Source organism: Grus americana, chromosome 1 (assembly GCF_028858705.1).
Source record: "Grus americana isolate bGruAme1 chromosome 1, bGruAme1.mat, whole genome shotgun sequence".
Taxonomy (NCBI): domain Eukaryota; kingdom Metazoa; phylum Chordata; class Aves; order Gruiformes; family Gruidae; genus Grus; species Grus americana.
This window is the reverse complement of record NC_072852.1, coordinates 217,613,910-218,177,348: the sequence shown is the minus strand read 5'-3', so window position 1 is coordinate 218,177,348 and position 563,439 is coordinate 217,613,910. Positions and strand designations below refer to the sequence as shown.

Here is a 563,439-nt window from a genome sequence, read left to right as displayed (position 1 = left end):
TGAAGGCCAGGTTGGATGGGGCTTTGGGCAAGCTGGGCTAGTGGAGGGTGTCCCTGCCCATGGCAGGGGGGTGGAACTAGATGGGCTTTGAGGTCCCTTCCCACCCAAACCCTTCTGTGATTCTGTGAAAATCTGTTGGGAAGACTTGTCTTGAGGAGATTGTTGGAATTATTGGTACTAGCCTATTTAGGATGTAGCAAGTGAGGGAGAAATGACAGTGTCTTAATAGCTAACTACTACATTAACATTTTTTTTCAGTGTCATCTTCTGCTTCAGCTGGAGCTCCAGGCTCAGAACTAGATTAAATCTATTTTTGTCCCATTTGACTGTGCATGAGAACCGGTCTGGACTCTGTTGTGGTACGGGAGCTGCTCTGGGGTGAAAAACCAAAACTTTTTGGAGGGTTGCATATTTTTTTTCAGTACATCAGTCTTAACTTGGCTCAGTTCCGTCTCTGGTTTGCTGTGACCACAGATGCTCGCGTCAGGGCAGGAGAAGGGGGCTGGCAATGCCGCGTGTCGTCCTACCAGTGTGTGACAGCCGTAAGTCTTCCCACTGCTCCCAGCTTCCTGATTCTTCCACTTACAAAAAAGTTGAGGATTTGTGGCCGAAACGTTCTGAATTTTAGTTTCTTGTTTCCAAATACGCCCCGATCCACCGATGCCGAAGTATATGAAGCATGCCATTGCTTTATCTTCATGTAATTTAGTTAACATCCTTTTAAAAGAACTAGAGTAACTACTCTTGTTGGAAAACCTCTCCGTAGTCAGAAAACTTCTAACTTTTTGTTTTGTGTTTTGATAACATCTGAGATCTCATCTTCATGTGCAAGTATAAACACAAACTGCTGGAAGTTAAAAGGAAAACCAGTGGAAACCTCAAGGTTTTGATTATCCCCATCAGGAATAAAGGGGAGAAGGAAGCTACAAAGCCTGCTGGAGGTTTCCATGGAAGCTGGAGATGAGGGGGATTCGCTGCCATGGGTGGCAGAGCTTTGACTTGCCGGATGGCATCACTTTGGCAAAACCCAGGAGCCTCTGAATGACGGACAGGGAACTGAAGGGTTTCTGAATCGAGTTCAACTTCTTTTTATTCAACCCATGTTGCCGAATTCACCAGATGGATATTTCTGAATCTTTTCACCAGTAAATATAAAATCTGCTGGTCAGGAGTGCAGGTTAACGGTGCCTGGGTGTAATGCACGGTTCTGCATGCTAACATTGAAGGGATGGAGGCATACAAGGGGATTGAGGCTACAAGTCAAATGCCTCTTGTAAGGAGAACCAATGTTAAATAATTAGAAAATCTTTTGTCCTCTCAAATAGTGCAGAAATCAATTGTTTTTTCCAAGACTGAGCACAATAGGATGAAACTCTTGTCTGCCAACATAAAAGAGCAGGATGCTGGGTTTGATCCTGCCGCTGTGACTGTTTCAGTGCTGTCTCCCTGCTCCGGAGGAGCATCCCGATGCCAGCCTTCCCAACAGCCCTTCCAAGTCACCTTCATTCAGAAACCGTGTCTGTTGACCCGCTGCTCAGTCGAGAGGAAGAGCGCGCAGGAGTTTTGCTGCAAAATCAAATAAAAGGCCATTTCTTCCATCAGCTTACCCATTTCCATTGTTCTAGGCTGCAGCACACATCGAAACAGCTGAGCAGCCTTGTCCTGGACCTGAACATCTGGAATTAGCACAGGGAGGTGTGCTGGAAGGATACATGGTGATGCTCTGATCATCCTGCCTTCCTCTTCAGCTGCATCCCACTGTGGGGACCGATCCGGTTCCATTTGCAGCGTTTCTGTGCCGATGGAAGCATCCTTGGCTGGGGGCAGCCACCGTGCAGCATCGCTCTACCCCAGAAACTACAGCGGGGTGTTGTAACTGTAAATCTACAGTTGTGGATACATTTTTATTTTAACCTTTTCTACATAGAGTTTGAAATTTGGGGTCTCTCTCTTTTGACCCATCTATAAAATGTACAACTTGTTGCATAAAGATGCTAGACATAAAATTCCCTCCACCTGATGTTAGACTACCAGCTAAACCAGCACAACTTCATAGATAAACGTTGCTCCATTATTTAAAATCTCTTCTGGCTTGCTGAACCCATGTAAGCAATGAAACCGTTGATGTGGCTTGTCTTCACTGCTGCTTGTTTCCCCTCAGGTTAGCTCGTATGCTTTTATTACCCCGGAGGGGAAAGATACACCTTTTTAGCTATGAAGATAAGGTCTGAGACAAGCCTTAAACATTCAGAAGTAATTGAAGGTTGCTGCGGGCGCGTTACAGATTGCTGTTGCTCTTGGGACTGTCTCCGTGGAAGTTCAGCTTGATAAAATTCACAAAGAACTGGAACTGCTCAAGGACACAATTGAAAAAACATTTTGAGAAGCCGGTGGAAGGTTTCCAGCGCCGCCGGTTGCAGGCGCAAAAGGAGCGAGGAATGCAGCCTGGCCTCCCCAGCATCGCCACCACTCGGGATTTTTATCACACATGTTGGGACATTTTGGATGTTTTCCTTTAAAAACAAGCCTAGCTCGTGCAGGAGTGCAAGTAAGAGGGAATAGCAGCTCTTTTTTTTTTTTTTAGAAAAAGCTTATAATCTATATGCCTGATGTTTGATTACAAGGGGGGTTTTTCCCCCTTTTAAAGCAAGTATAAAAGAAATACTTTGTGATTTGTTCACCTCTGGCCTTGGCAGTGTTGCCTCTCCATTGCTCCCTGAGCAGCAAGCTCCGGAGTTTGCACTCACACTCACCAGTGGGGAAGGACTGAAGTTACAAGGTTTTCCTCTAAGAACTTTAAAAGCAAACCGGTGGAAAGCAGGACAGGTGAAAACGGGATTTAGTTCAGTCTTTAAATGACATGTTTCAGCACCAGGGCTGCGACCTGTCCCCAGGGAGGAGGCAAACGTGGCCGTGAACTGGAGGATGCCCGCCGGAGCAGTTGGCCGCTGGGTGTTTGATTTACTTTACCCACCGCGAAGCTTTCATTTTGGGCCAACGTGTTTGAGGAATAAAAACGCTTCCTAAACAAAACACGCAGTGGAGCTGCCGGTTTATATCCCTTAATTTCAGCAAGCTGGGAAAAGGAAATACCACTGATGTTTCCTCCTTGCTCGTACCCGTTTCATCCCGAGCACAGCACGTCGGGATGATGAGCTGTGCTGCTCCCTGCCTGGAGCACTGATCTGGGCTGAGCCGGGACAGTCGTTCAGGGGTTGTTGTTTTATTCCGGTTGTTCCCTCTTCCATCCAAGCTCCTCCGACTGTAATGCAACTTGCCCAGACTTGTGCTGCAGAAAAGCGGGAGGGAGCTTTGAGGCTGACATAAAGAAGGGAGTCATTTGGGGAGTAACAAACGCTGGGGATGGAGGTTAAACTCTAATCCTGTGCCAATATGCTTTTGGTTTCTGAATTCCCGAGGGGGGAAGGGAGGAAGCGGGAGCAGGACGGGGAATTCCTGCCGGACGGAGCAGCCCGCCCGCCCAGCTTTGAAATATTGAGCTCGGGGAGCGCATTGCAAGCAGAATAAAAGCTGAGCTTGCTCCCGACCGGCGGGATGGCACTGCAAACGGCCGCGAAGGTGAAGGGGACATGGAGGAGTAAACCCACCGTTTATATAGAAAATAGCGTTCTCGATGTGTTTGTTTAAATGGCAGAAGGGCGCGGGTGTGAATTCGGGGCGTTGTGCTGCTGCTGTCAGCCTGTGTTTCCTGGGTGTCTGGCTGGAGCAGATGCTTAAAGCCTGGTTTTATTTCTAGGACTCAGATTCCCTGTGACATCTCAGAGCTGTTACTTAACCTCTGTGTTTACATCCTCCTAATACTCCCCTGACTGCTTCACTGCTTGTCAAGAACTCTTGAGAATCTCAAAAGAAATCGTAGAAGTGCAAAATGGTATTACTTGGCCATCCTCCTCCCAGTGATTCTGTATGTTAAACAGAGCTTTGACAGCAGTGTCGTCATATAAACGTACGTGCTTGAAAAAATGCTGCAGAATTTCTTGTGCAGTTCCTGGAGAGCTTACCCTTTTTGGGAAATAATGGACAACCCCAGTCATCATACATTAAAAAGTGTTTCCTTTTTTTTTTTTTTTTTCCTTCTCTTTCCAGACTTTATATTCAGAGCACCCATTAAATTAAGCAAACCAGGGGAACTCCGAGAAGAATATGAAAGCCAGCTAAGGAAGGTACGGTATTCTGTGTAATTGTGGTTTTTCTTCCAGAATAACTTGGATTTCTTGCAGGAATGGCATCCTACCTATAAGGAAACTTAAAGGGCTTTTTATTCCTGCTCTGTAACAAAGGTTATTTATTCCCTTTATGCTGTTCAGCCAATTCAGGAAAATGTTGGCAGTAATCGAGCATGGTAGGATGAGGGGTAATGGTTTTAAGCTGCAGGAGGGGAGATGGAGATGGGATGTGAGGCAGAAATTCTTCCCTGTGAGGGTGCTGAGGCCCTGGCACAGGGTGCCCCGAGAAGCTGTGGCTGCCCCTGGCTCCCTGGCAGTGTTGAAGGCCAGGTTGGATGGGGCTTTGGGCAAGCTGGGCTAGTGGAGGGTGTCCCTGCCCATGGCAGGGGTGGCACTGGATGGGCTGGGAGGTCCCTTCCCACCCAAACCATTCCCTGATTCTAGGTAGAAGCCAGATTTTGCTGCCTTAGGCTGCCTTCCAGAACACGGAAATGTACCTTCCTTGGTGAACCTCGAGCGACTGTTCGGTTGTACGGCGTTTATTAGAGCATCAGTAGTTGTGGATGTAATTCCATGAAGGCTTTTGCAGCACAAAGCATCTCCTGCAGTAACACCCTTCACAGACACAATCTATTCCAAACTAGACCTTCCTGTCTATTTTTAGGCAAGAAAAAAATATCATTTAGACAAAAAACTGAGAAGGGAAGAAAAGCTTTTCAGCTGTTTTGGAGTCTGTCTGGGAAAATATTTTCTACATTTAAAAAAGGATTTTTTTTTCTTATCTAAATCATTGAAACCTCTCCAGTGGCTAGTCGTTTATGGAAATTGGCTGCTTTTTAAGTGAGAAACATTACAGTGAAAGCAATGGCTGCTGCAACCGAGCGGATAATGATTTCCATTGCAACCCCTCTCGTGAGAATCGCCCGTAACTTGCCAAAACGTGCGCGTTGCCACTCGTAGCCCTTGCGTCTGTCATCCCTTCCTCTGCCTAGACCTGCGCGCCATCCTGCCGAAACGACGTGAACTCTGCCCCGCTGCCAGTGTCTCTGTCAATAGATTTAATCGTTGTCCCGGGGCCTTGATCTCTGTGATGGTGTTTTGCTTTGAGATGGGTCCAACCTCTCGCTGATTAGTTTAGCTGCTGGGGAAGAGGAACAGGAGTTTATTCACCATTGAAGAATTTTCTTTGGGTTTTCACTTGAAGAGCTCAACAACTGTAGAAAGGGCTGGGAAGATGCAGCTAAGTTAGAAAAATAACCTTCTCTGCTGAGTGATGCTAAGCAGGGAAATACTGCTTAGGTGATATTTAAGGTAAATAACTCATGTGGGAAATGCATGTATGTAAGGAGACAGTTAAAACGGTGGAAGGGTCTTCTCTCTTGCTTCTCTACATGCGGAATTAGCGGTGACACTGATGGGCAGTGTCACTACAGGTTATTAGGATCACTTTGGCTGACGGTGAACTTTCTTTAAGTGAAGTTAAGACATGCAAACTCTTCTCTGGTCCGGGTGACTTTCACTAGGTAGGCAAGCACGCTTCACGTGTAAAATCTTGTGGCTTGCGGCATTTTTGGTGAGACACTTTGTTGGTTTAGGCAGCAGTGTAAGACTTAAGCCCACAGAAATCTTACTCATATAAAAATCTAGTTTATTAATTAACTCAAATATGCATCACTGTATTTGGCAATATTTTTTTTCACTGTAGCCTTTAGGGTATCTTTGGCATAAAGAAGAAATAAAGCTTTTCATACGGGTATTGACTGTAAACCCTGCTAGGGTTTTCTAAATCTCTCCGTAATAGTGAGTGTGAGACTTTCCATGATGATATTGGAGTTAACTCGACATTGATCCTGCCAGACTTGTTGCTTGATGTCTTCAATCCAGTGGCAAGGCCAGAATTTCCCGGGTGTCCAGAGGAGCAGGAACCACCTGAGTTCATGGGGACAGGATCTTAATGCCTCCGGACTGATGCGTATCTGGATCTTCTGGAAGGATTAAACCATCTTCTCTCCCATGGTCCATAAATCTTTTATAGGAGCATTGCATCCGTGCACGACAAAGCGGGTACTTTGTCACCGTTTGCTAATCCCGATTGCTCCGTTACCAACTTTAAATACGATTTATATAAAGACCAATTAAGTCCATTTGAAGCGTAGTCAGACTGCAGCTGAAGAGGTTTTTGCGTCTACTGCTTGACTTCAGGAAAAAGGTGCCACGTGCGGTCCGGTGCCAACACTTCTCACTTTCCCACCAGTCAAAAGGAAATACTTTAACATGTTTCTGGCATTTTGGGCATGTTTTTGTCTCGTTCCTGTTCAGCCTGCTGGCTTCCCCTTTTTGCTCACTGGCAGATGGGAGAGAGGTTTCTTTCCCCTCCCAGCTTGAACTCATTTATTAACCTCGTCTGAAAGAGCTGGTTGGGGGGAAGATTCTCTGAATCATCATCTAAGAGGAAAGGGCGATGTAATTTTGCTGACAAAAATGGCAACTGATGATGCACTCGCGCTTTTTCCTTATTCCAGGCAAAACTGTGCTGTTGCCACTTAGCGAGAGTTTCTTGGTGTCGCTGAACTTCTGAATTAGGCAGGAGGAGACGAGAACTCAGGTTTGGGAATCAAAGCTTCTGTATAACTGGGCTTCCCTCTGTGTCTTGAGGCAAGAGATTTCATCTCGGCTTCCTTGCCCGTGAAACAGGGATAACCCGTGCTGGCTTTCCTCCCGAGGAAGGGAGAGGAGTGTTCAAAAGCTTTTACATCTCCCACGTGTGAGTTGTTTTATAAATCCTCGCTCTTGACCTGCTTCCCCGCCTTTTGCAGTTGAAAACAAAGTCTTTACCATAATTATGTACTGAAGAATTTTTATTTGAAGTGGATAATCTCGTAGTATAATTTTCTCCACTGGCTTTCAGAATGAGATGAAATGTTTGCTGTCTGCGCAGGATAGCGAGGGGGTTTTTTCCTCTTTTACACAGCTCACTTGGTACTCTGGTATTTTATATTTTTCCAAAGGAAGATATCGTTTCTGTGTACTAAAAACCTAACTCCTCCTGTTAAACTGTCTTTCTATCACGAGCAGTCTATTGCTTGTAATCACACGCAATCAGGAGGGAAACTCCTACCTGAGGCATGTGCTGACATGCAGCTTTCCAGCAGCATGGGTAGACGGAGCAGGCTCGGGGAGTGAGCGAGCAAACCCGGAGACTTTATGGAGTGAAGAGAAGATGTCAAACGTGAGTTTACCAAACTTTGGGAAACTAATGTTAGTATGAAGAATGATGTTCCAGAAAATTTCATTTCCTGAGCAATTTTTGAGTAAAAAAATTAGCGATTGCTGGTACAGTATTTTTTTCCTGCGGTTCCAAATGGGATATCCGAAAGGGCTACAGACGGGTTAAAATGCGTGTTCTGATAACCGTACTACTAACAGCAGCTGACGATCCTGCACCCGGTATTTCAAAGACTCTACTCAGATAATGTAAGATACTTCTCCCAGGGTAGATGTTTCGCACCATCTTGTTTCAGTTTCTAGTCCTCATGTCCCAGCACAGTATTGCCACATTTGTAAGTAAATTCTCTGGGAGATAATTGACATTAGGCTAGTTTAATTTTTTTTATTTTTTTTTTACATTAGTAGGAATTTTATCATTAGGGTTTGCTTTTGTTTGCAACTTGAATTCTGGATCTAAGTTCTTTTTTGTATCCTGTTAATTAGGATCCTGCTGTTGCTTTTTTCACTGTTCACTGTCAGCAGAGCTTGTGCTTGTACCTCCCATTAACTACGCCATGGCTTGGCCTAAAATCTTTCAGTATTCCTGTATGTTATTACATATGCTTGTGGCTTTAGATTTGGGAATTGCGTATAATTTTATAAGTTAGACAAAAAAGTGAAGATTCCATATATCTTCCCTCCGTGGGAGAAATACAGAAAGGACGCAAGTATTGGGTAGTATATCAGCTGGCCAAAAAGAATCATCTTTATGATAAATCTTGATGTGAACTTGTTTATCAGATACTTCTAAAAGGCTCCTTAAAGTGCAGAAATAATTGTTCGTGAAACGTACAGCAGACCATTCACCATGTCTGCATCATGTGGCCATCATCTATATTAGTCAGACGTTGCGTTGTAGTTACCGCTTGAGATTATGAATAGATCAGGAATTTAAAGATTCATCGTAAAACAACTCTAAGCAAGAAGCCAAACCAGTCTTTGAACTGACTGAAACACCCACAATCAGCCAAACAGTGGGGTTTTTCCTGGTTTCTACCTTCTCTCCTCCTACCTCTGTCTTTCTCGTCTCTGGGGGTTCAGATTCTGTAGGATTCAGGTCCTTCCCAGTCAGAAAATCATGATGTGCTTTTCATGTAATGCATCGTGAACTCTGTTTTCTTTATCTCTTCACCTTTTAGGGCAGGTTCACCCGCAGGTCGGTGCTTTAGTGTGTTTTTCCCGTTGCAGCAGGGAAGGAAAATACCCAATATTTTTGGAAGATTGAGGATTTGTTGCAATGTCGCCCACTCTTTTGAAGCGCAGTGCTGTAGGATCAGTCTTGAGCAGCAGCACTGCTCTCCTGGGAGGAGAGAGGGAAATTGCGGTGGTGTGAGAAGATAGGAGGGAACCTAACAGGGCAGCTTCTTAAGCGTTTGAGATGCCTACACTCAAATGTGAGGAAAAAACGGAATTACTTCATTTCCTAGTGCTTAGCCATAGCTGTGATTCATCAGCATGATGGAGATCAGTCAGGTTTGTTGTCCCAGACAAGGATAACTGATGCACAGAGGTTGGGTGGAGGAAGAAGGAAGAACCTGGTATATATACATCTGTGTGTAGACTATTCATGACCATGTCTAAGGCTGAAGTTGAGGAAGAGGTGAGAGACAAGCTGGGTGAGAGACAAGGCCTGTAGCTGGCGTTCTGCTCCAAGGGTCAGTGCTGGGTCTGGTCTTGTTCAACATATTCATCCATGACCGGGACAGGGGACAGAGTGCACCCTCAGGAGTTTGCTGACCATACAGAACTGGGAGGAGTGGCCGACACACCAGGAGGCTGCGCTGCCATTCAGCGAGACCTGGACAGGCTGGAGAGTTGGGCAGAGAGGAACCCAATGAAATTCAACAAGGGCAAGGGTAGGGTCCTGCACCCAGGGAGGAATAACCCCAGCACCAGTACAGGGCAGGGGGTGACCTGCTGGGAAGCAGCGCTGCAGAGAAGGACCTGGGAGTGCTGGGGGACAAGCAGCTCTCCATGACCAGCAGCGTGCTCTCGTGGCCAAGAAGGCCAATGGTGTCCTGGGGTGCATGGAGAAGAGTGTGGCCAGCAGGTCGAGGGAGGTTCTCCTCCCCCTCTGCTCTGCTCTGCCCTGGTGAGGCCACAGCTGGAGTTCTGTGTCCAGGTCTGGGCTCCCCAGTTCCAGACAGACAGGGAAGTACTGGGGAGAGTCCAGCGGAGGGCTGCGAGGATGAGGAGGGGCCTGGAGCATCTCTGGTGTGAGGAAAGGCTGAGAGAGCTGGGGCTGGTTAGCCTGGAGAAGAGAAGGCTGAGAGGGGATCTGATCAACACTTATCAATATCTAAAGGGTGGGTGTCAAGAGGAAGGGGCCAGACTCTTCTCAGTGGTGCCCAGCGACAGGACAAGGGGCAACGGGCACCAACTGGAACACAGGAAGTTCCACCTGAGCATGAGGAAAAACTTCTTCCCTCTGCGGGTGACCGAGCCCTGGGACAGGCTGCCCAGAGAGGTTGTGGAGTCTCCTTCTCTGGAGAGATTCCAAACCCGCCTGGACGCCATCCTGTGCAACCTGCTCTGGGTGATCCTGCTTTGGCAGGGGCTTGGACTGGGTGATTTCCAGAGGCCCCTTCCAGCCCCCACCAGTCTGGGGTTCTGTGGTTCTGTGTGAACGGCTGAGTGATGAGTGAGAAGGGAGCTGGGTGATGTTATCCCAGGCAGGGACGATCGGATGGGGCTATCTGAAGTACGTACTGCAGAGCCTGTTCATCAGGAAAAGGTTGTGGAAAGGAGGAGAAAAGGGGGTTGGTTGGGTTTGAGTAGCAAGCCTGCAGAAAAGAGGTCCTGGCAGAAATGGGGGAGGTTGATTCCTTAGGTAAAGGAGAGCAAAATAATGCAGCAGGACAGGAAGCCCATGGGAGTCATGGACCGTGCTGGGCATAATCCTTTTGTTTGGGAAGAAAGAAGTCTCTGCAGGGAGAGGCTGGCCAGGAGGAGCTTGTGGACACAAAAGATTGACCTTCCTTGGTTAAAAGGGGTCACTAAGTGATGGATTGTGCTTTTGGAGGGAGGGAAGGAAGGAAAGTGTTGGCAGTTCTCTGAAATCCACTTTTCTTATTGCCCACTTCCTTATTACTGGACTTCCACAAGGTCAAGAGTGGGTAGAGGATCTTCTGGGCAGATAAAGGAGTACCTGGGGACTGGCAGTTGACGGAGGAGGCACGCTTTGGAAGGCACAGTGCAGGAAAAGGATGGGAAGTGCAGCCAGACGCAGCTGGGGCTGCCCTGGCAGTTCTGAAGGATTTCTCGTGCAGCCTTCAGGTTTGTGAAATGCAGTAGCGCGGTGCACATGGATAAAATAATGTGGCATCGTAGCCTTTTTGAATTGCTGGGGTGGTAAACATCTAAGAATTAATGAAAATCGAAAGGAAATATAGGGGAAGTATTCTTCATAGGAGGTGATACCAAACAGGCTGTAAGTGCTCGGTGGATGGGACTTCTTAGATTGCAGGAATGTATTAAAATACCAAGGGCATTTCAATAAGAGGTTAACTACACGGGGCAGAGTAGTAGGTTTTCAAAATTTCAATTCAAATTTTGGGCCCTCGGTTGGCCATCAGAAGGCTAGGTAATCTCTCTGGCTCTTCTCCATCCCAACGCGTGAATGAAACAATAGGATTTCATGTAGCACGTAGGTTTCAACATGGAAATGCTGTATCTAACCAATTTTAATTTAGGTGACGCTGTCTGTGTGTCTGCCAAATTGTGTGGCCTGTGTTGCAGTTCATTTGAAAATTGAAATTCATAGCTTGCATGAAACTACCATTCTGCACATTTTTGTTCGTAGTATGATTATTTACAAATAGACAAAAGCTTTTGTCTCTCTATTTTAGAAAATGGTGTGGCAGAGAAGTCTTTGTCAAACCCTGGACCTAACAGTGCCCTTGCTGCTTCGCAAAGAAGAAAATATCCGTGGTATTTATGTAGAGTGCGTGAACGTGAAAGCATTGTAGAAACAAACTGACCTTCACGTTGTTGCTGGCGAGGGAGGCAGTGGCTCTACTCTAGAGTAGAGAAATGAAGACACAAAATTAAATGATGTGTCCCAGACTCTTGGAAAATCACTTGTTGGCAACAAGTATTTTAAATACGCACTTTTGTCATTATTTCCAGCTGAGAGAAGAAAAACTACAAGAAGAAAAAGCTTCCGAGGATCTGATTCACAAGTTCATTCTGGATGACATGGACGTAGGAAAAAGAAAAATGGAAGAACAGCAGAAAAAAGATGAATCTTTAGCGCTTAAAGTGAACCAAGACTGTGTAAGTAAGCTTGTGCTTTTCTTTCCTATCCACATTATAGACACTAACCGGTAGGTGAAATGCTGCTAAGACTCAGTCCTGGAACAAGAACTAGTTTTTTTAAGACCTTGACTAGCTGAGAGTCTCCTGTTCTGCCCGTTGAAACTGGGAGCTGTTGTCCTTTGCCATAGGGAGCTTTCCGGGGTTCTTTGCTTGACGTCGTTGTAGTCCCTGAGGGCCTCGAGCTAACAGATTATAAAGATCCGCGTTAGTGAGAGCTGTCTTCTAAGGTTTGTTATGACACGGATGTTCTTCTAGAGGTTTCTGTCCCCCCTGTTACCCGCTGTACTTGTGACTGATGGTGCAGCTCTTCCAAACGGACCAGTTAAATCTGTAGAGGTAACTGCTCTGCTTTCTGTGTCCTTGGTCCTCAGGCATATCTGCCTTTCCATGAACCTATTATCTCCATGAGTCTTCTAGAGTGGAGGTGTACGATACTGCAGTCCAACAGATTCTTCATGCTGAGTTTTGCCTGTTTCTCATTTCAGTTGTGAGACTCCACAGGAAATGCTCTTAAGATTTAAAGATGGATAGGTTGCTGTGTGGGTACTGAATAACATCTCCTAGTACCTTTCTTGCAGGATTTTCTCACGTTTCCTTGGTCAGTAAATTCACTTTTTTCAATGACTGACAGCTATACATAAGAGCTGTCATTATTCATGCTTTTGGGGCCAGCGTACGAGCTCCAGCGAAGAGCTGCAGGACCGTGTGTGTCCGCCGCAGGTTGCATTCTCGGTTCATGCCCTCTAGGTGTATTCAGAACGGGGGCTTTTGGAATCGTTAATATCTTTGCAAGAAAACGCTTTATTTTCCAAGTGATTCTTTTTGTTGTACGTCAGCTAACTCTTCCTTGATTGACTTCAGTTTCCTGAACGTCTGTCGGATTCAGAGAATGAAGAACCATTCCAGGGCAAGCAAACACATCGGTCAGCTTTTGTTTCCAAGACCAGTGCCTACTCCTTTGCTTTCCTTTCAGGGTAAGATGCCGAGACTTTATTCAAGCCGATCAATGTCCGTTACAGATGTTCTTTTGACTGTTGTTCTAAACGTACCTGAGATGCTTTAAATGTAATTAAAATGGTTGTTCCGATCCAAAATAAGTCATATTTTTTCTGGAATTTTAGCACAGACTAATTGGTAGAATATAGCGTCTGTCTGATTACCTCCTACCTGTTAGAAAATCCTGGGGGTTAACGAAGGTAGTGTTCATCCCATGAAGCAGAAAAATCATCACCTGTAGATTTAAATGACAGAAATCATTAAAGTACAAAATTCTGTGTGATGAGCTCACGAGAACTGAGCCCTTGGACACGGCCCAGGGCTCCGCAGCAGATCCAAGCTTCCTGGATCTCTTTACCCCCAGGGTGTAGGAGAGCATCTCTTCCAGCCGGGCGCTGCCGAGGCTGATGCCTCCTGCCCCAGGTCGCTGCTGCCAGGGCTGTGGGGCCGCTTGTTCCTGATTGTTCCTGATCAATCTCCTCTTTTCACACGTCCGCTTTTCAGGAACCTAACCGCCAAGGTGGAAAGGAGTCGGAGCTGCAACGACACCATTCAGGAGAGATCAAAGAGCAGGCAGAGATCAACCCCAGCCAACAAAACAAAGGTACCGGCTGTGTTTGGAAACACGGTTTCTATGTGTGAACGTTCTTATCTGAGGTTACACAGCGCCAGTAATCTGGAAATATAAAATACTGTGTTTGTGGCGCTGCGAGTGCTGTGCTATCGCCATGGGGCCAATCATTTCCTTGCAGCTCACAATAAAAACCTGCTAGGTTAGAAATTACTGAGCAGAAAAGTAGACAGCTTACAGAGTTGTTTGTTAGCATTGGAGGATAATTGGAAATTGGAAGGGTACTCATCATGCTTTTGTTTTGTAATTACTTTTCTTTTGTAATTACTTTTCTTTCCAAGGCTGATTCCTGGCCAATTAAAGAAAAATCTTGTAGAAGTTTAGAAAAAAATCCTCTCTTCCTCCCCCTTTCTCTCCTGTTCTTTCCAAAGCTGTTTAAACAGAACAAAACTCATTGCTCTCCTGATGTTAGGATACTTCCCTTTGCACTTCCACACTATGGGAAGCCGGCCTGGTCTTGCTTCCAAGGGGCAGCACTGCTGACCCCTCTGTTTGGCCCTGCCAGCAGATGCCAATTTTGCACACTCGCCCTCGTACTAATCTCTGTCTCTGAGGCCGTACTCTGCCCCTCTGGCCCGTGGGATCCCGGTGGCTGGCAGCAGCAGCTTAAATCATGAGAGCTGTCAGTTCTCAGCCTGGAACAGCCCCAGCGCTGCTCACAAGGACTTTCCACCTCCTCGTGCTGACACCCCTCCTCCTTGGGCTGAGTGTCATCCCAGATGAAGAAGGGGAGGGTTCAATTCCAGAGATCCCATAGGGAACAGAAGCCTCTGCAATCCTTTGGAAAGTCAATTTGGTTGGTGTGTATTGCTTGGAAAATGGTAAAATCCCCACTGGGCATACTGATCACCCAGCGAAACCGCTCTGAGGTTATGGGCATGGACCATGGTCAGAGAGTTTGTATTTAAAAACCTGGTCCCGTTCCCACCGAAGTTGACAGAAGCTGGACTGAGCTGAAAGGACGAGTCTATAACTGACCTGCCTCCTCCGGACTTTTGGGGGTTTTTTTACGTAGATGGTTTATGGACCTGGCCAAGTAAGACTTGCTCTACCAGGGTGTTCTACTAATTTGTTTTGACCCTGAAATAAGCTCGTGGAAACAACTCTCTTTCGGGCTAAGCAGGGAAAGGCTATTACTGTCTCAAACTAGCTGCTGGATAAAATAATGTCACCTCAGAGAAGAAGAATGCCAGTGGCAATTGTGTATGTGCAGCTTTTATTTCCAGTTTATTTGTGGCTGGATTCTGTCACATTCCAGATGTAACAGCACTAGGGGACGGTCTTGGAGATGACAAGAAATGTTGCTGTTAAGCTCTGCTAGGAGATGTCTGGGGTGGTGGCCGCGGTGTGGCCTGGGACCACTCATCACAGTTGTTCCACCAGTCTGCCTCAGGCGCATACACACCATTTCTCACGACGTTTTGCAGCCCAGCGTGTTAAACCTGGGCCAAGTATTTATTCTTTCTCGCCTACAGCTTGGTAGGGAGCAAAAAGTCCTTTGGAGGTGATTTCCCTGGTAGAGCGTGGCTTCCTTCAGCCAAGGTGGTACGGTGCTTCTCAGCTTCTCCTTGTCTTGCCTTGCTTCAAGCATTTTACCATCGGAGTGGTTGTCACTTGTGGCAAGAACTGCTTTTACACTGAAATAAACTTGAGATCCAGATCGTGCTGGACTCACGCTCTCCCTGTTGTCCTGTCGCATGGTTGTCCGTATTCTTCTCAATGCCAATCTTTTTGAGCTGTGGTGCCTTGCCTTGCAGGTGCCACCCGTCACCAGCACATCAACGCCGTTGGTTGGAGTTTTGTCGTCCACCCAAAACAACCGCTGCCTCTCCGCCCCAGACCTGACGGCAGAGAAGCGCCTGGTTCTCAACCCCGTTTCGTCCCTCTCGGCCCTGCACAAGCCAGAGCGATCCATCAGCCCTGAGAGCAACGACAGCATCTCAGAAGAGCTCAACCACTTCAAGCCTATCGTCTGCTCCCCGTGTACTCCTCCAAAGAGGCTTCCTGATGGCAGAGTCCTGAGCCCTCTCATTATAAAATCCACCCCGAGAAACCTGAACCGGAGCCTGCAGAAGCCAACCACCTATGAGGCCAGTCCTAGAATACTGAAAAAATGGGAGCAGATATTTCAGGAGCGACAGATCAAAAAGACTCTCTCTAAAGCGACCCTTACGTCCTTGGCTTCGGAGCCTGGGGAAGACGTCACAGTTCCCGACGTCACCAACTCCAGCACTTGCACTAAAGAGCAGCTGCACGTGCAGGATGATCATCTTCCTCCTGATGCAACAGGAGACCCTCGCCCCGAGCTGGATTTCTTTCCTTCCATCAGCGAAACGAAGCTGGGAAGAGGGAGTGAGAAGAGCAGAGATTCACAGGCCTTAACGACAGACGACAGCGCTGCTGAACCAGATGCGAGATCAAACGTCACCTCCCTAAACACGCGAGTGTCTGAAGTCCCTGACCTAAAAGTGAACACGTTCACGGACAAATCCTGTCTTAGTCTTGGCCCGAAAATGCTGAGCAGAAGACTTACGGGCGTTAGCGCGTCGCTGCCTGACAACAGCACGCTAGGAGTCCCCGTCAAGACGTCGGGAAAAAAGCAGCTGAAATACCTGAACAACAGCGAACTGATCAACGTACAGAACAGCACCTGCAATTCCGTTGAGAACATCATCGGGGAACAGCCCCCGTCACTGCGACGGGGCCGGAAGAGACGCTGCAAAACGAAGCACTTGGAGCACAACGGCTCCGTCAAAAGACTGAGGCACGGGGCAGGGGAGGTGGGCTTGCCTCCGGAGGATCGCTTGGTACGAGAGATGGAGCAGAAGCTCCAGCAAGAGGAGGAGGACAGGAGGTTGGCCCTGCACCTGCAGCGGATTTTCGACAGTGAGAATAGGACAGTGGATAGGCGGAAAGTCAGAGTCGATCGGTATCTGCTGCGGTCAAAGAGCACTCTGGGCGCTAAGTAGCGCTGGTGGACAATGTTGCCTTTCTAGAGGACGATGAGGTTTATGAGATTATCTTATAGGAAAACTATTTTTTGTCATACTTCCACCCACACAATTGTTTTTTCGTTTTGGTGGTAAGACATTTGTAGGTCCAGTTCAGAGAGAAGCCAGAGTCCTTTCAGATTAACAAAAAAAAAAAACCCCAAACCAAGAAAGAGAAAAAAATCCTCCAGCTTTCTGGTCCATGGGTCTGAAAGAAGTGTCCGTCGTCCCCGTGAATACACTGCAACGCCTCTGTGTCGGTGACATTGGGGTTCCCCAGCTGGGAGGGTTGTGTGAGCAGTATGTGGGGTACGGGATAAGGACCTCGTCCTTCCTTGCCTTGCCGCTTCAATATGCCAAGAGAAATCGGAGCTCTACTCGCAGAGAGGAAAGTAAGGTCTTTCTGTCCTAGAAACAGTCTTTTCCTCTCCGCCTGCCCCGTTTTCTGCCTTATGCTGCAGCTGGCTGTGGTGGTCGGACCGTTACCCACGTCAGCGCGTTCGAGTGAGCTGATCGAGGGCTCTTGGGAGGGAGGCTGCTCCGTACCAAACAGATCCACCCGTAGTACTTACAAATGAATGTATCTCACTGTCTGCACCAGCAGTACAGATGATAGGTTACTTTCTTTAAGCAGAAAGCCAAATGCAGTGAAGAAAGACATAAAATAAGGATTTTACTGAAAAGCCTTATAGGAACTCATATGTTCCCGTTAGTGGCACGGCAGAGAGCTCGGGCAGAGCAGCTGGGAGCCGTGCCCTGGGCACTGTGACCCAGGGAGCAAATGCAGCTTTTCTCCCGGTCCCTGCCTCTTCTGAGCCAAGAGGGTTTCACGTTCTTCCCACCAACACTGAAACCTAGAAAGGGGAACGCTGGCCAGGTGATTTTGGGAAGGAAGTTCTCCCTATCGACACGCACCCTGCAGGTTTTGCTCAGTTACGAGATCTCTCAGCACACCTAAGACCTGTCCTTAAATGCCCGAGAGCGACCCGAGGAGGAATCCTGGGGTACCTGAGGCATCACCATCCTCTCCCAGGCACCCGATGGGTTGGCGGTAGAGTTGGGACCGGAGCCCGGCTCTCCCGGCCCGCGAGTGCTCGGGGCGATGCAAGCCTGCCCTGCCCCTGCTCCGAGCTAGCTGTCTTCAGATTCAAACCACTAAGAAAGCTCAGGTGAGCAATGCACTAAAAATTTCTACTTAAAGGTATGAAGTTGGGCACAGCAGCCTGGACCGGAGCCTGGGCTTGGTGGAGCATGTGTTGTCTGCCCAGATGTGACCTTCGGTGGCAGCTCATCCTCTGGGCTCTTCGTGTTTCTAACGCTCTTCTCCATCGGCCATTAATACCGCAATAATTACGTTGATTATTTCCAGTAATCAGGTTAAAAACCCCATCATCTCAACTTGATACTTGAAAGCTGCCTTGCAGAGTATTCACTGGGGACCCTCGGTGTCCGCAGGGACCTTCGTCCGGAGCGGAGCCTGCGGTGTTTTAACGATCTTGCTGACCCGTGTGCCAGATGATGAGTGGTATTTTCAGGACGTAACTGAAGCGCAGTGCTGGGGCAAACGTACCGAGATCCGTGGCGCGAAGGGAGGACAGCCGATGCATTTAAACAGGTGGAGCTGATCTAAGAGAACGGTTGTTGCCCAAATTCCTCTCTAAAAAATGGTTGAATTTCTCCCTCTCTCTTAAACGGTTAAAAACAAAATGAGAACTGGTTTTCTTTTTCTCTCCTGGCATACTTGCGTAACTGCAAGGACCCTGGCGCTTTTTTCCTAATTGAACTGGATATTTTTAAAAAAAAAAAAAAAAGAAATCTTATATTTTAATGGATAAAATTTATATATTTTAAATACTATATTTCAACAGATTGACACTTTCGTTTTGAGAAATCTTATAGCAATGATTCCGTAATATATATCTATCCCTGTATCTCCTTAACACACAAACTACTGGATGTTTAAAGTCGTACCTAGGGCCGCCTAGACCTGGCCTGCTCTGCCTACGCCCCGCGGCTCGTGGGCGATGGCTTTCCGTGCCCTCTCACGCGCCGCAGCCTCGTTAGGTGCTGATTGAAGCAGGCGCTTTTGACCCAAACTGAATCCTGCTCCTGTACCCAGCTGTGAATTGGAAGGAAGTGAAGTCATTAAAGCCTCCACCGGACATAGAAGAGCAGCGCAGAGAGTAGCGGCGATGGCCCGGATCTGCCCTTTGCAGTGAAGTAAGCTCAGGAGGGAAATTCACGGCTTTTACTCAGAATTCATGCCGGTTTTTTTCCCAACATTTTGAGTTAAAGCATGCACTTCTCAAAGCATGCATCTAGATTTATAATTATTTTTACAGGCCTCCTTCCCCACAGTTGATCCCTTGAGCCCAGATCAAAACTTCCCTAAACAGTTTCCTTCTTTCTCACGGCGCTTGTGTGGTTTCATCCAGGCTCGGGCTGCCAGGGCTCTCTGAGCAAGCCTGCACCACAAAAAACTAGATTTACACGCGGAATGTAGCCTTTCTTTCCCCTCTTAAAATAGATTTCGCAGTCCAATGCATCAGGCCAGTGTCTTAAATAGCTTCTTTTTAAAAGATGACATAAATATTTAGAGGTTTTTGTGTGTTAATTTCCTCTTTTCTAAATCCGAGCGGAAGTGCGGGAAGCGCTGCCTGAGCTGGAGCTTGTCCCCAGCCAAAAAAAGCTTAACGGGCCACCTTGCGCCCCCGGCTTCCCAAACCTCGGCTCCCTAAGCATCACGCGCGCTCCATTTCATCCGCGTTGATGGAGCCCTTTGGACGTGGCATCGCAAACATGTCGTGGAAGGGTTGCGGCGGCAGCAGCTCTCAGTAGAGCATCAGGGTGGGATCGATCTTTCCCCGTGAAGTCGCACGCCCGCAGGTTTTTAGCCCGATGAAGCTGCTGGCTGCATTTCTACGTTCGCTTCTCCATCTAGTTGCCTAAAGACTGGGAAAAACACGGGTCGTTTTCCAGCCGGCTCGCCTAGACCCTCTCGCCTTCTTCCTGAGCTAGCGAGAGCGCGACTGCCCTCGGCTGAAATCCACCCGAAGCGGTGTGGGGGGTCGAGACTCGAGGCGATACGAAGCTAGGATGAATGTTTTATTAATTTAACACTCTGTAAGTTTGTGTAAGCTTGCACAAAAAAATTAATTGTATATAATTACACTTAAAAGAGCAAGAATTCCCAGCCTCCACCTTTTAAAGGTCAAGTATGACACTACCTTTGCCGCAAGCAATGCCAGCTGAGAAGTAAAATACCTCTTGCTGAACGGTGGATGCAGCACAAGATCTGCAGAGGCTCTTAAGACAAAAACCAAGTATTTATTTATGCTTATATGAAAGTCATTTCTAACCCTCCTCCTTTCTGCAGCCACCTTCTCTCCGGGATGAAGGCAGTCATCGTGGGATAGCGTGAGCGTGCGAACATCCTCCCAAAATGTGAAGCTGTCTTCTCTTGCGAGAAAAAAAAACCCAGCAGGTCAAGAGATTGCACTGCCGGTAGCGCTGGAGGGCTGGGGTTGGTTTGACGACAGAAGGACCGTGTCTGCCAAAGATGCCACCGACTCCGGAAAAGTTGCTTTCTGACCCTCCGGAGCTCTCTGCCCGGGAAAAGCCGTACAGAAAGGTCCGTGTTTGGAGTCAGTGAGATCAGATAAATGAAGGAAAAGTGCCAAAAGAAGGGGTCGTGCCAGATGATTGTATAATGTTGTTCTATAGCGTCAGTATTTTTCTTCAAATGCTCTTGTACATGCAGTGCACCGTAGTCACGAAGTGTAGCTTGAACAAGCACTTCTTTGTATTTTCTCCATGAAAGCAAAGGGGGAGGTTGAAGCCTTAAAGACGATCACTGATCTTAAAAACCAAGCCTTTAGCGATGCTCCGAGGCCAGACCCCAGGGCTCTGCCTGGACCCTCCCCCAGCCCTGGGCCGGCTCCCAGTCGTCCGGCGAAAGGTTGACGAGGAGCTTGTCCCGTGCGCAGGAGGGGAAGCGTTTGACAATAGCCCGGCCCCTCGCGCTCGTTGGGGGACCCGAGACGAAAACTAACGACCGTTGGACGCGACGGTCTCGCGTGGCAGCGCGATGGAGACCCGCGGCGTGTCCCCGTGGACGGCAGCTGGGTGGAACTGGGACGTGACGCCGGTTTGAACTACGGCGCGGAAGCTGGGATGATCCCTGCGCGTCAAACGCATCTTCCCTGTGTCTGTAAACCACCATGAAGCATCAGCTCTAGAATTAGCTCTTCACTATGCAAACAGAAGAACCTTCAGCTGGTTACAAAGGGGGTTTGTGTAGACCTGGTTTCCTTGGTATTTACTGTCAAACTGTTTAAAACAAATCTAGGTGTTGCTACACTTTTTTTTTTTTTTCCCGATAATGCTTTAAATCGTTGTGCTTTCGTGTTCTCCTCAGCTTGCCAGCAGAGCACCGGGGTGGTAAAAGACTTACGGTCGTTTTTGGGTCTCAGCTGAACCACCGTGGCTTCATCCAAATGTTTTAAAAAAGTGATGGAAGTTACTGAAGGACTGTTGAGTTGCATGTGTAAAATGTGTGGGTAAAATGACATGCAGGCGTCTGTCATGTTGTGGCTTCTGTTATTTGGAACAGAGTACATCCTGCTTGTGAAAAAATTGTCACAAACCAGAAATATGCCAACCGTGTACAAATAACATGTACATTTTAACAGCAACGAGGACTTTAACTGCAGGACAAAGGCCGAGGTTAAAACAGAATAAAACCAGGTTCTGACAGTGAACTGTTTCTGCTGAAGTTGCTGCGCTCGGAAATGAGCGGGATCCTACTGCTGCCTCTCCCGAACGGGTTACAGTTGCCCCTGGCTGAATGAGGTTGTCGGTTAATGTTTTGCAGGACAAAAAAAAAAAAAAGGTGAAGGTGAGTATAATGACATATTTTTGATGTAGGTAAGCAGCCAGAGGGGAGTGAGCATCCTCCATCGCTTGTCCCAACCCCTCCGGTTCCAGCGATGCAGCTGTAGGGAAGCCGGACCGGGGCGTGGATTTGGGGTTTTAATAACTATTTTGTGCCACGCTCGGGGCCGGCTGGTCGGGCACATACCTGCGTCGGGATGGGACTCCGTGCTCGGAGCAGCACCGCCCCAGCGTGGGGTGGATTTTCCCCGCTCGATGATGGGACGGCAAGCAGGAGCTGCGAGAACTGGAGAGCTCGTATTAGCTTGCCACTCCGTTAACGGTGGTGGTGGTGCCGCTCGCCCCTGAGCCCTCCTGGTACAGGTAGGGCCCCATCGTTAGCTGTGTTCGTCATGGGACACGGTGGACACAGGCGCGCTCTGCCGTGCTCACTGCTGGCCAAAACCTCCCTGCAGTGCCCAGAGGGTGCAGTAGTTTTTCCCTCACGAGTCAGCTTTTGCGCAGGGATGGGTGAGCACACACCTTGAACTGCAGAGCACAACAGGGAGCAGACGTGGCTTTCACGTGCTGTCACGGCAGCATTCCCTGTATCGATGCTTTCAAGCTGGAAGTCGCTGCCTGAAAGCCTGAGATGAATTTTGTCACTGCACTCAATTTTTCAACCTCAGGAGGAAAAAATGGCTCCGAACAAATTACAGAACAACGTACATTTTACCCAAGAGGACCAAGGTGTGAGATGCTTTATTAAACCCCTGGCTATACTACGGACTAAACTTGGGGCACCTTCTTCGCTGCTCTCTTCCCTGGCAGCTCTAGCTGTTTGGGAATCCCCTGCTTGGGTGTTGCCTCTTCGAGAAGGGCTTTTAGTGCCCGCGCCTCATCTGACGGCTCGGCCATCTCCTTGCCAATGGTTGCAGGGAGGATCTCGAACACCTCCTGGAATTCCTCCATCAGCCTCCGTGCCTCCCGGTATGCTCTGGGGCTGGATTTCCTCTTTTGCAAAACAGATGCTGGAAAAGGCCAGGGGTGTGAGCAGAGGGATGGGACGGCTCCTTGGCTGCAATATTTGATCTTCCTTCCCATACCTCCGCCCGCCAGCGGCCCCAGCCCTCCCGTCCCCGCAGCACGGGGTGCATCACTGTGGCAGGGACACAAAGGCGGCTGCTGGGATCCAGCTCTGACCTGGCACCCACGTGAAACATGGAAACCCCAAAAGCAAAGGCACCGGTGGTCTTGAGTAACTCAAGAGTGAGGACAGATGTTCTGGGTTCAAGCCTGGGCAGTGGCTCTTACTGTAAGCGGCAGAAAGTGCCTTAATTTCTTGCCTCTCTTCCTCTGCTCTTCCCTGGTCAGTGCAGGGAAAAGAAAAAGCGCTGGGGAGTAGCTGGGTCCTGCTTGCACTAGCAGTTCAGGATTGTACCACTATCGGGGCTGGAATGGAGACAAAACATGGCCACTGCTCGGAGACCCGAGTCCTGCTTCATCTCGGGGGCAAAACCACTTTTACTCCAAGGCTGTTCTTCCAGCAGCTGGGTTGGGGTAAGGTTAAGCCAGCTGTGGATCCGAGGGACCCCAGGAGCGTCTGTGTTGGATTTACCCCTCCGTTAACTGGTAGGCAAAGCATCGGGGTCCAACCTCATGGTGGGCTGAGGGCGTTCAGCAGGTGAAGCCCCTGTCCTCTCCGTTGGGGACCCTCGTCCCCACCTCAGCCGCACCCCAGGGCCCCATCAGCTCAGGGACACCTTTATGTTCAGATCCTGCCCCTGCCTCTGCGGTGCCGTCAACAGGAGAGACGGGGAACGCAGGAACATACCCAGGGGGACTTCAGTGATGGTCGAGGTGTTTCTCATGGCCATCAGGATTCCTTCCAAGACCTCTGCTTTTGTCTTTTGGGCAGGAGGGCCGGGCATCCTCCCACGCTGCAAGGAAGACCAGGAGGCTGCAGCATGCCTCCCCTCCACCCTCCAGGCTGATGATCCTCCACCTCCTTTTCCTGCCCCCTCTCCTAAACTAACATGGGCATGGGCTTCTGCACGAGGTAGGTGAGATGGTCTCTTTTTTTTTTTTTTGGACCAAGCTGGTCCGGTTTCGAGGTAGGTGAGATGGTCTCTTTGGGCCAAGCTGGTCCAGTTTCGACACTGACTTAAGAGTACAGGTGTACTGAGCAACACTGGGTCAGCTTTACGTGACCCCAGAGCGGCGCAGTGGATTCAGGGACTGTAATTCTACTGTAACGCACCCCGCAGACCCAGCTCAGAGGCCGTTTCCTCCACTCTTTACCTTTTCCCGAGGCACGCAGGGCTTCTGCACACTGTCCCAGACGTGGTTTGGCATCCCGGTAAACCAGGGGGTGTTTCAGGATGTAGTACAACGCCTGCACGTTATTCTGTGTCCCTGTGAACCAGAGGGGAAGACGGCACAAGAAAAGCCTTCGCTGCTTCGTTCTTGGTCAGAGCGGACCATACCGCTCATCGACCTGCCAAGGCTTTTCTAAGCAGGAGCCCTCTGCTATCTTCACTCACTAACTGGTTCGATAAAGTCTGGGTCCGTGTCTCCACCAAGCAGCTCCTCGTAGCCTTTGTATCGCTCTGGAACCACCGGGGAGCTTCCTTCCCCCCTCTGCTCGCTCCTCTTCTCCAGCCTGCCCTCTGCCACAGGTCTCAGCAGGGGTCTGGACACATCCTCCACCTCCAAGCAGCAAAATAAAGGAATTCACAGCAGCCCTTTCTTGCTGGTTAAGCTGATGGAGTCAGCCAGAGCCTGTCCTGCTGTGGTCAGAGGTCTCTCCTGGTGGCACTGAGCCACGCAGCCACCACCTCATGCCATGTCTGCGGGACTGGGCACGGAGGAGAGACAGGCCATCTTCATCACGGTGCAGACTTTTTTTCCCTGATAATCCCAAGATTTTCAGGGAAATCAAGTCAAAAAGCTGCCCTGGTGAGCTCTAGGAGGGAGTTTTCCAGAAAATGCCGCAGGGACAATGCTGGGCTGCTGAGCTCCTGCACTTGGGGCCACCCACGAAGCCAGCACAGCTATGTGCCACCCTGCGAAACAGGCCACTAATTCTTGTTCTTGGTCACAGCATTGCATTTATGCTTCTTGCTAGTGCTTCCATCCTTAAATCCCTTGCAAAGGAGGGATATAACCACTGGTACCCGCAGCACGTGCACACGGTTCGTTCACTTAGGAAAGGTCCATCTATGGACCATTTCTGGACAAGCCTTGCAGTCCTGAACACTCAGAGCCTGGCCTCACCTGCGTTATAAAGAAGGATGCAATGTCCTCCTCGACGGGGCCAGGAGGAGGCCTGGAGTCACCCTCTCGTTCCCCCAGTGCCGTCCGCTGGTCGCTGGCTGGGGTCACAGAGCTGACAGGGGGCAGCGGCTGGGCTGGACTCAGAGGTGCAGCATCTCTCGCAGCCTCCACCGCAGCTGGGAGCGGTTTCCACAGAAAGGTCTTGGCAGGAGATTCCAGCATCAGCGGCCGCTTCACAACTTTGGGGAGATGCGACATGACCTGAGGGGACACAACAGACGTCCGTGCACGCTGCCACGAGCATCAGCGTGGGGTCGGGTCCGGTGGCTGGAGGCTGGTCCTTACGGGACAGGGAGTGCCAGGGCAGCCCCAGCTCTGGGGACACCCAGGCAGCATCTTCAGTCCCATGGGATCCCTCAGCCAAGGCCGATGGGCAGGACTGAACCCAAAAACCCAGTGACAAACCCTGTCTGGGGCAGCAATAAGGGGGTGGTTGGATTCCCCAGCCTCATCCTGAGCAAAATACCTCCAAATCCTTCCCACCCTTCCCTCCATCCTTCCAACCCCGCTAGGATCCGTGTGTCCCACCAGCTCTTCCCGTGCTCCCCAGCAAGTCGGTTCCTGGGCAGTCCTGCCCCAAGTACGGCAGGAAGGGCTTCATCCCTGCCTTGGGCAGGAAAAACCCCACGCTCCGGAGGCACATCCCTCCTTACCGTGCGTCTGGCTCTGAGAGGGATGGAGAAGTGCCACCTCCCCGCGGCTAGGCTCTTCTGTCGGACAAGTTTAATCCCCAGATTGTGCTGAAGAAGCCGTGTCAGCAGAGGCGGCTGCCCTGAAGGACCAGAGGTTGACCAGAGCTGCAGGCAGCTGGTGGAGAGCCCGTGTCCTGCTCCTTCCCTGGCAGCATGCTGTGCCAGCTAACCCAAGGCTCAGCTCAGAGCATGGCACTGCTCGGGGAACCAGAGTAGAAGCCACTCTGTTTTGTAGGGAGATGTCTTAGCCCTAAGGACACACACCGGACAGGGCTCCGTGCCACCAAGGCCAGAGGAGCAGCCCTGAACTGTTTTATTTACTAGTCTACACATAGCTCTTGCACTGCGTGACAGCGCTGCAACGTTTCATCAACATCCTTCTGGCTACCTCTGGGGTTTGTCCACCCTGCTCAGAAAGCTGCTGCAGGACGAAAACCCGGACCAGCTTCAGACAAGCCCTTTGCGGGATAAACACCATCTGAAGAGCAAAATTTAGCCTGGGACTGCACCGCTGCAGTCACGGATGGGCTCTTACGGACTTTGACAGGGCTAGAAGCAGCAGCAGTGTTTGCAAGAGCAGTGTTCACCTGCATTGCTCTTTAGAGAGCAGAAATTATTAAAGCACCTCCATGGGGGCCAGGGCCAGCGTGGCAGGAGTGTCCAAACACCGAAAGGCAACGTGGTCCCTGTCCCAGAGAGCTCACAGCGAAGGAGGGATGGAGCAGGAGCACCCCGCAGAGCTGGGCTCATACTGTACCGCTCCGAGTGGTGGTAAGAGGGTTGTTGTGAAATGTCAGCTCCTTCAGGCACGGGAAGAAAGCCACAGGTAAGAGAGCTGTCTCATCCGCAATCTGTAAGATAAAATAGTTTATTGTTTGATCTAAGCATTGAGTCACACTGGAGGCTGTAGAGTTTCATCCCAGCCCTCCCACCAAAGCACGTTCCTCCAATGCCTGGGGACCCTGGCACTGGGCAGGTAACGTGCAGTGAGGAGGAGGAGGAGGAGGAGGAGGAGGAGGAGGAGGAGGAGGAGGAGGAGGAGGAGGAGGAGGAGGAGGAGGAGGAGGAGGAGGAGGAGGAGGAGGAGGAGGAGGAGGAGGAGGAGGGAGATGGCATCCCTCAACCAGAGACACCCAGCAGCTCTGCTGCCTGTGATTATGGAGGGCAGAGGCAGCGCTCCCCTCTCCCTCTTGCACGCTGCAGCCAGAGAACTGATGCCTCCAATGCTCAGAAGAGCTGCAAGGTGGAGAGGCAGGAAAAAAAGTCCTACCTTTCCACCCTATGGACCAAACCACAGCCTGGCCCAGGGCACGACAGCCAAAAACCAGCTCACCGACAAGGCAGCGACGTAAAACAGGGAGATGACGCACAGCAGAGCTCGCTTTGGAAGTGAGCAGACCCACCCCATCACGTCCCGGGGGGGATGTCCCTTGCTGAGCAGAGGTAACTTGGCACTGCCAGCTCACCTGGCTGGAAGCAGCGTGAGTTAAGTGCTGGGCAGGAGCCAAAAGCACTGGGAAGGGGAGGTTAAATGAACGTGTTAATTCTCTTTTGGGGCACACTGAGAACCCACTGTGGCTCAGCAGATAGGTATAACCTGGCACTAAACCAGCCCTAAGTTCTCGATGAGACATCACCATCCACCATGCAGCTCCAGCAAAGGATCAGTCCAGGGGGAGGACAGTCCTTCACATATCCCATTCTCTGATTAAATCCCCAAATATGCAAGGGTTTAGGCAAGCTGGGTGCAATTCAGCTGCCTAAATAGGTGTCCTGTCCCGCCTGAGAGATCCTGGATATCCGACACGTCCCTGTGGACTGGCAGATGGACACAGGAGCCAGGGAGAGCTGTGCCCTTCGGCAGTGGCAGCTAAAGGCCAAGGGTGTCTCCCAGAGAACTAAGGCCGGGCTCAAGGAGCTGAATCTTTACATTTATCTGGAGCCACAGGACCCAAATCACCTTGTTGAAGGCCAGGCTGAGATGTTTCAGCTCAGGAAAGGGAGCATGAACGTTCCTGAGCATGGAGGGAGCTGGCAGAGTCTTAGAGGCAGATGGGTATCCCTCCCTGCGAACAACCTTAAAGAGAGGAGGAAGAGTGTGAGCAGAGACACCGCTCCAGAGGCTCCGGTGCCAGGAGACACCTCCGGTGACAGGATACCACCCTCCTGAGCCCAAACACCGCTATAATTTGAGGAGCTTTTCGTTCAGACTCACTTCAGAGGTTGTCTCGTGGCAGCTTGCTCTGGCCTCTGCATTACTGTGGGAGCCCTCAAGTCAAATGCACCAAACTCCATCGTCCAGCACGGAAAACGTGCGTGGGCTCGGGAGGAAGCAGCTGTGCTCTCGGGGAGTGTGTGTGTGCATGCACGTGTGTGTTACGCTAGAACATGCTGCGAGCGCTCAGCATCTCTGAAGCTCAGCTCCTTATTCAAGTTCTAATAAAAATCATAGAATGGTTTGGGTTGGAAGGGACCTTAAAGATCATCGAGTTCCAACCCCCTGCCATGGACAGGGACACCCTCCACTAGACCACGTTGCCCAAAGCCCCATCCAACCTGGTCTTAAACACTTCCAGGGATGGGGCCTCCAAAACCTCTCTGGGCAACCTGTTCCAGTGCCTCACCACTCTCACAGTAAAGAATTTCTTTCTAACATCTAATCTAAATCGACCCTTCTTCAGCTTAAAATCAGGGTCTTCAGCTTCTAACACCTTATTCTGAAGAGCATCACATAAATAAATGTGAGGGAAAAGATGACAGAGCTAAGAATGAACGAACTCCCAGCTCCTGAGCTTCAGTCCCCACCTGAGTCGCAGAACACGCTTCCCCGTGCAAGGGAGGGCACACAGTCACGACCAAATGGCGACCCAGCTTTCAAACAAAAGTGATATAAGTTTAAGCTCTGGTTTCCCTTGGTTATGGGAAAATTTGCTCCTGATGTCCTCGATGAGAGACAATACTCCTTGCAGATACAACCTTGCAGGCCCCCAGAGTCCCAGTAGTACCCATGGGCTTACTGAAACTCAGCTGAGAGGTTTGGGGAAGGGAAATTTTGAAGCTCACACCCCAAATCACAGATCGGCCAATGGTTCTTACCAGCGCTGGGTGTTCCTGAGAGCCAGAGTTAAAAACGACATCTGCAATGAAACACCAGGAAAGTGAGAGTTTCTACATGAAGCCAAGCCTGGACCAGCCCCAGCCATGGCAAGGCTGGAATTACCCTGGAAAAGCAAATCAGCATCAGGCAGGATCTGGCTCAATGGCAGGACGTGCCCAAGGTGAGGGGGGGGATCAGGACCACTGGAGGAGGCTTGCTGACAGCCCCATCGCTCCAGGTGAGGTCCATGTCCCTCAAACACTGCAGAAACCTTGGTACTGGCCTCAGGGAAGCCAGGAATTCCCCACACGTAGATTTTTGTTTGGAGTCTCACCCGTGAGCACGAGGCCTTTCCCACATCATGCTGCTACCACCAGAAGTTGTACCGTTGCCTGCTCCGCAAATACCTAACAATAGGGACCGCTGCAGCGAGCCGGGGGACAGAAGTGCTTGGAGGAGCCTCGCCATCAGCCTCCATCACAGCCCGATCCACACGGGAGACGCCAGGCAGCCTCTGGATCCACCCCATTGCGTGGCCCACATGGTGTGTGCATCATGCTTCAGTAAAGACATCCAGAGGGAAGAGCTGACTTACCCCAGGAACGGAGACCTGCGCATGGGCTACCTACTCACACAACCTTCCTGCCCTCTGCCTCTCCAGGATCCACAGCAATTCACTTCCCAACCTGAATTTTTTCCCTATTTTTGCCAATTTTCCTCCAGCCAGCATATGCTATCTCCTTTGGAGCAAGCTACCCTGGAGAAGTCTGCCCTGGTTTAGGGTAGTCCTACAGTCTATCCTGCTTTAGGGTCATTTGTGTCCAGGAAGCTCCCAGTAATTATAAATGGACTGTAAAGGTTAGCTGAGACATCTAAAATGGTCCCATGTATCCCTCCCTCCCTGTTTTAATTTTGTCAAGCTGCTTCACTCACTAGTAAACATCCAGCAGATCCTCACCCTGACATAACTCATCCCTCTCCCACTGAAACACCTTGCGGTTTCAGGGAGAGGCAGACACTGCTCACCCGTCCTGTCCGGATCCCTCTCATTCTGTAACACAACATATTCAAGCTGTCCTTTCTTCGTCTCCAGCTCCGCTGGCACCTCCGTGTCCTCCTGCTGCGGTGACCGGGACTGCTGCCAGAGCCTGCTCAGGGATTTGTACCACTGTGCCCTGAAGCTATCGCCGTCCAGCGCGGGGTGGAGGAAAAACTGCCTGCTCTCAGCTTGGTGCAGGTAGGGAACAGCCAAAATCCCGTTCCTGTCCAGATTCAGCTCCCTCAGGCTATGGGAAGAGGAAATGTGTGAGAAACTCCATGATTGCTATCGGTGTATGCACCCGGCCATCTGTTTGCCCCGGCGCCCGCAGGGCAGGGAGCTGGCCCTCGACCTGCCTCCTCGCTGAGCTTCCCAGCAGCAGTGCGGAGGCATCCGTGACAGCCGCATCTCGCTGCCCTGCTCCCCCTCCTCTCCAAATCGCAACCACAGGCTCAGTCCTTGGCACAGCTCGGCGTTGCCCCTGAAGCCTGTGACTCTGGCCCCCCCCACCAGCCCAAGGGTCAGCTAGCTCTAGCTCATCTCTTGATGAGAATTTAACAGACAAGGAGACGTCTTGGCAGTTCATTAAATCACCTTGGGGCTCTGACGAGCTGCGGTCCTACTGAGATGTCTTAACGATGTTCCACCTTCCCATGGAAGTATAACATCACCAAGGCCAGAAGGCAGCTTAGGGAAGAGCAAAACCCAAACCTCCACACTCCAGCCCTGCAGTCTCATCCCTAAACCTCACCCACTCCCCCTCCTTTCTCTTGAACACTGCAGAAAATGTGCGCTTTACTCCAGGAATGTCCTGGCAAAGCCAGGGCAACAAGCCAGACCAGATACCCGCTTCCAGTTTGCAGTGCTGGAGGGAGGCATCTGAGGAACATCGGAAGGTCTCTGTGCTGTCCCCAAACCCAGCACAGCCCAGCTGAGGGGAGCTGAGGGGCACGTGAACAGCCCCCCTTCCTAGTGACTCGTCTCTGGCTGAATCACGAAAGCCCACGTTAAACAGAGGGAGCCAATCCACAGCCTTTCCTAGTGCTGAAATAAAGGATGAATCTGCGGCGAAGAAGGGAAAATGGAGAAAGCAGCTGCCATTTCTTAAATCAGACCTGGAGATCGGCAAACGCCCAGGGCTGGAGCTGAAGTACCAGCCGCCTGCCGGGTTTGGCCAGCTTGTGCTTTGCAGCAGGCTGTTTGCTTCCATTCAGCCCTATTTGCAATACTAGAGAGACTAAACAGGAAAGTATCCGAGTGAATCCCAAAGATTTTGGTTTTTATTTTAAGCCTGCTACTGTACAAGAGCCGATGGAGGCAGCTGCCAGCCCCCAAAAGCCGGAGCCATCTGCTGCCAAGTGCCTCCTTACCTGCAGAGACGAGAGAGGCTCACAAAGACGCTCGGGTCTGACAGACGATTGTCATCCAGCAACAAGACCTCCAGAGATGGAAACCTTAAATGAGCAGAGCTGCGGATACAAAGAGGCTCCTTAATAACGCACTCAAGCAAAGACAGGTGAAAACCACATCATTTGCTGTCACTGAGGGAAGACGTGTCCTCCGGGAGACCGCACTGGGGCTGGTTTCATTCTTTTAATAGAAAACTGATATCCCACCTGAGAGCAGCTGAATTGAATCAGTCCAAACGACCGTCTAGCTCAGCATCTTATCTCCGACAATGGCAAACAGTGGATACCTTGGCACAGCGACCGTGTCTAAGCCACATGTGAAAGGTCTAATAAATAGCGTCCTACTCACGTGGCTCGGCCACCCGCCAGGGCTGCTGAGTCCAGAGGTTCCTCTCTAGCTGCTGATGGCAGCACATACCCTGGGGGATGATCACACTTCTCTGCCACCCCGAACCAACCATTAGGTTATTTGTTCTTCCGGTTTGCAAGGGAAGAGCTCTGCTGCCCGGACTGATAAATCCCAGGCTGCCCACCCTCGCTGCTCACCACTGCCTTGCCAGCCCCACCGCTCCATCACCCTGCCTGCTTGCCCGGCACGTCCCACCACCCCATCGGCAGCTCCCCACCAAACCGAAGCATCGCTTGTTGTGTGCACTTACTCCCATGAGCCCGCCAGGTCCGGAGGCAGGGACCGAAGGCCGTTGGCCGTCAAGCGAAGGACTTTGAGCTGGGACAAATCTCCCAATGTCCAAATGTCCTGGGGGGACAAGTTATTGTAGGAGAGATCCAGATCCTGATGGAAACAGAAGAAACAATCCCCTGGAGTGAAGAACAATCTCTGTTGGCTTTCCCCAGGAAGATATTAAATATTTACAGACTTTCAGTCACGCTGCCACCTGCCCTAGGGTGACGCTGTGAGCATCTCTGACTTGCAGGAACTTCACTTACAGCGGTGGGACTCTGCACCTCTGCAGAAGTGCTCAGGGCTGGTCCCTTGCTCACATATGTGGCTCACAGGACAACAGGCAGGAGAAAGCCAAGGAGCAGACCCTGCTGGGAGCGAGGACGAGGGTTTCTAGGATACGTGAACAAAAATGGCTTTGCCAGGGCATTACAATAGGCTGCATTTTCCTGGGAAGAGCTCAAAGCACTTTCCAAATCAATTTAATATGAATTTCCAGTATCAGCCTTCCCAGGGCTGATTTCTCTGGGCTGTCAGCAAACAAGATCCCAGACACAGGTCATGGATGAAGCTGAGGCCCACAGGGGCATGGCAGGAAGGGGAGTTTGGGTAGGTCCCATTCCCACCTTTCATAGCTGATGCTGGTGGCAGGGCTGCTCACACGGAGGCACACAGGGATGGACAGGATCAACCTTGGCCTCACGAGCCTTGGAAATTTGGTTCCCCATCAGCTGGGCACGTGCTCACTGACTGAGTCAAACCCTTGAGTGGGTTACCAACAGTGCACGGGAGAAACATGGGAGAAGCTCTCCTACATTTCACAGATTTGGGGACCTCCGAAAGCCTGCAGGCAGGAGGGAGGCCAGGATCCGAGTGTGCAGAGCTGACAGCCAAGCCACCAAGAATTCTTTGAATAAGACAAGAAGAAAGAAGCCTTTTCAGGCAAAACTTTATATCCAGCAGTAACCAGAAACTAGAGAAATCCAGGCAAGGACACCTCCTCAAAGACAGCAAACCTAGATAAAATCGGTACTGCTGAGCTCTCTATAGCAGAGACCCACTGCAAGCTGGAGGTAGAGGACAACTAGAGCCATGATACCAGGCACAGTTTCTTGTTCTTAGGATCCACTTTGTCTCTTTTTTTAAAAGAAAAAAGCCAAACTGACCCCTTTGCCACGTTAGAAAAGCAGCCCGTAAGATGGGGAAACTGCAGACACCTATCTGGAGAGGAGGAGGATGCAACACAGAAAGGTAGAGAGCGGAGGAGGATGGGGATCTCTTGGGGACCACCCAGCATCAGGGAGGTGAGGGAAGCCACGGGCGACTGACACACGGCAGGGAAAGGATCCTACAGCAAAGGAGGTGGCCCATCACAGGGGAAACAAGGAGTCCCGTGGCAAGGGGCTGAGCCATGGGGATCTGTGAGGGATTGCTCTGCAGGAGAAAGCAAGATGTGAAGGTCCTCGACGGACACAGAGGAAAGGACTTCCTGGAGTCAGAAGGGAACAGGAAGAGAGAATGACCATGCAGTCTCAGAGAAATGTAGGCTTCAGCATGACAGTTGGGAAGAAATGAATAAAGTCTCAGCTCCCCCTCATCTTACTTCCAAATGCAGGAAGTCTCCAGCGGTGATTTTCAGATTTCTTAGTCCGTTCAAGGAAAGTTCCAGTTCCCGCAGTCCTGGAAACTTCCGAAATGGCTCTGCAAGGGTAGAAAAGGAAATGAGTGAGGAACAGCAGTAACAGAACAAACAGTGTCTTACCTGGATCTGGAATGGACCAAAACCATCAAGAACAAGAGCATTAGTATTATCGGTGGGCATGTTTGAAAGAAAATGCCAGCTCAGTTCGATGTTGTCCCTACAATACACGATGCCCCACCAGCCCCGAGACATCTGGTTTGCTTTCATGCATTTGCTCCCACGCCAAATCGGATGATTGCTTGAAGCCACTGATGGCACATTTAGCTTCTATGCTTTACTAGTTATAAAGGGATTTCCTTTTTTCTTTTTCAAATTAACTGAGCCCATGACAGTGGATTTGGATTCACCTCCCAGCTCTACCATTAACCTTCTGAGCCTTTGGGATAAGTCATTTCATTATTCCACGCTTCTATATATTAAATGGGGATTTTCTTTGTAAAGAGCTTTGTTTTCTAATAATGAAAAGGACACCACAGTGGCACACAATTATCGTTACAATAAAGGGAATTAGGATTTCAGTTTACTAACACGAAGGAAGCAATTCCACAAAGAAGTGCTGTATGTATCTTAAACCTCTTTGTAAAGCTCTAGACCTGTGTTCAGACAAGCACAAGCTTCCCTGGGTTGAAAAGCAACGTCTATTTTTTGGTAATGCAACCCCTTACCTAGTGTCAGCAGGTTCTCAGCAGCATTTATAAAAGCAACACAATCAAATTTCTCAAAATCATCTTCTTTAGCCTGCAAAATGCAGAAAAAACCCCAATCATTCCACTCCAGCCCTAAACTGATCTGAAACAACCGGATCTCTCCTTTTCTCAGAGTGCCTAAATCAGAGCACTTCTCGTAATTAGGTTTTCATTTGTTTTTCTGGCTGTGGAGAGCACCCCTCGGTTTAACACACAGCCACCTCCGTGACCAGCATCCAGAAGCCCTGGATTAGTCGAGCCCCAAAGCAAAGCCCCCTCTGCGTCCTCCCTGCTGACCTTGCTCCCCTGTGTGTGTTTTTCAGGGCTCCTGGGCCGTCCCTCATCCCTACGCGTGCCACCCTACAATTTAGCACATCTGACCCGCACAGCACCAGGAGGGAACCCTAAAAAAGACACTAAAAACCTATCAGCAACCTATTGCAAATGAACCCAAATAACAGTCACTTCTCAAGCTGAAGTTGAGCTGAACCTCCCTGAACCCAAAGAACAGCGTTTTGCAAGGGGATGTAAGTGGGGAAGGGGCTACACCTGATGAAGACCAAGTTAATTTGGTGATGAAGACACGATCCAAAGGTTTGTAGGACAAATCATCCAAGCGTGTTCACAGCTGGCTGGCTGACCTTCCTGTGCAGGAAACATGCCTGCTTCTAACGTGTTTTCTCTGACATCTGGACACTCATGTGCTAACGTGGTAAATTTTTCAACTTTTAAGGTAGTTCCTTAATGCTTCTTGAGTCTCTGATACTCACAGAGACCAGATTTTGGCTGCTTATGTTCACAGAGCACAGGTCAGAAGGGTTCTTCAAACAATGGTGCTTCATCTGGGGGGAAAAAAAAAAAAAGAAACACAATGGTTACTCCTGCACTATTTGTGTAAGCAATCCTCAATGTCGCATCCTGGGACCTGAACCCCAAAACCAGACCTCAGCTGTCCCCTTGGATCGTGGGAAGGGGGGAGAACGTGACACAGACATAGGGAGGGAGAGGCAGTACAGAGTCCGTCCATGAGCAGGATCTCTCCACAAAGCACTATCATAAAGTTGAGGCAATAACAGAGAAATCTGCACTCACTAGAAATGGCTCATCTAGGACATTGTTTTCATTATTTTCTTCCACGGAGGCAGAATCTGGGGGCTTTCTCCTCTGCTCTGGTACCTTCCTGGTGGTCCTCTTCTCAGTCCGAGCCCTCAGGGTAGTTCCGCGTGCCAGCATCCAGCGCCCAGCCCCTGGCACGACGATGGACCAAGGCAGAAGGGGGTGATATGGAGAGCACGTGACCCTCCACATGTGCCCTTCTCAAAGTGGCTGCATTCTGCCTGGTGTTTCAGCCCAACACTGAAATCCATCATTTTAAAATCCCCTTTATGGGGAAATACTGGAGTATAAAATGTTCAGTGACCATAAATTTAAGGTAGGAACATTAAAGCCACAGCCAGAGCCACGGAAGAGAAGAACCATGCTACTTCATCGATGCTAATAAAGCCATAGGTTGCAGACACGGAAATGTGGGCTGGAAGATCCTTCTGGAGGTCTCCAATCCCACCTCCCACTCAAAGCAGGACCATCAGCAATGTTAGATCAGTCAGCTGTGGCTTTGTCTAATGATTCCACCACCTCCCAGGGTAACCTGGCTCTGAGCTGCACCTCCTCCCAGTGAAGGAGTTCCTCCTAACGTCCAACCTAAACCTCCCAAGGTGAAATTTTTGGCCCAGTTATGCCATCTGCCACCATCAAGAGGGGTTTGTAGCTGTCCTTCAGGTAGCTGTAAGCCACCATCTCCCCTTGGACTTTTCTTGGCCAGATAAAAAACAAGCTCAGGACGCTTGGCTGGTCAGGGGGCTGGAGCACAGGACCTTCTAGTAGACTTCACCACCACTTCTCAAGCGTTAGAAGACATTCCTGCCATTTCTAAGCATTTCACAGATGTGACTCACAAAGCCCAGAGAAAAAGGAGAAGCTCTAGCTCAGAATGATGGAGAACCACGCTGTGCTATCCACATGCCTGCCTGAAGCTTCCCTCCTGCCAGCGTCTGGAGATGGCTGCTGGAGCCATCAGTTAACATATGCCCTAGATATCCTGCCCTCTTCATTTTAATGACGGTTTAAATTATTTTAAGATTTTCTGGGCACTGTTTTGAAGTTCTGTTATCAACCGCTATCTGTGTTATCAGCTGCGATGTACCCTCAAAGTGTCACCTTCTTTACTTGTGCGCAAAATGTTCCTGGCAGGGAAGCAGTTGGTTGCATAGTTGCTTCCATCGCCCATTTTATACAGTCCCGTCGTAGCCATCTTGACCGCAATGTTCCTGGAGAGAGTGGGAAAACAAATAAATGGGTTAAAATTTTAATTGGCTCTAACGTTATTTTGCTTTAAACAGCTCTTTCCAAGGGTAGCCACAAACGAAGTATCAGCCTGTAGGCAAGGGAACGCTGTCAAGGACACACGAGGAGCATCACCTCCTAAAACGGAGAAGTAAATGAGGTGACAGGAGTACGCGCGTTATTTTCCGGCTCAAGATATCAAAACGCAAATACCGACGTGTGTCTGGGTCGGACTGTGCGGACGACGACTCACAGGATTTTCTGAAGCGATACTCAGCACGACACGGACGCTGGCGCTGCCGGTACGCTGAGATGGCAGCGACACGGGGTACACCAGGACACCGGTGGGGGCACACGCCTGCACGCCCTGGTACACACTGACGCATCTACACCTACACACAACCCCTACACACGTGCTCCACACACGTACAGCCCGTCGTGAACGCACACCACCCTCACTCCCGACAGCCCCCGGTACCTGTTCCCCATACAACCACCGCACGTATACGCATGTAGTTACGAACACCCGGACACGCACCACTCACACAGCCCCACGCGGACTGGATACACCCCCACACGTGAGCCCATACACCCCCACACCCAACACGCAGCCCTGTAACTACACCCCCCCCCGACACGTACCCACAGACCCCCGCTACCCACGAACACCCTCACGCAGACCCACCCCCCCCGCAAAACCACCCACGAACACCCTCACGCACCCCATTCGCACACACACATGCGCCCCGCGCACACCCAACACCCCCACGTTCCTCACTACGCCTCCTAAACACACCCCAGCGTGCAGACAGCCCACGTCCCCAAAACACCCCAAACCACCGACACCCACGCCCACCCCACACAAACACCCTCACGCACCCCACGTACACCCACTCCCCCACACTAGCAGACACCCACACCCACACGAACACCCTCCCACACCCCACATACACCCGTGGACACCTCCCACACCCCACTCGCACGCACCCCCCCTCACACACACACGCACGACACCGCAGACCCCCCCACTCCTCACACACCCCCGGACGACCATAGAGTTGACGGTCCTCCACGCCCCAGAGGGGCCCCGCACGCGTCTCCCCCTCACCCTCCTCGGGCCCCGGCCCCGGCCCCAGCCCCAGCCCCAGGCAGCCCTGCCGGGGAGCGCTGCCCGCTCCTCACCCCGCGGGCCGGGGGGCCGCCCTAGCCGCTCTCCCGTTCCCGCTCCCGGAGCGGGCCCCGCACCGGAGGAACCACAGCCGCTTCCTCGCCGCACCGGCCCGTCGCCATAGCAACGCGGAACGCGGGCGGGACGAACTACACTTCCCAGAGTGCAACGCGGCGAAGCGAGGGGGGCGGTGGCTTTTCCGCCCGCCCGTTCCCGTCGCCCCCCGCGCGCGGCCAATCAGGAGCGGACAGGTCGCGTGGCGAGGGCGGTGAGAAGATGGCGGCCAAGGGGGGCAGGAACGGGCTGCTCGACAAGGTACCGTGCGGCGGGGCCGCCCGGGGCCCGGCCCTCCCGGGGCTCCCCTTCCCGCTGCTGTCGCTCCCCGCCTTAGCGGTGCTCCTGGAGCCGACCCGGTGCTGGGCTGAGCCGCAGTCACCCCGCGCTCGAGCCTCAGTGGGCTCCCCCTCACGCTGAGGGGCATCCCCCGCCTCAGCCGTGGGGCTGAGGGAACTCCTCCGCCCGGCGGCAGCGCGCCCCGTCACGGCCACCCGCTGCTGCATCCTTGTAGGAGACGGGCAGAAGAGGCCCTGTGAGGGAAAGCGGGGAGGGAGGAAGTTTCCCGCGGGCAGGCCGTGCCGCGAAAGCAGCAGCAACAGCCGCTGCGAGATCGCTTCGTTACGTTTTTTTATTTAATTCTAGTTTATTTTTTTTTGCCAGCGTGGCTGGTTTTAGCCAAGCCTTCCTGACAAAAGCCCGGCTAACCGTACAGCTGTGCTCCTCCCGGTGGGTGTCTAGCCAGAAAAGTAACGCTGGAACACGATAGAGATGTCAGGTGGAGCAGAGCGTACGGTAAAAACCTGCTGATAAACCCAGGCTTGTCTCAGTAGTTAAAAGGAGCTTGTTTATAGAATGACTTTCACCTCGGCTCAGTTTTAAACGGTCAGGTGTTTCTGTCACAGCTCTTTGTGGTATTTGGCAGTCCGGTAGCTGAAATTAAAGACCCTGAGGCGGGGTTTTTTCCACAAGAAGATGGAAACCGTTGCGTCTGTATCTGTGGTTGTGAAAGGGTGTAGTCAGAGTGGTGTCTTTGGCATCTTTCATTGAACTTCAAAATCTGGATGACTGCAATTGAAAACACTTTGATTTTCATTGACATATATATATTCATAACTTCTAAAGAGTATAGTTTCCTTGCATCTGTTTGAGATTAAATTATTCTTACTACCCCTATGAATTTGGTGGTTTTTCTTCAGAACAGTAGATGAAGTTGTCGAGCGAATGCTTTTAGAGGAAGGTATGCTAATGAAGTATTTCTGGCTATCTTCTGCAAAAGTCCTCGGCTTTTGCTTTTGAAATGACGGCGCTTTGTGGTTAAACTTCAGGAACTCTGGAAAGTATCGTGCTCTCAAGGCGTTTCCCCGCCTGCCACATTTTGCAGATGCCAAGGGGTAATTATTAATTATTTCAGAATGAAAAGGAGGTGTTGGTAAGGGAAGTCTGGTGCAGGAGCTGAAATCTTCAGTGAGAAACCATTGAGGAGTTTCAGCAGGGTTTCTACCTGAAGTGCACACACACTCGATAACGTTCTGTCTTCTGTCCCCATGCTGATCTGTGTGCCTTCACTTCCTCCCCTGGATGGCTTCAGTGAAATCTGGTCGTTTCTGTGAACCGGTGTATATATTGCTGAGGTATCATCTGGAGAATTGTGGCCTTAGGTCTGTAATTTGCTCAAGTTTTTCTCAAATAGAGAAATAACGGGTTATCACTGAGGCTTTAAAGTCTTAGGACGGGTTGTTTGTTTAGTGTATCTTTTCATACTTTGCTAGTAAGGGCGTGATTTTAGGGAGATTTGTGGTTTAGCTATCCCATTTCTTGTCCTTCTCGTGTTCTTTAAGTGTTGGTGCTAATCAGATAGTCTGATTATCCTGACCTCTCCCTGCTTAACCAGGAGCACCTAAGAGTACAAATTGGTGTGCAGCAGTGGCTACGGTACTCTCAAACACCTTGAGACTTCACCCCTTTAGCATGACACCAAGTTATTAACCACGCTCTGCTGCTACTAGAGCAAAACCTTCAAAGGTTTTGCACGCTCCAGGACTAAAACCGCTTCCTGAATATCAACTGCCACGAATGCCTTCCGCTCCTGTGCCCCAGAAGGAGCTCTCTGGGACTGGGGGACATTGACTGTGAGTACAGTTGGGCAGCACGGGTATTTCGGGGAGAGTGAGGTCCAGAATTCCTTCCTCCAAGGCAGAAGCTGAGTTAGTTGGAGCTGAGAACGGCTGTGCTGACTTGCTGGAGTTTGCTACAGCTCTTCCCTCAAGAAGAAGAAGAGGAGGGAACCGATGTTCAGTGAGGTGTCCCTGGACTCTGCCACTTGCAAATCCTGCTTCTGCCTGGACGATGTCTGGAAGGGTGCAATGTCACTGTTATTTTAGAATTTATGTTGGGGGTGGAGACCTGCGGTTTGGGACCGGCTGCTTTGTCAGCTGCAGCCCTATCTACAGGAAAAGGCAGTCAGCCGCAGTGTTCGCTGGGTGACTTGAGGGAGTTGATGTGCTTCATCTGCTGAGGCTCTTCCATCCTCCCTCGGCTGCTGCGTTGTGTGGCCCGCTCTTAAGAGTTTCTAATTTTAGGGTTTGGGAAGGGGACATTACTTTCTTTTCATCCTTGTAATAGAAAACACAGATTAGATGCAGAAGTACTACTCCTCTTGAAGAGTTTAGATAGTCTGCTCCTCTTGCAGTAGCAACAAATCTTTTTTACTGTATGACTTGATTATTTACGTTTGTATTACCCAAAATGCGCTGTTAACTTCAGAGCAATATTCAAAGAGACAAGTTAGCTACGCAGAAGATGTTGCAGGCTAAAGTTGGACGTGATGGAAATGAGGCTGACAGCAGTGGCAGAAGGAGTAAGATGGGGCGGGGGGGAAGTTAAGTTTGTGCCGTGTCTGTCTTCTGAGATGTGAACATCTTGAAATTTCTCCCATAAGATTTTTCCGTGCCTCCTGCTTATGAGGGAGTTTTGTGAAGGGCTTTAAATGAAGGTGATAGCTTGACACGTGAGCCTTGCAAGCACTCGGATCCTGCGGTGTCCGCTGTGAAAGCAAGCACTCGTTTTGCTGTCCCTTTTTTTGGGGCTAACAGCAGAACGTTCCCCTGTGATCCAACTGCAGGCACCATCTTTACTTGGGTGTGAACAGCTGGGGTCCTTGTGTGCTTCTAGTGTGAGATTGATTTTGTGGCGTTCTGAAACTGCATTTCTGATTTTATACTTTGTTTTTAAGTAAGGTAACCACTGGATGTATTTTAGCCTTTGTTCTGAAGCCTTGTTCTTACACAGCTATGTTCTCAGGTACCAAATCCACTTTCTAGCTGTGCCTGGCTGTAGAACACCCTATGTGCTTCCTATTCATAGTTAGGATGTGTTTGGGATGAGTACAATAACCTTTCATTTGGTTTTTAAAACAAAGGAGTCAAAACACACCCAAACTAAAACCCATCTTGAACTGGTTGGTTTGGTTTTTTTCCTCCCTCAGGCTAGAACCAAAATCTGAGCTTTTTCTCTTGAGGCCTTTGGAGCTTGCAACCTCTCCGTAGCTCTTTGGTCCTGCAGATCAGCCTGGAAGAATTAGAGAAGCAGCAGCACTGCGGTGCTGTACCATACCAGAAGAAGTAACCTCAGGGGGACATCATGACCAAGGTAACAGGAAGGCTGAAGCTTCTCCCTGGCTGAAGTCCCAAACCGCAGATGTGTCCCTGTTACAAGGTCCCTTCTCGCATGAACTGCCCTGGGATTATCGAGCTGTTGCTGTCCTGAAGTAGAACAGCCTCCGTCAGAACGAAGCTTGAACAAGAACTGAAGAACTGCTGGTTCAGCTCATTGCTTTAGGCAGTCTAAGATTAGATTATTTTTTTCCCCAGTAACAGTTTTTTTCCAAAAAAATACGTCACGTGGGCTTTACGTTTTCCCCTGAAAGTGCTGTGTTTGTGTTAAGAGATCGGTATCTGCTAAATATCACTGATGTTATCTGGCAATTCTAGTGTCAGGTGGTTCAGGACAGAGAACAAGAAGTTCTCGTTCTGCCACGGGTTTCCTGGATATATGTTGTTATTATGGCAGTTTCTCATATACCTTATTCCGGCAGTGCCTCGATCCCTTTTATGTACAGATCCGTTTTTTTGCCCTCTGCGCAAATCCCTTCTGCAAGTGAAGTGTCAGCAGTCCTGTGCCTCCGGGGCCAGTTTCCAGGGTGCCTATAAAATAGCTTTAAAATCTTGAGGTTTTTAAAAATAAGCCTGGGGCTTTATTTTCATTTATTTCTTTATTCTTGAGCTTTTTCTCATTGGTGTTTTCCAACTATTCCGTCTTTGAATATGTCTTAGAAAGCTGTTGGTTTTATTTGGGAGGAGAGGCGAAGAAATTTTAGCGTAAGCCTTGATTGCATCCTCACAGGCTGTAGGAATTAAACCCAGACATAAGATTGGTTAAAAAGCTTGTGCATTGATGATGTGATAGATGCATTGTGCTTTAATACCAGGTAAACCATGCTATTGCCAAAAGCAAAGACTCCGATATTAAGTATTTAATCATAAAACATACCACAAAAATATTACTTGAGCACTATCTGCTCATGTGTCTCCGGATTCTTGCTGTCCCTTAGGAACAAGCTGGAGAACGCTGTCGTTTTATACTACGGATTGTCTTGTTTTAGCCCTAGAATTGTGGAAAGCTTACTCAAAATAGTTGCTCAGGTGTATTTTTTTACTTCAAAATGATTTCTTTGGGGGGTAAAAAAAAGATCACAACTGTACTTAAAGGCAGATCTGGTTGGAAGGAAGCCTTCAGATAGCCTGAGGTTCCTTGTGGTGTTAAAAACTTCTCATTTATTTTTTATTATTCTTTATTAATTATAAAAAGCAGAAGTAGCTGGTGCTGTTTCAGGAAAGTCCTCTGGTTTAGGTTTTGCTAAGCAGAGTACGTTTCCACGTCGGCAGGCTTGTTGACTTTCCTTCCCCTCCTTGGTGAGAAGTGGAGGCTGCACCGTTTAGGGGTAGCCACCTAAAATATTTTGTAACTTATGCTGACGGGAAAGCTCTTTCCCAGTTGTCTGTGACTTTTAAATGCTTCTGACTGTTGCTTTTGTCCCTTGTAAACCAGCTACTGCGTGTACACGTGCAGTAACGTTTACTGTGCGCCTAATAATCCGTATCTGCAAAGCCCAAAGGAGAATCAGGCTTTTCCCAGTGCGAGTGTACGGGAAGTAGATCAGGTTTTACATCTTACTTTAAAAAGGTTTTATTCCTGCCAGAGAAGGGAAATGAGCTCTTCTGACAGGGAGTTAATAAATCCAACTTGCTTCGGGAGCAGGAAATAACACGAGTGAAGTTGAGAATTGCTTCTAAAGGCAGCTAAAATTTGAGCTCCAGTCACTCAACCGTTTGGAATAATTGACGACTTAAAATACACAGGGCTCGAGCTCATGTGTCCGACTGCGGCTAAAAGGAATAACATCACCAAAAAATAATATAGTTCAGAGGAAAATTACCCCCTTTGAAAAGCTGAGCTGTTGTATCTGAGATTTATTATTGATGAAGGACCCACTTCTGAGGAAAATGTGAACATAGAAGAGCGACAGAGTCTTCGTTTTGTTCTGGAGGATGGTCAGACTGAAACTTCATTTCTTGTTTCATACCTTTATATTCACTCCTTGTACCCAGATTGTTACGGGTGCCTTGAAATTTTCCTGTTCTCATCAACCCCCAAAGAGTCCGTTTGTAACAGCTTGGCTGAAAAGCGTGAATACCTTCAAGGGCAAGGACGAAGTCGTAGCTGATGCTTGCTGTGGGTGGCAGCCGGAGCAGCAAACAGAGAATCAAAATTAGAATAAAACTGATGTGAAAAGTCAGTTTGCCAAATATCTTCAATACCATGGCAAGATGTATAAGCTTAAATCTGCAAGGGTAATGGGTACGTCGGTGTTGAGGTGATTTTTGGTGTGATACAGCTGTGTAACAGGTTCCGGGTTCCTTCTGTCTCTGGTCAGGTTTTCCCTGTTTTCTGGCTTGCATCCTATCTTTGTGCTTGCGACAGGAACAAGCGTATGAAAACGAAAGGCTAAGCCTTCCCAAATTCTCCTCACTCCCTTTGGTTTCCGTTGCAGTGGAAGATCGACGACAAGCCAGTAAAAATTGACAAATGGGATGGTTCAGCTGTGAAAAATTCGTTGGATGATTCTGCCAAAAAGGTACGTTCTGCGACTCCTGATTTCTCCCTCTCGGGAAACACTCGTGTTTTCTTGGGTTTCTACATTTAGTTTAAAAACTCTGTAAACTTTTTTTGGGGGTTATATTTGCAAAATGCCCGTAGCTGTGCTGGTTCTGTAGCGATTCCCATGGCTAGAGCAGTGTTTGGGCTTCAAGTATCAGCAGTTACTGTGGTGTCTGATGCAGACGTTAATTCTGTGTACAGTTTCTGCTCAGTTTACCCATAAAATCGAGGTTGTTTTATTTAAATCCTTTCCAGAAGCGGTTTATAAAACATAAGATAAAGTCGTCTGCATGTTTCTCCCGCAGGTTCTCCTGGAGAAGTACAAGTACGTGGAAAATTTCCGTTTGATCGACGGCCGCCTCATCATTTGCACAATCTCTTGTCTCTTTGCGATTGTAGCTTTGATTTGGGATTACCTGCACCCCTTTCCTGAATCCAAACCTGTTCTTGCCTTTTGTGTTGTATCATATCCTTTACACATGGCCTCATTTACACCAAAAGAGGTTTATTTTCCCCATAAAGCACAACAAAACCCTTCTCTGTGTTCCTGTTTTCAAGCCTGTGAGAATTTTACTTCCCGTGGTGTGGAGATCAGGTGATAATCAGTTTTCATGTGATGGCAAAATTCGGCTCACATCAGAGGAGTCAGCAGCTGCCTGGGCAGCCGATCTGCTCTCCGGGCTCCCCGCTGTCTTTGAGTGAACTTCCCAGATCTCGGATGCTGACTGCGCGGAGATTCCTCCACTTCAGTGTGTGAATATCAACTGAAGATCAGCCCTTGAAAGCTTCAGGGGGTTGGGTTGTGGTTTGGGGTTGGTTTTTTTTAATTCTACCTATAGCCTGGATAATTCATCTTGCAGCATTTCAAATAATTTAATTCCAAAAATGAGAAAGATGAATTGTTCAACCTGTACTTAGGAGGAATGTGCAGCGATTAATTCTGTGACTCATTTGATCTCACATTTTCCCACTACCTCCCAACAGGTGATGCTCCAAAAATTTAGGGAATTGAAAACATTATTGCGTTGTTGTGATTTTCGCTTTACTTGGTTCCCCAAAGGAAGCGTTACTTTACGTGGCCGGAGAATTCCCTTCCGGGAACGCATGTAGGGAGTTGTCATTTTTCCCACAGCTCCCAGACATTGATTAATGCTCTTGTACAAGGGCAAAGATTTAAGAAAGTGTCCCAATAATTATTAATTTCTCATGCTAACGAGGTGTCAGCCAAGCATCCTGTTTGGGGTGATAATGCCATGAGAGGTGGTTAAACAACGGTGTCTGAGGGGATCCAAGCAATTTCTCTGCCTAATTTCTACTTCTCATTGCAACTTCTTTAGTTTCCTTAACTTTTTTTTGCACATATTTTGTGATGATGGGAATCCTGACTATCTATACCTCATACAAAGAAAAGAGTATTTTCCTCGTAGCTCACAGAAAAGACCCCGCGGGGATGGACCCCGACGACGTTTGGCAGCTCTCCTCCAGTCTCAAACGGTATCGTTTGCTCCGGCAACCCAGGCTTAACGAGCGGGAGCGCGACGGTGCAATACCAGCATGGCTTCAGTTTGCCTGTGCTGCCTGCGCCTGCAGCTACCACGTGCTCCGTGGCGGGGCGGAAAAGCCGCGTTTTGGATAAATTGTAAATATTGGGGAAAATATTGGTGTCACTGCACCGAGGACGTGAGCTTTCTGCAAAGGATCGGCTACTGTGCCATGATCTTTGCGGCCTCCCAGGCAACTCGTGATTAAATATTCACCACAGAATATTATTACGTAGAAATAAACAGCGATTTGCGATGGGCTTGCCAGCCTCACGCACACCGTTTCCATCCGGATCTCTCCATAGGATCACCCTAAATATTTGCCTTTATTTTTATACCTACGAATCTGTTTCACTCCGTCAAAATCGATATCCCAGTTAGAAATGAGAGCGGTGCCAAGCAGTTATCTACCGCACATGTTCACGTTTCGCTTCTCTCTAGTTCCTCCCCCCCCCCATTTAATCACGAAGAGTATTAAAATCTTTAATTGAGTTATAATTAACGCCTGCACCTTGGCAGCTGCTAGCGTCCATGCGGGGATCTCCTCTCCTGCGGGCTTTTCCCTTCACAAAGACAAGGATTTCTCTCTCATCGGCTTTTTTTGTCCGTGTCTCAGCTAAGCCAGGCTTAAATTCTGCTCTGAAATCTCTCCGCAGGTTTGATGACATGTACACCCTGAAGCTGACTTTCATCAGCGGGAAAACCAAACAGCAGAGGGAAGCAGAGTTCACTAAATCCATCGCGAAATTTTTCGATAACAACGGGACGTTAGTCATGGAGGCCTACGAGCCGGAGGTGTCCAAGCTGCACGATAGTCTGGCCCAGGAGAGGAAAATAAAATGATTTCTGACACCGCCTGCCTCCTGGGAACGTGCTAAATTAACACCAATAAAGTAAAATAGCAACGAGAATGAATGGTTGCCTCTGTTTTTGTCCTGAAATCCTATTCCTTTTTGGACGAGTGGGATTTTTAAGCTTGGATCCCAAGATTTTTGGAGCTGCTCTGCGTGCCTGCTGTTCCCATTCCACCACCTCTGGGGTGACTGTGGAGGATTTGCCCGTGGGGGACCCTCAGGAGGGGAAATTATCACCGACGGCGTCACCGCCGCTGCCCCGATTTCCTCCGGTTTTACCCCAGAGCTTGGTGCCGTGTAGTGTGGGGGTTTTACCATTCCCCTTTCACTTTTGCATTAGGAATTCAGGACAAAATCCTTCTGTTTAAACAAGTGTCCGCTCGCAAACGAGTTTTCTTTATTTTTGTATTTATCTAATTGGGGTAAAGGATCGTTTTATATAAATGTGTTGGGGGGGGGAGATCAACATGCTGCTTCTGTACGGTCGGCCGCGCTCCTTATCTACAGAGAGGAAAGCGAAGGGCTGGTCCGTGCTGTGACTGTTGTCTTTGTCCCCGTTTCCTCCTGTTCCTGTTGCCACCTCCGGGCGCCCCTTCTAGAAAATGGCATTATCTTTAAAAAAAAGAAAAAAGAAAAAATTCCTTTTTTTTTTTGTTTTCTTTTTCCCTTTCTTTTTTCCCCTTGTTTTTTCCCCTTGTTTTTTCCCCCTTCTTTTTTCCCCCTTCTTTTTTCCCCCTTCTTTTTTCCCCTTCTTTTCTTTTTTTTCCCCCCCCAATAAAAGGGAAGAACAGACCTCAAACGTGTGCCGGAGCCTCTCTGGGGCGTTTCGGGGTGATGGGGGGGGGGTCCCTGTGAACATCCATGTCCGTTCCCCCCCCCCCCCACGCCGGGGCGGGGCCGGAGCTGGCAGGAAGGGGCGGGGCGAGGGGCGGGGCCTGCGCAGCGGAGCCGGCGGCCGGTGCCGGTAGTGCGGGGGGGTGCGGGGGGGGGTCGGGGCGCGGAGGGGGGTGCGAAGGGGATGGGGGGGGGTGAGTGCATGCGGGGGTGTAGGGGGCCGGGCATGGGGGGGGGGGCGGTGCGTGCGGGGAGTGGGGGTGCAGGGGGGTCTTGGCCTGAGGGGGGGGGGCACGGGGGGAGCGGTGCGTGAGGGGGTGTAGGGGAGTCGGGCTGGGGGGTACGCGGGGGTGGGGGGGTGTCCGGGTATTGAGGGTGGGTGGGGGGGACAGGACACGAGGGGTGCAGGGGGATGCACGGATGGGAGGGCGTCCGTCGTGGGGGGAGGTATGGGGGGGTCGGTGCATGGGGGGGGTGGGGGAGTCAGGCTATTGGGGAGCAGGGTGGGTTTGGGGTGCATGGGGAATAGGGGGGTGCATGGGGGGATCGGGGCCTGGGGGGGTCATGGGGAATAGGGGGGTGCATGGGGGGATCGGGGCCTGGGGGGGTCATGGGCACAGGGACTTCTGGGCTGGGGACACCGGGGGTGCTAAAGGGGCCGGGGGCCCTGGGGGTGCAGAGCCCCTGGGGACAGCCCGGGGGGGGATGTAGGGGAGCCCCTGCGGTGCAGCCGGACAGAGGGACCCAGGGACGCTGCGGAGGGGCAGGACAGTGGGGTGTGAGGGGCTCTGCTCTCCCCCCGCCCCAGCCCCGCACAGGCCCCAGCGGGGACCTCGGGGAGACCACCATGTCCCAGGGCATCACCTGCTCCAAGGTGAGTCCTCCTCCCTATCCCCCCATCTTGGGGGCCATGAGGGCCACCCCCCTTTAGCAGCCCTTCAGCCCTTTGCCATCTGACCTTCCCACCGTGCCAGCAGCGGGGGGATGGCAGGGAGAGCCCCCCACACACACACACCGGCGTCCCCGCTCATCTTCCCACAGGAGACGCTGTTTCGGCAGGCGAGCAGGGTCACCTACCGCATCCCGGCTTTGCTCTACATCCCCACCACCAGCACCTTCCTGGCCTTCGCCGAGAAGCGCTCCTCATCCAGGGACGAGGATGCCAAGTACCTGGTGCTGCGCCGGGGCCGCTGGCACGGCTCCTCGGTCGAGGTAAAAAACCAACCTGGGCTGTAGGAACGAGCTGCGACCTCCATCACAGTGGGCTCATCCCCCGGAGCGATGCCGGGCGGTTTCGGGGTGCAGCGACACCGGTGCATCCCATGGCTGAACCCCGTTTTCCTCGTTTGCCGACAGTGGGGTCCGGTGGAGGAGCTATCGGCGTTGACGCTGCCCGGCCGCCGCACCATGAACCCCTGTCCCCTCTACGACGCGACGAGCGACACCGTCTTCCTCTTCTGCATCTGCGTCGAGCAGGGAAAGACAGAGCGGTGCCAAATCTGGAGGGGCTGCAGCGCCGCTCGCCTCTGCTACGCCACCAGCACCGACGGCGGCCGCGGCTGGACCCCGCTGCGGGACGTGACGGACGAAGCCATCGGTGCCGACCTGTCCCGTTGGGCCACCTTTGCCGTGGGGCCGGGCCACGGGATACGGCTGGATTCGGGGCGCCTGGTCGTGCCGGCGTATGCCTACTACGTGCACAGGTGTTTGTTGGGGGTTGTGCCGCTGCCTTGCTACACCCGGCAGCACGCCCTCGTCTTCTACAGCGACAACCACGGCCGCAGCTGGCGCAAGGGTGCCCTGGTCGGCGGCGGGCAGACGGGCGAGTGCCAGGTAGCCGAAATCGCTGGGAGCGATGCCCACCAGCGTTTGCTCTACTGCAACGCCCGGGCGTTGCGGGGTTGCCGGGCCGTGGCGTTCAGCGCCGACCGCGGGCTGCGGTTCGAGCGCTCGGCGGAGTGCAAGGCGCTGGGCGAACCGCCGCGGGGATGCCAGGGCAGCGTGGTGAGCTTCCGCGCGCCGACCGGCGCCAGGGATGCACCGACTTGGTTACTCTACTCCCATCCCACCAACCGGCACCGCCGGAGTGATTTGGGCATCTATCTCAACCCCTCGCCGCTGGACGGGGCGAGTTGGTGGCACCCATGGGTGCTGCACCCAGGGCCGGCCGGTTATTCTGACCTGGCCGTCTGCCCCGGCGGCGTTTTCGGCTGCTTGTTTGAGTGCGGCATCACCAGCGCCTGCGAGGAAATTGTCTTCTGCCTCTTCACCCTGGACACCTCCGATCTCGGCGAGCAGAACCTCAAGGCCTCCTGAAACGGACCCATTTTAGGGGGGGGGGGGGGAGGGAGGGCATCGCTCCTGAACGCCGGCAGCCGGATCCGGTGAGCACGGCAATGCCAGGCCCTCACCGGGACGTTTTGGATGCTCCGGAGGGTCAGCATCACATAGTTTTTATTGAATTACCGCCTGGCTTTTTAATCACCCATCAGATAGATGTTGTTGGCGACTTGGGGCGCGGGGGGGTGGAGGATCTGCCCAGGGGATGCCGACACGGCACCTGAAATGCCGCTGCTTCCCCAAAAATCGGCATTTTTCACCTGGTAGCGACACAAAAGCAGAAGGTACCACCGAGAGCAGCCGGTCCCCTGGGGAAAAAATACCCAAGGATGGTATTTTAGTTGAAAATACTGGCAAGTCCTGTGTCCCCCTGTGTGGCAGAGAGGGAATTCCCCTTTTTTACCATTTTTTTTTATCCTGTTTTCTTCACTTTCCAGGTTCAGGCTGAGTTTCGCCCTGTATTCCCATGGGAAGCAGCACTCAAATCTTGGGCGGGAGGGGAGGGTTAATTCCGCTCCGCAGGGGACAGGTTGTGACATCCCAACGGTGACAGCGACCTCACCTCCCCCTGCTGCTGCCAAATAAAATCCTCCCAAAACGGGTGAAATCCAGCCGATATTGGGAAAATCCCGAGGGAGATGACCCTGCCGGGGAAAGGATGCGGGATGGCCCCGAGCATCGTCGCCTCCCAGTCCATCCCGCTGCTACAGTTTGGGCACGCAGCACCTGGAAGAGAAGGAACCCCCCCTCCTTGGTCATGGGGTAATCGGTGGGTTTTTGGGGGGGGGGGGGGGGGCTGTCCCAGCATCCCCCTCTTACCGGTAGCGCCGCGGACAACCGAAATGTCCCCGCTGGATCTCGTGGGCGAAGCAGAAGCGGCGGCAGCGGCCGGTGTGCTGGGCACAAGGGCGGGCGCCGGTGGGGACGGCATCGCCGGGGGGTCCCCGGGGAACGCTGGCGGTGGGGGGCCGGGGGCCGGGGGCCAGGAGCAGGGCCAGGAGCAGGGCCAGGCGCGGGATGGGCATGGTGTGGGGACGCAGGTGTCACCCGGGGTTGTATTTATGGGGTTCGGCCCCCGGGGAGGTGGGGTTTGGCGGCAGAGGGTGCTGCTGGATGGGGTTTAGCGACGGGCGACGGCTTGGCCTGCTCCGGCGGGGACATGGGGGACACGGGGGACATTGGACACAGGGGACAGGGGACACGGGCCGGGGGGGGTTGGCATTGAGGAACACACTGGAGTGCCGAGGGGAGCTGTTTGTCCGGCTTCTTGGGGTGACTGGCGGGGGGGGAGAATGTGGGGGGGTGATGTGGGGACGTGGGACACGGCTGAGTGATGGGGACATGGGACAGGGCTGAGCAATGGGGACACGGGACATGGCTGAGTGATGGGAACCTGCAGTGGTGGGGACACGGGACACAGCTGAGCGATGGGGACCTGCGACATGGGGTGACGGGGACACGGGACACGGCTGAGCGATGGGGACCTGCAGTGATGGGGACACGGGATGCAGCTGAGTGATAGAGAGACGGGACGTGGCTGAGCAATGGGACGTGGGACGTGGAATGATGGGGACTAAGGCTACGGTCAAGTGACGGGGACACGGGACGTGGCTGAGCGATGGAGCGTGGTCCTTTCCTTTGGGAAGGGGTTTTCCTGGGTGAAAAAGCCTCTGCAGCGTTGGTGGGAACCCAAGGGGACGTCCCTGACCCACCACCCGCAGCCCACTGGGACAGGACGGGAGGGACTAGGGACAGGCAGGAGGGGGACAGGCAGGAGGGGGATAGCATGGAATTGGGGACAGGGGGGATGGAGACAGGGTGGGACAGGGCAGGATGGGGACAGGATGGGGACAGACAAGAGGGGGACAGGCAGGGTGGGGACAGGATGGGGACAGGCAGGATGAGTTCAGGGCAGTTTGGGGACAGACAAGAGGGGGACAGGCAGGGTGGGGACAGGACAGGGACAGGCAGGATGAGTTCAGGGTGGGGTGGGGACAGGATCAGATGGGTTCCGGCAAGATGGGGACAGGCAGGATGGGGCCAGCATGGAATTAGGGACAGGACGGGACAAGGACAAGCAGGATGAGGCCAGGGCAGGGTGGGAACGGGGAGGATGGGGACAGGATGGGATGGGGACGGGGAGGACGGCAACAGGCAGGATGAGGCCGGGGCAGTTTGGGGACAGATGAGAGGGGGACAGGATGGGCTGGGGACCGGGCAGGGACAAGGCAGGATGGGGACCGGGCAGGGACAAGGCAGGATGGGGACAGACGAGAGGGGGACAGGCAGGATGGGGACAAGCAGGATGAGGCTGGGGCAGGATGGGACCAGGCAGGATGGGGACCAGCAGCCAGCGTGGCGGATCCAGGGCACCCCCCCATCCCCCTTCACCCCCCCCCCCACACCCCCTCACACCCCCCCCACACCCCAAGGCGGAGCCTCCCGCCCCTCCCCCCCCATCCCCCCCCCCCCCCCCCCCCCCCTCCGGCCTCTCCGGGCGGCGGCTGGATGCGGCTGGATGCGGCGGGATGGGGGCGCTGGGGGCGCTGGGGGCGCTGGGGGCGCTGGGGCTGGGGGCGCTGCTGGCGCTGCTGCCCCCCCCCGCCCCGGCCGAGACCTACACGGCCATGCTGAGCGTCCGGAGGGTGCTGGGCTCCGAGGGCCGCCTGCTCCGCCGGCTCCGAGCTTACCTGCGGGAGGAGAGCGCCCGCCTGCGCCGCCTCGCCAGGTACCGGGACCATTTCCCACCCCCCCCCCACCCCCACCCCACCCCACGCACCCCGGCGCGGTCACGCGTGGGTGCTCCCACGCAGCACCGGGAGCATCTCCTCCTCTCTAGGCACCCACAGAACTCCCGTCCCAAGAGTGGGTGCTGCACTGGTAGGGAGGGGGAGGGGGGGTAACTCTGCCCACCCACCCCCAGCACCCAATTTTTTTGGGGGGGGGGGGTGTGCCCCTAAAGAGGAGGTTGGGGGATCGTGGGTGGATGAGGAGCAGAGCCCGGCCATTGCCCGCGCTCCCCCCCCAGCCATGTCCCAGGAGTGGGGGGGTGGTCCCCCTAACCCTGGGCTGGGGACCAGGGACGTGGGTCACAGCATCCCCAAGGCCATCCTCACGTACCCACCAGGGCTGGGGGTCTACCAACCTTCATGGGCTTTCCCCACCTCTGGCTCGGCCAAAAAGTGGGTGCTGGGGCAAAGCTGCCCAACTGGGGGGGGATAACTCAGACCCCCACCCTGGGGGTGTCACCACCCAGGAGCATCACTCAAAGTGTCACCCAGTGGGTCCCTTGTAGGTTTTATGAGAAGGTCCAGGCACTGCACCAAGACCCCGAGGCCTCGGTGGACAATCCCTTGCTGGCCTTCAGCCTCATCAAACGTCTCCACTCCGACTGGCCCAACATCATCTACAGCGACGAGGCCACCGAGAACACCCAGGGTAGAGGGGGGGGGTGCTCGGCCACGTGTCCTCTCTGTCCCCTGGGGAGAGCTGGGAGGTGACCGGGACCAGGTGGAGGAGCAGGGGAATGGGTGGAGGAGCAGGAGAATGGGTTGAGGAGCAGGATGCGGGATCCCTAGGGATGGAGAAGGACTGATAAGGGCAATTGCACCCCAAAATCTCATTAATCCCCCCCCCCATTCTCTCCCCCACAGCGCTCCACGCTGGCTTCAAGGAGGTGGAGCAGGAGCTGCCCGGAGCAGAGGACCTGGATGGGGCAGCCCGGGCGCTGATGCGGCTGCAGGACGTCTACGCGCTTAGCGTCAAGGGCATGGCCAACGGCGTCTTCCAGCGAGCCGGTGCCGGCCGGCCGGCCCTCTACAGCCCCAGCCGACGCGTCTCCCTCTCCGCTGACGACTGCTTCCACGTGGGCAAGGTGAGGGTGAGCCCCACAAAGCTCCCACAAAGCTTTTCCGGCCCGGGCTGTTGCTTCCATAGGGATAGACGATTGGATTTTTCATCCCGCACGGACGCGGAGGGGCCCCCTCTGACTCAGCCCGCAGGCATCCACCCGCCTGCCCTCGCCTCTAGGCTCTCGCCCAAATGACAGGGCTTCTTCCTTCTCGTGGCGCGGGGAAGGGAAGAGCTGAGCCGGTGGCCTGGGGAGGACCTCCTGCCCCAGCATCCTGGTTGGGTACGGGGTCGGCCCCTGCCTGGGGGTAAAAGTGGGTCCGTAAATCCCTGGGATGGGATTTGGGTGCTTTGATAGAGGTTTTCGTTCGGGGTGGAGACCCCTGAGCGTCGCTGCAGAGCTGGGGTGGAGCGTTAGAGCGTGGGATGGGGTGGGACGGGATGGGGTGGCATGGCATGGCATGAGATGGAGGTGGAGGTGCAGGTGGAGATGATGGGGATGGAGATGGAGATGATGGGGATGGGGATTGACATGGGGATGGAGAAGGATGGGGATGGGACAGGAAAGGAAGCGATAGGACAGGATGGGGATGGCGTGGGAGGGAATGGGGATAAGGATGGGAACAGGGAAGTAGGAAAGCGACAGGATGTGATGGGACAGGATGAGTGGGAGTTGCAGTGGGCTGGGATGACATGGCATGGGGATGGGATGGGATGAGACAGGGTAGGGACAGAATGGGAGGGGATGGGGTGGGATTGGGTTGAAGATGGTCATGGGGATGGAATGGCTGAAAGGGGATGGGATGGGTCAGGATGGGGCGGGGATGTGGTGGAAAAGGATGGTACAGGAGGGGAGGGGATGGGATGGGAATGGGATGCAGGCCAGGTTGGCCCAGCCAGCAGGTCTGGGCGGTGTGCTGCCTCGCAGGTGGCCTATGACACGGGAGACTACTACCACTCCATCGCATGGCTGGAGGAGGCTGTCGGCCTCTTCCGTCTCTCCTACGGCAGCTGGAACCCTGAGGACCGGAGCAGCCTGGAGGATGCTCTGGACCATCTCGCCTTCTCCTACTTCATGGTACGGCTGCGAGTCCCAACCCCCCCATCACCCCGGTGCTGGTGGAGCTGAACCGTGGGTGGGAGGATGCTCACAGGCTCTTCACCCCCCCCCCGCCCCCCCATCCAGGCTGGAAACATCTCCCACGCCTTGAGCCTCTCCAGGGAGTTTCTTCACTACGGTACGTGCGGCAACCTCGGATGCGGCAGGAGGAGGGGAGAGGTTTTGGGGGGGGTCCCCCATCACCTCTGCATGGCACCAGCCTCCTTCACCCCATTTCTTGCCCCTATGTGGGCTAATTCTCCAGGGACCGATGCCAGGTCCTGACTGATGCCAGGTGCTGGGGACATGGCGTTTCGGGTGACACCAACTCTCCGGCAGACCCCGGTAACCAAAGGGTGGCGAGGAACGTGGCCAAGTACGAGAAGCTGCTGGAGACAGGGGCGGCGGCGAGCGCCGGACCCCTGCGACGCCCCAACGGCACCCACCTGCAGAGCCGCGACACCTACGAAGAGCTGTGCCAGCGCCCAGGGGTGCAGGTGGGGCTGGCGGGGGGGGGGGGCCATGGTCCCCCACCCCACCACTGTCCCCCGCCTCACACCCTCCTTTGTCCTCTCTCTCCTCAGCCAACCCCAGAGCGTCTCCCGCACCTTGGCTGCTCCTACGAGACCAACGGCAGCCCCTACCTCCTTCTCCAGCCTGCCAAGAAGGAGATGGTCCAGATCCAACCCTACGTGGCTTTGTACCACGATTTCATCAGCGACGCCGAGGCTGAGACCATCAAGGGGTTGGCAGGGCCCTGGGTGAGCCATCCCCGTCCCCAGGGATGTCCTTCTCCTGGAGGAGGGTGCCCCAAGAGCTGGTGGTCCAGGGTGGACCATCCTGAGCATGCAGAGATAGGAGGGGTTTTAAGCCAGGGCTTAGCCAAAACCTTCTGCAGCGAGACCCCTGGCAGTGGATGAGCCCAGCTTAGCTCCATCGGAGCCCCCTCCGAAAAGATTTTTGGGAGAAACCAGATCCATGCATGCACCTAAACCCCTTCCCAGCCAGGCTGGACTTGGTGACTGCATTGGAGCCAACTGCTGTCTCTGCTTCCATCACCCTGGTGGGACACCTCGGGGTGGGGCTGTTTGGCAACCAGCTGGTATAAACCCCCCCAATTTCAACCCCAACTGGGGTCCCCGCTTGGTGTGGGAGGGTCCCCATCTGCAGCAACACCCCCCCAACATGTGTCCTTCAGCTGCAGAGGTCCGTGGTCGCCTCTGGGGAGAAGCAGCAGAAAGCCGAGTACCGGATAAGCAAGAGGTAGTAGTCACCTCCTCCCTTGTCCTCCAGCCAGCGGGACCACCGCGGCCCCGTTGCCACCACCAAGGTGGCAGTGAAGCCGTGCTGGGCAGGCCTGGGTCCTCCACACCCAACAGTGCCACGAGGGTTAAGCCCAACCACGCCTGAATTTGGGGGGCTGAAGGTGGGGTGCTCCCGCAGCGCCTGGCTGAAGGACACTGCCGACCCAGTGGTGCGGGCGTTGGAGCAGCGCATCGCTGCAGTCACCGGCCTGGACCTGCGGCCACCCTATGCCGAGTACCTGCAGGTGGTCAACTACGGGTTGGGAGGCCACTACGAGCCACACTTCGACCACGCCACGGTCAGGGAGCTGCTTGGGTGGTCATGGGGTGGTGTCCAGGGTGGTTCCTGTGGTGCTCTTGGGGTGATCATGGGATGGTTCCTGGGGTGGCCTCTCAGATGGTCACCAGGGTGGTCTCTGGGCTGGTCCCTGGGGTGGTGTCTCTGCTGGTACCTCAGATGTTCCTGGAGGTGACCCTGGGGTGGTGCCTGGGGGAGGGTCCCTTGGGTGGTTCTTGGGATGGTTCCCAGGGTGATCTCTGGGATGGTCCCTTGGATGTTCCTGGAGGTGGACCCCAGGGTGATCCCTGTGATGCTCCTGGGATGGTTGTCTGGGGGAGGTCCCTGGGGGTGTCCCCATGGTGATCCCCGGGATGGTGCCTGGGATGTTCCTGGGAAGGGAGGGAGGAAAGAGGGAAGGAAGGAGGGAGGGAGAAGAGATTTCCCTGGGGGCAGCTCAGAGCCAGCAGCTCTGTTAGGGCATGAGGTGCCTCCAGGCTGAGCCGTGTCAGCGTGGGACTGACTGTCCCCACCTCCTCGCTCTTGGGGCAGTCCAGGAAGAGCCCCCTTTACAGAATGAAGTCAGGCAACAGGATCGCCACAGTCATGATCTATGTGAGTTGTCCCCCCGCCCATTTCCCGGCCTAGAGAGCTGACACTTACATGGTCATCAGTAGGGTTCAGAGTGAACAGGGTTGGAGATGAGTGAGGGCAGCCCTAAATCAGACCGTGGTGGGGTGTTAAATGACAACATCTGCAGAGTATTTTAAGTCGTACTGAGGGAAGTGCTGTGGGGGGACCAAGGGAGGTTCTGTGCCTCAGTTTCCCCATGCAAAGCAGCCACACCACGGGGGGAGGGGAGGGCCACGGCTCATATTTTTGCTCCTTTTCCAGCTCAGTGCGGTGGAGGCTGGCGGCTCCACCGCCTTCATCTACGCCAACTTCAGCGTGCCTGTGGTTAAGGTGAGGGATACCTGCACAAGCCCCCCCCCCCCCGGTGTTTTTGGGGTGCCAAACCCCAACCCTAGAGCTGCAGACTCTGCTTTGGGGTGCCAAACCCTAACCCTGGGGCTCCTGTCTGCGTTTTGGGATGCCAAAATCCAACCTTGGGGATCCCAACTCTATTTTGGGGTGCCAAAACTCCAACCTCAGGACTCCCAGCTCTGGTTTAGGGGTGTCACACCCCAGCCCTTGGGCTCCTGGCTCTGTTTTGGGGTGAAAATCCCAATTCTGGGAGTCCTTGCTCTGTATTTGGGGTACCAAACCCAATGCAAGGTCTCCCAGCTCTGCTTTAGGGGCATCACACCCCACAGCTTCCAGCTTTATTTTGGGGTGCCAAACTCCAACCCCAGGGCTCCCAGCTCTATTTTGGGGTTCCAAACCCCAATTCTGGGGCTCCTGGTTCCATTTTAGGGGTGCCAAACCCCTCTCTGCTCCGCAGAACGCAGCTCTCTTCTGGTGGAACCTCCGGAGGAATGGGGACGGTGACGGGGACACTCTGCATGCTGGCTGCCCTGTCCTGGCCGGGGACAAGTGGGGTGAGAGACGGTGCCCGGTGTCACCCTGGGGTGACATGGGGTTGGAGGCGCAGCTCTGTCGGCGGGAAAGGCGAGAGGTGCTGGGAACCCAGAAAAATCCTGGATAATAGGGAAAAATATGGCACTGAGAGCAGAGCGGGGACGGAGAGGGGTGCAGGGGGACGGAGGCAAATGGGGTTCCTTGTCCTTGTCCCTTCCAGTGGCGAACAAATGGATCCATGAGCACGGGCAGGAGTTTCGGCGGCCGTGCAGCGCCAACCCACAAGACTGAGCTGCCGTGGGCTGGAGGACGTGACACCCATGGGTGTCCCCAAAGCCGTGGCAAGAGGAGGGAGGGAAGGGGGTGGCAGGGGCATGGGGTGCTATCGGGGGGGCCATGGCACTTGCTCAGCCACGTCCGAATCCAGTGAAAATAAAGTCAAAAGACACTAAAGTGGAATCTGAGGGAAATACCTCGGTGTGGTACCCAATGGGATGAGGTGGGGGTGTGTATGTGTCTGCGTCCCCCCACCCCTCATTCCAGCCTGGGCCCTAAACGCACCCTCAAGCCCCTCCTCCAGCCCTAGATGAAGTCTCTCTGCTAGAAGGACCGGCAGCTAGTGATATAGCATTTCTACGGTAATCGGTAGGCTTCAGAGTGAACAGAACGACCCTAGAGGACCAGAACACAGACAATACACTACCCTTCCTCAGATCAACCTGCCGCAGTGCCTGGCTCCATTTTGGGCCTGATTGTGCAGCCCCACACTCCGCTCTCGTCCCAACAACAGCACGGGTCCCCCCTCTGCACCCCAGAAGGGTGTTGGGGTTTTCTGCGGGGCAGGCGCTGTAAGAGGGACCTTGGGGAAGGAAGGCGGCAGCCGCTGCCTTCCAGCCCCTCGCAGCCCCCATCCCGCCCGCGCTCAGACCACGCTTGCGCCAGCGCAGCTCCCCTGGGGCCCCGCAGACAAGCTCCCTTTCTCCAGCCCGACCGCAGCACCTGCGTGACTGGAAGGCAAAAAGAGGCGGCAGGGCTCTCCGGCAGCGCCTGGAGATCAGGCAGGGAGCCCGCGCTGCTCTTCCCTGGGTGCTTGCGATGGGAGGCAGCCCCGGTGAATCAAGGGTCAAGCTCCTGCATAGGAACTCCCCGACTCTGCATCCATCCAGCCTCATTTATGTGACATTTGGGGGGGGTCCAGGTCACCCCGTCACCTTTTGCTCAAAGGACAAAAATTAAGGGAGAAGGACAGAAAGCCCAGGCAGACTTCTCCCAGGGCTCTCCTGCTTGCTTCGGGTTCAAAAACGTGCATTTATTGCTCCTGCGGCTTTTGGGCTCGGTTAAGCCTGCTTGAATATAAAACGAGCTACAAAATTTCAGAGCAAATTTCCCCAAATTCCTGCTCTTCAGCTAGGAACAACCCCAGCATTCAGGGCGTTCTAAAACAGACGGTCCAACACAGCACAGGTTACTTAAGAGCCAGAGCGCCATGGTTTATTACTTTCAGATGTTTTTGTACATATGGGAGCCATCGGTCACGGAGAGGAGGAGAAAAAGCAAAAGCTGCGGCTAAAGCGTCCTCCCCCTCCTCCTCACAGCGGAGCACGGTAGAAGGGATGGGGGAGTATTTCGGATGACGAGAGGCTTCCATGAATCACCAGAAGAACCCAAAGCTTGGCCTGGGGACGTCCAAGGAACTGTCGGCTCAACACCCTTCCTCCACAGGCTGCTCCGAGGAGCCCCGGGTACGGCAGCTGAAGGGAAAGGAGGAGTTCCTAGGCCAGGCTTTGCACAAATGCTTTATTTGTAGGCGAGAGAAACGGACACCAAACAAGACAGGAACAGGATGAGGCTGACACAGGACACAGAGCGTGGTCTCCGGCGAACTGACACACACACAAACACACACAGTTGCCTTTTGGAGACAGCAGCACGTGGTAAGAGGTCACCCCACCGGACTGGGAAAGCTTGGCCAAAGCCGGCCAAGCATCCAACAGCAAAGCTCGGAGCAAAGACCCAAGCAGCATCCTGCAGGTTTTGGGTGCCTTACGGACAAGGTGCCGAGGGTGCAGCGTTACCGGATGGTTGAGGGCAGGCGATACAGCCAAGAGAGGCAGGTTTGGGCAACACAAAGGGCAGTTTCAGGTTGTGAGGGGAGTGTCGGGCAAAGAGACGAGTGTTATTCCAAGTTTTCTTGGAAACAGCAACCCATACGCTATTTTTTTGACCATACCTGAAGATCTAAGGTCTAGATTTTCAGGAGGGTTGAGCACCAGTTCAAACCAGTGAACGGCTGATTGCCAGACACTTCTGGGGATCTTCCACACCCAAGATAAAAAGCAATAGCGGAGTCGGTGCTGAAGTCGAAGAGGTGGAGAACATCAGCACAACGCTGTTTGCTCGCTCTCTTCCCATACCTGCCAGGTCCTCCCCCATTCACTGAAGACCCTGTTGCACGTGGCAGCGTGATAAAGTTTTCAGGAGTCCTGGGATGGTCTCACTCAACGAGAAGCCAGCAAGAGACTTTGCCCTACTGCAATCGCTCAGCCCTGCCCTGCAGAGAGAGGAAAAGCAAGGAGGTTCACTCTAAACTGGACCAGTGCGGTATTTACTGGGCTACTGGTGCCACCAACGGGATCTATCACACCACCACCACCACCTCCAAGAGCTCCCTGACCGTAAGCTCAGTGCTTTTTTTTTGTTTTCCAGAAGGTGTCTTGGTTGCACAGAAAGTCACCTCCAGTCACAATAAGCATCATTATTTTTAATTAGCTTTGGTATCATCTCCCACCCACTTTACATCTGGACCAGGGGAAGCTGAAGGAAAAAAACCTAAGACAAGGCTCCAAAGAAAAGCGAGCTCTGTACAGCAACACAATTCGGCAAGCATTTCAACACCGACCGTCTGCATCTGTACGTATCGATTGCTCCGGCCATCAATAATGTTCTCAAAACACCAGCACAGAGGAACCGTGCAAAGACACTCATCCGAGCTCTGCGTTCACAGGATCTGTATTCAAAGCAAAAACTATACGCTTCAGCAAAACAGGAAATATCTTTCTCCAACAATCTCAATGCTCCTGGAATCTACAATCTCCGGTGCATATAACTCAGGAGCTGGCAAAACCTGTCCTGGGTCTGATTTGGAAAATTTAAGAAGTGAACCCTGCAACAAACCAGCCTCCCAAACTGCATCTCCTGCCAAGCCTTGGGATTTTCCATTGTGAAAGTTTCCACCGATCCTCAATCCAACAACTGGAACAAAAGCAAGAGAGATTTCTAAATAATCAGAAGCACCAGCGTAAACCCAGCATCCTTTCAATTCAGACAGCCGCCTCCTGTTTATCTGCTTTTACAGGGAGATGGTACAATGCTGCAGGCTGCGGAAAAACGCAGTGAAAAGCTGGTAGTTACGGGGGGATTTTCTAGATGTCCCCATTTTTCATGAGTCAAAGAGAACATTTCTTCTCTCTGCAGCTACTTTTACCATGGTCTGTGCTATCCTTCACCTAAATACCATTTTACCTCTGCCTGTAGCTCCCCGAAAAGGGAGAAGAAACCGCAAGAGAAGCATTAATATTTTTCAGACAGAAGTACAGTCTCAAAAATGTATGTGGCTCAACACAGCCGAAAGGAATTCCCCCTCCGCCCGCCCACCCGCTATTGCTGCTGTCCCTGTGGTCACCTTTTTTTGAAGCCAGCACCGCACGAGTCCCTGAGCTGCTTATTCTGTGCAAGTCAGGACCGAGAGCTTGGCACAGAGCAACGCCACATTAAATAGGCTGTTGAAATATTTATTTTTTTTTTTTTTCCACTCACTTCTCAAATGGTAACAACAAAATATAATTCTGGGGAGCCCACAGGATTCAGAAACAGTCATTCATTTTTCCAACGGTGCTTCTACAGAATACAAACCCGATTTTCTTTTGCTTTCCATGGAGGTTTGTTCTTTTTTTTTTTTTTTTTTTTAAGTATCTCGCAAACTGTAAAAGCAAATGAAGGGGATAACATGAGAGGCAAACGCAAGGAGTTACCGCAATGAACCACTCATAGCCAGATCCTCCAAGTTACTTCAGCACGGAGGAATGTGACTTTCCCGAAATCATTCATGATTATGACAACAGGCACATGCTTAACTATCCCGTGAAGTGAGACTCTGGACATACACACCGTATTATTTAATCTCTAAAAATCTGAACACAGGAGTCGTCTGGAAAGGACCGAGAATTTTGCCAATCTTCAGGATACAGCTGGGGAAAGTGCTAATTTGCATCTCAACTACTGAAGATCCATTTAATTCATCAGCAACTAAAACAAGGGTGGAAGTTACATCAAGGTCACAGTAAACTATATGCAATAATTAACACGGTGACTTAAGGAGGGAAGCGCCAGGAGCCAGCAATTGCTCTTGTAACACCTGAGTGCCGTTGGCCACAGCGCCAGGAGAGAGGAGAGCTCTCTGGAATGAGGCTTTCTTGTCTCTAATTCAGGCATTTCCCACCCTGATGAGTCAGGGGAGGGACACAGAGCAAGGCCACGACTGCTGTGTCCAGGGCTCACGTGCGAATGAATCGGAGGAGATGAGTGGCTCTCCATCAGGGTAAACGCCGAAGTTAAACCAGGCTTTGCCAGCTCTTCGCACCGTCTCCCTTTGCCCCACCTGCGCTTCGCAAATGCCAAGAATTCCTGATGGCTCTCGTCACAGGACATACACACGGATGCACATCGCAGCTCCCAAATCAGGCCAACAACAGGACTATGCCTCAGCAAAACAGCGGTAAAATACTGCTTTCATCATACAGCATCAAGGGGTTATGGACACAAGGCCAAAAAAAAGAAAAGATTTCAGACATCCACCAGCAAAATATTGAGGAAAACTGCTCCAAAACGCATCTGCTCTTACACTCAAGAGTGATTCTCAGGTGAAAGCAAACTGACAAACTGTCTGTGGATAATTTAACCCTGAAGAAAAGCTCGCTGTGTAACTACTGCTTTTACATGGAAATATGGAAGGCAGGCAGCAAAACGGTCTAGGAAGCGACAGCGAAAACAAGGTCTTTCCTCCAATCCTGGGGGGACCATACTGCAGCAGCAGCTGCCTACACCTCTGCGCCAACATCAGCAGGACCGACTCCAAGCTCTTCCAGGGTTTTATCTACTGCACTTTTTGCACTTTTTTTTTCATCCCAAAGGTGCTGATCTCTGCTCAGTTGTGTGTAGCAGCTACAAGCAGAAAAGCATAAACAACGTTCCAGGTGCAGAGAACAGCCAAGCTGCCTGTTGACCATGTTGTTACTGCTGCTTTGGATCTTCCCCATAAATGCAGCCCCAGAGTCCCCTGCCTGTTACGTGTCTGCAGGAGATGGAGTTATCCAGGCTATTTTTCTCAGTGAGAACTCAAAACAAGTATTAAGAAAGCTGCAAGACTCTGAAACGGAGCTCACGGTCCCCCCTCACCTTTTTGCTTTACAGTCCTGTCCAACTTTGCACAGGAAAGTAGCACCTAGGCTCTTCCCGCAGGTTAACCCGTAAGGCTGGCATTGGTGAGACGAAACCTGAGCTCCCAACGAAGCCGATTCCTCGTCTGCTTTAGGGGAAAGAAACGTGTATATAAAAAACAAACCTAAGGGGCACTTCAAAGACGATTAGATGATTCCACGGAGAAATCCTGAAGCCTTTGGCTATGCTGCAATGCCCTCGGTGGATCTGGACTGCCAACGGCCCCTTTGCAGTTGGGTCCAAGAAAGCCTGAGAATCGACGGAGATCGGTATGATCGACTACTTGGGATTTCAGGAGGTCTTTCCTTGTGGCAGCAGAGAGGAGCCCACTTCCAAGGGCCTGAAGAGCTTTTCATGGTCTTCAGTACAAGCTGCTTCCCAGCAAGGAAGTCCCTAAGCATTTACACATTCTGGAGAACTAGTTCTAGGGGATGAATCTCACACCAATTTCTCATTGCTGCTGAACTGGAGAGATGAAAGGATATGGATACATCACAGTGGCCTCTGGTGCGGTTTATTTACAACAGGACTCAGTGCTGGAGAACACCAGGGTATTAACAAGCAGGAAACACACTAAGAGGGAAAAAGGAGAGTGGAAGAAAGGTCACACATTAAAATCAAGGTCTTTTCTGCAGATATTTGACTCTGCGACACCCTAAATTTAGTTGATTAGCCAAGATCAAACAAGGCCAAACAACAGTAACTTGTGAGCTATGTAATAGTGAGAAGCACAAAAGCGTGAGACGTTGCTGTCTATGGCTTAAGGACACAGTAAGGCCAGCCAGCGAGCCACCTCACTTCCTCCAACCAAGCCTCTTGTTTTAAAGCTGCTTTTGCTACAACCATAATAGCAGGAGCGACAGGCCAGCGCCTGCAAAGACTCACAGCGACAGCACAGGTTGCCAAATACCTGGTGGAGATTCAACATTACAATGCGGTACAGTCCTTTGGCCTTCTCCCTCTCTCACCCTTTACACATCACCCCACATTGTCTCCTTTCATGACATTTAAAATACGCAGTCCACAGTCCTACATTTCTACTGTTTCATCCCCAAGGGCGCAGGATAAAGGGGAATAAAAGAAAGATCATCCAGCAATACCTCTTTAGCATTGCCAGTCCTACAGCATCATACGTTTTGGGGCTTCTACCTTTTGTTGAAGAATTCTTAGCTAAAAGAAGGAAGACTTTTCAGGACTGCTTAAGAAACATGCTTAGTTTAGGATCATCTCTCAGGTGAATGGTAAAACACATTAGCAGCTTCTATGAGGCTGAAGCGTTGGTTTAGTTATCAGCTTTATGGTACTCTAAGACTTTGGGAGTTTTTCCGATCACCCTTATCAGTCACAACCTTTTCTCACTGCTGTGTGGCTGATCGCAGAGGCCTGGCTTCATTATGATATGAAAACACATGAGATAAGTATGGCAAGTCTGCAAAGCGAAGCACACAGCTCTACCTGTCTAATCTCACCAGTATTTCTTGGCCAAAGAAGCGTAGTGCAAGTTGTTTTCAAAACACAGGGCCTTGATTACTTAAATAAAATGCTATTTAAACTAAATACCATAAAGCTTGTAATTCTACCTTCTGGCAGGCTATAAAGAAAGAAATCAGCTAGGGAGGATCTTCTTTGCTCCTCCCCTCCAAGGAAGGAGGTTTCAGGAACACAAGTTAATATGCAAGAAGTTTAGAGAGAACACACGAACATTAAACACATTACTGTCTGATTCAAAGCTGTTTGTTTACATGTGGTTTTTAGCATTATGCTAAAACTCCAACCTCCCACTTTGAGAGCCAAACACGCAGGCAGTAAGAGCAAGAGCTCTGCTCAAGGACTGCGTAGCTCTAACACCTGCAGAGCCTTACCACTGGAATCCACCGATGGGCTCTGTAAACCTGTGACGGATCAGGAACGTCGCGACAGCTTCAGCAACCTGAGGGAAGGAAAAAAAAAATCAGTCAGAATTTAAAGGGACACGAAGAGAAGAAGAAATCCAGTAGTTTTCAAAGCCTGCAGCATTTCCAACATCAGTTTGTATCATCAGGACTCTCTTGCTGAATCAAGTTTGCCCCTTTGAAACTAAGAGCTATATATAAAAGAAGGAACTACATGCTTCCACCTTTACTCTGACACTGACCGCACAATCAAGAACTAACAAACCTTTTTCCATGCCTCTCTCAACAATTCTTAAAACAATGCCTAAGTTTAGCAGGTAAAAAAGGTCTGGCGAAATCTCGATGCAAGCCATTCCTATAAAGAATAACTCAAGACAGTAACCTGACAGTAATAATACCACTTCAAATTTATATTAAAATGAATAACAGTGTAAGAACTCGGTATATTTAGATAAAAGTCCCTATTTCAGATTGGTAAAGCAAAGCACAGGAAGGCTGACTTTTACACTCACAGCGGTCAGTGTAGAACAAGCTTTAAAACCAGACGTGTTTCCAACCACAGGCTCCATCAGCTCCACCACATTCCTGCTTCTATCTGGACACTGACTTCAGCAGTACCCAGAAGCAGCACTGCTCTGTCAGTCCGTAAGCTGTTTCAGTAACATTTGTTTTCTATTTGGAAAACGCGAGTCACCCAACTCGGCAAAACGCAGACCAACACCAAAAGCTGCAGCTTAGTACAAGGGAGAGTGGAGAACTTCATGAGGAAAGGCAGGGAAGATAAATCCACACTCCACGTGGTAAGAGTTAGCCTGAGAGTTAAATCTATAACCTGGCCAAGTGCTGTGCCATGAAACATCTTAGCCCAGGCTTTCCAGCCAGTTTAAAATCGTGATTAAATCCAAATTGTTTTGCAAATAGCCACTTAACATGTTGTGCCAAAAAAGCACCCCAGAAGTATCTCTGCTTCATAGTAAGCAACAGAACTCTCTTGCAATTAAGCTGTGAAGACCATGACTTATGTAGCTTCAACCCCGCAGCAGGGCTCACCTTGTCTGGAGCATCTTCATGGACCGCGTGGCCGCACTGCGGGAGGACCTGCATCTGAAACTTCCCTGCAGATCAAGAGAGTCATCACTGGAACAGCTTTTTAAGTGGTCCCGAGTTCTAACAGCAATGGTTTAGGCAAACAGTTCTTATGGACACAGGAAACATTAGACACTACACCCTTAAAAGCACTATGAATCTATGAACTCTTTAAAAAGGATCTCAGATTGTTTGCAAAGCTCACTAAACCTCTTTATACACATTGGACAAAGAGGGACCAGGGAAGGCACAGGAGTCTCAGGTAAACTGTACACCACACGCAGCAGACAGTTTCAATAGAAAGCAAGAACCAGCTGCTTAATTCATCTTCCCAGGTGTAACCAGAGCAGGTTCCCAGGAGTTCAAATGAAGCCAAACTTTCTAGAGCTTCTCGGTACAGGTGACACTGCCTTTCAAAGTTGAAAGCGTTATCAGATCTACCTTAACGTAACGTTTAACCTGCTACCAATACTGCTTTCCAGTACTGACTGGTCTGGAAATCAATGAAGTTGGGACAGGGAGAAAGAAAAAACAAACAACAAAGCCAAACCATTAATGCAGATGCTGAACCTTGGTCTGATGTCTGCCAGAAACACCAGGAGACCAGAGAGTTTTGGATGGTCTCAAGTGCTCTAGCTAGGAACATCAGGAATGTAATTAGAAAGGGAAAAAAGAGATTAGAAAAACCCTCACAGACTATCGTTTTGATCCAAGAGAAGTGTGGCAGCCCCATTGCTGGAAACGTCGAATGCTAGACTGAACAAAAACCATGGCAACAGCCCTTTACAACTTCTAATTCAACCTCTTCTCAACTTCTCCACCTTTCCTACAACCACAGACAGCTAGAGAACACTTTGGAATGGACTAATTCTGTAACGCACATTTGTTTTGATATAGACTGCGCCGGTAAGGGGCCATTCCAGCTCTCTCTCGTTTGTGTACCCATAGCAACGAGCTAGCATCCAAAAAAGAGCATTACAGTAAGGATAGAGTAACAATATTAAATATTTACCTTGCATCTGTCCAATTGTTAGATCTTTATCCAGCCTGTCAACACCTACAATCAAACAAACAGATATATTGGAGAAAAGCCAGAGAGAACATGACCGTCTAAGCAGGGCTTTACTCAACATTTTGAAGGAGACATTTGGCTTGAAAAAACTCAAAAGAAATATCACCTCTGACACCCACAAGGACTTGTCACTGCTGCACCTCACGAGAGTAAAGTGACAGGAAGGAACCCCAGCCCAAAATGTAAGAACACACCCTTCCCTACAACTTAAAAGGGTATTTATCTTGGTTACACAATTTCTGATCAGGGTACAGAAAGGGCCTACAGCTGGCTCTAGAACACCGATAATTTCACTTTCAGTTGAAAAGTTCAGATCAGGCCCAAATCTGTGGGAAAATATCATAGTAGTGGAGGCTGAAGGGCAGTTTGGATCTGTCCTGTTTGCTGCTCTTCCACACCATACAAGTAAAAGACCCATCCAACGGCAGCAATACACAGTATGTCACTATTTTGATATCAGAGGCTCTGAACTAATTCCAGATCTGCACGGATCAAACGGACTGGTTTATGATATTTCATGATATATAGAAAAGCCAAGGTGGAAGAGACGGGTCTGCTATTCTCAGAGAAAGGACATTAGCCAACCGCTGAGCCTGTTCTGTAAAATACAAGTGGGACATCGCTGAAGTGAACAGCCACTGAACGTGAACAGGACTGGAAGAGACACGTACCAGCTAAAAGCAAAAGCTTTGGAGTCGGACAGCTTAGGAAGAGGTTAGATAAACCCCTGAACCAGCCATCCCAGTACTTTTCTGTTTTTGCCAGTTCAATTCGCCACGTGTATAAATGCTCCTTCTTTGTCTGCAGGGAGGAGAGAGAGTTGTGCATTAGTGATCAGTAAAACAGCTGAAGTAAGAATGAACTCAGAGTGCCGCTTCGACTATATATAAAAAATCCTGGCTCCCTCTGGTGGACTGCTCACTTCCAGGGGGTGACCCTCCTTGCTCCTAAATTTCTCTCCAAATCACAGGCGAAGCACACAAGTAGGGAACAAGAAAGTCAGCAGGAGCTACACCTATAGATCAAGAGAAGGCTGCAGTATTCAGGGCACTCGATTTGCTATTTTTTACTCGTACAAATAGCTCACAAATTGCCTGAATGTCCAGACTTGGCTCTTACTTAGGTGAAATAGAAATAAAAGGAGCTGAGCTGGCTACAATGATATTCCTCAAGGAATTTACATTCCTAGGTTGCAATTGCCTGTATGACCTCCTGAATGCTACCGTGCTGTGGAAAGGAACGGAAATGCCACAAAGCCTCAGAAAAGAGCATTCCTCAATTCAGGCCAGAAGCCCCACTTCAGGCCATATGCATTAAATCCGTGAGCATCTCAGGAAAGAAAACCAAACACAAAACACACGCTTTCAAGGTAACAGTCCAAGATAGAAACAGTGGTACGAGACAAAGAAGAAAAACAACAGTCACAATATAAAGGTTTCGGTCCCTGGAGTTGCTCCCTTTTATCTTAGAACAATTTGGATAGCTACGGGCTACTTCTCTTGCAAGGAAGCATCGTGCAAACATGAGCTGAAAACACAGCAAGAAACTCCCTACCTCTGTGTCATCTTCTTTCTTCCTTTTATTGACAGAGCCTCCCCCTTCCTCATCCTCTTCCTCCTCCTCCTCTTCTTCAATAATACCCTCCACTATGGCTTTAGGACACTCAGGACTGGCAGCCCCTTCGCATCTGTGAAGATAAAACCAGAAACTGATTCCCTGCCAAAACAAACACAAAAAATAACAGGTTTTAACCTAAAACGGTCAGAAATTTCTCAGATACTGGCTGGAAAAAAAAAAATCCCCTCAAATTTAAAAGTAGCTGTGGATGAAAGACAGAGTCATGACTAGCCACTTCTGAAGAGGCATCAGATTAATGCTTATTTCTTAATGCGTGTGGAAAGGTAGACAAGACAAGGAATACACAACCAGCGGTAATTAACTTTTTAAAACACGTCTCTTGGCGGATTTTTGCCCCAGGGAAATTTTGGCCAGGTTTTCTCTAAGTTCCATGGCTATGATTCAGTGCTGCTGCTGGTATCAATGGTGATTAAACGATAAGAAATTTGTGTTTGCTAGAAGAAAGTTTCACTTTCAAGTGCGTTTACACTCTGTAGCAACGGTATTATAAAATAGACAAGATGATTTTAAGAGTTTTAATTAAAAAAAACAAAAACCAAACCGACAACAAACCACCTACTGTTTGACTTGACCGACCATAGAAACTCTGGCAGATTCAAGATTTCTTATTTGTCCACTTTTTACACTAGAAAAGAAAAAATTGGAAGGATAGAAATAGTTACTAAACAGAATTGGTAACTAGCAGGCCCAGAAACAGGAGCAAAAGCCCTTTACAGTTCACGATTTCCCCAAACCTCTTGTTCTCAGAAGGCATTCGGAGTGGCTCACACCACGTGCCCACTTACTTGAACCCCGTTATCACTGTAATTGTGAATTTAAGACACCTGGGAGAAATGCTGCCAACGTCTAAGTCATTCTTGCTAAATCGGAAATAAATCCTGTTTCTTACGCATGGGATGGAAGTCTCAAGCTTCTTCTCTAATGGCTGGGACACTTACAAGGAATTCATATCACGAAGCTTTCCATTTGTTGAAGCTCTTACAGGATCCTTCTCCAATGCCTAGCCAAGTCTCCCAGGAACTTAATTATCTTTTGAGGCCTCTTTCCCTGTCAAATCAGCCAAGGAATTGGCGACAATAGTTGGGAAAGTGAGCACAAAAGGAGCAAACAGACAAATTATATAAACTGTGGTTCCTTCAGAGATCGAGCTACAAAGACAAGTGATTTTGGAGACTACATGCATTACCTCCACTCAATGGCATTCTCAAGTGACTTGAATGTTTTGGGACGACTCCTTAAGAAGTTCTGCATGCTGTTCAACGCATCCATGGCTGTACCTAAAATCAATTATATTAACTTTGTGGCATCTGATGAAATAATCACCACATCCCTCTATACAGAAGTGGCTACCAGGGAACACCCTCAGAGAGAGCTGGAGCTCAGTGGGGATTTAATGCTGTTAAGGAAAGCAGAGCTTAGCATTCCTAAGCCCACGGTCACACTTACTCCCATGTTAGAGAATTAATATTTGAGCAGGCAGGACATTCAGATAGTAAGAGAAGGCAGGAATCACTCATCAGGACCACAAATTACATAAAAACCCCACCCTCCTCCCCGCTAACAAGAAAGTATTGCAAAGAAATTATCAGGAAAGCAGTAAACAAAGAGACCATCTGGGAAAAGCAAAAGGAAGGGTTACACTAGAAAGACTTTTGTGTAGGAAGCACCTGTTAGGAGGACGGGGTTGACCTTGGTTTAAAAACTGGGCAAAACTTTCTGTAATTCCAGGGATTTGGGGATAAAAGAAAGATCAGTGTGGAAGAGAGAACCCCAGTCCAAGGGTACACACACTTACCTTCCACAACATCAATCATGCACAGACCCAGTAAACTTGGCACCAAATTTGCGACTGCCGTGTGCACTGCGATGGCACCCCCCATGCTGTGCCCGATCAGCATGATAGGGGGAGGAAGGTCCCCATACAGAGCTTCAACCACGTTTCCTACGTCTCTGCCAAATCGAGATAAAAGCACGGTTGGCATCTCTACCTTGATACATTTCCGAAGCAGATTTGTACAATGAGAGGAGAAAGTACAGATCCAGGATGGAATTCTGGCTCCAAATCCTCTCTGTATGCTCATTTAATCCACAGGTAATTGAGACAAGTTTATTCTCTTATCACTGCTTCATCTAGGCACCAATACAGAAAATCATTCAAGGCAATACTTTCATGAACATGCATGTCACTTCCCTTTTTATTAACAAAAAGTGCTCATTTATAAACAATCCCTGAGGAGAACTTTTTACATCGACATTAGCTGCTAGGAATTTTAAGTAAAAGGCGAGAAAGCTGTCAAATCCTCTTGCATGGAAGCAAAGACTAAAAGAGGAGAAACCTTTTGCAATTAAAGCGAAAAAATAACAGAACCCCACTGACCAAGGCAAAGATAAACAGCACTGAGCACAAGCAAAAAGATTCAGACCCTCTACGAGCACAGATACTACAAGGCAAAGGGCAATTTCCCCACCCTTTCCATAAGGCAACTGTCACTGCAGCACATGGAAGCTGGCTGGTGCGATTCACAAAAACCAAAGCGACAGCAGAGGTAATGATTGAAATATATTGAAGAGCACTTTAAAGACACCCGAATTGGCTTCCCTGACTAAAATCATTCAAAAAAAAAAAAAAAGTTAACCAGCTTGTTTGCTCTGTCAGAGAAAAATGCTTCAGGATTTGATTAAAAAAAAAAAGAAAACCAGCTATAATTTAAAGTTCCCGTTTACAGACTATTCAAGAATAACTTTCAAACTCATTGCTAAGAGGAGAGAAAGGTTTAAAAACAAAAGGCAACTTGTTTTCCCCCCACAGTAGTGCTGCTCCAGATCTAAAAAAAATCCTAATCGTCTCATATGGCATCTCCTCAGGACAGCAACACATCAGGATCTGACAAGCCGTAAGCAAAAGCAATAAGGTACACAATGGAAGTCAGAATACATTTCACACATGGCCTCCCCACAACAAACCAAGTGGATTTGTTCATAGGAAGGTTACAAAATCCTTCGCGATTCAATTGTAGTCAGAGCAAAGAGTCTCTTTGTACTAAATGTGGACATAACGTAATGTGCTTAGCAGCGGGTATTTGCTTTTCTTACGGCTTTGTCCAGAGGGGGATTTGCATCCCAAAGCAGGTCATGGTAGTTTGAAAAAGCAACTCCCTCCACGCTTGGAAAGTCTCAGTCTGTGACCCACACTTTGGGGATGGGGCCAGTCCAAGGTGGACACGCTCTCAACGCTGACTCGGGGAGCAGATGAAGAACCAAAATGGTGATTTCAAGCTAAAACAGCCCAGTTGGTTACGTGTGAGGAAAGCGTTCCCCTTCTATTAGGAAATCCCTAGCAAGTGTTATAGCGTGTTGCAGATTTAAAGGGTTCACTGCAACAAAGCCACTGATCTTTAAAGTGAGTTTAAAAACCGAGGGCACCTAAAGAACAACGCCAGTTTGGAATTTGACTCAGCTAGAAGAGGAATATTTTCAAATCCACTTCAAACTGTCCCAAAATGGAAGGAAAAGAAGGGACAACTACCAGAATAATGTGAAATGAAACTGTCTTCCAGCTCCCCTGAATGAAGGTTGTGTGTCCTCAAGTAGTTTATTGTTCAATGATGGAAAGAAAATAAAGGTTTGTGAAAAGTCAAACACTGAACAGAGAGCGTAAGCTTCCTTACTTTGACATAGTCTCTGCAGACAGATCTTCAGGATTCCTAACTTTTGTTTCTCCTGAAAGAACAAAAAAAGTTAAGTTCATGTAAGCTGAAAACCTTCGGACCCCTCAGGACTTAGAGGAGCAGCTGTACAAAGTTTTTTGGCACAGTTATTAAGAGCGAGGCTACTGCAGTTAACATGAATAATTAAGAAACCCAGAATTAATAGGAACAGCTGGTACTTTATCGCATTATAGCTTAAGGGTAGGAAACGCTCCCCATAACTGTTCCATATTTGCAATGTATCTTAAAACTAAAGAACAGACCTTATTTCTAATGGTAAAGACCACCTATGGGTTATGACAATACAAAGGAGGGGGTTGGCACGGGAACGTAGGAAGGAACAAGTCCACAAGCCCACCGTGGCCTCGCACAAAGGCACGGGGAGTCTCAGCTTCTGGCACGTGAGGACAGGTGGCTGCGGAGATCCAGAACCCACTTTTCCATCCCTGCTTTTGAATAAAAATTGGGATGCCTTAAGGATGCTTTCTGAATCATCTTGGGAGGGATTCGGTACATTTTCTTTAAAAAACGAGAGCTTGTAATGTGCTTATGTGATTTGAAATTGGTTTATTTTACTTACCATGGCCTCGGAGATCTAAAGCCACAATCCTACACTGAATCCTGTTAATGATTGCAGACTGCAAGAAGGGACAAATACAATAGAATTTGCAAAGTGCCACATCTCATCTACAAAATGATTAGCAACATAAGCCCTCCCCAAAACAACAGCAAAGGCTTGGATAGTGTGACAAAACCCCTCCGCTCTCAGCAGAGCGGCTGAACCTGGATTGCACGAGGTATCACAGAAAACAAGCAAGAATATTCCATATAAACTATCCTTAATTAACCAAAGCTCCATCATTTCTGCCACTGTCAACGCTGTCTCTGAGGACGTTTATTTTCCTGTGCATAAGACATGACGTGTGTTTCCCAGGATAATGAATTCAAGCTCTGTAGCACCTCTGAAAACTAAAACGCAGCAGTGGGACCCCAAAGTAATGTCCCCTCTCCTTCCCCAAGCCCCACACGTTACAAAATGAATCTTGGCTATACAGCAGACGTGAAGATGAAGCAGCTGCTTTGCTCTCAAAGAACAAAATTTTGCAGTAAGGCTGTAATGTACAAAAATTGATTAGTCCAAAGGGGTCGGGGGAACAAGTGAGGAATTTTTTTAAAGTAAGGCAGGGCTGCAATACAATTATGGTTCTATTTGGCCCTGACAGCTCGATTTACAGAAGTTATTTCAGGCATCGCAGCAATTAAGTGGCATTCTTTGTTGAAAGGAAGAATTTTGTGTTAACAAATCATTGATTATTTAAATAACAGCTCTGCAGGAGTGGGGGAATTTGTTGAGGGATTCTTACCAGAACCACCTACATAACGGGCAGAGATCTGAAAGCTACCCAGTCCTCCTGTTTTGGTCATTTAACTATTCATCTCCTAAATGACTGTAGCAGTTGCTCTCCCAAAACCCACTGAATGCACAAGTTAATATTTTAGAGCCCCTAAAGACACCCTGAAACCTCAATCTGTAAGGTGCTTATGCACCTAAGCAATAATTTAACTAGTCGGATGAGCAGTCTGCTGCTAAAAATCAAACTGTTGTCAGCAGGGAATAAGGAAAAAGGATCATCAAGATGATGCAAGAAGCTTTCCAGTGCCCTGAGTTTTATCCAAATAGGAGTACTTTGGCCAAGAGAAGTACAAAGACATCATCCAAGAACTTACCGGGCCAATAAGCAAAAGAAGAAAGCAGCAAGCCGCTCCTGCAGGCTGTTATTTTATTTATGGATGGTTACTCTCCATGCTTCCCAATTTGGGGTTTTTCTTGGGTTTTGGGGCCAGGGGTTGGGGTTTTTTTTGGTTTGTGGTTTGTTGGGGTTTTTTTAAGTTCTGGTTCATCCCAAACATTTAACACTTGATTGCTTGGGACAAACTTTCATTTCAAAATAGAATGGAAACAAAGGAAATAATTCTATAGTGGCCACACAAAGGCATGAGCTAATTGTTGCGGCAGTTTCTTCCTCCAGACACGGTCTCAAGTGCAAGGCATAAATCTATGTGAATCTTGCATACGCTCGAACTTTGTTAATTTTAACAGTAATATACGCAGCCAGTAACTGTAAGGTACGGTATTAGAACTGCAATCACTCTACCAAATTCAACTTTGGAGATTTTTAAGTGTAAAAATAGTATTGGTGTTGCTGTTGGAAATAAAGAGCTCTAGAGAGGGTGGAAGTGACTTGCAAGAAGCCCTTAACTCAGAAAAGCGTGACTTCATACCTCTGCCTCCAATTAAAAGCAGTGACCTCACTACGTCTGCTTTAGGCACTTGTATACCATAACAAAACCCACTAAACCAGCAGAGGAAAAGACAGCCGTCCATCTTGGCAACTGATGAGGTACAAGCGAGTTACAGGATTCAGTAAGACAGAGATTTAAGACTTAAAGTTCAATTACCGCCCAGTCGGCAAAGATTTTTTTCTAATGCATCTCATTATAATATAAGATGGTTTATGATTACACCAGCAGGATTACTCAACAGTAGTTATGCTGGGAATTCAACGGGAGACGTAGAGACTTTGTCAGTCCAGTAGCACTTCCACTAAAGTCATCCTATAGCATCCTTCTGTTAAGGGCACTAGACAGCTCAAAGAGTTCCTGGATTAAAAAGGTTCCAAATTAAAAAAAAACAAAACCAAAACCCCAAACCCATACACTAAGTGATTTTACTTTACTTGAAACCCTTTAAAAAAGGTGGGTTTGTTTCTTTTTTTCTTGGAAAAGCAGCCTTCCAAAAAAAGAAATTATATGCTATGATGAAAAAGGTCTTGGCACTTTATTAAAAAACACAAGCTATTTGGCAGATGTAGGTTTGGTTACTGATGATAATTAAAACCCAGAGGATAAACCTTTGCATGCGCTTCGCCTATTTAATAAATACACTGACAGCGAAATATTTAGAAGACCTGAGTCAGGTACGCACCAGGAGATTATAAGCCAATTTTCCGAATTGATTTTCCTGTGCTGAACATAGCTGAATAGTTAGTTGTCTTCCACCCTTGGACGAGTACGTTTGCATACATAGATACTTCTGTAAAGCAGCAGCTTACTTACAGTAAATACGGCCCAGGAAAGAGCAGAGTGGCCTCCACCGTGTAGCAGCAGTAAGACAGGCCCCTCCAATCCACTTTTGTAAATTCGAAAAGTGTATGAACAGTTAAGGACATGTCATAGAGTTATCTGAAGTTACTCAGCTGAATCTATTTTGGAGTTGGCAATACCCAACAGAGTTTTTTTCCTAACCTTGTGCAGCTGAGGCCTCGTTTCCTCCTCTGATCAACAGGCATACAAAACTTAACCCACTTTAAGCTTCAAGAGTTGTTTTCCTGCTGCCCAGGTCTCCTCCTCCCTGTAATCCACGCACCTCCCACCCGCACCCTTTTTCCCCTGCACACAACAGTGAATTGAACAACTAAGAGAAAAACCGAACCAGGATCAGGGTGTACTTTTGGAGTATTTCCCTATTACTTCCAAGGAAAAACGTCAGATAAGCCAGTAAACAAGATTTTTAAGGCAATGTAATTAGTCTCTGGAACACAGACAGCAAAGATGCTTCACTCAGGTAGCTAAAGTCCCCTTACAGTATAGATTTAGATACAGAAAAATCACTTTATCACTAAAAACAACATCATTGAGATAAAGGCACAGAAGTGGGAGCCATGAGATATGTGGTCAGTGTCTGAAACTGTGAGCAACAGATCAGCCAAGTCGCTTCACCTCCTTCTGCTGTTCTCCTTGCGGTGGACAAAAGCGTTCCTCTGAATCTAACCGTGTTCTAGCTGCGGTTACTGACCAAGCTGTTCAGCGTTTTTCTGCTGAATACTGTAGTGCCCTTTGGATCTGCTGGTTGCAAACAGCTCAGAGAGGTGCTCCCTATGCCGTTTCAGTTACAGTGAGCTGTGTCAGCTTAAACAGTTTCATCAACTGGGGTTTGTTCGCACAAGGAGATCCGATAGAGCAGTGACAGGTAGCTGGGGCAGAACAGTGGGCACCAACGCCATTCGTTAATTCAGCTGCTTCCACAGGACACAGCTATCCGCAGCCTTTCATATGGGAGCTCAGGTTTCTCTTAAGGGTCATAGGTAACACAATAAATCCCAAATAACTAAGATTTGCTTAAATTTAGGATGCTTATGTACACCACCTATGCAAATAGGTCCGTTATCCTTTTTATTTTATTATTTAGGAAGCCTCAGGTGTGTGTACAGCCCTTACCTCAAAGGCAGACAAGGTGCATACCATGAAGAATTCTTAGGATCAATTAGACAAACACAGTTAATAAACACAAAATAAGGACAAGCTGAGCAAAACTGCAAGGAGAGAGAATTTTCTCATTTCAAAGCATCACGTGCTACCGGCATCAGAGAAGTAATTACTAAATTAGTATTTGGAGAGAAACAGCTTGAAAGTTTGGGTTTCCTAATGGCCAAGCTAGAATATACACGCTTAAAAACAATGCAACTATTTAAACTACAAGGCTGTGTTATTTAAACACAGGTTAAAATGTTTTCATTTTGTAATTATGTCAGAAGACCCGGAAGCACCTCTCAAACCTGCTTTTGTCAGAGCTGCAGGCAGAGGCAGGACTGACGGGGAGTCGTGTCCCATTACCTTCACACACCGTACTTGTTTGGGTGCTCCCACAGCTCCCAGTTAGCAACAGCTGGATAACAACAGCGGTTTGAGCACGTCAAAGAGGATCAGATAGAATCATAGATTACCAGGTCTGACCTTTGACGGCCACCGATGGATTAAACAGTAACTGGAAGCCTGGCAAAGAGTAGTCAACTTGAAGAGAACTGTAAAAGCAACAAGAACATCTGCAAAGGGGGCAGAGATCTTGGAGAGGAAAAGGCTGCAAGTCAAAACCTGGTTTGACACGGCCAGAAGACTCTTTGATGGCATCACAGCCTCCACCAGAGCGAGAAGCTTCCCTGTCAGCATGCCAGCTAGTGGACTGATAATTTGGGGTGCAACAAGTAGGGACTCACACCTCTGGTGTGGAAAAAATAATTATTAAATTTAAATAAGTGTTTCCTAAAGAAGCAATGCCAGGAACTGACCTTGCTAGGCACATCTTAACTGTCAGCTTAGAAGCGATAGCTCTAGTTACTGATATTGATCCCTACAAAATTAAAAAATGAAGATGAGAACAAATACATGAAAAAGATTAAGAGAATCCCAATAAACTCAATGATAAACTTAAACATGATAATTACCCAGTTACTGAGAAGAAGAAAAATTCAAGACAAAAAGGATATATCCTTGCCAGTCTCATTTTCTACCACAACATCCTCCATAGATTCAAAGTACTGGTTCCAAAGCACTGGTGAAAAATCACGCTTTCTTCCAGGGCTGCAAGACACCAAAAAAAAAAAGAAAAAAGAATCAGTAAGAGTTATTTTTAAAATCTTTCATTTAAATTGGCATACAGGCGGCATTACATACATTGAAGAGAACACGCTGGTGTTACACAACAGTTTAGGATTGGAAGCAAACAATGCTTTAGTGAAATTCCCTTCCAACTACAATATTAGTAATTTTATGGTCAGTAAGGAAATCCTCCCCCTTTTTGTCCCCCCCCCAAATTGTTGCTTCTATTGAGGAGATCACAAAGATGCACATGAAAACTAGTGGAGACACAGAGAGAAGAGTATTTTCCTCGTAAAGCGATACCAAGGAAGACGGAACAATGGTGATTTAGACTAGAGAGACCTAAACCAAAGGAAAAAGAAAAAGAACAGGGCACATAGTGACACTGTCCCAGGACAATCTCCCAGTTTGCAATGATACACAGATCAGGCGCTTCCAAAGTCAAAAGTCCTTAGATTCACAGAATCCCAGACTGGTGGGGGCTGGAAGGGGCCTCTCGAGATCACCCAGTCCAACCCCCTGCCAAAGCAGGATCACCCAGAGCAGGTTGCACAGGATGGCGTCCAGGCGGGTTTGGAATCTCTCCAGAGAAGGAGACTCCACAACCTCTCTGGGCAGCCTGTCCCAGGGCTCGGTCACCCGCAGAGGGAAGAAGTTTTTCCTCATGCTCAGGTGGAACTTCCTGTGTTCCAGTTGGTGCCCGTTGCCCCTTGTCCTGTCGCTGGGCACCACTGAGAAGAGTCTGGCCCCTTCCTCTTGACACCCACCCTTTAGATATTGATAAGTGTTGATCAGATCCCCTCTCAGCCTTCTCTTCTCCAGGCTAAACAGCCCCAGCTCTCTCAGCCTTTCCTCACACCAGAGATGCTCCAGGCCCCTCCTCATCCTCGCAGCCCTCCGCTGGACTCTCCCCAGTACTTCCCTGTCTGTCTGGAACTGGGGAGCCCAGACCTGGACACAGAACTCCAGCTGTGGCCTCACCAGGGCAGAGCAGAGCAGAGGGGGAGGAGAACCTCCCTCGACCTGTTGGCCACGCTCTTCTCCATGCACCCCAGGACACCATTGGCCTTCTTGGCCACGAGGGCACGCTGCTGGTCATGGAGAGCTGCTTGTCCACCAGCACTCCCAGGTCCTTCTCCGCAGCGCTGCTTCCCAGCAGGTCACCCCCTGCCCTGTACTGGTGCTGGGGTTATTCCTCCCTGGGTGCAGGACCCTACCCTTGCCCTTGTTGAATTTCAGTTGGTTCCTCCCCACCCAACTCTCCAGCCTGTCCAGGTCTCGCTGAATGGCAGCGCAGCCTCCTGGTGTGTTGGCCACTCCTCCCAGTTCTGTATCAAATAGTTTTGTATTTAATGGTCTTGCTCTAGCCTTAAAGCAAGCCTTATGCTGACGTGACTGGGAGCACTCCAGTGCCTGGAACAGAGGAAGCCATCCTAAATTTATGACTCAGCCCATGAATCATAATTAAAACAAGAATATGTCCCTCTTAGAAGTCACCTTGACACCATAGCATTAAAAAGCAGAGTGTCAGCTATTTACTGAAGGTTACTATTTGTCATGAGATTACAGCTTTCCTAGAAATCTCCTCTAATTTTTGGAAGAAATCTCATTCAAACAGAAAGTCAATCTGTCCCGAAGGCTGAGGGGCTGGTAAAAAAAACTGTGAAGAGAATTGAGCAGTGTGGTATATAGAAGAAACTTAGAAACACCGTTGGGAGTAGAATAAATAAAATCCACCAGGTTTAAATTAACAGCAGCAAGTTTTAATTACACCTCAAGTTTCCTGGAATTTATTGCAACGGTTAAAACTTTAACGTATTTGTAAACAGATCTAGTATTTAGATATTGCATGGTAGGCAACATCAGGACTGACAGAAAAGAACAAGACCAAATTTAATTCAGCATATGCTTCCATACATATCCTGCCTCAGTTAAGTACAAGGACCATGAGAACAGCATTGCAATGAAGGCCAATAAACACTCCTCAAGCTGCTTTCCTCTGTTCTTAAAACAACCGTCTGCAATTCTGAGAATATCCTATAATAAAAACATTTTGTTAGGAAAGATGCTATCCAGTCCAGTGACACAAATAAAAGTAGTGAGTCCAAAAGGCTGAAGTTATTTAAATAAATTAATTTTTAAACAAGTAGGATTTTTAAAAACTGTATTTTAAATTAATGATCATAACCACAAGACTGTGTAACATGGATGCTGGTAAACTACTTCCATGGGAGGAACGGCTTTCAGGGTCCGGTTTGCTCCAGGCTTTGCACTTATTCCCTGTAATTCCTTTAGAAATCATAATCTGCCCGTACAGAAACACTGTTTCATCACCATCAAAATAACCCCCAACAACCCAATCTGGCCAAACGCACCCCACTCACTGGAGACTTCTGGATGCCCAATTCTATCCATCACACATTAGGGAGCTAGTGCCCAGAAGCAAGATTTCTTTTTCTATCACATCGTTTGCCAAATACTGATGAATAAGCACCGAACAGGCAAGAAAATCTCAACGGTGGACACTGGGGGAAGAGAAGGTGCTTTGGAGATTGACCGAAACCACTGTGTTAAAAGAGGACTCGGTGTGTTGAGACTTGGACATCAGTGCTACCTGTCGACTGCTTCGTGCTAGTAACTACTTCTACCTGAAGAGGTTTCCTCCTTTTGTATAAAGCTGGCATCTTCCTACCAGTGCTCCACAGGGAGTAATACCCAAACTGAGGCAGTAAAACAAAGCCCGATTTTCCCAGTAACACATTTTCAAAGGGTGAATCACAGTCATTATTCACCATAAGCAATGAGACTCGTCTCCTCTTTATAATAAGGCTAATTTCCGCCGCAGTTTGTTGACAGGTAGGTACGTCGCAAAGCACTGCAACAAATTATGCTTTAAATTAGCTGCTCCTGTAGTACTAATGTCAGGTCATATCCAGCACCTTAGGGAACGCAATTCCCCTAAATTACTGGGTAAATGCAGAAGACCTGTTCTGCGGAAATCGTATAAACCAGGACTCTCAAAGGTGCCCAGTCAACAACCCAATTTATTTTTTGCTTCCATCCAAAGGTGCAGCTGTGCCCTCTCCTTGCAGCCCCATTACTAACAAAAGGCTCCACAATCAAAATTTTCCTGATGACTCAGTTGATGCAAAATCTGTTTCTCAGGCTGACAGTCACTCAGTAAGGCTAAAAGAGTAGTGCTTAATTTTGGCAGTGACATAATTAGGCTAGATTCGAGCCCAGTATACAGGATGAGTAACAGCGCACCATTTTAACAGGCTTTTTGTACTTCAAGTCTTCTGGGGGAGGCAATCAGCGCAGAATATTAAAATCAAGCATGGGTGTGGGGGGGTGAAAGACCTTCACAGAAGGAAAAATCTCCTCTGTTGAAGGAAGTTTCTGCTGAATTCTTGGCTTCCTAAAGAAAGGAACAGACAAAGGAGCTTTTCAATTTTGTAGAAACAAAACTCCTATTCCCCCTGATATTTCTAGAATATGAAACATAAGACAACCACCCCCTGAAAGGTCCAAATTCACTTCTGTGGGTTTCCAGACTTCAGTATTGCTCTTGTCAAATTTCAATTAAATAAAATGAGATGTCACACACCTACGTAAATCCAGGAAATATTAATCTTTTTTTACAGCCTCAGCTTAATCTCATTCTCTGACTAAAGAAAAAAAAATATTGCATTCAAACCTTAGCCTTTCAAAGAATGCTGTAGATCAGGAAGAACAGAGCAATATAATATCAAGATGACAAGTTGTCATAATATTGGGAAGAACCAAGCACAGCTGCATAGGTGTCCAAGTATCCAAGGAAGGGAGACAACACTTGCTGCGACACCGATACATCATCCTGCTAGGAAAAAAATAAACACAAAAATTCCCAGTGCAGGTCAAGATTACAAAAAAAAAAAAAAAACAACTAATGCTGAATTTCATAAGCAGGAATTTGGTATGAAATACAGAAAACGCATATTATTGATAAGAGCTTCAAGCCACCTGACTTACAATTGGTTTGTCTTCTAGGACCACAAGAATCGGTATGATGAGAGACAGCAAAGATCCATCCGGCTCTGCAACTTGTCACCAAGAGATGCCAGAACAGCAACTGCTCTGGAAAGGGTTAAGTAGGGAATAGGATATGACCTCCAAATTTTCACTATTAGCAGGACGGGGATCTCCAGAGGCTGCATCCTCAGCACTGCATTAAAGGGAGGGCAGTTTCCATTAGCTCGTCACATAAAATACAAGTCACTTCCAGCCAGAGCTGCTTCCACAACATCTGTGACAACAGTGCCACGATTTAATTAGGCTTTGAGCAAAAAGGATTACTTCTGTTTGCTTTTAAACCCACACTGTAATAACATTTGCCAGTTCTCCTCTACCAATATTAATGACCGTATACACCTCTATCATATTTCCCTTGCCTGGGCCATGTATTTTTCAAACTGAGAATCCTAATCTATTGATCATCTCCTTGCTTGGAAGCCATCCCAGCCCTGATCACACTCTCTCTCCATACCATTTCTGGTTCTTTCTGGAGATGGAGAGAACTGCCTACAGCTCGGATGATTTCCCTTCTCCAGTCTTTGAACAGGTAGGATGTGCAGTTAGCGACAATAAATTTGATCACCCTTTTAAAATGAAGCATTTCAGCGCAGTCAGACTTTTTCATAGCGTGTTACGGCTGGTTTTAGGTTTGATCGTCCTGAGTAATTCCAGGTGATTAGCAAATATTGTCATCTGCCTGTCTACATAATCCATAAATCCGGCAAGCAGCAGGAACTCCCTGGAAACTCCTCCTTTATTGTGAGACCAGAAAGTTTGTAAGTGAACTCTCTGAGCCATAAGAGAGGCAAAATATAGGGAAATCTGGAGCAAGTTGTTGATTAATATCATGCCAGATGAAGAGTTTTGACAAATTAATCCGCTTTTGTGAAAGCAGGGTTACAGTACGGACAGCCATTATCACACAAGGCAAGGGAACACAGTAGCCTGTTGACTAGTGCAAGGATATTAAAGCCACATTGTGTAGGAGAGGTATGGAATCACATGACTCACCAGTAGCACAAGTTTGGGATATTTAGAATCAAAATTAATCATAACAAAAAGCAAGAAATGAACTTCTCACAGCTGCACACCAATGCCAGGAGCCCAAACTGCAACAACGTGAAGTAGCTTGAGCTGTCACTGACGACATCTGGCTCAGGATCTGTCACAAATGGCAAAACCCATGTCAGAGTTTCTACCACTAAGTGCAGATTTTTAAGCATTCAAGACTGCCAGAGGGAACATTAAGCGCAACACTAACCAAAATCAGCTACCGATAGCCAAGCCATGCAGCAAGCGTTCATTAATCCTGCATGGACAAGAGCCGGTATAGAGGAACTCGACGTCGTTCCTCTTGACAGATGAAGAACAGATCTCAAAACTAACAAAGTGAAGTCACGTACCCAGGCACAAGGCAAAGAAACTGCATTAACAGGATGGAGCATGCGGTCCTGTGAAGCACAGTCTCCGAAAAGCCAGTGGTTTGTCGTCTGACTGCATACACCAAAGCAAGAGCACGGCGACCCCGGTCATGACATGATTCTCAGGCACCTAAGGACGATCTCAACTTGGAGCACAGAGTGTATGACTACTGCACAAGGCACTGGTGCCACCATGTCTGGAATACCATACCTGCAGCTGGATCAATAGTTTAAGGATATAACTTAAGAAGGTTTTCCAGTCTTAATTATTCTTTGAACAGGGGATATAAGGAGAAGCTTTACAGAGCCCAATCTGGTTAAACACAATGCCAGGACTGATGTGGGGCGAGGTGGTGGAGGAGGAATAACAGAGTAAGCTAAGTTCACTTCATCTCAATTGCTCAGATTGAAGGGGATTTTTAGCTCATTTTCTCAAATGTATGTCTTCATGAGATCAGGTAACACAGAGAATTTGCTAGGTTGACCTGTTGCAGCTCTTTCTCCTGGAACTAGCAGACAAATGGAAAAGACAACCCTCCGGTTACTGAGAGCACTGATACACAGTCGCTATGACGCAGAATAAACTTGTGAGGCTAGTGTAGACGACATCTCCTTCCTTCCCAGTTCTTCCAGATTGAACCACTCCCTGTGAACACAACTAGCTGAAAACAAAAATGGTTTTCACAGAATCACAGAATGGTTTGGGTTGGAAGGGACCTTTAAAGATCATCTAGTTCCAACCCTCTGCCGCAGGTAGGGGCACCTTTCACTAGACCAGGTTGCTCAAAGCCCTGTCTGACCTGGCCTTGAACATTTCCAATGCTGGGGCAGCCACAACTGCTCTGATCTTTCCCAGATCTGTTCCCTACCTGGCTAACCGCGAGGCCACCCCAGCACAATCAAGAAGATGAAGATGAGTAGCAGGACATTAGGAGACACTGTTCCTTTCAGTAGCAGCACAAACCCACGCAGGGTTGGCCCGATCACATTGCCATAGTCTGAATTTGTGAAGCAACTATTAACTGAAATGGTTAAACTTTGCTCAGTTTCACAAAAGCTGTCCATAATTCCTAAGCAAAAGTAAGATTACATTGGTCAACTTTCCACTTTGCTTGGGGAAAACCTGAATGGGAAATAAAAACAACCACAACCACCCAACAAGGGCACAATCAAAAGACGAGTATTTTTGTATCTTCTTCCAACGTAATTTCTCACAGCAGAGGTCCAACACAAAGAGTACTGCTAAAATTTTCATGCAAGAGGCAGGCAGATGCTAATACCAAGCCAGAGCCATGGAGAATATCTCATGGATTGCAAGAGGAACCCATGAAATCAGAGCCGAGCCCTTCCCTAGGAACTTGCCACACTGTTTGATTTAGTTGCATTAGTGAATGATTTAAATTCAGCTTAACCCCTCCAGAGAAAAATGTTAGTAGTTGTATGTCATATATGAAATATCTGGGAACAAAATCTACCAGAACTCCTACGTTTGTAGAGGAATTGGAGCAGAAAGTGAAGAGGAGCTGGGAATTAAAAACTATTGTCACCTCCAATGAGAATACGTGGAAAACGTAATTTAAAGCAAAATACTTGCCTCCAAACAATGCTGAAGAAACATAAATGACCTCTCATTTAATAGTGAGCCCTGAAAAGGGCAGAATAAACATGTATTTTTCCACGAAACACCTGGTGGCCGCAGGAAGCTGGGCAGTGGCTGATTCCAGAGAAACATTTCTCTAAAGAAAAGAATTAGTATCTTTGATTTGTTATTTTTCCTAAAGCTTCTTTTTTTAGTGCTACATCAACACACATTCAAAATTAGAAGCAAGCCCAATAAACAGCAGCTGTGATTTTGTACCTTCCTATGCTGAAGCAGTACTTTGCTGACCAAATATTTAAACTGACAGAACTAATTACTGCTTTGTAAAGTATCCGGCAGACCAAACCAGAACTGGATCCAACATAATAACTTTTCTAGAATGATCCTTAAACTCCAAGCCAGCCAGCCAGCATATTAAACTGGAATCACAAAACAAATTCCGGGCACCTTCTACAGCTAGTTTTACCCTATTGTGCAGTTTGTCCTCTTCATCACGTACTGAAAATGTGCACATACTGCAAACAATCCCGGAGCAACAGGAGCCCACGGCGCTCAAAAAATCTCTTGCCAATTTTTAAGTTCTTCCCCCCGCCCCGCCGACCCCAGGTATTTTCCTGAAAAGGGGGGGGGGGGGGAAATTGTACCAAGCAGGGAGAAGCATTTTTAGAAATTACTTTTTTTTTTTTTTGCTGAGAGTCCATATTTAAAACTACTAAAGCAATTATAGAACATCATGTGCATGAATACTCAGTTTTTGCATCATATTTGAAACTGACCAAAGCAAATCCAACTTAATCTATATGTAAGAACTGCCATGGATGACAAGTTGTATTTTAAAATTCTAAAAATTGACAAGGAGAGTGTTTTAAAGATGCTGAATACATAAAATGTTCCTTTATGAAAAAAGCTTTGGGGAAAAAATGGATTAAAATGCAATAAATTAGTTGAAGTTGTCATGATTGAATTACACAGATCTGATCCAATCAAGCCCATCGAGATATTTAAAAGATCTTGGGAGATCGTATATAATTTTTATTCCCATATTGGAAAAGAACAGCAAATTGTCTTTCATTTTCAAATCTGGATCCTTAACTCTGAATAAACTAGTTCTGTAAGCAAACTAGTGAAAAACTCAAGACACAAAATAATAACGGCAAATGCATCAGCTGCTACAGCTGTCAGGAGCTGCTGCTGTGGATCTCGGTCCTTTTCCTTCACCAGTTATGTGACAAACTCCATTATTTGATTTCCCCAAAGAACTCTGACCATAAAGTTAGATTTTATTTCCATTTCAACCCAGTGATTCGAACGCATCACTTTCAATAGGCAGGCAATTTCAAACACAACCTTAGATGAATTTGCTCCTTAAAATAAACGGACACTGAAAAACAAACTTCAAGGTCCTCTCAGTGGTGTGATTTTCTCGAAGAGAGGCACCATCTTCCTTAAATACAGGCTACGCAAGCAAAGCTGGGTATTGCTGGCACACACACATGTGTCTGTGGACGGGAGGGGGCTGTAATTTGGAGGAAGCCAGGTAGCAGAAATCAATGCGACGTGCTGTGAAACACGATGAAATTCTAAGCGTGCATCCTGTGCTGCCGCAAAAGCCAGTCAAAACTACGTTGCAGCAGCCATTTTAACTATTCAGTGGTTTTGCTTAAAAATTAATATCCATGTTCCACACAATCAACATCCCTACCGTTTGCATTTTCACACGTGTCATTACTTTGATATACAAGTGGAAGCGTGGAAGAGGCTGCGGCTGGAAGCAGAGCTACGATTCAGAGTGACGGAGCTGAGCTCTCGGCCCCCTGCGACAGTCCCGCGGGCACAGCACAGCTATTCGCTTTGGACACTTTGACCTCTCGAATGAGACCCTCCAATAAAGAGACATAAGGAAGCCATTGTGCTGGAAAATGGCAAAAAAGAATTAAAAAAGGAAAAAAAAAAAAGTCTGTTTTCACCTATTTGAATGCAGTAATAGGTGACATTTTATTACAAACTACTGAAACATGGATTAACCTTTTAACAGTGTATTAACCAAAATTAAGTCTTACATCTTTTTGGTAAGTAGTCCTCAGTATAAATGGCAAAAGCTTCTTTGCAAAACAAATAATCTCAGTCTAAGTTTGAAAACGATGTTTTGAAGAATGCATCCTACCCCGTTAGTTCACCTTTCTAGTCAAAGATGACTGAAGCTCGAGAAATCTCAGTGCTGCAGTAAATTATTTTTCTATTTTCCTACAGCAATATCGCTTGCTCCACCCTCTGCTTTCAACCACATCATACAGTCACATTAAGATGGTCTGAATGGTTGATAAAAAAAGAATAAAAAAGAGAGTACCCAACACTCTATCAGAGGATCGGTGCATACGAAGCAAAGCATTTAGCCATGGAAAATTCAGCTTGCCAGCGCTGTTGGATATGAAGTTTAAACCCATTTTAATGGCCCTGCTTCCAATTCAAGAAATTCAAAGTGCAGAGATAAAATAGATTTATAAACACAAGATGCTTAATGCAGCTAACAAATGTTTCTCTAAGTTTAATTATTTTTGTTCCCCATAAAAATTTGAATTTTAAAGGACTATTTCAGTATGGCCTTGTACATTTGCCAGCACCGTAAGTCGCACTCTCATTTTTCTCTGTATAATTAATCACATTCTCTTTCAGAGGCCTGACTATGGAATCTTGCACTGCATCCTGCTATAGCTAAACCTCAGTTAAGCCCAGGTAGAAATATTTTACACGAACGGAGACAAGATGCAAGCAGTTACATAGCAGAACTGTAGCCCACAACCTGAATGGGGGGCAGAGTCGTACCACCAAAAAAAACCACAACCCAGTTCTGCCGAGATGTATCAATGAAATTATCATCTACAAATGTAGATGAAATAATTTTTCCAATTCACAGGTGTGTGAAAACCTCTGTTGAAGTTCCGCGTCCAGTTTTGGGTACTGCTGTCCAAAAATGAAAATACAGCTTAAGATGAGGAGAGATCAGAGATCTTGGGAGGAAGGAAAAAAGGTTAAAGGAACAAAGTATTGAGTCCACGGACTGATCAGGTCCAGAAGCAAAGGTCTAGATGATGCTGACACCCAGCCACCCTCTTCTTCTGCGAGCTTCATCAGCAACCGGAGATGAGTAAATGACACAACCACACAAAATTGACAAACAGTTCCATGCAGTTCTGGCATTCGAAAGCATTGACTAAAAATGTGACCCACAGTGCCCACTGCCCCACTAAAACCAGCATCCAGTACCCACACTCCATCTTCAAACCGATGTTGGAGCTCTCTGACGCATGGCCCTACCCACCCTATTTAAAAAGCCACCTCACCACCTTGCCAGATCTGCCTTCCATAAAATATGTCTACAGCACGACAGCTTCACCTCATCATTACTTGTACTTTGCTGCCTCCGTATTCCACTTGCCTCCTTTTTACATTTAAGTCGCAAGTATCTCCAGATGATGCTGTTCTCGTGTCAGACGTGCAGTGCCTCACGCGACAGGAACATCACCCATAAAGGGATTTACTTGATGTCAGAGCAGTAAACCAAAAATACAACTGCGCCGTTCAACTACAACGCGACTATGAACTATTCCCTGCTGCTTCCAAGGGGAAGGACAGGAGAATTCTTGATCCTTAACCGGATTTCAAATTAGTGCTTTCAGAAAGTAATTGAAAGGGGAAAGAAAAGAAAAAAAAAAAAGAAAAAAATGTTTATAGCATTATAGAACAATAGAAAACAAAATTCCCTTCATAATCATTTCCCTAACAGAGAACATTCAAAAACCCTCTGAAGATCGGCAAGATAGGAAGCATTACATAAATTACTATATGGGATTGCTACTAACGAGCACTGCACGAGCGTAAATGTTGTCAAACTGCAAAAATACCCCACAGACGTACATCATAAAAACCCTTTAAAAATCCCTGGAAATGCTCAATTGTAATTTGTTTGTTTACCTGCGATGAGCAAGTGAAGCAACAAATATCACGGGGGTTTTGTTAGCACCTCATTAAGTTAGTAACTTAATGGCCTTTACTTTTGGTTATTTTTCTAATAAAAATTATCATGAGGATGGATTTCCAGAAATGACAACACCGATGTGGAAAATATATCCCGCAGCACAGCATCATTTTACAAGAACATAGCCAAGGAGAGGCACACATCAGCTCCTTTAGCTTACCGACGCTGAGGTCTCGCAGCAGAACCATCACCCTATGTTGCAGGAAATTAATTTTTGACTTTTTATTGAACACAGAGACACCTGCCTTCAGGAAACATCTGACAGAAGTTGACACCAACAGCAAGATAAGCCGCAAACTGATTTTCATCCTAAGGCCACCTGAACACTGATGTTGGAAGTTTTTATATTTATTATTACAGTAGGAATACCGAACTGAACAAGCAATGTGTCCTGGTGTTTGTTTACAGCACCATCGATGTATATATTGCTGTATGGAAAGAATTAGACGGGGTGCTGACAAAGTTTACAATGCATGAAACAAGTATAAAGTACATTGAAAATTACACAAAATAACCGCAGGGCATAAGTGAAACAGCATAAAACAAGACTAAGAAATAAAAACTTTATTTCTTCACCTAAAACAGAAAAATTGTGTTTGGCAGACTTTGTACAGTGTAAGGGTTTGCTTGGTTAACTCTGTTCTGAACAGAGTCAGCATAATTAAATTATATCTTTAACATTATATCTGGCCTTATATGTACCACGTAACCTTCAGCACACTCCTGTGAAATACAAGACTCTCCACAACACAAACGGATGAACTAGTGGTTTAGTGACTCGCTCGTAACCCCACAGATGTTCTACACAACATCGGGAAACCAAGCCCCCGAATCCCAACTCTCAATATCACATTATCAAGAGATACAGGACAGCAGTTCTGAGAAAGAGCAATCCCCTCTGAAAGTCATTCAAAACTGATTATTTCTAATTTCTATGCCTTCTTCTACACCAGTAGAAATTAATCCTTAAATACAACTTTTTTGCTTAACCTCAAAGCCATGCCATCAAACACCTACATGAAGCTTAGCTTAGAAATCATTCATATTAAGAGAAATAAGTATTTGATGAAGATTTGTTAGTACTAGTTGACATACTAACTACATCTATTTGGATAGACATAATACAATTGAATATAAAGAATAAGATTTTTAAATAAATGTTTTCACATTATGCTTTAAAGGAGAGGAGAAATAGCCCTCTCCCATCCACAAATACCTAAACAGTTTATTTCAGTCACAGTGGAGTAGCTGTCTTTTTCATTATTTCTTTTAGTTATTTGATTTCATGCGTCAAGGCAAAGGAGATTTCCTGCAGGAATTGTAGGATATTTTTATCCTCCAAATAGAGCACTTCATATCATTCAGGGATCGTGCAGCACACACCTGAACCTCGCAGAGGCTAGCTCTCGCACGGAAGCTGGCACTCCTCCGAAGGATCGATCCCTGGTGTTTATCACAATCCAGCCCTCAGATTTTGTACTTTTAACAACCACATATGTATGAGAAGTCATACAGCCCTGAAAATGCATTTTCTCCAGATTTAATAAGACATCCATGTTTCTATCATTCTGCTCAAATCCACACTCTTTGCACAGGGCTGCCAAACTCTTCTGTTAAGCATCCTGAGACCACATCTCTCCTGAGCCCAAGTCCCCGTGCTTACTGCCAACTTCCTTTGCTCCACTCTGCAACTATAACTTCCCTCCCTACAATCTAGCCATAACCCTGCTGCAAGATCACCTTGCTCTCCTTTTACCATAACTAGGTACCTGCTTTGAAAGCAAGCTTCTCCCTCACACCTTTGGAGGTGAAATTACTAAATTCCCTTCAAAGCCATCCCATTTGCAGCCCATTTTTTTCCTCTGACTCACGGCTAAAGAATAAAGCTTTTGCCAAGGTTGTTCTTGTCCAGTCAGTCCTTTATAGTTGCCATCCACACAGCTAAACACTGGTCAATCTTCTCTCACAGTTTCCAAAACATGTTCTCATTCCTGCTTCAAGGATCTGACATCTGTACTGGACCATCCCAGGTTTTCCATCATCTGAAGCAGGGACTTGAGTCACTTGGCAGAGCTCACCTAGTATACAGCTTCACACAAGTGTCTGCTGCTGAGAAATAACATTTAAATATACCTCTCTCCCCCAACCACACTTTCACCGACTTTGAGGTGCCACCTAGATAAATCACAACACATTAGACCCTCCCTTCAAACCCAGATGGCAAAAAGACTCAGAGAAAAGGGTTGCTGAAGAACAATCCCAGCACTGAGAAAACTCTTTGTGCAGTAACACCTTTGCCTGCCTCCTTGCCAGGGAGAGGCGGCTGGAGAAGCGCCATCCAGATGCTGCTCTCTTGGGGCACTGGTGAGCAATCCAAGCCCAAGGGCTTGATGGTCTCTCACATCGTGTCCCCGTCCAGGGAGACCCACCATCTCCATTGGGCTGCCACCCCCCGCACAAAGATCCCCTCACCCTACCCCCCCCCCCCAACAAATAGCACCTGCTCTTCTCCCTTTCCCAACTCCCCCAGGAATAAGCACTCCCCCACGAAGTTCCCTCTCCCACAGCACCCCCAAATACCCCAGCGACAAGTAACCCATCCCCAAAAGTACATCCCCACCTCCACCCAGGACAGAGCACCCACAGGGCACCCCAACCCGCCCACACAAGGGTGGCCCCTCTCCCCTCTGCTGCCATCTTTCCAGCAAAGAGGACCTCCTGTTCCTAAACCCCTCACATTAACTAACACCCCCTTCCTCCACACCCCCCAATAACGAGCACCCCCTCCTCCAGACCCCCCAATAGCGAGCACCCTCTCCCTCCAGACCCTCCCCAATAAGGAGGCACCCCCATAACTGCAAGCGAGATCCCCAGGCCCACAACGAGCATCCCTCACCCCCCCCAGCACCGAGCATCCCTCCCCCACCGCTGTGAGCTTCTTTCCCCTCCCCCCCCCAGTCCCCTCAGCCGCCCCCACCCCTCCCCCACCTACCCCATGCGCATCTTAGAGCCGGACTGGCCGCCGCCACCGGGCAAAGGGGGCCGCGGCGGGAGGCGACCCAGGTGCAGCTGCTTCTCCAGGGCCGACATGACGACGAATGAGGCACCAACGCACAAGGACACACCGCGAACCCCCCAAACCGGCCCCGCCGAGCGCCTCGGCCGCCGCCGCCAACCCCCGCTATGCACCGCCCCACCGGAAGCGGCCTTTCCCCACAGCGCCGCCGCGCGGCACCACGGGAAGCGCAGTCCACCGCCCCGCCGCGGGCACCCGTAGCGCGCTCCCGTGGCCTTCTGGGAAATGTAGTCCGCGTCTCCCTGGGGTGCTGTGGGATCGCGGTGCATGATGGGAGGTGTAGTCCCGGAAGTGCGGCTCGGCGCCCCCTGGGGGTGCGTCCCGCTCCCGCCGAGGCGGCGGTTGCCGGGCGGCGGCGCGGCCTGAGGCGAGGCGGGATGCGGCAGAAGAGGCCGAGGGCGATCGCTCCGGCGGCGGGGGGCTCCCGGCGGAGGGGAGGTGGGCCGCTCCCGGGCGGGAAAGAAGGGTTGCAGGGTGGGATGGGGAGCGGCGGCGGCGGCGACGGTTAGGAGCGCACCTCAGCCCGTGACCCATGTCGTGCCGGGCCGCTGATCGCTCGTCCTCACAGGTACCGGCGACATCCCCGCTTCCACCAGCCTGCCGCCGCTAGTGGAGGGTCCGCTGCGCTGCTTCCTCCGCTGTACCGTCTCCCGAGTCCTCTGGACGGTCCCCAAGCCGCCCGCCGCCGCCCTCGTCCGCCTGAGGTGGTGGGGAGAAACCTCCGACGGCACCGTCTTCCAACCCGCCTCCCGGCCGGGGCAACCGGCGGGCAGAACCACCGCCCGCTACGCTGTCCGCTGTGGGCCCAGGCAGTTCGCTGCCTACCTGACAGGTAGAGCCGCTTCGCCCTGGTCAGGCAGGTCAGGGCCGGAGCTACGGGGAGACCCTCAAAGACCGAGGAGTTATTTACCCGCCAAGAAACCCCGGTCCTGTTTTCACTGAGGGGTTTTTAGGTAGTTTCGATGATTTGGGAGGCTTTTTGATCTCAGCCTGGAATTGGTGACATTAGTCTGTCTTGTAGTCAGGTTTAGCGCTCGGGTCTGCAAACTCTTGAAGTCTCCTGTAGTCCCCGTAGTGTCAAGATCAGATGATTTTTAGTATTATGCATGTCATACTAAATAGTCATTTAGTGTTCTAAGGGCGTGAAAAATAAAAATAGATGAGCTTGTAGTGTTATTAAGGTACTTAATTTAGCATCCACAGCTTCTCAGGGCAACCTATGTCAGTGTTTCACCACTCATTATGAATAATGTCTTCCTTATGTTTAATCTAAAGCTACCCTCTTTCAGTTTAAACCCATTACCCCTTGTCTTATCATAAATAGCCCTTTTGTGCTAATCTTGTACTTATTTATCATAATTTATTATCAATCTAACTTTTTACCTGTTGCCTCATTATCATAATTTCCTGATATGACATTATGTTAACCTCTAGCATCTCTGCCATTTTCACAAAAAATGTTTTAATTGTGTTTAACTGTGACCATGTTGTGTGAGGCTGAAATGAAGCTGTTCCTAATTTTCACAGATATGGGTGTGCTTGTCCTGGAGATAATAACCAAACCTGACCATCTTCCAATTGGCAGAGTGCAAATCACCAAACTCTCCGGGCTCTCTCCCAGCCATCCGATCGATGGGTTTTTCACTATAGTTTCACCAACCTCTGATAAACTGGGAGAGCTGCAGGTAGTCCTTACGTCTTTGTTCTTTATTATAAATTGTATTGCTGTAACACTGACTGGAGCAGTTCACAAATGCCTTGGACAGAACTAAGGTAGCAAATGAAGAATGAATACTGAGGGTGTTGACTCTGTTTTGTTTAGAAGGATGTGTGGCATTGGTAGTTCAACTTGATAAATTAGTCTCTATGCTGAAAGGGAGTTTTAACAGCAGATTTAAAAATGGATACTCAGTTCTAACACTTCTCCAGAGCCTCACTGCGCTGAAATTGTAGACGATTTTGAAATCTGGAGTGAAGAAGGTGGTGTTCTGTTTTGCAGCCCTGGCTCTGGACAATTTATGCTGAAAGATAGTTGCCTGTGATTTGAAAACATGGAATGTGAAATAAGTAGTTGTAAATATGTCAGAGTTCTATGATGTTACGTAACTGCATGATATAAATATTACTTTGTATAGAAAAACAACAGTTTTCCATAGCATGATGAGTAAAGTTGAATAGAGTATTGTGTTGCACTTCATTAAGAAAACAACGAAATTTTCGCGTGCTGTCTTTCAGGTCTCACTAGTTCTAGAACCTCTGCCAGAATTGTATGACACCAGCAGCTCTATCCCAACCACAGATGCAAGTTTAGATGTCGCTCCTGCTCAGGGAAGCAGCAAGCCCCAGTTTCTTACTCCATCACAGCAATCCAAGCAAACATGGGTGACTATTACTGACCAAGAGTCTGTTAACAATAGCAGAGACACAACTCCCAGGTATCTTTTTTCCCCCATGACAAAATTCTGGTTTATTTTGCAGTTCACATACTTTTTTTTTTTTTTTTAAGTAATAGCTATGCATTTGTGAGTTATGGAATACTAGATCTTTTTGAGTGTGCATTTTATATGAAATTCAGCATTTCAGGGCTTACACGTACAGTTTCTCATCTGATGTAAATTTGCACCCTGCATTGACTTAGTTCAAGCTATGCTGGTTGAGACCAGAGGTGCCACAAATCTTTTACTTACAGCTTGAGCTGGTCTCTCTGATGGTATAAGTGGAAGATGAGGAGTCATTAAGATAATGTGTCGCGTTTCTTTTTGGAGCATGTACTGAAGAGGCAGCAGCTGCAGTGCTAGGGACCATTTGAAGAGGTTTGAATCCCTTTACCGATCCACTTTAGCTGCTATTGAAATAATGTTTTGTTTTTCAATAGAGGAAAGGACTATTTGCTCTTTCAAGAGAACTCTGAAAACATAAAGGACACTTTTTCTGCTTCTCATCACCGTCTGATTTTACCAGATGAATGTTTGAAAGTGAATCCTTCAAATCACCGAGTGTCATTTCCCACCAGCACTGATCCTGAAGCACCTGCTAGAACAAACACGCGGGTGCTCTCTTTGCATAACCCAGCTACAAAAGACCTGCTTTCGGGTTTGTATACAATTTGGCATCATCTTTTAGATTTCACAATAAATAGTTCTTGATACTATTTGAAGTGTCTATCTAGAGATAAAGACTTAAGGAAAAATGATACTTTGCATGCTCTCGCTGTATTATTTCAAACAAAATGATAACAAAAAGGCCTTTAATTAAAAACTATTGATTTAGTCTTGTTGGAAGGTGGCTTGAATATCCAGATCAGGTAAAACGTGCTGCCTTATCACTATGCCTGAGCTCTGATCTGGAGGGATTAAAGAAAAGGAAGTTCGGCTTCACAGACTGTTTAATCCTTGCCACATCCTCCAAGATGTCCATCGAAGGTGCCGCTCACCTTCAGGTAGCTCTTGGGAGGGTTTCTATGCCATCGGCATTTTCAGATGGAAAATAATTTCCATCATCTGACCGTTAGCATCCCTTTTAGATCACAGCCATCCTGCACTGGATTCAAATGAGCATCAAAGTAGGGCACATTTCCATATTTGAGGGGGTTTTTGTACCTACAGAGAAGACCTAAAATTGGACTGCTGTTGAGACATCCTAAGGTGACAAGCTACTCTTCCATAAATTAATCTTGCTGCGTATCTTAATAATGCCCCTCTAATGCCTGACTCGACGTGTGCAGATGAGTTATTTGTACAGCTCTGAGCGGGAGACTGATAGAGGATTACTCTCGCTCACTCCCAGCTGTGCTATCTGTTTTATAGTGTATAGCACGCACTTAATCTCCAGTATGTCAAGCTCTCTTTGTAACAGCCGAAGACAGAAATTTCTTGACTGTAGCTGGCACATTTATTGTGTTTACACATTGCTTTTAAATTGCATTTGAATGCTGAGATTTAATCCTTCTGCTTATTTCTCAGCTCTTCTGGATCAAGGCAATAAACTCCGCGATGCCATGGTTATTTCTGCAATGAAGTCTAGCCCGGACATGGAGATTGAACTGAATGAAGTGTCTCCTTTTATAGAGAGAGACGATTTCAAAGCAACAACAAGGTGAGCTTGGAAAAGGGGGAAGTGAGATTAAGTTCCAAACCATAAATTTTGAGGCCTTGTCAGGAAAACTTTAAATACTGAGGTTCATGTGATGTATTTTAGGATTCTCATTCAGATGGGAAATGACTTGTGAATAAAAGCCTGAATTTTGTGAATTGATTTTAATCATCATGTAGTAAGCCTTGATTTAAGTCATTGATTTTAATTTTGTTTCACAGTATATTTGTATTTAGTACAGTTATTTGATAAGAAAATATTAAATGTTGATAAGGAATAAGAGTAATGTAAAGAACACAGCAAATTGAATGGTACTTCATCACAGAGAACGGATTTTCAAAGGAATGTAAGTAATTAGTGACGTAAATTGAGTACTTGTGTGCATTCTAGTTTGCATCTCTTGGTGCCAAAATACCCATTTGCATCTAAAACTGTTCTCAGAATTAGTAGTCATTATCTTCTACCATATGATCTTTCTTAGCAGATTGAGAAAAAAAAAGGTTTTTTGCCTTTTCGACTTCTAACTCCAACTGTGTCTAGTACTAGGCTTAGTAAATGCTCTCAATTCAGTGAAATTAAAATTTAGAAGTGCTAGGACAAATGCACGTTTTTTACAGGAGAAACTTCAATTCCTTGTGTTTGGAAAATGCCTTTTGTTCCCCTATAAATCAGAAAATATTGTTTTTGACAGCCAGTGATGCTGTTGCAAACACAATTTAAATGATTTCTGCTCAAACTATTCCAATTTGTTTAAAAGTAGGTGATTTTGGACATCATTTATAAACATCTGGCTTGCTTTCTCAGGTCCTCTCTCTTCTTGTTTGCAGCAGCTGTGCTTAAACTGCAAGACTGGGCCAACCTTTACTGTTGGACTTGATGATCTTAAAGTTCTTTTCTCACCTAAAATTCTTCTATGATTCTATGACATTGCAAAGTAAAAGACTTTGGATGTGACTTGCAGCAGACTGCAGGGCTGCAGAAAGTTTTTGTGTATCTAGAGATTAAATTACAAACTGGAGAAGGCTGTACATAACCTTTGATATTTATCCTTGATGGATTAATCTTGAACGTACCTTAATATCTTTATTTTTCCTTTTACTGCTCCCTGTGCTGCAATCACTGTTATCCAGGAGCCCAAAAGGCTTGAGGTCAAATTTTGTGCCCGCTCCTGAAGATCCCCAGCTCTTCGCATCTGAAGTTGCAGGTCAGCAATTTGACCTAAACTCTGAAGAGAGAGCAATACAGTTATTATTGGGCAGGTGAGCGTAATGCACTGGGGGTTACTGCGAAAGTGTCTTTATTTGAGCGCTTGATGCTGAAAAATGCCTCTTGACTCTTCAAGTTCTCCCCGTTTCTGGAAATGCAACCAGTGAATCATATGTGCAAGTGATGGAGGTCCCTTGATGTCAAAATCATGTCAGAAAGATTAACCACAATCTTTGATAATACTGAAATTATTTAAATAGTTGTAACTGTTGTGCCCTAAAATGTTAAGTCCATAGAACAAACACAATGTTTCTCTGAAGAACTTGCAGCCTGTAAATGAAAAACAGAGAGAACCAATAGTTATTTTTAATCTTTCTGCAAATATTAAACAGACATTTTTGTCTCATTTTGTGAGGAGTAATAAGAGTATAAATGATGCTTAGGATGTCTTTATCCAAATTGGGGATATGAAACATAACAGCTTCTGTGTCAGATACAGTTCAAAATTTCAGTTCACTGATTTTTTCCCTGTGGTTTTTCACTGGATGACACTGAAGTGTTTTGTTTTGAACTCACAGCACAGCTAGAAAACCCTTAAACCAACCAAAATCCAACTTGCTCCAACCATGTTCTAAAGAAACTTGTATTTACCTGCTCAGATATAGCTTGTCTTTATTTTTTTATTAAACTGTCTGTACGTATTACTGGTATTTTAAAGCATTCCAAAAGTTATAAAGTAATAATGGATAAAAATTATAAATAGATATTAATAGGTGTATTTTAAGATGAAAGTCATCAAGCACTGGAATGGATTGCCCAAAAAGGTTGTGTAATCTCCAGTTTTGGAGATAATTCAGAATCCAACCAGACAATTTTTTTATTTGCATCCTCTACCTTTGAGCAGGGGTTGGACTAGATGATCCCCAGAGATCCCTTCCAACCTCAACTGTTCTGCCATTCCATGGATATATCTTCCCATGCGCTTTTTTCACATTGGGTCCAGAGATGTTATCACAAGATAACCGCTCAGCTTGGGTCACAGACATGTATTAGGTTGGGCATGGCGCTATTTCAGCACAGTTTGGCTGTATCCGGAGTCAGTATAGCACAAATCCAGTAGAGAATAGACGGTATTGTCAAAATTCATAAGACATTGACTGCAGAACTTGCAACACCAAGTTATGTTTCTTTCTGTTGTATCCACAGTGCTGATTTATCATCTCCCGCGCGTTTCTGGGATCGGACAAATTCCCTTTTGGATTCTCTCTCTCTCGGGAGTGAGGTGTATGACAGTGAACTCAATGATCCCCATTATGACCAGAGTCTGCTAGAGAGTCTTTTTTACACGGATCCTGTAAGTGGAGAGCACAAGGAAGGTGTTAATATGTAGTCCCTAAGGTGAAGAAAATCAGAAGCCTGCATCAAAAAAGGCTACAAATTTCAGTATTTGTAAGGCTCAATAAACTTTAAGTATCATGCAGAAGCTTGCAAGAACGTTGCTTAAAATTAATGTTGTTAAAAGAATACTATTAAGACTACAAAGTCAAGCAGTGAGTTTGGAAATTGCTAGGACGGAGGCTGTCCATGAAGACTTTTTTTTTTAAACCTCTGAAAAAATATGCTACAATTTGAATTGTCTCAAATTATGCGATCTGCAAGTTGTTTTTCTTTTTTCTTTCTGTATCATGACCATGATGTATCTTTCTTGACAATGATAGTTAACTTCTTATTTTATATGCATTATTTCTGTTTCAGAAATCTGATTCCAGTTTAAGTGATTTCCTCAGTGATGATGATGTTAACCCCTCCAAAAAAGTAACCAAGACAGAAACTCCCAAGAAAGCTGATCCAGTGAATCCACAGAAGGATTCTAATGCCTTTGATCGGGATCAGAAGGTGACAGAAATTAAACCCAGGTAAATAGTTGCATTAGTGACTTGTTTGGCAGCCTCTTGCTCATTGTAAGTCAGTATTAGCAAGACTCGCACTGTTATTGTGCTCTGTCATTGTCACGCAATTCACTGAATAACCATTTTGGTGGGGAGTTTTCGTAGGGTCTCTGCGAATGATGGAGGAACTGCTGTATGTTGTTAAAGAAACTATTGAGATGCAATTAGTTAAAATCACGGGTTTGCCAAAAATGCAATAAGCCTAGTAATAATATTTTTGAACTGTGGAAGCAGAAATGGTAAGGCCTGAGCAGGCCTCTCGACTAAACTCTCGCCCTATCTCCTGAAACAATAATCACTGTGCAACCTAAATGCTAAATTAATCCCTGTGCTGAAAAAAAACCCATACTCCAGACCAGCTTTGTGCAGTTCTGTGTATGTAACAGATATGAAATAACCTGCATCCTATTATCTGTCTTTGTACAATGTCTCTTAAGTGTATAAAATTCATATTCCCTTTTTCCCATGACAGAACCAGTAAAACAGTGTCCCTATAAATTCAGTTATCAAGCTTTACTTGTACAATGCCAGTTAGTATTAAGGTTTTATGATTTTTTTTTCTCTAATTCAGCTCCAAACAATTATTTCTGAAACTTTTCTTACAAATACTGCTATTTTTACATTCAGGTAAAATTCATATCTCCAGAGGTGCCAACACAAAACCATTTACAAGTCAAGCCTTACAAATAGAGTGCAAGTGAGATTTTAAATTATGACAGAAGTCCTGTTGCTGTTCCTCTGCAGCAGTGACTTGACAGATAACTGTATCTTTTCCCTTTTTTGCATACGACATTAAACGAAACTTTTCTTTTTTAAGAGTTAGACTGCATAAGCTTTTTTCAAAACTCCAACAATGTAGAACATTGTTGCTTTTTTTTCCCCCCAGTTACGTACACTAAATATTGTATATTGTAAGATTTGCATTACAGAGACCACCAAATTTGTTGTAAAAAATACGTTTTAAATGTGCATTTTAATGAACCGTGAGCAGTTTTTAAATAATATCCCACCAAACTACAATTTTTCCTTCACGGGATTTTGTTAATATTGTTTGTGTAGTCCTGATTCTCAGTTTTATCCCTTCAGCTGCTCTCCTACTAGACCGCTTGCTCCTCCACAAGATCACACAGAAGAAACTCACGTCACATCCTTGAGCGCAGACAGGTTGGCATTGCTGGAGCAAATCCACCTAGCCAGAGTCATCATTGAAAGCTTGAAAATCTCTCCGGAGAGCATCCAGATTACACCAAAAAAGAAAGGCGTAGTGGGGAAGCCTCCAAGGCCTGCATCAGTTAATAAATGGTAAGGAGGATTGTTTCTCACCAGTTTGTTACTTCTGCCTTCGAGGTAGATTTCTCTGAGGTTTGTTGTGTAGTCCATTTTACAGGAGCTCTCCAGGCTTCTGAGGTCTTCTCATTTCTCTGCTCCTCTCAGGAAATTATATACCGTAGACTTCTGAAAGTTAGAGATGTGAATAATTCATCCTGGTGCGGGCTCACTTCAGGCTGTGCTTTTTCTGGGATTTTGGGGAGGTACAAATATGCTTTGTGTGTGACAGTATGTTGAAAACAAAAGGGTTGGGGTTTTTTTGAGGAGAATCTGACATATACGTAATCTGTTGAAGGAATTCCTCAAATAGGTAGTTCAATTATTCTAAAAAAATAGAGTAACTTAATAAATTGTGAATATGAAACTTGCCTGCTATGTTCAGTTTCATTATGTACATTAGATTTTTGATGGATTGTGATCATCCATTCACTTTTTTATTCATAGTACCTTCTTTGTTGAGTACCACTTTCCTGTGGGAGCCTCCAAGGATGAAAAAGGACAGGTCTCCATAACAACAGAAGTAATTCGTATAGCTTCAAGTAAAATCACCGATGATGGTAAGAGCATTATTTTTCACCCTTGTATTGAGTTTTGTTGACTCCTTCATCTCTTAGAAATTATTTAATAACATTTTCTATGTATTTTCTTGGCTGCCTGAAAAATACAGTCTTGTTATGATTAGTGACATCTCTGCCAACAGACTTGCTGTGCTGCAGGCAGTGGAGTGCTCCTCTCGGGGAGGAGGAAGCCGAGAGATTATGATATTTTTTTTTGCTTCCAAGAAGCAGTCATACTGGGATTTTCACATTTCTTTTCTTAGGGACAGGTCAGTAAGCCCATTCCTTCATTTCAACATAAACCCAGTATCGTTTCTGCAATAGAGTGAATATTATAAAGTACTTTGAGAAATATCAGAGATGCTTATATCTCAAATAAATACCTAATTTTTCCAGATGCTGAAGCACATTACTCAGAGAGGTTTCTGGGTCCGAGAAATCCTGACAAGTCCTGTGCTTAAATCAGTAGACATTAATCTCTTTACTGAGAGTCACCGGTGTTTGTATCCCTGCAAACAATTTTTGTTATGTTTCTGTCCTCAGTCAGTGGAGAATGCTGTATGAGCAAGATCCTCTCTGCCCAGTTGCCCCAGAAACTGGAATTCCAGGGTGACTTTCAGATGCCTCTCCCATGTGGTCACTCGCTGGCTTTGTGTCTTTCTGGGTGGTACTTGAGAGTTCTGGGGCAGGAAAACCTGAGTTCTCTTGTGTATTCTCCATTTGTATCTAGAGAAAACATCGAATTCTTCTGAACCTGGGCTCTTTGTAATACAAAGATAATACAGCCTCCTGCGCTTTGTTTTGTGTGGTTAGATTTCAGCTCTTTGGAACCTAGAAAAAGAGATACGTCTGAAAATAATTTGAAGAAGCCATCTAGTCAATCCAGCGTACTGTTATCTTTCCTGAGAGCTGTTTATCTCGTTTATTAAAGATGCCCGATGGAAGAGATTCAATAGGGTCCCCAGCTGTGAAAGTGCTGCGCTTCCTGCTGGAAAAGTTTCCTTATGTTTGACCTGAGTTTTTCTCATCACAAGAATACTTACTTTATCTGTTGTGAACATGCAAAGCATACTACTTCAAAACTCTTGTACTTCTCCTTATTCTTCTCTTTTTCTAGACTAAATACCAATTTGTTCAGTCTTTTCTTGCAGATACTACTTTTCTCCTGAACCTACGCTTATTCTTGCAGCTCAGCTTTGACTCTCTGAAGATACGTCTTGAAATATATTGCTCAAAATGAGACAGGGTTCTCCCACTGAAGAAGGGAGTCTTACTGGGTGCTGGGATAACAGAGACTTGGTATCAGCTGCAGCCTTTAGATGCTGTTATAATATTAATTTTGTTGTGCTGCCCTCCTGCTATTTTCTGGCCTTGGAAAATGAAGGACAGTTTACTTCGGGCTCAGTGTTAATAAATAATGCAAAATTAAATGATTGTGTGTGTAACAGAGCAATCTCCACAGGAAAGTTTATTTATATTCAGTTAATTTTGAGTATTTGTTGCTCATGTGAGAAAAAAAAAGTAGTAGTAAATTACCTACAGAATCATAACATAATTTAATAGGTTGAAACCATGAGAGATTCTTGTTGAGGGTTCCAGCGACAGCCCTTCCCCCTTCAGCTCCCATCCTTGCTTGTTCTCTGATTCTGGCAGATGTGCAAACGCTCTCCACGTGTTTGTCCATCCTTCTCAGAAGTGCCATCGCTTTCCCCTCAAACCTTCTGAACTTCATGTGTCTCTACTCGCCCTGCATGTTCTTTGCAGAGACCGAAGATTTCTTTGTTCCTGATCAAGCTCAAAAGACAGGTGACCTCTGAATCCAGCTGAGAGCTCACAAATCTCTGTATTCCTTGCAGTGGTGAAATTTCAGCAGCGGTTTGTGTTCCCTGTCCATTTTGGTGGAACGATGATAGAGCACTGGTGGAGCTCTGACCTTGCTTTTAAAATCTACATGAGAAAAAGCACACAGAAAAAGGTACTGATTAAAAGTTGTTTATACTTGGTGTATGGAAAAAGCAAAGAAAGTCTTGGCATTTTGATTTCCGTCAAATATTTACGCAGACAGCAGTGGCTTTTCATCAGAGGCAAACCAGTCAAAGTAATGTGGCTTGAGCAAGCCACTTCTTAATCGACCATTGCCAGATATTATGAAGGGAAATGACATTATGTGCAGATACTATCATTTGAATGAGTTGCTGTTCAATCTTGTCACCCAACTAAATGATTTCCTGACTTTGAGACTGACGGGCAAAAAAATTTGTCCTTCCCTCATCTGTGAAACTAATCTCTTGCTGTTTAAGCCTGTTGGATCAATTAGAAGTGTTAGTCTTCAGTGAGAACACAGCACCTTGAGCAATATAGAATGAGTTAATATGGATGCAGTTGATATTGTTACTGTCCCCAGGGTAAGGGGAATAATGTGAGGTGTGAGAAACTGGTGTAACTTGTGTATTTGGTGGGGGGGGGGAAGGTATCTTTCTCTTCATTAAAAATGTTTGTGGAATCATCTGTGTGTGATGAAGACAGTGAGAGGCGTTAACTCAGCTTATGTTCTGGTTTAATCACCACCAAGGATATCTGCCCATCTGTTCTACTCGGAGTTTTTCTTGTAATAAGTGAATAATTGCACCTTTAAGTATGGAAATTTTGCTCAGTTCTAGGATTTGGGATGTTCATTTTTGCCTTAATCTGGAACTGTTTACTGTAGGAACTGGAAGAATTTTCCTTACTGTTTTCTTAGTGATACTTGAAATTGGAACTAAGGGAAACTTGCCTGCAAATCCCCATTGGTATAAGTAGTGTTATAGGAATGGGGAGGGTGAGCGGCTGCCCACGGCTTCTCAGAAGGCTTTTGTTCCCCAATATGCCCTTAGTTCCTTAAACCCGACAGAAATCTTGCAAAATGGATTCTTTTTCTGCCCTCAGCCAGTGGCCATTGGCTCAGCAGTGCTGCAGTTATGCCAGGTTATTCGGTCTGAGCTGCTCACTGTCAGCTGTGAAATACCTGTGGAAAAAGAGGGAGGTCAGACACAAGTTGGACCACTAAAGGTATGTGTTTTACCATACGGAGTCTGAGTTAAACAACCTGTTGTTACTAATTTTGGCTGAATGTTCTCTCTTTTTTTTTATTTTTCCTCCTCTTTCTTTTCTCTCTTTGTTTTAATTTGCCAGGTCTCAGATGTGAAGATTTGCAAGACCAATACAAGATAACATGACCCCATTTTTTTTCCCTTAGGGTTTTGGAGAAATATTTTGAACCTCCTCCAAGTCTAAGGATGTTGCTGTGTGAAGTTCCCCTGGCTGCAGGGTAAACTGAGGGTCAATAAAAGCTAGGGCTTAGATACAGAAACCAGTCTAGAGGTAGATTTTGAGTGGCATGTGTTCAGGGCTGGGAGTGTGACATGAGCTGAGGTCTCTCCTGACACAGAGGCCTGATGCTTCCTCCCTGTCATTGGTACCAATTTGTTACTTCAGGAGTTATCTTCTCCAGCCAAAGCTTCTACCAGCGTGCTCAACTTCTGATTGAGGAGTATTAATGGTCCTGCCCAGCATATTTGAGAGATTTGCTGGTTCTGAGAATAAACAGGTCTCTAGATTAGCGAGTGAAGGGTTAAGAGAGTATTTTACATTCAGAGCTCCTAAATTATTCCCAGAGAACATGATCATGGATTGCTTCTGTCACTTTGTAGTTCACAGGATGAGCGATGTTCTCTGTCACAGGGGCTCTGAAACTTCTTTCAGTTCTCTTTAATCTCTTTATCAATGATCTGGATGAGGGGATCGAGGGCACCCTCAGTAAGTTCACAGACAACACCAAGTTGGGTGGGAGTGTTGATCTGCGGGAGGGCAGGAAGGCTCTACAGAGGGATCTGGACAGGCTGGATCCATGGGCCGAGGCAACTGTGTGAGGTTCGACACAGCTCAGTGCCGGGTCCTGCCCTTGGGGCACAACAACCCCAGGCACCGCTACAGGCTTGGGGCAGAGTGGCTGGAGCCAGCAGTGTGCCTGGGTGGCCAAGGCGGCCAACAGCATCCTGGCTTGGATCAGCCATGGTGTGGCCAGCAGGACCAGGGCAGCGACCGTCCCCCTGTACTGGGCCCTGGTGAGGCCGCACCTCGAGTGCTGGGTTCAGTTTTGGGCCCCTCACTCCAAGAAGGACATTGAGGTGCTGGAGCGTGTCCAGAGAAGGGCAACGGAGTGGGGAAGGGTCTGGAGCACAAGTCTGATGAGGAGCGGCTGAGGGAACTGGGGGTGTTGAGCCTGGAGAAGAGGAGGCTGAGGGGAGACCTGATGGCTCTCTACAACTCCCTGAAAGGAGGCTGTAGCCAGGTGGGGGTCGGTCTCTTCTCCCAAGGAACAAGCGATAGGACAAGAGGGAATGGCCTCAAGTTGTGCCAGGGGAGGTTTAGGTTGGAGATCAGGAAATATTTCTTCACCGCAAGGGTTGTCAGTCACTGGACCAGGCTGCCCAGGGCAGTGGTGGAGTCCCCATCCCTGGAGGGATTTAAAAGCCGTGTAGATGTGGTGCTTGGGGACATGGTTTAGTGGTGGCCTTGGCAGTGCTGGGTTAACGGTTGGACTTGATGATCTTAAAGGTCTTTTCCAACCTAAATGATTCTGTGATTCTATGATTCTTCCAGAGAAGCCAATTCAGCAGAGCTGTCAGTAGAGGAACTACAGAAGGGTGAAACACAAAGTGTAGAGATTAGGTGTGGGAGGAGTTAATTGAAGGCGAGGAGGAGAAATGGTGTGTGGTGCAGGAGAGGATGGAGTGGAACGAGGTGTGAGAGCAGAAAAGTGGAAGGTGTTGTGGGGAATTAATAAACCAAAGTTCAATGCAAGAACTTATGGAAAGGGAAGCTAATACTTAAGGAAAACTGATTTTGGTCACCCTGTCTCTTAGATTTCACTCACTTGATGTAATACCTACCCATGAGCAGTACATGAGTGCCCGGCTGTTCTGGCCAGGGCATGGAGGATAAGGGATGTGAGCTCTTGAGTCTGCTTTGAATTTCTTGTGCTCTTTCTGACAGATGGCCTGGAACTCCTCATCTTCAGATGTGTTCTTTACGTCCTTTAGGAGTAGATACAGTTTGGGATCTTTTGCCGCAATATCTTGTCTCGTCCCTCCTAAGTCATAGGCAAAATTCTTGAGTCTGATTACTTGGTTTTCCTTATTTGGGCATTTTGTGGCTCCAGTCCTTTTCTTTATCTTGTTACCTTATCTTCTGGGCTTCAGTCTGTTCCTCCCCTTCTTGCTGCCTTGTCACGTGAATGAATCCAGCAGATCTATCATGCTCTGTAGTAATTAACACTTGCAAATTAACACTTGCAATTCCTCTAACCCTTGTTCTGGTGTTTCTTTCATTGCTTTCACACGCACATTTTCATTCATACCAATCTAACTATTTGTCTTGCAAATCTTGACGACATGAAGAGGCAATTCAGATGTAGGACAGATTTTTAAAAAACAAAACAAAAGCCAAAAAAACCCAACCTCAAAAAAAAAAAAAAGACAAATGCAGTGGAATATGTAGACCATTGGAGAGACAAAGAAGCTCACAGAAGGGAGAAAAGTTAGGGACGGCTAAAATCAGCAGGGAATGTAAAAGCGAAAGAAAACAATCAGAGAGAAACATTTATTTCTAATAATTTTAAAATGGAGAAAATGACAGTTGTGATACCTTGTCACAGTACTTTTCACCTCGGCTGGGTAGGTGTTAATTTTTCAGTCAGCTTTGTGATTGGTTTTAATTTTTTTCATTTATTCAGCTGAAATTGTATGGTTTTGTACTTGAATTAGTGGTCTGTTTGATAAAACCGCCTGTAGTTTATTTTGCAGTGACAGTTGTAGCTTGTAACCAGCACATCTCTGAAGGTGAGCCTTCTGGGTGATGATCTAACACAGTTCTCAAACAAAGCATGCAATGCATTTTCCTGAGTTTACGTTGCAATCTCTTGTCTTTGCGTGGGGCGTATCTTCTGATCGACCCGCTTTGCCTTGCGTGATGCAGGTATCCTTAGAGCTTGCAGCCGACAACAAAGATTTCACCCGCACCGCTGCCAGGTCGGCCATGGCTGTGCAGCGAGTCCCAGCTCATGCTGTAAGAAGTCCCCGGCTGGAACTCCAGGAGCCAAATGGGAAGAGTGTAAATGCAGAAAGCTCTCGCCGCTTAAAACTTCACAACGGTGAGGACTCGCGGAAGGCGGGAGCAGCCAGCATAAACATCATGCGGCCACCGCAGGCTGTACCAACCTCCGTAGCCCGTAATCTGATGACACAAATAACTGCATCTGAAGAAGATGGGTTATTGCTGCATGTGCTGTTGATGGTGCCGAATGGAAGGGATTTTGTTGTTGAAGACTGTGGGCTCCACAGTTCTTGTAATGTGTATTTAAACTGCAAGCTGCTCAGCACGGAGGAGGCAACGAGATCTGCCGTCATATGGGGCACAACACAACCTGCCTTTAATTTTTCTCAGGCAAGTCACAAGTCTAACACCGTTTAACACTGTCTGAAATGTGCTATTCCGCACTGACAAACATATTTCAGAGACAAGTTACTTCTGTATATGTAGGGACTTCTCTGCTTGGCTCCGTCCAGTATATTAACAGTATTTTCGGTACTGTTTTGGCTGCATTGCACCATTTGAAATGCAGTTCCTTGAATCATCCAAATAATAAATGAGATTTTTGAAGTACAAAAGAGAAATAGTCAGAAAAGTTTAGGTTAAAACTTAAAAAAAGTTGACTTTTCCTTTCTTCCATTGTGGCAAGAAAACACATTGATGGCATCTTCCTGGCATCCTAATATGTAGATGTAGATTTTTTTGTTTGTTTGTTCCATTGCTCAGTGTTCTTTTTCTTCTCAGTGGATTTATCAGCACAGAAATGTGGGTTACTACCTTAATATGGGCCAGAGCCTTCCCCAGCAAACAGCAGAATTTTGGGCATTTAATAATGTTATGAGTTTGTAATTTTTTTTTATGGACTTTTTCTTTGGAAATGTCAGGGTGCTCAGGTTTGGTTTACTTTTAACAATACCTAGTGATTTGTGAGAATCCTTAGTCTTTGACTGAGAGTGAAATGTAAAAACATAGCAAGAGACATCTGAAATGTTTGTCTGAAATGATTTATCTGTTGGTTAGTAAACAGGAGTTTAGAGGTAAAAGCAATGTTTTCTAAGATATCATATGATTTTCTGTTAAAATTCATCTAAATTGCATTTATTTTCCTGGCTTGCTCTTCTCCAAGCCTACCAGTTTTCTGAAACTTGTTAGGCAAGTACGCATTTAATTTTTAATTTCCATTTCTAACGAGCACAGTTTTGTAGACTGGAATAATGTGGCTTTACCACAATGCTCTGTACTTAACAAACAGCTCACAGTGTGTTCTATGTACTAATTCCGCACTAAACTCTTTCAGGTGATGCCTTTTTCATTGACTTCCAAACACTTGGAGCGACTGAAGAACAACATCATGATTATTGAAGCATGGAACAAGATGGCAAACCCTGGCTGTGACAGACTGTTGGGATTAGTGAAACTTCCTTTGCATCAGTTTTACATCTCATTCAAGTAAACATCTTTGTTCCATATTTTATTGGGTTGGGATATATCTTAACTGATGCTTAGAGAAAGAAGGGAAGGGTGGTGTCTAGGGTTTGTGTGGGAGGGTTCTTGATTAGACTTTTTTAGGCGTTTTTGTCCTGCCAAGCATCCTTTGCCACTTTCTTACACTGAGCAGTGTATGTGTAAGTTACACTGCCCTTGTACAGAAATACAAGTAGACTGTGAGAAATAAAGAGACTCTGCTGCATCAGGTTTGGAGCCAGGTTAACTTGTGGTCCTGTGAAAGAGTAAAACTGTAAGAGATCAAAGTGACCACACAGGAAAAGTAAGTGTGGCTTTCCGTTGGTGATTTTCCAAGGTTACGATTGATTGAGCGATTTTGTTCCTGAGTATCCTCTGCATAGATCCCATTGCTAGGGATGACGTTGGTTTGCGCAGCACAGGATAATGCTTCAAATGTATCAAAAAGGTCTCTAAATGCTTCATGTTTTAATTGTCATCTTATCTGATGGGTCTCTCCAGAGCTCTTTGTTCTTTCTGGTTCAGTGTTTTGGCTTCTTGTTCAGTCAAGTAATATACCTGCTTAAAACAATTTAAATTAATGGAAATACTGGACAGAAGAGATTCTTTCTAATGCAAAGGATTAATTCCGTTTATTTTGGTCAGACTAGTGATAGGTGGAGATCAGATGGTGCTGGAACCGGCTACTTTGTTAATTATTAGTGTGTCATTTATATATTTGTTTTTTAGTAATCCACTGTAGTTTACTTGTGTATATCCTCAGTGTATTATTAGAGGATTTTACATTTCACTGAGAGACTGTCCCTGTTCGTTCTTTTCTTCCTGCCCAAGTCCATCCCCAAAGGCATGTAACGGCCTCATAAAAGTATAATGTAGCTCCAGTTTATTAATAGGAGTCTTCTTCCAGTTCATCACCTCGCTCACGGATCTCTAGGCTGGCTTATAGCTAAGGCTAGGTTAGTTTTTGGAAGGCTGTACTTTGTCATTGCTGAAAATAGCCTTTTCCATTCAGCAGCTCATGGATCTGTGCTTTGTGAAGACTAATGTAATTGAGCCAAATTTTGGAGGGATGGCGATAGATTGGTTTCTAACTGCATTGAAAAGCCCATCTAAAATGAGCTTTGTGTGATCATGTTCATATTCTGATGGCTCATCCTCATGCTGGGGCTTTTTTTGTTGTTTTTTCTTTGTTTTAATCTATTCTAGAGATCCAAAGATTTCCCACCTGCTTCTTCAAGCCCAATACCCAGTGATTGCTGTGGACAGCTATATGCCCGTGATCGATGTTTTCACTGGCAGTAGAAGTGGAAGCCTGCGGGTCATTCTGGCGATGGGGTCGGCTCATCAAATAGTAGCACTGCAAAGGCTAAAAAATGAAGAAGGAACGGTACCTCCCGTCACACAGCGCCCTTCCCACTCTCTGGACCCTCCTCCTACAAAGCCTGCAATGGTATTGTTCAGTAAATTCCCATTCTTGCTGTTAGGGACTCGTGAAAAGGATTTTACCAGGGGGTTCATTAACAGGCCAGTGATCCCCAAACTCTTTTGATGCTGGAACCAATTTTGTTATAAATGATCACGTTCTATGCAGAATTATATTGTTTGTACTGTTTTATTACCAGCTTTCTCTCACCAGTCTTGACGTTATTGCCCTTTTTATTGCCCTGCATATCCACTCCTTCTAGCTACATAACAAGTGCAGTAAAAAAAACAAACCAAAATTATACAAAACCTTAACTCTCACAGCCTTGTTCTGTACCATACAGGTTTTGCCACTGCCTTCGAGTTGGATATGTAGGAACTTTCTTGCTTTTTACGTGCTGTGGTTTTTTGGCTTTTGCAGGAAAAAAAAATATTGCTCTCAGGTTTTCGATGTTTCTGTGAACTTTAGGAGGAAAATGGCAGATAGTGGTTCTGCCCCACTATCTCAGGCTTCCTAGAATCCTGTGTTCCCAGTCTTCTTGTACGCTGTTTCCTAAAGACTTGTCCTTTCCATCTGGATTTCCTTTGTGTCATTAGCAGTTAGACCAAGAAGGGGAAGACCTGATGGAGCATGTGTTTGAGATCCATGTGGAGAATGTGAAGGGACTCACTCCCTTACAATCCACTGTCTGGGGAGAGGCCGACTGCTATGTACAGTACTATTTCCCAGTTCAAGAGGCTGGCTGTGGTGCTCTGCGAGGAACTGAACTGCATGAGGCTGGTAAGCTTCTTTTATAATCCATCCTTATTTAGAGCATAGCTTTTGTTAAATATTGTTTAGTAATGTTCTCTCTGCTCAAGTAAGAGGGTGTGTGTTTTTCTGAGCTTTCATGCAGCCAACGCTTGCTTTCCTCAGAAGATCTGCGTACTTGGGCTGTGTCCGTAAATTAAAAGCCTGCTTTGATTGAGGCAGGTGGCAAAGTTCCCTGTTCTGAATCTCTTCACATGTTACCTTTTTGTTAAAGATCCTAGAGGGCTTCGCCAACTGATCCTGCAAAGGTACAAGAACAGATTCACAGGGAGTATTGAGATTGTGTACAGTTAAATTCAACAAAGGCTTTACATGCAGAAGCCTTCCAAGGTGCTCATTTTCATGGATACACCAAGAGAAGACTTGCCTGGTTTAGATCATTTTGATTATAAGGAGTATTTAACTAATTCCAGTTGTAGAAAAGGATTTAGTGTTGACTTTGAGTGCTTTGAATCACTAATATATATTTCCTCTGAAAAATGACAGTTGGTAACATTGTTCCATAAGAACTTCTGTGGACTACGTCAGCTTCCAGCCACATTCAACAGTAGTTTTCAGCCTGTGGCTCACAGTTTCATAGGACTGCGTGAATTTGCTTGTAAAAGATTTGTGAAGCAAACTCAGAAGAGCAAGCCTTCTGGCAGGAGGATTTAACTTACTGTCCACGAGTCCGGCCTCCTGAAGGACTGCGAATACAAAAAGGTTGAAACCTGCAAATGCAACCATTTTTAACCAATTCTGCTTGACTTGTAGGCATCAAATTAAAGCCGTTTCGCACAGCAACCACTTTGTGCGTCCCTGATCCCGTCTTTAATGATGAGCATCATCACTCTTTGCTGGTTCCTGCTGATGTCCCAGTCCAGAGGCTCCTGGTCGGTGCATTTATGGCACCAGGAGCGGCTGGAGGAGGAATCCAGTTTGAAGTCTGGTGCAGGTACAGAATAACATCGTATTCTTTGTAGATGTCACAGCAATACGGACAGAGACATATCCGGTATTGAAAAATTTCTAGCTATGGGGTGGATATTTAATCATAAGTGAAAAAGTGGTGAACTCGTCAACATTTGGTGATGGATATCTGCACTGAAGATTCCATTTAAGACATTTGAGGCTTTTTTTTTTCCACTGAGAGTGCTAATTACTCTTTTCTTCTTACAGCTTCTTTAGAAAATGTGTGCTCTTAGTTTGCTTTCTTCCACTCTGTTATCAGCATAGTGATCTAAAAGTAGTTTTTAAATGCTTGGCACATCTAAATTTTACTTAATAGCACCATGGCAGTGTAATTTAATTGTTTTGGAGTTTTTTTCCCTAATAAAAGTCACCGAATACAAAAGAATATACTATAAAATGTTTGTAAGTTCAAATTGTAGTTTCTTTGGCAACTGAAACTAATTATTAGTGACAGAAAGCAGAGACCATCAAGACAGGTAGCTTTAGAAAAGCATGATTAAAATAACTATAATGTGTTAATTCTGTAGTGAACAAACCAAGCTATTTAAAATTTGCAAGTTCACATGAGAATTATTAAATTTTGTCCCCAAATGGAAAGAGAAGCACAAGTCTGTAGCACTACCACATTACTCAGTCATTGCTGCTGAAAGCCCAGTGGATGCCTTTCTCTTGGTCTACTTGTTTTCATTAGACACAATGCCAAAACTCACTTTAGGATGAGTCTGAAGCCAAATAGCAGAGTAAGAAACAGTCTAGACTCTTTTTTTACACTCACAAACCAGTACCATAAATCTGTTCTGCAAGTAGCATTTTTATTTATTAATGGAAATTGAGAGTGGAGAATATTTGGTGCGAGATCCTTCTCTTGTTTTTCTTTGGGGTGCCAATTTTTAGTAGAGTTTCTGCTGGTTGACTTGCTTTGACTAGCGCAAAAGTACATTTGTAGCATTATCTGCATGAGCACTTACTGTTGGGTTTTTTCCTGTGGAAATTCACTTACTTGAGGTTATCCTGAGCTGTCAGGACACTAACTAGTGTTTGGAGACACACAAATTAAAGCTGACTTACGTACAGCGTTGAGAGAAATAACGATCATTTTGTCGTCATCGAAACAGCGTGACTGGTGCTGCTTCTTTGCGTCTTACCCCAGGTATTATTACCCAAATGTCAGAGACCAGATGGTTGCCAAAGGGACCTTGCCTTTGTCACGGCTCTGTGCCATGGTGACTATGCAGCATCGTGAAGAAATAGGGATACAGACTTTTAATCTTCCACTGGTCCCCAGGACTGATTCCTCAGAGGAATTTCATCTGCAGTCTTCAGGTAAGGAAGATTTGTGGGTTTTCACTTGATATGGAAAAATGAAAGTCTATGTATTTACTGCCAAGGGAAATAAAAATGTGTATTTGTAAGCTTAGGCAGTGTGGGTTGGATGGGTGGACAGCGAGGTGGGTTGAGAACTGGCTGAATGGCAGAGCCCAGAGGGTTGTGATCAGCGGCACAGAGTCCAGTCGGAGGCCTGTAGTGAGTGGTGTGCCCCAAGGGTCAGTGCTGGGTCTGGTCTTGTTCAACATATTCATCCATGACCGGGACAGGGGACAGAGTGCACCCTCAGGAGTTTGCTGACCATACAGAACTGGGAGGACTGGCCGACACACCAGGAGGCTGCGCTGCCATTCAGCGAGACCTGGACAGGCTGGAGAGTTGGGCAGAGAGGAACCCAATGAAATTCAACAAGGGCAAGGGTAGGGTCCTGCACCCAGGGAGGAATAACCCCAGCACCAGTACAGGTTGGGGCTGACCTGCTGGGAAGCAGCGCTGCAGAGAAGGACCTGGGCGTGCTGGTGGACAGCAAGCTCTCCATGACCAGCAGCGTGCCCTCATGGCCAAGAAGGCCAATGGTGTCCTGGGGTGCATGGAGAAGAGCGTGGCCAGCAGGTCGAGGGAGGTTCTCCTCCCCCTCTGCTCTGCTCTGCCCTGGTGAGGCCACAGCTGGAGTTCTGTGTCCAGGTCTGGGCTCCCCAGTTCCAGACAGACAGGGAACTACTGGGGAGAGTCCAGCGGAGGGCTGCGAGGATGAGGAGGGGCCTGGAGCATCTCTGGTGTGAGGAAAGGCTGAGAGAGCTGGGGCTGGTTAGCCTGGAGAAGAGAAGCCTGAGAGGGGATCTGATCAACACTTATCAATATCTAAAGGGCGAGTGTCAAGAGGAAGGGGCCAGACTCTTCTCAGTGGTGCCCAGCGACAGGACAAGGGGCAACGGGCACCAACTGGAACACAGGAAGTTCCACCTGAGCATGAGGAAAAACTTCTTCCCTCTGCGGGTGACCGAGCCCTGGGACAGGCTGCCCAGAGAGGTTGTGGAGTCTCCTTCTCTGGAGAGATTCCAAACCCGCCTGGACGCCATCCTGTGCAACCTGCTCTGGGTGATCCTGCTTTGGCAGGGGGTTGGACTAGATGATCTCCAGAGGCCCCTTCCAGCCCCCACTAGTCTGTCATTCTGTGATTTGTGTTGGCAATTGATATCAACCAGGAGTGATCTTCCTCCCAGCTTTCACTATCACCATACCTAGTGAAGAATCAGTGATTAAACATGAGCAACCCTCAAACTCCTAATGAGTTTAAAAAAGCCTTCCCTGTGTATTGAACTGCTTAGTTGCCAGATTACACAGTTTGTAGTTAAGCTTCCCGTGTAAGGTAGGGAATGGGAGATCTGAAGAAGAGCTTTTATGGTACGTGGTGTGGGCAAAGAAGTCTTTCTGTTCTGCTGTCGTTCTTTCAAATGACACAAACCTCAGCTCTGGGAAGGCCACTGAGGAAATCTGAGACAGCTTCTTGGAAAAAATGGCCATAAAAAAGATTGGGCTGGAGCAGGAGTTCATGCTTTAATTATTTTGTAATAGGTTAGCCACATACAGCAGCAGAAAATCTGTCTCTGAAGATTTTGTCACTGCAGTGCTATAAAAAAGATGTCTTGAAATACTACAGTAGGATATTTTAAAACTATTACAAAGATTGCACACATGAGGGCGCGGCTGGGTTAAACAGCCTCTCCTAGTTTTACTATGCCATAAATTTGCCGATGAGAAGGAGCCGTTAAGACCATCTGATCTGGCTGTAGGTCAGGTTGCAGGATGCAGTCCTTAAAATTTCCTTCTGTACCTCTTGTGTCAGGCCGTAACTTCTGGCTGAAGTACAGCATCTTGCACAGTCAATCTCAATGGATTTCATCTGGAATTATTTTTTTTGCATGAATAGAGTAAGTTCTGTATTAAGAGGTATAACTAAGTATTGATTATATTGGATGTATCTGTATGAAAAGCTGACCATTTCTTTCCTTTCTTTCATTTAACCCAGGCTTGCTTGATGTGAGTGTGAGATACCAACGATCCATGAAAACAGCAGCAGGAATAACTGCTCAAGCTGTTTCTCTCTCTGTACAAATACACAGAGCAGCTGGCTTGCAAGCAGCAGCTAGGTAAAGCCTAATTCAAAGAGGAAGATTTTTCTCTTAAAATAGCTTTATCTGAAGGCAGCAGGCTGCGACGTTAGATTAGAACAAATTGTAACTGGCCAATGTTCCATCTGCAGAGACCGAGATTCAAAGTGGGTTCTGATCTGAAGTGAAAATAACTTTATAAAGAACATCAGTGGTTATTTTTGTCCCTTAAGCTGCAGTACAGTGTGGTAGCCTTTGTTCTGCACAAGGATCAAGATTGTAAGGGCACATTTTTCTACATTTACATGTTTTTCTACACCAAAGGCTTATATAAAAATTGGCTGATGTAAAATAGTACTCGTCTGGGCATTGGATCTTGATGTTACTGATGCTATTTAAAAGCTAGCTGAGATTTGTTTTCTTGAATTTCACTGTGGAAACGTCGATAAACTAACTAAGTAAATGATACATGTTCCTTTTCACCAGAAGGCTGCTGCTCTAAGTGCATGGCATCACCTGAACTTAGTTCCAATATGTGATTTTCAAGAATTAAGAAAGAAAGAACTAGAAGAGAGGGAGTCAATTCCATGAGAGCAGGATGGCTCCTGTCATTCTAGCGCAGTGCTCACTGACGCTTTCTTGGTGTTACTGAGCTCCTGATCTATCTTAATTCAAGCAGACTCTGTAAGATGAGGATCACTATTGTATGGTGCTTGGAGAAGTTAAGAAAATGGAATGACCTCAGACTCCTCATCCTTCAGGTGTATGACCTGAGTAACACCTGGGTCTGTTTTACTTTTAAATAATTCCATCTGCTAATTTCACCCCTTTTGCTTGCCAGTACTGGTAAATACTATAAAAATAATTTGGCTTGGCCTTTTGCTTCCTTTTTACTTTTACTTTTTACAAGGGCAGGGAGTGACAGGCCAAGGGGGAATGGCCTGAAGCTGCAGGAGGGGAGATGGAGATGAGATGTGAGGCAGAAATCCTTCCCTGTGAGGGTGCTGAGGCCCTGGCACAGGTTGCCCCGAGAAGCTGTGGCTGCCCCTGGCTCCCTGGCAGTGTTGAAGGCCAGGTTGGATGGGGCTTTGGGCAAGCTGGGCTAGTGGAGGGTGTCCCTGCCCATGGCAGGGGGTTGGAACTGGATGGGCTTTGAGGTCCCTTCCAACCCAAACCAGTCTGGGATTCTTTCTGGAGCAGGTCTCTGGGAAGTTAGCCTACAGCTTTTTCTACAGTATGGGATATTTTTAAAGGTACCAAGGACTTTTTCAAGCACTTTGGTCTCAGAACCTGACAATGATAAGAGCACAGCCAGCAGTGATGGACCTTGTGATAGTTACTCTCACTATTTCCTATCTGTTCTTAGATGTTCAGATGAAAAAAAATACGGTGAAAACCAATATGCAGCCTGAATCCGCATCTGGTTTGACTTCCAACACTCATTGTTTTGTCCAGTCTTTTCACCATGAAGACTTCAAACCTTTGCTTTAATTGCCTTGCTTCCTAGATTCCTTGTACATTATATTAATTCTTTTTCTTCTTTTCTTTTTACATACTAAATGAAGAGCTGTGGCACAAAAGAACCCTTCAGTCCAGTACTATGCAGGTGTGGGAGTTAATGCTTATGTCTCTGTGCACCTCTCCTTCCTACCTGAGGCAGAGACACGCAGCACACGAGCTGTGGCTCGTACTTTCTGCCCTGAGTTCGAGCACCACGTAGAGTTTCCTTGTAACCTCATCATTCAGAAAAGTAGCGGAGAAGCCTCTTCTCTGGGGGAACTCTTGCAGTCTGCCAACATCGTCTTCTCTGTCTACCATCAGAGCACCAAGTCGGGTAAGGAGGACAAGTGATTCCAATGACTTAATGCTGTTGCAGAACGATCCAGTCCCCTTGATTTTTAGTTTAGAAGAGAGACTATCGGCGCAGTTCCTCATAGATGTAATTACCTAAACTGTCTTCAGAGAAGGTTTTGGGAGATACTGTTCCCCTTGTGCAATGAGTTTTGAAGACTCCAGATGATCAAGATCACCTTTTAAATGAAAAGCTAATGCACTTAACAGCAATAGCGCTTGACTCTTGTAGCACCCTGCCTTTGCATATGCATGTCTTATTGCCTCCACTTCATGAATGAGGTAATGGAGGTTCAGAGAAATGATAGCTTAAAATCCTCCAAGGATCCTGTGGCAGATAGGCAGGATTCTTTTACAACATAACAACATGCTGTACAATTATTTTCACGCCCCTGTTTCTCATGGATTTTGGTGTGATATGTGCTTGGCCATTTGTTTTGACTTTGTCCTTTTTTTGTGAGTTAGAAGTGTTTTCCATATAGCAGCCGAGCTATTTGCTGTTGAGGCAATACAACTTGCTTTCGAAGGAGATGCTGTCAGATTCACTTTTAAATCTTGTGTTCCAATTTGGTGTATTTGCAAAATGATTTCTTTTCCAGCCACCGAGACATTGGCAGCTCGGACATCAAGAGATTATCTTCTTGGGACAGTCACAGTTCCAACCAGAGACCTGCTGAGAAGGAGATCAGGTAATACAGCAGCATTACGCTGCAGACATTCTGGGTAAACACTATAGTAATTGCTTAAAACAATTTTCATTCCTATTTTAGGGGGTTTGTTTTGTTGGTTTTTTTAGACCAAAGTTCTCTCTGACATTGCACATGCCTTTATTAAAAATCCTGTATTAGAAAACTCATGTAAGGGCTGTTGTTTTCAGGGTGTAGGATGTATAGTAGCTGAATGAATATTAACCTCCTTAGTATTTTATTCAGTGCCGTTTATTTTCTACCTTAAGATGGAAAGTCCAAGAGTAGTAATAATTCAGTGGAGGACCAATGACTGCTTTTGAGATGTCACACAGGCTTAGATAGCTTAGAAAGCAGTTGGATTAACTTTTTTTAAACTAAAGATAAAATACCTCCTCTATCTAGTGTTAGTTTGTGACAATAATGTCTTGTAATAATAATGTTTTAGTTATCATCTTGGTTATTTCTGCTTTATTCTCAGTATAGTGCTAGTTTTCTCCAACATGAAGTTTGGGGTTTATTTTTAATGGGAAGAGAGGAGGAAAAAAACTGAGAATGCCTAATTTTATAATTAGAGATTCATGGGATATAGTTTTGTTGTAAAATGAGTGCTCTGAATGAAATGGAAAGTAAAATGCCCTTGGGATCAGAACTACCGGTGAGGTTTTCTGAGTTCTAACAACTTGTGGCTTTTTCAGGTCAGAAATCATTTCACAAATTCCAAACTTTCACAAGAAAAAAACACTTCAAGTACTGGTCCTTGACTAATGACCAGAGAGCAGAAAATTCTTTACTGATGTTTTTAAAAGGTAAGCTAAGTCTAATTATGATCTTTTCTCCTGAAGGTATTACAGGCTGGTACCCAGTTACCTTATCTGAAGATTTAATGCCTTCACACTGCACAAACATCATGCAGGCCGTTGTGGGAGGACTAGAACTTTCTGTTACCTTTGCTCATCAGGACGACAGAGAGCGAGTTTTGGAGGCCGCTAAGCTCTTAGGATGGAACAGTGAGGAGAGCCATGAAGACAGCATGGACGATAGTGATGAACGGGAGCAGAACGCCAGTCCAGCAACCGTGAGCATCTCAACTCCAAGAGTATGGCTGCCGGTCCACTGCGTGCTGCTCACAGGCCAGATGCACCTGAATAAAAGCACTTATTGCTACCTCAGGTATAAGCTATATAATCAGGAAGCCGCGTGGACTTCACTTCGGAGGCCAAAATTGAGTGACGACACAGAGAACGTTACAGTGAACTTTAAGAAACCAAACAAGGTGACTCTGAGAAGGAGCCAAGGATTGCTTTGGTTCTTCAGAGAGGAGAAATTAGAAATCCAGGTGTGGTGGGCATATGGTAAAGAAAATGATGTGGAAAGACCACTTGATACAGATCGTCTTATTGGATCTGCCTATGTCGACCTTGCAGCATTAGCAGAAAGGTCAAGGACAACGCTAAGTGTTAGTGGTAAGTTCCTAAAGAATGTTGCCATGTTTTGTTCCTCTTTATTGATGTTTTAGTTTGGTTACTTCTCTAGTCACTTTAAGTAAAGCTTTTACAGCTTTGTTTTGTCCTGTATGCAACACGCACTCAACTCCTCCTTTCGCTGAAGATAAACAAGGTTAAACTGCTTGCTCCTCTGAATTCAAAACTTAGGAAGTTTAAATAGGTGACAAATTGGCAGTAATGATCAGTAATAGGGAGAGCAATTAGCCTACATGGATCGATGAAGAATGTTTCTTGAGAATTAGGTATTTGGCATCATAATAGAGTGAGAAGCTGTAAGAATGCTGTCTCTCAAGGAGGCTGAATGCCTGCAGTCAGAGCAAATGACTAAGCACTGAGAAGGGGGTGGAAAGTTCCACTTTATTCAGTTACTTAGGCTTCTGCCATCTATGTGGTATCCATCAGCCACCAGCTTGCAGGTAGATTTGTGGACAGGTCATTGGTTCTGCTTTTGAGTGTGCTCAGGGAAGGGAGAAGGAACAAGAGGTAAAACAAATGTTTATGCTGTGTATATGTTGTGTTCTCCATATATAAATATAAAATTATTCAGAGGCATTACACCCAGGACTCTCGGGAAGTTGATGTGCTTTAAAATAGTAATCTGTGCTGCCAGTGGGAAAAGGAAGGTGTACCCAATTTGGGGGACTGGTCACCTGCTTTTAACCTTTACAAGCTGATACTTCTACCAGTGTGCTGGGTGATACCTTGTGTAGAAATTACATTGAAAATCAAAATTCATTCTGCTGGTCTGATGTGAGATCTTTAATGAACTGTACCAGCTGTTTTCCAAGATCCTAGTTTTTCTTTGGCTTGTTTAGCTGTTTGGTTGTGAATTCTCTTGCAGGGGTTTATCCGTTGTTCAGATGCAACGCTGCGAACCTAGCGGGAGCTGCCGTACGTGTTCACATCGTCCTTTCTTCCACTTCTGCCACTTCTGCTCTGCCCAGCAGACTTCACTGTGCTGAGGAATACAGCAACAGTGAAGATGAAGGCACAGAGAAAGCACCTGATCTGAGCCAACAGGGCTCTGAAAATCAGAGTCAGAAACTGGATATCGTAAGTTCAGAAATCACCAACGACAAACCACAAGAAGAAGATGTGATGTTTCTGGAAAACACAGTTGCTGTCAATATCCTTGTGGAGAGAGCAATGCATCTAAGTTTAAAAGGTAACACCACTGCCCTTTTTTTCTTTCTTCCTTTTATTTTTTTTTTCCCTGGGATCTGTTCATAACAGTTACTGCATGGAGCAATTTAAAAACAAATCCTCAAACTTACTCCAGCACGGTGAGTGGATGTGATGGATTTTGAACTTGGCTTTGTTGTGTTGCAACCCCGAGAGCAAGAGCATTCCATCGTTGTATAAGTACAGGGGAAGCGCGAGGTTAAACTATTCAGCCTATCTCTATTAATAAAATCCAAAATAGAAATAATATAATGTTCACTGTTACAGATGACAGCTGAATTCTCAAGTTCAGCATTATCTGAACAACTTAACCCCAAGACACTCATATCTCAAAGGCTCTTGCAAATTTGCATTTTTAGCATATAATCAATGTGTAAAGCTGGCTTACTCGTGCTATCTGGAGAGTGCCAGACACAGCAGTGAGGAAGGGCAGTGTAAGGGCAGAGCAGCCTGAGCTTGCCCAGGCTTGACACACTGCTTCCCGGTGGCTAGTTACTACACCGAGGGTCACTGAATGCTTGTAAATTTATGCTAAGCGTATTAAAATATTCCTTCCTAGCAGGTGGTGTTTGGTTCTTGACGTGCAGCGACGTAACACACTTGGTGAATTTGCAGGTTTTTGGAGCCTTTTGGGTTTCCCTCAAGTTGCAGTCTGTAAATAAATCTCTTTGTTAAAGCTGAATTAAACCCTTTAAAACACATCAAGTGCTCTACCCTTCGCCTTGGGCACCTCTAGCACGGCATGACTTAATCACTTGGTGTTTGCTCAGTGCTTGGAGTGATCTGATCTTGTTTGGGCCATTGCGCGTTACCTAAATAAATAGGAATAAGGAACTGATGCCCAGGTGAGTCTCTGTTAAGATCAACTGTTTCACAGTCCGGGTGATAAGCCAGAAAGGAACGCTGAGCGTTTTATGGCGTGGTAACGCAACTAAAAGAGTCAAATATAAGCCACGATTGAAGTGTAAGTAATTCTGATACATACTGAGCCCCACGGATGGCTTTTTTATAATGAATCTTTAATCTAGAATTCAGTGTCTTTGGAAACCTGACGCAACATTGTTTGCTACTGCAAAATTTTGATGGGATAAAGGACGTTTCTTTTGATGGTGTACACTATTGCAATATTTCCATCTTCAAACAACTTAGCATTTTAGGGGATTTTTAGAAGTAACTAACTGAGAGGCAAGTGATACACTGAAACAAATCCAATATAAGCTGATATCAAGAAGAATTTTCATTCTTCATGATAACAATTTCATTATTGTGTTACAGATAAAAAGGCTGGAATACATTTCCAGTCCAGTACGTTATGAATGATAAACCTCCTGCAATTTTGGAAGAATTACTTAAGATACACAATTTTCAAAAACTGAGTGAAGATACAAAATGTTTCCCCAAGCCTCTTCATATTTCTCATGGTCTAAAATCAATTTTCTTGTTTGCTTATTCTTCATCTTCCAAATAATGTAAAGAAAAGAAGTAGCCTAAATTTCATAACATTGGAAAGGAATGAAATGAATTCTATAAAAATGCAGAAGTTCTACAAAATGCAGAAGTTCAAGCCAACAGGTCTTTTCTCTAACTTAATTCCAACTGTTTTGAGCACTGTTTCGAACAATATTAGAACAGAATTTTCCGCGCATCTCTTAAGGACTGAAGTCACTTTAATCTGCAGTTGCTAACCTCTTCCTGCCTTGTTTTTCCTCTTTTTCCACACAGTTCTCACATCCCCAGGGAATAGATCTCTGTTCATTTTCTTCTATCTGTCTCTTTTTTTAAAGTTAAGCTTCACCACTAGCGAATGGCTGCTGGATTCTCTCCCCACAGAGCAGCTCCAGCTTCTCCGTGGACCTCGCTGGGATTTAGGTCTTGTATTTACCAATAGAAAATCATCCCTAGCAAAAGGGAAGGAATTTCCCTTCCCGCTCCTGGCTTCTCTGCGAGGATGCTCCTTACAGAGACTTTTGTCATACGGACAATCGTCCTTCTTTTCCTAGAAGAAAAGCAAAGCTAACACTTGAGAAATGCCTTTGACTACAAAGATTGATTTTAGATCTGCCTTTCCATGCAGGAGATTGTGAGCTAGTCTGGACGGGTCTTGCTCGTTTCTCTAAGCTGAGCTCACATTGCCCACGTCTGTGTTTGAATTGTTGTATCTACAGTCTTATCAAACTGCAAAGAGTTTCGCGTGGCATGTTTTAACTGAAGTCATTGTGGATATTAAAAAAAAATAATCTTGTTCCCAAGCAAATCCTCGTGGTCAAGGCACAAATGAGCAGCAACTCAGTAAGCTACTATAAATCAGTCACATTTGATCATATTTTCACAGAGAATCAAACTTCAGGAGAAAAGAGAATTATTTTTAGTTAAATCAGATTCATGCACATCAGTTTTGATCATTGTGGTCAGCAAGGTCTTGGAAAAATCCAAGGCCACATGCTGATCCTTGGAAGGCAGAAAGGAGGAAACAATGTGTAATAACTGAGTGATACCTGGTTGCAAAGTCTGATCATTTCTCTTAGCAGATTTTGCCAGCAACAAATTCACCATCTGAACAGCTCTGTAAGCAGTAAAATGCTGCTACAGCTTTACAAACCATGATAACGCTGCAGCAAATGAATCTCACTAAAGAACTAATGAACATGACTAAGAGGGTCCAAGCCTGGAGGAAGAGTCTTGTACAAAACAGAAGAGACCCTAAGCATCTCTCCATTTTGGGCTGTAATTAATTCACTGCAAGTGATTGTATCGTTTCTGCAGCTTTCATTTAACAATCTCTAGCCCGTAATATCCAGCAGCATCTGGCGAACATCGAGCTCCATCCCTTAATTTGACCATGCGTTCCTCTGATGAGAAACTATCTACCTCTAAGTGCAAACATACCCAATTAAGTCAGACTAGCTAATTCATTATCTTTTTTCTCACAGACCTTTTCCCAGGTGATTTCAAGACAAATGAGGGAGAAAATGCTTATGGTTCCAGCCCCGAACTATGTTTACACAAGGAATCTTGTTAAAGGTTTGGCTGGTGCATTGCGGAGTGAATGCCATCCTAGTTGCTTAGCTTGGCAGTCACAAAGGTCTAGTTTGTGCATGGATTAAAACTGGTATTTCCTGAAGCTACCTAAAACCAACTTCATTAAAGCCCTGGGTTAGACCATGAAGGCAATTGATTTTTCCCTCCCTAACTCTGATATAAACTTTGATGTTTTGGCCAAAATGTTAAGACCTCATCTACACTAGGCTTTCTTCTCTCAGATTTCCTGCCGGTGCCAGAGCAGGGCTGGTGGGAGCACACGTGCACTTAAAGTAGTAGTAGTGACCAGTATTTTATTTTCCATGTGCTCTATCCCTGCTCAAAGCTCGTACCATGGGAAAACAGAGGGGGCTGTGACGATTGGGCTGTAACACAAGCTCCTATTTCTGCAACAGATATGAAGGGCAGTGGGAAAAATTGGAAGAGAGGCCAGCAAGAATTTGAAATGAAATTGTAAATATTGCTTTCTCCTCTGTATTTAAACCTTTATAACAGATGACGGTGGTGCTTATTTCTGCCTTGCAGGAATGTTAAGTTTCTCTAACTCTTTCAGTCTTTTTGAGAGGAACTAATAGAGGATATAAAAAAGTTTATTAATCCTTGGGTATCGTTAACACCGGGTGTGCGTCGTCTTAGTCAGCACAAGTGAGCTTCCTCTCAGCAATCCAGCTGTTAAGTCAAACCGCTTTTTGTAACGCTGAGTATTTTCTGTGTTTGCAGCTAGGATTGCCAAATTCTGCGGTCCAGCACGGAGGGGAGATGAAGCACTGGAATAGGGTCCTGGGGACCTGGGTTTTATTCTTGGCTTTGCCTCTGGCTTCTCAGATGATCTTGGACAAATGGTTTTTCCGTTTCTCCCCTGAATATTCCAGTTTCTGCTCTGTAAAAGGTTCATGTAATATTTGCTCCCATTGTAAATACAAAATATTTTCAGCTCTACCAATGAAAAGGAGCGGTTCCTAGATGGTGGATTTCTTTGTTAATTATCTGGTTTTAATTGCTGAAGTGCCTGAGACTTTTTGTTTGTATAACTAATCTGTATTTAATTCTGTATAATTTTAGGGAGTCCTTTGACAGAACGTGAAGTAACAGCACCCAGTAGCTGTGTATCATTTGCTGTTGCTGGTGCAGATGCTCCGGTTACCACTTCAGTAATAGAAAACACAGACTCACCGGTCTGGGACTTTCAGCAGCAAACAAGGTAAGTGATGTGGACTCTCACAGACACACTTTGGATCTGGTATGAAAAGGACATATCCAATTAGGAGTGTCTTTCTACTTACTGGCCCTGTGCTCTCACCTGAAAATGGTTATTTCCATGTTTTATGATCACCACATGTTCATATTGGGCAAAAAGTTGTATGAGGAGGCTTGGTCTTAAAGCTAACGTGAGGAAGGGCAGTCTTACTTACACCGAACCTTGGCTGCAATGTGTATTTGTTTAAGATCTTGGGTGAGTCAGTCTATTTCCACTCATCTGTAGTTTTCTCATCTAGAGGAAGGGGCTGCTAATTGCTACAGGACTCTTGGCAAGGCTAAGTAAGACTTGAGCCAATTTATTGACTTTTTCTTTATGTTTTACTTTGTTTCATGCTTAGAAATTATGCCCTGGTTTCGGGACCAGAGCTCTAAGTTTGGATTTACCTACCATAATTTTATGTATCTAGAAGTCAGGTTTCTGACTCAGAGCTCTTCAGCCTTGACTTCCTCTGCAGTCGCTGGAGAGGCGCAGGCACCTCCTGATGGTGAGTCACTTGACCTGTGTTAGAGCTTAGGACAAAATTCCCTAAGGATGCCCGTTTCTCTCCAGTGACTGCCAAAATGGTGTAGGCAACATAGCTCGGACTTAGATGTCTGAGCCTAAATTACAGCAGATGAATTGACCGCTCCAAGGAACCTCAGCAGATCGAGTCATACACGATAATATTCAGTAATAAACCTGTGTTTGCAGTCTTGTGATTTCCCCAGTGTTTCTATACTAGATTTGAAATTAATTTAAATTTCCAAAGCAGTAACCAAAAGCGTTTTCTAAACTAGGTGGAACAAGTCTGTTACAGGGAACAAGAAAACGAACTGAATTTATTTTGCCCATCACAAAATGCATGCAAATATATACCAGTGTCTGCACAGGAGTGGGCTTTTCTGCCAGGCCGCTGAGTTGGGTTTAGGGAATTTGTAATATGAAGATGAAAATATTGAAAGATTCTGATAGCTGAAATTTAAGTTTTGTTTCAAAGGTTGCTTATGCTCAGAACCATATCTGAATTGCTTCAAGCAACTTAAAAACTGTTCTACATTTGACACCTCAATTTTCAGGGTTTTATTTTTCCCCAGAAATCAACTCCAAATATTACAGCTTTCAACCATAATCCCAGTGCTTTACTGTCACGGTATTACTGAGTCATGAGATAAACTGTACTTCCATTTCTTCATGGTTTCATTGTCCTATCTTTTAAATTTACAAGAGTGAGGAGAGGGAAATATATCTTGAATGAGCAAAAGCCCAAACCATGTAAGATAGTTGTGCTTTTGAGGGCTCAATGATTTTGGGTTTCGTTGTGGGTTTTTTTCCCCCCCATCATTCCAGGAGGAAACTGATTTGTCTGGATAGACACAATGGCATTAAACCTTCAGAAGCATTTTACTGTACTTGTTCTTTTTCCTACTTTGCATAAAATATTATGGGGTTTTTTTCTTGTCAGATTATCCAAAGAGCTTCTGCTGGATCCACAGCAAACCTTGGTCTTCAAAGTGTGGCATAAAGCAGGTAAAGTTTGTAGTTCACTATTGAGAGGAATGTCTTTTCTGCATCCCTTTTCTTGGGTGACTTGTATTTAATACAAGTAGAGTAAATTCTAATAAGTAAATTGGAGAGTGGAATTGTCACAACATTTTTACCTTGCACTAGAAGAATGCTAGAGATAAATACCCATTTTTTTCTGCCCCTCATCATCCTTCTTTTCCCCATTAATCATCTGGCAAGGTTTGGTTCCATTTTGAATTTGACGGTACTTCAGAGGTAGGATTTTAACAATCGCTCCTGTATCCAGTCCTAGCATTCACTGGATGAGTTGAAGGCCTTGGGTTTCAAACCTAACATAAAAACTTTTTGTAAGCATTTTTATTGAACCTGCTGCTTATTGTTAAATGATAAAAGATGCCGCTAATAGTTCAAACTGGTGTTTGCTTGTTTTGGTGATAGCTCAGATTCTCCAATATTTAATTGGTACCAAGCAAGCGGAAAGATCTGTGTGTTTGTTGGGAAGACAGCCCTACTTCTTCAGTTCAAACTGCCAGGACATGATCTTTAAAATACTGGGGTTTTTTCTTTCTTTTTCCATATTAAAGTTCAGCTGACTGATCTCTTGGTTCAAAAATAAACTTCCTGTGTAACTCAGCCTTTCTCTGGATTATACAGAGTACCATGTGTACACATTGTTTCTTCTTCCAATCCTTTTCCCTGCCCTGGTCTTTCATTTTTTCTGCAGGGGACATTTTTAGCTGAATGTAACTGCTAAGATAATCCAAATAATATCCTCTTCTTGGATAAGAATGTTTGTTCTGTACTTCAGATAAATTTGCAAGACAGAAAAGACAAAATGTTGCACAAAAAATGCAACAGCGTCATGACAAATCAGCGGTTTTGAAAGTTTTGGCAAAGAGAAAAGGGAAGAAACGTGAGTTTCTGAAGTGACAACGCAGTTCTGGAGTTGGAATGCATTTGCTGAGGTCCCCGGATTGGCCTCCAGGTTCATTTTTACCAGCTAAATATTTTTCCCTTTATTACCACCCTTGTTTCACTAGTTCTTCTGATTAACAATTGCGTAGGGTACGTAACCCTCGTGTCCTTCCTTACACCTGCAGCAAGGCCCTCATTCTGCTCTGAATTATTACCAATGTTCAGGTTACCAACAACTGCAACAGGGACAGCTGTTTTGGCAAATCCGTAGGGAGAAAGCTGGTTTCATTGCTTGAAACAATTTTTCCTGCTTCTCAGTCAGACATGATAGGTCTCTAGTTTGAAGCATGTCAACAACCAAAATCTAAGTGTTGTTTCTGTTGTCTTAAACTCTGTTTTCTATTTCCTCCAGATTTTTGTTCCACTCTTTACTTGCTCTTTACCTCATGAGAGCTGTCAGCTTTTAAACCATTTTTTCAGTTGTATAAGGTGTCTTTCCCTGTAAAGTCTAGACCTATTTCAAGGGCTGTATAACTGACTGATTTTTAGCGTTCCTGAAAATGTTCCGTTTACATGCAGTTTAAATTAATATATGCTTTATATTTTTCTTCCCCAGAGACCGAGCGAGTGATAGGATTTGCATCAGTGGACCTTTCTCCTCTTCTTTCTGGCTTCCAGCTCGTGTGCGGGTGGTACAATATCACGGACTTCAGTGGACAGTGCCGAGGGCAGATCAAAGTAGCAATTTCCCCTCTTCAAAACATAAATAATCTCAAAGAAGAAAGGCAGGCAAGGATCCGGACCCAGCCTCCAAGTTCTTCAGTACGTACTTCAGTTTCCTCCCCTGTGCGTATCTGATTAGATTCCTAATAATCAGCACTGACTCTGGGTTTCTAAAGTAATGAGCGAACAGCAAATTCACAGCACTGTAATGGATCAGTCTGTGTAAATATATCAGAAACAATTCCTTGTTTAATTCTGTGGTAGCTGCAGGCCAACACTAGTTACAGCGCTCACTCAATCCTAGGACATAAACACCTCCAGCGGCTTCTGTTGCTCTCGTTTCTTTGTGGAAATGTTTCTTTGGGGTTTTTATTCTTAGGAGAATATTCTGTGGGTTTGGATATTTGGCATTGTTCTGTTTGCTGCTTTGGCTGACAGCTGATACCCAGAAACATACTGTAAATTCAGCCTTTCATTGCTTAGGAAATTTCTAATGGGCAGAAATCTATTTTTCTGGCAGATTTGCCATTTCTCGTGTTTGTTTTATTCTCTCGGCTTTCCAGTTACGCTGGGGTGTGATATACGGAAGTAATGGAGCCCCTGTATTATTCTTCGGTAGTGGGAGGGGGAATTAACAAATGTTTCTGAAATAAGAGTGTTGTTAAATGGTACTTTGGTTCAGTGCTGGAAAATCTTTTGAAAATTTAAAGCTATTTAAAAAGCTTAAAGTTTTGTTTGTTAGCTCAGCAAGATACTACTTTAATTTCTCTGTTTTCTTGCTATGAAAGGTTCATGTGTGGTGTTCCTCTTTATTCTAGGTGAAGCCCAGCTTTCCAACATTTCCCAGTAATGCTACAAACTTTTCCAAGCAGATGTTGAATACCTTGTCAAAGGAAGTCAGTGTTCCTACTCGAGAGCGGTAAGTCAGCCAGCTATTGGTCACTTTGATTGTTTTCAGGGCTCAGAAATCTCCCTCTCTGAAGGCTATTGACTTTTCTAAAAAAAATAACAAGCCCTGTCAAAAGTCCTTCCCTGATTTTGGACTTAAAGATTACACCAAATGCCCTTTACCAGTGAGAGGGTGGCCCAGGAGATAGAAATCCTGAGGCAGATACCTTTCTACAAAACTCAGATTTTTGTCTCTTCTCACTGTTTGTTTCATTTACACCCTTCTACATCAAGATTTACACTGTGCCGTTGCTAAAACTGGCAGGTGCTTCTTCCAGGCCTTTATAAGAATAAGGGTTGTGTTTGGTTTTATTTTTAATAAGGATAATAAGAGGAAGTTAGAATAGAGCATTACTGATACACCCCTTTATTTTGCTGTAACTCCTGTCCATGGCTGGTGAATGGCAGCTGGTGAAATGCTGTGATATTGCACATTCCAGGACTGGGATTGTCAGATATCCTGCAGCAATTCCTGCTTTTTCTCCCTTAAAACAAGCACCAATGTTTCTATATTTAACTAGCAACATGTGAGAGAGAGCATTTTAATTCATGATGTGTTTATTTAGCATATGTAGGAGATTATACTTTTCCTCTGTGTGTCTCTGAAGTTTAGAGGCACCGTGGGCCACCATCTGTGGTCTGAACAGACATTGCAAACTCCCTGTCAGCCACACTATTAACCAGCGCAGAGAGTTTACTTTATTTTAGTGTCAATCTGAAACAGTAAATGCCATTCTTGATGACATTTGAAGGAGCTAGTTTCATCCATCAGTGGCTTTTTAATGCATTTAAAGATGTTGGATATTCTTAGTTGGCAGACTTTTCACAATTAGAGATTTCAACCTGTTTTCTGTTGTTAAACATAGGCCTGTTTCTAGCAGAATTAGCCCCCCTGGAACACACGCGCCTCGTCACGAAGAGCATATGCAGAACGTGCGCAGATTTCACGAATCCCTGCAGCAAACGGAAGGGAACGCGCACCGGCCGGCAAAGATGGACTCGTTATCTCTGTCATCACGCGCTTCTCTTCTAACTGCTCTCAGGTAAAGCAGAGCTATAGCCAACAAGGTAATTCAAAGCCTTAGGTTTGCAAAGCAGAGCTTGAAACTGAAGAATTCTTGTGTCCAATTTTAAAGGAAATGAAAATATACAGTAAGTGATTAAGAGGTATTAGTGCGATATCAGTGTCAGGATGAGATTGGAAAAGCAGGAACTAGGGGGACAACTCTGCATTAGGACTGAGGCTCTGGCAATGCTGTGAGTCTCTGAAGGGAAACGGCAGCAGCGGTGTTTCCAAATCTGGATGGAATGCTTTGCTTCATCCATCCGTGTACATCTATAACGCAACACACGCTTAAAGGCGGTAGTCCTCTGAGTTAGTTTTCACAGGTACAAGAACGAGCCTGTAAGCATCTTCATGGTGCATGGAGCAGGATGTCCTTTCCCAACAGGATGCCTTTCTCCTTACTAGGAGCACTTTTCTCTTGACTAGATTCTAGATTTAAATCGGGAGAAGAATATTTATTATTTGTAGGAATATAGGACTGAAAGAGACTTTTTGAGTCATTCCATCCCTTCCTCTGCTATCTCAAGCAATATATTCTAAAATCCTTAGACCTTAAGCAGGTAGAAATCCTCAGATTTTTATCAAGCTCAGTCATAAAGGCAATTAATATTGTTGGCTTTATGACTTCTGTTGGGAAGGTCATCTCAAATCTGACATACTTTGATTAAGTAAGTTTAAGACTAGCTTTTTTTTTTTTAACTTCCAGACTGAGTTTCATAGCTAATTTGGCATTTGTTCTTGAGTGTTACCCTCTTGCTTAGAGCAACCTCAACATTTACCTGCTGATCTATTTTCCAATAATAACCCTTCATCTTGTATTTGCATATTTACGTGCTGTTGTCTGGAATGATACAAATAGAACCAATCTGCCACAGGCTTTTTTTTTTTTTCCCCTCTTACCAAATTTCTTACCGCTGCTTACAGAAAAAACTTGAGCGAGCTGGATGAGGTTCAAAGATACTTCAGTCAGAAGCTGACCAGGTCTTTTCCTGACCTCACTTATGGTAACGCATCCAAACCAAGTCATGAGGAGCATCAGAGTGATCACCGGGTCTTGAGGAGCAGAGAAGTGGATCCTAGTGCATGCCATCTTTTGGAAAAATCTAGTCAGTTGGTGTCGCAGGTCAGCAGCCTAATCAATGGTAAGTTGTTACTTGGTTTGAATTTTTTTGTCAGAAGCTGCCTTAAAGTATCTTCAAATTTCTTACGTAACTGGGACCAGTTCCTGGTGTTGGTAATCAGCATGTGTAGTGTTGGGAGAATGCTTCAGAGAGACTTTCAAACTCCTGTCAGTAATGATAGTGTTGAACTGAAACATTCAGAAGGAAGAAAGTTCGCCCATGCAAACTGCATGAAGCTCAACAGGGCCAAGTTCAACAAGGCATGAAGTTCAGCAAGGCCAAGTGCAAGGTCCTGCACATGGATCGGCACAATCCCGAGTACAGCTACAGGCTGGGCAGAGAATGGATTGAGAGGAGCCCTGAGGAGAAGGACTTGGGGTGTTGGGGGGTGAGAAGCTCCACATGACCCAGCAATGTGCGCTGGCAGCCCAGAAAGCCAACCGTGTCCTGGGCTGCGTGTCCAGCAGCGTGACCAGCAGGTCGAGGGAGGGGATTCTGCCCCTCTGCTCCGCTCTGGTGAGACCCCCCCGCAGTGCTGCGTCCAGCTCGGGGGTCCCCAGCACAAGAAGGACACGGAGCTGTTGGAGCGAGTCCAGAGGAGGCCACGGAGATGATGCGAGGGCTGGAGCACCTCTGCTATGGAGACCTCAGGCTGAGAGAGTTGGGGTGGTTCAGCCTGGAGAAGAGAAGGCTGCGGGGAGACCTTAGAGCCCCTTCCAGTCCCCAAAGGGGCTCCAGGAAAGCTGGAGAGGGACTGGTGCCAAGGGCAGGGAGTGACAGGCCAAGGGGAATGGCCTGAAGCTGCAGGAGGGGAGATGGAGATGGGATGTGAGGCAGAAATCCTTCCCTGTGAGGGTGCTGAGGCCCTGGCACAGGGTGCCCCGAGAAGCTGTGGCTGCCCCTGGCTCCCTGGCAGTGTTGAAGGCCAGGTTGGATGGGGCTTTGGGCAAGCTGGGCTAGTGGAGGGTGTCCCTGCCCATGGCAGGGGTGGCACTGGGTGGGCTGGGAGGTCCCTTCCAACCCAAACCAGTCTGTGGTTCTATGATTCTATAAGATGAGATGGGAGTTAAGGCCCTCTCAGGATGGTCTAAATTGTACTTAAATTTCAATGTCTGTTCAGTAGAAAAAGGGAAGTCTTGCAGAAAAGCAACGCACAGAATGGTACTGAGCTGAGTCTGGGGTTCTTTGCTAATAAGAATTGGCATATCTCTGGTTTCAGGTGAAATTTATGCTTTGTGATGAATAGCTAAAATAAAGGTATTTTGGATAGGTAAGATGAAGCTCTTAGTAAGCTGCTTCTTTTCCGTTTATCACATCAAATACATTTTCTCTTTTAGAGGCATCAGTGCAATTAACTTTCCCTATCATTAGTGCTGTTGGACACCGAATGACATCCTTACTAAGGATGGAGTATGCCACAACAGGGAAGGGAACCATATCTCTTGTTTTCAGATATATGGTTTTTTCACTCTGCTTGGCGTTTCTAACCAGCTCTTCATCTCAGCACAAGCCTGCTCACGGATCGCAGTTAATTTAACGTTAGCTTAACTGTTCACGCCGCTCTGATTTCATGCCACAGAGATGCTGCAGGTAGCAAAATGACTGGGAAATCAAATCCATGCTGGTGCTTTTAAAATAATTTATCGGAGTAGAGAATAAACTGCGGCAGTTGAAAAGTTATTCTGTGCTGTTCCTGACTGTGGCTACCCACGGGGAGGCAGCGCTTCCAAGAGATGGAGTTGAAGGGCACATTTCTATTATGCCAGAATTTGCCATTCTTGTATCACCACCTTGATCTTCTCAATTTTTTTTCCTTTTTCTTCTCCAAGGATTTGCTCTTTTTGTTCCCTTTCTCATCTTTATTAATTGTTTTTAGTGCTGCTTTATATGCTCTCCTCTACAATCTGTCTCCAGCTCTTCCCTCTCCTTTTCCAAATGGCCATTTCCTTATAGCCAGACTTTTTCTCTTGCCTCGGAGTAGCAGTAGTTTGTCATTTAACCTAATACTGGTGAACTAATTTCTCAAAGAATGCAAGAAATGAATAGGATCTGCTAACTAGGAACCAAAACCAGGTGATTGCGGCTTTTTAAAGAATTTGTAAAATCCCCAGAGGTTTTCAGGATTGCATAGATTTTATTAATGTTTAGGCTTCTAATCCAATCACCTTTTTTCAGAGCCCGTGTTAGGACCACGGGCAGCAATTTGTTTTCAGACTTTACGATTTTACCACCACAACTGAGCAATAGTCCTGAGTGACTATTTCAGTTTTACAAATATTTAATTAACAATTGTCTGTTATTTGATTCAAGTTGCTAAAATGAACTGGAAAATGGAGAATAACGGTAGAAACTGTGTCTACTGGCCCCCTACATAAAACAGGGGAAGCTATGAGAGGGAAAGGTGATTAGATTGTCCATCTTTTCTGTCTGGATTATTCCTGTCTCCTTCCCACGTGGTCTGAACTGTCCAAACTGGTTTTAGCCACTCCAAACAACACGTATTTTTTGCTTTAGATGTACTCTTTATATCAGAGTATTTTTACTGTCCGATTTTTTTTCTCTTTACATTCATGTAGATATTTCTAGTTATCTCTCAGTAATTTCATCCTGGATATTTTTTTTTTCCTCAGCATTTCTGTTCTTCTCCTGGCCTTGTCAATGGTAAAGAGAGCAGAATGTGATCACATCAGCAGAGCGTTTGACAAAGTTGTGCGTGATTAACTTCTGAACATTCTTGCGTATATGATTTTCTGCAAAAAGCCCAAATAAATAAGATAAAAGGTTGTGGAGTCTCCTTCTCTGGAGAGATTCCAAACCCGCCTGGACGCCATCCTGTGCAACCTGCTCTGGGTGATCCTGCTTTGGCAGGGGGTTGGACTAGATGATCTCCAGAGGTCCCTTCCAACCCCCACCAGTCTGTGAATCTGTGAATTGTTGCTCTGTGCATTTACTGATGCTGTTTTCTATTCATCAGACTTACAGACTATAACTAAACAGTCTTCAACAGTCCATCAAGACAGCGGCGGAAAGCTGGGTGCTACGCGTGTACCCAACCAGAAGGATGAAGAAGCTAGATCTGAAGTATGTCAAGGCCGACTTGAGTTGGACTCACGCAGCATTTGCAGTGATACACAGCAGCCGTGCTCTTTTGGGAGACCTGTGTTTGAGAGACACATGTTACATGAATTTCTAGATCAAGCCATCCCTGATGACAAGCATCCTTTGCCAACGGACTACATCCAGGAAGATGAGGGTGCTTTTGCCGTCCAGCCACATAGTGAAGAAGAATATGAAGAAGACATTATAGAACCACGAACTCTTAATGAAATAACAACCATAACGGACAAAACTAGTCCTTGGTCCAGTGTGCTATCTGAAGTGGAGCAGGGTGACCAGCAGCCCATAGACTTGGGGCCTGAAGATCAGCACTCGCTGGATATAGAATATTTGCGAAGAGGGAACAGCAGACAGAGCAGCACCTTCTCCAGCATACTACAAGGGGACAACCAAAGCATGCTCACCGCCCTTAGCCCATGCGTTAGCCTCCATGCAGGTGAGGGCAGTCCTTGGGCAATAACAGACAACTTTCAGAGCTTGGATAGTGGCACAGAAGCAACGGAGAAGGAGCTGTTTCAGCCTGCTCGTTTGTCAGAAGTGCGTCAAACAGCCAGTGGCCCTGTAGAAAATGGAAATTGTGACTGGGATAGAGCATCAAACACTAAACCAACAGAGCAAAATGTGGAGTTTCATAAAGCCTCCAAAGAACTGCAGGCATTTCCAGGAGACGTTGGTTTGACCAATTTAAAAACCACAGAAAAAGAGGAGGACGAAAATGGTGAGGTTGTAAACAAAGATCGTCAAGATGAGGAAGAAAGTGGTTCGAACGAGATCTGTGTGAGGAGCGTATCAGCCCAAGCAGGCTCAGAAGAAAATAGTGAAAGCTTTTCTGATGACAGTAGTGAAGACCCACTGGAAGAGTCAGACAAGTCTGTCAAAGCAAAAATTGTTTTGTATCCTTCTTTTCCTCTATTCTTAAATGTCTTTTGCCTTTGAGGAGCGTGTCTCACTTGGTTAGAATCTCGCTGGCCTCAGGAAAGAGAAATTCACTATGTGGAGCTCTTCCCTGGGAAGTAAGTCTGGAATTGGTGACCTGGGAAGGTGTTGGAAGACCCTGTTACGTTGTGTTTCACACAATGTAGTGATGACTTCCTTGCCATTTGTAACCAATAGATTCTGTGATCCGTGACAGTTATTTCATTTTGGGTAATTTCAGCGTGTCTTCTTGCCTTTTTTCCCCATGTTGTTTTTCTCTGTGTATTATAGGTTTTGCATTTCTTCTGTATTAAAAGAAACGTAGTTTAATTTGCTTTTAAAATACTTTCCCACGTTTCTTGCACAGATCTCAAATCTTTCAGTCAGTTTTACTAAGTTGTGTTGGAATTTTTGCAGGATGAAGTACTCTACAAATATGTGAGGTATTACTGTAAAGCAAGATTGTGCCCCATGCTTTGTGAGGCCAGGGGAGAGAACCAAGTGTTCGGAACGATAGAATATTGATAAAAATGAATGAGACTCACCGTCAGGGATCCATTAACGGCTGTTACAGTGGATTATTCCCCATCTGCAGCTTCTGTGGAACTTTGGGTGACTACATGCTGTCAACGGTTGTTCCTTAACAGTCCTGCTCAGATCCGATCCTGTTGTTATTCCCAACTTCTTCCTTCCACCTCAGCAGATGGAAGCCTCCATGAGACTGCTCAGCATTTCTTCTCATCCTTCCACAGCTCTGAAAGTAAGTATGGCACATCCTTTCCTTTATTGTCCTAGCTTAGTGGAGGTCCTTCGTTAAAGCAGGAACAAAATTACTTCTCCCTTTCTTTGCCCGTCAGCACTCAGGTTAGAGGTGATGGCTTCCATATCAAGTCAAGGAGGATCTTTCTGATATCTCTTCGCTCTGTGAGAATAATTTTCAGCGTTCATGGCTGCATCATTGGTGATAATTACACATTTATATTCAGTTTGTCTATATATAATAGAGAATGTTGCTCTTCTCCTCCACTGGGGTCAGTGGACGTGGCCGCTGCTCACTCCACACTCCTTTGGGCTTTAATGTGAGGTAAGGTGCCTAATTTCAAGGTGACAAGCTGTAACTTGTAATTATGACTTCAACGTATATCTTTTAAATGAGGATGAAATGAGGGCGTTTGCAGCAAGAGAGCCTCTCCTTGAGAGCGATCAGGTAACTGTTCTTCGACGGAGAGAACAGTAGAATAGCTGGAGTGAGCGTTCCTCGTACGGGAAAGCTCTTGATTGCTTTACTGTTTTATAGGTGGTTTTATGTGCACAAACATTTGTTTACCGCAAGAGGTTTGTGGCTCAGTTGTTTTGAGGTCTACATCTTACTTTTTTCCAGCCACAGCTTTGCTATGGTTGTTGATGCCAATCTGGGTACTGCAGCAGCTGGGCTGTTTGTTTACCACTCCCAGGAAAGATAATGCACTGGTTCCCCTCCCTGTGACCTGGGAAACGAATGCTCTAAGGAACATTTATGTCATCGGAAACAGCTTGCTTGATTAAACACAATAGAAACAGGCAGGGGCTAATAGCTCTGAAGTAATGCAACTACTTGAAATTAATAAACATGTTTACAGCTCAGGTAAAATACCTGACTTTTTGCTGGTTTGTGTGGTAAAAACGATATTTTTTTTCTGATTTACATAATATTATCTTTCCCTAAAGCCCTTAAAACTTGTTCCTGATGAAAGTAGAGATCTCCGTCAGAGGAGTCTTGGGCATAGTATGCTTCAGGTTTTTGTATCTAAGATACATCTTGATTATGACACCTAGACCGCAGTGTGTCTTAGCACTTGTTAAGCATGCTTTTCCTGCTGCGCCTCAATATTTTGGATGAAATCAAAAGCAGAATCTCAGCTGTGTTTCTCATTTGGAATCTCCTTCAAATTCTCCTCGTTCCCTTCTGTCCATCACTGATACCCCCTTCCACTCCGTCTCGATGTCATGCCCCCTCTTCTAAGTTTTGCTTTCTCCGCAGAGCTAGCTCCGGTTCTTCCTGTGGAAGCACCGTTGTCTCTGTGCGTCTGCAAATCATCACTCAGACCTCAGGTTTAACATTAATATTAGTATCAGCTTTACTTGAATTCCCTCTCTCTGCAGTGCTAAGCTTAGTAGCTACAAACATGCTCCTGAAAGTGATTAATAATTAGGGAGCATATTAGCAAGGCATTATTTGGATGCAGCTGACCTTAAACCAGCTTAATTCCGGGATTAGCTACATCTAATCTTTCGCCGTAGCACTTGTAGCCAGGACTCAGTTGTGCCTTGTGTTGCACACCCGGCGTTAAACATGCTGTATGAAGAACAAGAATTTCCATTTATGCTGACGGTAAAATGTAGTTCAGGAAAACTGTTTTGTCATAGTTTTGTTCTTAATTAGCCTTAAGTTTCTAAATCTGGGTTGGTTTGGTTTCTGCACAGTTCAGCAAACACCGAGCGTGACAGGAGGGCTGAAATCTGAGCTGTTCTCATCCAAAGATCAGCAGTCCCTTCTCGCTCCCGTGGCAGCTGGCAAACCTCTCTCCTGGCCTCCCTGGTGTTCCTGCCACCCCTCCCTGTCTTGTCCGACTCCCTGCTTCCCCTGTCTTCCTACGCAAAACGATGACGAACGGCGAGAAGGTGAAGCGGGCAGTCATGTCAAAGGAGCTGGCAGCATTTTGAGACAGAAGGGTCGTCTCAGCTCACGCTGGGAGGACACGGGGATCTGAGAAGGTGCTGCAGCAGCTCAGGCCTCACCTACCAGGGACCTGAGTTTTACCAGAGCTTCACAAAATCTAACACTTTTGAACCTTTTTTTCTCTATCACGTCAGACTCAGGCTTCCAGTTCTTGAGGTCCTTCCCAGCTCTCCTCTTCCTCGAGGATCACCTCCTGTCCTGTCCGATCCAGCAGTCCCGCCTCGACTTCTGCTACTGTTCAGCGAGCAGCTTTGCACTTTTGTCCTCTCAGTCCTCTTCCAGGCAGTTCCCGATACAACTTAGGGAAAAATCATCCAAGTTCATGGCCAAACTTAACAGCATCCAGCACTGTACCAGATTTACTGCAAATCTACAACTATTTTTAAACCAGTCAGAGCCATCGCATAGGTGGCCCAGATTACTATCCAAATCTTATTTCCGACTGTGGCCCCTCGCCTCCCTTCTCCTCCCTCTTCGCCTTTACTGCGTTCATCCGTTCCATACGATTTTATGTGCTATTGCGGATTTTTTTCAGGGCAAAAATTTAATCTCTCTGGGTGTGTTTCACACGGAGGGCACTGCAGCGTTGATTCTGGTTAGGGTTTGGGGCAATCAAATGTGATTCCAGTGAGATGCTGGCTGGGAAACCCGTATTAAGGCTTGCTGCCTTTCAGAGTTGGCCCAGTCTGCTGGGGATGGAGCTGGGTTTTTTGGGGGCAGGAGGAAGTATTTAAAAAATGGGAGAGCTAATAAACTTTTCATTAAAATATTTTTATTTTTTTTTTCCTCCCCTCACCTCTCCGAATATTCAAAAAGGATAAGAAACTTAAATGGAAACCAGTTTTACTCAGAATAATTAATATTTGTATATACATAGATTTACCTTCAGTGTAAATTAGAAATAACACTTTTATAACACCGACTTAGGCAGATTCAGAATACCAGGCTTTTATCTGTTCTAAAAATGTGGACGGTGGCTGAACAGAAATCCTGACATTCTCTTTCATTTCCATGATCAGAAAAAGAAGAAAAGCTGGCTATATTCTTCACGTCCATTTTGGAGTTACTGGCTGTTGTCTGTGAATTGATAGAAACCTTTTCCTGTCCAGAAAGCAGAAGTAGGTACAAGGTCACTGCAGGGGTACGTTGTAGCCTATTAACACAGATTTGTTTTCATTCCTTCATCACCGCTCGAACAAAATTAGCCATTCTTTGACCTTGAAATAAGCCATCCCCCCAGACCTATAAAATGCTGTTTGCTTTACTCCAGTCCCTGGCACACGGCAATTAGATAATCCTCGCCTGGTTTAAGTGTCCTGCCGTATCACTGCCGTTTCTATAAAAAGAAAAGTGAAGCGTGGTCCGTGCGTAAGTCCTCTTTCCTCTTGAATCTTTCTGATTAAATGCGTGTGCTTCGTGGGTGAACATCAGATACTCGGAGTCTGTGACTGCGTTGGCTTAGGGACGAGAGGGAAAAACCTGCTCAGGTCGTAGTTTGAGCTGGCAAAGTGTTTTCGGAGGCAAGGAATCGTGTAAACACGACATTTCAGATGCGTGCTCTCGAAACTATGGAGGAGGTTAAAACTCTGTTTGAAACTGCCCATTCGATGTATCAAAGGAGCAGCTTAAAAATGCAGCATTGAGGCTAGAATGTCTTGCTAAATGCTATACGTGCGAGAAGTTTGCATATTACAAAGAAAACTAGCTTTATATAGAGGTAACTGTAGATCTACAGACTTCTGATCCTCTGCGTGAGCTGTTAACTGTGCTTTTCAACTTCTCTCCTTTTGATTCACACGTTTGCATGTAGAATAGCAGCAAGAAGAGCTGCTAAACCTTTCCTACAGCTGGAAGTTCACTTTTAGGAATGTCCTTGGGATAGATAGGTGCATCTTAACACCTCCATATTGCTGCAAGTGGAGATGGCGGTATGAAAATTGGAGTATTTTAGCCACTTCTATCTGAAACAGCTTGCAAGTGGTCTGTTCTCCAAGCACACCTCATTTACTGACAGTCAGGAGCGTACAAACTGCCGTCCATCGCCTCGGTGTCATCTAATAGCAGCAGACACCTGCTCTTCAGTCGCATTCGTGCTCTTTCGGGGTATGTTATTGCCCTGATGGCAAAATGTGAACAAGGGGCAGCATTTTCTGCTGCAGCCTCTGGCCAACTGGACCAGATGGGGAACAACTCAGTTTGTGACGTGTCTCCGGCGTCACCCATAGCTGCAGAAGTACTGTGGCACCTCTGGATCGTTAACTCTAAGAACAAAGGAGAAAATCTTGTTTAATTTCTCCTTTAGAATCAATTTTAAAAATTCTTACAGCCAGGATAAGATTATTTTACAGCTGTTTTGAGTCCCAAAAAAAAAAAAGTCCTTTCATTTCTGCAGCTGTGCTGCCGTCTCCAGTGGACCTGGGATTCTCAGGGCAGTTTCATTCACTTTTCCTTTATCTTATCCCACACGGACTGTTTCCTTCTCTTCTGAGTTGCAGGGCTTGCAGCTGCTCCCACTGAAATTCTTCAGAAATGTTCTGTTGGGTCAGTGAAAGCCACCTGCGTTTATTCCTTACATTCAAAATGTGAGTTGCTGTGCACGACGATGTGTATGGCACGAGTACCCGTGTGAGGGGAATTGTGAGAGGTAGGAAGTGCGGGTTCGTGACCCTTTGAAATAGAGTTAATGGGATGATTCGGGGAATTTGATAGAGACACGTTGCTACAGTATTAAACCTGCTTCTGTTTTATTACCACAATTTGTTCCCGCAAGGCTTTCACACGCACGGAGGTGTGCAGACAGTCTTTTTTAGGTGTGTTAGTGGTGTAGCCTGCTCCGCAGTAGAACAGGGTGCTTGTCAGAGGACAAACAGCTGCATCGCAGCTGGAAGGAAAGGAGAGTTTCTGAAGTACGGTGCCAGTGCAGAGAAGCAGCGTGGGGTTGTTTAGCTGCAATTTGGCCGGCGTATTGGCTTTAAGAGCCAGAATTTCCTTGGGTTTTTTGGTTTTGTTACAGTCATAGACCTTCCTGGGCCGAGGGATAGGGCAGTCCGTCCTAATTCTTTGTAAATACGTAAAACCGGTGTTCGGAAGCAAACACTGCTTGATGTGCTAAAACCAGAAGCCTTTTACCAGTCCTCTGAGCTTTCCCTTTGAATATTTTTCTCTATGAACTGCTTGCAAGTGCTCTACAGAGATCAGGGAGCAGCACAGAGCCAGCGTGAGCTGGTTACTGCCCGTCTCCAGCCACTACTAATGTTTCAGCTGTTTCATAGACAGTTGGCACAGAAAACAGCGTGGGAAGAATAAAGCTACTGACCCCGGTCTTCTCTGACAACCTTGAGCAGAATATGCTGTTGAAGGGAGGTGGTTTGGCCAGCAAGCATCTCTCTCTGCTGGTTTTTAAGCTTCTAATGTTGCCAGATCTGCATTTAATTTCTCTCCGCTTCTTATATTTTGGTTTTGGAAAAATGGTCCTAGAGCAGCATTAAGGAGAAAGAAAAACAAAGCAAGGAGTCTCATAAATATTAATGTTTGGGGTTTTTTTTCAGTACAATAAAAATGGGCACAGTTTTAAAATAATACTGCCCTTAGCTATTTTCCTGAGTACTGTTTGAAGTCTTTTGCAGCACTTTTCACACAATTTATACACTTAGCTGGGTGAATCTGGGAGATGGTATTTAGGAATTTATGCCTAGCTTGTCGTAAGCCTTTTCTGCACCGTTGGACGTGAGCCCACGTGAGCTGTTCCCACCCTTGTCATTCTTTTTATTAACCAACCAGCCAGCGACCACAACCATCATCTTTGTGAGCCTTGATCCGTCTGTCTCCCGAATCTTGCTGTGCTGAGCAGGCTGGGTCAGCGTGTCTGAAAAATCATCCTGTAGGAAATCTTGGCTCCAGCCTCTCTCTCTCTCTGTCTTCTCTGCATAAATTGTAGCTGATGTTAAATTAGCTCATAATTAACCTCTTGTGCTTTGCAAACACAAGTACCCCCAAGATGTGTAAGATCAGGGTGTGGTTTTTAGCTACAGGCTGTTATTCCATAAGGGTCGTCACCAGCGATGCTGTCGCAGGGCTGATATGCGATGCACTCATCATCTGACCCTGTAAATCCCAGGTAACCAAACACAAGAAATCTCCGAACCCACTTATTCCTAAAAAAGCCATTTCCCTCCCCAAACAGCACACGTCAAAGCAGGGAGCGCACAGGAACAGGATCCCGGCGCCGTTTCTCTCGGGAGGGAGCCCGTCACCTCAGGGGACCTTTCCACCGCGACTGTGCCCAGCGAGGCCGAGCCCGGCTGGGACGCAGAAGCAGCCCAGCGATGTAGGTGAAAGGCCGGACCGGCGGATCGGCTTTCCAAATCAAATCCCGCTCTCCAGGAGACCTTCCTGACCCCGCAGCTAATGAGCGGCGTGTCCTAAAACAGCACCGCTTGCTTCAGCCTCTCTCGGTGCTTCACGGGCACGACCCGGCTCTAAACGAGTTGGGGAGAGGTTGAGGGGTAGTTGCAAGGGGTTTTTTGTACGCTGAAAATATCCGTATTTAGTGCTACTGTAATATCTGGGAGGAAGCCTGACTGCTGGGAGGCTGCGTGCAAAGCAAGGGTGGTGTTAAAACGCTGAAAATGGTGATTTTAATTTTGTGGGCTGCTGCTTAGGGGTCCCTGCAGGTAACTGAGACTGGCCGGTCTGATCCGTCAGCAGGTTTGGGCTTGTCGTGTAGGAGCCTCGCCTCTCCGTTGCAAGGTGCTTTGGGTTGTTAGGCTTCTGCAAATTAAAAATAAAATAATAATTGAAAACTAAAATTCAGAGAGTCAGAGCTCGGCGAATACTCTGCTGTCATTCTTTTGGCTTCATAGAAGACGACTTGTCAGAGCCAAACTGTGGTTTTGACCTTTTTAATTTTGGTTTTCAGTTTTTGCGTTCTGCAGCACTACTACTGTGCTGAGCAGGGAAATATTTCACCATCGTGGGGTTTCTCTTCAAATGGTTGGAACAAACAGGGTTTTTTTTTTTCCAAACAGTTGCCTCTCGGTGTACGGAACAAGAAAAAAAAAATCCCTCTGAGCAGAATCAGTGAGCAACAAGAAAACACATCGTTAGGGTTTTTTTCCTGTGAATCTGACTTCTCGTACGCTGCACGAGCTCAGGGTTTGCTGCGATCAGAAAACAGGCACGCGGCAGCGCGGGCAGGGCTCTAATGTCTTGGTCCTTCTCTCCGCAGAGCGGAAGCGGAGCTGTGCCGGGGGGCATCCCGTACCGGAGGCCGAATCGTCCCAGGCCCACGGCCGATCTCTCGGAAGAGGAAACCAAAAGGATCGCCAGGATCTTCTCTGCTCAGTTGTCCAAGCAAGAATAACGTTGGCTGCTTCCCGAGCCACGGCCTGACGCATCGGCTGGGTTCTCCAGGGAAGGGGAGATGGAAGCCTGTTAATTAATTTGTCTAATTGGTGTCCCGTTAGAGGGACTTAAAGCCTGGTGGTGAACCAAGGGGAGCTGCGAGACCGTCGTGTCTTGCAAGGGCAGGTCCCCGACGAGACTCGCCGCTTTGGGTAACCAGTGGGCTGTTACCTGCTCTCCAGATACTCAGTTTCTCACATTTATTCAGGTGAAATTTCTCTATTTAATCAATTTTAATTTTTTTTTGAGTAAACACAAAGCATCCCATTTTGAGACAGCTCCTTTTTTTTCACCCAAAGGATGGAGAACGTTAGAAGGTTGCCATCCCATCGGCGAGCAGAGAACTGTTGCCTCCCCGCCAGTGCGTGCCGTGGATGGGGAGGGAAGATGAGCTTTCAAAAACACTTGGTGGGAAACATAATGTTCTGATTCTATACACATATGTGCCCAAGGTGCTTGTGTAAATACCCAAGGATGCTGTAAATACTGATGTGTGTACGAATGGATTTTACTAGATTTTTCTAAATTATTTTTGTACATTTTTATGTCAAATACCTTTCGGATAACGGACTTTGAGACAAACTCAGCTGTTATTTTTGTACTGCTTTTCACCCCCTGTTTGTATTTCAATAAAATTCCTATGGTTTCTTGTCACCTGGTGCGAAGTGTCCCACTGCCAGGTCACGAGCTTCTCGTTAACAGGTGGACGGGACGACTTCCCCGGGAGCCGCCAGCACCGGGAGGGAGAGGACGTCGCAGAAATCCTTCCTGGAAGATGGTGCGGCTGGGGGGGGGGGGGCAGACGCAAAGGTCGCTGCTTTGCAAAGTAATCGAATATCGCCGTATAGCGCAGCCCACGTGGAACGAGTCAGACCTCGGAGGCGAGCGAATACTCCGAATTAGGCAGAGCTGCCTCTAAACCCACGCGTCCAAACCGGGATTTAAGGCACCGAAGCGTCAGCATCCCTTTTTCCTCCCACTTCTGCCGTTTTGTTTTTCACGGGGGGAATCCTAAATGCGTAATTCGCTGCTAATCAACTTATTCGTGCTGGGGAGTTAAACCCCAGCGGTAAAACCTGGTCTGCCCTGCCTGCATGCTGCCCACACGCTGCCTGCAGAGCTCCAAGCCTCCTGCGAGCTGCCCGAAGCGGGGCCGGGCTGGCTGGCAGCCCTGCCACCTGCCTCCACAGCCCCGATCCTCTGCCCTGCAAACGCGTCCCCTTTCCCTGCCCTCCCTTGGGAGGCAAACGCGCCGGGCGTCCCTGAGAACGGGAGCGACGCGAGGGCTTCCTTCTCCCGCTGCTGATCCCGGCGGCGTCCCCAAAAAACTCAAGTGGGATGCTGGCTGGGTTGGGAACACGGTGACAGAGGTGACACCATTGACTCCCAAGTTAGTCCTCGGGGATGAAAGAAACAGCTTCATTCTCTTGCATTTAGGTCAGCGGTGGAGCACGGCCGAGCTCTGGCCAGGAAAACAAGACGGCAGCCAGCCGGGGAGGGACGTCGGTGCCGGACGAGCGTCTACCGGAGCCCGATCGACGGAGCAAAGGTGGCTTCGGGGTGACGAACCAGCTCGAAATCTCTCTTGCGTGTTTATGCTCAGGGCAAGCTCCCACGGAAGAGCCTGTACATCGACAGGGATGTGCGATCCTCCGTGAGCACGTCCCTCTGGGGTTTGTGCCCGCAGTGCTAAACAGCTCAAAGGGTTAACCAGGCGGAGTTTTAAGAAAACGGAGGAAAAGGGGCATTTCTTGAGGTGTCACCCCCACCCTTGGCCTCCAGCCTTGTCCTGAGCCCCGTCCCTCCCGGGCCGCAGCCCCAGCCCATGAACACGGGCTGGATTTGCCTCCGTGAGCTCGGGTGGCATGTTACACCACGCGGAGGAAATCCCGCCGGTAAACAAGCTCGGCAGCTGCCCGGGATGAATTACAGCTGCATGGTCCGTGCCAGGGACAGAGGGGTCCGACCTGCCCCGCGGGGGGAGCGCTCGGTGCTGCGCTGCCTCCCAGCCGCTCGCTGTCAAAGCCTTGGGCAAGTGTTTTCTGCATCTCCTCCTTCCCAGAGTGCGTTTAGGTTAAAACCCCCAAATGATTTCCCCCCCCCCCCCCCATCCCTGAGGTCCCACCAAAAAGGCAGGACCACGTCGTCGGGTGCTTTGCTCCGGTGGGTGCTGGTGGTCTGGGCAGGACCCCGAGGGCTGACGCAGCCACCGCGTCAGGGGTGGCCCCATTCTCACCAGCTCAAATGCCACCGGGGGAACTGGGTTTCGCTGTCACCTGATCCCCGCGGCTGCTGGAATGTCCTCCCGGGTGCTATATTAAGGGGGGGACAAGGAGCTGGCCCTCAGGACGATGGCTGCGCGGAGAGGGGTGTAAGGCAGGAGCCGGGACGCGGTGCCGAGGTCCCCACGGTGAGGCCACGGGGGACCCAGCCCCAGGCAGGTCACCCTGGGGGAGATGCCATCACTGAGCCCCCCCCACACCCCCACACCCCATTTTGGCCGGGGCGGAATAGGGGAGGGTGGGCAGTGGTGAATCCCACGCCAGCCCCAGGCTGAGCGAGGAAAGCCCGTGCCTCGATTTCCCCCGGGACGCAGGCGAGGAAATGCGGCAGGATTTGGCTTTCAGGATTGTCCGAAGCCAGCCAGAGCCACCATGGCACGTTGTCACCTCTGTCCCAAAACCGGACACCTCCGTGAAGTCCCGTCCGATGCAGCATCCCAGCCCCCCCCCCCAAACTCTCCCCTTTCCTTCCAGCCCCTCCACCACGATGGTGGGTCTGAAGCCCCCCGAGGTGCCCCCGACGGCCGCCGTGAAGTTCGTCAGCGCCGGCATGGCTGCCTGCATCGCCGACCTCTGCACCTTCCCCCTGGACACCGCCAAAGTGCGGCTGCAGGTAAGATCCGCTGCACACCCCACACCCCCCCCCAAAAATCCCACAGGTGGGGGAGCACCCCGCAACAGTGGCCCCCTCCCACGCCAGCTCTACCCCAGAGCTGGGGACATTTTGGGGGGGGGGGGGGGGGGGGAGGAGGGCAGGGTGACGCAGTCGGTATCCTGCAGATCCAGGGCGAGGTGCGGATCCCCCGGAGCACCAGCACCGTGGAGTACCGGGGTGTTTTGGGGACACTGAGCACCATGGTGAGGACGGAGGGACCCCGCAGCCTGTACAGCGGGCTGGTGGCCGGGCTGCAGCGGCAGATGAGCTTCGCCTCCATCCGCATCGGGCTGTACGACTCGGTGAAGCAATTCTACACCCCCAAGGGAGCCGAGAGTGAGTGAGGAGCCGGTTGGGACCCCGTCCCTGCGCACCCCCGTCCCGATGCACGACCCTCTCCCAAGAGGGGCACAGCCCACCCCGATGGGAAACAGCCCACCCTGGGCAGAACAACCCTCCCTGGCGTGCACGGCCCCCCAAACTGCACACCCCACCCCCCCACTAAGCCCCCCCACAACCCCAGGCCACTCACCCCGGGGTCCCTGCAGGGTCAGGGGTCCCGCCACAGCTGGGGGTTCCCACACAGCTGGGGGTCCCCGCAGGGCCGGGGGTCCCAGCGCCTGCCCTCTTCAGGCACAGGGCTGGCAGCACGGGTGCTGGCGGGCTGCACCACGGGGGCGGTGGCAGTGGCGTGCGCCCAGCCCACCGACGTGGTCAAGGTACGGTTCCAGGCCAACGGGGCGCTGCTGGATGGTGCCCGCCGGTACAGCGGCACCATGGATGCCTACTGCACCATCGCCAGGGAGGAGGGCGTCCGCGGGCTCTGGAGAGGTAGGGACGGATGGGGACGGGGGACAGGGAGTGGGGTGGGGACAGGGATGGGGATGGGATGGGGGACCAGGATGGGGATGGGCATGAGGAGAGGGACAGGGATAGGCAAGGTAATGGGAACAGGGATGGGGACAGGGACAGCAGAGCTGGGGCACCCATCCAGGATGCTCCAGGAGGGGATGTGACCACCAGCCCCAATGCCACCACTCTGCTGCACAGGGACGCTGCCCAATATCGCCCGCAACGCCATTGTCAACTGCGGGGAGCTCGTCACCTATGATCTCATTAAGGACGCACTGCTGCGGGCACAGCTGATGACAGGTGAGGACGGTGCAGGGGAGGATGTGGTCAGGCACTGTCCCTTTCCCCATGACCCTCAACCCCTGGCTCTGTCCCGCAGACAATGTCCCCTGTCACTTTGTGGCTGCTTTTGGGGCTGGTTTCTGCGCCACGGTGGTGGCGTCACCGGTGGACGTGGTGAAGACACGGTACATGAACGCCGGCCCCGGGCAGTACCGGAACGTGCTCAGCTGCCTCCTCGCCCTGCTCATGCAGGACGGCCTCGCCGGCTTCTACAAGGGGTGAGTTTGGGGACGTGTCCCCCACTGAGCACCACCAAACTCAATGCAGTGATGTGGACCGGCTCCACTTCACACCGCGACATCACCTGGCGCACCCCAAATGTCCCAACCGGTGTGCCACCAGCAGGGCACCAGGCAGGGCTTTGGGGACCGCAGGGGTGTCCCCGCAACATCCCTACCAGCACCGCTTTTCCCGGCGCAGATTCGTCCCTTCCTTCCTGCGGCTCGGCTCCTGGAACGTGGTGATGTTCATCTCCTACGAGCAGCTGCAGCGTGCCGTGGCGCTGGCACGGCCAGCCCAGTCCTGACTCCTCCCGCCCCGGCCCCTCTCGTCAGCGTTGGCGAGACACGAGAGTAAATTATATTAATTGCTGAAGCGGTGAGGGAGCAGCAACGCCAAACTCTCCCAGGTCGATGGGGTCCCACTGAGAAGGACCGGCGAGATGGAAGGAGAAATGATGTTGTTTGCGGAGAACTGTGGGAGAACGGAGGTTTCCAGAGAGAAGTTTAGGGAGGAAGAAAAAAAATGTTTACAGTTTTTTTGGTCCAGCTGGGCAGCGCTTCGCTTCCCGGCAGCGGTGGGAACAAGGCGGGAGCAGCGCGGGCAGGTGGGACCGAGTCGAGGGCCGGGGGGATGCGGTGATTCCTGTTGTTCCTGACTAACGCTTCCAATAAACCGCCCCTATGGGGTCCGATCGCAGCAGGGCTCAGGGCTCTCTCGCCTGTTTTGGGGGGTTTAGGGTTGTTCTCCCGGCCCTGGGGTGCCACTGGAAAAGGCAAACCAGGCCTTATCTGAGCGCAAAGGAGGTGTTTGGCTTCCAGGGTGTCACGCGTCATCGGGGGTTGGCTTCAGCAGAGAGGATTTCAGTGATTAGGGAAAAAACCCCCAAAACAACAACAAAACATCGAAGCACGTGGGTGCAAAGAGCTACTGACCTTCCCCCCACCTCCACGTGGGAGACAGGCACTCCCACAGCCCAAGAAGGGCTCAGCCACCTGAGATGGGCTGTGGAGCCTTGATGTCACGGTGATGGCCGCGCCCAGCTCCCCTTAGCCGGGGGGGACCCTCACCTGTACCCAACCTGCCACCGCCGGGGCGCGAACCTGGGGCCTTCCGCGGTCCCTCCCGCCGCCGCCGGGGCTCGAACCCGGGTCCCCCCGCCCCGGGGCGGAGCGGCCGCGCTATAAGAGCCCGGGCGCTGCGGGGCCCCGCGCCCCTCCCGCTCTGTCCCCGCAGCAGCAGGTGAGTCCCCGGGGGGACCCCTCCATCCCCCGTATCCCCCCCGGGCTGTGCTGGGGACCATCCCCGAACCTCCCCCTGTCCTTGCTGGGGGACCCTTGCACAGGGTCTCTTGGGGACTCCCATGGCCCCTCCTGGGGAGCCCCAATCCCATTGCCGGGGCCCCCCCACAGTCTCCCCAGGGAGTCCCCTGTCCCCTCCCAGCTGCCTTGGGATCCCCCATCCCCAGCGCCCCCCCCATCCTCCTCCCAGCTGCCCCTGCCCCATCAGCCCTGAGTGGGGTGCAGGCAGGGGGGCTCCCCCCTTCCCCAAGCCCCTCCACACAGTGGGGTGTAGGGGGCTGCCTGGCCACAACCACCCCCCATCCCTTCAGGTGGGGGCCCCAACCTGCATCCTCGCACCTCTCAGGGGGCTGCAGCACCCACAGCGGGCAGCTCCCAGCCCTCTCATCCCAGGACTGCGTGAGCCTGAGTCGTCACCCACTGCCGCTTTCCATGGACAGGCAGAACCGGGGAGCAGCCGCCCGAAACACCGTCAATGCGTGGGACGCCTTCAGGGAAGCCTGAAGACCCCCGAGGTACCGCAGCTGCCACATCTGGGGTGCTCGGGGTGGGACAGTGCGGGGTGCTCACTGCCCTGAGCCCTGTGTATGACACCACTCTGCACACCCCAACTGGCTCGACAGCCTCCCCGGGGGCTGTTCTGGGCTGTGTCCTCCCAAAAACGTGGGTGAAAGTGGGTAGAGCTGCAGCGATGCCTGGGGTGACCCCGTTTTTCCCACCGCCAGCCCTGGGAAGCGCAATGGGGCTGAGCCGCAACGCTTGGGGAAGGCCGGACCCCCGCGGTGTCAGTCTGGAAGTGCAGGTGGGGAGAGGAAGAGGGTGGGGAGGCCGAAGCAGACAGGGTCCCTCGGCTTGGTTTCACCCTGCTCTGATGCCACGGGGGAGGTGAAACCCAGATTTTCTCCCATTCTGCTCCTGAAAAGGCTGTAAGGGGTGTGTGTGTGGGGGGGGTGTAATGGGCAAATCCCGGGATTTGTGGAGGCAGTGGGGATGGGAAACGGTGTGACTGTGGCAGCAGGCAAGTGAGCTGATGCCCAGAGCCCCCGAAACACTGACCAGTGCCCGGGGCAGAGCCCCAGCTCTCCCAGATGGGACAAACCCCCTCGATTTTGTCCCCTCCCGCCCCACACCCCTTCTCATTCCTGCCGGCCACTTGCCAGCACCCACATCATGGTCGGGTTCAAACCCCCCGAGGTGCCCCCGACAGCCACCGTAAAGTTCCTCGGGGCCGGGCCGGCCGCCTGTGTGGCCGATGTCATCACCTTCCCCCTGGACGCCGCCAAAGTGCGGCTGCAGGTGAGCCAGGCTCCCTCACCCTCCTCACCCCCAGCGCCAGGAGGGGTCTGTGGTCACGTAAATCCTCTGGCCCCCCCCCCCCTTTGCTCCCCGCGCAGGTTCAGGGGGAGGCGAAGCTCGTGGGTAAGGGGCCGGCGGCGCAGTACAAGGGGGTCTTTGGCACCATCGCCACCACGGTGAGGACGGAGGGACCCCGCAGCCTGTACAGCGGGCTGGCGGCCGGGCTGCAGCGGCAGATGAGCTTCGCCTCCATCCGCAGCGGGCTGTACGACTCGGCGAAGCAATTCTACGCCAAAGGGTCGGAGCGTAAGTCCCCAGGCATGTGGTGCCGCTGCCGGGCAGCCCCGCCCTGGGCACCAAACCCCTTCGGTCTCTCAGCTGTTCCCACCTTGGAACAGCTCAGCATGGGCTGGGTGATTTATTTTTTTTTTTAAATAGTCTTTTTTCCATCCCCCCCCCGCCCTGTGCTCTCTGCAGGTGCCGGGCTGGGGAGCTGGCAGGGGCCATGGCGGTGGCCTTCGCCCAGCCCACGGAGGTGGTGAAGGTGCATTTCCAAGCAGGCAGGGAAGGCGGCCGGCGCTACCAGGGCACCATCGATGCCTACAGGACCATTACCAGGCAGGAGGGCGTCCGCGGGCTGTGGAGAGGTGGGTGCAGCCCCCGGGAACCCCACCGGGACGGCTGCTCTAGCACTGCAGTCCTGACCCCTCTGGTTGCTGCAGGAACGTCCCCCAACATCACCCGCAGCGCCATAGTGAACTGCGCCGAGCTGGTGACCTATGATCTCATCAAGGACGTGCTGCTCAAATCCCACCTCGCCAGCGGTGAGGCCCCCGGCTCCGCTGCAGAAACACAGCTTGGGCCGTGCAATTTCCATCCCAAGCATCTGCCTGGGCTCACACCCCGTCTGCAGCTCTCGCGTGGCAGATAACCTCCCCTGCCACTTCGCTTCTGCGCCACACTCGTTGCCTCCACCGTGGACGTGGTGAAGACGAGGTAGGTGAACGCTGCTGGGGGGCAGTACGGGAACGTCGGGAGCTGCACCCTGGCCCTGCTCAGAAACGAGAGGCCCGAGGCTTTCTACAAGGGGTGAGGAGGGGTTTGCCACCCTTTTCCATCCTCTTCCAAAATGCAGCCGCTTCTGGGGTGGAGTAACGGTTGCTCTGGGATGGGATATGCTGAGCCCGGGTGCTCCGGCAGGTTCGTGCCCTCGTTCCTGCGGCTCGGCTCCTGGAACGTCGTGATGTTCGTCACCTATGAGCAGCTGAAATGGGGCCTTATGGCCACGAGCAAGAGGTCCCCTCCTGGGCCCGACGCTGCCATCACCACCTTCCTGGTGGCACCTCACTCGCTGACATCAAAGGGGATCACGTCTGCCAGATCCCAACCAAGGAGAAAGCTATAGTGAGCAAAGCGAGACTTTGAGTAAATCCTGTGGTTTTTTCTTCCCTGGTTTTGGTCTTTCCCTCACCACCCTGCACCCAGTCGCCCCCAAACCCTCGCTGTTCCCACGCACGAGTTGAGCCGAGAGTACTGTAACCCCCCCAAAAAAATCCTCCATCACCCTCTGCATCACTGTGGTGCTGCTGCTGTGGGGTGGCATCTCCAGAACAGAGTCCAGAAAGCAAGGTGGATCCAAGTCCCAGGGGAAAAAAAAGCCTCAAGGGTGGTGTTTCCAGGTCCCCAGTACTTGGAACAACCTCTGCCCAGTCACAGTGCTGGCTCCAGAGCTTTATTGGTGGGAGGAGAAGGGGAAGGTCCTCATCCCCTAGGACAGGAGAGCGCTTTTCAAGAGCAGTTTCTTCTCAGGCGTGAGCTTCTTGGGAAAGCAGATGTTGAAATAGATGAGGAGGTCACCCTTGCGCCTGGGGTCCTGGAGCAGCGGCATCCCCTCCCCTGGCACTACCTTGCAGTACTTGGGGCTGCAAAGCAAAGGAAGGGGGCTGAGAGGAGCCGCAGGACGATCCCGACATGGGGGCGACAGCACTGAGCCCCGATGTGGCCACACGCAGAGCCCCACGCAGGCTTCTGCGCAAGTTTGCTCCTCCAGCTTCAATCGGTGGCCTGCTCTCCTCTTCCAGCCCCGTGTCCCCACGCCCCTTGCCCTGCAGGCTCTACCATCCAGCCCTCATCTCACTCGTGTCTTCCACCCACCCACACCAAACCATCTCCTGGCCTCTGCTACCAGCAACATGGCCCCAGACCAGAAGAGTAGCCCATGGTGGGCATCAACTTCCACCAGGCTGGGACCCCCCAGGCCCAAACCTGCTGGAAAAGCTTTTGAGGCACCCCAGTAATTCAGACAACGGGGATGAGCTTGGGAAGTGCCGAGGAGGAACACTGGCAAACACTGAGGTTCCTCCCAAACGCCCGTTCATCTCCTCGGCCACCAAGCTCTGCAGAAAGGCCCCATCTGACCACCCAGCCCACCAGCAGTTTGCCCCATGGCACTTACTCCACGATATCGTTGATGGGGATGTTCAGCAGCCGCCCGTCCAGCGTCCTCACATCCACCGTGCAGCCGATCAGCGCCTGCAAGGCAGGGAGAGGGACCCGGGGCTGCGTTTGCAGCCCCGGAGGGGAAACGTAAGCTGGGGCGGGGTCCGTCCCTTCGCTTGGCTCTTTACCTTCCCCAAGGGGATGGTGGCGACATGAGTAAGGTTGTCGTCGGCTCTTTTAAACCTCGGGTGGATTTTCTCTTGGACAACAAAGGTGATGTCAGCTGGAATGACATTTGGGCCCTAAAATTGAGAGGGGGAAAAAAAAAGATACCTGGAAAGGGCTTGGTGTAAGACAAATGATTATATAAAGGAAATACCGAATCGCTCTGCTAGTTGTGCGACCAACTGCCCACAGCCTGCAGAAATGGGAAACCTGCAGAGTGCGCAGTCAGTCCTGAGGAAACCTGGCCCAGAACTTCACACCACGGTCATTACCTGGTCTCCTTCCTTCTCAAAGGTGATCCTGGTGCCCTGCTTCCACCCCGGCTGCACGTCGATCGTCAGGATCTTATCTCTGATGGTGCTCGTTTGACCATCTTCATTCATCACCTGGAGGGTGGATGAGGGGGTTAGAAGAGCTGGGTCATAGAATCACAGACTGGTTTGGGTTGGAAGGGACCCTTAAAGATCATCTAGTTCCACCCTCCACTAGCCCAGCTTGCCCAAAGCCCCATCCAACCTGGCCTTCAACACTGCCAGGGAGCCAGGGGCAGCCACAGCTTCTCAGGGCAACCTGGGCCAGGGCCTCAGCACCCTCACAGGGAAGAATTTCTGCCTCACATCCCATCTCCATCTCCCCTCCTGCAGCTTCAGGCCATTCCCCTTGGCCTGTCACTCCCTGCCCTTGGCACCAGCCCCTCTCCAGCTTTCCTGGAGCCCCTTTGGGGACTGGAAGGGGCTCTAAGGTCTCCCCGCAGCCTTCTCTTCTCCAGGCTGAACCACCCCAACTCTCTCAGCCTGAGGTCTCCATAGCAGAGGTGCTCCAGCCCTCGCATCATCTCCGTGGCCTCCTCTGGACTCGCTCCAACAGCTCCATGTCCTTCTTGTGCTGAGGACCCCCGAGCTGGATGCAGTACTGCAGGGGGGTCTCCCCAGAGCGGAGCAGAGGGGCAGAATCCCCTCCCTCGACCTGCTGGTCACGCTGCTGGGGATACAGCCCAGGACACGGGTGGCTTTCTGGGCTGCCAGCGCACATTGCCGGCTCATGTCCAGCTTTTCATCTACCAATACCCCAAAGTCCTTCTCTGCAGTGCTGTCATCCCCCCGAGGGACAACACAGAGAGGTGATCTGTGACACCGAGGTGCCCAAAGAGAGGGAGTTACAACTCCTCTGCTCATCCAGCCACCTGCAAGCCACTGTAGAGGAGAGCGAGGACAGCTCATACTCCACAGCAAGGCAGCTGCAGGTACAAATGAGATCAGATTGAGGAGGAAAAACTCAGGGCTGGAACCAGGAGATTGCAACAGTGAGAGGAGGGATGCAAGTCCCTGAGAGCACAAAGGAGACACAGCCCGATGTGAAAATGAAACACTGTGGGAGCCCAGAAAATGCTGTGCTCCCTCTCTGCCCGTCTCTAAAATCAGCCTCTCCTTCCTACCAGCTTTCACATCACCTCTTGTGCTTGACCTTTGTCAAGCCAGGAGAAGAGGGTACCGGTTCAGATCCTGACATCATTTGTGTTTGGTTTGGTTCAGGATCCTCTCCACGGCACAGACGTGGAGTGTCGTGGTCTGTTGAGCCCCTCGAGTGCGACCAGCCCTAAAGCCTGAGGCTCCGCTGCTGAAACATCCTACACCGAGAGGAAAGTCCAGCCCAAAATTCCCCACCCTGCCGAGCACACACCCCATTCACCCACACTGCCCCTACCCTGCGGGAGATCTTGATCTTCTTGGTGCAGCCATAGAACAGGTCTTCAAGGGAGAGGTAGAGATCTCGCACGATCGGGGGGTCTTGCTTCATCACTCCTCGTCCTCGCAGCCCTCCAAAGGGCAGAACCAGTTCCGAGCCATCCTCAGCAAAGAACTCTACATGGGTGAGCAGAGTGGGGTGTCACCTCACTTGGAGCAGAGGTCAGGGTTCCCCTGGGGTCTCCTTATCGTGGAAGCCGAGCATCCCAAATATACCACTCAGAAACCTCTCATCTGCTCTGCCTGGAACCATCTTCCCCCTCCAGTTGAAGTGTTTTTCTCCAGGAGTGTTTTTATCTTGCTCATGTGTGACAACAGTCTCGCCCCCACCTACCCGCAAAGGGGTTGTCTCCACCAAAGAACTCCTTGAAGACTTTGTCAGGGTTGTTGTGAAACACGTAGCCCGCGGTCCAGGGGTTCTCGCCACCAAACTCCAAGGGGATGCCGCCTTTGAGACCCTCTTCTCCAAACTTGTCGTAGATTCCTTTCTTCATGGCTTAGGGAACAAAGAGAAGCTGGCAACAGCCACAGTCTCCCACACAGGGAGACTGCCGGAGATTGGGCAGAGACTGGAGAGGGGGTTCGCTCGCCACCTTGAGAGCTGCAAATTGGGATGGAAGCAGGAATACCTGCCCGCCATCAGCCTGGCTGTGGGTCACAGAGCTGATGCCACCTCCCAGGGGTTCAGACCTCAGCACATCTCTAGCTAGAGCAGAGACGTTTCACTCCCAGTCCAGCCCCTCCTGCTCCCAAACTCCGTGGAAGAGCAGTGTCTCCCCACTTACGATCGCTGAGCACATCGTAGGCCTCTGCCAGCTGCCTGAACCTCTTTGGCGCCCAGGGCTCCTTGCATTTTAAAGGATGGTTCTTTAAGGCCAGTTTCCGATAACTGTGAAGGGGAAAGGACAGGAGAAACCAGCCTTACAGGCAACCCACCCTGGGCTGCCAGGACACCCCCAGCCCAACTGCTTCCTCACAGCTTCCTCCAGGCCTTCCCCCCTCCCCGCCTCAGACCCCTGCTGTGGAGAGGGGGGCCACGCACAGGGCCGCCCCCATTCCCAACACCACCTCCCGGCCCCCCAGGCCGCTCCACCACCCCAGCAGGCCCCGGGGCTCCCCCCACGCAAGGCCGGCGCCCCTCACGCCTTCTTGATGTCTGCGTCCGTGGCCCCACGGCCCAGCTCCAGCACGGCGTAGTAGTCCTGCCCCATGGCAGCCCCGCTCCCCCGTTGCTATGGACACGGCACTTCCGGTCTGTGCCGCGCAGGGCACTATGGGAGTTGTAGTTCTCCCGCGCACTCCCGGACTCCAGCCACCCCTCATGCCCTTGTATCCTTCTCGTATTTTTTTTTTCTTTTAAAATAAGTTTTCTTGAAAAATTTCTTTTCCACACACGTGGTATCAAAGCAGTTGCTTTATTTCAGTCCATACTGCGATGCAGTTGCCTTTATCGCCCCCCCCCTCGCCCCCAATTTTTCTCCTCCCCCCTGCCCCGTTCCCAAAACGGCAGTTTTTCAGCAGTGAAAAAAATTTGTTGCAACACAAGATCCACTCTAACACCTCAGAGCCGCTCTCCAAATTAAAAACAATCAAAAGTTGGGTCGTAGTAAGAAATATTACCTGTCACCAAAGCCAGCTATATAGAACACTGTCATCACAATAGCCTCAGAAATTTCTATAGACCTCAAACTTCTATATACACATCTCAAACACGCCGTACAGGAAAAGAAGCTTGGAAGAGCTATTTCCACACATATCTCCACTATTTGGCTGATCCAAGCACTTAAAGGTCAGAAAGTTGGTATCTCCTCACTATCCCGTCTCTGCAGCACGTGTAAATTTGCTTCTCCCAAGCAGCTACCTGAAAAAGAGGGGGGAGAAAAAGCAGTATTTAAGGAGAGTATTTCTCAAGTGACAGTTAAAAGTAAATGTCAGGTACTTATTTGCTCACACAAAGGTTCTTCTGTTAGATCTTAAAGGGGATGTGACTGTTTTGCTCAGTTGCAATGAGTTGCGCAGGTCAAATCTCAGCCTCCGTGTGAGGCCGAGTGTTCCCCAGGAGAGGGAGGACCAGACTGCGGAGCTGGAACGGGTTAAAAACAAAAGCTAATTTCCACCGGGTTGAGAGCTCAGGGAACCCAGGTCACACTCCCAGATCTGTTCAATCGCAGCAGGGTGTCTGGAAACACAACAGCAAGACCCACTTTCTGGGCTCGAGTCACCAGGGGACAAGCTGGCTGTTGCTTTTACCCACGATGATCCTCTGAGCGCAATTAATTCACAGTTCTTTACAGAAACACAGTTCTGCCAGAGCTACGCCAACAACCAAGCCACTCTGCTGCTTCAGTTTTGCTCCTGCACGATGGAGATAACGCCAGCATACACCGCAGAGGATTTGTTTATGCACAATATTAAGATTATTCAGGTAGAAAAAAAAATAAAAAGCTTAAAAAAAAAGTCAACTGCGTGAAGGAACCCGTTGTGCAGGCTGCCAAATCCCAAGAAAAAGGCAGCTGCCGGCTACCTGGCATCACCTTTCCCTACAGCCTTTATCTGGGGCGATACACCATATTCCTTACCTTGTACACAGGGTCGCAGTCAGCTTCTGTGAGATCGAGGACATAATCGAGGTCTTGCTGAACGATAAAGCAGGTTCCATCACCTACACAAGCAGAAGAGATAATAAGCAAAGAAGGAACATCGGCCGATTAGTGAAACGAGCCATGCTCTTCATTACAACCAGCGCTAACAGGCCCATCGGAAACGCCTGAGCACAGGTACGGAGCCCCCAGGAAGAGGGAAGCGTGCTGCGAGGACGGCAGAGAGGTGAGAAAAGGCTCTGGCAGTCGAGAGGCACCTTGGAGGCCCTACTTTGGAGGAACACGGGGGAGGTAAGGGGTGGAAATCACAAGGCAAAAAAGCAATGACGTAATAACAGCTCCTACTACTTCCCCTTTTTGCCATGGACACTCTGCGCAGACAGTGCTTATATGTAAGAGGGCAACACATAAAGAGCACAAAACTCCTCAATTTGACTATACAATTTCTACTGGCATAACATAGCACTTGAGTTACCTTGGCTGGCAATAAATCCATCTCGGTACGGGAGCAGAGAAAGCACCGGTGCTCCTGATCTATGGATGACCTGGATCGGAGTGCTAGAAAAAGGAGCGGAAATAAGGGACAAGGTTATGGTTTACAGCCAAAAGCCATTCCGAAGTGTGAACGCTGGAAGAAGAAATGAGTTCATGGTTGAAAGATACACAAGAACAGAGAGGACATGGGGACTTGATCAGTGATAAGCAAAGAGTCTCTGTCCTCTAGAAGCAGATGGAAGTCACCACTGGTTTTCCTGCGGATGTTGCCAAAGGATGGAAATGGGAGTAGCTAGCAGGTGAACATCAGCACATCTCCATGGGTCATAGAATCAGGGAATGGTTTGGGTTGGAAGGGACCTTTCAACGATCATCCAGTTCCAACCCCCTGCCATGGGCAGGGACACCCTCCACTAGCCCAGCTTGCCCAAAGCCCCATCCAACCTGGCCTTCAACACTGCCAGGGAGCCAGGGGCAGCCACAGCTTCTCGGGGCAACCTGTGCCAGGGCCTCAGCACCCTCACAGGGAAGGATTTCTGCCTCACATCCCATCTCCATCTCATCTCCATCTCCATCTCCCCTCCTGCAGCTTCAGGCCATTCCCCTTGGCCTGTCACTCCCTGCCCTTGTCACCAGCCCCTCTCCAGCTTTCCTGGAGCCCCTTTGGGGACTGGAAGGGGCTCTAAGGTCTCCCCGCAGCCTCCTCTTCTCCAGGCTGAACCACCCCAACTCTCTCAGCCTGTCTCCACAGCAGAGGTGCTCCAGCCCTCAGATCATCTTTGTGGCCTCCTCTGGACTTGCTCCAACAGACAAAACAAACTAGTTGTCATAAAAATCACACAATCGTTTACATTGGAAAAGACGTTTAAGATCACCAAGTCCAACCATTAACCCAGCACTGCCAAGGCCACCACTAAACCATGTCCCCAAGCACCACATCTACACGGCTTTTAAATCCCTCCAGGGATGGGGACTCCACCACTTCCCCGGGCAGCCTGTTCCAGTGACTGACAACCCTTGCGGTGAAGAAATATTCCCTAATCTCCAACGTAAACCTCCTCTGGCACAACTTGAGGCCATTTCCTCTTGTCCTATCGTTTGTTACTTGGGAGAAGAGATCGACCCCCACCCGGCTACAGCCATCCACTGAGCAGGACACCTTGTCATAGAAGGAGATCAGGTTAGTTGTTTAAATCCTTGCAGCCCCAGGCACACACTCACTTTGTGTTTCTCACATCCAGCTGATATATGTTCCCATCCTGAGTCCCTGCTAGGATATAGGTACTTGAGAGGAATGTGCAGCAGTTAAACGCATCAGATCCAACGAAGAGGAACACCTGGGAACATGGGAACAAATGCAAGTGTCAGACACTCACAGATGAGGACACAGAACACCTAGGAGAAGGAAGCAATAATTTATTTAGAAGTCAGTACAATCACTTCCCTGAATCATGGCACGAACTGACAAACCCAGAGCTAGGTTAATAATCCCTCAGCTCTGCTCCAAGACGTGCAGAACAGCGCTCCAGGATCAGTCTCGCCAATTCAGCAGAGACAGCGCAATCAGTGAATGCTCCTTGATCTCCTCTGGAGAAAGGATGAGCCACACAATGACAAACCAATACTGAGCTCAGACTAATCTTCAGACGCCCACGGAGTAGCAAGATCAGATCTGCACGGCAGGTTGGCAAAGACCACTCCTTCCTCCCAGAGCCACAGCCAGCTTTACAGAGCCTGTGAGTTTTTTCCAGGCTAGCATATCTGTTCCACCCAAATTTTACTCGCCACAAACACCACAAGCAGTTTAACCTACTACATCATCAGGAGCTCCTGATAAGGTCTTCAGTACCCAAGATCTACCAAGTCCATCTTCCTTTGCCAAGAGGAGACGAACTGGTGACCCCCTGAGGTTCCCTTCACACACTACTTAAAACACCCGCCAGAATAAAGAGCAACTTTACATCTCAGCTGCATCAGGCAGCCAGCAGCTCCTGCATTCACGATGACATCTACTGGCCACTGTTTAAAAAGTTTTCCCCATACCTGGATTACATCCGGGACCAATTCTTATTCCTCAACTCCCCCATATATAAATCTGACCAGTAGGAAGGAGAGAAAGCATCATTTTGTTGTACCAGGTTTTAGTCTCCCCTCCACGGAATACATATGGGGAAAACACTGCAATGTAAAGACCAAAGGCAGGCAGATCAGCCCTCCCCTGCCTCCAGCCTGGTTCTGGCCCTTTCTGCGCCACGTGGTGAACCTCACCAGGGAAACGGAACAGGATTAACACTAACCAGTTCACCCATCTAGGTTAGTTTTAACCTGGCTCAATTCCTCAGCCCAGTGCTCGGCATAGCCATGTGAATGGCAGCTTACAAACCGAGGAAATGGAAGTGAAAGGAGTGACGCCTCAGAGCTGATTTTATAGCAGCACCTCAGAGCACCCTCCCAGGTAAATACTTCTGATAGTTTCAGACTCCTTACCGGCTGCCTGCTCTGCAGTCCCACTCCTTGAAGCTTCTTGTCTTCTCGAGCCAGCAGCAGGATTTTCCCTTCTGTCCCAACCTCACGTTCACCTGACAAAAGGGCAACAGTTAATTCCAGCAGCAGGTACGCAACAAGTCTTGATGGTACCAAAACCTGGCAGTTTGGATCACCCCTGGTGATCCTGTAACAGCATTCCTCCATACCCGAAGACACTAGATGCAGCAAGGCATGCCAGTAATCAAAGAAATCCCAGTCTTAAACTAATTGATAAGGCTCAACTCCTCTGCAGGACCAGGGCGGTCTATTCTGGTGACCCTAGTTCCCTTCTCTAGGTGGTACGAGGACACACAGCAGCAAGCCACGCAGTCAGGACTACTGGTGACAAACCTAAGCAGTTTGGGACAGGAGAATGAAGATGAATTTTAAGAGAAAGATCCTTACTAGGAGCTTTTTCAGGCGTGCCTAGGTTCAGTGAGTTGTCAGCAGTGCCCACGGCAATGCCGTTGACAGGAGAGCCGCAGTCAGCGATGACACCCAGACAGGCGGATTTGCCACAGTCCCAGAGATGGGCAGTGCCGTCTCTAGAGCAGGAAAGGACATTTCTTCCCCGATCCACAATGGCAGTGTCCAAAATACCTGCATCAAAGCAAAGGATGCGTTCAGACAGCGCGGAAGGCAGACAGACAAAGCATCTCATTTCCCAAGGTGAACTCAACTACGAGCCCCAAATCACTGTCCCCAGCGTGTCAACAGTCACACACAGCCAAATTGTGTGGGGTACAGTGTGGGGCAGGGAGCCACAGGATCTAGGAGGAGGTGTACGTGGAAGGCAACAACTCCCAGCAAACCATACAGAGTGGAAGCCACTGCCTGGCACAAAGGCAAGATGTTACCAATAAAATGATCAGCAACACCTCGCCTCAGACTGAGCTGATACCATAGCTGCTGTCGAGTTTCTACCTCCAAAACAAACATCTAACTTGGGCAGAGAAGTCTGGATAATCCCAAAAGCTGTGCGAGGCAAGCAACATCCACATTATCCAGCTACAGCAACATCAAAAGAGCAGTCTCTGCAGGTGCTAACATCCCCAAAATACTTCATTTCACTGTGGGACATTGAGTCTAGATCTGAAAAATGATGTAGTGGGGTTTTTTTTGCAAGGGAACAGTTAGATGGTTAGAAGATTTAATTGACGCTTTCCCTACAGAAGCAGTCATTAAACATGACAAGCTCAAATGACTGCACAAGCCAAGCAAACTGACTGCAGCAGTTTGGGCTGGGGTTATAAGCAGTGAATAAAGTCAACTTCAGGGCCACCGGGAGCCAGCCAGCATTGCTCTGACCTAAGCTTCATTACAACGCCTGCCACGTTTTGTTTACAGGACATTTGCAGCAAAGTATTTTGAACCCACAGAAATAGATCATGAGAACAATGGCAGGTTCACTGCAAGACAAGTTTGAGTTAATCAAATTTTGGGCAGCCAGCCACAGGGCTTATTAACCTTTTTTAATAAAGCCTTGTACCTTGTGAGACAGGGAAAACAAGAGCCTGTCCAGAGCAGTTAAGCTGCTCAGGAAGGAGATAATTTGGGGCAGGGTTTTGGGCATCTGATGCTACATCCACAACTCACTCAGACTTGCTTACGATCACCCAAGCATTCAACTGGCATCCCTTAGGAAGCAACCACCTGCCATGACAAGACAGCACCACTGGCTCTGGGCCGGGTGTAAACAGGAGTAAAAAGGGAGCCTGCTTAAGCATTGCATATAAATCCACACTGCTGCTGAACGAGGGGTCCTGGAAACCAAATCTTCTTTCCAGAGATTAACAGAGGCTCTGTCCAGAAATTGCTTTGATCACAGCTCTCAGGAATGTTTCTGTGTAGCTCATTTTCCATCCCTTGCAGTTCTTCCCTGGGACTACACAGCAAGTGGAAGACTTTGTAGCGTGCAGCCTGAACGCAAGGAACAGCATTCAACTCACCACCTAAGGTGGCCAGTGCATCCTTTATGTGAGGACACAAGGAGAGCGAAGAATTTACTCTCATTTTCAGCAGCAAGACCATCAGCAGGGGCAGAGCTGAACATCTGCCCTCCGTAGAAGGGTGAACAAGCTTATTGCAGCCCTTAAGATTATTAAGAAATTAAGATTATTAAGAAATAATCCCTTAAGTATCCTTGCAGCTGCTCTTGCTGTGCCTTATTCACTTTCAACTGCCTCGAGGATGCGTGCTGTTAACTGCCTGCCTGCGTTCAACTCCATAATAAACTGCTATATGCTCTTCTGGGCAAGAAGAAAACCCAACAAAACAAAACAACCCAAAAGGAAGAGGCTCTGGAGCAACTGATGGTGAGCAGGATGATCTGGGTGCAAGCATTCCCAGCGCAGTGCAGGCAGCAAGGCTACTGAATGCAGGTCAGAGCTCTGGAGAGCCAAGACTGCCCTGGAGGAGCAGAACACCCTCTGCCACTCGCAACAGCCAAATGGACCGCATCCTCCCTCTTTTAACCTTAATTAACGAGGAAAACACAGGTTGGCAAGAGAAACAGTTTTATCTGTCTAATCCAACAACTACTGGTCTTTTTATTCAAGTTCTGGGAGCTTGAAAAAGATACCCTGGACATCTAATAAAAACGCAGAGCACAAAGTGCAGCAGGCTGGTGACTGAACATTAGCCCTCAGGCGCAACACAATTATACACATGGCAGATCAAGCATTTTAAAGGCTAAGTACTCTGTACCTCCTTTGTGACCTTTAAATGTTACTACGCAGCTGGCATCTTCTGCTGACCAGATCTTTAGCTGGGCATCCATTCCCCCACTCAGAACCACGAGGCCCGATGGGAAAAACCTGCAACAATTGACATCATACACATGGCCTTCCAATAGTCTCTGGAAAAACAAAGAACTACGTGCTAGTTCCGTTGTTATCACCCTCATGCCGAGCAATTTTTGAGCTATGACACTGGAAAACTTAGTGTTCCCATGTGGGCAGAGGATTAAGCTCAAATCCTCTGGGTTTAGGTTCCTGCAATGGACTTGTTTGAATTTGAGGCAGTCAAAGAGCTCGCAGGTACACTTTAGGCCTCCCTCTGCCATTTGAGTAGCTAATTACACAGCAAAGGATACTACATTTGTTTCTAATTACAGGTTAAATGTCTTTATCCTCTGCCAAACAAACAGCTGACAGGTCAAGCTCCACAAGAAACACCCTAACGGGGAAGGCAGCTAGCCATAATGTGGTTAATCCATCACAGGCAGGAGTCTTTTTTCCTCATCTCTTCTCTACCGCAGAAGAAATTCAGTGCTTGTACCACGCAGGTCAGAAGCTGTCATTCCTAACTACCCTTTCTCATTTTCACCTTGGGACTCCTCTCCGGATCGCTGAGCATCATTTCCCTTGGGAGAAGTCATGTTTTCCAATAGATTTGACTTAAAACCTCAGAGATGGCACATTTCAATTAGCTTTTCAATCAAGAGGCAGATCCTTGCCTGCCCCAGACCACGGTGTGTGGGTAGCCTGACCGAAGTCACAGCCGAATGACTTCAGTCACGTCACAGACAAACACACAACACCAAAGCTAGACGCTCTTACTCTTATTTCTCCGTTTGCAGCCTGCCAGATTTTCATGGTCCCATCTGTGCTGGTAGACACGCCAAGCCCTCCACCACTGGAAATATCAAGACAGGTGATCTGCAGGAGGGTAAAAACACCAAACGTTAGCTTTATATTACCCTGTACATAGGTATTTCTGCTCAAGAGCCTAACTCTGTACCGGAGGAGACCTGCTAAGTACATCATTCAGTGCTATTATCTCCCCAAGACATACTGCTGGACTCATTTACCACACCCAGAAGAGTTTCCATATGCCTAGCTTAACAGTTTCAGCCTGATAATGATCTTCTAACATTTAATAGCCTCACGCAAGGATTTCACAGGCTTTCTCTCCTCAGCCTCTCCATCAGTTTTCTGAGATATTAAGTCTTTAAGAAATCAAAACCCAAGTGGATCCTGAGCATCAGGCTTTTTTTAGAGGACAAAGGCAGCATAAAAAGAAGTTCTCCTCAGTTTATCTGTTTACACAGATTGCTGCACTCCTCCTTTAAGAGTGAACTGCTGATTTGGGCTGACCCGCAGACGAGTTGGGTGACTGGAACCTGGCACGAAGCACCCCAGATTTCTTGTAACCGCCACTAAATTTGACAGAGAAATTCTTATTCTCTGCCTGTGACTCTGCAGAGATCTGCAAAGCAGGGATAAAAAGAAATGCTGAGTCAGAAGCCTGCACAGACAGCAGTTGTATTTCAGGTTTACCCCAAGTGAAGCAGAAATCTGGATTTTTCTAGCAGCTCCTGTACACAGATAAGAAATTGAGCCAAGCTGTTCCACACTAGCCCAAGATAATAGGCCAGCTTGAGAGTGCCCCATCTCACAAGCCCACAAGACATTGTTTGAGCCATTTATGAAGCCAACGGCGCAGCCTAAATTTTCTGAAACACTAAGTCAAAACTAGCTCCTTATGCAGGCAGGCTAACTCCTCACACAGTCTGTCACACTGGGTATTAACAACAGCCTGCTTTGCATAACCACTGGGAGAGCTGAATACTTTTGAAGAGAGCAGATGTTGAGCTTATATTCTTGCAAAAGGATAGCCTTTCCCATGATGCCAGACATTATTGCTGCCACGGGGGAAAGGCAGATGTATTTTAGTTGTGCGTGAAATAAGATAATGGGTATTCTAGCCTTGAAAGAAACGGTTACGTCTTTCAAGCGACAGAGATATTTCCAATGCAGACTGCAGCAACACTAAACAGGCTGAAAATAACCCCAATTATGTAGATTTTGTTAGAGCAAAGGTTAACGCTAGTGTTGTATCCTGCAAAAAATAATAAAACTATCGCAAATACGTAGTGGAATAGCTGTGTTGTCTTGCAAGATTTGGCTACTGGAGTCATGCTGTATTACCTCCAAAAGCTTCTTAATAATTGCATTTGCACTCCGTGGATTAGAAGAAACTATTACAGTGGTAAAATCCACTGAAAGAAGTGAGAAATGCAGATTACAGTTCCATCACCATTCCAACCCCTCACCACCACGACAACACACAGGTTTCTGGTCTTAACTTGCACAATCCATCAGCATGCTTGCAGGTCCCAACCACCTGGTCAGGTATGTAGGGGATGAAGCTGCTCATCTTCATCCCAGGCTGCAGATTAAATGTTTTTCTGAACAATTAACTATTCTCAGACAGGTCTGGGCTTTGACAATTCTCTCACACATCCTCAGCCTTAGCTAGCAGCCAGTCTGAACAGACAGCTGGATTTATCACCATGTTCACAGGGAAACCCCAAAATGCGAGTAGATTGAGAGACTTTGCCAAGAAAGATGACAGCTAGAGGCCTGAGGATGATGCCTGCAGGCAGACCAAGTACATAACAGACCTGCATCAATCTCCAGCTGTTTCCAGATGTTAAGGAGGATGTCCTATGGCATCCCATTGCTGCACCTGCATCAGCTGGGCTTGTGGGGACATAATATGCCACACTTCAGTCATAAGTTCTCCTATCCAAGCAAGAGTCGGACCAAACTGCTCTCCTGAAAAGCTCTGACAGCTCAAATCACAGCTAATTTTAAGAGGGTGCAGGGTCAATTCTCAACCTCCACTTGAGAAAAAAAAAATAATTGGAAATTAAAACAGGAATTAGAAGATTTAAATAAGAGCACAAGGTAACAGTTTAGTCGTTACAGCAGCCATTAAGTACATTTACTTGCGTATCAGTAATGTGATAAATACATCGGTAACATGAGTGGCATTTTATATAACAAAACAATCTGTTTGCTGCCTAGTTAAAAATAAATTTTAAAAAGCCTGTGAAGGTCATTCAAGCAGGAAAAGTCTCACTGACATTTGACATATCCCCAGATTTTCAGAGGGGCTATGTAAACAGGCAAGGCCAAACATGAGCGCTCAGAACAAGAGGCAGCAGGTAAAAAGGATAACCGGAGCTTAGTCCACACCAGCTTTAAACTCATCTACATATTAATAGATATTGCTTCAGCTGCTTTCCAGAGGAGTTATCTGCACTGCAGCTGTAACCCATCACACCCATTTGACAGCAGACTAAACACTTATGCCTGCATTTCCATTTTGCTGTGCTCTGAATGTTGATTCCATTTATCTCACAAAAGGGCAGTTGGGGATTCTTAAGTAGCACAGAACTCAGAGAAGTGATTCACCTCTGTCTCCGGAGCTGCCTTACTGCCAAGCTCCGTTTCTCAGCTTCCTCTTAAAACAGCTGTAGAGATGCAGAATTGCCTTTATGTCAAAACACACCTTGATTTATTCCGCTTTCAAGCTTCATTAATACAGACTGACTTTTCAGCTTTTTCGGCTGGGTTTATCAAAACAATTTACTTGATAAATCATGAGACAATTGTACTAAAACATCTCCAAGAGCCTTCGGGGGACTTCTTTTAGGGCAGTCGGCTGTACCTGCAGGCTACACATTCTCTAGTTTATTGGATCATTTCCACGTAGGGTTAAGCATTCAGCAAAAGCACAGAAACCCTTCCAGCAAAGCCAAGTTACGCGCTTCTCTTCAGTGAAGAAATGAAATTTCAGGTCAGAGTCAGCCTTTCTGTATTACTGTTCAGTGAGAAGCTGTACTTGATACACCTCCAAATTGATGGGGGTGCAATAAGAAAGATTATTTAGCAAAACAAGCAGGACTGATTTTAAATAAGTGAGAAGTTCATGCTATTTATTTATTTATTAAATACAAGGTGGGCCTTTCTGGTGTCTGAATTCCCACCAGGTCAAGATGAACTTATACAACATTTGATTCCCAGCCCCGCAAACAGAAATTAATACAGAAAATATAAAATCCAGATAATTTCATTACATGGGAGCAAACAGCCACTACAAACTGGGGATAAACATGAACCAGTCAGAGATGAAGAGTACAGTGCCTGCAATCTCTTATTTTTGTCTTGCTTTTTGACACACTAATTGACACGTATTTCCTTTACAGAGGGATCTGTCACAGGCCTGAAGCGAGCAGAAATTACATTACTTGGAAGACAACAGCCTAAAGAATTTTAGAGACTATTTTTAGGGGGTAAACGTAACCATGATCAAGTTTCCCGAGTTTCTATGATCTGATACGCTCTATTACCCAGTTCACACACAAAGTCACACTGCAGGGCACCCCTCAGAAAGTGCACACAGCAGTCAGACACACGTTGTGAAAGCTTACAGTCGCTTCCAGTTAATTCCCCCTTGCTTCGCAAGGTTACTTACACTTTTCTGATGAATTCTACAAAAAGTTGTGTACGGGGCCATGAACTTTGTGGACACATTTTCGTGAGGACAAGAAATGAGAATGCTTTTCTAAAGGAGGAAAGAGAGGGGGAAAAAGAATTAGAAGCACTGTTAGGCTGCAAAGGTAGAACTACGGTCTGGACTGGGCTGTGGTCTCTCACAGCCTGAGTACTGATGGAAGGTGCAGCATTGGGCTCGTCGCCTTACGCCTTCTCAAGACAGAGGCCTCAGGGTGGCAAGCAATGGCTGCTATGGCCTAGCCAGCCATGACACACAACCCCAGCCCAACTATGGGATGTTACGGACCAGCTCTGGGGCACTGCACAGACAAGAAGCCCAGGACAGCTGGATAGGACCATGTGGGGAAAAGTTTTAGGCTGCTATTTTGACTGGATAACAGTATCATCCCTTCACACATGGAAGGCGGTTACCGACCCCCACTCCACCCCAGCCCCCGGCACCTTGGTGACTTCCCCAACCACGAAGCCCTCAGAGGCAGCGATGTCCGGGACGCCCTCAGTGCTGAGCCCGCGGCGGGTCAGGCTGCCGTACAGGGTTGGCTTCCCTGTGGGGAGAGCAGCCATCAGCTCAGCCACCCCTCAAACCCCCCTCAGCTCACCTTCCCCTCACCCTTCCCCAAAACACAGGGCACTCCCCAACCACCCTCACCATCCCCAAAACACAAGGCCCCCCTCAACCACCCCCAAACCACAGGGGATTCTCCCCAATCACCCTCATCCCCTCTGAGCCCACAGGCCCCCCGCCTCCCTCCGAGGCCTCCTCAGGCCCCTCAGCACTCACCAGGGCTGCGACAACTCAGCCAGGCCTCACCCTCGTCCCTCCTGCGGAGAGAAAGAGCGGTAGTGAATGTGAGAAGAAGGAACAAGATCGGAGAAGGGAGCTGGGGGAAGGGGACAGGAGGGCCGTGCTCACCTCAGCGCCTGGCTCCAGTCGCTCTGAATCCGAAGCGTCGCCGCCATCTTACCGAGGCACCCGCACCCTCTTCCGCCTCCTTCCCTCCCGTCAGCCCCCGCGAGACGGAAGCGAGAGGTGCCCTCCAATGAGCGAGCGCTTCCGCGGTCACGCCCCGCCCCGGCAGTGCCTTCCCCGTCGTCAGCCTTAAAGGGGCCGCGCTGCGCTGCTGGGCAGGTATGGGGGGGCTGGGTACGGCATTGGGAGGGCATGGAGGGTGCTGGGCACCCATGGGTGGGGGTAAGGTGCGTGGGGGAGGTGATGAGCACCCATGGGTAGGGGTAGGGTGCATGGGGTACGTGCTGTGCACCCATAGAGGGGATAGGGCACCCATGGGGGGTGGAGAGGATGGATAGATGTGGGTTGGGGAGGGTGCTGGGCACCCATGGGTGGGGGTAGGGTGGATGAGCACCCATGGGGGGTGGACAGCTATGGGCTGGGGAGGGTGCTGGGCACCCATGGGTGGGGGTAAGGTTCATGGGGGAGGTGCTGGGCACCCTTGGAGGGGGCAGGGAAGATGAATAGCTATGAGTTGGGGAGGGTGCTGGGCACCCATGGGTGGGGGTAAGGTGCACGGGGTATGCTGGGCACCCACAGAGGTGTGGGGGGTGCTGAGCTCCTCCTGGGGGTGCATGGAGTGTATGGGGACACCCATGGGGGCATGGAGGGTGCTGAGCACCCTAGGGTGCCCCCCAAAAAGGGGGCGGTGACCCATGCAGGCCTCGAGGGGAAGGCAGCACCCCGATGCCTGCCACCCCACCCCAGCTCAGCGATGGCGAGGCCCAGCCACGCCAGGAGCCGCCCATCGTTGGAGGAAGATGAGGATGAGGAGGACCCGGTGGACGCCATGATCTCGCGGACGGGCTGCATGGCGCAGCACCGGGAGCTGCAGGAGTGCATGGCGGCGCGGCAGGACTGGCGGCACTGCCAGCCCCAGGTCCGGGCTTTCGGAGAGTGCATGGCCCGCCGGCAGCGTGCCGAGGAACCGCACCGGGCGTCCGGCTCGCGCCAAGCCCACCCCTCACCTGCCGGGAACTGAAATCACCGGGGACCTCGGCACCACTGGCCAGCCCACCCTCAGCACCCCAGGAACGGGGCAGCTGCACCATTTTACCCTATTTTTGTGTTATTGTTCATTCACGCGAGCGGATGGGCCGGTAAATCCACGCTATATCGTTGGGAAATTAAATCCGGTGGATTTGTCATCCTGGCCAAAGCGCTTGGTCTCAGTCTGTGCCGCTGGGGATAACTGGAAGCTTGGAGGGGGTGGTTGTGGGGTGAGATGGGGATTTCCAGCCCAAAATGTCCCAAACTGGGAGCGTTCGTGGCACCCAGGCTGGGCCTTGGCTCTGCAACAGCCCTGCCGTGGATTTCCACTCCGTGTCCACTCCCGCCGCTTCTCCCAGCGGTGATAACCTCATGTTCCACGGACAGGATTTATCTCCTGGGAAGCCTCAGGAGCATCAAGGATGGAGGAAAAAAGGGGCTCCTAGGGAGCAGATGCTCCTCTGAACATCACCTCCTAGCAAATAAGCTATCAAAAAGAAATTAAAATTCCTTTTTGTGAGCTGGAAAGGGAAGGGCGCCCATAGATTTTGCCAGGGGGGAACTTTCCAGGCTGTCTCCCAGGGAGGTGGGGGCAGGGGCTGCCGAAGGGCTGTTTTGGTGCTTCCAGCCAAAAATCACAACCGGCGTGGGACCGGCGACCCCTGAGCAGCCCCACTTTGGGGACGAGTGCTAATGAGTTGTTTTCCCACTTTTGAAGAGCTGGTGTTTAGAAAGGGTCGGGGGGGAACCCAAAGCAACCGGTTTTTGGGCAGGAACAGAACCTCCTTTTAGCATCCATGAAACCAGGGCTCAAATTTGGTTATAACACACCAAATCTGATCACGCCGTGATCAGATGGCATCACGGCTCCCCCCTAAATAAAAACCAGATCTCAAAATTTGAAATAACAAGGATTAGAGCAAAAATGCAGGCACCGTGGCCCGTTCGACCCAGCATCCATATGCGCACCCCAAAGCCGCAGCTCCCACGGGCTCTGGGTTTTGCAGGATGACAATAAGGGGCTGAGCAGCCCGGCCAAATTTGGTCCTGCATCACTCAAGAAAAGCGGCAGTCCTAGGAAAAAGATCTGGCACCATCCTGGGAAATTCCCCAAACTGCTTTGCGCTTCGGAGATGCGTCCTTTCGAGGCACAAGGCATTTCTCCCTTTCCAAACAGTCGTTGTAAAAAGTAAATTGGCTTCACGCGTCCAGGGGAAAATTTATCCTTTATGGCTTGAAAGGCGAATCTGAAATTAAGGAGAAATTTTGCATATGCTGCCTGACAGCTCCAAGCTCCCTGCCTCTGAGGCTCCATTCGCGTTGGCGAAGCTCCAATTTAAGCAGCTCTACGAGAATAACATGTTGCTCCAGCCTTCAGCTGAAGAAAGGAGCAGGACGGTCACTTCCACATCAGTAGTATCTGGGAGAGTTGCACTACAGCATTAGTAACTTGCAGAGATTGCTGCAGCCTGATATTCTCAAGTACCAAAAGCAAAACAGGCAGGAAAAAAAAAAGGGGGGGGAAAGAACTGAGAAAAGTAAAACCCACATGTCATTTTGGACCCCGTTTTGGACTGTACAAATCAGTCAGGTATAAATGTATTTGTTTTTATTAAGCTGCTCAACAACAGTGGAAATTTCTTCCAATTCATCGAATTACCAGTACAGTGCTCATGAAGTCACCTTCTGGAGGCATGAGCAGCCAAGGAGAAGCCTTGGTTTCCCAGGGGCGGCTCTGAAATGGACGGAGCATTCTTCCTCTCAGCTCATCTGTGCTAGCAGCTCTTCAAGTTCTGGTCGAGACTTTAATCGGCTCTTGAAGTCTGCTTCTGTGTGCTGTGGAGGGAGGAAAAACCCAAGCAAATCAGAATCGCCTCTTGAGTACTCAAAGAGAATCAGTTCAGAGTGGCAAAACAAAAGACTTAAATGTCCACTGAACGCAGGGAGTGGGAAGCGTCAGTGGAAAGTCACTGCAGGCTAGGATCTCGCGGTGTGCCCCAAGGGTCAGTGCTGGGTCTGGTCTTGCTCAACATATTCATCCATGACCTGGACAGGGGACAGAGTGCACCCTCAGGAGTTTGCTGACCATACAGAACTGGGAGGAGTGGCCGACACACCAGGAGGCTGCGCTGCCATTCAGGGAGACCTGGACAGGCTGGAGAGTTGGGCGGGGAGGAACCCAATGAAATTCAACAAGGGCAAGGGTAGGGTCCTGCACCCAGGGAGGAATAACCCCAGCACCAGTACAGGTTGGGGCTGACCTGCTGGGAAGCAGCGCTGCAGAGGAGGACCTGGGAGTCCTGGTGGACAACAAGCTCTCCATGACCATCTAAAGGGCGAGTGTCAAGAGGAAGGGGCCAGACTCTTCTCAGTGGTGCCCAGCGACAGGACAAGGGGCAACGGGCACCAACTGGAACACAGGAAGTTCCACCTGAGCATGAGGAAAAACTTCTTCCCTCTGCGGGTGACCGAGCCCTGGGACAGGCTGCCCAGAGAGGTTGTGGAGTCTCCTTCTCTGGAGAGATTCCAAACCCGCCTGGACGCCATCCTGTGCAACCTGCTCTGGGTGATCCTGCTTTGGCAGGGGCTTGGACTAGATGATCTCCAGAGGTCCCTTCCAACCCCAACCAGTTTGTGAATCTGTGAATCTCATGGGCGGCTCAACCCTGGAAGCTGGTGGCAGAGCTCTAAACCTCCTCTCTTCCATCCAGCCTCCAACAGAAGCAGCTGCTGGGGGTAAAGCACAGAAAGCTTCTGGCAGCAAGTGTGGCAGCCGTGGACATGTTTGGTCACTACACAGGCTCTAAAATTCGGCCTTGTAGGCTCCTCCTCACCTGGCTAACTGGTTTTGGAAGAGTGAGCAGTGGCATCATGCTCTGTAAGTCAACTGGACACCTCCAGCTCTGCCATGGCCTGTCACCGTGGCATCTACTTTCTTGGGGAGACCTGCCGCTTTCTCCAGAACTTTGCAAGAACATCCCAAAGCTTTAATCTCTCTTCCGCACTGCCATTCCTACAAATCCAGCTTGGGTCTCTCCCCTGGGCTTCCTGCACCAGACCGTGATGACTTTGCAAATGACACAATGTCACAATTCTCCCTCCAGAGACAAAACTGTGGGTCGAAATTATAAAAAGAAGTGGCAGCCCCAAGCAGAGAGGGGACTGCGACCAAAGCAGAGAAGATTACTGGACTCAGGAGACCTTCTCCCATATTCCTTCTGGTTTTGCAAGCTGGAGATAAGTAAACATTCTTCAAAGGCCACTTAAGAAGCCAACTGTGTTTTCGTGTTTGAATTTAGCGTGCTGCCTTCCCTTTCCAGCCACAGAAATCTTTTAGTCCCTGAATAAAAAGGGCTTCCTGGGACTGTCTTGTCTGACTGTAACATGACAGAAGTTTAAATATCTCCTTATCCAGGTCTACCAGCAAGGGGAGTTCTGTCCTGAAGTCCTCAGTACTAAGAAAACTTGTTGGGCCTTTCTGCAGAAAACAAGCTGAACCCTTCAGATAGAGCAAATTCTGTCAAAACAGGGCACAGCATTTGAGTTTCCAGTCTCAGCTTTGCTACCGAGCGCTCTATGAAGTTCCTGGTGATTCCCAAATAAGAGGCGGTGAAGCACTGCTGAAGGAAAGCGTTCCCTTCTGAGCTGCGGGGAATCTGCAGCAGCAAAGCATCTTGTGACCTGCCATCTCCTACAGATCTATGGGACTGGCTGGGAAGGTGCCTTCTGTGGCACTAACTATCGGAGGCTAAATGGAAAATGAAACGCTCATCAAGAACCAGAGATAATGTTTTCTGATAGGCCAAGCGAGGGGCTGGTTCTGGGAGATCCTGGGTACCTGTAAGTCTAGAGTAGACAGTAGTCTCAGGAGCAGGTCTGTATTTTCAAAGCAAATTCATGTCACGCATCATACCTGCTTCCTAAATGCAAAGGTGTTGGTAAAATGAAACATACCTCTTTCACTAACAGATGGACCCCTTCAGGCTGATTACTCTGAATAATTTCCAAGAGTATCGGAGCAAACGTTGAACTCAAACCGCTGACCTGAAAGAAGAAATAAAGTGCTGCAGGAGCAGAACACCACATACAAAACGGACTCGTTATACTAATGGCACAGGAAGAGAGTCCATTTCAGTATGAGCCTGTGGCAGTCAACCACTTCATCAGAGGAGCACGCTCTGCTTCGCGCGCACACCTCTCACATACGGCACGGCCCAAAGCTCTCGTTTCGGCTCTCCTCTATGAATGTCGTGCTTCCCATCCCTGCCTGCGTGGTCTCCTGCATGTAAAGAGACTTAACCATGCACGAAGATCTTCATTTAGACGAGACTCTTAACACAAAGGCTGCCACGGCAAACCTGCAAGCCCCAGTGTTAACCACACATCAGCTCTCTCCAGTGGAAAAAAACCTCTACCGCTAGGTTTAAAGTGTAATTCAGCAGAGGTTTAGCACATAGCAAGGGACCACGCTATAAACTAAGAACAAGTCGCTTAGCAGAAATACTTGTTTACCTCAATCAGTTGTACATTTTTGAAGCTGGCCTTGATATTAACAGTATTTTTAAATTTCATCGAGTTTGTCCACTCATTCATCCTTAAACATGACTTTTCTAGCCCTTGTATCAAGTATTCTGCATAAAATAGATAATACTTCTTCTGGATGAAATATAGAATCCCAGAACTCCTCTTCTGCTTCTACTTTGCGAGCAACCTTTAGCAAGAAATCTAATTAAACTTCTTTGCTCTTCAATTTATGCACAAATGATGCCTTTTATTTATTCAAGGGAATTAACTCTGATTGTTAAGGGGTTTTGAGAGCCTGAGATAGGAGGTGCCGCACAAGAGCCGCAGCACTATCAGCAAACGCCAGCTCGTACCTGGACAACCCTCTGATGGGTAGTAAGGACCGCATCCAGCTGCATTTTGGAACCTCGCTCTTCCAAGAACAGCACTTCGTTGGTTTTGGTGGGCATCGCGTAGCTGCAGGAACCACAGGTCAGTGCTTAGGACAGGGAGGATAGATTTGCGCTACTTTACAGGAACGAATCAACCTCCAGCAGCAGAGAATGTGGAAGGAGATTAACTTTTCATGAGAAATTAATTATGCAAACAATGTATCTTGCAAATCGAGCCCTGGCAGAAGCCGGGTGTTTTACTGGAAAGAGATAAGGGAGAAGCTTGCAGTGCTACTGCCAGCAAAAACCTGTTTCAGCTACAAACACCAGCCTGAGAGGAGAACTTTTAACTTCTTTATAGTTGTAGGGAGGCTTTAAAGCAACAGTTATGACTTATTTTGTAATAGTCTTATCTATTCTCATTGGGAAGACAGCTAAAAACCACTGCTGCAACCACTCAAAAGACATTATTTTCACCTCTGTGAATTGAACAGGAGTATGATCAGGCCCTGGATCAGATCCTTCTCTCTGGTTAGCGAGGACATCAGCCTCCCCATCTCCATTTGCACAGCATCAATAACAACAAACTACATCCTACTGCCCACAGTTTACCCTACAAATTTGGCTTTTAAAGGGCAAATAATTTCTTTGTGTACACACTGAACTCTGCACACCAAGTCCAACCTCAGAGGGCACAAGTACGATATGAGGTAATAACACTTTACACCAAAAGCACTACCAACACTCTCAGGCCGTGGAATTTCTCTGTGAATGCATTCCAGCACGTTGCTGCTGACACCAGTATAATTTCTTAGTGTCGGCGGGTATCCTTCTTGAAACAAGCACCTATCAGTCACCGATGTGTCAGGTTTTAGTGCCGTTTGGTGTGAAAGACGTCACAGAGAGACTACAAGAGACTGATCTACGGGCACAGGATTTCAGATCCATGGCTGACAGTTCAGCAAAGTGGATGAACATGAAGAAAACGATTTTTGAGAGGTTTCACTGGCATGAGCAGGAACCAGTGTTTATACTCAGAAGTACAGTTAAAGATACACATTTTGGATAACCACCACTACGTGTTTTTACTTCCTCACAGCAACGCAGTGCTTCTCCCAGTGACTACAGCTCCCTGGGTGCACTGCAGGCACCAAGGAGCTGTATCACAGTCCTCAGACTCATTAAAACCAGCAAAGCTGCTACCAGGGGTACACCTGCATCAGAGATTTAGCGTGCAACTGCAGCATCCTCTACTACTAAAAGTAAAGTAGCAGGTAGCTCTCCTACAATCTTCAGGGCTTTCCCAAGCCCATTCTAGTTTGTGTAATCAGTATCGCTTGCTTACTGCAAAATATCTGTGCAGAGCCTGGATGAACCAGCAGAAAAAAGAAAAACCAGCAGCAAAAGTCAGCAGTACTTAAGCCTGCATTCCCAGGGTCAGCACCCACAGGCTTAAGCCTTTTTCTCAAAGGAATGAAAAGTTACAGCTATTTTTTTTTCCTTGAGATCTGTTCAGTCAGTGCCTGAACAACTTCCATTTCAGCATTCCTTATATGAATAAAGCATTCAAAACCATACAGCCACACAAAAAGAGAACACCGGGCAGATGACAGGAGAATTGAATTTACACACAGGAATTTACATGCCAGCAGGTCGAGGGAGGTTCTCCTCCCCCTCTGCTCTGCTCTGCCCTGGTGAGGCCACAGCTGGAGTTCTGTGTCCAGGTCTGGGCTCCCCAGTTCCAGACAGACAGGGAACTACTGGGGAGAGTCCAGCGGAGGGCTGCGAGGATGAGGAGGGGCCTGGAGCATCTCTGGTGTGAGGAAAGGCTGAGAGAGCTGGGGCTGGTTAGCCTGGAGAAGAGAAGCCTGAGAGGGGATCTGATCAACACTTATCAATATCTAAAGGGTGGGTGTCAAGAGGAAGGGGCCAGACTCTTCTCAGTGGTGCCCAGCGACAGGACAAGGGGCAACGGGCACCAACTGGAACACAGGAAGTTCCACCTGAGCATGAGGAAAAACTTCTTCCCTCTGCGGGTGACCGAGCCCTGGGACAGGCTGCCCAGAGAGGTTGTGGAGTCTCCTTCTCTGGAGAGATTCCAAACCCGCCTGGACGCCATCCTGTGCAACCTGCTCTGGGTGATCCTGCTTTGGCAGGGGGTTGGACTAGATGATCTCCAGAGGTCCCTTCCAGCCCCCACCAGTCTTTGAATCTCTCAAGAGAGATTTGTGCTCTTGTCCACAAGGTATCATCATCTCTAAGACTCGCATTGCCTAACGCAACGTGATTGCAAGGAATGACAAACACAGAGCTGTGCTCCTCCTACCTTTCATTCACTTTGATGGAGAGACGGTTGCAGAGTTTATGCACATACTGAGCAAAATGCTCCACGAGACACATATCATAGGAAGTCATCTGGATGTTGACATCTCCGTACTCATATTCAGTCCCAACATTTATCTCTTTCATCTGTACTTTATCCTTTCTCTTCTTTGGAGGCTGTATTTAAAAAAAAAAAAAAAAAAAAAAAAGTAAAACCAGAAAGCATATCTGTTTTGAACAAAGCTGGAAACAGAAAACATTAATTCTTGCCCACACAGGAGACCACGCTAGGGTACTCTCCCCTGACCAAGGCTTGCTGAACTATGTCGAACATATCACAGCCCAGCTGTGCTCACTTTCCCCGACTACAAAACCGGGATGACATTATCTTAACAGATGTTCTCAAGTTGAGCAGTTCAGTTCTTGGATGGCAGCACCACAGAAATCACACAGAAAATACGTGCATACCATGATTAATTTCTTCCAGAAGAAATCAAGGAGTAGGAAACAAACTGCTTTTTTATTTCAGTTCCTGCCTTCGAGGCAGCTGTCTAGATGAGTTATTGTTTCTTCCTTCCACAAAAATTGTCATCTTTCCAAATTTCAGGGAATGTAAAAAGTTTAAATGCAAATGAGACCTGATCACAATATTCTGCAATAATTTGAAGTTGGGGTGTTAAATTCAGCATCAGGAAGAGATTCCTCCCAAAACTCATTAATTTAAACAAGAAGGTACTGGACAAAATAAAGTATTTATGTAGCGTTGAGAGTGGGTACTTCATGTCATCTAACACCCTCTACCAAGAAAAGTAGCAGTAAACCATCACATTATTCCATGGAATTAATAATACCACCATTTAAATCGGACTGTAAAAAGATGGGTCAGCTGAAAGCAAGCACAGTAGGGCAGTTCTTATGCCTACCTCCTTTGGGAGCAGGTACTTAAACCTCCCAATACCATGCGTAGGACGGGATCTGTAGTCTCTGTGGCAACTCACGAATACATCACCTTAAAATCAAAGCAGAGCAAACATGTTTCCGGCTGAACAGCAGACAGCCCTTCTTTTAACAATCATACATGGGTGCTTTGAGAGCCCAAAATCCAGACTGGGAGCAAGAATTTTGCCTCCTGTCAAAGAACCGAGGACAAGGTGGGCTAAAGCTTCGGCCAATCTCTGCCCCACGTAGGCAGCTGGTGCATCACAGCAAGCCTGTTGCAATTCACAGTTGGTTACGGTGAGCAACAAATAAGGAAGGAAGAGATTAAAGGTGACTCATTTCCCAGGTGAATTCTCAGGCAAACAAAAAAAAGACAGACTTGTCAGCACCAGTGGAGGGTGAGGAAACTGATGAAATGTTACATCTGTCTCCTCTTATGCGATAGCGGTGATGCTACTATGATGGATCTGAGCCCCACTTAATTTTAAATCCAGCCCTGTTCAAATATTCATGTGCCAGGAAGCCAAATCAAAATGCCATCGGCTTTTATTTATACTTCCTTCTCCAGGGTAAAATGAAACCCTCAATAACCCTCATTTTAATCAACAAAGCTCAGAACGGCAAAGAGAATCTGAACACCGAGGATATAAGCCACTCGGTTACACTTTGCCTTCACATCAAAATGAAATTCTATTTTAAATTGTGACAGCGGACTCCGCCAGCTCAATAAATGTTACAGCGGGACCTCACAGGGGTGCAAATCAGTTCCCAGGCATTAATATAGCAAATGGCATCTGGCTGGTGTCACTCTGCAGCGTAACACCATGACTAGGAGTACCTGCTCAGCCAAGAACAGGGAAACAGAAGAAGAGTTAGAAAAAAGGTACGGAATTATAGAATCATAGAATGGTTTGGGTTGGAAGGGACCTTAAAGATCATCTAGTTCCAAAAAGAACACCTGCTCACATTATTTAACCAGCCCCAAATTGGTTAAAAAATTAAAAAGGAGACACAAACACTGAAACGTGTAATATTCTTTCGGGGTAAGTGAAGTTTTGCCTTGCATTGGATTAATAAGAGGCCTTACCTGCAGCACACAGACAGCTTTCTCTGGGTGTAGCTGCTCTGTAGGAAACAAGATAATCGTTAAAAGCTCTGATTTCACCTACCGGTGGAAACACGACAATCTCCTTGAACAAAGGCTCACACCCCAAGCCCCTCAGACACAGCTAGATCTCATTAGCAAAGAAACTTTCTCATCTTCCCATCCTACGGCTCCCAGACATAAGCTGAAAGCCTTCCCTCCACAATTAAAAAGACTTTCTTCAACAAAAAGTACTTTTTCTGTCCTGTGTGGTTTTTGACACCATCCGTAGAAGTGACCGAGTGTTTTTAATGCCTTATACTGTGTTTTACTTACTGGGTTTGATTTCAGACCACTCACCTCCTGAGTGCAAACACCTGCTTTAGCAACGCTCCCTTCTTCGAGCACAGCACCTGCAATGAGCCACCGCGGTCAAAACGCAAACAGCATGGCAGATACTCAGGGAGTTTTCACTGACACTTCCCAGAATAGACCCATCGAAAGAACACCTGAGACCCTCTGAACATACCAATAACCCTCCCAATCTCTCCGCCGCCTCCAGCCACTATCACTCCCCAGAATAGCACCGCAACACAGAGGAAAGGCATGAAGGAGGAGGAAGATGATGACTGCAGTAACCTTCTCATGCACCCCCTCACTTTGCTACAACAAGTTGGGGTGGGAGGCCATCCTCCCCTCAGTTACAGATCATATTCATCCCTTGCACCGTCCCACCGCCTCCAGCTTACGACGGCCACCCGAATAATCCTTGTTCTTGTTCTAGCTCCAGAGGGACGGAGGGAAACGCAGCTCATCCATCACCAAGACAACGCGAAGCAAAGAGCTTTGCTGTCGCCACAACCCCACCAGGCAGGAGCTGCATCAGGCCCGCCGGGGTGGGGGGATAATTACCAACGTCCCCAAAGACTGACCAGAGGGACAGGGAGGACCAAGGATCTGCGGGTGATCACTGGAGGGATGTGGGGGGGTCTCTGGGGTGATCCCTAGGGGATGTCGGGGGGGTCTCTGCCGCGGTGCAGGTACTCAGGGCCAGGCCTGTGTCCCCCCAAGAGACACAAATCCCCCCAAATCTAATCCCGGGGCGGGCCCCCCAGACTCCCCAGCAGCAGGGCTACGCCTGACCTTCCTGTCCCCAAACCCAGAACCAGGCCTGTCCCTCCTCTCCCCTGGGCCGGGCCTGTTCTTCCCGTCCCTTCCCGGTACCGGGGCCGTCCCCGATGTCCCCAGCGCCGATCGCGGCCCGCCGGTACCTTCGGCAGCGCCGCGCTCATCCCTGCGCCTCGGACGGAACCGCGTCCGTCGCTCAAAGCGTCCCCCCGCCGCGCCTCGGTGCTCCCCCGCCCGGGTCCGCCCGGGTCCCCGCGGCTCCCGCCCCGCGTTCCGCCCACCGGGGCCTCCCCGGAGGGAAAGCGATAATTTTTCGACACCCCCCCGACCCCGGTGCACGCAGGGCCCCGGTCTCCTGAAGGAGGGAGTGGGCAGGATCCGGTGGGGCGCGGTAACGGCGGACACCTTGTCCCCGCCGCCCCACACACACCAGGGCCGCCCCACGGAACGGCGCGACGTGGCAAAGGCCACGCGGCGCACCCAACCCTGCGCCCAGCACCACGCACCCTGCTAGCCGCGGCCCGCCCTTCGCCCGCTCCTCACACACTGATTGGCTTTCTGCCGCGTCCATCGAGTCACGGCGCGGCGGCCATATTGAGTGTGGCCTGGCTGGAATCGCACCCGCGTGGTGACGTGGTCTATCAGGCCCCGGCCCAGCGTGGTGTGGCGACCATGTTGAGCGTGGCTTGCTCGGCCCCGCCATGTCAGCGGGCGCGGGAGCCCTGTGAGGGGATGGAGGGCGGCCGGGGACAGGCAGGGCGGGCGGCCTAGGGCCGGGGAGGCTTCAGGGCACCGTGATCTGCCTTCATGAGCCCTCAGTCTGCGCACGTTATCCCCGCTGGCTGTGCCATCGAGGCAGGGACCCAGCGGGGGCTCAGCAGGCCCCCGCTCCAGCCTGGAGACAGGCCCCAGCAGGGGCATAGGGCTGGCCTGGGCATGCAGGGCTGAAGCAAGGCCAGAGTGTTTTGAGCTAAAGCTGCCCGGTTTGGCCCTGCCATCTGTCATGAGCACCACAAAGGGTTGTTTGAGGGTTTTTTGTGGTTACAGAGGCAGGGCTGGACCTTACCCTGTAGTCAACAGCTGTGTAATGGTCCAGGGTTGGCTGTGTCCGTGCTGGCAGGCCGCCACAGGCCTTGAAAATGAAGTGTGTCAGCATGAGGTGTTTGGGCCTCGTGGTAGGCACAATTTCGGCTTGTGGGGGAAGCAAAACCAAACTGGTTTCAGCAGCAGGCTGCTCCCTTTGAGGACAGAGTGAATCCTGCCTTACTGCCAGCTCTTTCATCCCAGCTGCTGTCTGGACGCAATTCCCTAAAACATTTTAAGTAGGAAGACTGTAGGAAGGATGGACTGTCAGGGACCTCCCTGATTTGCAGCATGTGTTTTACAGTGGGAGTGGAGGTGGGCAAGGGGGTCTGCTTGCAGAGCAGGGTGGGAAGAGGTGGATGCTGCGTGGCCCTGTGCCCCCCAAGCCTGGCTCAGGAAAACCCATCACTTTGCAAGCTGCCCCTCTCCTGTCTCTTCCACCTTCCTCTTCTTTACCAGGCTATCTCCAACACAAACCTTCATTTCACCTAGGCTCTTCGCTACTCCCTTCTCTCCTACCTGGCCCCAATTTCCCCCTTTTTGTGTGGCACATGCTCCCACTTGCTTCCCTGAGTCCCCATGTTAGAGCTCTTCATCCTGCGCAGCAGCTGCCTGGCAGCTTGATTTCGGGTCAGGATTTCTAGCTCCGCTGACTGATCGCTGCTCCAATTGCTTTCGGCTGGAGCTGTCAGGGCTCATGATGGACTTACTTTCTCTCTCTCCAGTTCATCTGCGTTCATTGATGTGGCAAGTCTCCTCTGCTGCAGACCAGACTTGTGCATTTGATTTGTTCCGTGATCCACTCTGCCAGGCCCTGTCCTGCATTTCCAAGTGCCTGGAGCTCCTGACACGCACCTGACACCCCAGATGTTCATCCCCATTGTGATCTGGTGCATGGAGAGGAGAGAAGGAATGTGAGAGGACAAGGTTTGCCCGAAAGCAGAGGCTGGACAGGCTCTTTGCTGTGCACAGGGCTGTGCTGTCTCCTGCTCAGCATCTGGAGGAAGCAGAGGGGATCTGCCCCACCTTTGTTCTCTCCTCCACGCATTGCAAGGACACGAGCTCTCAGCTCTGAGCTGTGTTTTTGTGGCATTCCCCAGACATGACAAAACTGCTCATGTGGAACGAATGTTGTACTGCCCTTTGATCTCGCCTCAGGAGCTCGAGGCAGGGCCACCCTGGCAATGACGCTTGTTTGATAACTCCAGGGCTCTTCGAGCAAGGAGCACTGTGGGAGTCTGAGCTGGGTTAAGACCAGCACTCCCGTTGCAGGAAAGCTGGGCTTCTCCTTCTGTGAACTTTGAAGCCCTGGAGGAAATGTGGTACTTGAGCAGGGGCCACTGTGACTGGAGGGGGGCTGGTTGGTCCTGCATTTGTGGGGGAGAAGCTGTCACAGGCACCACAATTAATAGCAGGTCGTACTCGTGATGACTCCTTGTTCCATGACCTCAAACACTGTGTGCTCATGGAGGGGGACTACACCCCCTAATTCCCTCTGCCCCTCATGGGGACTCATCTTTTGACCACCCACAAAATGTGGCTGAGGAGGGAGCATTGGCTCCAGACCGAATTTGGAGTACAGCAGTCACCGCTGAACGTATCGCAGGAATCCCCCTCCCAATGACCATCATTGTCCTACATGTCTCCGTGAAAAATGAGTCCATCTCTTCATTGTGGAGTTTCTCCAACATCTATCATAGACGGATACATTTTAAGGCCAAAAGGGACTGTTAAATCATGTAATTTGGTCTCCGGCACGTTGCAGCCTATAGATTTCTGCTGACTTACAGCTGTATGGAAGCAATCACTCCTGTTTTGATGAAAGCATCTTTTTCATAAAGGCTCCTGCTCTTGATTTTCCCTGGATACAAAGCGCTGCTCTTGGCAGCTCGTTCTGGCGGCTGAGCACCCTCTCTGTTAAAAACGTGGACCTTCTTTCCAATTTGAATGTGCCTCGGCTTCAGCTCCCAGCCGCCGGTCCTCGCTATGCTTTTCTTTGATTAATGAATCATTTCACAGCCAGGTAACCGAATCCCTGTTTGTGGGAGCATAGCCTGCCTTTTTGTGACATTTAGAAAAAGAAGCAAAGGTGTTGCTTTGTTGCTTCCCCCCTCTACTGCAGAAACCCAAACCACCCCTTTTCTGTACTGTGCTAAAAAAGAAACCAACAGGGAGCTCTTCTTCCTCTCAAGGTTCGCCTGGCTGCTGAGAGGGCCAGGCCTTGATGGAGCGATTATTTCAGCCATCCTCTTCTGCTTCGCTACAGATTCTCTCCCCATCATGTAGCTGGATGTGCGCTGTTAATGACCCAGCGTGGTGCACAGCACAAGTGCTGGCAGAGGTGATGCTCGAGCGGTTTGTGACCTACGCAGAAGGCTGTTGCAGGCCCTCTGCCCCTTCTCAATCCACTCTATTGTGCTGTCTGGAGAAGCAAAACCGTCCTAGGAGTGTTGAGATCCAGCACCTGAAAGTCTCCATTTCTTTTCGGGCTTGTCCGATTATAAAACCAATCAAAAAAAAAGCATTTAAATGTAAGCTAGAAGAAAACCTCTGATGTGCATGTTTCCTCCTCTACCTTCTGCAGTGCTTCTTAGGACCTCGGCTAAGGCCCACAGGAGTCGGTGGGATGATCTCCCCTGGCTTCAGCCAGTGAAGGCAGGTCCCTCAATTGCTTTATCTTGAAAACCTCATCCATATCTCCTGCCAGCCCCTCGGGCTGAATCCTCTTTGGCAGGCAATGCAAAAGTGTTTCCTTTGCCCAGCGTGAAGAGATGCTGAGCCTGAGCAGAGCTTTTGTGATAAAAATAATTGTTTCTAACAGTCAAGACTTCTCCCTGGTAGAGAGCCCTTGTTTTCCCTGGGATCAGCAGGGAAGATCCTTGAATCCATACTGACACGTAAACAAGGACAATATATATATTTAAAATGCCGTTGGGATTATTTAAGTCCGGTCTCTGCCAGTCTGGATTCCCTTTCCCTGTGGTGTAGGAGAGCAGCCACACGGCCAGTGCCACAGCAAGGGGGAAGCGCTCCCAAATGCTGGGTGCAAAGCTGAATGCGAGCTTCTGCTCGTATCTTTATTAAAAATTATTTAAATTTAATCACCTTATTAAAGACATGTTTTCTCTTTCAGTTCACTGGCAGTTCAAGGCCTGGGGAAAAAAAAACAAACAACAAAACAAACCCTTGGAGAAGCAGTTAATCATGTTGAGGGAGTACAAATGAAATGATCAAAAATAGAAAGTGTAGACTGTTTGGTTTTCAAAATGCCATCTAATTCTGTACCTGGATTGTGAGCGCTGGCAGGGGTGAGGCTCATGTCTGAGAACAAGATCCCCGAAGCGGGAAGGTTCAATGAGCATTTCCATTCACCAGGCAGAGACAGAGCACAGAGACCGTGGCTGGAGACACCCAACAAAGGACATTCATGGCTGAGGGTGACCTACCTGCAAGCAAAGCCTTGTCGAGAGCCTGTGCCCCCGTCGGCTACATGGACCATTTACAAATCCAGGACAGCGGGTCATGTGGAGATGGAACAATATTAGTTTCAACCCATGATCTTTTTGAAAGATGGAGTTGGGGCTCGGTGTCCCCTTAGAGTAGAGATGCGGTTCTGAGATGTAGCCCTGGGGTCTTGGAGAGGAAGGTGTTGAGACGTGGGAGAACACAAGAGAACAAAATCAACTGGCAGCAAATATATTTAGGGGGCGTAAGCAAGCAGTGGATGCTGTTTTCCTGACCATCAGAGAGGCTCTGGAGTAATCTCCCAGATGGGAGAATGGTGGAAAATCTCCCTGTTTTCAGGTGGAAAATACCCCTTGGAGCATTATTTGGACCTTGTTGAGTGGATCGCAAGAGTTTGGCACCAACATCACCATGAATACAACCATGGGGCAGGAGCTGCAGACCCCAGACATCTCCATCACTGAGCACGTTCTCGTTTCAGGCAGCCAAGTTGAGATATTCCTGGGAACAGTAGGAGATGCCAACGCCAGCTGAAGCCCAGGGGTGTGTGTGCTTCTGAAAATCATATTTTGTGTTCAAATTCAAGCAAGGGAGTATGGATCGGTGTTGGGAGAGGAGGGACGAGAGACATCCAGAAGCCGAAGTTTAAAGAGGAGGGGCCAGGGTGCAGCTGGGAGCCTCCTCATCCACTGAACCTTGAGGGCAAACTGTGCAAAATGGGGAGAAATGGGCAAAAAATAGCTAAAAGGAGAGCTGGCCTTCAGTTGGGGTTCTGATCTCTCCGCCAGGCAATAAGGGAACACTGAGGCCTTTCCAAACGACAGCCCCAGCCAGCACAAAAGGGTGACAGTAGGAATCATCACCCTCCCTGGGAAACATCTTCGCACCACAAGGGATCTGCTGGGGCCATCATGGGGTGAATGTCCCTAAGAGATGCTCCTCTGAAAGGAATATCTGTATCAGTTTAGGATTAAGCCTTTGGACTTAATTAAGCCTTTGGACTTTGCTTGTTCCTCACACCTTTGGGCTCCCTCCCTTGCAGCTCAGTGATTTCAGCGAGCAGGATTTCACCCCAATGTCCAGGAAACCCACGCAGCAATCGTTAGGTTCCAGAGTGAACGCTCTCACAGCTCAGCAGCAGGCGGCGGCAAGCCCCGCCCTCTCCCGTGTCGCCCCGCCCCTCCCGCTGTGATTGGCCCGCCGCGTGGGGGGTAGGCGGGGTGTGCGGGCACGCAGAGTGACGTGCAGCGAGGGGCGGGGTGGTTGCGCGCGTGCGCAGGGCGGGCGGGGCGGAGCGGAGTGCGCGGCCGCGGTGTGAGGAGCCGGGAGCGCGGGGGAAGGAGCCCGGCCCTGAGGGGAGCGGCAGCGGCACCTCATCCAGCCGCCTGCGCCTCGCCGGGGCTACGCGCCCGGCCTCACGCCCCTGCCCGCCACCCGCAGCCTTCGTCGAAGGAAGGGGCGGGAAAAGAAGTCGAGCGAGAGCGATCGCGGGTCCCGCCGCGGGGAGCGGAGCGAGCGCGGGGCGGTGGCGGAGGCTCCTCCATCATGTCGGCGGGCGGGGACTTCGGCAACCCGCTGCGGAAATTCAAGCTGGTGTTCCTGGGCGAGCAGAGCGGTGAGTCACCGCCCGGCCCGGCTCGGCTCGGTCCGGGTCTCCCTCACACAGCGGCGGCGGGGCGGGCTCCTCCCTGCCCCTGCCCCCCCCGCCCCCGCGGCGGACCCACCCTTGTGGGGGCTGAGGGGATCCTCACCCTCCGTGGGGGGGGCTCGGCTGTGCCGTAATCCCACGTTATGAGGGGAGAAGAGGGTCTCCCGCCCTCTCCCCGCTGCTTTCCGGGGGTGGGGGGCTGCGAGCCCTGACGGGGGGCGTTTGCCTCCCCCGTGATCGCCGCTTCTTCGGTGACAGGGAGGGATCGAGCGTGGTTCAGCTATAGTTTAAAAAATAATAAAAAAACCCCACCAAAACCCAACATCTCCAGAAACAGTTGCTGATTCATTTGATCCCAGCTCCTCTGTGGTTTTTTTTCTTGGGTTTTTTTGGGGGGTGGGGGGGCAGGAGTCTCAGACCCTGGTATTTTCTATGTAAATATAGCATTTTTCAAAAATCGAGTTATATCTTGGCAAAGCAGATCCAATGCTCTAAATATTTAATTCAGTCAATGAGATTTTCTTCCCTGTCTTTGGAATTAAAAAAACCCACTAAAAACCAACAAACCCAAACGATGTCTCCTCCTTCCTCAGGAGAAGGCCTCTGTCTCCAATACTGCATTTCAAATCTGTCACTTTGGAGAGTTTTCTGAAAAAAAAAAACAAAACCCCAAACCAAACAAATCCTCATTTGTCGGATGCTTTGTGTAATCCTGGACAGATATTGAGCGATCTTTGACATAATGAGTAGGTGCAAAATATTCTCTGTCTCAGGGTGGGGTATTTGCTCCCTCAGCCACCTTTGGTCTCTATGTTGTAGGAGATGATGAAATACTGATTTTTTTTTTTTTTTTTTCCCCCAAATGACTTATATCTTGGTGTTTTCTTGCTCATATGTAGATGAGCTTGGTGATAAGGCTGCTATTAAAATTATTTATCTATACATTGGTGGTTTCCTTTAGTTTGTTCCTTTCATCTTTTTAAAATTACTTTTATATTTTAAATTTTTTTTGTGTTGGAACAGCTCCTCTTCACATCAGGGATTCAGGGAGCACAAGTTCAACTTGGATATTTTTTTGGTGGGTAAGTCACCTGATCTACTTGGTGAGGTGCTATTTGGCCAGCCATTTTATGAGGATTTTGGAAGAGGGTCATGTGTAGAAGATACTGTTGGGTTTGTTTTTTTTTTTTTCCTCAAGGTATTTGATAACGAGAATCTTAAGTATGCATTTGCAAAACACTTTACTTGTTTTACTGTATTTCTGAGCTTTGATTTCATGAAGCTTTTCCAGTACCTCCATGGAAGGTTGTAGTACCTGGTGCAGATCTTAAATCTCAGCAGCTCTTAGTTTACACGTGGATTTCTTGTCTATTCTAGCAGACATAACATCAGCTACCTGCTTCCTCTAGTCTTTGTCATTTTTTTCCCCCTCTCAGCTGATCATCTGTGTCTAGACTGGAAGGTTTTAAATAATTCCTGTTCATAGCATCAAATCTGGGGAGGAAAGAAGGAGTTTTATGGGTATAGCATAGCAAAATACTCCTAAGTAAATAGACGTAGTGCTGCAACTGCTGTCTTGACTGTGGCTTATGGATATGTCAAGCTGATTTGAATCTAGCTGGTTAGGGCCCGGCTAGCAGCTGCGGTGTGGGTTTCAGACCTGCCTTTGTCTTGGATCCTGGGCGACGACTCCGTGACTGATCTGCGCTGAACTTGGTTCTAAACGTGGCAATGCCGATGGCAATGTAGCCCTCGGTGTGTGTCCACGCAGCCCACAGGTGCTGCAGCGTGGGCATGTTCCAACACAGCACTCAGATCATTCTCGTCTGTGATGGAAAAATGGCTTTTTCTGAATGCAGCTTGAATCTCTATAGATACTGCTGTCATGATGTCATTCTATGTCTTTTTGGTTTTTTTTTTTTTTTACTGTCCAAAGGGTGTATAGCTCCCGCTACAAATGGCTCCTGGAAGAATAAATGCCCTAGTAATATTCTTCTGTATGATAGAATTACAGAAGCATCTCTGATGCTGCAAAGGGAATTACACATAACTTACACGTAGCTCCCATTGTCATTCTTTGTTTTGAAGGTTAAGGGAAATCTAGAAATAAAGTTTTTGTAATAGCAGCTTTCATAAATGAGAAGATGTCTTTGTACAACTGTTGTGCTGGATTGCTGCATTTGCTTCCTGTTTAGCTAAAAGGTAGTCTGCCCTGTTGGAAGGCCATAATTAAAGATATCCTACTGCTGCTGGTAGGGAGGCTGAAGGCTTCTGTTTCATTTACATTCAGGGACTTCACAATGACAAATGAAATGTTATAAAGGGCTACGATGTTGATTAGCTGCCTCAGCAACCAAAGCTGGCTAGTATCAGACCTTCTCTGCTAACTGTATACAGTCGCTTCAATAAATGTGTATGTTATGGCAAAGAAATTCTTAACTGGAGTTCATTACTGTGGGGGCTTTACAGCCCTGCCATGCAGTTGTGTGAGCAAAGACAATATCTTTCCCATGTGAGATCTGGAAGTGTCTCTAGATGTCTTATTCTTATTTGAAAGGGGGATTGCACAGTGGATGCAGTCTGTGATTTTTTTTTTTTTTTTTTTCCCCTGCTGGTATCCTCAGCCATATTGTGGGAGTTCAATGCCGTATACCTATGCGTTCATGTGGACTGCAGTGATTCTTCCTAGTTATACTCTTCGTCACTAGCTGCAGAATTTCTTTCCTATTCTAAGATGCCGATTTATTTTTTTTAAAGCCCCTTCTTTTCTTGCTCCCTGATCCCCAAAATCCTCTTGTCTCTGGTGTCTGTTCCTTATATTGTCTGCCTTTTCTGCCTTTATTGCACCAGCTCCTCGAGTGCTTGGTGCTGTGGAGAGCAAGCTGACACACCGCTGCAGCTCTCCATCCATGGGTCCTCCCCGTGCTGATCAGTTGGTGGTGCGTGCTGGCTTGATGACATCGGGTCACTCACGGCTCCTTTCAGGATTTACTGCAAGTCATTGCCTCTCAATAGCTATATGGTTGGTGTGTCCCCCACGCCCCTCCCCGGCCGAGCCTGGATACTTGCCGCATGTACTGTGGATTCATCACGAGCCTGCAATATAATCCATGTCCAGCTAGAAGAAGCTTCTCTTTCTTTCTCTCTTTTTTTTTTTTTAACTTGTAGTACAAAGATATAGCATTGGTTGGCTAGCGAGAAGGCAACTTCACCAGCGCTTGCCTTAATTGAATTATTTTTCTCAATGATTGAAGATTATACAGAGTTTAGCAGTTTTAGGTATGCTAATCTTTGCTGAAAAGGCAGAGAGAGCTCTGTGCTGAGGGATTAGATGGAGCTATTGTGGGGCAGGGGGGAAGTATGCTTCTTACTGCCTTTGATCTTGTTTTATCAGATGATTTTCATCAGTCCTAATGCCTCGAGTTTAAGAAATTTTGCTTTCTGGGTCACATCAGTAAGTGTGTATATCACCTGTGTTATAGGGTAACTTGCAGTAAATATGGTATGTATTCAAATATTAATAACATCTTTAGTTTTATCTCACATATGAGAACATCTGCTTCTTAATATATTGATTTTTTTGATTGAGTGGGCAGAACTGAATGTTGGGGCACCGCAACAGAAATATTCTTTTGTCACGTGGGTTTATGCTGCAGCTTTTATTGGCGAGCAAGTCTGAAGGGCATTAATATGTACAGAAAGCAAAATAAGTCCCTGTTGTCTCTTTCTGCTGGCATTTCTGCATTGCATAAGATCTTAAAAATGTTAATTTGTTCTAATTTTCTTTATCAGGAACAGAGATTTTAATACTGAAAAAAATAAGTACAATGTATAACTAGAGAAATAGAACTGTTTGGAAACCACTAATGAACTATACTGTTGCATAACGATGTTGGTACAGGCGCTGCTGAACAGTGTGATGTGTCTTATTAGATAACTGGAGAACTGCAGGTGGTTCACATGTAACATGAAGCTGGCATAACATTGGTCACAGTCCAGCCCGTCTGTAGATACTGGCATCCCTGTGCAATTTAAAACTCCCTTCTTTTTAAGGAATTCTCTGCTTTACGAGCTCCAGAGAGCTATTAACTTGTCTCACCGGTGGTTTAAAATCTTATCCCCTTCCCTCCTATTAGTTTCCTAGCATCTTGGTTTTCCTACGGCCAGGTCTTCAGATATTTGGGTTTATATTTGGACTATATGCATTTTCCACAAGTCACTGAACTTCATTTTCTTGGGTACACCTGGAGGATGAATATTGTCCTGGTTCTTTCTCTTGTCCACCTCTGAAATAGCCCTTCCTATAGCAATGTCTGGAAGAAGCGCATCAGACTTGGAGGAAAAAGACTGAAATGTTTTGTGGTGCTTGTTCTCATGGTGCCTTTTGATCCCTGTCTATTTGTGGAAGCCGCTGAAGGAGCTAGATCTTTCTTCAAAGGAAGAATAGCTGCGTCTTTCCACATATTGGTATGTTTTTCTGTCTGTGAGAAATAATTTGTGAACTTGGAAGGAAAGGATCATCTTATCCCTTGATTTAAAATAATAGGTTTTGTATCTGCAGCTGTTTGGCGCTTTCTTGGCACGTGATCCAGGTTCTACAAAGCTGATGTCTAAGGCTTTTGCTGAAGTTGTAAATCTGACTAACAGAGAAACAAAAGGTGAGGAACCTCATCTGAAGCCACCCTTAGCAGAAGATCTAGCATTTGGAAATTATCAGAGCCAAGAGTTGTCAGCCATTCTTCTTGACTTCACTGCTCATTAAAAATCTGTCTTCTGTAATCTGTGAGGAAGTAGATACCTTCCTATTTACCTGATAATTTAGTCCAGGTATTTAAAGGCATCTGTTGTGTTCATGCATGAACACAAGTACCTGTTGTCTACACTACTGATTAAAAGAAACCCCCAAACCAATGAACCAAAACAAGCAAACAGAAACCCTCAATGGTTTGAAACACGGCTCAGAAGAAATTGAATTTGGCTGTCTCGACATGAACACCATCAGATTTTTCAAGACAGCCTCCAAAACTCACCTGTGAGTTTCCTTGTGACAGATGATTGTTTCTGAAAGGGTACGGGAGCTCTGATGCATCTCTTCTGGTATGGAGCAGGGTAGGACAAGACTAAAAGCAGTATTTTGAAAATGAGCTGATATAATCAAAATGATGACGAGTTTAACTCATTAGTATAAATTATTTATGGAAGTAGTCCAAATGAAAAATGTGTCTCAGCAAACAACAGTCAAAATATGGACTGGCAGTGAAAGTAGAATTTTTCAGGTCTGTTTTCTTGATTTTTTTTTTTTTTTTGTTACTGAGCTTTACACGAAGTTGAAAAGCTAAATGGACTACTTGTTTTCCCCTCAGTGTAAAACAAACTCTTCTGGCTCTAATATATTGAAGGGCCCAGGGACAGTGAACAATTGAATCAATTGCTTTACATCATATATTTTCTTTTTATGTTCAAAACACGATGGGCTAAATATGTTTTGGAATACTTGAGTAATATTAACTGAAAAAAACCTGACTTTTTTTTGTGTTTCAGTAGTATTTAAGTCTTACCCAAATGCAGCATAGTCCCTCACACAGAAACAATGCTAATCTGGAAAGCAAATATTATATGAAATTAAATAAATGCTTTTCACCTGTGTGAACTATGTAATGGTTCAGTAAATACGTGTCTATGTACATAATTTATACTAGGAAAATAGCAAACTTGGTGCAAAGGCCGTACTGAGTGGCAGTGATCCTTTTGAGATGGAAATCGCCTCTCGTTGGTTGTCAACCAGTAAAAATACCAACTCAAGAAAATAACCAACTCTAAATGCAAAGCAGGTTCAAAATTGGGGGTTTAAGTAGAAAGTCTTCCTACTCCTGATTTCGCATGCAACTCAACGTGGTTATAAAAAACTCAATGTGGTTATAAAACATGCTGCTGAAACCTCCCCTTGTTGGATACGTGGATCTGTTTTTTGTGTGCCACCAAGTTCTTGAGCCCCTTACTTGCTTCTGGCTGCCCTGTTGAGCCTGTCAGACAGAATTCAATCTTCAAATTAGGAAGGAAGTCCTTATTCAGCTGTGCAGCACAATAGTGGCATTTGTTTAATTTGACTTTATAGAACAAGGGTGTAACTTTCCTCTTTTGTTCCCTGTTAGCACGTTCTTTTCTGCTGGACTGCTGTAAACCTCGATGAGTCAGTGCTGCCTGCATGCCGGGGCATGCATGGTTTCCCAGTCCACTGTATGTTTTGAGAAGACTTCTTGAATTTCCGGCATACCCAGCGTGATGCTAACCAGTTTAGTTACCGTGTGCACAAGGGAAGCCAGGGAATACGCTGTGTAATGTCCTGAAGTTTGGCTTTTAAAATATTTTTACAAAGCCAAACACAAAACCCTTGAGACTCTTGCTAGTGATGAGAACCAGTTAAAAAGAGTGCATGCTCCAAAGCCCCTTTCTTTCTCCTATGGCATTTTTTGTCCGTGTCATAACTTTCTCCTTTAGTCCCATCACAACAGTCAGAGCTGGAAATGCCATTCTGCTGTGCCGGCGTCTAACTGGTAACTCTGCAAGTGAATCCTGCCTGACCTTGCCTACTTTCATGACGGCCTGGCTAAGTACAGGTGCACACTGATATCATCCATGGTAGTTGCTTCCATTTTAGTGCACAGACTTAGGGCATACTTTCAAGAGTTTCCATGACTTGACTAGCTGCCAGTATCCCCTGGAGATGCTACACAGCTATTCTGAGATTTGCAGGCTCGTAGTGTTCTCTCATCCAGACATGTGTAGGTGTCATCAACACACAGAATTAAGGCTTTGGCTTAAATCTAAAGCATATTTGCCCAGAACTGAAAGAGTTGGGAAGAAATATTCGAGGAATACTGATGAACAGGTAGCTATTCTGTCTTCAGGGCCAGAACTAGCTGCATCAGTGGAAGGTGCAGGTAAACCTGCTAATGAGAAAATGTTCTTAACTTTCATTTGATCTCTTTTATGTCTTGAATTGTTACCACTTAAACCTCTGTGCTATTAACATTTGTGACCATATAAATGAATGCCATATATCCTGCTAAGTGATGTTTTTTAATGATTTGCTTCTAGGAGAGCAGTCAGCGATTGTTGCAGCAAAAAAACCCCCAACAACCCACTCCAACATTTCTGTAATTAATGCAGAGGCCAGTGTATTCCATTCCTCTGAATGCTTCCTGCTGCTCTTCCTGTGCTTGCCTCTGTCGAGGTTTGAGTTACAGCCAGTTCATTTTCTTAATGTTCCTGATATGTGTGACACAAAATCTAGAATAGATGTGTAGCTAAAAGGAGAGGGACCCTGGGAGTGTGCAGTCTCACTGGCAAAGCTTCAAGCAGTGGCTGATGCAGGATTGAGGAGATTCCTCTTGGTTTGATTTGGGCCAAGGGGTCTAAGTAGCTACTTGCTGGAGTCTGGGAGAGTGAATTCCTGCAAACGGGCTGAGAGCTCAGACCTGCAGAGATTCTGAAGCTGTCTACACAGAAATGGGTGGGCAGCGTTGTATTCATCTGAGTGCCTAAATGTTTCCCTGCAGCTTGTATGGCTAGGCACTTCATTTGTTTTAATGAAGATGTTGCGTTCTCTGGGAGTAGAAAATACTCATTACTGACTCTGTCCTCTTCTGCCAGCACAGATACGGCTGTGAGAAACCCTACTTGTCAGTGATGAGAGGATTTTTTTATGGCCTGACAGAAGGAAGGCTTAGCAGAGAAATCTGAACTAGATGAGTGATTGAATCACCCAGTGGATGTCTGAGGTGGTGGAGGAAATGGAGAGAACAAAATTTATTGTGAGTGCCGCAAGCAAAAGCATAGCGTGCATGCAGAGATCAATAAATCTTGGTGAGAGCAGCGTGAGCTCAGAACCTGGGTAGAGGGCATTTGATTAGAAATGTGGGTAAGTGGAGAAGACTTCCTTTTGGAAAAGCAACTGAATCTGCAGGTAATGTTTCCTGATGGATGCAGTCAGTATTGTGAAAGTAGATGAACAGGGCTTAACTTTCATGTATAACAGAATTAATTGGCGGTGAAACACTGTGCTGCAGTGTCTTCTCTTTCAAAGGAAGTTCTGACCCCTTCTTGACTTTACAATGCAGCAGCAGGCAGGTCCTCATGCTAGAAGTTTGCTGCCTTATTCGTTTTGTGTGTATTACCTGATGTTTTTTTTTCTTTCCCTCATTTCAGATTGATGCATTTGCTGCTGAAGCAGTTTTTGAGTATTGTGTCCTTGGCTCACTCAAAATGGCTGAAAATCACTCGTGTCTGCATAAAAGCTAGGATGGCTTTCCTAAAGCTGAGCTTCTGCTGTTTACTTGCGTAAAGCTGTAGGAAAATCTTCCAGCATAGCAGCTGAACACAGCTGGAGGGGCCTCAAATTAAAATGGCTGAAGAAAATTTGAGTTTGGTGTATCACCTCAAGGAAATCTAAGCTTTTTTTTTTTTCTTTTTGCTGACCTTGGAATGGCTTACAAAGAGGTTTTTCACATGGTGGGTCATTTCCCGACGCACCCACTGATTCAGGTTCTTGTAATTTCTTCTCAGCTTTCCAAGCTGCCTCTTAATATCAGTCCTTTATATATTCAGTTCATAATTATGCCCCTATTCTTTCTGTTCTTCCAACTTCTCTTTTCTTTTTCCCTAGTTCAGTTTGCTTGGCAAAAGATGTCATTGGAGTGGCTTTTATCCACCGTCATCCAATTAACTTTGTGACCACAGTTCTTTTCCACTTTTTTATTTTTAGTTGCTCTTAAACCTCAATGTGACTTGGAGAAGGCAATAGGATTTTTTTTTCTTGAAACTGCATAAACAGTAGGCAGATCAAAAGCTTGTGTCCCATAAAATTTACCTCTTTATTTGGATGCTATAGTGTGATAGCAGACTTGAAAAAAGCTTTTCCGCGTGAAAGTGTCGCAATCTTGTAATCATCTGCTGTTTTGGTGTTATAAAATGTTTTTTCCCCTCTCTGTTTAAGAGTGCAAAGGGCTGATAAATTGGTTGGTCATATCCGTGGAGTTGGTGGACTGGTTATGCTGTTGTGGCAAATGATTTACAGTTAATATAGTCTTGGCCTAAAGAATTCTAGAAATTTGCTTAAAAATACAAGAGGGATTTTTTTTTTCCTTCTCTGGAATACAGCTGGGTGTTTCCCTAAATCATTAAACTCGAGAATATATAGTAAACTCAAGAAGAACCCTGTGCTAATTATTACATGCATTCCCTCTGGTAAGTCCTGACATCTAGAGAAATATTTCCCTGCGGGATTGTGTTGCTGATATTTTAAATGGTTGTCGTAGTCTGTGCAAGACTTGCACAGCTAAGAATGAGTGAAAGACTTGAGATCTGCTTGGTTTCAAGTTAAATCAAGCCTTGTTGTTTGCAGCACGTCACAAGTCAGAACCGTGCCCCTTGGAAGGCGGAGGAGCTGTGTATCCTGGGCTAGAGGTGTCTCTGGAGCCTTGATCCCAGGAAGAGCAAAGGCTTTCCAGCTTTACCCTTTGGAAAGTGGAGGGAGGGGAGAAATATCCTCCAGGAATTGTTTTTAAGGAGTTTCAGAACAGCTCCATGCTTTTTCCCTGATTTAATGCTGCTCAAATGCTTGCCTAAAATACCTGACTCAACAGTCGGCTTTTACATTGTATCTCTCCACACTGCTTTGATTTCAGTAGATGATTCCCCACACTGCTGTCAGCCATGCAGTGGAAAAAGTCAGCAACCGGGTGTCGTGTGGTATTTACTGGACTTGGCGGTAGCTCTTTTAATGGCAAATAAATGTGACCTTCTGTATTTGGTCGTATGTCTTCGAGGTCCTCAAAGAACCTTGTGGTACACTCAAAGCTGGCTTTGTAGGTATGATAGCCTGAAGACCCAAAATTACCTTCTGTGCACATTTACACAAGGAATTGCTAAAGTTAGAAACAAGTCTTTTCTATGTGTCTTAGAGAGTAAATATTATAGTTAAATAGGAACTTCTCTAGTATATGCCCTTAGAGCTCTTATATGAAGGGATTGTTCTTCTGGAAAATACTGCTGGAGGAGAATATTTATTTCAAGATATTGTATCCCAGCTGGAGTGTAGACAATTCTCCTCAAAAAAAATTTTCTGCTCCAAACCCATATAAGTGCTTTCTTTTTTTTTTTTTCTATAGTTGAATCCTGCAATTCTTTTTTTTCATTCTGACCTTTTTCTAGAAAAAGGCTATTCCAAAAACCCAAAAACTTGTTCCATTAACTATTTGGAACCAAATTCCTATCTTTTAAAGACTAATGTTTTTTGTTTAAATTCTTCTAGATGAGTATTAAACCTTGGGTCTGCAGACCCCTCAGGCTCCATGGCCTCTTTCCAAGGCATTTGTGAAATGCAGCTGGGAAGGAACAAATTTTTTGTCAGGTGGCTGAAACTCCCTACAGAGAGTTCTGTGTCTCAGTTAGGAAGTTGAGAGGCCTGCACGTTGAGAGGCTGAAAACTCTTGTGCCGGATTAATGTTGCTTGGTTTGCCAGATTAACATCGTTTGAGCTTGAAGTTCTTAATTTGCAGTGTGCAGGTGGACCTGGAGTGTCGAATGTCCGTGCTGGTGGCCTCTGTTCTGCCCCAGTCCCTAGGAGGAAAGCTGTCGCAGCTCAGGAGCAGAGTTGTGAAGAAGAAACTACTCCCCAATTCTTAACGGAAGGTATTTGTAGTCATATGTTGCCTGGACTCATTTGAGTGTCTGAGGAGACCAGAGGGTGTAACTTCTTAAACTGTGCAGTTCTCAAATTCTACATGTTTTTTGGTTTCTGTTGCTAAAAAAAAAATTGTGGTTGGTTTTTTTGGTACTGAAAAACAGAGTCCTGCGCTGTTCTTGTAACATGCACTGTATGCATGTTCTACTCTGTTTTGATATCGGCTATTTTCCTCCTGTGTTGCTCTGGAGTTGCATCATAGGCCAACTCATGTGTATTGTTGTGCAGAGGATTGTGTACATCTCTGGTTATTTTTGCACCAGTCCCCAGATACTTTCCATAGATGTCCTTGTCAACTTGGATCAGCAAACGCTGGCTGAATTCACGCTGTGCTTTGTGGAGAGGTGCGCTTAATGAAAGCACGCAGAATGTACTCCGTGCATTTCTTTTCCTTACAAGCTGCCTCCTTAGAAGCCAGGCTGCATCAACCTTAAATCAGGACTGTTTTAAGATGTTGTTTAAGCTTCGTTCTGAAGAAATACTCACCTGTGTTTCTGCCTGAAGAATGAGTTTGAGTGAAGAGAGCTCTTGTGGAAGCTGTTCTGCAGCTGTCGCATGGAAAGAGTAAAGGTCAAGTCTTAGTCCTTCCAGAGCTGCCCAGAAGACTGTACGTTCTGGGAATAGGATGGAGTCACTGAGGAGGAAACTGTGTGGAGCTCTCTTTCTTCTTTTTCCTTTTTCTCCTTCCTCAAGTCAGGAGAAAAGTTGCTATGGTGTGAGAGGGCAGAGTTTTCTTCGGGGCAGCGTAAGGTAGGGAACAGGAGGAAGTATTTGCTTGTTTTCTCAGGTGGATAATGGTTCTGGGGAAACATTAGGCTTAAACTTAAATTAGTTAAAGGATGGAGGGAAAGGAAGTCAGTAGTAATCCCTAGCAGTTTAATAGGTCTCCTGGAATTTCTCTAATTTGTCGCTTGAAAAGGCTGGCTTAGCATTGCTCGTTGTGCTTTCAAGGGCAAAACATATTTAGGAAGACAGCAATAGCTTGTTTTAAGGACTCCATTCAGCATGTGGTAGAGGGAAACGATGACTGGATTCCCTGAGCTAGATGATAGCATATGCTGGTTTAGTTTGCATCAGAATAATGTTTAGTGCTGAAAAGCGTAGAAACCATAAACGTTTCATTCCAGAAATGCATGCTTAGGTGGCTGCCCGTTTTATCTCCTCCTTTCTGCAGCTGTTCTCTGCCTGAGGATATTGCCATCTTATTGTTACTTTCCATAGCTATCAAAAGTTTTGCATGTTGTATATGATGATACCGTGAAGGAGGAACTTCTCCTGTGAGACGGACTTAATCTACACTGTCTTCTCTCTCACCACTGCAGTCTTCTGCGTGAGTTTTTATCTAGTTTTTCTCTAACTTGCCAGTGTTGGTTGCATCTTATAATGCAGCTTTTAGGATTTATCTGACCTTAGCTCATTAAATTATGCAAGTAATTCTTAACATGGGGCAGAGGGGAGATTACATGGGAACAGAGGACAAACATGGAGGTTATACTTTGCATACTTGTTCAGAGGGGAAATGGGAAGGTAAACATTTGAAGTCCCATGGTGGACTCGGTTAAAGGCTGTTTGCTTTGTAACAGTTATCAAGATTTTTGTGTCAAACTTCCTGTTTACACAAATAGCTCCTGGCAGGAAGAATCCAGTATCCGTATTTGCCTAGCTTGCAACTGGGCTGAAGTAGTTGTCCACCTGAACTACCAGCAGTGTAAATAAAAGATTTATTAGGAGGGGATCCAGCTGTGCCTAGGCATTGTGGAAATAAGGTCAGGTAATTGTGGCTCTGAGAAACCAAAATGAAGCCTTGTGAGTTAGGAAGAAAGCACAAGAACAGGTAATGTTCAAGCAGAATGACAGATGCAGTGGTGACATATATCCTAACGCTGTATTTCTTAGTCACTGCACAGAGCAAGGTTTAATTAGGAAGGCATCATCTGTATGAAAAGGCGATGAACCAAACTTCAGATAATCAAATATTACAGAAAAAACTCAGGTCAAAGAAGTGTATTCAGCAGCTTTTGTTTGCAGAAATATGACTTCTTCCCCATGTGTTCTCCAAAGGCAGTAGGATAGGGAGAGACAAGTGGGCTGGTTTTGGAAAATTCAGATTATTTTTATCACAGCAGTGAATCTGACTCTTACTTCAAAGAGAAGATAGTGGAGACAGAACAGACTTTTTTTTTTTTTTTTTTTTAATCCAAGGTTAAGAGTTAGCCACAGTGGTATAGAGACCATGTCCAGATGGCAGTGGATGGAGACACATTCACACTAACAGTGAACATACAGTATTAAGAGTCCAGCTTTGGACAACCAGGAAGAAGTTAATAGGTGAGCTCTAAAAGAAAGACTTGCAAAACCGAAAGAAATGTCTGAATACTTGAAACAATTAAAAAGCTAGTGGTTTAGGGAGAGAGAGTACTTTTGTTTGGCTTTTATGTATAAAGTTATATATATAATACACAAAGGCATATTGCAATATAAAAAGTGAACCTGCAATGCACTGAATTCTTTCAGCTATTCAGGCAGAAATTACATTAGAATCCCTTCAGTAACACTTTACAGAAATTAATAATTCAAATGGTTCTCAGGTTGTTCAGCCTGGAGAAGAGAAGGCTGCGGGGAGACCTTAGAGCCCCTTCCAGTCCCCAAAGGGGCTCCAGGAAAGCTGGAGAGGGGCTGGTGACAAGGGCAGGGAGTGACAGGCCAAGGGGAATGGCCTGAAGCTGCAGGAGGGGAGATGGAGATGGGATGTGAGGCAGAAATTCTTCCCTGTGAGGGTGCTGAGGCCCTGGCACAGGTTGCCCTGAGAAGCTGTGGCTGCCCCTGGCTCCCTGGCAGTGTTGAAGGCCAGGTTGGATGGGGCTTTGGGCAAGCTGGGCTAGTGGAGGGTGTCCCTGCCCATGGCAGGGGGTGGCACTGGATGGGCTTTGAGGTCCCTTCCAACCCAAACCAGTCTGGGATTTTACGATAAATGTAGAGAAGGTAGGTAATAATTCACCTGTCCTTTTGTAATCTATGTATGATGTGTATGTATGACAATTATCTAATGAAAACTAGTTTTATCCCTGATTCTCAGTAGTTCCAGCAGAGGTATCCACTGCTGCCATCTTGGGAGAAGTCTGAGGCTTGCCTTAGGTCATACATATGCAACAGGACAATCCTACGTCTCTGTCTTTGCCCTGAGATGACTGGAACAGTTCTGAATGGAAGTTGAATCATACAGATTGTTCTCTTCCATTTTGTCTGAGCATGGAGTACCAATTAAAATGTTAATTTAGCATTATCACAAGACCTATTTTGATATTGCGGAGGTGTCCAGAAGTTTGACCCACCTTGCTTACATTGAGGTCTTCCAGGTTTTTATTCATGACATTCAGTCTCCTAATATATTTGCCACATCTAAATAGAATCTGTCTCGGTGTTTTGTAGTTGAAAACACCTCTTATAATGAGTTAATTAACCACTGTTAAATGTTTTTAAATGGAGACATTTTACGTGTTGTCCTGTTTGCAGTATTTAATGAATACTTTCTGTGGGACTCTCCCTAGACAGATTAGTCAAACCCCTTGAATTTTGTGATTCAGTTGCTGTATTATTGCTGGAGCCAGTTTGCCTGGATAGTTCCTGAGAGGAAAAATATTTTTAAAGAAAGGCTAAACTGCTTAGTCTAGAAATTTCTTTACAGTGCCTTAATAATTTGATAAAAGTTCATAAAATAGTGCAAATAACTGTCAGATATTGTAATTTTTTCCCCACAAATCAATTTTTTTCATTAAATGTATATAGTTCAGGAACAATCCTGAAGGCTGTACTGTTCTGTGTTACTAGTGTCTAATAAATGAACTTACTTTTCCTTCTTTAAGATGATGTATAGAGTACCGTTAATGGGCTGCTCTAGAACCAGGGACGAGGTGTCTCCTTGTTTCAGCAGCTTTGTGTGCCATCAGCATTTTGTGTCCTGTCCAGTTAAGCTCCCAAGTGGGAAATATAACAGCTCAAACTAGAAGGAAAAACCAAGAAGCTGCAGGTTAAAACTTGAATGCTCCAAGTCAAGGAACAGGAATTGGGATGTTCCTGGATGTCTTTGCTGTGAGGATTTTTCTGATGTGCCAGCTCCTGAAGTGGACTCAAAGAGTTTGCCTTTAATAGGCAGCATTATCAATAATATTGGGATACGTTAATCTGGTTTTTGAGTGTCTAATTTGAATTTTTCCTCTTGTTTTTTTCTTCCCTAAACTTCATTGGAAAGTTGTAATATGGCCACCAGTGCAGAGTTCGGTGTCATACTTCTTAAAGTGAAAACTGAAGATTTTATGAAAACTCAAGTTATTTTAATAATGTTTATGCAGTGTTGAGGCATGGGATGGGCATGGTAGCCTTCAGGAAATCAACTGATTTTGATGCATTCATGCTGTGGTAATAAAACACACAGAGGGAATTCAGTTTCCTTCTGGTGTACCTGCAATGACTTCACATTTTTGTAGAATCTGTTTATGTGCTAAACTAGCAAGACTCCATCCATGTAACCTGTTCAGTGAAGTGCTTGATTTACAATCTCAATTTTGGGCTGCTCCTGAATGAGAGAAGATGCAGTTTTGCTTCAGTAATTCTAAAAGCTGAATTTCAGATATTTTACTTAGAGGTGACTATTGAACTTCATCCCAATTTCTCTGTTTAGTTCTGGCTTTTTGTAAGATTTTTTTTTACGGTTTCTTGAGAAAAATATGATAAACATTGTACGAACTTTATTAATAGACTGAATTAAAACTTCACGCTGAGTTAAGCAACACAGTTACTTGAAGCAGGTGAACATGTCCTCATCAAGGCTTTCCACAAATGTTGAATCGGTTAAATTGCATTTATTGACTTTCCCTGTCAATAGATTAGGTTAAAGAAATCTTTGAGGGGGCAGTTTGGTATGCCTTCATGACCGCAACAAATCTGAGAACTAAAATTATTTTAAAATTGAATAAAATAGCTTTTTCTCCTTATAGCTATCCAAAGTTTTCGATTTCCTTTCTTCTGTTGATTTCTGCCTGTATTTTCTGCTCTCTGGAGCAGATGTGATTACTTTTTGTATCTCATGAATACAGCTTTTCATGCACGTTAATGTAATCCAAATAATATTTATAGCTGATGATACCGTTGCTCTTAGATAACGTTCCCAAAAGCACCAACGTCTAGAGAATATTATACTGCCCATCCATATTTAGCCCACGGCAGATCTCTCCAGTGTGTGGATATTCTGTATCAGGAGGGATATATTCACGTCCTTTGGTGGTCTCAGTGCAGGAGCGAACTGCACAGATAATTTTTGATCAAGACTTGTTTTTGGGAAGAAGCATCACATACACTTCATTGAAGTTCAGTTTTGTAACCAATTTTAAATTGTAATTAAACATGAATGTAAAAATTATTTGGTTCTGTTCTTAGATTGTTTATTGTTAAGTTGCTGTTGATCTTTCTGAATCTTACACCTTAAATTAAAAGATGCAAGACCACTGGAATTTGAATGCTTGAAGGTTAGAGTGAAAAATAACTCATCACAATCCTGGGACTCTGTACCAAAGAAGAATCATAGAATGGTTTGGGTTGGAAGGGACCTTAAAGATCATCTAGTTCCAACCCCCTGCTGCGGGCAGGGACACCCTCCACTAGACCACGTTGCCCAAAGCCTTAAAGAAAAGGAAGATAATCTGAGGTTATCCAGGAAGGAGCCTAACTAGCAGCTGAACTTGGTTGTTTCAGGTAGCAAATCATTAGACTTGGCGACAAGTCTTTTCACGGATGTAATTTCTAGTGTATGTATTCCGATTGTCATTGATAATACTCAAATCTCAGGAGAAGATGGATGATGCAAAGAAAAATTCAGGATTTCTGAAAGTATTTAAGTACTTTCGCATCAGGAAGAGGAATCTCTCTTGTTATTGCACTCTCTTCCTCAGATATCAAGATTTGTTTTTGGTGGTGGCAGAGAAGCAGACATTACTCTTTGTGGTGCCTTACCGCAAAGATAATGAAACAGATAATTTTGCAGGGAAATGGCACCAGTGCAATATAATTCTGAAGAATCCAGAGAAGTATTCTCATATTTGATGATGTATTAGCCTATCATTTTTAGTTTATCATACTTTAACACAAATTATTTTTGGAAAACATTGTTATGTTTGATTTATACGCAGATTCCTGTGTAAACTGCCCATGAATATGGCTTGTTCTGGAAACAATATTGTGTTAAAGGTATTTAAACCACAAATTCATTATTATCTTTTGGGCGTCTGCCGCTTGTTTTCAAAATGTTTCTGTGGTAATTAGTTTCTCATTCAAATTGAGAACTCAAAACAGCATTAAAAAAAAACCTCTAGTTGAAGGGCTATCTTCTCTGGACACTTTCTCACTTTTTCTTCAGTAAATATAAGCAAGTGCTTCATAGGAGCATGGATCATACTTTCTGCTCCTATTCACCTAAAGCTTACTAATTTTGGAGCAGTGGAATGAAGTCCTGAATATTTATTTTCACTCTTAACATGCTTACTCAAAAAAAAAAAAAAAAGTAATAGTAATAGCAAGAGAGGGTAATAGTTGTGTTGATTCAGACTTTATGCCAATATAAAATATTCAGAGCAGTTTTCTGAATTGAGAAATGTCATTTTTTTAATAATTGTTTTGCTTTAATCCTGTGGTCTAGGTGATGGAGGAGCTTGTAGCTCCTTCCCCTTTTGCAAGAGAAGCTCAGTGCAGGGCAACAGTTGCACCCACCAGAACCACCCCTTAAAGAGCAGATCCACACTTCCGATGTAATGTCTGTCCAGAGTGGCTTAATTACTTTTGATCTGTGTATGTAGAATTCTACATCTTCCAAGTCTTTTACAAGTAGATAATTAGGTATTTAAAAATAAAATACTGGGATGTAAAAATTGGATCTTATGAAAAATTAATTACTGAAGGTCTCCTTGTGGATTTTTGCTCAGTGCTGCACTTGTTTTTAATGGGGTGTCTGAATGATAGAGCCTATGTGTAGTTTATGCTTCAAAAAGGGAATTAATCCCTATAGGCTTTAACTGCCATCATATATAAAGTGAATATTAAGCTACCCTTGCATGACAATAATAAAACTTAAATATTGGTCTTTTAAGCTTGATAGATTCAATTTTTGTGTAAGAGGCAAGTGGACCATTAAAGCAATTGAACTAATAAAAACACCCCCAACTGAACCACTGCCCAGTTAATAAACAAACATGCAGTTAAAATTAAAGGTAGAGTAAACATTTAATGGACCAAACTTCCCTTCTTTTGGCTTTATTCTATGAATCTATCTTAGAAACCATTGATTGGGCTCAAAGTGACTTGGCATTTGGTATGTATTGCAAGTTTCAGTAATAAATTTGTTGCTTCACTGAAATGCTTAGCAGTACAACTTTACAAGAGCTCTTTTTGAAACAACCTGACACAAGGGCTAAAGCTTTTTGGTGAAGATGAAGTTGTCGTATCATTTGCAATGTGTGCTAGTGTGTTAAAATACACATAAATTGGAACCGAAATTCTGACTGAAATTTTGTCTAACTGATGAATAAAAGTAGAAATACAGCAAGTAGAAATTGTCTGTAAGCTATTTTATAAACAACAAACAAGGGTTTTTTTTGTTTGCTTGCACTCCAAGCACCTTATGAAGTATTAGTGTGATTGCATTTCTGCCTGAAGATGTTATAAGAATGAGGTGTCTGTAAAAACATTTAATTTGTCTGAATGTGCTCACAGCAAATCTGTGTGCTTTTATCATCGAGTAAACTGGAACACAACACAGCTAACTAGAGTTGTTCTGCAATTTGTCCAAACATTGCATTATTAAGGAAATGTTTAGCCAAAGTGTTGTTGGGATTGCTGAAGTAATAACTAACCAGGATGTTTTGGTAGAAAGTCAATACTAAATGTCATCCTTTTGAACTCCTGTTCACTGCCCAGCTTCAGCTCAGCCCTTACCACTTTGAGGACGCTTGAATCGCAGCCTAGAGGAGATAGCTTGGTAGTACCAGCATCTGCCGTATTTTGCCTAGGCATACTGGTGTCATTTTAGAGCCTGAATTAACTTTTAGTCCCTGACTTGCTGGGAATATAAAATTCATGTAATCTTTCTTCAGTTTCTCCTTTTCCACATGCTCACCTCCGTGTCATTCTGTCTTCGGTAATGGGAATATATAAGATTGATTCATTGTTTGATTTTAAACTGAATCTTGTAAATCCTCATAGTCTGGCTCATTCCCAACTAAATTGCGACTGCAATGAAGAGGACTTTACTATCCAAGATCTAGTGCTGTTCTTCCTCTTTCTCTTCCCCCATCATCCTCCAGCTCCTCTGCTTCCCAAATCTGGGCTTAAATGTTTTGTTTTTCCACAAAAGTGTGTATACAAATGTAACTTAGCTTAATATTGGAGATGGTTGTAGAGTCTGATAGTGGAATACTTGTCTGTGTTGGGTAAAATCCAGTGTTTAAAGGCAGGGTGAGGAGACCAGAAGACATGGCTTTGCAAGAACTACTGCTGCTGTTCATCACCTTTAAAAAAAAAAAAAGCAAACCCAAAACCACTTCTGAGACATAGAAGGAGCTTCCCAATAACATCTCCTGCATGGGATGTCTTCTGCTTTCCCATCTGTACTTCTTGCCAGCTGAGTTGCTGATTAGGTCCACCTAAAATTCTCTTCCTTATGTTGACCTGCAGCTGGGAGCTCCTTCTTCCACTCGCTATGCCTTGCTGCTGAGAAGCTTGGAATAGAGACTGTGCTCGCATGGATTTCTGTACTGCTGAAGCTTTCTTCTTCCTTAGCCTCATGGTCATCCAGACTTGATCAGAAGATCCTTGGGACGTGTTTTGCAATATTTCCAAACACTCTTATAGTTTCATAGAGGTGCTGCTTTGAGTTATCAGTATTTATGCTGAGGCTCAAAGAGCCTTACTTCAGAGACATTTTGTGAGCAGTTAAAATAATGAAAGTCCTTTGGAGACTATCTTAAGCCTAATTGGAAACTTGTTTTAAAAAGCTTTAACTATGTAAGACAAGAAGGAAAGCTAAATCTTCAGGCTGTGGTGAAAAATATATTCATGAGGCTGTTGGGTTTTTTTTTCATTGCTGTCAAATAATAGTCTGTGCAGCAGTCTTTGAAATGTAAAGGTGACCTGTGAGTACTTTTGGTTAATTAACTAGGTGATCTTTAAGGTCCCTTCCAACCCAAACCATTCTATGATTCTATAACGAAGCTTAATACCTTTTCCCCCCATTTTCCTGGATATCCCACATGGCAAACGTGAGTGTATCATTCATCCTTTCTGTCCTCTGGTTGGTTTTAAACTCGTCTGCATGACACCTGCCCCTTCTCTCTGCTGTGGGCAAGAACAGTTAAGTCTTTGGGATATTTTCTTAAAAAAACTTAAAATGACTGTCATCAAAAGGTGAAGAATTTCCTTTCAAAAATATTTAAGCGGTTAATATTCTCATACTTGGGACTCCTACACATGCTCTTGAAATATGGGGGGATTTTTAACCCAAATTGTGGTGACTGTATATGAAAGGCAGCCCTGTATCTTCCCGCTGCTTCTAAAGTAGTGAACCAGGGCTTGAGAAAGTCTGGAATAGAAACCAGTTTCGAGAAGCCATTCTTGAGAGCCATAGCATAAAAAAAAAAAGTAACAAAACTCAGTGCAGGCCCTTAGGAAAGCAAAAGGAGTTGTTTGTTTTCCAGTTGAATGACATCACTCATAGCCACTCTAGCGTTGATTTTTCTTGTGTGTGCTCTCATCTGTGTCCTCAAAAGGATCAAGATGTCTGCCCAAGTGCTGTCGTCCTTGTTATGTCCCTTGGGTTCTTCTAGATTTTCTGACACTGAACTTGGGGACTCTACTTGTGTACCATGTAGGAGTTGAAACTGTTTGCGACCTTTCATCTAGGTATTTTGTCTCATCTCTCTTGTGGCTTGGGCAAAATTCCCGAGTCTCCTTGTTCTTTTGTTTTCCTTATCTGTGGACTTACGACTCCAGTTCTTGATCTTCTTGTTACCTTATCGTAGGTTTATTCTTCCCCTTCTTGCTGTCTGGTCATTTGAACAAAACCACATTTACCACACTATGTAGCAATTAGCGTGTGCAATTCCGTTAATCCTTTTTCTGTTGCTTGTTGTTGCACATGTTTACATGCATACTTCATTCATACTATCTTAGCTTTTTTTGTTACAGGTCTTTACAAGATTCTAAGACTCTCTTCGCCCAAGGAAAAACTCCCAGCTTGGTCTGCTATAGACAGTAAAAAATAGTTTCTGGCTTCCACACCAGCTTAAAGGGTGTCAGAAATGGGCAGGATTCTGCTGCTTCAAAACTCAACTGCTTTCAGCCGTATTTAAGCAGAATATTTAGCCCTTCTGTACAAAATGATGGAAGGTTCGGAGCTCTAAATATGAGAGATAACCGATGTTCTCGCTAACAAAACCAGAAGTACTTCTCATCAAGTGGCATTGTGTAACTTCCCAGATGCTTGGTGTTACACCAGATGAGGAAAACTGAAATTACCTGAAGGTCTTCCTCTTGTGACACTAATTTTGGGTCTGTGTTGTTTTTAGAAATCTTTTGAACTGTGAAAATAGCACTGGTTATGTTGACTTGGAACTCCTTTGCAGAAAACCAGACAAGTGGCTTCATCTTCAGAATGCAAGGCCTATTTTTTAAAATCCAGTTTTATAGCTGTGCTTAAGAGGAAACATTCCCATGCTGGTTTTTTTTTATTTTACTATCTGGACAGAGTAACCAAACTATCGTATTTTGCTTTCTATAATTTTAATAGACTTGCTTCTTCCTGTTCAGTAGTGAGGGGCTGACTCTTGTTTGTTCTTTTCCACTGGTTAGTGAATGTGGTGAGAAAAAACCCCGGCTTCTATATGAAAACTTTGCTGTGTGCAACTTAATTGTTTAAAAACTATTACAGTGGCAAAGTCTGTAAACCGAGAGGTTATGAGATGAAACTAGAGGACTGACCCATGGTCAGGGCTTCATTTCTTTGTGGCCATGACTGAGCAAATAGAACAAGATTTTTTGCATTGTGCTCTTCCATATATTTCCCATTTTGGGAGGAAAAGTAAAGCTAATTACTGACAAAACCCACAAGAGTTAATGAAGCTATTTATCACCATGTATTTTTGTCGCTGTCACAAGACTTTGTGTGTATCCCAAGGGAAATCTTGCGTATGCATTAATAATCAGTCATATTGTTCTACTTTTATCAACTATGCCAGTGCTTATTAGGGTTTACTTAGTGGAAAAGAGTACTGAGTTTAAGTCATTAAAGTTGTGATTAGTCTTCACAAAATTTTATTGATTTGGTGAACCTTTCCTATATTGAAATACAAAGGGGAGCCTTGTCCAGCTTTCTGTACGTGTCTAGGCTGTGCCTTCTACTCTGGCCTGCTACAGGCCATTAAATAATCAGTCTCAATATGTGGCTTAGTTTATTACTGATAAATAGAGATACCGAACTCCAGGTAAAACTCACTTGCATCTCCCTCAAGAAAAAAGTGTAGTAAATAAATCCTAAATAAAATAGGATTCTAACATGTCTAAAGAAAGCAAACAGGCTAATGTTGACTTAAAAAAAGATTGATAATAGAAAATACCTTTTTCTGCCTCTTCCTTTTTCCCTTTAGCTACTGCCAAATTTTAAATACAAGTGACAATTCGTTGCTTCTCTTGCTGGTCTTGAAATGCCTAGAGACAGCATAAAATACAGCCATATGGTGCTGAATACTTAGATCAGTGGCACAGCAGACTTTTATCCAGTCGTCCTTCAATATCTAGCTGTCAGCTGTAAAATTCCTTTTTTTTTTTATAGTGTGGCATTTGGATCTTGGTGGAATGGTTGCATAAAAGGTAGGATCCTTTGGGAAAATTGTTACTCTGCTTGTTAGAGGCAATTTCTTGTCCATTTTCTGTCCCTTGGGAATGTGTATGTGATGTTTAACATAAGCTTAGCGTTACTTCAGAGTGCATCATGTGATTATATTGGGTAGCACATGCAGTTTTTCAGGAGCTGTGGTGTCATGGACGCTGAGGCTAGCTGAAGCAAGATTTGGAGTGTGCCACTTGAAAGCAATTAGCGAAGATCATAATGAGGATGTTCTGGCAGACGTTGTGCAAGAGGAGCCTGGTGCCAGAAGGACTGGTGTTTCGTGTTCAGGAGAGCTGGGCAGGTTCTTCTCTGACCTGTATAGGGAGGCTGTTAGTTTTTTATACAATACAATTGTGCTTTTAATATTTTGGGCTTTGCCTTGTAACACTGAGGATGTTCTCTCAAGTGTTTCCTGTTTGATGAGATGGTCTGTTGCAGACACGGTCTGTGAACAAGTTTTTCCTGGGGTCTGTGTCCCACTACTGCAGCCTGAAGTCAAGAGAGAGGCTCAACAGCCAGTTGCAAGGACAGTGTTTTTCACACCTTTCCTGGCCCACACTTCCCCAAAAGGCTTTTTTTTTTAAGTGGCAGAAATGATACCGTTCATAGTTCCTCTCTGAGATTTTTTTCCCTCAACATTAAGAGCAGGTTTCCTTGGGGAGGGGAAGTCTAACCTGAGATTTTGAGAATGAAGACCAACAAAGTTGGTACTAACCAACATCTAGTGCAAGGTGTTCCTGCTCATTGCAGGGGGGTTGGACAAAGTCCCTTCCAACCCAAACCATTCCGTTTGAACTCTTTTTGTCAAATATGTGCAGAAAACTGAAATAGTGTACAATGAGAATTGGACTGGGAAAATGTATAGTGCAAGTTAGGAATAAAATGAAAGCTTTAAGGAAAAAGACAGCAGTCTTTTAATAGCTTTCACTGGCTAGCTATGCATTCTTTATTATAGCGATGAAAACATTAACAGTGTTCAGCTAGGTTTAAACCCAAGTGTGTGTCTGTCTAGATGTTTAGCTAATCTAAAGTAAGGCTGAGAACTTCAAATTTGTGACATGAACCAATTCTGAACTGCTAGGTTTTGGAAAGCTTTTCCCTCTCTTCTGGAGAAAGAGAAAATAAGTCCTTAAGCTTTGCAAAGTTTCTTTGCACTGGATTGTATTGACTTAAACACAAGATCGGGAATGTCGTTTCACAGCTGATGTTTTCCGTGTATCTCCTATAGTAATATCAGAGGGTAAAAAAAATCTGGACTAGAAATCTGCCACAATCTGATTTTTCTATTAATGCATATGCAGAACCTCTCAAATTCCCTTGAATATATTCACAGTTGTCTTGTGGCAGACTGATCTTGAAGGACAATTTTCTCATGGAGCATGGTAGTCCTGAAAATTTAATACTTGTGCCAAAATCTATTGTAGAATCCCACTGGAAGACAGTTGCTACAGCCAGGGCAGCTTTTCAGTCCTTGGCATCTAAAGCAAGTGTCCGTGTATCAGCATAAATAATCTGCTATCTGCAGGGCTTTAACTAGTGAATAAGAATCTCATTCCTATTTTGGGCCAATAAATGAAATACATGTTATCAGGGACAGCCTGGCTATCAAAGATCACATTTTATTTTTGAGACAGGATTCTTTCCTGTTAAGAGTCAGCTTGTTGAACCAGAGCTGGTGGTTTCCTTAGCAGGAATATAAGAAGCCAGGTTGGAAGAGTTGACGTTATTTAAGTTTCTGTTTTTGTGCAACACCAGCGTTTGAACGTTATAGGCCTTGCTGGGCGTGGCTGTAGAATCATAGAATCTTTAAGGCTGGAAAAGACCTCTAAGATCATCAAGTCCAACCATCGACCCAACGCCACCATGTCTACTAAACCATGCCCCGAAGTGCCATATCTACACGTTTTTTTGAACACCTCCAGGGATGGTGACTCCACCACCTCTCTGGGCAGCCTGTTTCAATGCCTGACCACTCTCAGTGAAGAAATTTTTCCTAATATCTAATCTAAACCTCGCGGGATGCAACTTGAGACCATTTTCTCTTGTCCTTTCGCTAGTTACTTAAGAGACCAACACCCACCTCACTACAACCTCCTTTGAGGTGGTTGTAGAGAGCGAGAAGGTCTCCCCTCAGCCTTCTCCAGGCTAAACAATCCCAGTTCCCTCAGCTGCTCTCCATAAGATTTGTGCTCCAGTCTCTGCACCACTCCGTTGCCCTTCTCTGGACACGCTCCAGCGCCTCAATGTCCTTCTTGGAGTGAGGGGCCCAAAACTGAACCCAGCATTCGAGGTGCGGCCTCACCAGGGCCCAGTACAGGGGGACGATCGCTGCCCTGGTCCTGCTGGCCACACCATTGCTGATCCAAGCCAGGATGCTGTTGGCCACCTGGGCACACTGCCGGCTCATGTTGAGCTTGTTGTCAGCCAGCACCCCCAGGTCCTTTTCCTCCGGGCAGCTTTCCAGCCACTCTGCCCCAAGCCTGTAGTGGTGCCTGGGGTTGTTGTGAACCAAGGGCAGGACCCAGCACTGAGCCACGTTGCCTTGGCCCATGGATCCAGCCTGTCCAGATCCCTCTGTAGAGCCTTCCTGCCCTCCCGCAGATCAACACTCCTGCCCAATTTGATGTCAGACTTACTGAGGGCGCACTCAATCCCCTCGTCTAGATCATCGATGAAGATATTAAACAAGACTGGCCCCAAGACTGAGCCCTGGGGAACACCACTTGTGACTGGCCACCAACTGGATTTAACTCTTGTTAGCAAGAAAAAATACTTTCTAGGTCAGAAAAGCGCATCAACCTCAATGGCTTTCTGTCTTGGGTCAAGTATTGTGGCCTCGTCGCTCCTGTTAGGAAAATAGCACTGTGTACATGCTCTTCTGAGGTACTCGAAGAAAGGACTGAATGAAAATGAATGTTAATGAGCTTTTCAGACTAAAGTGTATTTTCATAGTCATCTTTTTTTATAAGGCAGTTGCTGAAGTGTTAATCATTTGATTACTGGTTGTTGTAGATAAGGGAGTAATTGGTCCCTTTTTGTAAATTATAGAAGTGCTTGACAGGAAAGAGCAGCCAGCCAGGCAGCAGGCATGAAAACTCCTGTTTGTGCGAGTTATTGCCCACAGAGCTTGACTGGAACTAAAACCCCTTTGCTCTGATGGCATCTGGGTTGTGACAAAATTCTATTTCCTATTTGCTTTTCGATTGCAAGGGCGTGTCTTCCTTTCAAATACTTGTGAAACTTGTATAATTTTGGACGTGGCTTGAAATGTGTATTCCTCAATTTCTATTAGAAGCCATTAAAAAAATTAATCTTTGGCTGTAGCCAGGGAGAAGAGTTGAATCTTTGCCTCCTGAGTGACAGATTGCTTTATTGGGGTCTACTGTTTGAAGACGTTTTACTGAAACTTAAGGAGCAGCAAATTTCACTGATTTCCTGGGGCTATAACAAAAATACATATAGTAGATATTTTTGCCATAACTCTTTAGAATCCTTTACGAAGATCATATCGTGCCCTCTGTCTCTGAAAGGAAAAGCATTGAGTGAACAGCAGCATGTGTGAAATACAGGATTGCTGCATCTTTTTTCATATACTTAGTGCTTAAAATGGTACTACTGTGAAAATGGACTTGCTTCCTTTCTTTGTGTCCTTGTTACTGTAGCACATGAGAATAAGCTGCGGATGATATCAGCCATTCACATAATAGCTTTATGTGTGCTCATCTGCTAGGTAGGTGTCATTCCTTGTTATATCATGCTAGTTCACTTGACTCTGTTGCTTCCCTTCCTGCTGTTCTGCACCAGACAGTCATAAATATTCATGCCTGCTTCCTACCATCCATTTAGGCTTGTATACCTAGCTTATGGTCTGTTCTAGTTTGTTAAATGCAGGCTTTTTTTAAACACTGGAGTGCTGAAAGCTGTCTAGTGAGCTAAAAGGCTGATGTCACAGTTTCTGGTTGGTGAAGTTGCTTGGAACTGCTGAGATATTGAGGGTTTAAAATATTTTCCTCAGAAATTCTTCCGTCGCAGAGTTGACTGAAGTTCAAGGCTCTTGATTGTTACATGGTAAAATGAAAATAGACATTTCCTCAGCAGCAAACGTTCTGGTCGTGCTGTTTCTTACTTAATTGTAATAACGAGTAAAACTTGTCTTTGCACCCGAAGCAGACGCTCAGTTGTAATAAAACTGTCTCAACTTGCCTTGAAAAGGCCAGTTTGGATAGAATCTTTGTAAGGACTAAGAAAATCAAATTTACAATGAGAAAATAAGTAACTTTTGTTGAGTGTCTTTCAGTACTTTAAAATACTCAGGGCTCTGTATAGAGGGGAGGGGAAAGGGCGTGTTTCTGAGTCCAGTTATGGTCTTGGTCATTTCACTGGTTCGTTGGTCAGATGCTGTTATCTCATTAAACTCATCACCGTTTTGGGTAGAGCCCTTGCTCTTGGTTTTCTTAACTGGGGCCATGCTATTACTTTTCATCTGGGAAGGTGTTAAAATGTGTGTTTTAAAAAAAAAAAAAATTTTTTTTTAAGAGGATCAACCCTCCTTCCAGCATCTTACCTGAACAGGAGCTAGATGATAAGCAGCACATCTTAACCTGAGCTAGAGGATTGGGCACTGATACTACTTCACACTATGAATTTGGGACTTCAAGGTTAATAAAGATGTTAAGATGCTAATGTCCAGTACTATAGCCTGGGATGGAGAAAAACAAAATAGTTGATATGCTTCAGGATTACCTTGGGCGTCCGAAAGTCTCTTGTATTATCCAGTTGATTAATTTCTGTAGTTATTAATTTTGGTTGCTTCTGATATCAGTAATCTTTGAACAACTATGGTGATGGCTGTGGTCAGTTACTTCTTACTGCTTTGTCGACTAGTGACTAACAAATGTAAATAGAAACCATGAAAATGCAAAACACACCTTTCCCGTAGTTCCCTAAGGCTGGATAGCATGTTACAGGAACGACATTGGACTATGGAATCCTCTGCTGCCAGTTCCTGCATAGTCATCTGCGTTAAAACTTCTAATAACAAATAATGCCCGGTCAGTCCACGCCGTCACAACCAAATTGGATGTGAAGTGTCTCTGCCAGTGCTGGAGCCCATAAAGGCAGGTATGAAAAATGCATAAGGGTGAGACCTTCAGCTGGGAAGGGTGATGCATCTTTTCAAGAGGTGGTAGAGTTAGAGAAAATCCTGCTGGACCTTATGCCAGCAAATTTTAGCATGTGTTTGTGTTTTACTGGCTTGATCTGTTGCTTTGTTTTAATTTGGGGAGGAAAAGGAAGAGGGGATGTGTCAGAGCAGGGTGCCGTTTATGGCAGCTTGAGCTTTCTTCTCACCTCCAGTTGTAAGAGGCCACTGAATGGAGATACTATTTTGCATGAAATAATACTCTAAGGGGACAGTTACTCCTTAGGTTCTTGTGTCCTTTGAATTTGAATCAAAAGGAACCCATTGCTGTGTACTCGCTACCTTGTAGACATTATGGTGCTGGTTTCATGCCTTTCTGCAGACTTGCAACTGCTGATTTTGGTAAGTATAGTGCACGTCCCTGGAATTATTGAATAGCATGATACAAACATCGCAGTGTATTTTACAGATGTGTGAACTGATACAGCTGTGCTAGCAACGTGCAAGGCGTGAGATGTGTACCCCAGGAGCGGTAAGCTGACTTACCTACTCTGCTTCATGGGTACAAGCCAATGATTCTCAAATTGAGAGCTATAGACTCCTGGCAATCCCTGAGGTCAAAGCAATTGATCCAGGACTGTATCAAACAGTTTTCAATAGTGCTTTTAATTAAAGGAGGGGGAAAAAAAAAGCTTTGTGGTGGGTGGTGACCTGAAAAGAAATTAAGGATTGGCAGGGATTCATTGGCCTAAAAAGGTCAACTATGGTTGTTTGACATTGTTATTGATTGTGTCTGCCTTCCTAAAATTACTTTTCAAGGTAGGATGCCATAAAACCTACACAAATAAACTGCCAAAAACGTGTTCTGAATTGGTCGCTCTGTTGTCTGTCCTTCTTTCCCCCTACGATCGCATAGGAACTGCTGGCCGCTGCCAGCAGCATCTTCGCTGCTGTTTCTCACTGCGTGATGATCCGTTGTTTGCAAAGCAACAGTTGGTTTCCTGTGCCACTGTGAGCAGAGGATTCCGAGCGTGGAGGTTTGTGAACTTGAGTCGTCTGCAGCCTGTAGAACCTGCCTTTGAGTTCTTGAAGGACTTTGACTTATTTTTTGCATTTTTAGAAGTATCCTTATGATGAACCAAACTATCTACTGAACCACCAAAGAAATATATAAATATCAATGTTTTGCATCAGCAAGTTATCTGCAGATCTTCACTGACCCATAGTTCCTCTGTAGAGCAATGTAGCTGCAAATTTCCTTTGTTAAAGAAGTTGCAACTAAACCAGAAGTGACAAAACTGCTGGAAGTGTATTAAATAGACTTTCTACTCAGAGTATGCTCCTTGTTCAGGGCTCCCTGTGCTTCACTTGATCTGAAGGTGACGAATTCACTGTAGGTACTTTAATTTCCTTTGCTGATCTTTGTGTGTCTGATCTAGGCTGCAAGCTTCAGTCCATTGTTTGTTCTATTTCAAATGAATATGAAAAATATAATCAATTAAAATCAAGATGAGTTGCCTCTACTCTCTGGGATGGATGAATGAAATAAAACATATTTAAAGTAGAAAATGATGTAACATCTCTTCAATTACTAAAATTATTAAAACCAAAACCTTGTTTTTCTGGCTCTTGTTTGTTTCCCTGTAACTCTCTGGGTATTATTCTACATTACCTTCCTAAACAGAATCTTCAATTCCTTCTTAAAGAAGCAAATCTGTTTAAAAGGACAAGAGTATAATTTATAACCTAGATCTTTAACTAGGCTGGGAATAAATTATCTTAAAAGAGGCTATTTGGACCATTTTGTTTGTACATAAAGAAGCCATTGCTGCTTTGGTATAATGCAAGAACCACTGAAGTAGTACGAAAGCCACTTGCACAATTTTTGTAGTGTTAACAGTACAAAATGTTCTTATTTCCTGGAATCAATGGGGGCAGCCGTTCCATTTCAGCAACCAGGCTGGGAGGGCATCCTTCATCCAGCTTCATCCTGTGTAGCCAAAACATGCTTTGAAAATGTCTGATAAATGCATGTTTAATATTGCTCTTTGCTCTTAAAAGAAAAAAAATAATCTGTAGCCATACATCTTTTAATAAAAGTAACTGATTTATTTTTTTTTAACTGGACTTTGTATTTTTAGATGTAAACAAAGCTACTTACTGAGGGTAGAGCCATGGATGTATTTCAAGATGATTTAATCTTTGCAGGCTTTCTTCTGATTATTTTTCTGGATTTTTTTTTTTTTTTAATTTATTGGGGACTTAGGGATGCAAAGTATTGGCTCAGATGGTCCTTCGGTCTGATCTCATCTGGCGTCTTGCATCAGGAAAGAAATGGCAGAATAAAAGAGGTTTGACAGTAGAGCAGAAGCGGAATCAATGGGGGGAAAATATCTGTCAGGGTAAAAAATTAATTAGAGCAAGGAGATGAGACCACATCAACTGCTTTTTTCCTCTGCTCTCTGTGACTAGACTTGATGCTATCCTCAGAGTTCCTCAGCTGTGACTAAGGATAAACTTAATCTTACTGAGAATTTGTTAGATTAATGCAGTCTGGCTCTGTCAGTGTTCTTGGGATAATGAATGAGTTTTGTTTCTTGCTTTGGGGGAACCGGGTGAAATTTCCATAGCTTGACAGTGAAGAGCAGAGGAGGATTTTTTTTTTTTTAAAAGAAGCTGCTTTAATCACTTTAATACAGCATTTCTGTTTTAAGAGCTCAGACTGATGTACCTAAAAATATTCTTCTTGATTACTGGCTCATACAGATAATTTTAAGTCAACTATGAGCATACTCCTTTTGGGGTTTCTTTTTAAATAAAAATCTAAAAATGGTTTTCATGCATTCATAATTTAGTATATTGTTCTTAGCAATGCTTTCTTCCTCTTGTTGCCTTGGGTTGTTTTATCCAGATCTGGACTACCAAATTCTCTGATCCTCAGCATTAAATCTTTGAGTTTCAGCAAATCTTTGAGTTGGGTCTCAAGTACCAGCAAATGGGGAGCATGAAACTTGATGTGAGGCCAGTAGTTGGAAGATCTTGGAGCTATAACTTTCAACAGGACTCCTCAAGTGGTATCAGGTCATCTGTTTGGGGACTTGAGGGCAGAATGGAGTTTGATTTCTCAATGAGAAATACTGTTCCTTGTCAGCACCTCAGCTGTTGCTGGATAAGCTGTGCTGTGGTGTGTCTAGTAAAGGAAATACTTCCAGGGAAGATTTTGAAGTGAGCTTATCTGTGAAAGAAAGTTGTAGCATCACTGGGATTTATCCTTCAACCAAATCTTAAAGGAGTCTTGTAAAGGGAAAGTGAGATTTTGGGATTACACTGTGATTTGTCTCTGTGTGTGATGAGAACGCTTTCTTCATCTTCCTCTCTTTACCTTACACTTTGAGCGAGTCTGATCTCTGTTAACCAAGTCTGCCTCTGAGAACTGGGAGAAGTCAAGTGGAATTTTTTAGCTTTCCAGTGAAAAGGCTGGATGGATTGATGATTCAGTGTGGAGAAGAGAAGGCTGTGGGGAGACCTTAGAGCCCCTTCCAGTCCCCAAAGGGGCTCCAGGAAAGCTGGAGAGGGGCTGGTGACAAGGGCAGGGAGTGACAGGCCAAGGGGAACGGCCTGAAGCTGCAGGATGGGAGATGGAGATGAGAAGTGAGGCAGAAATTCTTCCCTGTGAGGGTGCTGAGGCCCTGGCCCAGGTTGCCCCGAGAAGCTGTGGCTGCCCCTGGCTCCCTGGCAGTGTTGAAGGCCAGGTTGGATGGGGCTTTGGGCAAGCTGGGCTAGTGGAGGGTGTCCCTGCCCATGGCAGGGGGGGTGGAACTAGATGGGCTTTGAGGTTCCTTCCAACCCAAACTAGTCTGATTCTGTGATTTTTAAGATTATTTTGCTTTGCGAATGTTTCTTGGGTTTTGGGTGGTTTTTTTAATTGGTGATGCTTTGAAAATGCTAAACAGCAACTAGTATGAACTCAGAGATTGAAGTGTGACTTTTCTGGAAGAATCCTTGGACAAGATGTGAATCTCTAATACAGAGAGACAAGCATGCGCCTAAGAAAATGAAATGGGGAGGTAAGGCCTGCTTCTCTTGTTCATCATATAGTACAAGTGGCACAATCCCAATTTTCCTTTTGTAGGTCACTCTTGACTGTTCCCTGAGCCGTTTGCAGACTCTACCTGGCAACAAAAGACCTCCTAATCCCATGCTGGCAGGGAGATGATTTGTGTTATCTAATGGGTCTCTTCCATCCCTGGCTCTTGTGAGAATCTCCCCAGTGACTTGTTACAGCACACGGCATGCAGTGCTGCTTCTCGTGCTGCCAGCGGTAGCTGGTAGCAGGTATTCTGTACGGGCTGGTGCAGAGGAGTTGTTGGTACCCACTATTAATCAACGTCCTGAGCGGTGGTTGGCGTTGGACATAGAAATCTCTAGTGCACAAGGCCCCAGAAGCGGGACGAGGCAGTCTTCAATAATCAGACAAATGACCTTGAAATCTCTTCAGTTGCTGCTGTCAGATCAAAGTTGCTGGAACTATGAGATTAGCGTATTGATTTCATCTTGCAGATGAATGCTCTTTCTGAAACAAGTGCTAGGCACTGAGCTCAAGACAAAGAGTTTCGATCAGGTTGACTCAATTAGCTGTTGAAAGCTTTGAATTTGGGCCCTCACAGTTAAGGGCAATTTTGCTGATAGGGACTTCACAAGTTCCTGGCTTTTAACTCAATTATGTGTCTTGGATACTTTGCCAATGATTTGGTTGCTGATTTAGGATGTTGGTATTTGGGCATCTACTTGTTTCTGTGCTGAACCAATGATCAAACCTTTCCTTTTAGGAGTTTCCTATTTCTATAGATCAGAACAGACTGCTTCTTTCTGTCCCGTAACGTATTAAAACATTGTGGCTTATCAGAATTAATGCGGATGAATGCTTCCGCTTATTGCCTTGTACAGCAAAACACTTCTCTCCCTGCTCTTCCCCCAGCCTCCCAGAAAAAAATCAAGATGCAGGCTCTGCAGTCTGTAGTGAGTTTGATGGTTAGAGGGGTGAGTCCAGTTGCAGCTGGTGAGTAGCTAGTTCAGTACAGGAGCCACCACTGATCTCTAGGTCCAAATTCTTCCAGAGCCGGTATAGCTGAAGGAAACAATCTGAGAAAATCAGATATAAGCTTAAAAATTCCCATTGGAGCTGGTTGCCTTTCTATCCAGAAGTGTCCATGGATAATCTGTGCACTTAAGCCATGGTGTCTGAGCCGCAGCTGTGTGATTAGGAGCTGATAATGTGGACTTTGTTTTCCTTAGATCAAAAGCTTGAAAGAGCGGAAAACTCATCTAATGAAACCCACGCTTAACGACAGAAGAGTTTCCAAAATTGATGTTCACGTGTAGTGTTGGAACAAATGGTTTCTTTGGTTAATCACTTTCTTAGCTTCTCTCTGCTTCGGAAAAAAAACCTCTTGGACGCCTTGCATGTAAATTCCTACGGTGGCATGGCATCTGACAACTCTGTGTGCCAAAGAAGGGAGGAGAATCCACTGCCCAGCTGAAGAGGTTATTTCAGACTTTACCCTCACTTTTAAAATTGTGTGTCTTTTCTGGTAGGGCTTTGTTTGGACTTGACTTTTAGCTGTTAGATCTTGATCTTAGAGAAAGAAAAGAGGCTGGAGACCACCTTTCTGTATCACAGTTACTTCTCTGCTGTCCGTCACCTTTCAGTTGTTCTGTGTAAACTATGCAAGCTTTTTTTTTTTCTTGCCAAAAAACTCCTTCTGAATTGTTTGAGGTTTTTCCTCACTTGCTGCTAGTGTGCGTAGCAGAATCCCCCTCGCTGCTCCAGCCAAAGCTGTGCACTGCAGATTTGCAGCATTTCCTCCCCCACCTTTATTCCTCCAAGGATAATGTTAACATTTTTTTTTTTGTCCCAGCAGCATGCCAGAAATATTTGGCCTAAAGAATGTCGTATGCTACTGCATCTCTGACTAAGCTGCCCTGGACATATTTGTGTGTAGAAATTTTTCCAAGAGATTAAATTAACCCAGTAGATTTTTTTTTTTTTTAAAAAAACCTGCTTAATGAAACAAGGCTGAAGTCTTGACTATCTTATCTGCTTCCTTTCATTATAACCCCCAGCTTGCTTACCCAGTTGTTTGCAGTCTGTGTTTTAAGCAGCCAGTTGTTCTTGTCTGTGTGTATTACCTTGTGCTACTTCTCCCTGCTGAGCTTCATTTTCCTCTTGAGGTCACTTCTGCATGTTTCAAGATTATTTTGAATTCTCATTCTGTCCTCTAACTTGCTTGCAATCACTCCCAAATTAATGCCTTCTGTGAATTCGATAAACACACAGCCAGCGAGACGGAATAGAAAACAAGTGGAAAGATGTAACAGAGTGGGATTCAAATTCTGCAGATTCTCAGTTGAGAAATTGGTTCATTTTTTGGCAATGTTCTTTATTATTGTTATATTTATTTCTTCAAGTCATGCACAGGAGCTTAACGTTCCGCTGTAACGTTCTGAATAGAAACTGATGTAAAAATAAAACTCATCCAAGAGCCCAGGGGCTCGATTCCAAAAGCAAACGGTGAACTGTGGCTCGATGGCCCTTGTTGCTCTGCCAAGGTGTGCGGGGGGAAGATCAGCTGTTTCTTTCTGCAGGTTGTGGTGTGCCAGCTGCCCAATGAGGTTTCCCTTTGTAAGGGATTATTCTTACAGGGAATTTAGTTTGTAACTATTGTGTTAGGTCCGTCAGAAATACAGTTTGGATGTTTAAGTACTCACAAAATCGTGTGTGACATTGCTTTAGCGATGACTAGCCCAGGGGCCTGTGCTGAACCTCCGTATGGGGAAAAGCGATCAACATAATTGACAATAGATTAATTTCTGTGTGTTTTCTCTCTTCAAGCTGTCTGAAAGAGGGCTTATAGCAGCAGGGCTTCCACGGGAGAATCGGCATATGCATCCACATCACTTTAGTGTGCAACAGATGGTATATGAATCCTAAGGTGATTCATCCGGCTATTTTTTGTAGGGCCGGGGATAGTTTCTGCCATTGGAAGGCAGGGTGGTGTGTGTGGGGAGGCTGGGGAGAGGTGAGATGGTGTTAAATATTGGGAGTGGCTCTTTTAAAGAGGGAATATTTAAAGCCTGTAACCCTCTGGACAAGGTGTCTGTTTATATAATCTAAACTTGTGAATTTCTGAAGAGAAGATTTCACTGACTTTTCCTTTTAATTATAGATACAGTGGGAATTGTGGGCTTTAGCTTCTGCCAGGATTTTTTTAAAGCAGGTTTGTTGTTTCTTTAAAGGAGAAATGGTGATGCTTCAGTAGTCATGACAGAGTTAAAACTGTAAGCAGTTGATATTAATACTAACTTGATCTGGTGACTATGTAAAGAAAACCTTGGTCTGTTTGGAGAAGAAATGTCTTGGAACTGAAGTGCATTAAGACACTCTATCCAAATGTTGGTTGAAGCAGATATTTAAGCAAGCCAAGCAGCACCGTATTTTTCCCCTCTTTTTGTGAAATGACTGAAGGTAGGGCAGGGAAGCTCAAAGAATAAGAAAAAGAAAATCTTTTCAGATTTTATGGTTTCTAGACAGACTCCCTCCAAGACATCTCAGTGTGTAGTGGGAAGGGAAATGATTTGCCAGAAGACTTCAGTGTTCTTCAGGGGTTGTGACTTATGAAAGCAAATTATTTCGTGGGTTTGGTTACATCCCCTCGCACCTCTAAATAATTAAATTGGACCGTTTACACCAGTGGCCATGTGAGGAAAAGCCAGCTTGTTTGTGGTGCCGCAAACCTGTTACTGGGATTTATAGTCTGTGCTGCAGTGGGAAGGTGTTGGATTTGCTCATCTCTGTCCCTTGAGGGTTGTAGCTGTTGCTGGGTCTGGAGTGAAACCCTCCTCCTCCTCCTTGCAGCCCGTGGCTGTTTGTCCTGCACCAGCTCCTGCTCTTGTTCAGCGCATCTGTGGGGATAAGGGAATAAGGGATTCAGGAATCCTGCCCATCAGAGATGCGTTGCTTCCAAAAACCTACTCACCAAAGGGAACATTTGCTCTACCTTTGCGAAGGCAGCTTTTTAACTTTGTGGGAAACCCGATTATGCCTGTGGAGTAGAATATGTTAAAAATTCACATGGGAATTCAAGTTTTGACTTGGGAAAATCTTTTTCTCAAGGGCTGTCTGCTGGATTCCTGTTAGTTAGCACTTCCACAGAGTTAACTGAACTTTGCAGGTGGATTAAAATGTTGCTTACGCATGATATTGGAGATTTTGTTGGAAGTTTTATACTAAGATTTAAAAAAAGAATCAACCAGAAGCCCCCCAAAACCACCCCCCCTAACCCCAAAATCTTGGCTTAAATTCCCCTGCTCTCTTGATGGCCACCCTTGCAGAGGACTGACATCTCTGGAAGCTTATTTGAAGAACACAAACCAAGCTTTGGCTTGTGCGCATCTAACTGCCTTTTATCTGTACCTGCAACGTTTGATGGCTGACGTAAGTCATACAGCTCTTCCTTGCCAGTGGGAGATGGCAAATTCCAGCTACAAGGAGGTTAGAAAAAAACAACCGAAGGTGATATATTCTTGAGTAACTTCAATTGTTCCCTAAATAATTTGCCTACAATTAAGAGTATTTAAACATACTGAGATGAGGTGGATCGAGATGTTTCAGTTCCTCCATGTCTTGCTGGTCCCCTCCAAGTGAAGATGACATGGAGCAGGAAAAAGTTGTCCATTGAGTATAAGTTAGGCTTTGTCCCAGCTCACCTGTATCGTTGGTCTTACAGGAGCAGAAAGTAACTGTTGTGACAATGATTGTTTTAAAACGAACCTCGTATGACTTGTCTTTTAAGGAAAATGAGATTGCAAAGTAGTCTGATACATGGCTGGAATGTTATGATATGCATAGTTTATGTAGATCTCGGTTATGAAATGAGGATCTTGACATAGTTTGATGTCGTTTGTGATTTTACCTGGCCAAGCTGAGTCACAGTTACAGAGGAGCTGCAGCATCACAAATGGCTGCATGAAAAAGGCTTCGCCTGTGTCTCTGTGCCTCTCAGGTGTGCCTGCACATGCTGCAGTGACACCTTCTGATGGCAGTGCCGACCGACTTCCTAATGCTGAACAGCTGAGTGAATATCCCAGTCATGAGCGGCAGCCATCGCCGGGCTGGATAATGGCATTTTTAACAGCATCTGAACCTGCTTATACAAAAAGGTATAGTGAAGATGTTGTCAAAGGAAGGGTGAAGTTAATGGAGTGATAAGGACTGCAGGCATTGTGGGCAGATGGTAAACAAGCCTCTCGACAATGATGCTCTTCAATCTTGTCTTATGCTACTGTGATACTACAGCAGGGACTACTATTTGTGTGACAAATACGGAGAGCATGACATTGAGGAGATGTGCAGTGAGATGTATTTTAAAGCAACATAACTACCTTGTTTTTTGAGTCAGAAGAACTGTCTTGTTTATAATAATTTGTTGTAGGGGTTGTCAGACCTATTGCGTTTGTTCATTTAGTTCAACTAAAATTTCTGAGTGACTTGGTAGAAACTGGAATGATCAATTTATTTCAATTTTCATCTCGAATCACAGATGCGTAAGAATAAACCTAGTGCTTGGGAACGATACAGGATCCAACTTTTTTTCAGAAAAAATGTGCCTACTAGTGACTTTGCATTGTAAAGTCAAATAACTGCTCTTTGCTTGTAGGAAGTTTAATTGCACAGTACGGATCTGTTGGACAAGGAGTGAAACTCCTCCTGAAGCCATTTTTAAATCACTTGCTTAAAACTTGCACTGAAATTGTTCCTTGAATCTGTGTTTCTTTTTTTCTTCTTTTAGTGGGGAAGACTTCCTTGATCACCAGGTTCATGTATGACAGCTTTGACAACACCTACCAGGTAAATTAATCCATATTATTGTCTTCTGTAAGGCCCCTCTGTTGCCACGGCTCCTGTTGCCGGAAGAATCCATTTGATTGCGGTGGATAAGAGTTGGTATCCTGACCAAATTCTTAACCGTAAAATCTTTAGGCTTTGTATTTTAATAACCTTTCAGAATGGCATTTCAGTGTTGGATTCTGGTTGAGTAGCTTATCTGCTACTTGCAGCAGGAGCTGTGGTTCTTAGGTACCCCCAAGTAATAGCAGTTGTTAAGTCTACCAGTTGTTTTTTTTAACTGTTTGCTACCAGACCATCACAGATCTAATGCCTCTGTGGGGAAAATGTAGCAGGTACCCAGCTCTTTTAAAAAAGAAGCAAGCTGAACTGCAAGAGATTCTGCAGTGGGGTGAACAAGGACTTGTGGAGCAGAAAGCAGTGGATTGTAAGGTTGGGTGTACTCTAGGATGCTATTTTCACTGTCTGCCGGAACAAAGACCACAAAACTGGTTGTTATGGACATCCCTGTCCTGTGACTGCTTATTAATGCTTATTTATTTATTATTTAAACAAGATTGGCAAGGTTGGGGCTGAAGCAGTGGTTGTCTTTTATTCCAGTTAGCCCTGCAGCCCCCTCACTGCTTCGTGTTTGACAAGTCAGTTCAACTTGACGCGAGCTGACTTTTCTAAATTCTAGGAGAGCTATCGTCGTTGTCCACTCCCAGAATTTAGGTTGAGCTTGAAAAGGTGGCAAGCTATGAAAGTATTTTAGCTTCATAAAGTGTGTCTTCTCCAAGCAGAACATGTTTCATGACTTGTTTACAGTTGGTGAATACACCAAGCTGAGAAAAATCTGTTCCCTGATGAATGTGAAGGGGGTTTTAGGGGAGTGGGAGGAGGAGGTAATGGGAAAAAATAAGAAGAATGCTGTGACTCTTCTGTTCCTTAGTGTCTATCCAAGTATCTCGTTTAAATCTCTTTACCCCTTAATGATTTCCTTCCTGCCTCTTCAGTAATTCCTCATTGCTGCTGCTAGGCAAGTTGGGTAGAATGAGATGTAAGCTGTCCCTTAACTACAGGAGAAGCAAAGCTTCTATGGTGTAGGAGGGTTAGAGTACACATCATTGCTCCCGAGGGAGCAAACATCCTTTCAAATTCTACCCACTGTAATTACATGGACATGTGAATGCAGTTCTTTTATTTAATCTGGGGTTTTTTCCCACAGTATTTTTCTTTCAGGTCTGCTCCTTTTCTCTATGGAGCTTGCGTCCTAGTTCTTTCTTGAAGAGGTTTGACCCTCTGTGCTTTATGATAATATAGTTGTCTCCATGGGAAGTTGGTCTGATATAGTATACTAAATGATTGCAAAATGAATGAGCGGGACTTAAAACAATAAGAAATCTTAAGATAGCTTCAATTTAGTTATCACTGACGCGTGCCTAGTTTGGGTGTTAATGTACTTGGTATAGTGTCATTCATCCAAAGACCTCTATTTTCCTGAAGTCATGACTGAGATAGGGTGATATGTCCTATTTAGCTAGAGCTGGAAGAAAGAATGAGTCATAAAAGCTCCACTAATTTGGCCAAAATCACACCACATGTTAGTGTCAAACCAGAATATAAATTTCTTGATGCCCAGGATTATTTAGAGATCTCTCAAAGCCAAGTACTTGAATGATAATACATATCAAATCGTGTACGTGGCTAACTGTAGCTGTAGGTGAGTTGATGGATGATTTGCTTGTTCTGGACATTCCTGATAAATTTTGAATGCATATTTTTTGAAAGCTGCCACAACCTATCATTTGAACAAGGTTTTTTGTGTTCAGCTGATAAAAATAGAAAGCTGTCGTTTAATAAAATCTGTGCTGTGCATTAGTTTTGTTTTGCTTGCTACTAGATAAGAGGAATTCAGCTGTTGCCCCCATAGCTTATTAATAAGCTGTTTTCATGAAAGCAACACTTGTGAATCAAACAAGAACTCGTTGTACTGTGTCAAGGAAACCCAAACACCTGAAATAAAATTGTGCCGTTGGTGGTGTATATTTTACCAGGAGTCATTCTTCTCCATGGACGTGCTGGGAAAGATTTTCCTTGTTCTGTGGCACCGTATACGATGTATAATGAAAGACCAACGTTGGCAAACATGATGATTCCCTGTGTGAAGTAGGAGAATTACAGGCCAGGCTTCCCTTTAGCTTCAGCCTCTTGGAGGAGGGGAGAGGGAGGACAGTGTTGAGTTGAAACGCTGGCCTGTGACTTGAAAGATAATTTAGGTTCTTGCTTTGCCTCAGGCTTCCTTGCATAGTCTTGGGTAATTCTGTGTCAGCAAGTATCGCCTATAAAATAGGGTAACAACAGTTCCTTATTAGGCAGTAGTGTTGTAAGGACAGATGGATTAAAACATGTTCTCATACACGACCCCATCCATAGTGTGGCTTATTTTGTTCTGCTTGTCGTCTTTAAACTTGGAATTGGGACTCACAGTACCTCGCGTCATGTTCAGAGCATGCCTAGTTCTGCTTGTTCCATGCAGTGCACAGCATTTCACAAGTAGGTTAAACCTGTCTCCACCTTAATTATGGCAATTAGCTTAGTTTCATGTCCATGTATTTTTCCCCATCAGTAAGCAGACTTTTCCTCTACTCGGACATTGCACAGCATTTTTTACAAGTGATCTGTAGAGATCCCCCAAGCTTTTTTTGCTCCTTTTGTCAGAATTGTGACAAAATGCCTCTTTGTAGGTTACCTATTTTATTAAAAGTTTGGGTTTTAGAGTGCCTGAATCCGCTCCTTGATATCTGCTGCTTCTCTGTTTCGTTGTGATATGATCAGAACAGAGAAATACGTTTGGCTGTAAGTTATTCCGTGTAATTCTTAAAGCTTGCGGGGGGCTTAGGTCAAGAGCCATTTCACAGCTTGAAAGCAACAGACCTGCCATGCGTTCTTCTCACCGTGATTAGCACAAGTATTTTCATCACGCGGATCTAAAATAAGTTTTGTGCTTGGCCTTTCTGTTGCATCTCCCATGCCGTGAGCAAGTTCAAGTGCAGGAATCTTGCCAACCCGATGCATTTCAGTGTGGCACTTCCATTTCCGCCGGGCATACAGAGACTTCTTATGGCAGCGAGCAAGCTTCAGAGCTCTTGCTGCCGTACAGCTGTGTGGGAGGGATGGCATGAAGTACAGGCTGAGGCGGGTTTTGAGCTTTGCAGCTGATGTTCCAGCTCCTACTGAGAACAGAAAAAATCTGAGTCTCCAGCAGTTTGTCAGCCAGAATGGGATCCTGCCTTCTTAAGATCTTAGGGGGTTTTGTAGCTTTTCTTCTGTAAAGCAAAATCAGATAGACACAAGGGAAAATAGAAACATCTTTGAGGCAATCTTCCGAGGAGTACCCTTTACCAAAACAATAGAAAACAGAAGCAGAAGGGAAGCATGTTGTTGCATTAGTCTTTTGAGGCTTCTCTCATCTGCCTTACAGTTATCATCTCTCTGCCTTACAGTATCATCTCTCTGAACTGGTAATGTCACAGTTCTTGATGAAAAATCACTGGATAGCCATCTTGGGATCCACCATTATTTATTTTTCCCATATGCATCCCTGGTACTCCAAATCTGCTGTCCTGATCCAGCCAGGGACATGTGTTTTCTGATGTGTTATATTTAGTTTCAAATGGAAATTCAGTTTGGATTGTTCAATTCTGCTTTTTTAATTCATTTGCAGCTGTATTTTCTGTATTGCTCGCAAGCAGGCTGGCTGGATCTATTCTTTATTCCTACCACGTAAAATATCTGGCAGAATACAAGGAATTAATTATGGGGATATATAGTGAGGGCATAATAGCAGTCTAACAATATGGAGCATATACAGTAAAATAGACTCTCCATTAGAAATACCTGCTTCAGTGTGGGAGAGCAGGGAAGAGATTTGTATCAAACCTCTTTGCCCTAGCTGAGAGACTTAGCTGTTATCTGTGTATTCTCTCTTTCCCCCCCCCCCTTTTTTAAATCAATTTGTTTGGAACGTCTTCCAGGCTCTATTGATGTTGCTGAGCGGTGCAGCTGCTTGAGATGCTCGGTATCTTGCTGAAGCCAGGGCAGCCTTATAGCCTGAACAGGTCGGCTCGGTTGTATCCCTGCTGCAAACAAACTCCGAGAACTTGGATTCACCCTCACTGCAGCCTTGAAAAATGGGGTGAAGATCTTGTATTTAAGAAGCAGCTCTTGAGAGTGCTTAGTAGTGCTTTGCTCTTTCTCTTAAGCATACATAAGGATGTTCAACGCGAAGCTCCCGCTAGTGTCTAGAAACTTGGATGCAGCTACGCTGCAGTGAGCTTTAGTATTAACTGAGCTTTAGTAATTGTTGTAATCTGCTCTTGTGTCGCAGCAGGTGTGAAGAAGATGTGAAGCCTTAATGAAAAAGGCTTAAAGTTAAGATATGTTGAGATATTTGACAGTTGGGAAGAATACAGCATGCCCAGATATCCTGGTTCAGCTGGTGAACACTAACTTAGGTCATATGTGTAAAAATCCTTGCTGATACCCATATGACTGTAGGGATGAGACTGTCAATATGCATAAACTGAAGTTAAAGTTAACAAGTTTTATGCTTTAAGATACTGTTCTGCTTATGGATATGAAGGAAACTGCTTATTGAGTGTTACTTATAGGTAGAGCTATATCTCGAAAGTAAGAAAACCAGCATATTTTTCTTGCAGATGTGCTACAAGTGCTGAATTCTGATGCGGCAGTAATGCTCGCTCCCCTGAGAATCACTACAGTCGTTCTGATGTTTTATTTAAGAGGTGGTGTTTTTTTTTCTTCTTTTTTTTTTACAGGCAACGATTGGCATTGACTTCTTATCAAAAACCATGTATTTGGAGGATCGAACAGTGAGTAAGATTTTTGTCGCACTTCTCTATGTACAGTAGGAATGAGGATCGGCATCTGTTGTAATTGTGCAGCCCACAGTTCTGAGATCACTTGGAAGTACAGGCTGAGCCTTCATCTACCAGCTGCTTCCAGATGACAAGTGCTATGGGGGCAGCTCCCTTCTCTGCTTGGGGAAATGGGAAATCATCTGCGGAGGGCTCCTGAGTGCTGTTTTATGAACGGCAGAAGGTGCTCTAGTGTCATCCTCTTTGAAGAAAGAGATGATACGGATAGTTTGAGGGGTGCGTAATGGTGGGAATTTGGAGAAATCTCCTTCAGTTTTTGATGTCACGAGACAGAAGGATAAAATAGAACTTGCCAAATGCTGCCAGTTAATAGCTAGCTCGATAGTTCTTAATATTATTTAAAAAGAAGGTTGCCTTCAACAGTAATCCGCAAATGATACTTGTTTCTTAGCTTAGTGCGGCACTAGTTCCTGAAATTAAACCACTCCTCTGTGGAAGCAAGTCTGTGGTTTAAAATGAGCTGAGATTCTTAATTAAGAAATTCAGCCATTGAGCTATTTGCAGAAGCAAATTGTTCAGTGCTGCATAAGCTTATGGTATTGTATAAACCCACAATAAATGTGATTGCATTGAAAGTGCTTGAGTGACGGAATGCTCTTGCCCTCGCAAAATGAGCCCTTGTGCATCTTGCCGTACGAGTTGCTTTTAGTATATCTTGCCTTTTCTTTCAGAACCCTGATGGTAAGAGATGTTCAACCTCATCAGTGTGCATGTTACTTTGCAGTGTGGCTAAGGCTTAAATATAGAGCAATAACTAGCATTTTATCCTCCTCGAAAAATTCACATTAGTAGTTTTTCCAGTGCTTTGCCAGCAGCTGAAGGCTGTTCCTTGAGAAGTGAGGTCTGTGGTTTGATTCTTCCACCAGCGACCGTCCTCCAGGCCGCTGGAGGTTACACGCTTGAGGAGGGATAGCAGCAGAGCGTGAAAATCTTGTGTAGGCAGAACTGCAGGTGAACGTTTGCCTGGTCCTCTCAGTTTGAAAGCTGAGTAATTCTATTTCTCCCCTTTTGGAAGGAAAGTGTTTTTTTAAAAAGTAAAGACAGCGGAAAGCCAAGATAGGTGCACATATACCAGTTTGGCTACTACTAGCGCTTGGGAGAGATTGCTGTAAAGGAGACAGTATGCTGCTGCTCCCAGTCCCCAGTCATGTCCTGCATGAGTTTGTAGTTTTTATTTAGCTTTTTTTTCAAAAAGTAAAATTTATTTACTCTTTTATTTTTAGTGGCAGTTTGGCTTTTTTAATTTTCTCCCACCCACAGATCAGGTTGCAGCTGTGGGATACTGCGGGTCAGGAACGTTTCCGTAGCCTCATTCCCAGTTACATCCGTGACTCTGCTGCTGCTGTAGTAGTTTACGATATCACAAGTAGGTATATTGCACTGGGTTTGACCTTTTTCTTATTTTTCTTGCTTGTTTGACTGATTTTGTTAGGTACGGTTGCAATTATGGGACACAGCAGGTCAAGAACGGTTCAGGAGCTTGATTCCTAGCTACATTCGTGACTCCACTGTTGCAGTTGTTGTTTATGATATCACAAGTGAGTGGGGGGAATTCTGCATTTCTAATACTCTGCCCCTTTCATCCTTTAGCCTAGCTTTGCATGTCCTATCACGGTCATCTGCTTGTTCTTCATTCTGGCATGAAAAAAAATACGTTTTCTTTTATTGTAGTCAAGTTATAAGCTAGCCACATGATCGCTGCTCTTGTAACGTATAAACTGTCTTACAAATGACATCATTTTGTAACCTTTTCCTATCGCATTCTCCTGAAGCCTTGAGTCCTGGCTGGTCTTGTTGCACTTTACCCTCTTTCATCTGCTTTTTGATTGTAATATCACCTATGACTTTTGGTCTCAAACACCTGAATCATGTTCATAGATATCTGAATTCTTAAATTAGAGACTTTGCACTGATAGCTGTAGCTTGCTTCACTCCATTTGCCCTCCCTCCCCCCCCCCCCCCAAATATGTGGGCATGGGCTGGGGGGAAAACACATTAACATCACATTTTCATTTGAATCAGTCACTTTCACATTTTGCAATATGTAAAACTTAACCACTAAGCCCTTATCCTTTAACAATTGCTCTTTCATTTCTTACTAAGGTATGTACATTTTTGTGAACTAAAAATATTAGTGCTTTTTCAACCCTTCTCTTTCTGTCCCTCCCCTCAGTCCAGAGACCCCTAGCTTACTGGCTCTCTGTATTTACAAAGAACAGAAATTTTGTTTTAGGAGAACTAAACCTTCAGACGCTTTTCAGTTCTAAACCGGAATTGACTGAGAGCAACGGCCTAATTCTATACAAATGCAAAAGCGCTTGTCCTTTGATTTATAAATACTAGAAGATTACAGCAGGAATACGGGCTTTACCTGTAAAAGCTTTAATTGTTAAAAATAGCGCTTTCATTTGAGCTAAAATTACAGGTTAGCTGTGAACTTGGAAATTATTTTACTGACCTAGCAAATTCAATATTGCCAAGTAGTAAAGAGAATTAAGACACTGGCAAGCGTTCAAGACTTGACTGTCTAGCATACAATATATTACTATGCAGTAGAAGCCATTAAAAAAAATCAATACTCGGTCAAGAACTGCTGCAGAGCCCCTCCCTTTTTTTAAGTACTGAAAACTACTTTGGCAACTCAGATGCTCTTTGTGTAGCCAGCTGGCAAATGCTGAGCTCCACGGCAGCTTCTATACAACTCATTTTTCCTTATGGGATGCAACTTTTCAAACAACGTACTGTCTCATTAGATCAGGATAGCCTAAAATTTTTTATCTTGCAGCTTTTAAGGGTGTATCATTAAGAAAAAGTGTCTATGGATAGGTGAAATTTGTATTTCTGGTTCTATGCAAATGATTTGGAAACTATTTTGAACTCGGTGATAACAGGAGTTGTTAGTATGTTGTCTAACCCTGATATTTCCTAGAGAAAATCCTGAACCTAGAAAATAAAAAGTGATTAAGCTGTACAAAATGTGTAGCTGGTATTAAGTACTTTTGAGAAGCAATGAAACTGTAGGAACATCTTGTAGATGCAGAAGTCATGAGCAGTGTAGAATGCAATATCCCGTTAATCCCCATTCTCTATGTAAAATATTTTATGTTGAACTAAAAAAAAAAAGAGGAACTAGACTAAAACACAGTGATAAGACTTCCCATTTTAGAGGCTGTCAAAACCAAATTATAGATCACTCCCTGGCTTTGAATTCACCTGTGAGGAAATACTAGCCCATTTTAAGTTAATGCCAAAGTTTCCATGTACTTCAGCGTGGGAGACTTAGGGTTTCACTTGCTGATTCTTCATCACCCTATTATGCCAATTCCAGAGAATATGAAGCTTTTATTTGAGACTTACAGATGTATTTACCAGTGATCTGCAAAGAATACCTGCAGTGATAATCCTCTCCGCTGTTCTCTGTTAGATGTAAACTCGTTCCAGCAAACAACAAAATGGATTGATGATGTCAGAACGGAAAGGGGCAGCGATGTCATCATCATGCTGGTGGGAAATAAAACAGATCTAGCAGATAAGAGGTATGGAGGAATAACTCATCTTTCAAATGCTTTTCTTAATCTGCTATTTTCTCCTAGACAACTATTTTAAAAAGACCACTTGTATTTATTTTTTTCCCCCCAAATGCTCAAGCTTGTTTTAACTGTGCTGCAGGTGGCTGTGACTAGAGAAATCTCAATTTTAAAACTGCTTTCATTTGGTTAAGCACAAGTTTCCAGCACGATGCTGCGAATGACTTGAGAAACTGTCACCAACTTGTTCAGATGTCAGGAGAGCACAGAGTGTTAACTACAGCCTGCATCAGTGAATGAACAAGCTAAAGTTGTTACAAATATTCGTGCTTAATAGATTTGCTCAGATGAAAACGATAAGTCCAAGCAATCTTTCCTTTTAAAACTCTTCAGGGGTTTTCATAAGTTGTCAAACTTAAATATTTGTATTAGAATTTGTGCATCTTCAGCTTTTGCTGCATTGTGTACTCTGCGTTATGGTGGTATTAACACAAATGAGTAAAAAATCACAAAGGTAAAACAAAAGCATGAGGGGGAAGTATTCTGGATTTGATTTGAAATCCTTGTTTCCTCAGAATTGTTTCACTTATGACCCTTACTTCAGATTTAGAACATCCTGCGAAGAGTTGTTTATGCAAACATACACCCCTCATATACCTCATGATTTTTGTTTGGCAGTTCTTAAACCAAAGTTTCTCCCAGTTTTTGCTGTAGCAGACTGCTTAATGGGTGGGACGCCTTGCCAGGGGAAAACAGCACAAATTTCATTTGATACGAGGTGGTTACACTTCATCCTTTGTTAAAATAGTTTGGTAGCCTGCTGCAAGTTGACAATTATTACTGGGTATTAAAAATCTGTTGATTGCTAATTGTTCAGACCTAAAAGCATAGCTTCCTGGACAGGGATTGGGAGGAGTCTAGTTGGTTCTACTGGAAGGCTGAGTTCTCCGCTGGGAGCCAGGTGTGCTGTAGGAGTCCATCCGATGCGATGAAATTATACTTGTCTACAACTGTGCTCAGCGTCTGGCATCTGTATGTAGGGAAAAAAAACACGAAATGCTTTCAGAACTGTAATGAAGCAGTCGCCTCCCTGGGTTGAAGATGAAAATCTTAGTTTTCAAGATGTTACTCTGTTGTTTCCTCCCTTCCCCCCCCGCCTAATTCTGTGTTATCTTCCCCAGACAAGTGTCCATTGAGGAAGGAGAAAGAAAAGCCAAAGAGCTGAATGTAATGTTCATTGAAACTAGTGCAAAAGCAGGATACAATGTAAAACAGGTGAGTAATGTTGTGGCTACAACCAGCCTGGAGACTACTTCTGTTTGTGCACTGTAGGGTGTGAGAGGGACGTTTGTAGTCTGCACACAGCAAGCAATGTCTCGGAGTTGACTTGGGGGCTGAGGTTCGGAAGGATCCCTGATCTTGCAGCAAACGACTTGCAACTTCTTTCCCCTTAGAAAAGAGGAATTATTGAAGGTTTGTGGGTACAGAATCATACCTTTCTGGATTCTTGATAATCCAGATTTGGTGTTTCGACTGAAGAGATTAAGGCATGAGCCAAAAAGTCAGGGAAATGCAGGTCTGAGGACTGTTTCTGATATTGATTCAGTGAAAGAATGTGGGCAAACCAGTCAAGGAGGAATGTTACGGCTTAAAATGCTTCCACTGTACAGTGAGGCAGTGTAAACTGGTGTTCCCACTCTGCTGGAAAGCACTGAAGATGTGAGCAAATGTTCTTGGACAGACGCAGCTATTTATTTCTGCTAGATGATGAGTTGCTTTTGAATTGGGGAAAGCAGCGAAATGTCTTTTCAGCAACTGCAACAAAATTAGGTTTTATATTGTGAGATGAGCTGCGGCTCCTTAAATTCTGACCTGCTAGATGAAGTTTTAGCACTTGTGTTAATGAAGATAAATCACTTGGCAAACAACAGTGAACTGGTGAAAGTAGTAAATGCTGCGGAACTGATCTGGTGTTTCCATGCAAGAAATTTTGTTTGAGCTTATTAGTTATGTAAGCAAATATGCTTACTAGCAGATCATGAATAGTGAGCACGTACATCCCTGCTGACTCAGTGCATAATGGGATACTGCTTTTTCATGGATCTAGCAATGTCTCATGTGGAATCATGACGCTAAAGCATTTGGCAGCTGGTCTTATGGTGGGAGGAAAAGCAGTAGTGCGAGGTGTAGAAGACATTCATTCTTGGGTGTCTCCATAGAGCAAACGTGCACATGCACACATCATGTGTGTGGTTTATATATATAGTTACACAAATAGTTTGTATGCAGAATTGTACAAGGAGTTGCTAAAACAGGGTTATAAATAATTCCCTTTGTACGTTATAGACAGGACTAAAGGGTCTGTTATTAAAATGTCCCTTGACTTTACATATTACTAGGAAAATTGTTCCCTATATAATGGAATAATTAGACACGTTAACTGTGTTTCAATGCTTTAGCAAGCATAAAAGTGGTCGCTTCCAGGGTCCACCAATTATCCTGCCACGACACAGAGACTGGCTTGTAATTAAAGCTTGGATTCTGTGCTGGAATCCTTAATGTTTACTTAGACTGGGGGTGTGCACTTGAGAGCAGTTGCCCGGCTGAGAGGAATGACGATGATGATGAAGCTCTGTACTTGCTCTTTCCTTGAGGGAGCTGCTGTGCAGCTGACACATTTCCAGAAGTCCGTGTCCAAGCCTGTAAGGTAGCTTGTGGCTTTCAGGGCCAGTTGGAGCCCTGATGATTTGAGATGCGAGTAGGAAAATCTTGTATGGAATGCCTGTAGTCTGTTTTGGCGTAAGATACTGTCGTTTAATAAAATGTATGCTTTGTAAAGCTACCGCAGCCTTCATCATGAAGGATGGTAACTCCATTTAATACATTATAAAGGAGCAAACTTTGCCTTTTTGTATTTTATGCTGAAGCTGTTCAGGGATTGTACTAATGAGATTGTCAGAGCATAAAGCCATTTCTGTAGCTGTAGCCTCACTTGCCGTGCTCTCTAGAGAAAATCCTTAGTTGTATAACAGAGGTCTAGACAAATTATGCCTCTGATTTTAATTGCCAGGTTACATGCTGTAAGACTGCTTCTGTGAGAAAATAGGTTTGGTAATTCAGCTGCAGCAAAAAAAAAAAAAGTGGTGGTGGGAACCTGGGGGCTAGTTCCCTCTGTATTAAATGGAAGATTTGGTGTTCTGAGACGTAATTCTCATTCTTCACTAATATAATAAACAGTACTGTCTAAAAAACTTGGGGCTGTTACATAGCACTGCATCATAATCCGAGTGAGTACTTCATGTAGTGTGAAGTCTTGTCAGAATTGGACAAGAGGACGGATTTTAAGTGGCTTCGTTCTCTGTGTAAAATATCAAAACAAAAGACACGAGTGGTTATTCAAAAAGAACTAAAAATGGATTTTTTGTCGGCGTTTTGATCTTTGTGTTGCAGGCACAGACTGGGATTTTCAGGAACTTCAAAGCTATTCTATACTGCAGAATATTTGAAACTTTCATTTTTTATTAGTTTAATAAGTACTTTTTGAAACAATTCTCAAAGGATAAGACTTTTAATATCACTAGTTATCTAGTTCTCTTTTTTTTTTTTCCACTTTGCTATTGAGTGGTATGAATTTATTTTACTAACTCGTCAATAAATTCTTCCCCAACGAAATGGGAAAGAATGTGGGTGTTGGTCTCTTTTCCCAAGTAACAAGCGATAGGACAAGAGGAAATGGCCTCAAGTTGTGCCAGGGGAGGTTTAGGTTGGAGATTAGGAGAAATTTCTTCACTGCAAGGGTTGTCAGTCACTGGAACAGGCTGCCCAGGGCAGTGGCGGAGTCCCCATCCCTGGAGGGATTTAAAAGCCGTGTAGATGTGGTGCTTGGGGACATGGTTTAGTGGTGGCCTTGGCAGTGCTGGGTTAACGGTTGCATGCGATCTTAAAAGTCTTTTCCAACCTAAATGATTCTATGATTCTATAACTGTGGAATGGATATCCTTCCCATAACCTGTATAAAATATTTCTTTAATAAGCTGAATGCAAATTTAACCTTCCTGTGACTGATAACTTCTGTCCGTAATATATTCTGATTCTGCAGAACAATTACTGTCCAAGTTAATTTCCATACAGGATTTTTAATTCAAGTGTCAAATTATTTAAGATACAAAGTCCGTATTTTGACTACATATAACGAAACACATTGATGTAAAAACCAAGATCACCTCAGTGCTGGATATTAAATATTAATGTAAAGGTGAATCTTAGACTAATGATGACTCATTGATTTGCCCACTAGGGTATAGGTTCAGATTTAAGAATTACCGTGCAGCTTTGATACTGAGTGTGGCTGAAATGAGTAGATTAGGGAATACGAACTGTTTAATTTTTTTTTTTTTCTTCCACGCAAAACTCTTGCCTGCCAATATTAAAACTTCCCCGGTTGTCAGTGCTTCCCTTGGCAGCAGATGTGGGCAGCCCAGAAAAGCTGCTGTTTCTCCATTGTCCTCTCTTCCTCTCCTGGATCTAAATCCTGTGCCCTGGGTTAAGGATAGGGAACGACACGCGTTGATGCAGAGCAGCCGTTCAGGCAGCTCAGGAGATGCCGTGGGGCGCTCGCCAGTACGCTGACCTCATTCCAGTCTTGGTCAAACATTGAGGAATAATGTGATCTCACAGTTGGTGAATCTTAGTGCTATTTGTATTGGCCCAAGCACGAGGGTTCTCCAGGGGAAGGTGTCCACAAGGTTTCGGAATCAGTGTTTGCCCCATGAAGCATACAGAAGAAGTTTAATTTCTTATCCTGCTTGGGGAGGGTAATGGCTCAGACTTTTTCACTTCTTCACTTCTCGGCCGTGTCACTTGTTTGCTAGCTGTCAGTGGGAAGCCAGGGTACTTTTGACCTTGTGTGCTACTTTTAGCTTCTTGTTCATCCTTTTCTGCTGGAAGGCAGGACTGATGAGAGGAGAGGGCACTGCCTTCAGCTCTCTGCTCGCTGTAGCTGTCCTACAAATCCAGAGTGCCTGGCTTTATAGCGTGACTCCAGAAGGTGAGTTGTGCTGCGCTTCAAACAGCGTGTATTTCAATGCCAGGATCTTCTCCCAACAAAGAAATAGAGGGGAACATACTGCTGACAGGCTTTTTTTTGCCATTCCCCTGTGACATGAAAGGGGACAGCTCAGAAGATGGCACCTCAGCTAACGCAGTACTGGGGACTGAGGTGGAAGCGAGTAACCTGTGCCTTGGTTTAGAGGCTCAGAGGTGGATCTCCACGTAGCCACTGCAGAGAAGTGCAGAGGATTTGCAGCCTGCGTACGTGCTAGCTGAAACCTGGACATGGCAGGCTTTCATTTTACGAATTCTCTGGCATTTCTTTTCCCCAAAGACCAATCTGATGATCTGCTGGGGTTAAGCCTCACCTCTTCTAGTCGCACACTGTCGAACTAGATTGTAATGTACAGCTGTTGTGTACTGTTGGATCTGTTAAGGTAGATCTCTCTCCAGTCACCAAGGTCCTATACACTTACTGTTTTACCCGGTCCTTTGGGGAGAGGGTGTTGAAGGAGAAATGAGCGGTTGATATTACAGAGTAAAAATGGTGATAGTATTATTCTGGGGTTAAATTGATGCAATAGAGGGGGGGAAATTGGCTTTTGGATCCTGCAAGTTTCAGCAAAGACTGATTGCCAGGGGAGCCTTAAGGCTGAGGAGAGAAGTAGATAACTTGCTTCATTTAATGCAGAGAATTGTAGTCTCTGATACATTTGATTTGTCAGCCCTGAATAAGCTTTAACAGAGTTTGAGATTCCTGCTCTATCTCGGCAGTCTGTACTTCAGGGAATCTTATTGTTAGTCTGTGGATTTCATGCCCAGAATATGTCAGGGTTCATTTTGCTGTCTTGGAGAGAGAGAGAGAGAGAGGAGGGAGAGCCCTGAAGACCTCCTTACAGCAGTACCTGGCATGCTTCACATTTGCTCTCAAAGAGCCACAGGCTGAATATGGTATTTGGCAGAAAAACTTTCTCACGGCAGCAGCTAAAGGACCGTGGCCCCTCGAGTAACCCTGTTTTCACAGAGCTGGCTGCATCTAGCAGCTTGGCTCTTTCTCCTCTCTTTTGATTTTTGTCTGTCTGACGGGCAAGAATTATTCTTGCACTGCTCTCCTCGGAGAATCACAATTAGGGAAACATGTTTTGTTTGCTTTGCGTTGGGGAACCGGGTTTCTCGCCTGTCTTTTCCATCTGGACAGTGATCCTCCCGTCCTTTCCGTATTGCTGCAGGAGTGTTACAGTGAAAACTGTTTTGTGCCTACAGTCGTTTGTGACACTGATCTGTTGGAGATTTATTGGCTGGAGCAGTAGGAAAGGCACAGTTTGGCAAATGAGTTGAAACTAATGGCGAGAGATGAGGGGTTTTTTTTCAGAGTTTAATCAGGAAGGAGATTGCAGGGTTGAATGCTGAAAGAGACTTTGTGTGGCTCTTGTCTTCCAGACGGCTGCATTTAACTCCTGCCTTGGAAAAAAAAAGTTCTGAATGCTCACTAATACGTATGTTTTTATACACCCCCCCCAATGTTGTGCATATACGACATAAGTGTGTGTGTATATGTGCATTATATTATATATGCATATGTACGTGCAACTGCCCGCGACATTTTTCAGTGAGATAGGACCTGTTGGCTTGGATCCTGAAGGCACCGTGAAGCAGTTGGGTCCCTGCATAGAAGGCTGCTTTCTAACCGTCGTGAAGTTTCCCTAATTGGATTTGTTCACATATGCTGTGGCCGATAAGCAGAAGGTTAATAAGAAAGTTGATTTTCTTCGTTGCCAAATTCCTTTTTTTAGTCAAATAATTTAGGGGAGAAATACTGCTAAAGGCATAATTTTATTCCTGGTCTTAACGTAAAGAAAGGATTACTGTATTTTAAACACATAGCCTTTCTGTCAGCAGCTTGGTTTAAATGCAGTAATTCCAGTTGGTTCCCATCAGCTAAGTTTTTTTTAAGACTTCCTCCCCCTTATAAACTACATCCCTCACTTTCTACGTATTGGACAAGGGCAAAATAGATAGCAATGCCACAGTTTAAAACGATTTTTTCTTTGTAATGCTGTTTTCACCTAGGATCTTAAAGCACGTGACATCGGCAAAGAGCTGTATGAAATGACGCATTTCCTTCTTTCTATCAGCAAAGATGTCGAGCAAGTGTCCTAATTTAGGCATGATCTGGTAGGATTGTGCTATCCTGTAGTATATTCATCCTTAAAACTCATGGGAGGGATTCCCCCCCCCCCGCCCCAAACCTTCTGCATCAAGAACAGGGTCAAAGTTACTGTAATATTTTTCTGCAGAATATGAGGGGGGGGAAAAAGCAGTGTAGTGAAAGGGTAGGTAAGGTAATTTGCTCCATTCTCTACCTCTAGTGTATCACTTCCATATCAGCAGGAAAGTGTGTGTTGGAGGGGCGAGAGGTTGAGCAGATCATCGCCTGCAGAGCTCATAGGGATAGATGGAGCTATGAGGTGATGTGCCAGAAAGGAGCAGAGTTTACTGTCTCATCTGTTTATGCATTGACAACGTACCAGTACGCTTCCGAAAGCACACTGGATGGTATTTGAATACCCAGTGCTACACAGAGTGAACAAAAAGCCTTTTGAAAAGTAATAAGCTAAGAAGGTTGGCAGTGCTGTCCTCTTGTCTAATTGAAATGGTGAGGAAAGATAGTGCTGACCATGACGATGCGATGGGAGATTGCTCTGACAGTCTGCAGCTTCTTTCTTCTCCTCTATTTCATTCTTACAAGCCAAAGTGCTCATGTCTGACTAGTTTAAAATGCTTGGAAAATGATAGTCACCTTGCTTTTTCAAGCAGAGTGAAAAGTGGTGGTGAGATGAGGCAAGCAGATACAGTAACAAGAACCGATGAGCTCAATCGATAGGACCTTTTTTTGTACAAAGGTTACAATTAGCTCAACGTTTAGCTTCTCCCTGTGTCAAAATTATCTTTATTCTGACCAGGCAATCTCTCTTACCTTTATACTTTTTGGTGATTTTGCATTCCTGCTGTCTGTTCAGTGTTGGTGGCTAGTACAGTTTAGCAACCGGAATTTTGACATGATCTTTGTTAGTTTGAGAATTTGCCTGAACTTTACAGCGAGGCTGGAAGGTTCGAGATAATGCCAGGTGTTTAAAGAAACTTAGATGGGGATACTAAGCTTTTTTTGCTTTGAAATTGTTCGCTAAAATCAGTGAGATACATCAAGCGCTGGCTTCCCACCCGTATCCTTGTCTCGGTCCAGATTTCAGTGTATGCCCACAAAGTTGGTGAAAAGGGGGTGAGGATGCTGGAGATTAGTTTCTAGAGTGTCTGTGAGGGAGGAGGGAGATGATAGGAATGGCGAAGGAAAGCAGCTTTGCTGTCTTCTACCTGTCAGTTTAGCAAAGATCAGACACCGACAAGTGTAGTGTGTTCGTACTCCTGCCCTGCAATGGTTGCAGCCACACCTGACGGACTGGGGGCTTGTTCATGGTTAGCTTGGAGGGTACTTGTCAAGCTGACAAAGTTGTTTTCATGTCTCCCCAGCGTCATTCAGACGTTCGGGGCTAAATTTGCAAAAGCGCTTGGACACTGATCTGCCAAGCCGTTCAGATACCTACATTCATAATATAAACGGACGGACAGTGGCTCGGCTCAATTTTCTGTGGAAAGTGGGTCACTGGGAATAAGTGGTTTAGTTTTGTGTCATCGGAGGTAGAGGACTGAGATAGCGTGCAATAATAACGATTTAACATGTTAAGTCTGATGTCAGACTCGCACCAGGCATTTTGGGACTCCTGAGCTGCTGTCGGGCATGTGCTGGGGTGATTTTAACGCACCGATGGATGGAGGTGTTGAGCGCTTTGAAACATCTACTGTTCTGGATGCTTGATAATGCGCAGACAAGAAATACATAGTAGTAACAATGTCTGTAATGGTGTAAAAAACATTAACACAGTGTATGTCAGATGCTTAGATCTGTGTGCGTTCTGAGCGCATCAGCATGGGATCAAAACTCTACTAGGGCCATTCTCCAAAGGTAAGAAACAACGAATAGTAAAGGTGCTTTCTGTCCTTCTGTTCATCTGATCCATCCTGTCCTCTCGTCCTGCTGCGCGCACGCTCACCGAGGCACATGAAAAAGAGAACTTGTGTGGTTCCTACCAACTGAACGTGGCAGCTTCTTGGAGAACTGGCACTCAGCTGTAGGATGATCCTTAACTGTGCTGTTCCCATGCAGGAGAAGACAAACTACTATGGGCTGAGGAAATTCAAGTGTATTGGTAGAGGGTAAATCTGTAGGCTCCTCACGTGGAGGGTTGGGGATATGCCGTGTGGTGGGAACCGCAAGTCTGAGCCTCAGGGGCAAAGGTAGGAAAAGCAGGAGAGGGAATTGGTGCTGTTCAGTCCTACCTCAGCCTCCTTCAAGTGGAATAAAGCTATGAAGAGAGTTTGGAGCTAAGATCTTGCTGGGAAACTGGAGACAGTGTCCAAGTGAGAGGTAGAACAACTGCTTTGGGATTGCAAGAGTACTTGACACGTGTTCCTGCTCTGTGTTTTATACTCTGAGTCTGGGCTGCACGTACGGTAAGGATGGAGTTGCTACCAAAAGTTGAGGGTGCTCAGAAAAGAACTGGGCAAATTCCTGAAAGAAGGATCCTTTTGTCTTGGTTCATCAGGAGCCTGAGCCACAGATACATGCAGCCTAGACGATGATGTCATTATGTACGTGCCCCGTTCTGATGCTCTTCTGTAGGTGCCAGCTTGGCCAATGTCAGTCACAGGCTCCTGGACGTTGTGTTTGACTTTACCACTGTGTCCACGCTCCTGTGTAACTAATACTCTGTGGAGACTGAGTTCCCACCTGACATGGGGAAGTTGTTGGGGTCTGTGGATACGGCAGATGTGAGGTGGAAACAGCGGATTGCAGACGGGGCACATTTGCAGAGAAGGTGATAGAATGTTTGCTGCCTGTAGCCAGTAACATTTGATCTTCAATAACAACAAAAATGGGGTTTGCCATTTCCTAAGAATAAAGGTTATATTTGGTGTCAGGCTTTTTGGCGTAAGCAGTGTAAATAGTACTGAAGGATGTATTGAATCATTGTTTGAACTGTATCAACCGGGGTGCGCGCTCTTTAAAGTACAATTGTTTTGATCTGTTCCCTGTGTGGTTTTTTGCAGCTTTTCCGACGCGTGGCAGCTGCCTTGCCTGGAATGGAAAGCACACAAGACAAAAGTAGAGAAGACAGTATCCTTTATGCGTTCGTGCTGCGATTCAGCGGTGGCAAAGCACTGCCAGGCGTTACTGCAGACGAGGAAAATGCAGGCCCTGAATGACAAGGATGAAGGAGGGAGCGATATCTCTCCTGAAGCCTTCAGTCAGCTTATGGACATCCCAAAAAAGAGGCCTGAGAGGGGGAATAGGGGCAAGTAACCCTTGAGCTTGAAGTACTGAGGAGGAAGGCTTGGTGGGATAGATGGCTGGACTGGGGGTGTTAAGGGTGGAGGCCTCTACCGTAAAGCAGGGGAAGTAGAAATGCTTAGGGCTGAGAGATAGTATAAAAGCGAGGACACTTGAATAAAAGCTGAAGGGAGGGCAACGGGAGGGTACAAACAAATCCAGAAGGGTTCTCTGCTTGGTGTTTGAGCAGGTTGGATGTGAGGAGGGGAGGGGGAGACTATGGAGTGGGAGAAAGCACCTGCAAAGAGGCCTGAAACCACCACCCCCCCCCCCCCCGTGTGGCTCTTGCAGGGCTGACTCCAAAATCAGGCCAGTTCCTCACGGTCACGTTGAGGGAAACTTCAGAAATCTCCAAGGATGGAGATCCCATAACCTCCCAGGGCAGCGTGTGACTGCAGGCGTCCGTGATGTGAGGGAGAAATCTCAACTGGAGGGATCGGTCTCGGGCAAGGGACAGGAGGTGGTGTGAGGGATAGAAAAGGGATAAAGCTTTCTGCGTAACAAGCATGGCTACAGCGGAATTGCTTACCTGGCCGGCTGGGTTTGTTTGGGGAGGGCAGTTAAGCCCGTGAAAGTGCTTTTGGTGAGTGGCTTGTGAGAAAAGTATAGGGGTGTTTGTGGTTGCTTAGCATAGCTCTGAAGGTGAAAGAAGTTCTGCAATAACCGAGCTGCTGCTTACGATCTCACCTGACTAGGCATTTTCGGTCGCTTGGATTAGAGAGGAGTTATTAGTGGGTACTTCCAGGTGGGAGCAAAGAGGGCTCGCGTTGCATCTTGATTGGAGTTGGTGAGATGTTAGAAGTGGGTAAGGTTTTTTTGAGTAGAGGGAGTTTTTCAGGGTTGTCGGTTTTATTTGCAGCAGGGATCGCGTAGCTGGCAGCTGGTCAGTGGAGGAGAAATGGCGCTTTGGAGGAACGATGCGGCAGGAACCGTAGGAGTGGGACAAGCGTGGTGCTGAGGCTGCGTCTCCTGTGGAGCGTAGGGGAAAGGAGGATTTGGGAAGCTGTGGATCGCAGCTGCTAAGGCACAAGCTTTGCGCGATATGGACTTGATTGATCAAAAAGACTTTGTTATGCAGGTCGCCGAAAGGTTAATGAACACCAGTCTTTATTAATGAGGGTGGTGGTAGAATGCGCAGGCACTGGCTGATGGGCCTGCGGTTTCCCTATCGGGGAGTTTGATCGCCGGTCTCTAAATGGGAGTGCAGTAAGGATGCTTTGAGTTTGGCTTCCTGCAGGCTGCAGATAGCAGGAATTGAATAGGATTGTCTCCCGGACAGCTGCGCTGGGATTAACGGGGGGGGATTTTCCACAGGCTTTTTTGCAGAATGTTGAGGGTTCAAGGATCTTGAACCGCTCGTGCTCAGTGATGAAGCCGGCAAGGCTCATTTTGAGCATCTCTGACTTAAATATGTATCAAGGCTTAGATCAGCCAAACGGACCAGATATTTGAGATGAATTATCGGTCTTTTGTTTCCCTTTTTGTGTTTATTTTCTCCTAACCTGTGTAAAAAGCAACTCCAACCCCCTAAAGAAATAATTTAGAAGTACCAGCTACGTGACCTATTTGCCTCTGCATTAGCTGATAAGCAAAAAGCTTGAGACTTGCGCTGAACTGCCGTGAGTCGGGTTTTGGGATTAGTGTTCAGAGTTCCTCCTGCAAAAGGCTGCGTAGGGAATTCAAGCGCTGCAATGGGGAGCAGCTTATCACAGGCTGGTTCAGAGCGGCGACCTCGTGTTCTTGTCGGATATTAGCTGTCGTTACGAGGGGCGAGTTCAGAGAGGTGGCAGAGGTTTTGTTGGCTGGCGGTGCGGTGAGCAGAGCGGTTTAACTAGAGGGAGGATGGATGGGAGAGTTCAGGATGGCATCACATCTGTGAGCTGCGGGTGGCATAAGTACTCAGGGGTTAGTGATGCGCAGAGCGTGAGGAGGAATGGCTTTTGGGGGGGATTCTGTTAGCGAGCTGTTCTTCCATGGGTTCCTCCAGGCTCCTGCTATCTCCAGGGTGTTGTTGTTCCTTGAGCCGGCAGGTAGAGCCCCTCCTGGGTGCCCACCAGCTGGAGGTGCTGCTCGGTGCTGGAAGACTGTTTCCAAGCTGTTACTGGTTCCCTCTGGAAAGAGTGATTAGCCCCTTCAGCGTTTACATCTTTAATTACTATAGCAATTGCTGTGGAACAAGATGAGATCGCTGGGGAAGAGCAGACTCTGGTTACAGACAGACATTTGGGGTCTGACATTTTCCGCTACGTACTTAAGAATACGCCAAGGCCAGGGCAAGAGGGGCTGCGGAGAAACCTCTGTCTTGACTGATTTGAAGCTGGTCTTTTTCAAGAGCTTTTGAAAATACTTTTCAAGTATTAATATTAAAATACCAGTCAAAATCCTGCCCTGCCTGTGCTGGTAGGGAAACGCAGTTGGCTGTAAGTTTACCTTAACTTATTTCTTCCAGTGATTGACATAAAACTGGAAAAGCCTCAAGAGCAGCCTGTCAGTGAAGGAGGCTGTTCCTGCTAATACCATGTGGCTTCTACCTTTCTCCAGAACATCACTGCTTTCCCTCCCTTTACTCTTCATTGACTGCAGTGTGAATATTGGCTTGAACCTTCCCCTTTCAGTAATAACGTATTGCAGTTCATCATCGCTGGCTGTCTCGTGGAGATGATCTATTAGCTTCACAAGCACACACACACACAAAGAAAATGTCAGTGTCTTCATTATTTATAAGAAAAAAAAAAAAAGCCAAAATATTCCAGCATACTCTAGTTATAACTTTAAAAAAAAATAGGTACAATTTCTTAATATTTGTTCCTTTTTTAATATGTTATGATATTGCACTTTGAAATGATGGAAACTGAGTAAGTTTTGAATTGGACTTAGACGAGATGTATGTGCAGAAGAACGCTTGCAAATCTTACCCGTTTGATTTCTCTAACAAACTGGAAACGACTAGACAGCAGTCAGAAACGCAAGCGGAGGTGGCATATGCCGAGGGTTAAATGCTTATCCTATCAATAATAAAAAAAAAAAAAAATAAAATCAAACCCAAGCTCTTAATCTTTTGAGCAGAGATAGTCTGACTGGTTTTCAAACCCCCAATCGTTTTTAGAAACCAACCTTAGCAGGGCGGGGGGGGTTTCGACACCACGAAAGGCTACAGGATTATTTTTTATTTTACTTCTTGCAGAGGCAACGTTGAACACATTTCCAAGAAAGCATATTGAGAAATACAAAAGCGTCTTTCTGAACGGGATGAATGGCTTCTGGAGGATTTGAGGGGGGAAGGAAAGGGTGGATGTGCATTAGCAAAACACTTGCAGGAAACGGGGGAAATATGTTTTGAGTCCAAGATGAGTTTTAAGAGTATTTTTTTTTCCTTTTATGTAGAACACCTATGAAGTAAATTATTACTGCCCGAGAGATGGGAACGTAACGTTTCAGCTGTTTGTCGGAGAAAACTGTTTTGCTTCTTTTTTTAGGGGAAAATATTAAGTGAATTCAGGACCGGCACTAAAACCTGCCGAAGCGGATTGAAACCTTTTTAAATTTGGCAGAAAAAGGCAAGAGCAGCTGGATTTACCCAGCGGAGATGCTGAGCTCGCAGGCCAGTGCACGGCTGGGAGAGAGGGGGCGGCGGAAGGGGGAATAGCACCCGCTTTTCCGTAGTGTGGTCGTAGGTCGACTGGGGAAGGGGTGTTTACTTTGATCATACAGAAATCTAGTTGAGAGATCTTAGACAGAAAGGAAGGGGGTTTAATGGGATGGAAACCAACTTAACGATTATGCAGATTTATGCCTTTATTTTTTAGCTTTTTTTTTTTTATGTTCAGTCTTCCGAGTTGGTTTAGTTTGGTTCACTAGAGCTGTATAGTTTGGTTAAATAACTAGTAATTTAGTTTTTTATTTAACTAGGCTTACAATTAACCATTTTTCTTTGATATTTATTTCTTTGCCTAATTTTTTTACTATTTTCAGTAATGATTTTTTTTGTTTGTTTTGCTGAGGAATCTGTTTAGAGCTTTGCTGATGTTGCGAGATGTAGCTACCCGAGAAACACGGAATCGAACACACTAGAAGTGCACCCTTTTAATCTTTACTAGTCATTGTGAAGTTACTGTGTAAGTTAATAAACACAATTGTAAATACATTGTTTGCTGGGCGAATACGGCTGAGTTACAGTGCAGGAAGCAATTCTTGAGTCTGTGTTGCGATTGCTACTTAAACGAACAATTGCAAACAAATATTCAGGCTCCTCCTTTCGTTCTCTTCTGCCCCTCTACCATCTAAAATAACCAACCAGGGAAGAGAAAGGGAATCGTCCTCACCACCACTTTCACCAGGAAACGGGCCTAAAAGAGTTTTGGAATTCTTCATTCCCAAAATGAATGCTAAACTCGTGCCCTGCCCTGGGTTTAGAGCAGCTCTGCACAACAATAACTTAAAGGCAGAATGAGATGTAAAGTGCTTTTATAATGCAATATTAAAGGCGAGTTTTTTTTGACGTGGCATGTCTTGAAATAAACATCAATGATATGTGACAAAGGATCATTCTTTATTTAAAAGAAACTCTTGGGGGGAAGGAAACCTGGCTACTTTTCCTGTATTGTACTGTTCTTAACTGTGCAAAAATGGTTCATCTTGCTGCTTTTTCATTTTGGGTTTCTTTGGTTGTTTTGGTTTTTTTCCCTTTGGTTCTTCATGCAACTTACATTGGTCATCATTTGGCTGTTCGCCACAAGCGCATCCTTTTTCACTTCTGATACAACCAAACCCCGATGTTTCCCATAGTTACAAGCTTTAAGCACTGGATTTGCAAGGAGCTGGCTTATCACCTGCGGGTTACGGTGGCCGAGCGGTTCAGCTGCTTTTAACGGAAGCCGCTCGCAGAGAGCAGCTGCGTGTCTGGGAGCAGGTTTGTTCAACGGGCCTGTTATAACTTGCTCTAAAAAAAAAAAAATGTCTAGAAAGGAGCGTGCCCATGAGCTCTGTGTTCAACACAGCGCAGTGGTCACAGGACCGAGGATGAGTCGGGTCCCTGGTCCCCCAGGACAGCCTGGTACGTTTAACCTCTGTCCTTGCCGATAGTCAGTGCTTAATGTGACTACAGGACTCAATCCTGTCCTAATCCCAGTTTTCCAGAGAAAAGACATTTCCAAAGTGAGCACAGGAGCAACACAGTCTTTTCTTTTCTTTTTTTTTTTTTTTTGCACCATTAATTCCTTGCGCCATCTGTCTGTCAGGTTTTAGGTTTTAATTTTCTTTTGCTCCATCGACATGGCCAGTAGAACCATGGGAACAGACTTTTTTAATGATGATTTTGTAAACAGTGAAGGTTTCTGCTCTGTTTCTTTTCTCCTCCCCACTCTGGCTTGATTGTTGTACAGTACATTATGCAGCTATTCCATGACTCACTTTTTGTCTTGATACAAGTAGTTGAAGAAATTGTATAAGGGGAAAAAGGTTCCTTTTCTTCATGTTGGAATGTCACTGGTACCTCAGCTCTGTTTGATAATATGAAACAACAACAACAACAACAAATCCTTAGCGCTTGAACTAAATAAATACCTGTCTCATTGGAAAGCTCTGGGTCTCTTCTCTAAGTACGTCCATCAGAACGCAGGTTCCTGAGGGCGCAGGCCATCAGGCTGCTGCTTCTCGCTCGTGTTTTTTGGGTTTGAAGTGCTGCAGGAGGCTTTTTAAGGGCAAGAGTAAGCTTTTTCTTTTTTTCTTTTTTGAGGAAGGATGATGGAGTTGCATGCTTACTGTCCGTCCGGTTCTATATGTGTCTCTGTTTCCAGCATTCGATACCGAGGATGGGTACAGAGAGCACGTCCTCTGCCTGCTGCAACTGTGCCTTTCCGATCCTTTCTCCCTCTTGAAATCCAGCCGTTTCCTCCGCTCCCTTTCGCAAAGGTGATTCGGGCGCGTTGCGCGGCCTCGCCGCTGCCTGCTTCGGCTTCCCCCGGTGCCTGCTCTGCGATAGCCGGTGAGCGCGCGTGGACCAGCCCTGCCTTCCTTGAGGAGGATCCTCCTTAAGCCTCCACCTTGCTGGAGATGGCAGACGAGGGCTGCGGGGACGGGTAGGTGAGTACCAGTAACGGAGATGCTCTTTGACAGAGTTACCCTTGTCTGGGATTCTGGGGAAAGTGGTTTTGGTCTGGTAACGCCAGCAGCCTAACCTCTATCGCTTGTTCAAGCTCTTCTATATTAAAAAAGACTGTCAATAAATTGGTTGTTAACTTTGACAAGGAAGAAAATTGAACGTGGTCTTGCAGCTGCAGAGATGTGCTGGAATTTGTGGTGTGGGAACAGGTCGCTGGAGAAGGCTTTTGTCATGGAGCGGGGAGCTGCTGTTCCCGGAACCCCAAGGTCCTGCCCTGGGTGGGTGGGAGCCCACACGTTCACCTCAAAACTGGGTTTAGGATTAATGTGTTGGAAGGAGCCGGATTTAATATTAAGGGCATGTTGTCTCCTAGGTAGCACTGAAGTGTGTCGGTCTCCATTCCTCCTTACTGCTCCCTCTTGCTGTTGAATTACCTAACGCTGCTGCCGTACGTGGTCTTGGGGCTGTCGCCTCAAATCCTGGTATCCCAGTTTCCCAGCTATAAAAGGGAACTGGATTAAACTGGAGAGCAGGGGCTGTCTCTGGACAAGGTGTGGTCTGGCCGCCAGCTCACGGCTGCAGCGGGTCGAGCTCTCTGCTCCCAACCTTGCTGGTTTTTATTAGCTCTAAAGTCAGACGGGGAGTGTCTGGCTCGGATTAGAGGCTGCCTCACGCTGGTGTTTGCCGATGGCTTCTTTGTCTGCTCCGCTGGTGGGGTCAGCCCTGATTTTCCCAGGCTGGAGGAGCCGCAGCATCCTCCTTCCAGCGTCTGCAGAGCTGCTGCAGCAGCCGACGCCGGCCCCTCGCTGCACAGCGTCGGTTTTGCTTCCAGCACCCAAATCCTCAGCAAATGAGACAGTGAGAGGGCTCTACCTGATGCAGTGGCACCTTTTCCTGTGCTGGGCATGTACCAGCCCCGAAAGGGAGATAAATGGGGGGCGGGCAGGCTGCTGCTCGCCATGCTACCCGCAGCGTGGCTGCGGCAGAGGCTGCCAACGCTCCCCGTGGTCGGGAAAGCAGCTGCAAACGCCCGGACCTCCAAACAGCCTCTCCCATCTGCACTGCCGTAGCGCTCGGTGCTCAGCCGCCGCCTCTGCCGTTGCCTGAGCTGGGGTTTCCAGCCTTGCTGGGCTTGGTTTTTCATCGATTTGCAAAAGAACCTATTTTATCCCCCCCCCTTTTTAACCATCTTTCCGTTCCCCATCCTGGTCTGAGTACACACCAAAGTCGAATGCGGCTTTTTAGAAGGTATTTGGGATCCTCTCGTAACCGACTGCTGTAACCGCCTGGCTCAGGCGTGTCGGGAGTTAAACGCCAGCTGAATTGCAATGACATGAGCAGCTCTGCCTTTCCCTGGAGGATGAGGAGTAGGGCAGGGCCGAAGGCAGCTCGGGCTGGAGGCAGCTGGGTGATGCTCCTGCTGCCCCGTGGCTCTGCCCTGCTGCGTTCGGAGGGAGGAGGCTCTCCACGAACGCCGTTTCCGAGTCGAACCTTCCAGGCTCGCCACCTGTTTCCGAGGTTTTGGGTATAAATTAAAGCCATTTCGAGTGTTTGCTGTCAGCCACCCGGAGAGCGCGTCTGGAATGAGGATTGTGTTAAAGCCTTGATTAAAGTTAACGCTAATTAAAGCACTGAGATCGCTCTATATCCCCCCCCAGCCAGTTGGTCCATCCGTGGTGCTGCGTGTCCTCAGGTACGGGGTGCTGGAGGGAGACGGTGGGGTCTGTCAATGCTCCCGGGGCTGGCGCTGAACTCGGCACCGACCTTTCCTGCCTTTATCCGAGCTCGGGAAGAGGAAACGGGTGGAATTTCAATGCTCAATCCTGACATTTGCCGAGGTGTAGCGACCTGCGATATACCTTTTATTTCCGGATAAGTAGTTTTTGATTGCAGCAAGGGTCGATTTCTTTGCTGTGACATTTGGGGACTAATCTTACAAGGCTGTTTGTGGGCGTGCTTGGACGTTTAATCGCTTGAGCCTGGTCCCACTGCGTTAATCCTCATTTCGGAGGGTTTTTTGAGTTGCTCTGGGCTTCGGACGGCGGTTGGGGTTTCGGCAGCTCGCGCTACTGGGAGAGAGGGGTCGTGCGAGTCTGTATTTGAGCATGGACGGAGCGGGTCAACCCTCATTTCTGGTTTTCAGCACTTCTTGTCCCTCTGGTCCTGCGCAGCGTAGGTCCCAGTCGGCACTGAAAGCCCCCGGGAAGCCCCTCTCCTGTGGGCGAAGACCTGAACGGAGCAGAAACCAAGCCAGGAGATGGTTTTGTGGACGATGGCTTCTGTTTATGCTTCTGAATTTCTTTTTAACCTATTTAATTGCTCCTTTGTTTAGTTTCCTAGCGAGGGGCCTGGCTGCCGTTGGCTGCTCTCACTGACAGCGTGAAGACCCCAGGAGTCGCTGCTGGAGGCGTGTGCTGGTCCGTCGCCACCCTTCTCGGTGACCTTGCCTGGATCACTTGGTGTCCCTGGGTCTTCGGGGACCGGCGCAGCCCCGCTCGGTAGGAGGGAAGCAAGATCAGCCCTGGGATGTTCAGGTACCCCAGGGATGGGGAGTGTGGGGAGCTGAGCTGGGGAAAAGGAGCTTTTGCAGGTCAGCAGCTGGCCACGGCGTGGAAAGGAGTGCCGATTTCCAGGTCGTGCTGCTCTTGGTGAAGCCTTTCCAGACGTTTCCATCTCCAGGTGTGTCTCACCTTGGGTTGTGTGGTAAATGCCCCAGCAGCGGCTCCCGGCCTGGCACTGGAGATGGGCTTTTCCCAGAGCTGCCAGCTCCCGGGATTGCTGAAATCTCTGAGAAAAGAGGGTTTGGGGGATCTGTCCCCCTACAACTGCCTCTGCCCAGCCCAAGCCATCTCACACCCACAGGTTACGCTGCCGTTACTCGGACGCTTTATTCCCACCGGAGCTGAGCTCGACCCTGGGGGCTCCACATCCCAGGCTGCTTCGTTAGCAGCCAGACGCGACGCACCGCTCCGCTTCCCGCCAGATGGGACGGCACCGGGGAGTCTCTGTCGGTGCTAATTGGTGGCGGTGGTGCCAGCTGGGGCTGTGCGCAGCCCCAGAGCTGAACCAGCCTTGGCCCTTGTACCCTGGTGGCACTTCATGGTGGTGACAGGAGAGGGACGGCCTCCTCGGTTGGCCACGCTCGCTGCGGGGATGTCCCATCCCTCTGCCCTGCAGCAGGTCCTGCTCCCTGGCTTCTTCCCACCCACGTGGAGGAAAGGGCTGTTGCTCCCAAAGCTCTGCCTCGGGGGTCAGGGCGGGGGACACCCCGCAAAGCGTCTCCTGGTCCTGCAGGTGGAAAATGGGTCAGAGAGCGGGACAGCAACCCCGTGTCTTAGACAAGCGCTGCTCAGCTCCCGCGCACGTTTCCTATCTGATCTGCATCCTAAAAGCAGCCGTGGGTTTGTTGTTTCATTTCTCCGTCGTCCCCGCGTAGCAGGAATAACTGCAGGGGTCCGGGGATCGGTGGCAGGGGAGAGCGCGTGGTGCCGCGGGGAGGCGAGTGCACCGCACACGGGACCGGGGCTGGGAAACAGAAGGCAGAAGGGATGGAGGGCGCAGAGGGGTGTACGGGGCCGGATCCTTCTCCTCTCCATGGAAGCTGGGATTTGCGTGCTGGGATAAACGCAGCGATGGAGGGGCTGTGGGGAAAAGCCTGAACCCCCGGCTTAGAAAACACTAAAATGTTTCTAAAAGCAGGGGGCAGACCAACCTCAGCTTCCCTGACGTGCAAATTAAATAGACGCGGTGATGCTTTTAAGCCATCTTCAGGCTTAAAACGGGGCTGGCAGGGCCCTTCGCTGCACTGCTCCCTTCCTGCACGGAGACGACTCATCCCACAGGCTCTGAATTTGGGATGCAAAGGACAGAGCTGCTCTGCCAGTGCACAGTCGTGGTCCTCCAGCACTGGTGATTTCTTGGGCAGCTTTTTCCCTTCTGTATCTCTTTGGGGCCATCGTGCCACATTCAGAGGCTGCCAGCGAGGACCTTGAGACTCTGTGGTGCTGGGGACCACGGCCGGGTGCTGCTCAGACCCTGTTTTTGCAAGAAGCAGAGGGTGGGGTTGAGCTTTTCCAGTGGCCCATCCCTCCCCTCGGAACTCCTGGTTGAAAAAAGGAGGAAAAGGGGTGCAGGAGATGGAGAAGCTCTCGAGGGGGACCCAAACCTTCCCACCCCCTGGAGATCGGCGAGGATGAGCAGTCCCCTCCTCATCCTCACTCACGCACAGGCTGGGTCTCTTTATTCGCTGCCTTTATTAGACTGCGGATTGCGCTTTTGTGTTTGGTTTTTTTTTTTTCTCTCTCCAAAAATCGATGCGGTTGATGGGAGCAGGTTTGCAGCAGAAGGGAGGCCGGGAGAGCATGAGGATGGTGTTTTGGGATATCCCGATCCCCCCGTCAGGCGCAGGGACAAGCTGATCCGGGGCTTTAACAGCAAGAGCGGGCTGGGGCGCTGGTGTCACTGCGTTTGGTTTTTTTTTATCTAGCTGTGGTTTTTTTTTTTGTTTGTTTGTAATTCTTGAATTTGATTAATATCGCTCGTGTCTCCAGGATAAAGTCGTGCCTGTAACGGCGATGCTCGGGCGATGCCTCTCCCCCTTCCCTCGCCGTCTGCCTGGTGCTGCCCAGTGCAGCACAAAAAGGTGAGCTGCCCCGTGTCCCCTGGCCTCGGGGCCACCCAAAGGGACCCTGTCCCCTCCCTCAATCCCAAATCCCTGCTTCCAAGATCCCGGCTTTGCTGCCAGAAAGGCTCCCCGGTCCCCAGGGAGAGCTGCCCTTTGTGATTTCTCCCCCTTCCCAAAAATCAGGGAAGCGACTGCCACTTGCCTGGGGAAGCTGTGATATTCCCAGGGCTCTTCCCAGCCCAATTTTCCAGGTTTTAACCCCGATTCCCTGGGGTTTGGTCCCATTTCTCCAGCTTGGCCAGGCCCATGGGACCGGTGTGAGGCTGGAAGGGGGTGGAAATCCTGCAAAGGTTTTAATCCCCGCTTTAATCGTTAATCTAAGCTGTCTCTTGAGCATCCCGGGGGTGCCGCTTGTGTCAGCACCCGTCTGGTGCTGGAGCCTCCCCCCAAAACAGCCCTTACAAAGCAGCTGGGCTGTGGGCTTCAAAGCCGGGGCTGTAAAATATCAGTTATCTCCCCCAAAACAGCAGTTTGGAGCAGCACCCACTCTTCCCCTTGGCCCAAAGAACCCCAGTATTTCTGTAGCCAGCTCCTTGCAGGGATTTAGGGTGGGGAGTTGAGCCGGGTTTTGGGGCTGGGGCTCTGTACCCTCCACCAACGGCCCCGGCAGCTCCCCAGACCTTTTGCGGGTGGGAGCGGGACGCTGTGGGGTTTCGGGGTAGGTTTTTTTGGGGTCTCTGAAGCATGTGGGGGTTATTTAGTGCAAAAGCTGGAGCTGGGAGGAGGATAGGGGATGGGTTTGGGGCTGGATCTCTTGTCCACAGGGTGTAGGGGACCGAGCAGGCTGTTTTTGGGAGGCCGAGGGTGGCTCACAGCGGGTACCAAGCCAGGGATGAGTTAAAGGGGGCTGGGGAGGCAAAGAGGTTGTGTCGGGGGGCTGCGGCCCAGCTTGGGGGGGGCCACATCCTGCAGGAGAGTGCGGGGCTGCTAAAACCAGCACGGCATCCACATGAAGGAGCCCAGGGCAGCGCCGGTGGCGGCCCCCGCCAGTAGCCCCAAGGCCATCTGGTCCCCGGAGACCCGGTAGGGATCCTCGCGCACGATGACGTGGGTCACCCCGGGAGCTGCAAAGGCAAAAAGCGGGGTGAGCTGGGGGGAACCCCCGAGAAATTAATCATCCGCTGGCTGGTAATAAGGAGAAGCATCAAACAAACGTTGGGGAGGGATGGGGTGAACTGGGATGCGGCCACCCACCTCCGTACTGGTGGCCGTAGTGGCCGGAGCTGATGTAGGCGGTCTGGTGGGAGTCGAGGGGCACCGTCTGGTAGTAGTCGTCATCGTAGGGGTCATAGACGTGCACCTGAGAGCGGCGGGAGCGCGGCGTGAGGCTGGTGCCCAGACTGGGGCCGCAACTCGGCTGGTGTGGATGTGCCGGTGCAGCGCCTCAGTTTCCCGTGTGCGATGGGGGCCTGAATTGTTGGGGTTCCCCCACGCTGCTGAAGGGGGGCCTGGAGTGTCCGAAATGCCCAAGTGATCACCCACCTGTGCTCGGGTCACCTGAACTGTGCCCCTGTCCACCCCCGACTGCTGACCAGGGTCCCCCTCTGCTCTGTCACCTTCCATTGGTGACATCATGAGCAGACAGCTCTATCGCTACCACTGCTCAACCTTCTTCCCCATCTGGCTCCAGGGGATTCGCTCCCCGTACCCCAATGGGTGCAGGGTCTCGGGGGGCCACCCCGAGCTCAGCATCGGCCCTGGTGCGAGGGGACTCAGGTTGGTGTTCCCTCTTTCGGGGAACGAAGCCTCACCGGGGTGGATTTAGCCTCCAGCACGGCCATCTTCCAAGCGCTGCAAATAAAACAGAGGGGACCCGGTTTTGGGGTGTGCTGGGGGGTAGGAAGTGTCCCCACGGGGCTGCCTGGCTGGACGGCAGCTCTGCCCGGCACACGTGTCCCCCTTCCTCCCTCCTGGCCGTGGGGCCGGCACGAAGCTTTAATTCCCTGTTAGCCAGCGCTGGGCTAATAGGTGGTGGGGGGAAAGGTGCTGGGAGGTTCCCAGTGCCGCGGGGGTGGACACGAGGCTGACCGCTGTCCCTGGGAATGGCCCCGGCTGAAACAAGGGCAGGCAGGAAAATGGCATCTAAATTGGGGGGAAAAAGAGGGTAATGGATAAATTTCCATGCAGCTGGGATCAAGCTCAGTTCATCAAGCTCAGCTTGGCCATGGCTGAACATCTCCCTTCAGCTGAAGGTTTCTCACTTTTTATTTTTAATATTTTTTAAAAATTATTATTTTAAAATTCTATTTTTATAAAAATTAATATTTTGGGTTTTAGAGAAATAAATAAAAATGGATGTTTCTTCCTGCTGGCCATGGCCTTAAGCCAATTAGGACTTCACTTTCACACGATTTATCGCCAAATACCAATGAAAACCCTGCCCCCGTGATCCTCGGCCAGGCTGAGAGGTGACTTCTCATCCGGGAGGGAAACCCGCCCCACGGGAGACCAACTGCTTAAAAATAGCTGCTTTTGGCTCTGAATTATTCAGCAGGAAAACCAAATCTCCACCTGTGCCTATCGCCCTGCGAGCAAGCGTGGGTGTTTGAGAAAAGAGGGGCTGTGGGGGGTTTTAGCCAGGGGTGGGACATGGTGGGAGCGGGACGGGGCTCTCGTGTGGCTGAGGCTCTTTCCAGACTCGGATATTTAAGATGAAAAAGCTGCCCAGGGGATTTCAGTGCCGCCGCCGCGGGATTTTGGCTTACACGGCGTCATCCTCACTCTCGGCGCACAGCGTCGTCTTGGAGCTATCCCGCAGCACGATGGTCAGCAGGCAGTCGCGGCTCTTCCCCTCAGGTGGCTGCACGTCTGGAAGGGGCAGGATCTGGCCTCAGTGAAGGGGACACCCCTGAAACCCCCTGTCCATCCACAGCCCTTCTTGGGACAGGGCTCCAAATTACCCCCAGCACGAGCAGCCCCCCCTGTGTGCCGCTAACGAATGCAGTCATTAAAAACCTGCTCCTGCGACACCACGCTCGTAATTTGGGTTTAATTTCAGCTCTGTCTCCGCTTACAAGTTATGATCGGGCTCTCAAAGGTTAAAAGCCGACACAAGCAAAGAGCTGGTGAGCAGAAACTTCCACCCCCACAGCGGGAAGAAAATGGAAGGCCAGAAAATTGCCAAAAATCTCAGCTTTGTCGAAGTGCGAGACGCTCGCAGGGGTTGGATCATGAGCAAGAATAAAATCTTAAATCCATGAGGTTTGTTTATGCCTGTGCCTTCCCCCGGCCTCAAAGCTCAGTGGGACGCTCCACTGAGAATAAACCTTTGGGTTTGTGCTCCCATCGTGGCTTTGCCACTCGCAGCTCAAGAAAGGCGCTTTGTGTGGCAGCCGTGGGCTGCCGGGGCCGAGCCGAGCTGCCGCTTTCTTCTCCTTGTTTGTGCGAGACGGCGAGGGATGAGTCAGGGCCGTGGGATCGTGTTTTGAACGAGCACAAACCAGGAGGAGAATTTCTCCTTCCTTCCCCGTGGAAAAGCAACAGAAGAGAAGATGCAGCGTGCATCACGTGGAGGATGGCCTGGCGCTGGCTGGGAGCTAGAAAGGGGTGAATTAGGCAGCCCAGGGGGTTTTTTGGGGTGTTCTAGATGTGCACAAGCACATTTCAGACCTGCAGAGCATGAATTAAAAGGGATACAGCCGTGCTGAGAGCCCTCGGGGTTGGGGACGTGGGGCTTTGCTCACCTCTGCACTCACGGCCTGTCCTCACGTCCCGGCAGCTGTATTTGATGTGGATCCGTCCGTCCATGTCGCGCTGCGTCTCGTCGTGGTAGTAGACCAAGCTGCCGTCCAGGTAGAGGACGAACCAGTTTCTCTTCCAGCGGCGCAGGATGGAGCCTGATGGGATGGGGAGGAGGTGAAGGACTGTAGTGGGATACAGCCAGTGCGCTCACGAGACCCAGTGCCGTCCCCCAAATGTGCAGCTGGATCTCATCACCCCCTGCAAGAGCCGCTGCATCCCGCACGGATGCTCCTGGCACAAGCATCCAGGACAGCACGGCCAGGTGGCTTTAAATTAAAACAGGCTGCCAAAAACACCATCAGGGCATCTTGGCGCTGCCCCGCCGTGTGCACGGGACCAGATCCAGCCCCGGATGTGGAGCCGTGTGTCCGTTTTCATGGCAGAAGGCCCCTCTCTCTCCTCTTACGTAAATCCATGAGCGGCTGAGCTGCGATTTCCTCGCTGCTGTGGATTAACCCGCCCGGGTTGGGGCTCGTCCCCCCCCTTCCTGCCTCCTCCCGGCATCCCGTAGCCAAAATGTCTCCAGGTTGGTTTTGGGGGGCTCCCAACCTGGGAAGCACAAGGGTCGCACTTACTCTGCCGCCAAAGCCAACCGCTCTTCACCAGCGCCATGGCTGCGGGAGGGTTTTCCAGACCTGCTGGTACAGGAAAAATAACGGGGTTAAAATAGCAGCTCCCGCCTCGCCTGCGGCTTTTCCCCTGGCTCTCACCTCCTCACAGCTCCGGGAGCTAAGCGGGATGGGATTCACCCTCGTTGCCCCTTTTTTTGGGGGGGTGGGGTGGGAGGAGAGGAATGAGCCAAGCATGCAGGTTAATCAGGGTTAGACAGACATAGGATTTCATCATGTGGGAAACGTCGTGAAGGCAGGGAGGAGGAACTCCAGCCACCTTTCTTTCTGCCTTTAATCTCATTGGGATTTAGGGATTATCATCCTGTGGAGGTAAGTGGAGAAATCTGGGCTGTGTATGAAAACAGGCAGTAACTCCCCACGGCCCCAGTAACTTTCCACAGCAAACGGCAGCCACACTTGTTTGTTTTCCCTGCCTGGATGGAAATTGGTCCCTAACAAGGCCATGAAGTCATCGCTTCCCAGGTCCCCGAGCGGAGCCAACACCCCAGGGCCAGGCAGGAGCTGTTCCCCAGCCACAGTCCCCCCCAGCCACCCCTCAACCAGGGACCCTAGTGCCCCTGTGATGGGGGCTCAGCACCCTAGGACAGCTTCCAGGACCCCCCGGCTGGGTCCCCTCCTGGCCTGGGGGTGCGGTGAGGCTCAGACCTCCACCCAGTACCTCTGTGCTTCAGTACCTGCGTTACCCAGTGCCCAAATCCCTGGGTATCCGCATCCCCCTGGAGTCTGCAGCCCTGGCACCCTCATCCCCCACTGCTTGTATCCCCCTGGCACCCACATCCCCCTGGTACCTGCATCCCCCTGGTACCTGCATCCCACAGAAATCACAGCCCCTGGGCACCTACATCCCCTGGCACCCTCACCCTCCCGTACCCCCATCCCCTGGTACCCCATCCCTCAGTACCCTCGTGGCACGCTCATCCCCCCCCATATTTGCAGCCCCCCGGTACCCACATCTGTTGCCCTCATCCTCCTGTACCCACATCTCCTGGTACCCGCAGCCCCTGGCATCTTTTCCCCCCATTACCCCACGTTTTGGGGCACCCTCCTTCTGCATCTCTCTGGTACCCCCATCCCTCAGCACTGGCACCCCCTGGTACCCTCATCCCTGGTTCCCCCATCCCGTCTCGGTACCCCCATCCCCCGGTAGTCGCACCCCCGGTCCTGCCCCCATCCCGGACCCCCCGACCCCTCGGAGCCGCCCCGCGCATCCCTCACCGGGCAGAGGCGGCTCGGCGGGTCCCCGCTGCGGGCAGCGCTGCGCTCCGCTCCCGCTGCCCGGCCCTGCCCGGCGCTGCCCTCCCGCACGGCCCGCCGGGAGCTGTAGTCCGGTACCGGCAGGGGCGGGCAGGAGCGGGCAGGGCTGGGGCAGCGGGCGCTGTTGGGTAGAAGCATCCTAAGGTGCTAGCCAGCGGGAAAATGTCGGGGGTTTAGCAATTTATCCCAGAAAAGCAGATGCCCAGTGCTGGCGCGGCCGGGATGCTGCCGGGCTGGTGCCACTGGTGATGCCCACGGTTGATGCAGCTGCGACCTGCCGAGGAGTCCGGCAGCTCCAAGCCCCACTTTCTCCCCAGAGTCCCCCTTCTCCTCTAGAGATGGAGCAGCCGTGTGGTCAGAAGTTGGGTAAAAAGCTGCTGGAAATATTGAACCAACGTCAGGCGGAGGCGAGCAGTGGTGCCTGCCATCGAGGGGGTCCAGACCGGGGCTACAGGGGCTGTAAATAACCCACAGGCTGGTGGCAGAGGAGTGGGTGCCCTTGGGAAGGCTCGGCCCAAACAGGAGCCCCAAAGCCATGCCCGGGACAGTGAGGGGATGCCCAGGGTCTCCACCTCCACGCAGAGGTGGGACCGGAGCTGGGCACAGGGAGATGAGATGTTTGGGGAATGCAGGACCCTCTTCCAGTGCTGGGAATGGATCTGAGGAGGTGTTTAATACCACAATGGGATCTTGCCGGGGCAAGGACCAGGAGCACACCACTGGTAGGAGCATAAATGAGGAACAACCCAAATTTTAAGCACCTAAGTGCTCAGCTGAATTAAATTTCTGAGTGGAGTGAGTTATCCTCTGAGTTAAAATCAAGGTCTGACCTGGGTCCTGCTGGAGGTAAGAGCAAAACTATCATTGGCTCCGGAGAGAGACAGCCTTGAGTCGCACATGCTCAAAGGCTGCAGGGTTGGAAAAGCTTCTGAGTTGTTTGTTGCTGCACATTACCGGAACCCTTCACCCAGCCGTGGCTTTGCAAACCTGTTGGGAGCCAAAAAAAATGGGGGTTAGGAGAGGAGGAGAGCCCGGGATGCATCCTTGCACCCGGCCGGCAGCTGGCGGAGACGCGGTCCTTGGCCCCCAGGCAGATTTGGAAATTGCAGACTGAGGAACTGCAGGGAAAACACAAGGCTGAATTATTCAGGGAGATCAAAAGCCAGGAATCACCCAACCCCTCTCATCCATTCCCCTTCTTCCACAAAATAAGGCCCAGCAAGGAAGAGCTATAGCTTTTTTACGTCTTTCCTCTCCATACATATATGTAGGGCATGCTCAGGCAAGCGTGCAGGTATTGCCTGTAGCGGGCAGGATTTGTGCGTGGGCAGGGATGCGTTTCTATCGAAACAAGCCTGCGGCAGGAGCCCAGAGCTTCCCCCAGAGCCTCCCCCAAAGCCTTTTTTGCTGCCCGGGGAAGGAAATAGCACATTTCCTATGGCTCCAGTCGCACGCTGGAAATGGTTGGGCCTGAGACAAGTTAGGGAGAGCGATTTCCGGCGGCTGGCTGGTGTTACGCGGTTTAAAATACAAGTGAGGTTATTTATAGTCAAGGCTGGGCTGATAATAAAGATGTTTATTAAGCATCTGGCAGCCCTTAATGCAAAAAAACCCTCATCTATTCCAGCAGGCTTTTCGATGTAAAGCCCTTTCCCCTCCCTCCCTCCAGCGCTGGCTTTACTGTGGCAAACAGCAGAAGGAATTAAATTAATTCAGTGGCACGCAGGTTGATTACAAAGGAGTTAAATTGCAATCGCCCCATCGGCTGGGGCACACACACGCAGCCCCATGCATCCCTCCACACTGGTTATCGGGCTGTAAAACATCCCGGTCGTGCTAAATATTTCAGAGACACACATTTGGAAATCAGGGGCTGGGTTGGATGCTTTGTTCTGCAAAGAATTAATAAAAAAGTTCCCTTAGGATGGGATTTGAGTTGAAATTTGGATTTACTCTGAGCTATCCATCGGCTGCTGCTCCGTAGGTAGACGCGTGCCACAGTTTGGTATAAATTCTTCTCAAAGATTTTTCCGCCACGTTATTGTGAGCTCTGCCACAGGACCGGAATAATTTGTCTCCTTGACAGCAAAAGGACACACCGCCGAGTGAAATAAATAGATGCTCTATTTAAAATGGCAGCAGATTTTCATGGGGTTGAAAATCTATAGCACCATACTAACGGGTTCTGCTTGGCTGCAGCCCCCGCTCGGCTGGCGGATAAGACATCAAGTTTATTCCAAGAAGGAGAGGAGGGAAACAACAACAATAATAACAACAATTAAAAAAAGAGCAGAAATGTAACCCCCCAGGGAGCAAACATCAACCAGCCCACGTGTTTGTGATGGACAGGCTGAAATGGCAGGTGTCGGGGATTGCAAGCCAAAGGCGGTACCATTAAAACATCGCCGAATCGCTCTGCTTTCCTCTGGGGAATAAAAATGATGCTGGGTGGGGGGATTTTGGGGGCTTGGTTTATTTACTTTTTGGGGCTTGGTTTATTTTCTTTTGCAAATTGGGTCAGTTTTGTGGGGGTTTTTTTGGGGGTTTTTTTGGTTTTTTTTTGTTTTTTTGTTAGATGGAATAAATTTGGCGCACACTGGGTGGAAATGGTGACCTGAGGAGCCAGGAAGTTATTTCCAGCCGGCAAAGCTGCCCAGGTGGAAGAAGGAAGAGGATGCAAGGTGGCAATGGACTCAGCCCCTTGCTCAGGGGAACCAAATAATGGATTTCCTCCCATTTTCCATAGCAATTGGGTGCTGCTCAGTAAAAGAGACAGACTGTGAAACTTCCAGTTTGTTTTTCCTCCAGCTGGGCTCTGTCTGTGTCTCACCTGGGGCGGGGGGGGATGTTACAGCAAGAAGCTGTCACAGAGCGGTTGCTCGGTGCCTGGTGGAGACCTTCCCCCCATCCTAGCCAAAGCCTTGGATTTTGGGTATAAAACAAAGGATTTTTGAAACTCTTCCCGCATCTCACATGATGTAGGAAACCAGCGTCTCCCCCGGTGGGTCTCCTCCTGCTCTGGAGGCAGATGGACAGAAGCTCTGGGGGTTTGGACCCTCTGTCTCTGTGCTTGAACCTGGGGAGAGCCACAGGTGAGGACACCCCAACATTTGCTCTTTCTCTTACTAACACACATTCACTGTTGGGACAGGTTGGTACCTGGCTTGCAGGGGGGGCAAAACCCCCACGGTGGGCTGTCAGAGGCCCCAAATCCTGCTGGAGGCTCCTTTTACAACATTGGGCATCACTGTGGCTGAGCATGTCCCATCAGTGCTGCCAGCACCCTCCTCACTGTGGGAGAAATGTGCAAGGGGAAATGTTTCCTTTGAAATGATTTTTCACAACAACCCCCCCCCGCCCTGTGCCAGCATGTCCAAGGGGTGAGAAGCCGAAGCGAGGCAGCTCGGGTGTGACCCTTGCCACCCCTGGGACACTCCTGGGAAACCCCCGTCCCAATTCCCTGATTCCCCAGGGGAGTGTTGGCCATAGATTGCTCAGGAAACAGAATTGCCAGCATAAAACTTCAGAAAAAGCCAAATACTTCAAACAGCAATGAGCATTGTGAAGGACTGAGGAGGGGGACACAGGGACCTGGATGAAGACCAGTAGGAATTTAATTCTCTACCTCCCAGACACCAGCACTTTCCCAAAATGCTCCTTTCCCACCCTAAAACAGGGTGCTGAGCTGCAGTGATGCAGTTTGCACCCACCTCATAGCCGTGTGTACCAGCGGCTGCTGCCGGTCCCTCCTAAAAGGTTTCATATGAATTTTTCACGCTCGTTCCTGCATGAAAAAATTAAAGTGCTCGTTTGCGTTTCTGGAGAAGGGCCCTTTCCCCCTCCCCGGGCTGCAGGGGGGCCAGCAGCCACCTTCCCCAGTTATTGTGGGGGTGCCTGCCCCCCCCATGAACGTGGGGCGAAGGGTTTCAGCAGGGAAGTGGGGACGTGAGGAGCAGGTGATGCTGGGGTCTGCGCCTCGCTGCTGCCAGGGACGGTGGGGGGGACAGGGAGGGTGGGGTTTTTTTGGGGGGACACACGCGGCAGAACGGGCTGTTGGCGGGGAAGGGGGCGAGAGGCCGGTTCGGGGCGTGAGGAGAGGGGACGGGGCAAGGCCACGGCAGGAGCAGGAGGCGGGCGGGGAGGGCTCAGGCCAGGCCCCGAGGCTCTCCCTTCCTCTCCCGCCGCTGTCGGCCCGTGGCTCCGTCCTCGTCGGATGGCCCGGGGACCGTTTCCCGGTGCCGGGCCAGGCCCCGGGGCCCGCAGAGCCCCGCGTTGCACAGCCCCAGGGGGGAACCCGCCGCGGCCCGTGTTCTCCCCTCAGCCCGCGCGGACTACAACTCCCGTCAAGCCCCACCATACTACAGCTCCCGTCATGCCCCGCCGTACTACAACTCCCGTCACGCCTTGCTGCCCCGCCCCGCAAGGCCCCGCCGCACTACAGCTCCCAGCAGGCAGCGCGCCTGCACTACGCCTCCCAGCACGCCCCGCGCCCGCCCGGGCCCAGTCTCCCTCCCCACCCGTCGCACGGACTACATTACCCAGCGTGCTCTGCGGCGACCGCCCGGCGCCCAGCCGCGGCGGCGGCGCGCGGGGCATGCCGGGAGCGGTAGTCCTCGCGGCGCCTGTAACGGTCCCGCTGGTGGTACTCCCCCCCCTCCACCCCCCCCGCCCGCCGCCGCCGCCCCCTCCCCCACCGGCTGGCGGCTGCGGGCAGAGGCAGGAGCCGCCGAGCAGGCAGCGGGAGGAGGGGGAGCGCGCTGCCGCCGCCGCACCGGCAGAGGGGACGCCGCCGCCGCCCGAGCAGCCGCAGGTGAGGCGGCGGGCGGGGGGGGGGGGGGGACGGGACGGACCCCCGGAGGGCGACCGGCAGCGGCGGCGCTGAGGGGGGGCTGCGGACGGGGGAGGTGTGTGTGTGTGTGAGGCGGCGGGTGACAGCGGCGGGGAGGAGGGGGGTGTGTGAGGGGACCGCGGAGGAGGGGGGGGGGGTCAGCTGCGAGTCGTCCCCCCGCTTTCCCGGAGGGGACGCGGCCGGGACCGGCGATGGCGTGTGGAGGGGGGGGGGAGCATCCTCTCAGTACGGGGCTTTGCGTGGCCCCATCGAGGGTGAGGGTCACGCGTGGCAGGAGGAGAGCCCGAGTCGGTGTGAGGGGAGACCACCGCCCTGGGGAGGGTGAGACCCGGCCCCCGGAGCCTGTTGTGTCCGTGTCCCCCCCGGGGCCTGTTGTGTTCCCCCCCCTCTCCCGGAGCCCGGGGTGTCGTCCCCCCCCCCAGCCTCTGTGGCGGGGTTTGCCTTCAGCCCCACGGGGAAGGAGCGGGCTCGATGCCCCCAGGTTTGGGCGTGGGGGACACGGCGATGGTCAGGGGGAGCCTGGGGTCACCTCACCAGCCGCCCTTTGGGGCGTTGGGTCCAGGGGGAGCCCGCCGAGGAGCCACCACCGCCGGGTCCGAGCCAAGTTTCACCTTCTTCTCTTCGTCTGGAAGAAGGGAAATGGAGTGACCGAGCTCACAGGGGATTTTCTTCTGCGTGTCCAGCTTTCAACCCTCAGGGGATGTCGGTGTGGGGCTGGGGGACGCGGGTACACCCCAGAGATGGGGGATACCGCCGCTTCACGGCGTACCCACCGAAAATTATTGAGAGGGGCACGCGGGGACGACGACGGCGGGAGCGATATAGGGAATATTAACGAGCCCGCCAGCAACTTTATGGGATGGGAAAGGCCAAGTTGCGTCCGTCTCCCTCGTCCCGCTCCCTTTTGCTGGGGGGGGTGTGTGTTTAAAAATGGCCCAATTTTGATGAGAAGGGGGATGTCAGCGTGCAAGATCTGTAGCCTGAAAGCAGAGCGCGCAAGGTTGTGAAATGTAAGGCGGCGTTATTTTTTTTTCTCTTTAAATATTCGAGTATATTTGTGAAAGGGGTGATTATTATTTTTTTTTTTTATTTGGTAACAATTGCTTGAATACTTTGTTGTTGGCGTTGTGGTTTTCAGGGCAATGAAGTCCATGGCTATATTGCGGGTTAATAATGCCAAAAAGGTGCTTAGCTTCAGTCCTTTATAGAAAACCGAGACGCCTTGAAATATGGAAATGAAATAAATATTGATTATCAAAAAAAGGTTTTGTACTGTGTGGGATTTTTGGGGTTTCCCCCCCCACACACACACACACCCCGTGATGATAAGCTTTCAGGTTATGGCTTGTATTTCCATAGACTGAATTTCATTCAGGAGACATTCATGTAGTGCTGAATGCTGTCAAATGTAGAAAAATGAGCAGGTTGAGTTTTTTTTTTCCCCCCTCTCCTGGACAAAGACATGTTGTACTAACCAGAAAGGAACCCCAAGTGATTCTATTTATGTTTTAATCAAAATATGATTTAAGATGCAGTGGTGTGTTTATTCTTGCTGTTAAATAGCGATGGAGGAAGCTAGAGTTGGTTTTTGTTTTTTTTTTTTTTTTTTTTTAAAGGAATGCGAATGATGGAAACATCTTTAGGGAAACATTTTGCTGGACTTGATTGCATCAACCGCGTTATTTCATGAAATGTTAACTGTGAAGTGGTTGTTGATTAGAACTCAAATTGAGGAGTGATGTTGTGCAATGTAAAGAAAAAGGAAATTAGTACTCAGAGGCCAAATGCTTTTTTTTTTTTTTTTAGTTCTTTCGGATTTTGATTTTGAATTTTAACTGTTTCATGGATTCTCTTGATCTTTATGGTTGAGTACATAACCCCTCCCCAACAACTATGGTCTGAATAGTTATTCTTGCTACATATATGTAGTCATTCAAAGGACTGGTAGCAGTTAGCATGTATTTTTTGGACGAAATATGTATTACATCTGATTAACTTTTGTCGTGGAAGTTACAAATATCAACTTACCTAGTTATGCATCTTAACTTTTTTTTTTTTTTTTAACCGAAGTAAATGTTCGCATTTTTCAGAGTGGATGTCTCTCTACCAAATGATGTGCTCGTAGTGGCCTTTCATTTTAATGCATGTGTGCTAAGTATTTCAGATTCTGTTCCGATATATGGGGGTTTTTTTGTGTACTCTTTGGTTGATTAAAATTCTTGGCTGTTAGTAAAGACACACTTTTTTGGAGTGGTAGATATATAACCCTTCTCCTTTGGGAACAAAGGGATTGAAAGCAAAATGACTGTGCTGTGAAGGTGTTTTGAATTTCTTCAGTAATAGGAAATATTGCTTGGAGTGAGAAACCTAAATCATACACCCATATTGCATCAAAAATAATGTGAAATAACTATGGGGTATGGTCATTTAGGGAGGACATACTGTAGAAGTCCTTTCTGATCTTAGGTGATATTCATCTCTTGGTCAGATTCGATGATAAGTCTGCATTGCAGTAGGTGAATTATTTAGGGATTTTTAAACCCCCTCTTTGCAGTTTTTTCCCCTATATCGGTAACATACCACACGGATAACGGGGAAAACCAGGAGAGAAAGGTGATACTGCTCTTGGTGCTCCTGGAAGCATTTCTCAGGCAAGTGAAACATTTCTGTGAAAGGCTGTCAGTACTTCAACTGAAAGCATAATTAAAATTGTAATTAAATTGAGTCTAAATTTAATTATCTGATCTGTCTAGAAGAGCTTGTGAACCTCGGTTTGGATGCGTAGGTGCAAATGCAGCCACTTTAGGCAAGGGAAGCGTGTGTTTAATCCAGGTTAGTGTCCGCGTTTGGTAAGTTTTCAAAGGCGACCGCCGTGAGGTTGGCACTGATCTCCTTTCCTGGGAAGTGGGACGTTCGCAGATAGGATGGAGCTCCTGGGTCACCAAGTCCGTGACAGCCAGCAACTGTGGAAAACATAATTCAATCTTGTTTTAAACCCGGGTGTTTTTCTGCTGCTGCCTCTGGCAGAGGAGTGTTTCAGACCTTTATCCTCTGGTAGTTAGAAGCCTCCATGTTTCCACCCAGGAACTCTGCCGATTTCCAGCTCTCAAGCGGTTGGTAGCAGTTGATGAGGCTGTCAAAAGGGAAATACAACTTTTATATCTTCCTTTCTGAGCTCACTCTTTCCTTCAGCTGAGATTATGATCTTCATTTGTCTTCCAGTCATGCCTTTTGGGCTTGATTGTATCTGCAGAGGCCCCCGATTTCCCTTTCCGCAGCACAAGTGCTCTGTGTACTTTCTGTTTCCTCTGCAATCCATAAAGTCTCTCCTCAAACTGCGGCATTTTGATCCTGAATTAGCTCCCCTCGCGCTTGCTGACGTGCTCCGCTCAGCTGTAGCTTTTTCTCGGGCGGCTGTGGATGGTTGAGCCCCATCTCCTCGTGCCGTGGAGGTGCTCGGGCTGACCCTCGTCACAAGGCGAGAGACGTGCGATGTCCTGCCAATCTCTTCCTCCCAACGCTGATACGACAAAGAAGTATTTGAAGCATCCCCTAGAGAACTGTGTTGTTAATCAACGTGCTTGGGGAGGAGCGACTCTTGCATCGCTTTCAAAGTGCAAACAAGGTAATTTTTGTACAGCGCTGTCTTTGATTTATTTGCGGGTGAGATCGTGTGTCTGAGAAGCTGGCTGCGAAGGAGAGGTTCGTAACTGTTCACGTTGGTCTTGTTTCTTAATGTACCATGATCTTTCTAATCAATTAGACTCAATTTTGCTGCTTAAAATCTGTAAGTCATCATGTTCAGTCCATCCATATTTGATCTAAAATGATTGAATGAGACAAGTGTTCTCGTCGTATTCCACAATATTTTTCCAAACTACATAAACAGCATTTTTTTGCTGATTCCAAGTGCCAATCGATAAGTCCCATCCGATGTTACTGGATTCTTGTATGCTGTTGTGCATCTCTTCGATAAATAGATGAAGATTTTTGTTTCAGTGACAATAAATAAAATCCACCTATCCATTTTTTGCCTGGTGACGGTCTTTTAACTCTTTGAATTAAAAAATATTGGCTCTTAATCTGTCACTTTTTAGAACTGGGAATAAATTTTCAAGAATTATTTCCGTGTGACTCGGCTACCTGCCAGTTGAAGGGATGCCGTTCTCCAGAGGTGTCTAAATTGTGTTACCTTCTTGTTCCTTCCACTCAATTGAATCATTCTGTTTCTATTTTTGTGTTGAAAACATTGAGATCACTAAATCTGAGAGGAAAATGTCAGTGGCAGTGCTATGTTTATTTATGCAAATTTGTGTAAACCCAATTTCTTGAGGAAGTAAGGATGATGTGATCGCATTATCTACCTGCCCACCAGTAATTCTGCGCCCCCTTTGGCACTTTGATCCAGATTTCAAAGGGCCATAGATGTAGAAGACAATCTAGCTTTATTTATTTTTTTGTTAAAAGTTTTGAGAAAGTTGACTGCTGGGCAGAGGGGAGAGAATAAAATCAGTGATTCCACCCAGGGAACAGGGTTCATAACAGTTCCCCTTATTTTTCCAGGAGACAGCATCTCGCTGGCCGGTTAGGTCATGCGTAGCTGGAGCACATGTGGTCCTTCGCCAAACCAAGAGATAGGGGCTGTGGGAGGGAGTTTGGGAGAAGTTTTGAGCAGGTGGAGAAGAGCTTGGAAGAATTACGTGGGTGGTGGTTGATGGCCTTCATGTAAAAGTCAATAGGAAGTGCGTGCTTGTTTGTCTTGCTGATTTTGGAGCCACATAAAATCATAGAATCACAGAATGGTTTGGGTTGGAAGGGACCTCAAAGACCATTTAGTTCCAACCCCCCCTGCCATGGGCAGGGACACCCTCCACTAGCCCAGCTTGCCCAAAGCCCCATCCAACCTGGCCTTGAACACTGCCAGGGAGCCAGGGGCAGCCACAGCTTCTCGGGGCAACCTGTGCCAGGGCCTCAGCACCCTCACAGGGAAGGATTTCTGCCTCACATCTCATCTCCATCTCCCCTCCTGCAGCTTCAGGCCATTCCCCTTGGCCTGTCACTCCCTGCCCTTGTCACCAGCCCCTCTCCAGCTTTCCTGGAGCCCCTTTGGGGACTGGAAGGGGCTCTAAGGTCTCCCCGCAGCCTTCTCTTCTCCAGGCTGAACAAGCCCAACTCTCTCAGCCTGTCTCCAGAGCAGAGGTGCTCCAGCCCTCGCATCATCTCCGTGGCCTCCTCTGGCCCTCGCTCCAACAGCTCCATGTCCTTCTTGTGCTGGGGACCCCCGAGCTGGACGCAGCACTGCAGGGGGGTCTCACCAGAGTGGAGCAGAGGGGCAGAATCCCCTCCCTTGATCTGCTGGTCACGGTGCTGGTGATGCAGCCCAGGACACGGTTGGCTTTCTGGGCTGCAAGCGCATGTTGCTTGGTCATGCCCAGCTTTTCATCTACCAGTAGCCCCAAGTCCTTGTCCGCGGGGCTACTCTCAATCCCTTCATCCCTAGCCTGTCGAGTTGCCCTGACCCAGGTGCAGAACCTTGCACTTTGGCCTTGTCGAACCTCATGTGGTTCACATGAGCCCACTTCTCGAGCTTGTCCAGGTCCCTCTAGATGGCATCCCATCCCTCAGGCATGTCAACCGCACCACTCAGCTTGGCGTCATCTGCAAACTTGCTTGCACTCAATCCCACTGTCTATGTCATTGATGAAGATATTAAGCAGTACTGGTCCCAGTATGGACCATTGGGGACACCACTTGTCACTGATCTCCACCTGGACATTGAGCCATTGACCACTAGCCTCTGGATGTGACCATCCAACCAATTCTTCATCCACCAAACAGTCCACCCATCAAATCCATGTCTCTCCAACTGAGAGAGAAGGATGTTGTGGGAGACTGTGTCAAAGGCCTTACAGAAGGCCAGATAGATGACATCTGTAGCTCTTCCCTTGTCCACTGATGTAGTCACTCCATCACAGAAGACCACTAGCTTGGTCAGGCAGGACTTGCCCTTGGTGAAGCCATGCTGGCGGTCTCGAATCACCTCCCTGTCCTCCACAGGCCTTAGCATGTATAGGACATATATTTTGTATTGTTGTGCTCTGATATATTGATGCTTTGCTTTGTTGGGTGGATAATCTTGACATGGGATTTCGTGTTTATTTACCTGTTGGTTTGAATGGGTAACAACAGGAAGAGTTGTGAATTTTCAGGCTTTTCTTTTGTTGAGAGGCAGGCGTACTTTGCGATGGGTGTCTGAAGCAAGAATCCTAGACCCATAATTAAGATCCCAGTCAAGGAAGATCCAGCTCTTCAAATATATCCAGCATTTGCAGATCTTCTCAAATTTGTGGAAGCTCTTGAGTATGAAGCAGCTTTTGGGAACCAGGCCATTTTTTTTTTTGTTTGGGCTCCAAACAGGAACATCAATACACAAATCCACTTCCAGATAGAATTTTAATATATAACTTCACTCAAATATGAGCATTTTGTTATTTATCTATTTTTCTGCCTCTCAGTCTGAAAGCAGATGACATGGTTCATCCTGCTTGTATTGAAGTAAACCTAATATTTCTTCCTTCTTTCCTGCTGGAACTCTGTAGGGAAGTGATGATTATGATGATATTCATGGTATAATACTTTATTTTTCAAAGAACTGTATAGGGAACAAGGTTCTGTTGAGGATAATGGGTTCCTCACAGTGCGAGTGTGACTTGAATAATTTTTAAAAAGTTCCTCTGAGTTTTGTTTACTATGGATGTGCTGAAAACCTGGAGCGCTGCAAAGGAATTTCAAGTGACTGTGTGCTTTCTGAAAGGAAAAAATATGGGCCTGTTGACGCTCTCCAGCAAACCATTTGGGAGGTTATCGATTTGTAAAAGCTGAAAAAACACGTTCCTGTCCTCTGGAGATGCTGTTTTTATTTGGGTGCACTTTTCCCTGGCTTTCCTTCCTCTCTTGGAGCAAAACAGTCACCTGGAGAACTGGAAGGCACGAAAAGTAAAAGTCAGAGCAGAAAAATGGGGTTTATCATAGCTTTCGTATGATAACTTTTTAAATAGGAAGATTAATGCTGAAGTGTATTTGTAGGCTGAACATTTTTACCTTCCTTGTCTTAGCAAGGGTTAGAGATTCAGGAGGATTATTGAAGACAAGCTTAGAGTATTTTATGAGAGGAAAAGTACTAAACTGGCAAGAAAAGAATAGATGCCATCGTGCCTGCTAGGCATGTCTAATTCTTTGATAAAATGGATAAAGATCTCAGGCTGCAGCAAAAGTTAAAATAGACCCTAACATCTCGAGTTCTGCGGGGTTTTTTTTCTTGCTTCTAATTTGCTGTTCAACTTAATCAGAAAGATCTGGCTCTTTTATGGCATCAGACTCTTTAGTTTATCTGCCAGGAATTAAAGCGCAGTATTTGGGCTTTTGCTTTCTTTGGCATTAGATACCCAACTCTCTAAACTTGATAACATGTGGATTTTATCATTTTGATGTTGGACATACATCCCGAAGACAAGTAAGAAGTTTTGAGCACAGTGTGCTTTTTCCCCATTTCCCTTTTAGTTCTTCATACTTGAATTTGTAAGAGATGACAACTTGTTTTTTTAATGGACAAGGGGGTTTATGTGGTTATTCGTAACAAACTCCTAAGACTCTCCGCAGTCCCAACAGATAAATATGTTCCTGTTCTGGGGGTCATGCTGGTCCATGCAAGACTTTGGACTTAATGGCATTCTGCATGTGCATATGTGTGTGTGTGTATATATATATATTTTTTTTTTTACATATGAGACATCTTGTTTTGCATTATTGACCAAACAGAGTTGGAGATGATCTCTGGAAAACAACTCGCTTAAATGTCCCATTGTCCCTAGATGGGTGCTACTCTCCTTAATCTGTTTCTAGAGGTACTTGGTCCTAACTGAAGGAAGCCTCGAAGCATGTTTGATCTTCTCCTGCCATTTAGGTGGACAAAGTAAGATCACTCGTTATAGTTGCTGAAGATTTTTCAACCAAGATGAATGTAGTGTCTATGCGGACAGGCAGACTCTAAGGACTTGTCCCCATTGAAAAGTATTTCGAATTAAGCTTGTGAGCATTTGAAGTGCAATTACTTTGGAATAGGTCCCCATGTGATCATTTATTCTGTAGTAGTTTATTCTGCAAATAGTTTTCTTCAGTTTCCTGTGTATGTCATAACTTAATGAGACTTAATGGCTTTTGCAAAAACTACAGCATTCCACATGTTTTTCAGGTTCAACGTTGTGTGGTATAGGCAGCTAGAGTGAGGTTTCCATTTGGCCTTGTGGATGTTTGGAGGAGGAAATCCGACTTACCTTACGCGTGCCCTACTCTTGTCCTAGAGTGGCCAGTGCCATGTTCAGAGGGCGGTCTCTTGGCCACGAGAGCAGAGTCACCAAAAAGCTCTTCTGTTGGTCATCCTTGCTCTTATCGTGGTGCAAGGGAGAGGTGAAACCGATGCAAGGAAAATTGCTTAAAGCTCAAGTTTGCTCTTGATTTAACTTACATTCACAACAGAATTTTTGAAGTCTTCAAATGCAATGCCATAAATTTGAGAAATTATTTATTTTCCTTTACTGTAACATCCAAATCCCAGCTGTTGAACTGGGCAGCTAGCTAGAATCTTCTGAATATGGACTGATCTTATTTGGAAGCTCAAGAAAATATTTCTTTCCATCAGGTTTTTTTCACTGTCTGTCTATAACACACATGCACACAAATCAAAGTTGTAGAGAAGATACTGGTTTGGGTTGGCTACTTCTGTGGTAGTAGACTTATGTTGGTGGGCTCAGTAGATAAACGTGGTATCGCGTCTGTTCTCATCTGCGTTTTAGCTTTTCTTTCTTGATTCCTGGAGTTTGATTTTTACCTATGAGTTAGTGTTACAGTCAAGAAATAATGTCTTAAATTGCTTTAGGCTTTGTAAAATGATGTTGGAGTGTTTTACAGCAGATTGGTCTTAACTAGAGTTTTTGCTGGTTTGCGAATCAAAGCCCTCATTTTGTGTTACAAACAACTTCTGAAGAAAAGGCATAAACCCCTCAGAGTTCTTGGTTGCTTTTGGATTGCCATTTAACAAAGTGTCCAACACGAATCATGTTGTCCTCTCCCTCTCTTCCGTGCCACCGCTGCGACGGTGGTCCAAGAGATAACCCCTTTCCTTTCTGATGCTGCCTCTGTCACAGTGACCTGCAGCTGTATATACCATTAAGGTTGCTTCTGTCCAAGATTCTTGGAAGGTCTTTGCAGACCTCCCTGGGTTAAGCCTTGCAAGATCCTTGTTTGTAGATGTACTATCTCTGTTTTCACCATGGAAGAACAGAGCCTGGAGATTTCTTGCTGACACTGCACAGATTTTTCCCTGGAAAAGGAGCCTAATGGCTGTTTATTTCGGGCTACTGTTTACCTTCTACCAGGACAGTCAGTCTTAGTTTGAAGATCTCAAGTAATGAAGAATCCACCATTACTCTTTATATATTTTCAGCAATTAGCTACCCTCTCTGATTAAAAAATTTAGGTCTAATTTGAATTAGTTTCCAACTATTGCTTCCAAAAGCCTTTTCTTGGCTAAATTAAAAGGTCTTTGATAGCCAATAACTTTTCCCATTGGAGGGAACTCATAATTCCATAACGGAGTGGTCTTTCAGCTTTTATTTTGGGTAAGTTAAAACATGTGGCATTGAGCCAGGAAGTGTTGAGCGGTTTCTGGCCTGGTAGTACCTCAGATTGCGTTTCAGGGTCTCTGGCTTTCAGAATTTGTTTCCTAGATGTAATACCTTGCATTTGGTTGTATTGAAATCTACTTTGAGTGGCCTTTGCAGTCCCAATTGCTGTGTGTCGTCGGCCTGTTCTCTTCATCTGCCATCCAGAGCACCATTCACAAATCTTGTCCATGATTATATTAATTTCCAGATCTATAGCAGACCTCTTGAATCGTAATGGACTCTGTATCAAGCCCAGCAGAACCCTACTACAGCTAACTTTGTTGACAGTGATTTTCCACGGATGACTGCTTTTAGTCATCTGTCAGTTGGCCAACTCTAAATCTGTTTAGCATGCTTTGTTGACATAGTATAGTGGTAATTTTTTAATCAAGATGTCATGCTCAACAAAAGTTTGCCTGTTAAATCACAGCAGTTACCTTTATCAACCTGATTTTGAATCTCATCTAGGAATGAAATCAGCTTTGTTTGACAAGGCCTATTTTCCATGACATTGGGTTGATTGTCATTAATTTTGTTCCTGTCCTTTTTAAGTCCAGATCAAATCTGATTCAGTATTCTGTTATTTTATCCAGAGCTGATGTCTGGCTAACTGATTGATAGTTCCTTGGGTCATCTTTTTGCCCTCTCCTGATGTCGTGTTAGAAATGTTTGTCTTCCAAATTTTCTCCTGCGTTCCAAAAAAATATTGAAATTAAACCCTCGGGGTCTCAGAAATGGTGGAGGACTCTTTGAAGACTCTCAGGTTGAACAACCTGGTCCTCTGAGGCTCCTTTCCTTACGGAAACGCAGAGCTGGTAGAGAGCTTGGGAGACTCTCCAGTCCAGTCACCTCCTTGAGGCAAGATAAAGTGTCTCTAGAGCATCCCTGACAAATATTTTTCTAATTTTTCCTTAAAATCTTCCAGTTTAGGAGGTACCCAGCCTCCTTATGTAGCTGGTAGTGGGTGCTTAACCAATTTAGTTAAAAGCTTCTCCAATATCTTGTATCTCTGGCAAATTAAGAGATTTTTCTTCACTCCAGAGGACGTGCAAAATAACCCATCTCCTTGTCTCCGTTGTCACCGATGGGAGCGTGTTACATTCTCCTTCAGTTTTCTTTCCTCCAGGCTGAACAAGGTCCTTTAATCTGTTCTTGTGGATCATATTGTTTCCAAATCGCTTTATTATTTTTGCAGCTTTCCACGGTACTCTGATGTGTTTACTTCCTTCCATACACGGACTCGGTACTCCGTGGCCTTGTCAACGTTGTATAAAATGAAGTAATGCTATTTTCCACGTGGTGCTCTATTAAAACAATCTGAGATGCCTTTTTTTTTTTTTTTTCAAATCCATCGTGTTGTTGACTTACATTCATTTGTGATCCAATATACCCTCTAGGTTATTTTCTCTCATCCAGCAGCCTAGCTGGTTATTATCCACCTGCGCAGCATCCGCTGCTCTCGCACTTGTCTTTATTGAGTTTCACCAGGCTATTTTGGTTTGACACAATTTGATCTTGATGCATCCGTGTTGTATCATTTTTTTCTTTATCCTGTAGTTGCTTTTAGATAGGTTCCTTAATAATTTTTCTAGTATCTTCCCATTGATTGCGAGGGGAGCTAAATCTCTTAATTTGCTTTAGAAGCTTTTCCAAACTCTGTAGCTATTTCCTTTTTGATCCCAAAATCACTTTGAAACTTTGTGAGTGAATATAAGTGGATCATCTGTATGCAAATTCCTTAATTTTTCCTTTGCTAAGTTATATTTGTGAAAAATCAACATCTTAAGTGATGCCTATTTTCGTTACGTTGATATTTCATTAAGATCATAACTGAAAAGTAGAAACGTCATACACGTTAAAATCAATTATTTAAATCAAGACATTTTGCAATCATGATTGAATTACTAGACCTAGATATATTTAAATGCGAGTCTGTTCTTTTTCTCCGCTGTCAAGACTTCCAGTCCAGTGGTTACTGCAGCTTTATTGGTTTTAATGAGGTCCAAAATAGTTACTTTGTGTTATAAATTGTCACCTAGCATTTTGGGAAACTAATCCCCTGTAATTACTTGCTGCATGAGAGTTTCTGTACCTCTCTCGTCTCCTCCGTAACCCCGCATCTTTCCCCGCCGGCCCTTGATGTGCCTGTGGAGTCACGTACCCTGCTCCCTGTCTTGGTGCTTCCCAGAACCTTCTCCTGGGCTTCTCCCGTTATAACACACCGAGTTACTGCTGAGTTGTCCTGGAAATTCAGTTCTTTGGCGGTACTGATAACCGTCAGAGAGGTGAGCCTTTTTTTCCTCCTCTTTGTAGGGGTACATTGCAGCCATCGCTTCCCTTTCATATCTGAACACTGTCAAACTAATGGTTTTAAAGTCCAGTCACACAGTCATCGCACCAGATATCATTTCTTTTCTTATTGCTGGTCAGGATTTTATTTGTTCCTGCTTGTTATTCAGACTCCTTGCATCCATATATAGCAGTAGAAAATTCATTTTCTTTATGGACGCTCTTGTCTGACTTTGAACCTCATTTGCCCTTCTAAGTGTCCTTCTCTTGTGTTTAGCTTGTTCCTTTCCTGGATGCATCAGCAGTTTCATCTGGGAAGGTGTCTTATTAGTTGGAAAGATGCTGGCTCTGCAATTCATGATCTCTGTTCCCTGCAATATCGTTCAATCACTCAAATCCAAATATTCTCATCAGTCGTGCAGCCTTGTTCAGTTCGCCAACCTTTTTTTGCCTTCTCTTGCATCTAGTACTGGATGCACGTTTTAGCTCGGGGATCAACAACCTCTGGATGTGCAATCAGACTATGAATGGGGTGTGGGGCTAACAGCATTGGTATTTTGAAGCACTCGTTTGCAAGAGGCAGCACTTTGCAATTTCTGACTCTTCCTGAACTCTACACTCAGCAAAAGCTGCTGTCTTGTGTAGAAGCAAGATACCATTGACTAGCAGATTCCTGCCTGTTCAAGAGGAAGCTTCTACCAGATCCTGCTCGGTTTCTCTTGGTACGCTCCAGCTTTCACATGGGGAAGAAAAAGCCTGGCATGGCACCATACAAAGAATGCCAAATCTTGACTTAGACTTTCCTTTTCAGGTCTTTTCCAGGATCCCTGAAATCTTTTCTCATCTGCTTAGTTCCAGCTGACGCCGAGTTGCTGCTCTCGGTATGCATGGTTACTTCTTTTGATCAGAGCGATAAGCCAATATTTGCGATCGTCTGTTGAAAGAGGAAATCGATGACAGAGAGGTGTTTCTTGGAGGCAATCGTGCTGATTCACAGAGCATGTTTGCAGAGGCTGGTTTTTCCGAACACCGTCTGAAGCAAACAGCAGGAGACCATTTTGCTCAGTATTCCAAGGTCGTTTTTTCCTGCTAGCACTAAATACATGCGTGCACGCACGCACACATACACGCGGAGTTTTTCTGTGACTTACGCTATGGGTGTTTCTCTGGCTGTCCTTGACTTTCTTGTGCTTTCCTGATGCTCTTCGCTGATGTTTCTGGCTCTGTCAGTAGGCTTGACAGTCTTCTCTCCTGTACTCTGTGGTTTACATAGTTTCCCCTTCCGATGCTCCATGTCTGTGTTCAGCCCTTGGGAAGCTCTTTTTACTCACATCTGTTTAGGCCAGTTTGTGGCCAGCCTTGCTTGCTTTAACCTTTTCATCCAAAATTCCACGTAACAGAATTGTCTTCAATGGAGATTTTTTGGATGAATTCATAATCTGGTTCAGCCTTGTGCTTTCACTTCAGGGGAGATCTCTTTGCCAGAGAACCCAAATCTCCAACCTTTTTTTGTTGTGACTGGTATTTTGCTAACAATGAATGATGATCTCGTGGTTAGATCGTGGGAGACGGGCATCCGGTTCTTTCAATGCCCACAATTTCCCTCTAGTTCATAAACTGTGTAAGCGGTGCCTCAGTTTCCCATTTGGAATACGGCAAAAAGGGATGGTAATGCCTGCACTTCCCAGGATAGATAAATAAACACTGGGAGGTGCCCTGATACCCACAGCGATGACTTCCCTCCCTTCTCCAGCACTTAAGGGAATCAAACGGTCAACAACTGTGTGCTCGTGGTTGCCTGGTTGGGTTCCTCCATTGTGCCCTATATGGAGTTTTTCTTTAAGTTTTATAAAGATTTCTAAATGGCACCAAATTATGCTGCTTACATGGAAATGGCTCTCGCAAAAAGTGTGTAACATCAGTGCTGCAGAGACTATTAAGTGCCTTACTCATTTCGGTTTACAATTCAGGCTGGTGCCTTTGATCTGCGAAACTCTTGATTTGAATCTTATCTCCTTGTGAGACCTCTTTCCCCAGGACTGTGCTGGCAGTCAGGATTAGCTGGGCTTTACTTCGTTAACAATCTTGGTTTTGAATCTGAGAGGACTTCAGCAGAGTTTTCTCCTGGGGCAGGGGGGGGCATTGACTCTGGAATATGTTTTTCTCGGTGTTACCAGGATTTTCTGGCTATCAAGATAAGCCGCGGGGCTTACGGATCATGTAGTTTTCCTCTTACATTGGCAACTGGAGGAAGCCGTATGTGTCTTCTGTGGTTTTAGGTTTTATCTGACCTTCCTATGATTTTTACCTTTTTATTATTTCATATTTCTTGCTTTGTATGTGTGTTTATGTTAACCAAAAGCTAGTGGGAAGAAGACTGGGGAAAAGCAGGTGATCTTTGTCTTCAAAGTTCATAACTTGTTCTGATTTAAAAAAGAAAATAAAATTGGAAAATCTTAAGGACCAGCATGGCAACACACATTTTCTGTATATTGAGTTTCAAAACTGTTTCACTGTCAGAGTTAATAAGTGTGAACTTTTGCAGGTGTCAGATCTGTGGGTCTGTAGAAGCGCTGGCTGCTCTGGAGTGAGGTCACTCATCTAGAAAGTTTGAATTATGCCCATCACTGTTATATCTGGCTGTGGTACAGCCATAGGATGAAAAATGTAAATCAGTACCACTCAGTGTACCTAAGATACTCATTTTCTTACTAGCAGCCATATAACTTCTCAAGCAATAACTGCTACCTGAAGTGCTAACCATAAATTCTTGTTGATGCTAAAACAATCTTGTTGATGATAAAAGGTACAACCCCAAAATCCGCGATACCGCAGTGCAAAATAAACTCGAAAACAAAGTGACCCTTTGCTGCCATCTGCATCTACATCTCAGCAGAATAAGAATCGTGATTGTATTTCGTGACTGCAAATTCCTGAAGCGCTGGCACCCAAATCCAGAAATCCTGACGCTGTTCTTTGAAGGCAAGAAGTTTTGTGTGGGTGTCTTGCAGTAATTTTAGCTCCTTTGCTTGATACAGCACATACCTTCTCTGAACTAAGGCTATTGCTTGACTCTTGATGTAAAATATAGCATGCTCTAAAGGCTCTTCTGATAGCCAAGTATCAGGAGATAGTATTTCTATGAAATAGCATTTAAACTGTGTACTAAAAGCACCTGAAGTACTTTTATGGCTTCCTTCTCAGACCATCCGAATCACTTACAAAGTGTAGTTAACATAGCAGTGCTTTTAGAGGTAGAGAAGTGTCGTTTACCCCACTTTTCCATCTGTAAAATGTGCATCAGATGGGCCGAGAGCCTGGTTTTGTCGCTGGTTTAGGTGGGCGCAAGTCCTCGGTGCTGCAAAAGATGCAGTTCTGCCCTCCCTCCTGCCCCACTCTAACATACCTTGTGCAGAAGGCATTGTTTCATGAGATACTGATGGGACCAGTATACCAGTATGTTCTGCTTGGAGCTGCCCAATTAGGTTTCCACCTGGTGTGAACTTGTACTTGGGAACACACGGCCAAGGAGAAGGGAGGTAAAAATGAGACTGCATCTTCTGGTAACACCACGAATTTATTGACTTAAACGACCTTAAATTTGGCTTCAGGACCTGAAACGGCATCCTCAGGGTGTTCTTTTACGATGTGTTTGAGGTGAGAGGACTGGCCACCTTGCTACACTGTCTGTGATGCTCGTCTGACTGCGTGGTGAGCTGATTCAACGCACTGAGCTGGCAGGAAAATAACTTAGAGGAAAACCTTGCAAATAACCAAGAAAAACCTTGCAAAGCATAAATTGGAAGGGGAAGAATAAGCTGAGGGATAATGTCTGGCATCTTCTGGGACTTCTAGCAGAACAACTCCCTTTTTTTTTTTTTTTTTTTTTTTTAATCTTATAGCAATGCAGTGTTTCTTTTGTAGGCTCAAGAAGGTAGACACCAGGAGTTGACTCCATCTTGTACTCTTAGGGATCTTGCCATTTAGTAAAGAGGGAGCAGAAAAAAATCTGGAGATTAAATTTACTTAAGATGTGTTCTGAAGCTGAAACACAGATGCTTTGTTGGAGATCAGTAGTCTCTGCAAATCTTTTTATATTGAAATAATTTAATGGGAATATCCATTTTAAGATTATTGGGAGTATCCAGAGCCTATTCCTGGTACTGAGAGCGAAAATCTGTTTTAATTGGAGCAGCCTTCTGCAAGCCACGCTTCCTGCCAGAGTGGTAACGGTAGGAATGATCAGTGGCATGAGAGATTTATAAAAACCCCAGGCATGTTACATCCATTTCAAATAGCCTGAGTGCAGTAAAAAACAACCAAAATTGGGCAGCACCTGGGCAAACAGAGACTCTCTGTAGGAAATTCAGAGACTATACTAAATATCCGCAAAAAATACCTGAATCAACGGGGACATAATTCCTGGGTTCACCTTTTGTATTTGTTTTATTGAATATTTCCTACTTAGAGAGGGGATAAAAATCCACTGCTGCCACAAATAGCGCTTGAGATTTCTTTGTTACTTACATGATTTCTTCCCAATTTGGTTCATTTCTGTATTTATAGGCAACATAGAAGAGTGAAGAAACAAAACCTATTAAAACTAGGAAATGAAGACAAAATGTTATCTGATAACCCAGGAAAGTTAGACAGCTGGAAGCCTTTAAAAATAGTTTTTTGAAGATAACTGTATCTCTCTAATTTCAGAAAAAAAAAATGTGTACAAGTACCTTATTTTTAAAACCAGGTCTGTTTTCCAGAATGCCTGGAAAATTGAGCTTAACCATTAGAAGTGCTGCTCCTTCAGCATTTGCCTCTTAGAATTTTTTAATAGGTATAATTAATTTCTGTTTGACAGCGTGATTACAATACACATTAATAACAAAACCTCAGAATTTTATTCTCATGTACTAAAATGAAGAACAAAATGAAAAGATTATTCAAAAATAAATTTCATATAATCTGGGATGGCGGACATTAAAATATCTCTGCTATAAACGTATTTTTGTTGCCACGACAGGAAAGACTGTGTGCTGTAATCTTCATTTTCATACCCTAATTATAGTTTTGAGTCCTCCTAAAATTTACCTCTAATTCTAAGTTTCCTTAACTTACTCTGTTGGTTTTTGGGTTGGGTTTTTTTTTTTTTTTTTTTTTGAATGATTGCACTATCTCTAATGTATCTGACCAGAAGCGGCTGATTTTTATCCTAACGGTGATTTTCGTCTGGGTGACTTCATATTGCGCTATCGTTGCCTTTTTCTTATTCTCTGAAGCGGCAGCTGTTTGAAGTGTCATGTATAGACTCATTAGTGATCTAGCATAGAGTCGCACATTCTTGGACTAAAAGCATATTACGGTTTAGCAAAGGATAAACTGAGATTTGCAGAGAATGCTCTAATTCTCTTTTTGTCTTTGGAAGTCTGGAATGAACTGTATTTTTACTTTTTTTTCATATTTGATAGAGTGTAATTTGCAGGACTCAAATTGCTGTGATTTTATTCTCATAGAAATAACAATATGTGTTTGGACTTGCAGGACTCCTGTTGTGGTGGATTTTGGTGGTAGGTTGTCTGGTGTGTACTGGATGGTGCTGGACAAGTGTTTTCAGTAGCCCTGGGCAATTAGTTTTGAATTTTGAGCTGGCAGGTGGTCACGAGGTAACTAGTTGGTCTTTGCAAAAGTGCACAAAATGGATAAGAATCCATCATTAAAGACATGGTGTTTTTGTGTGCATTTTCACTTCAAGTTCTTCAGTTTCTCAAAACTTAAATCTCTTAAAAGCCATAGATCAAGAAAGTTGTGAAAATTCATTTTTCAAAGGTTATTGTTTTCAACTTGCCTATTCAGGATTCTCTGTTGTTGTATACATAGGCATGCAACAAACATGTCTTAAAAAATGTCTTCATATATGAACGTTGAGAGATAGCCAAACCTCAAATAATAAAGGAGCGCTTAAAGACTTGAACTCAGTCTTGTTTGAGCAGATCTTTACTATCAAGTTACTATCAAGTTAATATTAAATTAATAATGCCTAAATAGGCTGCCAGTTTATTTCTTCACTAGGAAATTAAATTGGGTTGACTGTGCTTAAATTACTGTTTTCAAATTAAGTAGCTCAAAGGAGAGCGACAGCACTGAGAAGTAACCCTTGTCCTATGGTGCCTTCAGACCTGGTGCTGTGCTAAAACCTCTGGGGATGTGTCAACAGCTTTGTCTGTTCTTGAAATTGTGTCCCAGCAAACTGTGACTTCTCAGGCATTTTAGTACCAAGAGATGTTGTGATTAAGAAAATTCATAGAATTGTATAGAATCCCAGACTGGTTAGGGTTGGAAGGGACCTCACAGCCCATCTAGTTCCAACCCCCTGCCATGGGCAGGGACACCCTCCACTAGCCCAGCTTGCCCAAAGCCCCATCCAACCTGGCCTTCAACACTGCCAGGGAGCCAGGGGCAGCCCCAGCTTCTCGGGGCAACCTGTATGTTATCAAATAAAGATATATTAATTACATTAAGAACAGCAGATGGGTTTCAAACAATGACCATTGACAGGTTATGGGATTTTAGAAGGGTTTCAATGAACTAGCAGTGGACCCAACAGTTTATTAGCACCCTTGAAGTAGTGTCAGCAGTACTGTTTGTGAATGATGGGTCATACAGAGGGGCAGAACAGTAAGTCATGCCTCATTAAATAGAGGAACAGACGGACGCCTTGGTGGAGTCTCCTGGTCTCCGACTGCCCAGGCTGTAGGGAGGGTACCACATGGAGTGCGTTGAGCTCCTCCATGCTTAGATGCTGCCCTCATCAAGGGCAGATGTTATCATACGAGGTGGTTCTGATTGCTTGGTACCTTGGGCTTGGCACCTTTGTGTTTGATTTAAGCTGTATTCAAACAGGAGAGTAAAACAGATGCAAAGCAATGCTGCTGGAGGTAAGAGTTTCAGCCATGCTTAGAGAAGGAGGTGGAAGGAGGAGAGAGTTGTATTATGAGTGGTAATGCTGGAAGGGATTAGAAGGTCAGTGGTGGGCCAAGCAGGTTAGTGTAAACACTAGGGTTGATGCTGTAGCAAAAAAAGGCAAATGCTTTTTTTTTTTTGTTGTTTAGGTTTAGGAGCAAGAAAATATTTAGAAGAGAACAAATCTCATTTCTGTATTTGGTACTCATGACTTTCATACGGGAAGATTGTGTATGATTTCCATTTCAACATCTTGAAATAGCTCTTGGATAAGTTGTAGGAGAGCAGAAGAATTACAAAAATAGTCTGAGGACTAGAAAAAACATGGCACAGAGAAGCTTAGAGCTAAGTCTGTTCAGCTTATCAGAGGGAGCACTTGACTGCAGTAGCATCCAGGAAAATTCCAGGCACTGAGAGTCCTCCTATGCATCCGAGGAAGGCGTACCTAAAATCAGTGTTTTAAAGGGAAAATCAGGCAGTTCAGAGTTTAAGTGAGGCATGGTTTTATTAGGGAGGTGGACCGCCCATGGTAATGAACTTTCCATCTCTAGAAATTCCCCTATTTGATCACTTTTCTTTTAAAACTGTATAGGCTAACACAGGGTATGTTCTTGTCGAGTATTTGCTTCAGTTTGGGGGTGATATTTAACGGCATGTGGTGGGCCGGAGAGGAATTTCAGGCAAGCTGTGGTCTCTTCCTGGCCTTTAAATTGATGAAACTATGAACACAGCTTTTCTTCCTGGGCAGAAAGAATTGCGGAAAGGCACCAGGCGTTGTTAACCTGTGGCCGTGTTACAGGGGTTGTGTTAGGAAGTGATGGAGTTTGCTAATTGAAACATTAGTTTTTACTTAATGGGCCAACCTTTGCATTAAAATTACTACCTCGTTCTAGTTAAAAATTTCTGTACAGGATGGCACTCTGGTAAGGGCAGTTTTGGGTTATAGCTCAAATTAACTGTGAGCTGAAGACAAGCCCTAAAAACCTTGTAGAGCACATAGTGACTATGGGAATGGAATTGTATTGCTGAGAGTAAATTGCTGAGAGGTAAAAGTCTTAATTTTATTTATAATAGGGAATCTCTAAAAGCTGTAAAATACACGTGGAAACCTGGACTGTTTTGAAATTTAATGGTGCTCACAGGGTGATGGGTGGTAGCTGATGATCTCAATTTAGTTGAGGGAGGGATTTATGAAATGCAACCACCTCTATAACTGCTATTTACAAACCATCTGTAAACTTTCTCCCCAAAGTGATCTCATCCTGAGTGTTTACCTCTGACTGCTGTGCCTTTGGAAAAATAATTTAGAAAACTTTATAAAATAGAGTTTGAAGTGCACGTCAGCACCGGCTAAAATGATGCAACAAGAATACTGTAAGGCACGTGAGCAGCAAGACAAATACTCTATTTAAATCCACTTGCTCCAGGCAATGTGTTATAATATCTGGATGCCTCCAGATGATCTTTTGTGGTCATTGAAGCCAGGCTTCACCAAGGTACCGGTTGGACCCTATTCATAGCAGTTTTCAGAAAATATGCCGCATGCATTGATCAGCCTTTGTCTGCATCTAAAATCTCTTTCTGCCACTTCTGCCTCGCAGTCAAAACTGCTGGTTTGGGTTATATTTGAAGAAGAAATCTAAGAATACTTTCGATGTATTGTCAAGGGTTTCGGTGCTAAATAAATGATAGGAAAGATGAGATCCTAGCAAGCGTTTGGGTAACATAAGCGAGACTAATGGTTTTTAACCTGTTTTCTGAACAGTGGGGCATGATTGATCACAGAAAAAAAAATTTGGCTCAGTGGCTTCTCTGTATCAAAACTTTCAAGAGCTGAAAATGAGCATCTGAGGGAAGAGATACAGGGCTTAGTGAAGAACCTATGTGATGAAAGAAATTGGGGTGGGAGGTTATGAAAGTACAGGTCGATGGCTCTGTCCTCTTTATCAACGTTTCCCAAGAGAGATCTGCTGTAGAAGACTTTGGACAGGCAAATGTAGCATTTTTTAATTTTTATTTTTTTTTAAATCAAAGACCTTTATTGTGGTGTAAAGAAGATTTGAGTTTCTGAAAAGCTGGTCTCCCTTGCCATCTGGGGAAAAAAAAGAGCTGAAGAGGTGGAAGGCCGATCACTGAGGGGAGGTGACTGTGCTTGAGGAGCCTGGGAAGAAGGCAAGTGCAAATTTTCACGTGCCTGTCTCCTGCAAATAATATTTCTTGCAATTCCTGCCCATGTTTGCCCCTGAAGTAGGGATTTAGGAGTTTGTTTCCATATCTGATTCTCAGTCAGGGGAAGAAATTTAGAATTTTCTGATGTTTCAGTGTTGCCTGCAGCGATGGCAACCAGATGTGGTGGTCTGGTAGTGACAATGCTCGTAGGGAGGAAAGATGAGGCTGCAAATGAGAAAGGGAGCATACGGACACAGCGGTGCTCAGAATTACGCTTCCTCAGAGGCATTTAAATAAAAATAATAATAAAAAAAAAAAGGGTCACGTTTTGTGGTGGCAGTGCAAAGGTGGAGCGAGGAGCTGGAAGAACAGATCTGTGGTGTCTGGTGCCTACCCTGAGCTGGGCTTGCAGGTGGAAGCTGATAAAAGCTGTGCTTGCACCAGATTAACTAAGCTGTCCATCTGTTTGGAAGCAGATTATTGGGTTCATGGTACACAGGTTCTTCTTGTGTAGCTGAGCACAGCTACATGCAAAGAATGGGCCACTGATGCTGGAAATATATGTGAGAAATCCTTTCTTTGTACGGTAGGTCTGAATTTGAGTGCGGGATCAGGCTGCTTCACAAGCAGGAGTGTGATACGTTAATTCTCGTGTAATGGGTCCCCATTTTACAGTGGAGGAACTAAAGTCCAAAGAGGATACTTAAGTATTCATCTGAAAAATATTTGCTCACAAATATCACATTTTTTTCTTGAGATAGCTGGGCCATGTTGTTTTCAGAGCATCTTTGCATTTTCATATCACTTCATGTATTCAATACAAAGCTCTGTTGACCACAGATGCAATTGTCAGGTCTCAGCATCTAACTTGCAGATTTGGCTTTGACTGTCCAGAAAATGAAGATTACACAATTAAGTAATCAGCTAGAAAGAGTTTTCAGTTGAGCATCACAGTGAATCTCTATGGCAGAAGCTGGGAAAGACCAGTTCCTTGGGGCAGTATTTGTCTTAATGCTTGATGGCAAGACCGTACCCGCTGTTCTTGCAGTTTCTCATCATCTATACTATGTGCCATCCAACTTCTTCACCCGAGAGGGCAAGAGTCCTGCAGACAATAGCTTTATTCACTCTCAAGGGTAATATGGTTCTTCAATGGATTAAGATACGTGTCCTAGCAAAAAAAAAAAAAAAAAAAAAGTGAGTGTGAAATTTCAGTTCTAAAATATCATGTACTATCAGTGCTGGAATTTCTCCTTTTGTTGTGTGGCTTTGCAATCAAAAGTGTATATTCGTGCCAGGCTTTAATGAGCTAGAAATATGAAAAATAAAAATTTATAATATGGAACTGTGTTTATCGTTAAGACTTTAAATAGGAAACGCAGCTCTAACATAAATAGTCAGTGTGAGATTGATACTGTTTGTGCAAAATCACTGTTAGGAGGAACTCATGCTATTTGATGTTTCTTACTATTTTATTTTATTTGATGTTGGAGGATGCCAAGATTGGAAAACTCCCGAATCCTGGGTGCCAAAGAACGTACTGATGGGGAGTTGCAAAGACCCCATCTGCTGAGCCTGTGGGGATGGAGTAGAGTGCCTGCTGCTGGCATATGTAAAGCGCCTGAGTGGAGGAGTAGGAAGATGAAATATTCTGTGTTTAGTTGTGCAAATTAACCTGTAAAAGCTGCAGTTTTCAGCGGTCTATAATTTGGCCAGTTGGGGCTGGTTTTTATGAGCATATTTAAAACCACATTTTTAATGTCTGTTAACTTTGCCTCACCTTTTGGCCAAGTCCTGTAACCAAATTTTGGATATGAAATACTCAGGTAAGGTCTGGACTTCCTTAGTCTCAGAGGAAACAGAGCAGTTCCAGCTTCTCAGGACTGAAGTCCTACAAAGTACGAGTCAGATGCCAAAGGTAGAAAACTGTGGCTTGAACAATTAAAATTTATTTAGGTTGCAATGTCACCGAAACCAAGCAATGGAAAGTGGGAGATAACCTTTACTGAAGTTGTCCTTACCAGCTGCACGTTACGGATACACAATTTTATGTAGAGTTATGAAGAATAGTCTTGTGCGTTTAATGCATTGAAAGACACACGTCCACTTAGCTGGAGAAATTTGAGTACAAAACTACTATACTTGATGGAAATGTCGTTCTTTGCAGTTAAATTTTGCCATTCTGCTTACTGAAGCGTGTAAGAAAGAGACCTGGGATGATACTCTGACTTTTTCTAACATCATTTTTTTGCTATGGCTTCTGTATGACATTGTCCTTGACAGGCATCACAAAACATTAAAGATATTGCACTGACTAATCTAGCGTTGCTGGCTATGATGAGGTTTCATTTAGCTCAACCCAAATAGCATAGCTGTGTATAAGAAGAACAGTTTTATATAAACAGTATCTGTAAATCTGTCCTTAACCGGTTTTTGAACTTGTTTGTATAGGCACAAATGCATGCACGCATCAACTCTTGGGGATGGCGTTACCCACGCACATATATATATATTATTAGACCTTAAAAAGAGATTTTTGCTTCTTAGAAAAATAACGTCCATGCCTGTAGTTTATGAGAGACGTGTATGATTTGGGGAAGAGTTTCATGAATGAAACCCTCGTCCCTGTTTTGAAGAAAACTTTGTCTTAAGTAGACAGTGTACAAAGGAAACCAGAAATAAATAGTGGAAAATACCATACCAGGAGATGAGCATTACTATTGTTTATGTTTTGTGGTTTGGGAATATTCTTTCGTAGTGTGAGAATAGCAATGCGTCTCTGATCAAAGCAGTAAGAAAAATGCATGGCTGCTGAAAGAAATTGGGCTTAAGCCCTTGACCAGGTACGAGTCTCTCTTCGGTCTCCAGATACGCTTGGATCAGAGACATGGGCCAACTTCACTTCTTCTGACTCTTTATTGTCCATCGCTCGTTAGCAGTGTAACTGTATGTGTCGGAGACAACGGATACGTAATATGGTCCCATGTTGTTGACGTTATTTTGGTTAGTTGAGTTAATGTTTTAAAATACACTGAAATGCATCTGCTTAGAAATAAATACCAATGTGCTCATTCAATACCAAGATAGGAGGCTGGTTTTGAAAAAACATTGCGAGAAGAAAGATAATTTAAACCAATTTGTGGAAAGAACAGCAATAACCATGTGCGAATTGGGATCACTTGCAACCACTCTTTCACTCCAAGTGTCAGTTTTAATTTTAATCTTTTATAAACCGCTTTGTTGTTGAATATTGCAAAGAAATGTAACCCTCTTGGAAGAAATCAAAAAGAATCCTACTATTGAGTTAAATAGATACAAATTTGAGTGTTTTTTTTTTTTTAAATAAAGATTAAATGATCTATTCAACTATTTCAGGCTATACTTGAGATATACACACCTGTGTCCTGCTTGCAGAGGATTTTCTTCGTTAATTAAGAGCACTTTCCTCGTGTTATTACTTAATTGGGTGTCACAGGGAACCTGATGAGACAATGCAATGGTCTTAATTGCATACAAACTAAATGCATGATACTTCACGTACTGGAGTGTTCCATGACACGACCCCCAGCTAGTTATCATCTACTAATAGCAATAGTAATTGCTCAGTAAGAAAACATAGCCTACTTGATTTAGTATAGTGTTAATTAAACACTTTTCTTTCCTATAGTCCACTTTCCCCACTTATCAGACTTATTTAAGAAGTTTTCCAGGTTTGGCAACATACGATTTTGAAACATCTAATCTTGACTGTTGTTTTAAGTTTCAAAAAGGAGTATATGTTTCCTTGCGGTTCCAAACCAGTAACTGCAAAGATAACAGTTTATCTTTAACTTTTAAAAATTATATGCAAGACTTTTTGTGAGTACGTGTATGAGGACAGTTGCCAGCCGGGGGCTTGCATGGAAGACGGCTGCTCTTGTGGTGTGCGGGGAATGATGCTTTAGTCAGAAGATCCGCTTATCACTTCTGCCTTTCGGCTGCTTTGGCCACACGTTGCTTGTCACCGCATCTAAACCATATCAATCCTTTTTTTTTCTCTTTTGCTGGAAAAAAGCAGTTAGTTTTTCTTCTGGGATTAAAGATGATCGGAGGGCTGGAGCACCTCTGCTATGGAGACAGGCTGAGAGAGTTGGGCTGGTTCAGCCTGGAGAAGAGGAGGCTGCGGGGAGACCTTCGAGCCCCTTCCAGTCCCCAAAGGGGCTCCAGGAAAGCTGGAGAGGGGCTGGTGACAAGGGCAGGGAGTGACAGGCCAAGGGGGAATGGCCTGAAGCTGCAGGAGGGGAGATGGAGATGAGATGTGAGGCAGAAATTCTTCCCTGTGAGGGTGCTGAGGCCCTGGCCCAGGTTGCCCCGAGAAGCTGTGGCTGCCCCTGGCTCCCTGGCAGTGTTGAAGGCCAGGTTGGATGGGGCTTTGGGCAAGCTGGGCTAGTGGAGGGTGTCCCTGCCCATGGCAGGGGGTTGGAACTAGATGGGCTTTGAGGTGCCTTCCAACCTAAACCATTCTACGATTCTATGTTTCTAATCACTATTCTTCTTCTTCAGCATCCCCCTCCTGTTTTTAATCCTTTTGAGAGGGTGAGAACAAGAGTAAAAGAAGGAAAAAACTCTTCCGCATGTCATGTCTCTCTCTGCTCATCTTTCCCAAGCAGCAGGTAGATGTGTAAGCAACATGAATTATGGATGTTACTGCTGTAGCCCACTGAGCGCTGAGTATCTGCAGTGGAGTTAACCAGTTTTATTCAGCAGTAGACAATAGAGCTGCCTATGGGGTTGGAAAAACCCAAAAACTTCACATTTTCAGTGCTCATTCAGCCACAGTAACTAGAGTCTTCCTTATTTACCCATTTTCTCCTCTTAAACAACAGGTCTACATGAAAACCTTGCAGAAACTTTTGGGCTAACCCCCATGCTTATTTGCTACTTTGCAATTGCCTTCAAGCTCGGCTTGGGAAGTTAGTCCTGGATAATTCTGGTTAAAACTTGGTGAGAAGAAGCTGGAGAGCTTTCAGAGCCTTTCATTGTGGAACATTCTCTTGTTCAATAGGGTATTTCAATTGACAGAAATAGAAAAAAATCTTGTTGGTGGCAAAGTTATGTTTTTCTCTCATAGAAAAGAACACTTTTGCAGTCTGCTATGGTATTTTTTACATTTAAGATGATGAGAATCTCCATCAAGATGAGGGAAAGACAGAAGCAGGGACTTAGATGTGGACTGCGCACGATGCAGAAGCTGACTCCTTGTATGACTTTGAACAAGACCTGTAGCTTGTCTGGATGTTTGTTTTTCATATCCCTGAAAGGGAACAATTCAGATTTCCCTTGCAAGGCTGTTCTTAGGCTTCTTCGATAAAACCTTAGCAGGAATCAATTGGATAGAAGAAAAGTCCTTGTAGCTCTGGGTTTTGGCATTGGTGCCCCCTAAAAGTAATGGTCTGAACTGAAGAAAGAACTGATTTTTATAAAAAAATTTGTTTTATGTACTCCTCGAGTACGTAGTAAGTATCAGCAATAGGTAAGAAGTGGCAGTGAACCTACATCTTGTATCTTCTTCGTTTTTTTACTTTGGATTTATGTTAATGCCAGGAATCGCCATCAAAGGAATTCGATAGTGGGAGGATCTGAATAGATTATTTTTTCATTCTGTTTGTTGTTGTTACACCCTGTTTAATTTTTCTTGTTGTATTACTGCGTATAGATACAGTCTGTGTGTGCTTGCAGTTTGGGGGGGGGTAGAGTTGAATTTTAGCATTTACCATCCTATTTCAAGTATTTTTTGCCTTCCTTGTATTGTTTTTCATATAGAATAATTTGGATTATGAGACTACTCAGTGTCTAAGACATTTAGGCTATATGTATATGCTCCGTTTTACTTGCCCAATCAATTGTCTTATGTTGAAATAGGAAGAATTTTAAAGAAGTTGCTAAAACTGTCTTGTTATTGCCAGGCTTATTTCTAGTCAGGAAAAATGGGGAAGTGCTAGAAAACAGGAAACTGTCGTCCGCCCTGAAAATTTATCTGTGTTGCTTTAAACCCACCTCTGGCTGTATTTTGATATATTCTTAGGAAGTCACGATTGCTGTGGTAGGATCCTTCGACTGATCTCTCTGCTGTCCTTGGATTTGCTTATGTGTGCCCAGCTTGATATTAGAAATTTCGGAATGAGGGTGAGGCCGTAAGTCTAAAATACGAGAGGATGTAATTGTGGGGGACAAAAGCAAGAAGTCTCACTGGAATATCTCCTCTCTTCCATCCCATGTGGACCTTTCCAGTACTGCCAGCACAGGCAGGATTTACAAAACTCCTTAAGGTTTGCTGTGGCCGCAGACCTCCCTCTGCATCCCCTCTCTGGGCTGCGGTCACGAGTGATGCAGCTCTTGCAGGCAGATTAGAAGTTATTCCTCTTCCTAGTGAAATACATCAAAGATGAAAAATGACTGCGCAAACACTTAAGTAATAACCTTGTCAGGGAAGCATGACTGCTTCTATTTTTAGGATTATTGTATTTTATATGAGAAAGGGCTGCAGTAGCCAGAATGCATTTTAAATATTGAATTTCTCTTAAAATTTCCTATTTATTTGGCAAAGAGGATCTTGGGAGTCTTGTCTGCTGGGAGAGGAAGCGATTAGTTTTTGCCTGTCTTCCTTTACCTACTTTTATAGATGTGTTCTGTATATCAAAACTTTGTCGTCCTCTTCATCTTTCCTTCAGATTCAGATGCACCTCCATTTGTTTCTGGAGAGAGATTAGTTTTCCTGTTAATTTAAGAAAATGACAGGGCTTTTGCTAAAAACCAGTCTGCACGTGTGAGAGGCCTGCAGGACACGGGAAGCAATAATTGTGCCTGTTGTGATGTACAAATAGGTTGTGTGAGAGTGTAACAAGGGCTGTTAGAGCAGAGCAGAGCTGGAAATGCACGTTGGCGCTTCGGGAGGACCATGGCATCTCATCCGGCTGAGGAGGTACCGGGCAGGACAACGTGCCGTTTCCATCGCGTTGAGGTGCTGACTTTAACATGAACAAGTGTTAGAAAATAAGACCAAGATTCCTCTGAGTTTTAGGCTTGCTTTGCTGGGCCCGTGTGTTTATTTTATGCCTGTAGATTGTACCATTCTTGGGTGTAAATGCACTACTTGTGGTTTAATGAAGTGGGTGGTTTGTGATGTACAGGCATTTCCTTGGGTGAGTGTTGCTGAATCTTCAGCTCATATTGAATCTCCTTGGTTTGTATTTAAAGAAAAAAAGAAATTTGTTGTAGCCTTGAAAATAACCCGCGCCAATGTGAGACGACTAACATAGTGCTGTCTGCATGAGACTGCAGACGCACGGCTCCGTTTCACCCGTTGCATCCCAGAGTTTTCCTAGTGTGCGAAGGAATCACATAGGTACAGTCAAACAGTCAAAGTTTTCCCGGGAAAGCTGGGATGAAAAGTATTACTTAAGCTGGCAGTGTACCTATTTGCTAATACAATAGATTAATTGGAATCAAGTTAATTCTATTGCTGATTTTAATTATATTTAAGTCAAGGATCTCTGATGATTTCAAACATTTGATTGTAAACTTTTTTTTTCCTCTGTGCTTCTGTTTTCCTAAAGAAGTTTGTACTCCCTTCATATATTAGTTGTAAATTGTTGCCATTCTGTTTTAAAATTAGAACTCCTTTATTTTGGCTGTTGCTTCTGTGCACGCTTATTTAAACAAGGACATCTAATTAGTAATTTGAGATTCTTTGTTTAATTTTTTATTATGTAGGAAACAGAGAATGATACGTTTCATGATGTGTGCTAGTAACTAATGTCAAACTTTCCTTGGAAACTGGAATCCAGTGTAATACAGTGTGGGATGCAGAAGCATTTACGTTAATAGAGCTGCTTTCCATTTGATGGATTCCTGAGAAAAACAACAGACCTCTCTCAAAACAGGTAGGAATTGTCAGGGTGGTTTCTGGTCACAGTAGATTAGATTTTCAAAGTGTTTGTGTGGTCCTGTCCCCCTTCTGCCCTACCTCATCCCCACTGGCAAGGAAAGATCTCAGTTCCATCTTCTGACCGTTCAGTGGTCCAGCTCCTATCGGCATCTCTGTGCTCGATAGTTCATCCACTGTAATTCTGCACGACGTATACAGGTGGGAGATGATAGGTACCGGGGTGGAGTACTGTCCTGGGGCTCGTGTAAGGAGATCCCGTAGGTAAGCAGAACCAGGACCTGGCACAGCTATCCAACTGTTTGGGATCCTCAGGTCCTGTGGAATAAACCTTTTCTCCCTCATCGTTAGGCAGATGATCTCTTCAGTGCTTTCAGACTAGAAAACTGGAGGGTACATAAGAGTGTGAACCTGTCTCAGCTTGTTTGGTGTAGAAGATAAACATCAAGGTCACTCGAATGAAAGATTCTTTCTCCTCAGATGTGTAAGTGCTCTTTTTGCACTTGGATTTTGCAGTAAATATTCTGCATCCCCAAATACATGTGTTCCCACTTTAAAGTTTTTATAACGGGCTGTGCGAGCGGAGAGCTGAGTGGGACAGCAGTAGGACCGAGGTCAAGAATACAAGGCTGCATAAAAGCCCCATGCTTTGTCAGAAGGTATTTTTCTTACGCAGCAGCGATAACAGCAACCACGGAAGGCAAAATAGTCGGGTGCCGTTCAGCTTTATTGACACCAGTGATTCCTAGGAGTATAAGCTCTGGAGCAGAAAGCAATTTCAGCATCTGTTTGAAATGCAGCGTACAGATCTGTTTGTTGTGTGATCCATCTAACCATCAAAAGCCAGCCGGTGAATTTGTCTAGGCTGATGGCTTGTTTCCTCTGTGGAGAGGCACTTCAAAGGCTGCCGTACAAGTGGTTGACATTCCTCTTCACAGAGACGTTGTTGTTCCAGGAGATCCATTAATGCAACGCTGCTTACAAGTTCTTCGGGAATTTAAGGATCCGATTCTTTCATTTACACCAGCATGGAACCCGATAGGAATGTAATGACTCGAGCTTTTGTAGCCTGGATAGACGTCCAAAAGAATAATTAATTTGATGGGGTTTGTGGAAATTAAGGTCAGAAAGGAATATTAGATCATCTGTGCTAATTATCAGTAAATTAGATGGTGCAAATTCTGAATAGTAAACTAAATACACACTTTCAGTCCTGATGGGCTAAACTCTGTCACAAGTAAATGATGAGAAAGAAGAGAGTATTAATTGCCAAGTCTGCTTCAATGGGGCATTGCTGAAGGTTCACTTGAGCACACTTCGTGCAGCAGAGGAAGAGGGAAGGGGATTCCTGCCTTTCTGGAGTTAATCTGATACTCAGACTGATCCTGAGCATGTTGGGCACGATGCTCTGGGGGGCCTGAGAAGGGCCTACTGCAGAGGTCACCCCACAATGCTATTGCTCTGTCATTGTAGCTCTCTTTTAGGTAGCTGCAGGCTGCGGTTAGATCCTTCTGAGCCTCCTCTTGGCCAGATGAAACAAGCCTGGCTTCCTCAACTTGTTTTCATAAGTCCTGTGCTGTATGCCTCAATCATCTTGGTAGCTCTCTGCTGGGTTTTTGTTGGTTTGTTTAACATCGTTCTTGGACAAGGGTCTCCACCACCTTGATATCTGCTGAAACACAATGTCTTCAGCAAGGTTGCTACTGAGCTGGTATGTACCCAGCCTGTCCTGATGTAATGGTTATTCTGCTGGAGGTGTGCAACTTCATACTTCTCCTTGTTGAACTTTTAATACTTCTGTTGGCCCAGTTCTCAAATTTCTCAGTCTCTTTTGTTTTAAGCTCTACTGGTCACGTATTCAAATCTGCTGAAGGAGGGGTGATGGTGTTCAAGTAATTGATGAAGTTTTTGGACAACACTAGCCCAAGTATCAACCCCTGGCCGCCAACTGGATGTTGAACCATTGACTACTGTCCTTTTACCACAGTGGTCCAGATAATTTTAAAGCCATTTACAGACATATCTTTGATTGTAATGATTGCCTTAATACGTAGTCGCAAGTCTTTTTATAGAGATGTTCAGAGTCTCCAAAAAAAACCCCCAACCCAGAAATATAAAATAGGCTGACTTGGATTTATGGGTTTCAAGATCAGGAATGACTCACATAATCATCCAGTTGTAACTGGAAACTGGCTGAAAAGCTCTCCCAAAGCCTGGAATGGAGCATTTTGGAAACAATATTCACGTAAAGACACAAAGCAATGGTGAGCCCATTGTTATTCCTAATAAACGTTCACAGTGTTTAATTGCTCTCCCTTTCCTTTTTAAGGCAGTCCCAGAAAAGAAGAGAAAACTACTTCTGGCAGGTTTGAAACAAGTGGAGACTTCGCAGGAGCTATCTTTCAAGCAGGAGAAGTGCAGGGAGGGAGCTTTGGCTTGCACTGTGACCAGGGCGGAGTGACAGGGCAGACCCTGATGCTAGATAAATAGTGGGTGGGAAGCGGGATAAGGTCTGAAGCTGGCAACTGCAGAAGGGTTGGGAAAGAAGGGGAGGAAATGAGAGTGATTCTGAGATGACTGAGGAACCGTGTGGGGCCCCTCTTTCCAGGGAGAAGGCAGACAGCTGCTGGTGCTTTCCACCAAGCCAAATTTCATACCCTAAGAGAGGAAGCCCAGATGGAGGAGGATGAAGAGGAGAGGGGAGAAGGGTACGTGCTTTCACCCTTCTCCCTCCTGCATCCTCCTAGGGAGGGTAGCAGAGTCTAAGATTCATTAAATCTTGACAGGTCCTTCTGATGTATGCTTGGAAAGCTCTTCTGTCTTTTATCAACTGAGTCTTCAGACGTTTTATCTACTTCTGAACTTTATAGAACTTCAGAAAGCTTTTCAGCCCAATTTAATTTGAAATAAAAGAAAAAAGCATGGTTTGATTTCAGACCGAGTCAGTCAGGCAACAGTTAGAAAAGTATAATTAGACATGTAATTGGAATGCGTCTTAGACAATTAGTTTTTGTAAATGTGTATAATTTAGTCCAATGTAAAGGGTCAGGAGGAACTTGCTGTGAAAGAGGTTAAGGAATAACGTGTATAATTTCTAGGCCTTTTGATGCTAATGTCTGACACAGCTGGAGAGGACCGTACCCATCTTTTCAACAACAAAAATCCAACCTCCAGAAACCTGTAGGTGAGTCAGGGCTTCTCCTCTGACTTTGTCTCCCAGTATTCATTCCACAACCAGCCTGAACAAATCCATGGGGGATGCTGTAGCAGCAGTGATTTAGCAAATCTCCCATTAAAAAAAAAAAAAAAAAAAAAGCTTGCGTGTGAGGAAACTGAGACCTGCTCTGTGGGAGTCCGTTCAGCTTTTAAGGAAACTTTTGAGAAATGGGAGTATTTAAGGAGCTGAGCTGTGCTTACTGCGGTTGGATCTGATCTTATCCCGAACACACGATGTACATTCTTTATGCCAAAAGGGACTCAGCATCTTACCCGCGCAATTACATAGCGGTAGTCGGGATGTTTTTCTTTTTGCAATGCTTTTGTCAGGAAAGGGGCAGCCGTTCAGCCTCAGAGGTCAGCCCAGGAAAAGGGTCTGCTTCACAGACATGTGTTACTCATTTGCTTGGCATTTTTGACACCGCTTATTACAATAGCGTGCAGCTGCTAGTTCCCAGTCTCTTGTTTTGGGGTAGGGATTGAATTGGAAGAGAGAAATGTCAAAACCTCTTACTGGAATCTTACAACACCGCTTGCACATGTAGTGGAGTGTGCAGGGAATGCGTTCCCAAGACTTAACAGATCCTGCATAATTACGGTTTGCCTTTATAGCTTTAGAAAAACAACTTCAGTGCGTTCGAGTCTAAAAGAATTGATCAGTGGTGCTTGTGACCGGTTGCACCTGGGTTTTACCATAATTCTCTGCCTGTTATTTATGGTTCGCAGTCTGCACTATGCATGACCCAGGTTTTGTCTGCACAGATGTTGGGGCTAGCGATGTACTGCATGGAAGAATTCCGCAAAGGAGACTTGCGGCATGACGTAAAGATAGGTGTGGGTATCAGTCAGCTACAACAACCGCAAGCCCTGAAAGAGTAGGTTCTTATGTCTTGCATTTTGTTGTAATAACAGTAGCAGTCTAACACTATGATTAACAGTGAGAGTGCAGAGGTAGCAGGCTAATAAAATGCTGTGCCTTCAAAGAAAAGCCTCGGCTTCTCGCAATTATAAAGTCTGTGCACCAGGTAGATGGAGCTTCTGACTCCAGTGTTGTTTGTGACCTACTTGGAACTGAAATGTTTTAAGAGACTGTTTGTTCAATACTCATTTACTTTTTTTTTTTTAAATTATACCGCATTTGGGTTTAATATAATCCTCTGAACATAGACTAATAGATAAACATTCTCTACAGAAAATTTCATCAGTTTCTGTTGGTTTAATTCTTTCTGCTAGCAAGTACTAGAGATGTTCCTTCTTTTTCCATGGCAAAAAAAACCCCACCCCAAAACCCCATAACCTTTTCTGTCATGTATCTAATATTTTATAGAGCAATCACAAAGGATAGTAAATTGAGTAAAACATACTATCCTTGGCAGGATTTCCCTTATGACTAAATTCAATATGAACAAAGAGGACAAGGGCAAATAACTTCACTTATTCAGGTCATTTTTCATAAGAATCATAAAAGTTAGATAGAAAAGGCCTATTAGATTATCTCTCCTCTCTTCCATCTTCCCAGTTCTGGGTTGTTCTCTACAGTAACCTTGTGAAATTTTATTTGTCCAAGTGGAAGAAAGATAATTTGCCTGCTGATTATTATTTTTTTTTTGAGTGGAAAAGGATGGATGGTTTTCTCTCTGGGCTAGCAAATACTTCTTACGCTTCTACAAGGCTCATTTTTTAATTTCTACAACTGTCTCCTCTTCAGTAGTTTTATGTTCCTCTTTTTGAGCACTGTGATCTTATCGTGAGGCATGTTTCCTACACTTTGGCCTATGTTTTTAATTCCACCCCGTTATTCTCGTTGTTCAAGTATTGGAATAACCCTGAGGCTATCTGTAACAATTTCACCCCATTGTGTTTCTGCCCTTCAAGTGCTTGCCAGGATTAATGTACGAACAACAACAGATTGTTCTTCCTGTATAGTGGGAAATGTTTATAGTGCTCTTCAGATTACAATAATTTAAAATCCTCTTAAAGATAGGGTTTTTTCCCCCCCAAGAGAGCTACCAGGGAAGTATATACAAGATGACTTAAAAACCCCCAAAACAATGCCAACAAAGCCTCTTAGCAATGGGAAAAGAACGTGAATAATTGGATAGAAGCTCGTCAGCGCGGCAGCTATAAAGCTTGCGCTGTGTGGCTTTGTCCCAAACATGTTTAACTCCACACGCGTGTTTTAATTGCCGTGCAGCTAACAAGCTTTTCATATGCGTGAAGAAAGAAATGGAATGTTTTTGATGTTTGTTGCTCTAAATTACAGTTGTATCAGTAGCCATCTCTAAAATAATACTAAAATTAACGTGAGGGTTTGGAAGGAAGTCACGTATGAGAAGTGTATCTGCTTATCTGCCAACTAAAAAGTCACCGAGCCAGTAATTTCTTCAGCGATCGCAGTGTTATGGTTGTGAGGAGGTGCTGGTGAAATGACAGATCTTGTCTTGTTTCCAAAACAAACGTGGGTTGTGACTCTTCAGTGAATAGGGATGTCTCTCGTGTCATGGGGAAAGAGGGAATCTGTAGGGTTCGATGGAGTAAAATCGTTCGGCACAATTTTGGAGCATACACCGTGAGGCATGATCTTACGCCAGCAGGACCGGGGACCACACATGTAGGTCTTCATCTCTACAGCACCTCAACTGTAAATTGCTAGGGGTTAAATTTTGGAGGGAAAATGAGGGAGAGGATGGTGGCCAGCTCAGTCGGGGGGGAATTAGGTGCCTTAATCTGTTAGCATCTTAAAAATGTCCCAATGTGTATTCTTAGCATCTTAAAAAAGTCTCGGCATCCTGTATTTGGACCTCTCCGGCCTCTGCTGGGTTCCTGCATGACTGCAGACTCTTGGGTAATGTTAGGAACATCAGGCAAGTCTATAATTTATGAACATGAGATGTATTGAATGTGACAGGGAAAACAACTGAAAATTAGGATACACAGAATGAACATTTGTGAAAGCAGCAGAGGGTTCTTGGAAGCAGGTTTTGTATCTCAATGGAACTGATATGCTGGTATAATGAAGGGAAATAAACCTTTAATATACAACAACATGGCTTTTTTGGATAATTGTTTTTTTATGATACGTGTATTTGGTTATATTTCAGTTGAAAAAATCTTGAGCTTGGGTCTCCTGGTCAGACACCTAAGAAAACAACATTTTATGCTTAACAGCATACAGAGTTGCCCTTCCCTTGTCTCTGTATCTGCACGTCATGTCTTGATGCCAGTCCTGAGCAGCCTGTATCCCGGTCCCCGCGTGGGAGCACATCTGAGGGATGTTGTCCCTGCACTCTGTGGCTCAGTGTTCTGAAGTTTGTCTGTCTTTCAAAATGGAAGAGGGAACTACGGTCCGTGGCAACACACAGGGATTTTATTTAAAAATACTTTTTTGGGAGAGTGGTTTAACTATGTCATAGTTTTATTCCACCTCATCCTTTCTCTCTGTTCTCCATAAAATACATGTATGTAAGGGTGACCATGTACAGACTTGCAATAAATTAATTTTGTTTGCAAAAGCACTGTAATTTGCACAGGAAGACAAGTAAAATCTCAAGTGGAATTCTTTCCCCCTGAAAAGTCTTTCTGTATGTTTTTTTTTTTTTCTTTAGCTTGAACGTAATAATCTGATTGGCAAACCTTTTTAAGAATGAATCGTATAGCTTATAGTGTGAAATGATTACCTATACAGGAGTTATTGGTTTTGCATCCATGGGGAAAAAGAAGCAAACTTTGTGATGCTAAGATCTGCTGGGTTGTCCTCGTCAAGAGACTGATGGGCTGCAGTGACCTGGAAGGCATCCAGCTGGTGTGTGTCCTTTGCTACCAGCACTGCATTTTTTCGTCTTTTAACTCAATTCCTACTCTTGGTGGCAGCTGTTTAATTCTTCTGCCAAAGATAGTTTCAGGGGGAAAAAAAAAAAACCCGAACTGCAAAGGAAGGAATTGTTTAGAATATTGGGTCTAAACATAGATGATGGTGGTGATCACTGGTTCCATTTTTAGCCCGGCTTCCTAAAGAAACGAGGCTTATGCAGCAGTGACATCTGTTAGTCTGCCGCTTCCTCACAGATTTTGAGTGCACGGGTCAACTTCAACCAAATTTTGATTAAAAAATAAGTTCTGCTCCAGGTTTTGACGTTTGGTGGCTGGTGACATTTGGGGAAGGGCAGGCTTTTGAGCTCTTTTTGACCGCCTGATGCAGGCACTGGCAATGGGGCATGGGAGGGGGATCTTGCAAAGCAGGGGAGCAAGAGAGGTGGAGGAGAACTCGTTGTCTCACTGGTAGGTGACCTGTGATACAACTATCAGGGCAGAGAATAAAAATGATGGGAAAACCAGGTTACAATAGTTCCCTGGCTCAAAGAGTGGCCTGTCCTGTGTCACTAGGTGGGCTTCCACCAGAAAGACATGTCTTCTCCTGCTCTGTTCCCACCTCTCCTTGTGCTAGCATGAACATTTGTGGATCACTGCTACTTAGGAAATGTTTTATGACCATGTTACTTGGAGCTTAGATCAGCTTAGAGCAATCGTGAAGGTGAAGCCCAGCAAGGCAGCAATGGTGGAAACCTGTTTGTGGCACGAGTCATTCCTTCTGTTGCACAAAGCCGCTTTGACTTAATGAGCCTGGCTTTGGGCAGCATTAGTCCTGTTGGCTGTTCAAGTTGAGTGTGATCCAAGCGAGCAAGCATTACTGGGAGAGGACTATGAGACATCATCTCAATGTCAACCACGGTGCTTGAGCAGAGAGGTCGGTGGAGTCTGGTAGAGCTTCCCAGCTTGAGTCCTTTTGTCTTCTCTGCTGCTTTGTTCCACACCATCCAACTTCTCTGGTGAAGACCACATTCTCCTGCTTCCAGCCCCAGGCAGACTTTGTGGGCATGCATTCCTGGTTCCACCAACTATGGGAAAGCAGCGTCTTTGGAAATCATAACCAACCTGGAGAATAAAAGCTGTGGCACTAGTTTTGGAGAGGACTTTGCCTCTGTTTGGGATCTGGCAGATGTGCAGAAATGTTTTAAAGGGCTCTTAAGGCTTTTGTAATGGGGTGGTAAAATGCTACGACTGCAAAGAGTTCTTTAAGATGCCCTCCCGCAGTCTGCGGGGAGCTCCTGGCGCAGAGGAGTAAACTGATGACCTGGAAAGAGAAAATGAAGGAAGCAAGATTAGTGTGCTCGACAGGGAATGCCATGGTGGGATTTATTTTGATTCCTGTGAAAGTACCAGTCTGAAAGACTTTATACAGTGAAATTCTGTAGGGAAAAAAAGTACTTTTAGGGTGTGTGTGTGTGTATATATATATATTTTGTTCCTGGGTAGGGAATCTGTGAGTGCTTTATTTAGCATTTTATTTAGCAACTGTCATGCCAGTTTGTACAATCTCTACTGATAGATCCTGTCCTGGGAAATGTCTGAAATCCAGAATCATGAAATATTTAGTGGACAGTTCACTGCTGATGGGCTCCAGATTTGTGCCAGTACCACAGGATCAGTAACAAAAGGCTCTGTGTACCGATGCCAACTTCCCTGAGACTGCTCTGATTTTTTTTAAAGTTTTATTTCAGGTTTTATCAAAAGCAAAATCCAAGTTCAGCAAGGCAGGGTTTAGTTGGTTAAAACTAGCAAAAGCTTGTTTATTTTCCCTGCTTGAAGGAAACCTTGAATATGGTACGCATAACATACATAGAAGATAGGGGTTTTTTTTCAGCAGTAGATAAATTGATGTGAGAAAAAATATACAGTATTGATTTTTCTTTTCCTGTGGCTTTTGAGAGGTTGTTAATGCAGCAAGTACACAAGAGCACTCATATGTCTGTCTGCGCAGTAATCTCTAATAAATTGACTTTTTTAAAAACCATTTTTAGTCTGTAGTTTCAGTGACTTGATTTGTGGAGTAGATGATATCTCCTGGCACATAATTACTCATTTTTGGGTTGTGTAAAAGGTTGGAGGATAAATTTTGATGCATTATCTGTAGCACTAAACATCTCTTCTATTACTCATACAAGTTTTTCCTCTCTGTGTTCCTCCTTATTGTAGATGAGTAGAGAGGTTTTTAAGGATTGAGGGTTTTTTCAGTGATAAAATTTATAGTACAGATACTTTCTAGAGCTAATTTTTGCACATCATGATATGGCAACGGTCGTAATCATGGCAGGGGCAATGATTTATATTCAGGAGACCAACTATTTCTTTCTCTCAGGGTCACCAACTGTGTAAACAGGTTAGTGACTGTAATGTACTGTGACCTTTTGCTTCTTGTTTTCTTTTGGGAAAGAAATAAAAACGTGCAGCAGGACATGTGGCGGTAATCATATTAAGGATAAAATGAAAGCGATTTGATAACCTATAACAGAATTTGACATCCAAGGAGCTGTCAGTCCGGTGGTGTTAATGCTCTGAGGATGCCAAGGAAGGCAATGGGTAGATGCTGACATGGATCTGTATGAGATGTTTGTGCGTAGTTGGGTGATCGTGTGTGTGTTGGATGTCCAGCAGAAGCACTTCTGAGACCCATGAACAGGTAGGCAGATGGTGATGCTTACGAATCACCGACATTCAGGGACACTTTCTCTGTGTGTGTTGCTCTTTGTTCATGCTGTTCTGGGCTTGCAATCAAAATGTTGGGGCCATTAATATTTTCTTCCCATTATGCAGTGCAGGACGGGATTGTGTCCAATTTCTTATGGCCTTGCTGCACATATTCAGTGATACCTAGGATTTGTTGTCCCAAGCCACTGACGTTTTTCTTCTTTTGATATTCTGTTCTTTCCGTGTCTAAAGACTCCTAGGTTGCCAGAGTGGTACAGGGACCGCGTTGTTGCTGGCTATGAAAAGAGATCGATGTTGCTTATGTCACTCTACAGTGGTTTATTCCAGATAACTCATCATCCTGGTGGTAATTCAGCTGTCCCAGGTCTCATGATGGTGATCCTTCCTTAACACGGCTCCTCAGGCTAGGAAAATCCAAGTGAGGATTTTCACTCTGTCGTCTTCCTAACATACCCCTTGTTCTTACCCATTTTTTTAGTTTTTGATCTTGTCCTCTTCCCATGGTGGTTCTCAAGATCCTGCAAAATCACTGTTCTTCACCTGGAAGCCTTTATATGGAGAAAGGGAGCATTCTGTCCAAATAGGAGAACAGTTGCCTTGGGCTTTCAAAGTCTTACAGCTCAACTTGAATTGGTAGAAACACGAAACACTGCCTATGGTTAGAGCTGAGCTCAGATCAGCTGAAGAAAGACTGGTGTCCTTCTGTTAGCTACAAGAAAAGGATCCCAATAAAAAAGAAGAGGGGTAAATGCAAGTTGTGGAATCTGGCTCCCTTTCCTTCAAGACACAGGCTACCACAAATGCTCCTTGTGATGCTATTGAGTTTACCTGGTCTTTTCCTTTTGTATCCTTGTATCACAAAGGAGCCAAAGACTCAGCTTGGCATCCTGTGGCAACTTCAGACCACAGGCAGAAACTGTCTGAAGCTCAAGGCACCAAATGTTTCAAGAGCACAAGACATTGCTGTTGTAGAGAAAGAAGGAAAACCAGTTGCTATTCCAGACTTGTGCTACTTTGAGACTTCAGCGCTCAAGGCTACAAGCAGACTTTTTGCCATGTTAAATCACAGAATCATTTAGGTTGGAAAAGACCCTTAAAATCATCAAGTTCAACTGCTAACCCAGCACTGCCAAGGCCACCACTAAACCATGTTCCCAAGCACCACATCTAAACATCTTTTAAATCCCTCCAGGGATGGGGACTCCACCACTTCCCTGGGCAGCCTGTTCCAGTGACTGACAACCCTTGCGGTGAAGACATTTTTCCTCATATCCAATCTAAACCTCTCCTGGCAAAACTTGAGGCCGTTTTCTGTAGTCCTGTCACTTCTGGTGTTATTACACGGGATCATTTTCCTTCCACTAGCTGAGGGGCAAACAGTCTCTTTCTGAGTACTACTTGGACTTCACAAAGTCAGGAGACTCTGACTTTCCAGCTCTCAGAATAGCTTGCAATTTACCTTCCCTGTGCAGTCAATAAGAATGCAGACACTTTAAATTTTTATAAGGCGATGCCCTTTTTTTGACCCAGCCACGGAGCTGTTGTGTGAAGAGTTCAGGGAGGATAAAGACTGTCACCGATGGTTTGTTCCAGGAGTTTCACTTGGTGCTGGGGCTCCTCTTTGGGTTGTTGCCTGAAGATGATACCAGCCATATTCTGCTGAAATGTTATTTTACATATGTGTGGATGTGTGTATTTAAACACCATCACCCAATGCATATGGGACTGTTCTTTTTATACGTTATTCATATTATCTGAGAAATACATCAGAATTAATACAAAATCTCATTGTTCCTTTATAAGTTAAAAATGGAGGGTGCTTGACATCTGGAAAGAGCTGTGCCTCATTTGTCCTTTTTCATGACACAATAACATTAATATTTTTCTAGCTTCTGATATTTTTTAATATACTTTTCAGGAGGCCTTTTCTTGCTTTAACAGGCAAACGCAGGATCTGTATGGCTTCTGTTTTCCTGCTGTCTTTACTTTTCCTATCCTTTCTTTTATATCTCCATCCACGTGGCTGTTCTCGACTGTTTATATTCTTTTTTTTTTTTGTTTTCTTTCCCAGTTGAACATCTCAATGCACTGGATGCAATTTTCTGCAACCGTGTAAAAGGCATTAGATTTAACTTGTGGGTTTTTTTCAGGAATCAGCTTTGGTGGACCAACAATGGCAGTTTTGTGCGTGACTTTCTTCCCCTTGACTTTCTGCTCTGTGTGCTAGAGTGAGAGGTACTTTGTGTTTGTCTGAATTAAACCCAAAGACAAACCACGGAAGATACTACGGTGCCAGAACAGCAAAGGTTGATAGAAAATGCGGAAGCCAAAAAGCCTTTCTGTCTGGTTTGAAGGGACGTTAAGTCTGCTCGGAGCACGTGTTGTGAGATATAAAGTGAAATTAAGGACTTTTAATTCTCACAAGTTCATGACATTTCTTTTTCTTTTTTTCTCTCCTGGAAACGCTGATCTTTATTTTTCACTTTTTCTGTACTGTTCAGAAGCTAATGGCTTCCATGGGAGGGACTTGTACATTTGTATGGTTGGCTTTTTATTACAGTAGGCTTTTAGTAGGTCAAGGAAGCACACATGGGGGGCTCTTAAAGTGGACTATGAAATGATTTTGCTTAGCTTTGTTTTATCACTTCTTCCACAAATCTCTCTCTCTCCCCCTCAGGTTGCAGCAAAACAGTAATGCTCTGCCGGCACTGCTAACTTCAAATAAAGCACGGAGCATATTTAATTTGCATTCGTGCAGGGGCGCTTGTTGCAAGCATCTCTTTTCTTGCCATAGTACTCGTGGTAGTTCCTTGATTGCCTCTGATAGGGGGATGACCGGCTCTGCTCTCTGAGAGAGCAGATGATGTAATTTACTTAGATTTAGCGAGGTTTTCTACATCCTTGTAGCCATACCAGTGAGTGGTGGACTACGAGATGGGTGGAAAACTGGTTGCAAGGTCAGTGGGTTGTTGTAACCAGAGGGCTGGTTATGTGCGGCCTCCCTGAGGATTAATAGTGGGACCACCATGTTTTAACATCTTTCTCAACAGCTTGGTAGATGGGATAGGATACACCTTTTGTAAATTAATGGATGGAGCTGAATTGGAAGTAGTGCTTGTTGTGATTGTGGACAGGGCTTCCCATTCAGAAGGACTTTAACAAGGTGGAGAACAGGACTGAGGGAAATCCATAATGGTCAGCAGAGGAGTCTTTCACCTGGGATGGAATAATCCTGTGCAAGAGGCTCCCTGACACAATGAGGGCAGTGAAATGCTGGAGAAGCCTCCGAGATGGTTGCGAGCTGGAGTGGGTGATGTTAGTAGAGGTGTTGAGCTGGGTCTGCTCCTTCTGGAGAAGATGCAGGAGGAACTTTATTACTGCCATTATCTTCATTTACCCAAAGGGGAGGTTACAGGGAAGATGGTGCATGCTTCTCAGAAGGGTGTAGTGATAAGAGGCAACAGACACAAGTTTGATTTAGGTTACACCTGGCAGGGGAGGAAAAGCAACCCTAAACCCTCAACTATTGCCTGAGGAAACATGGGAATCCCCATTAGATTTAGATGAGGTAGCACATCTGCCAGGAATAGTTCCAGTATTGTTCTTACCTTGAAGCTGGGAGTAAGACTGTGACTTTTTCTAGTTCTGCTTTTCCCATAACCAGCCTGTTGGACTTCCATGAAGAAAGTCTCACCTTCTTTTCTTAGAAAGATCAAAAGAAGCCATCAAAAAAACCCCACCAAAAAAAAAAAAAAATCCTGAAAATACCTGTATTATTTGTACTTCTAGAACTGGGCATCTGCTTGTAGTGCATCCATATCTTCTCAGAGATTTGCACCACTGTGTTTCAAGTCCTAGTTCGTTGGACACGCAAGCCTTGGATTCAACTTGAAAATCATCAGGGAAGTATTTGCTACACATTTTTGCTGCACAGTGAAATAGAAATAGCCCTTTTTCACTCCCTCAAGAAACGTTAAAGTCTATTTGGAGGAATAAAAGTACAGTGCAACATTTAGTCATAAATTGAAGATTTCCAACACCGTGTTGACTTAAAGCATATGTTAGTGAAACATGTCTCTGCTTTGCAGACAATTTTTGTACTTATGCTGTGGCAAGCACATTTAAAACAAGCACAGAAAATGTGCTGCCGGGAACAATCCAGCAGTGATGGTAGGGTCATTTAGATGACTTAATAGGTCTTCTTTTTTTTTTTCCTAGCTATCTGTATTAAATCAATGATTCATATAAATTATGCCAAAGGGAGTTAATTGTTATTACATGGTATAAAAAGCTGCCAAACTAAGGGCAAAACTCTAGTTGCAGTGCATGAAATAAAATGGAGTTATGTTATGATTGCTGAAAGCATAAAATGGCTGAACCTTTCACCCCTACCAAACGACATAAACTGAAACTGCCGCAATGACAGCGAGAGCGAAGAAATTTTGGAAGCAAAGGTTTGGAGGTTGTGGCATGTTTGGAGGCTTTGGCACGTTTGGAGGCTCTCCAGAATGCGCAACAAAAATTGAATGTGGAACACCCAGCTGAAGGAGAATATTGTACTTTTCTGTTGCCCAGATCTGCAGAGGAATTTAGGAATTTAACTTCATTGGTTCAGTGGGAGTTGAGCTCCTAAATATCTTTCAGGGATTAGGCTGTAGTCTATGTAATATGGTTTATTTCTTATCTGTACAAGAGGGGCACTGCTACCGTTCTCTCTTGCAGAAATGTTACAAAGAAAAATACTTTGGATTTTTTTTTTTTTTTGTGGTCAGGTACTGTGAAGATGACGCTGTGTAGGTATCTTAATTAGATAGCTAGGGGCAGGGTAATAGGCTTGGCTCAGAATATGGTCTCCAGGCACATTTCCAGGGCTGTTTGAAGATGAATTATAGCTTCTCTGAGAGAGGGTACATCAAGGACGCTTGAGCAGAAGATGCTAAGCTTTGGTGCTGGCCATTGCATGCTATTGCTTTGGAATATTTCTTACTGTAGTCAACGCAGAGGAAAAAAAAAATCCATCATATGTTGCTTAATTTCGATATGCACTTTGCACAAAATCTGCCCTTTCCTGGGGAAGTTGCATTTTAAATGGAAGAGGATAATATAATGAGAAGAAAATGTGAGAGTGGAAACGAGAATGGCTAAAAGATATATTTGTAGGAATTGTTTGGAGGAAAGTCTGGGGTTTATTGTGCAAGGAAGAGTAGTCTTCAAAGTAGGAGTCAGCATGGCAAAAACCAGAGGAGCAGGTGGAAGGTGTGGGTTTAGGGTAGGACAGGGGAGAACAATTGGAGTAGAGGTGATGGCATGGCAGAGCTGCCAAGAGCAACTGCTGGGAGTAATTTTGAATGAGTACACATGTTTTTTAGCATTGGTGCGGAAGTTCAAGAATACCATGACACACTAGAAACTTAGGAAATGGCCTTACTGAAAATGGGGAAACTCCACACTCTGTAGTTACTAAATAGTGAATAACGGATAATTTCTGGCCTGCTCAGTGACCTGACCTGATTGCAAGAAGTGAAATGTGTGGGGTAAGGGTTAGAGAGCTATTAGGCACGGTCTTTGGTGTGATCAGCCAGTGGTGGAACAGTAAATGATTAAAGTCCTTTGCAAAAGCTATTACAGGGCTAGAAGAAAGCTTTTAATTTTACTCTAATATTAACAAGAATTTTTTTTATCCATCTGTAGTATTCAAGAAGGTGAAGTACTGGAGTGGGGAGGGTGTCCCCTACAATCTCTTTAAGAACTGGTGGATATTGCTCTAAATTTTGACTAGCTTTTTCACTGGCATTGCTACTGTAAGATCTGTGTGTCTCTGTGTGGCAAAAGGAATCAAGAAAAAAAAAAATTAAGTCTGTGGTGACAGAAATTGCTAATGACTTGCAAAGGAAGGAGAGATTGAGACTGCTTTAAACAAGCGCTTAATAGACCCTAGTGAAAGGAATGTTGATTTAACTCATTTTTATTTGCTTTTAAGCTTATTTAAAAGTGACGATGTTCTTGAAAAGATAAGTAATGAAAGTCCTTGAAAAAGAACTTTTGAAACACCTTCATGGAAAAGCAGTTACCCACCTTGAGATTATTTTTATTGCTACCTAATCTGTATGAATAGCTCAATTAATTACTTGATTAAGTATAGTTCAGTGCAGGGATGCTGCTCGGATATGTCAACGTGTGTATGCTTTAACGGAAGACAAAAGATCCGATAAGTAGTCAATTGTCGCTTTAGGAAACTTTGTGGATGAGTTAAAAAAAAATGAAAAAAATCACTTTCGTGAATCACTTTTTTGACCAGAACTCCTTCTCCCAAGACGTACGGGACAGCAGAACTGGTTGTAGTTTCTAGAGACAAAAGAGTTCCTAGCAAAATCCTTTGGTCAAGACAGCTTATAGTGGTAAACCAATGATTTCATCAATGTAGCTTAGCTGTTTTTTCAAATGGAAATAACTACAGCAAGAAGTCTCTCTGTCAATACAATACACTGCAAATTGATTTTGTTGTCATGAGGACAGTGGAGAAAAGATCACACCTCTGCCTTGTGTAGCTATATTAGCAAAACATCATGAAGAGATCAAGGTCTATTTGTAACCTGTAATTTTGTTTTGGAGCTTGACTGCAAGCCCTTAGTTGACTTTACAGGACAGCACAAAGTATGGATAAAACCATCAGAAGTTGTGAGAGAGGGGTGTGCAGGTCTTGCTCTATTGTTTTATCTCACTGTCCCTAAACAGAGTATTCTACTTGACAAATAAATGTCTTATTTTGGAAAGTGTGTCTGTCTTTCCTGGAAACATCTGCTTTTCTCCTAAGAGACAAGCCTCCGTTGGAAGACTTCATCCAACATCCTTTGGCTACATTAAAGGAGCATTAGTGAAAACCAGATTCTAAAACCCAGTCATAGAATGGTTTGGCTTGGAAAGGACCTTCAAAGATCATCTAGTCCAACCCCCATGCCATGGGCAAGGACATCTTTCACTAGATCAGGTTGTTAGATCAGGAGATTCCAAGGATGGAGATTGCATGTCCTCTCTGGGCACCCCTTTCACTGCTGCTTAACCCCCAGTATGAACTTGTTTGTACCTTACACCCAGCTGGAATTCTCCTTCCTGCTACTTGTCCCTGTTGCCTCACTGTGCACCTCTAAGAGTCTGGCTTTGCAGGCACTTGCAGGTACCAAGGAGGACCCCTAAAGCCTTCTCTTCTCCAAGCTGAACAAACCCACCTCCTGCAGCCTTTCCTCATGTGCTCTGGCCACCTGACCATCTCGATGGCCTTCTGTTGGACTCTCTCTTGTATTGGGGATCCCAGTACTACTGGTTTCCAAGAGCTAGTATTTCAGATGAAGCTTCAAAAGTACCAAACCAAGGGGAATAATAACTTCCCATGCCGTAAAACCCAGCATGTGGTTGGCCTTCACTGTTGCAAGGGCATGCTGACTCACAGGCCAGTTCTTGTCTGCCAGGAGCCCAGGTCCTTTCCTGCAGTGCTGCTCCTCACCACATGCTCTTCCATGGGGTTACTCCATCCCACGTGAGGGACCCTGCAATTGCCTTTGCTGAACCTCCATGAGATTCCTGTTAATCCATTTCTCCAGCATTACAAGATCCCTCCGAATGTTAACAATTCCTCTAGTTTGTTCTTAGTTTGATATGTGTTGTGAACTTAAAAAAACTGTTTTCTACCCTACAAAGCTGTTGAGAAAGCTGTTAAAAAGTATTGGTCCCACCATCAACCCTGAGGGATGCCGCACGCAACCAGCCACCGGCTGGACTTTGAGCCATGGACAACCAACTTTTCGGTCTTAAAGGCTAGCTGATTTTCCATGCATGTTGTAGCCAAATTAAGGAGCTATGAAGGGAATGGGTAGATTACAAGGATATAATGGTGGGAGACCATGTGGAAAACTTTGCTAAAGTCGAGGTAAGTGCCACCCACTGTGCTCTCATCGTGCACGGAGCTGGTCATCCCCATGCCAGAGGCAATCGGGGTGTGATTGTCATCTTCCTTCAAATTTGATATCAAAAGGCCTCTTGCACTGATATTGGCCACCTTCCTCAGCATCCTCAGGTTTGTCCTGTCTGGTCCTGGGGACTTCTGTGTCCTTGGCTTATTTTATTGGTCCCTAATTTAGTCCTCTATTGCAGGTATAATACCTGTCTCCCCAAACTCTGCTACTAGGCGTGTATTGAGCCTAATTATTCTGATAGAGTTTGGAGATTTAAGAGAAACCCTCTTTGAAGACGGACTGTATAAATTGAAGTAGATTAATAAACTAGACTAGAACCTAATGCCATTTTCTATTCTAAACATAATAAAGTGAAAAATCAAGAACGAGTGCATTTGTCTCCAGTGTGTAGTTTTCTGGATTACAAAATGTAGCAGATGTGGTATATAGCACCTATATTGCACATATATTTCTGTGTAAACTGGCATGTTTGAAAGACTGGCCTTGTAAGAATTAGTCTTTTTAAAATAGGTGTAAATATAAAAGAAAATCAGATCTCATTCTGTTTGTTCAAGCCTCTCTTTTCTGCTGATGTGAGTTCAGATTAGAGTGGCTGATTTAAATATCCTGAGTCCACCCATCCTGCCGCTGTGTCGGCTCCCAGCTCTGCACCTGAATCCTCCCCGACGCTGGAATCCTGACCTAAACCGCACAGGCAAAATGCCACTGATAGCAGGTAGCAGTTGTCCTTTTACCAATCTTTGGCTCTAAAAGCAACCCCACCAGTTTTCCAGTGGATTAGACTTTTTTAATCAGTAAGTGATGAGTAAGTAAAAACGCGGATGGGATTTGCTGCTTTTCCTAATCTCACTCTGCCCTTCTAGCCTTGCTACTGCATCCTTCAAGCAGGAAAGCGATTCTAACAATATAGCGGAAGAAATGATGTAAAAGGGAGGTGTGGCCAGGGTGATACTCGGCAGATGACTACCGACATTAGTCACTTGTCTTTCTTGCAAGCCAAGACAACAGGATGTTCCTGGAGGAAGGACGATGCCCAAATTTGCCAGTTTTAATGACTTCCGCACTTTTCTTACATCTCTATTTCACATGTCTATCCTGTATGTGTAAAAAAAAAAAAAAAAAAAAAGGTTGCTCTGCGTGATGTTTAATACTCTGGGTTTACAGAACCCTTTCATTTTAGAAACTTGTTGCATGCCTTGAGATGTTGTAGTTGTGTGTCTTGACGTTGAATTTTCATGGATGCCTGTGACATTGCTAGCAAAGCATGCGTGCTTTTCACCCTCGTACTCCAAAAACTCTCTCTTCCCTCCAGATTGGCCAAAGTCATTGCTGGTGATCCCCAACCTGCTTCCACCAACTGGACAGGACAAGTGTCAGGAATGGGTCTTTGCTCGCTCAGCTCTTGGCAGGAGCAAGCTCAGGAGATGCAAGTAGTCCTGGTAGTCTTTCTCTCTCAAGCACCACCAACGTGCTGTGGCATTTGGGGAGACCAGGGGTGAATTTCTGCTTGTGCTGTCCTTTTTGCTCGGGGCAAATTCTCTCGGCTGCATCTTGTGTTTTCTGTCTTCAGGGTGACGCATTTTTCTTGGGAGCTTCATTCCTCCTCTTCTGCCTGTTCCTATTGCTGGGCTCTCTTAACTGTGCTGGTACAACTCTCTGAGGGACCATATGGTGAACCAGATCAGTGAACAGCAAAAAAGGTTATTTTTAACCCCAATCAGTTCACTGATCTGGTTCACTGTACAGCTCTGTAGAAGTCATGTTGGTACAAAGGCAACTGGCAATTTTTGAGGGGAGGAAAGACGGGAAGGCGCTTCCAGCCAGTAATGTCCCTGCGGTTTCCTGCCATGTTTTCTACTTTCCAAAATGATTTCTTTCCATGCCTTTATTTCCTGCTAGGTATTTTCACAGATGTTTTGGCTTCCAGTTCCTCCAGGTGGATCTCATCTGGTATTTTTTTTGCCAGTACCTCTGGTTTCTCAGGGTTTGTTTTTGGGGTTTTTTAAATGTGCCCTGAGAAGAACTGAACTCAGCTCCATTCTGGATAATCTGTGTATATTCATTGACATTTTGCCCTATTTTTCCTTAATTTAGATACTAAATGCATTAGGCTCTATGACAAATGTCTCTGGTATCCTCTCTATGGTATCTCCTTGCTCCCATCTCAATACCACACCCTTTATTATTGCCTTTAAGTTCTAGTGCTTTAATTATATTCACTGTGTGAGTAAAGGTGTGTGAATTAACTCTCAGAATGAAGCACTGTCAATGCTTTTCCTAATGGCCAAGTGGATTGTCTGCCTTGTTCTAATTAATCCCTCTTTTGTAATGCTGTGAAGGCTTGTGTTAGAATGTTTTTCTCATATATATTTTTTTTTTAATAGAGGTAAAGGTCCAACGAGGTTGCTATTGCTGTAAGGTTTGCTTCTATTTTTAAGACAATGGCTGCATATATTTTTTTTAATACTGAAACTTTCCTATGTTTCCTTTTGAAGGTTGAGTATTGTCAGTAGTGCAGCAAATTGTTTCCTTCAATTAACATTAATCTTAGATAATTAAATTGTTTTCTTACAAAGCCATTTGTGATTTTGAACCTCTAAGTGTCTTAGAATATATAAATTGCACAAGAGAGAATAACTAATCCAGAATCAATACTTTAAGAACCGGTTTTGAAAAATTGATGAAAACGGGAGGTAATTAACTTCAACATCTACTTTTGTGATCTTTGAAGAATTTTTCCTGCTGGAATTGGAAATGTGTTTGATGTAAGGACAAGCCTGATGTACAAGGCTACGCCAGCTCAGTGTCAGCCCTCTCTGCTGCCCCAAGGGACATTTATTCTCTAATCTCAGTCTATTTAATTTTATTTATTGGAGCCCCAAAGATCACGTTCCATTTTGCTGGGTTTGGATACTCAGACGGTTAAACAGAGGGTATTGTGGAATTGTGGAATAGGACTTAAAGGAAGGCGGGTGCTGAGGTGCCTGGCTCCAGTCAAGCATCATTAGACCTTGTCCAGTTAGATTTTTAGCTCCTAATGTTTTTCTTTTCCTTCAAAAATCCCAGTCTCGCTGAATGTTGTGATGGATGGCCATGCAATTGGAGGGACTCGAGCGGTACAGAAGGTTTCTGAGATGGAAAATTGGCTCATGAGGGAAGTTTTGCAGTGCTGTCCAACTGAATAAAGTTATTTTCTCAGTGGAGAACGCTGTATTTTTACTCTCCAGTGTGCCAGTGAATGCTTTTATCTTCATTTGATTAGTTGTGAAATATATTTTTAAATGAATTACGCTAACACTATTTTATCAAACAATCTGCAGTCTACCAAGGCAGGTTTTTTAATCACTGTGTTCTAAGTAATTCTTATTTTATAATCCGTGTACCCAACTCCTACCACCTGAGTCCAATTTGCTAGAAAGAAGAACAAAAGTAATGTATAGAAAAGGAGACTTAGAGAAGAATAATTGTAGTAAGATCATCATAATGGTATAGGTACTAAAACAAAATCAGCAAATTAAATAATGGTCATAGGAGAAGAGGATAGAATTAAAATGAAAAATATTGTTTCCCCACTTGAAATACCACATGTACTTGATGAAAATAATAGGGAACAAGTTTTCTTACTAAGTACCTGCAGTAATCTTATAAGGAAATGCTAAGGGATTTGAATTTTTTTCACACCAAGAAGAAAATAGGAGGGGAGGGAGGACTTCTTAGGTTTCTTTGCTCAACTTGATAGAGGTAAATTGCTGTAATAGCTAGAGCACATAATCTAATAATTAGGAAATTAGAAGTTAATGGGAAACTTGTGCAAAATGTATTCTATGTTAATTAATGAATTTATACAGCAAGTTGGGACAACTTTGGCTCTAGAAAAGGAGTTGACAAGGGTTGGTAGGAAGTTGAAAGCAGTAAGCTGGAGCTGGAAGTGTCTCGACTCTCAACCGAGATGTCTTTCCACTTGCGGTTGCAAAAATGTGGTGTACAAGCAAAGGAGGTGAAAAATCTGTGAGAACTGAAGAGAGAAGGTTTAGCAACATCCTTTATCTTTGAAAAACCCCAAACAGCACAAACCCCTCACCACCAAGAAACAAGCACCTCCCAAACTCGATAAGGCATCCAAGTACCTTCTTTCCAGCGGTGTTTGCTTTGCCTGAGCTTGCCGGTGTGAGGTCAGCATTTGGCTCCCCAGGGTAACAAGGGATGATGGCGATACCTCCGTCAGCCCTGAAACCGAGCCTGCAAGTGGTCGCCAGGGTGGCAGGAGTGGGAAAAGGAAACCTGCCTTTCTCGGGAAAGACAGAGTTGGTTTTTTTCTGTATTCTTCAAGTCTTTGCTCCCCGGTCCCTTTTCTTTCTTGGTTCTTTTAATAGGTGGAGCAATAAGCCTGGATTAGACCTAAAGACAACCAGGGAAAAAGGAATATTAACACTGATGAGGAGAGCCCTCTTCTTCCCTAATGCTCTTCCCCAAGAAAGCAGTAATAGTATTTACTTGATAGGGACTTGTGTGCTGGATAACTGCTCCTTTTGATCTCTAAATGCTTCATGTGAAAGCTCCAGCTAGCTCTTCAGGGAGTGGCACATAGTTTCTTCAGGTGTGTACTGAAGGACTTCTAAGACGTTGCCCAGCATTTTTAGATGGGTAATTAAAAAATGCAGCATTACAATTTAAATATCCTCCCTAGATATGTTGTATGCCTGCTGGTCTTCAGCACTGAAATGAGTTTATTCCCTCTGCTTGCTTTTTTTTTGGTTGTTAGTCAACAGAGGCAAGCTTTTCTCTTCCCTTTCTACCTGCTCCTGTCCTGCATGGAGGCCACTTCTGCAGATTTATTCAGCATTCTGCAAGAGGCTGAGGTTTCTCCAGCTGCTGCTCCTCTCCCACTGGTTTGAGGAGCAAGGTTTGCTGGTAGAGCTGCACCAGCACACTGAACGGGGGGGCTTTGATGGCATCGCGGGGTTAATCTGAGATCACACTCTTGATGAACATGGTTGTGCCAGCAGAACTTCCCAATGTTGTGCTAATTTCCCTAAATTTTTCCAATGTTCTCCCTCTTGAAAATTTATTTTGTTTTTCTCATTCTCTAATGCATGTCTTTGTACTTCTACTCGAAGGCCTTGAGTGGGACTAACCGTGTTTCTGCAAATATGTCTAAATTTTGCGTGTGTATGGCATCGCTGTGGTTAGAGAACGCGGCAATCCGGGACTTCAGCTGAAGAGGGGTAGGAGATCAGGGTACAGCACAAAGCAAGAGAGTATGGTGAGAAATCTGACACAGCTTCAATTACATTTATGTCTTGCACCTTCTCACATACTCAAGTGAAGCAAAAGATCCACGTGAAACTAGATTTCTTTTGTGTTAGTACTCGTTTTGAATGATTTCTCTTAAATTCTGCCCGTTTAGGACTGGTTTTTGAATGGTGACTGCGGGCAGTGATGTGTGTGTGTAGGCAGTTGGATTACCTCCATCTCTGTGCAGCTCATCACAGCTTCTCTCTGCAGTAGCAGCATCCAGTTATTATGAACCTAATCGTTTTGACTTCTGGTCAAGAAAAAAACAGAAAAAGGACTAAAAAAAAAAAAAACCCAAAAAGGGTAATTCTACTGAGTGTCTGCGTGGCAGCACAATACAAGAAGGTATTGATGCTGTTGCAGCTAAAGAAAGATCCCACCGACAAGGTTAATGGGAGGTGGGTACAGTACTTCTCTCTCTCTCTTCAGCAGCTAGAGACGAACAAAAAGGTGAACTTTCTGATAATCCCCCGGCATTAAAGGTTGCTGCAATACTGTCCTCCTGCTAAATTGAGGTGGTGCCTGGAAACACTCATGTATTCGGCACACGGAGCGGTGTTGGACACGTATGGGGAACATTTAGTATTTGCTAAGCAGAGCTTATTGACTTCCTTGGCCATACTAGCATACAGATAGAAAAATGTTCCAAAACTTGGACTTGAAGCAAATTTAGCTATCAAATTGGCTCTGCTAAATGAAATGGTAATGGCAAAGGCATCGAGATTTGAGGTGTAAAAGCAGTGGAAAGAAGGATCGTTGATGCCGTGGTTGATGCTGAGCCTGGTGTAGCTGGCCAGGCGTGCTTTTCATAAAATTGCTAAAGGGTGGAGGAAGACTTGGGGGAAGTGGTTTTCTCCCCCATTTGCTTGGACCCAGATTATTTTCTACTCCTTTCTCGCCACAAAAGGAGTCATTTGTTTAATTTTACAAAATGTTACTGAAGCTGTTGGAACTGAAACTGCAGCCCACGTCTTCTTGATAAATGGCTATGTGTATTCCTGGAAGGAAGTTAAAACGGGGCTGTGTTATATTTGGTACCTCCCGAAGCACTGAGGCTACTCTGAGTACAGAATGTGCTCAAGGAAAAGACTAATTTGCCACTGCAGAGCTTGATGTGATGAGATTTGTCAAGTCGTCGTTTCTGCTGGAATTCACTTACGCCTTCCTTTCTCTCCTAGAGATATTTGCTTATATATTTTTGAGTTGTTATTTCTCTGAACTGGAAGACTCTAAAGGCAAGTCAAAATGCCTAAAACGGAATTAACCTCCAAGCAATGAATCTGCTTATTATAAGGTGGAAATACAGAAGTCGAGCGTCCGTACAACAGGTGGAAATATTTACTGAGCCATTTCCCTGGGTGTGCAGCAGTGTTGGGATTATCTGGACGTTTGAGCATCACCAGGGTGGTTTTTGACTTCTCTCCAAGGATGCTATCTCAGATGGCATGGTGGAGGTTTCCTGTAGTAGGTGATTCTGGGAACTTCAGTAAAAATGAATATTTATCTTTGATTTTCTGCTCATTTCCCCTTGCACGCTGTTTACTTTGCTGGGCTTGAAGGGCCTCTTGGTGTAATGCTACAGGGAAAGGTGGGATGGATCGGTACTCCCAAAGAATCTCTTGGTTGTTTTACTGGATTCGACGTTTTCTGTGTCCTGTTTTCTCCCTGAGAGTGTTTTTTGAATGAATGTAAACTAATACTGGATCAGTGGTTAGAAGCAATGAAAAAATCTTTAATGTAAACCTTTTGGTACTGGGTTGATTAAAATAAACAACTGTTATAAGGAGCACTGGTCCTGGTTTGTGAACAGTAGGTTTTCTGTTCCTCTGTATAATGCATAAAGCATGTGGAGCTGCTTGAGAGCTCTTTGTGTGCTGTACTTTATTTTGAGGTATTTGGTTTTCAGTTCTCTGAGCTTTTGTGTCAGCTGGGAAGGGAGGGTGTAGGAGTAACGTGTAAAACTTTCTTTGGCCTCTTCAGTCCCAAATCCTGACCAATAGCTGGTTAACAAGGATTTACATGAAAGCTTGAACTTTGTTTTTTTCCTTTTGAAAGCCGAGAAGATCCTAGTTCTGATTTCATCCGCTCCTGTTCCTGTTTGTTTCTAGTTTCTACGCAATTTTTCAGCAGAGCGTAGGCAAAGCGTAGTTGATGTAGACTTTGTGCAAGACGTGCCTTGTGAGTATTCCACCCAAAGTCATTGAGCTGTAGCGTTTAGCTGCGGAAAGGTTTCGTGTCTTGATTTGAAGATGCAAATGTTGAATTTCTGCTGTCTTTCTTCCTTTATCTTTGGTGATGGAAAAATGCGTCCTTGATATGTTTAGGGGAAGGCAAACGGAGATACTTATTTGTAAGAGAGGCGCAATAAATATGCGTATCTATTTGTTTAACGGCAGGAGGTAGGAAACGTGAGTGGCAGACCGGTCACATCATGCTGTCTTTTTTGCAGCTGCTGGTCTCGTAGACAGCTCCCGTATCCCATCCCTCCCCTCCTCTTATCCTGTATCCCCATCGCTCCTCCTTTTTTGACTGCATTTCTACATGTACCCACTCCTCCTTTTGCTCCGGTGGAGATAAAGACCACTCTTTGCTGGAAAGAGCCGTGTTTTCTGTCCGACAGGTTTGCCCGCGGAGCCTCACGGGTCTCTCTCTTTCTCTCTGTTGGTTGCTGCTGCAGAGTTGTGGAATGCTGTGAAGACTCACTGCCCTGCAGCCAAAGGCAGACTGCTCTCCGGGTTGTCTCCATCCAAAGGAAGCTCGTATCCAAGAGGTATCAATTCATGTTTTATGTCTGCCCTTCAATTGTAGCGCTTGAGTTTAGATACTCCTCCAAAGATATTTTTTTCCTACACCATCCGCAGATAGAAAAGCTTTGGATGCCGCGGAGATTGCATGTGTTGATTAAAAAGTGTTGGTGTTTGGTATGGGCTGGACCCTTTTTTATATTAAATGAACTTTGGTACAGAATCGCATTACATTTTTAAAATAAGCAAGTGATTTCTGGGTCAAGAAATGCATAAGCTGAAGCTCCAGCAACACTGTAAGTCTAGCGTATTTTATTGTGTTGATTTATAAAGTTGTTAAACCTAAAGTAATCAGCAGACTGGAGTAGAACACACAGTAGGTATGTGCTGCTCCTATAAAGAATTGTGAGAGTTAGGTGGGTTTTTTAGTGTTTATTAGTCTTAATATCTTCTTAATAAATAATTTATTTTTGGTTTATATTAAAAAGAAGGCAAAAAGTACTGCTTGTGTTCGCTAGCTGGGTCAAAATCACTGGGTTAGCAGAAGTGTGATTCCTGGTATAAATTTCTGTCATTTGCCTGTAGACAGGCAAATTATTTTCTAATCATTTATGTTGCAGCCTTTCATAGAAGAAAGCTAGAAACAATTTTTTAAAATATAAACTTTGCAGTGTAATGTGGTCTGTAAATTGGTTGGAGCCACTTCTGTCTTAACCGTTCATATTTTTGTGTATGGTGCCTAGCATTAGGAGACCTGAACAGGTCAAGCCCTCTAGGCATTTATATATAAGAAAATCAAATATATTACAATCGTGGGATAAGATGATATACAACTAGCTATTAAATACGACTGTACCACTTCAGGAAATCCCCGTGCTGCACACGGTTATGGGCTGGAAAGTATGCTGGGCAAATGTCACTGTATGCCTGCCCTGTGCTTAAATTTTCCCTGAGGTATTCACACTTGGTTGTTGCTGCAGAGGAGACACTGGGATAGCTGAAGTGTCGGTCTGACCCAATCCAGCTGTTCTTGTGCAGGAGTGTGGAAAAAACAGGGTTGACTTTTTTTTTTCCTTCCCCCTTTTATATGTTTTGCTGCTTGCTTAGTAACATGAACTTTAAATGTCAGCTGCCAGGATACCCACAGAGTGTTCTGCACCCACTCCAGTCCGATTTGCTGAAAACCAGATGCAGACAGACAACAACAGTGCTGACGGGTGCTCTCTGCTCGTGGATCCGGGATTGAACATTTAGGCATGCTGTGATCCTTATCCTCCCAATATTTTAGCACGCAGAAGTGCTCCAGCCCTGCTTTGGGAAAAAATTGTCCTGATTAGTTGCCTGCTCTTTGGGTATGGACAAAATCAGACTGTTGTTTCTTCCTCATCCCACTCTCAGCAACTCAATCCATCTTAGGTGGGATGCAACAGAAAGTGTCAAGCATTCAGAAAAGCTTTGCTTCCTCCTTGCTTCTGCCAATCTTGAAGCAACAGCGACGGGCCCGTTTCCATCTCCCTCTTCCCCTTTTTGTTGAGTATCATGCTAGAAAAAAGGATAAAGAAAAAAAAGGGACTTTTATGCTGCTTCTGTCTCCTTTTTCTTCACACTACCCCCATATCTCCAACTAGGCGACTCAGCTGGGGCTATGCTGCTTTTTTGGGCCTGAGAAACAGAGGTCCACGGCAGCAGAAAGGAGAGAGGCAAAGCCAAGGGTGCACATTTGATGGGTTGTGAGGTAGGGAGAAAGCAGAGGTGAGGGCTCGGTTGCTCAGACTGGAGAAATGGGACTGGAACTAATAGGAGATCTAGAAGACAAGATGGGTTTTTTTCAAATGAGGGTACGTTGTTAAGTGTTGGATTTGCATGAGAAAGAGAGCTTCTGGTCCAAGGGGCTCCTGGTCCAATTCCCCTCCAGATTAAGAAACCTGAGTTTAAGCTTTATGTGTGCTCGGTGTCTGAGCTCCCAGCTTGGTCCCTGGAGATCTCGAGAGCGGAATTGATGGAGCCTGGGGAGATTTGGCTGACTAGCTGCTGGTTGTCCTGTTCAAGCCGATTGGAGTTGCTCTGCAGGCTGTGGGATCTCCACCAGACATTTCAGACATTTACTTCTCGGGTGTATTTATCTTGGATCGAACCTCTCCCTTTTAGACTCGTGATGGTAAACAGCGTTCAGAAATCAAAAGGCGGAAGAAATTGAGTTAAACTCTTGAACGTGTGTGTGCACGACCTCTTAACTTAGTTTGCTTAGGTTAGGTTATTTCCTGCTCGGGAAGTACCTCACTCCCCCAAATCCGAAGTGGAATTCCAGCAATTTAATAGTTAATCACTGTGTCTGTAAAATCCATGTGTATCTAAAAATACCTTTCTTATCTGTGTAATGGTTTGGTTGGATGTAAATATTTTTAAATGTGCTTTTACATTAGGCTGGTTTTTATACAGTGTGTGTGAGAGGAATTTGCCATGTGGTTAACTGGGCCGGCCTGGACTTTATATATTTGCTCCACCTCAATGTTTCTGAACTCATACGGAAAACTTCTGATCTTTTGTCTCCTGACCATTTATGCCAGTTTGGTAGGGTCCATTTGGTGGTCTTCATTGGGTTGGGAATGCACCAAATCCAGAGGTGAGGTGAAGCACCTTGCCAGCAGGTGATGGGGCATGACTACCTCACTTAGTGGTTTTTCATTTCTATTGCATGAGCAAATCCTTTGTTCATAGATCTTAAGTCTTCTTGAATTGCCAGCTGTGTTTTGGAGAATAAATTTCCTTTCAGAGAACATATGATATGGAAGGTGATTTCTGTCAAGCCAAGCTGTACTATATCCAGCTCTGGGGTCTCCAGTATGAGAAGGACGTGGACCTGTTGGAGCAGGTCCAGAGGAGGCCACCAAAATGGTGAGAGGACTGGAACAGCTCTGCTGTGGAGAAAGGCTGAGAGAGCTGGCGTTGTTCAGCCTGGAGAAGAGAAGGCTGCGGGGAGACCCTTTTGCGGCCTTTCAATATATAAGGGTGGCTTCTAAGAAAGACAGAGAGAAACTTTTCACCAGGGCCTGTAGTGGCAGGACAAGGGGGAATGGGTTTAAACTAAAAGTGGGGAGACTGAGATGAGATGTGAGGCAGAAATCCTTCCCTGTGAGGGTGCTGAGGCCCTGGCACAGGTTGCCCCGAGAAGCTGTGGCTGCCCCTGGCTCCCTGGCAGTGTTGAAGGCCAGGTTGGATGGGGCTTTGGGCAAGCTGGGCTAGTGGAGGGTGTCCCTGCCCATGGCAGGGGGTTGGAACTGGATGATCTTTGAAAGGTCCCTTCCAACCCAAACCATTCTATGATTGTATGACTCTCTGTAGGTCCCAGGATCCTGTGAGACATCATATGATTATTTAAGAGTGAAAGGAGATCCCCGTCCCTTGTTTCTGGTGGAGTCTAATGATGGTGACACCAAGGACAGTGGTTCATGTTCCCTTCTTTCCCTTGGGTCATGTTTAGAGGAGGGAAATTTGTCATATTAAAACATTAACAATGTTTTCAAATGTAGCCTTCTATCTAGTCTGGACATGTTGTGGGTTTTTAGCATGTTGGTTTCCGTGTCCTCCATTACACAGCTGCATCCATGAACACGCCTCTGAGGAGCACACTGCTCATCTGCGTGACTCGGTGTGCCTGTATCTACACTACACACACTGCAGTGTGTAAGCAGATGGAGCGTAATCTGGGGCCCGGGAATATTGCCTGTTGCTTCAGAGCTCTTTAATTTGGAAGTATTTCAGTCTTACATTCTAAGAGCTGAAGCTAGTAGCTGGCGAGAGAGTGGCTGAGACGCTGAGCTTGAGGTTGCTGGTTTTCTGATTCAGGTAGTGGGCTTGAGGGAAGAAAAAACTTGCTGTTGTCTGTGGGGTGTATTGGTTTGGTTATGAGAGCAGGTCAGAGGACCGATGTTTCCCACCATACCACATCCCCGAATCTGAGCTGAGTGTGTGACATCCTCGGACATTTCCTAAGGATGCTCTTACTGTAGGCGGGAATGGCTGCCTCAAGCAGAACCCTCCAACGTGTTTCTTCTGCTCTTACTGCTTTTGGTTTTGCCCAGCAACCTCTTGCCGTATATTGGAAGAAACAGGAACATGGACACTCTTGGTCCAAAATGGGCAATGCAGGTACTCTTCTTTCTCTTAAGCTGTATCTCCTTCATCTTTACACGCAGTCTGACAGTCGTGGAGCAGCAAGGCTCTCTTAAATGTACCTCCACTGACACTGTTCCAACTCCCACAAGGTCTTGGTTTTTGGTTGAATTCCCTTTCCTCCCTCTCTCCCACGCCAGTCACAAATATTACAGGGTTTGGAAGGCTTTGGGATCTGTAATTACTTTGCCCATCCTTGCTTCATGGGAATTTTCACTTCCTGAGAAGTTTTTTGTTCCTTTGTGAATGCTTCTACAGTGCTGGACGTAGCAGTGAAAGGAAAGGACCCCCCTGCTCCATGATGTACCTAAACACGCCGTAACATATCACATAGGGAAACTTCTTCCCTGCATAAGGTAACAAATTTATAAAGATTAATGACCCAGCATTTCATCCTAAACAGCATTTGTGCAAAAGCTATTCTTAGACATGTCTACTCCCTTTAAAAAAAATCCTCAATGTTTTTGCCTCAGAATATCGTGGTGGTCAGAGCCACCGGCTAATCACATACATGAACTGTGACTGTGGGTCCCCAAGCTGGGCTGTGTCACTTCCCATACCCTCTTCAGCTCTCCAGGCGAAACCTGCAGTGTCCTTTGCCCGTCTGTGGTGCGTGATGAATGCTGTGCCTCAGGGATCCGTTGCCATCGAGCGTCGGGATAGGAACATCAGCCTGAACATCCCACGATGATTAGTTTGGGGCATGGAGGAACTACTTTATTGACAAAGCGGCTTTGTGATTCTTTCTGGCTGAACACTGCTGATACACGGTAATTGTTAGAGGAGTGAGACATCGTTAGAAAGATGACATTTCCCATAGCAAGCAAAAAAAATGAACTGTCAAAAATTGATTTAAAAACAAAGGAAGGTTTTAATAAGATTTGTGGACACAAGCTGCAGAGAGGATCTCTGACACCAGACAGTTCAAGATGCTCTGGACTGACTTTCTGCTTTTGATCTATGAGTTTATGTACATATTAAAGTATGCTGTAGATACTGCTCGGAGGTATGTGGAGAGCGCACCTAAATACTTCTTGTTTGTCTACTCGGCCAGAAAGATGCAGTTAGAGTCTCTTTTCTTTCTCTGAGCCTAGTATGGGAGTTGTATCTATATCTCTTCTTAAAAAAATACGTATGTATCTTGAAAGCTTTGTGGCCTTGATGTCTTTGTGGACTGAGGTTTACCACGTGGGTATCTTTTTGTAGCCCTTTGATAGCTGCTTCTCTTAGAGGCCAGACTGATCTCCAGCAGACTTGCAAAATGAAAGTCCCAACTGGCCGCTGCAGGGAGAACAAAATGCATTTCAGAAACAACACGAAAAATGGAGATCTGCGTTTCCTGAGGAGGGGAAGAAACAAAACCCTAATGAGAAGTCTTCAAGTGATGCATTGAAACAAGTGCAGCACGCTCCAGAGAAGCTGCTGAAGGGCCTTGCCAAGTGGGTGACGGTAGGAGATCTGCTTGAGGACCGATTTTCTGTTCCTGCTGAAGAAGTGCCATAGCACACTCAGTCCTTGCTGTCTCTGTGGCTGAGATGAGATTATAGGGAAAACATCCAGTATGTTCCCTACACCTTTCTGTAGCGCCTTCCCGCAGTGTTTGCTCCACTTTTCTGCCCTCACAAAGGTCATGCTGGAGGCAGTGGCCTTTCTTTCAGATGTATAATTTACCACCTCTTCCCAGTGTGCCAGCCTTGTTTGTATTGATAAATGAATGTTCTCTATGTACAACCTGCAGATAATTCTGCTCGCTGAGTACAATGCTGCTAAATATACCTGATTCTGATGCAGTGCATGTGAATTTGTGAGTTTGGTTAATAAGCTACACCTTTTTGTTAACTCATAAAAGCTGCATGTTCTGATTTATAGTGCCAAAAGGGGTAAACTGACATTAAAAGCATTAATTAGTCTTGGTTGACTGCACAAAGAATAGACTTGGTGTGAGCCAGCTTTTAATTTAGCCCTTTGTGGGCCTTTGATTTTTGCCTAAGCTTGTTAAAGGGTCTGTATCTCTGGCTTTTTCATGCTAGATTGTATAATTAGAGTTTAGTGTGAAATACAGTGATTGGGCTTGAAGAGCAAGAGCCCTGTACAATTATAAGCAATAAAGTTGTAAAGCAATTGGCCAGAACTTTACATATATTTTAATGGAGAAATGTTCTTTTTAACATGTGGATGTGGTAACTTGGTATTGTTAGATTTGCAGTAACAATATCCAGAGGATTTGTTGTAAACTGTGGGCACCCTTGGTAAACCTCAGAAAGGCTATCTTGTCAAGAGCCCTGGATTTGCCTGTTGTGCACTATTTCAGCAGCACGCAAACGTAATGGAAGTTTTGTAAACCGCATCGCAGGTAGCACTGATGGGTTTTTTTTATTTTCCCCTACATCTTCACCCGTTTTCGTACGGGCTAATAAGAAAAAAACCCAAACCTTGCAGCGTTGCCCGGGTTTTATACTTGGAATTCTTACATTATAACATTTATGAGCGTATTTCAGTATATGGTAGTTTCTGTAGTACTCAATTCTAATCATCTATTCTCCACACAAAAGTTTGAAAAATTACTTGAAATGCAAATTGTAGGCTGAGGGTGCTTTTTGTATAGACCTTCAATAATTATGCTTGACTGCAAAAAAAGAATACCGTTGGTATAATTTTGATAATTGCCTCTGGTTTGTTTGTGAATTAAGATTTCTCTCTATCCATATAAAGTTTCCTTCTATCTTAGATATTATCACATTAACTGCTTATAAAAAGAATGTTGGACTGGGTTTCCATCCAAACTTGCTAATGCTTGTGATGAAAAGAGCCAACAGTTGCCCAGTGTGGTACCTCCAATGCTGCCTTCATTTCCTTTCTGTGATAGTACGTATTTATTACAACACTTGGCTGTGGGCATGTGTGATGTCGCTAACGGTGACCCACTGTAGAAATGGTTTTTAAGAATACAAGTGTCCAGCTGATCCAGAAGATTTTTGAGTCCTTTGATGAGGGAGAATGGTGGAATACATCCAAAGCTCCTCAGCTTAACAAAAAGTCTTCTTTGGTTTCCTGAATATTTTATATGTGTATAATGACATACTGATGTCTTCTATTATAATTTGTATTTTCAAAGATGTTTGTGCTGTGAAGTTGTCTGCTGTTCTCTGTAGGCCAGTTCAGGCTTTGGCAGCTTTGAAAGCATAATAGCGTATGCTTTTCCCTCCTCTCACCATTAATTATGTCATTAGAAACACAATAGCAACTGGAGACCTGTTCTGCAGGTAGATGTTAATGATGGTTTTATTAGAGAGTATCATGAGCCGCTGCTGGAGATTTTCTCCTGGCATCTCATTAGATGCTTGAGCGTGTCCAGAGAAGGGCAACGGAGTGGTGCAGGGTCTGGAGCACAAGTCTGATCAGGAGTGGCTGAGGGAACTGGGGGTGTTGAGCCTGGAGAAGGCTGAGGGGAGACCTGATGGCTCTCTACAACTCCCTGAAAGGAGGCTGTAGCCAGGTGGGGGTCGGTCTCTTCTCCCAAGGAACAAGCGATAGGACAAGAGGAAATGGCCTCAAGTTGTGCCAGGGGAGGTTTAGGTTGGAGATCAGGAAATATTTCTTCACTGCAAGGGCTGTCAGTCACTGGACCAGGCTGCCCAGGGCAGTGGTGGAGTCCCCATCCCTGGAGGGATTTAAAAGCCGTGTAGATGTGGTGCTTGGGGACATGGTTTAGTGGTGGCCTTGGCAGTGCTGGGTTAACGGTTGGACTTGGTGATCTTAAAGTTCTTTTCCAACCTAAACGATTCTGTGATTCTATGGTTCTGCTGGGCTTAGGACGCAGTGAGAGCCATCATCTCTCTCCAGATACCCTTGTGCCCAGCTCCTAAACCTACGATGTACCCTTCAAAATATGTCCACGTGCTCCCCTTGGCACTGTGATCGAAGGTTGCTGGGCTACGTACCAGCGCCTGCCCACACTTTGCTGTCAAGGTGCTGCCTTTTTCCAACCCTATGGAACATTCCCTTCTCTTTTAAATAATTGAGTTTTGCTAAGTGGAAGTGGAAAGAGACCTCTGCTTTTTAGCATTCTAGCAAAGTTGTAAGGTGACACTAGGATAGGATTTGGGGTTTTTTTTTTATCGTCTTTCTCTTCTTTATAGGCCCTGAATGAATCTACTTATGGCTCGTTGTCCCTGGCTGGCATGAGAAATGAAGATAGAGAACCATTGCAAAGAATTGTGATTATCATTCTACCGGGTCCAATAAAGGGTCGGTGTTAGAAATAAACCTCTATTATTTGTTAAATAACAAATTAAGATTGGTTTTTTGTTGGTTTTTTTTTCTTTTTTTTGACAAGTTGGTATTTAAAAATCAGACAGCTGCACAAATCATTAAAACACTGAACATTTAACCAGGTGTCAAATTTGGGGTACTACATCATGGGTTTTCAGGTCCTTTATGGAGATAACATGACACAACAGATGATGCCTGCAGGTCCCCAGAAGCTCCGCATCGCTGTGTCCTCTGCAGCAGGACGATGATTTGCACCTCTGGGTGAGGCTAATGATGAGAGCTGGCACTAAATCTTGCCACTTGTGCTTGGGTGGGATTTTTGTGTTTGCTCAGGGGTGGATGCAAAAAGAAGCATTTTCAGAAGAGGGTGTTGCAATTAAAATAAAAAGCGTGGCCTGCTCAAGTACGTACCTGCGTTAATGCTGGCGAGTGCATGTGCTGCTTCACCACCAAATCAGTCTTTGTTCCTGAAGGAGTTTTGCGAGCAGTTACCTGCTGAGTGTCATCCTCTTGCTCATTATCATCATTGTTCCCTCTTGTTCGGGCTTTTTCTTTCCTAGTGTAAACAATTTCTAATAGTTCCTTCTTTCTCTGCTATCAAATAATGGCAAAAGAGAAAATTAGTAATAGCTGAAGACTTATTTTTCATGAGGCAGGCTGAGTTTTATAATAAAAATGATTTCTCCTTGCCTGCTCAGTTAGACATTAATGATAATTTGTCATCTCTGCAATATTTGCTTTTGGAAAGAATTTAAAGCATATGCTTCTGCTTCAGATATTAAGTTTGCTCATCATTATTAGTGTAAGACAAGGCATGTGATACACTATGGGAACTGTCCAGGAGAAATGTCCCCTTTCCTGGGAAGCTCATGATCTAGAGTAGAAGAGGTGAACTAGGAATTTGGGCTCATTTATTAGAGTTTGGGGAAAAGCCGGTCTTTAAGAGGGATGGGGGGAATATGGTAATTCAGAAGAGGACTCTGCAGGTGGGGCAGGTAGAGGACATGGGCAGAAGAACAGCGAGGAGGTCCTAGGGTTGAGTCTTGGCAGGAGGATGCTTTTATTTTCATGAGCCTTGCAAACATTGCTAACCGAATTTCGTGAAATAAATTACTGAGCTAGGTGGTAGTGAAGGCAGAGCAGTTCTGCAGGGAGTTTAGTTTTAGATTCATTTGGAATCAGGAGTTAGACGTAAAACAATAATTAGGATTTAACCATTTCTTTTAAAATTTGATATCCTAGGGAAATTGGGTTTATGCCTTATGTTCTCTGTGTGAGCATTTCCATTCTGCAAACTTTGGATTCCTGATAAGGGAAGGAGAAGTCTCAGAGATGATTAAATTCTTCCAGGTCTCATGAAAATGCTGCAAGTTAAAGGATGAAGACTTTTTGTAAGTGAGTAAAGTAGCAATGTGAATTCACACGAAGGTGCGAGAAAATCTTCAGTGATCCGATAAATGCCCAGTCGCAGGAGAAGCTTTGTTTTGAATTTCCACTTGACCAAAGTCAATCAACGTGAGAAACAACTCCAGGGGAAACCAATGTTCAAGGAGCTCCTTGTTTTCTATTTTCTTTGAGATTTTTGTGTGTTATTGAATCAATTCATCATATATCTCCAGCTTTTTTTCTCTAGGGAAAAAGGTAAAAATATTTTGAGTGATGAGGTAAGATTATATGAGAGTTAGGAGAGGGGTAGTTGCATGTCATTTCAGAAGTGTTGTATCTATTCCAAATACAGTCTCCAAGAAACCTTAAAATACATACGTGTACATATATATATATATATATATATATTTTTACTCTTTCCTTTCCTGCAAAACCTCTAACTGAGACCTGCTGATTGGCAATTTGACCAGTTGTCTTCAGGGAAGAGTAATGGAAACAGAATTTCCAGAATTGTGTTTAATGAGTTTAATTAGACTGGTGAAGGCATTAGGGAGGACTGGAGGCAGGATTAGGGAGTTGTTATAACAGGTCTTAGACAACCTAGAGACAGGGAAACTCTCTCTGCCTTGCTTTCGTTTTTGGTTGGGGTTTATTTATGTATTTATTTGAATTAAAGCCATTTGGAAAAAAAAAATGGTAGCGTGTTTATACCCTAAAAGAAACCCTATGCATGTGTTTGAATGGGTAAATACAGAAAATGTGACATCTGGGAATCCAGCTACGCACCTTGAGAGGGGATGGTGGTTGTGGAGGACTTTGGAGTATTGAACTCTAAACATCCTCTGTATATTCAGGGAAATGGAAGCTGCCTTTAAACTGCATTTTTAGCAAAACTTGGTTCCTAACAGCAACACAGACAGATCTAAAATGACAAATATCTTTAGAGGCATGGAGATATTTAAGAGCTGGTTCTTCCCTCGCTTATCTGTCAGTTTGTTTAGGCTCCCAAGTTTGTTTCTCCTGCTGCAGTTGATAACATCGTTAGCGCTTGAAGCGGGGTAAAGAATGCGGCTCCTTGATCCCCTGCAGTCGCTGTTGATACTCCTGCCTGGAGAAGAAGCAAAATGCTTCAGGCCTGAGCTCAGGTTCTGACAGGTAAAAACATTTCCATGTGTTTGAAAGAGCTATATGCCCTTCTCTCTTCCCCAAACGCTTCTGAGTCCTTGGGGCAGTGAGTTGCTGGCGTCTGCCTCGTTTGGTGGACGGAATTTTGGGTGAAGATGTAAACCTTTGAGCTTCTGTTTTGTTTTTCACTCTCAGTCAGCACATCCTTCGAAATAAGTCCAGCGTGTTGGGGCACGTAGGGCATCGTATCCACTGGGTACAACTAGGAAAGTGTGAGCCCATCATCTCTTCTCAGCTGCAGCTGGAGGATGGTAATTCACAGCTACCACAAATGTTTCGGTCTTTGACTTGCCATCATTTGTTTTCCTTCCCCACTTGAAGAAAGTCGTTCTTTCCAGTATGAGAAGCATTAAATTGACTCAACTACTTTGTTTGCTGAAGTAGCACTTTGAAGTGAATCTTTGAAGTTTCTTATATGATCTGGGATTCGATTAGACCACTTTTACCCAGCAGTCTCATAGCAGGGATTTTATTTGGGAGAATCTCACTAGCTATTTCAGCTCCAACAGGTATAAGCAGCCCTTCCTTCAATTTTAAGGCTATTACCTGCTCAGATAGTGCAGTAATTGAGGGAGTGGAATCATACCGATGCCTAATAAAACCAAGTTCAAGCTACAGTGGAATCGATTCAAGTACAGAAGGAGAGGCTCTCTTTCTTGAAAACTTTATATGTAAAGTCCACTCTGTTTCTTCTTCCAGAGGTTTGTGCATAGATTGCTGTTTTCAAGTTGGGATGTTGAATGACCTAATAATGCCAGGTATACAAAATGTTTAGCTATTAAAAAAAAAAAAATATATATATTTAATAGAAGGGGGAGAAAGGAAGGAGAAGGCACCTTTTAGTTCTGTCGGTTTTGATCCTAACTCACACGGTTATCAACATTCACTTTTAATACTTGACTTGTGCTTGAGCACGCAGACGTTATGGGGTCATCCGTGGTATCAGCAGAATCTCGCTGGTCAGCTTTTCGAAGTATGTCTCTAGCATTAAGGCTCAAACTGGAAAGGTAATCCCCTCTGGAGTCTTGACCTACTCTCAAAATTACTTTCTCCTGCTCTTTTGAGCCTTTGGGTTCTATTCCAATGTTTTTTTCCTCTTCATCAAGACAGCTTGCTTAATTGCTGTGACTGCTAGGCAGAAATCTTACTCTCCTGTCTTACAGACCTCCTTTTCTTCAGTTCCTTCATAATAAAGTAGTTTCTGGAACAGGGCCAGGCCTTTAGCCCAAAGTGTCTTCTAGCTTTCATATCAAATGAGGAACAGCCCAGCCAGATTTCTGTCCTAATCCCTCTTCCCAAAGACAAAGACGTCGGCACTGTCTAGACGTCGGTGTTCGAAAGATTTTATTCGCTTTTTCCCATGTGTTAAGGCTGAGGGTTCCCTCTTTCTCCTTTTTATCCTACATAATAGTCCCCAAAGCCTCTGAATCTGCCATCGCTCGACGGGTGAAATCCCGTATACAATTTGGGACAGAAGCGTACAATTTGGGAGTATGTGGTCTGTGCCCCGTTGGAGCAGAGTCAATGAAACAAGATGTGGTGAGTTCTGGCTGGTGGCCCTCGTGGTGTACAGACTAAGCGTTTGTCATTTAAAATCTCCTTTTATTTTTTCATATCAAATGCTGTATTCAGTCACAAGATACTACACAACGGTTGCTAGCTGTTTTTAACCTTTTATACTTCTTTTATGGCTTACTTAACACAACAGCCTTTCCTTGGGTCCACGTTGTACAGCTTTTCAGTGGGGGAGTGGTTTCTTACAAGCTACAGATTTTGAGTAGGAAAAGCTAACAACTTAGCTGGTTTCCTGGTCCTTTGAAATTTTCCTTCTACTGATGGCAGGTTTTGACCTTTTTTTTTTCTTTGGAAGTGTTCTGCTGGGAAGTTTAGCTAATGAGAGATCATTAGGATCCTATTTACCCTCAGATGTAGTCTAGTTATGTAATGAAGAGGAGGTCAGGTACAAAAACGTTGGGAAAACTGAAGACAAATTGGTAGAGGAGCAAAAGCTGCCTTAAGAATATTGTCACAAATTCTTTTTGCCACATGTTTTCTCTCATTGTGGAGATGGGTTCCTTATGCATATTTATTTTCCATTTTTTATATTGAAGTGTGGAAATACTCATCTCCACTTCAGCCAAAACAGCCGATGCATTCTCTTGCAGATGTGAAAGGCTTTTCCCAGTTTGTCAACCTCCCCGAGGAAGTATGCGTTGGATCCGTGAAGGTGTTGGCCATACTCATCCCCACATGAGACCCATGGCTGGCATGAATCTGCAAATAAGATGCTGCTCTAAGGGGAAGAAATTTAAACAGGTGAATTAGAAGTTTAAAGGCTGCAGTTAGACCTAGTGAAAATGTGAACGGGAGAAAACCAAACAGACTTGAGGCCATCTTGGCACTGCAGCGTGTGCCTTTTGCTTGTCCATCAGTCTTTCAGGATGTCACAGCTGGGGACAAGGAGAAACGTTGTGTTTTGTGTCTTGTGTACAGCTGAGTGTATAATGTCTAGTTAAAAATAAAACACAGCTTAATGTGGAGATTGCAAGTTCAAAAAGCGTAACGGGGCTGTACATCACTAACCGCACATTTGTTTTGTTCTATATATTTATCAGTGATATTTCTGTCCAGGTTTCTCTCTCTTTTTTTTTTCTTCTCATTTTCTTGGTCTGAGGGCTAAGACAATTTGGGAGAAATTAATTTCTTATAACTTTAGCCACCTAAAAGTGAAGCACCTAGTTTCTTGTCTAGTCTCCTCTTGTAGTTTGTGGGGACACAGAGACATCTGCAGCAAATGGTCATCCCACCTGCTATAGACAGTTGTGTTAAAAAAAAGTGAATTTGCCTTTGAAGTTTCTTCCAGCTGATGATGGAGGACATCTGGACCACTAACGTAGCTTAGATACCAAAAATTTAAATGGAGATAGTTAGGGAAGATATACGGTACCCTGCGAGTCTTGCCTACGTTGATGGCTATTACTGGATATATGCATGTACTTATTATAAGATATTTAATTACAATTAGTCTTCTTTATAAGAACCTAAATCAAGTATTGTAGATCTGGGAGTCGTACATTGGCTTTGAACCTGTTTCGGGTAGCCAGTATCTTATTTCTCTTTTCTTAAAGGGGGCACTGAGAGGACTTAAATCTTGCTCAAGGAAGGAAAGCTGATCATAAAAATAACTTCCGTGCGCTATGCTCCAAAAGCTGTGCAAGACAGATCTGTCACCACAGTGTAGGCTGCAGTCTTGTTTCTGAAGGGGCTTCAAAATAGGCACTTTGGAAACGATCACGGCAGCACTCTGCATGTGCTAAGATGCTATTGCCTTATCTATGGGCAAGTCAGGTTTGAAAGGGATTTCCTCAGCAAAAATGCCTGGAAAAGAACTGAAAATTTGCTATCCATCACAAGTTAACAATAAAATGGTTTGTCAATGGATTGCGAGGGTTGTTTCGCAGGTGCTGTTTGAGGATTATTTTTGTTAGTTAATTAAAGGCTTTGATGAGGATTTATAAGCGGATTGCTTTGGTTGCTCTGGTGGACTTGGTTTTGGGTTACTAAATATTTTGCATTTAATGTTCAAATAACGTGGAATTTCAAGAATCGGTAGCCAATTCTCTTCTCAATTTAAAAAGGATTATTGACAGAAAGGTGACAGATTGCATAAAGTAGTTAAGTGTAACGATGTTGTATAGAAAGACCACCGCAGCTTATTTACCATCCCTTGCTTCCTTTGATGCCTCCCCTCCGTTTAGCGGTCTCTCTGGTCGGATTGATAACGCCGGCGTGTCACCGGAGCATCCTCGGACTCCCTTCCCCCAGCTGCCGGCGTGGAGGAATGGCGAGTTCTTCTCATCAGCAAGCCTGCTCGTTGCCTTCCAGAGCGTCTCGCTGTAATTCAGTTATGAATCATTGCTTTATTTGTCATGTCAAGCTCCAGCAGGACGGTTTAAAGTGCTTTTAGTCGGCAGTAATTTGAGGCACTCTGCCAAACCCGTTCAGTTGTTGTCGGAGCTGGCGGTGGCTGCAGCTGATACGATGTTAAAACGCGTCCTGACTGCAGATTATTGCCGCGGTGGCAGGAAGGCTGTTCATTTTTACATGTGGCGGGCAATAAGAGCTAATTAACAAGCGTATGAATTTGTTGGGTTTATCCCTGGGGATTACAGAGTGGGTGTAGGTATTTGAAACTGTTAATGTATATATTTTACTGTCTTTTATGTTTTTAAAAATTCATTTTCCTGAGTGTTATTTTGCGCTGAAAGTGTATCAGCAGGATATGGGTCTCTGTAGTGCAATCAGAATATTTTCTACACAAGAGGAAATGTGTTTTAAATTTTTCTCCTCAAACAGAAATACAGCTTACTTTAAGGGAAAAAAAATTCCTTTTGCTACCTTAAAATAATTTGTTGGGGAAAAAAATTACTTTTTTTGTATGAAGGTTTTGTGTCTGCGGGATCCCAGCTGAATACCATGTAGGAATCGTCTGGTGCTAATGCGGATTAAAAAAAAGTAATCAGAATTGCTGGGCACAGGAGGTTATCAGTCAAATATTGTTTAGAGAAACCGTTCTGATGTGCTGCCTTTAGTATCTCACCGAGGGGTGTAGATGCGCAATAGTATGAGTAGTGTGGGCAAAAGTAAAATAATTACTTTTCTCCTGATCATTTAACTAAATGAATTGATAGTAGGAATATCTGTGTTGGTAAAATGAGAGGAAAAAATGATCCATACACATACGTTGTTCTTGTTATCATCCCCTGGCTCCAGACCTCGCCGCCGTTGCAAGGAGAGCGTTGCAGGATGCCTTGCGGCTCTGCCTTCGACTATATGTATTTTTTAAAGAATTCCTCCTCCTTTCTGCTGCTTTGATTCTGCTTTTTCCTTTGAAAGCCGGACACGTAGCTGAACCTTCAGTTCTCGTTATCATTGTCATCTTTTGTGTCCATCTTTTTTTATTATCTTCAGTCCTACCTGTGAAATAGGTGTGGTTTTAAAAAAGAAAACCCAAACGCCAGGTTTATGATCTGGTTTTTGTATCGCTGTGCCATGGCTCACAAATGAGTGTTGGCCTCAGAATGGACACGAACGGGTTTACTGGCTCTTAAAATGTTTTTGTAAGATGATAAATTTAAAGCAGGGGGAATTAAAATGAGAAAGGGTGTTTCGCATCTGGAAGAATTGGTTGTGTCGTGCTGGAGCTGAGCTACAGGCGATTTTATGAGAACCAAACTGGAGCTTCAAATGCTGCTGTCTTCTCATATTAGCTTTTTGCCAGTAATGCAACCTGATCGAAATAATAAACTGGAGCGCCTCACGTTCAGTATTTGTACTCGGGAATACTTGGTGCGGGATGATGTTGCACGGTTGTGTTTTTCTGTGTGGCTGTTTTCCTGCCTTCCAAAGTTGAATATGCTGGGAGCTCGGGGACTTGTCATCTCGTGCTGAAGAAAAAGGCATGGCTTTGAAAATCTTCAGACTTAGTATCTTCAGGAAAGGAGAGTTATAACGGAAGAAATGTGCACTTTCTTGGTTAATTAACAGCAGAAATGCTGTTAATTTCTGAAAAGATGAAGTGTGACGTTTAATGCATTTTTTAATCAGTCATAAAATCGTAAAATCCCAGACTGGTTTGGGTTGGAAGGGACCTCAAAGCCCATCCAGTCCCACCCCTGCCATGGGCAGGGACACCCTCCACTAGCCCAGCTTGCCCAAAGCCCCATCCAACCTGGCCTTCAACACTGCCAGGGAGCCAGGGGCAGCCACAGCTTCTCGGGGCAACCTGTGCCAGGGCCTCAGCACCCTCACAGGGAAGAATTTCTGCCTCACATCCCATCTCCATCTCCCCTCCTGCAGCTTCAGGCCATTCCCCTTGGCCTGTCACTCCCTGCCCTTGTCACCAGCCCCTCTCCAGCTTTCCTGGAGCCCCTTTGGGGACTGGAAGGGGCTCTAAGGTCTCCCCGCAGCCTTCTCTTCTCCAGGCTGAACCACCCCAACTCTCTCAGCCTGAGGTATCCAGAGCAGAGGTGCTCCAGCCCTCGCATCATCTCCGTGGCCTCCTCTGGACTCGCTCCAACAGCTCCGTGTCCTTCTTGTGCTGGGGACCCCCGAGCTGGACGCAGCACTGCAGGGGGGTCTCACCAGAGCGGAGCAGAGGGGCAGAATCCCCTCCCTCGACCTGCTGGTCACGCTGCTGGACACGCAGCCCAGGACATGGTTGGCTTTCTGGGCTGCCAGCGCACACTGCTGGGTCATGTGGAACTTCTCGTCCCCCAACACCCCAAGTCCTTCTCCTCAGGGCTGCTCTCCATCCATTCTCTACCCAGCCTGGAGTTGTGCTTGGGATTGCCCTGACCCATGTGCAGGACCTTGCCCTTGGCCTTGTTGAACTTCATGTGTTTTGCATAGGCCCACCTCTCCAGCCTGTCCAGGTCCCTCTGGATGGCATCCCTTCCCTCCAGCGTGTCGACCGCACCACACAGCTTGGTGTTGTCAGCAAACTTGCTGAGCATTCACTCATCTGGCCATTGGATTTTTGTTGCATGGATGCAAAAATTCAATGCAGCATTCAATGAAAGATTCAAGAAGCCCCGTTGCAAGGGATTTTGGAATAACCTGCAACTAGGAGATCCTTTTAATACATTTTATTTTATAAGTCCTGATACTTTAGATTTTTCACCTTTAAAACATAAGCATGTGTCTGTCTGTGAATTCATTTGAAACTTCAAATCTCTTCTTGAATCACACTTAAGCTTTTGCGCACATTTAGTAGTGAGTCTTGCACACTTGGAGTAAATTGCAATTGAATTTTACTTTGTTCTCTTATCCCTTGTTCCTGTAGTATATGGTCGCGTAAATAGTGGCATTTAATTCCATTTCTCATATTGTCTTTTTTAAGATACTGTTTTCATGCATGGTGTTTTTCTCTTGAATTTAAACCGATGCAAACCTTTGTGTCTTTACCTGGGTGAACTTTTCTAGCATCCAATTCATCTCATCAGCCACTCGACGTGGAAAAGGAGAAGAAGGAGGGGAGAAGGGAGGGGGGAAATGTGGGTGCACTGGGGTCGGTACGTTACGCAGCTTCTCTGGTTGGTGACGTTTGGCTTCTTTGTGCTCCCTTCCATGTTCTTCATCCAGTTCTTGTCACCATATCTTCGTATTTTGATAAAGCTTTTGTGAAATTATTAAAAAAAGTATAATTGAGCCCTTTGTATTTGTTGTCAGCTACCAGTGCAACCCAGTATTACGTCAGAGGATTATTGCCCGTGTGTTTGAGAGGCTGCCTGAATACTTGACCTTGAAAGCAGCTTGCACTCAGAGGTGCAAGGGGGTGGAAGGACAACGAGATACAGCATCGTTCAGCTTTCGAGGGAATTTTTCACACCGTGCACATCCCTCTCCTGCTCCGATTGCCCCCAAATCCCCACCTTTCATGAACACCTCGGACATTCAGGTGTCTACTCGAAGATGCTGCTACCCAGGTCGTTCCTGCATAGCTGAAGTCCTCCTTATACATGAGTGGGTTATATTATTTTATTCAGTGTACACACATACTACCTTGCATCTCTCAACAGATGATTTCACTGGCTGTGCTTCTGTCAGGGCTCTCTGAATCTCCCAACTTAATTATGACTACTATGAATAATTTCATCTCTGCAAACATTACCTTATCTCTTTCACTCATTTTTCCAGTTTTAGCACCGTGGACATAATACTGCTGGTCCTTGCAAAGGATCTTGGAGCACGTTGCTGCTACCCTTTTGGGAGCCTGAAAATCCAGTCTTTAATACTAGGCTGTTTCCTATAGCTTAGCTCCTCTCTAATCCGTGACAGTCCCTTTTCCTCTTATCCTGTAACTTTAGTTTTTTAATAGTTTCTTGCTAGGGCTTTTATTAATAGCTTTTTGAGGTCATCCCCCTCCAATTATGGACTCTTTAGTCATTACTGTGTAGCCACAAAGCGAAGGATTTTTGTCTGAGTTATTTTGCTTCCCGCTCTGTGTCCGTGTATCTGAGTGCGGTAGGGCAATGCATCGTTACAGCCAGTTCGCTTCATGTGAAATAAGACATTGGGTAATTCCATCGTAATCCGTAATACACTTATTAGAGATAAGTACAAGTCTTCTGCTGTTATGTAATAAGCGATTTGAATATGATAGCGTATTTCTGAAAACATTATGGACAGGTCATTCTAACCTTTTCCTGAATTGTTAAGTGAACAGTCTTTGGTTTTATTGACTTTAGTATATATTTACTTTTTCTTCCATCCTGTATTTCTCTAGTAGCTCTCTGGAGATGCCTCATCTTTCTATACTTGAAAAATAATACACGCAGAGTAGATGTGTAATAGGTATATGCACTTTATAGGTTGTTTGTGGTATTTTGTCTGTTTGTGCTGCTCTTGGTTTGGATTTTGCTGTGTTTGCTTCCCATAATCTTGTTTTCTGATGAACCTTCTCCTCCCTGCTGTCCTCTTCTCCTGCCATTGGAGGTTCTATTACATCTCCTCAGGTAGAGGAGATGTAATAGACTTAAAGACCTTTTGACTTAAAGCTCTTGCATACTACTATCCTTATTTTAAAATCCTCCTGTAAACAAATGCACCAAATTTCCATGTCACCGTGCTCATTTGTAGTTGAAAATATTGGCTTCCATGACATTGTGCCTGTTCGTATTTAGTGACCACAATTGTTGGTATTTTCAAATCCAGTCTTGTAATTTACGTTGTTTTGGACATTAGATGAAAGTAGCCTCAATTCTTAAATTCAGTAGAAATAGCTATTTCAAGAAAAAATGCTTAAGTAACTGAGAAATTGCTTCTCTGAACTCTGCTGTGACAGTTGACACCATTCATCTCCTCCCATGTCAACCAGTTGGATATCACCAGACCTTGAGCAGTTCCTTTTCCAATAACCAATTTATGGCATTGAAGAAGAGAGACTGTTTCTATGTGCTGCGGAACTACATACATCTCTGAAGATGGTCGGAGGGCTGGAGCACCTCTGCTCTGGAGACAGGCTGAGAGAGTTGGGCTTGTTCAGCCTGGAGAAGAGGAGGCTGCGGGGAGACCTTAGAGCCCCTTCCAGTCCCTGCAGGGGCTCCAGGAAAGCTGGAGAGGGGCTGGTGCCAAGGGCAGGGAGTGACAGGCCAAGGGGAATGGCCTGAAGCTGCAGGAGGGGAGATGGAGATGGGATGTGAGGCAGAAATCCTTCCCTGTGAGGGTGCTGAGGCCCTGGCCCAGGTTGCCCCGAGAAGCTGTGGCTGCCCCTGGCTCCCTGGCAGTGTTGAAGGCCAGGTTGGATGGGGCTTTGGGCAAGCTGGGCTAGTGGAGGGTGTCCCTGCCCATGGCAGGGGTGGGACTGGATGGGCTTTGAAAGGTCCCTTCCAACCCAAACCAGTCTGGGATTCTATACTCACCTAGAGACACCAGAAAATAGACAGACTCTCCAACACTTTGAAGACCAGTGTGATGGAGTGCTGGATCGTGGGATCTCTTCTTTTCATTGTTTTGTCCATCATGAAGTCCACATGCTGGTTAGTCTTTTTCCTGCGTCACCTCCAGGAGACAATGAATACGCAGCCTTTGGAGGCGTGTGGTCGACAGTATTTTGCAGTCTGTTTGGTCCAAGTAGGCATAGATCAGTGATCAGACCTTTGGGAAGATGAAAAACAGAGAGCAAAGGCAGAGCCAGCGTGCTTAGAAGTGAAACAACCCAGGAAGGGATCTCTAGATGTAAGTGCTGTAGGTGGCCTTTCCCAGCTGTGATGATCACCTCTGGTACATTGGATCCCGTAGGCAGGACTCAGCAGATGGGAACTCAGCCAGGTGTCAGGAGCCATGGCTTTCGGAGACATGGAAAAAAAAATAGATTAAAAAAGTTAATTAAAATGTAGTTTTGAAATGGAGTCGGTTTATACTGCTTCAGACCCAAAAAGCCCATGTGCACAAGCATCGAATTGTGCGAGATCCGAAATCTACTTGTGACATGTAGAATCTCATCCGAGATTCTGAAATGAGGGTAATTGAGCAGATATTTAAGATACAACAAGACGAGTTATGTCGTAAAAATATAACCGTGTCATTCCAAGCAGAGTGTCCTTGGAAACAGCTTCAACTGCAGTTTTCCCCTGTCCCACATAAGCTTTCACTGTTGGCAGTGAAGATCTGAAGTGCTGTTTGTTAGCAGAATTTACGGGTGACTGACAGCACACTCAGTCCTCTGAGTCCTCATCTTAAAGACAGTTCTTGCTATTGAAAAATATAGGAGAAATCCAGAAAAAAACCCAGGGAGTGTACAATATTCCCAAGTTAGGAACAGCACATGTGGCTTTTAGTGGTAGTTTGGTTGATTCTGGAATATAGAAGTGATATCTTTCAGATGCATTTCGATGAGCCAGAACATTTTTTTTTTTTTTTCTTTTCCTACTCATCCGGAAACACTTAGAAATGAGCAATTCCACCTATTTGTCTTGTTGATGGCTGTTTTCTTCTAGTATAAGAAAACAGTTTCCACTTATATTAGACCATTATCTCATACGGATGTGGAGCAGATTTCCATCTGCTGCTCTTGGCTATGGAGGAAATATAGTGAAAGAAATCTGGGGCAAGTTGGGGAAGGAAAAGGAAAATTTTAAGTAATTTGAACTACTGAAGTGTCTGTTCTGACATAGCTTGAAAATTCCTCATTTTTGGGGCGGCAGCGATGAGAATAACTAAGGAAAATGCTGTGCCAGGTCTTGCCGATGCTGGTAGGTGAGTGCTGCTGTACAAACATTTTTACTTCAGGCTGGCGAAGTCTCTTACTGCGGATAAAATGGTGAGCTGTGGGATGTCGTAATGCCTTCTGTAACTCTGGTTGTGTTAATTTTTAATTTTTTTATTAGTAGTACTAGAAGTGTCTTGGGGAAAGAGGTTTTTCAATCAGACTGGTTATACAAAGAGAGAATGCTGGTATGGAGCATCAGATATACCAAAACCAGAAATATATCTATCCTTGCTATTATTGAACTTGGAAAAGATTCAGTAATTTGGGTGGTCTACAGCTGTTTGTAAATGCCTAAGTCTTCTTTTTTTTCTTTTTTTTTTTTGTTGTTAAAAAAGTGGTTGAAAATTGCAAAATACGTAGGCAAAACATTATTTTCTCTTAAGTATCATGTTTTCATAAGCCCCGCTAAGTGATGGTCCATTACCAGTGTTAAGACTAATCTAATGACTCAAAGCTACCGATGCAATTACAACACATGAAGGATCAGTTTTTAAAAACAATGCTAGCTAGGTGTCTAGCTATTTAAATAGCACATGTATACATATATAAAAAAAAAAAAAATTACTGGAATGCCTTTGGGGGCTTCCTTTTCCCCAGAACTGTTAAATCCCTCTCCTAGAATAGCTCCCTGCTCTTTCACCTGTGTTTCAGATAACCTTCGAAAAAGGGAACTGTCAGATCAGATTTTCTTTCTGCTGGACTTTGTTAATAACTAGAAACCCCCTAGAATTTCTTGGTACTGATTTGCAAGACATCCTTCTGGTATAGGGACTCAGCAAACTCTCGCCTTGGACAACTGGAACAGTGAAAAACACGTAAGTAAATATGTTCTTTAAATTATATTTTAAAATTGGTTTAGGTACTTTTAATCTTGAACTCATTTTGCAGTTTAAGCCTAATTCTGAATAGTTAAATTCAGGTTAAAGAATCAAATTTTCTCCTAATTTTGCATTAAACAAGTTGCCAGAACTTACCTGGTGGTAATGGGTGAGGTAGGAAGCGTTCTCTGAGGCGGCATCACTAAACCGCAGACTTCATTTACACACGTAGCCTATAATAGTATTTTGAAAACATTAATTTGCATAGAATGTAGTTACTGTCTTTCAAAAAAAAATTAATTACTCCTCCCCCAACTGGGCCTATCTATGATTAAACCGAAATGCAAAAGTAGGATTCGTGCTTTTTAAAAAATATGTGTTTGCCAGACTCTCATCTGAATTGTAAATAGCAGCTTTGGCTTTGAAATTAGTCATGGGCTTACAGTCCTGCTCTACAGATCAGTAAAAGAAAGATGGATTTAGGTAGTCTTGTCTATTTTTCTGGTAGTTTGTAGGAGATAGGCAACTACTGAACATAAAAATACCAGCTTAAAATTCCTTCATGTGTTTTGTGTTGCTGGAAGTTCAGATTGTACTTGTTGATTTAAAATTGGATATTGAAATCATATGTTGGCAGCGGTTGAAAAGTACAGTGTTTACTTGTCATCAGAACTGGTTTCATCCTGGAAAACATCGACTACTTGTTTTGCTCAAACCGCTGTCTAATACTCCTAAAGTAGGGGGGCTCTTGCGGCACTGGGGAAATCGCTTTGAAGCTATCCCAACGTGACATTTCACTGAAGCACAAAGAAACATTTTCCTACCCAAGATGATGTCTTGGATATAATGTGGAAATTTTAGGTAACGATGATCGGTCAGAGCAAATTCCAACAAAGCCTTGACAATCCCAAGTCCTTTCTCAAATGATAGCTGATTTCTGAAATTGGGAACTTGAGGATGATGCTCATGGCTGAATTTGTCTTCAGATTACGTTAGCTTAATTTAGTACGTGTTTTGTTCTTGGTTTTCTACTCTGAACCAAAATCACTAGGAAGAGAATGAGAATTAATTGTATAAGCATTGTATTAATGTTGTACACGAGAGTCTCTGTCCTCAGAGAAGCTCGTGGATAGCCCACGAGCAACCTAACACAGCTTTGAAGGTGTCCCTGCTTGGAGCTGGAGGTTGGAGAAGATTCCCACTGGAGGTCCCTTCCAACCTCGATTACCCTGTGATTTTGTGATCTCAACAGAATTATTCACTGAGCTCCTGTTGAGCGCTTCTCTGCGAACTGGTTGGAGATAGGAGGAGCATGGTTTCACCCCCAGAACTTTTGTTGACTGCGACGTTGAACGCATGTGTCTGTGTTTGATGGACAGGGATGGATGGTCATCCTGGCTCGTGCATTGCGGACTGGGCTTACGCTAGCAATTAATTGTTTATACATGAGAATGCAATCCATATCTTTCTTCAGTCCTCAGCCAGGGTTGCTGTGCAGTGCTGCTGTTCAGTAGCATCCCTGTCCAGTCCCAAAGGCGTTTTAGAAGAAGAGTCTTTCTCCATACGTGGAAAAGCTTTGGGATTTTGAATAAAAAAGGAAAAGGTAATGGACACAGCGTATAAATACTTTGATTGCCAAACATGCATCTTTTCTGCAATGATTAAGTATCTTTAAAAGGTCCCTTCCAACCCAAAGCAGTCTATGATTCTGTGTTGCTATTAATGAGGAATAATCGACTCCGCTGTTAATGATAAAATACGATGGTGGTTGAACGGGCGCAGTCAGTTTGGCAATCTGAGAGACTGCTGCCCGAACAATTTTCATCTCTTTATTACAGGTCGCCTGAAAGCAGTTAATCTGGAGTAATTTAGTTGTGATATGACCTGGCTAGTCTCAAAATGACACTTTTAAAGAAGTTGCCAAATAGAGCCATCTGTTTTCTTATACTCTAATTGCTCATTCAGCCCAAACAGCTCAGCAGATCTAAGGAAACCAGTTAGCGGGGAGGGCCAAGTGTTGATGTGCTGTTCTGAAGCTATCTCGGTATGAATTAAGACTCCTTGTCGGGAGCATAAACCCAGAGCCTTTTCTTATTTTTTTTATACTTCCCTACTTACCTGGTTGCGCTTCTGGTCACATCACCTATTCTGCTCCACAGATGAGGCTGGTGAGTTTTATCATCCCTCCTGCTTGGTAAGAAGTGACCTTTAAATTGCTTTTCCCGCAGCTTTCCGGGCACTGCGAGCCTCCTCTGAAATGATTTTGTGAAGCTTCAGTTCTTAAGGCTTTCAAATTCTTCCTTAGGATGCACTTCTAATACAGAGGCTGGAAGAAAGGTTCTTCTCAAAGGGCACAACCTCCGTGGTAGGCTGTGTTTTATAATCTTACTGAAGTTTCAGTTCCATCAGTGTCCCTCTTTAGATGATGGCTTGCAAGGAGAGGCACCACCTGAGTTGGAGCCCTGCACACTCGTCATTCCCCAAAGCACGTGTTTTTCCAGCGCTAGGTCTAGACCAAGCCAACGTGAGCTTGCGCTGTCCATGCTCAGAGCTGCCGACAGCGCGCCGATGCCTTTAGTGCAGTCCTGGGAGGAAACGCCGTGGTTGGAGCAGGCGCTGCACCCGCGACAGTCGCGCGGCTGTGAGTGGTTTGAGCATAAGCAGAGCAGCTTTGCATCTGTCTGCAACTTTCTGTCTAGAGATGGGCACCGTCCCAGCTCTGTTGCCTCCTCCTTCCTTCGAGCGGCTTGCTGTGGAGTCCTTCGCCAGCTATAAACTATTTTGGCTCTCGGCAGGCTCTGCTGTTATTGCAAACGAGGAGGGGAGAATAAAAGCTCTCTGCATTTCATCTGTGTTTGCCTCGAAGCAAGGGAGGGAAGAAGAGGGTGCAGCAGGCGGTTCCAGGGTCAGCTGGTCCTCGCAATTGCACCGGGGTCACTCGTCAGAGCCCGTCTGGTTTATGTGGCACAAACTAGTCCTGGGGCTGTTGCTCCTTGCTGTGCAATGTTTGTTCATTCTTTCTTCTGGGAACAAAGTTCATTGCTATTTTTATCTGTATTGTGTAGTGTTTAGTGGAGTTTTGGGTGCTGTAAGAAGCGATCAATAATACTTGCTGACTGACCCCTGAGCAAGGCTTCCTGTTGCTCACAGAGAAACAAATGTTGTGAGCAACTTGCTAAAAGCAGCTCTAACTCAGCAGGAAGCCTTGGGGAGAACTGCAGCAGAAGCTGCTACTGATTGTGAAGGGTGTCTCTTCTTGCTTGGCGAAGGAGATAGCAAGTGGAACAAGGCTGGCGTGTGTCCACAGGGTGGGTTGCTGTTGATGTGCTTCCTAGAATGACATCTCATGCTTTTGGAGGCTTCTTTTGGTGTAGATAACTAGACTACCTAACCCATGCCTTATTGAGTGAGAGCCCAGTAGCAGGTTATGTGTGAAGTTCTACTTGAGCAAAATTGGCTAAAGAGAAAAAGATAATTTGGGACATTGTTGTGGCTATGTTTTAGCGAATGCCCTCCTCTACTGGCTAAGGAAATTGGGTTGTAAACTGCTTTAAAAATGTTCTTTGATGCAATCTCTTCTTTGGAAATAGGTTGCTCAGGTTTGCAGGCATCTAGCCATACTTTGCTCTTAGAATCATAGAATCACAGAAGGGTTTGGGTTGGAAGGGACCTTTAAAGGTCATCTAGTCCACCCCCCCTGCCATGGGCAGGGACATCAACTAGATCAGGTTGCTCAGAGCCCCATCCAACCTGACCTGGAATGTTTCCAGGGATGGGGCATCTACCTCCTCTCTGGGCAACCTGTGCCAGTGCCTCACCATCCTCATTGTAAAAACTTTCTTCCTTATATCTAGTCTGAATCTCCTCTCTTTTGGTTTAAAACCGTGACCCCTTGGTCTATCGCTACAGGCCCTACTAAAATGATGGGTAGCTCCATCCTTGTGTTCCTCAGGGAATTCCACAGCTGGAGGCTTTTGAGCCAAGGAAATCCCAGGAAAAGAGATATGTGGGACATCAGCCCAGCCCCGTGGTGCTGGGATGGGGTTGGTGGCTTTGGGTAAAACCCGGTGGGTTTGGGGCTCAGCATCCCTACATCCTCCCCTGGGCTTGACATCACAAGAGGACCCACAGTCTCTTCCCCATCCCCTGCTAAGAAGTCTGTCCTCATCTTTCTTGTAAGCCCCCCTGAAATTCTACAAAAAGGTCTCCCCGGAGCCTTCTCTTCTCCAGGCTGAGAAGAGCCGCCTTCTGTCTGTCATGACTGGGAAAACCTCTATCCTTGCGCTGAAATGCCATGAGTGTATACATTGGGATACCATAGTGCCAGGCATGGCAGTATATATACTCTCCTGACATATTTAAAGGTCGCACACCTATAAAATCATGAGTAGTGTGAGGGAGACAAGCAAGCGATCCTTACTTGCTGTGTCTTCAGTACAAGAACTAGGGGCTGCTGAGTGAAGCTGGCAGCAGGCTCGTTAGAAAAGAGTTGTTCTTTGCATATGTGTAGTTCAGCAGTTGAACTCGTAGCCCCAGAGTGGGTGCGGAGGGCAAGAGCTTGCACTGGTTCAGATGTGACTGGAAGTGTTCATAGAAAAGGTCTTCCAGGGCTGCTGAGTCCTTCTTTCTTAGGGAATCTGTACCAGCAGTTTGCTAGAGTTGAGCACTCTGTGAGGGACCATCACAGCACACTTGTCCTTTCCACGTGTCTTTACGTGCCTGGCCTCTGTTGGAGGTAGGATACTGGTTTAAGTGGACTTTCGGTGTCTCCTTTTTTGGGTCTGACCCTTAGGTTTTTATGGATTTCTATTTTCTCTGCCCTGGGATTTGTCACAAGTAGGCGCGGTTCTTCATCCAGCTCTCAGTGCATCATCGAGGATGCTTAACCCCATTGCATCAGGTTGGCCTAGTAAAGTGTGTGATTTCCGTGTCTTCCAGAACTTCTGCCTGGCTGGTACTGGATGGGAAGAGCAGCAAGCACTTGGTGCTGCACTCATGGAGATCGTTGCAATTACCATTTAATTCTTAATAAGCAGTAACCATGCCCTACTCCCAGATGGATTTGGCTTAGGATACCGTTTCTGAGCAGCCTCAGCCCTTGTTACGAGCTCCTCCAGGTTCCACTAGAGCTCCTGCCGAATGGCTGTGGACACCTGGTTTGGATCCCTGAAAAACCTCAAGCCTTGAGTTTAAGCTGCATCCTGCTTCTATACCGCAAAGCTGCCTACCTGCATCCTCTGTAACATTTGAAAGATCAGACGTGGACCGAAATCCAGAGTCTGAGAAGTCTGAGAGTTCAAATTGAAACGGAGTCAGAGCCACCGCTGTAGTGATTTTTTTTGAGTTTTTTTTTCCCCAAACCTCATTCCGCTGTGTGACTGTGTTAAACAGAAAACAGTAAAGATGTATTATTTGTATCTCCTGCTCTCAATTTCTGCTTTCTGAACTCATCATCTTTCCTGCAGCTCAGGCTGTAGCTGCTGGGAGCCCAGGTCCATTTTATTTTCTGCTGTATCTTTGCTTTCAGCACAATCTCAGACTCTAAACCCAAGGATTTCACATTTTCACCTGAACTAAAGGGAAAGTGGAGGTGTTTCCTGAAAAATGATGTGAAACACATCTCCTCCCAATCTCCCCAAATGTCACCTAGATGTTTTCCAATGGGTACAACTTTGGGATGGGGAAGACAGGGACAGCAAGTCAGTAGTTCAGAGCGATTGTGCTGCGATGGGGTTAAGCGAGGTTCCTGCAGCCGTCTGTATAATCCCTTTTGCAGTTTCTCTTTCTTTCCTGGAGGCAAGTTAAGGAGCTGTGGGTTAGACAAGACATTCTCTGGTAGAAGAATAAAGAAGATGGGTTGCAGGGACAAGGTCTGCCCCCTTGTCACCTGCACTAGCTCCTAGAAGCTGACAGATGCGTCTGAGCCCAGCAGGAGCTGCTGATGCCTCCATGGCTGCCCGAGATCTCTCTGTTTGCTGCAGGCGAGAGCGAACTCGTTTTGCTGAGTCTTCTTCACTGCCCCTCTGGTTCTACTGGGCTCCCCCCACGTCGCAGGTAAAACGACGACTAATATTGTGTGGCTGCGTCCCTGGCTGTCTGGGTGCAGCCACAGCTGCTGGGACTCCTAAAGGAAGGAGAAGAAAATGGGGTTATTTTCTTCCCAGTTTGAAAGAAGAATAATTTTGTCTCCTTGTTGCTTAAGGGTTGCCATTGCCAGTTGATATTCCAGGTACGGTAAACGAGAGATTCTGTGTGCGCCCTCCTGGTGATGCTAATTGTGTCTGTGCAGTGGAAGGACTCAGAAGTGGTCTGCAGAGACAGCTTCATTGCTTGATGAGTGATCAACCACTTTCTGGATCGTGAGATTCTCCAGGAATACGTGGGGTTGGGAGAAATCCTGGCTGCCTGGAAGACTCCAGCCCTCCTTGTTTGACCTCCTTGGCCAAGACAGTTTAATCATTATTCCCATAATCATCTTTACCCTCAGGGGAAGTACATTGCCCTGGAACAGAAATCACTCTCAAAACTCTTCCATAGTATCCCTTTTTTATTCCCAAACTGCTCATACGCAATTTCAGGAGATGAGGGAGCACTTTACAGGGTGTTTGCCAGCTACGAGCCTTGAAGCATCCATTAATATCACTGACAGAAAACCCAGCAGGACCTTGGCTGGGACTCCGTGGAGCTCCGGGGCTGTTGGCATCTCAGACAGGTATGTCCGTAAGGAATTGCTGTGGCACCTTGTACCACTCCCTGTGCTCTTCATATCTCTTGAAAAAAGCCTCCCTATCTCAGAATCAGAGGTACCACTGGGAACTAAACTCGTATCCCTTAGGACATAATTTGGTATTTTAACCATAAATCTTCCTTTTTCCATATCTCTTCTGATAGAGGTGGAACTTGTATCTCAGAAGGAGATACCTGACTGTAGGTTGTGTAGGTTTGGATGATAACGTGCACGTTATTACCTTCAGTTGTCGAACTCCTCTGTAAATAGGACGGTGGCAGGTCATCCCGTTTGTCATGTCTGTTAGCTCAAAGCCTGCACAAAAGAGGTGACACTTCTCCTTCAGGCTGGACAGGGGTTGCAGGATGTGTTCATACCAATGGGGAGGAAATTGTGATGTTTGTCTTTGTTTATTCCAAATTACTCAGTTTCAGATCTGCTGGTGAACAGGCTAATGGTGGTGCTCCGTCATGGTGATGGGCTGGGAGAGGGCTCTGTAAGGTGCTACTTGTCCTTTGGACCACAGCAATAATTTCCTTGGTTGTCCTTTCACCAAGTCATCCAGCTGTTTACATTCTTCTACTGCCTCCCCTCCTCGATCTTGTCACACAAAAACCCTTTGCAGCCTATCTTTGTCCTTGGTGTTATTTCTTCTTTCGTCGGGGAGGTGTTCTCCACCTCCAGTTGTCCTTTGGTGGCAGCTCCCCTCCTCCTCCTCCTTCACCATTTGATTTTGTCAAGTTTATGCTGCCCTGATGGCCAAGAATTGCTCCCTGTAGACGCCTGCATGACTGCTACCTTTGCTCCTTGGACGTATCTCCTCTGCTGTGATACTGCCGGGGTACGGTGTACGGTGATGAGCGCAGGTTGTGCTCCCCAGAGCTGCCTTGTCTCATATTTGGCTGCTGTTTGCCATAAAGCTGGTAGGTGTTTTGTGTGTGACAGCTGTCACAGCGCTCCAGTACCGGGATGGAGAGCGCTCTGCTGATGCAAACTCAAGTAAGTGTGATTTACTTTTCTTTTCATGCCTCATTTAATAATCAGTGCAAGTCCACAGATTAGCAACTAGAAAGTTATTGTTCACAGCATTGGAACCAAATTAAAAACATTCATAAGCTTATAGCAAAACTCTCCAAAAGAAATTACTGAGATCTCCTTTGAAAATTACAGGAACTTGGCGCATTCCTAATGGGGTAGTTTATTTTGGGAGACAGATTAAAAGCCACGCTGGTTATGGGTTGTGATGTATTTCAAGGCAACGCTGAGCGGAGAAGTAGCGCTTCTTGTTGTCCTCCTACTGAATCCAAGCCTGTAAATATCTTCGTAGTGTCTGGGGGTGAAATACCTGCTCTTGGCACGGTACTGATCCATCCAGCCAAAAGATACGGAAGATTGGAGCTGGAAAAATGATCCTTTGTTCTGAAAGTCCACGGATCCATAATGATTCATCTTCAGCTTGTTTGCAGCTTAGGAAGCAGAACAAGCCCTGACAGTCGCTGACGATGAGCGTGGGTGAGCTGCCGAGGTGCGGGCGGTTGCGTTCCCTTGGTTCGCTTGCAGAGAGGTTTTCCTCGGCTTCCCCGCTGAACAGATTTAATAGGTTTTTTGGGCCTCAAAGGGCTTGGTCAATGCATCCAGCCTGGCTTTCCCTCAACCAGGCTGTGGGACATCGTGCAGTAATGTCTCCATCAGGCCTGTAGCTTCCAGGTAAATTAGTGCGTGTGCTTCACGGAGATCTGTACTCTTGATTTATTGCGTATGTTTTCCCCAATAAAGGATTCATGACGTAGTTCAGGAATTGGGGCTAGTTTAATTATGTGGAGCAGCTTTGGATTAACCTGAACCCTCTGGTAGCTGGTGTCTTTGGATTGATCGGTGACAGGTCTGTCAGGAAATTATACAGACCCATGTGAAGTCTCCAACCTACGTCAGGAATATACGTAGGATATAGAGGGCATGGGCCAGCAGATCACCTCATTAACCAAATCACCTCAAAATCACCTCGACTGGTCAGGAGGGAGCTAAACCCACCCTGGCTGCAGCACAACTTCCAGCCCTCTCTTGGGAAGCGGGACGTGGGGATAGACATCAGATTAACAAAACTAAACCAAAATAAAATACATAATTGCTAAGAGTCCGATGTTGAGAAAGAAGCGATGTGTAGTCGTAATTAACAGCGAAATAATTGAGTGATTTGCCAAAGTCGTACAGGATACGAAGCGTGATGTACATGGAGAACATGCAGTGAAAGAGCTTTGCAGGAGATTATCTGAGGTCGTGGGTTGTTTCACGGCAGAAGAGGCCACCCCTGTGGGGCAGAGGCTGTGGGCCCCATCTTTTTGGGAATATTGAGAATTCCCAAACTTTTCCTGGGCTGCATGTACTTCCTCGGTCTCATTATCCCTGGGAAAGTAAAACACCGGGGTTCATGCTGCATTTGTCTGAAGCCTTACTTTGTTTTTTGAGAAAACCCTAAACAGCCTTAAAAAAAACCAAAAGAGGATGCTTTTTGCTTTTTTTTTTATTTCCCCCCGTCCCAGTGAAAGCAAGTGTTAAATACTGGATTACAAGACTGGAAATAGAGCCGTATTTTTATGTGGCTCTTTTGTAATTCCAGGATTATGTTTAACAAAGATCCTCTTCAGCTACACCAGTGTTTCATTAGCTTTGGCTGCTAGTGACCCCGGAGCTTTTCCTACCGCGTTAAACTCTCCGAGATGAAGTCTTTCTCTCTATATTCAAAATGGAATTTCCTTTTTCTCCTTCTTAGTATTTTGTTAACCTATTTTAGGAATGATTCTTCTGGATTTATACCAAATATAGCTGCTGTGACTCAGCCGCCTCTGTTCCTGGGTTTGGACTTGGAGATCCACTTGCTGCTTTTGCGTTTTATAGCACTTCCCTCCGCCTCTGTAATTTTCCCCTCTTCGTTTCTAATCCAGTCCTCTTGCGTTCCTCAAGTAGCGTTCTGCAGTTTAAATGCTTTTCCTGTTGATCTCAGGATTTTTAAGATTGTCACAATGTTTTTGAAATCAGCATCAGAAGAGGATTTCAGCACAGGAGATTCACCGTATCCAGTTGGCCGTTAGACTGTCACGAAGCCCTCGCTTGACATTTTAATAATAGAAATGATAGATCTGGAACCTAAGTGTGTTATTTTGGTTGTTCTAGATCTCTGGGGAGAGTCTCCTCCTCCTATGGAGGAAAGCTCCTCATGAGCTACGTGCACGGACTGTCATCTCTTGAAGTCCATCGTGATGTTTGTGAAAGTTCCTGTCTCAGCCGCGGTCCACATCGCGGGAAGGAAATTCCACTGGGGTTGAATGTTATTTTGCAATCTGTATGCGCTTACGTTGAGGGCAGGGTGAATTTAATGGTGAGCAGCGGCTGACCTGCAGACCTTGAAGCTACGAAGCGCTCTTCGTGTCGCACAGAGTTGGGGAAGGATGGTGACGCTTTTCTCTCACCACATGGCAGCCGTGGTTCAGAATCGGTGCATGGTTTGATCGTGTGTGTCCTCTCCCGTTAACGGCCAGGAACGAGGTAATTACTGCCCGTTGTGGAAGTGAATCTCCATTTACTATGATCTAGACTGAAGTCATGAACTCATTTCACACTGGTTATTTGTGAAGAGGCGTGAGATGGAGACGAGCAGGCTGGACACAACGTGATGCAGAAGGATGGAGAGGCATGGGAAGCTGACTTTGTCAATGATGTCAGCTCAGATTTGCAAGATGATACAGGGGCTGACGAGTATTTTTGCTTGCCTCTTAATTGCCAATAACTGGCAGCACAGACTCAGCAGTTCTCTCTCACGTTCAGTTTTCTATTTCCCCCCCTCCGATGTCTGCAGAAGATTTTAAAAATCAGATGGCAACAGTGAATTGCAAATCAGGAGGATTAGCATTTGTATCAAACACGCTCCAGCAGAAGGAGATTACAAGTCCCGGGTCAGCCGACAGCAAGAGCTCGGGAGCGTGGCTACGGAGCGGGCGCTGCTGGAAGGGCTGAGGAGCAGAGTTCAGTGACGTTGGCCACCCGATATTCTGCTCTGGTCCTTCTACGAGGCTGCCTTGACAGATGTTTTGCCTCTGCCAAGATTTTGTGTTCTCCTATGGAAATGCTTGAAGATTTCAGCTCTCTCTGCAGAATATAATCCTTCAAAAAATGTGTGGTGGGTTGACCCTGGCTGGGGGCCAGGTGCCCACCAGAGCCGCTCTCTCACCCCCCTCGTTCACTAAACGGGAGAAAAGGTGTAGCGAAACGCTTGTGGGTCGAGATAAGGACAGGGAGAGATCACTCACTAATTGCTGTCACGAGCAAAACAGAGTAGAAGAATGAGAAAATAAAATCAACTCTTAAAACACTTCCCCCCCACCCCTCCCATCTTCCCGGGCTCAACTTCACTCCCGGCTTCAACCTTCCCCCCCCTCAGCGGCACAGGGGGACGGGGAATGGGGGTTACGGTCAGTTCATCTCACGGTGTTTCTGCCGCTTCTTCATCCTCAGGGGGAGGACTCCTCTCATCGTTCCCCTGCTCCAGCATGGAGTCCCTCTCACGGGGTGCAGACCTTCAGGAGCAAACTGCTCCAGCGTGGGATCCCCCACGGGGTCACAAGTCCTGCCAGCAAACCTGCTCTGGCGTGGGCTCCCCTCTTCACGGGTCCACTGGTCCGGCCAGGAACTTGCTCCAGCATGGGCTTCCCACGGGCCACAGCCTCCTTCAGGTGCCTCCACCTGCTCCAGCGTGGGGTCCTCCACGGGCTGCAGATGGAATCTCTACACCCCCTCATCCTTCCTCCATGGGCTGCAGGGGGACAGCCTGCTTCACCATGGCCTTCACCACGGGCTGCAGGGGGATCTCTGCTCCGGCGCCTGGAGCACCTCCTGCCCCTCCATCTGCACTGACCTTGGTGTCTGCAGAGTTTCTTACATCTTCGCACTCCTCTCTCCAGCTGCAAAAGCTCTCTCTGTTTTTTTCCCTTCTTAAATATGTTATCACAGAGGCGCTGATGGGCTTGGCCTTGGCCAGCGGCGGGTCCGACTTGGAGCCGGCTGGCATTGGCTCTGTCAGACACAGGGGGAGCTTCTGGCAGTTTCTCACAGAAGCCACCCCTGTAGCCCCCCCGCTACCAAAACCTTGCCACACAAACCCAACACATTCCACCCCTCACCTCTGTGAATCACATATTTAAGAATTATTAAAATATACATTCAACACAAAAACTACACACACACTAATCACATCAACAAGAAAAAAGAAAAAAGAATTCCCCACACCAGAATGTCATTTCTGTTCTTCAGTAGCGTACCTTTCTTTCTCTTTCAGCCAATAACAAGTATTTTGCATCAGATGAAAAAAAAATACTGTAGAGGTGCAGGCACGTACTTCATCTTTTTCGGGATGCTTTCTGTGTAGGCTGATCTGAACAAAGAAGGGATGCGAGACCAGCGAGCATCAATGGCAGCTTTGCCAAGAGGTGAAAAAGGCTCTGCTCATCCACGCGGTGCACAAGTCTCAAATACCTGCGGTTTTGTATGCGCTCAGCGTGGTGTCATGTTAATTTGAAAACTAATAGCGCTAGCTGGGGGAAACCTGGGCTTCCTCTGCAAAGGGTTTAATCGCTGAAGGTACACGTTCACTTAATTGCTTGCCTGTGGCAAACAGATTGCCTAAGGGGGAAATTAAAGTGCCACTCCTAGAAAGCTTTCTAATTACATTTCCGTAGCCTTCAGCCACATTAAGAGGAAAAGTCTGATGCTGCTGTGCTGATATCTAAATCTAGGCGCTGTTGCTTTATTATTTCCGGAGAAAACAGAGGGGTGTGAAGTGCATCTTCCTCACCGCGTGGTTGTCGCGAGTCTTCCTCTGTAATTGGACTGGGAGGATTTTGCACATTGAGGGATGCTGGCGGGGGAAGCGCGGACCCGGTAATGCAGGGACCCCTGCGCCCCGGGAAATTTCCGTTGAGATGCTTTATGGGGGGATCATTCACCGTGCACTGACTTCTCAACACGTGCAGCATTCTGTTTAAATGCATTCATATATGTAAAGAAATTTAAATATAAAATTCGTATTTACATTTAATATTTAAAGATACATAGTATGAATTGAAAAGGAATAACCAGATTCTTTTATAGGTATTGAAAGAAGTCTATTTGGGGAAAAAGAAAGAAAGCGGGGGGGGACCTTGGGGAATCGTCTTGCTGTGTAATGCTCGTTCTTTATGAAGTGTATATTCCCAGGCTCTCCAGATCGTAGAGGTCATGATTACTCTCACAATTTGCCCTCCTCTTCTTTCCATCAAGGACATTTTTTTTCCCTCGTGTTGCTTGGCAATTCACGTGAAGATCGCTTAGGTCCTGCCCTGTGCTCTCCCTCTGTTTTCCCTGCCGGTTACATTGTCGAGCATCTCTCAGGACTGGTCTTCCAGAGGATGCACATCCAGCCTGGTTTCTGTCTTACTAACGGGATGTGCTGCCTCCTGGGCTGCGTGGCATTTTACCGCGCTTACTCTGTGTTTGATTCTTCCTAGATTCCAGTTCCTTGTTTGCTCTCCAGGCATCGTTCTTCCTTGCTGTTGGAATTGTCTCTTAAAACCAAATTAATCTTTGAACTGAAACCGGGAACTCGTTTTCTGTTGTTTTAAGAAAAAAACCCCACCATGCCACCCAATATTTCACAAAACACTGCCTGGGAATGTTGAGCTTATTTTCCAAGCATGTAAAAACAAACCTGGGAATTCATTAAAAACTGGAGCGAATCTTACCGAAATTAGTCCCCTGGCAGGCTGTGTTCTTCATCGCAGGTAATATCAATTTGGGCATTGTCAGAGCGGAGAAAAATTTGGAGCAAGGAAATCGCTCGAGTAGGTGGTGTGTACGATTGATAGAGTTAATTTAAGATGCGAATTGAATTGTTATGAAGAGTGATGGCAAAAAGGTTGTTATCTACAGAGATGATGCTTATCAGCATGAAAATAAATGTGTCACAAATTGGTTGCAAATCAAAGGCTTGATTTTTTTTTTTTTTCTCTTTTTCAAAAGGCTTAAATAAGGGGTGTGCATCTGTAAATAATTTAATCTTTGTCTAACGTATGCCAGGTTCTTTACAGAATATACAAAAGACTTTGCTCTGAAGTGTTTATTGTGTAAAGCAATGAGGCTACGGACATCTCTGTGTGCTTAAACCCAGGTAGGTTTAAGGATGCCTACACCAAAGTGTGTTGTGAAATAGCTGCAGCACTGAATTCTAAGAATAATTAAATTATCGGTCATAGGTAACAGCTCCCTGACTATTTGGACGTGCACAAGCGCGTGATTTGGTGTTGGCTTTGGTACAAGGCAGCAGCAAGCGCGTGTTTTAGCATCTTATTTATGGTGCGAAGACGTAGGTAGATGCTAAAGTTTAATTTCAGTGTATTTTGGAGAAGGCCATTACCCGAAGATTATACGTTTCATCTTCAATTAAACTTTTGTCTTGGTACCTATAATAATACTGAAATGATATTAAAAATGCAGAAAGCTTAGGCAGGCTGATAATTAAATAGATTTTGCAGACAGTCTGAGTTGTGGTGGCTGCGCTTGTGTAAAATTTGGGGTAACTTCAAAACCAGAAATTCACTGAACCTGTTAAATTGCAAAACTGATTTCTTAGGGATTAACATGAAATTAAGCCATTTTGTGGCAAATGGAAACTTTTAGACTTTTTTTTTTTTGTCAGCATGGGAATCATAGTATCAAAGGGACACTGATCGATAGAAAGTAAGAGGTTTTCTCTTATTTGGGAGAATATAAGGCTCCGGCATCCTTCAAGCCAAAGCAAACGTGAATGACAGATTAGGGAATTAAACTAATCCTGTCGTTGCTGGATGCCTTCTTGAGTTTTAATGTTGCATCATATCCTTCAACAAGTGAACCTGTTAACTTTTTTGGTATTGCTTTTATCAAAAATATTGGTAGTTGCGATTGGAACTCTGACTTTGCTCTTAGACACTGCGAGCATCGTCTTGTGTTGGATTCGCCTGAGTGTTGCATCGTTAATATTTTAAATGAAACACTAGGATTATTTTTTTTTTTTTTTTCCTCCGCACGGATGCTGAAGCCCTGGTTGTTCAAATGGCTCCACGTATCCTTGACCTTACCCGCAGGAGAAATCAATTTGAGGTGAATAGAAATGTTCACGTGTGAAGACCAATATTTGCTTAGCTGCTTCAGAGTAAGCTTTTCCTTTTAAACATTTCCGAGAGACCTCAAAGACTTTTTTTAGTTGTTTTATAATGTCAGCCTACACTGTTATTATAAGGAAGAAGTGAATGACTGCTCTGCTTTTAGTTTCTGCCGTGCCATTCAATCCCCAAACTGGCCTTATGCCCCCGGATGGAAAACAAGAAAGCAAAGCTGGGTTGTCTGGCCAGCCTGAATCATCGGCTGGGGATTTAGCAATTCTTTTTTTGCTGGTATAAACTGCAAGCCGTAAGCTCCTTCAGACTTCATTGAATCTCTTCCCACTCTTTAGTTTAGGAAGGAAAGTCCGGAAATCTATGAAAAGTGTTAATTGTTGACTTGCTGTGGCCTTTCAGCCCTTTTCTTTGTGTGTGCTGCAAAAGCATTCCTGGTTTTGGCCTCCTGGGCTGGGGATATTCACTGGAAACCTGAAGGAGCGTTTAGGTGAATAAAAGCACTGCAAAATCCTTTGTAATGGCAGGCTGAAAAATTCTTGGCTTTTACAGTGAATATGAAATGAATACGCTAATTGATTGCACATTGCATGTATTATAGAGTCATATCATACATTCACGGATCTTGGTCTCCAGTGTCTTGTATAGTGTTTGCTGTTAACCTTCGGTAATTCCTGTACTGAATGTGTAACTTGTGTTTGAGACCTAGTACAGCTTTATAAATATATGTAGCCTTCATTTAAAGATTTCAAGTGATTGATCATGGTCACCTGGTGCAAACTTTCTTTCTTGTACGCTGATTATTCATTGTTTTACTGCGTATTTTCGCAGCATCCACCCATAGAGGCTCAGGCTCAGCGTCTATGGAAGAAATACCGAGTAGTAAAGAATTCAGATATGATGTGAGTTGGATACGTACTAGAGCAGTAAGGCGTACGTGCAGGAGGAGGTATGAATTCATGATGAGGAGGGAGTGTGCTGAAGGTCGGCTCCTTCACCCACCCGCTGCCACCCGAGAACATGGCACGGTTTGTTCGCGGAGACCGTTGGGTTTGGGCAGCTGGTGAGATGTGTGGGACACTGCGATCGGGCAGTGATCCCCACCAGCGCCGCTTAACCTTCAGCCAAAGCAGCGCAAAGCTTTTCTGAGCCAGGGGAGAGGAGCAAGCTGTAGATCACCCGGTCCCCCACTCCACTTCGATCTTTGAGAGCTGATGGTGATTAAGTAAGTCTTTAGGATTTAAATCAACTAATTAATTTCATATTTTCAGTTTGAATCATCTTTATTTTTATAGCTTGTAATAATGATTTCAACACCACTGGCTTTGGGTGTGCATCCCTCTTTTTTTTAAGCCCAGACTGTCCCACATTTCCTTAGGAAGTAAAAAACCTGCCTGAGCTCTGCCTGTGATTGTTGTGAAGATCTTATTTCCTTAACTAGAGTTCTGTTTATACATCACTTGGCAGCTTTCACCTGAAAAAGCCAATGGGGCTCTTTTGCTTATTTTTCAAGTGGTTCCACTGTTGCAACATATATTAGCCAGGTATTGGTGGTCTTCGGTAGCATCAGGCGCACCAAGTCCAGCGTAAAATTGGGGTCTGTTGTTCTTCTTCTTCCGTGTAGATTGATTTCCAAATGGAGGGAGTGAATGCCAGCGTCTGCCTGTCCTATGGGTAGGAAAGACTTCCAGTCTCCTGGGCTCGTTAATACAGTACCTCTTGCCAACACGAAATTACAAAAAGAGGATGATAAACAGAGCTGTTGCCAAAGCTCCTTTTCCGCTAACAGATTTAGCCTGTGCTCTCCGTCGTCTTCCCTGGTACAGCTTTGTTTTAGAACAAAGATTGCAAAATATTTAAGGAAGAAGGGACTATTACGGAGGATTGATCCCTTCCATTTGCACTGTTAATCTTCATTTTTCCCAGTCTTTATACTCTGTCTTTGTGCATCAGCGTGACCAAAAAAATATCAGGAGAGGGCAGGGAGGGATTTATTGTGCTGCCTGCCAGGGGAATGGGGCTGGAGCTGGAGGATGGGTCCATCGTCCTCCTGCTGCTGAACGTTGCGTTTTTGCGTTGGGTTTCCAGTCTTGACTGAAGAAGAGAGCCTGCAACCAGAAAACAGGACCTGGGAGGAGATCGTTAGAGGGCAACGAGGAACAGCCATGGCTGGAAGTCATAAATCACACAGTCAAAACCTGCAGCGTGGTGGATTTGAACGCTGACCAAATAAAGCCTAGAGGATTCTGACCCATATATTATTAAAAGGACATCTCTGCCCTCATCTGATTTTAATTCTAGGAATATTGTATTGCTCATGTGTCGACTTTGTACGGTGTAATCCACTCAGAAACAAATTTAGATCTTTATCCTATTGCAGTGCGTGGGAAGGAGCGATGTTTTCAATATTCAGGGTATGGTTGGAAAGTGATTCTCCCATACTGAGGGGAGTAATTACAAAAATTGAAGGAAGGTAATTAGTGGGAGCGGTTGGAAATTTTAGAGCAAAATATAAATTAAAGCATGTCTTTGAGGATAATGTGACTTTTTCTGGTATTGAAATTTTTCTCTTAGAAATTGGTTAATACAGTTTAGTTTGACCCAGTGGAAAAGTAAATAAAATGCGATACTGTGGCCTGAAATGAGAACAAGAGTTCACGACCATCAAGCGTTCATTCAGCGTGATTTGGATATGCTGTCCACCAGCGACTGCGTCCTGAGCTCGCCGTAACGGTGTCGCCTTCAACTCTTTTTCCAACCTGGTATTTCTCTCGTTGACCAAATCCCATTTTAAAATTATGTTTTAAACTCTTTGAGATGGGAGCCTTCCTCTCCGAAACGTGCTCAAGTACTTGACTCTTCTCTATTGTAAAGAAGATGACAGCAAGTTTGACACTCAGGAGCTGAATCTTGGTCCTGCCAGTATGGTCTTGCTTACCTTGAGCCCATCATCTCACTGCTCTCCTGCAGGCTTCTTGGCATCTGTAAAATGAAGCTGAGATGGATTATTTAATATTTTTAAAGAGCTTGGAAGAGGGGAAGCTTATATATATTAGTAGCGTAAATGATCTTTTTCTGAATATTATTTTTGTGTCTGGTTTTTATGTCTGACTACTGAAGTGTAGCTTTTCTTAGGAGAAGGAGCAATGGTTGACTCTGAGAAAGGTGTGAAGCAGCTCGAGAAGTCTCAGATAACAAAGATAACTAAGAATATTATTTTGCTTTTTTTTATAGTGACTGGGTGATGTTATAGGATGGATGTTTATAGTCCAGGGAAGTTTTCTAACCAAAGCCTCAGTAATTTTACAGTAGGCCAAGTTCTGCAGTAAGTTAATAAAAAACCTCAGTTAGACACTATTTAGTGCTTGTTTAGCATCATAGCTGATGTGGTAAGTAAATTTTCATGGTCCTGTGAAGCATCATAACCTCATCTGTTTGACTGATATGCTATTGTAATAGATACCCATCAGTGGAAAAGGGTGAATGCTGCCCTCTCCCCCCCAACCCCTCCAAGGTTTCTGGTGTCCTACCAAGTGCCAAGGAAACTTCTGACTGGATGCCATTAGGAAAGGCCAAAGTCTTTGGAAAGCAGTTACGTTTGACACCAAGAAAGTTACAGCCTGAGACTGTGGAGGGAGATGGAAGTCTGAGAAATGAGTTACAGTACAAACTGCTTTGAGCCGGAGATGAAGTGCTGGTTGGAAGGACGTCTGGAGCCATCCAGTCCAACCTCATGTTTGCGGCGGGGCTTTCACCAGCACCAGGTTGTGTCAACCATGGCCTTGCTTAGACCAGTCCTGAAAACCTCCAGCAAATCTGTGGTCAACCTGGTCCAGTAAGGCAGCACCCATCTAGTCAAAAGGCTTTTCCTAATGGCCAACCTGAATCTCCCAAGCCATCGTTTGTGGTAAGAAAGGAGCAGAGAGAAGAGTCTTCAAACTGTGTGTCCTGGGAAGTCTTTTCAGCAAAACAGAATGAAGTAGGATTGAGAAGATAAAAGAATCAAGATAATCAGCTAGAGGAGGATGTGGCTCAGTTGGAGAGCACAACGAGAGCACTAAATACAAGAGTACGGCAGGGTTCATTTTAAAAGGAAAAGTCAGCAAGGTCTCAAGTTAAAGAAATTAATAGGAATATATCAAGGAAGTCATTTGAGATCTCCTGAGGATGGTTTTGGACATGCAGGGACAGATATGTTAGATATTATTTAAAAAATACATTTATTTATTGGTTACCTGCTGGTGAAACCCATCAGTCTTGCAGACACAGCGCCAGGAATTTACAGCACAGAATTCATCTGCGTACAGATGTTTTCTTCTCTGGAAACAAGCTAATATAACATCAGGTGTGCTAGCATCATTTTTTTCTCATTGCTGACGTTTCTTGTAGCAGACCTGGTTTCTCATTTACTGAGGCCCATAAGGGTATTTCTGTAAGCTCTGCCTAATTAAAATAATATGAAATATAGACCTTTTGCCACACCACCTTCAGGCTCACTGAGAAACCACTTGTTGCCACCAAGTGCAACAAGTGATCCCATCTTCCTTGTCTGTCTCTTGCTTTCTCAGGCTAGAACAAGGATTTCCTTTACTATTTTTTTAATATGCTGTCTAGCATAACTGCATCATCACATTTTTTGGATCCTGTGGCTTTTAAGTTGATCATAAACTTCAGCAAACGAAAGGTCAAGATTTTTCCTGCCTCAGCATTTATTTTTGGGCAGTCTGAGATCAGCAAATTCCAAAGTCAAGAGCTGCTTTGTGCTTATAAATTATCCATTTAATTTCTCATACATGAAGACACAAGGACTTTTTCCTGTTACAGATGTCAAACTTTTCTCAAATGAAAGACGTGTGGGTTTATTTAGTTATTTATCTGAGAGGAGGCAATCGATGATGGGAATGTGGCTCGTTATGAGCTTGGCCAGGGTTCAGAGGAGGCCACGGAGATGATGCGAGGGCTGGAGCACCTCTGCTATGGAGACAGGCTGAGAGAGTTGGGCTTGTTCAGTCTGGAGAAGAGAAGGCTGCGAGGAGACCTTAGAGCTCCTTCCAGTCCCCAAAGGGGCTCCAGGAAAGCTGGAGAGGGGCTGGTGACAAGGGCAGGGAGTGACAGGCCAAGGGGAATGGCCTGAAGCTGCAGGAGGGGAGATGGAGATGTGATGTGAGGCAGAAATCCTTCCCTGTGAGGGTGCTGAGGCCCTGGCCCAGGTTGCCCCCAGAAGCTGTGGCTGCCCCTGGCTCCCTGGCAGTGTTGAAGGCCAGGTTGGATGGGGCTTTGGGCAAGCTGGGCTAGTGGAGGGTGTCCCTGCCCATGGCAGGGGGGTGGAACTAAATGGTCTTTGAGGTCCCTTCCAACCCAAACCAGTCTGGGATTCTATGACTCCCAGCTAGCCCATGCCACCCGCATGTGTCTCCCTCATGAATAGATGGGTGCTACTGCCCTCGTTTGGAGGTGGTTCTGTATGAAAGACGCTATAGGACTGTAAAGCATCCAGCTCATTTTTGTTTTCCCTTTGCTGGCCTTTGAGTTTGGAAAGGTCAAGTGCTATATGGAAATCCCTTGCTCCGCAGCATTTCCAGTTGTTTTAATTCTTTCCCTCCATCAGGGTCGGCTTCAGCTGAACAGCTTGGGTTTCATCTGGTGAGAACTGTGCTGCTGGTCCGTGGTGGTCATTAACATCTTACCGTTCCTGTTGCTGCTCTCCTGTTGATGTAGTGCTAGCTGGTAACATCTCTGTGGCCCGGGACAGCGGCTCATTGCCAAACCCCCGGGACTCCTCGGAGCAGCCGGATACAAACGCACATGCCTTGCCGATTGCTGAAGTGGTGTCACATGAGGTAGCTACAAAGAAAATACATCATCAACGTAATTAATGAGTAATGCAATTCAGGCATGTTCAGAGCCTCATGAAGGACCGTACGCTAATGACGTTGTGTTAATCACCAGCTGCGTTAGCTGCACTGCTGACTTCAGTGCCATCCGTGTTCATACAGGGAACGTCTTGATTGCATTGGGTAATGACTCTGCTTCAAATATTTTCATATCATGCTTTTTATGTATTCTCACAGAGTTGCAGTCTCTTGAATGGAGGGAATACTATTTAAATTAGCTCTTCTAATTCAAAACGTGTCTCGAGAGTAAAACCGTGCAGCATATCTTTCCTCTGAAGATACTCCGCGCATGGAGGACACTGATGCTGTCTGCAAGCCTTTGCCCCCTGAGGGATGCAGACGTGCCATCCCAAATCTGGTTCACATCAGCATAGGCATGCCTGCGTGCAGTACCGTCGACTGCTAAAGAGTTCCTGAACTGCTGCTTCACTGCGCTTCTTCATTTCCACTGGAAATGCTCCCAGGAAAAAAGGATCCAGGATACAACCGAAAGCAAGCGAGCAAGCCTGAAAGCAAATGTGCGTTTCAAATGCGGAAACACTTTTTTGAAATAGCAAATGTTTTCTCAGGATAGAAGAAAAGTTTCTTGCCTAGCTCTTGGTGCTTCACAGGTGCTTAATCAATGAAGATGGCAATATGAATATCAATAGATGTATTGGTAGGATGGTTTGAGTCTGCTCCGTCTGCGTGAGTTTACGAAGCAGGGTGCTGCAGGTTTTGGGGAGCCGGAGTTTGTGGTACAGAGTTTACAGTTATTTAGGTAAAACAAGGGTGGAGCAGAGCTGAAATTTTCTTTGAAAGTGAAAAGTGGGGAGAGCCGCAGGAAAAAAGTAACATTCAGGCTCTGGAATGATGGCCTAGATCAATTCCTCAGTGCTGGGGAAGGTTATGGAGCAGATCATCTTGAGTGCCATCATGCGGCACATACAGGGTGAGAAGGTGATCAGGCTCAGTCAGCATGGGCTTATGAAAGGCAAATCCTGATTGACCATTCTGGTCTCCTTCTATGAGAAGGTGACCTGCTTAGTGGATGAGGGAAAGGCTGTGGATGTTATCTACCTGGACTTCAGTAAAGCCTTTGACACTGTTTCCCACAGCATTCTGCTGGAGAAACTGGCTGCTCATGGCTTGGATGTGTGTACTCTTCATCAGGTAAAAAACTGGCTGGATGGCCAGGCCCAAAGAGTTGTGGGGAATGGAGTCGCACCCAGTTGGTGGCCAGTCACCAGTGGTGTTCCCCAGGGCTCAGTACCGGGCCAGTTCTCTTTAATCTCTTTATCTGAGATCTGGACGAGGGGATCGAGGGCACCCTCAGTAAGTTCACAGACAACATCAACTTGGGTGGGAGTGTTGATCTGCGGGAGGGCAGGAAGGCTCTACAGAGGGATCTGGACAGGCTGGATCCATGGGCCGAGGCAACTGTGTGAGGTTCAATGTGGCTCAGTGCCGGGTCCTGCCCTTGGGGCACAACAACCCCAGGCACCGCTACAGGCTTGGGGCAGAGTGGCTGGAGCCGGCAGTGTGCCCAGGTGGCCAAGGCGGCCAACAGCATCCTGGCTTGGATCAGCAATGGTGTGGCCAGCAGGACCAGGGCAGCGATCGTCCCCCTGTACTGGGCCCTGGTGAGGCCGCACCTCGAGTGCTGGGTTCAGTTTTGGGCCCCTCACTCCAAGAAGGACATTGAGGTGCTGGAGCGTGTCCAGAGAAGGGCAACGGAGTGGTGCAGGGTCTGGAGCACAAGTCTGATCAGGAGTGGCTGAGGGAACTGGGGGTGTTGAGCCTGGAGAAGAGGAGGCTGAGGGGAGACCTGATGGCTCTCTGCAACTCCCTGAAAGGAGGCTGTAGCCAGGTGGGGGTTGGTCTCTTCTCCCAAGGAACAAGCGATAGGACAAGAGGGAATGGCCTCAAGTTGTGCCAGGGGAGGTTTAGGTTGGAGATCAGGAAATATTTCTTCACCGCAAGGGTTGTCAGTCACTGGACCAGGCTGCCCAGGGCAGTGGTGGAGTCCCCATCCCTGGAGGGATTTAAAAGCCGTGTAGATGTGGTGCTTGGGGACATGGTTTAGTGGTGGCCTTGGCAGTGCTGGGTTAACGGTTGGACTTGGTGATCTTAAGGGTCTTTTCCAACCTAAATGATTCTGTGATTCTATGATTTGTATAAACATCAAGGTATAGCTGAAGTATAGTGGAAGAGATAAAAGTGAACATTCTATTGTATGAACAAGAACTACCATTCATAATTTACTGCTACTTGAGGCCTTAAAGTTTTTGTGGAGCCTGATCTTTCTTTGGTTTCCCTCTTTAAATTGATTTTTTTTCAAATTGCATTTTATTCTATTAATAAAAACTTAACTAAACTTGTGTCAACTTTGACCTGATTCTTTTTTAAGGTCTTTATCCAGTTAAATATTTTGCTTTAGGTGAGATGTATTCATTCAACTTTTAGTTACGGTTTAGGTAAAAAAGGAGTAAATGAAAAAGGAGGTGTTAATTGTAGAAAACCATAATGCATTATGAATCTCCGAGCTCCTGCATACTGTCACAGCAGCCTTTTTTGGGGAAGGGTGCGCACAGCCTTGTAGCTTGCCAAAATTAACCTTTAGCAGATGAATTGGAAGTTAATTTAATTATTGTTTGGCAGATCCCCCATGAGGGTCAAGCTTCGAATGACTTAACTGAAAAATTGTCAGAAAATTACTGGAATTTGAATGCGTTGTAAGGTCAGGAGGTCTTTCCGTGTTCAAGGAGGCTTTGGCTGAATACTATTAGCATGCAATTTGTATAAAATGAATTTAAAGAGGTGATGTGCAGATCAAGGAAGAAACGTATCTCTTTGCCTTTTTTCTTTGTTCACGCTCTCTCGTGTTTGGTTCTGTGCCGTCTTATGTGAAGGAAATAATTTTTGGTGCGTTTATTTTCTCTCAGAGGAGAAAATACCACTCTCTTGCCAGAGAAAAATGTAAGGACGGCTCTCTCAAAAGCACTTACATCCCAGTTTCACAAAAGACGAAGGCAAATCGCAACCTAAGCAGTATGGGAAGTTAAAGAGTAAGTCACCTTGATGCAAGGACTGGCATGAAACAAGATGGAGAAGTGTCCGTCATCCAGAAAAGCTCACATTTGCGTTATTTACTCCTTTCCTTACAAATGGACTGAAGTTCAGACCTACTATTTAATTTTTTTGAGAACTTGCAAGATGCGCATGTCAGTGTCACAGTTTTAAAACCCCTGTAAAATATATTTATTTCTCAGTAACACTCTGTTTATAAAGATTTTATTCACTTAGCCTGAAAAGAAAATGATAATAACTTCATAAACTTCCTGAATCTTGCATGCCAAGTTTATTCTTTTCTTTTAGGATTTTTTAAATCTCCTCCAATGTCATCTTTCTTTTCCTTTGCCTCTGTTCAGTGGAAGTGGGAAATACCTATATTGCTGTATATCAGAGTGGGAGAGGCATACAAGATGCCAAATCCACCAACGCGCGCGCAGAAATACTTGCGTTAAAGTTTGTTTATGTGTTAAAAATTACTGATGCCCACCAGTATTTGTAGACTGGAGGCGTGAATGTCTTTGGGAAGCAGCAAAGCTGGTCACGGCGTTTTCAAAGGCGTGAAGTAAACTAACGACAGAGAAAAACGACAGGGTGAGATGTTCCCGTTGTCTTGCGTCTGTAGTAGTTTGAAGGTGGTGGTGATACCTGTGCTGGTTTTTGAGTGCTTTGAGTGCTCCTGGAGGAAGAGCATGAAGGTGGCGACGTCCCAGGGTGTCACCAGGGATGGGGGACAGAGCCCTCTCGTCTTGGCAGCAGCAGGAGAGCACAATGCAGAGCGCGAAGCCCAGCTCCGGTCCAGCGAGGCGAGAGCACCCGAGCGTAGCTCTGCAGCCACTTCACAGCACGGCAAGTTCAAGCTCAGCATTCACGGCACAAGCATTTTCATTTCCCTTCTCGTGTTGCTTGGAAATCCCCCGTGCAAACTCGATTTGACTGGCGCGTTGGCCTGCTGCTGGCGTGGTGGCCGCCCGTAGACTGACCTCTCTTGTATTTCTGTTTACCCTTCATCTGAAGTAATTTCCTAGTGTGATGGAGGCATGTCGTGCACTTTCACAGGAAGGATAAAATAGATGAAAATGTAACCAGGTTACAGCCAGAAAGTATCCCGAGACTGTTTGCTAGCAGCTTATTCCCATGGCATTCCTGCTGGAGTTACTCCTTCAGCTCCTTGGTGGAGTCTCAGCAGCTTCTAAGCAACTGAGCATTGCTGGTGTGGGGATTAGGAAGCGGTGGAAGCTCTGTGCAGTAGAGCAGTACTTGTGTTTGTCTGTTTATAATTCATTTCTATTAGTCTTTTTGTTGTGTATTCATGGCCATGAGCAAGTGCTGCAAGTTATTGTGGTGAAGGAGGTTTAATTTTGCTAATCCTGTTTTATTCCCATTTCGGTGTAGCTGTTTGAATGCCACAATGCAGTGCCTGTAATGAATTTAAAATGTATTTCTGAATGGTATTGTCTTGCAGAATGTATTGGAAGCTCATCTGAATGTGCTTTAATACTAGATGCTGAAAAGAAAGAAAATCATCCATCTGAAATGCTGTTTGCATGGACTCTTTCACGCTGGCTGGAAATAACACCCTGCATACCAAGCAGGGAGGAAGCACAAACCTCTTCCTCACAATACACTCAAACCCCTAACGTGATTACAATCTTTTTATCTCAGCTAAAAACCATTTTCTTTCATCCTTCTCTATACGAGCGTTTCTTTTTACCATTTGGTCCAACACCTAATGCAAGCCAGACACATTGCACCAATTTATGATTTATTTGTACTCTCTACACCCAGAAAAGTGCAAATGAAACAACGATTGCATTGAATGAGGCACTTTATAAATGCAGCCGTGACTCCATCCTTGTCCAGGAGCTTACGGTGGGACGGGCAAGTTAAATAAGGAGCGAGGGGGGAACATGGTCACAGACATAAGGTGCCTTGACCCAGGCACGAGCAGGTCTGGGAGGAGAATTCAGGAAATTTGGTGCCTTTTTATTTGATTTTGCTGCTGAGGGGAGTCCAGGCTGTCAGGTCCAGCTGTCACTGGGTGGTTCTGGGTGGAGGAACGCACGTTCAGCTGGAAGGCGGAGGGAATGGTTTGGTTTTCAGGCAAGTTGGGTCCTTGAGCTGGCTCACAGGGACCAGTGCTGCTGCAGAGGAAGATGCTTGGTGGTTTTTGCTTTTCCTTTTGTCATTCTTGGGGAAGAGGGACCCTCAAAAACTGTATTTCTTGGGCAGAAAGGCTCAGCTAGGTAGGAAGCTGGCTCTGTGTGTATGAAAAGGAGAATGCAGGGCTGGAGTAAGATGGACCCGTGATTTCCTAGCTCTGCTGCAGAACATCCTCAACTTACAGATCCTCTGAAGTGGCCAACATGAAGAGCCACGTGCCCGTGCCTGACCGATGAATAGGATGTGGCTTTTTGCAGCCATTTGGTATTGCTGCAGGGATCTCCCAGTGCCACGTGAAACCACCGCCACCCTACCCCACCCCCCCCATGCAAAGAGCACCATTCAGCACCAGGGGCACATTTATTGAGAGCGTAGTCCAATGTCAGGCATCATGCTGTTAATTGGGTGGCCAGGCACCAAAACCAGAGCCTAGATATTGACTTTTCTCCTGGGAACACAACGAGGGCTGGATGGGATCAGATCAAAGGTCCTCGCTGCCTAAAAGCCTGTCTGGAAGGCTCTTGGGGAGAGGAGGAGTTGCTCTGTTCCTTGGAAGGCTTTCCAAATCCCAACATCCCAGCAGCGAGGGACATGGTGAGGCAAGCAAAGCAACTAACCACCCCTTTTGCTTGTGTTGAACCTACCACACAATTATTTCTTCTAATGCCTCCGCTCTCTTGGGCTGTGAGAAAGAGTGTGTGATTGCTGCCTCTCCACCTTCTCCAGGTCATGTGTGATTTATTTTTTTATAGGTGTCTGTCACATTCCCTGTCCCACTGGGCACTTCTTGTCTGAACTTGAAGAGTCCTATTAGTGATTTAACAGTTAATTATGGCCAGGAAATCTCTGCAACTCTACGACACCTCTCTCCTTTTTCTCTCAAGTTCTTTTTGTGGCATCTGTTGCTTAAAGCATCATGTACTAGTAGTAATCTTTAGGCTACTTATATTACCAGGGTTTTAATTCTGAGCAGTACTGCACTTTGGAGGTGACTCCCACTGATTGTGGTGTTGTTTCCATGTGCAAAGTGGTTTTGGTGTGCGTGGACCAGATTTCTTTCAGGAGCTTCATTCCAGTTGCCCATCACACATCCTGCAACCCCTCGTGGGACGTACTGGTCCATACCGGCGATGGACATACCAGTGAAGGATACTGGTGATGTCCTTTAGACAACTTCAAACCATGTGTCAGGTGGGGACTAGATTTAAAACCAGACTAAATCTAGTCCAAGCGCAGAGGGTGTAGCCGTAGGAGCCTCAGCACAAAATGCTTTGATTGCCTGATCGTGTCTGATTCCACCAAAGTGTTTATTAACGTAGACATACCTTTGGATTTTTATAGTGCTTTTCCTTGTCAGAATATTTTATGACCATTAAAAGTTTGAAACACCTTCTTGTCTTATCCCCACTATTGATGTGGAATCTGCATTGCAGGGTGATGATGGAGCTGAATTGCAAAATGGAATTCATTAACGGAGGCATTTGGGTGAAAAGGAGGAGGTTTTGGCTTCCTGGCTTGTGTTTAGAGCAGTAGAAGATGCTCCTCATGCGTTGTGTTGTGCTGGGCACTGCTGGGCACCTTGCTACTGCCAAACCATCTCCTTTCAGATGCTTTCAACTTACTGAAAAAGTAAGGTGAAACATGTCCTGCGTGTTTTGGACAGGGAGAGGCATTTCACTTTGGTGCCTTGTCGATGATGATTTGTTTGAAGAAATAACATGCAATCGAGGTGTGGTAGGTGGCCTGAAATATTTTTTTTTTTCACTAGAGAAAAGAAAATAGTTGTCATGAATATAGATTTTTTTAAAATTTCATCTTCATATGAAGAAATCGTATGTGTTCACAGCAGTGGTAGGTCAGCATCATATAGCATATGCAGACACACAACACGTTGGGTTGTGTGGTTTGAGGTATGTGTATGAATGCGTCCTGTATCTGCCACATCCTACACCAAAATAGCCTCCTGTGTTGAATGGGATCCGTATGGCAGCCCAAAAGCCAGTCATTTGGTTGGACGCTTACAGAAGCTGGTGTTCACCATCTCAGAGATAGATGACGTTGGGTTTTCTCCTGGAAACAAAAACTCAAGCCAGAAGGCAAACGCCCGCTTGCCAGGGGCAGGCTCACCAAGACTTGCAGCGCTGCCTGGGGACACAAGGAGCAAATGGCACAAACCCCTTATGTTTGAATGTAAATCCCCAGCTGTGATGTCTCATGGATGTAAAGTTTTGCACGGATTTCCCTGTTGATCTTCTTAAGAGCTCCATCGTGCGTTACTGAAGCCGCTGGTGTAAATACATGTCTCTGTGTGGCTTTCTCTTCCAGCTCGCTTTATAACCGTGCTTTCCTTTGCTTTGGGAATTGCTCCTTCTGTGCTAACTTGGGGGTGGAGGGAAGGCTAATTAATTAAGCAGTAATTGTTGTCAAGTCAATTGATGCTAACATTTAACATTTGACTTGTTTACTATCCGGAGGTAAAGCGGAAGGAGTTAATGATCTAACAAATTGTGCATCCATCATGAGAGACTTGTTTGGAAAGAATGGTTTTGTTTATGAACTGTAAAATAATAGATTTTAAAAAAAACCCTGTATTTTGAAGCAAGATCGTTGAGGTTCTTGTGTGGAATTGTCACTAGATAGCTGCGGAGACAAATGCGTCGCCTAATAAAGCTTAATGACTGATTTTCCCATTAATCAGAATTGAGAATGTGCTTCATTAAGATAATTAACTGAGCCAGTTGCTTAACTGACAGTTAGTAGACACAAATTCCCAAGTTACTTGCTTTCCTCTAAATAAAACTCACAAGAAGTTAACCTGGCACTGCTTCATCATCTTTATTGGAGAGAGAAACAGAAGGGCTCTTAAAATCTCATTGCCCGCGTTAAGCCCGTGACCGCATCTCCCCATCTGGGACAGCGGTGGGTGGCCCTGGGTGCTCTGCCCAGCCTTGCACAGGACCCAACCCTGGGGCTTGACGTTCTTGTAGTCAGCTCACGCTGAAAGCTTGCAAATATTTGCCTCTCTCCATCTCACCAGCAGCAAACGGTCCTTCATCTGCTAATTTCTGAAAGGTCAGGTCTTCGTTGTGGTTGTTTTTGTCATCCAAGAACTATTAGCTCCTCCAAGGAGGAGAATTCCTTGTCTGAATTTGTGGCTTCTCCTCTTTGTTCATTGCAAGCTAGAACTGGGGTCATGAGTCCTGAGCCCCCTCAAGGCAGGGATGTGTAAGATTAATCTGCTCCGGGTACATTTGTAGGCAGAACATGCAGCGCTGGAGAAGTTAGGGGAATTAACTGAGAGATCCAAAACTTGAATTATTAAATATGCTATCTGGTTGTAACATCTCGTTGTAAATCCTTTCCTTTGCAGCTCTCTGTGTCTTGAATTATAACATGGTGATGCTAGAAAGGAAGACTCTGCACAGAAGATAACTCTGGAGCTAACGTAAGGCAGTCGTCTCAACTCTGCTTTTCTTTTGTCCTCAGAGTTCCCGGTCTTCCACCATGAACCCTGTTTACAGCCCCGTCCAACCTGGGGCTCCCTACGGAAACCCGAAGAACATGGCGTATACAGGTAGGACCGGTGTTCAGTGGCTCTTTCGTGAACGTCCGTATGCGGTGGTGAGAGCAGATGATCATTCATGAGTGGTTAATCCCTTAACGAAGGGAGAAAGAGTTCCCATCAGGGAGCCAGATGGGACTTGCAGGAAAAGCTCTTCAGCAAAGCCAGTGCAGTAAGGTTAGTGAGAAGAAATGGACCTGAATTTATAAGAGGAGGATGCCCTGGAAATCCTAAAGAAGAGGATCAAAAGGGAGTTTCTTTAGACAAAAAAAACCACGCAAGAAGTTGCTGGGGGAGTCAGCTGGGAGCTGGAGGGCTTGCTTCCAGAGCTGAACTGAGTGACTCGGGTGCACGTGCTGGAATAATCCTGCTGTAGAAATGAGGATCCCACAGGAGAGAGCCCGTTATTTGGAGAACGTGCAGTTACTGTTACAGGTGGTGATTCAAACTACATTATTGGCTGGTTTTTTGTTTTCAAGTTACGCTTTGGTTGAGTTAATCTTATGTCAAACAGCAAGTTGGATGTCTGTTTGAAGTCCATCTTTAGAACTGAGTTGTCTAGAAATGTAATCTTTAATACTTGAAAAAGGCACTGAAATATGTTTACCATAATTATGTAACTAGTGGGGAACTAAAGTGTACTGATACGGAAAGAATTTAGCTCAGAGAGAAATAGTGCTTTGGAAAAAGAAAATCTCAGCTTAAGTGTATCTGTGGTTTTCCCCGTGGATTATGTTTACCAGCAGTTGTTCTTCTGATCTTGTATAAGCACCTTACAAAATCAGCCTTGGAAGATAGTTCATGCTAACATTTTGGTGAATGTAATTAGCTATTAAGTGTCATATTGTGTTAAGACTTCCTTCTTTATATTTACATTTCCAGTTGTATGTGTTGACTTTTACCTAATGTGTGAAATTGCTTGGGGGTGTGCTTTCGTGGAGGAGAATGGTCAACAGCAAATGGAAATGAACGTCAAATACTCTTAGCTACTTCATTTATAAAATATTCTCATTGACTGTGGTAGCTATTTCAGCTGGTAGATCAGCAGGGCTGGCTGCATCGCTGCGAAGAGACCTGTCTCATACTCTGCAGAGCGGAGAGTTCCTCAAAGGCGGTTTGCCCCATTTTCATTCGCCCTTTCTTTTTCCCCATCAAATTTATGCACGCTGCTTTGTTGGAGATACTATAGCTCGAGGGAACTTTGGTCTCACAGTCAAAGCACTGGAGTCTTGGGGGAAAAAAAAAACAACCCCTCTCTGTGAATAATAGTCTCTTCAAAAATATCACCGTTGTAAGAGGACTGCAGACTCCAGCAGTGCTTGGGTGATAGAATGAGCTCATAAGTGCACGGTTATTTTCCTGCACTAGAAAGAACAGCAATTTTGTGCTTTCCAGCACAAGGATGGTTTGGACAAGAGTCTACTTCTCTCCCACTTTACTTTTTTTTTCTTTTTTTTTTTTTTTTTTTTGGCATGTGTTCAAAGCTCCACCTTAATATCCATTCAATGTAGATTTTCCATATCTGTTTTCATACAATCCTGAATGCTTCAGAAGCTACTTGATAAGACAATTCTATTTAAATATTGAGGTGCAGATTGGACAGAGTTTGTACCTTGACCTTTCTAGAAGGAGAATTTTAGAGGGTGATTTCTGGCTTAGATGAATGAATTCTACATGACTGCCTTCTCAATAAGTCAAATGGCAGCATAAATAGGATATTATCTTCTAAAATAACCTGCTGATTAATCACCATGAAGATTATACTGTGCACTTCAATATATAAAGCTATTGTCCGCCCTGGCCAGCTTGTGCCAGCTCTAGTAGGGATCGTGGTGAGGTGGCCCCCATGAGACTGGTTTCACCTCAAACCATCGGACTTCAGGCATTTGTCTTCCAGCGTTTGCAGTAAATGAAGAGAAACCAGTGGCAGATGTGCAGGATGACCTTGGAGAAAAAAGTTGGAGGCAGATCAGGCTGGAAAAATGTAACAAGGTCCTTAGTTATGTCAATGGAAAACAAAGAAGAGAGGATTCAAGTGACTGCTTGAACGTAGGACACCGAAGCAGGAATTGAATCATGTTAGCGCTTGGTTTCTCCATTGCACAGGTGTAAGGTAAGGAGTCAGTGGGCTGAATTCTTACAATGAAGTCCCAAAATAGATAATAGGTTAAAAAGTGTTTAAACGAAAAGCTATTTTCTTTGCTAGGCAAATAGTATTACAAAACCTTTTAAATATGAATTTATTTGAATATTTAATGAAAGACCTAACGTTATATTGTAAAAAAGGGGGAGAAAATTTAAATTCTATCCTTTTTATAGAAAGACAGGCAACTCCTGAGGTTGGTATCAATGGTTATTAAAAGAAGGTTGCCATGTCTCCTGCATTACAAGTGCCGGGCTCTATCTAATTTTTTCTTTCTGTGCTTAGATTTCATTTCCCTTGATTTAACTTACATCATTTAGCTACGTACCAGTTTCTAATGTAGCCACAAGCTATTCTGGAGGATATTTAAACTCACAAACGGAATGGACTTTTCACGGGAGAAGTGTAAAGTTAAGCAGTTTGTAGATTCTTCCTTCTCACATTGCTTTGAAAATAATTGCTAAGGCATATGACATGGTAGATCTGGAGAGGATGTTGACTGTCATCGCGTGTGCAGACCCCTTCCATGGCCCTTCAGGGAATCTTTTGACACCATCTCCCATAACATCCTCATAGGCAAGCTTAGGAAGTGTGGGTTTGATGAGTGGACAGTGAGGTGGTTTGAGAACTGGCTGAATGGGGGGCATGGAGAAGAGCGTGGCTGGCAGGTCGAGGGAGGTTCTCCTCCCCCTCTGCTCTGCTCTGCCCTGGTGAGGCCACAGCTGGAGTTCTGTGTCCAGGTCTGGGCTCCCCAGTTCCAGACAGACAGGGAAGTACTGGGGAGAGTCCAGCGGAGGGCTGCGAGGATGAGGAGGGGCCTGGAGCATCTCTGGTATGAGGAAAGGCTGAGAGAGCTGGGGCTGGTTAGCCTGGAGAAGAGAAGCCTGAGAGGGGATCTGATCAACACTTATCAATATCTAAAGGGTGGGTGTCAAGAGGAAGGGGCCAGACTCTTCTCAGTGGTGCCCAGCGACAGGACAAGGGGCAAGGGGCACCAACTGGAACACAGGAAGTTCCACCTGAGCACGAGGAAAAACTTCTTCCCTCTGCGGGTGACCGAGCCCTGGGACAGGCTGCCCAGAGAGGTTGTGGAGTCTCCTTCTCTGGAGAGATTCCAAACCCGCCTGGACGCCATCCTGTGCAACCTGCTCTGGGTGATCCTGCTTTGGCAGGGGGTTGGAGTAGATGATCTCCAGAGGTCCCTTCCAACCCCCGCTAGTCTGTCATTCTGTGATTCTGTGGTTCTGTCCTGGTAGCTCATTACAGCTCTGAGGCTTAACGAGCGTCTCAGCCCTGATTGGCAGCTGAATGGAAGAGTTTGCTCGGAGCCCCTAATTTGAAATAGCACGTGAGCAAACCGTTCCCACAATCACTTCATGAGACAGAGTGTACAACATCTGTCCCAAAATTTTGATTGGAGATCTAAGTTGGGATACAATATAGAATTTATACAGTATAAGATATAATTGTTTTAAAATATCATCTTTTTGCGGTAGTGGAGGACACTGAAAAAAATTAATGCCAAGCTTTATATTAGGCAAGAAAGAGAACAGAAAACCCCTGAAGTGTAATAAGGTTGAGGTACAGGTTGTTAGCCCTGGGCTATGTTCTTGGTTTGCTTTAGAGTTCAGGTTTTTTTACCCCAAATCTAGTACAGCACACGTGTATTATTTCCAATTTTGTCTTTAAAGATCATGAATAAACCATTAATTTCTAACCTTGTGGAATAAAACTCAGGTGGGATATATACGGAAAGAAGACAAGGATGGTTATCAGGATACTGGCAGGTTGAATTTTATGCTCTTGTGGGTTTTTAGTGCTAAATGTGAGTGGTTTATGTAGAATAGATTGCTTTTGGTTGAAATAATCAGTTTTAATCTGATTTTCTTCTCATTCTCATTTCTTTGTTGGTTTTTTGCATACCTGGTGGGCTTGTGAGAGAGGTCCATTTCAAGATAAATAAAATTTTTTGTACCAAATTGGCTGCTCGTGTGTTGGGGAGAATGGGAAATCCTTGGCACATACTCAAGTACTTGATGTACCATACGTTTATTCAGATTCTTAATTTTTCCATCCTGATCTTCCTTAAAGAAAATGTGAAGAACAGTTGATTTCCTAAATGATTTTTAAATTGTAGTCTGACTTAGATGAATTTTTATTGGAAATTAGAATTAACTTTAAAAATGAAGGTTTCAAATAGAGTTACTAGGTGAAACAAAGTCCGAATGTTCGTCGAAACATTCCCCATATTTGAACTGACAGATTTATTAAGCAAAGCTGGTTTCTCATGTAGTTAGTATGTCTCGTTTTTTGGGATCCTTAAGACCTTCAGATCTGTTGGGTTGCAGGCTCCTCCCCATTGTCCTTCCTAGACTAGAGTAGAATAAGCCTTGTGCGTTTTCTGCTAGCAGTGCTCTCTCGCTGTTGAATGAGCTGGTTGTTGAGCTGAGCTAAGGCGACATGGAGAGAATATTCTCGCTGCAGACGGAGCTACGTCTGCCCAACGCTGGGTTTGTGCTCCAGCAAGTCCTGGTTCCTTGTGCTCGCCTGGTGTCTGCTTTCACTTGGCTAATTCGACGTGGTTTAGAACATCAGCAGCAAACAGTGGTTGAGTGTTGTTTACTATTTAATTAAAAGACTGTCATTAACTTGTATCTTCATGTAAGCTCTCATTTTAATTGAGGTTAACTTAAAAAAGTACTTAAGGACTCTCATTTGCTTTTTTATTATTTGTAGAATTCACTTTACCTGCCCCAGACGTAAGCTGCTGAACTGCCTGGTTTTCCTTTGCCGCATTATCCTTCCCGTTTTCTTGCGTCCACTTTTGCTAAAGCACCGGTCCTGCAGCAAAGAGATTAGCTTGTTGGCGTGGAATCAAGATGAAGAATTGGTTTCTCCTGTAGCTTGTTTGACTTCAAGCGTGAAACTATAAAAGTGTTTGTTATAGCTCACACTATTATCATTTTCCCTACCAGAAGCTGATTAATATGCTGATAAGATGCTGTGATTCATGAACCTTCAGTAGACTGACTCTATATTCCTTGTAGTTATTACTAAATAATAAATGATAATAAAATCCAAGAGCCTGAGGATGTGAAGCTGGTTAGTAAATCTCCAAGGAGTTTGTATCACACTGCTCTAGTGTATGACACTCTCCAGGTCCTGCTGCAGGAGCAGCCTGCTCAGGAGCTTCTGTGCTCAGAAGAGGGGTTCCCCAGCTCAATTTTTGCTGATGGAAGCCCTTGGTTTGCTTTCGACAAACAGCTCTGTTCAGGCTCTACGTGCTGTGAAGCAATATTTCTGTTCCCGTCCCCCCCAATTATTGAAGGTAAAGGAAAAATGCTTTTAGTCAGTAGGTTATCTGACATTTTAAAAGGAACAGGGCAAGTTCTGTTTTTCTAGTTTCTCACTCTTCATCCATTCAGAAAAAAACCTAAGCAATATGGATATATTCTCTTCTGTTCCTTCTTCGACCACAGATTACTGATGATACTCTTCCAGACGGTTGTCGTCCTCCACCTTTTCCCACATCCAACCCTCCACTTGCCCTCTGAAAAAATCCACGCTGTTTTCTTTCAGATTCCTTATACAAGTCCTAAATCCCTGCTGTGGAAGTGCACACAACATTTGACCCTGCCTAAGGTCTCTCCTGGTCACCCAGATTCAGAATTTTTTTGCCCGGTTGTAGATACCTGCAGTCTGGATGCCCGTCTCTGAGTGATCCCCTGGGATTTGATGGTAACGGGCAAGAAAAGAACATCTCCAGTGTGATCTGAATGTCCCAGAAATGCTCGTTTCTCTTGGATGCTGAAAGGTGTATTGATGCCTGACTCAGATGTAGACATCTACCCAAAGTGGTCTCTTTTTGGTCTTGAGTCCCACCTCTGGGATTTGTGTCTGAATTATTTACTGCAGGTCTTCTAAAATGGTAAAATCCATTTTAAAGAGTTTGTCTTGACAAGGTTATGTGCCTGGATCTTGGGTAGGAAGGGAAAGGCAAACCTACCTTCAGAGGTGAGTATGTGTGGGGCAAGGAAGGATGGTAACTCTTTTTCTAGGCTGAATACTCCCACCACATTTAAAACACGGACACCTTGCCCACCGAAGGCGAGCTGGGATGGTCATTTCTCAAACACAAGGTTTTCGGCTCTCTAATCCCTGCTGCCTATAGAATCATAAAATCGTTTAGGTTGGAAAAGACCCTTAAGATCAAGTCCAACCGTTAACCCAGCACTGCCAAGGCCACCACTAAACCATGTCCCCAAGCACCACATCTACACGGCTTTTAAATCCCTCCAGGGATGGGGACTCCACCACTGCCCTGGGCAGCCTGGTCCAGTGACTGACAACCCTTGCGGTGAAGAAATATTTCCTGATCTCCAACCTAAACCTCCCCTGGCACAACTTGAGGCCATTTCCTCTTGTCCTATCGCTTGTTACTTGGGAAAAGAGACCAACCCCCACCTGGCTACAGCCTCCTTTCAGGGAGTTGCAGAGAGCCATCAGGTCTCCCCTCAGCCCCCTCTTCTCCAGGCTCAACACCCCCAGTTCCCTCAGCCACTCCTCATCAGACTTGTGCTCCAGACCCTTCCCCACTCCGTTGTCCTTCTCTGGACACGCTCCAGCACCTCAATGTCCTTCTTGGAGTGAGGGGCCCAAAACTGAACCCAGCACTCGAGGTGTGGTGTCACCATGGCCTGTTACAGGGGGACGATCGCTGCCCTGGTCCTGCAGGGACTGCAGTCTGTCCCCAAGGCCATCAGATCAAGATTGTTTGGACTAGTGAGGATGTTTGGTCCGAAGCCACATAGGTCACTGATCTTCCCACCTCTTCAGTCTCACTCTGGGAAGAGTCAGGGATATACAGCTTGGTGGCAGCCGAGGACAGCGTGGCAGAAAGCAACGGCAAGGAATCCTCAAGAAGGAGGGTTCCACCCTCATAAAGGGTGTAGAGAAGACAATCGAATCTTTGTTTCTTTCAGAAACCAGTAGATCACTGGGTATGAATGTGAGCTGTTATCATCAAGAAGCTTTTGTTGGGTGGCAGTATTCAAATGGCCTGATCCTCTGGGTCTGATAAATAAAAATGTGCATTTCAGAGTCCCGATATCTAATGCACTTGTCCTGTTGATAGACAATTAGCCGTGAGTACCCCCACTGCTACAGGTCTATAAGGAGGTTGCATCTCCAGGCATGCTGCTCAGTGGGTGCTGCTGCCGGGGCCTCATCTCCAGCTTGCAACTCTCAAGGGATTTCCCCCAAAACGTCTCAGGATCAGTGTCGCTCTGTCTGGGACAGTTTATCCTTACAGGAGGCAGTGCCTAACGTCCTTAAATCTGACCAGATGCAGGCTGGGAACTCAACGCTCTTCTGCCTCTGTTGCACGTAAGGCTTAGGAATCCAGATAGCCGTATCTGAACGTGACGGATGTTCTCGTTCTGGTGGCCTCTGCTTCTCCCAGGGCTCTTACCTGGTTTGTCAGGTGGAGTCCCCAGCCTCCCCACGTCTTTGCAGCAGGAATTCCCCGGTCTCTTCAGCTAAAGAACCTTGTCTCTTTTACTTAATTCCTTTTTCTCTTTTGCTAATGGTTCATTTCCATCATGCATTCAGGTTTCTGTTGTGGATTTTCTGCTGCTTCTCCACTTGGTTTTTTTATTTTTTTATTTTTTTTTTCTTTGGAGAGGACTGGAAGGTAGCACCATCCCATCGCCCCTTTCCCTGACTTTTCGGGAAAGGTTATCAGCACTTCTGCTGCTCTTCTGGTCCTTCTCCTCCTTGTGTTGCTCATTCCCTGGAGTCTTTCACTCCATCCCAGCTATTTTTCCTTCTCTCTTCCAGCCTGTCAGCCTGACCCAGCTGGCAAACACCTGCGCGGGGCCGGGAGAGCCAGACTTATTTCACCAGGAGGAACCTGACGCCTTTTAAATAAAAGGTCTTTGTGTGACTGGGTTCTCTTTAGCTGTATTTCCAAAGTGGATTAACCTAGACTGCCCAGAGGCGCTTTTTAGCCTCTGCAGCACACGAATGTGAAATAAATATTCAAGGGTAGCTGCTCGGCAAGTTTTATCCTGCACAAGATTCCCCAAAGTATTTTGGGGAAGCAGAGGAGTAAAGCAAGGAAGACTTTGAATCACACGTGCAATTCATCTGTTATCTTCCTGCAAGATCCAGTATGTTCTTCCTCAAGTAACAAATGCATCTTCTTCATTTTAAAGCACACAATAGTCTTATTCATGACGATTTAAGGAGAAGTCCTGGCTAAGAGCTTTGTCATTTGTATGTAGAAAAGCGTGGTGTCTCCCTGAGTCACTTGTCAACCGTTTTTACACTGTGCGCAAGGTCTGGGTTCATTTGCTTTCCAATTTAATTGATTTTCCTGCTTCTTCAAGTGGCAATCTCTCTCTGGGATTTTTGAGGGCATTGAGAAAAATACATGAAAGTAATGTAATTTTAATTTACGGTAAAATGCACACGCGTGGTTATAGTTCCAAGATTTTGTGATAGAGAATGGGTGCGGCTGGTAGGCAAATATGCGAGTCAACCTGCTAATGACTGGGGGTTTGTGCTGGTGCAAAGGCATTGGTTCGATATTTTTCTTGTGCATCTGAAATCTTGGGAGATCTTTTGGAGAGATTCCCGAAAGGATTAAGGATTTGCGTGAGCTGATGCTCTTACATTTATGACCCATGCTCGCAGGCTGCACAAGTCTGAAGCAAAAATCGTGCCGACATCCTAGTCTAATTCTGTCTAAATCTTTGCAGAAAGGTGGAGGACAGAGATGCAATCACCTTCGCTAGGTTGGTCAGCACTGGTTGCTGAGGATGGGTTTCCTCTAGGATCCTCCACACCTCTGCTATTGCACGCGCGTGAGCCCAGCTCCATCCTTTTTGCACGTGGAAAGCTCCGGCGTTTCCTCTGGCACTTCAAGCTCTCCCACCCGTGATTTGGGTTCCCTCCACAGGACCTCCGCACGCTCCAGAAGAGCGAGATGCATCTCTGAGCCGGCCTGTTTGCTGCCCTCCCAGATTGCAAACTCCCAAGTTTTGTCATTTTTTTTTCCCCAAGGTGAAACCGCAACATTTGTTGGGACATAATGATTAACAGAGGGAATCGGCATCGTCTGCCCTCCGGTCATGGGTTTTGTTGGCAGGACAGGATTCTCACGTGTGTTTTTATCCTAATCTGTACCATTCGTATTCGTCGTTGAACCTCAGACACAACTGCACATGTGAGGATTGACCTGATTTACACTTGACTGTTCATTTAATTTATTGGTATGTTGAAAGCCAGTAGCTTCCAATTTTGTACAAGACGGAAGGATGTTCCAATAGCATTTCTACAGTCGGCTTTTAATCCTCCTTTGCATGCTCTTTGTGGGACAAAGATAATTCTAGGCTTGATTTCAGCCTTCCTTATTAACTTAAAATTAAAATTTTGCTGCATTATTCTCTGGAAAGGCTGAGCCTTTGATAACAGATTAGTTCTTTGGCCAAGAAAACCAAGTTCTTTCAGAACTGCAGTGTGCAAAGAGGATAAATTAGACCTTTTTTCCCCGTTCTTTTTGGCATTCCTCAGCACATTTGTGGGGAGTGCAGCAGAACACGAGGCGAATGGCTTTGATGCTGAAGCAGGCAGGGTTGGGGTGCTCTCCTCCTTACCTTTCCTTGCAAGATCTACGTGCGTGTCTACCCCATCCATTGATTGGGAAATGCCATTTCTGGATTTAATTAGGTGATCCGTTACTTTCTGGTTCTGCAAAACAGGAATTTTAAACTGTGTTCAGGGTGTTGAATTGATTTCAGGGTGATTAAAAATGTATGAAGTGGGTACAGTGAATATTTTTCCTCTGGCGTTTCTTCATGTTTATTAATTGGTGTGTATAGCGCAGACAGGAAACTCATACTTGACTGGGAGAAGAATGAGCTCTGACTTGTGTAGACTCCTGTTATTTTTATGTTTAAATGCATCATTTTTGTACAGGAATACTTCCCAACAACTTGCTGAATTTCTCCGTGTTGGAAGCTGTTTGATATCCAGTGGTCTGGTTGATCAACGATGGCTAATTCACCGTCTTTGTCATAAACTCACGGACTTTCTCGAAGCCATAAAAAGCACAAAACCCCTACAGAAATGAGGGACAAGTTTTCATATTTGGGGAGCGAGGGAGAAGGGAGCAGCAGAGGGGGTTTGGGTGAGGTTTGGGTTATTTATGAGCATGGGCAATAGCTGGAGGCTGTATTTGGGTGGTTCTCCTGCCAACAGCAGCACCGTTGGACAATGGACATGGAGGTCACCGCGCTGCACTCACCTATGGATGGACGCAGGTTGCTGTGCAACATAGGTCTTGGTAGACAGAAATGTGGATGGCGTATACCCGTGTTTCAAGACAAAAGACTTCTTTCTTTATAGTGTTAGAAATAAGGGCTTAGCAAAGCTCCTTTGAAGAAAATAATTCGTAACATCACGTTAGAGATGTTTGTAGGCTCAGCTGGTTTGGAGATTGGTCCAACTGCTGTCAACCTCCCAAGGAGTTTCGTAGAAACTTTGGGGAACATCCTTCACCCCTTGTTTTGTAACTGTTCGTACAAGGTTTTACACGCTTTTGAGTTTCCCTGTGTTGTAAATAAACAGAATAGTCTCAGATCTTAAAAGCAAACAAAACTCACGTTATGTTTTCCTGAATGACCCCATTGTGTGCCTCTTAATCCTATGTGCTCGGTTCGTACGTGGAACTGGTTTATGCTCTGCCTCATTTCTTGGCTACAATATTGATTTGGTTTTTCCCTGTAGTGGAAAAGAAATAAAAACATTAAATGACTAGGGTTGAAGAGGGCTGGAGAAAATAGGTATAAGGCAGAGAAGAAAAAAAAAAAACCAACGGTGGAAAAAAAGAGATGGCCTTGGAAGCATGTTTTGAAGGGAAAAGTACTCCATTTAAAGAAAATAAATAGCGAATGGAGAATTTTCTTGTGTGTCGGTTACTTCTGTAGAGTATTGGCACATAATCTGAAATTCTTCACTCATTTGGGGAAGAAATAAGGTTTATTTTTAAGCACAAGCTCTACCAAAGCGCTCTCTGACATAGCATGTAGACAAATTCTAACCAGTGATTTGGGCTTTTAAAACGTATATTCAGCATTAGAATTGGTGAATGTAATTTTTTTCCTTGTCTTATTTCTTAGTGTCTGTATATCATAGAATGAGACTTTTTTTTGGTGGCTCTGTTAAATTATGGCGTGTTTCCAAGCCATCTTCTTCTTCTTTGTTTTAGCTGTAGTTGTATTGTTTTACAACATTTAAAACTTCGTTTTCTATATATTCCTTTTACTTCCATATATTTTCCTATATGTTCCCTTTACATCGCCGCTGAACAACGAGGAGCCTTTGTATAGGCACTCAAAGATCACGTTGGCCGTCTTGGTATCGTGTCTGTGGCAGTTCGGTTCTCCGTGCTTCCAGGTCACGTTGCCAAGTCACGCTTAATTTACCATACATCAAATCTGAATCTTCTTTTGGCCTCGTTGCTTTCCAAACCCCCATAATTATTTCCCCTCTCCCCATGACTATCTCTGGATGTCCAGTTTGCTGATGTGGATGATGTTCCTACTATGAAGCCCCTCCACCGAGAGGTTGTTTTAAGGACCTCACTCCCCTTGTTTCCAATCTAGCACACCTCCTTGCACGAAGCCGTGGTGTCTCTCCTCCAATGGTAGCAATCGTGGAAAAAAAATACTATATTTCAGTTTTTAAAATCCTTCTTTCTGGAGGTGAAGAGTATCAGCATGGGCTGGCAGGAGTCCGTCAGCAGCCGCTAAATGGGTCAGTGATTCTCCGCAGAACGCTTTGGGAGCCTCTGCCATGGGCACCGTGGAGCTGGAGTGTGACCTTGTCATTGTGTGAAGTTGAGATTGGGGTTGTTCATAAAACAAAACGAAAATGTCTCCTAGCACCGAAACCCCACGCCTGCTTGGAATCTCTCAGTTGTAAGTTAAAATCTCACCGAGTCTAAAATAAATGGCTTTTTCTGCATATTTTTTCTGTCATTTGCAGTTCAAATTCATATCCTCGCTTGTTTTTCTCTGTGCATACTTGCACACCACACATTCAATACCTCTTAAATCCCCAGGTGCTTCAATTAAATCATTGAAAATAAGCTCCAGTACTGCCTCATGATCTGTTGAAAACCCTTAATATTTGCTGCCTTTCCTCCTCCCCTTCCCCCTGATTTTTTTGTCTGGCACAGCAAGTAAGTGGTTAGATACTCGTTATATTTTTGCAGTCTGAAGGTAATAAATTAAAATTTTGTGGCTTGACTTCTGGAAACATGTTTGTAGATTAAATATTGAATTTTTCTCCTCTCCTGGTGCACAATTATTTTTTTACGCCGTGCATAGTCAATGCGATACAGTGCAGAGGTCTGTACGTACAGAAATGTGATCTGGTACGGGGTCGTAAAAGACTTTTATAAGCTTCAGAAATAGTTCCCCAGTTTGTACCACATCTGTAAATTACCGAGTCTATTTTTCTACTGTGCTTTATACCTAACATCTTGGTTTAATGGGGATCAGCTTTCCCAAAGTGGCGCGGTTGAGCTCTGCCTTGTTAATCTGTTTTCTGTTTGCGTTAGATTTAGCCTCGTCTGAAACCGAAATCCGGAGTTGCTTATACGCAAACGCGTTCGTATACTTATTTTAAAGTGCGTGTGCCTGCCTTTCCCTCTCTCTGCGCTTGCTGGCATTCGGCCTCATTTCATCTAATGCAGTACTGGGCTAGAATTTTAATGTCTCTGCGGCCAGCGATGATTTATTAGATCCCAAAGCCCTGGCTCAGAGTGCAGGAAGAAAATATTGCATCAGTGAGCTGGCTTGGCACTGCTCAAATAAATGAGTCCTGAAAGAGTCTTTAGTGTTACGGCCTTTTTTTTCCTTCCCCTCCCCTCGCCCCCACCGGTTCTTCCCCTGTCCCCGACCCCTGAATTTCTGCTGATGTTGAGAAGTGCCCGTTTCCTTGCAGGAATCGCCTTTGCCGGGTCTTTTTACGTTAAACGCGTTTGTCAACAGCCTCGTCATACAAAGCCCTTTGAATCCCCGCGGTCGCTTCGCGTGGGGCCGAGAAGGAGCTGTAATCCTCAAGTTGGGAAAAAACGAAGCTTTTGTGGCAGGGCGCAGGCTTGGTGATGAACTGATCCTGCCATAGCATTGCGGTGCATGGGGAAGATGTCCCTGTGGTCCTTGTCTTGGCCAGCACGTAGTGCCATCAGCTCTATGCTCAGCACCTCTTTGGGCTGGCACGCTGTCGGAGCAGCCCTGTGGGTCACTGTTTCTTGGAGCTGACCTCTTTGGGGTGATATTTTACCTACTCTAGATTTTCAGAGTCTTTGGAAAACATGGTTTCTCCATTGAGCTTATAGTATCCAATAAATCTTTGTTGAGCTGGGAGGAAAATCACGCTACTGCTTGAAACGTCCCTGCAGGTCAAGGCGTGATGAGTTATGTGTTTTCCGTCACTATGGTTTTTTTCTCTTGTATGTGCTGATGGTGATTTAATTTTGTAAGTACGTTTCGCCTCCTTCACAGGACAGGAATGAGAGCAGTAAACATCAGCGTTGTCATTGCTGCACCACTGAAAGGACCAGGTGTTGGCCATCTCTGCTGCACAGTATCGCTGTGCTCCTGGCCACCCTATCGACATGTCACTGCTGCGGGCTCCTCCGTGGGGTGGCCATCTCTACTTGTGATTTAAAGTAAAGCGTAAAGGAGCAAATCCCACTGCTTACAGATAAGCCAGCTGTGTTTGCTGCTGGTGTTGGTGTCCTAATGATGTTCCTCGTGTCACCAGCTGTAGGGAGGTGTTGGGTGGAGATGATCAGTCTCCTGTGGGCAGAGAGGGATGTGAGAGTCACGTTAGGTGGGCAAAGCTAGCTGTCGTCCACTGCTTGTCCAAAATACTGGGGGCACTTCTTGCATCTGCAACAGAGGCTGTCATGGAATCACAGAATGGTTTGGGTTGGGAGGAACCTTCAAAGATCATGTAGTCCAACCCCTTGCCTTGGGCAGGGACAATTTCCACTAGACCAGGTTGCTCAAATAATAGATCATAGAATGGTTTGGGTTGGAAGGGACCTCAAAGCCCATTGAGTTCCAACCCCCCTGCCATGGGCAGGGACACCCTCCACTAGCCCAGCTTGCCCAAAGCCCCATCCAACCTGGCCTTCAACACTGCCAGGGAGCCAGGGGCAGCCACAGCTTCTTGGGGCAACCTGTGCCAGGGCCTCAGCACCCTCACAGGGAAGAATTTCTTCCTAATATCTAATCTAAATCTACCCTCTTTTACTTTAAAACCATTACACCTGATCCTATCACGCCATGTCCTTGTAAAAAGTCCCTCTCCAGCTTTCAAAGCCCCATCCAACCTGACCTCGAGCACTTCCAGTGATGAGGGACCCACAACTTCTCTCGGCAACCTGTGCCAGTGCCTCACCACCCTCATCGTAAAATTTTTTCTTCTTTTTGTCCAATCTAAACCTTCCCTATTTCTGTTTAAAACTGTTGTCCCTTGTCCTGTCACTACAGACCCTGGTAAAAAGCCTCTCTCCATCTTTCTTATAAGCCCCCTTTAAGTATTGAAAGGCTGCTCCGAGGTCTCCCCGCAGCCTTCTCTTCTCCAGGCTGAACAAGCCCAACTCTCTCAGCCTGTCTCCATAGCAGAGGTGCTCCAGCCCTCGCATCACCTTCCTGGCCTCCTCTGGACCTCCTCCAACAGGTTCATGTCTTGTGTGTGGATCCTGTCTTAGCGCTGACCTGGGGAATCCCAGCACTATAATATTCCAGAGAAGAGCAGCAGCCTGGGACCACCACCCCAGTGCTGGCCATGCTCACCTCCAAAGCTGGTCCCCAACGGGTTCCTTCCAGAACTGCTGTGCAGAATGCTGGCTGCCGTCAGCCCCACAGCCCCTGGGGACAGGTCTAATTCGTTTTGCTTCATGAGATCATTTTGAATCTTTTCATGAAGAAGGAGAATAAAGAAGCAATCAGACTGAAAAGGTGGGCTCTCAGAAGACTTGAGTTGTAGGCAGCAGTTATTGGATGTGAGGGTTGGAGGGAGAAGTACAGGAATGAAACCCTGGAGTAATGACAAGTGAAGACCTTCATATCTCATACTTAAAAAATTATGTTTAGTAAATAACCAGGGGCAGCTTCAGCCTTACACTTGATTTGTTACCATCCATGTACACTCAAAAATGATGTTGCTGTCTCTTGTTATTAGAAACCTAATGTATTGCAGAGAAGAGCATCCGTCTATAGGGAGAAGTTGTCAATTTTGGTGGCATTCCCAGGAGATGCAAAATACTGTCAATGAAATCAGGTAGGGCAAAAAAATAGATTTTAATAGCTTAAGAATGGGTTGTTTAATTCAGAAAGATATGAGCGTGTATGCATCTGAACTTCTGTTTACCTCTAGTTTCTTCTTATTTCAGATGAGTAACTATTTCTTGAGGCGACGACCGTTTTTGTGTGTTGAAGGTGTGGGTAGAGGTGCGTGTGCTGTTCAGGCATTCCGTTGCCAGAATGTTTTTCTCTCCTCTGAAAACAGTTCAGGAAACAGTAGTATAACTATCATAGGAATTCCAGGGTGAACAGAGCAATTTTTCATAAGGGAAGACACGGTAATGATTATGTAGTGTTTAAACAGGGCATGGTTTGCTTTGAGCCTATTAATATAACTCGGGGTCTAGGACTGCTGGACTCAGACTTACGGTGCACACCTACAGCATCTCACTGAATGCATGAGCAGCAGGTTGGTGACTTGCAGGTCTCTTGCAGCCATCTAAGACAAATTGAGATCTTTGGTGGGGGGGATCATTCTTTGCAATTATTTAGCTCTTTCAGAGAGTTTAGGATGACAGCGCTTCTCATGCAAGGACCTCAGTTTGGTGCTTGACCTTCGGTGCGTGCATTTGAACCTGGTAAGTTTGTCTCTTGTCCCCCAGCATCTGACCCCAAGGTGCAAGGAGTTAAATCGTAAAATCGGTGGTTGACGTCTCCCTGTCTGATGGGAGGGAGAGAGCAGAAATGCATTTCTGCTTCTGTGTCCAAGCAAACACTTGAGGGTCAATGCTGCTAGTGAGCTGTAAGTGATGGAGGCTACAAGAGGATCCACGTGTGTAACTCTCTGTATTTGATATCACTTTCCAAAAATGGTGGGGGTTGTCCGTGCCATGCAGTTTGTTGCAATGTGTCTATCAAAACGCAGGCGAGACATGTAGAAGAGGAAGGTGACATTAAAAAAACCCAACACGCCTCATCTTGCTTATTCTGTCATACTCGTACGCTCACAACTCCGAGATGAATGTATTCACAGAGTCTGCCAAGGCTACGTGCGTGCTGGATGGAGAAGGCCACATGCAGCCGTCAAGTCCTCATCATGTCTCTTGGGTCCCCCTTGATGGACAAAGACCGGCTGGTTTTTGGATGCGCCGTTTGTGCCCTTTAGGAGTTGATGCTGATTGGGATCTTTCTCCTCTTCATCCTGTCTTGGCTCTTGTCACTCATTAGTCAACATTGCTGATTTACTGATGTCCCTTTTTCAACCTATCTGGAGATCTTATGGCTCTTCTCCTTTTTTCTTCCCTAGTTTAGGTGTCTTGAGAAACTGGACATACCGTGACTTTTAATGTGCTGCGATCTTAACGACCTGCTGACACAGGTGCCATCAACACGTGCTTTTCTCTTAACCGTTCTGTTATTTTTTCCACACAGAGCTGCATTATTCTCTCTGGCAGCCATGGGAATGCCTCCACTGAGATAAAATAAAATCTTAACATTTCCAAATTATGCTGAAACTCCTGAAGATAAATGATGAGCAGTAGTGTAAAAATGAGTGGCTGATGACAAGTATGTATGAAGGATAATGCTTGTTGAATTCCCGCTCCCCTCGAAGGGAGGAGGGTCCAACGGGCACGGGGCTCGCATTTGCTTTCCAGCTTACCCAGTGTTCCCACACCAAAATCCACTTGCCAAAATGCAGGCACTCCAGGTAAAGAGGGAAAGTTGGCATCAGCATGGCCTTAACTAGCTTGGTCCTATTAATTTGTCGCCATTAAAGTGATAAATCATTCAAGTTGCTGCTTCCCTGAATGTTAGCGGTGCTTCTACCAGAGCGGTTGGCCCAAGTGACCTGCCCGCTCCCTGCCAACGCTTCTACTCCTTGCCCCATAGTAAAGATAAAGTTACCTAAGCACTGAAAGGGAGAGGAGAGCGTCTCCCTCAAAAAGGCATCATGCGTCTCCCCACGCGTTTTCATCTCTGGGTTCCTTTTTATCCTATCGGTGCTTTGGTTTGGCTGAGGAGTTTTTAAATTTCTTTTTTAACTAGACAGTGCGTTATCTCTCCCTTGCTTCTCCCCAGCTGTCTGGTTCCTTAAAGACAGTAATGTGTAATTCTCCCATCGTGGATGTTAGCCCCATTATGAATAAAGATGAAGTGCAAGCGGAATGCTTTCCCATTAATTTAAAACTTTGGTTATCATGACAACAGGTTACAACTCTCTTCATTGCCATGACAATCTCCTGCAAAATTGTTAAAATGTCGTCTTATAGTTATTTTTAGTTTGTCCTCTATTCCCATGGAGACCAACTTTTACTTGAAGTGTTTGATGCTTTGTGCTTGGAGCCTTTAATGAGCCTCACAGAAGTATGTAAGTCAGTAAAGGCAGAGACCTCCGAGGTCAACCGATCCCTCCATCAGCCCTTGCGAGGATGGTCTGTACAGTACGCTTTTCTACTGCTTTGTTCTATTATGTGCGCTTCTTTTTTTTATTGTTATTATCCTCTCGTCTGTGTTTTTTAACATTTACTGTAGTGCTTGTATTCTTTGCATGTGACCCCATTTGTTGCATTAAATTCTGTCTGAAAACTTCAGATTCTGCAGAGGACACTGGAAAAAAATAATCTACAAGGGAAAAAGAAAAACTTTAGAAGACCGTGAACAGCACACTTAAAGTGGCAATTTGTTTTTAGTTGCTGTGTAGTTGTTTCGGGGAAAAAAATGCACAGAAGTGAGGCTTTATCTCTCTTTCTAACAGTTTACAAAGGAAGTTTTACTAGAGTAACATTTGCTCAATTAGCTAAAAATTTACTAGCTTATCATTAAGCAATGTTACAACTATTATACAAGGAAATAAAACTGTGCTTTGGGAACCTCCCTTTTCCCCATGCTTTTATTTTCTCCCCAGGTAGCCAGCTGATGTGATCCATGGGAGTCTCCCATTCATCAGTTGGAATTAGGAATCGAAAGTAGTAAGAATAAATCGTAGAAAACCAGATTGCATCCATTGGACTGTTTCCCAAAAGCTGGGCAAGGCTGACTGTCAACTGCTCTTTATTTATGAAGTATTTATCTTGCTGCTTCTTCAGTGGGTGTGAGCGCGGCTGCTCCGAAGTAAAAAAATGGCAAAATTGAGATGGCATCGCCACTTGTGCTGCGCTGGAGAGGGTTAGCAGAGAGGTGACTCTATGGATTAATCCAGGTTTCTTTACATTTAAGCGCCTGCTGTTAAAATTCAAAAAAAGGACACCTTCCAGTATACTGTTGTCCATGCAGTACTGATTCAGATCATTCAAACGTCGTGTTTCTTTCGCAAAGATTGAAAAAAGGATTTCTGCAGGCTGCTGACATTGGCTCGATCCGTCCCTTGGCGGTGCTGCCGTGATGGTTGAGTTTTCTCGGCAGGGTTCCACAAACAGCGCAGCCGATCAAAGCCTCCTTTCCGTGCGTAATTCTGTGCCCTCTTCCACTTTCTTGCCTGTGGGTTTATATTTGTGAGGAATATCTAATGCTATCTGCCTCAGCCTGGAAGTCTTTCTTGAAGGTGGCTGAGACTCTGTAGGCATTTCATTTGTACTCATCACACCTTGAGTAAATGGGTTTTCGCTGTACTTGGAAATTTTTTCCACGTTTAATTACTATTACAGTTTTTATGTAGTTTCTTGATAGACATCTGTAAATGGTCGTATTAACAATACAAAGCCTTACTCTTAGCTCTACTCCCTTCGCCTTCCTCCTGCGTATGGCCTTTAAGTACTTGTAGCCATCTATCGGTGTCCCATGAAAGACTTTTTACCAAGTGACAGGACAAGGGGCAACAGTCTTGAGCTGAAGGAGGGCAGGTTTAGATTGGTCATGAGGAAGAAATGTTTTATGATGAAGGTGGTGAGACACTGGCACAGGTTGCCCAGAGGTGGTAGATTACCCCTCCCTGGCAGTGTTGAAGGCCAGGTTGGATGGGGCTTTGGGCAAGCTGGGCTAGTGGAGGGTGTCCCTGCCCATGGCAGGGGGTTGGACTAGATGATCTTTGAAAGGTCCATTCCAACTCAAACCAGGCTGTGATTCTATGAAATTGTCACTTAGCCAAATGACCTGTGTTTAGCTATCTCAATCTTTCCCTAACAGTAAGACCCTCTGTGTCCCGTCCCACTCAGGGGGTAAGGGCGAGGTTAACTTTTAATTCTCTGCGCGGTAATCCGAAGTAACGACAATTACTTCAGAGGTTCAAACCAATCATAAATTTACTTAAAACTCAGTGGAACTACAAAAGATAGAGGCTTGGCAAAGGTCATAACAATGCTCAAAATTTAGCAGAACTATGAAGGGTAAGCGTTTAGCAAAATGTGTGACAATATTATCCTAATGTGCCGAAAATTAAGTTAGAGACAAAGAGAGTGATAGAGAGGAAAAGAAAGAGAGAAAGAAAAGAGAGAGAGAGAAAAGATATCACCACCCTTGGATCCAGCGATGTTCTCTGCTCGTAGTTGTAGTCTTCAGGTGGTGGCGCGCGCCGAAAACTTGTGTTTCCACTTTTTATAACCCGATGTGCCCGCCCCACAGGCGGGGGTCTGTCATCACTGAGCAGGAGTGGTATGTGCTCAGGAACATTCAGAAATGTTCTAGAAACGAGTCGGTGGGTTGTGGGGGTCCTGGGGACTCACTGCCCCCCCCCCCCCACTTCAGGGCTGACCAAGTGAGTGGTGATCTGTTACAGGCACATTGTGCACAGGGCACACATGGTCATTGTTTACGTGTTTCAGGAATAGAGGAGTGGTCTCACAAGACGTTATCCTGCCTCCGCAGGCTCCGTTCTTGTTCAACACTCCCTGGTCATCATCAGTCCATCCTTGTCCATGTCAGGACAGGTGTTTGCGACATTCACTTGTTATCAGAGCCTCACACTCTGGCACCATAATCCTTTTAGGTGCTTTTCACTAGTTTTCGTACAGGAAAACTTTGACTTTATTGGGATGGAGTAGGATCCCATACAAACCATGCCCAGAGGAGCTCTCACTGCCAGAAAGCAGGATCATCAAGAGTTTGATGAAGCTGGTATTGGTTAGTTTTGGGCCCCTCACTCCAAGAAGGACATTGAGGTGCTGGAGCGTGTCCAGAGAAGCGCAACAAAGCTGGGGAAGGGTCTGGAGCACAAGTCTGATGAGGAGCGGCTGAGGGAACTGGGGGTGTTGAGCCTGGAGAAGAGGAGGCTGAGGGGAGACCTGATGGCTCTCTACAACTCCCTGAAAGGAGGCTGTAGCCAGGTGGGGGTCGGTCTCTTCTCCCAAGGAACAAGCGATAGGACAAGAGGAAATGGCCTCAAGTTGTGCCAGGGGAGGTTTAGGTTGGAGATCAGGAAATATTTCTTCACCGCAAGGGTTGTCAGTCACTGGACCAGGCTGCCCAGGGCAGTGGTGGAGTCCCCATCCCTGGAGGGATTTAAAAGCCGTGTAGATGTGGTGCTTGGGGACATGGTTTAGTGGTGGCCTTGGCAGTGCTGGGTTAACGGTTGGACCTGATGATCTTAAAGATCTTTTCCAACCTAAACAATTCTATGATTCCTATTTCTTGAAGCAAAACCAGTTGTTTTAAGAGATGGCACAAATACAGAGATAATATTCAGCCTGGAGAAAAGGCGGCTCCGGGGAGATCTAATTGCGGCTTACCAGTACCTGAAGGGGCCTACAGGAAAGATGGGGAGGGACTGTTTATGAGGGAGTGTGGTGACAGGACAAGGGGTAATGGGTTCAAGCTGAAGGAGGGTCGATTGAGATTAGATGTTACAAAGAAATTCTTTACTGTTAGAGTGGTGAGGCCCTGGAACAGGTTGCCCAGAGAGGTTTTGGAGGCCCCATCCCTGGAAGTGTTTAAGACCAGGTTGGATGAGGCTTTGGGCAACGTGGTCTAGTGGAGGGTGTCCCTGCCCGCAGCAGGGGGGGTTGGAACTAGATGATCTTTAAGGTCCCTTCCAACCCAAACCATTCTATGATTCTGTGATTCTAATATTTCTAGCAATAATTTTAGGCCTCTCTAGCTCAGGAGCCTGTAATTGAATCTAAATACTCTTTTTAAATGGTGTAAGATCTTTTCCTCTCTGGGATAATTAAATCCTTTTGCTGTTTAAGGTCACTCTGAATCTTTTTACAGCCGTTAAGAGCCATCAGAATACTTTTTTAATGTCTCTTGCTTGCAGAATCTCAATATTCATCAGAGTCCTTTTGTGTCTGATTTTGCATTTTCCATACAGACTCAAAATATAACATGATTTCTCCCTAACTCAGCCCTCATCTCTAATATTGTATCGTTATTTTGGTAGAAGGATTTCCTGGGAAGGTTAATGGTTCAGTTCTGCTTTTCAGTTACAAGCGGTAGTTATGAAAGATGGTTGATTTTTGTAGCGCTAACCATGGCAATCAAGCTTTTTATCCTGATATTGCTCAGCATGCTGCAAGATGCAAAGAAGATATAGCCCTGATGCTGAGAATATAGCACCCAAATGAAATAATGGTCTATAAAGCCCTTTTTGATAATTTTTTTCGTACCACTACTTGTAGAGGACATTGCATAATTACACTGATATTACTCACCTGGTAAATTATGTTGATTGTAAGGTTTGTGGCTGTATCTTTCTAAGTGTTTCTGCAGAATTTTGTACATGTGCTGTACTAAAATTTTTTTTTTTTTGCCTTTTTTGTGTGTATTATAGAGGGCATTTCGTTTTCCCCAATAGCATTTGTTACTACAATGGCTGTTACCATTAGCAATGAAAGATATAGCTAATATAATTTCTGCAAGTTATTAATAGCACTGCAGATAGTTTTCATATTGAGTGGGTTTTGTTGCTTGGGTTTTTTGTTTCTTTTTCGATTATTTAGAATAGAATAGACTGTTTCAGTTGGAAGGGCCCTACAATGATCATCTAGTCCAACAACCTGACCAATTCAGGGCTGACCAAGTTAAAGTGTGTTATTAAGGGCATTGTTATTTGGTTTTATTTCCATTTATGTGACCAGTGAATTAATTTTATGAGACACATTGGTTGACAAAATACACCATGATCCATGCTTTCTCTAAACTTGGGACCAGCAGCTACAGTTATGTGCAATAAGAAATCTCCAGGTACAGAAAAACTGAGTTTCCTTCCTCTTGCACTTAACAGGTACAGAAAAGGCAAGAGGTAACGGATTATTTTGGAAGGGAGGGGGAATTTTCAGATTCCCCTATCGGCATTCATCTTATTTAAATCAGTGCAAGTACAAATTAAGTCTATTTAGTTCCCCTAGTAATATGTGGAAGGAGAGTTTTCTGTATCCAAACATATTGTCATCATAAGCCAGGGCTGATGAGATGTACAAGACCTTGATCTGTAGCAGTTATTAGAAAAATCCCAGTCTGGCAAAGTACAGTCATGCCTGGCTTGCAGCAAGGGTGCCGCTGCCGGTGACAGAGTTTGCTTGCACCAAAAACAGGGTCAGGAGAGGAGTTTGGGTTCAGGCTACCTGAGATGAAGAGCTATGAGGAATCCTCTTGCAGGGTAGATTCAGACATGATAGCAAGTTGAGGGTGGTAAGGCACTGGCACAGATTGCCCAGAGAGGGATTGCCCAGAGAGGTGGAGAAGACCCGTCCCTGGAAACATTCAAGGCCAAGTTGGATGGGGTTCTGAGCAACCTGACCTAGTTGAAGATGTCCTTGCCCATGGCAAGGGGGAGTTTGGATTAGATGACCTTAAAAGGTCCCTTCCAACCCAAACCATTCTGTGATTCTATGATTTCTCCTTAATGTAGATTCCAGTCTAATGACTTTCGGAGTAAATAAAGAGAGATGAAAAAAGCTGTGTAAAATCCTTACATCTCCAGGAGATTTTCTCTCTGTGATTACATGCTCGCCCCAGAAAGCACTGAGAGTTGCTTGGGGAATGGACTTGTAAAGATTTTGTAGAAATGTAAGCCATCTGCAGCTATTTCCAATATTTCTTGTAATGGAAAACCCAACAAGTATTGAGCAAGAGCTTCCTTCTGTCAGTAAATGAAAATGGCAAACAGCTCCAGGCAGCTGGTGCATTTTTTCCTTGGATACCAAAGAAGTCATTCCTAGTAGGAATCTGTTCTTAAATATTTCTTTTTACGATAATAAACAAATCTTTGAAGCCTTGAGATCAAGGAGCAAGCAAAAATGTAGAACAATAACTTATGAAAGTATGATGTTGTTTGTGCCCCTCAGAAATATTGCTGGTATTTATTATAGTCATCCTGTGATAACATGGTTGGGTTTTTTCCATTTAACTGTGGCCTACTTCCTTTGCTGGTTGGGTTCTGGCTTCTTCTCAGCAGTGACAGTCTTGGGTCCCATCCGTGTAAGGGCATTTTATTGTACTCTGATTTGAAAATATATTATCAAGATGGGTCTTGAGTCCAGAGCCTTACATTTCCTCTCCTCAAGCACAGATTGTATTTTCTTGCAGGGTGAATGCCCAGCTCTGAATTATCGGGAGCATTTCTCTCCTGTACCTCCATCTGAGCTCCTTCCTACTGCAGCATCTGCTCCTCATCCACTGAAGCACCTCAACCAAATTTCATAGAATCATAGAATCACAGAGACATCTTCAACTAGATCTGGTCCAGTCTGACCTTGAATGTTTGACGTGCACCTTCTCCATTGACTTAAGAGGCTTTGTCACCTCTTGTCATTCAGAGGTCCTGCTTTGTCCCACCTCCAGCTTTCTGTGGGATCCCCACTCGATCTTTGAATTGAAAATTTGTGGATCTTCCTTTCTGCTTAGACTTGTTTCTTCTTGATCACTACAAAATCCAACCTTTCTCATCTGTCTTTTTGTGTGCTTGGAGCTCAGGATCTTTTTCCCACAACAGTTTTTAAGTCTCTTGCTTTTCTTTCTGGATTCCCATGGAAAGCACTTAAGTTATTCATCTGCCATCAGAACTGATAAACTTGAGGTCATTTTTAACCCAAGACTTTATCGAGGTTGCCAGCTTGCTTCTCTCTTGTTTCTTATTTTGTTCTGAAGAGTAGCGTAGAGTAGAATAGAATCGAATCGAATCGACTAGACTATTTCAGTTGGAAGGGACCTACAACAATCATCTAGTCCAACTGCCTGGCCACTTCAGGGCTGACCAAAAGTTAAAGCAAATTATTAAGGGCATGGTCCAAGTGCCTCTTAACCACTGACAGGCTTGGGGCATCAACCACCTCTCTACGAAGCCTGTTCCAGCGTTTGACCAGCTTAAATAAAAGATCCGTGACTTGGGTTTCTTACCTTTTTTTGATATTTTAGCAAAATTACAACAGATCAGATTTCCAGGTTGAGGAGACATTTCCCATCCTCGGTTTTAACCGAATTTGAGATAAGGTCTTCCAGAACTTGCTGAAGAGGGGGGCAAAATTTTCACTTTATTTTTAGAGGGGGAAATTTCTTCTTGCAATGGGGAGATACAAGCTGGTCTTAATCACCACGTATGTTCTTCCCAGTGTAGTATTTTGATGAGATGAATGAGGGCAGCTCACACAGCCTTGGGTACTGAATTCAAAAAAACAGACCTGGGGAAATAGATGCAAGACTAATGATGGTGGATGAAGCTTTGTTTGGAGCTTCTATTGTTTGTACTAAGCCAGGAAAGGACCCTGTATTCATGTGAAAAAAGTACTCAGTATTGTAGTCTGGTATAAAAGAGCAAAGGGAAACGGTGTGTGAGACTGGATGAAGCAGGCAAAGGGAAATTCAGGAGGCATTTGCTGTAAGCTCAATATCAAACGCTGCCAGCCACTGACTCAGCAAATGCGCTGCGATTGATTATCCACCGACTCGTCCACTTGTTTGCCTTCCAGCTCTTACATTAACCAATAGTTAAATCATCCCTAGAAGTCCCTGGGGCTTCCTTGACTAATTGACTGCTCAAGGTGGTCCAGGTGGTTCTCTGCAGGTCCATCTGGCAGCAACTTGAACCCATCTGGCTCCACTTTGGCCTTGGAGAAGCCTCTCCTGCTTCCCCTGGGAAGTTTATCCCAAAATCTTTGCTTTCAGAGGTGTTTAAGAAACAAAGCAAGATATTGCAACTACGAGTAACTTCTGTCCGTTGGTTGTTTATGGGCCAGACTGAACGACTTCTCCTGCCGCCAAGTAGTGCATGACTTTTTTATCATGCAGAAGAAAAAATGAGAGCAAATATCATCTATTGGGAGAGCCCAACTCATATGTATTTAGGAAGAGTAATGTGTGATCCTAGGGAACTTGGATGTTAAAGCTTCTGGCATATCTGTTCAGAGCAACCCTCCAAAGTAAGTGCAAAGCCAGGCATCTTCAAAAGGCAGGACCTGTCATCCTGCGTTTCTGTAACCACCCTCTCCAAGCAGGAGGACTTGGCATTCTCCAGGATGGGGAGATTTGGTGGATGGCATGACTTCTAATGCTGTTGGCAAGTGGTACAAGTTGCGTAGTATTTGATGACATTAGATTCTTTTTATTTCTTATTTTTAGAGAAATGGTTGCGTTTGCTCTTGCTCCTGGTGTAAATCAATAGGCTTCCTAGGGAGGTCTCTCCAGATAACTTCCACCTACACGCATACAAACGTGGTGCCGTTGATGTCCTCGCTGTACTTACTCAATTTCTAACTATGAACCTTTGCTTTACTGCAGTGTCAATCCAACACGTTTTATCAGCAGAATGAAGGTCATTTCAATCCTTCAGGTGAACAGAAGACCTGCCTGCCTTTTAAAATCAATACTGGTGGCGAGATTATTTTAAGAAAGGGAAGGTCAAGCCCTGCACCTGAACACCTCGCAACGGTGGCAGCGTTCAGGTTGAGTCCCTGCCTTTGCTGCCTGGGGCTGGGATGATGCTCTCCCGGGTGGTACCCAACATGAACCCACTGGGTTTCCTTCCAGCATCACCCTTGTTGTGCCCGAGTCCCTGTGGCTCATGCGTACAGAAAGCAGATTTATGCAGCTCATTTGCTGCCCCTGTATAATCATTCTTAGCTCTGCATTAATGTGCTGAGCAAGTAAAACTAGTTAATGAGAGGAGGAGAAAGGAATCTTTTTTGTAGGTCTAATGCTCTTGTTCCTGGAAGCGGAGGGGAGTAATTAGCATTCCAGCCGAGGAACCAGTTACTATGGCAGTACGTATTGATGAAACGCGGTTGATACAAGTGAGCTAATTCAAACCAGCCGAAGGCCATATGTTTAGATCTGTCTTTGTTATATAACAAGTTTTGAGGTCTTAAAAAAAAACCCAAAACCAAAAAACCAGGAAAAAAAATTCTGAGTAGAAATGACCTTCAAGGAATAGTTAAAACAAGAAAGCCGCCAGCCTTTTTGTTACCGGCACACAAACTCATTAGTTACATAAACAGGACGAAGGTTTTTAATCTCCTTTTGAAGTTATTTGCACATTTATTGAGACTTACTGTGCCTTTTTATTTGGGATCCTACTGATCCGAAAGTGAAGGACACACGCGGCTGCAAAACCCACCACGTTTCCCTGAAGTTCATATCAAGCTCGGTTATTAGTCCTTGAGGTGGGACGACGTGGTAGAATTCAGTTTCACTGTGAAATCAATAAACCAGGGATTTCTTGGTATTTCTGTGCATTATTTTATTTTGTCAAATATTTGATCTTCAGGTCATTTCCCCCTGCCCCGTATTCCTTGTTACTCTTTAAAAGGAGAAAAATTTGGGGGCATTGAAATTCAGTTTACTACAGGGAAGAAAACGTGGGATTTCAGCCTTGCTGAGTGGCAAGCGACCATTATAATTAGATTTATCAACAAAAGTGATATCTCGAAGAGTGCAATTGAAGCAGATGTTTCTTCACGCTCAGAGAAGGAGGTTGGAGAAATGGCCATTGCTTTTGCCCGTTGCTTTATCGTTAACACTGTCGCTAGACTCCGCATTCGTGGCATGGTTTCGTGACTGAAGGTGAAGCAGGAGCTGAGATGTCCCCACTCCACCGTGCTCCGGCGGTGCTGGTTCTCCTGGATGGAGTCAGTGAGTACATAGCACAGGTTTGAAAGCTCTGTTTCCTACAGCCATCTCCTCTTAGTTATACCACAGCCCTACACATCACCTACACAGGTATAAATGGTATCGTGCTAACCGTGGCTTCTGAAAGTTGCTCATATTAAAAAAACCCACAAAGAAAACCAAAAGCATTACCCCCCAAATATATTTTTGTTAACCCCATATCGCCAGGATGGAAATTCTATAGGCTGCAGGTTGAAGAAGATGCTGTGGACAGCAAGGAGTGTAATAATTAAATTGCACAGTGCACCTGAACGTGGGCTGTGATGGTGATCAATTTTAAATGCTGTCCTGTAATTATAATCAAACTATATTCTCTGCAGAAACCTTTGTGCGCAAGCAGCAAGGAGCTGTTATGCATTATTGACTTTGGAGTAGCTGGAAGAAATTCAAAATATCTTCATATAAATTACATTTTGGTCATGGTCTGCTCATCCACACTGGCTTTGCGGGCACGAGCTCCCTCTCCTCGAAGGTGGCTCCCGGCTGTAACGGCGTGTTTCTGCTTCTCTGCCTCCTTTTGTCACCGCACTTTGCTCTTTCCTATCCCCACCAGGAAGGTTTCCTCCAGGACATCAGCGACGCGGTTGGGGTTCCTCACCCCCAGCCCCACTTAGATCCCCGAGGCGCATCCATCGCCTGCTCTCAGGAGCATCCAGCCCCAGGTCCCTAAATTCGGCACGTAGCTGATGGAGATGAAGAGAGAGCGCAGTGCTGTGCTGAGAAGCTCTTTCCCCGTCTCCCCCGAGGCCTGGCATGGGCTGCAGCTTTCATGAAACTTGTGCTTGGTCTTATTTCCTCGCGTACCCGAGTCGCCGCATCCCCTAGTTTTTTCTCAGGGTTATACTGGTGCTTTTTCCTGCCGCCTTTCCTTTTGTAGTATTTCTGGTTTACCCCAGTCAAGGCAAAAAGTAATTAGGGGGAAAATTAATTCAATAACTACACGATACGTCTAGTTTTTTGCTGCGTAGCCCCGTCAACAGAAGGGCTGCCAGAAGGGGGGTGTAGAGGGGGGAAGCAGCAAACTACTCCAAGGATGCACCTTGGAGATAGTCCTGCTGTAACTGTCTTGACTGATACCGTATTTCTAATCTTCGGCTTTGGGGGATACACTCACTTCCGTGCTGCCTTGGCTGCTTTTAAATTTTCATTTTACTCGTTCGCTTGGCTGTACCACTCACTGACGGAAACCTGGAGGGGATTCCCAGAGCACGTCCCCCCGTCCCTGGAAGGTTGGGTACCCTCCAGCCAGCGACGTGAGCGTCAGCCTGTTCTCACCGAGCCGAAGGGATGTTCGCTGCTGTGTTGTGGTTATCCCAGTAACGCAGCCCTCTCTCTTCCATGTCATATTTTACAAAGTAAGGGCAGCCTCACATCTACACCCCTCTCTCCCCGCATCTTACACCAGCGCCGGGATCATCTCGGCGTCAAAGAGCCACTTCCAGTTTTCTTACTGAAATATCCCCGCACGTTTACCAAGTACCTTTTGTCATCCTTAAGATTTTTCTTTATTATTTTCTTAGGTAAGAAAAAGAAACTGGTGCAGACTCTGTCATGTGTTGATCTGGGCAACTGTTCCTAATAAAACATTCATAATATTGCGCTCTTTTACGAGTAAAATGGTGGCCTACGCACTTTTACGAGCTATGCCGTACTAGTCATCGCAGAAAATATACGCTCATTTAATGCGTCGCAATAAAGAACCCTTTATAGAGGGGGGTTTTTATAGTTTATTCATCTCTATTTATGTAGAATCCCCTTGAGAATCCGCGAGCCTTTTGCTTATTCAACCTTTCTGGGCTGTTTTGCCACGTCTCTCCCATCGAGGGGATATTACAAGGTAGTTAATATTTATTTATTTGATGAGCGTTGCCAGGACCTTTGCTGTTATAATAATATCCTCCGCCTTGTTGCGGCAGCTTGTTGATGCTGGTGGATAAATATGGTTGTGGTGGGGGTTTGTAGCTGGGGAAGGGAGATTGGGAGGGTTGCAACAAGCCGATGCGCTGTCAGGTTTAAAACCCACGTCCTAGGGTTAAACCACACTTTTAAGCCTTGTCCTGCTTAGCAGGTCGGGCTTTTTGGTGCTCCAGGACTCCGCTGCACTGGGCAGAGGATCAGATGAAAGCGCTGTCATTAATATGTACCCTATACAGCACATTTTTGCAGTTTTGGAATAAAACTCTACCCTTCTGTTACGTATGAACCATATTAATTTACTTTCAGGAAACGTCTACCTGACTCTTAAATATTTTCCTCTTTTTTTTCCTAATCATTGGCCAATTTATTGCAGAAGCTTAAGTAGATGTCGCACCAGTATTCAATTGAAAGCAGGCTCGCAAACTTAGTTCATGGCATGAAAAAATGAGATGTTGGACTGGAATACACCCAGCTTTCCGGGGCAGATGCCTAAACCCAAGGCTTTGGAGATAAAAGATGACACTGGAATGCCTGACTAATCTCATGGAGGGATGCTGCCGTGATAAGATAACGAACTTGTTGTGGTCGTTGGAAATGGTTATTGGTGTGAGGAGGAGGAACATTGCAGGGCACAGACTGCCAAAAGCACCCGATAACGTCCTGCAAGCGTGGCATCCACAAACCCTGTCCCGCTGGCACCTCCCAGGCTTTTCTGTTCCTATCAGAGGATAAATTAATGTTTCTAATTGCCGCGTGAAAAATCCCCCAAGGTCAGATTACGTTATCCTAGATTTGGTTCCTCCAAAGCCTCGTGTTCCCGGCGGAGCGACTCCCTGCAAGGACAGGCAGGGAGTTTTCAGGAGGCTTCTTTTGCGAGCGATTAATCATTTCGGGGAAATCGGGAGAGGAGCTGTTGGTTAGTGGAACTATATACGTTTCTGTCCCTTCCTATAGCACCTACACAGCAGTTTCAGGGGGCTTTAGCATCATCGCGTGGCAGCCATGCCTTCTGCCTTGCAGGTGTTATTGCCTCCAGTGCCATACCTTTGCTCCAGGATTGACAACCTCCTTATCTTTTAATCCCATAAACTGATTTTTTTTTTTCTTTTCTCTGCTTATGTTTTTATGTGACCCTTTAAAAATGTTGTATAAAACGCTACATTTTTTCTGTTTGAACAAATAGTCAGGATTCTATTAAAGAACAGGGCACGACATTGTTTTAAAAACTAAATGGAGCGTTAAAAATTGGCTTTCTTGCTTTAAAAACATTTCACATGTATTCACCAGGATGTGGAAAAACCGAGGGAAGCGTACCACGGTGCAATAAAGAAAACGAAATCTTCGCAGTCACGGTGATTTTCAGGAGGAAAGAAAAGATAACTTTATTGGGGCAAATAAATCCCAGTTTGGGGCTTGGATAGCCAGCGTCCATCATTATTCTTGGCTCCTCCGGCCTCGGGTTCCTGCCTCAGCCCATTTTGTCCCCATTCTTCACTCCCAGCTCTGCCTCGTTCTTCTCCTGCCTCTTCAGCCCAGGCTGTGGCAGCGATGTTATGTTTAATTTGGCAAACAAATTGAAAACATAAAAATAATTCCATTCAGTTTGAGTAATAATTAATATTTATTCTTCTCCAAACACCCCATTTGCCTGCCAGCCAGTCTGGTTGCATTTAATACAAATTATTCCGTTCAACACAAAATGTTTCATTTCAGTCGTTTATGAGAAAATTAAAGGAAACAAAGACCGAAGAGAGGTGCTAATTTTCCCTTTCAACCCAGTAGTCGCAGGGTTAGAATTTTTTTTTTGGTTATGGAAGAACCAGCTTCAGTTCTGTCTGAGAAGGTTTGAACCCGTACGCTCTTGTTTCAAGAGCGATCACGAGGTTTTAAGGATACTTTGGGATGCTTTTCCTATTTATTTATAAACCTGTTCCATTTTGCATTAACACTGGAGTGGGACCAAAGTCCAAATGAATGTCCTAAGCAGCAGGTTCGGTCCTCAGTATATTTTTCCGGTTGAAATTCATCCCATAAATTAGGAGAGTCACTGAATAATTCAGGTTGGAAAGAACCTCTGGAAGTCATCAGGTCCGGCTCGAGTCAGGTTGCTCAGAGCCTTATCCAGTTGACAGCAGTTAATGAAATGGTTTCGAATGATTGAAGCCACATGCTTTGGCAGGTTTGCAAATTATACTGAAAAAAGGTTCTCCTGACTCTGTTGCCAGGTTTTGAGAGGACAGGACCTTCAAAGGCTCCGAGATGTTGTAAAGCACTCACTCCTTGAAACTGGAAAGATGACAGAGCTTTGAACGAGCGTAGTTCAAGGGAGAGACGGGGAACGGGAAAGCTCGAGGCTTTACCTAGGATACATGCGCTTTCATATACCTTAGCTGGCAGGTACGGTACCTATGGCATACGTGAGATGCCTGGCCAAGCCGAGCCTACGCTTCTGGAGTCCAGACCGGCTGGAGGCTCTTGCCATGGAAGTGCATTGCGGGGGCTTTCTCCCAGCTGTTATTTGTGCTGATTATTTTAGGTTATTCTTAACGTTGACTCGATTCCCTTGCAGCCTGAAGACTTTATTACCCATCCCAGTCCTTTTTTATCTTACACTGTTGAACTTGTCTTACCTGCACATCGAGTAGTGACGTTCTTCCGTCTCTCTTTCTAGATGCTGGGGCAGCGTGTGCAGAAATGTTCGTTTTATTGCTGCTTTTTATTTTCTCTGTTCGTGTTTGAGCCCTGCAGAGCTTTGGCTGGGGCTGACCTCAGAGAGCAGTTAATAGGGTGGGCACAGTGGAAATCAAACAGCAGCGCCTCAAAACTTGGCCCCATTATCTCCTCACTGGCAGGACCAAAATCTTCCTTTTAGTCCTTATGGGCTTTGATGGAAAATTTTATGGCTTTTATGGAAATCCTTTGCTGCACTATCAGTCTGAATGCTGAGTTTCTTGATCTATTTTTTGTGGATTTTTTTTTTTTCCCCAAAAAAGTTTACAGGATCTGTGGACACAAAGCTTTTGCAGCTGGTGCTGCTTTGTCAATAGATTTCCAGATCCTCCCAAATTCAGGATGATGAGTCACCCGGCACAAACAGGAAAGGAGTAGCAGTGCCGTCTCATCCGAAACACGTCCCTATTCATACCGATGCTGCGCGTTATGTGTGATGAGCGTTACATTGTTTTGTTTTCCTAGAATGTGCAATTAGTGGAGATATAAAAAGCTGGTGCTGCTCACAGTTTCTTTGATGGCAGGATGAGAGAATAACAGCTGAGAGAAGGCGAGAAAAGCAGGAGGTTCTCCTAGAGACATCTTGGCTCTTCTGAGTTGGGACCTGTCTCTGCTTTCCAGCAGAGCACTCTTCCTAGGAGACCATTGCCCAACGATTTTTGTCACTTAACTCAGTCCAAGGCACATTTTATTGTTATCAGGGGAAATACGTATCAGTTAGCAAAAGTTCAGCTCAGTTTTCTTCCTGGAAAGCTGGCTTAGTCTTGCAGTTGAGCTAGCCTGTACTTTAATTTCTTAATTAAATGACATTCTTGATAGGAAGCAAAGTGTGAATCAAAGAAAGCAGATGATGATCATATCATCTCCCTGTATCGTCTATCCCAAGTACAAGGCTAACACAGTGCTGTGTGATATTCTGTCTTGTATTAAATGGTGCACAAATTAAGAATAATTAGGAAGTGCCGTCTGCTTCTGTTAAAAATGCACATACAGTAAGTAGTGAACACGTCCTCGTCAGGTCATATTTTTTCCTTGACTGTGTATATTCCCCTTATTCTATAACTCTATTTTCACAAGGTAAAATGGAAAAGGTAAATTTAAAAAAAAAAAGTCTGATGTCACCCTGGAACAAGTGGATACTGATGCACACTGGTGGGATCTTTAGTTTTCTGACCAGACTTCTGCTATGTATTCAATTTATCGCATGCGTACACCTCAACCTTTGGGAAGCAAAGACCTTCGTGAATATTCATTGAGTAAGTCCTTCTAACATCCCGAACTTGCATACCTAATCAGGTGATGTATTTACTTCCTTAATCCCTCCTGACCTCCTTCCATACGTAAATTACACACTTCAACACTGGTTAGGAGATCCGGCTGATTACTCTTACAGTAATTGCAGTGCCTCTTCCCAAAATTTCCTGGAAAAATCCTCAATCATAAGTCTCACTTGGCCGTGCTATGCCCTTCACCACTAATAAATCAGTTTTAGCCCATTTCTGTTTCCTTTCGAAGGAACCTGCATCTACATTTCCTTTAATCTCCTGAAAGCCTGCACGAATTACACCAAAAGGCTTTTTGGAAAATTGCTTGAAAGCATTATCAAACAGGTAAGATACCAACTCACAATCGCGCTAATCTTTTGGAGCTCTTTCCTTTTAATTCTTTTGCGAAACATCGAGACGCTGTTCCAGTAAGGTTCCCTAGACGTCCCTAATGCCGTAATTTATTTAATGTGACCAAATGGCATTCCTTGTCTCATGTAAAGAAATCTAGTTGACCTGGAGGAAGAGTCTCAAAAGCAAACAGTTTTTTTTGAAAGTGGTAGTGATGAGAGCATGAATAATAATAGAAATGAATGATTCCGTCGCTTTTCTAAGCTTTCAGGTTATTCTATGGCTCTAAAGTGAAAATTACAATGATATTCTTTAGCGTTGATTTTATTCAAATAGCACTGATTTGGTTTCTCTCCTGTTGTGATTTTAATCCAGCTCGGTTTGTTAATTTATATCTTGCCCTTTTGGGACCTCTTGGTGTTCGGCAGGAAATTTGTCAAGTCCTTCTGTCCTTACAAACGTGCCTGACGGTGGCTGAGGAGCAGAGCTGCTGTGGGTCTCAGACAAGACCTGTCATCGTGTCTTACTGTGTTGGGTTTGCACGGCCAGGTTTTGGTAGCCGGGGGGCTACAGGGGTGGCTTCTGTGAGAAACTGCCAGAAGCTCCCTCCATGTCCGGCAGAGCCAATGCCAGCCGGCTCCAAAACAGACCCGCCGCTGGCCAAGGCCAAGCCCATCAGTGCCTCTGTGATAACATATTTAAGAAGGGAAAAAAACAAGCTAGAGACAGCTTTTGCAGCTGGAGAGAGGAGTGCGAAGATGTAAGAAACTCTGCAGACACCAAGGTCAGTGCAGAAGGAGGGGGAGGAGGAGCTCCAGGCACCAGAGCAGAGATCCCCCTGCAGCCCATGGTGAAGGCCATGGTGAAGCAGGCTGTCCCCCTGCAGCCCGTGGAGGAAGGATGAGGGGGTGTAGAGATTCCACCTGCAGCCCGTGGAGAACCCCACGCTGGAGCAGGTGGAGGCACCTGAAGGAGGCTGTGGCCCGTGGGAAGCCCACGCTGGAGCAAGTTCCTGGCAGGACCTGTGGCCCCGTGGAGAGAGGAGCCCACGCCAGAGCAGGTTTGCTGGCAGGACTTGTGACCTCGTGGGGGACCCCACGCTGGAGCAGTTTGCTCCTGAAGGTCTGCACCCTGTGGAAGAGACCACACTGGAGAAGTTGGTGAAGGACTGTCTCCCATGAGAGGGACTCCATGCTGGAGCAGGGGAACGATGAGAGGAGTCCTGCCCTTGAGGATGAAGAAGCGGCAGAAACACCGTGAGATGAACTGACCGTAACCCCCATTCCCCGTCCCCCTGTGCCGCTGAGGGGGCAGAGGTTGAAGCCGGGAGTGAAGTCGAGCCTGGGAAGATGGGAGGGGTGGGGGGAGGTGTTTTACAATTTGATTTTATTTTCTCATTCCTCTACTCTGTTTTGCCTAGTAATAAATCAGATGAATTCCCTCTCTCAGTTCGGTCTGTTTTGCTCGTGACAACAATTAGTGAGTGATCTCTCCCTGTCCTTATCTCGACCCACAAGTGTTTCGTTACGCCTTTTCTCCCCTGTTTAGTGAACGAGGGGAGTGAGAGAGCGGCTCTGGTGGGCACCTGGCCCCCAGCCAGGGTCAAGCCACCCCACTTACATCGGTCTTGACTTAGGAAGACACTCAAGCTCAAATGCATCCCTGTTCAGGTAAAAATACAGCATGGGCTTAAGTGTTTTGCCATAAGAGAACATTTGTTCTTTTTGGACGTTAATTACGAGAGCAAACTCTTTCCCTCTCTTCAATTCATGTAAGGATGATGCTTTGCTTAGGGCTTAATAATCAGAAAGCCACGCTAAAAGCTGAAGGTGTTTCAGCGTAAACGGCTAGTACAGGTTACGTGTGGCAGCCCTGGAAGCTGTAGGGTGTTTGTTAGGGCAGGACATCTCAGGGGCAGGAGCTTCTAGAGATGAGAGGAGAGCCCACAAGTGATCTTTATCCCCGTTCTGTTTCTTACCTCCCGCTCGTGTTGTGTTTAACGCTGCGTTTTGGATATGACCGTGACCTGCAACTGGGCTTGCCTAGCCCTTCCCAACACTTACGCTTTGTTATGATGGAGGAGTTGGCTGAGGAATTACCAGCTCTTGGGTTTCACCACCCCTTCTGCTGAACGTCATCTTGATCAGAAAATGCTGGGCTCTAGAGAGTTCCTCAAATGAAACTTGAGCATAATTAAAATATCTACTCAAAATCATGGTAAATGTATATTCAGCTTAGTGTCCTGTAAATAAATTTAAAAAAAAGGCCAAAATGATGTCAGCTAAGGAGCTGGATTCATCTCCCCATCTTTAGGAGGTGTCGGTACAGAGGGTCTACACGTTAGCTCCTCACCACAGACTGTTGCTGCAGAGAAACAGGGATTTCTTGAGTAATACCCATCTCAGCAAATGTAGAACTACTCTGAGTTGCAATGAATCCCTTCTCCCATAATTAATTAATTGTAAGTGATTCATTTCTGTCAAATATATTGGAGATAAAGATGTGTGTACCTCTGTATAATAACTGATCATAGACCTCTGCGTGATGATATTTAACACGACAAGCCTGTTCCTCAGTGCTAATTTTAACAAACAAAAATCTAAAAAACTGCAAAAAGATGCACAGGAGACAAAATAGTTGGGGGGCGATTGGTGCTTGTTGAGATTTGGACAAAAAATGCCACGTCTCCAGCTACTTCAGGCAAGTTTTTGCTGTCATGGAAAATGAATTCAGCACTGACACTGATTTTATTATACACTCCAATAAAACAGGTTATTGAGTTACATAGCTTATATATAGTTATAAAAGACAGATACTATAGGAAGTACAGTACTTTCTTCTTTTTCACTCTTACGAGTGAAATTTTTAAGCTAGAATCATTTTTTGATGCCCTTAATCATGAGAATATGGCTGAGCCTTTGTAACTTCTTGCTCAGCTGAGATATAATGGCGCTGAGATACAGCTTCATTGCCAGCCCGTGCCCGTAACGGCGTTCAGAGCATCTCCTCTTCTGCCAACGGTCGTATAAAATAATTCTGACGGTGTGTTGTACCAACTTCCAAGACATGATTACCAGACAGTCAGCGGTTGTAATTTTCTCCTGAAAAAAAAGTGATGATTCTTTGTGGTAGGAAAGGATAAATGCCATGCTGGTGTCACCTGCAGGTCGCAAGATGGTTGATCTAGGTTTGCGTGGTACATAAATACCCATATGAGCCGCTGCTGGGACACACCGGCTGCAATAAAAGATTTAGTGAGGAACTGAAATAATTAACTAGCTTGATTTTGCACTATTGAGTGTTACGAATGCAGGGGGGCTAAAGGAGACGAAGAATCCACAGGCTTTGGGGAGGACCATTGTCAGAGAGACATACCAAGGTACCGCTCATTGTCATGCACCAGAAGCCGAGGACACAATCACAGAGAATTCAGTGAAGTACGTGGTAGGTAAAAGAAATGTTTGCTGGTTTGTCAGCCCTTGTGAAAGCGGGCTGAAAATCAAGAGACGTATCGACAGGCTGCTGGGTGGGAACCCAGGGGAAGGTGGTGCATGTAGAAGAGAGCTCGCTGGGTCTCACATTCAGTACTGTGATGAAGGGGAGAGAGAAAGAAAAAAAGAAATTTAGGCAAAACTCTGAAGACCAAAACCTCAACAGTATTTTTCAGAGTCACGTTTCTAATTCTGGTCAAAAGATCAGTGAAATCATATGTTTGTGAGGAACGTACTAAAGCAGACAGCGAGGCAGGAAGGTTCATATATGGCAAAGCAGCCAAGTGCTGCGCTGTTTGCATCAATATGTTCTCTGGCTCTGCGTAGAAGTGCATCGCAAGGCACATAAACCATGTCAGGTACAATGTGAGGTGGAAGTCTGGAAGGAAGATAAAGCACTGAAGTTGCAAAAACTTAAATGAGGTATATTTGTGCCATTTATAAAACTTCTGTGCTGTTGCAGTAGCTTTAGGAGGACTTTCTGATGTTGCTGAAGCTCTTCAGATCTTCACTTTCATGTTCTTTTTCATAATCTCTTTATCTTTTGATATACCAACACCAGAAAGATCCTGCCAAGCTGCCTGAAATCATAAAAAACCAAAGTTGCCCTGTTTATTGACCTCTGCTTGAAAACTGGAAACCGTACTTCATTTTCTTAGATGTTTTCCTTAATTCGCCTCCTATATTATTATAATCACCTGTCTTTCAAGCATGAGACAAGCTGAGAGCCTAAGAATTGCCAGTCTGGAGCAGGTCCTCATGGTCCACCTGGTTCCTTCTCCTCTCCATGGCGGGACCAGCACCAGATGCTGCAGAGAGGTGCAAAACCTCCACCACAAGAAGACATGGAAGATTCTTCCTTTCCCCCCTCCAGGTGCATGGATGTTAAGTCCCATCCTGAGCTCTGTTAGTTTAGTTTAAGCTCTCTAGTATGAAATCTCCTAACTTCTTCTATGATGGATGTATTCTACGCTAATTATTGTCCTGGTTGCGTTAGATACATGCTAAATTTTTGCCATCAGTGACGTACTCTGATAAGGACTTTCACAAACAAATATTTCTTATACCTGGTTTGGTGTTAATCACCTTTTATTTTCTTTGAGAGCAGCCCTGAGGAGAAGGGCTTGGGGGTGTTGGTTGATGAAAAGCTCAACATGACCCAGCAATGTGCACATGCAGCCCAGAAAGCCAACCGTGTCCTGGGCTGCGTGTCCAGCAGCGTGACCAGCAGGTCGAGGGAGGGGATTCTGTCCCTCTACTCCGCTCTGGTGAGACCCCCCTGCAGTGCTGCGTCCAGCTCGGGGGTCCCCAGGACAAGAAGGACACGGAGCTGTTGGAGCGAGTCCAGAGGAGGCCATGGAGATGATGCGAGGGCTGGAGCACCTCTGCTCTGGAGACCTCAGGCTGAGAGAGTTGGGGTGGTTCAGCCTGGAGAAGAGGAGGCTGCGGGGAGACCTTAGAGCCCCTTCCAGTCCCCAAAGGGGCTCCAGGAAAGCTGGAGAGGGGCTGGTGCCAAGGGCAGGGAGTGACAGGCCAAGGGGAATGGCCTGAAGCTGCAGGAGGGGAGATGGAGATGGGATGTGAGGCAGAAATCCTTCCCTGTGAGGGTGCTGAGGCCCTGGCACAGGTTGCCCCGAGAAGCTGTGGCTGCCCCTGGCTCCCTGGCAGTGTTGAAGGCCAGGTTGGATGGGGCTTTGGGCAAGCTGGGCTAGTGGAGGGTGTCCCTGCCCATGGCAGGGGTGGCACTGGATGGTCTTTGAGGTCCCTTCCCACCCAAACCAGGCTGGGGTTCTATGATTCTATGATTAAATGGTGCCTCGTTCATGGTGCCAGACTGGGAATTTCCCCGCCAGTCACTCCCTCCTCATGTCCCTACCTCCTCTCTGTAGGCCACTGCTTAAATTTCATCTTTCTGTTACATCTTCCTTTCTCATCTTCTTTCTAAACTGAACTACCCTTCCCTAATCCCTGATAATTTTGCAATACTCCTTTCCAGCTGGAGAGCCTGGCACCATGCGGAGCATCCGGAGGAGAGCGAAGCTCTGGTCGATGGAGAGGCATTGCACGGCTCTCCGCGGTCTCCCTGCCTTTCCTTACGCGGCGTAACATCTGATTTGCTTTCCTGGACCCTAGTTGCTCATTGACCAGATGTTTCTCTTCATCCTGGCACTGGTAGCACCAATTCCTTTTCTGAGTGGATATAGTTCATTTAATACTTTGGATGTTTGGGGTTTTTTTCCCCCAATATCTATTATTTTGCATTTGTCAGTAGTGGATTTTGTTGGTTGTCATTTTGCTTATTCACCGAACTTTGCACAGGTTTTTTTTTCCTCCGTAAATTCCTTGTGGTCCTCTCTGGTCTGGCTAACCTTGTTCATACATTTTACTAGCCGGGTTTCTTTTTTACTGCCCACTTGCCATTATTAATACATATATCAAACAATTGTAATGGCTTTTGGGGTTTTTTTTCTGTAAATGAATAGAGGCGTGGTGCTGCAGCGGATTAATACAAAATAAATTACAGAGCCTCCTCCACGGGCCAAGGCGGGGGATATTTTTACTTTTCCCAAGTTTCACGAGCCAGCCCTCCCTTATGCCCACAGGGCGACGCGTTGGTTTGTCTGTGCATCATTGCTGGCTTTTATGAAGGGCTTCAACCTTCCCCCGCGTCCCCGGCCGCTATCGCTGAATCAGGACAATGAGACCAAACGTCCTTTCTTGGCCGTTTAACGCTGACCGTCGTTACTGACACCTTTATCACGGCAAGAGCGCAAATCAGTTCCAGTGGGAGACAGAAAGTACACCCTGTCCAGGACACCGAGCCCGGGTCAGGTCAGGCAGCCGGCGTTTTTTCCCCTTGTTTAAACTGACAGGGAGCTGTTATCTTTTAATTGAAGGGCCCGGCGATAGCAGCAGCGCGTGTGCTGGAACATTTGGTGGCCGGACCCTCCGGGAGGGGACGAGGATGCTGCGGAGGGCAGATGCTCGCGCTGAGCATTCAGCAGCTCCTTCCAGCATGTTTGGAGTCTACTCTTCCACCCTTGTTTTGTCTGTCTTTCCTTTATCCTTTGCCAAAGGATTAATTTAAATGCATTCTCATTTCGCTTTTTTTTTTTTTTCTTCCTGCTAGACTGTCTATACTTGATTTGCAGTTAATTTTCCAGAGTGCGTGCAGCTTCTTGGACAGGGAGAAAAAGCCTTCTGATGTACGATCCTTGCATTGAATCATAAAGCTCCATTTCGTGTCATTTTCTGGCAAACGTAATTCAGTGTGGGAATTATGTTTGTGGTTCGGATCCTTGGGTCTAAGCTCGTTCCTATAAATCATTAGCAAACAATGCAGAAGCTCTCTTTCTGATTGACGGCTCAGTCAGTAGATGTCGTTACCCCACTCTGGTTTATTTACCTTTTTCATTAAGCTTAGGTGTAGAACTGCCCACATAAAAAAAAAAAAAATAAAGAGTAAATTAGCTTCAACAGGAATGATTAAAGCTATTACCATATTCTAATTTATCACCTATTACCAGACAAATGAGCACACGCTGACTTTGTGCTCTCCCTCCACCACGCTCTTTGTTGCCAGCGTCGCTTCTAATAACAGCAGGTACTTGATACCACTTAGAGCCCAGTGCCCAAAATGAATCCAGCACCTCTTAGCGTCTAAATTCAGGTGAAAAAGAGGACTGCTATCTCATATATATTTCACATAAAGCCACGCTTCTTGTAATTGCAAGTATGGAACAAAAAGATACAGTTTCAGGGGAGAGAAGGCAGAAGCAGCAGGAACTGAAGTGCATAAACTGAAAGCATAAAATAGCAATTATTAAATAATTCTGTGTCAGAGATTCTCTGGCTAATATATTAAATCCTAGAATAATTTCGTTTGGAAGGTCTCTCTGCAGATCTTTTTTCCTCAGCCCCTGGCTCAAATCAAAGCCAACTTCAAAGTTAGATGTAGAATCATATCCAAATTGAGTTTCAAATTTAGCCAAGAAAGGATATTTCCATCCCCTCTCTGGGCCCCAGTCCCACCCTCCCTGCGGATGCGTTTTCTCCCAATATTGAGTTGAATTTTTCCTTGCAGCAACTTGTGCTCATTGCACGTCATGCTTTTGCTGTGCACCTCCAAGCAGAGCATGGCTCCCTCGTCTTTCTAACCCCGCAACAGGGAGCTGCAGATGGTGTTAAGGTCTCCAACTTCTCTTCTTCTGGCTGAGCAAACCCAGCTCCCATCCTCACACTTTGTATGCTCCAGGCCTTGGGAGTGCCAGTTTAACTGCTAACCACCGACAATTACCCTTCCAGTCTGATGATCCAGCCAGTTTTCCACCCATCCAGTCATTAATTCCCTGGTCCTGGGAGAGACCGTGCTGAGAGATGTGCTATGGTCAGGGTAGATGACAGTCGTGGCTTTCTCGTCAGCCGCTGAGCCAGTTGTCTCATTAATGAAGGCAGTCAGGGTAGCTGGGCGTGATTTGTGCTTCACAAATCCATGGTGGCTGTTCCCAGTCACCTTCTTATCCCTCACCTGCCTGGTTATGGTTTCCAGAAGGATTTGCTTCATGAACTTCTGGGTAGGGAGGTGAGGCTGACTGGGCTGGCATTCCCCTCTTCATCCTCTTCGCCTTTTTTGAAGGCGAGTGTGATGTTTCCCTTTTTCCAATCGCCAGGGACCTTCCCCATCGCCATTACCGTTCAGAGATGACAGAGTGGCAGTGACATCAGCCAGCTCCCTTGGCACCCTCAGATACATCTCTCTTGGCACTATGGACTTGTGCATGTCCAGGTTGCTTAAGTGGTCCGTAACTCATCTGTCCTTTATCAACAGTTACTTCACTCCTTCAGACTCTGCCAAGACAGACTGCTCTCGGGCACGTGGGGGCAGAGCTAGCTGATAGAGACAAAGCAAAAAGGAGCTGAATTATGTCAGTCTTTTCTGTGTCCTTTGCTGCTCGGTCCCTTGCCTCCTTCTCCAGTGGGCCCATGTTTCCCTTAGTTCTCCTTTTGCTGCCAATGTACCCGCGGAAGTCCTTCTTGTTGCCCTTCTTGATCATGTCAACTCCAGCAAAGCGTTGGCTTATCTGATGCCAGCCCTGCACAGCCACCTCTCACAGGCCCGCTAAGGACAACAACCCATGGGATCCCACTGACCGGACCCCTGAACAAGCCAAAGTCCATTGAGGTGTAAATTCACATATTTCTCATTTTTGTTACTGTGTCTTCTTCTCTACCTTTGCGTTCCTCCTTTTTCCCATAGTCAGCCCTATAGTGTTGCCTACGTCATCAAATAACTTCTCTCCCCTGGTTCTCCTCCAGGTTCTCCTCCAAATTCTCCTCCAGGTTCTCCTCCAGGTCCATGCCATCCATGCAGCCTGCATGTGCCACCACCCTGGGACATTAAAACGTGGTGGGAAGTGCACTCCTGACCCAAGCTGAAGCACTGATGTAGGCACATCGTTAGTCTGTGTCTACTACTTGGGGTCATAGGCTTGTCGGCTTTCCTGCTCCCTACGGTGTCTGTCTTCTGCCCTTTTGACTCTCGTGGTGTCTGATAACATGGCTGGGGAAGATGTTCAGTCCCACGGGAGAGGAGATCAGAGAAAGCATCCAAGATAGGCAGGAAGGCAAGATGGATAAAGAAAATGCGCGTGAAACTTCACGAGGGATGAACAGGCTGAGAATTACCCTGATCCAGACTTGGATGAGGATTTTAGTAATGTGGAAAACACGGGTTTGGGTGAAGTTGAGGGAGGATGCAGTAGAGCTTGGCCAGAAAACAGCTATTGACAGAAAAAGCTCATCAGTGCTATTTAAAGTTGCAGGTTGGTTTGTTGATTTTTCACGATTTTGTGGTGTTTAATTTGTTTCGCTGTTGATGCCTGACTGATGTCTTGCAACTCCTACTCTAGGAGACTCTAAAATGAATTCTTAGCAGGATTTGTTTAACATCGATGTGTGATATTGGGGTATACTTTTAATAAATGTCAAGACTGACACATATTGGTCTTGTGCCATCGAGTAATAGCTGTCCAAACGCGATCTTTTCCTTGATGCTTCTCTAGATGTGCGAAGCTTCAGCTTCTTTGCCGATTTCTTTTTTTTTTTTCTTCTTTTCCTTCTTTCCTGAGAAAACTATCCAGCAATAAAGCCCAGAAGAATATAGAAGGCAGATTGGTGTTTGCTGTTTTCAGTTCATTTACTGAAAACAGCTGGTAGCCATTTAGGAGAATGGGAGAAATATTGCAACTTCTGTCAAGGCTGAAAGTAAACACATGATTAAGGCAGAATTGACAACTCCTGTTTCACCACCAATTATTTGTCATCATGCTTTGGTGAACGACATCAAGATGAGAATACATTGTTATGCTGTGTATATAGATATTATTTATTTGTACTGGCGTAGAGTGTCTTCATCTGCTTGCTAAGTGCCTTGAAAATACAGCGAGATGAATCGTGGCTGTTGTTTAACTCTTTTTCAGCTGGGCTCTTCCCAAGGATTATAGAATTAAATTGAAAAATTTAATTGTATAATCTTTCGGGGGGGGGGGGGGAATAAGCAGAGTTTATTGGTGCTACTTGGAAGCTCAGGGCAGCGTACGGTTAAGAGGCTGGCCATTGGCTTGCACGGTCTACTCCCCGTCGTTGCACCGCTGGTCTTATAAAATCCTAGCAGTGTTTCGCTTTTATAAAGTGTGAGTTCAAAACAGTCTTTTTGAAAAAGCAGAGTTTTAAAACCCCAGAAAAACTCCAAACCTCTCTTGTTTTGTCTTGGCAAGGAGCCCTTTCGTACGAAGCAAGCTGGTGGCTTCTCTTTGAATTGCCTGGCTCTTTGGAGTGGCAAATTAAGACTTAATGTGGCATCTGCTACCTATTAACATTGTTCCCATACCAACAGAAACGCGATCGCGTGTGATAGTATTGAATTAGTCCAAAGATTTTTCTGAGAAATTATGATATTTTAGAAAACATCCCTGCCGGAGTCCGTAAAACGTAGTGGGCTGCTCTGTGGCTTTGTTTCAAGAAAACGCGTGTTTCCGATCTGTATTTATCCTAAACAGGCATCGGGTGAAGTCTAGTTTGGTTTTTAGCTTTTGACAGAGCGGTCAGGAGGTTCAGCCGTGCTCTTCGCTGCCTGCCAACGTTTACAAGCAGTTAACCTCTCTCGATAGCAAAGGTCACGTGCATCAAAGATGGAGCTGTAAGACGCTGATGTATTACATGAATGAGAATAATCTCACAGATGGGGGAAGGCTGGAAGTGAGATAAAAATTACAGTATTAATTTTTTTCTTAATTCTGAAGGACGACGGAACTTCATTATCCAATATGCTTAAAATTGAACGACCTAATGAAATTTCACACCCACTAAATTTAATCATGGATTACTCATATGGGATTTGAATCAGATAAAAAGGATGCCTCAGATATTTGGTAGCACTTGCATAAGGTAATAAAAAATCTGCAGTGTTCTTTGTCCTTTTCAGCAAATGTGAATTGCTTGACCTACTTTCCTTTTCTTTACTTTTTTTTACTTTTTTTTTTTGGCATTCATGGACCTGACCCTGACTTTCTCCTGGGCATCAGTGAACAGTCCCACACTCGCATACAAACAGCCGGATCTCATGAGTGCGTCCTCCCGGATGTTGTTAATGCACCGTGGATTATTGCTTTTGCTACAGTAGTTTGAGGCTGGGAAAAGAAATAAATATTTTAGCTGGAGTATAAAAAGGCCTTGTTGATAAGAGGATATCGCCAGGAGCAGGCGAGAAGTGGGTGCTGGACTAAGGTTCTTCTGCTCAGGGTTTTGTATGTGACTGCTGAATGGTCTTTCGCGGATCACTTTACCCCTCCAAACCTTCGGTGTATGGACTTCAACGATGTTTGACTCGCAGGGATGTTCTGAGCCCCCGAGAACTGACGGTGCCTTCAGCAAACCTGAGACTACACGTGCTCTGTGTTACAAACTGGGGTATTCTCTCGTGGTTCTGGGTGCGTAGCTGTTTGTTGCCACTGTTGTAAGTCTTTGTTCTGGTAGAAACCAAAGCTTATATTCACCAGCAAAGCTAGGCTTGGGGGACAAGCGGAGACAAGCACAAAGGCTGCACTTGAATTTTTCAAGGATCTATTTGTTGCTTGCACGAATGACCGAACAGACCGTGTGCTCTTTTCACAAGCAAATTTCCAGTCAATAAGCATTGGGTTCTCATGATCTAAGTGCAGAGTGATGATCCTGGATTCTGTCATTGACAACTTTTAAGCAGTTAGTAGATCAAATCTAGTTAGCATGAGTGATGGTTACAAGAAGTAGTAAAAGGAACACATCTTTGGGGTGGATCTTTTCTGGTCTTCTCCCTTCTGACGCAGCTACTGCAGCATCTCCTACCCCTGCAGGGGTTAACCGAATGGCGAGGATTGTCAGAGGATTCCGGAAATAGCGATTCTCCTGTATATTTGGTGGGACTTAGGACTGTTCATCAACGTCTTGTTCCAGGCAGCACCCAAGCACAGAGCAAAACTATACTTCTTGTCCCCAGAGCCTGAGAGAAGTGGAGAAAGGTGGGTGATGGAGCACAGTGGCAGCCTGGAGTCAGTTTTTGGAGGTGTACAGTCAGAGGAGTATTTTGAAGACATGTTGGATATTCAGGAGGAATCCTAGCCTTTCTTAGTGGGACAGCCCGAGTGAGAGGGACCACACAAAGGTGCTTCTTTTGAAATGCTCTGAGTGAGCAGCACAAGCACGGCTGGCATGCTGGGGGAAGCGAGGAGGAGTTGGTGCCTCACTACTGAATATGGATGGCTACGGGAGGATTAGGTGACGGAGAACCTAAAAATAAGCAGAAATTCCTTACTCTTGGTAGAGGAAAGGGTGCCGGTCAAGTCGAGCAAAGGAGAAATGGCAGGGACAAAGCCATGCACTAAGGAAATGATCTTTCCAGCGATATTCTGAATAGACAGTGGTGGAATAGCAATGGTTTTGTCAGGGTTGGAGGAAAAAGTAATGTGATAGTTGAGATGTGAGACAATAAGTGGATGGTTGCCTAGATGGATGGGGAAGGCTGTGTTTTAAGGATGTTACGCACAAAGAATCTTGAAGACTTCAACCTAGTTTGATGCAGGAGCACAGACAGGTTGCAGTTGAAGACAGTGATGAAGTTGTAAGTGCGAGTGACAGGGAAGATGCTGGGCACAGTCAATGCAGAAGTAATAAGAAGAGCTTCTGGGGAAAGCTCATGTACTTCTATTCTTTGAGAGCTTCAGCTCATGGGTGGACGTCCTGGACATCCGTGAAGAGATGTCAAGCTGAAATGTTATTTGGACAGGAGGAGTCAGGTCTACAGTACACGCTGCTTGAGTTTTTTGTATGGGAGTTAAGAGCTTTAAATTCCCTTTCAGGAACAGTTGAAGTTGGAGAAGCCATCAGTCTTCACTTTTTGACAGATTAGCAGCCTGGCTGTCCACAGTACAACAAAGTCAGCAGACGGACATCTCAAGATGGAGAGAGGAATAGCCTTTGTTGTCAGATCTTTTCTGCTTTTGGCAGAACAATTATTGTGAAGCTTGCATGGTCTCTGCCTGGTGTCCAGTGGGTGCCCTTCATCTTCAAAAGAAAAAAAAAAAAAGAAAAAGAAGCAGCTTCTGCCTTCACACGGATGTATAAAAGGATCCATCAGCAAACTGAACAGCAGCTTCAAATGTTTCATCAAGGAATATGAAATCTCATCACAGCTGGATTACCCACAAGCTTTAAAGTTCTTTAAGGTCAAAAAGTAGTTAAATTGTATAGAACAGCGTGAAACAAGGGCACTGAGGCTTCCTCTGGAGGCACAGAGGAGCTGCTTGGTTTGAGTGCCGTCTTCAACACTTGGCTTGCTACGTTTTTTATTCTCACAATCCCTTTCTACTGGCATTTTCTAGGTTTGTTAGGGGGTTTTTCGCCAGTCTTTTCACACCGCCAAAATTAACGGAAGGGAATTTTCTGTTGAGTAGAAGCAAAGGTGCCGTTCAATTAGAAAAGGCGTTCTTTAGTATTTGCAAAACACTTTGATGTACCTTTAGGGTGGTAAGAGCTATTACCGCTGTTATCTCTCACGCTGCAGGATGATGCCTTGTTTTGTTGTAATGGACAGCTGTAATTTTTGTTGACTTCTCTATGTACGTGTCTGGAAATGGTGGCCATGGTAGACAGGAAGGTTTTCTGGCCGTGTTTATCCAGGGATGTGCACTGCTATTAGGTGACCTCCGTCAGGTTTTCGGAGATCTGGAGTATCCGTGAACCAAATGCAAAGTGGATCTCTTCACTGCTACCAACGACGACAAGTCTCCTCCGTTGCCGGTTTCTTGGGAAAAAAAAAATAATTCGGTAGTTTAAATCAGATCATTGCCTGCCACAGATTTTACAGTCCGTATAAAAAAATACTTGTAAGGCCAAAGAGAAAAGGCAATGATGGATCACAGGCAGCTGAGGCTCACTCAAGGAGTTGTTGTTGGTGCCAGATACGGGGGAGATTTTTCCTCCTTTTTCAGTCTCCTGCTAAGACATACACCTGCTTCACCTGCAAAGGAGTTCATGCCCATTCCTGGGAGACGCGATTGCCTGTCTTTGCTTGTAATGCGCTGCAGTTTTAAAGCCCTCGGTTTATCCTCTAATATAAAAAAAAAGAATTTACAAGTCTGTGTCTGCCTGGGTGGAATGCAAAATATTGGAATATGTGGTGTGCAAAGCGTGCTCCCGTGCTAACGCACAGTCGGAACTGCTGATCTGAGGAGCAGAGAGTTGCGAAATGGCAGAGGCGAGATGGTGGGGTGTCCAGGCTTGTTTGGGACATCTCTTGATAGCCTTCTGTGTTGGTTCCTATCCCTGAACATCATCACTCTACTCATTTTGGATTTCTCCAAAAACAGTCCTTTAAAAGGGGGTTGAAAACTGTCCCGAGAGCTTGGACCAGCGTGGAGAATGAGATCCAAGTTAGGGTATAGGGGAAATGACACAGAGCCTTAAAAGCTGGGGTGAGCGGTGGAAGGAGGAACCCCAGGAGCTACGGAAGGGGAGAGCGTCTGGTCTGCTGGAGGGGGATGGAGAAACCAGCAGCGACACTTTGAATGGATGTTTTAAAATATGCTTTGCGTTAATTTTATCCAGAAGCGTTTGACATGAATTTAGATTTGAAATCTGCGTTTGCTCATTACTGAGCGACTGATGAATGCCAAATCAGTTCATTACTTTTGGAGTGGTTTTTTATCTTGTCCCATTAACTGGGGTTGCTCAGATCCTGTTCATTCATAGCTGCCTTTTCTGGATATAATTTGGGTTAGGCAAGTAAGATTCTAAATGAAGTGTTGATAACGAGAAGTATTGTTCATCTTTCCGAAGATAGTTTAAGATTTATTTATTTTTCTTCTTTCTTTCTTTCTTTCTTTCTTTCTTTCTTTCTTTCTTTCTTTCTTTCTTTCTTTCATTCTTCCTTCCTTCCTTCCTTCCTTCCTTCCTTCCTTCCTTCCTTCCTTCCTTCCTTCCTTCCTTCCTTCCTCCTCCTTCCTTCCTTCCTTCCTTCCTTCCTTCTTTCCTTTCCTTTCCTCCTTCCTTTCTTCCTTCCTTTCTTTCTTCCTTTCCTCCTTCCTTTCTTCCTTCCTTTCTTCCTTCCTTTCCTCCTTTCTTTCTTTCTTTCTTTCTTTCTTTCTTTCTTTCTTTCTTTCTTTCTTTCTTTCTTTCTTTCTTTCTTTCTTTCTTTCTTTCTTTCCCTCGCTCATGGTGTGCTGAAGGCTGTTCAGCAGTAATTGTTCTGAGCTCTGTGCATTCAGATGTATTTCATCACTGTCAGTATATACGTACTGACCGTACCCTCGCTGCTGGAGCACATGATCTGTAGGAATTTGCCTGCGGAGCTGAAGTTTTTCTGTCTCGATTCCTGAAGGCTTGATACGACGGCTCAGCGAGCGCTCGGTGGAAGAATAACAAAATGACCTTAATACCTTTGAAAAGTTAACTACCGTGTTTAACTCAATAACACGGAAAGGAAATTGGTTTCCCTTCCTAAAAACGTCTCCTCTCCTCCTCAAGGAATGGATGAGGTCCCCATTTATCAAGCAGCTGAGATCAACAGGAAAATGTTACTGAGTTCCTGCGGCGCTTTTAATAGAATTAGGAGGCAATGCCCTTAAGCTGTTCCTTACCCAAACAAAATGTTTGGTGAGCCTTGTTAATCTATCCTGGCAGGACCAGAGCCACCTAGCAGCAGGAAATGTCACCATATCCAACTGCTAAGAAAAAATATAATAATTCTGTCGTTCGTATTCCTGTGGGAGAATTCAGGAAGTGAAATTGTACTGGAAATGAAGAAAAATAATGGAGAATCGAGTGAAGGCTATGCTTAATGTCTTTAAGATGAATATTTTCTCGTGAAAAAAGAAAACATGCATTTCTCCTCCCAAATACGCACAGTTAATAAAAAGAACATGCCATGGCAAGGATATGTCAACGGAGTTACAAAATGTTTAGAAAATACCCAAACCTACCTTCCTGCAAAATCTTAGGTGGAAGGAAATATGGTAAGAAATGATCAGAAGGAAACGGCAAGAAATACGTTACACCTTTGTAAAGGGCTCTCCCTGTGAATTATTTTTATGCTGCTCATCACCGTCAGCAGATTTTAGAGCATTGCCCATTGTCTTTTATACAGCAGCAATTCCAGTTTGAACCCGATGCCTCTCAAGGTCCCGGAGTAAATATATACATAACCATTCTACAACTGGATACCCGCCGAACGTGATAATGTCAGCGCGTATTTTTTTTCCTCCAGCACACAGAGCTGAACCTCCGTCTTCGCAAAGACTTCAGTGTTTTCCCCCATCTAAATTGATTTTTAACACCACCAAGCCTTGCGCTCCAACGTTGTGTCTTTACACTGAATAGCCTACTCCCACATCTTGTCGTTTTAAAACACAGCAGCTTGGCCAAACCGGTCCTTGAGGGCTCTCTGTCTTTACGCAGAGCCATTTGATTCCTGTACCTGTTTGAAAGTATCTGAGGGCTTTCAAGATAAAATGCGGTTGTCTCCTTTTCACTCCTCTATGGTAGCCATAGTAAATGCCTTTGTTTCCAGGTGTAGCTGAAGCACTACAATTCCATTTGAAAATCCCATTAATCTCATGCACCCAATGATAACATTAAAAAAAAATAGTACAATATATGGTTCCTCTTCCACAGGCTTCCTATTATTCAGCTTATACCTACGGTGCTGTCAGAGCAGGGCTTCATAAGTACTTCAGAGAGAAATCGAGTAAAATTTCCCAGGCTTAAGCTTGCCAGGACATACCTTTTCACTCCTTCTAAATCGTCTGTCTCCTACTCTTGCACTCACTCTTGGCAGGAAGAAAGAACTGCTGACATGGCTTTTAGTCTTTATCCCTGATCTCCAGGCACAAAATCACAGAATCACAGAACGGTTGGGTTGGAAGGGACCTTTGAAGATCATCTGCCACGGGCAGGGACACCCTCCACTAGCCCAGCTTGCCCAAAGCCCCATCCAACCTGGCCTTCAACACTGCCAGGGAGCCAGGGGCAGCCACAGCTTCTCGGGGCAAGACCAGGGATGCTCATTTGTCATCTCTCTGTTTTCTTTCTCACCCCAGCGTGTGGATGCTGGAGATGGGGAGGATCCACATAACTCGGTATTTAGGTGAATTCACTCAGACGGTGGCCACCAAGGAGGTGTTCCGAGACCTCAAACTTGAGCCAAAGTTTTAATCCTGTGTGTTACCACAAATGGGCTCAGATCATACGGGTTAAAAGAAAGAGAAGCTCTTCAGCAGAAATTATGTAGAAAGAAACTAAGATTCTCCGTCCAAAATAGCTTAGTATTTATCTCCAAATTCTTCCCATCGCGCAAATAGGAGAGGCTGGATGCCACTGTATTCCTCAAATTTTCATCCATTAGAAATTCAGCTGAATGGTCACGGGGAAAATTTGAACTTCAGCAAGAACAGTTTTGAATTGGGAACAAATTCAGCCAGGAGAGTTTGGAAGCTGTCCTTGCATCATATGGTCTCATTACCTTTTTTTTTTTAAGATAAACTGATGTTCACTGTTCTGGGGGGTTTAACTCTCTTTGTCTTCTGCTTGAACCCTTTCTTAACTGTATTAATCTCATCTTTCCATCAGAATAGATTTTTAGATGTTAAGCATATTTTGCACAGGTTGGAAGACTTAGCGAGCTGCCAGCTCTCTCTTGTTACTCTTTAGATTTGTAATTCCCCAAAGATAAAAGTAGTATTAGGAACAGTCCCCAGTTTTCTCTCAAAAGTAATTTCTGATTTCCATATTAATCAAAAATAGCTTTACCTTCGTACTGCCCTAATCCTAGTAACAACACGGAAAGAAGATTACATTCTGTAGATGTCAGAAAAGCAATTAAAATTTGCACATAAGAATTGAGAGGGGGGGAGGAATATCACCTCTTTATTTAGTGAGCTGAACAGGGAAATACCCTGACCTCAAATTGTTTGTGTCTTATTGGCTCCTTTCCTTTTGAAGTGTGATAGAAAAGTCTTTAATATTCAAAGATTAAAATACTGGCATTTCAGTAGAATGAGAGGGTTACACGTGATGAGAAGAGACATTTTAAGAAAGGTGAGGATTGGCTGCGAAGAGCCTTGAATTTGCAGTTAGAGAGGTAAGCGACTATTAATAGCTCTGTCTGCAGAGACGGATACTCGTTGATCTTCGTGATGAGCTAGGAAAACGAACTTTGCAGCGGCAGACCGAACGCGTGTAGGTAGGGTGAGGCTGCAGTTGTCAAACTAGAGAAAAAGGGGTTGCAGTAGTGAAGACGGCAGATGAGGCACGTGCCTACGTAGCTGGATGGCAAAGGCTGTGGTTTAGAGGCTTGAAGTTTTTGGAATGTTCCAAAATGTTCCAAACGGAATGTTCCAGATTGGAAGTTTTGGGTGTATCTGGAGAAACAAGATCTGTCCTAGCTGAGGTGAAAAGGAGGATCATGGCGATCTGCAGAGTAACTGGAAAAAATGTGGTGGGAATGGCTTTTGTGGAGGTGAGGTGGAGCTACGTTTGACTTTGTGACCTGATCATCTATCACGTGTCAGCCGTTTGGGTATAATCGGGGTATTCTGTGGATAAATCATGGGGTGGGATGGTGTAATTTGCACAGAGGTGGTATATGCATTTACAGTTTTAGGTTAGGTTGTACAAGAGAATGGTTTAGAAGTTGAGGAGAAGAGAAAACCACGATGGAGCCTGTGGAAGCCCTGTGGAAGCTGTAAACTTGGAAATGGCAAAGGAGTGTGTAACTACATGTTGCTGCGGTATGGACTCCGTGTGTCTGAGATGTGTCTTCTCAGGGTCGTGCTGTTGTCCTTGATCTTTGAGAAGAGAGGAGGTTCCTGTAGCTATTCTCATAAACATCATTTATTCTCCATTTTTTCAGGTTACTGGCGAGTATACGCTGAACTTACCCTGTATCTCCTGTAGTACGTGACATGGCACGGCGCTGCAGATACATTTTATAATTACTGAACCCTTTGAATTGAACCTGATTCGCAGTTGGACTAGATAATCGTTGTAGGTCCCTTTCAACTGAGCTATACTATACTATACTACTATATTCTGTGCTGTTCTGTTCTTTTAGCGAACATAAGTAATCTCTGGAACATGTAACATCCTATACACAATAATTCTTTTCCTGATTTGCTTCTGCTGTTGAATAGACCCGTTGTGGAAATTGGTTTCTTCCATCTGGCTAATAACCTTGGACCAGTCCAAGGCACCATTATCAAACCTTCGTTTTGGATCCCAGAGGGCTCTTGCCTTCGAAAGATGTGTATTTATTTGAATAAATTTCTCCAGCAACTTGCCGTGTGCCTGGTGAGCACACTCGACGCCTTCAGAACTTTTTCTTCCACTTCCCCCATGCGCCACAACTGCCAATAACACGTTTGGTGGAGAAAAAGCATCCAATTTCTTCCTGCCCTGTCCCAGCAGTGGTATCCGAACGGTGTTGCTGGGACTTGCTCCTCGTCGTGGGGGAGCGGTCCGTTGCCTGGTACCACGTACAAAGAAGAACTGGTAAACACAATAATTTAATCTATTCTAAGCAGTTACATCTCTATGTATGCTGCCTTGCAGCCTGCACTGGCATTTTTCTTGCCGTAATCATGCGAGAGGCAGCTTATTCTGAAAGCAAACTGGCTTTCTAAATTAGCTTCATAATTTAGCTTACTTGAAAAAAATAAACTTTTGCCCAAAACATTCTGCTATAAAGCTTTTCTTCCTGTTTTGAATCATTAAAAACATTTTTAATTGTGATTGATAGCACGTGGAGCCCTTTGGAAATCGATTTTAGATTAAAACTCTTAAGGTGTTGCGCATTAGTTTGTTTTCGATAGGGAGAAAAATCTCCTGCAAAAAGAGATGATTGTCCTCGTGCATTTTTTATTGTACTTTGGCAGGAGGTTGCTTGGGGGAAAAGTTAAAACTTATTCAACCGGAGCTGTGACAGTGACAAACTGGCCTCAGGTCAGTTCTTCTCCTTGACATTTGCAAGTCAGCCAGTTGAGGAACTTCAGATATCTTTTACCGAGCTCCTTCCGTTGAAAGCACATTGTAGGGGAACTTCAAATTTCACCATTCTAGTGGATCCATTTTGAAGGTCTGATTTTTTTGGTTCGTTTTGTGTTGTTTCCCCGTTCAAGTACGTTTGCTGTTGCTGAGGAGCGTGTGTGAAAGGCACGGGTACGCTCGTGAGATGCTCACATTGTCTGTGGTCACTCTGAAGTCTCCCCAGCTGCTTTATAAATTCATAGAATCACAGAATCATAGAATGGTTTGGGTTGGAAGATCATCTAGTTCCAACCCCCCTGCTGCGGGCAGGGACACCCTCCACTAGACCACGTTGCCCAAAGCCCCATCCAACCTGGCCTTGAACACTTCCAGGGATGGGGCCTCCAAAACCTCTCTGGGCAACCTGTTCCAGTGCCTCACCACTCTCACAGTAAAGCATTTCTGTCTAACATCTAATCTCAATCGACCCTCCTTCAGCTTAAACCCATTACCCCTTGTCCTGTCACCACACTCCCTGATAAACAGTCCCTCCCCATCTTTCCTGTAGCCCCCTTCAGGTACTGGAAGGCCGCAATTAGATCTCCCCGGAGCTGCCTTTTCTCCAGGCTGAACAAGCCCAACTCTCTCAGCCTGTCCTCATAGCAGAGGTGCTCCAGCCCTCCTATCAGCTTCGTGGCCTCCTCTGGATTTGCTCCAACAGCTCCATGTCCTTCTTGTGCTGGGGACCCCCGAGCTGGATGCAGTACTGCAGGGGGGTCTCACCAGAGCGGAGTAGAGGGGCAGGATCACCTCCCTCAACCTGCTGGTCACGCTGCTGGTGATGCAGCCCAGGACACGGTTGGCTTTCTGGGCTGCCAGTGCACATTGCTGGGTCATGTTGAGCTTCTCATCAATCGATACCCCCCAGTCCTTCTCCTCGGGGCTGCTTTCAATCCATTCCTCGCCCAGCCCGTAGTCACCTTGGAAGGCGGAGCACGAGATGGGCACACCAGCACTGTGGGAATCGGCTAAGGCGCGCGTACGTCTTTCCCATTTGGATGGTTTGCAGCACTGAAAATGAAATGTCAACTGGGCAGCGGTTCCCAGCGCCGTTTGGGTGGTTGACAGAGGCAGCCTGAAGCCAGACAACTTGAATTTTGCTGGATTTTGGAGACCGTGAACGGCATTTGGTTCTCAGGGCTTCATGACTCTCATGTTTTTGTAAAACCTTAATTCTGAACAAGTTTGGTACTGCAATGCCTGCTTAGTTTGCACACGCGTGCAGATAAAATAGATGCTCATCTTTCCTTTCCCCAGAATAACTTCAGATCCTCTTCATCCCAGGGCGTGCTGGATGTGCAGATCCTTGCACTCGAAGTTGTCGTAACAGCAATAAGAACTTGTCTCCAGAAAAGGTGTTGGTGCGAGCTTTGGCTGTTTAAAACCGCGTTGGACGATGTAGGAATTAGTCTAGCACTGCCAAAACTCCATAAACGCATACAAACATGCGTGTAAAATGGGCAGAGAAATAGCTCTTTGCACCTCTTAGTTTTCCTTACTCCGTTTCGAGGTCGCAGCTGACTCGAAGGGAAACCATCAGCAACAAGTTCAGGAAATCCAGAAGTCGATGGGTGCTGCAGGGTGGAGGAGCTACTGGAAACGGATCCAGCTGCTGCTTTGTCCAGCCCAGGTGGCAACTTTCTTGTGCCCAGGACGGCACTTTGCACAGCTGGTTCCTGAGCACCATTTCTATCATCCCAAGCAGCAAATCCAGAGTAATTCTGTTTTTTTAAAGTCTGTTTCTGTTTTTTAAGAGGAAAAAAATGTTAAACTTTATTTTCGATTCTCTTTATTCTCAGATGGAAGATTTTTTCATTGCGGTTAATACCACTGTTGTAAACACTTTGCCCGTATATGATGGATCCATCTTGATATACCTAAAAAAGTTGCCAAGCTCTGGCGGAGCTAAAGCAAAATGTCAGTGGATTGGGGGTAGAAGGGCTGGTGGGAATTGGTTCAGCCCTTTCCCTCTGCCTTTCTCCTGTAGAAGAATGGTGGAAAAGCTACTGTAGATGTTTGGTAACGGCCTGACCGCTGAAGGGTTTACCACTTGACTTCTGTTATGAGGTCAGTTGTACCAGTCTAAGCTCAGGCAGGCTGACGGCTGGGCAGAAAGCCCAGTTATTGACAGCAATGGTAGCATGCCTCTTAACTTCAGCTATATATTGGATCTCAGAGCTTTGCTCGGTGTTTTAAGATCTCATTTTATTCTGGGACAAAAGCTTAGATTTGACTCACTGCTGATATGAGGAAGGGTATTACATTTAGAGTTTCACCTAGAAAATGAAGCAATTATTCAGTTGTGGTTTTCCCTACCGTTGCTTGCTGCAAGGAGGTACTGCGAGACGATGACTCAGTATAAATTAATTGTAATGCATTAATTTTGGACTTGTAAATCTACAGAAGTTCATTAGTATTGAACAGGACTGTAGGAGCACTGGCTGACCAGGTGCCTGGTGGTTATTTGACCAAACTTTAGTCTGCTTGTGCCAGCAAGGACACCCAAGATGTCACTGCGCACCGAGAACAGCCTCTGCGTGTGACCCACTTGATGTTTGCCAAGTGACCTGGAATTGGCACTTGCTCGTGTTTAAAAGAAGGAGCAAAAGCTCTTAAGAGTGTTTCAGAAGGATGCTCTGTCTCAAACCATTCCGATACAATCAGATTCCTGTAGGAGATCTGGTTGCTAATTTCTTCAGAGCATGATGTGCATGGAAACTCTTCCTCAGAGACCTTCTTTGCCGTCACATGGGCAGGCCCACGGGTGCTGGGTCTTGGGTTTTGTTTCAGCCGATGCTGCTCAAACAGTTCATCGTTTCTGGTGAGGTTTAACTTAATGAAGAAATGTCCCTTTGGGTTTGAAGGAACAGTCTCTGCAAACTTGGACTTTTTTGTTGACTTAATTCATTTGGTAACGAGGAAGCTGATTTCAGCTATGCTGATTAAAAGAATGCTAATTCAAAATATTGTTCCTGTAGTCGGTCCCTTGAAAAATCTGCTGAAAAGCTAGCAACCGCTTTGTATAATGATGCTTAAAAAAATGTTGCAGGGGAAATAATTTAGCATGAAGGTATTTTTAATATGCAATTTCCAACCATGTGAAAAAAATTGCATCCCTTATAAAAGGAATTTCTGGCTTGATGCATATTTCTTTTTTAATAGGTGTATATTAAGCGAGCATCTCTCATCTTTTAAAGCTGGGGTAAAAATGAAATGATTAACAGGTCCTCACAACATCCTCGCAACATCCTGTATGGAGCACAGATCCTCCAGAGAGACCTCCTCCAACCTACTGGCCCCTTTGAGTCTCTGCTGCTGATCCCTCCAAAAATACGTCAAGCAAGGAATGGGTCCAAATCAGAGAAAGGTCATCCCACACAACTGGACCCTCCTGCAACTCATGCTGGTCCCATTGGGGCAGCCTTGCTCTTCGAGGACTCTTGAAGCCTTCAGTTCTTCAGGGACTGATCACCATTAACTTATTTCTCTGCTCCCTTGTACCTGCTCAAGGAGATATTTGAAATCTCTTCCTCCAGTGTCCATCATCTTTTAATGACCGTTGTACCTTGTCCCATCCCACCCCTCTAGTACCCTCAGTGCCAAATACCCCAATGACCTGACATCACATCTCAACCCTTCTCCTCTGCTCCATCCTTGTCCCTGGAAGCCCTACAGGCCCTTTTAGCTTTCAGTCCGGGCCCTATATCCACAATCTCGCATCACGGGGATCCCCACTGAAGCTGGGACCCAGGCTAACACCTTTTTTACAATGTGTGAATCCATAAAGAGGTTTGAGAGATGAAGGATCGCCTTCGCATTTTATATCGCTGAGGCTTTAGAATAATGTAAATATATTCTTTGCATATAGCTTTAAAAATAACCATATCCAATAAAATATATGATGTTTATACTTGCCCTGCTTGGAAGGAGACCAGGGCTTTGTGGATGATGGGAGGTCTCAGGCGTGCTGAGATGGAGTGGGAGGCAGAAATCCAGGCAGAGGAGGATTTCAGGAGATCTAAAGAGAAAGTAGCACCATCGCCTGCTGAACCCTTGGTGAGGGACTGTGTGCTCTGCTGATCATGTTGATATTGAAACAATGTGCCAGGATAAATACATACTTCTTGCCTTTAAACTATTTTTTAAAAATTTAGAGTCAACCTCAGCTGATCCTTCATTTCTCAGCTGATCCTTCATTTCTCAGCTGTTCCCATTAACATACATACACGCACGACGAAGCAGAAACCTGTCGTGAGTTTTGGCTGCTTCATCATGTTGCCTTACGCAGCCCTTGTTGAAGGATATACAGAATTTTACAAGTTTACATCAAAAGTAATGTAGACATGGTAATGTTAAATTCATCAACATTACACAATGCAGCGTGGGCACGTCTGCAAGGAGAAGTCAACACAGAGCAGGGTTGACCTCGTCCTTGCACAGCACCCTCAAGCACGGCTTCCTCATGATGTCCTCGGTGCTCCAGAGCAGGAGGATGGTTTTGCAGTGCTCCCCAGCTTGCAGAGTCAGTGATGATGGACCACAGTCCATCATCCAAATCCGTGGTTTGGGATGGTCCTCATGAAGATGAAGGTGTGGGCAGGGACATGTGTGAAAGCAATCGTGCTTTGGACATTTTGTAGGAAAGAGACCTTTCCCACGTGAAGTTGTGTAGCAAAAATTCATAATTATGCAGATATACTGCTATTTTTTCAGTGTCAAGTGCCTCAAATTATCTCTTATGAAGTATATTTTGGTGCAATGAATTAATGGCAGTTTTCTACTCTTGGCTTTTCTGGTAACAGTTTTTAATACCATCTGAGAGAGTCCTCTGGATGGCTCTTTCCTCTCCTTATCTATGCTCCTCATTTAAAACCGTCAGGTTCTGCTGGTAAAAATGAAGCAGGTTGCTATTTGAAGTCTCAAACCATAACTAGTCGTCTTCCTTTTTTTAGGCTAATTTATCTACTCAGCAGCTCACGACACAGGAGGAGGCTGATGTAAACAATCTCATTTTTATTTTGCTCGACATAATGTCTTTCACTCCTCTAACTTCTGAGGTTTTCTTTTTTTTTTTTTTCCTTCCCTTTTCCATCCCAGTCCATTAGTAAAATTTGCTATACCTGGAGGGAGCTGGTGACTCTTTTTTTCCGTTTCCCAGGCACGTTGGTGGACGTGTTATTTGTAAGCCAGCGTCACGACCTGCGGCGCGATGCCTCATTACGGATTTGCCAAGTCTCCTACGTTTTTACGGAGAAGTTGGCTTCTGGATTTAATTCTTGAGAGGATAGTAAGGAGCGCAGCATAAAATCCCCAAATCCTTTAAGAACAGTAAAACAAAGTCACAAAATCTTCCCTAAACACAGCACAACTGCCTGCCCTTCTAAAATTAGGGGGCATAGAGTGACCCAAGGAGTCTTGTCTTCATGTCAGGAGCTACCTCGTGGGGCAGAGGGCTGACAGTGGCCAGCTTCGAGTTTGTAGGGGAAAAGCGATGCCTTAGGCAGGATGATTTAACGGGGGAACACACAGCGACGTCCTTTATTACAGTTTTATGCTTTTTCTGATAACCTAAGTCTGCAGGTTTAAATATTTCATGCGTTCTGGTATTTCTCCTTTGGTGGAGCTCTGTTTGCTCTGCAGTGGGTGGTTGTAGGAAACCAAAAGGAAAACTAGCTGTGTTGGGACATTGGGATGGACGTGTTGGGAAGTGCTGTCAGGATGCTTTTCTGATTTCCTCCCATCTGCAGAGGGGTGTCCACGGCGCCTTGTGCTCCTGAGCCATCACAGAATGGTTTGGGTTGGAAGGGATCTTCAAAGGTCATCTAGTCCAACCCATGGGCAGAGACATCTTGCACTAGCCCAGGTTGCCCAAAGCCCCATCCAACCTGGCCTTCAACACTGCCAGGGAGCCAGGGGCAGCCACAGCTTCTCGGGGCAACCTGTTCCATCACTAAGAGGGACCTCAATCCCAAAGAACTGGTTTCAGCTTTAAATCATGAAGACACCCTGTCTGTAAAAGCCCATTTGGAAGTGGGAATGGGATACTTTTATTGGCTTTGGTGTGCTGGATTTGTACACATTGCTTTATCAAACATGAAAATACTGTCTGTCTTCATTGAGCTTTCAGTCTAACTCAAGACACGTGTGATATAGGGGGAAATAAATTGTAGCTAATTAAATCTGGACACTGGGGACTGCTTCAGGTCCTTTGGGATATGGGCTTGAGTGTCAAAGGACTACAGAAATGTGAACAGCATGTGACAGTGTAGCCACAACACTTACGTGCTTAGTGGTTGCTTGCTGTCTTTTTGGTTTGAGCTGTTGGGCTTGCATGCAGCGTGAACACACATCTACCACCTCTGCAGCACCCACCCATGTATTATATATTTTAGGAGAGTTTGTTGCGTATCTAAAATTATAAATATTTCAAGATGTGTTACTAAAATCCCTCCTGTTCTTCCACGGGGACGGGCAGCACCGAATTCGTGCCATAGCTTGTGATGGTCTACAGCCCACCTACGGTCCTATGGCTGCCTGCGTGAACCAGAAAGTGCTGTCGGCACCTTCCTCCTCCGCATCTCCAGCTGATAAATCACGGACGAAGCATTTTGTGGTTTATCTTTCCTTGTACCTTTAGTCTCCCTTGTCAACCGTCCACCTGAGCTTCCTCCAGCGCTTTGTCGGCAGCGGTGGAAGGGAGGAGCAGGATAAGTGCCCGGCTCCTTTCCGAGCCGTGGGGCCGTTCTGGTGCTGATCCGGTGACTAGATCCCACCAAGTGAGCGCTGGGCTTTTCCATGAGCTTTTATTTTGTCAAATAGCATCTCCCAACCTTGCTGGCCAAGGTTGTGGGTTTTGAGTGCGATGCTGGAGGACGTTCTTCTGTCCTGCTCCACGGCTCTGTATCTGCCATCCATCCCGAGAGTCGCAGAGGTCTCCTGCTTATTGCACCTGGGTAATATCCTGTGAGTCTTGGGATTTTTTTTAAACAAGCCTGACTGCTTTCCCTTGTCAAAAAACAAGCAAAAGAGGAGCTGCCACAAATTTATCACATCTGCTTGAGCAACCAGGAGAATGCACCTCAACCATAAAATGTAATCTGCTTAATTAGCTGTAATTGCTTTGCTGAGTTGGACTATCATAGAAATCATTGTTTTATAGCAAGTGAATGAAAATTGTACTGTGCTAAAACATCCCTGGGCTGTCACCCCTCAGCTGTGGTTTTTAATACGTTTGTAGTTTCTTCTGGGCAGAAGTCTGTTTGTAAGGAATAAAATATTTACAAGATGGGGGGGAAGGGATTTTTATTTGCTTTTTCATTTTTTTTTTCTTCTAAAGCTTTCTGAAGAGAAGCTCTACCAGAACAGCTGCTGCAAAAACATAGCTCTAATTAAAACATTTCCTGAAATGAGGTGGTTTTTGGTTTTTGTTTGGTTTTTTTTTTTTTTTAGGAGAGGGATTACAGGGCAAGAACATGGTTTATACACACTTCTTTAGGAAGTAATGGGATTGAAAAATTCAGTTTATGAACCAGAAGTAGTAAATGCTGCATGACCCCATGATTTCAGGGCTGTTGCTCTTCCTCCCTGGCTTTCGGTGCGTTGGGCGGGAGCTGCATCTGCTGGTGGGGTTCTCTGAGGTCTGGTGCGGTGGTCAGGGGACCTCATCCCAGCTCTTGGCTGGAAGATGAATAATAAAGACCTCGGGATAAGGGGTCTTGGTGGGATCACTGTATTTCTCCTCTCGTTCCAAGAGAACCTTTGCATTTCCGAGCTGGTGAAATTAGATTTTATTTTCACCAGAGCCTTTTTTTAAACACCGCTGTGGAGTTTTGCCAGTTCAAATATTATGTATTCTCAGCTTCCCTCAAGCACAATTTGAATTTAATCTCCTGGCCCAAATACATGCGAGAGACCCATTAAGCCTTTTAACACCCAAAAACTGGTTTTGTTAATATTCTGTGTGTGCTCCATCTGCTGCTGTGTTTGTCTAAAGCTAATGTATTTGAGAGCAATTCACTTTGCTGGTCTAAGTCCAAACTGTCCAAAATACCATATGGACATTTTAAAGTTAATTAGCATTTTTAAATTCAGCATCTAAGTTCAGGATGTTGTAATCCTGAAACCTGAGTTTACCTCAAGCTTGGTCTGTTTTTGCAACCCCAAACATTTTATCAGTTTCAATTTTTATCTTTGCTAACCCTCACGAATTAAAATCACCGGGGCCATCCTTTAAAACTGGCCCTTTTGGGCAATAAGTTGATTCTGTAACATTGTCGTCATCATCCTGGAATTGCCTATTACTAGAATTAGCTGAAATAGGAAATTCAGAGTCCCCAGAGATCTTGTTGGTGTGAATCAAGACTAGCTCTGGTGAGATCAGGAGAATGCTGCCAATGTCGGAGGAGAATATGGAGTGTAAAAAGCCGAGATAGGAAGCAAGGCAACGCTTGTGCTGTAGGAGAGATTTAATTACCGGGCAGTTTTTGTGGTGTTAATCCTTGATCATCCTCTGGGGATGCCTAGGGCACGCCAAACCGGCAGCGCTAGAGACCTTGGCTTTGGCAGCACACCTGGAGTACCATTTTTAAGGTAGGTCCAACACCAGCAAATTAAATTTAAGCATCTTGAATAAGAAAACCTAAAAGTAATGTGTGGCCAGGTAAGGAGCTTTCTGCCATCACTTCTCTTCCAAGCAATCGCCTTGCCGTTTGTCCTGTAAAGTTACAGTCTGAAAGAAGTATTTCAGACACGTCTTAGTCAACGTTCCTCCGATAGACACGGCGCCAGTCCCACGAGGTCTGTAGCATCAAACCATCCTATGCAGAAAGCGGCGGCTTGTCCCAGAAAACATTCAAACTGCACCTCTGCAACACTTCGAGTGATGATAAATCAAGTGGGAGGATAGTCTTGTGCCAAACAGCCCAAACAGGGTCATCTTCTGCTCAGCTCGCAGTTTCTGGGTGACTTGCGACGAGTTCCTCGGCGTGTTGGCATCTCTGGCTGAGAAACTGGGATTTCCCTTCTTTCTTCCAGCCTTTTAAACCATTTTTTTCACATGGCAAAGTTCTTCACATTGCAAAGTTGCAGGGACAGACCGATTTCTGACACGTCTGTAGGTATCTAGCACACGAGAGGCCCTTTGCAGATGCTGCTGTCATTGAAACGAGGAGTATTTTTGACCCAATTGTCATAAACACCAACTGGGGAGAAAAAAGGAATTAGGATAGAAATGAAACAGGACCAAATTCCCGGTTACAAAGTCCAAAAAGGCATCAGAGATACACGGTGAAGCCAGTTCCTTTTCTGTAGTTGGAAGCACGGAGGTCTGTCACGGAGCAGAAGCTACATCTGGAGCAAAATGCCAAGGCTTGAAATGATTCTTTTTTTTTCCTCCTGGCTTGGGAGCATGAAAAGCATGAATTGAAAATTAGCCAGATGAACGAGTGCATTTTGGAAATCACAAAAGGCTGTTTTCTGACCAGTTACTGTAAATACCCTTCCGTAACATATAACCTGAGGGCACGGAGAGCTCGGGCTTGTTCTTGTGCCTGCCTGCATTTGCATTACAGACTCCTCCAGAAAGAGCCTACCAGAAATCCTCCCTTCAAGACCCATCTAGAGTTGCCATAGAAACTCTGCCAGAGCAGAAGGAAACCTGGAGCGCCCACTTCTGAAAGCGCGAGGCTCTCCTCGCCCTCTGCAAGATTGCGGGGAGACAACGAACTCATGATTGAAAAGCATTTGCACTTCTGTAGCGTCGTGTACGAAACCCTGCGGGTGTTTGTGGGTTGGACTCCTGGGTTGCTGGAGCAGAAGGGATGTCTCTGGGGCCAGAAGGATGCTCTGGCTCCTCAAGGAGGATCCGATGCTTAAAATTCACTACGGTGGAGCCTTCTCTGCATCAGAGTTGCACCAGGCAACCTTCACTTGAAGGTAGAAAACCAGTACAAGAAACATGATGTCCTCCTCTTCCTTCTCTTCATGTACATCTCCCTAAATTTCAATTTACTGCAGCTTTTTTCCTTCCAACCTCTGCACTTCAGTGCAGATTTCAGTTCAGACAAAGAAATGCATATTCAGTATTGAGAATACAAGTAATTATTCCATTAAAGATGCATGAATCGAGCAAGACTCCAGCTCACTTCCCCTGAACCGCGTCGCATCTATAAGCCAGTGAGAGCAGAAGGCGACTTCTGCCGGTGAAGTGAGCAGTTTTGACTCTGAGTACACACAGGAAAACAGAGTTTTTCTGGGGGGGGAAAAAAAAAAAGCAACCCTGTCACTTTTCTGACTGTAAACTCCCTTTAGTTTGTCATTCTGGATCAGTTCAGCTGCCATCTCAGAAGCCCTGCTGTGGCATCTCCTCACCTGCCATGCACCCGTGCTGACCTTCCAAATGCTATAACAGCCCAAGAAAATGCTTTCTGTAATATTCAAGAAAAGACAGAGGAAGAAACCTCTGGACAGGATGAAAAATGAGCTATGTATAGTCACTGTGAGCAAGGAGAGGAACAGTTACTCCATATCTTTCTTTAAATTGAAGAAGACTGAAGATTGCCCAGAGAGGTTGTGGTGCCCAGAGAGGTTGTGGAGGCTCCATCCCTGGCAGTGTTCAAGGCCAGGTTGGATGAGGCTTTGGGCAACGTGGTCTACTGGAGGGTGTCCCTGCCCATGGCAGGGGGGTTGGAACTAGATGATCTTTGAGGTCCCTTCCAACCCAAACCATTCTATGATTCTGTGATTCTATGATATTGGCTGAGTTAAGGGCTTGATGAAGTTGTTGTGCTCCATTATTATCATTATTATGCAGAACAAAAAAAATATTTCATTGTCTTTTGAAGTAAAGGTATTGAAAATAACAAAGATTAAGAAGAAAAGAAGTAGCTTAGCCTTGGGGCAGTGTGGGCTGTTGCCTCGCAAACCTACGGCCATTCTCCAAGGATGTCAACAAGCCCCTGCGGGAAGGAGGTAGCACTTCCAAGGGGTTCAACAAGGTCCCTCAGCAAAGGTCTGTAGAGAAACTAAGCATCACAGGAGGAGAGGGAAGGTCCTTTCCAGGATAAGTAATTTATTCAAAGATAAAAAGAGGGGGTTGGAGTGAGTAAGAGGCTTTTCTGGTGAAGGGGTCCTGGTGTTTGGCAGAGGTTGGTGGTGGGAGCTGGGTTCAGCACTTTCAGAAGTGACCTGGTAACGTGAAAGAGGGCTAATTTAAAATTTTTCAGGCCAATGAAAGATGAGGGCTGAATGTGAAGGTTTGCAGTAGCGTCTTGTGAGACTTGAGTAAAGATGAAATCCAGTGTAGGTGAATGTGAAGTGATGCATGTGAAGAAAAGGAGTCTTAATCTCACATCTAAAATGCTGGGGTCTGAGCTGACCATTCCCACTCAGGAGGAGGGTCCTGGACCATGACAGCCAGTGCCATGAAAACATCAGCTCAATGCTCAGCACCTGTCCAAAAAGGCAAATATTATGGTAGGAATTAATCAGGAAAGGAGATGAAGACCAGAATGTGCCAGTACAGCTGTGGGCATCTCCATGGTTCACCCACCTCTGGAACACTCTGGGCGGTTTTGGTCCCCATCTCAGAAACGCTTTAGGAGAGCATGAGGAGGTTCAAACAAGGACAATGAGGGCAAATAAAGATCTGGAAAGACTTCCATACGAGGAGCAACTGCGTAACCTGGAAAACTGCAGCCTAAGAAAGGCATGACCAAGGAGAGTATGAGAGAGGTCAGTAGAGCCATGGGTGACATGGTTGATAAAAACAAGTCACTCCTCGTTTCTGTAGTACAAACCCTAGGAGTTCTCAAATGAAGGAAAGCGAGATGTTTGCGACAAACCAAAGATGAAGCTTCTTCAACAAGTAGTTGGGCTGTGGAGATCCAAGGCTGAAAGGTTATATAGTTCAAGGGAAGACTTGACAAGGCAATACAAGAGAAATCCACTGAGAGAAATAATAAATAATAACAAATAATAAATAATACATATTACATAATAAACAATAAACAATAAATAATAAATGTGGTGAAAATTGTATCTAGCACAGGAATTCCCCAAGCTGTAAATGGCTGGAGGTTGGGAGTGTATTGGGGGGGGAAATCATAAACATTTACTTTTCCTACTCTCTTCCCCAGACATCCTAGGCGTAGTTTTGGCCGCTGTCAGAAGCAGGGTACTGGTCTAGACAGACCTTTAGTTTGATCCAGTACAGCTGCTTTTATGCCTCGTCCAGTTCTCTATAGCCCACACGTCATGTCAGCTGAGTAAGAATTTGTTGTGCCTTATCATGGTTGGAGACTTGGGACGGGACGTGCTTTGCCCTGCACGGGCTTGTCGTGGTAGCTTGGCTGAGAGGTGAAGAAGTGCTGGGCATCGGGTACGCCACCAGTCTGGGAGTTTGGGATCTCAGGTCCTCATCCAAGTTCTGGTGTTGCCCCTCTGTGCAGAAATTGTCTTCATTTCTGTGAGTCTTAATGTCCGTATCTATAAAAAGATGCTGTTTGCCTGTTACATACCTGCAATTTAGCTTTATGCTTCTCAGCTTGGCTACTAAACCGTGACAGTTTCATCAGTAGCATCCTCTTCTACAGCAGAGCATCTATACCGATTGCATCCCAGGAGAGCAGTTCTGCAGGGAAGGGACTTGGCATGACCTGGCCGATGGCAGTATTTCTTCCACCTTGACTGTCCCAGGTGGTTCATCTCTTGGTGGCTGACCCTTCTGGAGCCTACAACACATCCCGGTGCTACCAGCTCTGCTTTAGGAAGGAGGTTTTGCAGAGTCCTTGCCTTTTTCATTCTTGGTGCATGCTGTGTCCCTACAACTAAACTGAGGGCCCGACAGCCATCTTGTATGAGTCCTTGTGGAACGGTTTTGTTTGCCTGAGCAAGAGAAACACTTTTCGCTGCGATAATTTTCCTGGGCAGGAAACAGGCATTAGATTTTAAGTTGAATGTGTGCACAGCTGCTCAGAGGGAAAGTCAGCTTTGTCCATCACGTCACTGCTGTGGGATCTCCACAAGGGCCGGGGATGACTCTACCAAAGCTATTCAGGTCTTGACAACGCACACTCGTGCCTTGTGTTATTCCTGTGGTAGATGATTCAGAAGAGGAAGGGTTTACAGGTAGGGCTAGGAAAACGATACGGTCGTCGGCTGCTGGTAGGTTAATGTCCTTCCTTAAGCTGATGAGGCTCTTCCCGAAGCCCAGCTGTAACCTCAGCAACAGTTGTCCTTTGAACAAATTGTTAGTGTCCAAGCAATATCTCCTGGTGTTTGTGCTCAGCTTGGCTTATTGGTAAATAATAACCTTCTCGACTCTACTTGCTCTCCAGCTATGGGCCTTTCCTTGGTACATTTGCCTCTTGCTGTTCCCCAGGACCATCCTGTGCAAGGATGTGCTTGATTACGCGATGGTACGGTACAGCCCCCGCTGTTCTGGCAGCATGGGCTGTCGTCTGGCTTACATCCAGAGCCTGTCAGGGCTAAAGCACGGCAGGGGATATCAACATTTACTTCTGAAACTCATTTTTCCTGCAGTACCTGGTCTTCTGCACAAGAAACTAAATGATGACGAGTTCTCCTGAGAGAGAGTTGCAGATGGACTTCTGTGTCTGAAAAAGTTTCCTTTTTTTTTTTTTTTTTTCTGCTGTTATGTCAGCTTCTCTAATAAAAGATCTGTGCTCTCCCAGCAACCCTGGCCTCATTAGTCTTTTCTGCCTGGCTCTGGACAGGCACGGTGGTGGTTGCCCAGCGTTGATGTGGATGCCTGGCTTTAGCTGCAGACTGATGGCAAGCTGATTTTCAGCGCTACTGGGATTCTTTTGAGGAAGAATGAAAATCATTATTCTTCAGGGCATATCTAAGGAAGAACAGGAGGAATACCACTTGGTCTGCTTTAAGTTTAGCAGTCTTCTGCTATCATAACTTATTTTAATCCTTCCAGCTAAATAGTTCCCCGGGGAACATTATTGGATAAGGTGTAGCCACAGTTCGGTGTTTAAGAAAAAACTGTAATGGCTTCTTTATCTGGGGCTTACGCTTGCTTTGGAGCAGCAAACAATTTTATGTTATCATTAGCGGCTGTTTGTATCTTGTTTTGGATTAGTCAGATACAGAATGAAGTGAATAATTGCAGGGAGCATTAATATTGCGTGATTTAAACAGTATTCTAAAACTTCTTTCCCATAGAGACTTGTCTCAACATAGGAAAGGATATGACACATGTCTCTTGCCCGGAAGTTATATTGATTGACAGTCTGTCAAGCTCTGTCACTATGGTTTAGTTATAATATGTGCCTTAAATAATCAAACTATCTCACTAATATTTTTGGACAGTTGCTCCTAGTTTTCAAAATGAGTTTTGCTCATACAAATGTGTCCTGAACCCAGACAGCTGCAGTGAGGCCTGGGAGGTTTCTTATGGACGTAGGTGGGAAGTAAAACTGAGATGGAGCTGGAATAAGAATGGAAATGGGAATCATTTCTTTTGGCCAGCAGCTTGTGACTATATTGAACCTTAAAAAATGGTCTCTGAACAAGAGAAAATGAAGGCAACATATGCCCAAAACAGTGCTTCTGTCATTTTCTTACTATCTTTTTGGTCCTGTAAAGTCTCTTCATTCCCTGGCATGATGAAGGCAACAGCTTCAAGCTGACACGTTGTATTCTGCAACCACAAGGCCCTGTGGAAGAGCTCAGAGCTCTCTGCAAATCCACTGCTCTTCCTGCCTAATTCCCAAGAAACTGGGATTCTCCAGTTCCTCAGGGCAGGGAGGCCCCAGCAGCTGTACCCATCTTTGACCTCCAGCTGGGAAAATCTCCTCCAGGCAGGCAGGACCCTGTTGTGTCAACGTTGTGACCTTGTGAAATGGAGACAATAGACCATACCACATGCCCATGCCATCGTGCCATCAACTGAAGGTTTTCTGTCCATCATCTTTCATGCCAAAGGTACCTCTCCCATTCCCATGACTTGCAATAATGCTTTCTTAAAAGTCTGTACAATATAAAGGAAATGGTCATAAAAAGAAAGTATTTTTTGCCAGATTCATGTAGTTTTTGTCAGGTTTTTGGGGGAGTTGGGTTTAAGCTGAAGGTTGCAGAGACACAGTTGTGTTTTCTGTGATGCTTGTAGGGCTCCTCTCTGTGTAGTCTCCAAGTGTTGTGCTTATCATGTAACACGTGGATCATCCATAAGAAAAAACTCCTTCTTCAAAGAGTGTGCTTTCACGCAAGTGGAACTCACCACCCTTTGGGTCAAGCTGTGATCCTGGGGAGGGAGAGGAAGGAGGGAGAAGGAGTTACGGAATTTTTCACGCTGGAGGACCAGCACTTTTCTTTCCGCATCTTCTGCCCTGCAGGTCCAGAGCTCCATCCCCCTAGGGAGCCTGCCTACCCCTGCGTAATGTCTTCACAGTCCTGGAAATGCGGAGCTGGAGTGAAGCCAGAGGGACTCAGGGGGCAGTGAGGCTCCATTATAACCTCCTGTCATGCAAAAATTCAACGGGAGCTGGCGATGTGTGCTTGCAGCCCAGAATGCCAGTCACATCCTGGTTGAAGATACAATATCGAGGTTGAGGGAGGTGATTCTCCCCTTTGTTCCCCTCTTGTGAGACCCCACCTAGAGTACTGTGGGGTTCCCAGCACAAGGAAGACATGGACCTGTTAGAGCAGGTCCAGAGGAGGGCTGGAGCACCTCTCCAGTGGAGACAGGCTGAGACAGTTGGGATTGTTCAGCCTGGAGAAGAGAAGGCTGCGGGGAGACCTTACTGTGGCCTTTCAATGTATAAATAGGGCTGGTCAGAAAGATGGAGAGAGAGTTGTTACCAAGTAATAGGACAAGGGGCAATGACTTTAGACTGAAAGAGAGTAGATTTAGATTGCACATAGGGAGGAAATGTTTACGATGATGGTGCTGAGGCCCTGGCACAGGTTGCCCCGAGAAGCTGTGGCTGCCCCTGGCTCCCTGGCAGTGTTGAAGGCCAGGCTGGATGGGGCTTTGGGCAACCTGGGCTAGTGGAGGGTGTCCCTGCCCATGGCAGGGGGTTGGACTAGATGATCTGTGAAGTCCCTTCCAACCCAAACCAGTCTGTGATTGCTATGAATGCCTCGGGAAGGGAGATGGCACAAAGCACTTTGTATTGCCGGGAAGGACGTACCCTGCTCCAGCCAGACCTCGCTGCCTTCACATAAGCCCACAGATCCTCCGCACCGCCACTCCTCTGTGGGCTGTGGGGGCTTGGCCATCTGTCTGCAGCTCATCATAAGGTCTTCCATCAGCACGAATGCACAAGGGCAACTCTTGAACAGCAGATACAATAAATTACCCCATTTAATTAAAGTCCTTTAATCTTCATAGGATGAGATGGCAGTACTGACTTACAGTCCGCAGCAGCAGCGAGTGTGACATACAGTTTTCCAGCTCTGCAATAACTTGTCCAGTACAGAGTCTCGATCTGAGTACATGGTCAGGAAATGCTGGTCTATACGGACATCAGTGTTTAAAAATGGGAAGAAACAGAACCAGCAATGCGGCGGGTGCCTTTACGGTCCAGCTGAATATTGGTTTTGCATGGCCATGGGTAACGAGCAAGAAATAAGTTGCTGCTTATGTAAAGGAAAGGACCTTTCAGGTGAAAAAAGAACCAACTGTAAAAGGTCTCCAGGAAAGCGAGCAGGTCATCAAATGCTAGAGGAAATCTTTTTTTAAAACAGTTGCTGTGTCTGGTGAATACATGTTCATTTGACTGCTCTACTCTTGGGCTGATGAGGCTTGAAACAGTAATAAGGGGGTGGCACTTTTTCATGGGAATGAATGTATTTATTATCCTCAGAGACTTCAGAAATGCTGGATTCTCAACCATCCATTAACTTGCTCTTCAGAACGGTTCCACCCTTGCTTTCAGCTTTTGCTCTATTTTTACATCCATTTAGCATGAGTGGGCTGGAATAGTTTCATGGCAAGGTAGTGAGTGAGTGATGGGATACCGGCGGTAACGTGGGACGATCAGTGTACAATAAAACCTGGCTCAGCCTCTGGGCTCCCTGCGGCATCAAGGTGCATTTGCAGATCTGTGTGCTCGTCCTTCGTAATGCCCGAGGAGCCGTGCGCGGGAGAGGTTTTGGGTAGAGCTTGACATGGAAACGTGTGCAGTCGCTGTGCTCGGTTCAACTGTTAAATAGTTCTGCGTGATGAGGGAAGAAAGAAAAAGGTTGTGCCATCCTGCCTGCTGTAGTTGCATTTGTGAGCTGGCAAAACAGGGTTCACTCAGATTCATATAATTTAAAATGTTAAGCGTAAAACAAAATAGAAATCAGTTTCGGAGGGTTTCAGCTCTGTCCTCCTGAGTTGGAGACTGCTTCTAGACTTAAAGTTCATTTGGAAAACTCTGTGAAATGGGGAATGTACATTTTGAGCTAGAAAAGGAGTTTCAGTACAATAGATTTGCCTTTTAAAATGCACAAGGCCAAATTAAGCTGGGGGTAGGTGAAACCTAATGGATGAGATGTGTCTTGATGTTTTAGTACCAAGTTTGACCCGAGTTCCAGCTGAAGGATGGTAACACCTTAAAACACACTGACAATCTAACGTACAATCATTCGATCATACCTGTAGCATCCTAAGAGCCCTTAGTCTGTAAGTCACTTGTGACAAAGGGCTCCTGGTTGGTAAATGAAGTGCTTGGTCTTGGAAGCTTTGGTCTCCATTGACCTTGGTGCAGCCCCATGCCCACCAAGGCAGCTGGACCCTTAAAATGAGCAGCCTGATAGCCTTGAGTAATGGTTATGCAAGGGGATGAACGGGCTGGCCGTGAACATCCAGAGTGATGGGGCAGGAATACCTGCTGTGTATCAGGTAGGCAACTAGGTGTTCACACCTAATTTCGGTGGGATAAATCTGGAGCAATTCATCTTTGATTTAAATAAGTGATGATTTAAATAGTTCCCATTGAACAGGAAAGGTCTATAAAATGCCCTGTGTAAGAAGTCATTCAGAGGTCACCTCCCTACCTCCCATGCACCAAGGGATATTCCCTGGGGCACAACTCCCCAAAAGGCAGGAGAAGATGCATGGCCCAAGCCCCAAGCTCTGCGGCTGTGCGAGGAGCAAAGCAAACTGCAAAGGCATCCTTCTGGATGGAGAAGGGCCATGGAGAGCAAGGTTTGTTTAAATCTCTGCTTCAAGTCAATGCCAAAATGCTGTCGCTCTTCATCTCTGGAGGCTTGGTTTCCAATGCAGAATTAGTTCCCAGACGTCCTTCTCAGCTATTTTCTCTCAATCATCACATAATTAGGCGCATTCTTTCTGGTGTCATTGCTACCGGCAATCAATGTTCAAGAGCGTTGCTGCAAGTCTGGCTGGTGGAGACTTTGGCGGAGCTATGCCAGGAAGCTTACGTGGTGTCTGCTCTCTAATTTCTCAGCTCTGGGGTAATTCCTCAAGTACCAAATTTGCACGTTTGTGTCACACAATGTGACTTTTTGCAAGAAAAAATTCCCAATCAGTCTAAAGGGAACAGATTTACAGCAACGTGAAGTTGAAGACATGAAGTTTCTCATGTTTCTGTCCTGAGAAGGCACTCATAAATTATATTTTTGAGAAGTTTCTGAGGTCTAGGCAATAAAGAGTGAGAAATGGTGGATGGGCTTAAAATATAAGATGAAAATATTTTGCAGGTGGAAATATTTTGACTTCATATGGCTGATCTGAAGAGGTGATTGTAAAGACAAAATTTTCCTGGACCTGTTGCAGCTTCAAAGCTATCGCTCAGCAGAAACAAACGGACATCCAGTGTTTTAGGGGTTTAAAAGAGAGAATTAGTGAAATGGTCCCTTGAATTTATCCACCTTGGAGCTATGAATGACACAATATGGACAGTTTTGTGTGGCTGCCTGGCTTTTTAGTCCGTTGAATGTTGGTAGTTAATGAGCTCTCAAGATAGTGCAGCAAGAGTCTGAGCAACGGTGAGCTGGAGTCCTTGGTGGCAGGGGTTCAACAAGTTGAAGCATGGTTTTATAGTGCCTTGTCCTACACTTAGATAAGGGACTTTATTATCTGTCCCTGTAAAAATCCTTGTGATATGGCCGCTATTACGGAGTGTATCACTGCTCAAGACTTGCTAGGAAGAAGAATGAAGGAGAATATTTTGTCTTGTAAATTAATTTAGGCTGCTTGTAGCAATTTAAGCCCTAATCAGATAATGGCCAACAGAAACTATTCTTGAAAAACTCAACGGCACATTTTGGAAATCAGCATTGTAAGTGACAATTTGTTCACCCAATTACTGGTGGAAGGCTGAAACACGGACCAAACCACCTGGGCTCTCTAGCTGAAGAGAAGCCAATTCTTTTTCAAGAGTTTCAAGAGTACCTGAGTCCTTCAGAGACCCAGCACTTGTGGATTTTCAGTGCTGCATTGGCTGGTACGTTGTTTAGATGCTCCTGACAATTTTGCTTGTGATCTGAAGCTGGAACCTCACCCATATGTGGCGTGAAGTTGTGGGTGGATGGATATGGTAGATGCTGCTGGCTGGTGCCAAACCCTGGGTGAACGTGTTGAGTTTGGGCTGCTCAAAACCAGCGAGCTCCTTTGGAAAAGGACTCTGGTATGTGATAACCAGACCGGTTCAGTGTAACAGGTTCAGATCACTGAATTTATTCCCTTTCTACGTATTCTCAAGTGCTCTGTCTGCTCTGTTTTTCAATGTCTGCGCCCTGTCTGTGTGGACAATGGAGTTTTGTCTCCATTTCATCCAGGCTGGAGGGAAGAAATGAGTGGCAGAGCTCCAGGGAAGGTCCCCTGAAGTCCACAGTGGTTCCTCAGCATCCCACTGTCTCTTGGATGTGGCTTTTGTGGCATTTGTACAAATCCAGAGTACAAATCCAGAAACAGGAGGACAAGGCAACATGAATCTTAAGATACATTGAGGTTTACAGTTTGCCTTCAGAAGGCTGTGTTAGATGGGTGTAAGAAATATGCACAGTAGGTGACACAGTTAGAAACATGAATGACATTTTTGGGGAAAAATGGCCTTATGTCTTCTTAGTACCACATGTTGGTGTCTCCAGAGCTCCAGAATCGCACCTAAACCTTATGGAGGCAGGCTCGCAGCCTGGCTAAGATGCTGGTTAACCTAAGGAGGTTCTTCACTGGCAAAGAGTATCGTAACAATGCAGCTGCAGTTTTGTCTTTTTGTAAATTCGCTCAGTTTTTTCAAATCTAGATTGGAGTGCTGTGCTAGAGGGAAGGGATGCCATCCAGAGGAAACTGGACAGGCTTAAGGAATGTGTCCATGTGAACTTCATGAAGTTCAACAAGGCCAAGTGCAAGGTCCTGCACACGGGTCGAGGCAGTCCCCAGTATCAATACAGACTGGATGATAAAGAATAAAGGAAACTTGACTTGCGGATACTGGTAGATGAAAAACTGGACATGACCCAGCAATGTGCAATTGCAGCCCAGAAAGCCAACCGTGTCCTGGGCTGTGTGTCCAGCAGCGTGACCAGCAGGTCGAGGGAGGGGATTCTGCCCCTCTGCTCCACTCTGGTGAGACCCCCCTGCAGTGCTGCGTCCAGCTCGGGGGTCCCCAGCACAAGAAGGACACAGAGCTGTTGGAGCGAGTCCAGAGGAGGCGACGGAGATGATGCGAGGTCTGGAGCACCTCTGCTCTGGAGACCTCAGGCTGAGAGAGTTGGGGTTGTTCAGCCTGGAGAAGAGAAGGCTGCGGGGAGACCTTAGAGCCCCTTCCAGTCCCTGCAGGGGCTCCAGGAAAGCTGGAGAGGGACTGGTGACAAGGGCAGGGAGTGACAGGCCAAGGGGGAATGACGTAGGCTCTGGGGAGACCTTACCATGGCCTTTCAATACTTAAAGGGGGTTCTAAGTGTCCTGGTTTCAGCTGAGATAGAGTTAATTTTCTTCATAGTAGCTAGGACGGGGCTATGTTTTAGACTTGTGCTGAAAGCTGTGTTGAGAATATAGAGGTGGTTTTGTTATTTAGAGATGTTTTTGTTCCTGCTGAGCAGTGCTTACACAGAGCCAAGGCCTTTTCTGCTCCTCACCCCACCAGCGAGTAGCTGGGGGTGCACAAGGAGTTGGAGGGGACACAGCCGGGACAGCTGACCCCAATGACCAAGGGGATATTCCATACCATATGACGTCATGCTCAGCACATAAAGCTGGGGAAGAAGAAGGAAAGGAGGGGACACGTTCAGAGCGATGGCGTTTGTCTTCCCAAGTCACCGTTACGCGGGATGGAGCCCTGCTGTCCTGGGGATGGCTGAACTCCTGCCTGCCGTGGGAAGGGGGAATGAATTCCTCGCCTTGCTTTGCTTGTGTGCGGCTTTTGCTTTCCCTGTTAAACTGCCTTTATCTCAACCCTCGAGCTCTCTCACTTTGACCCTTCCGATTCTCCCCCCCAATCCCACGGGGGGGGTGAATGAGCGGCTGCGTGGGGCTGAGCTGCCGCCTGGGGCACAACCATGACAGTCCTTTTTGGCGCCCAACTCTATCTCAGCTGAAGCCGGGATACCGAGAAAGATGGAGAGAAGCTTTTTACCACGGCCTGCAGTGACAGGACAAAGGACAATGGGTGTAACCTGAAGGAGGGGAGATGGAGATGAGATGTGAGGCAGAAATTCTTCCCTGTGAGGGTGCTGAGGCCCTGGCCCAGGTTGCCCCGAGAAGCTGTGGCTGCCCCTGGCTCCCTGGCAGTGTTGAAGGCCAGGTTGGATGGGGCTTTGGGCAAGCTGGGCTAGTGGAGGGGGTCCCTGCCCATGGCAGGGGGTGGAATTGGATGGGCTGTGAGGTCCCTTCCTACCTAAACCAGTCTGTGATGATTCTGTGATTCTGCGGATGCAGGTTGCTCATTTACGGCGAGGATGGGCAGCGTGTGCTGAAGTCTCCTTTAGAGGAAGCAGACAAATGGGGATCTTTGATTTGGGACGTCCCCTCTAAAACTTCTCACTGGGGCCTCTGCCGTGGGGTTTTAATGTCACTTCGTCCCTCGTGCGTGGTCCTCTGGAGCCTGGCGGTGCCGACCCACACAGTATCATGAAGCTTCTTCTGGTGGCTCGTGGGAAGGAAGAGCCGGAGCTGGTTTGCACCCGGGGCTGGGTATGAGCGCCCTGAATTTCAAATGCCAAAGAAAATGAAAGAGAATAACAAATCTAATCCTTGAACAAGCCCAAATAAACCCTTCCCCTCTATCACAGCCCGTTTGATTCTTTAATCCCCCCCCCCTGCTGCCAGCCTTTCCTCCCAGGGCAGCCCTTTGCCTGCTGACATCTCTGGGTTTTTTTTTTTTAATCCTGCCCTCTCATTTCTCCCCAGTAATTCAACATTTTTCTGCTGTACCGATGTACAGAACAACCACAGCGACCGTGTAGGAGCTCAGTACCTCGGGACCAGGAACAAGCTATCCCAGAAGGCTGCCAGGATGGAAAGAGTTGTCTTAAATGCCCCATCCAACCATTTCTCGTCTTGTGGAGACCGAGCTCTGCGCTGAGCTTCCGTATACGGTTACGCACGCATCTGTCTTGCGTGTAGGCAGTAAAATATATATAGCTGGAAATATAAGCTAACTGCTTTATTATGGGTGTTCTGAGTGTAATCACGAAGGAGCCTGGGCTAAACAAAGCTGGTGGTTAAATGCATTGGAAGGCTCCGTATGCCACTTTTTTTTTTAATTCATAGCTCGAACTCCTTTAGTAGCGCATCTCCTAAAAGTGTGCATGTTAAAAAGATGGGGTGGATAGCCGGGACTCGTAGCGTAAAAGCCATTAATCAAAATCAGCATTGCACCAAAGACGACAGGGGTGAGCAGAGCTGGAAATAATGGTATAGAAACATTTAGAAAGACATGAAAAATTAAAGGCAGCTTTAAAATACCTACTTGATGCAGCCCCGTGTGCTCTTCGCTTTGCACAGCCAGTTATTGCGTCGTAATTTTTAAAGCAGTTCAGTTAGTGCTTCTCAGAGCTGGAGTGCTGTATATTTTCCTTGGGGAGAACATTAAATGAACACTGGCTTTCCTACTCCTATTGATTGTGGAGATGCTATTAAATTAAAATAAAGCAAGAAAACAACTTTTGATCTCTTCTGTGAGGAATCTAATAAATTTCGTTCAATATGTTTTCATCTCATTTTGTTTCCTTCTGCATCTCTGCTGTAACAATGCCCCACGCCCCAGCAGAGACGTGGTCCCATCATGTGCAGATCTCTACAAATAGAAAGTAAAGGAGATTTTCTTTCTGTCCCAGACATTTTCATGTCTCCAGTAGGAAGCCCATGAAGATTAGCAGCACTCAACATAAAAGAAGTGGTTTTGGCCCATTTGCTGTTATTTTTGATTCAAGGTGAAGAGGCAAGAGAGACGTGGCAGGAGGGGAACAGGGTCAGCAGGAGGAACGGGGATTTACGGGAGGTCTCCTAGGATATCCAGGGGGAAAATCAGAGCAGGATGCCGGAGGCGTTGGTGCTGCCACCTCTCCTGAGCTCATCCCTGGTCGTTGGATCCGGGCTTCATCTTATACCCCAAGGGATGTAAGACATGGGGACCACCGTGGGGATTGCAGCTTTTGCTTTCCTGAGGAAGCTTGCTTGTGGTCATTTGGGGGATAAAGAAGAGCCAACAAACATCAATCCTAATGGCTCAAAACCCAATAAGGTATAAAAATGTCTCATGTATTTTTAAACCCACTGGATTTTGAGCGCTGGGAATTTTCAAGCACGTTTCCCCTGGCACAAATTGCCCCAGATTCTGCTACTTTCTTATCTTTCAGTATGTCCAAAAAAGGAGCAAACCACATTAATTTTCCTGTACCTTTCCCATCTCTGTTTCCCCTTAAAATAGAAAAGACAAGTTTTCTTGCTGGAGGTCAGCACTTATCAAAGTTTATGAGATCAGAGTGGAAGATAGAGTAGAGCAGGGCTGGCTGCATCTTTTCGCATCCGAAGCTATTAAAGCTTCCTTGATAGAAATGGTATTTATCCGAAATGAAATTATTCTGAAAATGGCCATAACGTTCTTTCAGAACAACAAAAGATACCACAGCAAACAAGATACAGTCCTGCCAAGCAGAAGTTAAACCCTCCAAAAAAGAGAAAGAAGAAGACCTAAATTCACAGTTGTCTCCATCTGCCTACAATAACTGTGAAGTCTTTCAGTAACTGGATGGATGGAGAAGCTTACCCAAAGCCACAGTTTTCCTGTGGTCTAAAAATGGTCTGATTTATTTCAGGGTTTGGGTTTTTTTTTTTTATTTATAAAACTAATGTTGAAAATGTTGGTCCAAATAAAAGCGAAGGGTTTTTTTCGCTGAATTTGATAGTCTGTGACTGCTGGTGATATGTCAGAGGGCACAGATGAAATACTGGCTGCGTGTGGCCACACAGGACTCTGTCATGGTTGTTGACTTTGGGACTATTAATTAAGGATCGTTATTAAGGACTATTGCAGCAGGTCATGGGATTCAGGACTTATTTGGGGGGATATTGGAGGGATTCCCCCTCTACTCCGCTCTGGTGAGACTGCACCTGGAGTACTGTGTCCAGCTCGAGGGTCCCCAGGACAAGAAGGACATGGAGCTGTTGGAGCGAGTCCAGAGGAGGCCACGGAGATGATGCGAGGGCTGGAGCACCTCTGCTCTGGAGACCTCAGGCTGAGAGAGTTGGGGTGGTTCAGCCTGGAGAAGAGAAGGCTGCGGGGAGACCTTAGAGCCCCTTCCAGTCCCTGCAGGGGCTCCAGGAAAGCTGGAGAGGGGCTGGTGACAAGGGCAGGGAGTGACAGGCCAAGGGGAATGGCCTGAAGCTGCAGGAGGGGAGATGGAGATGGGATGTGAGGCAGAAATCCTTCCCTGTGAGGGTGCTGAGGCCCTGGCCCAGGTTGCCCCGAGAAGCTGTGGCTGCCCCTGGCTCCCTGGCAGTGTTGAAGGCCAGGTTGGATGGGGCTTTGGGCAACGTGGTCTAGTGGAAGGTGTCCCTGCCCATGGCAGGGGGTGGCACTGGATGATCTTTAAGGTCCCTAACAACCCAAACCAGTCTGAGATTCTATGATTCTATGATTAACCAGCAGCAAAGACCAGAAGAACCTCTTGGTGTCCAAAGAGGCTTTCATCTAGACCTCATCCCTAGTTGATGAGCAAGGGACTTCTCAACACCATGGCACACACGCACAGCTATCGGCTACTAAACTGTGTGCCAAGGAAGTAAAACGCCGTGCAGAAACAGGATTGAGAGAATTATAGGGAAAATATGCTTGGTGTGGTCAAGAGGTGAGCTGGAGTTGGTTTAACACCCCTAGCCAGACTGGTCAGGAGGCAAAGCGGGATCATCGAGCTTGAGCAGGCAACAGGAGGAGCCTGGAGCAATGAACGTACTGGAAAAGAAATGGTTATCTTCTAATGAAGTGGAGAGTAGGCAGGGATATTTCTGATTTAAGATCTTCATCATTAATGTTCTGCTTGCAATCACTGGATCTGCAAATAACTTTCCAAGGAGCTTCTTGATTGCTAAAAGGCTGTATATATTCCTGAGTATGATGACAACATAGTTTTATGTAGCCTAAAAGAAAAAAAAAAAATCCGTTAAACTGCTGCTTATCCAACATTAACTACAGCAATTTTTAATTAACCTGATTTAGAAGCCAAATATATCACTGATGAAAATGAGAGGGTAGAGCATACAGTCATTTATTCCAGTACAGTGGTCATGATTGTTGAATTAGATTTATTCAAATGAACCTCAAAATTTTGCCGCAGTAGTCGGCTGTGTGCCGGGTGCCAGGTTTTAGAAATCTGCACGTAGTGGAAGAGCAGTGAGCTTTGGGGCATGGGAGGGAGAGATTGCGACGTGTTTGTCTTGCTGCTCAGAAAGGGGGAGGAAAGACCCACGCTTGCTTTTATTTAACAAAGCAAAAAAAAAAGGTGGAGTGTGAAGCGACTGCTAATTACCTCTTTCCAGCTTTTGCTGGCAACCAGCAGATAGTGTCAGTGGAGCTTGGTGTGGAAAGACTCTCCAAGGGTCATTTTGTCTGCCGTTGGGTTGGCTCTGCTCTGGGACGATGGCCAACGAGATGCACAGATAAACCGGGGCAGCGGCCGTGGTGGTGAAGCACAGCAAAGCCAAACTCTCCGCCAGGAAAGGAAGATTAACATGTCCCGTTCGTTCTGTCGGAGGGATTTACGCAGGAGCACGTAAGAAGGGATGGAGTTATTCAAGTGTTACCATTTTCAGTCGGGCAGACTTCCAAGAAACGGAGGTAGGGCAGTAAACAAAAGCAAAATTGAGCAGACTGAGGTGCGGAGGTTGTCGTCTGTGGTCTTCACGGAGAACAAGAACTTCTTGTGAAGTAAGAGCTTGGTGCAAGACATCTGCACTGTCTGTGGGTGCACACAGGGACTTGGGTCTGCGGTGTACGGTGATTTCCAAGCCTCCACGTAGCTGACTGCTTAGATGATTTCCCCTGAACTCCCTATGACCGATCCGAGTGAAGATGATGAAAACCGAAGATGCTCTGCAACCTTTTTTAAAGTGCCCATTAAAACCTCATGAGGCTTCAAAGGGTACGAGCTGCCGTGCTTTTTCCTTCCAGGTGGCCTGGCAGGTAATCGGGTCCCTCCCAGGGACGCCACTTGTGCAGCCATGAGTGAATATAAGGGCTGGCATGTTTTCCTGCAACGTCTCTACCTTCCCTTTAGCAAGAAGCTCTGGTTAATGGGTTGCTGAGCACCGAGGATTCGGGCTGGGTGCTGAGCTCTGCTGTTTGAGTGCAAAGTGCTACCATGATCAAGCTGCGATGGCTGCAAGCAGCTCAGGAAAAGGAAAACTTTTCAAATGTAGATGTGCTGGTGGCTTCTCATAGCTGAATTCTGCATTTAGCGTGTGTATTTTCTCGGTAGTTTTCTTCAGAGCATAGTGAACATTCCTGCATTCTGCATTCCAGTTACCGTCCTCGTTTTCTAGGGGAATAAAGATGAAATATTGATGATGTCACGTGTAAGTCTGTAGAGCACATTCCTAGTCCTTCCTATACCCTGGCCAACTGAGAATACATCTGGGCTTTACCTCTCAGCTGTGCCGATGGCCTCTTTGCTCACACAGGTTGTTTATTGCTTTCCAGGGGTGCTGTCCTCTTCTGTCTTGCTGTTGACAGAAGTGTAATTTCTCTTTTTTTTTTTTTTTTTTTCTCGTTGCAGGTTATCCGACAGGCTATCCCACCGCTGCCCCAGCCTACAACCCCAACATGTATCCAACCAGCAGCCCCGGCTACGCCCCAGGTAAAATCTGTGTATGGAGACGAGATCGGGCTTGTTGAAGCACGCAGGAGGATTTACCTTTTGCCTTTCGGTGTACAAAACCCAGCAGTTCCCATGTTCTTGTCAACAAATACTTTCCAGGGAAGGGGCCTGTGTTAAGCTCTTCTCTTCCTAACTCTGCCATTAACTTCACGCCCTCCATTGGGAATATTTGTCTATGTTGCAAAGTACTTTTGAGCCATGAATGATATCTTAATACTAATCCCAGGAATTTTACAATCCTCATTGCTGTGATACCTGCGCATTGATGACTTTTAATATTTTCTGAATACCGCATGCTATCTCCCTGAAATTGCCTTCCCCTTCCCTCTGCTCGTCCTTCTCTTCTCCTTCCATGTCATAGATGCAGAAGTGTCACCAACCGTGTCCTGGTTGGTGCCTGGATCTCCCATGCCGTGTCTTTAGTGTTCCCCGCTTTCCGGTGGCACTGATGGACTCTGGGTCTGTCCTAGTGTCTTCTTCTGTTCAGCTCCTGCCCTTCACACTGCCCTGAAATGGCTCTTCCAAAGATGCAGAAGGCTCTTCCAGGTCAAACTCAGGTTCTCTTCTGCCTTAGCCTTGGTGCGCTGGTTATCTTTGACAGCATCAGCCGCATTCTTCTCCATAAAATCTTGTTTTCCCTTGGCTTTCCCAGTTTGGCCAGTTCTGTGTTCTGTTTCTGCTGCAGTCTGTCCATTGGGATGTATTTATGATCTGCCTCTTCCAGTGAAAGCTCAGCCAGGCTCTGTCCTTTATTCCCTTCTCCATTACTCCGCATCTATCTCTGGGAAACCCTGTTTGCAGGTACAAGGTCTTCATTTTTCAGGGAGATCTTAGTTTTGCACGCCAGCCACATGCTCTTTCGCATCCTCCTTTGCAGTCCCTCTGAACTCTCCTTCCAGCCAAGCTGATGGGTAATGTGTTCATCCGCCGTAGCTCAGCCCCTATCCCGGAGCCCTGCGCTCTCTGCCATCTCCAACCTTGGCAAATTCTCCTTCATCCTTCCAGAGAGCTGGTACAAAAACAATTTTCCCAGCCCACCGCTTTAACCATGTCATCGCCCTCTGTGCCTCCCTCTTGCTCCTGTCTAGCACCAGCTACTTGTCTTTATTTACAGAAACAACACCCACTCCCTTCAGTCTTACTGCTCTTTCGGCTCAGCCAGCGATGTCTGTCCTCTTCACCTCTTACCTTTCCAAGCAAGAGTCTCCCTCGTCCCTGTTGCTCCTCTCCCCTGATCACCTACAAAGCCATTTCTCATTTGAATTCCTCCATTGGCCATGGGGTTTTTTTGTGATAAAAGCCCATGACTAGACTGCCAAGCTCCTTCCCTTGCCTGCTGTTGAGCACCATCTCTCCACACCTCCCTTCTGTCTGTTTTCTGCTGTTGTCTCTTGACCGAACACATACCAGTTACACTGCTCTGTGGATGCAGAGAATCACAGAATCACAGAATGACAGACTGGTTGGAGTTGGAAGGCACCTCTGGAGATCATCTAGTCCAACCCCCTGCTACAGCAGGGTCACTTCAAGCAAGTTGCACAAGATCATGTCCAGGCGGGTTTGGAATCTCTCCAGAGAAGGAGACTCCACAACCTCTCTGGGCAGCCTGTCCCAGGGCTCGGTCACCCGCAGAGGGAAGAAGTTTTTCCTCATGCTCAGGTGGAACTTCCTGTGTTCCAGTTGGTGCCCCTTGCCCCTTGTCCTGTCGCTGGGCACCACTGAGAAGAGTCTGGCCCCTTCCTCTTGACACCCACCCTTTAGATATTGATAAGTGTTGATCAGATCCCCTCTCAGGCTTCTCTTCTCCAGGCTAACCAGCCCCAGCTCTCTCAGCCTTTCCTCACACCAGAGATGCTTCAGGCCCCTCCTCATCCTCGCAGCCCTCCGCTGGACTCTCCCCAGTACTTCCCTGTCTGTCTGGAACTGGGGAGCCCAGACCTGGACACAGAACTCCAGCTGTGGCCTCACCAGGGCAGAGCAGAGCAGAGGGGGAGGAGAACCTCCCTTGACCTGCTGGCCATGCTCTTCTCCATGCACCCCAGGACACCATTGGCCTTCTTGGCCATGAGGGCATGCTGCTGGTCATGGAGAGCTTGCTGTCCACCAGCACTCCCAGGTCCTTCTCTGCAGCGCCGCTTCCCAGCAGGTCATCCCCAACCTGTACTGGTGCTGGCGTTATTCCTCCCTGGGTGCAGGACCCTACCCTTGCCCTTGTTGAATTTCATTGGGTTCCTCTCTGCCCAACTCTCCAGCCTGTCCAGGTCTCGCTGAATGGCAGCGCAGTCTCCTGGTGTGTCAGCCAGTCCTCCCAGTTCTGTATGGTCAGCAAACTCCTGAGGGTGCACTCTGTCCCCTGTCCAGGTCATGGATGAATATGTTGAACAAGACCAGACCCAGCACTGACCCTTGGGGCACACCACTCACTACAGGCCTCCAACTGGACTCTGCGCCACTGATCACAACCCTCTGGGCTCTGCCATTCAGCCAGTTCTCAACCCACCTCACTGTCCACCCACCCAACCCACACTGCCTAAGCTTGAGGGGTCCAGAAGGGTCTGGATGGAGGAGGACACACATGTTCAGGACTTTTCCACCTGTCTGGAGAGAGTTGGAGAGGAGAAAGCCATCAAAGTATGTGGGTGGCATGAATACAAACCCAGTCATGCCCTGTCCATCACTTTGAGCTTGAACGCCTCATCTACCTGAGGTGGGGAGACAGGGGGAATTGCTTATAGCCAGGGGCTGGCAATGGTAGAAGATTTATGTAGATGAGGACAGAATGTAAATTAATCACAGGAGCTGCTGTCAAATAACTTCCAACAGGGACACTTCTTATTCCAGAAGAAGAGGACCTTCCACTGTTTCTAACTCATAGAAGTTACTCTGAAGGAGGAGTCATGGAGTCATTTCCACCTGTCCACAAGGAGTTGTCTTCACCACAGTGCGGACAAATGAGGTTCTGTGCTTAATGAGGAATATTTGACTTGCTCTGCTAAATCAATCACTTTTACTTTTTTATGCTTTCAAGTCCAAACTTGGAAACCTTTATAGAAGTCTTTTTCTTTCTGGAGTTGAAGACTTCTCTTAGGCCCCCACTCAGGAAATAACTTAATTCAAATGTACATTTAAGTACTTTACTGAAAACCAGCCCTTTGGAAGGACCAAGCGACCTTGAGTTTTTAAAGTGCAGTTAAGTTCTTTGCTTTCATCCAAATTTCCTGGGGGACAGGAGCCTCTTGTCATGACAAAGGGTGGTAGACACCCAAGGGCTAAGTAGCAGTTCCAAAATGTAACTCTTATCCAGAATGAATTAAGTGAAAAGTAGTATAAGAAAAGGAAATCTCCTATTTAATAGCAAGCTTGAAATCTTGTTGCTCCGAGAAGCTGTGGCTGCCCCTGGCTCCCTGGCAGTGTTGAAGGCCAGGTTGGATGGGGCTTTGGGCAAGCTGGGCTAGTGGAGGGTGTCCCTGCCCATGGCAGGGGGGTTGGACCTAGATGGGCTGTGAGGTCCCTTCCCACCCAAACCGTTCTATGATCAGAACATTATTTATTAGCTGTGAGGTTTTTAGGCTGTAGTGTGCTGTCAGAGCATTTTCTGTAAGGGATACAGTCACATAGGTCAAACGCAAGAATTGGCAGTGTCTGAACTGTGATTGGAAGAGCATTTCTGAAATCAAGACTGTGCCTTTTTTTCATGGTTTTTATGAAAAAGGCCTGAAAAAAAATCTCTTGCTCACCCATTTCCAAGCACACATTGGAGATGAAAAATAATATTTCGCCCTTCGTTTTGACTTCATGGCTTTTTGGTTGGCCAAGATGTTTATTCTGAATGCTTCGCCTCAAAAGAACTGCGGGATTTTAAAACTTCTGAATAAAGCTGTCTTTTCAGCTAAGCGTTCAGTAGTCATCGGAGTGAAATAGATGCTTGCGTAACGAACACAAAGCCGGACTTTGTGGCAGTCTTGCTAAACCCTTTCTCCTCTGAATTGCCAAGTTTTCGGTCTCCTGGTTGTCATAAATTCAGTGGATCCCCAGGCTCGGGAGCTTTCCAAGGCAGATCTAGCAGGAGTTCATTGCCAAAAACTTTTGGTTCTGTCTTCTCCACATCACAGTTTAAATTCACTCTTATTTTGCAAGGTTATTAAATAAAGCCATTTACTGCGGATTACTTTGTAAGGGATGTGTTGTGTTTTGTTTGGTTTTATGTGCTTCTGGTAGGGTCTTTAGCTGCATTTCTTCCCACTAAAAATCTTAACATTTAATGTGAAACAAGTTTTGTTCCCCTAGATGTGTGCTGGCCACCCTCAAATTCCCCTGAAGGATACGACACTGAAAGAGTAAAATGAAAAGAGCTCCACGGCATTAAAAAAAAAAAACCAAACAACAAACCGACAAATTTATTAGTGGCTTGTCCTGCCAGAGGCTGGCAACGTCCTCCCTGCTCAGCCGGGGACGTAAATCCAGCAGCGTTCCTGCATATTGACGTGGACGCTCTAAAATGTCTCTTGTCCCCAGCCACTGCCTGTGCCTTGTGTAGGCAGGAGCTCCACCACTGAGTGGGGAGACAGCCAAGGGGACACCCAAGTGAGAAGGAGCACCAAATTGCTGCAGGATGAGGAATTTTTTTGAGGTCTGTCTTGCTTTTTGTACATCCCAGGCACCATCCTTGGGAGGCTGGAGTTCCTATTAGAAAACAAATTGAAACAACCCCCAAAAACGCTGCGTTGCTGTCCAAAGAAAATACTTTTCTTTGCAAAATCTTGATGAAATCCACACATTCCCCTGGAAAGATTTTATTGCAGCTCAGTTTAATTTTCCAAATTAAAAATAAGGAAAAAAAACCAAACCCAAACCACTAGGAAATTTTCAAGTATTTTAAACAGCTGCAGCAATTGCCACATTTAGGGAAGCTTTGGTTCCTTTAGCTGTATGGACCTTAGGTCTCCAACCCTTCCAGGCCAGGTCCCTCTGTATTCAGTGGAGAGAAAGAAAGACCTCCCCAGAGAGGCATTCAGCCTGTCTTTGGGGACAGACACCCCATGGGTGCCTGTCTGTCCTACCAGGAGACCTTGAGATGAATCCTGCCTGGCATGTCCTTCATGAGGAACAGGAACCCAAGGGGGGTTTGTAGATGCTCTCTCAAGTAACTCTGATACATCGTCAAGATACCCTCAGAGAAGGAGACCTCTAGGATGATGTTTTATGGGATTGCTTTCTTGGCATAGGTTAGGAGAGTAGGAATCGATTGAAAAATGGGACCCACCTGACATGTAAAAGCGTAGGGCCTGGAGTGGGCTGGAGGACAAGCCTCCTTCTCTCAAGCAAAGAAGTCGCTTGCACTCAGAACAAAGACAAGAAAGAAGTGGATGTCCCAACCCTGACAGCAAGGAAACGGTCAAGAAGACCAGGAGAGAACAAGGAAACACAGGGATAACCCTGGAAATTGGGGTTCACGCCAGTGGGCGAGCCCTGGGGTGCCCCTTCTTGAGCTCCATCGTTCCTGCAGCGGCATCCACATCCTGTGTCCCCCTCGCAGCAGAAAGGAGCCCCCACACTCGGCAAGGGCTGGGTTGTCCATCCACCCTGATCTGTCCTCCCTGAAAACAGCCAGATCGTCCTTCAGAAGTTTCCTCATGATTGTTCAGAATGGAATAATCCGCCCCAAACCTTGTTAGTCAGCGGCTTTTATAAGCACAAAAACACGAAGACTTTGATTTTTCCCTACCTTTGTCCTGGTGGCTGTGGCTGTGGGTGTCCTCTCTTTCATTAAAGATGCTTAACCTCCCCCGTGCTTTGATTTTTGCTATATTTTATCGCTACAATACTTTGCAGCAAGCAGTTCTGCAGATTAATTAAGGCTTGAGTTACTGATTTTTCTTTTTTTTTTTTTTTTTAAGCAATGCAAATAATTGTCTGTTGCTTTAGATTTGCATGATGGGAAAGGGGAAACGAAAGCCCTGGTCAATCTTCTTTGTGCCAGCCAGCCTTTTGTTCAGTCCCCCGACGCTCCCTTCTGAACTGCAATCCTAATCTTTACCGACTTGCTTTCTCTAAAAAAAAAAAAAATAATCCTCTGATCATTTTTGTCCCCCGCCCCTTGCCAGATCTTTTTGTTACGCAGCTTAACGCTCAAGCAAGAAAGCCTTCGCGGCCATCTCAACGTTTAAATTTCGTTTCTCTATTTATGATTCTTAAAAATATTTTTCATAATTTCCTATTGTCCAGGAAGCTGACAGGTCATTTTGCATTGAGGACAAAAATCTTCCAGTGCGTAACGCAACATAGCTAAGCGCTAAATTAGCGAGGAAATGGTGAAGATGAAAATCAGTGCTCCTCAACCCAACTCCTCTCATGCAGAAACCTCCGTCCTCCCCATAAACAGTCGTGCAGCTCTTGAAATCACTGCAATTTAATATCATGGCAGGGGGTTTTTTCCCCCCCCCCCACTATTTGGAGATTTATCTCGTAGGAGGCATGGTTCACAGCCCCCAGCTTGTTCGTGTGCGGCCAGGAGGAAAGATGCTGTCGTGGCCTCTGCGGCTCAGGAGCCGGGGATGCGCAAGAGCCAGTTAGTGGAGAAGAAAAGCCTGTGTGATGCTGCAAGTGAGGACAGCATCGATCAACGTTATCTCTAGAGGTAGAGAAAAGGCTACAGAGGCAATCCTGGCTCGGCTCTTTCTTAAATTTAGAGGCTTTTTCAAGCTACTTGCAGCTCCCTGCCAATTTTTATTGAATTATGTTTTTTAAGATCTTGATTCTGCCGTAGGCAAGATGCCACATCAATAACTCCGGAAAACAGGCGCGGGCTCCACCGCTCAGGACCTCCCAGCATTGCACCCACTGTCTGTGGTCACTTCTCTATAGAAAACAGACTTAAAGGAGAAAAATCAAGAATTTTTGAGAGACAACTAATGCAAAATAAGCTCTGTAAAATATTCCGGCAGTGGGTACATGCAACAGAGCGGGCAGCGTCCTTAACTGTGTTAAATGGAATTGAGTTAAAGTAATACTGTGGTTCAGTGGCTGAGTTAAAACCAGTCGTCTGTATCAGTACGGAGAGCGTTTACTCAAATTGAATCAGCTTCTGTCATACAGGAGGCTGGAAATAACCCCGCCGTAGAGAAGAACGTGCTGCTGGGGTTCATGCCGTCCATCAAACACACTGGGAATCAGAGGGGATCAGCTTTATTTTTAAAATCTTAGATTCTGAAACCGTAGACTATTTCTGAATGTATTTTTAAGGCATTTTAGAGGTTGAGCCTTTAGCCACCTCGCTGCAGAAAGAGCTGCTGTGTGTTCCCAGCAGAACTGCTGCTCTCGGAGGCATGCCACCCACTGACAAGATTCTTCTGTTTCAAACCTCCTGGGCTGGGAGGGAGTTGGTACCTGCTGGCAGAAACCCTTCAGGACCGCTAAAGAAACAATCACAAACCAAAGTTTCATCTGCTTGGCTATCTGCTTCTCCATATATAGGTTAACGAGGCAAATGCGACCCTTGATACTACTTGGAACAGCGATTGAAAAAAAGCATCCTTTGCTTGTGACTTCAGGATTTGTGGGCTGTAACTGAAAGCCAGCTGTCAGTCTTGAAAGAAACTGTTCTGTACAAACTTGATCACCCTCTCTGGTCCACCCCAAAGGTGTTCCTCAGATGAGCTCTCTTGGGTTAGGTGTCTCTTGCCCCAAACCTCATCAGTTTTGCTTGGCTTCCATGCAAAATCTTAGTGAGATCAACCACCGAGCAAAGATGAAGACTGCCCTCTGCTCCTGCCCTCGGTGTGGTTCACCCCAAGTGAAGTACATCGGTGGTGGTTAATTTTTAAAAAGTCTTGTTCTCAAATACCTGCTACTTATGTGCCATCCACTTTCATCTTTGATGTCTTCCAAACACTCACGCTACAGTCCCTGACACCGCACTGGAAGTCAGCGATGCTCGTGCTCTTCTGTTGACCTCATGGTTCCCGAGACCCTGGGATCCACATGGAAAATTAAATGATTTAGTGTTGCAAACTTTGTAATTGCCTCAATCAAAGAAGCGTAAAGATCTTGGAGAGGAGCTTGGCGAAGTCTAGAGTCCCCTTGGTCCATGCAGGTCCAGCAGCAGCGAGGAAAGGAACATGGTAACTAGAACCAGTCTTGATTCCTCCCTCTCTCAGTGTCAGGTATCTGGTGAATATTTGCTAATGTTTGAGCACCAAAAAAAAAAATTATAAATTCTTCTCCAGCTGATTTCAGACCAACCCTTCCCAAGGCATAGGTAACAGCCAGCCACTGCACTTTGCAAAGCTCAGCCAAAGGAGCCCTGCATCAAGCAAGGGAATTCATTTCTTTCCATCCAGATTCATTAAAACAACACAAGTTTCTGCCTTGTGTGATTTTCCTGTTGCATTTTTCCATATTTGCTAGAGGGAGAGGCACAGGGCGGGCTGCAAGATCACTGCAAAACACCAGCATTGCAAACTCTGATGCTTGCAATAAGCCTGATTATTTAGGACAGTGCTATTAAAAAAAAAAATAAATCCTTTCAAGTATGTAAAAATGAGCGCCGAAAATCACTCTACTGCAGAGACACGAGGCACGCCCATTTAAAAAAAAATAAAAATGTATGTCTTCGTTAAGCCTGGTGCATGTTCCCTCCCAGGCATTCTGTCTTCCTGAGATGGTTGTTTTGTTTTAACTTCCTTCATTAATGCACGCCTTTTTATTTTCCTGAAAGTAGGGCACGCACTTTTCGCATGGAGCCTGGCTTATGCTTTAACGGCGTTTATTAATAATGCAGGGGAGAATAATGCTTTGCATCCATTACTTCAGTGCCCTTCAGAGCAGAACAGATAGTTCTAAAAATCGGCCTCGGAAATTAGGGGTCTCTGTAGGGATGTTGTGGGACAGGACGGAGGCTCCGATCCCCCGTTCCTGCTGCTGGGTCCTCCCCGGAGGAAACGTTGCTCTGCAGAGGGAAAGCGTAGGCATCATCTTTACCCGCCTAAGTGCTCTGAACCGTCCTCTGTAGGTGCCCGTCGACTCTTTAGGGACATCGATGGGTCCCCTAAGGTGGCTGTCGTGGGGTCTGGTGGGGTGAATATCCCGTAGAGCCGTGCAAGGCTTTTTAAGAACAAATGCTCCCACCATTTTGAGGCACTTGCACATGGTAATGGGCCGGCCGGGGGAATTAAGCTTATTGTAAAGTTCGTACGATGCTCAAGGCCGTATCCACCACGAATAAGGTAGGCAGAAGGAAGCAAGAGATATACATACCATATATACTGTATCATCCGCTTTGTCCTTTCATTGCAATTCTGTACTCCAGTTAATTCACGGAATTTTCTTCAGACACATCTGGTTCATATTTTGCTCTTTTTTCACTTAAAATATGTCCGGAACATTACCACATTGGCTAGAGTTCCTTGCGGGGAGACAGACCAGACCCAGCGCTGCAGAGACCCACACTCAGTTCACATTGTTTGCCCAGTTCCCACCACTAGATTTGCCAGGGATCCAACAGATAATGAATAAAACCTCTTTATTTTTCAATGAACAGCGTAGGCGAGAGGCTAAACCAACTCCAGACAACTCTAGCGGGAGACAGACCTTAAATGATATCAGATAGTCATGGCTGGATTGTAACCTCTGTCCATTGTAGCTCTTGCAAAGGACCAGAAGATATTAATGTTCCTAGAAGTCTCCTTGGTTGACCTTTTGTTTTAGTTTTAAGCGATGGATTCTCCAAGGATCCATGATTTAATGTAAAGAATATGCCTAGCTATAAGTTGCAATGTCCCAGCCATCTCAGACCCAAATTACCTTGATTTTTTGGTAGGTCTAATGTGGAGAGGAGAAACCACTGAGGAAGGATTCATATAACACCTAAATAAATTGTCTCATCAGTCTTGGATATTAAAACCTTTGTGAAATCCAGAGGCAAAAATTAATCTGATTTTGAATAAAAGCGTAAGTGAAAGAGTGTTTCTGTCTCAGCACTGGGAATTAGCTCTCCAGTGTGATGTTCAGGAGTGCGGCGTTCCATGGAAAATAAAGCAAGGCAGTTTGGAAATCCTTAATAACTCGCAAACCCTTGCAGGGGGGGCACAGGCTCAGAGCAGAACGTGATCAGTACTTGGGTGGAGGAGAAATTGCAGTCTGAATCTTTTACTTCCCTTTGAACCTACTGGTTTTCTCTTGAAGAAGTTAAGGAAAGAGGAGCACGTTTCCATGTCTCCAGCAGCAGAGCACCATCCAGTCAGATCTTGCACCTATAAACATCTCCACACAGCTGATGATGCCATGCTATCCATTAAAGCATCACTGCTGGGTGTCCTCCATGCTCCTGTATTTCTGTCCCACACTAGGAGAGTGGTCTCATGAGTTTTTGGTGGACCAACAGACCTGCAGCAGTGTTTCTCTGCTCTCTCTAGGCAGTGGTGTCCAACCATTATGACCTGTGGCATGGCTGGCATAGGCTGTGGAACCAGTGTCGATTATTCCTTGGCCTCCTCAATCGCTTGTCCCCAACTTCCAGCCCTGTGGCACTCCAGATTCACAGTTACATCTTCAGAGATGGTTATTAAGAGTCTGAGCAGACATGGAGGCATTGGAGGGGTTTGAAACATCATTGCTCTTGCTTTTGGGCTGCAGAAAGGTTTACAAGCCCTGACCAAGTCATAAGGTCCCTTCTGTAGGGCTTAGTGCCGAGCCCCTCGGGTGTAGGAACTTGCTTGGGAGAAGGAGTTATGAAATGCAGCCTTAAAATGTCTTCACGTGTGATTCCCTTGGGGCCAACGGGAGGGTAAGGAACCCATCATCTCCTCCTGCGGGCCATGGTGTCCCTCCCAAAGAGCTCCTCTTTCTGCCCCAGACAGCTTTGTCTGAGCTGGGCTGGTTCTGCTATCAGGAACAGTTCCCTGCCTACAAAATCACGTCTCTGTTGTTCCTTTCTTGCCCAAAGATCCTTTTTTTTTTTCCTTCAGAAGTCTCTTGAGTTTGCAGATCTGACCCAAAATCCCTTTACTGCTTTTCTGGAGAAATCCTACCTGTCCCTAACAGCACCCAAGCAGGGAGACATGCCCTGACCTCCAACCTTCTAGAGATCTTTGGTAATCCCGTAATATGGTGTAGAGAGAGCATGTCAACGTCTAGCTTCTGCGTTCACAAAAAATACCTTTAAAAAAGGCCATAAATCAGTGATTTTCTTTGATTCCAGCAGCTGCATCATTTTACCTCCTTTACCCTCCACAACTTCACAGCAAGGTCTAACCGCTGAGCGGCTTGTTGAGGATGGCCCAACCCTCGCTTGGTTTTGTTTCCTTAGTAGCTGGGTGTGTGAAATACCTACTGTGGTACATCAAAAACCTGGAGCTTATTTCTTTTATAATGACAGCTGGAACAGCTTGTTAAGCTGGTGAGCAGCGAGCTGTAATAACTGGCCGAGGCTTTCAAGAGATGTGTGCATTCTGTTGGGAGGTGGTGGGACTTAAACCAAGGATGATGGGGGCCACCATTTGAGATTAGTCTGGAACAAAAAGTTAGGACAGTTTCAGAGAAGGAAAAAAAAAAAAAGAAGGACCTGTTAAGCCTTTCCTGGAGGTCCCAACTTTGGGAAGGAGCCTAGTTGTAGGCTTGTGTTGGTGATCTGCCTTCTCCGTAGATATGCTCCAGAAAGCCTTCAGTGTAATGGCAGTCCTTCTTAGATAAGCACTGGCAATGTATTTGGATATAGGATAAAGGTATAGCCAGTGCTGGTACTTCACACAGAGGTGCGTTATGGCAGTTATAACACCTTTTCCTCTTTCAGAAAATGTAAGACCCACAAAATGACTAAATTCTGTTGGTCCCTTCTCAAATCCCACAAGATTTGGCTCTTAAGATTCTTCTGGATTATTTCGCTTGGCTTTGTAAATATTTTTCCACAAACTAGGATACAGTGCGACCTGCCCAAAGCCACTGCTTCTGCTGACAGTCCTTTCCAAGGACAACCTAATGCTGTGATGGGATGGTCACAGCAACCAGTACCTTGTCCACTGGTGGTCCCTGCCATGCAGGCATCTCAAAGGCTTTTGCTGTGAATCAAATGCCTTGCACACCAGGCTCAGTCTGTTTTCCAGCTGGGAAACACAAGGCCAAGGACGGCCGTTACTGGTCCCTAGGCACAGTGGTATCTGGGGAGGGATGGTGGCTCTGCTGGTCCACGTCCCCCAGGTGTAGATCTTCATGCAGGTCAAATGGCTCAGGAAACCAGTCCTTTGGGATAGGTAACTGGTTTGGTGCAATGCACTGTGCAAACCATCCCTCCGTGGGGAGCAGGTGGGGTGAGAGGAACCACGGTGTGAAATTCCTATGGATAGTTGTCCTTAAAAGGGAAGGAAGAGAGCAGCAAAGTGGCGCAAACGTGACATAAATGTGGGAAGTTGTATCTTCATTGCTCTGTGTGACACCTCTTCTCTGTCTCCACTCAAGCTACACTTCTGATGAAGCAAGCCTGGCCACAGACCTCCTCCTCCTGTGCCACGGAGGGCACCTTTCACCTCCCGGTGGACACCGGGACCGAGAACAGAACTTATCAGGCTTCTTCTGCAGCATTCAGTAAATAAACCTTTTTATTCTGGGGTTTTACTTTGTTATTTTGTGCCCGTTTGCCTCCCCTCCTGTGGGTTATTTGGGGTGGGATTACTTGGGATCAGCCTGTTTGCAACGGATGGGATCATTCATGTCCGTGCAGGTATCCGTGTGTCCTTCCCTGGGTACTGAGCGCTGACAGAGGTGAGGGTGCTGCAGGTCCTGGGGGTGCTCGGTGGCACCAGGTAGCGGATCCGTTACCTTCTGCTGCCAGAGCTGCCTGGTGGGAGCGTTGCGCTGCTGCTGCAGTTCCCTTCTGGGCTGAACTTTTGCAGAGCTCTTGGGTTTTTTTTTTCTTCTGAAAATGAAGTAGCGTCCCTGCTCCTTTCTATTCGCATGTGTTGAACCCATGAAGGAGCATGAAAAGGAGAGCACTGACCCTTCGAGTACTAGAGGAGGAAGTCAAGTGGAGAAGGGTGAAGGACTCTCAGCTGAGCATCTGGTCCCCAGGAGCAACCCGAGGTGGTTTGCAGGTGTATGTCTGCAGTGGTGACGCTCTGCAGTTGAGCAGAACAGCACGTGTAGAAAAACCAAAGGGAAATTATTGCCTGTTACCTTAAAAGTGAAAGAGAGAATTCCAAAATCATGCTTTTCAAGGAACCCGGGGTGAAATTCCCACCTTTTAACTCTAACTGGCAGGGGGAGCAGATGCTGCTTATGGATGGCAGCCAAACAGGCTTTTCCAGGTGGAGCCTTGTAATCTCATCCCGTAAGAGGCCAAATAGTGCCTCCAGGAGGGGTGATAAGCTCCCTGATAAGGCCCCCGGTGCTTCCCCTGGAATGTGGGGTGTCCTCTGGCCCCTGCCCCACCGCTCCTGCCTGATCTCACCTCGTGTTGCCTGCTAAAGCCGGGGCATGGCTAGCACGGGGTGTGCTGTGAGCATGAGGTGGGACCACTCCTAGGTTCAAAATGCAAAATTAACTTTCCAAACACCCCTGGGACCTGGAGAAACTCCCAGTCATATCTGGAGAAAAAAATATAAGGTATCTTAAAGTGACTTTCCATGGGCCACGTTTGCAAGGCTGAGACCGTTGCGCCCATGCGCACACGTGGGTTGAAGCGTTCCTCGCCGTTTGGCTGCTCCAGGTTCCCTTTTTGTGCTAAGTGAAATCGTTTATAGAATGAGATGAGAGGAAGAAATATTGTTTCTCTTTTTTTTTTTTTTTTAAATGAAAAAAATTATTAAAAATAAACCTATTAAAAGATAGGTTCCAAAAAGATTTGGAAGACTTTCTCTTTGAAAAGGGATGTCCCTACCATTCTTTGGGGTGGGAGCTGTATGCCTGACACGGTGCGTGGGCTTTGCATCGCACCTAATTTCACGCCAGACCGGATTTGACTGAGTTGTAAGTGTCTGGAAAAATCTCAGCTTGTAATTAGTAGAAATCTAGATATTATTCAGCAAAATTCCCTTGGAGTTCAACCCATGCCTGGATGTTTCTCCTCCCCATTGCACCTCCAGGCTGCTACAGGTGAGATTCCTTCCTCGAAATCAGAGTGAGCAAGAGCAGGTACCAGGGTAGGAAAGGGTTTGGGGCCAAAATTTGGCTGCAGCCACCCAGTGTGGGTGATAAAAGAGATTAATAATGCAGTCACCGGCCAGACCCAGGCAGGCTGGCCTCGTTTCCAGAGAACTGGCTTGGGCACATTTAATTTGGAAATTAAATTTAGTAGATAAAGCCTTGAGGTTTGATTTGCAGAGATGCTTCAGGCTTAGAGCTGCGGTTGGCTTCACCAGAGCTCTGCTGGGAGATGCCGTCTCAAGCACGGGCTCTGAAAAATCAGAAGCATTTCAGGTTGGGTATCCCAGATTGGTTCTGTCCTTCGGTTCGATCTCACCTAGCCCAGGTTTTGTTCTTGGGAGAACAGCCTTCCCGTGGCAGGAGAGGGGCGAGAGTTTACTCATGAGTATGGGATCAGCAAGGTGTCAGATCTGGATGGAGGAGAGCCAAGGAGAAGCTTGGGAGATGAGTCCTTCTGGTCCCAGGGTGAGGAGTGCCCACCAGTACGGACTGGCGCTGCATGCTGAACAGGGATAAATATGAATAATGATGCAGTAGATGTTCAGTACCTCCACACAGCTGCAGCAGTAACACAGAAGAGGTGCTGAGGGGACAACTGGGCTGTGAACCTGCAATGAAAGATGGTGGCAAGACATGCATGGGCTCAAAGGCTGGGTAGGGGCTGCCCAGGTGCCTTCATCCTGGCCTTGCCTACAGTGTGGGGACACGCCTTTGCCTTTCGGCCCTTTGTCGTTTAATGATGAGTTTTCAGAGCTTGTTTTGCCTGCATTGAGCGCAGCCTCCTTAGACACCGCTTGAATTTACTGAAAAAATGCAAGTCTATTTTTATAGAATCATGGAATCATGGAATAGGTTGGGTTGAAAGAGACCTTCAGAGATCATCTAGTCCAACCCCCCCTGCCATGGGCAGGGACACCCTCCACTAGCCCAGCTTGCCCAAAGCCCCATCCAACCTGGCCTTCAACACTGCCAGGGAGCCAGGGGCAGCCACAGCTTCTCGGGGCAACCTGGGCCAGGGCCTCAGCACCCTCACAGGGAAGGATTTCTGCCTCACATCCCATCTCCATCTCCCCTCCTGCAGCTTCAGGCCATTCCCCTTGGCCTGTCACTCCCTGCCCTTGGCACCAGCCCCTCTCCAGCTTTCCTGGAGCCCCTTTGGGGACTGGAAAGGGCTCTAAGGTCTCCCCGCAGCCTTCTCTTCTCCAGGCTGAACAAGTCCAACTCTCTCAGCCTGTCTCCATAGCAGAGGTGCTCCAGCCCTCACATCATCTCCGTGGCCTCCTCTGGACTCGCTCCAACAGCTCCATGTCCTCCTTGTGCTGGGGACCCCCGAGCTGGACGCAGCACTGCAGGGGGGTCTCACCAGAGCGGAGTAGAGGGGCAGAATCCCCTCCCTCGACCTGCTGGTCACGCTGCTGGTGATGCAGCCCAGGACACGGTTGGCTTTCTGGGCTGCATGTGCACATTGCTGGGTCATGACAAATTTGTCACTCACCAGTGACAAGTTCTTCTCCTCAGGGCTGTTCTCCATGCCTTCATCCACCAGCCTATATTGATACTGGGGATTGCCCTGTCCCACATGCAGAACCTTACACTTTGGTCTTGTTGAACTTCATGAGATTCACCTGGGTCCACTCCTCAAGCCTGTCCTACTAGTGTATTGACCACACTACTCAGCTTGGTGTCATCTGAGGATCAACCTGCTTGATCCCACAGTCTATGTCATTGATGACGACATAAACTAGGATTGGTCCCAGTACCGACCCTTGAGGGACAGCCACTCGTTACTGGTTTCCACTTGGACATTGACCCATTGACTGCAACTCTGGACGTGGCCATCCCACCAGTTCCTTATCCATCTAAGGAATTAATCTTGTGGCGAACCCTTCATGTGGAAACAAGAGGAGTTGGTGATACAAAATTCCGCACGAAGCTTTTCCCCCCCCTTGCCAACCTTAGAGTTAATACAGAAAAATTTATCTGTGCAATTCAGGGCACTTCTGTGCTGCGGGATCAATAAGGTTGAGATTTTTCTAGAGTGGCACGAGGGATTTAATCAGCAATTTTAATTGAAGCTGGAGCTTAAAGGCTCGCTATTGCTTTTAAAATCCCAGCCTGCTGCTGAACCGCAAAGCGGCAATAGCACGGGCCGTGCCAACCTCCTAATCCTAATAAGGTGTTAGATAGTCATAATTAGGCTTTAAAATTAGCTGTCAGACACGCTTTTCCGAGAGGAGCATCCATCATCTTGTGTCATTAAAACTTGATTATGCTTCATTTTTACCCGCAAACTGTTCTATTTTTTCCCAGTTTATAAACATGGAAGATTACATCTGCCTGGCCTATTATGTTTAATAACTTTTTTAATATTGTAGCTAAATTGTCCGTGATTCAGCAATTGGGTAACCACAGCAAGTGTTAGCATTCAAAGGCAGTGAAACCACACAGCCTTGAGCTGGTTCACATCTCCAGACGTCCATCAGAAATGAAGTGTGATGCCGAGAACTGCCGGCCTCCAAGGTCTTTGTTTGAAAAAAATGAGTTCAGAATGGAAATAAAAATCCGTAAGACTGAAAAACAGAAGGTTGGTTGGTCTGTAGGTGACGTCGTTGGGTTCCTGGAGGACCTCATGAGGGAGGAGTCTCAACTTCTGCTGCCGTGGTGAATACGGCCGTTTCGAACCTGCGTTTCCTCTCGCTGCTTCCATCTCGCATTTAAAGATAGTTGCTCTGCTGCTAATGTGAGTGAGAAAAAGGGTCACAGCTATTCCGCTGTTTAATTAACAGATTTTTTTTTTCCAATCTGCAGTAATCAGGAGGCGGTTAGATGCTGTTTGGGAGTTCCTAGAAAGCTCCTTGTTATCTTCACGCTGTTTCAGTGCCGGGCGGATAATATGGGATATTAGCAGACTTGAAATCTTGGCCTTCATTAATTGCTGCCCTGAACACTGGTTGAGTAAATGAGTTCATTATATTTGAGTGTTTAGACGTTATTGCTGGGCTAAGCCTTGACTTCTCTCCATCCTACACAATCTTCAAGGCCCATTTGCTCTAAGGATGATTTCTCCCAGCCCTCCTGCACGAGCTGGCTACCATTTCTCACCAGCCATCCCACCCCACGCACTTTTCCTTGCTTGTGCGAGCAGATTTTTTTTAACCATTTCCAATTTTTTTTTTTTTAACCATTTATTGACCTGTGACCAACACCTTGACGCCTTCACGGCATAATTGATGCAGTCTGGGGCATCAGCTCAGCTTTTAGTCTACCCTAAAAAAATCTCCGTAAAGCACAACTTTAAGTATTCTTGAGGATTTTTTCCCCCAATTTAGCAACTTAAGCGCCAATCCTTTGTTTCGGAGAGCAAAACTGATGGAGGTTATGGGGGTCGACCCCGTATTCATCGGAAGCCAATAGATAGGAAGGTACCTTGAAAGGAAGCAGAAGAAGAGTGGAGATCCTTATGGGATGTCCTCGCTCCAGGGCGAGCCTTTTAGAAAAAGACAAATATGATCAGACTCGCATGAGAGGATCTTGAGCTGGTACCGCTGGGTCTTCCTGAAAGGAAAATCTAATTTTATAAGCACCAGACAACTCAGAACTTAATGCAAATCGCAGCAAAAACCCAAAGTGACACCCCCAGCCAGCAGGTCAGTTGATATCACATTATCCTTTAGGTTATTTTTTGTTAGGTTAGGTTAATTTTTCGGGACAATTTTCCATGTTTTGGAAAGGATCCTTCATTTTAGTTTGTTCCCCGTACGCTCAGCATCTCCTAAATGCTGCGAGATAAGTTAAGGTTTCTTTAGACCTTCGATAAAGTGTCAATCTGGGACTTGGATGCTCCAGCTAAACATCCTGTCGGGATGCTGGGGAAGACTGCGGGGTGCTGAAGTCCATTTTCTTTTCCTTGCATCCCAACAAAAGACAAAAAATTGCTGCAATCTGCCGCGTCAGGATCACAAAGCTGAAAATATTGCGGGGGACATTTCCCCGGCTGCCCAACCGCTGCTCTCCCAAGCCCCCGCCGCTCCGCGGTCCTTGCCAGCAGCCTGCTGTGCCTGTTTACCGAACGGAGCAAATGGCTTTTCTTAACGGCAGTGAAGCAGATTTGCTGCTTTTGTCGCGAATGCCAATAGCCTGCAGCGAGCGGGCCAGGTAGAAAGGTGCTGGAGCATCATGTGGGGTTGCCTCTCCAATCCGCAGGGTGAGCTGATGGGCGCAGCCCTCTGCGGGAGGTGAAACGGCTCCGCGCTGCCCACCTTGATGAAATACTTAAAGCCATGCATCATTTTCATCTCTTAATCTGGAGGTTTGGAGCATCGGTGTTGCTGCTGGGACACAGGCAGGGGACAGCAAGACTGTGCCATGAAATTAGATCCCCCAGCGATTAAATTCCGGTTCTCCCCATCACATCCCAAGCAAAAAAAAAAAAAAAAAAGATGAAAGGAGAAAAATCTGGGGAGGAGAGAGGGGAAAACGTAATTTTAATCAAGTAGATGTATAGAGATGGGCAAGGAGGTGTGGGGATACTGCTTTCTTAGGTGATTTAAGAGCTAGTTGAGTCCCATCAAGTCATGCCTTGACCATTGGGAACGTTCATCAGCTCTATGGCCGGTGTAGGCTGCCGGGCCGGGTGGAGGATGCAGCCCTGGCTGCAGTGATCGATTCGCCAGGGGCTAGACATCGGACTCGGAGGTCTCAGCTCCGTGGGTTTCATGGGATGCCAGGAGATGCTGGTGCCTCTTGGTACATCTCCTCCATGCTGAGTGATGCCCAGCGAGCATCACGAATGGCGTCTTGCGTTGCTCATGTGCCGGGTGGACCGGCTCTGCGGCTGTAAATCCTCACCCTAACTTGGACTGCTCTTTTTTTTGCCAGGGTACACTGCGGGGACTCCCTACAAGGTCCCACCGACCCAGAGTAACAACGCACCTCCTCCCTACTCGCCGTCTCCGAATCCGTACCAAACCGCTATGTACCCCATCAGAAGTGCCTATCCACAGCAGAACCTGTACACCCAGGTAGGTGCTCACCGCCTCGCTCAACGGTCTGCAAATGCAGCCCGTGGCTCTGGTAGGGCTTCGTCCTTGGATGTCAGGGCTGAGCATCCACGTCCTGATGGGATGGAGGGGCTTGGTGGGGCTTGGTGGGTGTCTGTGATGCTGGGGTGGCTCTCCTGCTTCCTCTGTTGGATCCTCTGGATGAGAGGTGGTCTTGCATGGTTGTTGGTGTGCAGTGGAGTCAATGCAGTGGCATCCCTGTAGCTTGGCCAGGTTGGGGATCAGGTCCCTTCCTCCAAAAATCACATGGGGCTCACTGTTTCTGGGACAGTCCCTGCACCCAGCTCTCCCCACCCTCCCCCAGCTCTCAACGTTGCTCTTCCCCAGGGCCATGGATGAGTCTGGGTCACCCTAAGGGCCACTTGCTGATGGCTGTTGGCATCTCGCTCGACTTGCATCTCTCTCCTGCCACCTCCCATGGAAAAGCTCCCATGTCACCTTCACCAGCATAAGCTACTTGAGGCCCGACCCAGATTCATGTCCTCATGGAGCAGCTCCTCCCTGAGCACCTGGATGGGTTTCCAGTACCATCTTCGCTGCTCCTACATTGCCACCGCCTCCAGCTATGTGCTGGGGCCAAGATCCTCCACAGGGATGCAACTGAGGGCAGGTGTCCTCCAAAAATCACCTTGATGCCCCTTCCCACTGAAGATCACGAGCTCCTTGGAGCAATCTGGCCCTGCAGCTTCCCTGGCTTTCCCTTCCTCTTTAATGCCAAATAACCAACTTCTCCAGCAGCTACAACCTCGCGGAGCGGTTTATCCACGCCCTGCTGAGACCAGAGCATCTCCTCTTGCCGACTTTGTCTGTCGTCACCTCTCCTCTCATTGAGTAAGCTCCTGAAAGAAAGAAGTAATTTAATAGTTCACCTGCATCTCCTTCTCCCCTTAATCCATACCTTCAGAGGTTCTTACTGGCTTTCACTAATGTCCAATAAAACCTCCCTTTGTTGTTTTAAACCCTCTGATCTTTCTGCCCGGCCGTAGTTTGCAGGTACCGGCCGTGTCCCTGCCTGTTCCGGGGACGGCCGTTCTTTCCCTTGCGCTGCTCACGTTTCAGGCCCTTCATTATTTTGGATGTGGAGCTTTTTCTGTTGGCTCCCGTCTTTTATTCCCACCCATCCTTCTCCCCCTTGGTTCAAAACCCTGTGGGTCTCGCCAGCCTGAGTTTCCGAGCCCCTCTGTCTCCCGTTGGAAACCTGAGAAGACAACGCGCTTCCCAGACCCAAGCAGGCGCCTTGGGATCAGCCAAAAGCCGCGGCCTCTCCTTTTCTTCCATCTCTTGTTCATTTTCTACACCAGTAGCCAAAGTCTTTTGGGTCCAGGCTCCATTTCATCCCACCAAACGGAGGCAGCATGGTTTGCCCTGCTGAGCTGACACTCCGACCCAAGATGCCGATCCCCCTCCCGGTCCCATTGCCCTCATCCATCCCAGGGATCATTCCCAACGTCCGTGGGGTTGGCTTCATCCTTGTTTGGCCAGGTCTCCAAGCATAGGAGCTTGCCTGTGGGAAGGATCAGCCCCTCATTAGCGCTCGAATGATGGCCCGTGGGCAGCTCTTTGTACCAGCAGCTACGCGTGACGCCTTCATTGTCTTAATATTGCTTCTGCAACGCATCCGGAGGAGCTGAGGGCTTGACGCTTCGAAGCGAAGGACCATCCCAGCAGAGTCGCTCCGGGCTCGGGATACGGGCTGGGTTTGGGAACCTCCTATGTCCCCTGTGGTGCAGGGGGTGGGTGTGGGGCTGTGCTGCCGCAGCCGGCAGGACGGGCCCCGAGAGCGTCGCTGCTTGCTCCATCGCAGGCTCTGCAGCCGCAGCGGCTGTAACTCCTTGCTGACGGCATGCTCTGTGTTACCGGGCTGACACCTGCTGCACACGGAGCTGGTGATTGCCTCTGAATAAAACACCGGGCTCCAGGTCACTTGCTTTGGCTTCTGCTCTCAATCAAATGACAAAGACGATGGTGGGGTTTGGTTTGTTTTTTTCTTTTTCCCCTTCTCAAACAGGGAGCTTATTACACCCAGCCAGTGTACGCGGCACAGCCTCATGTTATCCATCACACCACCGTGGTTCAGCCCAACAGCATCCCATCGGCCATCTATCCGGCCCCGGTCGCTGCGCCCAGGACCAACGGTGTGGCCATGGGAATGGTCGCTGGGACTACCATGGCAATGTCAGCAGGTAAGAAGGAAAGTTTTATTGTGTTTTCAGCCGTAGTTTCATCTCTCGGATGGGACATACCCAAAGAACCTGTGCAGGAGACTTGTCCTGGCTGGAGCCGTGCTGCCTGCAGCCTTGCAGGGTGCATCTGGCAAGCGGCCTCGCACACAGCTAGTCGCAGCTTCGTCTGCCAGTTTTGCGTGCTGGTTACTGCTCTTTTGCAGGCAAAAAAAATCAATTAATTTGCTCCTGATACTGAGCTGAGTCAGTTTTTAGGTTAGCAGAGGAGACCGTTCGTTTGGCTCACTCCAAAGGGATGCACTCCTGCATCCGTAAATATATTATTCTTTCCTCCGTCTGTTCCATAAGAAGAGGAATAACCAGGTTTGCCCATCTTCAGCTAATGTTGTGTTTCTATCCTCAAGTTCCTTTTTTAGGATGCTCGTTGTCTTGCTTTTGTTTGACAAAACGAACATTAACGTTGGTTTATGGATCTCAAACGCTCTGCATTTTACGTGCAGGATTGCTTCAAACTGCAATTAATTGATAGCGCACGAAGTAAGGACACGGGCTGGTTTTATTTTCTCCGAAGCCTGTATTTCTCTCATTAACAATTCTTAGGATTGGATATTGAATTATGCCAAGAAATGCATCATTCATCCTTTCGCACCTGCATTAGCTCTGAACCAGGACTCTGTTACAGGACACAATCCCTGGTGCAAGCAGAGATATTGCAGCCTGGGTATGACAGGAACCACTTCGAGAGATTTGCTGTTGCTTGTACTGAGGAGCGGATGGATGTAATTAATGCACGTGGGATGTCTTAACGTACCCAGAAACGGAGAAGTTGTTTCGAGCACCCAGTTCCTCCCAGAACAGGGTAGTTTGGGGCTGCATTCTCCCTCCCCGTGTCTGCTGAAGGCACCGTGCAAATTCTTGCCTAAAATCCCTCTGCGTATCAGCTGCAGAGTAAAAGAAAAGAAGCCGCACCGGGCACGTCCCTCTGCCTCACGGCTGGGAGAGCATCGCTCCTGCTGCTGCGTCCCAAGGCTCTCGGCTCTCTGGCTTCAAACGAAGCACAAGAGCTCCCCTGCCCTTGGGAGTGGCAAAGCTCAGCTTCATTTTCCCCGGAAGGTCTGGGATTTGGTTTTTTTGGGGTTTTGGTTTTTTTTTTTTTCTTCTCATCTCCTTTTGCAACCCTCGTCCCTTCCAGTTTGGTCCTCCGATGTTTCAGATCGCTGCAGTGATCTGCTGTTGCAATTTAGCCCGGTGCCTTCGGCAGGTGGAAGGTGTCACCGGGTTAGCGGTTAGTTCTGCTGCTGGTCTTTAGGGACAAGGAAAATTGGAAAAAGGCGAGTTTAAGGTCAGAAAGTAGTAGGGAAAAATGTGCTGGAGCTTGAGGTGGGTTTATTCCGCTCGTGGAACCGCATGAGTCAAACACCTTAAATTCAGGTCTCAGGGGCAGAATAATATGTTGGAGAAATGAAGAAGGAAAAAAAAAGGGCAGGCGATGCTGTGCCTGCCCCCCAGATGCGGTCTGCAGCACCGTACCCTCGGCGGAGGCTATCCTCCCCTGACGGACCTCTCCTCCTTGCTAAATATTTCTCCCTGCCATTTCAGGAACCTTGTTGACCACCCCACAACACACCGCCATCGGAGCACATCCAGTTTCCGTGCCAACGTACAGGGCTCAAGGAACCCCAACCTACAGCTACGTACCTCCACACTGGTAAACCCACTGCCCGATTCATGTAAGTGCCGCCTTCGCGGGTCGCGCTCTGCCCTTGGCAATTAATTGGCCACCGAGCACCGCCGTCGCTTCTCTCCTGCCTACAAAGCTGCTGAATCTCTTTGTCCAGGCGATGCTCTGACTCTGGAAGAGCCGTTTAGCGCTGCTCCCTGGCTGCACGGCGGGCCGTCGCGGGGCTACGGAGGGTGTTGGCAAAGCACGGTGTGCCTTGACCTTACAGCTCGCTGCTCGGTGCATGCAAGGCTTCACCAGTGACCTCCGTGGCATCAAGGCGCTCTGCGTGCAGTCGGGCACTGTGAGGGTGGAAATTTTTACGCTTTAAGGTTTTGGATGCTCTTTCATAGAATCCCAGACTGGTTTGGGTTGGAAGGGACCTCCCAGCCCATCCAGTCCCACCCCCTGCCATGGGCAGGGACACCCTCCACTAGCCCAGCTTGCCCAAAGCCCCATCCAACCTGGCCTTCAACACTGCCAGGGAGCCAGGGGCAGCCACAGCTTCTCGGGGCAACCTGTGCCAGGGCCTCAGCACCCTCACAGGGAAGGATTTCTGCCTCACATCCCATCTCCATCTCCCCTCCTGCAGTTTAAAACAGTTAACCCCTTGTCGTATCACTACGCTCCCTGATAAAGAGTCCCTCCCCAGCTTTCGTATCACTTCAATATGTTTTTTTTTTTTTTTTCCCCTGCTCAAACATGCTGGGAGATCGTCTTGTTCATTAGCACAGGGGTTGCATGCAGCTGCCTGCACCCTGCCTGTTTATTAGCGCCAGGGTTGCGTGCAGCTGCCTGCAACCGGCTGCAGGTTCCTGTCGTGCTCAGGAGCCCACAAATCCCAGCTGCTCGTTTAAACGCTCTCCGTGTGTTGCTGGAGCCCTCGGTCCGTCACGCCAAATTAATGGGCAACGCAGCTGACGGGAGCACACGATGCCGCACGGGGAGGCGACGTAGATCTCATCCAGCCCAGGGGGGTTAGCTGAAATCTCTCCTCGCTGCGTACGTTACGCTGGGCTAATCCTGCCCACGACAAATTGTTGGGCAATTAGCAAAGAGCATCCCGTCCGCGTATTTTTAATCCTGTGCATTGGATACCGCCGGCGAGCTGATGCTTTCTCAGCTCCGTGCCCAAGAAATTGCCCACGGGGCGGTGCGAGGGATGCTTCTATCCCATACGCATCAGCTAGACATGCTGCGCGTGGTGCAGGGGTTCAGAGGAGAGGAGAACAACCCTGCCTGATCCCGCGCCGTTCGCTTCTAACTCTTTGTTTTTAATATGTTTGCTGTCTTCCAGATCCGGAGTCAAACATTGTATGCAACTACACAAGTCTTACATCGGTGCTGTGGCCACTGTACTGCAGCACCTCGTCTGTTTGCAAGAACAAAAGAGAAAAAAAAAAAAAAAAAGTGCAAGGGTCACTTTATGCATTCTTTAGTGGTTTTTGTAAAAGCTGCTTTTTCTAATCTTCTGCCTCTTTTTTTTTCCCCCCCTCTCCCCCTTCCTCCTCCCCAACCCACATAAATTGTGTAACACACATACTGACACTGAGCAATAGTCAAGTTCTCTCTTTGGTCCTATCATTTGAAAGCTCAGAATATTCACTTTTCCAGCATTGCCCAGCTGAGTGGTGCAAAGATCCCCCACTTCTTGTTCGTTTGGGTTCTTTTTGTTATTTTTTCTGTTGTCGTTGTTGTTGACGAGAGCCTAGATTTACTTTGGCTAGTAAGAGTGGTTGATGTTCAGGGTACTATGTGAAAAGCACAGCGCTGGTAGGCAGGCTTATTCCGATTTGGTTTGGGTATTTTTAGTTGAATAATATAAATTATTTAATCTTCCATAACCTATGACAAGAAAAATTGGTGTCTTCCAGATAGCTGTCGTGATAGATTATAAACGCATTATCTGCAGTGAAATTCTGAACTCATCCCTTCTTTTGTAGGAGTAAGAGAACATAAATATAATTAGCAACGTAACACACTTGTCTTAGGAAGTAGGAGGACTGGTCACCACCGGGTCTTTGGTCTGCTTTTTCCAACTGGGCAAACGGATCTTGCGTGACGGGAAGAGAGCGGCGGAGACGCGTGCCCTGGTGGCGTCTTGCACCTCTTGGGAAAATGAGATGCTCCCCATCAGCCACGTCCTGGGGCTGTGCGAGGGAGAAGGCAGCTCCTTCCTTGCATGGCTACCGTTTGCAGGCAGAGATGTGTTGGGTGGCTGTTGAAGGAAGCAAGGAGATGTCCAAGGCTTGGTCTGAAGAGCTTTGCCAGGTCCAAGGAATGATCTGAAGAGCTTCTCCAGGTCCAAGGGTTGGTCTGAAGAGCTTCTCCAGAGTCTGGTGGTGTAGGGAAAGAGGGCAGTTGGTTGATGAAGAGTCTCCGAGGCAGGGCAAGGGGGAAGACTGGTGGCTTCACCTTGCACCTGCACCACTGGCGGGGTTCAGACCAAACCACGATGTCTCTGTAGTGATCGAGGTGGCCCCTGTTCTTTGGGTTACAGCTGGGCTTGGAGACTTTGAGGAGAAATGTTCATCCAGGCACAAATCCTGGAACCATAGGGAAAGGCCAGAGAAGGGGATGATGTCCAGCTGCTCTGCTTGGTGAGCAGGGAGAAACAGGGGGAAGAGGAAGCAATAGCAATAAACACGTCGTCTTCCTCGTGGAAGGCACCTGAGAAAAGGTGAGAGCAAGGAAGGTGATCCACAATTGACGTGGACCGGGCTGGGAGACAACGGGCACGCAGAGGCTGTGGGCATCGGGGTAGTTTCTGGGGGGTTTGGCTTACCCAAGGGCATGAGGACATGAAGCCAACTGTGGCTGGTGATATCCCACCCCGGGGCGTCGAAGTAGAGCAATAAGTTGTCTCGAGGGCAGCAGCGAGAGCGTTCATATATGCAGACAGCGCTTGTGGCCAGTTTGAGTTCTTTTTAAATCCTTATCCCTAAACCCAGCATAGAAACAAGGCTTTTCTTCTTTTTTTTTTTTCCTTTTCCTAAGACGAAAACATCGTTGGGTTTTGATTTTTCCCTCAAGCGTGCCAAAAGAGTTACATTCACCCGGCAGCTTGTTAGCAACTCTCACATCTCTTGGGCTCGAGGTTGTCACAACGAACCAAATCCAGAGCCTCTAAAGAGGTCGGGTTAGGAGATGTGGATGGGAATCCCTCCCGGCGCTGCCTGGGATGGGTTTCCAACCCACGGGTGGTGTTGAATCAGTGCCCAGATGTCTCAGTTCGCTGTTCTGCTTTGGTCATGCCTGGATCACGTCTCCAGATGGAGGTGAGGGCAGTGGAGACCAACGCTGGAGGGTCACCTTGACTGGGATGTGGTGGTGCAGAGGTCAGACTAGAGGGTCTTTCAGAAGAGCAAGGTGACCAGTTGTTGGCACCTTGGTGAGACCTCCTTGCTCTTGGTGGTATCTCCCAGCTTGGCTTCTGCTGCCGTTGGGAGGAGCTACTGGAGCTCCTTCCCATGGACATAGTCCAAATGGGGAGAAACAAGCTTAGGGACCCAAAAGGACTTTTCCTACCACTGATCGGTCCCAGGTGGTTTGTCAGGTTGTGCGCTGGTGCCAGCACTTCTGATGGAGGTCGTTTGGTTGGTTCTGTTGGTTTTAAAGGAAATCTAGCAAAGCTCTGGTTGACCTTCCCAACCTCAAGGGGAACAAAGTGGGTGAAGACTGAACACCAGCGTTGTGGAGTGGGGAAGGTGGAGTTCTCCCGCGTAGTACTTTAGGTTGCACTTTGGATTTGCGTAAAAGGAAAAGAGAAGAAAAAAAAAAAAAAGAGTAAATAATCAGAGGGGTGCCCATTCAGCTTGGCAAAGTCAAGGGTTAGCACCTAAAGAGCAACAGGACATTTGGAAATAACAATACTACGTCATCCTGCCGCTGTTTGTAGCACGCTAGTTAAACCTGGGCCAAAAAACCCCCCCTCAGTAGATCACAGGAATTGAAGACCTCGCAAATACCCTTTCTTGCTCTGCTGACTTCACGTTATGTATTAGGAGCTGCCTGTCAGCATTGAAACATAGAGGATAGAGTAAGCTCTAGCCAGCGTAAGAGCGCTACAACTTGCAGGGTCCAACGAGCTTCGTTATCACAGCCTGGGCTCTGCAGAGGAGGACCTTTCTCAGCAGGCCTCCACCAGCAGACACTGTCCTACCACTGGCCTAGGAACCCTTCACCCTTAACTGCTTTAGGAAAGACTGCTAAAATTTTGGCCCATGGCTAGGAAGGAGATGCTAGGCTTTCTCCTGAAAGGAAAGAAAACACTAAAGGTAGGGTAGAAAGCTCCAGGAGCTGAGCATGGAGGCTTTGATCAGTAGCAGATATGATGCTCCTCATCCTGGTGTGCCCAGGCAGAAATACTCATTAACTCAACCCAGGTGTAAAGAGGTGAAATATTTGCCGTCTGTTGGGCAAGAGGCTTCGGTGAGCAAATTTGGCAACCGGTGTTGGGTTTAGGCTTGGACCACTGCATGGCTCCAGGGCCACCACATAGGTCTGGGGCCACCACATGGCTCCAGGCTTGGGTAGCTCCTTCCCGAGGTGGATTCATGGGGCCGCAGTGGTGGGGAGATGCTCCCTGCCACCGCAGGGGGATGTGGGCCTTGATGCCCCCCAGGCTGATGCCAGCAGTGACCTGCAGCTCTGTCCCCTTCCCCGTGGAGGGACGTGGTTTTTCGGATAGACGAAAGGATGAGAGAAAAGCCTATGATCCCAAGTCCTTTCCTTGGCCAAGTCATGGCTTAAGTGAAGGTCCTGGGGAGGTTGCAGCCTGGTGGGGGACTCCCTTGTGGAGGGGACACTGACGGAGGCCACCAGCTTCCCAAATATTTCACCCCAGCAAAGCTTTGCTGGTGTTGGTTGAGGAAAAGGGTTTCCCACGGTGAAGGGTCACACCAGGCGTTCGCAGGGAAGAGCAGGAGGGGTTAAACCATCCTTAGCAGGGCCGGCAAAACGTCTCAGAGATTAAAATTCCAGCTAAAGAGGAAAGAAAATAACTCCAAACCGCTGGTAACGACCATTAACCCATCCCTGCTGGTGTCTTTGCTTGAAAACGTGAGCTGTAGCGTGAGATTTTGGGGGGGGGAGAGAAGGCTGTATGAATAGCGGTGGTGGCCCCCAACCCGAGCGAGCCCCTTGGAGCCCGTACCCGTCATGCCTCCAAGCAGCTGAACCCTCCGGGCGAGGATTTGCTCCTGTATTTTATGACGAATACCAACCCACGTTGAGCTTTTTGCAGTTTCCAGCTGTAATTACCACGCAGTGTTATTTAAGGGTTTGTTTTAACGATGGATGTTTCGGGGTATCGGGTTTTCCCCCAGCTGCCGGCATCTCCGGTCCTTCCCAGAGAGCTCCCCGCCCGCCCCCCCCCCCCCAACCTCCGTGCCATCTCCTCCCTCCCCTCCTGCATCCCGGCGGCGGATGCATCCCGGATTTGGGACGATGCGGTCCCTGGCCGGAGGGCGCGGAATGGGGTCTGGTTTTCCTAGAGGGAAGAAAACCCACATTTGGGGACTTCTTTTCAACAGGAAAACCCAACCATCTGACACTAGCAATAAAAGCCGTTGGATACCCATAAATTCAGGTTTCGGGGTGGGTTTTGTTGTTGGTTTGGGTTTTTTTTTTTTTAATTGTCAATGTTTTCAGGCCCTCCAAGCATCTATCATCCCCGAAACACAACGACCCTCTGCCCACCTTCCCTTTGCTTTGCCGCAAGCGCCGGCTCGTCGGCAGGATCAGGCTCCGAATATTTTCTGTGCCGTGTGTTAGCATTCCCAGAGGGAAAAAAAAAAAGGAAACTAAAGTCCGTTAAGGAGCTTGGGAGGGAGGAGAGCTCGAAAAAGGCATTTTTTTGGTGTGCCGCGTGGTGGCACTTACAGATTCACCGGTAATCAGGTAAAATAACCTGTTACGGGGCCGTTCGCAAAGCAGGAAGAGCAAATATATGGGGTTTAACGGCAGCAGTTTCTGGTTGGAAACGCTCAGTTGTGCCGTTTGTAGGAAAAGAACCCTGACGCGAGGCGGCCACCCGCAGCGCCGTCGCGTCTTCCTGCAAGGGATGGAGCGGAGGGGAGCTGGGGTTTTCCCGGGGTGAAGGGGGTTCAGGATCAGGGTGCTGGATGGGGAGCGATTCGCAGGGTCGGCAGCCGCCGGGAAGCGCAGCAAGGAAGGGAAAAATGAGATAGTGGGGTGCAGGATTGGACCCAAACCCTCCCGTCCCCGTAGCATGGAGCAAACCCGCGCCGGGCTCCTACCCCTCTTTCTATGTAATTAATTTTTTTAATTGATTTTTGACCGCCGGACCAGCTCGTTTTTAAATATTATTGGACCTCTTAAGCAAAAATAAATATTAAAAAGCCAAAAAAAAAAAAAAAGAAAAGAAAAAAAAAAAAGATTAAAAACCAAGAGTAACCATGTCTTCCAAGTCTACGTCTCAAAGGTGTGTAGGGAACATGGCCTTGAACTGACGCCCCGGAAAGCCCCGCAGCCTCGGTTTGTCCATCTTAAGTGTAAATTTGGGTTTTGGTTTTTTTTTTTCCCCCATTTGTTTTCTGTTCTGGTTTTGGTTCTGAAGATCAGGTCGTGATCTCCCTGACAGATTTCAGCCAAGAGTTTGTAACTGTACGATATTTACTGTAAGATGTAGAACATTCGATAACTATTAAAATGTTTCCAAAAAAAAAATAAATAAAAGAGCCCGAGAGGGTTTGGTGGTTGGTTTTTCAGCGCGGTGATGTGGTGGAGAAGTGAACGGGACCAGCTATAAACCCATTTCTAGGTCGGTGGTAGAGCTTGAGGGTCTCCAACCCAACCTTGGGTGGGTTGTCCCGCTGACCCTGACATGGCCAAGCTAACGTGGTCCTATAGAAACAGCACCTATGGAAGGCGGAGTGTGTGAGCTTTATGGTGAGCAGAGCATCACCACCACGTTCTCCTGGGCTGACCGAGACCTTGGATAGAGGAGGAGCTGTGGATGCAGGAGACCAGCCTTGGCCAGAGCAACCCATGCCCCACTTGGCTTGTTGGTAAGGTAGGAGTTGTCCCGTGATCCAGGGACCATCGTAGCCTGCGATGTTGAGCGCTGGCACCTGGTGGTGGAGGAACATCAAGAGCTCATGACATTCCTGGAGAGGCTTCAGTTCAACGGACCCAGAAGGTGACCATCGAATGGCATCCTGGCCATGCAACGTTCTCCATTGCGTGGTGCCTCCGACGGAGCTGTGCTCTGGCATTGCGGCTCCCGGAGATGATCTCCATCGGGCCGCCACATTGCGGCTGCCACCACCAGCGTCACGGCTCCTGAAGATGCTCTCCATCAGGCCACCACCAGACCTCAGGGACAGGGAATCCTTCTCACCAGCTGGGCAAGACGCTGGATTTGCCGTGCTGCCGGTGGACACCTTGGTGGCAGGAGCAGGGGCCAAGCTGCCACCTCCGGTGCTTCATGGCACCAAGTGGGACTGGCTTTCACGTGGTCCCCAGCATCCGCCGTCCCCTCCATGGGGCCTTTGGGGGTGTCACCGTCCCCCCAAGGCAGCCCCCAGGCCAGGTGCCAGCTGTGGAGGACAAGGGATGGACCACGTCTCTGGGTGAGGCTGGATCGGGCCCTTTGCACCACCCAAGGTGGCAGAAGCCACACAGCGTCGCTCCCCGGGCCAACGTCCGTGGTGGCTGTCACCACCCAGGGACATCCCACGTTGGAGGGGACACCTCCTCCTGCTGAGGGCGGCCACCCAGGTTGCTCCCACAGCCCCAGGCGTCCCCACCCACAGCAGCTGGTCCAGCCCCCCCATAAGGATGCTGAGACACCGCAGGATTTGGCCGTGAGCTCAGCAGGGTCAAGGTGTCCCCAAATGGCTGGGGACAGCCCAGGGTGATGGGAGATGGTGGGGACACAATGGCCAGGATGGCCCCGGCGAGCCCCAACCGTCGCTGTCATAAGCTGGGCGGGCTCAGCCAGGCAGCGGTGAAGGCAGGGCAGGCAGCAGTGAAGGCAGGGCAGGCAGCAGTGAAGGCAGGGCAGGCAGAGGTGAAGGCAGGGCAGGCAGCTGCCGGGGCTGCGGCACGGGGTCACCTCGCGCCCCCATGGGCTGCCATCGGCCTCGGCAGGGTGGGCACCCATGGGTGCTGCACCCAGCTCTAGGGGGTGTAAACAGGGCTGTGGAGGGGTGCCCGGGGAGGGGGGGTGCGCGTGCGTGTGCGCACACTTACAGAGCTCCGGGTGCACGTGTGGGTGCGTTTGCACGTGGGGGTGACTGTATACGTGTGTGCACATGCGCGCAGAGGTGGGCGTTTCTGCACGTGTTCATCGGTGCAAGTGTGCGTGCGCGGTGTGAACGGGTGCGTGTGTGCATGTGTACGCACACTTACAGAGCGCCATATGCAAGTGTGCATGTTTGCACGTGTGACTGCGTACACCTGTGCATGCATATACATACGTGCACGTGCATATATATGTGTGCGAGACGAGTTTGCACGTGCCCGCGTTCATCTATGTGTGTGTGTGCACATCTGTACACGTTTATAGAGCTCTGTATGCAAATGTGTGTCTGCATGCAAGTGGGACTGCACGTGTGTGCGCGTGTACATACGTGCATGTGCGCGTGTATGCATTCAGAAGTTGGTTTGCACGTGCATTTACGCCTGTGTTCATCCGTGCGTATGTGCGCGTGCAGCAGGGTGTGCACCTGTACGTGTGTGGACACTTAACGAGCTCCATATGCAAGTGTGGGTACGTTTGCGTGTGTGTGGCTGTCTGCGTGTCTTTGCGTGTACATGTGTGCATGGGCACACGTGTGTTTGCAGAAGTGGGCTTGCGTGTGTATTTATGCCTGGTTAGCCGTGTGTGTGTTTGCCCCTCTGTGTGTGTGCACACGTCTGTACACTTAGGGAACTCCATGTGCAAGTGTGTGCATGCGTGCGTGTACGACTGCATGTACACAGATGCGTGTGCACACACACGTCCCCCCTACGTGTGTAGGGGTGTGTGAACGGGTGTCACACGTACGTGTATAGAGCTCCATATGGAGTCACACAATCAGTTCGGTTGGAAGAATGGTTTGAGATCAAACACGCAAGTGTGCGCCTGCATATGTGTGTGTGCACGTGTAGATACGTGTATGTAAGTGTGCAGAGGTCGGTTTACGTGTGGATGTATTTGTCCATGCAGATGTGCGTGTGAACACGTGTGTGCATGTATGTCTGTGTGTGCACAGTTCCATGTGCATGTCCACATGCAGGTGTAACTGCACGTGTGTGTGCATGTACGTATGTGCACGTTTGTGCACGTACGCAGGTCTCATCCGTGCACGTGTGCCCATCTGTGCGTGCCCATCTACGTGTGTGTGCGTGCAGACGTACGTGCATACACGTTTGCATTTCCATGCATAGGCGCTCGTGGCTGCCAGCACCACCACGTGCAGCGGCGCCTGTGGCGGGGGGCGTGTGCTTGTGCGAGGGCACGTGCGCCCGTGCAGCTGCCCGTGAGTCACGCAGCAGCCCGCCGGCCGTGTCACCCTGGGCCAGGCTCTGCCACCAGCCCGCGGCACCCTGCGGCGTGTGACACCCCTCCCCCCCGCCTCCACGGCCCCTCTCTGTGTCCCGGTTGACGTGTGGCCGTAGGGGGGTGTAGGGGTGCACGCACACGTGTGCGTGCATTGCCTTACTGTCCCTGTGTAAGTGTGTGCAGACGGGGTGTACGGGCATTTGCACACGCGCTTTTAGCGTCCTACGGGGCCGCGTAGAGGTGGAGCTGCACGTGGGCGTGCAGACACGGAGGGCACAGGGCTGGCTGCTGCGCAACACCCTGGGGACCACCAGCACCGTGCCTCCGCAGCACCCACCCCTGCGCCCCCATCAGCACCCACCCCGCAACCCCCTATAGCACCTGAGATGAGGGGGGGTGGGGTGGGAAGAAAGTGGGGGGACAATCGCCAAACCCCTTCAGGCTCAATTTTTGGAATATTTTTTGAAGCCTCCCAGCTGCTGGAAGAGGCTTGGGGGTGAGGGGCTGCGCCATCCTCACAAATCACCAGGTGCCCTCATTAGGCTTCAGAGTTAACATTCTATCCTCCACCCTCCCAAAGCCCTGTTTTGCCCCAGGAAGGACCCCCAGGGGTTCCCCCCCCACCCTCCCTCCGCACCCCCTCACCTTGGGGGGGCTGTCGATGTTTTTCAACCACGGGGGCTGCATCCCGCTGCCAGCGGGGATGGCACCACGGGGGGGTTCACCCCCCACCTCGCTCCTCATCTCGGGGATCCGGGACACCCGAAACCTGTTGGGGGGCATCACATCAGCCTGTCCCCGCCCTGGAGGGGGGAGACACGCCGGGAGGGGGTGTTGGGGGAGGGGGGGTGCGGGGGGGTGTCCCCACTTACCTGCCGACAGAGAGGATGGTGACCTCACTGGGACGAACCCCGGGCTTGGGGACCTTGGTGGCACTGAGCGGTGGCAGCACCTCAGGCCACTTCTTCTGGCTGCAGCGGGCGCACGGGGCCGGACCCTGCACCGTGTGGAGGTGTTGCTGGTGTCGGCAGGTGGGGGGAAACTGAGGCAGGAGGTGCAGTCTGGGAAGTGGGGGGAGATGCCATCAGCACGGGGTTGGTCCCACCATGGGGGGGCCCCTCAGTGCAGCCTTGAGGTGGCGGGGGGGGTGTGTCTTATTTGGGGGTGGCTTACTTATTTGGGCCCGGTGGTGGCATTGGCTGTTGGCCATGATGCTCCTTCAGCAGCTCCTCCAGCGCCGCGGCGTTTTCTATGGGTGGGAGGACACCGGGGGGTGGGGTGTCACGGGGGGTCCGGCCCATGTCATCCCCCCACGGACCCCCCCTGACCTTTCTTCTCGGTGATCAACCGCACCAGCACCCCAATGGTGTCCTCATTGGCGTCCTCCAGCTGGTAGATGGAGCTGGGACCTGGAAGCAGAAGTTGGGAGGACTCAGTGATGGGGGATAACCCCGTCCCCCCCACCCAGGATGCCCTGGAACAATGAGGACCAGAAGCCACGGGGATGGGCTGAGGCGAGATGGATGTGGGATCACCAAAAAGCACCCGCGGCGCGACGGGGGCTCACCGGCGCTGCCGGGCTGGGGGTCCTTGCTGGTGGTGCAGTGGTAACCCTTCTTCTTCAGCAGGTTGCAGACCAGGATGCCCAACAACCCCATGGCGCAGAAGACCGGGACGATGGTCAGCACGGCCGCCTGCGCCGCTGCCGCCTCCTCCTCTTCCTCACCCATCAGGGTCACTCGCGTCCCGTTGGTCCCCGCCAACCGGCCCGGTGTTTTGGGGCTACGGGCTCGCCGCCGACCTGGGGGGGAGGCACCAGATCAGCCCCGGAGAGGAGTTTTGGTGGGATTCGATCCCGTTTGCCCAGGAGCCCCGCTGCACGGCTGGGCCCCAGGGAAGCAGAAGCCACTCGTGTCACGAGTGGGAATGTTCTCAGCTGCCACATCCTGGCAGGACGTCACCCTCCTGTCTCAAGGGGGACCGCATCCTGCGACGTCCCTGGAGCAAATGCCGGCACGACGGGCACCCACCTGGGCACCCCGGGGTGCTGCGGGGAGCGGCGGTGCAGGGCAGGCACCGGCCCCGGGGCTCCCTCTCCCCTTCAGGGCTGTAAAACCTGCGGGGTGGGAGGGGAGGGTCAGGATACGGCCCACGAGCGGCATTGGGACTGGGGGTTCGCAGCATCCCCCCCGTCCCGCCCCGGGCTGGGCTCACCCCGGCAGGCAGGCTCCGCAGCGGCTGTTGGTCGCTGCCGTCCCCGGTGCCACCAGGATCCTGTTCCTGGCGTGGCAGCGGGTGTGAGCGGAGCAGGATACGTCCCCCGGTGAGAAGGTGCCGGGGGGACAAGCTCGGCACGTCCCCGCCGGATCCTGTGCCGAGCCGCATGCCTGCGTGGAGGGAAAGGGAGGTGAGCGATGGCGGGATCCCGCTCCTTCCCCCCCCCCGGCGGGGACGTGCCGCGGGCGCGCACGGCTCACCCCAGTGGGCTCCTCTCCGGGTGGGCACCCCGGTGCCCCATGCTCCCGGGGACGGCAGCTCCCGGCTCCCGCGTCGGGTCCGCTCAGCACCTGCAAAGGAGCAAAGAGCGGTGCTCAGCGCTGGCTGCTGCGGCTCCCGTGCCAGCGGCAACGTGGCTCCAGTGCGGGTGACGCGGCAGAGGTGAACCCATCGCGAGCGCCGCGATGGGTGCCAGCCCGGTACACGTACCGCGGTGGATGCAAACCCATCGCCAGCAACGTGATGGATGCGAACTCATTGCGGGCACGGTGGTGGATGCCAACACGTCGCAAGTGATGCGATGGGTGCAGTCCTATTGCGTGCGCTCCGGTCAGTGGAAACCCGTCACCAGTGACACGATGGATGCAAACCCATCGCGTGCACCGCGGCGGATGCAATCCCATCGCCAGTGACACGATGGATGCAAACCCATTGCGTGCACCGTCGTGGGTGCAAAGCCGTCGCCAGCGACATGACGGATGCAAACTCATTGCACGCGCTGTGGCGGATGCCAACCTGTCACAAGCGATGCAACGGGTGCAATCCCGTTGCATGCACCACGGCGGATGCAAACCTGTCATCGCTGACGTGACGGGTGCAATCCCGTTGCATGCACCACGGCGGATGCAAACCCGTCCCAAGTGACACGATGGATGCAACCCCATCCCATGCGCCGCCACAGATACAAACCCATCACCAGTGACGTGATGGTGGCAAACTCACCACGGCTGATGCAAACCCATCGCGACCCTGGGGCCCATCCCAAGAGCATCTCCCAGACGTGGGACAAAACGGTGGCCCCAGGGGGAGCAGCGAGGCAGAAGCCACATTCCCCACCAGCCCCTGCCCTGGAAGAAGTTCTTCCCTGTGAGGGTGCTGAGGCCCTGGCCCAGGTTGCCCCCAGAAGCTGTGGCTGCCCCTGGCTCCCTGGCAGTGTTGAAGGCCAGGTTGGATGGGGCTTTGGGCAAGCTGGGCTAGTGGAGGGTGTCCCTGCCCATGGCAGGGGGGTGGACCTAGATGGGCTTTGAGGTCTCTTCCAACCCAAACCAGTCTGGGATTCTGTGAAGAAGCTTTGACAAAGGAGAGAAAAGGAGGAGGAAGAAATTGGAGGGGAAAACCCCCTCAAACTGAGCATCTCTCTGGGGCTGAGCAAGTCTCCAGGTGGGAAATGTTTTTGGGGTGCCCTATTGTGGCTCTGGGGTGGTGACGCTGGGATGGGTCAAGCATCAGAGGAGCCAAAAGCAGAGACGCAGAGGGATGGGATGGACGAGGCCGTACTCACCCCCAGGACGGTGACAAGCCACCAGCGCATCCCGCTCCTCTTCATCACCAGGGGAAACCTGCCTGAGGGGGAGCACCGGGGTCACCATCCAGGGAAAGTCCCAACGGAGAAGCAATTTGGGGGCCCCATCCCCCCCATCGGGATGCTGCAAGGCATCTGCCTCAACATCCCCGCAGCAGCCGTCCTCCGCCACCCCCCAAAAGTTTTATCAGAGCTTTTATGGGATGCCCGGCATCATCCCCTTCCCTCGCAAATCCTGACTCCATCCCGAATCAGAGAGGGACCAATCCTGCCACGGAGTCAGGACCAGCCGTGCAAGGAGCAGATGATACTAAACACCATTAAATAAAGGGGTTTTCCTGTTCCGGAGGAAATCCATAGGCATCTGCCACAAGGAAATGAAGTCACTAAAAAAAATAAATGTATTTAAATAAAAAAAAAAAAAAATCAAGTGAAACAATAGGCGTTTCCCACAGGTTCATCCCCCCTCTTCGGGCTCAGCAATTAATGGTTAAAATTAAAATAAATGCTGACAGCACAGGGGAAGGAAAAAAAAAAAAAAAAAAAAAAAAAAAGAGTAACCCAAACCCGGATCCAGCCTCCACCGCCCGCATGGAAATTCCCCCGGTCGTCACGGTCCTGTGAGAGCCACACAGGAGCTTCGTTACAGCTTTTGCCTGATGAGCTTTTCCTAATTAGTGACCTGCATCATCGGTCCTGGATGCAGCTGATTCCACGTGGGAGGGGGGACGCTGGGGGGCGAGCGGGATAGAGCTGGGTAACTACAGGGCGTGGGGTGGGACACGATGGCACAACCCAAACCGAGCATCCCCTGTGCTCCAGTTCCTCCCAGTAGCTCCCAGTTAGCTAGCACCCCGTCAGGGTCCCAGCGTGAAGCCAGCCAGCTCTTCTCCCCTTCTGGGGAGCTGCACCCCCAAACCGAGAGCCACTAAGCCCCATCTTAGCACCGTCTCTGCCAAGCTGAGACACCTCGATTTTTGGGGGGTGCCGAGCCAGCTGCCACCATCGCCCTGACCAGCCTGAGCCCCGCCACGTGCCGTCTCCCTGCTGAGCATCGCCCCAGGGCGATGGCATCCCACGGGGACACCCCAAATTCCCCCGGGACTTGGGATGTGCCACTCGATCGCGAAAGGAGGGTGAAACCGGTGCAAGCCCTCCACCCTATAAGCCAGCACTAATAAAACTCGAGTTTAAGCCCTAACGTGAAGCGCTTTAATCCTTTGGGGCAGTGGTATTTCAGTCTTTAACAGCAGCACCTTAGGGACACCCCGAAACGTTCGGGGTGCTGCTCTGCTGAGGAAGGAGCCGCGACGGCCTTGGAAGGGGACGGGCACGTCCCACCATGGCTGGGGGACCAGGAGCCACGGCCGAGCGATGCCGTGGCCGGCACAGCCCACGCATCCCGGGTTCCCGGAGCATCTCGGCTCACGACAAACAGGTTTAAACCCCACAAGGAACAGGGGTGGCCCCAAGTAAAGCAGATCTAAAGCCAAGCTTAACCCAAGGATTAAGGACATCCCTTAGGATGACCAAGCCCTGCCATGGGGATGTAGGAGGTACAAGGACCAGGGGGGTCCCAGCTCCTGGTTGTCACCGGAGCCTTGTCTAGTCACAGCCACCCCAGGACTCAGCACCCATTTCTGGGGGCAGCTCAGGGACACCCCAGGGACAGGGGTGCAGGAACAAACCCGCAGCCAGCGATGGAGGGATGCCCGGCTGCCCTGGCACGCTGGAGACAAACCCTGAAGCTCCCAGGGGAGACTAAACCCAACATAATTTGTCCCCCCCCCGCCCAAGAACCAGAAGTAACAAAAACCTAACCCCACCAGTGCCAGACCCGGCTGCTATTTTGGGGACACCCCAACCTCCACCAGCCCTGTACCCCGCTTGGCCGGTGCATCGATGCAAACACACCGGGGAAGGCGACTTGGTTTCGGTATCCCACCGGACGACACAAACCTTTTATTCCCGACCCCTCCTTAAGCCAGCCCGTAAGCCAAGGCTGCCCGCTGTGGGGAACAGGGTTTCGGCCGATGGCTCCTGCAGATAAACGAGGGGAAAAAAAATTAAAAATGGAGCAACTGTTCAGAAACACTTTGGGGAACAGCTCTGGAGGCAGCTTCAGCCAAGAGGGGGGTTGTCCAGCAGACGGAGCAAAGCTCAGCGTTATCGGAGCAAAGCTCAGCGTTATTGCATCCCCCCCCCCCCGGGTCCCACCAGAGCTGGGGGAACAACCGAACCGTCACAAAAATCTGATATTAAAGGCAAAGGAGCCCAGAGGCATCGCCGGCACGCAAAGCCCCAGCAGCAGCACGCTCCAGCCCGATTTGGGGGTGCAGCCCCCCATCCCAGCTGATGCAAGTATTTGGCTGGGAGCCCTGTGATTTTCCAGCTCTGGCAAATAAAACCCAACACAGCTCCTGTCTCTTTTTCCAGGCAGCTGCTGCTGAGTTTTTCTTAACCTACTTTCCCCCCCCCTTTTCTTTTAACCTACATTCGCTCTGCAGCAGCCAGAGCAGCACCCGAGCCTCCAACCACCGCACCCCACTTCAGGCAGCACCAAGGTGAAGCTCCCCCCACACCCTGCTTAGAGACAAGGTCAAGGCAATAACCCCCCCCAAAAAAACCCCTCTTTTTTTATTACAGAGGGTCGAGCCCCCCAAAACCCACCCCCCCCCCCCCCTTGCACATCCCTGCACCAACCCCATCACCCCCCCCCCGGGTGGGGGGAATAACCCTTTAAGGCGAATTAACCCGAGCTCGGAATAAGCCCGCCCCAAGCGGGGTGGGGGTGGGGGGGTGGCCCGGCCCGGGGTGCCCCTTACCTGCCCCCCCCCACCGCGGGACCAGCGGCCTCCCCGCGGGGCCGCCCCGCCGAGCGCCCCCGCTCCTTATGAATGAACCCGCCGGCGCGCTACTCCCCGACGCCCCGCCCCTTTCCTTGACGTCAACCCGCGGGGCTCCACCCCCTCCCCGTACTTGGCCCCGCCCCCCCGTGCGTCAGCGCCGCGCGCTCGGCTGCTCCCTCCTCCCCCCCCTTTTCCGCGGGCAGCGCCCCCTGCTGGACGCGACGGGAACTGCGGGAGGCTCCGGGGAGAGGGGGTGCGGGGGGGGAGGGGGATTTGGGGGTGCTGGGGTTTATGCCAACCGCGGAGGGGTTTTGGGGGGAAAACGGGACAAATCAGACGGCGGTGGGTATTTTCCTACCGAGCAGGAAATTTAAGAAAAAAAAAAAGGAATTTTTTGCCCCGTATGGGCTCGCGCGGGGGGGGGGGGGGGAGGCGCTGTGTGGGGGGCACCCATGGGTGCTGCACCCCGCTTTCCCACGTGCCCTATAGCTCACCCCATCTTGGCCTCGCCCCCCCCCCACCACCACCGGGGACAGCTGAGGCCAGCCCCCTGCTGCTCCCCCCGTACCCCCCCCCCCCGTACCCCCCCGGGGGCTGGCGGGGCGATGAGGTCCCCCCAGCGCGGTGCCCCCCGTTCCCGCTGTCTGTCTGTCCGTCCGTCCGTCATCCCCGGGGGGACACCCAGGGAGCGGGACACATCCCGCTGCTCCGTCACACCCTCCCCCAAACATCCCGCTCGGGGTTATCGGGGAGGGAACAACTGCACCCCAGGAGTGGAGCGGGTTTCTTCCTCCCACCGGGGTCTTCATCGCAGCCGGCGTCACTGGGTGACGTCTCCAGTGATGCCGATGGGTGGTGGGTCCCCCCCAGGCTGCTCCTGTCCTCACGCCGTCCCCGCCACCCGCCCCGAGGCGAAGGACAAGACCACGCTGGCTTCGTTCTTGACACGGGTGACCTTTAATGACAAAGAGCCCCCAAGTGACCGAAATTCCCCCCCCCCCTCTTCCCAAAATATCCTCATCCTCCCAGCTATGACATCCCTCCCCCCCCCCACCCCGCCCCGGGTGGACAGAGGGACATGGGACAGCAGCATCCCCGTGGGGACGGGGGACACCCCGCTTCATCCCCGCCACCGCGGTTGTCACCTCTCCCATGGGGACAACGGGGTGGCCAGGTCTGCGAGCACCGGCCTTGCCTGGACCCTGGGGTGCGAGCGGGAAAACGGGGGGGGGGGGGGGAAGGGCAAATTGGGAGAGTTTGGTCCAGGAAAGCCTCATTTTTAGGGTCCCGACCCCCATCACCCCCGTTTCGGGGTGGGGGGACATCCCTGGTGTCTGGCAGGGAAATGCGAAGATGGTTGCTCTCATCCAGAAGATGCTTCCAACGTCGGTGGTGTCTTCATCCCACTCCCCAGGCTGTGAAATCCCATGGGAATCACAGAGATTGGGGAGGGGCGGCAGGGGGGGATCCCCCAATTTTCCCCACCTCCCCTCCATCGGCTCCCCCCCCCCCCCCCTCCACCAGCATCCCTGCGGGGTCCAGCTCCATCAGCGGGGTCCGGCTCTGCCTCGGGGCGATGACCCGGGCGGGTTTTAATCCCACAACTCTGGAGCGGAGGGACCGGCAGCGACGTGATGATGCGCCTGACCCCCCCCCCCCTCCGCCCCCCCAAAATAAATAAGGATGTTTATATATATAATATATATATATTTAAAACAAACGGACAAACAAACAGAGCTATCTGGGTGCTGGCGATGGAGCGAGCGGGTTAGCAGGAGGCCCGGGGCGGGGGGGACACCGCGGGCGTATCGTCCCTGGGGTGGTCCCGCGGTGTGGCTGGGGGTCCCGGGGAAAAGGGGGGGGGGGGTGACAGCGCTGTGACCCCCCCCCCCCCCGCCCCGCCGCAGGCACACACAAAACCGGAGAGCAAGGCAGGTTCCTGGCTGTACGGCATCCTCCGGCCGCTCCCCAGGGATGCTTCTTAACGCCTTCCTCCTTCGTTAGCGCCTTCCCAAGCGAACGCATCCCCCCCCCCATCTTCTCCACGCCTCAAAAGCGGTGTGTTGTCCCCCCCACCCCCCAGTCCAGTGCGGGGGTCAGGGGGACGGTGGGGGGACCGGGGCTCATCCCCCCCCCCCCAAACCCCAAGCACACAGAGAGCAGCCGGGTTGGAGATGAGAGGCGCTGGGGCGGGGGGTGATGGGGAGGGGGGGTCAGGACACCCCCCTACCACATATAGGGGGGCCAGCACCCCCCCCCTTCCTCGCCGGGATAGCCCCGGGGGGGGGCCCGCAGCCGTTCACGCTCTCCAGAGGAGGAGGTGGTTGGTGCTGTCGTCCCGGCCCACCGTCTCGCTGCTGCTGGTCAGGCGGAAATCCTCGTAGCCATCCCCCCCGCTGATCACCAGCATCTTGGGTTTGGAGAGGGCGAGGGCCGGGGCGCGGGGGCGCGATGGGTCTCGTTTCTCCGCCTCATTCGGCTTCTCGGCCCCTGCCAAGCGCAGAACCCCAACGTGCTGTCAAATGGCCCCCCGCAGCTCCCCCGTTCCCCAGCAGCGTCCCAGCACCATCCCAGCATCCTCCCACCAGCATCCTCCCACCAGCATCTTCCCAACGTCACCGCCACTTTCCCAGGCGCCACATCCTGGCCCCAAACCCCCTCCTCCCATCCTTACGTAGCCCCTCCCACCCAGATTAGCCCCCCCCAGATTAGCCCCTCCCACCCAGATTAGCCCCTCCCACCCGAGTTATCACCTCCCCCCCCCACATCGCCGCCTTCTCCCCATCCCTCCCCAACCTCAGAGCTGGGCTGGGTGACACTCAGCACATGGCTTTCCAGTGGCTTTTCCCCATGGGAATTAGGGTCCCCTGGAGAAACTGGGGGTCACTCAAGCCCTAAGGGGGTGGTTTAACACCCAATTTTCACACACCCCCCCCCCCAAAATTTTCCCCCTGGATTTTAACAAGGCAAGGATGGAGCGGGGATTCTGCGACCACGTTTCAAGGCTACTCCAAGCTGTCCACCGGCGGGATGGCATTCCTGACCCTGTCCGAAACACCCACTCCCCCCTGGAGCGGGTCAGGATCGGGCCCCCCCCAATCATCCCACCTACCCGTCTCCCTCGGCAATGGGAAGAGGACGTCGAAGCCGTCGGGCAGCTCGATGGCGGTGAGGAAGCGGACGTGGCCGGTGTGACCCTGGGAGAGCCCCACCAACGCCGGGGCCGCCTTGGCCGAGACGGCGAGGGTCAGCACCACGCCGGCGCTGGTCCCGATCCACAGCAAATCCTTGCACGCCAGGAGAGCCGTGATCCGCAGGCAGGCCGCCTTGTGCTGCCGGATGATGGCATCCGAGCCTGTCGAGCATCCCGGCCGTCAGTATCCCTGCCTGGCGCGGGGCTGTGAACCCTGCTGATGCCACCGGTCTCCGTTCCAAGGGGTATTTGGGGGACGTGGGATGTGGGGAAGGGACCCCACCACCCACCCTGGCTGGTATAAAGCACCCCGGGGTGCTGCCAGATCGGGCTGCCCGAATTCCACGTGGGATTACGCAGATGCCCGGGAGATGCCCTATTCCCACGTGGGGATGATGCAGCCATCCAGGGCTGCCCTATTTCTGCTTGGGATTATGAAGCCGTCCAGGGGATGCCTTGTTACCCCGTGGGATTACGCGGTTGCCCAGGGGTTGTCCTTTTTCCGCGTGGGATTACGCAGCTACCCAGGAGCTGCCCTATTCCTGCGTGGGATTATGCAGATATCCAGGGGTGCCCTATTCCTGCGTGGGATTATGAAGCCATCCAGGGGTGCCCTATTCCCACGTGGGATTACGAAGCCATCCAGGGGTGCCCTATTCCCGCGTGGGATTATGCACTTGCCCAGGGATTCTGAAGCCATCCAGGGGATGCCCTATCGCCCTGTGGGATTATGCTGATGCTCAGGTGCTGCCGAAGCTCTGCGTGGGATTATGCAGCCACCCGGGGGCTGCCCTGTTTCCGCATGGGATTATCCAGCTGCCCAGGGGCTGTCCTGCTTCCCCGTGGGATTACGCAACTGCGTAACACCGAGGACGAACCCCATGAGCGTTTTTGGGGTCTCCTTCCCCAAAACTGGTCGGGATGCAGGAGATATTCAATTTCCCAGCACTGGATGCTGCAGGGCATCGCATTTTGAAGGCAGATGATGGACACGGGTACCCACTAGAGACAGCAACGGGCACCCACTGGAGACCTCCCACCAGTGGGACTTACCGGCGAGCATCTTGTGTACCGGGGGGGTGATATCCGCTTCGGCCAACTGCTCATAGCTGGTGGCGTGGTAAAGCCGGACCTGGGCGCTGCTCTGCAGCGCGACCCACACGCCGGTCCCTGCGCTCACCATGCAGGTGACGCTGCGCCCACCGTCCTGTCCCACCTGGAGCGTGTGCTGTGGGTGACAGAGCCACAGCGATGCCGCTGATGATGCCACCGATGCCCATCACCGTCCCCCGGACCTCCCGCCATTGCCCGTGGTACCTCTTGCGCCAACGTGGCGGTGTTGAGGACGATGACCCGGTTTTGGCAGCCGCACCAGAGCTTCCCCGCCACCGCCACCATCTTGGTGATGGGGCTTCCCGGTGAGCCCAGGGACAGGGACTTGGAGTTTTGGGGGTCCCAGAAGCGGCCTGTGAGGGTGGTGGGAACGGGGTGGGTAGTTAAAGCATCTCCAAACAACCCCATCTTGACCCAGCTGATGGGATGCAGTGGCTGCAGATGCCCGTCCCCAGGTCCCCCTTTAGAGCTGATGTCCCCAAGGGATGCCAGCGGTAGGCAGGGACCAGGAAGAGGAGGCACACCTCCACCTGGCTCCGATTCTGGGGTCTTCAGCATCTCTTGAGGACACTCCAACCATCCCTCCCTGGGGGGGCTGCCCAAGCACCCACCTGAGAGCCACTGCTTTGGGGCTGCGTTTAACCCCTGCAGCACCCTTTGATGGTCCCAATCCAGCCTCACCTGCCTCCCGCTGGTACGCAATGAGCTCCCCATTGGCCAATGACACGAAAACCTGGTTATCGAGGTACCTGTGGGGAGAAAAACCCTTGGACAACCAGTCGCAGAGCCCCACTCAGCCACCCCAAACCACCCCACTGTGGACAACCCAGAGCCGAAAATCTTCTTCCCCACTTACAAGATGCACATGACGGCTGCGGCATGTTGCATCTTCATGCTGTTCTTCCTGTTACGGATGTTGTCCGAGGACTGGTACACGTGGATGCTGCAGGAGAAGAGCAAAGCTTGAGGCTCACATGGGATTGGAGTCCACCCCACGTGTGTGTCCCCCCTTGCTGGGGACGTACCAGCCATCCTCAGTGCCCAACCACATGGAGCTCTGATGGGCTTCAGGGTCAAGGCTGAGGAGGTCCTCGAGGCTGCCCCGGGTGAAGGAGCCACGGCTGGAGCGGCGCAGGGCTCGCCCGTCTGTGGGGCTCTCGCCATGCCGGTTTTGGCTGTAGGTGCCGGTGATGGGCATGAAGCTGGGTTCTTGCTCTTCCTCCGAGCTCGTTGTCTCTGCCGTTGCCTCCTTGCAGCTTGGGATCTCTTCATCTGCAGAGGAGGAAGGAATGGGTCAGACCAGGACCACCTGACACCCACCAAAGTGATGGAGAAGAGACCATGGGTCCTCTTGTGATGGCAAGCCCAGGGGAGGATGTAGGGATGCTGAGCCCCAAACCCACCAGGTTTTACCCAAAGCCACCAACCCCATCCCAGCACCATGGGGCTGGGCTGATGTCCCACATATCTCTTTTCCTGGGATTTCCTTGGCTCAAAAGCCTCCAGCTGTGGAATTCCCTGAGGAACACAAGGATGGAGCTACCCATCATTTTAGTAGGGCCTGTAGTGATAGGCCAAGGGGTAACGGTTTTAAACCAAAAGAGGGGACATTCAGACTAGATATAAGGAAGAAAATTTTTATGATGAGGATGGTGAGGCACTGGCACAGGTTCCCCAGAGAGGAGGTAGATGCCCCATCCCTGGAAACATTCAAGGTCAGGTTGGTCGGGGCTCTGAGCAACCTGATCTACCTGAAGATGTCCCTGCCCATGGCAGAGGGGGTGGACTAGGTGACCTTTAAAGGTCCCTTCCAATCCAAATCATTCTATAATTTTGGGGCGAAGAAGTGATTTTTTTTGCTAAGCAGGGACTCACTGCCGAAGCTGGAGGAGATGGTGGAGTGGCTGGCTTGGCTCTGCAGCGTCCCCGAGGGACTGGGCGAGGACTCGTCATCCGTGTCATCGCTATCGAAGGGCACCAGCTCCCTGTTCCCACCGTCGACCGGCTCCGAGAGCTCCAGCGATGAACCCGAGATGGAGATGTGCAGGCACGGCTGTGGCCCCGCATCCTCCGGCTGCGCCGGCATCGGCTCCGAGGAGGGACTGCCCACCGGCTCGGCACGCTCCCTGCCGCGACGAGGGAAGGGGGGAAAGAAGCAGCTCCAGCATTGCCCTGTGCCCGCCGGCTCCGCGGTGCCGGTGGGAATGTCCTACCTATACGCCCGCTTGAGACCAGGCACGGAGGCGATGCAGAGGATCCTGGCGGAGCAAACGGCGATGCACGCCTCCACCGTGGGCTCCTTACGGATGCTGAGCAAACAAACCTGCCCCACGTAACCGTCGCTGTTGCAAACCCAAACTTCGTGGGAGCTTTCCGGGCTGCCGTGGCTTGGAGAAGCACAAGAAAACTGCAAGGGAGCAAAAGATGGGATGGGTTGGGTCATTCGGGAATGGTGCAGGAGCTCTCGGCATCTGGCAGTGAGCCCACTGGGATGGAGAGGACCGTGGGTCCCATGGGATGCTTGAACCCAGCCACCGAGTACCTGCATCCCGCTCCGCGTCTTCATGATGGGAATGGCCTTGAGGAACTCCGGGTCCAGACAGTTTTTGCTGGAAGCTGAGAAAATCAAATTGGAGGATGAAGAAGCGATGGAGGAAAGGGGTCTACTGAAGTGGGGGCATAATGCTGAGCCCACCACCGTGTCTGCCTCCCCGGTCCCTGGTGTTACCCAGCTTCTTCTTGGCATCCTCAAAGGCTTGCTCAAAGCCGAGCCGGGCATCGGGGTTGGGAAACTCAAAGATGAAGGACTCAGTGCCATCTGCTTTGGTGGTGCTGAGCTCCACCTTGTTGGGGGGAAAGGCCATGCTGAAGGACAGGGATTGCTTCTCCGCCAGCTCCCGGTGGATGGCGGCCATCAGGTCCTTGATCACGTCATCCAGGCTCTGGGGATGGGGACAACACCAGCTCTCAGGGATGGGCCACCACCAGCCCAGCAGCCTGATGATGCCCCTGTCCATCCCCTAGCATCCTTCAGAGGCTGCCCCAACCCCATTGTGGCTTTGGGGCTGCTGGCATCTGCGCCCTTAGAGGACACTCAAGGCCACCAGCCCTTCCACAGGCTCTCCTTCCCACCAAGGACATCCCAGTCGGTCCCCTGGGGAAGATGTCTGGCCGGGAGATAGCACCAGGGCCACCATGTGACACTGACCATGTGCATCTCCAAGCAGCCTTCAGAAGCTGCCCCAACCCTCCTCATGGCTTTAGGGCTGGTGGCATCCGGGTTCTTCGAGGACACTCATGGCCACCAGCCCTTCCACAGGTTCTCCCTCCCACTGAGGACATCCCGGGTGGTCCCACAGGGAATGTGGCCGGCTAGGGGCCAACACCAGGGCCATCATCTTCATACCTGGTGGGGAAAGCTGAGGGTCTCCGACAGCTTGCTGACTTGCCCCAGTGTGCTGAGGTCTTCATCCAGGCGGCAGATGCTTTTCTGGATGCTCTCCCTGTTGGTGGCTTGCGAGGCACCTGTGTGGGGACACGCGCATGGCATTAACCCCTTCCTCCCCGGCACCGCACAAGGGAACCTTCTCCCTACCAGCCAGGGGTGAGCGATGGGTTTTGGGGTGGGACGGGACACTCCAGCAGGCAGTGACAGACCTTTGACGATGTCCACGTCCTCCAGCGGCAGCTTCCAGAGCAGTTTGTACTTGCTGGCGGTGTCGATCACGCTGGCTGCTGTGTACCTGTGAGGTTGGGGTGGGGATGGCTGAGGTGCACCCATGTCCCCAGTACCCCAAAGACAGCCCAGCTGGTGGGGACAGCCCTACTGCCGTGGGTTAATCGTGGTGGGTGCCCCCCAGGTAGTACTCACAGGCTCATGGAGCTGCGGCGGAGGGAGCCTGACTTGCGCTTCAACGTCGTGCACACCAGCAGGTCCGTGAAGAGGAAGAAGGAACGGTCCTTCTTCCCACCCACCGCCTTCTGCAGAGTGGTGGGAGACACCAAGGGGTTAATGTCCACCTCGCCCCCGCTGCTGGCACTGGGAGCAGTCCCTGCCTCAGTTTCCCTGTGTGCTGCCTTGGCACAGGGATGCGGTGGGGTGGGATGGGTCCCATGCCACCGTCTGCAAGGGGAGCGGCCATGTCCTCATGATGGTAAAAGGGAACATGGGTGCAACGGCTGTGTGGGGAAAGCCCCAGGGTCCCACTCATGGAGAAGCACCAGGGCCATGGGAACACCAGGCATGGGCTTACCAGGAACCCCGTGGTCTCCACCTGCAGCCTACCTAACCACTCCTGGCCCAAGGCTGCTGCAGGTTCTTCCCATCTCCTTCCTGCTCCCAAACCCATTTTATCTTCCCACATGCACTTGGGGAATTTTATATTGTCCCCATCAATCTGTCATTGATCCATCTGTCCATCCTTCCATCCATCCATCTGTAGCCTCCTATGGGCATACAGGCATCCCATGACGTGCAATCATAGCCTCCCACTGCCCCATCTGGTGTCCAGTCCCATGGCCCTGATGGCGACATGGGATCACCCCGCTCTTACCACTTCCACGACCATCTCCTGGCGCAGGAACCTGCGGAGCGGGGCTTGGAGCTGTGGGGACAAGGAGGCTTGTGAGTGGGGAACCCCGGGAGGGGACCATCATGGGCTTCATCCCTGCCCCTACAGTTCCCCAGCTCAGAACTGGCACCCCAGCCCATTCCCAAACCCCCAGGAGACCACCAAGGCCAAGTGATGATGGGGAAAGCAGGACCCAGAGGAGAAAACAAGTGGCCCAGCCTGGGGTGACCCAGAAAGAGCAGAAATAGTTGCATTTTGTGGACAAGGAAAGACCAACCCTGTGTAAGACCCCCATACGTACGTCCTCCATCCCTTCGATGTGGGACTCAATCTCCTGCACGATGCGAGCGTTCCTCTCCACCTCCTCCGCACTCTTCATGCCCTTGTTGATCCTCTCAGCCACTTGCTTGATGTTGCGCTGGGCATCGATGAGGAAAGGGTGGTCGGGGTGGTCCTCTGGCGTGTGCTTCAGCAGGTCCTACCACGGGGACACGGCCGGGACATCACCACAGGCAAAGCCTGGGCATCAGCGATGCCGTGACACCCCCAAGCAGAAGCTCCCACCGCGCTGCTCTGGCTGCTGGGGATGGAAACCAGCCCCATGCGGGAAAGGTTTTGGAAAGAAACGAAGCCTTGAGCTTTGGCCACCACCAGCCTGGTCTTTGCCACCTCTAAAGAGGCCACCAGCTCCTGAGAGCGCATCATCACCTTGCACGGACGCTGGAGATTCATCCCTGGAAGTGCTGAAGGCCAGGTTGCATGGGGCTTTGGGCAACCGGGGCTAGTGGAGGGTGTCCCTGCCCATGGCAGGGAGGTTGGACGAGATGATGTTTGAAAGATCCCTTCCAACCCAAACCAGCCTGTGATTCTACAAAAGCGCATTCCCCACCAGCCTCAGTGCCAGGGAGAGTGACCCTGGCACGGGGAAACTGAGGCACGGAGGGGGTGGCAGTGCGACTGGTCCCAAAATGGTGCTGCAGCGTCCAACCTCCCAGCAGACAGGTAGAGGGGAAGGGGACTGCACACCTGTAGGGACATGCCGGGGGGGGGGACGGGACAGTGGGGTGACAGTCCTCAGGGTGACCAACCCCAGGAGGGCAGAGCCGCGCACATGCCTGGGGGCACCATCTTTGTGGCAAGGGATGGAAAAACGGGCCAGGAGAGACATGAGACCCTTAAAGCTCCTGTCACGTAGAGGTGAGGAGGAGCCGTGGTCTCACCCGCTCCTGGCACGGCACAGAGGCCCCCCTGCCCGCACCCACCTTCACCAGCAGCTCGTATCGCGGGATCCTCTGCACCGGCTTGATCATCAGGTCGGACAGAGCCTGCTTCTCCTTGTTCTCCCGCATGCTTTGCTGCAAAACACCGGTGGGGGACAAGGACAGCCTCGTTAGGTGGAACACAGCAGGGACCCAGCGTCCCACCACCTCAGGACCTGGAGTAACACCCATTTGGGGTTGGGGTGACTCCCTGTTACACCACCCGGAGTGACTCTGGTTCATCCCAACCTAGTCTCTTTGCAATACAACCAAGAAGAAGGGGGTTGGAAAAATCCCAGTCTGACCATAGGTCACCAGTTCACTCCCATTAACCCCACCCTGCCCCACCAGCAGCCTTGCAGGTGGCTCTGGACCTTGGCCCGTATCTACGGGGAGAGGAACCAGGACCCACCTCCAGGAACTTCATGAACGCCGGCCGGGCTTCCTTGGCGATCCTGACGGCATCCTTGGCGTTGAGGAAGTTATCAATGTAGGCAGAGTAGATGTTCACCAGCACATCCTTGGAGAACTGGGAAGGGAAAAGAATGGGGGGGAAAGGGGATAGGTCCAGCATGGACCTCCCGCGCACGCCTAGGAGAAGCTGCCCCAAGGGTTAATCCTGGCTCTGGGCTGGCGCGGGGAGGGTTTGCCTGCCGCCCGCCCCCCTCGATTTTTCAGCCCTGACATTTCTGCTCCCGAGGCAGAAACGCCAAGCTGCAGACCCAGCTGGTCGCCGCAACACCCTGCCGTTACGCTAAGCAGACGGCAGGCCTGGAGATCGTCTCCTGTTCTCCATCTCAGGCGTGTTTGGTCTGTCCTTTAATCACTCCCCTGCCTCCTGCTCCAAAACTTCTCCTGCTGGGGCCATGCCCGAGAGCGGGCACGCCTGGGTTCCCCGGGGGAAATCCACCCTGCGAGGACCTACTGACTGCACGAGGAGGTCGCCCACTTTCTGCTTCTCGTGCCAGTTCTGCACGCAGTCATGGATCTGCTCCAGGAACTGCTCGTGGTGCTCCAGCAGCTCGGGGATCTGGTCGAAGATCTCATCCACCAGCGATGGGTCACACAACAGCGAGTTCTCCGGTTGCTTCAGCGGCTTCATGTAACCCTGCGGGGAAGCAAAGGCCTCAGGGTCCCCACAGATTTCTTTTCCCACTCTGTCAATATGAACTTTTCAACCCCACTAAATACAGGGATTGGTCGCATCCTGCACCGGGCGGGGGGGCCCTCAGTGAACGTTGGGTTGTGGGGCCCATCAGAGAGACCAGACAGTGCCGGGTCCCAGCAGGTTTTGCACCCCAACTCCCCTGGGTCCCATCCCATCTGGTGCATCCCGCCGGCAGAGTGGGGAGCAGGGCAGGTCTGCACGAGCAAGCCCCAAGCACGGTGTCCTCTATCCCCCAGCCACGGCCTTGAGAGGCTCCAAACCTTTGCTGTCATGAGCCTTGGTCACCTCCATCCACTACAGAGCCTGACCCAGCTGGAGAATCACAGCAGCACAACCCTGTGATCCAAAAGCTGCTGGGTTCCCGGTGGGATTTAGGGTGTTTGGGACCAGGAGAGGCTGGAGTGAGTGGGGTGGATGCACCGGGTCAAGCCCTGGACCACCTCACCACCTCTCTTGGGCAATGGCCAATGAGCGATGCTCAGGGTCAGTAGGAAAAGTGGGACAAGAGCAGGTCCTCTGCAAGGCTGGGCGTGCAGCTCTGCTACAAATTCCCTTTCTTCTCCCCATGGGGCAGAGCTGCAGAGGGGAGCAGTGCCTGCGGGAATGGGAGAGGGTTTGCAAGGGATGCAGGATGAGGAAGGTCTTCTCAGGCCTTGCCTCCTCTTCAGCCCAAGCAGTATGGGGTGCTGATGTCCTTCAGGATGTTGGGAGGACCGTGGAGCTGAAGCGTGAGGACAGGACCCTCCTCAAGCTGCAGTGGACATGTCCATCCAAGCTGGAGATCCCCCAAGGATGAGGTTCATCAGGCTGATGGTGGATATCTCATGAAAACCCAAGTTAGAAGGGCCAAATCCCTCCTGAGGCTCATAACCTGCCTCATCTGCCCTACCGTGGCCAACACCTCCAGTGGGAGCTGGCCTGGGCTGTGCCATGCATCCCACCCACTATGAAATTGTGGGAACGAGGACCAGATGGGGAAGAAGAGCTTGGAGACAGCCCCTGCCTTGGCACACGAGGAGCACAGGCAGGGTTTGCCCATGCACCATCTGGCTTGGCTGGAAGATGATGCTCCAAGGTGGTCCCGGTACCTGGTAGCCACCGTGCTACATGCCACTGGGCCATATCACAGATCCAAGCACCTTGTCCCAGCTAAGACAGGGAGCTGGGGGCGTCTGAAGCCCTGTCAACCCCCCCAGAAAGCCAGGTCCCCCTGGTTGCACCGTGCCAGGATGCGTCCCACAGGCAAGAGCTCAGGCATTAATGCCCTGTGCCTCCCACCTGTGTCCAACCAGTCCCTCCAGTGGGGAACCGGTGAGCCCCAGCATGGCTGTCCTCTCTCCATCCAGCCTCCCGTCCCACCTCAGGAGGACACAGCCCATGGGACATTCTCTGTCCATGCTAAGACCAACAGAGACACTACCTGACCCCAAACCCTGTACAGATTCCCCCGAAACAAGCCTCAGAGCTAGGGTCCTCTCACCCCTCCAAGCCAACATCTGCACTAGGAGTAGCCTCAAAGGGTCCTTCCCTCCTGCAGCAACATCTGGCAGAGCACATCTGGGTCCACCATGGGGGCATCCTCGCAGGGGATTTATGGGGAAAGCTGGGTGTTGGGATGATGGGTGCCCCATGCCCTTATGGACATGCCCAGCAGATGTCCTACAGGCACCGCAGAGCTCTGATTTTTTGGTGTTTCCACCTGCAGCACTGTGGTTGGACAACCCACACCCACGTCAGCGTGACCTAGTCTCCAGGGCGTTGACCACCATTAACCTTCTGAAACACCTTCATTAACATCTGAAACGTGGGGTGGACTCTCCGGTCAGGCTGCTCCAAGGGGGTTGGAACCAGCTCAGTAAAAAAAGGACCGAGAAAAACCCTTGGCCCATGGCTGCAGGTGATGACGCTGAGCAGAAAATGGGGGGACATGGGAACAGGGGGTGTAAGAGGTCCTCCATCATGGGATGGCCATCAGCAACGGCCCAGGAGATGGGGTGCAACATAAGGAAGAGCTTTTGGGGAGCAAGCATGGGAAGGGGCGTGGGGACATGAAACCCACCAGGTGACAACCCACCAGGAACATTACGGGCGTGATCTGGGGGACAGATGTGACCCTCACATCCTGTTCTTGACACTATTGCCATGCTGCTCCACCTCCGCTCCTGCCGTCCCCAACATCCCCACTGCCACCCGTCCCCAATCCATCCCCACGCCGCATCAGTGCTGGTAGAGCACCCACGGCTGCGGGTCCGAGTTGGGGTCCCGAGGACGGTGACAAGCAAGGGACGGCCACGCCGTGGCATGGTTTGGGGCGCCACGTCCCCGGTCGTGCCGCGTTACCTGCATCAAGGTGCGCAAGGACTCCACGTAGGACTGCTCCGTGTCCAGCAGCGTCATGATGACGTGTTTCCTCATGTCCTGCCCGGGTGGAAAGAAAGACAAAATGAGTTTTGGGGTGACACGATGGAGGGGAGCTACGTGGCGGGTGTCAGCGCCGACGTGGGGGCTCGGCGGGGAGGCTGAACGCCGGAGGAGCCCGGCTGGCGTCCAGCTCCCCTCCGCTCCCTCTCCACCCCGATGGAGGAATCCGGGAGGATTAGGAAGTACATGACACCGAGCGCACAGAGACGCCTGGTTTCCTCCGCGGCCGCGTCAGGAGCCCGCCCTGGCTCTCACAGCCCTACATGGGTCGGTCCCGGCGCCCTCCGTCTCTCCGGCGGCTCCGCTCGGAGCGGTCCCGTAGGAATTCGCCTCCCGCCCGGCACCCTGGGCACCCCGGCGCTGGGCTGTGGTACCGCAGGAGGGGGATTAATGGGGTGGGGGGGGAGTACTGGGAGGTGGTGGGGTGGGGTGGTCTGCTAGTCTTGGGAAGCAGATGGGTTGGGGTCTTCTCAGTTGTGGGGCTCAGAGACCCCCCTCACATGCAGCACCCGGGGGGGACGCCCCTGCAGCTCAGCCTGGGGGTGAGATGCTGCAGAGTGCAGGGTGTGAGACATCCCAAAAGTTTTGGGTGCAGAGATGCTCCAGAGACCCTGCGTGCAATGACACCCCACAAGTTTTGGGTGCAGAGATGCTCCAAAAGCCCTGGGTGTGCGACACCCCAAAAGTTTTGGGTGCTGAGATGCTCCAGAGACCCTTGGAGCAGAGTCACCCCCAAATTTTTGGGTGCAGAAATACTCCAAAACTTTTGGGTGTGGAGATGTTCCAAGGGCCCTGAGAGCAGAGACACCCCAAAAGTTTTGGATGCAGAAACATTCCAGAGACACCCCAAAAGTTTTGTGTGCGGAGATGCTCCAGAGACCCTGGGTGCAGAGATACCCCAAAAATTTTGCCTGTGGAGATGATCCAAAGGTTCTGGGTGAGAGATAGCCCAAAAAATTTTGGCTGCAGAGATGTTCCAGAGACATAGATGCAGAGATACCCCAAAAACTTCACCTGTGGATATGCTCCAGACACCCTGGGTGCCAGTTACCCCAAAAGTTTTAGGTGCAGAAATGGTCCAAAGGGCCTTGGCTTCAGAGATACCCCAAAAGTTTTGGGTGCGGAGATGCTCCAAAGGGCCTGGGCATGAGACACACTAAATATTCTGGGTGCAGGGACAACCCAAAATCCCTGGGTGCTTGGACACCTCAAAGACCCTGGGTGCAGGGACACCCCAAAGTCCCTGGAGGCTTGGACATCCCAAGGCCATAGGTATAGAGATGCCCCAAAGACCCCAGGCATGGAGATGCTCCAGTGAACCTGGTCACAGAGACACTCAAAGTGTCCCATTGATGGAGACACCCCAAAGGCCATGGGTGCAGGGACACCCCGAATGCTGTCAGTGCACAGATACTCCAAAACCCCTGTGGACAAGGACCCTCCAAAGGTCCTGGGTGCTCGGACACCCCAACAGCCCTGGGTGTAGGGATGCCACCAACAGCCTTGGGCGCAGATATGTCCCACCTGGCCACCACGGCGTGTTGGGACCAGGTTCCCCAGACCTGCTGCTGCTACGGGGGTTGCTGGAGCCACCAAACCCCCATGTCCCCCATCTCTTCGTGGGATGAGCCTGTGTCCCGCGGCCACGCGGGGCTGTGTCCCTCCTACTGCTCCTGGCAGGGACACAAAGCTGCTCTGCAACCACAAAAGGAAGAATTAACCCAACCATCATCACCACGGATGGAGGCCACCACCTCCCCGCTGGTCCCCACAGAGCAATGGGGAGGGATCCTGGCCAGATCCTGCTCGGTGCTTGAGAACAGAGCCGTGCCTCAGTTTCCCCACTCGCCCACCAAGCCGATATCGGCCTTTTCTACCAGGCAAGGAGGAAACTGTCTAGAGCCAAATATTACGGTGACGGGTCAAAGCCCCCCCCCCGAGGAAATCTGCCCCCCCAAGAAATCTGTCCCCCCAAAACACGTTGAAGCCGAGGTCCTTGGGGACGCTGGCTGAGACCTCCTCTCTTCGTTACAGCCTGATGTTTATTAACACTCTCACCGTCGGATTAATTTGTCGTAATTATGGGCTGAAGGGCACCCACCGGAGGATGGGCTTTAGGGACCCCCTGCCCTGCCTCAGTTTCCCCAACCCTCGCACAGCCTGTACTCCCCCGCCTCGATACGATGCTCCCGGCATTTTCCAGAGCCGCCCCAGCTCCTGAAGCCAAGGGATGGAACGGTGAGCTGAACGGGCTCAGCACCGCACGCCGCACCACTGGCTGGGGTTTTGCAGTGGAGGGGAGATGCAGGATGAGGCCCGGGCGTTGGCAAGGGGATTTTTTTTCCACCGTTACAGCAGCGGCATTATCCCGACGGGGGGAAATTCCTGCTGGGATGAGCAGGAGCTGGGGGTAACGCACCACCCTGGCGAGGTGAAGCGGTACTGGGGCGCGGGCAGGATGTGTCCCACTGCAGCCCTTACCCCAGCAAAGCCTCTCCCCCGCAGGGCTGATGTTGTTTCGGTCTTTATCTGCTCTCCCTGGGGACCCCCTTGCCGCACCCCGGCTGCATCCTGCCCACCCCGAGATGCTCAGCACCCTCAGGATCAGCCCCTGCCGCAATGGGAATTGGGGCATTTCCCCACCAGCTGACACCTCTGTGGTGTAAATCGGCACTGGGGGGGTGGTGGCAGGGATGGCTCCAGCCCTCTCCGGGTGGGAGCATCCCCTCCTCCCCGCAATCCGGAGAACCCTGGGGGCGGCGGGCTGAGGATGAGGATGGAGGCGCCGTTGCCACGGCAATCGCGGTCCAGACCCCGCAGGTGCCAGGTTCTGCTGGGCGCACACGTGTCCAAACATGACGCATCCATGCACCCCCCCCATATCTCCCCCCCATCCCACCAGACACCCCCCCCGTGTCCCCCCCCATCCTCAGGACCCCCTGCCCCCCCCATCCCTTTCCGCATCACCTCGGTACCACCGCGACTGCCGCAACCCTTCTCCGGCAGCTCCTCGGCCGCCCCGCCGAGCCCGGAGGCGGCGAAGGCCGCGTCGATGCCGTCCCCGATGTCTCGCATGTCCTCCAGCGCGATGGTGAACTGCGCCAGAGTCCTCACCATCTGCAGCATGCGGGTCCCGGGGGTCGGTCCGTCCCACGCGGCCCAAGGAATAAAAAATTTTATATATATATATATATATCTATCTATCTATATATCTATCCCCCCCAGGTTCCCCCTTTAAAATAGCCGAAACGCTGCGCTGGGATGCAGCAAGGAGGGAAATAAAATAGAGGAGCTATTTATATCGATAGGGTTCTCTGTGTGTGTGTGTGTGTGTATATATATATATATATATAAAAAAAATAAAAAGCCCTCCCGCAGAGCGGCTGCAGGATGCGTGCGGCGGGCGTGCGCCTGCGTCCGTGGCGGCACGCGGGTCCCCGGCCCCGGGTGCTACCGAGGCACGGGCAGGCAAGAGCAATCGGAGACGGAGGCAGAGCCGTGCCCACACACACACACACACACGCGCGCGCGGATGCAGGCAGGGCCGGATCCTGCTGGGGGATGCTGCTGGGGAGGCTTTGCGCTTTGCCGGAGGAGGATGCTGTATGGGGGGGGTGATGCTTTCTTGGGGCATGTGATTTTTTTTTGGGGGGGGGGGGGTGCACAGATGATGCTGGGTTGGGGTGCTGAGCATCCTTGGGGTCTCCGTCCCCATCAACTGGGGGGGTTCCTGGGTACCCTGTCCCCCTCCCCGATGTTGCAGATAGGGAAACTGAGGCACGGAGCAAGCCTGTTCCTCCCTAAATCGTCACCTCAGCCCCCACATCTCTGCTTGCCGGGTGATGCACCCTGCCCGGATCCGCTTGTAACGCTCCCCTCCTGCTTCGTTAATTAAATCTAATTAGCCGCTCACCCCGTCTCCACAGCAACGGCGTGCAGCAGGGCTGTGTCCTCCCATTGCAGCCAGGAAATTTCCTCTCGGTAATGAGGCTGATGAGCATCCCACCCTCCCGGGATCCATCCTGGTCCCCTCCCAGCACCCTTCCCGGGGTGCATGGCAGAGAACAGCCAACTCAGTGCATATAACGAGCGGCGAGCTGGAGCAGCCTGAAGCACACCCCCTCACCGGGATGAGGGAGGATGGACCTGCAGCACCCGGTACGGGCGCAATGGGCGCGATGGGCGCAATGGGTGCCGGCGCTGCACCTGGTGCAGCTAATTGCATGAGGGGTAATGAGGCTGTTTGCAAGGCAGCGGCTCCTGCTACTCCTTCTGCACCACCACGGCCATCCCAGACCCATTTCTGCTGCAAGCCCAGATCTGTTTGGGTTGCAATCCTGGCTCCATCCGGGTGGCAATCCTGAGCTCTTCTGGGATCCGATCCCAGACCCATTTCTGCTGTAAGCCCAGCTCCATTTGATTGCAATCCCAGACCCACATGAGCTGCAACCTTGGGCCCATCTGGGTGGCAATCCCGGGCCCATCGGCGTTGCAATCCCGGGCCCATCGGCGTTGCAATCCCGGGCCCATCGGCGTTGCAATCCCAGCCCCATCCGCGTTGCAATCCCAGACCCATTTGAGCCGTGATCCCAAACCCATCTCAGTTGCAATCCTGGACCCATCTGCACCGCAATCCTGGGCTCTTCTGGGATCCCATCCCAGACCCGTTTCTGCTGTAACCCATTTTATTTGGGTCGCAATCCCAGACATTCCTGTTGCAATCCCAGACCCATCTGCCTTACAATCCCAGACCCGGCTGGTTTGCAGTCCTGGGTGCATTTGGGTTGCAACCCCAGACCCACCGGGGTTCCAGTCCTGGACCCAGCCGGGTTCCAGCCCCAGAGCTGACCGGGTTGCAGCCCTGGGCCCGTCTGGGCTGCCGTTTTGGATTCAGTTGGGTTGCAAGCCGGGGCCCGTCTGGTTTCCAGCCCCAGCCCCGTTTGGGTCGCAACCCCAGGCCCATCTGTGCCGCAGTCCCCAGACCCGTTTCTGTTGCAGTCCCGGGCCCATCTGAGTTGCAACCCTGAGCCCACCTGCACTGCAATTCTAGACCCATCTGGGGTGCAACCCCAGACCCATTTCTGCTGCAATCCCAGACTCATCTGGATTGCAAATTTGGGCCCATTTGGGCTGCAATTACGGGCCCGTCTGGGCTGGGCTGCAGTCCTGGGCCTGGCTGGGTTGCGATGGTGGGCTGCTCCGGGTTGCAACCCCAGACCCACTTGGTTTGCAATTCTGGGTCCGTTGTGTTGCAATCCTGGGCTCATTTGGGTTCCAATCCCTGATCCGTTTGGGGTGCAATCCCAAACCCATTCCTGTTGCAGTCCCCGATCCATCAGGGCTGCGACCCTGGGCCATCTGCATTGCAATCCCAGCCCATCTGGGTTGCAATACGGGGTCCGTCCGCATTGCAATCCTGGGTTGATCTGGTTGCAATCCCAAACCCATCTGGTTGCAATCCTGGACCCACCTGGGTTGTAGTTCTGGACCCATTTGGGCTGTAACTCCTGAGCCATCAGGGTTGCAACCCCAGACCCACTTGGTTTGCAATCCTGGGTCCGTGGGTGCTGCAGTCCTGGGCTCGTGTGGGCTGCAATCCCCGGTGCATCTGGGTTGCAATCCCAAACCCATTCCTGCTGCAATCCCAGCCCCATTCCCGCTGCAATCCCAAACCCATTCCTGCTGCAATCCCAGCCCCATTCCTGCTGCAATCCCAAATCCATTCCTGCTGCAACCCCAAACCCATTCCTGCTGCAATCCCAGCCCCATTCCTGCTGCAATCCCAAACCCATTCCTGCTGCAATCCCAAACCCGTTCCTATTGCAATCCCAAACCCGTTCCTGCTGCAATCCCAAACCCATTCCTGCTGCAATCCCAAACCCATTCCCGCTGCAATCCCAGCCCCATTCCCACTGCAACCCCAAACCCATTCCTGCTGCAATCCCAAACCCATTCCTGCTGCAATCCCAAACCCATTCCTATTGCAATCCCAAACCCATTCCTGCTGCAATCCCAAACCCATTCCTATTGCAATCCCAAACCCATTCCTGGTGCAATCCCAAACCCGTTCCTGCTGCAATCCCAAACCCGTTCCTGCTGCAATCCCAGCCCCATTCCTGCTGCAATCCCAAACCCATTCCTGCTGCAATCCCAAACCCATTCCTATTGCAATCCCAAACCCATTCCTGCTGCAATCCCAAACCCATTCCTGCCGCAATCCCAGCCCCATTCCCGCTGCAATCCCAATCCCATTCCTGCTGCAATCCCAAACCCATTCCTATTGCAATCCCAAACCCATTCCTGCTGCAAACCCAAACCCATTCCTGCTGCAATCCCAAACCCATTCCTATTGCAATCCCAAACCCATTCCTGCTGCAATCCCAAACCCATTCCTATTGCAATCCCAGCCCCATTCCTGCTGCAATCCCAAACCCATTCCTATTGCAATCCCAAACCCATTCCTGCTGCAATCCCAAACCCGTTCCTGCTGCAATCCCAAACCCATTCCTATTGCAATCCCAAACCCATTCCTGGTGCAATCCCAAACCCGTTCCTGCTGCAATCCCAAACCCGTTCCTGCTGCAATCCCAGCCCCATTCCTGCTGCAATCCCAAACCCATTCCTGCTGCAATCCCAAACCCATTCCTATTGCAATCCCAAACCCATTCCTGCTGCAATCCCAAACCCATTCCTGCCGCAATCCCAGCCCCATTCCCGCTGCAATCCCAATCCCATTCCTGCTGCAATCCCAAACCCATTCCTATTGCAATCCCAAACCCATTCCTGCTGCAAACCCAAACCCATTCCTGCTGCAATCCCAAACCCATTCCTATTGCAATCCCAAACCCATTCCTGCTGCAATCCCAAACCCATTCCTATTGCAATCCCAGCCCCATTCCTGCTGCAATCCCAAACCCATTCCTATTGCAATCCCAAACCCATTCCTGCTGCAATCCCAAACCCGTTCCTGCTGCAATCCCAAACCCATTCCTATTGCAATCCCAAACCCATTCCTGGTGCAATCCCAAACCCGTTCCTGCTGCAATCCCAAACCCGTTCCTGCTGCAATCCCAGCCCCATTCCTGCTGCAATCCCAAACCCATTCCTGCTGCAATCCCAAACCCATTCCTATTGCAATCCCAAACCCATTCCTGCTGCAATCCCAAACCCATTCCTGCCGCAATCCCAGCCCCATTCCCGCTGCAATCCCAATCCCATTCCTGCTGCAATCCCAAACCCATTCCTATTGCAATCCCAAACCCATTCCTGCTGCAATCCCAAACCCATTCCTGCTGCAATCCCAAACCCATTCCTATTGCAATCCCAAACCCATTCCTGCTGCAATCCCAAACCCATTCCTATTGCAATCCCAGCCCCATTCCTGCTGCAATCCCAAACCCATTCCTATTGCAATCCCAAACCCATTCCTGCTGCAATCCCAAACCCGTTCCTGCTGCAATCCCAAACCCATTCCTATTGCAATCCCAGCCCCATTCCCGCTGCAATCCCAAACCCATTCCTATTGCAATCCCAAACCCATTCCCGCTGCAATCCCAAACCCATTCCTGCTGCAATCCCAGCCCCATCAAGGCTGCAACCCTGGGTCCCTCTGCGTCGCAACCCCCGATCCATCTGGTTTGCACGTCCAAACCCATTCCTCTTGCAATCCCTGCCTCATTTAAATTGCAACCCCAACCCCAGCTGGCCTGCGACGCCGTGACGCTGCGACGCCGTGACGCTGCGACGGTGACCCGGCCGCTCCGCCTGCAGCAACGCCCTCGAGCCCTCCCACGGGATCGCTTGTCCCTGGGGTGAGCAGGGGGGATCCCTCCATCCCTCCATCTGCAGGGGGTCCTTCCCACACCCCCACTCCCCCACCACCTCCCTCGAGTCAATCCCTTCCTTTAACGGTGCGAGTAGATTCTCCAGTGTCTACTATTACGGTTGAGCTTTCTGCTGATGGGTTTAAAATCCTCTCTCAAACCCACCCAACCTCTTTGGATGTTAGCAGGGAGGAAGGATGGATGGAGAAGGGTTAAGCCCATTCCTGCCCGGACCAGGGAAGGAGCCAGACTGGATCCCGCTGTGCATCGAGGGGCCCAACGGAGGTTATCTCGCTGTCACCCAGGAAAGAAAAAGCCGGAGCGATGCCGGCCGTCTCCACCGGCCGCCGAGCCCGGACCCCCCTGCACGCGGCCCGCAGCCCACAGGAAATTCCTGGGAGTGTTTGGCCACTCCAACAGCGCTGCCTATTTTTAGGGCCGTCTAAAATATGAGCCGGTTATTTTTAGCAGCGCGGCTCTTTGTAAACACCTTTAGATTTCCTTTCGGACAATCCTTTTTTTTTTTTTTTCTTTTTTTTTTTTCCGTCAACCCGGGTGTTTCCTTCCCCAAAAACCCCAAACCCTCCCAGGGAAAAGCATCCTGATCCCTTGGGATGGAGCCAAGGGATTCATTCCCCATCCCAAAGGCTTGTGCCAGCGTCGCGAGGATGCTCCCGAAAACCCAAGGATGGAGCGGAACTGGAACAGGAGATTTGGGGGGGGCGATTCAGCAGGACCCCAAATCCAGCATGGGGGGCTTGGAGAGGGGGTTTCCTCCCAGTTTTTCCCTCTGGCATTGGAAATACAACCCAACCCTGCTTAGCCTCCCGAAGAAGGACGGGAGCTCTATTTGCTTTTTAAATAAGCCTCTGGGTGCAAATTCATCATTTTGCTTTTCCCCGCCCGGGCGTAGTGATGCAGGAGGAGCTTGAGCATCCCCGGGGATTTTAAAGCACCTGAAAATATTAAATAAAGGACCTGGCAAATCATGTCCTGCCTCCACCCCCTGCAAACAAAGAGGCATCGATGGAGGGAAGTCCTAAAACCTTCATTTTCTTAAAGAAAAATGGGGGTTTAGGGGAAAGGGAGAGCAGGGATTTACATCCTTGAGGAATCCCAGCCATCACGGCAACCTCTGGCCCTTGAGCCCAGGCTGAGACCATGCACACATCAGCACACGTAATGACACCACTTGCAGCCACTTTGAGGATTCTCCCCCCCTTCCCCAAATCCCACTGCCGGTGGGAACTGGGTCACTGAAGCCGGGAACGTGCAGGAGAGTGTCGCACACGCTGTCACCACCTGGCTGGGATGCTAAAATCACATCCCACGGGAGGGGGAAACTCCATATCCCCAGAGACGCCGTTTCACCCCAAAATTCCCTTCCCGGAGCCGCAACACACAGTGTTTCTCTGAGGTCAGTAGTGTAACGAGTTGTGCCAGGGCTCAGCCATACCCTGGGTAAGCTATAGTGGGGATTTTTACCCTGAGACCCAGCTTTGGGGTAAAAAAATACAGCTTTAGGAAAAATATGGAGCATTTCAGACTGTTTTGGGAGCTGGATTTGCCGCTCGGGGCGTTCCCAGCTCATCCTTCCCACAGCTGCCGAAGGAGGAGCTAGCCCTGCTTCGAGCAAAATTATTCCCACCCCTTCAAAATGTGCCAAAATTTTAAGAATAAATAAATACAAGTTGTTTTTCCCCAGTTACGGCTTGTTCCTGCCGCCGGCTCCCAATGCTGCACACCGCTGGGGGCGTGGGGGGGTGGGGATTCTCTAGGGTCTCATAGTAGGGTTGTGCTAGGAGCAGCCTGAATCTCAGCACCTCCTTGAGACCCTTATTCCCAGTTTGGAAGATACTGGGGGGAAATGGGATTTCTGCACCTTTTCTCTCCCTGGATGCTTCTTCCTAGGGCAGATCCCACTAGAGGGAGCTGGGATATAGTGGGAGCTACTGGCCCATGGCAACACTCCCCTGCCCCAGGGAGCCCACAGTGCGTGGCGAACTCCGAAGCTTCACAATTTTAACGCACCCTTGGCTTTATTTCTACCAAAACCCCAGAAAAAAAAGGCTTGGCAACAAAACTAGACCCGCTTCCATCCATCCCAATGCGATGAGCAAACACCTCTGCAGCAAACAGTGTCACCCCAACACATAAAACTTGCTCGCGCAGCCAGAAAAGCCCCTGGCTGGCACCATCATCCAAAATAGGATGATGCTGTTACATCCAATTCCATATTTCCTCAATTGCTCGCTTTCTGGCAGGAAAATTTCTTGGAAAAAATCACTTTATCCCCTTTCGGGATGATTTTAAGCAGGATGTGCTTGTGTACTAGTCACCACTATCCATGAATACCAGTCATCTCCACCCCTGGTACCAGCCACCTCCATCCCTAGGCACCAGTTACTGCCATCTCTGGGTACCACTCACTCATCCCTGGGTACCAGCCACCTCCATCCCTGGGTACCAGCCACCTCCATCCCTGGTACCAGTCACCCATCCCTGGGTACCAGCCGCCTCCATCCCTGGTACCAGTCACCCATCCCTGGGTACCAGCCACCTCCATCCCTGGTACGAGTCACCTCCATCCCTGAGTATCAGTTGTCTCCTCTGCTGATACCAGTCACTGCCATCCCTGGTATCAGCCACTGCCATCCCTGGGTACCAGTCACCCATCCCTGGTACCAGTCACGCATCCCTGGGTACCAGTCACCTCCATCCCTGGGTACCAGCCACCTCCATCCCTGGGTACCAGCCACTTCCATCCCTGGGTACCAGCCAACTCCATCCCTGGTACCAGTCACCTCCATCCCTGGGTACCAGCCACCTCCATCCCTGGGTACCAGTCACGCATCCCTGGGTACCAGTCACCTCCATCCCTGGGTACCAGCCACCTCCATCCCTGGTACCAGCCACCTCCATCCCTGGTACCAGCCACTGCCATCCCTGGGTACCAGCCACCTCCATCCCTGGTACCAGCCACTGCCATCCCTGGGTACCAGCCACTTCCATCCCTGGGTACCAGTCACGCATCCCTGGGTACCAGTCACCTCCATCCCTGGGTACCAGTCACCTCCATCCCTGGGTACCAGCCACCTCCATCCCTGGGTACCAGCCACCTCCATCCCTGGTACCAGTCACCTCCATCCCTGGTACCAGTCACCTCCATCCCTGGGTACCAGTCACCTCCATCCCTGGTACCAGTCACCTCCATCCCTGGGTACCAGTCACCTCCATCCCTGGGTACCAGTCACCTCCATCCCTGGTACCAGTCACCTCCATCCCTGGGTACCAGTCACCTCCATCCCTGGTACCAGTCACCTCCATCCCTGGTACCAGTCACCTCCATCCCTGGGTACCAGTCACCTCCATCCCTGGGTACCAGTCACCTCCATCCCTGGTACCAGTCACCTCCATCCCTGGGTACCAGTCACCTCCATCCCTGGGTACCAGTCACCCATCCCTGGGTACCAGCCACCTCCATCCCTCCATCCCCACGTCCTGCAGAAACCACCAGCCACATCCCAGGGGAACGCGAGGACCTGTGCCACAGAAGAGGGGCCGTGCCCGTGCCAGGCTGACGCCGCACAGCATCACGTCCGGGGCTGCATCCCCTCCCCGCCCAGCCGCTTGCTGTTCTCCCACGGGTAAGAAAAGTCCGAGCCACTTTCCGAAGTGTAACTTCTTGAAAGGAAATAGGAGCATAAATCAGCAGCTCTGATTCAGCTCCACTTTGGTTACTAATAATACTCCCGTGTTTATTCGCAGCCCTGGGGCTGGAGATGTTTGCTTTTCCCTCGGTCGTGGTTTTTCCCAGGCTCCCAGCTCGCAGAGGAGCCTTGATTTGTTCAGGGATGCTCCCATGGAGAGACCCGGCAGCACAACCGCCTCCAGGACAGGGAGAGGAGGAGGAGGAGGAGGAGGAGGAGGAGGGCTTCAGCCCCAAACGGATGAGCCGAGAATTCAGTTGTTTTCCCTTCTTTGACTTCTCGGCTGCGGTGATTCATCCCGGGAGGACACGGCCCGGCTGTAATTCTGCTTTTTAAGTGTGAGAAAAAGCCAGGAGTAAAAAATAAAGGAGTCGGAACAACTTTTTCAGGGCAGGGTGGAAAGATGCTGGGCATCCCGGTGCCGTTCCGGTGAGCGGCAGCGCTGGGAGTGGTGCCGGTGGGATGGGGAGCGGGGAGATGGTGGGAGGCTCATTTCCCGAAGCAACAGCAGTTCATCCTCTAAATCTGTCGCGGGGATTTTCCCATGGGATTTTCACTTAAAATCAGGGTTTACATCGCTGGTGCCGGGATGCGAGGGGCCTCCCCCCCCCCAAAATACGAGGCTCACGGTCATTCTGGCGCATCTCAGGGCATCCTCCCTCCTCTGCTGCCCACAGCAGGCTGCCAGCACCCCATGGGTGCCCCTTCCCCGTGCTCCCCTCCCTGCCGATCCACGATGCTCACCCCAATTTACTCCCCACCCCACGCTACCATCCCTGCGCGGGCGCATTTGCAGAGCCCTTGCAAAACTCGTGTCGCCGTGGTCCAGGGCGCGGCGGGGGGCTTGCCGGCCCCTCAGCCTTTCCTGAGCCCTAGAGCAGCTTTCACCAAATATGGAAGGTTTTTTTTGCCTCCGGTTTTCGGCACGCAGGCCGCGGCCCAAGAGCGCAGCTTTCCAGATGCTGAGGTCAGCTGCGCTTTCCTCCCCCCCCCCCTCCCACCGCCTCCTTCTCCGCCGTCTCCTGGCACGCTCGGCCCTGCACCCACCGGGCAGGGGGCACCGGCACCCCCCGACTCGCCGGCATCCCTGGATCCCCCACCAGCATCCACTGCTGCCTGCACAAGGTGCACCCCGTGTCCCGCAGCACCCCAAAAGCAATAGCTACTGGGGGAGAAGGAAGCCAGGGAGGAGAAGGGTACCCATGGTGGCACCCCTTGGCATCACTGCTGGGTGCTGGTCCTGTACGTGTGTGGGTAGGAGGTGCCCTGGGTGCATGGTGGCCTGGGGCGTGGATCCAGGCAAGGGGGGGTCCAAGCAAACTTGGAGTAGCCAGGAGGGAGCCAGCTTGGCACCCAGGAGCTGATGGGCACCCAGGAGCTGATGGGCACCAGGAACCAATGGGCACCTGAGAACCAAAGGGCATCCAAGAACTGATGGGCACCCAAGAGCCAAAGGGCACCCAAGAGCCAAAGGGCACCCAAGAGCTGATGGGCACCCAGCAACTGTGGGGCATCAGGAGCTGATGGTATCCAGGAGCCGATGGGCAGCAGGAGCCAATGGGCATCAGGAGCTGATGGACACCCAGCAGCCAATGGGCACCAGGAACCAATGGGCACCCAAGAGCCAAAAGGCATCCAGGAGTCTGTGGGCACCCAGAAGCCAATGGGCATCCCATGGGCACCCTGGAGTGACAGATGCCCAGAATCCAATAGGTACCAGGAGACCATGGGCACCCATGAATCAACAAGCACAAAGGAGCTGATGGACACTTAGGAGACAAAAGACACCCAGGAGCTTATAGGCATCCAGAGTCCATGGGCACCCAAGAACTGATGGATGGCCAGCATCCAACACATACCCAGGAGTCCATGGACATCCACAAATCCACACACAACTGGGAGCTGACAGACACCCAGGAGCTGACAGGCACCCAGGAACCAACCGGTACCAGGAGTCCATGGGTACCCAGAAGCCAATAGGCACCCAGAATGCATGGGGATGCAGAAGTTGATGGATTCCCAGGATGCAACAGGTACCAGGAGTCCATGGACACCCACAAATTCACAAGCAACCACAAGATGACAGGCACCCATGAGCTGATGGGCACCCAGGAGCTAACAGGTACCAGGAATCCATGGGTACCCACAAATCCACAAGCATCCAGGAGTTGATGGACACTCGGGAGCTGATGGGTACCCCGGAGATGATGGGCACCCAGGACCTGATGGATGGATAGGATCCAAGAGGTACCAGGAGTCCATGGGCACCCAGAAATGCACAAGCATCCAGGAGCTGACGGGCACCCAGGAGCTGATGGGCACCCAGGATCCAACAGGTGCCCAGGAGTCCATGGGCACTCAGAAGATGATGGACATACAGGAGCCAGGAGCCCTGAACAGCCCGTGCCGTGCCTCTGCCCCAGCCCTTCTCATGCCCCCCCATGGATCCATGCCCTTGGCAGCAGCCTGGGTGCAACCACCAGGAGAAGACCTCCTTTGTGCCCACACCGACCTCCATCCCCAGCATCACCCATGCCTCACAGACACCCAGCCCCACAGCACCCCATGCTCGGTGGGTCCCCTCACCCAGCACAGCTGTAACCGGGGTGGCAGGGAGCCAGTGGGGGAGGGGGGGCACAGACATCGCCAGGAACGCCCACATCCCACGTCACATCACAGCGAGGCGAGAGGTGACGCCTTCCCTGCCATGTCATTGTCACAGCAGCACCCCGGGGAGGGGGGGAGCGAAAAAAGGGTGTTTCGGCATCTACTGACCTGCTCTGGGTTCGGATGACCAAGGGACGAGTCCCCTCTCCGCTTACTGAGGCTCTGAGCCATCTACATCCCATCTCACCAGGGTTTTGGGCAACCAGAAAAAAGAAAAAAAGGACCAAAAGTGATCCCCTACTGCTATCGACGGCGTTTCTGCTGAGGGGTCAGGATGAAACCCTTCCAAAAAAAAAAAAGCAAGAAGAAGGATGCCAAATCAGGGCAGGCCGACGAGTCTGCTGCTACTCCAGCTAAAAAAAGCAGGAAACCATATCCTGGGCTTGGAGATGCCAATCTTCCCATGCAAACAACTCCCTTCTTGTTTTTTTTGGAGAGTACTGTAGGGCTCAGGAATGGGCAGTCACAAATAGCAACTCCACGGCACTGCCAAGGAAACCTTCTCCAGCCCCAGGAATCATGTGGGGATGCCGAGGTCCCCACGTTGGGATGGTGGCTCCTCTGGAGGGGACCTGGTGGTGGCCATCCCCCTGTTGCAATGGTGGCTTCTCCAGAGAGGACCTGGTGGCCATCCCCATGTTGGTATAGTGACCCCTCCAGAGGGGACTTGGTGGTGGCGATCCCCATGTCAGGATGGTGGCTTGTCCAGAGTGGACATCGTGGTGGCTGTCCTCACATCGGGATGGTGACTTCTCCAGGGGAGACCTGGTGGTGGCTTTCCCCTCATTGGGATGGTGATTCCTCCAGGAGGGACCTGGTCATGGCTGTCCCCCTATCAGGATGGGATGTGGTGGTGGCCATCCTCATGTTGGGATGGTGGCTCCTCCAGAGGAAACCTGGTGGACACCACCACAGATGTCCTTTCGCCAGCACATCCATGCAGATATGGCCTAGTGGGGTTTGTTGGTGTCTTGGATGTCACTGGTGGAGTGGAAGGCGGTGGTGGCCATCCCCTGCTTCCTAAAACGGGACATGCCCAGGGGCTCTGGGACGTTGTAGGACATGGGGATCACACAACACGTTCCTGCCATCAACCCCTCCATCCCTCAAATTAAAGGAATTTGACTTAAAATAATTTATATAAGGCACAGGGGGACACACAACTTGGAGACAACCCCCATCTGCAACCAGGAACAGCGGTCATGGAGCAACTGGTACCAGTGCGGGCAGGGACTGGGCAGGCTGGGACCAGCACCCCGTCCCCCGGAAGCCGAGCAGCTCCAATGGGAGTTTGTACAAAGAGCAAGTTACTGGAATATTTTTACCCAGATGCTGATTTTTGTTCTCCCTCCCATTGGCTGGGCCGCAGTTCCCAAAGACCCAAAAGCAAACACGCTATTTTTAGAGAAGAGTTCATTTACTGGAGCCATTCCCTTTGAAATTCCTCACCCATCCTCTCCATGGAAACCGAGGGAGCCCGGAGAAACAGCCCCACCGGGACCAACCATCAGAGCTTTAAAAAGAGCCACGTTGAGGGAGAGGGGGTGGAAGTGGCTGATTTTTCTCCTCTGGACACATCCTGGCCTGGAAACACCATGGTGGAAATCACAATGTATTTGGTTTAGTGGGTTCTGTCTGTGCAAGCTGGGCTTGATGTCTTCAAGAGGAGATGTCCTGGAAGATGGACCATGCCTGCTCTGAAAATCATGCCTGTATGGCTAGTGGGGCCTCTTGTTTTGGATGGGTGGTGGGGATGGGTGATGGAGATAGGTGGAAGGGGATGGCTGGATGGAGATGAATGGAGATGGGATTTGATGGATAGCTGGATAGGTGGAGATAGGTGGATGGATGAGTGGATGGAGATGGATGGGTGGAGATGGATGGGTGGAGATGGATGGAGATGGGTGGATGGAGATGGATGGATGGGTGGTCAGAGATGGGTGGACAGAGATGTATATATGGATGGAGCTAGGTGGATGGAGCTAGGTGGAGATGGATGGATAGAGATGGATGAATGGATGGATCGATGGGTGGATGGAGACGGATGGGTGGGGACGGATGGAGATAGGTGGATGAAAATGGATGGAGATGCGTGGTTGGAGATGGGTAGATAGAGATGTATATAATGATGGAGCTGGATGGATGGAGATAGGTGGAGATGGATGGATGGATGGATGGATGGATGGATGGATGGATGGAGATGGGTGGCTAGAGATGTGAGGAAGGAAGGAAGGAAGGAAGGAAGGAAGGAAGGAAGGAAGGAAGGAAGGAAGGAAGGAAGGATCTTCCCCCGCGTTTGAGGGGAAAGCCCTGGGAGAAGGGGAAGAAACTCTGCACAGATCTAACGCCAGTGCTGCCCCGCTGCATCCTCCCTTCATGTGACGGCATCACTTTCTCCACCCTGAATTTAGGACAAGACCCTGCTGCAGCTCCGAAGCTGTGGGAACTGCCCCATGGGGACCTGCCTGCACCAGATGGGTGTTGGAGCTCAGCAACAAAGTGACAACAAGTGGAGACCCCGGAACGTCACCTCTCTGGTCCCTCCCATCACACAGGGATCAGCATCCATGGGAAACCTCCCGCTTCACAAATATCCCTGGGAAAGGCTCTAAATCCCATAACCCCGGCAAGGATGGACCAACGCCGCAGCAGGAAGACCCGGGAAGCTTTGAGCCTCCATCCCGGCTGAGTTGGGCAGGAGGGTACCAACCTCTCACACCTCAGAGACGCCGACCTGCTCCTTCCCCTGCAAGAGCAGATCGGAGATCGAGGCCACCTCCTCCAAGCAGAAGCTTCGGAGGCGTGCGATTTTGCACGGCAGCCCTGTGCACGCTTGCAGGCAGAGAGTGCGGGCAGGCTGCCCAGAAATGCAGAGCGGCCCGTGCACCGTTGCACATGGCGATGGTGCACCACTGGGTGTGTGCACCAGAAGCATGGATGTCTCTGTGCGCTCCTGCACACAGAGCACCCCGGATCTATCCCCGGCACCCCTGCACGTGCACCCCAGCACCCGAGATCTCCCCGTGCAAGGATGCACACTGCCACTGCTGATCTCCCTCGGCACCCCTGCATGTGCAAACAGCACTGGGGATCTCACTGTGCACCTCTGCACGTGCAAACCGGCACAACTGATCTCCTTATGCACCCTTGCACCTTTGTGCACACTTGCACATGCACACCAGCACCGGAATCTCCCCGTGCAACTGCATGTGCACACCGGCATCAGAGATGTCTCTCTGGACTCCTGCACGTGCACCCCAGCACAAGGAATCCCCCTGTGCACCCCTGCACATGCACCCCACAACCAGGGACCTCCAATTGCACTCCTGCATGTGCGCCCCTGCAACCAGGGACCTCTCCATGCACCCCTGCACGTGCACCCCAGCACCAGGTACCTTCCTATGCACCCCTGCATGAGTACCCCTGCACCAAGGACCTCCCTGAGCACCCCAGCACTGCAGACCTCCCTGTGCAGGGATGCACGTACACACCAGCACCAGGGATTTCCCTGTACGAGGATGCGCGTGGACAGCAGCACCCTGGATCTCCCTGTGCACCCCTGCACGTCCACCCCTGCACCAGGGATCTCCGCTTGCACCCCTGCACGTCCACCCCTGCACCAGGGATCTCCCCTTGCACCCCTGCACGTCCACCCCTGCACCAGGGATCTCCCCTTGCACCCCTGCATGGACACCCCTGCATCAGTGTCCTCCCCGTGCACCTTTGCATGGGCACCCCAGTACCAGGGACCTCCTCGTGCACCCCTGCACGTGCACCTCTGCAACCGGGGACCTCCTGCATGTGCACCCCTGCACCAAGGACCGCTCCGTACACCCCCGCACGTGCACCCCAGCACCTGCGCAGGGCCGTGGGTCTCTCCGTGGGCTGGAAGCGGAGCTCACGCCGAGCCCGTCCCAGCCTCCCACCCTCGCTGCAGCCCCGGTCTCCTGCCAAGAAGCCGACCTTTGGGCCAGGCGGCCGCGGGCCAAGGCCAGCCCCCAGCGCCGAGCTCAGCCCAGCGCTAACCCTCTCGCTCCGGGGCCAGATCCTGCCCCGCTGCCACCACCTCACCGCACATGGGGTGCTACCCTGGGGTGCTTGGGCTCAAATGATGTGTACCCCAGCTGGTCCAGCTCCTCTGTTGGAGTTCACTGCCTAATTAATGAGATGCTTTCAATTAAAGCGAGTGCCTGATGAAGCTGTTTTCCCTACAAACGTCGGGGTGCAAATAGGGTGGAAGCAACGGGGCTGTGCTGCGCGCGGGGGCAGGCAGCAGGGACAGGGGACGAGGAGAAGGGGGGTGGCTCTGGCTGACACCAGACACGTCCTCTGCATCACCCAAGGCTTGTCAAGACTCCGGCAGCGGGGAAGGGGTGAAGGTGGGCAGAATGAAGGGGGTTTCGGCTGGTTCACCCACCCCCCCAGCCACGGTGCTCGGCCCCGTGCCGGCAGCGCTGGCATCGGTCCGCGCCGTTGATTGGAAGCATCGCCCGTGGAGCCCCCCCGATACCAACCAACTGCTCCTCGCCCCATCCCACCTCCAACCTCCCTCCGAAGGGCAGCAGGGGCTGCCTGCATGCCTCAGTTTCCCCACCCGCCCCCGCCGGCCCCAGCGTTTTGCTGAGCACGGCCGAGCTGGGGAAGGGCCAAAAACCGGGCAAACCATCGGCGCAGGCACACGGAGAGGAAAGCCAAGATTAACCCATCCCCATCCTCCCCCCCCCGCAACGGCTTTAATTATAGATTTCCAGTAATGCCGAAACGCGAGAAAACTCCAAGCCGTGGCCCGAAACCTGGTTTCTATGGAGATTTACGGGAAGGGAACGGAGGGATAAATAGGTCCAAAGATGCCAAACTTTGGCCATGGAATATATGGCCGGTGCACGGGTCCGGCCCTTGAGCTGGCCTCAAAGCGAGGACAAACTTCTGGAGGATGAGCCACGCCAGGGCGAGCTCAAAGGGAGGATGCTCGGGAGGGGTGGGGGGGGTTTAGGCAAGCGTCCTTGGGAACGTGACCCTGATGGTTCCCTCCAGGGATCCCCCTCCATCCCCGATGGCTTTTTCGGGGTGCGACCACCCTGCTCGGGGAGCCGCAGGTGGGGAAGGCAGCGGCCGGGGTGCCGGGGGCCACGTTCCCACGACTCCTCCGCTCCCGCGAGGTGCTATATTTAAATCAATATTTTCCTGTTTAATCCGACCGCTGCTAAGTCAACAAACAGAGCATGGCAGCGAACATACCTAATTTTCCATCCCGTGCTGGATTTGGCCACACGGAAAAGAAAGATGCAAGGGGTTGCCAGCCTGGCATCCCGCTCGTACCTTCACCAAGCAGCAAACGGACCCCAAACGCACCCCAAATGGACCCCAAATGCACCCCAAACGCACCCTTGCTCGGTGCTGGGCTGCTGCACACGTGTGTGCATGGGTGTGCACGCGTGTGCTGCCCATCCCAGAGGCTCACGGGATGCTGGAGGCAGAAAAACTTCTCTGTCTTGAGGTTTTTTGGGGTTTTTTTTTTTTCTTGCTTTCTTGAAAGCATCCTTTCTTCCCGCGGCCCCCACGCCGTGCGCCGGAGCGGGATGTGCTGCTAACGGCTCCTGGGGAATTAAAAGCCTTGTGCCCGGCATCCGACACAGGGTAAAGGAGCTCTTCTGCACCCAGGACAGCTTGGCGGGCTCCAGCCCCACGGAGGATCGCTGGAAAGCGCCCAGGACAAACAGTCCTGCTGCCGAGGGAGAACAGCATGTTACCTCTCCCAGCCGGGACCCGCCGGGCGGCCAAACCCAGCAAACAGCCGGTACGGCAGCGCTCACCTCTGCCAAAGCCACCCCCAAACCATGGGGGCTGGGAAAATCTCCCAGGGGGGGAATGATGCTGCAGGGATGCTGAACTCCGAAAGAACATCTTGGGGGAATGATGTCCCAGGGATGCTGCACTCCAGGAGAGTATCTAGGGGGAAGGATGCTGCGGGGATACCCGACCCCAAGAGAATAGCTTGGGGGAGGAAGATATATCTCAGGAAAGAATATTTTGAGGGAACATCGCCACACACTTGCCAGAGCCCATTATTAATCCCTTCCCAGCATCGTTAGCTGGAGACAGACATCAGGACAGACGGACCATCGCCATGATGCAGGACGGATGCTCCGATGCCCCAAAATCCCCAAGCAGTGATGATCATTTCCCCAAGCAGACGACCGACCTTGCGACGCCGGCCTTCTCCATTGACTTAGAGAGGGGGAAAAAAAATAAAAAGTAATAATAAAAAAAGCTTATTTCTTTGCCGTCAGTCAGGGAGCACGTAAATCTCCGCTCCCAGCCAGCCGTCCCGGTGCCAAGTTATATCCGGTCCTTGATGCTCTCGCCTATAATTAAAGCAACTCCCTTGCAGGGCTCAGTCCCCCTCCGCCCCCCCCGCCAGCCCCGGCTGGTGCCATCTGAAAGAAAACATCCCAGCTCCACTATATAATAAATCAAAAAAGAGAAATAAAAAAAAAAAAAAAATCCTGGTTTCAGTTATGTTATGGCTCCAGCACAAAGAAATTTAAAGGCAGGGGAGAGATTTGAAGATACAACCGCGGCGTTGCCCTTAAAAGGGAAAATTCGCACCCTCTTTGCTGAGGCCAGCGGGTTCAAGCAAGGTGAGGAGCAGCATCCCCGGGGTCCAGCCCCGCGGGGTGGCCCATGTCCCTAAGGTGATGCTCGGCCAAACTGGGCTCCTAGTTGCCAGACCCCAGTGCTGGAATTGGTAAAAAATCCCCCCAAAATGTTCCCGAAGTGACTAAGGTCGGGGGGTGTGTCGGGGTGCGGGGTTAGCAGAGCATCCCTGATACCGGGGACGGTCCCTGGGGCACGGCAGGGAGCTGTCTGACTAAGAAATATCTCTTTATAAATTATTACTATAAACCATATACGATATAAACTTAACATATTCATCATTCAGTAAGAGACATTTCTTTGTAAAGAAATGCCACCAGGTGCGCTGCTTCGCCTTGGGGACCTGCCGATGTCCTCAAGGTGCTGCCAGCTGTGGTCCCGGGAGGTTCCTCGTCACCCCGCTTAATTATAACGCTTGATGCTTCAATAGCACTTTTCACCCCGAGATCGGAGAGGACGAGAGCCTTGCTCTAAACTGGTACGTCGGGCAACAATGCTGCAAAAGTCACCCAAAATTATTTCCACGGATGTTTTATGCAGGAGCAAGGAGCTCCCCGTTCTCGGCCACCACCAGCTGTTTTCCGGCAATGGGGACAACAGCTGGAGAAAGAGCTGGATGGGAGGGGTGAAGCCCCCCGAGGAGAATATCTTGGGGGAATAATGCTGCAGGGATGCTCGACCCAGGAGAACATCTTGGGGGGATGATGCTGCAGGGATACCCAATCCCAAGAGAACATCTTGAGGGAAAGATGCTGCAAGGATGCTGGATCCCACAAGACCATCCTGGGGGCAGGATGTTGCAGGGATGCCGTATCCCAGGAGAACATCTTGGAGGGAATAATGCTGCAGGGATTCTGGACCCCAAAATAATATCTTCAGGGAATAACGCTGTGGGGACGCTGGACCCCAGGAGAATATCTTGGGGGAAGATGTTCCAGGGGTGCCTGACCCCAAGATCTTCTCTTGAGGGAATGATGCAGCAGGGATCTGGATTTCAGGAGCGTGCAAAGACGAACACCCCTGCTCCATGCAGCTCTGCCCTGGCCAGCAAGGGTTACACTGCCGGGCTCAGCCCCGGGGACTTCACGCTTGGCTGCCAGCGGCTGTTGGAAGGGAACCGTCCAGCCCGTCCTCTTAAATCGGCATCAAAGCAGGGCAAGAGAGCCCTGCCAGCCCTGTTCCCGCGAGCTTTTGGCTCATCCCCTGCGGGAATGGGTATTTCTGGGCTTCGCCCAGAGCTATTAAAAGCCTCGTGGGTGCCGGCGCTGCTGTGCCGCAGGAGGAGGTGGCGCTTCCAAGAGCTTCCCGGCACAAACACCCGGAGCGATGGGAACCCAAGTCTACTTTCAAACAACAGCCGAGGGGCCGGCAATGTCGAAAACCCACCCCAGGAAAGACCCCAAAGCACGCAGCCGTGCTTCGGGGTGAGCAAATCGCCTTTGCATCCCCCGAGCAACAGTAACTCTTCCGCGGAGAAGATAAAACTTTACCCATCGATAAAATATTCAGTGCATGCACAAGAATATTATTCCCCCTTTTTCCCATGCTGCTGGCATGGCAAAACCCATGGTCCCAGGTGGAAGGATGGTGATTTTTTGGGAAGGAAAATGCCGATTTGCTCAATAAGGGGTATGACATGGGGAATCCCAAGCAAAAGGACCATTTAAGCCCTTCCCGCCAAGGAAAAGGCAATTTTTGGTTCAGCATCTCAGGGCCAGCCAAGAGCACACCCATTTACCCGGGCCTTATAAAGCATTGCCAGGAGATGCTATATATAAATATAGCGTATAATATATATATATCTATAAAACCACCTCCCACCAAAATTTGGTGCTATTTAACCTGAAAAGTGCTTCTTCCCACCCAAAAATCACCTTTTTATTGGGGAGGTTGCTCCTACAAGCAAGAGCTCATCCACTTGGGACTGCCAGAAAGGGCTGGGAAGGCTCTTGGCCATCCAGCAGCGCATTCACGGATGGGAATTTGTCCCCAGTGAGGGACACGCAAGGAACCCTCAAGGCCACCAGCACTTTGGAGGGGTCACGTACCCCGTGAAACAAAGATGTTTTTAGGATGGATGGGCACTTACCACCTGTGGCTTGGTCCTGGGGCTGTGTTCGTCAGGCGGTCGCGGGCACCGGGGCAGCCGGGGCGGTGGGGCAGCAGGTGGAGAGCAGGGTCCATCCCCGGGACCGGGGGACGCGTCACCTGAGTTGAGGGCCAGCATGTACCGTTTGGTGACATCCTCCAGTGAAGGAGGTTGAAGGGTCGGGAAAGATTTGCCAGGTGAGCGGCCAGCAGCTGGCGTAGGGAGGTGGCTGTGGTGGCTGGAGGGGACAAGTGGCTCGGGGACGGTGATGGGGACGAAGGTGGTGGGCTCGCTGGTGTGACGGACGTGCTTGGTGGCCGGGCGGCTCTTGGAGAGGACAGCAGGCGCTGGTGGCGGTTGGTTTTCCTGGTGAGCCGTGCGGTTGGAGCGCTTCTTGGAGCTGCGTCGGGCGATGCGAGGGGACAACACATCAGCCAACTTGGGGTCAAAGCCATAGCCGCGGCCGGTGCCCGGCGCTGCTGGTTGTGCCGAGAGGATGGGCTCGCTGCTGGATGGTGGGATGCTGGGCTCCAGCTCGCTGATGGCCTCACCGGGACCTTCGAAGGCACCGGCTGGCAGCTCACCGCGTCGGCTGGGGTCACTCAATGACTTCTTCTTGATGGTCTTGCCATTGCCCTTCTCATCTATGAGCTTAGCCATGGCGCCGGGCTGGCTGACAATGGTTCGGATGAGGCTGCTGTAGTCCCGTGGCCCATCGCTGCCAAGCGACAGGTCGCTGCCTGCGCTGCCTGCACTGCCCGCAATGGCGGCAGGTTGGGGGATGCCTGCCTTGGTGCTCAGCGAGCCCAGGAGGTTGCTGTCGACGGAGAAATTCTTCACCTCCTCCGCCATCGAGCATCTCCGGTGAGGCATGGGGTCGCTCAGGGAGCGGTAGGGCTCGGTGCCACCCTCACTGCCACCCTCCACCCCATTGCCACCCACCAAGGGGAACTTACGGCGGCGCCGCAAGCTGCCAGGGGTGCTCGGTGTCTCAGATTTGCCAGCTGGAAGGTCTTCAGCTGCCACTGCTGGGTGAGCCGGCAGCAGTGTTTCGGTGTCACTGGCTGCCGGCCCGGCATTGGGGAGTGTCCAGGCATCCACGGCTTCATGCAGGTCTTGGAAAGGCATCCCTGTTGGCTCCAGCTCTGTGACGATGCCCTCGTCCGTCACACTCGACTCATGACCCGACAGCTCCTCCACGGATTTCCTGCGAGCAAGGTTCTCCTCCGACTCCGCTTCCTTCAAACACTGCGTGCTCTCCGCCTGTCCCCGAAGTATCACGTCTGTCGTCCCTGTCGGTGTCACCACCTCAGCACCCTCCACACCTCCACTGTCCTTCTGCTCGGCCGTGAAGCCATAGTCCTGCTGGGAACCCATCCTGCTGATCTTCTCAAAGACCTGCCTTGCCTCCTGGATGTACTGGTCCTGGATGACCATAGGGAGAGCATCCTCATCTCCCTGCTGTCCCTCAACCGAAGCCACCCGGTCCCGGCTGTCGGCGGTGGCCAGGAGAAGCTCGGAGGAGCTCTGCTTCATGCTGCTCTGTAGGAACAGCCGCCGCGTCCCCGATTTTTCAGAGCAGGTGAAGGACTTGGCGCGACGCAAAGTGGCCGTCAGGTCCTTAAGCGTTGGCCGCTCGCCCTGCGCCCAGCGGTTGGGGGGCTGAGTGGTACTGTGGCTGCCCGGGGAGGGGTTGGCAATGCTGGAGCAGCTGTCGGAGCCTGCATCAAGGCCAATCCTCACCCCTTTCTTCTTCACCTTTAGCTCTGAGAGGTCCGATTTGAGGAAGCTGAGGAGCGTCAGGGTCTCGGTGGCAATGTCGGGGTTGGACAAGGACTTGCGGTGTTTGGCCTGCTCCCCTTCCGGTGCGGGCTGGTTCAGGGTCTCGCTCCCAAAGTCTGGTTTCACCTTGGCCGTGCCCTGCAGAAGCTTGGGACGGACGCGGACCACCGGCTGTCCCCACGCCAGTCCATCGGTCGTCCCGAAACTGGGTGATCGATAGACGCCGTAACCCGCCTGGAGAGTCCGTCCTTGGTTGGGCCAACAGATCCCAAACTGTTCCTCTTCTTTCAGTGTCTCCGTGCTGGAATAACGACTGCTGCTCCGCGACCCGCCGGGGCTGCCAAAGGGCAGGATGTTCACCTTGGAGACACGGGCCACCACGGGCAACGGATGACGGGGGACCACCCTCCCGCAGCCTTCAGCCTCGGCGTCGCCGCCATCCGCCGGGCTCTCCCAACCACCGCTCTCCTTCTTCTTCTTCCGGGCGGCGCGGTGACGGTGGGCACCGGTTTGCCCTTCGCCTTCGCTGCCCGATGAAGCGCGGGGGGAACGGGATGCCGCTGCTTCATCCTCCCCGTTGGAGCGGGGTGATGGGGAGGAGGAGGGTGGTTGCGGTCGAGTCGAGTTATGCCAGGAATGCGGGCCGGGCTCCGGCGGAGCTCCGCGGGGAGAACGGAGAGCCGGGTGCGGGACGCGGCTGCGGGGTGGAGGCGGCGGGGGAGCTCCCCGACCGCTCCCGGTCCCTGTCCCGCTCCCAGCCCCGCTCCCAGCCCCGCTCCCGTTCCCCATCCCGATCCCATTCCCGTTCCCATTCCCGGTTCCCCCCGGAGGTTGCCGGCAGCTTTCCCCGAAGAGTTTCCGCATCGCCGGGACGCTGGGCCAACGCGGCGGCTCCGCGTTTAACCCCGGGCCCGGCGGCGACGACGACGGCGGCGGTGGCGGCGGTGGAGCCGGGGACGGTAGCTGAGCCCCGGCATGAACCGGGCCCGTTGGCTCCGGCTCGGTAAAACGAAGCGAAAGCTGCCGTACCGACGGGGCCAGGCTGCCAAAAGCCCGGCCCGGTTGTTGCTCCGCGATCGACGCTGAAACTTTCCTACCCGGGAAGAAGAAGGAGGAGGAGGAGGAGGAGGAGGAAGGCGGGGAGGAGGCGGGCAGGAGCCACCGACCCGCCGCTACCCCCCGACCGCTGCCCCCCTCCGCCATTGTCTGCCCCCCCCCGCCACCGCCGCCTCCGCCGCCTCCGCCCGCCCCCCGGCCCCGCCGCCGCCGCGCCCCGGCCCCGGCCCCGCCGCAGGCACCGCCCGGCCCCGCTCCTCCTCCGGGCTGCCAGCGGGCTTCATCCCTCCCGCTTTGTTTTCTCTCTCCCTTTTTTTTTTTTTTTTTTTGGCTTTTCCTCCTCCCTCACCCCCTGCTTTTTTATTTGTTGCATTCAAATAAACTTTCCTCCCCGGAGGCGTGGTTTCCTCCCGCAGAGGGGGATGGTTGGAGATTTTGCCTTTTTTTTTATTTATTTAATTTCTTTTTTTTTGGGGGGGGGGGGGGAGAGAAAGGCGGTCGCAGAGCTGCCCTCCCACTCCCCGGACAACCAGAAGCACCCCGCATCCCCCCCGCATCCTTCATCCCCCCCTGCATCCTTCACCCCCCCCCCCGCATCCTTCATCCCCCCCCCCGCACCCTTCACCCCCCCTCCACATCCTTCATCCCTTCCCCTCCATGTCCTCCCAACTTTTTTTTTTTTTTTTTTAGTGGAAAACAGGATAAGTAAGCAAAAACTGGATGCCAGCGAGAGATCCTTCCCTTCGCTGTGGATTTCTCCAGCCCCAGCTTTGCAACTCATCTTGGGGAAGGCAGAACACCTTGTTCCCAACTTGCAAAGAGCTCCAGCAACGCGCCGCCCCACGAACAGACTTTCTCGTTGTTTTTTAGCATCGCTTGTCAGCGCTTGCTATTTGCAGCCCATAACCTCCTTTTCCCCAAGACGACGGATTTATTGCTGGGGATGTGAGAAATGAAGATGGCCGGGGGTTGGTTGATGAGTGACCTGGGGGCCTTGGCAGGGTGGATGGGGCTGGAGAGGTGTCCTGGCCACGTAAAGGACATTGCTGTCTCTGTCCCAGGGGCACGAAAAAACCTGGTGGTGATTTAAAAAAAAATCTAACACCCCCTGTAAATGCATTTTTCAGGACCTAAAAAGCGCCTCTGGCGATGCCGTGAGATGCACTGCCCCAGCAGGTATTCCTTCCCCAGCTCTCCCTTCCCTCCCTCCACCCTCCTCCTCCAGTTCCTCCAGGGCTGGGTGTCTCCTGGCCGTAAGGATGATGTCTCCATGATGTCCCCACAGTCACCTGGTGTTCAGGATGGGATCTGGGGAAGAGCCACACAGTTCATCACCAGCTGGTCCTCAGGCTGCTGGTGTTGAGCATCTCACAAGCGAAGGAGATTTTTTGAAGTACCTCATCTCTCAGGTGCCCCGTTGTGCCCATCACCCTGGCTTCTAGGCCTGGTTGGTACCAAGGGAACTGCTGACGGGACCCCAAGCCTGGGCAGGACATGGTCGACCCAAAGTGCAAAAATTAGTGAGCTCCATGTGCCTTCTAACCTTGAAAACACCCAAAATTTGTGATTCCACATTCAGGGATCTCATCAGGTTGGCCTGGGGCCACCGGATGTCACTGCCTGAGCCCACGCTGTCCCTGCAGCCACCACTGGCCTTTTTGGGACCTGCTTTTTTTTTTTTTTTTCTCTGCAAGCTTTATTGCGGTTACATTTTGGCCTGCCACCTCATCCCATGGCCGCTATCCAGGCGCAGGGTGAGGTGACAGAGCAGGGCTCCTCCATCCCTCCCTGGAGCCCGGTGGGCACCCACAGATCCAGCTGGATTTCTCCAAATCTGAATATTTTGCGCCCTCTCCTGGGTCCAGATGGCGTGGCCCGATGTCTCCTGCCCTGTCACCTTCCTTTTGTCTGGGAAGAGTTGGGGACACCAGGCTGGGATTGTCCCACTAGCAACCGCTCTTGCAGCCCCCCAGAATTTTGCTCTTCCATTGCGGGACCCCAGAAATACATTGGAGGAGATTTTGGCATGGATGAGCTCTGGCCAAGGGAAACCCTGGGGCTGGTGCTGCCTCTTCCATCACTTTCTGTGCTCCACCCCAAAGCTGTTGGAACCATGCATGGTCCTTCCCACCAGGACACAGCCACCACTCCTCCAAAACCAGGCAGCTTGAGCTAAGACCGTTGCAGGATCCCTCTCCATTCCAGCCCATCACCATGCTGAGATCTTTGAGCGCCATCCAAGGACTGATGACCACCCTGGGCACTCTCCTCATCCTTACAACAGCAAGGAGCCACGTTGGGACCACCGGCCCTGGGTGCTGGCGAGGTCCTTGGGTGGTCAGGTACCCAAGGAAGATGCCGTGTGATTGCAGGGAGTAAGTCGGGATGAAGTCACGCGCTTGGCTGAATTCAGGAGGGATGTTTATCTCCGGAGATTTGAAGCAAATTGCTTAAATCAACTTAGACGTGATTATTACGCACAGATAACCTGTGAGAGATGCAGCGAAACAGTTATCCCTATAGATACATACATACACTGTGTAGATACATCTGGTGCCACATAGCCTGTGCTGGGCTACAAACCGTGTATTATATGTATGTATATACAGTGGGTGTATATATCTGTACATATCCATCTGAAAAAGGGGGGGAGGTTTATTCTGTACATCCTATATGTTAAAGAAGACTCACAGAGCAATTAGTGGTGCATCCACCCTGTGCCGTGTAAGCAAATCCCTCCTGGCCAGGAGGAAGCAACATCCCACCGGAGACTGTGGGGAGCAAAGCTTAAGCCCCCACCCAACGTGGTGGTGGCCAAGCCAACGGTGGGACATGCAGTGACATGGTTGAGGACACCGACTGACTCGGTGGCATGGGTGTCCCGACTCCAGGCATTGTGTCCAGGTGTGCCAGCTCTGGTTTTGGTGGATCCTGGAGGTGACAGCAGGATGCTGAGGATGCTGGGATGGCCCAGATTTGGGGTGCTGGGCTAAGCAGGGAGCTGGACCCAGATGATGCTGAAGGTCCCCAGGCAGGTGATAACATCTCTGGCTTGTGCGTAACCCAGCCCATGGTCATTGCTTGGGTGGGAAATCCAGCATGGGTGTCCCAGTTGCCCTTATGTCCCCCTTCCCAGTTCCCAGTCTGGCCAGGGATGCTCTCCCACCATTTTGCAGCACCAGTGGGCCCATGTCTCTTACTGGTGTGACCCCATTCTGGGGCCTGGGGGATAGGAACGTCCCAGTATTACCCAAAAAAACCCATCCATGACACTGATCTTTAGCTAGAGAAACACACAGCCCCATGTTCCTCAGACAGGTATGAGCTGCAATAAATCCTCCTCAGCCTTTGTGTGGCCCCATCAGGGAATCTTTAAATGAGAAGGGGGAGAAATTTCCCCCCAGCAGCTTGCCCTGAGCCAGGGACCTTGTCCTCCATGGTCCCACCATGTTCTCCATGGTCCCACCAGTGCTTTATTGCATCGGTGGCTTGACCACCAAGGAAACATGATGCTAAGCTGCTCAAACTGTGCAACTGAACCAGAGAGAGGACACTGGATCTGTGCAGAGACGGGGTTAATACCAGCTGCAGGCTGGAGATGGGATGAAAGTGCTGAAATCTTGGGAGATGCTGTCCTCTTGTCCTCCAGCACATCCCCACCTGAAGCCATCTCTGCTCCGTGGAGCTTAAAGCCAAAATTGCTCCATGCCCCATCCCAGTGACACCGAGGTGACCCTTGGCCTCACCTAGGAGCCATAGGTAACACAATGGTCATGCCGCCACTTGGAGTTCATCTTGTCGAGGAGGTAACGGGTGCTCTCGCGAAATTTGCGTTGAGTGAAGTAGAAGAGGATGGGGTCGAGGACGCTGTTCATGCTGGCGAAGGGACGTGTGCACTTGTAGGCGATGGCAAATGCCTGAAGAGCTGGGCAGGGCAGGCTGGGCGAGGAACGGACGATCAGGTAGATGGTCTTGGTGAGATGGAAGGGGAAAAAGCTGATGGAGAAGACGATGACCACAATGATGATCATACGCACGGCTTTGCCCTTCCTCTTGTGCACTGCCAAGCCGATCATCTCGTCCTTCTGACATAAGATTCGGGCCATGTTGCAGTAGCAGGCGAGAATTGCCACGAAGGGCAGCAGGAAGCCAGTGACGGTGAGGGTGATGCCGTAGGGAAAGTAGGCAGCAGACCGATCCGGTGGGCTCAGGTCGTAGCAGACAGTACGGTTCCTCTGGGTGCCGGTGGAAGCGAAGACAAAGGTGGGCAGGCACTGAGCGATGACGATGAACCACACTGCGGCACACACCAGCCATGTCAGCTTCTTCCCCTTCTTCTTGTGCCACGAGGCCAAGGGGTGGCAGATGCCCAGGTACCGCTGGACACTGATGCAGGTGAGGAAGAGGATGCTGCCATGAAGGTTGGTGTAGAACTGGAAGCGGACAAATTTGCAGGTGAAGTCCCCAAAAGGCCAATAATCCTTCTGGGTGTAGTTGTAGATGAGGAGTGGGAGGGAGCAGACGTAGAGCAGGTCAGCCGTGGCCAGGTTCAGCATATAGATCATGCTGCGGCTGAGCGCCTTACGGGCCACCCAGATCTGTGCAATGACCACGGCATTCAAGGGCAACCCCACTGTGAACACCACCGAGTAGACCAGGGGCAGCAGGACCTGCTTGAACTCCTCGTGGAAGGTGCATGAGTTCCTCCCGGCCCCCATGGGGGCTGTCAAGTTGGCCATGGTAGTGGTCCTCCCCGTTGATGTCCTCTCTGCTGGTGTGGCACCTCAGCAGCGCCTGCGAATGACAAAGGGGATGGTTGGTGACTCAGCCACATGGTGTCACATCCACCCTAGCAAGATGAATCTGAACCAGTGTGTGCGACCCCATAGCCCCATCCTTCTGGGTCAGGGCAACCCCCACTATCAATATAGGCTGGGAGATGAAGGGATTGAGAACAGCCCTGCAGAGAAGGACTTGGGGTGGGGGTACTGGTGAGTGAAAAGCTGGACGTGACCCAGCAATGTGCATTCACAGCCCAGAAAGCCAACCGTGTCCTGGGCTGCGTGTCCAGCAGCGTGTCCAGCAGGTCGAGGGAGGGGATTCTGCCCCTCTGCTCCGCTCTGGTGAGACCCCCCTGCAGTGCTGCGTCCAGCTCGGGGGTTCCCAGCACAAGAAGGACATGGAGCTGTTGGAGCGAGTCCAGAGGAGGCCACAAAGATTGATCAAAGGGCTGGAGCACCTCTGCTATGGAGACCTCAGGCTGAGAGAGTTGGGCTTGTTCAGCCTGGAGAAGAGAAGGCTGCGGGGAGACCTTAGAGCCCCTTCCAGTCCCCAAAGGGGCTCCAGGAAAGCTGGAGAGGGGCTGGTGCCAAGGGCAGGGAGTGACAGGCCAAGGGGAATGGCCTGAAGCTGCAGGAGGGGAGATGGAGATGGGATGTGAGGCAGAAATCCTTCCCTGTGAGGGTGCTGAGGCCCTGGCACAGGTTGCCCCGAGAAGCTGTGGCTGCCCCTGGCTCCCTGGCAGTGTTGAAGGCCAGGTTGGATGGGGCTTTGGGCAAGCTGGGCTAGTGGAGGGTGTCCCTGCCCATGGCAGGGGTGGCACTGGATGGGCTGGGAGGTCCCTGCCCACCCAAACCAGTCTGTGGTTCTATGGTTCTAAACTACGATGACGGATTTAGGGGTCCATCAGGAAGGTGAAGGTGGAGAGAGTGGGACCATACGGGGTGGTGGCATACAGGACAGTGTGGCTGCCATGATCATCACCTTCTCAGCTCCACCTTCCCCGGCACTTGCACCCACAGAAAGGTTTGCACAAGGCCAAACCGCCCTCATCCCAGTGCCAAAGAGGAAATTGCGGCACGGCGTGCCGTTAGCTGCCGGCATGGCTTCCTGCTCCTCTGCAGGGGGTGCCAAAACCCTACGGCCAGTCACCCGAGCAGGCTGGGTCCCCTGAGTTTTGGGAGATGACACCTGCACAGAGCCCAGCAGGACATACAGATGTTTCATGGTTACTTTCATCTGGGAATCGGGACTGGCGATGCTCTGGTCCTGGAGGTTTTTAGTCTGGTGGGCTAAAAGAGCCCATCCATGCGGCCTCTGGGCTGCTCTGAGCTGGAGAAGAGGCCACCTGCCTTCCTCAGAGGCTGAGACTGGTGTGAAAGATGCGGTCCCACGGCACAAAGAGACCCCCCCTGACCCCAGGCATGTCACTTAGCCGAATCCCTCGCCATGCCACCCGTGGGTGCTACACGCTCCCAGGTTGCAGCAGCTCGGAGGCGCGGGCAGAGCTGCTTCTCCTTCCTCCTCTCGCTTCCTCCCTTGCTGGCAGACCTGGCTGCAACCCTGGCCAACGGCATGGGGCCAGCACCTGCTAACCCCGCATGTCCCGGTGGCAGCCCTGACACCTCGTGGGGATGACCTTGCCTGGAAATGGGGCGGTCAGTGTCCCCACGCCAGTTGGGAAGGGAAACTGAGGCAGGGAGGGGGTGGCCGAGCTCCGGGCAGGTGCGTGGGGCAGAGGGGACCAGGGGGACACCCTGTTAGCTCGTACCACTGTGGTGGCCCCATTTTGAGTCTTTGGGGATTTACCAGCCCCAGAGCACAGGCCAGCCATGGGGTCAGGTTTGGGGGTGTATTGGGAACACACACAAGGCTCCCCCATTTTTGGGGGTGCTCCGGGCTTGTAGATCAGTCCCCTCCTGCTCTGCCTGCTGCTGCAGTTCCCTCCTACCCCCTCCCCGCACCCTGCTGAGCTCCCTGCACCCTGATGAGCCCCCTGCACCCCACTGGGTCCCTCTGGCACCCCACTGCACCCCATTGTCACCATGGCAGTCCCAGCACCCACCTCTGCCACCTCCAAAGCAATAAGTGCCCCAGGGCTGTGAACTGGCCCAGCCCCTAGGAACCCCCCAAAACTCCACCGGGACCCAAGGCTTGGGCAGCACCCATCGAGCCCCCACCCTGGGCACCCACAGGAGCCTCTGCCATCCCACGTGTGCTGGCAGGAACATCGTCCTGACGTTGGGGACAAGGTGCCTGGCAAGAGGGGTCCTGAGGGAACTGGGAACGTGTCTTACCTGCTGGGGGGTCACAGGGTGCCAGTGGGTGCCATAGGGTGCTGGGACCCACTGCTCTGCCCAGCACCCACGCACATCTGTGGCCCTGGGGTGCTGTGCTCACCCCATTGAGCAATGCTTCCCCTTTCCCCTCAACGGAAGCATCTTGGAGCGAAGGGGAACAGAAACCTGGGCAGGCTGAGACCGCGCTGCACGGCACGGCACCGTGGGCATCGCATGGCACGGCACGGCAGGGTGAGACCGTGCTGCGTGGCACGGCACCGTGGGCATCGCATGGCACGGCACGGCAGGGTGAGACCGTGCTGCGTGGCACGGCACCGTGGGCATCGCATGGCACGGCACGGCAGGGTGAGACCGTGCTGCGTGGCACGGCACCGTGGGCATCGCATGGCACGGCACGGCAGGGTGGGCACTGCTCCGCATGGTATGGCACGGCACGGCACAGCCCGCACCAGCACCTCCATCACGGCTCCACACCGCGTGCATACGTCCCCATCCCCTACACACCTACGTCGGCCCCCTGTACGCACATGCAGACCTCCTATGCACACACACGGACACGCGTGTGCACAGACACACACCCCCATGCACCCCCAAAAGAGCTGTACCAGGACACCAAGGGACATCAGAGCTGGCAAATGCCACTGGGGCAGGGGACGCACCCCAGACCTGGCTAAGGGATGTCAAGATGAGGCCACCAGCTGCATGACCAGGCCATGAATTTTGGGGTCTTTTCCCCCATTTTTAGATCCTCCCAAGTGTGGACATCGGGGGTGGATGCTGGGGACAGGGAGGACAGCCAGGGTGGTGGCACTGAGGAAGAGGAGGACATTGCTCCTGTTGTCCAGTCCCCTGTTGCTGCGGCCACCCAAGGGAAACTGAGGCACAGGCACCGAGTTTGGAATGAACTGGTGCAGCTCATGACCCATTTTTGCAGATTTTCTCCCCAAAACACGCCTCAAAGGGGTGTTCATGGGGGGAGGGTAGGAGGCTGCTAAGGGACATGCCCAAGGCTACACAGGCCATCGGTGGCACCGGGCAGCCGCAGCCAGAGCTGAGCCAAAACTATGATGAACAAAAAAAAAACAAAACCAAGGGACCCCTCCCCAAAAAAGGCAAATGAGCAAAAAAAAAACCTCTTTGCAAGAGGGGAACAGCACACTGAACCCCACTGCTGGGCTGGGAAAGTCGGAGGAGAGGAGGGAAAAATCCCTGCCCATCCCAGGAAAAACCCAGCTGCCAGATGCGGAGAGCACAACCTCTCTATTAGACACCAGAGAATCCTCACCCCAACCGAACCCACTGCCTGCAACCGCCTGTAACGTCGCAATCACAGCCTGCCGTTGCCGATAAATCGCCGCTCTTTCCAGTTAACGAAACCACATCAAGACGCTCGACCTCCTCCTGTTGCTGTGCCTGTGGCATGTCCTGGGTGATGATCTGGCCTGGCGGATTATCCCAAAAGTCCCTTTTTTCACTCTAAAAAGGAATCCCTGCCAGTCCTTGGGGTGATGGGGTGGGCACCCTCCGTGCTTAGCTTCACCTAAAAGATCCATGGGATCCTGGTGGCCTGAAACCACCGTGATGGGCACCAGGCAAAACCCATCGCGAAAGGAGACTCGGGGTGGGGGGAGCGGGTGCCCTGACACCACAGTGATGGGCACCAGGAGAAACCCCTCACAAAATGAGACTTGCAGAGGAGGAAAACAGGTGCCCATGGTGTTGGGGTGCTCTGTAGGATGGGGTCACCCTTATCCCGTGGGTATAGGATGTCTGCAAAGGAGGAACAGGGTTAAAGAGAAGTGAGTCTGCTCTGCAGCGAGACGGGGAAGAGATCAAAAATAATCACCGGTTCCACTTAGCAGTGGCCGCAAGCTTCCTCCAGCACGTGCTGGTGTGGCTTTGCCTCCCTCCAACCCCTTTGCTCTCAAACCATCTCATGCAAGCCCTTCTCCAGTGAAATTAGCTTTAATTAACACCCTGATATTAATATGAAGGGGGGTTCTGCAAGCTCGCTACAGTGGGAAAATATTTGGGCTGCTGCTGCCCTTGAATAGGATATGGGGGATGGCTTCCTTCCTTGGCAACCTGCCTCCTTGGTTTGTCCTGCCCTGGGAGGACACCACGGTGGGGATATCTTGGTGGCTTGGTGGGAGAGCTGGGATGGCGGAGGTGGAAGCAAAAGCTCCAGCTCAGCAGATTTCAAAGGGGATGAAGGGAGGATGCTCCCGCCCCACGTTTCGCTTGGCCAAAGCCACAACGTCCCTGCTCCCAAACACCTCCTGGCTGGTCCCGAAACATCTTCAGGTGCCCATGGACATGTCCCACCTGTCCCAGGGTGGTTGGAGACCAAGCCTGAAGGTGTAATGGTGTGGCCAAATTGGGCCAGAGCAGCATTTTCAGGTGCTTGATGTGGACCTGTGGGGACCGGGTGCAGGGACAGTCCCTTCAGCTCTGCCACTGATGTACTCTGTCCTCGGGTGCCTCCCTTCACCTCCCCATGCTTTGGTGCCCCAGCTCTAAAATAAACAAATCATCTCGGGGATGCTCTGAGCAATCAGGGTAGCATTTTCCTGCTGGAAATGGGAGATGTTGGGGATAGGGAAGGTGCAATGAGTTGGCGTGGTCTCAGCTGGCAGCGCTGAGGCTCTGGCCGGGCTTATATAAACCCATACGCATACAAACATATAGGCACATATACAGCCATAAAGGCGGAGGCCAGGCTCCTTGCACCCACAGCGGAGATGCCAGGCAAGATCAGCACCCCCGAGCAGATTCTGAGCACACTCCACATGCGACACCACCTCTAGCATGGGGCTGATCCCTATGGATGCCCTGGGAGATGCAGGCGCATCCTGGGCGCACCCCAGGCCATGAGAGCAGAGCGACCGGGGTGAACCCACCCCGTTGAGCTTCGCACCAGCCCTGACGTGGGGATCGCGGTGTGTTTTTAAGTCCTGCTCCACAGGAAAAGCTGCTAAACCTCCCTAAAAGCAAAGTCCAGCAGCTACCATTTGGGGTGGCTTTGAGACCACCCCAAAGCCCAGCCAAAGCTCTGATGCTCTCTGGATCTGACCCCCTCCTCTCCAGTTCTGCCTCATCCTGCCCAGTTCGATCCGATCTGCTTGGGTCCAATCCTGCTTGCTTCAGTTTCACCCACTTGGGGTCCCATCCTGCCCAGTCTGGCCCCATCCTACCTGGTGTGGTCTGACTGGCTCAGGTCTGACCCTGTTCGGTTCAGTCTGACCTACTTAGGTCCCATCCCGCCCGGATCAGTGTGACCCTGTTGGGTCCCATCCAGTTCGATCTGACCCTCTCGGGTCCAACCCTTCCCGGTCCAGCCCCATCCTGCCCGCTTCGATCTGACCCTCTCGGGTCCCATCCTGCCCGGTCCAGCCCCATCCTGCCCGGTTCAGCGTGACCCTCTCGGGTCCGATCCTGCCCGGTTCAGTGTGACCCTCTCGGATCCCATCCTGCCCGGTCCACCCCTATCCTGCCCGGTTCAGTGTGACCCTCTCGGGTCCCATCCTGCCCGGTCCAGCCCCATCCTGCCCGGTTCAGCGTGACCCTCTCGGGTCCGATCTTGCTGCGGTTCGGTTGGTCCCGTCCCTCCCGTACGCGACACTTACCGGCAGCGGGATGAGCCGGGGCAGAAGCAGCGTTCAGCGCCCGGGGCCGCCCCGCTGCCGTCCGCCGCCGGTCCCGCTCCGCCCCGGGGCCGCCCCGCTCCGCCCCGCTCCGGCCCCGGCACCTGCGGGCGGCTCCGGCGGGGGCTGGGGAAGGGTCACATCTGGATTGAGACAGGGGTACGGGGGAAACAGCTGGACTGGGGGGCCGACAGCTGCATGGAGGGGGGCTGCCATGCAAACATCTGGCTTGGAATCATGGGCGAACATCTGGATTGAATAGGGTGCTGGGGGGGCTTCCAACAACCCCAAAAGTGGGATTTACAGGGTGGGATGCTCACGCACCGGCCAACAGCTGGATTGACCCGGCTGGAGGCTGGGACCTGCTGGAGCCCTCGGTGAGCGGCTGGATTTCGGGGACAGGGTCTCCCCGCGGCACTGGGTCTCAACCGAAGGGGTCGGTGGCTTCGGTACTCATTAACCAGGCTGTCAAGCCTCCACGCTTCCTGAGCAGGGCTATTAAAGAGCAATAAGGAAAGGAACCCCGGGGGGACGTGTTGGGTATGAAAGAGCCGATGCATAAATAGCCAAGGGATGCCCAGATTATGCGGGATGGTGGACTCAGCCCTTCCTTTCCCTGGAAGCCCAGTTTGCCCTCCAAAATTATTCCCCTCCTTCCTTTTCAGGGGCTTCTGATAGGTCTTGGTAGAGGTGGAGGGGAAGGAGATGCCAGCCAGCATTGCTGGGTGATGCAGTGCCATGCGGGGGGCTCCCCGGTATCGCCTCGTTGGGCGATGCACCCCTGGAGCTGGCACCCAAATATGAGGCGAGGAGTTTTGGGCAGGGGCTCGGCTGCACAGTGCTGGCTGGGGAGGTGGAATGAGGTGCCGCAGCCTATCTGGATCCTGCCGGCGCCTGCACTACGGCGGACAACGCGGGCTTTCATCGATCCTGGCGTGAGCCCGTGGCCAAGCCGGGTAGCAGGGCCACAGGGGAGATGGGCTCTGGCAGGAGCAGCCGTGAATATTTGCAACCACAGCCAGGCTGGAGCCATCACCCTCATCCCGGGGCTGCCCGGGCTTGTGGGGTTGGGTTGGTGATGGCTCGGTGCCCTTGTGAAATTCCCCGCTCCCTCAGCCACCATGGGGAGATGGAAATGGGGGGGAAAAAGGTGTCTTTCCTGGGAGTAGAGCAGAAAACGCACCTTGTGCAAACAAGCCCAGCAGCCTGCGATGGGGAGCCCAGGGCTTTCCACAAGCATCTGGGGAATGCAGCTGAGAACGGACACAACTCACTCCTCCGATGAGCCGCCAGTGAGACCACTTATCCCACCTCCACGGTTGCCTCTATCTTCAGGCCAAGCTCCAAGCTGGTGAAAAGGAGCTGGTGTCCTCCTCCCTCCCGTTGTCCTTGCAGGTCCCCAAGGTGAACACCTCATAGCCAGCTGTCCTGCTGTGGGGACACTGTAAATAGTGGAGGGAGTGTTAAAAAAAGAAAAGAAAATAACGGCTCCTGGCTGCCTGCCAGCCCCAACCGCCTCCAATGAGCCCGGCAGCCGGACCTGTAGCCTCAAGCCCAGCCCTGCAGCACCTGGAATAAATGGGAATGTCCCCCCCAAAAAATGACATTTTGGGGGTTGAGCAGGGATGGGAGAGGCAAATTCAGAGGCCATGGTGAGGCTAAAAAAGAGATTTCAAGCAAGGTATCGTTTTTACGCCTCTTTTTATCCATGCAAAAGGCAGACAAAGCTCATTGGGAAAAATAATCGGAGAAAGGGAATAGCTTAGGTTCCTCTTGGAGTCTCACCGATTGAATTAATCCATGGCAAAAAGGCCTGGCACGGTGGCTGGATTTGGCCTCATGAGACTCTTTGGCCGTCTGGTTTCTGTTCCTCCAACTGGATGTTGCCAGTAATCGTGTTAGCGACTGATTGCAGGCGACCTTCGCTGCCCAGGGTAATTGCACCTTCCCGCTGGGCTGCAGGTTTCCAGCCACGGTCAGGTCGCAGGATGGTGCGGATGGAGAGAGGAGCATCTGTGGTTGAGGCCAGGGAGGCAGCTGGGACATGGGACCACGCTCCTCCAACTAATGCAAAACTCTTGTTGGAGGCGAAAAGCAGCATTTTTCAAACGCTGAAGCTTTGCAAAAGCCTCAGGGCAGAGATGTTGCCACCACGCTGGACGTCCCCATGGGGAAGGTCCTACAGGGCTTTCAGGTTTTGCCCCAGCCCAGATGTACTGGGGACACAGGCTGGGTCCCTTCTGCCTCGGGCTCTGCCACAGCTCACCAGACCGGAGATGTCTTGCATGAAAAATTTCATTACTTCTAAAAGCTATTTATAATGGAAATGAAGTTAATTTCTTGCATTCTCCTGACAACACCAGCCTGCCAGGGAGGTGGACCTAGTAGAACTTGCTCATGAGGAGGTGACATTTGATGGCAACTTTCTCTTTTTTAACCAGGTCAGAGGAGATGGTCACCCCAGGCTCACCTGCAGACATCTGCTACCCCAGCACCTCCCTCTGAGTCCCCACATTTTTGGCAGAGAAGGTGTTTGGTGGAGAAAGTCTCATCTCTTGAGGTCCAGGAGAAACTGGTCTAACCTTCAGCCCCCATTGCCATGATGGGGCCCAGGCCCACATTTCTGGCCATCCAGCCCAAATTTCCTTCTGGAGGTGATGAGGTCCCAGCAACAGCCAACGAGCCCTACATGCCCATTCTATCAGGGTGCCACGGGAGCACCGGGAAACCCCGGCTTTGATGGGAATGCAGACAAAAAAAGCCTTGGCTTTGCTCCAAGTGCCTCAGCATTTCTGAAGAAGTGTGTTTCAGCTCATTTTCCTCTTCAAACTTCTTTCCTAGAGCCCTGTGGACGTCAGCACGAGAGGAAAGGATTGCTGAGCTTCTCCTCCCCCAGCACATAGATGATTAACACTTTGATCTACCCTGGTTTCCTTTTCTCTAGCCAGCACATCCTGACGTGCCTTGAGGACTTAGGGTTGCTTCTACTCATTGCTTTTCTTTGCCCGGGAATCCTCAAGGAGCAGTGCAGAGTACAAAGATCCAGGCATGGGTGGTGTTTTAGGCTCTGGTTTCATCCACAACTTCAGCAAAAGGAAAGTGGTGCGTGTTTGGAAGGTGGCCTGGGTGCAGAAGACCTTGTCCATCTCCTGGTGAAGCAGGTTGGGAAGGGACCCATATCTGTGGGTCTTTGCCTGCAGGAAATCCCAGGGCTTGGGGCATGTGGGAGTGCTGTGATGGAGGTTTCTGAGGTGGGCCTTCGCAATTTGTGGCCACCTTTGAGACATCTCCACCCCCGCTGCTAGGAGCCCCTGCCAAGAGGGAGGTCATTGGCTCTCACTGCCTCATCCTCACAAATAATTGCATCTATGGTTGAGTGGAAATCAAACGCCTCCAGGTTGGCCACAATCCTTCCTTCAGCTCCTTCCCCTCCTTCCCATGCCAGCACGTCACCCAGCCCTTTTGGGTTTTCACCCCTCTGTGGCTCTTCCCATCCTGGGAGAGCCCTGAGCTCTTAACGCTCAGCACAGTGATGGCCATCTCGGTCTTCTCACCAACACACCTCTTCATAAACACCTATCATCCCCATCGCCCATGATGGGAGACCATGGTATGGGAGCAGAGGTGCAACCCAGCGTGAAGCTCCACCATCACTGTGCTGGGAGAACTGGGCTCTGCTAGCAGCCTCAGGGATGGGTCCAGGTATCAGGTGACAATAAAAGGGTATCCAAAGGCAGGGTCAGATCCCCATGGGGACCTGCAAGATCTGGCTGTGCTGCCAGCTGCCCAGGGGGTGATGGAGGAGCACACCATGTCCCTTTGGCTCACCACCTCCAGGCTCCTCCGCTTTCCAGACCATGTCTGCAGGCAGGAATAAGGACGTCAAAGCACACAAGACCTGCAGGTACCTTTGGTATTTGGTATCCAGGAAGGTTTTAAAATAACTTCCCTCAACTCATTGGTGTTTCCTCGATAGCTTGTTTGCTTTGGCTGTTGGACCAGAGGCAGTTCTCCAACTGGACAGTTTTCTCTGGGAAACGATTTCCCCCCAATTACAACCAGGGACAAAGGGTGGAAACATTAATGGAGACACCTGCTTTTGGGGTACCACCATCCCAGCAGGACTACAGACCCGGGCACATTCATCGGGTGAAAATAGCTATTTCAAGGTTGAAAACCAGCATTTCAGGTATGGGTCAACCCGAGGGGCTCCATGATTGTGATCCATCACTGTAAACCAGGGCCAAACACAAGTGTCCCAACTTGCCACCGTGTGCTGCTACAGGAGCACAGATTGTCACCTGCCTGGTGGCCACTCAACACTTGGGTCCTATGGATGGGTTGAGGCAGCACGAGTGCGAGACAGGCAAATTTCTCACCAGATAGGGTGTGAATCAACAGGAATCCAGCAATTTTGTACACCGTACAAAAATTTTTGTGTTAAAAACTACTTGTTGGTGCAACTTCTTGTTGCTTCCCCAGGAACTCAATGCTCGGTTCTGCTGCTTCTGCAGCAAGCAGTAAGGGATTTTGTGTGTGATGAGTTCACTTGGGGCTTCCAAACCATGGCTCAAATCTCCCAGCTGGATGGATGTGCAATTTTTAGTCCGTGCATTTACTCTGTCCCTCTTTGTAACAGGAATTTTGAATCCTTTGCTGGTTTTTTTTAGCTCATTGACACCACTAAATGTAATGCTGCTGACTCAGGATGTCCATCCCCTCGCCAAGGGCTGTGAGGATGCTGTGGAGACCTTGGGGACTCTGGAGCAGCCAAAATAACACTCAGGCATGAGACATCTCCCATAGGGACCAAAAACTTCTAGGAATTAAAACTCAGAGCATGGATCATTTGCTTCCCAGGAGCATGCAGGGACCTGCTCAACTCTTGGGCTGGTTCTCCTTTGCCTGCAGGTGGGTCCATCACACCCAACAACTGCAGAAAATATTTAAGCCACAGTGTTCTGTCCCCTCCATTGCAAAGGCAACCAAACCAGGCATTTATTTTGGGATAAAACTATCGGTTTCATGTCCAGCATTGTCAACAAAGTTTTCTGCACGGAGAAACTCACGTGTCCTCGCTTCTCCCTTTCAGTTCTGCTTCTCAGAAGATCACACCATGGCCTTAAAGAAGGCGAAAGGGGAAGCCAGGTCCCAAGTGGGGTTGTTGTTCCAAGAATGTCTGTCTATCTGATACAAAAGCAACTGCTTTTTTTTTGGTTTTGTTTTGTTTTTCTGGAAAAGAGCAGAATTACAGAAACAAGTCAAAATTTAGACACAAGTTTTCTCTTCCGCCACTTACAGGTAGACAAAAAACCCCATCAGTGCTTGAGGTTTCTACTCAGCTAAACCAAATGTGGTGGTAACATTTTATAGGAAGATTTTGGAGATATTCCTGATGTATTAATACTCCTTGATTTATGGATAAGAGGTTACTCTGCACTGGTTGCTGGGAGATGAGTGAACCACAACTTGATGGAGTTTACCAGGAGCATCCTTGCGTAGGGACCATTTCCCGTCCTCCATCCTTAAATGGGTATGCTTCCCATCCTTTTCTCCCTACCTAATCCATCAGGAAACCCCTCTGCAAGCAGAGAAGGGCTCAAAGCTCCAGCAAACCCACTCAGGACTCGCTATAGGGTTTGCTTTGGGTTATGGGCAACATTACCCATATAGGAGCAAGAACTGGGGGATCAGGGCCAGGTCGGTGCCCCGGGATGAGGAGGGTGACAGGAATAGCTTCCCAGGATGGACTCATTTTTTGCAGGGACGTGGTCTTCATGCAGCGGTGCTGGGAACAGCATTACCCTTGGCAGCATCTTCTAAACAAACCTCGGAGCAGAGCCGGTGCCCAGACGTTTTGTACAAACACCAGGGTGAAACTATAACAAGGAAAATACAATCCCGGGGGGTCCCGGCCATCAACTGTCTGGGTTTGGGCAAACCTGGGCATGGTTGCTGCACCTTCTCTTTCAACGTGGTGGCTTGCAGCACCATGTTTGGGATTTTGGGTGCTGCAGGGAGGGAGGGTGGTATTTGGGTGCCCGTCTGGCACAGGAGCGCGCCAGGAGATGCTCATGGATGCTCAAGAGATGTTGATGTGGAGGTCAGATCCATTCTTGGGGGGTTGTAAGACCATCCTGAGCAAGGAGTTCTGCACCCATCGCTGCTGGGAGTGGGAGGTTGGACCAGGGAGCTCCCAGGGCAATGCTGTGATCATCCCTAATCCGTGCCTCAGTTTCCCAAGTTGCACAAAAGGGTGGATGTTCAGCTTCCAGCTAATACCTAGAAAACTCTCCAGGACCCTCAAATGGAGGGTTGTACCCCATGTCTGCTATGGGTGAAGCCTCCTGGATCAGCAGGCAGGGGCTCCCTGTCCTCAACCTGCCTGTCCTGCACAGCCCGGGCTGCCTGAGACCTGCCCAAGCCAAAAATGTTCAAGCAGGTCTGTCCCGTCGGGGATGTGTTGCAAAACCAAGGCAGCAGCGAAGCTCTGCGCATCGTCGGGGAGGGAGGAGGGGAATTTGACGGCAAACAAGATCAGCTCCTTCTCCCCACGCTTGCGTGTGCTGGCAGGCAGCGCAGGTAGTGCAGGCAGTGCAGGCAGCACGGGCAGCACAGGCAGCACTCCACTCAGGCAATGCAGGCAGCAGCAGCTGATTTAACTCACAACACCGCTCCAGCGTGCTGTGCGTTTCCCTTTTTGCAGGGTATCGGCCTCTCTAATTTGTATATTTTTTCATCCTTCTTCCCACAAATAAGGTTTGGATCTATTCTTCTATTCTATTCTATTCTATTCTATTCTATTCTATTCTATTCTATTCTCTTTTTTCTTTCTTTTTTTTTGGCCAGTGGGAACTGCCAGACAGCTTAGACCCAGCGTCAGGCTCAGCGAAAGACAGACACACAGCATTTTAAAGCCCTTTATTCAGGCTGGGAGCTGCCAGTGGCTGTGTTCCTCTCTTTCCACGCACGTCAAAATGAGAGCCCTGATCTCAGCAGGGTGGCAGCTGCTCTAACATAAACTTTAGGGATAAAGGCCAGGATGAGTCTTTAGCATAAATAGGAAAAAAACCTTGTGAAATAGGTTTAATTTAATATATCCAGTAATCCTAGGCATTCTCACTTCCTTCCTGTTATTATCTTACATGATCTTCTATTTTTGGACACTCAGAAAAAAATTATTCAAAGGAAAATGGAACAATAACAAACACAGGATTAAAATAAAATCAGGAAAATAATGGGAAAGGTGGATCAGAATCTGGTTGGGCTTCCAGGAATGTTCAAGGGGAATCTCCTGTACGGGGACGTGACTGTGCCGTACTCTGAATCTCCATCGGAGAGGAAACTGAAGGTGTTACGTTGCCTTCAGGACCAACTGCAATTGCAGCAGCTGGTGGGCTTGGACTTGTTTGGTCCAAACTGGCTCACCTCAGCAGGATGGTTGGAGAAAGAGCCATGGGATCTTCTCTAAAATGTTTTGTGGTGGACTCCGTCCCCACACATGGTTCTGAGCACAATATATTAGCGGTCAACAGGACCTTGTCTTCCAGAGGCCAAAGGGACAGACTGCGACCAGGCGGCTGCAATTAAGCACGTCATTAAATCTCTTTTTTCCGGGCACCTTGACGTCTGGTTTTTAACACAGACATAAGAGGAAACGCTGGTTTTCTCCACCGGGATAAGAGCAGGTGTAAACAACTCTTGGCTAACCAAGACCTTTGGGCATGACACACCTTGTGGTATCATCTCACCTTGGCACGCCTGAACGTGCCTCTCTGCTCAGTCTCTGTGTAAGGGCTAAGCTGCATCCCATGTGGTTGATTTCCTCCTGGGTGAGTGCCCAAGTGCCCAAATCTCTGGTATTTTAGAGGTATCATGTGGCCCATGAGTCAACACAGCAATGATCTGTTTTGGGCATTCCCCGGTGGGTAGTTCAGAACCTCCGGAGACAGCTCTTACCTCCATAGTGTTCATGTGTGCACAAGGTTTTTATGTCTGCAAACAACCAGGACAGCTCAAGGGCTTGGCTTCCACCCTGCTGGCTCCTGGATGTGTTCCTCCATTGGCTCTTCTCCCTCTTCCTTGCTCTGCATTTCAGAAGATCCGCCCTGCTCCTCCCTCCTCTGCATGCCCAGTGCTTGCCAGGCGTTAACACAGGAGATCTCTGGGGTATCAGAAACATCGCCAACTTGTTCTTCAGGGATGTCCCTGTTGGGACCTGTGTGCAGACAGGCTGATTTCTTTGGGCACCTTCCAAGCAGCTGTCTCCAGTGGGTTGTGTTCCTCCCTCACGTCCCAAGAAAGTCTCTGTAGGCATCATACAGGGCCTGGAGAAGACAGCAACTTCCATGTAGGTCCTAGGACCGTCACATAGGTCAAGGACTGTCACATCAGTCCTGGCACTGTTGAGTCAGGTCCTAGGACTGTTGAGTGAGGAAGACCTGCTCACAGAAGCAGACAACGACAAATAGCTCACTGGTGAGGTAACACCATGCATTGAACTGGCTGGTTTCTCCTTCTTGTCCTCCTCCTCAGGCAGTTAATATTGATTGAGCTTATGAATTAACTTCCCTCTTAGAGATTCGATACAGCCGGAATCGGTACATTAAACAAACAGCAAGCAGTTTATGACTCACGCCATGGCCCTGCGCCAAGACAAGCACAAAAGCAGAGGCCTCGGCCGAGCTTTGGGAATTGTTCAGTGTTAAAATCCAGATGGTCCTGCAGATGACACCGGATGAGTGTCCTCTCTAAATGCAGCTGGAGCAGGTGAAAAACTTCTCCCCTCCCCAGCTCTGGTGCCCAGGACCTCTTCTCCTCAAGCAGAGAGGAGTCAGCAGGACATCCCTGCTATGGAGGGATGCCACCGAGAAGAAAAATCTCGTCCCTGAGAGGCACGTGGGTACCACAGGGACACAGCCTCCATCCCAGATTTAGGAAAGTCCCTCTTCCACATGCCACACATCTTGCCTGCTCTGGCACGGGATGATGCAGCCCTGTCCTTCAGACTCCCAAAAGTCTCTATTTTTCAGTAAAATGAGTAAGAGTTGATTGTTGTTTTGGGTAGGAATGATTCAGGAAGATTTAAATAGTAAAACTGTCCTTTTCTATAGTTATTTCCCTCTTTATTCCCGCTCTCGGCTGCTAGGCAGTTTGTATACAGTTATTAAAATCTGCTTTGACATCTCTCGCAGAGTATTTCCTTTTGGCTAGCTTCTTACGCATTTGTTTCCATCCAAATTCCCATACAAGGACAAGGGGGAACCAAACCGCTTTCATCCCTTGTAGCCTGAGCAGAGCCCTCCTGAGTGTCATGGCTGGAGATCAGACAGGGTGAGACCACCCCAAGGTCCTGGCTGAGACCGGTCTTTCTCTCTGATGGTGCTGGCCATGTGCTAAGGAGGGGAAGTGTCTTCTGTGCCTGTTTGCAAGACAAAGATCTAAAGAAAATGGAAAATCTCTAGCAGAAACACGACCTCCATCACCTTGGGCCACAGGGTCTTTTTGCATGGAGCTACTCTCATCTCAGCTGGAGTTGGTGTTGCAGGAGGAGAGAAACTGAGCCAAAGGCTCCATGAAACTTTACATGGCTCAAACCAGGAGGGAAAATCTCTTATTGACCCCCTCAACCTCTCAGCTATTATGATCTTAAGCAGATGACCAACACTCACTAGCAAGTCTTCAAGAGACCTGCACCATATCCATGTCCATATCCATTCTGTCTGCTCCCTCCTCCTTGTGATCAGTCCTGGCCACTTGGGAGAGAAGAGAAAAGTGTTGGGGGGCCCGAGGACACTAATTCAGTTTAATTGCTCTGCCAAGCCTCCTCTGGGGCTTCCCCCCATGCTGCCCATGGGCCCCGGACTCCCATTTCAGCTCAGTTCTGTCTACTATGAGGGTGCTGAGGCCCTGGCACAGGTTGCCCGAGAAGCTGTGGCTGCCCCTGGCTCCCTGGCAGTGTTTAAGACCAGGTTGGATGGGGCTTTGGGCAACGTGGTCTAGTGGAGGGTGTCCCTGCCCATGGCAGGGGGGTTGGAACTAGATGGGCTTTGAGGTCCCTTCCAACCCAAACCATTCAGCATACATCAGGGCTGCAGGGAGGACTGCTTCACCCCATGTGGTGGCCCTGCAAGGACACGGCGAGCTCATCACCCTCCTCCTCCCTCCTCAATAAATCCCAGCCAGCCTCCAGACGCGCTGTGGAGGATGGGTGCCATGGGTTTGTCATTAGATCAGAGATAAAAGCTCTGGCTGAAGCAGATGAACTTCTGTCCTCTGAAGTGGGTGCTCCTGCAGGATAGCAAAGTCCAGATGTTAGCACAGCTGGCAGAGATGTCAGCGCTCTCATGAGGAAGGGGAGGGGGCTGCTCCTGCAGAAACATCTGGGCATGGTGGCTGCTTGACGTGCTATGCTTGGAGATGAGTCCTTTTCCAACTGGTTTGGAGAGGCAGCACAGGCACAGCTGTGGATGAACAACACCAGGAAGCACCTACAACCCTCCTGACAAATAGTCCAGGTACACCTGGTAGACATCCATCCTAAATGCCTAATTTTGGTCTGATGAGCCCAGATGTGTTTTAAAAGGTCCATGTCTGAGTCTCAAGCCTGCTTCTAAATACCATGGGGAGAACCAGCTGCCTCCAGAGGACAATTCACCTTCCTTCTCTAGAGATGGCATCAGCTGTCTTTTGGAAGTGTCCTTCTCACTGATGCTGGAGACACAGCTCACATTCCCGTGGTTGACATTTACCTGCTGACACCAGATGAACCCTGCTTTCCCCAGGAGAGGGATCCATACTTATCCAGGTGCTCTGCCAAGCCAGGTTCACCATCCCAGTCACCTTAAAGATGTTCCTGTTCTTTTCCAGGCTGTGGAAAAGATCAACCCTGAGGCTTTTGAGGTAATTTGGCCTCAATTCCCATAAATGCTGTTCTGGAGAACGTTCACTCAGAACATCTCATGCTCATAGAAAGTGAGGTGAGGACGAGGATGGAGCTGGAGCTGGAAGGATGGGTGTGATACACAGATCTGCACACAGCACAGAAATGCCTCTCATGTCTGCTTCGCTTTAGATATTTTCTCCCCAGGTTATGGCACCTCTGTGTCTGCTGCTATTGATGGCAATTATCCTCCTTGGTTGGACCAAGGTAACCTCTGAGATTGGAGGCTGGTGGCTTAAGTGAAAGGCTGAGCATAAAGAGCCAAGGTCACATACGGTTTGGGGAAAAAACAAGTAAAATACTGGATTGGTGAGAAATTACTCAGTTAAGTGAAGGCTGGAGAAGGATTTGTAGCATGAAGAGGCACCTACTTTCTGCTCCACTTTCTACTTTCTGCCACTCTTTTCAGTCCAGAACAGGCAGCTCACACCTCACCGACACCATGGACATGACTGAAGAAGGAAGCAGGGCAGGGAAGGTTGCTCTGGATGGGAAAGTCAAAGGGCTGAAGCTCGATGCTTTCCCTGGAGTTGTTCAGAGGAGGTGTGATGGTTGTGAGCCACGTGGCTCTGGGCACAAAGTGCCACTGGTGCCTGAGCAGTGGTGCTTTGGGGAGTCCCAGGCAGTTTTGGGGGATGCAGAGGCCCACCAGTCACCTGGTTCTCAAAGAACATTGCTGACCAAGCCTTGGAGGTGGTCTCAGGCAACCACAAATCCCCTAAAATCACTATGTCTCCAGAAATCACAGCCTAAATGGACACCAGGCTGCTTGACCTCAGCAATCGGGGCAGAGCGGGTCCCATGCACAGTGGGATGTCCAAGCCAGGCCCTCTGCTCCAGCTCCTCACCCTCGCTGCTGCAGCGCAGTCAGCTTTCTGAGGACCTTGAGCAACTCTAATCAGCCTCTCCCTTAGCCCAAACAGTCCCGTTCCCACCGGTCGCTGGCTCCAGCCTATGCTTGCCCCCCAGGGCTGCTTGGCTCAGCACCTTCAGGGGCATCTTGCACCTTTCACCCACCGTGGGCAAGGGGAGACAGCCACTGAGCCCCACATCACTCTATGCATGGGGGGCTGGAGGTCTCTCTTCTCCAGAAATACCTCCCGGCATGCCTCTCCCATCCCTCCCAGTGCATCCAGGTTGAGGCAAACTGGCTCCCAGTTTGAGAACCTAAGCTACAATGTAAAGAGAAAAGGCAAAAAATTAAAGGAAAAATGGGTGCAACCACATATTTACTGCCTCAGATCGCCCCTCCATGCCATCGCGCTCACCCAGCCTGTAAAACTGGCTGGCAGGAAAGGGATGTGCTCCCAGTTTATAAGTGCTCCCAGTTTACAAGCACAAGGAGTCTGTTTGGGAGGAGATAAGGGCTGGTACAGACGCAGGGAGCTGGGCTGAGATAACGTGTAGGAGAACAGCCATCGGCAAACCCCTGACAGGCTGCAAAGCATGGAAATGTTTCAGCTCTGCGGAGACGCATCCAGGGCCAAGCGACCCTGGACTGTGCCAGAGATAGGAGAGGCACACACACTGCCAGCCTTGGGGGCACGGACACATCCTGCCCCTCTGGGACCAGGTCCAAAATCACGTACATTCAAACTAGATTGCTTTGCTCTGCTGCCATTTGCATCCCTGGAGTTAAAAAAATCACCGCTATAAATAACTTTATTTGAGCAGCCACCGGCACCTTGATCCAGGCAGGACTCAGGAGCTGATGGGAATTGGGATCAAATGGTGTGAAGAGGTCAGAAAGGGTAAAAATGGCCCTCCAGCAGGGCTGGATACTTTTCCAAGCACACGTAGGACCTGCCATGCCCTGTGTTGGCACTGAGCACCCAGCCGCAGGGACCACAGCTCTCGTATGGGTCCTACTACTTTTGTGATGCTTGGAGCAAAGTGCATTGCAGGGGGAAGGGGTATCCTCGGAGGAAGTCACGAGGCTATCCCAGCTAGCCAAAAACCCATCCATGGACCATAAATAGCTCCCCCGTCCTCATCTACAGAGAGATGCAAGTGGTCACTGCCCCAAACAGTAGATACAGAAAGTCTCCATGACCTGCTTGGATGTGTTTTTCCATCTCCCTACAGTGTCTGTGAGCCGGCTGTTAAATCTCTCCCTGTGTTTGAACATGCGCACGTGGGCAAGAGAGACCAACACAGCTCTGCCCTTCCCGCTTTGGGATCCAGGTTTTGACCCCTTGTCCCTTCTCCATGGCACTGTGGTTGGATGCAATGTCAAGCTCTGGGTTGTTTCCCTTGGGAAATCACCCTGGCACTGGGTGTTTCCCTTCCCTTGGTCTTTTCTTCAATGACTGGAGGTCAGCTGCCCAAGGTCCTTCTGCTTGGTCCAACGTGCTGCAAACATTTCGTCCCTCCCTCCCTCTCCATCTCTTTTGATTTCAGCATTGCTCTCTGCATCCTGGCCGATGTGCGCTGAGCAGGTCTAAGCATCCCTGAGGATTTCCCTGGTTCTCTTTCCCTTCGGCTCAGGAAGGATCTTGCTTGGTTTATCCATCCACCCAGTGCTGAGGCTTGCTTACGAAAGACAACGCAAGCACTTAATGCCACAAAGGGCATCAGCTAGCGATTTCCGAGTATTTGGGGACAAGGTTTGGGATTATGCAGAGCTCTTTGCTGCCTACTGCTGAATTACAGTGACCTCCCATGATCAGTGACGGTGGGAGCACTGGGGAAATACCAGTGCCTTAGAAATAGTGCACACAAGCGCGCAAAATACACATGCAAACCAAGTATTTGTCCTTCCACGCTCCCCCGAAGAGGGTTTCTCCTGCAGAAAGCGGAGCTATCCTGGTCCTAAACTGGGATGAAGAGGAGGGAAAAATGAGGAGGGGAAGAGAGGTTGGAGGGCAGCAGGTTGGCTGGGAAATAATAACAGGGGCAAACAACCCGCAACGGCATTTTAGTTGGATCCAGAACAATGAACTCAACTCCTCTTCATGATGTTTCCTAGGACACCAAGTCTTCTTCCTTGCTGGTTTTAATGGATTATTTTAACCAATGAGTGTGGCTGATACCTGCCACGTTTCTCACTGCAGACAGTGGCAATTTAGGTGGGACATTTCAGTATACTTCAGCATTGCTTGGGACATGATGCCAGATAAGAGCAAGAAATGGCGATGAAATATGGATCAGAAATCCCTGCTGTGCCCACCGAGGAGCTTGGAAAGAAGCAGACCTGGTGCTTCACCAACATCTCTAACAACGGGTATCCATTCACTGGGTGGAGAGAAGTTGCTGGCTTTGGTGAGCTTGTCCTAGGTCGCAGACTGGGAAGTGCTGGTTCCTGAAGTTTCAGCTTTCTGGCCCCTGTGAGGACAAGGGATGCCTAGAAAATACTGGAAAAACTCTGGGATGAGAAGATAAATAGAGAGAAACCAATAATAGAACATGTATTAAAAGATCTTGTGGTCTTGAAGGCAGCTGTATTTGATTTTGGAGGGGCCTGACAGTGGCTTTTCTAAGAAAATGGGTGCTCATCAGCACACTGGAGTGTGTTTCTGTGCGATGAATTACCTCTGAGCCTGTCGGTCCATTTGATGACACCTGGATGAAAATGGAAAGCTCAGAGATGATGATGTTCCCACCAGCATGTGGAAGAGGAAGGAGACAGACCCTGAATGATCCCTCCATGGGGGACAAGGCAGGGAGAAACCCCTATTAGACCTCAGAGAATCCACTTGTGATAAGGTCTCCAGCTTCTCCAGCTCCACAGGGAGCACGTGAACTGGGCATTGCTGTAAGGCTCGTGGCTACCTGTCCCCTCGCCCCCACTGCCAGCACAGCCAGACAGAGATCCCACAGTCCTTGTTCTCCTTCTCCTGGTTGCTCATTGTCTTGACCTAGGGTCTCATCCTGACTCTGCGCTCTATGACCTCAGGCACATCACTTCAGCCCCTTTCCACCCCTGCATCTGTGATGACCTCGCTTGAGGAGCAAAGCCTGGTAAGATGTGACCCACCAGGTCAGCATGCCCTGGGCTTCGTGTCCTGGTGGCCCCTGTGGATTCCCAGCCAGCACAGCCCAGGCTGCCTGGTCCACAGCCAGAGGGAAGGAGCCACCTCACAGATGCCACGAGATCAGAAACCGCTCCCTCTCCTACCCTCTGCGCCCTGGGGAATTTCCATTTTTGCTTTCTCTCTGGATTACATTCAAAACCTCAGGCCACACAGAACAACAGCGAAGAGGCAGGGAATGGTATTTAGGGGACAAAGCAGACGTCCCCATCCTCTGTTCTTCATACAGTCAGAAAGCTGAGTGGTTAGGAAAGGGGTTCACTCCTGAGGACCCCTAAGATATCCAGATGGGATTTTTATCTCTTGATGTGTGCTCAGCCAGGCAAAGAGTTATACACCGTTCTCCCTGGAAAAAGGGGGCTGGCTGCATATCAGGGGCATCTGCAGTTCCTCATAACGTTTTTGCATCAAGAAGAGGGCCTTTGCAGCTGCACGAGACATTGCTGTTTACCTTGTGTAAATTTGCAGATTTCAAGCTTTCCTGGAAAAAAAAGGGCTATAACTTGGCTTGGGGGTGCAGATACACCATCAAGCCAAGTAATTTTGTAGGTCCTGCACCACTAGAAGTTGAGGATGCTTCTCCTTAGCTTTTCCTTTTCTTTTGTAGCAGCCATGCACGAGCTCCTGGTGCTGCCGTCGAGCTCCAAGCAGCCAAGCTGTGATGGACAGAGTCAGGGCAAGTATTTGTTGTGCTGCGACAGTCTGACCGGCGACTCTGCAGGGCTCAGACTGGGAAGTTAAAACATCCTGGCCCATGGCCAGCTGCTCTGGGCAAAGCCAGAACAAATATTCCTCTTAGATTAATTAGACCGAGGCTACGTGTCAGGAAAGTCACTGCTTGCCTGGAGTCTGCTGACTGGAGCAGAGATCTGGAGAGGTTGTCCCTGGAGGAGCGTGGTCAGAGGGCACCGTCATCCCTAAACTGGGTGACCACACTGTCTCTACTGGGCAAAAGCCCAAGCCCCAGACTAGAAATGTCCATGGAAACGTGCTCCTGTCTGAAGCACCCTTTGGTTCCCACTGGCTCTGGTTGTCCCAGAACCTTGTGTGTGTCAGGGAGGGTCCCGCATGATGACCAGTTTAGCCAGGCTCTAACTATCTCCACCAGCTTTGCCCTTGGGAAGATGTTGATGGTGGTGAGATCCCTTGGACCGTGGTCTAGACCATGATATATCTGAAAAAAGCATTTTCTGCAACAACGTCTGCTTTTGAGACAATATAATTTCCTCTCTGTTATTGAGACAGTCACAAGTAGAGCTGGTCCACTGGATGTGTCTGTTGCAAGATGCTCTGGGCTTTTCCTTGCGGAGGTCCACAACAGTTCAACCTCTGTAAAAGCCTTTCAAGCTCTCGGGTCCTGAAATCCCTCCTGATCTAGCCCCGAGTGCATGCTCCATCCGTGCTTGGGCATTATCTTGATGGGTTTCAGTTGACACAAGCTAAACCCCTGTCTGGCCATGGTTAGCAAGTAGTATGGATTTAGCAAAGGAGATTCAATGACTGTAAAGTATTTGCAGTGAGAAAAAAAAAAGCTGCTACCGCAGTGTTTAACTGCAAAAAGGGAAATTACAGAGAAATGAGGAAACTCCTCAGAATTAAGCAGCTGAACACAAGGATGAAATGTTTGCAGACAGAGTGGAAGTAGCCTGAGGATAAAACTGCAAAGCACTGATTCAAAAAGGTGGTAAAAAAGGTTCCCCAGGGCAGCCAGAGTTAAACAGCAGGGTGAAAAATGTCATTAGAAGAAAGAAAATCTCCTGCAGAAGGTCCATGCCATGTCCAAAGGAGGAGACATGGAAAAGGCCATGAACGCAGCAAGCTGAATGCAAAAACCCACTTGAGTGTGCATGGAAGATTTTTGGGAACAGCTCACTAAAAGCTGAAAAATGAGTTAACAGGAACCAAAGCCCACAGTGAAGAGCTGCAGAGCTTCATGGTATTGAATAAAATTTGTCGTGCTGAATTGCATGGTGGCGAGGAGGTGCCAGAATCTCCTGTGAGCTGTTCCCATCCTGCTGTCCCACATGGAGAGAGGCTGGACCTATAACGAGCCCCAAGTGGGGGAGGAAGGTGTCCCCCAGTAATTATTCAGCTCCTCATGGTTGTAAAAGACCTGTCCAGGACCCAGATTGCCATCACCAAGAGATGGAGCATGGGGGTGACAGCCGCTGCGGCTCATCCTCCATCACCCACCTGGTGTCCTACCTGGAGGAGGCAGGGTGATGTGTGGAGGTTATAAAAGTGGAAGTTTATGAGGCAGTGAAATTTTCCGGAGATTATCGAGCATACTAACCCCACCTCTGTCTCACAAAATCCTGCAGCCACAAAAGCAGGGCGTGATTCAGAGCAGGTATCACATTGCTCATTTCTTACCCCCGTCCCTTCCTCGGTGGCCTCTGCCAGCAATGGGGCACTGAGGCTTATGTAAATATATATATATATGAAAATGCACAACATGTTTAAAAAAAAATTGAAAAAAATATTTATATATAACACATGTTTCACAACATGTTTAGAAAGCGTCACTGCTGTTATCATAATATCTTCAGATACAGGTAGGAAATCCCCCGGCGGGTAGGACATCTCCAGATGACAGCCTCAGAAATACAAAAGAGGGCCCTTTCGGTGGTATTAAACCATGTCGTTAAACCTGAGATTACCTGGAGTCAGTTTGCATCACGCAGGGTAAACATTTGCCCTTATTGGAAAAGGATCGCTTTATCTTCCCCTGCTTTTGTGAATGCTTTATCCGCAGGGTAATTAAGCAACAAAGTCTTTCTCTTGCTCTTTTCCTACTGAATCAGGTTTCTTACAGTCTTCTAACTGATTCCTCCTCCCACACAGGGTCGACGTCAAGCATGTGTCCACCAGTTTCACAATAATCCCATTAACTCGCAACCGGACAAAACCCACAAAGCCGGCCCGAGCGGCGAGGCTGGGGCAGGAGGCATTTTTCGACTGGGTGGTTGAACCAAAATTTGGGAGGAAAACATGATCCCGGTCAAAGGGAGGTCAAAGCAAATAGTTTCTGTTGTTTTTGTTTTGTTTTTTTTTTAACCCTTGCCTATTTTGGTTTGCTCACTTAAAAAAGAGATGAGCCATTTCTTTGTTGAAAAAGTGTCTTTTTTGAAGTGAAAAGTCAAGTGCTTTCTATCAGAAAAGGGGGAAGGGGAATACTTCTGCGCTTCTCAAACAAACCACTTCATTATGGAAGAATAAAAATCTCCAAAAATTGTGACATGTTCTGGGAGTTCAGTTATTGCCCCCATATGATCTCCATTGTCAACTAACGTCGGTCTTTGAGCAGCAGCACAACTCTTTGGGGGAAATCTTTCTCGCCATCAAACCCCAGTTCTCTGCGGTGCTCACCTGGCATGACTCAGCCTCCTTGGACATCGTTAGCCAAATCCATGCCTCTGGGTTGTGAATGTCCAGATTAATCATTCCACCACTGATGGCTTGGTTTGGACCCGGGCTCCTTCGAAGCAACACCTTTTTGGGATGCCCGCTGGTGGGCTGGACTTGGCCACCTGGGTCGAGGTGGTGAGGGAAAAACCCTATGGGATGTGCACACAGAAGATGGGTCCTGGACTGTCTCATGGACCAGCACAATTGTAGCTAGGAGGAGCTGTGTTTGCTTATCCCAGCATCATTGCTTACCCTAGGGCCACGTTTCACGTGGCATCTTGAGTTTCTCAAGAGGGTACGTGGGCTCCTGGAGGGACCATTTCTTCCTCAGGGGTTCATTGGGTAGCAGGGTTTTGTGCAGGCCATGGTCAACGTCTTTCCCAGGACAGGCACTAAATTGCCCAAACTAAGGATCTGATGGGCCGAAGCAGGGAGGAGGAGAGCCCCCAAACGCCACACACCCTCATCAACCAGATAGCTGCAGGAGGCAACCCAAAGGGGTGAAGCTCTCTTCCTCCATCTACGGGCAACCAGGAGGAAGAACAGCTGCTACAAATTAATTTTTACATCACTTTTCAAACCAGCTGCTTTCTGGAGATGCTTGAGGAGTTACCATGACTCGAGAGTCTTGCTAATTGAGACAAAAAAAAAGGAAATATTTTAGAGATGCAGGGGGATTTTGATGCTACAAGGGGTTGTCACAAAGTGCTGCTCTTCCTTCAGGCTTTGTGCTGCAGAGAGGAGAGCCCTGCCTCACCAGCCAGATGCTGAAACACAGAGATGGGTTGCAACATCTGGGAAGCATTGCCTGGGAATGGACAATGAATTTCTAGGAAATGATCCCAGAAAGTCTGGGTGAGGTTCAGGCCAGTGGGGTATTAATCACCAGCTGGAACCGGGGCCATGGGACACGGGTGCTCGCCGCTGCCCACAGCCCTGGCTGGAGGCATCATCCATATGGTTCTGCTTGATCCAGGCCCATAATCCCAAAAATTTCCCTTTCCCCAACACTGTCGTTGCTCCCCACCCTGTCATATCACCCCAGGAGCCGACCACAGAGGGGTCCCTGATCCCAGACCACCCAGCCAGGAGCCCACAGCTCATTTGCCTAACGAAGAGCAGATGGGGAGGCATCAGCAGGGAAGCTGCTCCAGGGCTTTTGATACTTCCTTGGCAAACTCCCGTGGTTTTTCAGATGCCTTCGTGCAGCCGCAGTGTGCTGAACGGGGTTCGCGGCCAGCATCGACATGCAGATGGGTTTGGGAAAGCTGACGTTAGCGATGGTGCGGTGACAGCGATGCCCACCCACCCGCTGCCCCCGTTGAATTATTTTTAAGTCTCAGCCCTGTGAGCTAATCCTGGGAGGATGCTGGAGGGGTGAGACATCGGAGTATTGGCATCTCACTGAGCATAGGGCCCTGGCAGGGCTGCAGAGGCTCTTTGGGGGCAATTTGTGTCATTTAACAACTCTCAGCTGGCTGGTCAGGCCTTCCTGATACTCACTGGAGAGCAAAAGGCATTTCTGGGTCATGCACCCATGGATCCCCTTGAGATGCAGCTCTGGGATGCATTGAGTCACGCCCAGGATGCTGTAATTTCGGACCTAGCCCTGTTCTGAGCTGGGGGTTGGACCTAAGACCCCCATGGATCCCTTTCCTAGATCCTGCCTGATCCTGTCCTGAGAGACTCCAGGCAGCTACTTCAATGGACGTGCCACCAATGGAGGTGGCTCTGCCAGAGTATGTCCCCTGATTTCCCATAGGGCTGGTGGAGGGGCAGATGGTCTCCTGTGCCCTCCATCAATGCTTGGAGATCCACTCAGGTGGGATATATTCCCCTGGGGACCTGGACCATGGGAAATGCATCCTCCCTTTGTGATCGTGTGTCCTGCACAGAGGGATGAGGGCATGCAGCAGGCTCTGGGGTGTCCAACAGCTCCCCAAAAGCCACAGTAATGTCCCTTTCTCCTAGCATGGACGCTAGGTCAGTGAATCCTTTGCCCAAGCAGGACCAGAAGTTCTGCTAACCAAATGCGGCCATCCCCTGAGCACCTTCCCCTCCTTGCAGCCTTTCTACTTGGCCCTGCGAATTGCAGCATGCAGTGACAGGATCATACCCAAGAGTCAGCTGCCCCCCAGGAGTTACAACCTGCTTTGCAATCCCGTCCCAAGGTGCTCAGGCCCGTTTTCTCATTTGGGACTAGATGGACTCGTTCAACAGGCCATGAGGAACAGCCGCCGTGTCAGGACATTGCACCCGCACCCTATTTGCAAATAGGCTGTGCTGGCGACCACGTGGCATCTCGCCCTGCTGCCAGACTGCAAAATGCATTCAGTCACGAAGCAGGAGAGGGAGAAGAACTGCATCCGGCTGGGGGTGGTGGAGCTGTTCACCTAACGAAGGTCTTAAGAAAGGCATCGCATCCGCTTGTGTTCTGGCAAAGGAGGTTTACAGGCACCTGCCAGCGCTTGGCTTGCATCTTACATCCTGGTGCTGGGCTCACAGCTTCACTAATGGCATTGCAGGTGTGTGCAGGGGGGTCAGGATGACTGGTCCAGCAGTCTGACCGTGGATGAGGTTATGTAGAGAGGTTCATAGCCCAAGTGAACAGCTGATCAGGGACATACTTCCAAATTAAACCCTTTTCCAAATGCAGAGATGGTGGCAAATCCCCATCGTGAAGGACACATACCAAGGTCCTTCCCAATGTGGGTCCCAAATGGCCTCCACCTCCATCCATGCACTTGGGCTCCTTTCCCAATGGTGGCCAGCTGGTTTCCAACTCACTTGCCCCAGTTTTGATAAGAAAAGGATGAAAGGACATTAAAGGAGCATCGAGCCTTTACGCGTGGGCAGGGATGAAGCTGGAGCGGCAGGTGGGCGGCTTGATGAAAGGCAGATGGTGACCAGGCTCTTTCCTTGCCCTTAAAACTGCAGGTCATGGGAGGAGAGGCTGATTCCCCGGCCATCTCACATGCTGTGGCTCAGCTCACGCAAGGGGAACTTCAAAGGGAAGAGAAAACATCTTCATCCCCTGGAAAGTCCCATGGATGAAAACCAGGACCCTGCCCTTGCGTCTGTGCCTGGGTGGACACCGCGGCATGGAGACAGGGACCACGGTGCTCCCTGAGACTCTGCTCCATCCCTTGGTGTGGTCCTGGGATGTTTCTAGGGCATCATTAGCACTCCCATGGGGAACCCCATTTTGCCTCAGGGTAGACGTGGGGACCCCTTTCTCCTTGCTGCCACATCCCCGTAGCACCAGCAGAGGACTCTGCTGCAGCAGGGTTCAGCCTATTCAGCTAAATGGTTTCCCTACTAAAACTCGGTGCAGGGTGCTGGCTGTGCTACGGGGACCTCAGTCTTCCACGCATCTTCCACCATCTTCCAGGGTTTCCCACTGGTGATCCCACCAGCTGGGATCTCAGCTGGCAGCCCCCCCACCCCTTTCTTTACAAGTTCAAGGGTGGGAGCTTGGTGCTTTGAGGGCA

At 47.8% G+C, this 563,439-nt stretch overlaps 20 protein-coding genes across 48 annotated transcripts in view; 10 read left to right on the top strand and 10 right to left on the bottom strand.

Moving 5' to 3' along the window:
* Window positions 1-21,165, top strand: part of RNF169 (ring finger protein 169) — a 32,066-nt gene extending 10,901 nt beyond the window's left edge. The window contains exons 2-7 of one of the 3 annotated variants that reach the window (XR_008578590.1): window positions 4,108-4,184; window positions 11,583-11,729; window positions 12,633-12,745; window positions 13,272-13,371; window positions 15,156-17,557; window positions 19,765-21,165. Coding sequence is in view for 1 of the 3 variants with exons in the window: in XM_054836556.1 (XP_054692531.1) it covers window positions 4,108-4,184; window positions 11,583-11,729; window positions 12,633-12,745; window positions 13,272-13,371; window positions 15,156-16,367 (1,649 nt within the window). In the remaining 2 variants the exon portion in view is untranslated. Of the gene's footprint in view, window positions 1-4,107; window positions 4,185-11,582; window positions 11,730-12,632; window positions 12,746-13,271; window positions 13,372-15,155 lie in introns of all 3 variants that reach the window. The other 2 variants (XR_008578589.1, XM_054836556.1) reach the window with 2 other exon arrangements.
* An 827-nt stretch (window positions 21,166-21,992) lies between these two features.
* XRRA1 (X-ray radiation resistance associated 1) lies at window positions 21,993-37,583 on the bottom strand. Its single transcript, XM_054833492.1, is given in 19 exon segments — window positions 21,993-22,291; window positions 23,095-23,200; window positions 23,562-23,597; window positions 23,599-23,675; window positions 23,804-23,969; window positions 24,537-24,797; window positions 25,250-25,368; window positions 26,046-26,139; window positions 27,249-27,365; window positions 28,385-28,425; window positions 29,412-29,671; window positions 30,795-30,893; window positions 31,493-31,626; window positions 33,119-33,216; window positions 33,883-33,955; window positions 34,674-34,745; window positions 34,996-35,150; window positions 36,121-36,230; window positions 37,429-37,583. Coding segments are annotated over 18 exon segments (2,244 nt in total). The 5' UTR covers window positions 36,215-36,230; window positions 37,429-37,583; the 3' UTR covers window positions 21,993-22,049.
* Window positions 37,584-37,601: 18 nt separating this feature from the next.
* SPCS2 (signal peptidase complex subunit 2) lies at window positions 37,602-46,139 on the top strand. Its single transcript, XM_054833532.1, has 5 exons — window positions 37,602-37,729; window positions 43,581-43,664; window positions 43,993-44,157; window positions 45,051-45,181; window positions 45,885-46,139. Exons 1-5 carry the CDS (start codon window positions 37,691-37,693, stop codon window positions 46,069-46,071), a joined length of 606 nt encoding a protein of 201 aa, XP_054689507.1. The 5' UTR covers window positions 37,602-37,690; the 3' UTR covers window positions 46,072-46,139.
* Window positions 46,140-47,018: 879 nt separating this feature from the next.
* On the top strand, window positions 47,019-49,867 carry NEU3 (neuraminidase 3). Its single transcript, XM_054833518.1, has 4 exons — window positions 47,019-47,046; window positions 47,596-47,790; window positions 47,958-48,128; window positions 48,273-49,867. The coding sequence occupies exons 2-4, from the start codon at window positions 47,764-47,766 to the stop codon at window positions 49,230-49,232; spliced, it is 1,158 nt and encodes a 385-aa protein (XP_054689493.1). The 5' UTR covers window positions 47,019-47,046; window positions 47,596-47,763; the 3' UTR covers window positions 49,233-49,867.
* Window positions 49,868-51,760: 1,893 nt separating this feature from the next.
* Window positions 51,761-57,756, top strand: P4HA3 (prolyl 4-hydroxylase subunit alpha 3). Its single transcript, XM_054833504.1, has 13 exons — window positions 51,761-51,984; window positions 52,552-52,694; window positions 52,910-53,130; window positions 54,034-54,183; window positions 54,292-54,343; window positions 54,544-54,701; window positions 54,789-54,965; window positions 55,403-55,467; window positions 55,648-55,807; window positions 56,338-56,400; window positions 56,680-56,748; window positions 57,227-57,323; window positions 57,524-57,756. Exons 1-13 carry the CDS (start codon window positions 51,785-51,787, stop codon window positions 57,592-57,594), a joined length of 1,626 nt encoding a protein of 541 aa, XP_054689479.1. The 5' UTR covers window positions 51,761-51,784; the 3' UTR covers window positions 57,595-57,756.
* A 1,036-nt stretch (window positions 57,757-58,792) lies between these two features.
* PPME1 (protein phosphatase methylesterase 1) lies at window positions 58,793-91,950 on the bottom strand. Of its 2 annotated transcripts, XR_008577904.1 has the most exons (15): window positions 91,733-91,929; window positions 77,519-77,612; window positions 75,312-75,404; window positions 72,775-72,832; window positions 72,156-72,207; window positions 70,283-70,437; window positions 69,674-69,764; window positions 69,047-69,112; window positions 68,404-68,536; window positions 67,521-67,650; window positions 66,790-66,834; window positions 65,742-65,806; window positions 64,662-64,729; window positions 62,924-63,372; window positions 58,793-59,854 (listed from the first exon to the last, which is right to left on the bottom strand). XR_008577904.1 is itself a non-coding variant. In XM_054832318.1 (14 exons), the coding sequence occupies exons 1-14, from the start codon at window positions 91,828-91,830 to the stop codon at window positions 63,354-63,356; spliced, it is 1,167 nt and encodes a 388-aa protein (XP_054688293.1). In that variant the 5' UTR covers window positions 91,831-91,950; the 3' UTR covers window positions 61,079-63,353. The 2 variants fall into 2 exon arrangements, 1 of the variants encoding a protein (XP_054688293.1); XM_054832318.1 differs by lacking the exon at window positions 58,793-59,854 and having other exon boundaries at window positions 61,079-63,372; window positions 91,733-91,950.
* A 179-nt stretch (window positions 91,951-92,129) lies between these two features.
* Window positions 92,130-144,965, top strand: C2CD3 (C2 domain containing 3 centriole elongation regulator). 7 transcript variants are annotated; one of them, XR_008578264.1, is made up of 34 exons: window positions 92,130-92,254; window positions 92,385-92,648; window positions 93,344-93,501; window positions 94,052-94,251; window positions 94,692-94,909; window positions 95,779-95,911; window positions 97,039-97,167; window positions 98,321-98,468; window positions 98,870-99,030; window positions 100,150-100,365; window positions 100,837-100,949; window positions 102,806-102,924; window positions 103,875-103,997; window positions 106,965-107,432; window positions 108,376-108,527; window positions 109,749-109,992; window positions 110,562-110,745; window positions 111,529-111,709; window positions 112,877-113,049; window positions 115,082-115,202; window positions 116,729-116,997; window positions 117,614-117,703; window positions 118,546-119,166; window positions 120,050-120,373; window positions 124,492-124,630; window positions 126,132-126,196; window positions 127,725-127,954; window positions 128,650-128,750; window positions 129,646-129,822; window positions 130,770-130,987; window positions 133,941-134,976; window positions 135,656-135,758; window positions 142,945-143,328; window positions 143,420-144,965. XR_008578264.1 is itself a non-coding variant. In XM_054835226.1 (33 exons), the coding sequence occupies exons 1-33, from the start codon at window positions 92,194-92,196 to the stop codon at window positions 143,077-143,079; spliced, it is 7,071 nt and encodes a 2,356-aa protein (XP_054691201.1). In that variant the 5' UTR covers window positions 92,130-92,193; the 3' UTR covers window positions 143,080-144,965. The 7 variants fall into 7 exon arrangements, 6 of the variants coding, with proteins under 6 accessions (XP_054691201.1, XP_054691210.1, XP_054691187.1 ...); XM_054835226.1 differs by having other exon boundaries at window positions 110,565-110,745; window positions 142,945-144,965; XM_054835235.1 differs by having other exon boundaries at window positions 127,725-127,930; window positions 142,945-144,965.
* A 419-nt stretch (window positions 144,966-145,384) lies between these two features.
* LOC129209965 (mitochondrial uncoupling protein 3-like) lies at window positions 145,385-148,174 on the top strand. 3 transcript variants are annotated; one of them, XM_054835325.1, is made up of 7 exons: window positions 145,385-145,530; window positions 145,877-146,015; window positions 146,183-146,393; window positions 146,691-146,888; window positions 147,108-147,209; window positions 147,289-147,469; window positions 147,672-148,174. In XM_054835325.1, the coding sequence occupies exons 2-7, from the start codon at window positions 145,890-145,892 to the stop codon at window positions 147,775-147,777; spliced, it is 924 nt and encodes a 307-aa protein (XP_054691300.1). In that variant the 5' UTR covers window positions 145,385-145,530; window positions 145,877-145,889; the 3' UTR covers window positions 147,778-148,174. The 3 variants fall into 3 exon arrangements, with proteins under 3 accessions (XP_054691300.1, XP_054691318.1, XP_054691309.1); XM_054835334.1 differs by having other exon boundaries at window positions 145,420-145,557; XM_054835343.1 differs by lacking the exon at window positions 146,691-146,888.
* Window positions 148,175-148,413: 239 nt separating this feature from the next.
* On the top strand, window positions 148,414-150,684 carry LOC129209952 (dicarboxylate carrier SLC25A8-like). 2 transcript variants are annotated; one of them, XM_054835301.1, is made up of 4 exons: window positions 149,219-149,286; window positions 149,932-150,067; window positions 150,166-150,373; window positions 150,545-150,684. In XM_054835301.1, the coding sequence occupies exons 2-4, from the start codon at window positions 149,942-149,944 to the stop codon at window positions 150,607-150,609; spliced, it is 399 nt and encodes a 132-aa protein (XP_054691276.1). In that variant the 5' UTR covers window positions 149,219-149,286; window positions 149,932-149,941; the 3' UTR covers window positions 150,610-150,684. The 2 variants fall into 2 exon arrangements, with proteins under 2 accessions (XP_054691266.1, XP_054691276.1); XM_054835291.1 differs by having other exon boundaries at window positions 148,414-149,286; window positions 149,932-150,373.
* A 609-nt stretch (window positions 150,685-151,293) lies between these two features.
* On the bottom strand, window positions 151,294-155,824 carry DNAJB13 (DnaJ heat shock protein family (Hsp40) member B13). Its single transcript, XM_054835313.1, has 8 exons — window positions 155,620-155,824; window positions 155,262-155,365; window positions 154,811-154,972; window positions 154,436-154,593; window positions 153,004-153,117; window positions 152,695-152,808; window positions 152,523-152,599; window positions 151,294-151,989 (listed from the first exon to the last, which is right to left on the bottom strand). Exons 1-8 carry the CDS (start codon window positions 155,685-155,687, stop codon window positions 151,836-151,838), a joined length of 951 nt encoding a protein of 316 aa, XP_054691288.1. The 5' UTR covers window positions 155,688-155,824; the 3' UTR covers window positions 151,294-151,835.
* Window positions 155,825-155,971: 147 nt separating this feature from the next.
* PAAF1 (proteasomal ATPase associated factor 1) lies at window positions 155,972-168,386 on the bottom strand. The gene is made up of 12 exons (XM_054835278.1): window positions 168,318-168,386; window positions 168,186-168,226; window positions 167,846-167,949; window positions 167,364-167,453; window positions 163,658-163,756; window positions 162,804-162,954; window positions 160,503-160,697; window positions 160,059-160,150; window positions 158,793-158,908; window positions 157,552-157,634; window positions 157,056-157,138; window positions 155,972-156,337 (listed from the first exon to the last, which is right to left on the bottom strand). The coding sequence occupies exons 1-12, from the start codon at window positions 168,362-168,364 to the stop codon at window positions 156,260-156,262; spliced, it is 1,179 nt and encodes a 392-aa protein (XP_054691253.1). The 5' UTR covers window positions 168,365-168,386; the 3' UTR covers window positions 155,972-156,259.
* Window positions 168,387-168,458: 72 nt separating this feature from the next.
* Window positions 168,459-169,858, top strand: LOC129210016 (cytochrome c oxidase assembly factor 4 homolog, mitochondrial). 2 transcript variants are annotated; one of them, XM_054835446.1, is made up of 2 exons: window positions 168,459-168,533; window positions 169,122-169,850. In XM_054835446.1, exon 2 carries the CDS (start codon window positions 169,129-169,131, stop codon window positions 169,393-169,395), a length of 267 nt encoding a protein of 88 aa, XP_054691421.1. In that variant the 5' UTR covers window positions 168,459-168,533; window positions 169,122-169,128; the 3' UTR covers window positions 169,396-169,850. The 2 variants fall into 2 exon arrangements, with proteins under 2 accessions (XP_054691421.1, XP_054691432.1); XM_054835457.1 differs by lacking the exon at window positions 168,459-168,533 and having other exon boundaries at window positions 169,124-169,858.
* A 1,139-nt stretch (window positions 169,859-170,997) lies between these two features.
* Window positions 170,998-180,057, bottom strand: MRPL48 (mitochondrial ribosomal protein L48). Its single transcript, XM_054835392.1, has 8 exons — window positions 179,915-180,057; window positions 179,004-179,056; window positions 178,647-178,684; window positions 177,544-177,629; window positions 176,625-176,797; window positions 174,281-174,383; window positions 173,358-173,447; window positions 170,998-171,239 (listed from the first exon to the last, which is right to left on the bottom strand). The coding sequence occupies exons 1-8, from the start codon at window positions 179,933-179,935 to the stop codon at window positions 171,165-171,167; spliced, it is 639 nt and encodes a 212-aa protein (XP_054691367.1). The 5' UTR covers window positions 179,936-180,057; the 3' UTR covers window positions 170,998-171,164.
* A 5,515-nt stretch (window positions 180,058-185,572) lies between these two features.
* On the top strand, window positions 185,573-248,220 carry RAB6A (RAB6A, member RAS oncogene family). 4 transcript variants are annotated; one of them, XM_054835380.1, is made up of 9 exons: window positions 185,573-185,934; window positions 223,626-223,684; window positions 228,502-228,555; window positions 229,882-229,998; window positions 230,054-230,159; window positions 232,046-232,157; window positions 233,330-233,423; window positions 242,364-242,430; window positions 245,093-248,220. In XM_054835380.1, exons 1-9 carry the CDS (start codon window positions 185,865-185,867, stop codon window positions 245,155-245,157), a joined length of 744 nt encoding a protein of 247 aa, XP_054691355.1. In that variant the 5' UTR covers window positions 185,573-185,864; the 3' UTR covers window positions 245,158-248,220. The 4 variants fall into 4 exon arrangements, with proteins under 4 accessions (XP_054691355.1, XP_054691348.1, XP_054691330.1 ...); XM_054835373.1 differs by lacking the exon at window positions 229,882-229,998; XM_054835364.1 differs by lacking the exon at window positions 230,054-230,159 and having other exon boundaries at window positions 185,574-185,934; window positions 229,882-229,987.
* Window positions 248,221-252,977: 4,757 nt separating this feature from the next.
* PLEKHB1 (pleckstrin homology domain containing B1) lies at window positions 252,978-263,371 on the bottom strand. Of its 4 annotated transcripts, XM_054835413.1 has the most exons (10): window positions 262,765-263,371; window positions 262,214-262,345; window positions 262,028-262,130; window positions 259,885-260,041; window positions 257,744-257,803; window positions 257,111-257,263; window positions 256,133-256,235; window positions 255,179-255,218; window positions 254,622-254,727; window positions 252,978-254,491 (listed from the first exon to the last, which is right to left on the bottom strand). In XM_054835413.1, the coding sequence occupies exons 5-10, from the start codon at window positions 257,778-257,780 to the stop codon at window positions 254,355-254,357; spliced, it is 576 nt and encodes a 191-aa protein (XP_054691388.1). In that variant the 5' UTR covers window positions 257,781-257,803; window positions 259,885-260,041; window positions 262,028-262,130; window positions 262,214-262,345; window positions 262,765-263,371; the 3' UTR covers window positions 252,978-254,354. The 4 variants fall into 4 exon arrangements, with proteins under 4 accessions (XP_054691388.1, XP_054691406.1, XP_054691381.1 ...); XM_054835431.1 differs by lacking the exons at window positions 259,885-260,041; window positions 262,028-262,130; window positions 262,214-262,345; window positions 262,765-263,371 and adding an exon at window positions 259,016-259,169 and having other exon boundaries at window positions 257,744-257,806; XM_054835406.1 differs by lacking the exons at window positions 259,885-260,041; window positions 262,028-262,130; window positions 262,214-262,345; window positions 262,765-263,371 and adding an exon at window positions 259,016-259,099.
* Window positions 263,372-263,673: 302 nt separating this feature from the next.
* Window positions 263,674-481,878, top strand: FAM168A (family with sequence similarity 168 member A). 7 transcript variants are annotated; one of them, XM_054829249.1, is made up of 9 exons: window positions 263,676-263,864; window positions 318,669-318,761; window positions 370,842-370,929; window positions 451,979-452,059; window positions 464,531-464,656; window positions 471,092-471,234; window positions 473,282-473,456; window positions 475,056-475,186; window positions 476,474-481,878. In XM_054829249.1, exons 3-8 carry the CDS (start codon window positions 370,860-370,862, stop codon window positions 475,166-475,168), a joined length of 708 nt encoding a protein of 235 aa, XP_054685224.1. In that variant the 5' UTR covers window positions 263,676-263,864; window positions 318,669-318,761; window positions 370,842-370,859; the 3' UTR covers window positions 475,169-475,186; window positions 476,474-481,878. The 7 variants fall into 7 exon arrangements, with proteins under 7 accessions (XP_054685251.1, XP_054685224.1, XP_054685234.1 ...); XM_054829259.1 differs by having other exon boundaries at window positions 318,612-318,761; XM_054829268.1 differs by lacking the exon at window positions 263,676-263,864 and adding an exon at window positions 267,316-267,528.
* On the bottom strand, window positions 481,795-491,393 carry RELT (RELT TNF receptor). Of its 3 annotated transcripts, none has more exons than XM_054829216.1 (12): window positions 491,312-491,393; window positions 490,446-490,526; window positions 488,466-488,527; window positions 487,165-487,254; window positions 486,902-487,074; window positions 486,718-486,803; window positions 486,255-486,488; window positions 486,016-486,096; window positions 485,861-485,936; window positions 485,560-485,748; window positions 485,333-485,456; window positions 481,795-482,738 (listed from the first exon to the last, which is right to left on the bottom strand). In XM_054829216.1, the coding sequence occupies exons 3-12, from the start codon at window positions 488,508-488,510 to the stop codon at window positions 482,700-482,702; spliced, it is 1,137 nt and encodes a 378-aa protein (XP_054685191.1). In that variant the 5' UTR covers window positions 488,511-488,527; window positions 490,446-490,526; window positions 491,312-491,393; the 3' UTR covers window positions 481,795-482,699. The 3 variants fall into 3 exon arrangements, with proteins under 3 accessions (XP_054685191.1, XP_054685210.1, XP_054685200.1); XM_054829235.1 differs by having other exon boundaries at window positions 490,446-490,530; window positions 491,315-491,364; XM_054829225.1 differs by having other exon boundaries at window positions 488,466-488,523; window positions 491,312-491,353.
* Window positions 491,394-493,027: 1,634 nt separating this feature from the next.
* Window positions 493,028-531,006, bottom strand: ARHGEF17 (Rho guanine nucleotide exchange factor 17). The gene is made up of 21 exons (XM_054809230.1): window positions 528,007-531,006; window positions 504,980-505,057; window positions 502,397-502,579; window positions 501,884-502,000; window positions 501,475-501,567; window positions 500,514-500,690; window positions 500,195-500,245; window positions 499,513-499,622; window positions 499,299-499,384; window positions 499,048-499,166; window positions 498,370-498,583; window positions 498,184-498,257; window positions 497,855-498,048; window positions 497,517-497,767; window positions 496,667-496,913; window positions 496,498-496,584; window positions 496,323-496,390; window positions 495,846-495,994; window positions 495,582-495,756; window positions 494,448-494,690; window positions 493,028-493,825 (listed from the first exon to the last, which is right to left on the bottom strand). The coding sequence occupies exons 1-21, from the start codon at window positions 530,989-530,991 to the stop codon at window positions 493,635-493,637; spliced, it is 5,892 nt and encodes a 1,963-aa protein (XP_054665205.1). The 5' UTR covers window positions 530,992-531,006; the 3' UTR covers window positions 493,028-493,634.
* A 1,507-nt stretch (window positions 531,007-532,513) lies between these two features.
* Window positions 532,514-541,632, bottom strand: P2RY6 (pyrimidinergic receptor P2Y6). Of its 2 annotated transcripts, none has more exons than XM_054813376.1 (2): window positions 541,550-541,632; window positions 532,514-535,638 (listed from the first exon to the last, which is right to left on the bottom strand). In XM_054813376.1, exon 2 carries the CDS (start codon window positions 535,581-535,583, stop codon window positions 534,591-534,593), a length of 993 nt encoding a protein of 330 aa, XP_054669351.1. In that variant the 5' UTR covers window positions 535,584-535,638; window positions 541,550-541,632; the 3' UTR covers window positions 532,514-534,590. The 2 variants fall into 2 exon arrangements, with proteins under 2 accessions (XP_054669351.1, XP_054669352.1); XM_054813377.1 differs by lacking the exon at window positions 541,550-541,632 and adding an exon at window positions 537,921-537,985.
* A 20,794-nt stretch (window positions 541,633-562,426) lies between these two features.
* The window catches only part of P2RY2 (purinergic receptor P2Y2), a 15,532-nt gene continuing 14,519 nt past the window's right edge, over window positions 562,427-563,439 (bottom strand). Inside the window, exon 3 of the transcript XR_008574419.1 lies at window positions 562,427-563,439. This exon is cut by the window's right edge and continues 1,755 nt beyond it. The gene's annotated coding sequence lies outside the window, so the exon portion shown is untranslated.

Bases quoted from the DNA above. Each gene is read 5' to 3' on its own strand.
- PPME1 (XM_054832318.1), bottom strand. From the start codon at position 91,830: ATGTCGGCCCTGGAGAAGCAGCTGCACCTGGGTCGCCTCCCGCCGCGG. The intron at 72,833-75,311 runs GTAAGTAAGCTG...CCCTTCTTGCAG, and splicing joins TTTCCTGGGCCGTATTTACT to TCTGCAATCATTAACAGGAT. The intron at 70,438-72,155 runs GTAAGGAAGCTT...TCGATTTGGCAG, and splicing joins TCTGCAGAGACTATGTCAAA to AGACGTAGGAAACGTGGTTG.
- FAM168A (XM_054829276.1), top strand. From the start codon at position 370,860: ATGAACCCTGTTTACAGCCCCGTCCAACCTGGGGCTCCCTACGGAAAC. The intron at 452,060-464,530 runs GTAAAATCTGTG...TCTCCACTCAAG, and splicing joins CAGCCCCGGCTACGCCCCAG to CTACACTTCTGATGAAGCAA. The intron at 473,457-475,055 runs GTAAGAAGGAAA...CTGCCATTTCAG, and splicing joins TACCATGGCAATGTCAGCAG to GAACCTTGTTGACCACCCCA.
- DNAJB13 (XM_054835313.1), bottom strand. From the start codon at position 155,687: ATGGGGCAGGACTACTACGCCGTGCTGGAGCTGGGCCGTGGGGCCACG. The intron at 152,600-152,694 runs GTAAAGAGCCAA...CCTGCCTTGCAG, and splicing joins CCACCATCCCCTTGGGGAAG to GCGCTGATCGGCTGCACGGT. The intron at 151,990-152,522 runs GTAAGTGCCATG...TTTGCTTTGCAG, and splicing joins CCCATCAACGATATCGTGGA to CCCCAAGTACTGCAAGGTAG.
- P2RY6 (XM_054813376.1), bottom strand. From the start codon at position 535,583: ATGGCCAACTTGACAGCCCCCATGGGGGCCGGGAGGAACTCATGCACC.
- ARHGEF17 (XM_054809230.1), bottom strand. From the start codon at position 530,991: ATGGCGGAGGGGGGCAGCGGTCGGGGGGTAGCGGCGGGTCGGTGGCTC. The intron at 499,167-499,298 runs GTCTGTCACTGC...GTCCCCACACAG, and splicing joins GGACGTGGACATCGTCAAAG to GTGCCTCGCAAGCCACCAAC. The intron at 495,757-495,845 runs GTACCACGGGCA...TGTCACCCACAG, and splicing joins CCGCCACGTTGGCGCAAGAG to CACACGCTCCAGGTGGGACA.
- LOC129209952 (XM_054835291.1), top strand. From the start codon at position 148,834: ATGGCCCCTCCTGGGGAGCCCCAATCCCATTGCCGGGGCCCCCCCACA. The intron at 149,287-149,931 runs GTACCGCAGCTG...GCCACTTGCCAG, and splicing joins GAAGCCTGAAGACCCCCGAG to CACCCACATCATGGTCGGGT. The intron at 150,374-150,544 runs GTAAGTCCCCAG...TGCTCTCTGCAG, and splicing joins CTACGCCAAAGGGTCGGAGC to GTGCCGGGCTGGGGAGCTGG.
- RELT (XM_054829216.1), bottom strand. From the start codon at position 488,510: ATGAAGAGGAGCGGGATGCGCTGGTGGCTTGTCACCGTCCTGGGG. The intron at 487,255-488,465 runs GTGAGTACGGCC...GCTCCTTTGCAG, and splicing joins GGCTTGTCACCGTCCTGGGG to GTGCTGAGCGGACCCGACGC. The intron at 485,749-485,860 runs GTAAGCCACCCC...CCCACTTCCCAG, and splicing joins CCACCACCGGGCCCAAATAA to ACTGCACCTCCTGCCTCAGT.
- LOC129210016 (XM_054835457.1), top strand. From the start codon at position 169,129: ATGGCGAGGCCCAGCCACGCCAGGAGCCGCCCATCGTTGGAGGAAGAT.
- RAB6A (XM_054835380.1), top strand. From the start codon at position 185,865: ATGTCGGCGGGCGGGGACTTCGGCAACCCGCTGCGGAAATTCAAGCTG. The intron at 230,160-232,045 runs GTGAGTGGGGGG...GTTCTCTGTTAG, and splicing joins TGTTGTTTATGATATCACAA to ATGTAAACTCGTTCCAGCAA. The intron at 233,424-242,363 runs GTGAGTAATGTT...GGTTTTTTGCAG, and splicing joins CAGGATACAATGTAAAACAG to CTTTTCCGACGCGTGGCAGC.
- C2CD3 (XM_054835212.1), top strand. From the start codon at position 92,194: ATGCGGCAGAAGAGGCCGAGGGCGATCGCTCCGGCGGCGGGGGGCTCC. The intron at 115,203-116,728 runs GTAAAGCCTAAT...TACTAAATGAAG, and splicing joins GGCTTGCAAGCAGCAGCTAG to AGCTGTGGCACAAAAGAACC. The intron at 116,998-117,613 runs GTAAGGAGGACA...TTTCTTTTCCAG, and splicing joins CCATCAGAGCACCAAGTCGG to CCACCGAGACATTGGCAGCT.
- LOC129209965 (XM_054835325.1), top strand. From the start codon at position 145,890: ATGGTGGGTCTGAAGCCCCCCGAGGTGCCCCCGACGGCCGCCGTGAAG. The intron at 146,394-146,690 runs GTGAGTGAGGAG...TGCCCTCTTCAG, and splicing joins CACCCCCAAGGGAGCCGAGA to GCACAGGGCTGGCAGCACGG. The intron at 147,210-147,288 runs GTGAGGACGGTG...TCTGTCCCGCAG, and splicing joins GCGGGCACAGCTGATGACAG to ACAATGTCCCCTGTCACTTT.
- PLEKHB1 (XM_054835413.1), bottom strand. From the start codon at position 257,780: ATGGCGCTGGTGAAGAGCGGTTGGCTTTGGCGGCAGA. The intron at 257,264-257,743 runs GTAAGTGCGACC...CCATCCCATCAG, and splicing joins CGGTTGGCTTTGGCGGCAGA to GCTCCATCCTGCGCCGCTGG. The intron at 254,492-254,621 runs GTGGGTGGCCGC...TTGCCTTTGCAG, and splicing joins CTACGGCCACCAGTACGGAG to CTCCCGGGGTGACCCACGTC.
- P4HA3 (XM_054833504.1), top strand. From the start codon at position 51,785: ATGGGGGCGCTGGGGGCGCTGGGGGCGCTGGGGGCGCTGGGGCTGGGG. The intron at 54,344-54,543 runs GTACGTGCGGCA...ACTCTCCGGCAG, and splicing joins CAGGGAGTTTCTTCACTACG to ACCCCGGTAACCAAAGGGTG. The intron at 54,966-55,402 runs GTGAGCCATCCC...TGTGTCCTTCAG, and splicing joins AGGGGTTGGCAGGGCCCTGG to CTGCAGAGGTCCGTGGTCGC.
- NEU3 (XM_054833518.1), top strand. From the start codon at position 47,764: ATGTCCCAGGGCATCACCTGCTCCAAG. The intron at 47,791-47,957 runs GTGAGTCCTCCT...ATCTTCCCACAG, and splicing joins AGGGCATCACCTGCTCCAAG to GAGACGCTGTTTCGGCAGGC. The intron at 48,129-48,272 runs GTAAAAAACCAA...GTTTGCCGACAG, and splicing joins GGCACGGCTCCTCGGTCGAG to TGGGGTCCGGTGGAGGAGCT.
- PAAF1 (XM_054835278.1), bottom strand. From the start codon at position 168,364: ATGGCGGCGACGCTTCGGATTCAGAGCGACTGGAGCCAGGCGCTGAG. The intron at 158,909-160,058 runs GTAAGGAGTCTG...CCATGTTCCCAG, and splicing joins GACTGCAGAGCAGGCAGCCG to GTGTTCCTCTTCGTTGGATC. The intron at 157,139-157,551 runs GTAACTCAAGTG...CTGCTTGTGTAG, and splicing joins TGGATTTATTGCCAGCCAAG to GTGATGGAACCTGCTTTATC.
- SPCS2 (XM_054833532.1), top strand. From the start codon at position 37,691: ATGGCGGCCAAGGGGGGCAGGAACGGGCTGCTCGACAAG. The intron at 44,158-45,050 runs CCTTTACACATG...TTTTGCACATAT, and splicing joins CCTTTTGTGTTGTATCATAT to TTTGTGATGATGGGAATCCT. The intron at 45,182-45,884 runs GTATCGTTTGCT...ATCTCTCCGCAG, and splicing joins CTCTCCTCCAGTCTCAAACG to GTTTGATGACATGTACACCC.
- MRPL48 (XM_054835392.1), bottom strand. From the start codon at position 179,935: ATGAGCGCGGCGCTGCCGAAG. The intron at 177,630-178,646 runs GTAAGGCCTCTT...TTTGATTTTAAG, and splicing joins AAGCTGTCTGTGTGCTGCAG to GTGATGTATTCGTGAGTTGC. The intron at 174,384-176,624 runs GTAGGAGGAGCA...TGGTTCCTGCAG, and splicing joins TCCATCAAAGTGAATGAAAG to CTACGCGATGCCCACCAAAA.